At 43.7% G+C, this 576,716-nt stretch overlaps 5 protein-coding genes and 2 pseudogenes across 18 annotated transcripts; 3 read left to right on the top strand and 4 right to left on the bottom strand.

Annotated features, from left to right (window-relative positions):
* Positions 1–60,880: 60,880 nt before the first annotated feature.
* Positions 60,881–61,919, bottom strand: LOC100452321 (vacuolar protein sorting-associated protein 37A-like; annotated as a pseudogene).
* Positions 61,920–77,536: 15,617 nt separating this feature from the next.
* Positions 77,537–81,088, top strand: HAND1 (heart and neural crest derivatives expressed 1). Its single transcript, XM_002816113.4, has 2 exons — positions 77,537–78,327; positions 79,868–81,088. Exons 1-2 carry the CDS (start codon positions 77,785–77,787, stop codon positions 79,970–79,972), a joined length of 648 nt encoding a protein of 215 aa, XP_002816159.1. The 5' UTR covers positions 77,537–77,784; the 3' UTR covers positions 79,973–81,088.
* A 13,639-nt stretch (positions 81,089–94,727) lies between these two features.
* Positions 94,728–109,842, bottom strand: SAP30L (SAP30 like). The gene is made up of 4 exons (XM_002816116.4): positions 109,033–109,842; positions 104,638–104,760; positions 102,330–102,428; positions 94,728–99,880 (listed from the first exon to the last, which is right to left on the bottom strand). Exons 1-4 carry the CDS (start codon positions 109,231–109,233, stop codon positions 99,752–99,754), a joined length of 552 nt encoding a protein of 183 aa, XP_002816162.1. The 5' UTR covers positions 109,234–109,842; the 3' UTR covers positions 94,728–99,751.
* A 25,062-nt stretch (positions 109,843–134,904) lies between these two features.
* On the bottom strand, positions 134,905–369,184 carry GALNT10 (polypeptide N-acetylgalactosaminyltransferase 10). Of its 4 annotated transcripts, XM_024247617.2 has the most exons (12): positions 368,892–369,184; positions 263,721–263,823; positions 260,582–260,720; positions 225,835–226,001; positions 179,431–179,616; positions 175,378–175,561; positions 169,578–169,695; positions 151,955–152,062; positions 146,088–146,309; positions 142,861–142,977; positions 139,939–140,088; positions 134,905–139,074 (listed from the first exon to the last, which is right to left on the bottom strand). In XM_024247617.2, exons 1-12 carry the CDS (start codon positions 369,048–369,050, stop codon positions 138,916–138,918), a joined length of 1,812 nt encoding a protein of 603 aa, XP_024103385.2. In that variant the 5' UTR covers positions 369,051–369,184; the 3' UTR covers positions 134,905–138,915. The 4 variants fall into 4 exon arrangements, with proteins under 4 accessions (XP_024103385.2, XP_024103386.2, XP_024103387.2 ...); XM_024247618.3 differs by lacking the exon at positions 151,955–152,062 and having other exon boundaries at positions 368,892–369,152; XM_024247619.3 differs by lacking the exon at positions 142,861–142,977 and having other exon boundaries at positions 368,892–369,150.
* Positions 217,047–218,113, top strand: LOC100449385 (heterogeneous nuclear ribonucleoprotein A1-like; annotated as a pseudogene).
* Positions 369,185–502,536: 133,352 nt separating the features above from the next.
* MFAP3 (microfibril associated protein 3) lies at positions 502,537–520,960 on the bottom strand. 4 transcript variants are annotated; one of them, NM_001132480.1, is given in 3 exon segments: positions 502,537–506,975; positions 509,899–510,359; positions 520,918–520,946. In NM_001132480.1, coding segments are annotated over 2 exon segments (1,089 nt in total). In that variant the 5' UTR covers positions 510,194–510,359; positions 520,918–520,946; the 3' UTR covers positions 502,537–506,181.
* Positions 520,961–520,980: 20 nt separating this feature from the next.
* On the top strand, positions 520,981–575,830 carry FAM114A2 (family with sequence similarity 114 member A2). 8 transcript variants are annotated; one of them, XM_009241214.4, is made up of 15 exons: positions 520,984–521,072; positions 521,494–521,635; positions 524,970–525,193; positions 525,559–525,658; positions 526,055–526,147; positions 530,358–530,449; positions 531,660–531,794; positions 532,608–532,766; positions 533,429–533,552; positions 555,182–555,261; positions 563,539–563,661; positions 564,118–564,257; positions 570,945–571,017; positions 573,350–573,403; positions 575,220–575,830. In XM_009241214.4, exons 3-15 carry the CDS (start codon positions 524,984–524,986, stop codon positions 575,352–575,354), a joined length of 1,518 nt encoding a protein of 505 aa, XP_009239489.4. In that variant the 5' UTR covers positions 520,984–521,072; positions 521,494–521,635; positions 524,970–524,983; the 3' UTR covers positions 575,355–575,830. The 8 variants fall into 8 exon arrangements, with proteins under 8 accessions (XP_009239488.4, XP_009239489.4, XP_063580403.1 ...); XM_063724333.1 differs by having other exon boundaries at positions 521,009–521,072; positions 521,494–523,209; XM_009241215.4 differs by having other exon boundaries at positions 521,024–521,102.
* The last annotated feature ends 886 nt before the right edge of the window (positions 575,831–576,716 follow it).

Here is a 576,716-nt window from a genome sequence, read left to right as displayed (position 1 = left end):
AAAAACTGACAAGCCAAAATAAGCATTGTATTAAAAAGACAATGTATCATATTTTTGCACTTGCAAATTTTGCTACTATAAACGTGTGTGTCCAGGTGTCTTTTTCATATAATGACTTATTTTCCTCTGGGTAGATACCCAGGAGTGGGATTGGATTGCTGAATCAAATGGTAGATCTAATTTTTGTTCTTTAAGGAATCTCCACACTGTTTTCCATAGGGGTTGTACTAGTTTACATTCTTACCAGCAATGTAAAAGTGTTCCCTTTTTACCACATCGACACCAACATCTATTATTTTTTATTTTTAAATTATGGCCATTCTTGCAGGAATAAGGTGGTAGCCATTGTGGTTTTGAGTTGCATTTCCCTGATAACCAGCGATGTTGAGCATTTTTTCATGTGTTTCTTGGCCATTTGTATATCTTTTTTTGAGAACTGTCTATTCATGTCCTTAACCTACTTTTTAATGGGATTGTTTGTTTTTTTCTTACTGATTTGTTTGAGTTCCTTGTAGATTCTGGATATTAGTCCTTTGTTGGGTGCATAGTTGGCAAAGGTTTTCTCCCACTCTGTGGGTTGTCTGTTTACCTTGCTGATTATTTCTTTTGTTGTGCAGAAACTTTTTAGTTTAATTAGGTCCTATCTATTTATCTTTGTTTTTGTTGCATTTGCTTTTGGGCTCTTGGTCATGAAGTCTTTGCCTAAGCAGATGTCTAGAAGGGTTTTCCAATGTTATCTTCTAAAATTTTTATGGTTTCAGGTCTTAGATTTAAGTCTTTGACCTATCTTGAGTGATTTTTGTATAAGGCGAGAGATGAGGATCCAGTTTCATTCTTCTACATGTGGCTTGCCAATTATCCCAGAACCATTTGTTGACTAGGGTGTCTTTTCCCCACTTTATGTTTTTGTTGTTGCCCATTATATTAGTTTGTTTTTATGCTGCTGATAAAGACATACCTGAGACTGGGTAATTTATATATTAAACAAAGAGATTTAATGTAATCACATTTCCATGTGGCTGAGGAGGCCTCACAATCATGGTAGAAGGTGAAAGGCACTTTTTACATGGTGGCAGGTAAGAAAGAGAATGAGAGGCAAGTGAAAAGGAAAACCCCTTATAAAACCATCAGATCTTGTGAGACTTATTCACTAACCCAAGAACAGTATGAGGGAAACCATCCTTGTGATTAAATTATCTCCCACCAGGTCCCTCCCACAACACGTGGGAATTATGGGAGCTACCATTCAAGATGAGATTTGGGTGAGCACACAGCCAAACCATATCACCCATCAATCAACAAGTGGATAAAGAAAATGTGAGATATATATATATGCTGGAATAATACTCAGCTATAAAAAGGAATGAAATAATGGCATTTGCAGCAACCCGGATGGAATTGGAGATCATTATTCTAAGTGAAGTAACTCAGGAACGGAAAACCAAACATTGTTATGTTCTTACTTATAAGTGTGAGCTAAGCTATGAGGACACAAAGGCATAAGAATGATACAGTGGACTTCAGGGACTCAAGGGGAAATGTAGGATGGGGGTGGAGGATAAAAGACTGCACATTGGGTACAGTGTACACTGCTTGGGTGATGGGTGAACCAAAATCTCAGAAATCACCACTAAAGAGCTTATCCATGTAACCAAACACCACCTGTTCCACAAAAACCTATTGAAATAAAAAATAAAATAAAATAAAAATTCTTGGTCCCCCCAACCCAACTAAAAAAAGATAATACATCATAACTGAATGGGATGCATCTCAGGGCTACAAGTTTGGTTCGACATTTAAAAGGCAATAAATATAATTCATCACATTAATAGAATAAAGAAGGAAAATCATAGGATCATCTCAATAGATAAAGGAAATGTCTTTGACAAAATTCAACATGTAATCATGATTTTTAAAAACTAGTAACAATTTTCAATGGAAGGAAACATCTTCAATCTGATACAGGCATCTATAAAAAGCCTACAGCTAACATAATAATAAATATCAAAAAGCTGAATGCTGGCCAGGCATAATGACTCATGCCTATAATGCCAGCTCTTTGGAAGGCCAAGGCAAGAGGATCACTTGAGGCCAGGAATTCAATACTGGCCTGGGCAACATGGCAAAACCCATCTCTACAAAAGAAAAATTTAAAAATCAGCTGGGTGTGGTGGTGCATGCCTGTAGTCCCAGCTACTTGGACGGCTGAGGTGGGAGGGTCTCTTGAACCCATGAGTTTAAGGCTGCTGCAGTAAGGTCTGATTGTGCCACTACACCCCAGCCTGGATGACAGAGTGAGGTCTTGTCTTAAAACAAAAACCAAACAAAAACAAAAAAAACCCTAAATGCTTTCTCCCCAAAATTAAGAACAAAGCCAAGACGTTCCCTTCACTTGTAGTCAATGTAATAGTGGTAATTCTAACCATTGCAATAAGACAAGAAAAATAAATAAAAGGCATAAAAGGCCAGGCTCAGTAGCTCACACCTATAATCTCAGCACTTTGGGAGACTGAGGTGGGAGGTTTGCTTGAGCCCAGGAGTTCCAGACCAGACTGGGAAACATGGCGAGACCCTGTCTCTACAAAAAATTTTAAAAATTAGCCAAGCATGGTTGTGCATGCCTGTGGTTCCAGCTACTTGGGAGGATAAGGTGAGGGGATGACTTGAGTCCAGGAGTTCGAGGCTGCAGTGAGCCGTGTTTGCACCATTGCACTCCAGACTGGGTGACAGAGAGAGACTCTGTCAAAAAAAAAAAAAAAAGGCATAAAGCTTAGAAAAGAAGTAAAATTATCTTTATTCATTAGTAATATGCTTATGTGTGGAAAAATCTTACAAAATCTACAAAAGAAATTGCCAATCTCAGGACATAGGGTCAACATTTTTAAAAAATCAATTTTATACAGTAGCACAAGTAATTTAAAAATTAAATATAAAATAATATCATTAACAATAGCTCTGAGATCCGCAAAGTTCTTAAGAATACATTTATCAAAAGATGTGTAAGACCTCTACACCAAAACTACAAAATATTGATTAAAAAAATTAAAATAGATCTAAACAAATGGAGAGCTATACCATGTTCATGGATTGGAAGACTCCATATTGTTGAAATGTTAATTTTCTCCACATTTATGTAAAGATTCAACACACTCTCAATAGAAATTACAGCAGATTTTTTTTTTTTTTTTGAGACAGAGTTTTGCTCTTGTTGCCCAGGCTGGAGTGCAGTGGCGAAATCTCGGCTCACTGCAACCTCCAGTTCCTGAGTTCAAGTGATTCTCCTGCCTCAGCCTCCTGAGTAGCTGGGATTACAGGTGTGTGCCACCACACCCAGCTGATTTTTTTTTGTATTTTTAATAGAGACAGGATTTCATCATGTTGGCCAGGCTGGTCTCGAACTCCTGACCTCAGGTGATCCACCCACCTCGGCCTCCCAAAGTGCAGGGATTACAGGCATGAGCCATCACACCTGGCCTATAGCAGAACATTTTAAAGCACATGTAGATTCTAAAATTTATATAGAAATGTAAAAAACCTAGAATGTTCAAATCAATCTTGGAAAAGCAGAACAAAATTGAAGGACTTATCCAACCTGATTTCAAGACTTACTCTAAAGCCACAATAATCCAGAGAATATGGTAGTGTCAAGAATAGTGCCCATAATAGGCATACATATATATATATATACACAAACACACACATTATATATAGAGAGAAACTATATATACATAGACTCTATATATAATTTATATGTAGTCAGTCAATTATATGTAATTGACTATATATTATATACATATATATGTAGATATATCATCAATTGAATTTCAACAAAAGATACCAAAGTAATCAAAGGGGGAAAGAAAAGGCTTTTCAACAAATTGTCTGTAACAACTAGATATTGATATGCAAAAAAAATCCATCTCAACCCCTACCTTACACTGTACTGAATAATTTCAGATGGATCAAAGATCTAAATGCAAAAGCAAAAACTGTAAAGTCTCTAGAAATAAGCACAAGAGAGTATTTTCACAATCTTGGGGTGAACATGTTTCTTGGAAAGGTCTCAATAGGCAAAACCTATAAAAGATTAATACTGACAAATTTTCAAGAGAATGAGAAGACAAACCACAAACTTGGAGAAAATATTTGCAAAAGACATATCTGATAAAGAACTATTATACAAAATTTAGAAAAAAACTCTTAGAACTCAGCAATAAGAAAATGAACAACTCAATTAAAAAATGGGCAAAAGACCTGAACAGACACCTCTCCAAAGAAGATGGCAGATAAGCATATGAAAAGATGCTCAACATCATATGTCATTAGAAAATTGAAAATTAAGACAACAATGAGACAGCACAACACACTTTTTAAAACGGCCCAAATCCAAAATATAATACGAACAATGCTTAATGCTGGCAAGGCTATAGAGCAGCAAGAACTCTCATTCATTGCTGGTGGAAATGATAAATGGTATAGGCACTTTGGAAGATGGTTTGGCAGTTTTTTTACAAAATTAAACATACTCTTCTCATACTATCCAGCAATTGTGCTTCTTGGTATTTACCCAAATGAGTTGAAAACTTTTGTCCACATAAAAACCTGCACACAGATATTTTTAACAATAGTTCTGGCTGGACATGGTGGCTCACACCTGTAATTCCAGCACTTTGGGAGGCCGAGGCAGGCAGATCACTTGAGGTCAGGAGTTTGAGACCAGCCTGACCAACATGGTGAAACCCCGTCTCTACTAGAAATACAAAACTTAGCTGAGTGAGGTGGTGCACGACTGTAATCCCAGCTACTTAAGAGGCTGAGGCACGAGAATCAGTTGAACCCAGGAGGCAGAGGTTGCAGTGAGCCAGGATCACGCCACTGCACTCCAGCCTGGTTGACAGAGCAAGACTCCACCAAAACAAAACAAAACAAGACAAAACAAAACAAAACAAAACACAGCACAATAGCTCTAAGATCAAAAAAGTGCAGCTTTATTCACCATTGTCAAAACTTGGAAGCAACCAAGATGTCCTTCAGTAGGTAAATGGGCAAATAAACTGTGGTACATTCTGACAATGGGATATCATTCAGTGTTGAAAGAAATGAGCTATCAAGCCCTAAAAAAGACATAAAGAAGCCTTAAGTGCATATTTCTATGTAAAATAAGTTAACCCGAAAAAGTTACAGAACTGTATGATTCCAACTGTACGACATTCTGAAAAAGACAAAACTATGAAGACAGTAAAAAGATCAGTAGTTGCTAGGTGTTGGGGGAAGGAAGGATAAATAGGCAGAGCCAGATTATTTTCAGGGCAGTGAAACTACTCTGTATGATACTATAATGGTGAATACATGTTATTTTTCATTAGTCAAAACCCATAGAATATACAACACCAAGAGTGAGCCCTAATGCAAACTATGGACTTTGGGTGATAATGGTGTGTCAGTGTAGGTTCCTCGATTGTCATGGAAGTTCCACTGTGGTGTAGGATGCTGGTAGTGTGGGAGGCTGTGTTTTTATGTGGGCAGGAGGTAAATGAGAACTCTCTGCACTTTCTGTTTGATTTTGCTGTGAACCTAAAATTCCTCTAAACGAAGCCTATTTTAAAAATTGATAAATTTGACTTTATCAAAGATATAAACTTCTGCTCATCAAAAAAGAACATTTAAGGCTAGGCATGGTGGCTCACGTCTGTAATCCAGCATTTTGGGAGGCTGAGGTGGGTGGATCGCTTGTGTTCAGGAGTTTGAGACCAGACTGGCCAACCTGGTGAAACCCGGTTTCTACTAAAAATACAAAAATTAGCCGGGTATGGTGGTGCATGCCTGTAATCCCAGCTACTCGGGAGGCTGAGGCAGGAGGATCATTTGAACTCAGGAGGTGGAGGTTGCAGTGAGCCAAGATCATGCCACTGCATTCCAGCCTGGATGACAGAGCAAGACCTTGTCTCAAAAAAAAAAAAAAGAGAGATTAATGCCGGGTGCGGTGGCTCACACCTGTAATCCCAACACTTTGGGGGTCTGAGGTGGGTGGATCACCTGAGGTCGGGAGTTCATGACCAACATGGAGAAACCATGTCTCTACTAAAATTACAAAAATTAGCTGGGTGTGGTGGCGGATGCCTGTAATTCCAGCTACTCGTGAGGCTGAGGCAGGAGAATTGCTTGAATCTGGGAGGCGGAGGTTGCCATGAGCCGAGATTGTGCCATTGCACTCCAGCCTGGGCAACAAGAATGAAACTTCACTTCAGAAAAAGAAAAAAAGAGAGATCATTTAAAAATGAAAAGATGAGCCACAAAATAAGAGAAAGTATTTGTGTAAAACACATATTTGACAAAGGACTTGCATCCAGAATATATAAAAACTCCTACAACTCAACAATAAAAGACAGTCAAATTTAAAACAAAAGGGTAAAAATTTGAAGAGATACTCTGCAAAAAAGATCTAGAAATGCCCAATAAGTGCATGAAAAGATGTTTAACATCAGTAGACATAAGGGAAAATCAAAATTAAAGCCAATATGAGATACTCATCACATACCTGAATGACTAAAATTTAAAACATGGAAAATATCAAGTGTTGGTGAGGAAGTGGAGCACTTGAAAATCTCTTGTATTTCTGTTTTGAGTGTGAAAAGGTAAAAACACTTTGGAAAACACTTTGACAGTTTCTTTTGAAGGTAAAATGCCTACCGGCTGGGAGTGGTGGCTCATGCCTATAATACCAGCACTTTGGGAGGCCAAGGTGGGAAGATCACTTGAGGCCAGGAGTTCAAGATCAGCCTAGGCAACATAGCAAGACCCTGTCTCTACAAAACAAACAAACAAACAAACAAACAAAATTAGCTGGGCATGGCGGTATGCACCTGTAGTCCCAGCTACTTGGGAGGCTGAGGCAGGAGGATTGTTTGAGCCCAGAAGGTTGAGGCTGCATTGAGCCATGATTATGCCACTTTACTCCAGCCTGGGCAACAGAGGGAGACCCCATTCTCAAAAACAAAACAAAAAAGCCAGGCGTGGTGGCTCACACCTGTAATCCCAGCACTTTGGGAGGCTGAGGCAGGTGGATCATGAGGTCAGGAGTGTGAGACCAGCCTGGCCAATATGGTGAAACCCTGTCTCCACTAAAAAAAAAAAATACAAACAAAACAAAATAAAACAAAAAACAAATAAAATAAACCTATCTATCTATTATCCAAAAATTTCATTCTTAGGAGTGAAAATGAACACACACACACACTCACACACACACCACACACACACACACATGGCTTGTATATAAATGTTTATAGCAGCTTTATTCATAAGAGTCAAAAGCTGGAAACACTCCTAATGTCTATGGTTGGATAAGTGGATACACAATTTCTTATGATATACCATTCAACAATTAAAAAGAATGAATTACTGATATATGCAATAACACAAATGAATCCGAAAAACACATTGAATGAAAAAAGCCAGCCACAAAAGTATATGTCAGATTCCATTTATATGAAATTCTAGAATATGAAAAACTAACTTATGGTGATGAAAATTAGAGCAGTATTTGCTTTGTGTGGGGGATTAACTGGGAAGTGGCAAGTGGGAACTTTCTGGCGTGCTGAAAATGTTGTATATCTTTACTGTGGTAGTGGTTACATGAGTGTAGATGCATGTCCAAACTCATCCAACTATATACTTAACACTCTACATATCCTTTTGTATTTAAATTATAACTCATCCTACTATATACTTAACACTCTACATACCCTTTTGTATTTAAATTATAACTCAATACAAACAATATAAAGCTAAAAACCCTCAATGTAAGAAAAAACAATATGAATATATCAAAATTGATAATTTCATCAATGAAGAATAACGCAGATACAGTAAACAGATGACAGATGGAAGGAAGATAATTTGCTTTGTCAGAAGCTAACAAGAATAGAAAGGAACTCTTGACAATTAACAAGAAAATGAGCCTGAATAAAAAAATTGGCCAACGGTGTGAGTTAGCAGTTTACAGTTCTTAGTCAAATTAGGTATGTGCATACGTATTATCTGACCATTCATTCTTAGTCATAGATTCTTTTTTTGTTTGTATTTTTAATTTTGAATTTATATTTTTAAAAAATAATCTCAATTTTTATTTTAGATTCAGGGGGTACATGTGCAGATGTGTTACATGGGTATATTGCATGATGCTGAGGTTTGGGGTATGATTGATCTCATCACCCAGGTAGTGAGCATCGTACCCAATAGTTTTTCAACCTTTGTGCTTCTCCCTGTCACCCCACTCTGTGTCTATTGCTACCATCCTTATGTCCTTGAGTACCCAAAGTTTAGCTCCCACTTGTAAGTGAGAACATTCAGTGTTTGGTTTTCTGTTCCTGCATTAATTTGTTTAGGATTATGGCCTCCAACTACATCCATGTTGCTGCAAAGGACGTGATTCCATTCTTTTTTATGGCTGTGTAGCATTCCATCCCGTATATGTACTACCTCTTCTTTAGCCAATCCACTGGTTAATTCCATGTCTTTGCTATTGTGGATAGTGCTGTGATGAACATGCCCTGAGTGCATGTATGTTTTTGGTAGAATGATTCATTTTCTTTTGGATATATACACACTAATGGGATTGCTGGGTCAAACAGTAGTTCTGAGTTCTTTGGGAAATCTCCAAACGGCTTTCCACGGTGCATAAGTGTTCCCTTTTCTCCGCAGCCTCACCAGCATCTGCTGTTTTTCTCCAGTCATATATTCTAATGAAATTTTCACACAGGTTCATAAAGGACATGTCCAGTTATTTCCAAGGCAGTATTGTTTGTGGGGCTGAGTTGGAGCAATCTGGAGTCCATCAGTTAAGGAGCAGATGGTCAAGTGTGCTGGAGGCACAGCATGTAGTAACAGCCACAGTTAGAAGACAGAGACTCGTACACACTGCAACACGCATGGGTGTTTAAAACATCATTCTGAGTGAAACAAAACAAAACAAAACAAAACAAAACAAAAAAACAATAAAATCTGTAACACACTTTCAGGTCAATAAAAGACCATATGAAAACCAAAACAACATTACATTTTGTTAAGGATATATACCCCCATAATCCACAAAATGGAAAATGGTTGTCTTGGATGGACAGAGAATGGCAAGGGAAATGAGGGTAAAGGAGAAGGAATCAACAAAATAAGAGAAGGACTGCGCAGACCGGGGTGGACCATGTGTCGTAAACTCAGGAGTTAGATCAATTGCACCTGAGCACATGCCCTCTCTCTCCCTTACTCACTCTCTCTTTCTCTGTCACAGACACACACACACACACACACACACACACACACACACACACACACAGAGTTTATTGAGGACATGCTATATTCCAGGTATTGTGTGTCACACAAATTAGCTCATCTAGTTTTCTGATAAAGAGGAACTGTTAGCATCACACCTCCCTCCATTTTAGAGATGGGAAACTGAGGCATGGAGAGGACAGGTAAAGTTCTGAAGGTCACGCAGCTAGTCACTTGCAGAACCAAGATTCAAACCAGGCAAGTCTGAATCGTGCACTATTCCTGCTTACTACATCTCCAGAGGAACTCTGTGCAGCCCAAGGCCCAGGGCTGTCGACCAAGTCACATGAAGGCACCCATAAAAAAGGTAACCCAGAGTAAGCAGGTCTGTGCCTTCAGCCCAAATAAACATCCTGCCAGCATTTCCTCAAATTCCACCATCGCAGAGAGGGAACCAGGTGGGAGCCCATGTGGTTTTGATAGAACATCCATTCAAGCGGAGCTTAAATATTATAGCGGCACTGTTTGCACAGTTAAATTTAAGGATCTGTCAGTTTATGATGAATTTTTATTTTTAAGGGTTTCAAGTAAGCTGTAAACATTCACTCCAGACTGAAATTCCCCTCATTTAACACCTGGGAGGGGCAGGACACGAAAACAGGGGATGAAAATGGGAATGAGAGGTGAGCATGGTAGAGCGGTGTTGAGAAGAGCCTGGGCACCAGCCTGGGGAGGGGCGTACAGGGACCTCTTTCAACCAATATCTCCAGAAAGGGGTATGAAGGGCTGGTGCCCCATAATGAGGGAGGCCAACAGCTTCCCCAAAGGAAGCAGGGCCATTCTCTTCGAAACTCACATTTAGTTTCCCCTTTCCCCCTTTCCAGCAAAGTTAGACAGTAATGGGCATTTAAGAATAACAACCCTGCCAGGGGCGGTGGCTCATGTCTATAATCCCAGCACTTTGGGAGGCTGAGGCGGGCGGATCACAATGTCAGGAGTTTGAGACCAGCCTGGCCAATATGGTGAAACCCCGTCTCTACTAAAAATACAAAAATTAGCCTGGTCTGATGGCAGACGCCTGCAGTCCCAGCTACTCAGGAGGCTGAGGCAGGAGAAATCGCTTGAACTCGGGAGGTGGAGGTTGTAGTGAGCCGAGATCAGGCCACTGCACTCCAGCCTGGGAAACAGAGCGAGACTCTGTCTCAAAAAAAAAAAAAAAAAAAAGAATAACAACCCCTTGAGAACTGTTTGCAGGTCTATTGCTGGAGGAAGGATGGAAGTCAGGAGACGATATGTGTGGTATGGTTGTAATTTTTAAAACGTTTACATATATGTGGAAAAGGGGCTGACACTTTATAGAACTTTGCATTTTTTGGTATTTTTATAAGATTTTTGAGTTAAACACATGGCTTTTGTTATCATAAACAAGTTGCTGCTAAATAAACAAAGAATAAATTAAAATGAATAACATGCTACCAGGGATTGCTAACATATTCCCTGCTCTTATCCTGTGCCAGGTCCTGGGCACCTCTGCTACAGGTGCTATCTCATTTAATCTTCACAACACCCTCTGCCATGGCTACTATTTTTTCATTCCTGTTTTATAAATGAGGAAACTGACATTTAGGAAGTGAAGTAACTTGCCTAGAGGTACACAGTTAGGAAGTTGTATTAGTCTGCTAGGGCTGCCTTATTAAAATATCACAGACTGGGTGGCTTAAACAACAGAAATTAATTTTCTCACAGTTCTGGGAACTGGAAGTCCAAGATCAAGGTGTTGGCAATGCTGGTTTCTCCTGAAGCCTTTCTTTTTGGTTGGTAAAAAGAAATAATAATGACTACCTTCTCGCTGAGCCCTCACATAGCATTTTCTCTGTACATACACATACCTGGTGGCTTGTGTGTCCAAATTTCCTTTTCTTAAAAGGGCACCAATCAGATTGGATTAGGATCCGCCCTAATGGCCTCATTTTAATTTAATTACTTCTTTAAAAGCTCTTCCTCCAAATACAGTCACATTCTGAGATATTGGGAATTGACACTTCAATATATGACTTTTGGGGAGTGGGCGGGACACAATTCAGCCCATACCAGAAGTGGTGTTGCTAAACCATAGGGAAATCTTGTTGAAGACTTTTATTCCGTTCAACCCGAGAAATAGCATCTCATTCTCTCACGGGGCACTTAAGGGCTCACCTCTGGAAGATGGGGAACTGAAGTTGGGTGTTCTGGTCTCCTCCCCAGTGCCTGGTAGCAACAGCATGGCCACCCAGGGCACCCCTCAGCCAGCATGTCCACCTCCACTATCCACATTGGCAGAGGACTTGCTGCCTGTGGTTGGAGGACATGGATGAGGGAGCAGCTGGGAGGATGAACAGGGAATAATGACAACAGCTATTGTTTACTGACTCCTCCCCAAGTGTGCCAGCCACTCTGCCAATGTCACTTCCAATCTTCAAAGCAGTCCTATGAGCTAGGTATTACAGTTGCATCATCTGGGATTTTCTAATTGAAAATGACAGAAAAACCAACCAGGACTAATTTAAGCAAAACAAGGAATATATCAGCTATTGGTGCATAATCAACCACTCCAAAATGCAATGTTTAAAACGGTAAGTATTTATTCTCCAAAAATTAGCCGGGGGCGGTGGCATGAGCCTGTAGTCCTAGCTAGTCAGGAGGCTGAGGCAGGTAAATTGCTTGAACCAGGAGGCACAAGTTGCAGTGAGCCAAGATTGTGCCACTTCACTCCAGCCTGGGTGACAGAGTGAGACTCCATCTCAAAACAAAAAAACAAAAACAGTTAAGTATTTATTCTTGGTCATGAATCTGCAGCGAGCTGGGTGGTTCTTGTGGTTTCCCTGGGCTCAGCCTCCGTGGTCAGCTCTGCTGTTTTTGGATGAATTCTTCCGTGCATTTCCAGCTAGCAGACTGTATGTTGGTCCAGGATGGCCTTGGCTGGGACAACTGGGTCTCCACACCTCTGGCAGGCTAGCTCAGGCTTGTTCACAGGTCCGAGAACCAACGTAAGTGTGCAAAGCTCTTTGAAGGGCATGCTCAGAACTGGCCCTCCATCACTTCTGCCTCCTTCTATTGGGCAAAGCAGATCACAACAGCAACCCGAATTCAGGGAGGAAGGAAATAAATCCCACCTTTTGATAAGAATTGCTATAAAGCCATATTGCAAGAAGGCGGGAGAACACAGGGAGGAGTGGAGAAAGGAGGCCATTTTTGTGATTCATCTTCCACAGGGAATTTATTAGTCTGTGTATCTATCTGGAAAGCCAAAAGAATCTGGCTTCTGGTACAGCTTAATGCAGACACTGAAATAATATTGCCATCTCCTGGCATGGCTCTGCTCCGTGGGTTGCTCTATTCTCAAAAATGCCCATTCCTGAACCAATCACTGTGGGAGGGAGCAGGTAGAGTGAGGGAAGTGCTCAGTACCTTAGTCCCTGAGCCAAGGATGAGCTTACCCCCAACTCATATAGGCTGACAGCAGGAGAGGAAGGGACCTCGGCAGGAAACTATGGATACCAGGTGGAAGGTGGAAGGCTGCTGGGCAGCACAAAACATGGATGTCTGCTACAATTGTTACTTCTACTTGACAGAGGAGAAAACCATGGCTGGGAGAGTTAAGTGCCTTGAGCGAGGTGATTCAGTGTTGGAACAGGGCATTAATCCATGTCTGTGTCACCCTCCTTGGAGCCTGCACACTTTCCACAACTCCTGGCTGCCTCTTGATCCAGAGAGAGAAGAACATTCTTTACACAGGCTGCTTGCTAACTCCCCTCGCCAACTTTGGGTCATCTCCCTGCTCTGACCTCAGAAGGCAGCAGCCAAGATGAGGAAGGTGCTCGAAGCCATGTCACTTGGGGAACTGCTGAGGCACTGGGGCTGGATGGTTTGGAGAAGACTCAGGGGGCTGAGAGCCACCCCAGCATCTGAGCAGCTTCCTAGGAGCCCACACGGCTGCCAAGGGCAGAAATGGGGCCAAGGAAAACAAATGGACTGTAAGGACCCTCTCAGGGTGGAGGGGGTAGGAGGGGAAGGGTAACTGGGAGAAAGAAGAGGAAGGAGGGAATGAGGAGGGGAGGGACAAGCAGGGGCCCACTGGGTACCCTTGAACTTGCCCAGATGATTTCCAGGGGATCTTGTGCACCAGATCCACAAGGTCAACTGTGTGACGTGGGATTCTCAGACAGTGACTTGGCCAAGTCACAAAACCCAGACAGGAATCGCCTCCCCCTCATCCTCCCTCCCCATTCCAGGAGGCATCTCCTAAGTTCCAACCCAAATGGCCTCTGTTGGAGCCCCAGCGACAAGAAAGCAGAGTGGCGAGACCACAGCCTTTGCCTTGGTCAGAGCAGGGTTCGAGTGTCCTTCTCTGACATTCCTCAGCTATGTAATAGGGAACAGGTTGCTTTACTTCCCTGAGTCTCTGATTCCTCATCTGAAAATGGGAATAACCCCAACCTCTCAGGGCTGTTGTAAGAACCCAGTGAGCTAACATGTGCCAAGTGCCTGCACTGAGTGTGAGCCCAGCACATCCTGAATATGGTGCATATGCAGCCCCTCAGGTTCCTACCCACCTCAGGCCCTGCACAGCGCCCCCCGCTGACTCAGAAATAGGTTCCAGGTGCCACAGACAGGAAACACGGGGCCCTGAGGGGCTCCCTCCCCAGGCCCCTCTCAGCCTGCCCCTCTCTGTTCCTCCCCTCGCCTCCTGGTGCCCACCGACACACAGATCTCTTTCACCTCCAACTGCAAGAACCCGGCAGCTGATTTAGGAGTGCGCTCAGGGCCCAGAATGTAAACCATTTCTCACCAGGAATGTGTAAACAACCCATAAAGCAAAGGATTTGGGGCCTGGTCATGTGGCCCAGCTGCCCATAAAACCAAAGCATTGATCTCCGCTCTCCAGCAAGCCTCTAATCCACGGGAATGATGGAGGGGGTGCGTCTTGGAAACCTGTAATCTTCCACCATACATCTCAGGTGGCATGTTTGAAGTCCTAGGATGAGTTATTTATATTATTTTTGCAACATGTACTGAAAGGGCATTAGCCAAAACTCCTGGCAATGGGGCTTACAGGGGCCTGGCCACTTAAAAAAATAGGGGGGACCAAGGGGTCCCCCTAGCAAGTAACTCATAAGCTGGAGTTTCTTTGGGTAGCCAGATAATCAAAGCCAGATCATCTTGCCCAGACTTCCCCAAATCCGGGTTGTTCAAGGATCACCTTCCCAACTTCTGCCGTATTGGTGTACTGCTTGATCTGTTATTCACTTCATGCTTTTTATTTTAAATCGCTACTTTTTACTTGGCTTCATTCCAAACAATATCCACAAAATCACATGTTTGCTATCTTAGTTTTATTTTTTCTCTCATACGTTAAAATCTATTCATAATTTTAAATAACAAATATTCACCTCGTACCACGAAAAATCATCTAGCTTACACCAGTGAGCCATACTTCAGGAAATGCTGACCTAGTCAATCACACTCATTGTACAAATTGGGAAACTGAGGCCTATAGAAGAAGTATGTTATCCAATGTCACTCAGCTATTGAGGGGCAGACTGGGAGCAGAAGGGATTCAGAACAGCTACCTATTTATTAAGCATTTACTTGTGTATATTTCCTGATTCACATAACAATGAGCTAGTGTCTGTCACTGTCCCAGTTTTGCAGATGAGAGAAGTGAAGCCCAGAGAGGTTAAGTGGTTTGTCCAAGGTCACACAGCTAGTCAGTGGCTGAACCAGCATTTTTTTTTAAATAGGAAGAAGTGAAAGTTGTTTTTATTATTCATATCTTACCAAGCAGGCATCTGATGACCTGTGGAATTAGAAGTACCCAGCAGACATTTGCAAGGGGTAGGCACACAGGTCAGCAGATCTAAATGACAGTGATCTTCCTTTAGATTCTTTTCTGCTGAGGTGAACTGCTCAAAAGACAGGGAGGCCTTTAGTCCAGGCTAACCACTGTAGCCTCTGTTCAATTAACACAGGAAGAAAGACCCTCCTTCCTTCCGCCACTGGGACTCAACAGTGTACATTTCCAATCTTAATAGAGCAAAGCCAGGCTTCTGCATTGATGACTGAGGTAGAGGGACAGGAGTGGTCCAAGGTTCTCAAAACACTGATGTTCTGTATTTTTCTAGACTTCCATACGATTGTCTGCCCCAGACTGTAGGAAATGCTGGTTCACTTGCTGAACAGAGTGTCTGTTCAGCAAACTAACCAGCATTTTAACTGAGGTGTGCCTGACTTCAAAATCTGGTCCTTTCTGATTTATTTATTTATTTATTTATCTTTCAATAATTTTTGTTTTATACTTTGTTTTTATTTATTTATTTTTAATGGAGACAGAGTCTTGCTCTATTGAGCAGGCTAGACTGCAGTGGCATGATCTCAGTTCATTGCAACTTCCACCTCCCAGGCTCAAGCAATTCTCCTGCCTCAGCCTCCTGAGTAGCTGGGATTATAGGCACAGGCCATCATGCCTGGCTAATTTTTGCATTTTTAGTAGAGACAGGGTTTCACCATGTTGACCAGGCTGGTCTGAAACTCCTGACCTCAAGTGATCCTCCTGCCTTGGTCTCCCAAAGTGCTAGGATTACAGATGTGAGCCACTGTACCAGGCCTGATTGATTGATTGATTGATTGATTTTTGAGATGGAGTCTCCCCCTGTTGCCCAGGCTGGAGTGCTATGGTGTGATCCCGGCTCACAGCAACCTCTGCCTCCTGGGTTCAAGCAATTCTCCTGTCTCAGCCTCCCAAGTAGCTGAGACTACAGGCACACACCATCACACTTGGCTAATTTTTGTATTTTTAGTAAAGATGGGGTTTCACCATACTGGTCAGGCTGGTCTCGAACTCCTGACCTCAGGTAATCCACTCATCTCAGCCACCTAAAGTGCTGGGATTATAGGTGTGAGCCACCGTACCCAGCTGGCTTATTTATTTTTAAAAATAGAGACAGGGTCTTGCTCTGTTGCCTAGGCTGGAATGCAGTGGCACGATCATAGCTCACTGCAGCTTCAAACCATTGGGCTCAAAGGGTCCTCCTGCCTTGACCTCCCAAAGTGCTGGGGTTACAGGTGGAAGCCACTGAGTTGGCCCCAAAGTCTCACTCTTAATCACCCAAGGGAAAGAGGGAGGAGAGAGGAAGGAAGGAATGGGATGTTTATTTATTTATTCTAGGGAGTAAGTAGAGGGTGGAACTCAATTGGAAAGAACGGGATTTTTTTTAAGTGCTAGCAACTTTTACTTCCATTGCTGTATCCTTCTCTGCTTACCCACTGAGTGTCCTTGTCCCATAAAATTCTCACCATAGCCTAGAGCTGCCACAAAGAACAGTGTCTCACCCCCAAAGCCCTGGGCACACAAATGGACAATTCCAGGATTCCAGTGTGATGTTACCAAAGGAAACCCTCCACCACTCATACCCTTAGTGGAACCCACAGAGCTGTGGTTATGGACACTGGGCTTATACTTGGGAAAGTTGGGTTTGGGATCAGCCAACCTAAAATCAAATCCCAGCTTCTCTGCTCCCTAATTAAGTAAATTGGGCAAGCCACTCAACCTTACTCATCCTCAATAATGTTGTGCTTACCTCATAGGATTCTAGTGAGGGTTAAAATCACTATTACATGTAAAGTGCTTAGCACAGTGCCTGGGACACATGCTTAATATTCTCTGTAAAGAGAAAAGAGGGAGGGACAGTGAGAAACAATGCCCATCTCCCGCAGGACCCGACAGCAGATCTACAGCCACCACATGGGTGGCAGCTCAGGGCTATGGATCAAGGACACTGAGGGATGGAGGGAAAAGCATGGGCAGAGAGCTAGTCCTGAACCCAGCTTGGAGCAGGAGGCCAGGGCCCCAGATGACACTGGCTGCCCCTGCTCTTCTCCAACTTGATTACAATTCTCCAGCACAATGTACCGAGAATGCAACATCTTGAAATAAAGAGAAAATGTCTGCAACAAGCAGGATGTTCTGTAATGCTTGACTAAATGATCCCAGTTACTCCCAGGGTAGAAACCCAGAGTGGAGCATGTTCAAGGTCCCTGAGCTTGGATGTGACGTGGGGCTTGCGCAGATAGGTGTCCATTGACCCTGGGCAGCTTACCTGAACCCTGGGGGACCTGCTCCTTGTGTGTCCTAGGCTTTTGTTTATCCTTGTTGCCTACCTGTGAGTAATAAAGTTTTTTTTTTCTTTTTTTTTTTTGAGATGGAGTCTCGCTCTGTTGCCCAGGCTGGAGTGCAGTGGCATGATCTCGGCTCACTGCAAGCTCCACTTCCCGGGTTCATGCCATTCTCCTGCCTCAGTCTCCTGAGTAGCTGGGACTACAGGCACCTGCCACCACACCTGGCTAATTTTTTTGTATTTTTAGTAGAGACGGGGTTTCACCGTGTTAGCCAGGATGATCTCAATCTCCTGACCTCCTAATCTGCCCGCCTCGGCCTCCCAAAGTTCTGGGATTACAGGTGTGCACCACCACGCCTGGCCAGTAAAGTTATTTTGCCTGACTTGTGGTTGTCTTCTGTCTCACCAGATGAGAACTAGGAGCTTTTACACTTGGCCATAGATGAGCCCCATTATTGTGATGGTCACATGGCTTTGCTGAGCCTCTTCTCTCAACTACCAAAGGGGGATCACCTGGGCCCAAATTTATTTATTTACCTACTTATTTTTTAGCTTTATTGAGGTATAATTGATAAAAATTGTACATATTTAAAAGTGCACAACTTGATGTTTTGATATATATAGAGAGAGATAGTGAAATGATAACCACGATCAAACTAAGTAACATATCCATCACCTCACATAATTACTTTTTGTGTGTGTGGTGAGAATACTTAAAGCCTACCTTCGAAGAAAATTTCAAGTAACCAATACAGTACTGTTAACTCTAGTCACTGCTGTACATTGGATCTCCAGAACTTATGCATCTTGTGTAACTGGAACTTCATACCCTTTGAACAACCTCTCCTTATTTCCCCCAGGCCCTAACTCCTGGAAAGCACCATTCTACTTTGTGCTTCTATGAATTCAACTATTTTAGATTCCACATATATGTGAGGTCCTGTAAGCCATATATCTCATAAGGGGCTAATATCCCAAACATACAAAGAACTCAAACTGCACAATAGCACAAAACAATAAGAACAACAACAGATAATCTGATTTAAACGTCGGGCAAAGGGCCTGAATAGACATTTTTCAGAAGAAGAACATATGAATGGCCAACAGCTCTATGAAAAGATGCTCAGCATCACTCATCATCAGGGAAATGCAAACCAAAACCACAGTGAGATATCACAGTGAGATAGCACAAAGGCTATCATCAAAAAGACAAAAGATAACAAGTGTTGGCAAGGATGTGGAGTAAAGGGAACACTTGTACTCTCTTGGTGGGAGTGAAAATTGATACAGCCGTTATGGAAAACAGTATGGAGGTTTCTCAAAAAATTAAGAATAGAACTACCACATGATCTGGTAATCCCGCTTCTGGGTATAAATGTAAAGGACTTGAAATCAGTATCACAAAGAGATGTCTGCACTACCATGTTTACTGCAGCATTATTCACAATAGCCAAGATATGAGAACAACCTAAATGTTGCTTCCAACAACATTTGTTTGTATTCAACAAATGGATGAATAAATATAATGTGGAGAGTGTGTGTGTGTGTGTGCATAAAAACAGGAGATCCTACCACTTGGGACAACATAGATAAACCAGAAGGAAATTATGCTAAGTGAAATAAACCGGGACCTCAAATTTATTTATTTATTTGAGATGGAGTCTCACTCTGTTGCCCAGGCTGGAGTGCAGTGGCACAATCTCGTCTCACTGCAACCTCTGCCTCCTGGGTTCAAGCGATTTCCAAGTAATTTTTATATTTTTAGTAGAGATGGGGTTTCACCATGTTGGGCAGACTCGTCTCAAATTCCTGACCTCAAGTGATCCACCATCCTTGGCCTCCCAAAGTGTTAGGATTACAGGTGCGAGCCACCGTGCCCGGCCCCAAATTTAAATGAATGTTTTTTTGTGTGTGCACACACACACAATTTCATATGTAAGTGAGAGGCAGCTTTCTCGTGTTTAGGGTTTTGATCTTAACTCTGTCATTATGACTGAAATTACTGACCTTGCTAAATCTCAGTTTTTCTAATTGTAAAATGGACATAGTCAAATCTTCTTCTTAAAGAACTGTTTTGAATACTATATGGATAAAATCTATAAAGCACTTTCTACAGTGCCTGACACATGGTAAAGGCTCAACACATAAGCCTAATACACAATTCCTTGTTTCTGAGAAAAACTTCATGGCCCGATTCAGGAAATTGATACTGAGAAATGCTTGTTGGGTTCTTGAACAGAGGAAAATAAAAATATGAACCTTACCAAGTCCATTGCTGAAATCCACTGAATTGCTAAATAAATATTAGCTGTGATATTAGATTGGCTGTACTTCCTCATTCAACACACATTTCTTTGAGTGCCAACCAAGTAAAGGCACAATGCTGGCTCTTGGGCAGTAAGACTAAAGACCCTGGTGTGCTCAAGCTGCAACTTGCAAACACTCCTAGTCTAGAGGGGAAGGTCACAAACAACCAAGTGTACAGCAGGAAGCATACAGGGCCCTGTTACTAGCTCTGTAAGTGTTATGAAGGTGCTCAGGAAAACATAAATAATTCCACCCAGCAGGATCCAGTAAGCAGGAAGGCAGCCTTTTGAGTTGATCCTTTAAAAATGGGAAGAATTTCCTTTTTAAAAAGACAAACTGCCCAGTCTGCCTATCCAAATTCCACCCATTGGCCTAGCGTGGTGGCTTACGCCTGAAATCTCAGCAATTTGGGAGACCGAGGCGGGTGGATTACCTGAAGTCAGGAGTTCAAGGCCAGCCTGGCCAACATGGCGAAACCCCGTCTCTACTAAAAAATACAAAAATCAGCCGGGCATGGTGGTGGGCGCCTGTAATCCCAGCTACTCAGGAGGCTGAGGCAGGGAGAAGTGCTTGAACCCAGGAGGCAGAGGTGGCAGTGAGCCGAGATAGAGCCATTGCACTCCAACATAGGCAACAGAGCGATACTCGGTCCCAAAAGAAAAAAAGAAAAAGAAAGAAAAAACAAAAACAAAAAAACAAGTTCTACCCATCCTTCAAAAGCCACTTCCTCCCAAAAGCCCTTCCAGGAGCACTCCTAAGTGGAAGCGTCCCTTCCCTCCTCTTTTCACATCATTTTGAAGCCCTTTATCTGCCCAGCTTGTAGGGCTCTTATCACCTACTTGTATTTCTGTGGCTCTTTTTCCTACCTGTCATTTTAATGACAACTCCCTGAGGGCCTTTCTTGCACACAGTGAGCACTAAATAGGTGAGCCAAACTGAATGGAAAGCTGTGTTCTGATGGCCAAAGGCCGGCCTTGGGTCCCTGGGATGGAGTTCCTGCCTGCACACACTCTAGTCACAGGCTCCTCTAACAGCAGTCCAGCTCTGCAATAACAAAGAATACGTGTGTACATGTGAGCTATGGCATGCAACTAACCCTGAACCGTCTCTGCAACCTCACCCTGCCCTGATTATCTCAGCACGCGGGTCCCCAGCCTCCCCTGGCTGAACCCACCAAACACGTGGTCTGTAGGGTTACCACGAGATCACACCAGGCGGGCTCTGCCCTTTAGGTTACTTGGGAGTTAAAGTGGGTGATGGGCAAATTCTTTGGTAGGCATTTTATATTCTTCACTTCATCCTCACAGCATCTTGAAATAGGTAGTATCATCTTACCTCATTTACAGATGAGGGAAAGTAAGAATTCAAAATCACCCCATTAGTAACCTGTAATCATCTTTGATGCTTCCCTTCCTCCCACCACCCACAAACCGACCCATTCCCTATCCTGACCATTTTTATCTGGAGTGTTTCTCAAATCCCGAATTTTCTCTCCGTGCTACTACCACCAGCCCAATCCCAGCCACCATTCCCTCTTGCCTGTGTAAACACCATAACTTCCCAACTGGTCTCCCTGTCACCACTCTGACCTCAGTACAGTAGCCAATGACTTTTTGGCTTAAAATATTTTCAGCTGGGGACAGTGTCTTGCGCCGTAGTACCAGCTATTCTGGAGGCTGAGGAGGAAGGTGGCTTGAGCACAGAAGTTCGAGGCTGTAGTGAGCTATGGTCACTGTACTCCAGCCTGGGCAACAGAGTGAGACCCTGTCCCTAAAAAATAAAAATTAGGCCGGGCATGGTGGCTCACGCCTGTAATCCCAGCACTTTGGGAGGCTGAGGCAGGCAGATCACCTGAGGTTGGTAGTTTGAGACCAGCCTGGCCAACATGGTGAAACCCAGTCTCTACTAAGAATACAAAACTAGCTGGGCGTGGTGGCGGGCACCTGTAATCTAAACTACTCGGGAGGGTGAGGCAGGAGAATAGCTTGAACCTGAGAGGTGGAGGTTACGGTGAGCCAAGATTGTGCCACAGCACTCTAGCCTGGGCAACAGAGCGAGACTCTGCCTCAAAAATAAATAAATAAATAAATAAAATAAAAATAAATAAATAAAAATAAAATAAAATAAACATTTAAAAAAGTTTCAGTGTAATTTCTTTATACTTATACCTACAATATATGCATGCATATCCATAATATAATTTTACACAAATGCCTAAAAATGATCAGAAATACCCTTTATTTAGTCAGTACAGTTTTCTTTCTTTTCTTTTTGGTTTGGCTCCTCCTTTTCCACCCCCTCGCCTCACACAGCACCCCACACTCATGCCAACGACCTGCTGCTGTGTGTCGTTCCATGTTTTTATCTGTACTCATTCAATCCTGAGCACATATTTGTATGTACGTTTACACATACAGAATTTACTCATTATTGCTTCTTTTTTAAAAATGGGACCATCCTATGAAAACATTTAAAACAATATTATAGTTTTCTGCATCTTACCTTTTTCACCCAACAACACTTCAAGGACATCTTTCCAAGTCATTGAGTATAGCTTTAATTCTTTCTTTTTAATGGCTGCATAATATTTCACTGTGTGGATGTATCAGTGTATTCAGTCACCATCTTGTTTTTATTTTTGTTGTTCTGAGACAGAGTCTCACTCTATCACCTAGGTTGGAGTACAGTGGTGCAATCACCCCCCAACTGCAGCCTTGAACTCCTGGGCTCAAGGGATCCTCCCACCTCAGCTTCCTGAGTAGCTGGGACTACAAGAGAGTGCCATTAGACCTGGGTAACTTTTTTTTAAGAGATGGGGTCTCACTATGTTGCCCAGGTTGGTCTTGAACTCCTGGACTCAAGCAATCTTTCCACTCCAGCCTCCCAAAGCGCTGGGATTACAAACATGAGTCACCATGCCCAGCCTGGTCATCCGTTTGTTGATGGTCATTGTCTGCTTTCATTTTTTTGCCACTGGGAGCAATGTGGCACTATTAGGTAGAGTTCTTAGAGGCAGCAGAAGCTGATGCTGTTTAATTGACCTGGAGGCTCAGTTGCTAGGACCAAAGCCCTAAATCATGCCACAGAACAGCCTGATAAGCTCACTGGCTTTGGTCTCACCAAGCTCTCTCCTGCTCCACCCATGCCACCTCTACACCTAGAATTTCACCTTGCAGTCCCTGGGAAACTGCCTCTGGTGCTGCAGCCACCAGAACTGGACTCTTGTCTGGTCTCATGTTAACACAAAATGGGAGAAGTCTCACAGGATGCATCTAATTGGCAGAGCCTGCTGGAATGGCCACATCCTAGCTGCAAAGGAAGCTAAAATGTCAATGGAAATTCTTGAACTGAGGAGGTGATTTCCCCAAATATAAAGAAAGGCTATTCAAAAGATGATGGGCAACTATGAATATGGCAGTATCTACTGCAATTTTGCTGTACATAAGTCTTTCTTTATTGGGGCATTTATTTTTTATATGTTTTTTTTTTTTTAATTTTTTGAGATGGAGTCTCACTCTGTCATCCAGGCTGCAATGCAGTGGCACGATCTTGGCTCACTGCAACCTCTGCCTCCTGGGTTCAAGTGATTCTCCTGCGTCAGCCTCCTGAGTAGCTGGGATTACAGGCCTGCACAACCACACCTGGCTAATTTTTGTGTTTTTAGTAGACATGTGATTTCACCATGTTGGTCTGGCTGGTCTCGAACTCCTGACCTCAGGTTATCTGCCTGCCTCAGCCTCCCAAAGTGCTGGAATTACAGGCATGAGCCACCGTGCTCAGCCAAGGGGCCTTTATTTTTGTAGGGTAGGTTTGCAGGAGTTGAAAGGCTGCTTTCCAAAATGTCTGTAACATTGCATGTTTCCACCAGCAATATGTGGGAGTACCACTTTCTTTACCTCCCAACCAGCCATAGGTGTGAGAGCTCTGTCAGATATAAAACTTGATCACGGCTGGGCGCGGTGGCTCACGCCTGTAATCCCAGCACTTTGGGAGGCCGAGGCGGGTGGATTACCTGAGGTCAGGAGTTCAAGACCAGCCTGGCCAACATGGTGAAACCCCGTCTCTACTAAAAATATATATATAAAAATTAGCCATGCGTGATGGCACATGCCTGTAAACCCAGATGGCACACGCCTGTAAACCCAGCTACTTGGGAGGCTGAGGCAGGAGAATTGCTTGAGCCCTGGACGGGGAGGTTGCAGTGAGCCGAGATCGTGCCACTGTACTCTAGCCTGGCTGACAAAGCAAGACTCTGTCTCAAAAAACAAAAAAACAAAAAAAAACAAAAAAAAACTTGATCGCTTTGCTGACTGTTAATATAACAGTATATAACTGTTAATATAAATTTGAATATATTTTTCATGTTTGTTGGTCGTTCCGTTGACTGCCTAGTTATCACCTTTGCCCATTTGTCTGTTGTGATGGCTTCTCCTTTCAGGCTGCATGCTGGATATCTTCCATCTGTCCTTCCAGATCAGGCTCTGCTTTCTCCATCTGCTATGTGCCTCTTATCCCATACAGACTGTGTAGCCAGCTTCTGGTTGGGTTTGGCCAGTGTGAGGCACACCTGAAGATCACTGGGCAAGAGGAAAGAGAGATGGGGGTATTCACACCCAAGCCCTTTTCTTGCCCATGCTGGGCATCATGAATTGGCTTCATTCCTCTGCAGCTCCTGTCCTCTGGCCCTCCACCCCCCATATAGCCTTTTCCAGGCCCTGAAAACTCCTTGATATCCCAACTCCTTTTGGCCTTGGTGGAAATTATTTCCTTCTGATACCAGCTCTGCGGTTGTGCAGGTCCCTGGAGGCATTTGCTAAACCCTGCACACCCCTCTGAAAATAGTCCCTCCGTATTGTCCCTTCATTATATCGCCTTAAACTACCCAAGTTGAGTGTGCCACCTACCTCCTGCCAGGACTGTCACTGACATAAGATAGGAGCCTTTTCTCTGTCTTTAGTAGACAGTGCTATTTTTCAAACTCTAGTGTTTGCCCACTGAGTTTGTTTTTAGTATATTTTGCCATACTAAAGATTTTATTTATAAATATATAGTCAAATTTAATTTTTAAGTAATCTCTCTTTTCTTTTCTGTTTTTTTTTTTGTTTTTTTTTTTTGTTTTTTTTTTTTTTGAGACAGAGTCTCGCTCTATCCCCCAGGCTGGAGTGCAGTGGCACGATCTTGTCTCGCTACAACCTCCGCCTCCCAGGTTCAAGTGATTCTCCTGCCTCAGCCTCCTGCGTAGCTGGGGTTACAGGCATGCGCCACCATGCCCAGCTCATTTTTATATTTTTAGTAGAGACAGGGTTTTGCCATTTTGGCCAGGCTGGTCTCAAACTCCCGACCTCAGGTGATCCACCCACCTCGGCCTTTCAAAGTGCTGGGATTACAAACGTAAGCCACCCCCCCCACCCCCTTTTTTTTTTTTGAGATGGAGTCTCACTCTGTCACCCAGGCTGGAGTGAAGTGGCATGATCTTGGCTTACTGCAACCTCCACCTCCCAGATTCAACAGATTCTCCTGCCTCAGCCTCCTGAGTAGCTGGGATTACAGGCACCCACCACCATGCCTGGCTAATTTCGTATTTTTAGTGGAGATGGGATTTCACCATATTGGCCAGGCTGGTCTTGAACTTCTGACCTGAGGTGATCCGCCCACCTCGGCCTCCCAAAGTGCTGGGATTACAGGCATAAGCCACTGCACCAGGCCAATCTCTCTTTTTGACAAATAAGGTCTCCCCAGCCTCTAGCTCAGAAGTTGGGAAACTTTTTGCATAAAAATCCAACAAGTAACTATTTCAGGCTTTGAGGGGTGTATGGTCTCTGTCATAACTACTCAACTCCGGCATCATGGCACAAAAGCAGCCATAAATATGCCAACAAATGTGCTTGAATAAAACATTGTTTATAAAAATAGGCAGGCAGCAGGCCAGGCATGGTAGCTCATGCCTTTAATCTCAGCACTTTGGGAGGCCGAGGCGGGCAGATCACAAAGTCAGGAGTTTGAGACCAGCCTGGCCAACATGGTGAAACTCCATCTCTACTAAAAATACAAACAAAAAAATTAGCTGGGTGTGGTGGCGGGTACCTGTAAATCCCAGCTACTCGGGAGGCTGGGGCGGGAGAATCGCTTGAACCTGGGAGGCAGAGGTTGCAGTGAGCCGAGATTGTGCCACTGCACTCCAGCTCAAGTGACGGTGCAAGATTCCGTCTCAAAAAAAAAAAAAAAAATAGGCAGCAGCAATTCTACTCCTAGGTAAATGCCCAAGAAAAATGACAGCATAGTTCACACAAATACTGGTACCTGAATGTTCATAGCAGCACTAATCATAATAGCCAAAAGGAGGAAACAAACTAAATGTCCGTCAATGGAGGAATGGATACACAAAATGTGGGATATCTGTAAAATGGAATATTATTCATCCATGAAAAGGAGTGAAGTGCTGATACTTGCTACAACATGGATGAATCTTGAAAACATGCTAAGAGAAAAAAAACAGTTACAGACGATCACTTATAATATGACTCTGTTCATATGAAATGTCCAGGATTGGCAGATCTATAGAAACAGAAAGTAGATTAGTGGTTGCCTAGGGCTGGGGAGGATAGGGAATGGGGGTTGATAGCTAAGAGCTATGGAGTTTCTTTCTGAAGTGATGAAAATGTTCTACAATTGACTTTGGTGATGGTTGCATGTATCTAAGAATATACTAAAAATCATTGAACTGTATGCTTCAAGTGAGTAAATTATATGGTGTGTGCATTATATTTTAATAAAACTGTTGTTTTTTTAAGTCAGCCAGCCAGCTGGATGGGGCCCATGTGCTGTAGTTTGCTGGCCCCTGCTCTATGTTAAACATACAGTGTCCTAGAATATCTTACATTATTTTGTATTATTTTAATTCTTACATTTACATTTTTGATCTATCTGAAATTTTGGATTTTGTAGGGTTTTTTTTGACATTTTAATGATTCATGGTAGGCAAGATTTATTTATTTATTTTTCCAAGTATTTTTTTTGTATACTTTAAGTTCTAGGGTACATGTGCACAACGCGCAGGTTTGTTACATATGTATACATGTGCCATGTTGGTGTGCTGCACCCGTTAACTCGTCATTTACATTAGGTATATCTTCTAATGCTATCTTTCCCCCCTCCCACCACCCTCTTTTGTGGTTTAAGATGAGGGTTCATTTTATTTATTCCAGAGGGTTACATTATCAGGCCAGCACCATTTGTGAAATAAACTATCCTTTTTCCACTGTGATGAGATACTTCTTTTGTCAAATGCTAACATCTATATCCTGAGATCTAATTCTGGATTATTTATCCTGTTCCATAGATCTATTTGTCTATGCCTTTCTAATATCACAATGATCTGATTTTAGTGACTTCATTGCATGTTCTGGTTTCTGTAAAGGAAGTCCCCCCTCATGTTCCTTTCTTTCACACTTGACTTGCAGCCAGTGAGCTTATCAAAATGGATATCACTCCCTGCTTAAAAGCCTTTAATGGATTCCCATTGCTCTAACAATTATGGCCCAAATTCTAATGGGCCCGTGAGCCCTGCCTACTTGGTCCTGCCCAGCTCTCCAGCTTCTCTTGGCTGAGCACACCTCACCTGGTACTCTGTACTGCAGCCACGCTGACGTTTCTCAAGTGTTCCAGCTCCCTCCAGCCCCAGGATCTTTGCATAGGTTATTTCCTCTGCCTGGGATGCTTTTACTTTCCCTTTGCCAAGTTAACCTCCCCTCTTTCTTCAACACCAGCTTGATCATCATTCCTGGGGGATGATGGCTATGCTGACTTCCCTGACCAGAACAATTCTCTGTCTCTACGTTGGGAACCAATGTGTTGCACTTACTGCACTTACATTACATTTATTTATATAATATTTTGACTAATGCCTGCCTTGTTCAGCTCCCCATTGCCCTCCCAGTAATTAGCACTGTGTCCCACCCATGGTAGGTACTCCAAGAAATTTGAAGGAGCGAATAAGCCGGTAGAGACTGAATTCAGGCACCTGTCTGTCTGTTCCCAAATCTGTTCTCTTCCCTTCATCGTGCTGTGTACTGCTCTGGAGCAAGCCCTGCATGGGACCTTAGACGACCTGGGTTCTAGGCTCAGCTCTGCCTCTAATTGAGGCAGTTCTCTAAATCTGGTCTCCAAGTGCCTCTAGTGAGTTTCACAAACACCCTGGGAGGCAGTCGGTGAAGGGATACATTTCCCTCTGATTTCACAGTTGAGGAATCAGAAAGAGGCTAGGGATGAAGTGACTTGCCAGAGGTCACACACTCAGTCAGAGTCAGAGCCCAGAGCCCTGCCCTCCAGGCCCCTATGTCAGTGCTCATCTTGAAAGAACCTGTTCCCTCGTTGGGTTTCCCCGTTTATGAGATGGTGAAGAGGGGTTTGGATGGGATGGTGTCAACGGTGTTTCACAAACCTCAGGCACCCTAGGCTTTGCCATATGTGAGTTCCATCTGTATTACTAGTTACTTAAAATTTTTATTTAAAGGCCTCCTAGGGGAAAAAAATCTTTATTACCTTTATTTTTTAATTTATTTTTTGAAAAGAAACTTCTAAAAATGAAGAAAACTCGTATTACTTCTGTCATTCTATCGTAACCACCCCTGGTCAGTTGCATTTTATCGAAGACATATTTGTATTAGTCTGTTCTCACACTGCTATAAAGAACTACCCAAGACTGGGAAATTTATTTAAAAAAAAAAAGAGGTTTAATTGAGTCACAGTTCCGCATGGCTGGGGATGCCTCAGGAAATCTACAATCATGGAGGAAGGGGAAGCAGGCACCTTCTTCACAAGGTGGCAGGAGAGAGTAGAGTGAGCAAGAACAGGGAAAACTGCCTTATAAAACTATCGGATCTCATGAGAATTCACTCACTATCACCAGAGAGGCATGGGGGAACCGCCTCCTTAATCCAATCACTTCCCACTAGGTCTCTCCCTGAACACCTGGGGATTACAATTCAGGATGAGATTTGGGTGGGGACACAGACCCAAACCATATCAACATTTGAGAATGGCTCACCTGGGAGCTATTTCAAATCCTCTCAAGTTTCTATGTTTGGAAACCCTGATCTGGGGCTGGTTGAGGTCGGGCACCCCTCCATGAAGCTGTCATTGGTTCGGTCAACAAATATCTGTTTAAAACCATGATGTGCAAAGCACCAGGCCACACCCTTCCACATCATGGTGGGGCAAGAGGGGGCCAGGCCTGTGATCGTCTCAAGAAGGTGTTGGGGGCTACAGTGTCTGACTGTGTGTCTGTGTCAGAGCATGCCTATCTGTTGAGTGTGTCAAGGTTGATGTCTGTGTGTTTGTCTGTGTGAGAGTTTATGTGATTGTGTGAACACACCAGCATACAGGCCCTTTCCCCTGGGCTCCCACCACAGCCCTTCCTTCCCCACCCAGTGCGGGGTCAGCTCATGTGACAGCCCTGGGCTGGGGCCTGCTTTCTCTCAGGGCTAGAGCTGTTGAGTGAGAGAGACAAGGCGGGCCACCAAGGTGGGCACTTCAGCCCCATCAGATCTCCTGGAGGTCAGTGAGCAAAGGGGGCCCTCAGGAGTCCTCAGTGGGACTAAGCCACCCTGGGACCTAGAGTTCTGGAATATTCCTGATCTTTCTCATTCTACCAATGGGGAAATGGGCTTTGAAGGGGGAGGACTTGCCAGAGACACTGAATGTGCAAGTGGCAGGGCCAGGCTCAGGATTGTCATCGACCCCTCTGCAGCTTCTCCACAGGTTTCCAGGAAGCAGCCATGCACTGTCTGCTGCAAAGGCAATTTGACATGAGGAGAAAAAAAGAACTTTAAAATAATACAAACAAAAGCTAATGTGGGCCAGGCATGATGGCTTATGCCTGTACTCCCAGCACTTTGGGAGGCCAAGGCAGGCGGATTACCTGAGGTCAGGAGTTTGAGACCAGCCTGGCCAACGTGGTGAAACCCCGTTTCTACTAAAAATACAAAAATTAGCCGGGCATGGTGGCGTGCACCTGTAATCCCAGCTACTTGGAAAGCTGAGACAGGAGAATTGCTTAAACGTGGGAGGCGGAGGTTGCAGTGAGCTGAGATCACGCCACTGCACTCCAGCCTGGGTGACAGAGTGAGATTCCATCTCCAAAAAAAAAAAAAAAAAAAAGCTAATGTGCACAGAGCACTCTGATGTTAGGTACTGTTTTAAGCACTTTAAATTTATTAACACATTTAGTCCTCAGATAACTATGAGGTAGATGTGCATATTAGCATCTCATTTTCCAGATAAAGAAAAAGTGCGGCACAGAGAGGTTAACTAACTTGACCAGGATGACACAGCTGGTAAGCTGCCTTCATGATCAACATTCCGCCTCAACATTAGGCAAAGAAGGGGCAGAGGCCTATGGATAGAAAGACACCTTTCTTCAGCCGGGAGCGGTGGCTCATGCCTGTAATCTCAGCACTTTGGGAGGCCGAGGCGGGTGGATCACAAGGTCAAGAGATCAAGACGATCCTGAACAACATGGTGAAACCCCGTCTCTACTAAAAATACAAAAATTAGCTGGGCTACTGAAGCTATATTCAGTAGGGACTTTCTCCTCCAGAAAGCATGCACATTTTGATTTTACCTTTCCTCAGACTGACCCTTTGCTCATTATAATAGTAAAAAGACACCCCTGGGTGGAGATTTAAGATGCTAATGAGCTGTACATGCTATGTATGAAAAAGTATGTGTGGCTGCCGCACATGTGCACCCAGAGACCATCCAGAACATGCTTACTATAAGAGTAACACCTCTTCCTACCTCTTTATGAATAATCCTGGAAGATTCCTATAAAGGGAGCTTCCCTAGTGCCAGTCTTGGCTGTCTCATCCTCATAAGCAGCCCACCCTGACCTTTCAAAATATTCTTTTTCTTTTTTCTTTTCTTTTTTCAGACAGAGAAGAAAACCAGCGTGGCAAGGGGAGAGGGGTTGGGAGCTGGGGTCCCAGTGGCAGGCAGGGGCAAGGTCCCACTTTATCTCCAAGGTCATTTTTAAGGAATCTGCTTTTTTTTTTTTTTTTTAGATGGAGTCTTGCTCTGTCACCCAGCCTGCAGTGCAGTGGCATGATCTTGGCTCACTGCAACCTCCACCTCCTGGGTTTAAGCGATTCTCCTGCCTCAGCCTCCTGAGGACCTGGCACGTGCCATCACACTCGGCTAATTTTTGTATTTTTAGTAGAGATGGGGTTTCACCATGTTGGCCTGGCTGGTCTCAACCTCCTGATCTCAAGTGATCCACCTGCAAAATATCTTTTTATTTTTCGATGAATTACTTTATGATTCACCTCCTTTGCTGGGTGTCTCTTGTTTAAATTCTTTTAAACTAAGAAGACAAGAACCGAGGTCTCATACAAGCCATCCACATAAAGGCACACAGTTAGTAAGGGGTCAAACCGGCACTCGAAGCCAGGCCCACATGCTCTGAAACCTGTGATCTTATCCGCTCAGCTCTCCTTCCTCAGTTATCTCTGCATCTCAAAACCATGTGTGAGGAAGACAAGGCACAAACACTCTTCCATTTTACAGAGAGGAAAGGGAGGCAGCCTGCCCGAGAGCACACGGCTGGTGAACACAGAGCCTATGCTCAGAAACTCAGGTCCACCTGATTCCCTGGCCAGTGCCTCTTTTCCTTGTTCCTTCAGGAATATTCCAGAAAAGGCTCCAGTTCTATGGTTGTCTATGGTCAGCAATGCACTGCTGCCAGGGAGTCTTTCCAAGCAAGGTCTTATTTCTTATTTTACTGGAGCTTCCCACAAGCCTGTGAAGGTCAGAACATGCTCCATTTCACAGAGGGGCAATCAGAGGTCCAGAGAGGGGAAGAGACTTCCCCAAGCCTTGGGCCAGGGTTCGTGTCTCTAAGTCCAGGGAGAGAGGCCCAGGGCAGGGTGTCCTGCAGGGACAGGCTCCAGCTAGCCAGGCTCTCTCTGCTCTGGGTGAAGTCATCGCCTTATCAGCTAATTGCCACCCTGAGGCCTAATCCTGCACTCAGCTGGAACCTTCGGGAACGGTTTCTCAGAGATGAGATGGGAGCTGTTATTGTCCTGATGAGAGGGCTGGGGGGCGGGCAGAGGGAGGGGGCAAGTTTACACTCATAATTCCCCTTGCAGCAGTTTGCTTTCTCAAAAACCTCCGGAGACAGAGACATTTCTGGGGCCTTTACGGGCAGGACTGAAGGTTTCTGCTGCTTTTCTGCCTAGTTGGCTGAGATGCCTGCCTTGTTAACAGAAACAGCGTTCAGGACAAGCCAGCTTCCTATAAGTAGACAAAGCTGGGGTGAAATAAATACAGATGGGAGCTGTTTTCCTCTGACGCAGAGGAGTTGGTCATTGATGATGGAGATAAAATTTGAGGAAACAGCTTGGGAAATGTTAGCATGGGGTCACCTTGGCTAGCTGGGGGACCCCCTAAAGGACTGGGCATTGGTGGGACTTGAATGGGGCCAACACACAGCTGTTGTTCAGAGGAGGGACTGAGAGTCAGAAGGGATGATGACAGTCAGGTGACAAAGATCCAATGCCATGGATTGAGGGTGACCAATGTGCCAGGCGCCATGTGCTTTATAAGCAGAGAACAGCTGCTGAGCCTGTCGTGCGGTTGAGTGTTGGAATCACACAGACTTGCCTGGCCCTGCTGAGCTGGTTGCTTTCCCTTTCTGATACCAGTTCCATCACTGCTGTGATGGGGATGAGAAGCATAGCTCCTACCTTGTAGAATTGTGAGGATTAAATGACAAGAGGCAGAGAAAGTGCTTAGCACAGGACTGGCACACAGCTAGCACTTAAAATATGAGCCATTATTCTCACTCAGTGTAAGGTGCTGTGCTATGTGCTGAGCTTACAGTGGGGAGCAAGCCACACCCAATCCGTGACTTCTTAGTGCTGACAGTGGAGCCTGGAAGACCCGGGGAAGAGACTGACGTGATAGGAGAGGGAAATCATACCAGTGAGATGCAAGATGTAGGGGGAAAAAAAGACAAGTCCCCACTCCCCAGATATAGTCACTTAGAACCAAGAAAGGTGTGTTTTGGTTCTGAATGTTACCAAAACCAGGATGGTACCCAGTATGTCACTCTATTTGTTTTATTTAACCCTCAGAATAATTCTGCACTATTCCTACTGATAAATGAAGAAACCGAGGCTCAGGGAGGTAAAATGACGTGCCTAAGTCTGCACGGCTTAAGCACAGCAGAGCCAGGATGGCCTGATACCTTCCTCTTATCCACTGCACTCTACAGCTTGACTTGGCTGCTGGCTGGATGTGTGATCTTGGGCAAGTCACATCTCCTTTTACCAGCCTCAGTTTCCCACCAATCAAGGTAGACTGTGAGGGTCACATAAAGTCATGGATATGAGAGTACTTTGGATGTCACAAGATGCTGTCTGTGGCTGAAGAATTATTGGCGCACATGGGGCAGACAGCACCAAAGGGCCCCTTATCTGCGATGACCACTCCATGGCCCTCTTCCCCTATAGGATCTTCTCCAAGTCAGGATGCTGGGTCACCCCAGGCCTCCTTTACACCTGCCCTGCAGGAAGGAAAAGCAGATGGAAGATTTTAAACAGCAGTATGGCTACCATCTCTCTGTGACAAAAGTGGTTTTGGCCCATTTTACAGATAAAGAAAATGAGGCACCGCCAGGCAAGTCAACCGTCCCAGAGGACAGTTTGTGGCCACAGGGGAACTCAAGAGCTGATCTCAGTCCCGGACACCCCGTGCTGCATTAGTGGGGGTGCCACCCCTGATAAGCAAGCCATAGGCCAGCAGCACCAGAAGAATGGGGAGCCACGGTACTGCTTAGCTCTGGGAGTTGGGTGGAGGAAGATAGGTCCCTCCAAGCCTTCTAGCTCCCTCCCTTCACCTCCCCTTTGTGGGGGTAAAGCTAGCTCTGAAGCGTCAGCCCCTCCCTCCTCATGCAAACCCCGTAGGCCCTTTCACACTTCATTCTCATCAGTTTGTGAGATTTTAATCCTTTCTTATGGGACAGAGGAGGTGTCTGGGGCCAGGATGGGCTCAAGATGGAGACAGATAGGGGTTGGGGGTTGGGTGATGAAGCAGGACTATAATCTAGCCAAGCTGACATCCTCACTGTTTTTTTTTTTTTTTTGAGATGGAGTCTTACTCTGTCGACCAGGCTGGAGTGCAGTGGCACGATCTCGGCTCACTGCAAGCTCTGCCTCCTGGGTTCAAGCAATTCTCTGCCTCAGCCTCCCGAGTAGCTGGGATCACAGGTGCCTGCCACCACGCCCGGCTAATTTTTTGTATTTTTAGTAGAAATGGGATTTTACCCTCTTTGCCAGGCTGGTCTTGAACTCCTGATCTCGAGATCCGCCCGCCTTGGCTTCCTAAACTGCTGGGATTACAGGCGTAAGCCACCGCGCCCGGCCATCCTCACTGCTGGAACAACTGAGACCCAGAAAGGTGATAAGTCTTAAAGCAACTCAGAGGCAAAACCAGCCCCAAGCCGAGGTTTCCTGAGCTCCAAGTCCGACAACCCTGCCCTCCTCCGCTTTGTGCTGTGACCTACAAATGGCAAGTCTTGGCCATAGGCAGGCAGGAGGCAAATAAATGCGAGCGAATGATTGAATGCTGGGCGCTGCTCTGGAGGGAGCAGGGGGATGGGGAGCTGATTCCCCTACAGGAGCCCGTAGGCAGGGCTTAGCCCCTCTCAAACCAACCCTTCTTCCCGTGGAATTCGTTCACCTGGCATTCTCCTTTTCCCCAGAGAATTGTGCGCCACCTAGAGGACACCGGGAGCTCAGCGCCCTCATCCCTTGGGGAAAGTGCGGTACTCCCCGCCCACAGCCTCTAAAAAGCCCCTAACCCCGTCTAGCCTCTTCCCTGATGTCGGGGAGGGTTCTGGCCAGGATCAGCTGCAGTGAAAATGAGGACATCCTTGCAGCAGAAAGGACTTAAAGTAGGATATGCCACATACTTTCCCATCTCAGGATTTTTCAGATGCCATTTCACATTTCCTTTCCCACCTGCTTGGTTTCCTTACCTTGAAACAATGCAGACAGAATAAATGACTGTGGTGTTCCTGCCAAAGATGCGTAGTCTGGCCCTAATCATCAAACGAAACCCAATTAAGGCCCATTCTTCAAGCTAGTTGGCCAGTGAGCTCCAAAATGTCAAGATCATAAAATTCAGAGAAAGTTTGAGGAATTGTTTGAAGGAAACCAAAGAATGTGGCAACTAAACACAGCAGGTTGTTCTAACCCAGCGAGAATCTTGTAGGGGATCTGAGGATTTGATGGTAGGAATGTGTCGATATTAATTTCCTGATGGTGATGGCTGTATTACGGTTTGTAAGAGATTGTCCTTGTTCATTGGAAATAAACACAAAGATGTTCAGGTGAGTTGGGGCATCATATCCACAACTTATTCTCAAAGCATCTGGTGAAAAGCACTTCTATGTACCGTGCTTGCAGCTTGTCTATAAATTTGAGATAGTTTCAATGTTTAAAAAATATGTAGCATTAAAAATAAATATAGCCGAGGTCAGTGGTGTACATCTGGAGGTCAAGTGGGAACTCTCCCCCGCCTGCTGCTGGGACCCCAGCAATGTGCACCACTACATACCCAAGAGGTCCAAGCTACTTGGGAGGCTGAGGCAAGAAGATAGCTTGAGCCCAGCAGTTCCAGGCTGCAGTGCACTGTGATTGTACCTGAGAAGAGTGACTGCACTCCAGCCGGAGTGACATAGTGAGACACCATCTCCAATAAATAAATAAAATAAATTTATTATCAGGGGAAAATGCAGACAATAATACCCCCATCTTCAGATTGGCATGGTGGTGAAATAAAAATCTATAATCATGATACTTGCAATTTGAGCCCTGATGAAGAGCTTTATTTCCTCCTCATATGCTCTGTCTAGGAAGTTGATATCATCATCCCCATATTTCAGACAGAGAAACTGAAGTTCAAAAGATTGAAGAGACTTGCCCCAGGTGGCTGCATTTGCAGCCTAGGGTCTCAGCACCTCACATTGCTGCCTTTCCTCAACTCAGTGCCCCCCCATAGCCTAAACACTACACTCTCCTTTTCTCCTCTCCACCAGTCAAAGTCTTCCCGAGTATCACAATCCAGCTTTAGTGCCAATTTCCCCAAAATATCTTCTCTGATTTCCTCTCTACTGGATATGACTGTCCATTTTCTGAACTCAAGAAATTGCAGTGAGCCGAATAATAAGATAATAAGACTGACCTCAAGAATAAGATCAGTTCTCCTCCTGGTCAGTTACTCATTCATTAAATAAATATTTGCACAGAGCCTTCTATGCGGCAGGCATCGTGCCGGTGGCTGAGCATGCACTGATGTGTGACCGTGGCCCCACCCAGAGACTGAGCGTGTACATACACAGATACACGCCTCATTACAAATTTGATGTTGGCCACCCAGGCAAGAATAAGGTGCTGTGACAAGGGGTGGTCAGGGAGGCCAAGCTCAGCTTGAGTGTGAGAGGGGCCACCTGGATGCGGCAGGGAGAAGGGAGCACCTGTGGGAAGGGCTGGGAAGGGCGTGAGGTAGGCTTGCTTGAGGAGTTGGAAGAAAACCAGTGTGGCAAGGGGAGAGGGGCTGGGAGCCGGGTTCCCAGTGGCAGGCAGGGGCAAGGTCGCACTCGACCTCCAAGACCATGTTTAAGGAATATGATTTTTTTTTTTTTTTGAGACCAAGTCTCGCTCTGTCACACAGGCTGGAATACAGTGGCACGATTTTGGCTCACTGCAATTTCTGTCTCACGGGTTCAAGCGATTCTCCTGCCTCAGCCTCCCGTGTAGCTGGGACTACAGGCATTTGTCACCATGCCTGGCTAATTTTTGTATTTTCAGTGGAGACAGGGTTTCATCATGTTGGCCAGGCAGTTCTCGAACTCCTGACCTCAAGTGATCAGCTCACCTCAGCCTCCAAAAGTGCTGGTATTAAACAGGTGTGAGCCACCACGCCCAGCCTGGAATCAGATTTTGATTCAACTGCTAAAGAAGTCACAGAGGGTTGTGAGCAGGAGTGAGCCGTGAAATTTACATTTTAAAAAGATCACTCTGGGCTGCTGTGGAGGATCAGAGGGGACAAGAGTGGAAGCAGATGGGTCCTTATCTCTCCCTGTTTTCTGGTCGAGTCCAGGTCTTATCTTGCTTTCTAGAGAGCTCCTTGAGGCCAGGGAGGGCATCTGTCTCAGAGCCCAGGCTGTCCCCTCTGAAGCCTGGCCAGAGGGGCTGGGTCTCCTGGCCTATCCCCTATCTCTGGGGACAATCTGGGACCCACCCTGCTCTCAAGGCTCTGTGGCCCCAGCACGGGTGGAATGTTTGACAGAGGAGCGCACGTGTTCTCCAAACAGACCTTGATTCATGTTTCCAGGAGAAACTTGCAAACAGACTTCTGCCAGCCGCATCCATCAGAGGAGAGATGAGCTCTGTAAACAAAGGCCTGCAGGCTGTCTCCATTTTTCAGGCAGGCACCCCTCCCTGCAGGTCACTGGCAGCTCCCAGCTTCACCCCCGCCAATGGGGCCACGATCTGTGCCAAGACCCTCACTAGAGCCTCAAAGACACACTGCCCCTGTTTTACAGATGAGAAAACAGAGGCTCAGAGATGTTAAGTCCGTTGCCCAAGGTCACACAGCACAGCCAGTTCGTCAACCCAGATCCTGTAATTACTACACCATATTCTCCTGCGAACAAAAACAGCCGTAAATCACACCTATGAGCGCTCATTACGTGCTAAGCACTTCATGGAGATTGACTCGTGTTGTTCTTCCCCTTTTTTTTCATATAGGGAAACCAATGCACAGAGAGGGAGGTCAAGTGATTGCTCAAAGTCACACTGAGATAAGTGGGGAAAGTGGGACTTGAGCCCCAGCAGGGTGAGCCCGGAGGCCCACGTGCTTCACGCCCTGCCCGACTCTGCCTGCTGTTTCCCTGGCCTTCTGGAGCTAAGGACAGGCTCCTCCCTCTCACCCACTTTTATCTCTGCTTGAGAGGTGAAGAAACTAAGGCCCAAAGAAAGGACATGACTGTGCCCCTGCCCCTGGCATCTATGGCAGGATGGGGCCTGGAGCATGAGGTCTGTGAGTTCTCCTTCTTGGAGGCTAGGATGGGAGCTAAGGGGCCTAGGTTCTAGTCCCTGAAATGCTGCTGTTTTGCTGTGTGACCTGCAACACAACACATCTCCTCACTTACCTTCAGTTTCTCCATTTGCTCAATGGGAATGACAATCGCAGCCCTTACCCATCTTACAAGGCCTGATGTGAAACAAAGTGAGAGAAGGGTGGTGGGATGGGATGGTTTTCCTGGCCCGGATTCCTGTCCCATGAATGGAATGTCTAAGCAGCATCATTTTGGGGCTTAAAGCCCCAGGGGTAGGGCTGAGCGGGGCCTCCTCCACTGGGAGACCCCCCACCTTGGGCTCCAGCCCAAATTGCCAGACACAGGCCTGAGAGGAGGACCCCCCTCTAGGCAGGGGTGACCAGGAGCCAGCCGGCTGGCCATTTGTCCACAGATGGGTGTGCAGATAACAGGCGTCTGGAGATAAGGCAGGGCCTGCTCCCAGCCTAGTGGAGAGCCAGGCTGAGCTGCAGTGGGGAGGGAGACTGGGAACTGGGGACAGGGAGGGGTCTGCCAAGATGCCCTGAGGCCTGACACAGAACTCTCTGCTACCCCGTAGCACAGAGCTGATGGCCTGCTCTCTTCTGGACCTTTCCCCAAAACAAAACAGAATAAAGCAAACAAATAAGCAAAAAATATACTTTTTTTTTTTTGAGGCAGGCTTTCACTCCGTCAATTGGGCTGGAGCGCAGTGGCACCATCACGGCTCACTGCAGTCTCAACCTTCCTGGCTCAAGCCACCCTCCTGCCACAACTTCCTGAGCAGCTGGGACTACAGGTGTGGGTTACCATGCCTGGCTAATTTTTAAATTTTTTGTAGAGACAGGATTTTGCCATGTTGCCCAGGCTGGTCTCAAACTCCTGGGCTCAAGCGATCCTCCTGCCTCAGCCTCCCAAAGTGCTGGGATTACAGGCATGAGCCACCACACCTGGCCAAAAAAACCATACTTTTATCGGAAGTGCTGCTTACACTGGAGAGAGGCCTGAGCTAGCACCAAGTGCCATTGACTTACTGGACAGGCTGTGTCAAGTCACTGCCTGACTCTGAGTCTCAGTGTCCTCATCTCTGCAGTGAGCACAGTGATCTGCCACCACCCCCAGCCAGATACAAAGGAACGCACATAATAAATAACTAATCCCATGTGATGCCATGCGGTAAGTACTGTAATCATCCCCACTCTGCAGATGAAGACACGGAAGTATGGAGGGATTAGGTCATACAGCTAGTAAGTGGTGAGACCAGCATTTAAATTTAGGCAACCTGGCCAGGCGCGGTGGCTCACGCCTGTAATCCCAGCACTTTGGGAGGCTGAGGCAGGAGGATCACCTGAAGTCGGGAGTTTGAGAATAGCCTGGCCAACATGGCGAAACCCCACCTCTACTAAAAATACAAAAATTAGCCGGGCATGGTGGTGGGCACCTGTAATGCCAGCTACATGAGAGGCTGAGGCAGGAGAATCACTTGAACCCAGGAGGCCATGGTTGCAGTGAGCCAAGATCGCGCCACTGCACTCCAGCCTGGGCAACAGCGAAACACCATCTCAATAAATAAATAGATAAATAAATATATAAATTTAGGCAATATGATTCTAGCGGCAAGCTCCTAACTGTTTGAAATGTCACTGCCAGTGTTATTAAAGGAATAAAGAGGGCCAGGTGTGGTGGCGGGTGCCTGTAGTCCCAGCTACTCTGGAGGCTGAGGTAGGAGGATTGCTTGAACCTGGGATGCGGAGGTTTCAGGGAGCCGAGATTGTGCCATTGCACTTCAGGCCTGGGTGAGAGAATGAGACTCTGTCTTAAAAATAAAATTAAAAAAATTAAAAAAGGAATAAAGAAAACTGCAGTTGGAGCTTATTTGGGTTTTTAAAATATACACACTTATGGCTGGGCATGGTGGCTAACACCTGTAATCCCAGCACTTTGGGAGGCCAATGTAGGCAGATCACATGAGGTCAGGAGTTCGAGACCAGCCTGGCCAACATTGTGAAACCCCTGGCAGGTATCCCTTAGATGACAGTAGTAGCACCACTCTCCAACCCCAGCTGTGACAACCAGAAATGTCTCCAGACATTGCCAAATGTTCTCTGAGGGGAACCCCTGCTCGCCCCAAAACCCTGTTTAGAAACCACTAATCTAGAGGCTGTGACTAAGAGGGGTATTCACTTTCTTTTTTTTTTTTTCTTTTCTTTCTTTTTTTTTTTTTTTGTGACAGAGTCTTGCTCTGTCACCCAGGCTAGAGTGCAGTGGCGTAATCTTGGCTCACTGCAACCTCTGCCTCCCAGGTTCAAGCAATTCTCTGCCTCAGCCTCCTGAGTAGCTGGGATTACAGGTGCCCACCACCATGCCCAGCTAATTTTTGTGTTTTTAGTAGAGACGGGGTTTCACCATCTTGGCCAGGCTGGTCTCGAAATCCCAACCTCGTGATCCACCCGCCTGGGCCTCCTAGAGTGCTGGGATTACAGGCGTGAGCCACTGCACCCAGCCGAGAGGTGTTCACTTGCTAACCCCTATGCTGAAAATTTTGCCACATGCAAGCACATTACATTGAAATAAAAGAAAAGAATAAATACGAAAAAAAAAAAGAAAAATTATTGGATGATGGAAGGATGGGTGGCTGGATAAATGAATATCAGTTGAAGGAGCCAGATGGAAATCAAAGCCAGGGCATTCTGGGAGAACATTTCGAGCCACTTTCTGGGAGAACACTGTGAGCCAATTTCTGCATTTTACAGAAGAGGAAAGGGGGACTCACAGAGGGAGGGGCTTATCTGCACTCCCAGAACCAACTGGTGCAGAGTGAGATGAAGGTCTGGATACATTGACTCCAGACCAGTGCTCTGAACCCAGGAAGGTGAAAAGCCAAACGAGAGAACAGCTCCGCTGACAAAACTCTTGCTTTTGCAGTTGGAGGCTCCTGGGACTTGGCAGAGCTGCCACCCAGTGTGTTGCTTTTAGATGATGCCTGGAATGTTCAGGAGGCAAGGGACTTCACTGGTGACTTGGCCCCATGGAGCCCTCGGTGTAGAGAGGGATGTGCATATACATGGCAGTTTGTGCTGAGGGCCAAGCGACGGGGAAGGGTCTTTTACGGCTCAGTGTGGTGGCAGCATGATGTTTCAGGCTGGGAAGGCTGACAGAGACTAACATAGATTGGGATAGCCCTGGAACACCAGGTGGAGGAGACAGAGGAGACCTAGGGTTGTTGAGAGTGGGATGGCTCAAAGGGAGAGCTGTGGCCATGGTTGAGAGAGGAGGGACTCTTCTAGTGATGACTGTGGTGAGGGTGACCGTTCTCCATTGTGAGTTTGAACACATGGTGAGGGTGAACTTTCTCCATTGACAGTTCTCCATTGAACACTTACTGTGTGCCCAAGATCCCACAATGTGTCCTCAGGGTGGAGGCAGTATTCAAACCTGCGTCCCTCTGGCTGCAGAGCCTGTGCTCCTAACCACGCTACTCTATCTGTGGAACACCATGCAGCCTTTAAAAAGGACAGAGGAGCAGCGCTACTCACAATAGCCAAGAGGCGAACACAACTTGTGTCCATCTGTGGATGAACGGTTAAACAAAACATGGCAAATACACACAATGGAATATTATTGGACCCTAAAAAGAAAGAGAATTCTGACACATGTTACTGTGGATGAGCCTTGAGGACATTAAGCTAAGTGAAACAAGCCAGTCACAAAAAGACAAATACTGCATGATTCCAGGTATGCGAGGCACCTGAAGTAGTCAAACTCATAGAGAGAGAAAGTGGAAGAGTGGGGGGCTGGGAGGAGTGGAGATTTCTTGTTAAATGGGTACAGAGTTTCAGTTTTGCAGGATGAAAAGAGTTCTGCAGATTGGTTGCACAAGATGAGTTGTACTTAATGCCACTAAATTATACACGTCAAAGTGGTTAACACACTACATTTCATGCTATTTGTATTTAACCACAATTATTTTTAAAAAAGGAAGAGGCAGAACATGGGGTGAAACAGTCAGAGTTCCCTTAGGGAAACAAAACCACTATGATTTCTCAAGTAAGGGCTTTGCTCTAGGAATCACACCCTTCACAACTGGGAAAATGGAAATTCAGAAGGGACTTGGAGGAGAAGAGGAACCCAGTCCATCTGACAAAGGAGCACGTTCAGTGCCCAGGCAGCACTGGAAGCGGATGCTCCTGGAGGGTCTATGGAAGGAGGTGCCCGTAGCTACGTGGAGGAAAGACAACAATAGAGATGGGATCAGAAGTGAGAGTTCCCGTTTACCTTCTGTTCAGAGACAGCCATGAGCAGACCCCCAACAAACTCAGCTTCAGTAACGGAAGCAACTTGGAAATCATGGGACACCACAGGCTTTCATGTTACCCTTGTTTTATTTTTCTTACATATTAAAATGTGTTTTTAGCTACTCAAATAACAAATGTTCACTCTGTACCATGTAAAATCATTGCACCTACCGTGCTTTGGGAAATGCTGACCTCATTAAATGTAGGGTAGGTTTGATGCCCTAAAGACGGCAGTAAAGGTGTGGCTAATACCTGGCCTTTGGTTTGGGGCAGATTTCCATTAGGATGTCAGCTCTCCCAGCACGTGGTAAATGCTACATTAGTGTTAGCTGTTATTACTATATACTGTAAAAATAAAAGCATTACACACTGTAAAATGTAAAACAAAAATGAACTTTTTTTGCATTTAAAATGCATATCTTATATTTATGTTTCATTAGGCTCACAATATCTCTAGAAAGATTTATGAGACATTGATAGCAGTGGCTGCCTCTATGGAAGGAAATGAAGGGCTGGGGGTGGGGTAGGGGAAGGGAGTTTGCTCTACTTTTTGTGCTTTAAAAATTGCTTGACTTTAAGCTTTACAGATGTATAGCTTTTCATTTTTAAAATTTTATTTATTTTTTTTATTTTTTTGAAACAGAGTTTCATTCTTTTTGCCCAGGCTGGAGTGCAATGGCACAATCTCGGCTCACTGCAACCTCTGCCTCCCGGATTCAAACGATTCTCCTACCTCAGCCTCCTGAGTAGCTGAGATTACAGGCACTCGCCACCACACCCAGCTAGCTAATTTTGTATTTTTAGTAGAGGGGGGGTTTCACCATTTGGCCAGGCTGAACGCCTGGCCTCAGGAGATTTGCCTGCCTTGGCCTCCCAAAGTGAGCCACCGCGCCCAGCACAAATGTATAGCTTTTTAAAAAGGTGCTAATTCTAGGTCTGGGGCAGGAAATGTACAAGATGAGCCTGGAACTTCTTATAATTAATAAAGAGCAGGAAGTTCCCAGAGACTCCTGGGGCCACGCTAAACTGAAAAGGCCACCACTGGCTAAAGACAGGAGGGGAAAAAGGAGTGTTAACAAGAATAAATAAGTGCAATAAATCTACAGTTCATAAAGAAACAAAAATAGATACATATACACCTCCCTCATTGGTCACCATTGGAGGATGCTGGGTTTGGCTGATTGTAAAAATGGACCCCATTTTTCCCTCTTCCCTGAATCTATAGGGAATTCGGCAGCTCCTCCCATCAGGAAGTGAAATCCATTTCCCCACCTTTTGACTCTGGGCTTGGCCTTGTAACTTGCATTAGCCAGTGGATGCTGGTGAACATGACCCAATGAAAGGTTGAAATGAGCTTGCAGGGTTGGGCTTGTTCTTGAGCTCCCGCCCTCATCAAGAGAACATACGCCAGGGAAGCCTGCTGGCCCCAGAATAGTAAGACACATGAAGCCAACCTGACCCCAATGGCAACCTGGAGCCACGCCCCACCTACTTCAGCCAAACCCAGCTGCCCCACCAAAATCTAAGAGAGAACCAAATTCTTGTCATTGAATGCCACTGAGTTTTGGGGCCATTTGTTGCTCAGCATCATTGTGGCAATAGTTTACTGATACAGGTTATGATAATGGTATTATAGTTTGCTTTAAAAAGAGCTCCTACATTTTAGAAATATACATGAAAATACTTACAAAATGAAAAAAATTAATACATTTTAAAAGAAAAATTGTTCCCCATTGTCAGACCACATGTCAAGCCCTGTATCGTGCCTTGAGTTTACTAAAGTCTCTGTGTCCCTGAGGCACTTGGCACCTCTCCCACAGTGATTCTGATCCTAGGGGTCTGGAATCCTAGAGTGTCAAAGTTGGGAGGGACACTGTGGACTACGATGTCCCATGTCCCCGTCTGGGGAATCTGTGGACCATAGAGGTAAAAGGCTTCACCAAGGCTACCCTGAGCTGGGACTCCTGCCCAGGACTGCAGAAACCTCTGCTTTCCAGCCCTCCACCCTGCTGAGAGCAGGAGACCTCACTGGCTCTGGTCATCGCCTCTCCTTCTCAAGCCCCACCCTGCCGTAGACCAGAAAAATCCAGAATTTTCAATGAGCCCCCAGAAATATCTTCCAGTCTTCACTCTCTGGCTTTACAAAAGTCCCATCAAAAAGCCAATCATTGGCCAGGCAGGGGAGCTCACGCCTGTAATCCCAACCCTTTAGGAGGCAGAGGCGGGTGGATCACCTGAGGTCAGGAGTTCGAGACCAGCCTGACCAACATGGCGAAACCCTGTCTCCACTAAAAATACAAAAAATTAGCTGGGTGTGGTGGCACATGCCTGTAATCCCAGCTACTCAGGAGGCTGAGGCAGGAGAATCACTTGAACCCAGGAGGCAGAGATTGCAGTGAGCCGAGATTGTACCACTGCACTCCAGCCTGGGCGACAGAGTGGGACTCCATTTCAAAAAAAAAAAAAAAAATTAAAAGCCCATTCAGATCTTTGGGAGCCTGCTGTAGTCTCTGGATGCTCCCAGTCCCAGAAAAAGGGTTGGTGAGAGAGAGCTGGTTCTCAATCACAGGCCCAGCTGTTCCCTCCTGCCACCCCTCTGTTCCCCCAGATACCCCACTGAGCCCAAACCATCACAGCAACACCAGCCCCTCCCACCCTTCCTGGGCTTTTGAGCCGTACAGGCTCACATCCATTGGATAGCATTCCAATTCCCTGGGGCTGGAGGAGCCAAAGACTCTCCCAGCTTTGAGGTCCCAAGGAGCATTCCAAAGTCTCCTAGGGTGTCAGAGGCTATCTTTGCAACCCACCTACCCAAGCTAGAAAGCAGGCCGTCTAGGTTCCCTCAATCCCAGCTGCCCTAACTTACCCTTCCTCACTGTCTGCTGGGCAAGGCGTTTCCCCAGGAGGACCCAGGGCAGCTTGGCTGGAGCAAGCTTCACTTTCTGTGGTTGGGCAGTTTGGAGTTCCTCTCTCCCCTGAGTGCCGCCCCCAACATCTGCACAGCCAGCTTGCTCACCTCCAGGTGTCTGCTCAAAAGTTACCTTACTCTGCACCTTGAAAACATGATGCTGAGTGAAAGAGGCCAGTCACTAAAGATGACACATTGCATGATTCCACTTCTATGAGATGTCCAGAATAGGAAAATCCATAGCAACAGAAAGTAGGTCAGTGGTTGCCAGGGGCTGGAGCAAAGGGGGAGTGGAGAGTGACTGCTGATGGGTAGAGAGTTTCTTTTGGGGGTGATAAAAATGTTCCGGAATTAGATCGTGGTAATGGTTACACAACCCTGTGAACGTACTAAAAGCCATTGAGTTGTAGATTTGAATTGTATGGTATGCGAATTTTATCACAATAACGATTTTTAAAAAAAGGAAAATAGAAATGAATTGGTTTTCTTGATGAAGCTCTCCCCAACTGTATTTGAAACTGCAGTCCCTCTCTGCCCTTCACACGCCCCTTCATTGGGCCTTATTCTTCTCTAACCCATCTATCACCACTTGCCATGTTATCTATGGTTTTGTTTATTGTCTTGCTCCTCCACTGTGGTAAGACAAGCAGCAAACTCGTCTGTCTTAATCACCATTGGGTCCACAGGGCCTAGCACAATGCTTGATGTGCAGTAGGTATTCAATAAATGGATGTTGAAGTCATTACCCACTCTGATCACTTATCAAAGTTCCCCAGCAGTTGTATCCTACCTGGGGGTCCCTGAAAAATTATGCCTTTTAGGCATCTCTGAACCAAAATTTTATAGCAAATCTCCCTTCATAATCCGTCTGCCCCCTCCCTCTCATTCCTTGCCACCCACTCCCAGCCGGCCTAGTTGCAGCAAGGAAAGTCTCTTGAGAGACTCTGTGCCTTCCTCGCATTTCTGCACCTGCCCACCGCATCTCTCACCTTGACGACTGCAATAGGCGACCTAACCTCTCTCTCTCCTGCCTCTGCCACACCTGGCCTTCTCCTCTCTCCACACAGCAGATAGAATGACCTTCTGGCAAATGCAGTTCCTACTGGCATAGTTCCTTCTTGAAACCCTTCAGTGACTTTCCACTGCTCTCAGGGTAAAGGCTAAAAACGTCTCAGCCCAATGTAGAGGCCCTTCGTGTCCTGGCCCCCTCCACTGTCATCTTCACGTGCTCCTCTCATTTACTGAGTTCCAGGCACACTGAACACCTTGTAGGTCTTTGAACTAAAAAAGACCCTCTTGCTTTTGCTATCTGTACACTCTGTTCCCTCTGCTTGGAACACTTGTCCTGCCCACTCTGCCTTCGGTCTCAGTTTAAGTGTCGCGTTCTCCAGGAAACTTTCCCTGACTCCCAGTGGACTCAGTTATGCCCTGGGGGCCCTGTGCATCCCTGTTTGTCTTTCTGTACTGTATTTGTCTGTTTACTTGTCTGTCCCCCCAGTAGGCTAAATGCTCTGTCTGAATAGGGGTTTTGTTCAGCACAGGGCCCAGCCAGTTTCTGGTGTATATTAGGTGCTGTCTTAGTCTGTTTTGGGCTGCTATAACACAATACCACAGAATGGCTAATTTACAGAGAAAATACATTTATTTGGCTAGTGGTTATGCAGGCTGGGGAGGCCAAGGGCATGGTGCCGGCATCTGGCGAGGACTTTCTTGCTGCATCATCCCATGATGGAAGGGGAAGGGCAAGAGAGCATGTGTGCCAGAGAGCAAGAGGGGCCAAATTCAATTTTATAACCTACTCTCAAGATAGATCACAAACACACTCCCATAATAATGACATTAATCCATCCACAAGGGTAAAGCTTCATCACCTAATCACCTCTTATGGGACCCCACTCCTAACATTGTTGCATTAGGGATTAAGTTTGCAACACATGAACTTTGGGCGTCACATTCAGTTCATAGAATTCAGTCAACTAATGAATGAATGCATGTATCCCTTCTTCTAAGCTGTTGCTCGTGCCATTCTTCCTGCCTGCAGTGCCTCCCTCCTCCTTTCCCTGTTTCCCAATCCTGCCAGCTCTGTCAGGTGCAGTTCAAGTCCTATCTCTTCTGAGAAGCCTTCCCTGATGACTCTAGCAGAAATTCAATTCTCTCCCGTCTGCACCCCATGGGCCCTTGGGTGGCATAGCCCTTAAGAATTGGGCCCAAGCATGTTCTGTCTCCCCTTTCACACTGCAGCAACTTGAAAGAAGCAATGTGGTTATACCACCTCAGAGGCTCTGGCCACAGGGAGAACACAGGAGGGTGCTGAGGGCAGATACAGCACTTGGGAGATGCATTTGAGGATGCTCAAGCCTAGCGCACATGTCATCCAAGACTTCATGTGTCTGAGAGTCAGAAGGGATTACAGTCAGAATAGATCTTTAAGGACTATTACTAATGACTACGGAGCACGCACTGTCTGCCAGGCCCTGGCTAAACTCTTTACAACAGCATCTCATGTGATCATTACAATTGTCTTATGTGGAATGTACTATTAGGGCCCTCATTTTACACATGGGGAGAGTGAGGTTCAGAGAGGTATAGTAACCTACCCTGGGTCACACAGCAAGCAAATATCAAAGGATATATATATATATATATATGTATAATTTTTATTTTTTATTTTTGAGACAGAGTCTCACTCTGTCACCCAGGCTAGAGTGCAGTGGCACAATCTTGTGTCACTGCTACCTCCATCTCCCAGTTCAAGTGATTCTTTTGCCTCAGCTTCCCAAGTAGCTGGGACTACAGGCATGTGTCACCACGCACAGCTAATTTTTGTATTTTCAGTAGAGATGAATTTTACTTGCGTCTGTATAAAAGACGATGTGAGCAGGCTTAGTGTGAGCAACAAGGCTGTTTATTCACTTGGGTGCAAGTGGGTTGAGTCCGAGAAAGGAGTCCTAACTCCACTGCCTACCCCAAACCTATAAGAACCAACGATAACCCCACCACCCTTCACTGACTCCTTTCTCACACTCAGCTCACTTGCACCCAAGTGAATAAACAGCCTTGTTGCTCACACTAAGCCCGCTCCGGTGGTTTCTTATACGGACGTGCGTAACAACGGGATTTCACCATGTTGGTTAGGCTGTTTTCGAACTCCTGGCCTCAAGTGATCTGCCTGCCTTGGCCTCCCAAAGTGCTGGGATTACAGGCACAAGCCACTGCGCTTGACCTCAAAAAAGAGATTCTTAATTTCTCTCAATGACTAAGGCATGCCACCTCCACAGCATCACCCACAGATAAACATCCAGCCTCTGCTTGCATCCCACTTTTGTCAGGGATCTCCCTACATGGCAGGTCATTCTTCCATTTATTCATCCAGTTAGGGAATATTTATTGAGCAGCACTATATGAAGGAACTGTTTGCCACTGGGGATAAGGGATACACAAGATATCTGCTCTCATGGAACTTACATTCTAGAAAGCAGGAGTAGTCAGAGGCCAATAAGAAGTAAAGATGACAGCGGTAAACCCTAAGCAGAATTACTCAGGCTGATGACGGGGTAGCGTTGTTAGGGTGAGCTGGGAAGGCCTCTCGGAAGAGGTGATATGTCCAGCTGAAATGTGAATGACAAGAAAAAGCCAGACTGGAGCTGCGGAAAAGCATTCCAGGCAGAGGGAGCTACAAGTGCAAAGGCCACAAGGCGGGAATGCGCATGGCATGTCGGGGAGCCAAGAAAGCAGAGTTGAGGTATGAGTCGGGGGAATGGTGTAGAGATGAGCGTGGGGCAGGCAGGAGTCCAGGACCTGTCGGTTTCCTTGGCCAGAATGATAGAATCAACTTCTGCAGGTGGAGCTTGAATCTTTACCCCCGAGGGCCCTGGCTTGGTCTTCGTGGCCGTCACAGAACAAGCCTTCCCCTCCCTCAAGTGCCAGCCTACCAAGTGCCTGAAGGCAGCTCTCCAAAATGTGTCACTCTCCTAAGTGGGTCCCACAGCCCTGCTTTCCGCTCATCTGCAGAGCAGCCATGGCTGGGTTCAGGCTCCGCCCCTGGGACTGGGTGGGCAATGCTGGCGAAGTGGCTCCCCATGCTGCAATCTGCGCTCACGTGGAACTGGTTTCCTTGGGGAAAGAGCACTTATCAAGGATTCAGACGACAAGGTTTAAGTCTATGAGACCTTGGATGGGTATGTCATGTTCTCAGGGCCTCAGTTTCTCCACCTGCAAAATGGAGGAGTTGGAACTTGCTCCCTGAGGGCTTCCCAGGCCTGAGATGTGTGTCCATACCTCCCCGCTCAGAGGCCTGGTTCCAAGTAGGACTCTGGGAGGCAGGCAGCAGGAGGATGGGGGAGGTTGCTGCTGCCTCCCACACCCTAGTGCTTCTGCCCCTGAGACCAGAAGCAGGGATGCAGGCAGGACTCCAGCTCTGAGGTTAGCAGTGGCTCTGTATCCTGCAGACCCTGTTCCTGGGGAACCTTTTGCCAGGGTCACCAATTCTCTCCTGCTTCCTTTAGCAGCCTGAAGCTGGAAGGAAGCTAGTGGAAGGTTCTGCCCTTGACCTAATGGGTAACTTCAGGTGGTCCCTTCGCCTCTCTGGGCCTCTGTGTCTCTAGCTCTGACCTTCCTGGTGTCTAGGAAAGGCTGCCTCAGTGGGTCTCAAGGCAGCAGCAGGGTTGCCATGGTGACAGGCTAACCAGGTCCTGCTCCCAGAGGCATCTGCTGGGGTCGCAGTGTGCACCAGGTAGGGTGATGGTGCCTCAGCAGGGCCCTTTATCCAGAGAGAGACTGCCACAGTGGCCTGCAGAGGGAGTGTGCTTCACCCACAGGAGCAGGCCCGGGTCGGGTTGCAAGTCTGGTTAATGCCTTTGTGCATTAGGCCTGTCGCCCGTTGACAGGATTTTTTGTTTAATTGGAGGCATAAGAAAATAATAACATCTGTCGGCATGAGGAGAGCTGCAGGAGCACAGCAGGGAGAGCTCTTAGCGAGGCGGAGAGGGGAGTCTGTGGACCCAGCCCTGCCACACTGGCTGGGTATCCATGGGCAGGTCTCTTTTCTGTGGGCTCCAGTCTGAGCTCCAGCTGTTTTCTGTGGGCTCCAGCAATGAGCAGGTTGGACGCACAGCTAGCTGACTTGAAGTGTGGTCCAAAGACCACACTCATCAGAATTTCCCAGGCAACTTACTGAATGCAGATTCCCAGGCCCCGTCCAGCTCCTCTGACCCAGAATCTCTGAAGAAAGAGGCTCATGAATCTGCTACCATGTCCTGAGTGTGTCTTGGCAGGGCCTACATTGAGGAGTGAGAGCTGGCCCTGCCATTCCCAAGCATTCAGCACAGGATCTGGCTCACAGGAATTGTTAGCTGTTCCTAGGAGCAGAAAGTCAAAAGAATGTGCACCAAAATATTCATGGTGAATATTTTTTCCTTTTTTTCTTTTTTATTTATGAGCACTTGCTAATTTTCTACAGTGAACATGTATAGCAGTGCAATTGACAAAAATAATTGTGGGGAAAAATGAGATGGCTCCACAGTTTGCATGATAGCCTTGGTAGATGCTCGTGTAATATGTATTTAAATTGTTGTCTTAATTGTAGGCCGGGTGCGGTGGTTCACCTGTAATCCCAACACTTTGAGAGGCCAGGGCGAGCATATCACTTGAGCCCAGGAGTTTTAAGGCCAGCCTAGGCAATATGGTAAAACCCTGTCTCTACAAAAAGCAAATTGAAAAAGTAGTCAGGCATGGTGGCGTGTGCCTGTAGTCCCAGCTACTCAGGAAGCTGAAGTGGGAAAATCGCTTGAGCCTGGTAGGCAAGGTTGCAGTGAGTGGAGATCATGCTACTGCACTCCAGCTTGGGTGACAGAGTGAGACTCTGTTTCAAAAAATAATAAAAATAAAAATAAATTGCTGTTTTAATTGTACAAGTTTCAGACTACAACACTATTGCAGGCTTACTAAAACAAGTAAAACAATAAAGCATAAATGTGTGCACACGCCAAGTTCTGATCTCACCCCCCACCCATCCCTACCTCTGAAGTGACCATTGTTGACAGCCCAATGGGGATCATTCCACACCGTTTCTCTTGCTCACATACGAGATTGACATCTTCTTGTATGGTCGGTTTGGCCCTTGTTATTGCTGCTGTTTTTACTGAAATCAAATCAGCTTGTACACTCTTCTGCAACTTGTTTTTCTTTCTTGGCAATCTATCATGGACAACCCTAGAGAGAAAACAAACTGTATTTCGTTTCTTTTTTGACTAAATAAATATTTGATTTTCGTGGGCTGGGCATGGTGGCTCATGCCTGTAATCCCAACACTTTGGGAGGCTGAGGTCGGTAGATCACCTGAGGTCAGGAGTTCAAGACCAGCCTGGCCAAAATACAAAACTCTACTAAAAATACAAAACTTAGCTGAGCACTGTGGTGCATGCCTGTAGTCCCAGCTACTCGGGAGGCTGAGATGGGAGGATTGCTTCAACCCGGGAGGCAGAGGTTGCAATGAGCCAAGATCGTGCCACTGTACTCCAGCCTGGGTGACAGAGTGAGACTCTGTCTCAAAAAAAAAAAAAAAAAAGAATTTTGATTTTGTTTCTTGCCTCTACAAATGGAAAGAAATGAAAATAAAAGCTACTCAGTAACTTCAGCATTCCAGTTTGGAACTTTGAGCTAGATCATTCATATCTATCCCCCTCCAACACACATGCACACATACACACACACACATACCCATGCCCATAGGCGTATACACACATATACACACATGTGCCTTCTTTCCTCTCCTTGCATTGTTGGTGAACATGAAGTCTCACCCCATGAACCCTTACCTCTGGTCAAGAGCAGGGCATGGGTCTCAGTCACCTTAGATCCTCTTGGCAGCACAGGGCTCAACTCACACTATGAACTCAGGCCCTGCTTTCTAAATGAGCATCTAAAAACATGAGCAGTCAAAGGCAGAAGTCCCCCCCGAACCAACCCCATCTCAGGACCTGGAGGTGAATTTTGTGGTGTGGGAGAAGGGTGGCTTTCACTTCCTTTTTTTTGAGATGGAGTCTCACTCACTTGCCTGGGCTGGAGGGCAGTGGCGCCATGTCGGCTCACTGCAACCTCCACCTCCTGGGTTCAAACAATTCTCCCGCCTCAGCCTCCCAAGTAGCTGGGATCACAGGCGCATGCCACCACGCCTGGCTAATTTTTGTATTTTTAGTACAGATAGGGTTTCACCATATTGGCCAGCCTGGTTGGCTTTCACTTTCACACAGCAACCATGTCAACCAGCGCCTCCAATCCAGAGTTGCAAACTGAGACCACATTCAGCCACATATGGGTTTAGTCTGGCCAAATCAGCATTACAAAAATGTGTTTTAAGTTAAAACATTTGAAAACTGGGAGTTTGATGTAATAATCTAGATTCCTGGCTTTTCCTGAAAACTCACAGGATTTGGCAGCTCTGAGTCCACATTTCCAAATGGCCACAACTGGCTGTGACTAGTACTGCCTTCCAGCTTGACCCGTTTCAGTCAATTACTGCACCTGCCTGGCCTCTGCAGGCCTGCCCCTAACAATGCGGAAGCAGGCCCTTGTGGGGAATCTCTTGTGGGCCACCTGGAGGAAAGACAGCACGGGACAGTCCTTGCCATGGGCTTCCTCTGGCTACGTCATTGGCTGAAATATGTTCCAAGCTTCCCCTGTGTGACAGGAAGTAACACAACAATAATGAATAACAACTACAATGTATTGAGTACTTACTATATGCTGGGCACCAAGCTAAGCAATTTACTTTCAAGACCTCCTTTAATCCTTTCAACAATCCTGTTTAGGCACTATTGTCTCCATTGAACTGACTAAGAAACTGAGGCTCAGAGAACTTACGTAACTTGCCCAGTTGTCACCACTAGCAAGTGATGGAGCCTGGGTGCCAACGAAACTCTAAAGCCCAGGTACTTAGCCTTCCAGGCTCACTGCCTCAGGAGCAATGGCGATCTGCTCATGGGCATATTAACCTAACAAAGAGCGGGGAGTGGAGAGCTGTGGGCCACAGCAGCTTGCCCTGCCCACTTGGAGATAGCACACTGGAGTTGTTAAAAGCACAGTTTTGGTATTAGACAGACCTGAGCTCACGGCCCAACTCCTAGTAATACCATTTACTAGCTGTGCTACCTAAAGCAAGTGACTAAACCTCTCTGAGGCACAGCTTCCTCTTCTGAGCAATGGAAGGGATAATAACACCTGTTGCTTTTGGAGGGCAATTGGAGCATTGAGATATCACATTTAAATCCTATATTTGTACAGTTCTTTGGTGGCAGCCATCAGAAACAGTCTGGCTACAAGGTCAGCAAAAATGGATATTGTCAGAGAGCAAGATATGGAATACACAGAGAATCCCAAGAAAAACTGAAAGAACCAGGGATGCTCCAGGAATCAAGATAACAGGAATAAGGAACAATCTTGTTGGGAGCTACCACCAGAACGGTAAGGTTTCAACCTCTTTTTCCTCCTATCTTTGATGCAGTTTCCCGGGAGATGGGCCTCTCTTGGGTCACATTCCCACCTGGATTATGTCAGTTTCTCTGGAAGCAGAGCTTGAGACAAGGATTCTCATGCAATATTCTGTTGAGAGTGCTGTCAGGGGAAGAGGAGGTAGCGGAGCAGGACTGGGCAAAGGAAGAAGAAGCTGGTCAAGATGTGGTTTTAGGGGGAGTCTAGTCTCTCAGCCTGATGCTGGGGGAGTATGAATTGCACCGTTGAATTTGTCCCACCTAGAGGCAAGGGGGCTGGGTTTACTCCGTATTAGTTAGTCATTGACCCCAGGCCACTCCCAGGGGAAGAGGTGTAACCTTTCAGGTAGCCCCAGGTAAATCACCTCAGGCAATTCTCCAAGGAAGGAGGCAGCTGTGAGCCATTAGCATCCAACATTTGCAGCATAAAGGGTGTCTGGGCAGGCCACCAAAGCCATCTGCTACACTACCCATTACTGAGTGTCCCAGCCAGCCACATAAAAAGAAGGAAAGGTAATCATCTAAAAAGAAATCAGGGTGCTTTGCAGAAGAGGAAGAGATGGATACAAAGAGCTGGAAAAAAAAAAGCAAATCTTCACTACAAACGATTAGCCCTGAGCCTTCCCTGTGTAGAGCAAACATTAAATTAATGGTGGCTATTATTATAAGTGTCACAAGATATTAAAATTGAAATGTCCAGCTGAGAGGTCAACATAGAAGAGATGCCACATTCCAGAGTAAAGAACAAGACCATGGTGCAAAATTTACAAAGTAGACAAAGATTGGCTGCTCTCAACCCCTTATGGTATTGTGTGTGGGTTTTAAAGGGTTGGAAGTAGTTGGGGATGAGGGAGAAATATTTGTTTTTGTTTTGTTTTGTTTTGTTTTGAGACAGAGTCTCACTCTGTCACCCAGGCTGTAGTGCAGTGGCGCCATCTTGGCTCACTGCCACCTCTGCCTCCCAGGTTCAAGCGATTCTTCTGCGTCAGCCTCCTGAGTGGCTGGGATTACAGGCACATGCCACCATGCCTGGCTAATTTTTTTTTTGTATTTTTAGTAGAGACAGGGTTTCACCATGTTGGTCAGGCTGGTCTTGAACTCCTGACCTCAGGTGATCTGCCCACCTCAGTCTCCCAAAGTGCTGGGATTGCAAGCATGAGCCACTGTGCCCAGCCGAGGGAGAAATATCTGAAGTAGCAGTTGATGTGCTGTGAGTCCCACCTTCTCTCAAAAATGAGCAATGAAGGATATGTCCCCCTTCATCTCAAGAAAGGAGAACAGTGTTTTAAAGTGACCATTCAGAGCTCTGCTACGGTTCAAATGTACGTGTCCATCCAAAATTCGTATGTTGGAACTTAAGCCCCAAGGTGATGGTCTTATGAGGTGGGGCCTTTAGGAGGTGATTAGTATGAGATCAGTGCCTTATAAAGTCTGGAGGGAACTAGCTAGTAGCTTTTTGCCCATCTGCCTTCCACCAAGTGAGGACACAGTATTTGTCCCCTCTGGAGGAAGCAGCAACAAGGTGCCACCTTAGAAGCAGAGACCAGGCCACCACCAGACATTGAACCTGCTGTTGCCTTGATCTTGGACTTCCAGCCTCCAGAACCGTGACAAAGAAATGTCTGTTCTTTATAAATTACCCAGTCTCAAGTATTTTGTTATAGCAGCAGAAATGGCCTAAGACAAGCTCAAGGTGTGTCTCCTGTGTTTTGGTGGACACAACAGGTTGCTATTTGACCCTGCCTGTTCCTTTTAGAGGGCAGCCTTTGTGCTGGTCAACTGCTGTGACAATGGCGCAGAGGTGAAGTGGCTGCACTGGTGCTCGCCCCCAGAACTTACTAGAGCCAGAGCTTTGGAGTTTTTGTGAACTCATGTGGGACAGCTAGAGAGGGTGCCAGCAGGGGGTTATCTTAGGGTTTGTCCACAAGGGACTCCTGGAGGGGCAAGCAGACAGCCAAAAGGAGCTGGAGGTCTTGCTAGACAGATGCCTAGGGGCTAAGGAAGGAGAAAACCACTAGCCAGCATAGAAATATATTCACCTTGCAAAAGGACTGCAGGCGAGCAGCTTCTCTAACTCTTCTCTCACTCCAGAGCTCCGAAGCTAGAGAATCAGAGATCAAGGCTGTCAGATTCTTCAGGGAATGATGCATGCAGGGGAAGAGGCCTAGTGTGCCCCTCCCTGACAGGCTTCATAACTTACCTGCAAAAAGTGCAAGCTGGGGAGTCAAGGGCTAGCAGGGAGAAGGCTCAACTTTAAGTCAAGTTGGAAGGTTTGATAATTTGGGCAGAGGGATGAACTGAGACTATAGTTAGTGACTGGAAGTGGTTGTAGGACTTTTTATTACCTAAAGTGACCAGGCAATCGGTGACTCTGTCCACATTTGCATACATGGGCAGGATAACTAGACTCATAGGAAGTGCAAAAAGAGAAAAAAGGAGGCAAAATTCAAGTTTCTTTCACACTGTAGCCTATATGTTCTTTGTGTTCAAATAATGGCTATTTGAGGAAAGACATTTGGAACCACATTTTAAATATATGACCTTGGCAGATTGGGGCCTAAGTGAGTGCTAGGCCTGAAGGTCTCTTAGGAAAACTAGTCCCGGCCATTTGGGGTTTGGTGAGCCTGAGCCCAGGGTCACACTGTGTTATGAGACTTAGACTCCAGCTTGGGCCCAACAGTCCTAAATCTGCATAATGCCACCTCCAAAGGGTTTGTGCATTTGACACATGTCACACTCCCCAGGTGAGAGAAGGGGAGGTGTCTGCATAGGAAAATGATGTATTCAAGGTCTCCAGGTTGGATCGAAGGGGTTTTCTGGCTCCCTGGGCTCCTGAACCTGGATTCTCTCATTCTGGCTGTGACATGGTGGCTCCCAGTGTGGCTGCTCTGATGTAACAGGCTGTGAGGGAGGCCTGTGGGCTTCTTACAGCTGGGACAGCGTGCTGGGGATGACACACTAGGCTTCCTAAGGGTAGTCACAAAGTGTATATAAATGAAGTGAGAATCTCATTCTGGAACCAGTGAACTATCCAGAGCTGGAAGTTTCCTTAGAGATGTCTAGTCTCTTCACCACATTTTACAGACAGGGAAACTGTGGTGCACGTAGGGCCTGGGACACACAGGGACTCAGTCTAGGCTCAGGCATGAGTAGATTTTAGCCCTGGCCCTTCCTCTGGAAGTGCATTTAGGAGATGCCTTTGGGGCAGAGGGAAAGGTTCCCATCAAGGAACCAAGGAAGGACAGTTTAGGAGGGCACAGAGCAGGGTTAAGGATAGGCATTGTTCTCTTTGGCTTTCACAGTAGGGTGTGTGCAGGGCAGATAAGACCCTCAGGAAGGTGGCTGAGGAGCTGTGATGAAGAAGGTTGGCTCCCCTGCTGAGGAGTCCCACATTACTCTGCAGGCAAAGGAAAGTCCTCAGAAGGGGCAGGGTGACAGAGAGATGTAATAATAACAGGAAGTATTTGATGAGTGTTTATACTATGCTAGGCACTGTTTTAAGCCCTTTGTTTTAATTTTTTTTATTTTTGGTTTTAGAGAGATGGTCTTGCTTTGTCACCAGGCTGGGAGTGCAGTGTTCTGATCATGGCTCACTGCAACATTGACCTCCTGAGCTCAAGCAATCCTCGCACCTCAGCCTCCCTAGTAGCTGGGACTATAGACATGCACCACTATGTCTGGCTAATTTTTAAATTTTTTGTAGATACAGGGTCTTGCTATGTTGCCCAGGCTGGTCTCAAAACTCCTGATCTCGAGTGATCCTTCCACCTTGGCCTGCCAAAGTGCTGGGATTACAGGCATGAGCCACTGTGCCCGGCCCTATAAACACTTTAATATGTATTATTTCAATTAATCTTCACTCAAGCCTGTGAAGTGGGTTCTGATCTAATACACCCATTTAACAGATGACTGAGGCAGAGAGAGAGGTTAAATCATTTGTCTAAAGTTGCCCATTGGTCGGAGTCAGGATTCCAGCCCCCAAAGTCTGCCTCAAGAGCCCACCACACTAAAGCTCTGCCCCACCACCTGTGAATGCTGTAGGAAGAGCACCCTGGTGGTCAGAGGTGCACCATCACAGACGGAGATCTGGGGCAAGAAGAATGGCTAGGAGCCTGTGGAGACTCCTCTGATAAGCAAGGCAGAACTCTGAGGGCCACAGAGTTTGCCAGGATTTTCTGGATCAGAAAAAATGACACAATCAAAGAATCCGCTCATTTAGCGCCTCATGTTTATAGGTGAGGACATCGACACTCAGAGAAGCAAGACGAATTGTACCCAGGGACAAGCTGCTTGTCCGGGCTTGAATCCTGATGACAGGACTCCAGGGATAGGAATTGATTTTAAAATATTAATATGTTAGGCTGTGGGTGGTGGTTCACTCCTGTAATTCTAGCACTTTGGGAAGCCAAGGTGGGTGGATCACTTGAGCTCGGGAGTTTGAGACCAGCCAGGGCAACATGATGAAACCTCACCTCTACTAAAAATATAAAAAAATTAGGTAGGTATGGTGGTGCACGTCTGTGGCCCCAGCTATTCAGGAGGCTGAGGTGGGAGGATCACCTGAGCCTGGAAGGCGGAGGTTGCAGTGAGCTGAGATCACACAACCGCACTCCATCCTGGATGACAGAGTGAAACCCAGTCTCAAAAAAAAATGTTAACAATACTTTCTGTGGACAATGTGATATTCTGTTTTTCTCTTTTTTTTAAAAAAAAAGCCTTTAAGCCAGTGCAGTGTTGTGTATCTACAATGCTAGCTACTTGCTGGGGCTGAGGCAGGAGGATTGCTTGAGCCCAAGAGTTCAAGTCTGTCCTGGGCAACATAACAAGACCCTCTCTCTTTGAAAAAAAATAAAAAAGTGTTTAAAATGAACATATCTTTTGGTACTATTAGGAATTTGCCCTAAAGAATATGTATGCATAGACATGTAATATGATGTTATTAATAATAATTTAATAAAAATTCCCAGCAATAAGGGGATTAGTCAAGGGAATTATGATGTATCTACTTAAAAAATACTATACAAACTTTAGAAAAGGAGATTATGTTATAGGTTAGGAGGTCTTAACCTGTGATACAGCAATGGGTTCCACGGGACAGAACCTCCTAAAATTATGAAAGGTGGATTTGTACGGAAGTGGATCTATAGCTGACTTAAGATTTTCAAAGGGATCTGTGACCAAAATAGGCTAAAAACTACTGTTAGAGAAGAATATTGAAAAAACCTTATATTTAAAAAGGTACATGAAAGAGCATCAACAATTACCAATTCATGGTCAATCTTGTTTATCTCTACTCCCACCCAATTCCTCCTCCTGTATTATTTTGAAGCGAACCCCAGATATCATTTTACTTAGAAACAGCTCAGAATATATCTCTAAAAAGGCTCTCTTTTTTTTGTCATTGAGAACTATTTTAATGCGGCTATGAAAAGGGAAAAACGTGTCCAGCTCTTAATTTCTTAGATATTGAAGAGGATGTAGTCATTTTGTTTATCAAATATAAGGAAAATTATTCACCATTTTGAAGCTCATCCTAGACTATGAAAATTATATTCACTGCAGAGCAATTACTTCTGTCATTACCTGAAGTTATCAGTATGTATCTTCCTTATCATAGGATGCATCTCTCAAAAAGCCTCCACTCCTTTTCCTCACATCTGTAATCATCATGAACCTTTTAGTTCACTTCTAGATCCATATTTTGTGTTTTCTAAAGCTTCTGACATTATCTTCCTTTCTGACCCTCTTATCCATATTTCTAAAAACAGGAACATTGTTGAGATGCACCCTTTTTGGTTAATAGATATATTCCTAAGGAGCATTTAATTGCTTACGCTTATCTTTTAGGAATAAACATCACTTTAACTTTTCCTTAGATAATATATTTTGAATTGTTAGAATAATTTTGTTGCATTTCTCTGAGATCTAGTCTGTTTCTCCTCATTATTTAAAAATGCTAAAACTTATATCTCACATTTTCTCTAACACTGACTTAATACCTAACAGGGTAGAAGCAACATTCATTCTTCTGATTATATATGAATTTAAGTATTAGCTTTCTTGTAATAACAACCTTTTATTACTATTCTAGAGACTACACCTACCGACAGTGTAGGCCAACCACCAGCTTGATATCAAAGTATAACATTATAAAGTTAGTAGGGTAAAACATCTGTAGGGAAAATCCAGTGAAGAACCAGAGTATTTGGTTCTCATGTCTGTTTAATGAAGGGAATAGGTTTTGTAATCTATCATTTTAGAAATTATATAACTGACTAATATGGTTTAATTAACATTAGTAACATCTCATGACCACTGACTGCTGAAAGTTCTGAAAAGGGTTTTGTTTTGTTAAAATGCACATTTGAGGGAGATTCACTCCCCTGTCTTATGAGTAAAAAAAAGACTTCACTAGGTGACCTAAATGAAACTTAGTGGAGAAAAGTTGCCATGTTTGGACAGAGATAAATGATATTCACGTTGTATGGTTTTAATATACTAGTACATTCTAGAATGCAAAAGGATTAATTTAAACTCTACAATTTACATCAATATTTTGAATATGTAAATTTTTTATGGGAGACTGTATTACATTTTGCTGAAATTAGAACAAAGTAAAGAGAAAGGGCAAGAAAGCAACATTGCTGATCTCTCTAGTATGAAAGATTTGGAGGGAGTGTGGCAATATATATATAAATGAAAAAATGTAATTGTGTTCATCATATTTAAAAATAGAATATATGGCCGGGCACAGTGGCTCACGCCTGTAATCCCAGCTCTTTGGGAGGCCAAGGCAGGTGGATCACCTGAGGTCAGGAGTTCGAGATCAGCCTGACCAACATGGAGAAACCCCCTCTTTACTAAAAATACAAAATTAGCCAGGCGTGGTGGCACATGCCTGTAATCCCAGCTATGCGGGAGGCTGAGGCAGGAGAATAGCTTGAACCTGGGAGGCGGAGGCTGTGGTAAGCTGAGATAGTGCCACTGCACTCCAGCCTGGGCTCCGTCTCAAAAAAAGAATATACTAGAGAACTGTGATATAATAGTACTCTGTTAATGTAAAAAATAAAGCAAGTGTAATTCTTTTAGAATATAAAATTTGAGCATTCCCTGCTGAGCAGTTCCCAAATTAAGTACAAGGAATATTTATTCATTTTCTGCCATATACTGTATGTAACAGGGAATACCTTGCTAAAACGATAAATACTTAGGATATAGTGGTAATGGCTTTCACATTTTTATAACACGACTCACTACACGCCATTCTTGTAGCTGCCCACTCTTAGAACCTTTGTTGCCTAATATTGAGGAAGCGGCTTTAATTTCTTCCATTTGGCAGTGTATGTCTATAGTGGAGCATGAAATTGTCTATGCATTGCTATTGCCTGCTGAAGTTTCTCTTCCTTGGCTCTTCTACAGTGGCAAATTGTTCTCTTTTCCATGAAGCTACTGAGAACATAGTTTATTTCCATTTTTCCCTCCACGAAGTCTTCCGCAATATTATCAGGTTCTTCCCCAGTTTCATGTGCAGCTACTTGCAATCTTGCCTGTAGGGCACTTGCACTACAGCTCTCACTAAGTTCATGCTGCCTTTGCATCTTCTTTTCAAAAGCAGACTTCATTTGTTTAAGTAATTCATACTTATCTAAAACAGTTTACCTTTTGGCTCCCAAGCTGGGCTCCAAAAGGAGATTTTTTTCTTGCTAGTTCCTCAATACTTTTTACTAAGTCATCTTTGTCAGTAATAATTTGTTTTAGTTGAGACAAAGTCAGAAACTGTTCTAGTAATACCTCCTCTTGTTCATTCATATCTGTGAGTCGTGACACACTTAGTTCTGAGAGTTCTGGAAATGCATCAGAGACATCTGGCATCTTGTAACCAAAACCATTTTGGCTTGTCAATATTGAAGCATCTGTTGTGGAAATGGATAACGGCAGATTTGAAAGGACGCCAAATGAAGGAGCGACGGGCTTGGCTGTGGTATGACTTGTTGCTGAAGAAGAAACAGTATTAGCAACAGATAAAGAAGTGATACTCCTCTTTGCTTCTTCTGGGGGATATGGAGGAAGAAATGGAAAACCTTGAGAAGCATAAGGAGGCATCCCACTTGGGTTACTGTATAGGTAAGGAAATGCTGTTGCAGTAGGAGCTAAAACTGGAGGATTCTTCCAAAACTCATCCAACAGACTGAATAATTTTTCCAAGATTTGAGTGCATTGTAAAATTGTTTGCTAATGGAGAAGTAACATACACTCCTTGTTTATCCATTAAGTGATGTCGTATTGGTGGAAAAACACTGATCACTGGTTTTTCCTGAGGAAATTGTGGAGGAAGCAATATATGTTAATTGTCAGGTTGTTTATGGTGAATGGCAATCTGTATTCCACATCTTTCTGTATTTTAGCTATACTGGAGTGTGAGTTCCGGAGGGACTCCATCAGGCGTTTCTTCTGCTGCTGGAGACTGGTAAGGCCACCGGGAACCCGGCTGCGGAGGAGGAGGCGCTCTTTGTCAGGTCCTCGGGCTGAGGCTCTGGAAGGCTCTGGCCTGCTTCTCCCAGCAGCTCGTCCCAGCGGTTCTCCTGCGACGGAGGACCGGGCTGGGACGTCCGTGGCCCAAGCGCTGGAGACCGCGTCTTCTCTAAGCCAGCCCTGCCTGCGCTTCCCGGGTTCTGGAGGACATGTTACGAACGGCGGGCAGCTGGAGAGGGTATCTTGCTGCCCAGAACAGGCAGTCCCACCTTCACCACCCAGATGCCCAAGCCGGCCAGTCAGGCAGCCTGATCACCCAGTGCTCCACCACCCGTGGAGGACTCTTTCAAAAAGCATGGGTGCAATGTCATTATCACACCTTTAGAAAACCTAACAATAATCAATAATTATCAAATAGCCACGTAATATGAAGTAAATCATATTCATTGACTCTTTCAAAAAAGCATGGGTGCAATGTCATTATCACACCTTTAGAAAACCTAACAATAATCAATAATTATCAAATAGCCACGTAATATGAAGTAAATCATATTCATTGACACCCCCACCCCTGAAAAAAAAAAAGCCAGCCACCCATTGCTAAGTGAGAAAAGGAAACCAGAATAGACTCTGACCCCATTTTGGCAACATACACATCCTAATGGTAACAGTTATTTGGGGTTAGAAAGATTATGGATGGTTTCTTCTTTCTCAAGTGCTCGCATTACCTTTTTTTTTTAAAATTTTTTGAGAGAGAATCTCACTCTGTCACCCAGGCTGGAGTGCAGTGGTACGGTCTCAGCTCACTGCAGATTCAACCTCCTGGGCTCAAGTAATCCTTTCACCTCAGCCTCCTAAGTACCTGGGACTACAAGGGCACACCACCACATCCAGCTTTTTTTTTTTTTTAATTATTATTATTATTTGTAAAGATGAGGCCTCCCTATGTTGCCCAGGCTGGTCTCTAACTCCTGGGCCCAAGCCATTCTCCTGCGTCGGCCTCACAAAGTGCTAGGATTACAGATATGAGCCACCAGGCCCAGCCCATATTACTTTTTGAATTAAAAAAATAATACAAAGGGAAGAATAAGATGGTAGACTTCTTTTTCAAAGTCAAAATCCTCTGATTTAGGATCTAAGTATTAAGGGTTTATCCTGTCCCATCTTGAAATGAAGAAGACACAGCCACCCAGAGAAGTTAAGGGTTTTGGCCACAATCACCGAGTGGGGGGAGGCTGTGAAGGAGAGAGGGGTATCCTGCTGGCTTCCCAGACTCTTGGAGGAAGCAGAGACAGAGGTCCTGGGACACCTCTCAAGCTCTGGTCCCTGTTGTCCCACTACCTTCACCCTCTTACCTTCCCATCTTTATCAAGCCTCACACGTTTGGGGCACTTTGTTGCTGGAGTTGACAGACCAAACAAAACAGAGGGGGGAGGCAGATAACCAGAGCCCCTTCTTGCCACACCTAGTCCTGTTGGCTTGTCAGGTCTGGAGGAGAAGGCATCTTGTTTCCCCAACACATTCCAGAGTCATGTCCCCCCGGCTGCCTGGCCTCCAGGCCAGGTCCCCCCAGCCCCCAAGACTTTCATGGTTGAGACAAAAAAGGAATGAAAGACTTGACATTGTTACACTCCTCTCTCCAAAGTCCCAGTTTTGCTGTGTGCCCTTGGGCAAATCCCTCTCCTCTCTGGGACTGTGTTTCTGCACCTGGGCAGGGAAGTGGCTGGGATGGATAATTTCTGAGACATTCACCCGCCTTCCCCACCCAATTCTGATTTCATTCAGAGTTTCTAAATCTATCAGATATAGGAAGGAGATCCACTACACTTCTAAATGTCAGCTCAGAATCTCATGGCTTGGCTGGGCACGGTGGCTAACGCCTGTAATTCCAGCACTTTGGGAGGCCGAGGTGGGCGGATCACAAGGTCATGGGATCGAGTCCATCCTGGCTAACACAGTGAAACCCTGTCTCTACTGAAACTACAAAAAATTAGCTGGGCGTGGTGGCGGGCACCTGTAGTCCCAGGTACTCGGTAGGCTGAGGCAGGAGAACGGTGTGAACTCGGGAGGCAGAGCTTGCAGTGAGCCAAGATCGCGCCACTGCCCTCCAGCCTGGGCGACAGAGCGAGACTCCGTCTCGAAAAAAAAAGAATCTCATGGCTCATGCCTGTAATCCCAGCACTTTGGGAGACCGAGGCGGGCAGATCATCACCTGAGGTCAGGAGTTCGAGACCTGCCTGGCTAACACGGTGAAAACCTGTCTCTACTGAAAAAACAAAAATAGCCAAGCGTGGTGGCAGGCGCCTGTAATCCCAGCTACTCGGAAGGCTGAGGCAGGAGAATCGCTTGAATCTGGGAGGTGGGAGTTGCAGTGAGCCGAGATTGGGCCATTGCACTTCAGCCTGGGCAAGAGAGAGAGACTTCGTCTCAAAACAAAAACAAAAACAAAAACAAACAAAAAATAAACTATTCATGGCTGCCTTTGGCCATGGTGTGAAGGCCAGTCACGACTTTTCTGATGGAGGGGACAGGAGGTAGATATTTTACTTCAAGAGCCTGTATACTCACCACCCCCACACACACTTGAAATAAAAGTTTCATGCAATAACACACCCTTTCTTCATAAGATGTACTCTGATAATTTTTATTTTTCTTTTAGTTTCTGATTGCAATTCATTAAGATGTTTTCACAATCCACAAAACAGCCATCACTTGCACTTTGGAGAACATCGATTTATGCAGCTATGCCCCAATTTCTTAGCAAGGTAGTACCAGCCCAGACAAATACAAGTAAATATATATATATATATATATATATACAAGTAAATATATATATATATATACAAGTAAATATATATATATATACAAGTAAATATATATATATACAAGTAAATATATATATGTATAATATGTGTGTGTGTGATAAATACAAGTAAATATATATATATTATATATGTGTGTGTGTGCACATGTATGTGTAAATTATTTTTCCCAAACAGATTTCATATTAACTGTCTTGGCTTCTCAAACTTGCATGTGCATATGAGTCCCTTGGAATGTTTTTAAAATGCAGATTCTGTTTCATTAGGTGTGAGATGGGGCCAAGATTCTGCATCTTTGACTAGTCCCCTAGGTGAAACATCTCAGACATTCATATCACTGGTCTAACTGTTCTCACTGATGAAACCATTTTTTCTCGTGTCTTTCCTTCTTTTCTCTCTCCCTCTTTTTCCATCCTTCTGTAACTGTGTTTGGAGACTCAATGGGTTCAAGTTTCAGCTCTGTCCCCTACCAGCTGGGGAAGCTTGAACAAGTTATTTAAATTCTCTGTGCCTCAGTTACTTTACCTGCAAAATGGGGGTAATAACTGCACTTTCTCCTGAAGTACTTTTGAGAATTGAATGAGATGATCCCTGTAAATTACTTAACGCATTCATTCAACAAACATTTATTGAACATTTATTACCAAATAAATGCTGTTGTTGCCAGCACTTATTTCCTTGTCCTAGGCACTTTTCCTCATTGACTGTCTCCTTTCAAAGGAGTTATATTTTATGTTGTATATTTAGAGTATAAATTTATTTTTTAATTATAGAAATTATCATCATAAAAAGCAAAATACAATATGGCAATAAGTTTGGAAAACATAGGAAAGACAAAAATATTATCCATAATCTTGCAAACCTAATATGACAACAATTGCTTTGGGTATCTTCTTTCTTTCCTATGCGTATTTTGACAGAGCTGTAACAGCCCAGTGTGTTGAATTTTGTGTCCTGCTCTTTTACTTAACATTAGATCATATTCGTTTTCTCCCAACAAGTTCACTCTAAAAATACACATGGGAATAGGTGCAAAGTATGATTTCTGGAATCCAAGACTGGATGCAAACCTCAAATCATCCCAGAAAACTTGGCTGAGGTCTGACTCCACGCAGTGTTAGCACTGGCAGTAGGCACATGACTTAGGACCCTACAGATGACTTAGGTTCGCACAAACCCGTAAAACATTGGGTCCCTGGGGCGTAACATGGGTCGCACAATGAGGGTGCACAAAGCTGAGAAAAGAAAGCATGGCCTTCCTTATGAAGGAGGCAGCAAGGAACTTAACTGAAGTGGAGAATCTGTTTTGGTTCCATTTTGCTAATTTGGGTGAGACTTTTTTTTGTTTTTAATTCCTGAAGCTGATAATTGAAAAAAAATTTCAGTGGTCAAAGGTAAATCGTGGTAGAATCAGCTTGGCAAACATAATTGTGTTCAATGTAAAACAGTCTCCTGGATTGCTTCCTTGCACAGAAAAGGGACGTAAAAGAAAAATCTGGTGACATCTGAATAAGGTCTAAAGTTTAGTTTAATAGTGATGTATTAATGTTAGTGTCTTAGTTATGATAAACATACCTTGTTTGTGTAAGAAGGTGACCTTAGGAGAAGCTGAAGGGTGAAGTTTATACAGAAACTCTCTGTATTATCTTTACAACTCTTCTGTATAGAATTATTACAAAATAAAAAGTTTATTGGAAATGTATGGATTTGATGTAAATTATATCTCAATAAAGCCATTACTAAAAAATGTATTTACAATGATTAAACAGTGAGTATGTGTATTAAACATCTATTATGTCCCATCTCTCCTCCTAAGAGATTATTCCTTCCACAACATCTTCCTAAGCACCCACCGAGTGGCAGGGTTGTATTGTATGATTGACACCTGGGTGACCATGTTGCCAGTAGCATCTCCCCAGAATTGTTTGTATCAAGCAAGTTGTCATTCATTCATTTATTCAACAAACATTTATTGAATTATTTCTTTTGCAAGTACTGTGCTAGGTGCTGGGTATACATCAGTGAATAGAACAGATTCGGCTCCTCTCTTTATGGAATTTATAACTTTATTGTGACAAGTCAAATTAGATGTAACCTGATGAGCACCTGATGCTACTGTTAAAACTGATAAACATGAGCTCGTGTAACAGAGAGGCTTTTTTTTTTTTTTTTTTTTGAGACAGAGCCTTACTCTGTCATGTGTGGTCATAGCTCACTGCAGCCTTGACCTCCTGGGCTCAAGCTGTCCTCTTACCTCAGCCTCCCAAAGTGCTGGGATCACAGGCGTGAGCCACCATGCCAGCTGCAGAAATAATTCTTAGGATACAGTGTTTGTGGTGAAGGAATGAAACAGACCACATTGTTTGGGTGGTGGGTTCATATTCTTCCTTAATTATTATTGCTGTTTATAATAACATATTTACGATAAATTATTGTGAATAAATACAATAAATAATAATACAATATAATAAATAATTGTTATTGGCCAGGTGCTGTGGCTCACGCCTGTAATCCCAGCACTTTGGGAGGCTGAGGCAGGGGGATCACCTGAGGTCAGGAGTTAGAGACAAGCCTGGCCAACATGGCAAAACCCTGTCTCTACTAAAAATACAAATATTAGCTGGGGCTGGTGGTGCACGCCTGTAATCCTGGCTACTTGGGAGGCTGAGACAGGAGAATTGCTTGAACCCAGGAGGCGGAGGTTGTCATGAGCCGAGATCACGCCACTGTACTCCAGCCTGGAAGACAGAGAAAGACTCCATCTCTTAAAAAAAAAAAAAAAAAAGTTATGTATCGTAATTAATTATTGTTGTGATGTTGTTGGAGAATTTAAAATATTTTTAGCATTTTAATTACCCCCACTTTACACACACACACACACACACACACACACACACACTCCTTTAATTGTAGTGGTTGAAAGCAAGGACTTTAAATTCAGGGAGACTTGGGTTTGAATCCTGTTTCTCCAATGTCTTAGTTGAGGAAACTTGAGCATTAATTCTATATCTGTAAAACGGGGGTAAAAGTGTTGCTGTGATGATGAAATGAGAAATATGTGTAAAGTGTACCACACATAGGAAGACCTTAACCAGTGATCATTTTTTATTGCCCTGTGAGGCAGGGTGGGATGGTGGGGAGTGGTCTGCTTCAAGGTTTCAGGAAAGAATTACACATTTGTGAACTGAAAAACCCAACTATTTGGTTTCTTGTTCTGCGCAATTTTGCTGGAGACTGAAAAAACTGACTCAGATTGTTCTGTTTGGTACAAGGTGGGGACTGCCCCACTCAGTTTCAGCCCATGCTGATAGCTAAGCTGCCTCGGGCAAGGACAACCCTAAACTATTATCAGATAGAGCAGGCAGAAAGCTGTCAGATCAAGTGACAAGACATAGAGAAAAAACATATACATGTTTGAATGTCAGGAGTCCAAGTGACAAATATATCTGAGTTTGTGCAATTATATATTTTTTCTTAGAGCAAAGAATGAAAAATAGAGTATTAGGGTTGATGGCGACTTTAGAGGTCATCTAATCTCAGTGTCACTTAACAATTGTTTCTTTCATCAAATACTTTTGTAGGCCCTACTACGTGCCAGATACGTGCTGGGTGGTAGAGAGGACAGTGAAGATAGAGCTGCTCCTTCTAAGAATCCCTAGGCTTTGGCAGAGAAAACTAGAAAACTACAGCCCAGAGAATGTAAATAGCTTGTAAAGCTCAAGAAAATGTTTATTTCCTTCCTATGTTTCTCTATATTTTCTGATTTTTCCACAATAGACATGTATCATATTTAACTATATATGTATATTAACTTGGATAGAATCCCACAGCTAACAAGGAAAAGAATTTTCTTTGGTAAATAGATCACTCTTGAGTACCTACTATATCTATATAAATTGCATTCTCAGAGGCATGGTTCCTGCATCAGAATCTGCTATTGAGCTTTCTTGAAAATGCAGATCTCATGCTCACTCCTCACCTACAAGGGTTCCCTGCATTTGAAACATGTTCCCCAAAGGGACTGTGACACCCACTAAAGTTGGAGAACTAGCACCTATTAGGCTAATGGCAAAGAAAGCAGCAACGATTTAAAACTGGCCCCAGAAATTTAAATTAATGAACGAAGTTAATGAAAACAAACACATTTATCTTTTATTAGAATAAAGCCAACTCCTACCTTTTTTCTCTCCAGTGCCACAGCTAATTGCATTCATTATGTGTTTTTAACAGGTGCTATAAATCAGTGTGCCCATGAGACAGGAGAGCACTGAGAGCCTGGGGAGAGTGGTGAGGGGGAGGGAGCATTCTCCAACTCACAAAATGAAATGCAATACAAGTGACATATTTCCGTGAAGCAAGCAGCCCAGACTCTTGTGGCTGAGCACTTCTCCCCTCCCGCTTGCTTTCCAGGCCCCTCTCCCAGCCGCCCGGCTTGCTGTGGGTTGCATAACAGTCTTTTCCGGGCCCTACAAATCACAGCCCTGTCCTAATTCTTGAGCAAGCGCCCTTTACACTGCCCAGCCCCACAGCCCTCAGCATTTTGTAACCTCTCTTTTTTCCAGGTTATCATCATCTGTCAGATCTGAAGTTAAACAACAAAAAACATGTCAGTTGAATGGCTGGGAGAGACACTTGGCTGTTTATGAGAAATATTCCATTACAATCTGACGCAAAATGTTAGGATGCATCTGCCAGCACCCAGGCTCCATAGATCTCCTCCAGGCTCAGAGAGGGTCTCTTCGGCAAGCAAGCTGATTAGTGTGTGGTTTCAACCAATGTTTATCCTCTCTGGCTCTGTGGCAAACGCCCTTGGAAAAACCTGGATCCATTGATGCCTGGTCGACTGGTACATTCAGATTCATTCAATTAGAATACCCAGTTTGAGACATAATAGGTTTTGGCGAGCTCCATAGACTGATAGGTTTTTATACACATGCACAGAAAGATTTGATTTCCTCTGCGGAATTTATGGCAGGGGAGAAGAGGTAATTACATTAATTTCTGCTCTGGTTTCTGGGGCTTTCCTTTCTGTTCTCTCTTCTCCTGCCACCTTTTTTTTTTTAAGTAGACTTTTTTCGGACCTTCCTTGTATGGATGAAGATGAATTTAATAACCGCCAACAGTTGGTTTGAGTTTGAGGCTGGGTTCCATTGTGACTTCTTGTTCTTTGAGCCATGTTCTGGGTGAGTTTTAGGAAGCTAATGAGGACAACCTTGTATCCTCTGGTGTGTGTGGGTGAGGTGTTGGGGGTGTCCATGTGGCTAGGGAGCAATATTCACACTGGGAAGTGGTCCTCAAACCCAGGCTTTCTGGAAGGGACTTACTCTAATAGTTGATAATGAAGTGAAAACCAAACCAGTTACCATTCATGACTCGCCACTTTTTTTCCCCCTAATTTCTGTTTTTTGTGTCGTTCACTTCTCTTTACACCTCTCCCTTCCAGGGCAAAATTCAGCTGCAGCACGGAAATCGTAAGGCAGAAAGAGGCTGAAATCCAGAAGGGTGCTGATAAGATTGACCATGGTAATGAAGAGGATCAGCACAGTTTACCGTGTTTGCAGTGTTCTTACTCCACTCCCGTCTCCTTTCCGATGCCAAGACTCTTCTATCCGTCCTTGACTTTTTAACGAAGGACTTCCCTCATTAAACTGAAGAGACAAAGGAGACCCCTGAGGGATTTAGAAATTCAATAGAAAAAGCAAAAAAAAAAACCTCTCAGAGCACTTGACTTCTCTCCCAAAGGACCAGAGAGCCTGCCAATTCCCCAGCAATGCCAGAGCTAAGCATTTTCCCAGTGTCAACATTAAATCCCTTTTTTGTTTTTCTCTTTTAAAGTGTGTTTACAATTGACCATTATGGGAAAGATGATGGATGTGGCCTGGCCCCGTTTAAAATAATAAGGCTAATAATGATACAGTTGTTTCGTGCATACGGACTCTTTCTGAAAGCCTGTGAGCAGAAGGAAAGGGTTAAGGAGCCCAGTGTTTTCACCTTAAGTGTAGCCAGCCGCCGATCATCCCCAAGACCCATTGCTAGCTATAACGCTTACGCTCCAACAGACTTCAGAACCTCTTGGCTCCCGCATGCTCTTTTGGAGAAAAAAGCGCAGAAGTTTTGAATGAATCTCAAAACCCTGTCCCTGAGATAGCAGGGCTTAGATGGACAAGCCTGGAGTGGACAGCTTGCATTGCGCCCCATGGGGACCCTGCCAGAGAAGCGCATGGTCCTTAAGAGAGAGATATGGCTCAGTCCTATATTCCGGGAGAAAGTAGACTCAATGTTTGCTCATGAAGTGTCCCTGCTTCCAGCTCTGCTGGTTGTGTCCCTGGCGAAGACTCCCCACCTATGTAGCCAGCAGCATCTGTCCTTGGATACACCATCCGGGCTCTAGCCTTTCCCCAGTAATCAGCTGGCTTTCGCTGGCAGAAGGATCCAGGAGATAGGTAAAGTGGGTTGATTCAGTCTTCGCTGTGGAATTCAGATTAGACTGGGAAAGGAAAAAATTCTCCTGACCAGGGATGCAACAGTCAGGCAGTGAGAATGACCTTCGTGACACTGAGCCGAGATAAGCCTCTTGGCATGAAACAGCTCGGCAGGCAATGATCAGTGGGCTAGGGATCGGCTACAAGTGGCCCGACCCGACCCGGGGAGCAACCGAGCACCAGGAAACTAACCAGTATGTGAGGAACAAAAAAAATCTCCCAATATGCCGAAAACAGCCTGGTGCACAGCAAAACTTCGTTAACAGGCGGCCTGGAGCTGAGTGCTGTGAAGCTGATCAGAATGAAATTGCCCTGAAAGCAACGGTACTGGGTAAAAGAAACCGGAGTAAAATCCACCTGCCTGCTAGTGTGCAACTAACCACTGCGAGGGTTGGGAGAAGGGAGGGTCTCGGAGGGCCGCAGGGTGGACCGGGAGGAGACGGGACTCCTGGTGTTCTGGAGAACCTGACCGAGCTGCTTCGGGGATGGGGGAGGGGGGTATCCAGTGCCTTTTGATTTACAATCGCTGCGCCCCAAGCAATCCCATAAATTTGGGGGCCGTTTTCACCAAAACCGTGAGTTACGATTTTTCAAATAAATACATTTTCCAATCAGACCGGGTTCTGTTTAGGTTGAACGCGTCCCGAAGCAGACATCTCTCTGTGCGGAAAATACACAGAGGAGGAAACGGAGCCGGGACGAAGCTCAGACGACATAAAAACTTATGTAAACACATTGTCATTTACGGGCTTCGGAAGAGAAAGAGAATGGGGGGAGGAAGACAGAAAAAGTGGGGGGAAACACATACATGTTTAATTCTCCCTTGAGTCCTCAGGTCCCAGCCCAGAGGGAGGTTAGAAAATGTAATATTCTTTTTCCATAAGCTTGATTTATGTTACGCATTGGACAATAGGCAGCAGCAGGTTTACCTTAAATAGATTTTGTATTTTTGAGGCCTGTTACAGACCTGGGAATGAGCACAAATGACCCCCCCCACACACACACACACACAGCCACACACATATATGCACAGGCACTCTCTCTTAGTTTTTCTTTAAGAAAGAGCGTGGAGGAGATAAACCAAAATGAATTATTTTAGCAGGAGAGGGTCGTCGATTTCTATCTGTGTGCCCTTGGGCAAGTCTCTCCCCATCGTCTGGGCCTGTGTTTTGCCACTAATCAGGGGCTACCGTTGCGCAGAAAAGCATTGACACATAATTCTGTGCACAATGGCAAGAACCTCCTAGCCGAAAGGTAAAGAACGTCACTTCCTGCTTGGACCCTCTCTGGCCTGACCACCCTCGTCTCAGGAAAGAAGGTAATAAGGGGAGACAGAGGCTGCTGTTCACCCCAGGTCCCCTCTGGAGATCTGGGCTCTAGCCGCGCGTCTGCCACTCATAGGCTGTGTGCCCTTAGGAAAGTTCCTTCCCCTCTCTGGGCTCGTTTCCCGTCTGCAAACAGAACCTTGGAGCTCCCAGGAGCAATCTACTCCGTGCCTATCTCTTCCCTGCCCCGACTGTCCCCCATCCCTGGGAGCAGGCTGGGCCAGATTGGAAAGTCCTAGGTCCTCTTTAGATATGGCAGAGAAATGTTTAAGGGATTTGCGCGCTCAAGCTGCGGGGTAAATGGTCCGCGGGCTGATTTATGGCGAGTTACTGCGCGACGCGATTCCCCAAGACAGCGAGAATATTTTACACCGCGCTAATATAAACAGGCGGCCGGCCGGGTCCTTTTTATGGAGTTCCTGTAATTACCCGGGCCCTGACAGGTCCTTGATTTACTGCCCTATTTAGATAAGGGGTCCGGTGCGGGGATTGCCCGTGGCGTCAAGGTCACGGGACTGCGGCGGGAGAAGGTTTTGCGGTAGGCGCCGCGGCCTGGGCTTCCAGAGGTCTGCCAGTCCGGGGGTCGCGGATAGGGGTGAGGGTAGAAGAGGGGCTAGGGCAAGAGAGAGACCCCCACCACTGCAGAACGTCCAGGCTTGAGGGACCTTCGCATCGCCCGGGTACAGCTGTCCCACTGTTATGGATGGGGGAACTGAGTCCCGAAGGTGGCAAGACTGCACCCCCAACCAAGTCATTTAGGGAGGGACATGGGGTTGGAGGGTGGAATCTGGAACTGGAATTCGGGTCTCTGGTAACATAATTCCTACACCTGGCGATGTCTCTGTATCTCCAGCCTTATGATGGCTGGGTTGTGTAGGGTCAGTAGGGAATGGGAAGGACCCTAAGGCAATCAGAAGCAGCTAGGTCAGGTCAGAACAGAGCCCTGCAAGGAGGATTCAGTGTCCTGGTCCTTTTCCGCATCCAGAGCTTTGTAGTCATGTGGCGGCATGTAATCCCATTTCCGCCCTTATGAAATTAATATTCCTAAAAACAGAGCCACCATTTATCTAGGTTTACTGTCACTGTGCTAAGAGCCTCGCCTTGTGCTTAGTCTTAGGCCAGCCCTCCGCAGAGGTTATTATTGTCCTCCAATTTACAGAAGAGAAAACTGAGGTGTAGAAGCTTCACACAGGGAGGAATGATGTGCACAGTTTTAACTCAGATAGGCCCGATTCCATAGCAAGGTGGAATGTGTTTTATGTGCGTAAGCCCTCTACTTTGTAAAGCAGGGTAAAGAAGAGTTCCTGCCGGGTCTCACCACTGCAACTGGAGGAAGAACGGAGAAGCCTGCATTTGAAAATACTAAGAAGTCCAACCCCCCTGAAGGCACTCTTTATGTGAGCAAGGTGCGTTAAGAGGAGGCTGCAGTGGCAGTGTGGGCTAGGACCCTGGGAGTGCTAGTCATTTGTCTGTTGAGGTAGGCTAGAGGAAAGCGGAGTCCTTCTGTAGGGATCCCTAAGCTGAGCGCTAAGTCCCAGGAGGAACCAGGGCAGGGTCCCTGCAATAGTGAGGAGCTGGGAATTCCAGAATTCCAGACTATCAATCCTATTCCCTTCTTCTGCAAATGAGGAAACTGAGGCTTGGAACTGGAAAGGAACAAAGAGGTGCTAGATAGGGAAAGCCAGAACTCTTGCCTGTCACATCTGTTGCCTGCCAGCCTAAAGCAATTTTAGCCAAAATCCTAGGTCTCAGACCTCCTCCTACAATATAGCGTGGGGCAGAGATAGAGAACAACCTTACAAGGTCCCCACCATCCCGGGAGTTCTGCTGCTCTCCACGGACTAGAGTAAAGCATTTTGGGGTCTCTGAGAAGGCAGTCTAGAGCGTAGTTGTACTGCAGTCTCCCCCGAGGTCATCCTGCTGGGGGCTGCCCAGCCCCAAGCCTCAGGAGGTCCCTTAGGGCTGAGTTTCTGGTGAGGGCACTGCTTGAAAAATGACACTGAATCCCTTCTCTAGGTTGGGGAACAGTGCTTTCCACGTCACTGGCAGCTGGAGACACCCTGCTCTTTAAGACCCATGGGGGGCTGCCAGGTAGTCTCAGGGGCCCTCAAGGGATGTCATAGGATAGGACTGGGACTCCTCACCCAGTACTGATAATGTATTCCCCACCGCGCTAACCAGGCCAGATATATGGGGGATGTATACAACCTTGAATGATCTGTGTAATATCATGAAAGCAACTAGGACTCACATGGGCAGGCGTGTGGGCCACACATTTGTATGTGTGTTATGTGTGAGCACGTGAGAACCTCTATTTGTGAGCACCTGTGCATATGTAGTAGAAATTGTGACTGTATACTTGTGCACTGAAGGCTTAGTGGTAACACTGAGAATATACAAAATGTATGATGGGATTTTGGAAGTTTGTGTTGTGAATACAATTGTGGAGAATCTTAGGAAGATACAAGCTGGTTTTAATTGTGACAATGAGATTGTGTGTGAAACCCTGCATTTGTGTAGTATTCAGAATTTATGTGTTTCTACAATATGACTTTGGTCTCTGTGCATGCCTGAGTGGAGGATTGGGAGCGGCTCCTAGGTGTAACACATCTGAAGCGTGATGAGTATGTACCCTGTGGGTGACAGAGAGACAATGTGTAAAATCCTAGGAATGCATGAATGCTGTGTGTACCGTGGCTGTGCGTATTACTGTGAGAATACACATACTTTTGGGCGTCTTATGAAGATACGGGCTTTTGTGTACGGCGGCAAGGTTTTGTGAGCCCTTGTGCATGTACCTGTGTATGCGTAATCTGAGGGCCGCTATGAGAGGCACTGTTGCAGATTGTACTTGGATTAGGACAAAGACTGGGCGTGTGTTGAGGATTGTGTGTTGAGGTCCTTCTCTCCACAGCGTAATTACTCTCTACCTGCGCTCTTTCTAGAATGCCTCCAGGCCAGGGAGGCTTGGGACCCCGCAGAGCCGCCGCAGCAGCGGGCGCCCAGCGCTCCCTCCCCGCGTGCCTCCGACTCCGCGCTCTGCCCTACCCCAGCGCTGCTGGCGCCAGGCGCCGGGGAGAGCGGGGGGTTTCCAGCCCGCCTCGGGCAGGAAACCAGGACCTCCCGGCACCCCCGCCCCATGCACCTCCAGGGCCCACAGCCCTGCTGAGCTCCCACAGGTGGAACCAGCAGGCTCAGGCGTTTGTCCCTGTCACTCCTGTGTGTAACCCCCCACCCTTCATTCACTCCCTTGTCCAGGAGTGGAATTCCACTCATCCACGCCCTACCGGACCTCGAGAAAATCGCTCTTCCTCTCTGGGCTTCATGTTCCATATCTGTTCAAGGAGAGAATGGGCCTTTCTTTGGGCTAGAACTATGATAGGCACGTAGTAGGCATCAATAAATAATTGTTGAATGAATGGGTGAATGATTTGCCTTCTAAAAAGAGCACTCACATTAACTTCTCCTTTCCCCCTCCCCTCGACTTTGCTTTGAAGAGAGGCACACTCCCTCTACCACACCGAGGGAGGGGGCGTTGAGCTGAGAAAGGTTGAGAGAATGAGGGACCCAGGTAGGTAGACATCAGCCAAGAAAGGAACCATAGCGGGAGGTAAGACCAAGAGTCCCCAGCTTGAAGCGTCACCACTCCGGGATTCCCAGATTCCAACGCGAGCCTGGGGAAAGCCCCCAGTGGAGAGAGTACGGCTGGCAGGTAATGGCCCTACCCCGGAGGTGAAATCTCGGAGGGTCGTGCAGCCGAGTCGTGCCTCTGCGAGGATGCGTGAGAGATGCCGGACGTCGCGTTTGCCTGTGCGAGCCTCGCGGGTGCTGTGCAGTCTTGGTCCCCTCTGCGTGTGTCTACCGCCGAATGCTGGTGTCCCGCGGTGTGAGCTTCGGGGCCGGTGTCTTTAAAGAATCAAAGATTCTTAAGGAGTGATGATCTGGGTAGAGCGGCCCGACGTAGCAGCGCTCCCAGGTGTCGGTGCGAGTCCTGCGGACAGACCAGAGGAGACCTGCTGGCTAGATGCCCTGGGCCCAAGGCGGACGCCAGACTGTCTCTGCACCAGCCGGGCTGGCCTTCGGAATGGATCAGGCACCCGGGAGGCCGGAGTAGATATCCGGCCCTCAAGCCGGGAACAAACCCGTCGATGCCCGTGGGCCTGGAGTCCGCCTCCTCCTTCCCGCCCCACCCCTACCCCTGCCTCCGAAAGGCTTCTTCGCTGGTCAGTAGCTGAGTGCCCGTCTGCCTGAGGCTGGGTCAGAATTGGCGGGCTGGTAACGACCCCGTGCACAAGCGGCTCCCAGTCCCTCCAGAAAGGACCGATGACTAAGGGATGGGGGTGGGGGTGGAGGGCTGGAAGGTGTTAGAGAAGAACTTTAGGGGGCTATCCTGCCTTCAGCAGCGCCTTCTCATATTCTAGCTCTGACGCCGAGCAGAGCAGTTGGAGCTCGGGACTGGGAACTGCTGGAATTCCGATTTAGACTTCTAGACAGTCTAGAAACAAGAACCTTTCTTTCCCTGAGCCTCAGTTTCCTTATCTGTAAAATCAAAAGGTGGGCTCTTGGTGTAGGCCTTCCTTTCGCTTAGTGATTCTAGATTCCTTTCCTTGGATCCGTGGGGAGGGGGTAGCAGCAACAGTCCAGGGCGCTGGCAGTCCTGTGCCTCAAGTACGTAGTCCCCATGCCCGCCCCCTCAACACCCCCAGCCGCCCGCCCCCCTAAGCCCGCCGAGCCGGGAGCTGAGTGGGAGGGGCAGAGGCGGGGCCTGTTCCCAGTGCCTGCTGGCGGACTAGAGTGGCGCGGGCTGAGCGTGAAACCTGGGATAGCCACTCCCCCTTTTCCTTATCCCCGCCCCCCTGCCTTTGGCTCCCGGGAGAGGTTGACATCAAAGACGCGGTCTTATATAAGCCAGATCTGCAGGGAAGTCCGCAGAAGGGTTAAACAGGTCTTTGGGCATCGGCGTCCTTGCCCGCGGCAGAAACCGGCAAGAAGACAGTGGGCTGCGCGTCTCATTTTCAGCCTTGCCCGGACTCTCCCAAAGCCGGCGCCCAGTAGTGGCTCCAGAGCCCACAAGTGGCCCCCGGCGGTCTCTGGGGCGCATGGAGCGGCGTTAATAGGGCTGGCGGCGCAGGCCAGTAGCCGCTCCAACATGAACCTCGTGGGCAGCTACGCACACCATCACCACCATCACCACCCACACCCTGCGCACCCCATGCTCCACGAACCCTTCCTCTTCGGTCCGGCCTCGCGCTGTCATCAGGAACGGCCCTACTTCCAGAGCTGGCTGCTGAGCCCGGCTGACGCTGCCCCGGACTTCCCTGCGGGCGGGCCACCGCCCGCGGCCGCTGCAGCCGCCGCCGCCTACGGTCCTGACGCCAGGCCTGGGCAGAGCCCCGGGCGGCTGGAGGCGCTTGGCGGCCGTCTTGGCCGGCGGAAAGGCTCAGGACCCAAGAAGGAGCGGAGACGCACGGAGAGCATTAACAGCGCATTCGCGGAGCTGCGCGAGTGCATCCCCAACGTGCCGGCCGACACCAAGCTCTCCAAGATCAAGACTCTGCGCCTGGCCACCAGCTACATCGCCTACCTGATGGACGTGCTGGCCAAGGATGCACAGTCTGGCGATCCCGAGGCCTTCAAGGCTGAACTCAAGAAGGCGGATGGCGGCCGTGAGAGCAAGCGGAAAAGGGAGCTGGTGAGTCCTGGGGCTTGCACGCTCCAGCCAAGGGTGCAGGCGCGGTGAGCACCCTCAGGCCATGCAGGTAGTTGAATGAGGCTGTGTTGTCGTGTGTCCGATTTGGAAAGGTTGGGAAGAGTTCTGAGATGGTTGGTCACAGCGTGCGATCCTGTGCATGGAGGGAGGCAGATTCGTCATAGAATTCATTTGTAATACGGGAGAGTGTTTGTAATACTGAGTGAATAATCTGTTTGGAGCCTCGGACCCTCCAAAAATGCACACACCACAGCTTTTGCTTCCAATTTGGAGAAGTCCTGATTCATTCCTGGGCTCTCCTGGAAGCCAGGTTAAGAATATGTGTTAGAGTTCTTTACTTTGAGTTTGAATTTATGTGCCCGGGCTCGGTTCCTGTTTTCAAAGGGCCTTTGCTGGACCGGCTAGTCTACTTCCATCATTGTACAAATAGGGAAACTGAGGGCCCAGAGTGGGTTGGGGCAGGAAGAGCACCTATCTGAGGAGTCCGAGGTGGAGCTGAGGTAAAACAGATCGGGTCTTCTACTCAGTCCAGGGCGAGTTCCACTCCCCATGGACTGGTTCTGAGGACGACTTCAGTGGCTTTGCATGTAAATAAGAGCCACTTCTTTTAGCTTTGGAGAGCGCAGTCTGGTCTTGGCCTTCTTGATCCTCTCCAGTTAGGGTGACACTTCCTGGAACTTGGTCTGGCTGTCCGGGGCTGGGGGCTTCTGAGCGCTGGGTTTTCAGGCTGGCCAATCAGTTTCTCTAGGTTGGGGCGCTCAAGGCCGTAGCGGAGTGGAGCCAGCTGAAGCGCCCCACCTGGTTTTATCGAACCTGCGGGGGCCTGTGGTAAACTGACGAAAGCTCATCCGGGGACGGGGGAAAGACAGATAGGCATCGAGTCTCTAAACGGCTGCCCTGGACTGGGGATGGTGCAGGCCGGGCGGCGCCTCGAAAGAAGTTGTTATTGGGCGGATCCCGGCCCCCACGCGTCGCCGCCTCCTTCAAGTAGCACCGCTTGGTTCCTGCTGAAAGAGCGGGAAGGAGAACGCTAGGCCAGCCCGACTCCCCGCACTTTTACCTCCGTATCTGAGGCTCCCATCTCCGGCTTAGGGGGCCCCAATCCTGCATCCAATCCCTGATGTTTAAACCAGGTTGGGAGGCTGGCGGAAGTGTGTGGGGGGCAGCGAGAGCGGGAGAACCGTGGATTTCCACCCCTCCCTTCCAATACCTTGCGATCTCCCTTAGGTGTCCTAAAGCCAAACCAACGCGCGTCAGTTTCACCAGACGCAGAACATTTTCCTTACCAAACCTCCCGAAGCTGCCCAGCCCATCCCGGGTCCCAGGAACTCCGCGCATAAAGGCAAATTTACGAGCCTGTTTGCCTATTTCGCAAACAGAAATCCGTCACTTATTTAAAGACTCCCAGTTACTGCTCCCGACACCTTCCCCTCCTCCCCATCTTACCCCATGCCGGGCGATCGGAGCAGAAAAATTAAAAACTGTCTCTCCCGCCTCTTTTCTTGTGTGTATCCTTTGGCAGCAGCAGCACGAAGGTTTTCCTCCTGCCTTGGGCCCAGTCGAGAAGAGGATTAAAGGACGCACCGGCTGGCCGCAGCAAGTCTGGGCGCTGGAGTTAAACCAGTGAGCCGAGGCCCGCGCCGAGGACCTGGCCAGGCCAGCCACTCCTGAAGCCCCCGGAGGAGAGGAAGGCAGCGGCGAACGCCCCGCTCTGGGCTCCGGCGGCTGGTGCTACGCATCCCGCGGAGCTTCTGCTGAGCGCCGGCAGGTCGTCGGCTGCAACCACACACTTGGATCGCACGTGCAATGTCCTTTGAATTTTTTTTAATACATTAAGAGAAAGAGAAATATATATATATCCACCCCCCGCCCAACCGAGGGCGGCCTTTGGCGACACCATGCAAGAAGGAGGGACTGTCGAACCCAAGGGCGCAAAGACGCACTCTTCCACCCTTTTGGAGCGAATTTAGAACCTCAGCCCTATCCCCATTTCCCTATCTGGCTCTTTCTCTCTTGTCCCTCCATGTGGTCCGCCCCGACGCTGTCTTCTCTAATTAAAATGCAATAAGGAATCAATTATTTTCTGCCTGAGAAAGAGAACCAGACGCAGGAAGATGAAAGGCTGCCCTTTGTTCTTCGAATCGTGGTGGTTTTATTTTATTTTTCTTTTTGTCGCTGCACTTCCTGTTTAGTTCCAAGGGAAACACTTTCTCTTTTCTCTGTCTCTCTCTTTTCTTCCTTCTTTTCCTTCCTTTTTGTTTCTATCTAAATAAAAGCTTTCCCTGTGTTGGAAAGTTTTTATGTATTTAAACTACCTACCATGCCTGTTATGCTCAGGTGTTTGTTCATCCTGCCATCCCCAACCCTTTTCTACCTCAAGTCTGTGTGACCACTCACAACCCCCCTCCCTTCGCCAAAGCAGTATCTATGCTCTTGATTAATAAAACATTTTCTGAAATCATCTGAAGCCTGTGTCATGTCTCAGCCGGGGTCCCTCACCGACTCCCATGGCTTCTGCTAGGTGGAAAGCCTTCTATTCCTGCTCCTCTTCTTTTGATAAATACAAAACCGAACTTGAAATCAAGGGAAGCGGGCAGATAAAGAATGTATTTCAAGAACAAAGAACAAAGTTCTCTTTAGACTAGAACGGGAGGTGGGGATAACTTATGGGAACCGGGAAGAACAAAAACGGAAACGAATTAGTCTCAGAGGGCCTGGGCTCGGGTTTTTGTGCGTAAGTATTCGTGCTTGTCTGGAGGTTAGTATGCCCACTGGTGTCTGCAAAGAGTGGTTTGGAGGGGTTATTGGGAGGGAAGGGGGCCTAGCACACAGATGAATCCTATCACTGGGGCAGGGTAGCTCAGGAGAGGGGGTGTTGGTCGGGAATATGTTCATGTATGTGAAATTCTCAACATATAGATGTACATGTGACAGTGCAGCAACTCATACGGAGCCTGAGGCTGTGCAGGGGCCAACAAGGGTCTGCTTAGTACAGCTCCAAGCACACAGTAACGACTTGACAAGTCACAGCAGCTATTATTATTTTATACCTGAGTAAAATAAGCTTGTGAGTGCTTGTATGTTAAATTGAGGTATTTAAGTTTCTCTTTAGCAACGAAGCACTCAACCGAAGGTTGTGAGAGCATATGGATTTGTGCAAAGGGATGGGGTGTATGTGTGTATGCGTGCTCATTCGGGCGCTTGTGCGGGAGAGCCAGTCTTTGTGTTCTCACATGCGCGCACCCATGGCTAGGTGTGGTGGGTATAAATTCGGTGCATTTGCCAAGGGTCTTGGATGCGTATTGGGCTAAACTGGGGCGGGCAAACGCAGTGGTTTATACTTCCAGGAATAATAATGTACGAATACTTTGGTTGCGTGCAACTGTGTGCTAGGCACTGCGCTAAGCACTTCTGTGTCTCCCAACAGCCCCCATGGTTGCCCCAGGGAGCGCACGCTCTGCAGCGCCTGCGGGTCTGCGGCGCTCACTGCGAAGGAGGAGGGGAGACCCGTGCGGCTCTCTTGGAACTTTCGCTCTGCGCACCTGGAGCCTGAGCGCTCGGCTTGGGAACAAGAAAGGAGACCTCAGGCAGCTCCGGGGCAGGGCCTCGCGGGGCACCAGGCGTGCCCCAGGCGCCTTGTCCCAGCGTCGGGGTGAATATGGGACCCCATTAGTCTTGGCTGTAAACACCGTAGCAGGGGCTGAGAGGCCACGCGGGCCTTTCCGGATGCGAAGGAGTTAATAAAAGGTGTTTTATGGGCGCTAGGAAACAGTGGGGGAGGTGCGAGCTTCTCTCTCTACTCTCGCCCCCCTACTTTTTTCTTTCTTCCCTCTCGCCACCCGCCGCCGGATCAAACAGGCCCGCGATTTAACTAGGGCAACACTTGGCGGTAATGAGCCCGTCCGACGCACCCCTTCCTCGGCCTCAGTACCCTGCCGAGGCCCCAGGGCCCTTGGGGAGGAGCAGAGAGAAAAATCAAAGTTTCTTTCTTGTTGTTTTGTTTTTCTTTTCTTTACCTTCTTTCTTTCCGTTTCTTTCTGGGAGTCCGTTTAGAAATTCCAGCGCGCGTGGAGAAACAGACTCGGGGAGCGAGCTGATCTAAGCCCCACAGCACGGAGGGAAGCTTATCTAGATTCGAACCCAGGACTCCAACTTCGCTCACACACAAACCTCTGGCTATACACAGGTTCCAGCTCCCAGGACTATTTTTAGCACCGTGAAGTATCCTAGGCACGGGAAGAATGCGCACCCTGGTCTAGCTTTCTTATAGCCGGGGAAAGAAGAGGGGGTGCTGAGGGGGACCCACCAGCGGCCGCCAAAGCCAAGTCTGGCATAACCAGGCCTCTTCAGAAAACCCAATCCTGCTGGCCCCAAACCCTCTTTGGGAAGAGAGCCTTGGAGCCCTAAACTCAGTCTCAGAAACGTCCAGTCCCTGAACCCGGGAGCCGAGACGGAGCCGGCGCCCATTGAGAGGGTCACTGGACAGTCCCCCACTCTCCCCACGCCTGACTCCAGCGGCCTCCCACGCCCACGCCACATCCCCAGCTCCCACCGCACAGCTGGAAAAGCCGAGCCCAGAGAATGGCTCGGAGCTGCCCCAGGTTTCACAAACCATTCTGTGCTGAGTGTCTGCAGACTAGGGGTCCAGCCCTACTCGCTGCCACCCTGGCTCTCCAGGCTCCCACCCCTCCTTAGCCCTCCCTTCTTTGAAAACATCTTTAGAGCCTGACGTTTACTTTCTTCTTCTCTGCCCAGGTTTCAGTGAGGTTTGTCAGACACCTCAAATTAGCTGTGGCAGAAACAGGGTCATTATTTATTATTTTTGAATTAAATACATCTTTTTTAAAAAATGGGAAAAATGGAATGGTTACCCACTTAAAAGTAAATTCCAGGAGTTTACTGCAAGGAAATATTGATGTTACAAAACGTTAACTATAGGACTATTCTATTAAAGAGTGAAACACGGGAAAGAACCTGATGTGCTATAATTACAGAACTGGCTCAATAAAGCCATCAGTACAGTGGGTTACTACTCAGCCATTAGAAAAAATGTGGGAATTGACATGGAAATTGTTCACGATATATTAAGTGAGAAAACCTCCTCCCACATTACACCAAACACTGTCCATTGTGACCCTTTTCATGTAAAAATAAGTAAATATTATTCGTGGAGAAAAATTGGAAGAATATACATCAAAACTTTCACACCTTTACCTCTGACTTGTGGGAATAAGGGTGATTTTGACTTTTCCTCTTGCTTAGCCATATTTTTCTTAAATGTCTTGTAATGAATAAGTATTACTTTTGCAATAAAAATTAAGCTGCAATTTCCTTCTAGTTTCTTCTGTTGCCAGCATACTTTCAATACACCATTTATTTAACATACATTTATTGTGTGCCCACCATGGGCTAGGCACTGTGGGCATAAATATAATGAAAAGATCCTAATAACAATCAATTAACATACAACAGAAAATATTTGTCTTGAAGAGTTAATTATTCCTCGTACACAGCAAATAGTCTTTTTCTCTTACATTTAAAGTCTATTGATGAATGAAATAGTAACAGCTAACATTTATAAAGAAAAGTAGTTAAACTCTTAGCATGCATTATTTCATATAAGCCTCGCAGGGTTCCGTGAGGTCAATATTGAGGGAGCTGAGGCTCAGAGAGGTGAAGGATTTTGTCCAAGGTCACATGGATGGCAGATAGGACTTGTATCAAAGTGCAAACATGGCTACCTCCAGAGACCTGTTTCCCCCGCATCTCGGAGCACCTCCAGGGGTGTGTGTGTGTGTGTGTGTGTGTGTGTATACACACGTATGTGCCCAAATACAGTTTCTCTCAGTCTGATCTTCCTTAGTCCCCAAAGTAAGGTAAAGAAAAAAAGAAGGAAGGAGTTATGTGAAAGGATCTGGGATTCGAATTCCAGCATTCTCCTGGAACCCTCTTCCCCTGTCAGGGCTCTGAGTGGATCTCATCTAGAAAATGAGGAAGAGGGTAGGCTCCAAGGTGTTTTCCTGTCAGTAACATTCTGATTCCAGGAATCTACTTTCTCCTGGTGAAGAATTCAGCACGTTATTCTTTGCAGTAGCCTCTGGTGTTTGCCTGGCACATTTACCTTACCCAGGTACTTCCACTTTTATAAGCACGTTTTCCTCCCCATAATCTGGAAGAGAGCCAAGGCAGGAATGATGCTCCCCATGGACAGATGTGGGAAAGGCAAACCCAAGAGAGTTGATGTGACCAGTTCAGGGTCACACAGGCAGTCAAAGGCTGAGCCCGGATTAGAAGGTACGCCTCAAACCCAGGGTTCTTACGGAAAAGGCACTGGATACCTTCTCTCTATGCAACCAGTGGTTAACCTTATAGTCTTGCTAAATCTTCACAAAAGAAATGAAACTAAGAAATCAGCCAGTCTCATTTTTAAATGAAGAGTGACTGAAGAGAAAAAATATGCACGTTCTAAAGTGTCTGAAACCAGCCTCCTGATTTAAACCTGATTTGTTAGAAACAAAATTTTTTCAGCTGAGAGAGTTTTTACAGCTGAGCTCTCCCAAACTCATAAAAAACTAGGTTTATATGGGAAATCGTGAAAGACTCTTAACTATAATACACAGCGTCTAATGTAAGCAGACGTAGACACTATATAAAGCTTCTACAAATGTTATTAAAACAAATAGAAATGCACATTTATCCCCACAAAATGGACAATGGAAAGCATCGGACTTTAGAGGAGTCCTGAAAGTCTTATGTTCACTGAAATGTGAACACACCCCATAATACTGAGACCTCAAAGGTCTTTACCCACCATCCAGCATGTCCCTCATTTACAGAAGGAGAAACTGAGGCTCACAAAGGAGAGGGACTTGCCCAGCATCTCAGGGAAGTTGTGCTCTTCTTTTCCCTTTGTTTATTTAATACATTCTACTTCTAGTGCAGGGAACAGAACAACACAAGGGCCAGGAGTCCCTGCACAAGTTACTGAACATTTCCCCATCTCAGTTTTCTTCACAAGTTACTGAACATTTCTCAACCTCAGCTTTCTTATCTACAAAATGAGAGCAATCATTGCCCCAACATCCTTGGGTCTGTGAGGATGGAAAGAGATAAGGCATGCAAAGCACTTAGCGTGTTGCCCATGGTAGAGCTATTTTTATTATTTTATTTAATCCCCGTAACCATCTTGTGAAGAATTGAGGGTTTCTTTTGGTTTGTTTGCTGGCTTTGGAGACTCAGGGCATATTTCCAACAGATGCAGAAGATTTCAGTGACTTTCTCAAGGACACACACCCAGTGAGCAGATTCCTGCTTCAAAGCCCTAATAGTCCACATCATTAAGGTAACACAGTGGGTAGGCAGCCTGTAGCGTCGAATTTCTGAAACTGTTTTAGGCAGCACTGTACAGTACAACTATCATGCAAGCTATAAGTGTGAGTCACATAGGTAATTAAACATTTTCTAGTAGCCACAATAAAAACGAGAAGAGAAACAGGTGAAATTATTTTTAATAATATATTTTGTTTAACTTAATATACCCAAAATAGAATTTCAACATGAATCCATCTAAAAATTATTAGTAAGATATTTTACATTCTTTTTTTTATACTAAGCCTTCAAAACCAGGGGCTTTTTTTTTTTTTTAGTTGGGGTTTCACTCTTTTTGCCCAGGCTATAGTGCAGTGGTGCAGTCTCGGCTCCCTGCAACCTCCGTCTCCCAGGTTCAAGTGATACTCCTGCCTCAGCCTCCCGAGTAGCTGGGATTACAAGTGCTGACCACTACACCTGGCTAACTTTTTGTATTTTTAGTAGAGATGGGGTTTCAGCTTGTCGGCCGGCTGGTCTCGAGCTCAAATGATCCTCCCACCTTAGCCTCCCAAAGTGCTGCGATTACAGGCGAGAGCCACCGTGCCTGGTCCAGGCACATAACTATTAAGTGGCAGGGCCGGGCTGCAGACCCAGATGCATTTGACTTGAAAACCTGCCCTTTCAGCCACTCAGTTCCATGACTCCCAGAGACAGTAGGGGGACTATAGCTGGGCAGTAAGATGCAGAGTGCTTTTTGGAGCATCCCACCTAGTTCCAGTTCCAAGTCTACTATGAGTCAGGTGACCTTGGCCCAGTCATCTCCATGTGCCCCAGTTTTCTAATCTCTAAGATGGGCTAACAATATCTTTCCTCCCCGCAACAGAACTCCTGTCACGCTGAAGTGGGAAAAGGTCTTTGAAAGTGTTTTGAAGGCTGGGTGCAGTGGCTCACACCTGTAATCTCAGGACTTTGGGAAGCCAAGGTGGGTGGATCACCTGAGTTTAGGAGTTTGAGACAAGCCTGACCAACATGGCGAAACCCCATCTCTGTGAAAAATACAAAAATTAGTAGGGCGTGTTGGTACATGCCTGTAATCTCAGCTACTTGGGAGGCTGAGGCAGGAGAATTGCTTGAACCTGGGAGGTGGAGGTTGCAGTGAGCTGAGATAGCGCCACTGCACTCCAGCCTAGGTGACAGAGTGAGACTTTGTCGCAAAAAAAAAAAAAAAGTGTTTTGAAACAGAAAACATATTAGCACAAGATGCCTGGCCAAGGTCAACAGGGAGGTCTAGACTGGCCCCCCAGGCCTGTACTTAAAACTAGATGAGTTGGTGAAATGAGCTGCATGGCAATGGGCAGGTTTTTTAACCTTTCTGAGCCCCAGAGCTCTCTTCTGTAAAAGGGAAGGCAGAGGCCAGGTGCAGTGGCTCACGCCTGTAATCCCAGCACTTTGGGAGACCGAGGCAGGCAGATCACAAGGTCAGGAGTTGGAGAACAGCCTGGTCAACATGGGGAAACTCCATTTCTACTGAACAAATACAAAAATTAGCCGGGCATGGGGGCATGCACCTGTAATCCCAGCTACTTGAGAGGCTGAGGCAGGAGAATTGCTTGAACCCAGGAGGTGGAGGTTGCAGTAAGCTGAAATCGCGTCACTGCACTCCAGCCTGGGCGACAGAGCAAGACTCTGTCTCAAAAAAATTATCAAAAAAAAAAAAAAAAAAAAGGGAAGGCAGAGTAGCTTCTAGAAGCGTTTTGAGGATCTGGGAAGCTCTTAGCCTGGCCTGGAGCAGGCAGGTGGTAAACACGAGCTGTTGTTCTTGCTGCGGTTGTGGTTGAGGTTGAGCTGCTGGGCCTGCTTGGGAAGCGACAGAGTGTGGCAGGAAAGGCGAAGACAGCGTGGCCCTTCAGGGCACCCTGAAACCAGGCTCTTGGCTGAGGGTAGAGCTCAGGCCGTCCGACGGTGAGGCGTGGGAGGTGTGGCTAGAAGTGCAAGAATAGCTAGTGTGGCAGGAAAAGCACTAGCCCCAGAAGCCAAGACAAGGGGGTTCAGTTTGCTGTGTGACCTTCGGTACTTCCTTGCCCCAGCTGGACTCTGTAAAACAAGGAAGGGGGACCAGATCTAAGTCCCTTTCTGCATGGACTCGCTAGGATTTTTATAACGGTGTGACTCGAAGTATTCACAAAATACAGCATCTCTATGAGGGACAGAAAATACTCCTGGAGCCTTCCCCTGTGGCCTGAGGCTGCCACCGATTGAGGGGAGGGCGCCACCTGGTGGCCATACTCCCTCTTCTGCACTCTCAGTGCAGAGAAACCAGACAGGATCCCGGACTCCTCCGTGCAAGGCGAGCCCGGAGCCCCATGACTCCCTTTCTTTAACTTCCTCTGGCAATTCAGGGGCGTAGAGAAGGGACTCAGCAAGTTCACAAAACCAGGAGTCCTGGGTGTGAACCTAACTCCTGAGGGACGCTGGGGTTTTGTAACCCAAGATCTCTGAGGCCTTCTTCCCTAAATATGCCTTAGGGACAGGAATCTGTGTTTCCTTATTATGTGAAGTCTGAAATGCACCACACTTTTTTTTTCCTGTTCCTTTGAATAGAAGCCACTGAATAAACACAATCCTCTCTTAGTAACTCAGAATATTTCTGCCACTACTACACAGGGCTAATGGAACACAGAGGGCAGTTTCCCCCTGCACTAAATAACCCAGGTTGCTGGGATCCTGAGTTCTTCCAACAGCTTTTACCACCCTTCCATCTTCCCAGCATGGTCAATATTCCACTTCATTCTGTGGTGTAGGTTGCGTGGTGCACGGGGGAGTCAGATTGACATAGGCTCAAATCCCAGTTCACTGTGAGACCCTGGGTGAGTCACCTGACTTCTCCAAGCCGTAGTTTTCCCATCTGAAAACTAGCAATGATAATAGCTTCTTTGCAGGTCTGTGTGAGGATTAGGACCATATACAAAGACCCTAGCACAGTGTCTACTTCCCAGTCGGTGCTTAACAAATAATAGCTATATTTCTGCAGCTGGGCCATCCTGACCATCTTTTCATATCCAGCTTTGGAAATATTCCTTGATAGAAATACGAATAGCATACATTTTAAAACGATATTAGCCACCAGAGATAGAACACCCTTCGCTGAAGACGAAGGAGCCTCCTTGGAACTGTTTAAATTGACTCAGCCAATTTCAACTTCATCTAATTTAGATAAACCCCAGTAGGCAGGCTGCGGTCTTCTGAGTAATTGATTCCCTCAGTCCTCATTCTTTGGGCTTCAGTAAGTTTCATCAGACACAGCTTCACCTTCTGGCAGTTGCTAGTGCACGTGGCTGAGTCTGAGCTCTGCTGAACCTGTCCCAGCCCAGCTGACTGGATGGCTCCCCTTGAAGCCTGGTCCACTCCTGCATCCCCCATCACTTAGGCAAGAGAGGCTCTGGTTGGGCACAGGTGCCGTCCCACTGCTCACTTAACAAAGGCCAATCTTGCTAGTGGCTATGAGCCCTCAGGAAGTCTCTTTTAACTGTTTTAGCTTAATTAAGCTTATTACATTTGCTAAGCCTCATTGGCTTCTCTAAGACTTCAAGTGCCCGTTATGCACTGCTCCTTCCTCAGAAGTAGGGTTGGCGCAGGGCTCCGAGCTTTCATCACAGATTCTATGATTTTAGCAGTGGAAGGACTACTTCCCACTCCTGTCTGAGTCTCAGCTCCTCTGAAATTCCTGGCTCCTGGAGGACAGAGTCCATTTCCTTTGGCACCTGGCCCACAGCAGATACTCAAATACTTTTGTGACCATATTTCATCAATGGGGTTTTTTTTTTTTTTTAAATAATAGCAGGTTTGATGACTCCAAAGTTCAAGGTCCTCATTCCAGCATGAGGCTTTCTGCTCCTCATTCACAGTCACGTCAGCCTGGACTTCCCTTCACTCTCATCTCATCAAACCTGTTTCCTTCAAAGGCCTGCTTAGAAGTGCTTCCTCTTCCGGGAAGCTCCCCTACTTTTCAGAATGCCTTTTCCTTGGTATTTTCCCCTTACTCTGAATCATATAGATAGAGTGTGGCTACACATGGAGTTAGCAAGTGGATGCTTTGATTTACCTATAAATATGGTCATAGCGGGGCTGGGCATGGTAGCTTATGCCTATAATCCCAGCACTTTGGGAGGACAAGGCTGGCAGATTGCTTGAGCTCAGGAGTTCGAGACCAGCCTGGGCAACAACATGGCAAAACCCCATCTCTACAAAAAATACCAAAAAATCAGCCAGGTGTGGTGGCGCACGCCTGTAGTCCCAGCTACTTGGGGGGCTGAGGCAGGAGGATCACTTCAGCCTGGGAGGTCGAGGCCACAGTGAGCCAAGATCGCACCACTGTACTCCAATCACCTGGTGACAAAGTGAGATCCTGTCTCAAAAAAAATAAAATTATATATGGTCATAGTTACAGATATGTGTGTATAAATATACACGTATACTATGTATATAAACATATATCTATACAGATACATATTCCATATAGTTGTATACAGATACTCTGTATACATGTTTACATATACAGTATTTCTAAGCTGATATGCATATCTATGTCATTAAACATTATTTTACAATTATGACATATGTATAATGCTTTCAAAACCAGTCTCCTAGTATTTGATATATAGGCTGTTTCCAGTTCTTCACTGTTCTAAACAATGCTCTTGCGAAATATTATCTTACTCAATTAGTAGGCAGCATGACATAGTGGACGCTGGAACCTGTTTGACTCATCCCCACCGTTTCCTGGTGACCTTGGGCAAGCCATTTCACCCTTCTAAACGAGTTCTTCATCTATAAAATGGGGATAATAATAATACTCATCTCATAGGGTTGTCAAGGCATGTACAGTGCTTACTTACCATTGGGACTATCACATTGTAAGTGCTCAAAGAAAAAACTGTACCAATTCGGGAGGCGGAAGATGAAGATTTTCTCTGTCTTCTCCACTACCAGTGTGACTTTGTATATCACTGTTTCATAGTGTGTGACAAAAACTCACAGAAGTGATGGATGACAGCGCTGTACAACACTTTAAGTGCTGCTCAAATTTAAGATTGTATTATTGTTGTTGCTTTTACTTCTCTTACTACTTTCTATGTTTCAGGAATATGTAATGTAAACTATGCAAGCAGGTAGTAAGTGCTTTGAAGGCACTTAAAAATGCTTTGCTATTTTACAGTTACGGTGAAAATGATTTGTGTTCATTATAACCAGTTTAGATGATACCAAGAAAGCACAAAGAAGAGAGTCAAATTTACTCCAAAATCACCAACCAGGACTAACTATAGTTGCCATATTAGTTGTGGCCTTTTTAAACTTGCTACCCTGTGGTGCCCAGGGCAGAACAGGGCAGGCTTCAGCTGTTTAATAAATGTCTGTTGACCTCAACCAGATCGACTGTTAACAGCAGCATGCTCCAGTTCTGTCCCTCTCAGCCAACCTCTGACAGTTTCATTAACCCCATTAAATCATGCAGGTGCCTTTACACCTCCTGGGCTTGTTAATCTCTGTTCAGCTCTGGTAAGTTAAAACCTGGCTAGAAGGTTGGATGCACCTTGTTAACCTCCATTAAACCCTATTAAATTTCTTAACTAGAGTCCTAGTGACTTCTCAAAATCCCTCATTAAAGTTTAGTAAATCCAGTTGATTGGGACAAGGGTAACTGTTGTAGCTGCGCCGCTTCAGAGCTTGGCATTCTGAGTTCTTGGACGTTGGGGTTGACAGCAGTATCCCTAGAGCCAGGCAAGGCTTGGGGATCCATCCTGGGAGTACCTTTAGCTCTTTGGCTCTCATTGTTACTGGGGCGAGTTCCTCAGCTTTTCTGAGACTGTATTTACACCTCTATAAATTGGAGTTAATAATGGTTCCCACTTTGTATGATTATAGTGAAATTAAATGAATTAATGCACATAAAACTATTAGCCATTGTCTGGCATGGACTCTTTACTTGATAGCTATTATTATTCCTGAATATAGAAGATCTTTGTAGGCAAAAAACTGTTGAGTAAACAGAAGACTCAGTCCCAGTACTAAATAAATATAGTGTCCTCCTCTGTGTCAGGTCTTGGGCTGGAATGGTGGGTTATTTTCATTCTGGTTTTATGCAGACTGAAGATCATCCATTTGAATGACTTAACAGTGTCAGCCACTCTGTTTGCTCAGACTCTGCCACTTCTGAGCTGTTTGATGCTGAATATAACATAGTTATAATAGTTTCTTGACCAGGGCCTTAGGAGATTGGACTCAGTGGTTCCTAAACCTGGATGTGCAATAAATTTCTGAGAGGATATTTTTTTCTTTTTGAGATAGAGTCTTGCTCTGTCGCCCAGGCTGGAGTGCAGTGGTGCAATCTTGGCTTACTGCAACCTCCGCCTCCTGGGTTCAAGCGATTCTCCTGTCTCAGCCTCCCTAGTAGCTGGGATTACAGGCACATGCCACCATGCCCAGCTAAATGTTTTTGTATAGTAGAGGCAAGGTTTCACCATGTTGGCCAGGTTGGTCTCGAACTCCTGACCTCGAGTGATCCACCCACCTCGGCCTCCCAAATTGCTGCGATTATAGGCGTGAGCCACCGCGCCCAGCATCCAAGAGGATTTTATAAAAACATAGTTTTCTGGGCTTCACTTGAGAAAATTCTCATGAAAGAGAGCTCAGGGGGAACTTTTAACTAGTATTTGAACAGATGATACTGAAGCTGTTCATCTCTGTGCTGGGATTGGGAAACCTCTGGACGAGATTGGTGCTTCTCAACTTTATTGAGCTTAAGTCTTACCTGGAGAAATTTAAAAAATCATTATTACTGGGACTTAGACCCTGAGCTTGTCATTCTGAGGATCTGGAAGGGGGGCCCAGGAATTGGCATTGCAACAGAGTGCTTAGGGGATTCTGATGGGGGTGGGGGGTGGCAAGTGACACACTTTCTTCTTTTTTTTTTTTTGAGATGGAGTCTTGCTCTGTCGCCAGGCTGAGTGCAGTGGCACGATCTTGGTTCACTGCAATCCCTGCCAGGTTCAAGCGATTCTCCTGCCCAGCCTCCTGAGTAGCTGGGACTATAGGTGCGTGCTACCATGCCCAGCTAATTTTTGTATTTTTAGTAGAGACAGGGTTTCACCACGTTGGCCGGGATGGTCTCGATCTCTTGACCTTGTGATCTGCCCGCCTCGGCCTCCCAAAGTGCTGGGATTAAAACACCAGACCTCAGATGATCTGATATTCGATGTCCTAAAGCTCTATTTTGAAAAGAAAATAAAAGGGTGTCGGGTTCCTAGTGAAACTTCTGTTCTAACAGCATATTAACATGTGGGTTCATCTCCACCTTTCCATTGATATCTGTGGATCATCAAGGGATGTTTACTGCAGCAGGGGGCCAGCCAGTTTTCAAAGTGTGGGGACAAAGCACCCCTTTGCCATTCAGTGTGTGACGACAGCAGGCAAGCCCCCATGGTTAGACACAGTATAAAAGAATGGGAGAGGCCGGGTGCGGTGGCTCACGTCTGTAATCCTAGCACTTTGGGAGGCCAAGGCGGGTGGATCACGAGGTCAGGAGATCAAGACCATCCTGACTAACACAGTGAAACCCCGTCTCTACTAAAAATACAAAAAATTAGCGGTGGCGGGCGCCTGTAGTCCCAGCTACTCAGGAGGCTGAGGCAGGAGAATGGCATGAACCCGGGAGGCGGAGCTTGCAGTGAGCCGAGATTGTGCCACTGCACTCCAGCCTGGGCGAAAAAGTGAGACTCCATCTCAAAAAACAAACAAACCAACAAAAAGAATGGGAGGATGGCAGAGGAGGGGAAGGGGAAGCAACTACTTATGCTAAGAAACACGGTATGAAAACTGGAACTTCCTTTGCTTTCTAAAGCAACTCAGGGACCCTGTAAATGATGGTGTCCTTCAGCAACAATCCATCACTAATTCTGTGAGCTCCTTGGTGAGAGCCAGGACTCCCTGTCCTCTCAAGTATCTCATGAAAAGCCACCCTCCACACTCCTTACAGAGGAGTGCAATGGGAGAGGAGAAGGATGTGGGAAGGGGAGGATCTGCACTTTTAAAATTTCTGTAAGGTTTAAAATTTTAGAGCTAAGATTTATTACTTCTATGTAACGAATATGATAAAGACAAATATTTATTGCACTTCTCACTTTTCATTCTGCTAAGGACAAACCTGTGGTAAAGTGGCACTAGAGACAGGTTTGAAGTGGGAGATCTGAACTTGAGGCTTGCCTTTCTCTTCTCTAGCACTGTGAGGACAGGCAAGAGGCATCATCCGGTAGCCTCGGGGACCTCCACCAGTAACGTGCAGTCATATTACCCTGGCTTCTCAAGCTGTAGTATCCCTAGGGAATTTGCTACTATGCAGATTCTGATTCAGTAGACGGCCAGCAGGAGGGGCTGGGAGATTCTGCATTTCCAACAAGTGCCCAGATGATGGACCAACTTTAAATAGCAAGACTCTATTGTAGGTGAAGAAACTCCAGGTCACACGCTGTTAAAAATGTCTCTGAGACATTTAAACATTGGGATGTTTACATGAAGATCTGAATTTCCAGCTTCTCCAGTCAAATTGCAAGACCTGGTCACACAGGGCTGGTGTGCCCATAAGACTACAGTAGTGGGGAGCTGAGTAGTGGCTGCCCTTAGAAGGCATCTGAGTTTTTCCAGTTTGCAGCTCACCCTCTGCAGGTATTTCAATGTGCAATCAATCCTCCATACAGTTTATTTAGATGGAGAACTGAAGACCCAGAGAGAGAACTCTATTTGCCCAGCGCATCCAGTACTCTACATGGAAGTTGAGCTCCAGACTCAGGCTGTTGGACCCAGTCAGTCTCTTTCCAGGTGAGTGAATGGGATAGCAGTACTGGAACTTGGGCCTAACCTTCTGGGATCTAAACTCAGTGTGCACTGGGAATGTAGGTGCTAGTATTTGGAGCTGGGAGGAAAGACCACTGTCATTAACCACTGTAATACACTGCCAGGGGCCAAATGTGGAAGTGAAAGCATCTGAATTCTATATAAAAATTCAAAGGGAAGACAGAGGGTCTCTTACTCATTCAGATTATTTATTAAGAGCAAAAGTTGGGCCATCCCATCTGTGTGATATTGCAACATGAAAAGTCACATACATACTAAGGAGACCCCATAGAATTGAGAGCCTTTCAACAGTACAGAGCCATAGATTACAAAGTTAAAATACACATGATCCCCCAGATTTGGCAGGAAACAATTACAATATGAGGAGGCCTGGAATGGAAGGGCACTTACTTTTCAATAAGGCAGTTACAAAATGGGAAAAAAAAACCCCAAAACCTCATACCCCAAAATATACTCTGATGAGCGTAGCAGACAATAGAAATGTAAAAGAGGGATCCTGTATAACCCTCTGTCATTGGCAAATGTGTGCATTAAGTGAAAGCAACTGAGGGGTTTGTGTTTTAAGATGCAAGCTAGATGAAACAACTGACTGTAGACATTTCTACCTCAAGAACAGTTCGTGTCTTGCCCTAGGCTGGGTTCTACCTCAAAACACCAGACCCACTTTACCATTTCTAAACATCAACTTGGAAACAGTCTATAATACAATGAAAGGAATAAAAAGGCACCCCTAGAGCACCATGCTTCCCAAAGCATGATCTTGAGCTCATCTGCCCTTCAGTTCAACTGCCCAGCTCAGTAACAGGGACCAGGAGCCAGGGCCAGCTGAATTATACAACCTCAAAGGATCGCCTGGAAGGCAGATGTCTGACCAAGAGATCACAGACCAAGCCCATTTCATGATAATTTAAACGCTAGGACAATATTACATCTCCCACTAGGGCTTTTGAACCCTGGTTTTAAATAACAGGCTAGATCTGTTTTCCCCTACCACTCATTTTGCAAAACTCAACTGGCCTAAACATTTCAATCTTGAGTTCTGCAGGTTGGTCCCTGAGAGCCAGGTTGGCCTTGGGAATTTCTGCTCAATTTTAAGTTCTCAAGAATCTGAGGGCAGCCGATTTAGACTGAATTAGAGTCATCCTATAAGTCAGAAAGAAAGAATGCTAGACAGGTCAAGAGGGCCAGAGGTTGGTTCTGATAATGCCATATGACCTCAGGCACATCTTTTTGAGTTTTAGTTTCCCCATCTCTAAAAACGGACGACTGGACAACAGCAAGCTTAACAGACTTTCCACCTTGAAAATACAGCACTTCTCTGATGCTGAGACCTTAAGTCCTGAAGCTTTGTTTTCTCAGCAAAAACAGTGCGAAGTCCTTACAGGAATCTAAGGTACAAGCCCTGGGCAACCATGAAACCTTTAAACTTCATGCAAAGCAATGAAGTTATAAATCTTCCAGCTGAACATTTTCCTGATGTTGTGAGCATCCGTTTTTGTGGGGCAAGCACAGAACTGAGTCCTCATCTGTCTGACGTTTAGCAGGCTGCTAACATCTTCTCATCCCCCTCTCCTCTCCCCAAGCTTTGGCAAGAACAAGCCAGCCAGTAGGGTTTTCTCAACATTCTCCAACAAGGAACTGAGTGGACTAATACTCACGGGTAAGGACGGTATACCAAAGTGTCCATGTCCTAGCATTGTTTCTTTCCAAAAGGCAAACGCTATGCTTTGGGACAGTGCCAGCAATTAGGTGCTTTGCCAAAAATAACTTGTCCTGTGTAGCCCCCATGGGGCAGAGACTAAGATGGAAATTACAGAGAACACAGAAAAGCCAGAGGTTTACAAAGAACAGGCTTCTCCACGAGGTAGTGGGTTCTCTGTCCTCGGAGGTGTTTAAGTCCAGACTGCTCAACCCCTTGGTCGGATGGTTGTAGGCAGAATGTCAGCACCTATGTGGAGACTAGACTGGATGACTTAACAGCCCTTTCCCAACTTTGAGATCCTGTCATTGTAATGACTGAGAGCGCCTTTGGATGACTTCCACGAAGCAACTGCTCTGGGATCTACACCGGGCAACAGCCTCCCTCAATAGGAAAGGCCCCCAGAGTAAGCTCCTTCTTCCATCCTCTCCCTCCCACCAGGCAGTTGCCCTGCAGGATATTAACAAAAAACTTCCCACAAAATAAAAAGCCAAAACACCAAAATTAGATGCAACACTGCAGCTGCAAACAATTGTTACTATCTGTTCTCTGAAAGGCTAGCAGTGACTATTTAGCTATGACAGGAACATCTAACAACTTGGCAGCTGTAACACGTAAGTAAAATTCCTCTTCATTTTACAACACCAGTCTTGAATCCTTTGGTTTTTAATCTTTCATGAGATTCAGCTATGATCTTTTTTATATGCTGTTGCCAACCTAAGAGTTTGTTCCTTGAAGCAAGAAGTTTGTCCATTGGTTTTTAAAACATCTTAAAACAACATGAATGGCAGGATACTGATGTTTCCATGTGAGAACCTTCAGGGCATATCAAAGAACCATACCAGGCTGGAATTGAGGCAGGAACCATACTCTTTAAGAAGACAACGCCAGTTCTGGATTTCAAATTCCAGTTTTGCCCAGAAGCACCAAGAGGAAAGAAGGCAATGCTGCTATGTCACAGGTGGAGAGAAGCGCAAGAGTCCTTGATGGATGGTATAAAAATGGAGCAGCCAAGATGAACATTGCTTTCCCCACACCCCACTGCTCCCTGAAGCCAGACCCCGTTGCTCTGGAGGGCCTGGCCACTTCTCACAGGCAGGAGTCCCTTGCCCACAGATAGAGCCACCAGAAGCTGCAGAAGAGGCTAAGGCGAGTGGTTTAGTGGTTTGATGAAAGAACAGATTTCTGGACATAAGAAAAACATAGGTTCAAATAGCTTTGTCTTTTCTCTCACCTGACCTGTTGAAAGGTCAGGTTGAAAAGGTTCAAAAGATGCCCACAACCTCCACTTTCCACAAGCACCTCTCCTGAGAGGAAAGACAAGGGACCCAAGTGCACACACAGCATCTGGCTGAAGGTAAAACGTTCCCCCAGGTTTCGCTTTGGAATAAAGATTCTTTCAGACACACTTGAACAGATGGATCCTACCATCATATATTCTTGTGCAGAAGCTATTGTCTCTCTCAACTGGGAAAACAGACTTGCTGCTAAAGAAATAGTGATGTGACCTACACGCCCACAATTTTGGTTTACATATCAGAAAAATACACTTTTTTACTCATTAAGATATGGACATTTCCATGGAGCAAGTTAACAATGCCTTAACCTGCAGGCCCCATCTGCCCCTCAGCCTTCTTGATGCCTGTATCAACATCCTTCAGCTGTAAGCAGGGAGAGAATCTCTAAACACATAGTGAACGTGAATGACTGAAAACACTCACAGAGCACTGGACATGCCATCCACAGCCAGGAGGCATACCAAAATAGGATGCCCTCACAGTCCAGAGTATATTCTATGTACAACCATTTATATATATTTAATTTAAAAGGCTGCAATCTGCTAGACATGCATTTTGAACACAGGCGAAAGCTTTGCTGCAATGGAACATACTGCATTTTAGTAAGCGTGGTGACCCTGTCGCCATTCCACAGAAAGCATGGTACTCTGCTCCACAGAACTGAGACCTTTGGACACTCCGCCACCCTGCTCAGTAGGGGGTTTAGTCCTGACTTCTCTGTGATGGTGCTCAGATTAAGCCATCTGTGAAACTCTCTGCCAGGCCAGGCTGTCCATTGTTCTTATTATTTAAGGCTTAAGAAATTACTCAGAATTGAAACTGAGTAGGAAAATGACACCTTTGACCATATGTCAAGATGGTCATAAATTAGAATCCAAATCCTTTTCTTCTCTTTCTCCCACCCTCCTACCCCATACCCTCTGCCCTCCATTACACAGATTAAAGAATTTTGCAAAAGCACATTTTTAGATATAAAGCTTTGTTTTCACAGGATACTTTGGCTCTGATATAATTAGATTGAGGAGTTCAACGTTTTGAACAACAAAAAAATTAGGTAATTTTCAAAATTTTAGCAATCTTTCTCCCTAAGAGGGAGGCAAATTGTTCACAAAAATGAGCATCAGATGGAATTGACCTTTGTTGCCCAAACTCATGATTTGCTGATGACCAGAGCCCAGGGAGTCAAGGCCAGCCAGACTTTCAATCCTAAGCTGGACTTCTGGGCAGGAATCACATGGCCCCTGGCAGCTTGCATGGTGGTTGTGAACTTAGGATGAAAACTTCTAAAAACGCTTGCCCCAAACTACTAAATACGTCAGTGTGTCAATGCATTTATTACCAAGAAGCTTGGCTGAAGTCATAATATCTAACTGCACCCCAAAGAGTGAAGCATAGTGGGGTGCATAAGAGACCATATCTTCTGTGAGGGTCTCTATATCAGTGTTTCTGGAACCTGAACGAAATGAAATCCTTATTTGATCCTGTCCTGAAATCCTTATATGATCAGAAACTTCCTTGTTGGTGCATCAGGATTTCCTCCACATTCTAGCAGTTAAGTGGTGAGCAACAGAAATGGCAGAGGTCTCAGTAATGAGAGGTGTGAAGCAGATGTTACAAGGCTGGCACTATTAGTGACAGCTCAATTAGCCAATATCTACTGATTGAGTGCCTACTGTGTACAAGGCACAGGGTGAGTGACAGGGACCAGTGTCAAACTGATCTGCTGATAAATGACAAAGCTTGCAACAAAGCGGGTGGGATATCTATGTCGCCAGCGGGCAGCATGCAAGTCCAGATGTGGGTCTGCTCATGCACTTCCACAGTCAATTGCACCTTGCTGCTATTCCAAGCTACAGCTCACACATGGCAGCCTGGTGGATAAGGTGATTACCAAAATATTTCTTATCCCACATTTCCAGTAGAATTGATTTAATGCTTTGTTGAATGCTGAAATACATAGTTTTTAATTCTTTTAATGATCCTGATTTTTTTAGTCCAGAGTTATCTTAAAAGTCTTTCTATACACATGCTGAATGATGAGAATATAATTCTCCTGACCAAAAAGATTTACAGTATTCATCATTCAAACTTTTTTATTTACAATAATATTTAACAGTCTTTATGGGCTTAAATGTAGCAGATATCACCTGTGCATCAAGCATTACACTTCATTCCTTTAAGATGTGCTTCATCCTCACTCAAGCTGCTTGCCACCGTCCGATTTCTGGTCCAGTCTACTCTTGTTACTCTTCACCATGTAGATGAAGTAGGCAAGGGTCTCTTTTTCATTCACAGGTATGTTCCTGAAGTGTCGACTCACAGTCTATGTGGGGGGAAAATACCAAAGTTCCTTAAACCATGCACAAATCACACCGCAAATTTTACATTGTACAAAGAAGGGAATGGAGTTTTTTGCATGCTATGGCAGGAATGACAAATGCTGAAGAACTTCCTGCCGTGTGCGGAACTCAGAATGCCCTTTGCCCTTCCTCCCCAGGGATGTAGGTGGTTTAATTTCCAGGATCCAAAAGTGGCTTTTTAACCTACAACTCTTCCAAGGTGCAGTTCTATTTCAGTGGCAGCCAACCACCTGTCATGGCATGATTTCACAGTCATACTCATGGAGGAGAGACTGGGACTGCTCTGGTTGGCCAGCTGCTACCAAACCTCTCAAGCCTTGAAAGTGGGAAGAAATGTATCTTTAAAAAATTGTGGGGCAGGCATGGTGGCTCACACCTATAATCCCAATGCTCTGGGAGGTTCAGGTGGGAGGATTTAGTTGAGGCCAGGAGTTCGAGACCAGCCTAGGCAACACAGTGGAGACTTCATCTCTACCAAAAAATTAGCCAGGTGTCGTAGTATGCACCTGTGGTCCCAGCTTCTTAGGAGGCTGAGGTGGGAGGATCACTTGAGCCCAGGAGGCTGAAGCTGCAGTGAGCTGTGACTGCACTACTGCACTCTAGCCTAGGAGACAGAGCGAGACCTTGTCTCCAAAACAAATAAAAATTGTGTTAGGCTGGGCATGGTGGCTCACACCTGTAATCCCAGCACTTTGGGAGGCTGAGGCGGGCAGATCACCTGAAGTCAGGAGTCCGAGACCAGCCTGGCCAAGATGGTGAAACCCTTTGTATTTTTAGCCTCTACTAAAAATACAAAAATTAGCCGGGTGTGGTGGCAGGCACCTGTAATCCCCGCCACTAGGGAAACACGGAGGACAATCACTTGAACCCGGGAGGCGGAGGCTGTGGTGAGCTGAGATCATAGCAATGCACTCCAGCCTGGGAGATAGAGCAAGACTCTGTCTTAAAAAAAAAAAAAATTGTGTTAAATGAACAGCCAATTGAACAAACTGAACAGAGGTATCTGAACCCCAAAATTCTTCTAAGTAGTGCATAACTGCCTCCTGAAAGACACATCAGGTTTGAAGGAAAATGCATCATTTACTAATGCTCCTAATACTTCATTCCATAAGTAATGAGAATGCAGGTCTCCTCTTGCCCCACCTCATTCTTTCCCTTCCACCAGGGAGAACACTGGCAAATGGGTGATGTTATTTTAAAGTAGGAGAGGCTTCTGACCTCCTCTGTGTCATCTGGACACTGGTGAAGAAGTTGTTTAAGAAAAAGTGACGGTCGAGCAAGAAACCTCTAAAGGAAAAACCAAAAATGAAACAGGCTGGAAGCCTTTCAGGAAATCTCAATGGATCAAGGTGGCTGAAACAGATAAAAAAAAGACAGAGAACTAGACATAAAGAGTGGTTATCTCTGGATGACAGAATTATATTTTTCTTTTCTCCATTTTCCAACTTTTCTATAATAGGCAGAAAAATATATTAAGAAAAGAGGGATTAAGAAAGAAAAGAGGGATTAGAAAATACCTGCAGAAATGACAAAGACAGAATTATCAAGCCAGGCAGTTCATGTATTTTAAAAATGGCCAATGGAGCATTTCCCCCCTAATCCAAACTGTGTTAGTAACTCAGGGCAGGAGAAAACTTTCTTGGGTGCCATTCATTAAAATACTGTCATTACCAACACCAGAGTAGGAGAAATCAAGGAAAAAAAAAACAAAACAGCTCCTGTAGAACATCAGGAAGGTTTTGAAATGATTAATCTGACACACAAAATGATCATATCTATAAAGCATTTTGCTAAGCCAGGCACAGTGGCTCATGCCTGTAATCCCAGCACTTTGGGAGGCTGAGGTGGAAAGATTGCTTGAGCCAAAGAGAATCACTTGAGCAACATAGTGAGGCCGCGTCTCTACAAAAATAAAATTAGCTGTGCATAGGGGTGTGCACCTGTGGTCCTAGCTACTCTGGAGGCTGAGGTGGGAAGGATCACTTGAAGCTGGGAGGTTGGGGCTGCAGTGAGCCCAGACTGAGCCACTGCACTCCAGCCTGAGTGATAAAGCAAAACCCTGTCTCCAAAAAAACAAAAAGAGAAATCTTGCAAAAAAGATTCAAACAAATGAACACTCAGGACTTAGAATCTGGAGTCATGAGATCCCAGGCTCAATTATACTATCAACTTGCTGTATGATTTTAAGCAAATCCTTTCCTCTTTCTGTGCCATGGTTTCTTTTCTGGAACTGAGGCCTTTGCAGGTCTAAAGCTGTGGGGTTCTAAATTGTGCCAAAGAGGAATACAGAGTTGCTTCCAGAACTCTGGAGGAAATTACAATTAGCAGACACACAAGGTAAGGGAGAATCAGGGTAACCATCAGAAGCAGCACAATGCTGGCTCTCTTTAGAGGGCAATTTTGTCTACCTACTTCCGCTAACTGGGCCTTATTGAAGCCTGGTCTGGTCTGCAACTTGTAGTGTCGTTTATAACGTCGTAGGGTGTTCACTTGCAGCTGGAACAGATCAACCTAGGGAGAAGAGGAGAAAAATGTTATCCATCACCTGACCAACCAGGACTCACCAAGAGCCCGCTATGTGCCTAGCACTACACTAAGCTAGGGGTGAGGATGGAGAGGGCTTCAAAAGAGGTCTTAGAAATGGTCCATTGAGGACTAATAACTGGCTGGGAGGGCAAAAATAACAGTAGAAAAACAGTTCTGGCTGGGGTGGGCTGATCTCACAAAACTGGTGGAAAAGGTAAAGCTTAAGCTAAGGAGGAGCAGGGTCTGATAAGGCACTGAGAAACAGGGTAGGGAATAGGGGAAAAGATCAGAGCACAGAAAGCTGGAAGAGGCATAGATGGGCAAGGGGGTCACAGGCAACTGTGATGGGTTTAAAAGGTGAGAACGGATGGTGGCACATCTAGAAAAACAGAAGGAGCTATCACAGAGGGTGGAGGGTGATGGCGCAGGATGGGTCTGGTGGTGGTTGTTGGGAAGACAGATGGGCAGATACAGAGGGAGATGCTATAGCAACAATCAGAACGAGATGAAGAGGTTGAGCTTTGGAGGGGCAGTGATGCTAGAAGGGACACCAAAGATGGAGAGCAAAGGCAAAAACCAGAGACATCCTGGAGGAAGACAGGCCAGAACGAGGCGGCGACCGGATAGAGGGGCACAAAGGAGGGCAGTGGGAAGAACTGTTATCCTCAAATAGCTCTTTCCTAGGCCCAGCCTTCTGGTATTAGAATCCTTAACCTCCCACCAGAGAAAGTTCAAAAGTTACTGTAGTGAATGTGCAAACCAGCAGGTTAGGGTTGGGGTCTTTGCAGATGACTGGATAACAGAGGGGAAGGGACCCCCCCTTTTTGTTTCTAACAAAGGAAGAGAGGAAAGCTCCATAGTCATGAAAAATTGAAGGCCCAGAAAGTTGGGCTGCCTTTACCTGCCTCTAAAAGAGCTGTTCTTGCTTCAGGCAGGTGGAGAGCACTTAAAAACAAAATGAATGATCAATATGAGGGGCCAAAGTCCTTCATTATTTTTCAAAACATTCCTCAAAACCTTTTTTTTTTTTTTTTTTTTTTTTTGGTGAAAACCACTTAGAAATCGAATACGTCCATTTCTTTATAAAATAACAATAATGTTAAAGGCAACAGTAAGATTCTGTAAACCAACATTGGAAAAGGGGACACAGGGAGGGGCAGAGGGAAAGGCCCAGATTTTCAACAGTTTCCTCCACATCTGCAGACAAAGGCCCGCCTACTCTTTCTATTCCTACACAGTCATTTTCACTCTGAGTGCTAACAGGCGGTTGCCTTATGAAATATTCATGTGTCAAATATTCAATGTACACTATAAACGGTTCTTCTCTTGCTGAGTCTTGAGTGAAAACAATTTAGTAGAAAGAAAATCCAATATTCCTTCCTGAAGCCTCACTTAATAGACACGGGCACCTGAAGGGAAGGCAGCCTTCAGTTTGAGAAGCCTAGGTCTCATGGTCTAGCGCAGTGGTTCTCAACACAGGACGATTTTGTCTTGTAAAGGAGGTGTGGCAATGTCTAGAGACACTTTTTGATTGTCTTGACTCAGGGTGGTGATGGGTAGAATCTCACGAGGGGATGCTGCTGAGGCATGCTGTTAAATATCCTACAATGCAGAGGACAGTCCCCACAACAAAAATTAGCTGACCCCAAATGTCAACAGTGCTAGAGTTGAGAAAACCAGGTCCGGTTTAGTCAACTTTGTAATGGATCCTTGGGAACAGCCTGGACTAGGTGTCAAGAAATCAGTGAGAGAAAATCAGAACTGGTATGAACTGATGACTTACACCTTCATTTTTTGGGGAAGAGACTTCTCCCAAACCATGACACGCTCTCTAAAGGCATAAACAAGGTTTTAAAAAAAAAAGTGACACTGTGGTTGTTTACGCATTCGTCAGGGGCGTCTTGCAGAAAAGCAGCGTGGTCTACTGGAAAGGGCCCTAGACTAGAGCCTCTAAACTATATACATGACCTCGGCTCTCTGTGCCTGTCTGTAAAATGACGGGCAGTCTGACCAGTGGGTGTCCAAGCTTTTAGCTCTCAGATTCCATATTACTATAATTCACTTTTCAAATAATCCACAGCAAAACAAAGGGACTAAAATTACTTCTTAACACAAAAAGCAGACCAGGCCAGAGGTGAGGATCAGATTAGAATCCATTCTTCCAGCTTCCGCAACTGATTTATTTGACATTTACCTCAGGAATGTCAGTGTCATGCTCGGGAGAATCTCCGCCATCGTCACTTGTCTTCCTCTTCCTTTTATTTCGGACACTCTGGATGAAATTTTTGTGAAAATCACATATATATAGGTGCCTTACCTGATGGAGAGAAAAATCAAAGTCAGAGTTGGCCAATTCCTTGGAGACAGCAATAGGTATCTGTCAAATTGTGCGGCTTCCTTCCATTGCAGGGCATTGGAGAGATAGATGGAAGACAAGATGTAGGCCATCATTCCCAGAAGCTCACTACTGAGTTGCAGAAGAACACAAAGAGAGTGCTAACATCACACTTGGTGGCGTATCATACACCAAACTTCCAGTGAATGGTGAAGACAGTAAATGGTACAGATTCAGCAAAGGAAGAGATCCCTGCAACAGAGATGCTCAGGGTGAAGGGCCCTGACTAAAAGGGAGGACTTTAGGCATACAGGAAGCATTCCAGATGGGTAGGAGTGCCAAGATTTTAGAGTTTCCAATGGAGGATGACAGAAAGAGTGAGTGAGGAGGCCCAGGGTACAGTGTCAGTTGGGTGATGATGGCTGTCCATGTAGGAGCATAATGAAAAAGTGAGGCATCAGGGGGGTGGGCATGAGAACAGCTTAGACTTTCCTTCCGACAAGACAGAGTCCCTCAAGGAAGCAGGGAGTGATGTGACATTTTTAGAAGACCTGTAGGAGTCATGAACTTATAGTGGACTGGAATGTACTGTCCTGGGGAGGAGGAAAGCAGGACACAAGGGACTGTGGCAATGGTATTTGGGACACTCTATTTTTACACTTACAATAGCTACTATTGTAGGATAATAACTCTTTGAAAAACTTTGTTTCTATGTGTCAATTTATAATTCTTGCATTATCTCACATCTGATCCATAAAGAAAAGTGGAAAAAGATGTGGAAGTTCTTACAAGGTAGAACCACATACAAGAAGGTGGATACTACAGATTTTCTAATACAGGCTGGAGGCACACTGGTAAGTGAAGGTGGCAGCAACAGCTAAGACATGAAGAATCCTCCATGGCTGGCTGGAGGAACCACAGAAAAACTTTACAGAAACTGAATGCCCAGCAAATGACTTGGGGTTGTTGATACTGAAACAGCTGTTGCACAAATGTTCTGCAGAGACTTCTGAATTTGAATTTACTCCTTAAACCCTTAAAGATAAAAGTAAGCTGGCAGGAAATCGCATCAATTAATTCAGACCTTTTCATGGAGAAAATACTGAAAACTGTTTATTTATTTATTCAGATGAATGATCACTTTCATGTGGCTGGATTAGTGAGTCATGAGTACTTTTAAGTTTATACTGTGATGGTGTCTTGTAGACAGGAGGTACTAGAAAAATGTTGATGTACCAATATAGAAGTCTCCTATATCTAAAAGTGGCTTAGGCTAATGAAAGCCACCACTTACATGGTTACAAACTGGGATAGCTTTGCCAGATTCAACTCGTCAAAGGACTTTCAAACACAGCATATGCCACTGTCCCAAAGAATCCCACCCAGCTGATGTATATACTACTGCACATGCTTTTCTCCAGGAAGAAAGCACAACAAAGCACACTCTGCATCCCTGAGAGGAAGCCAGCCCTCCATGTTAGCTAGACTGGCGAGTCCACTCAGATCAACTGCTCCTCAAGTTCACAGTAACAAACTGCATAGGAGAACAGGGAGAATAGGTGGTTTCCTAAAGCTTTGGCTGGGAGATTTCAGGTCAGGACAATAGAATAACGGAATCCTAGCTGTAAGAGAACTTAGCAGTCACTAGTGCAATCCCACTGACCCCAATCCCGTTTTCTAGATGGTTAAATGAAGCCATCCAGAGTGAGGAAATGACCTGGCCAAGGTCACCCAGGCCTTCTGCACCCTCAATACATGTCTTTTCCTACTCCAGCATTTTCCTTTATACTATTCTCAACTTCCACTTTTCTCCAGAAAAAAAAAGCAGAAATATGTCAACTGGAGGTATATTAGTATTTTAATAGATCACAGAACACTGCCAAAGTTTATATAAAATGAGTTAAACAGCCTGAGTTGAATTTTTGGTGTTGTTATTTAAAAAGGTTCTCTGCTAGACTCTCTTACACGATAAATAATCATTTTCTCCTTAACCATTTTCAAGTACATACTGTTTTCAGAAATTTCAGAGCTCAGTGGCCTTTGGGAGTGGGGTTGGGGCAGGAGGGTGGTAGCAAAGGCTCTAGTTTGTTTTTTTTCCTTCACTTTCTGCAATAGCTAAAAATTCTTGTAACATAGCAGTTACCTGGAATTGAATTCCTGCCCAAGCCTGTGAGAAAGAAATAGAATCCCTTTCAGAAATAATGACTCCACAACACCACCTTAAAACAAATTTTGAGTGATTCCACCTGGAAACCTTACTCCCTCAGAAGTATTACCTTTTGGGAACACTAATGCTAGGCTCAGGCTGCCCTTCTTCTAGACAGTGTGTGTGAAATGATCAGCATAGCTCAACACAGGTTTTCCAGTAGAGTCAATGGGTAAATAAAAGGAGTCCCAGTTGCAGCAGCAAAATCATTCAGATGCGAAGGCATCCAGTGATCTAAAAGGACTGGAAGATTCTATCTTTTAAGGACTGGAAATTATTATTATAAGCTGCTCAAGTAAAGCAGCTTCTAACAACCTACACGGAAGGTAGGCAGTGTTTCTAAGCGGATGAATTCATTGCCATAAGCATTTCATCTCAACGTGTGACCTAACGAGGGATCACCTAGGTGTCTAGCCCCTTGTTTGTTCTCAGATAATTTCCATTCATGCATTCATTGATAGGGATTTGCAGTAAGAAAGCCATTAACTCTCTCCCAACCACTTAAAAATAGCACCTGTCTATGCAAGAGCTGCAACTGTATTACAATGGTTAACTTAAAAATGGGGGTAGGAGGGAAGAGTCTGAAGAAAGGACAGGGGGCTGGGCGCAGTGGCTCACGCCTGTAATGCCAGAACTTTGGGAGGCCTAGGCGGGTGGATCATTTGAGGTCAGGAGTTCAAGACCAGCCCGTCCAACATGGCGAAACCCCATCTCCACTAAAAATACAAAAATTAGCCAGGCATGGCGGCAAACGCCTGTAATCCCAGCTATTCAGGAGGCTGAGGCAGAAGAATCGCTTCAACCCGGGAGGCAGAGGTTGCCGTGAGCTAAGATCTTGCCACTGCACTCCAGCCTGGGCGACAGAGTGAGACTCTGTCCCCCCCCCCCCCCAAAAAAAAGAAAAGAAAAGAAAAAGAAAGGACAGGGGAGATTTTTTATTTATTAGAGACTTAATGAAGACTTACGTATAGGGTTTGGAAGTAAATTAGATAATATGTTTAAGAAATTAACCAGCCTCTTAGGTGCTGTGTGTATCTGACACCCTCACTTCCTATCTCTGGGCCTGTTTCAACCCTAAAATCAGAGAGGAAACGTGCACTCCCTTTCAGTTTAACAAGCAGTCTCTGATTTCCTCCAACTGTGGAGAAATTCTGATTCTAAAAGAGAATGGATGTTAACCACCTAAGCTCTTAGCTAGTCTACCTGAATATTAAATATCCCCTTAACTCATTTCCAATTCCTAATCATGAAGCAATCACTTAAGGCTTGCAGCAACAGATGTCAAACTAAAAAGTTCTTAATTGGTTGACAATAGGCACAGCTTCAGAATTGTTAACTAGAAGTGGTGAAGTCACACAGGAGAAGTTTCCTATAATAAGCCACAAAGAGCAGGGCAATCCGATTTAAATTTAAATATCCACCCCCTTATTTCAAAAGAAACTACCACTAAGAAAATTGATTTCTTTTCTTCCCCCTCCAGTCACATCCAGAGCCATTTCCCAAGACCTGGCCTTGGCCTTATTTCTGCCACATCCTGGAAGAACCCATTCCCACAGCTGCCTGCGAAGCAGCTAGCTCGGTGACACTCTGCAGATACCGAGGATGCGGGAGCCAGGGAAGTAACTGCCACCTTTCTCTGTCTGAAGGAATAACAGGGTTCCTAGAAGGAGAGAGAAGTTGGAAAAGAGCCGGGTATCTTCATCACCCCCCGCTCCAATTCTTGCTCCTTCAAGGGCCAACAAAATTAACCTACCTCTCCCTGCTCTAAAGTCTAAACCAATAAAACAAGTTGGAAACTGCTGTCCAATCTTCCCAGGCAGCAGGAGTCCTGAAGCCCCCGCCCCCATCCTCCCGGATCTGGGTAGAATCACAGTCAGAGCATGTCAGCGCTGGAGCGGCCTTTGAAATGCCGAGTCCAACTCAGTTCTGCAGAGCCGGGGCGGCGAGGCCCACGGCGGGGAGTGCCCGGGGAGTCCCGACTGGAGCCCAGGGCAGCGGACGGAGAGCTGGAGGCGCCGGGGCCCAGACGCGAGCGGGGGCGGACTCACGCTCTTGTCGATGTCCAGCTTGAGTTTCTTCTGCGAGATGCTCTTCTGGACCCTCTTGCTGAAGGAGGCGTTGCCCGCGGGCCGGACGCAGCGCTCGCCGTCCTCAATGAGGCAGCAGCTCTGGCCGTAGCCCGGGGCGGCGGCGGCTGGGGCGGCGGGGGGCCCTTCGCGGCTGTCCTCCTCCGTACTGAAGCCGTTCATCTCCCCGCCCCGGGCCGGTCCCTCTGGGGGAGGGTCCCCGGTAGGCCACTCCGCGGCCGCGCTTGCCGCGGGGCAGGTCGCTGAGACCCCCGCAGCCGAGGGTCCCAGAGTCCGTCTCCAGCCCGGGCGCTGCCCTGCCCCACGTCCGAGAGGCCCGGCTCCCTCGGCCCCCGGCCCTCCGCCTCCGGAAACCCCCTTCCTCCCGGCTCGAGGCCCCGGGGTCGGCTCCCGCGGCTCGCAGGGCCCCGCCGGGGGTCACCCGGAGGAGCCTTCTGCCGGGGGCCCAGAACCGTAACCCTGCAGCGGGGGTGTCCGGGAGGGCGTCCCAGGAAACAGCCGCTCCCCAAGGACTCCGGGCCCGGGTTGCCAGGGGGTTTCGAAGGCCCCCGCCGGCTCCCGCCTTCTTTCGGCTGCGGGGCAAACTCGCTGCCGGGCAGCTCCCCCGGGGTGGCGCGGCCTCCTCGCGCGGGGCCCGGCCTCGAACCCGCGGCACCCGGGCCCCGCGGCTCGTCCGGCCCACTCCACCCCTGCAGCCACTCGGCTGCGCCCCGAGTCCCGCGGCAGCCCCTGGGCCGCCCGGCCGCCGCCCGCCGAACGCGCCGCACCACAACAGTTCGCTCCCCCCGCCCTCCGCGGGACAGCGGAAGTCCCGCCTTCACGCGACCATTGGTCGCATTTGCTCTCTGGGCGGGGCTGCCGCCGCCGCTGGCGCGTCCCATTGGGCGTCACCGCCGCCAGTCTCCGGCGCCAGGCTACTTCCTGGACTCTGCTGGGATGGGTTCAAAGTAGAGAAAGTGGAAAAGGAAAGAGTTACCCCAGCGAGAACTGGGAGCCGGGCCGCAGACTCTCTGGCCCCGGGGAGGGATGGTGAGCAGGCGCCTGGCTGGACCGAGGGCCAGACTCCAGGAAAAGAGGAACACATTCGGGGACAGACAGTAGAGACGCGGACGGGGACGCTGAGGGACAGACTTGGAGGAGCGGCATATGAGGGGACCTAGAGAGGATAGAGGTGCTATCAGGAGAGAGGCGGACTAATAAAATGAAAGGGCCAGGGCCAGAGGACTCGCGGATCCGTGGGAGGAAGGGTGGGTGAAATAGGACGGAAAGCCAGTCATGGCGGGAAAGACAGAGGGACAACCCCATACAGATACGTGGAAAGACATGCGGAGGAGATGATGGGGGGGCTCTTGCAAGGTAGTCGCAATTTTGGGGGTAGCCGATACCTTCCAGAGTGTGGAGAGTGGGACTGACTCGGACGGCGCGGAAAGAAAAGGAGAGGGGAAAAGGAGACCACGAGGGGTTTGGGCGACCCCTCCACTGGGAAGAATGGGAAGTCCGAATGAGGTCTGGAGGGTGGAGTAGGTGAGCCGCGGGCAAGAGGAAGGGGTTCAGGGGAGATGAAGTGAAGGCTGGGAGTGGGGGCCAGGGGCCAATCTCGGGATCTAGATGGGGAAGGGCGGCGGTGTCTTGGGCTCTCCCTGGAGCTCCAAGCTGTAGTTCTATTGCTTTGAGTCCCCGGGTCTACCGGCGAAGCGACTGCGCCCTGCCAAGACCCTGCGCTTGGTTTCGGCGCCCAGGGCACCACCTCCCCTCCAGGAAGGGCCGTAGGGTATGCTCTGGTCCAGCATTTCAGTCATGCCACCCTCCAGCTGGGCAGCATGGGGACTGATGAGGTCCGAAGGGCGATGGGACCAGCCCAGGGTCGTGTAGTTATGTAGGGCTGGGCAGCGTTTTATGGGCAGGGAAGAGGGGAGGCTGTGTTAGGTGATAGGTAAGCAAGTGTTAGTACTAGAGGGCATAGAAGGAGCTTCGGGTTTGTGTCCTGTTGTAAAAGGGAAAGCTACCAGTTTCCATGTTTAGAAGCAGATGCCTGGTGATCTTAAGTTTTGCTTAGTGGCCATAAACGCATTTGTAGCATCTGAACTGGTAATTTCACACGTGGGACAGCCATCGTCGGAAATAGGCCTACCAGAGATAATGTGAAGTACAGTGATGTTCATTATGGAATTATTTATAATAGGAAAAATAAAGTAGAACCTCAGAGTTCCAAAAGGGAAGTGGTTAAGGTAGTTTCAACATCAATGTAAACATTTGCTGTGGACAGTAATTCACCATTAATTCTTAAATAAAGAGCTGATGAGGAGTTGGAGAAATGCTTTTTTTATGATAAGTAAAAAAATTCAGGATATGAAATTGCATGGAGGATACGATGTCTGTACATCTATGTTTAAAGAAAAAAAAAACTATTGGTATAAAAAAATACACCAAAGTACTAACAGTGATTATTTCTGGGTAGCAGGAATATGGCTGATATTTTTCTCCTTTTGTTTAACCTTTGCATTTTCTTTAATAAGCATTATTTTTGTTTTTACAGTAGAAAAAATAGAATAAAAATTAATGGAGAAAAGGCACAGATTAATAGGAGTCTTCCCTCAGAGTTCATATATTCTGTTCAAAAGTAAATTGTTGTTGAACTCATTATCTATACCAAGTATAGGGTTGGCTATAGGAGGAGGATGAAACATAACCCTTGCCCTAAAAGAATATCTCCTATCTGGGGTGTTCAGACATATATGTAGAAAACACTTGGGTATCTGTACCAGGCACTGTGTGATGTTGGTTCCAAAGTCAGTTGGTATGGATGAAACCTCCACGTTTCCTATATTTTTCTAAACAGCATTTGTATTCAATGCTAGGCTATTGTGGTACACAACTTCTTCTGCACCAACTTCCCCTGGTCTAAGGGGATCTAGAACCTTTTCTTAGGTGCTCTGTCTCAGTCCTTGAGGTAGTGGCTACTTATATCTGCTATTCTTGTATTATTTAGCATTCTTTTTTCTTTTTACTAGGCAGTTCCTTATAACTTTAGGGGACTACAGTCCCCTATTATAATTAATACATGTTTATATTATTATTTTCCTGTTCAAATTACTGTAGGGTTACTCTTTCCTGATTACACCCAGCCTGATACCCCCAGCCAGCCTCTGTGTGTGTGTGTGGTGGTGGTGGGGGAGTTCATGCTTGTAACTGTTCTTTTTTTTCTTTTTTTTGAGACAGAATTTCACTCTTGTTGCCCAGGCTGGAGTGCAATGGCGCGATCTCGGCTCACCACAACCTCTGCCTCCCAGATTCAAGCGGTTCTCCTGCTTCAGCCTCCCGAGTAGCTGGGATTACAGGCATGCACCACTGCTTCCGGCTAATTTTGTATTTTCAGTAGAGATGGGGTTTCTCCATGTTGGTCTGGCTGGTGTCAGACTCCCAGTCTCAGGTGATCCGCCCGCCTCAGCCTCCCAAAGTGCTGGGATTACAGGCGTGAGCCACCGCTCCCAGCCATTCTTTATGTATAATTTTGTAGTCTTTATTCAAGGAATACTTTATCATAATCTTTCCCCATATTACTATGTAGTTTTCACAGTTGCCATTTTTTATGTAGTACAGTGCAGTTTCTGTAGTACAGTACACTGTGGTGCTAAAGACAGTTGGCTTTGCTGTCAGAACTGGGTTCAGATCTGGACTCCACCCATTACTTGTTATAACATGTTAGCAATTATTTCACTTCTTAAGTCTGATGAAATAGGTGGTGACAAATTCTTAACACAGTGCCTAGAACATCATAAGTGGTTAATAAATGTCAGCTATCATGATTCCTACCATAGTTCCATTTGTCCCCCCCAGAAGTTGGATATCTTTTTTGTGTGGTTCTGTATAATTATTTTTGAGCATAAAACTTTTTATTACTTAGGATTATTATTTTTTCTGAGTGCCAGAGTTGGAATTGTGGTCAAAGACTACAAAGTTTTCCAAGGTCTAAGGGCCAGGCTCACTGACCCTTTCTTTTTTTCTTTCCTGTCTTTTCTGCCCCTGCCCTCCCCACCTTCACTCCTTCCATCCAGTCAGGCCCCAATTGAGAAGTTATCCCCTAACACGCCTTAAAGAATCAGAGTTGGATACCTTGGCCAAGCAGTCACAGTCCTACAAAAACTCTTTCCTCTCCTCTTTCTCTCCTCTTTTCCCTTTTTGAGGAATGTGGCATATGGCTCTGGGAGTGATTTCCAATGACTGCCCTTCTTTGGGAACAGGTGGACACTTAGGTGTCCAGTGACTGAGCTTCTAATCCTTGAGTGGCCCCTGATTGTCTAATAGTGGATACTTGCTGGGTTAAGCCTGTGGCTCAAACTGTACTGGTCAGTTTCTCTCCAGCAAATCTGTTGGTTGGAACTGACAGGTGGTTGGTGGGAGTGGTTAGAGCAGAGGCACTAATGGTGGGTCCTGCCTCCTGTGTTCCCCAGGGCCTGGTAGTTGAGCTTGCCCTTGGGTTCTGTAAGGTACTCATAGATATGTTGGCATGAACCAAAAGTATCTGAGACAGGTCTCAATTTAGAAGGTTTATATTGCCCAGGCTAAGGACGTGCCGGTGACACAGCCTCAGGAGGTCCTGACTACATGTGCCCAAGGTGGTTGGGATACAGCTTGCTTTTATACATTTTAGTGAGACATGAGACATCAGTCAATATGTATAAGATGTACATTGGTTCCATCTGGAAAGGCAGGACAACTCGATGCTGGGGCTTCCAGGTCATAGATAGATAAGAGACAAATGGTTGCATTCTTTTGAGTCTTTGCTCAGCCTTTCACTGAATATACAATTTACATGTGGGGAAGGGGTGAGGTGGGTGGTAGAGGAATAGTCATTTATGCCTTGTCTCAGTGGATCTGCATTTTTACATAAACAACAGGGCAGAAGAAGCAATCAGATATTCATTTTGTCTCAGGTGAGCAGAGGGATGACTTTGAGTTCTGTCCTTTGTCCCACACCTATGAAGATAAGCTATCCATTTACATTGCCAGGGTGAAATTCAACAGAACTGTTTTAGGGTAAAGATCTTGAAGCCCACAAGGAATTTCCTTGTGGGCAAATTGTGAGGGAAGTCTGTAGCTTTTTTATCTTTGTAGCTATCTAACTTAGGAATAAAATAAGAGGTAGGTTTGCCTGATGCAGTTTCCAGCTTGACTCTTCCCTTTGCCTTAGTGATTTTGCTGTCCCAAGATTTACTTTCCTTTCACATTGTTCTGAGACTGGAAGTTCTGCAAGGACAGGAAACTGTCTCTATGGCTCATCATAGTTTCCAGTGCCCAGGCACTTGATTAATATTTGTTGAATGGATGGATAGATGGATGATGGATGATGGATGACTTGGCCTCTGGAATCAAGAGGCGGTACAGCATAATGGTTCGTATAAATCTAGATGTAGTCAGCTTATGCTGGAATCCTGTCTCTGCCACTGACTAGTCTGGGAGCCTTGGGAAAATTACATGGCCTTAGTCTGCATTGGTTTCTTCATCTGTAAAATGGGGATGATAGTAACCTCTCGGGATTGTTGTGAAGACTGTCTGAGTTATTAGATATAAACCAACTAGTAGATATAAAAGTGCCTTGCACATATTAGGTACTCAATAAATATTAGATACTATTATTGGCTTAATTAGTCATAATTAATTTTAGCAAGTAACAGAAAACCCAAAAATAAGCTTACATTTTTCTCTCACCTTCAGGAATCCTAGAGGTGATCAGATTGTTTTCCTCAGCATCAGAGACCAAGGCTTCTCTTTTGTTGCTTTGCCATGTTTGGCTTCCATTCCCAAGGTCGCATCACTGAGCAAGGTGGCTGCTGGGACTCCCATCTACGGAGGCATTCTAGCCAGCAGGAAGGAGGAAAGGCAGAGGAAGGGCTCACCCTTGCTCTTTAAGGATAGTTCCCAGAAGTTGTAGGTGAGCCTCCCACTTGTACCTCTGTGGCCCGAATTTCGCCATACCTAACGGGGGAGGGGAACATTGGAAAATGTAGCACTTATTCCTGGTGGCTGTATGCTCAGGTGAAAACAGAGGGCTCTGCTACACGTGGAGATGGGTGGAATGTATATGGAGCCCAACTAGCTGCTCTGCTATACCTCTTTTTAGAATTTCCCCATCTCTTAAATTCTGAGAGTGTCTCTTGGTTAATTTTGGTTCTGTTTCTCTGGAGAACACTGACTAATCTGGGCTGCAAAGACCTGTAGTTTTTTGATCCAGGGACCACTGCAGCCTCAGCATTTTGCCATTTCTCAAGTTTCTGAATTTTTTTTTTTTTTGAGACGGAGTCTCACTCTGTTGCCAAGGCTGGAATGGGGTGGCACAGTCTTGGCTCACTGCAACCTCCACTTCCCAGGTTCAAATGATTCTCCTGCCTCAGCCTCCTGAGTAGCTGGGATTACAGGCACCCGCCACCACGCCCAGCTAATTTTTGTATTTTTAGTAGAGACGGGTTTCACCATGTTGTCCAGACTGGTCTCGAACTCCTGGCCTTAAGTGATCCACTCGCCTTGGCCTCCCAAAGTGCTGGGATTACAGGTGTGAGCCACCACACCGGCTGTTTCTGAATCTTAACAATGTTCTCTGGAGCTTGCATTGCAAGAACTGGTACTGTCTCCAACAGAGTATCACCCAGTCTTTAAAGGAAAGATTTACAGGTTTCAAACCTAGCTCTACATCACAATCACATAGGGAACTGTAAAAAAAATTACAAAAATTTCAGGCCTCATCTCAGACCTCCTAAATAAAATCTTGGTGGAAAGAGTATGAGGCTCTGAAATCTACATTTTAAAACACATTAATTTAATCTATGGATGATTCTTAACGCACCTTAAAGTTTAAGACACCTTGCTTTAAAGGTTAAAGTATGTAATAAATCTTCATTGGAGGCAATTACTTCTTCTAGTCTAGCCTACTCACTTTCTTTCAAACTATGTATTTTCTTATATCTACTCTTTTCCTTACAGTGATCCCTGACTTAGACTCATTGGCTGTTAGACTTAGAAAGGGTCTTAGGAAGCCAATCCTTTATTTAAGCCTATGGGATTTGAGTTCAGCAAGGTTGAGCAACAAGTCCAAGCACACACAGTGATTAGTGGCTATTAGGATTGAAAAGGTATATGGTGACAGCATTTGCTGGGATTATCTTTAAAATCTCCTTCCCCCCAAATTAAGAGGTTATACACAATAAGGGGTTATACACAATTTATTTTGCCAAGTTAGGGCAGTTCCCTCTATAGCCTCCACATGCTCCACCCCATGTCTAGGTATTGGCCTTCAGGGCTGGGTACACTTGCATTCTCTCCATATCCTTTCCCTAGCTGATACTAGGTTTCCTTACAACCACCATATGCTAATGTCTCTCGTCAATAAATATCTGAAGACTTGTGCACAAAACGACAGATTTGAAAGTGAAATAGATTGGTTGCCATTAGCAATATTTGGGAAAAATTCTGGTCTCTTTATTGGGGGAGTAAATCTGTAACTCCAGAAAGGAAATAGGAATAAATATTCCGTAATGAAGAAATGAATACAGAACAGAAGCTTCTATGATCCTTGTTCTGCTTTGTGTAGGATTTAAGGTTCTTGAAATAGCCAAGTGAATCTGATTTGCTACATTTATACATTTAGGTAATTAATTTACAACAGTTGCTTAAATGCTTAGAAAGGTTTTGCTTTTTAGATTTGTAAGTCTGCCCTATTGGGCGTTTAAAGTGAGAAAATCAGGCATATTAAATTGATAATTGTAGTTTTAAGTGTCGAAGGAAATTTGATTAAGGCGGTAAGTCTTATTAAATATTAAGGAGGATTGAATCTACTAAACTTAAGAATTAACAGTAATCAAAGAACAAGTGAAAGTGATTGTTCTTATCTTTATACAAGAAATTACTAGATTTAAAATGGAATAACAAGATTTTGTTCTTATCTTTATACAAGAAATTACTAGATTTAAAATAGAATAACACGATTTGTAAATTGAACTTAAAGTCTAAGAAAAGCTAGGTTTTTAAATGGACAACTTGAGTCAGTGACTGTAAGATTCCTGTCCATACCCAAACCTACCCCCAAATATTTAAAGCCACAGGTCAATAACTCCCAGTTTTATAGTTCCAGCTGAGACCTCTCCTTTGAACTCCAGACAGCAACACTTCAGCTCCTTGCTTGAGGTGCTCCAGAGGCATCACAGACCAAGATGTTCAAGTTGAAACATTCTCTGACTCTGAATCCAGACTCCATAAACTGTGCCACCTGTACCTCCTTTAATCCCCTCTCACCACATCCTGAGGCCATTCATCATTGAGGCCATTTTCTTTCTTTCTTTCTTTTGTATTTTTGAGATGGAGTCTCGCTTTGTTGCCAGGCTGGAGTGCAGTGACGCTCACTGCAACCTCTGCCTCACGGGTTCAAGCGAGTCTCCTGCCTCAGCCTCCCGAGTAGCTGGAATCACAGGTGCATGCCACCACACCCAGCTAATGTTTGTATTTTTAGTAGAGACGGGGTTTCACCATGTTGGCCAGGATGGTCTCGATCTCCTGACCTCGTGATCTGCCCACCTCGGCCTCCCAAAGTGCTGAGATTACAGGTGTGAGCCACCGCACCCGGCCGAGGCCATTTTCTTCCACCTCTAATAGATACATTTAGAATCTGTCTCTTTTACTTCATTTCCCACAGCTAACAGTCTATTCCAGGCCACCATCACACCATCATCTTTTGCCTGAAGTGCATAAACCTCCAACTTGGTCACTAAACTTCTCTACCCAGTGAGCTCTACACAAACCAGACCATGCTCCCTCCCCATTAAAGCCCCTCAGAGCTTCCCAGTGCATTCTGACAGCGCTCTCTGCACCTCTTCACCCTGTCCCACAATGCATGAGCTCTCTTATTCTTTTTTTTATGAGACAGGGTTGCCCAGCCCAGACTGTAGTGGTGCAATCATAGCTCACAACAGCCTTGACATCCTGGGCTCAAGCGATACCCCCATCTCAGCCTCCTGAGTAGCTGGGACCACAGGCATGCGCTACCACACTTGGCTAATTTTTTGTATTTTTTGGAGAGAGGGGTTTCCCTGTGTTGCCCAGGCTGGTCTTAAACTCCTGGGCTCAAGTGATCCACCCACCTCAGCCTCCCAAAGTGCTGGGATTACAAGTGTGATTCACGCCTGGCATTTTTTTTTTCTTTTCTTTTTTTTTTTTTTGAGACAGGGTCTCACTCTGTTACCCAGGCTGGAGTGCAGTACTATGATCATAGCTCACTGCAGCCTCCAACTCCTGGGCTCAAGTGATCCTCCTGTAGCTGTAGTCTCCCAAGTAGCTGGGACTACAGGCACATGCTACCATGCCCAGCTAATTTTTAATTTTTTTTGTAGAGATGGGGGTGTGCCTGTGTTGCCTAGGCTGGTCTCAAAAAATTCCTGGGCTCAAGCAGTTCTCCCACCTCACCCTCCCAAAGTGCTGGGATTATAGGTGTGAACCCCGGCACTGGGCCTGCCTTATTCTTCCTTAAATTTCTCAAATAAGCCATCCTTTTTCCTACCTCAAAGTCTTGCATTTGCAGTTTCCTTGGCCTGGAATGCTGTTTCCTTCCTACTGGCTTCATTCTTCAAATCTCAACTTAAATGTCACCTCCACAGAGAACCTTATCTGATTCAAAGGAGTTGGATCCCCCACGACCACCACTATTCTCTATCCAATGTCTTTTCTTATTAGCATTTATCATAATATGCAATTATTCTGTTTGTTTTGTTGTTCTGCAAGTGTTTCTTCTGTTAGAATGTAAGCTCCCTGAAGGCAAAAACCACATCTATCTTGTTCCTGTAGTTCCAATGCATAGAACACAAATTCTCCGATTCTGGTGGCTAATAGAGTAGGGACTCAGTAAACATTTTAAAAATAAAATAATTTAAATGTACTCAACTATACCAAAAGATTTATTAAGAAAAAAAGGTAAGATGCAAAACAGTACGTAGTGTGTAACTCCATTTATATTTTGTAAAAATTTTGTGCAGACACACACACACACATGCATGCACATTAAGGATACACAAAAAACTAGTAACTGTGGTTGCCCCTAGGATAGGGACTATGACTCAAGGGAGAGAAGATAGAAGTAATTTTAATTTTATAATCATTTTTCCTATTTGGATTTTCGTTTTACTACATGCCTATATTTCTTTTATAATGATAAAAAAATACCACCTAGTACTGTTATTTTAAAAAGGAAATATGGAATAGCAAAAAAAAAAAAAAAAAAAGAAGGAAGAATCTTAGAATAACAGTCATTAAATAAATTTGTCCTTATGAAAACCCCACAACATTGTCCTTTTTTTTTGCATTCCACTGAGGACCTGGGAAAGCTTCCTCCAGCTCCGATGCTGGCCTGCAGTCTGGCACTTGACAGCTACTGGTATTGTGGATAGAAGCAAAGGCTCTGGACTCAGCAACACTTGGTTTGAATCCCAGTCCTACCACTTACTAGCTGTAGTGCCACCGACCACTTAAACTCCATGAACCTCAGTTTTCTTCATCTGTAAGGTGGGATAACAGTACTTCTCTAATAGGGATATTGTGAGGATCAAATATGATGATCTAAAGCAGTTAGCACAATATCTTACACATAGTAAGTGCTTAATAAGTGGCAGTTATTGTTTCATACGTTATAAGGTGATACCCCTGAACTTCCATTGTATCCAGATTCAGATTTCTGCATGTTAAAGAAGATATCACATTGCAAGATGATAGGGTGGTACTGCCTATCAGCCAATTGTTTAGGCTCCAGATCCATCAGCACAGCAATGATTGGGAAAGTACTTGATTATTTTATTCCATGTTATCCTCATTTTATAAAATTTTGTCAGTGGGAAATGGAAGTACCAATAGTAGTGATAAGAAGTATGCATCTGTTAAGTAAGTGAAAATACAACCCACTGAATGGGAGAAAATGTTTGCAAATCATATATAAGACAGTGGTCCACAACCTTTTTGGTACCAGGGACCAGTTTTGTGGAAGATAATTTTTCCATGGTTGGGGGTGGGGAGGGAGTTGGGGGTGAGTGGGGATGATTTCAGGATGAAACTGCTCCATCTCAGATCATCAGGCATTAGATTCTCGCACCCAAGCTAGATCCCTCCCATGTGCAGTTCCCAGTGGGGTTCACACTCCTATGAAAATATAATGCTGCCAAAGATTTGACTGGAGGCAGAGCTCAGGTGCTAATGCTCCCTTGCCTGCCGCTCACCTCCTGCTGTACGGCCTCATTCCTAACCAGTACCTCTCCATGCCGGTGTGGGGAGGCCATGGGGTGTGGGGAGGCAATGCGGTGTGGGGGTGTTGGGAACTGCTATGATAAGGAACTTGTATTCAGAATATATGCAGAACTCTTATTACTCAATAATAAAGAGACAAATAACCCAATTGAAAAGTGGGCTAAGGGTTTGAATAGACATTTCTCCAAAGAAGATAAACAAATGGCCAGTAAGCCCATGCAAAGATGCTCAACATCCTAATCCCCAGGGATATCAGAAGGGAAATACAAATCAAACCTACAATTAGGTATTACTTCACACCTACTAGGATGGCTGTAGCCAATAAGACAGACAATAACAAGTGTTGACGAGGATGTGGAGAAATTGAAACCTACATATATTGCTGGCAGGAATGCAAAATGGTAAACCACTTTGCAAAACAGTGTATCAATTCCTCAAAAAAAAATTTTTTTTTTTGAGACGGAGTCTCACTCTTGTCACTGAGGCTGGAATGCAGTGGCATGATCTCAGCTCACTGCAACATCCACCTCCCAGGTTCAAGTGATTATCCTGCCTCAGCCTCCCAAGTAGTTGGGATTACAGGCACCTGCCATCATGCCCGGCTAATTTTTGTATTTTTAGTACAGACAGGGTTTCACCATGTTGGCCAGGCTGATCTTGATCCTGACCTCAGGTGATCCACCCACCTCGGCCTCCTAAAGTGTTGGGATTACAGGCATGAGCCACCTCGCCCAGCCCGATTCCTCAAAGTTTTAAAATAGAGTTACTTTATTAATCAGCAATTCCACTCTTAGGTATCTGCCCAAGAGAAATGAAACAATTCATCCTCACAAACACTTTTACATGAATGTTAACAGCAGCATTATTCACAATAGCCAAAAGGTGGAAACAGCTCAAATATCCATCAGCTGATGAAAGGATAAACAAAATGTGGTATATTCACACAATGAAATATTAATGATACAAAGGAAGTACTGACACATGCTGCAACATAGATGAACTTTGAAAATATGCTAAATGAAAGCAGTTACAAAAGACCACATAATGCATGATTTGATTTATGTAAAATGTCCAGAAAGGGCAAATCCATAGATACATTATAGAAAATAGATTAGTGGTTGTCAGAGGCTGAAGAGAGTAGGGAGGATTGGGATGGGGAGTGACTGTTATGGGTACAGGGTTTCTTTTAGGGGGACAAAGATATTTGGGAATTAGTAGTGATGGTTGCACAACTTAGTAAATATACTAAAATACATGAAATTGTACATTTTCAATGAGTGAATTATGTAGTATATGTGATTTATATCTCAACAAAAAGGAGTTTAAAAAGGAGTATGTGTATCATTGACTCTTTCGATATAAAGATAGAAATCATTAGACTTATCGAAAGGGATGAATCTTTAGCCTCCATGGGATGTTCTTAAGCCTATTGCTGTTTTTTGATTTGTGAAGGAAAATAATCAAATTGAAGGTACATTAGGAAAGACAGCAAACATATGATCAGCGATTGTGTCTAAAAATGCAGGTGTAATTGGACGTGCTGTACCACTTTTTATTCCCAACATAAATTTGTTGTTTGACTTTTGTACTTTTGACATTAGTAATATTTTCTGAAATAAATTGTGTATGGAAGCAGAGGACTGTGTTTACTGTGTCGTGGGGAAGGCAAATGATCTCTCAGCCCTCTTCACTTCCCATTTGTTTAATGCTGAACCATCAAGCAAACTTCCCCTAGGGAATAATTCAGCTGGTACCAGGAGACTGCACATAATTATTTGGGCCACTGGAAAATTCTAATGCCCATGAAAAAATAACTTTTGGTTTATAGATCAGTCTTTTGTGAATTTGGGCAGGAAAAGTCAGCCCTGGAAAGTGGTTTTATTTTGACCACAACTAAATATGCAAATAATAGTAGGATAAATAATGAGATTATTAATAAATCTCACAAAACTGTAATTCCAAGGTTTAACTTTAGTTTGGTTGGTTCATCAACAGCTCAACAATTTTGGAGGTCCAAATCTGTTCTGGTAAGAGCTGGGGATAAAATGGTGGATGATACAGACACAGCCTTGCTTGCCCAAAGTCAAGTGGAAAAGTAACATAACATAAGAGTGAATAACATAATTATGCATTATTCATAGATTCCATTATTATACTCATTCACAGATTCCAGATTTACAATTTACCTACTCACTAAGATGTATTTGTAATCTCAAAAATCAATGCTCATGACCAGGCGCAGTGGCTCACGCCTGTAATCCCAGCACTTTGGGAGGCCGAGGTGGGTGGATCACCTGAAGTCAGGAGTTCAAGACCAGCCTGACCAACAGGTGAAACCTGGTCTCTACTAAAAGTACAAAAATTAGCTGGGCATGGTGGCGGGCAACTGTAATCCCAGCTACTTGGGAGGCTGAGGCAGGAGAATCACTTGAACCCAGGAGGTGGAGGCTGCAGTGAGCCGAGATCGCACCACTACACTCCAGCCAGGGTGACAGAGCAAGATCCTGTCTCAAAAAAAAAAAAAAAAAAAAAAAAAAAAAAAAATCAATGCTACCATTGCACTTAAAAAAAAAATTTCATATCTTTTGAGACACTCTGTCACCCAGGCTAGTGTGCAATGGCACAATCATAGCTCACTGCAGTCTTGACCTCCTGGGCTCAGGCAATCCTCTCGCCTCAGCCTTCCTAGTAGCTAGGACTACAGGCATGTGCCACCATATCTGGCTTTTTTTTGTTTTTTGTAAAGATGGGGTCTCGCTATGTTGCTAATACTGGTCTTAAACTCCTGGCCTTAAATGATCCTCCTACTTCAGCCTCCCAAAACACTGGGATTACAGGCATTAGCCACCACACCCTGCTATATGGCACTTTTGAGATTACTTGAGGATGTGCATATGCACAGAGTGGTGAAGAAAATTCGAGTTGTCCAACATGCACTGTCACAGACTGAATGTTTGTGTCCCTTCCTGAATTCATTTGTTGACATCCAAACCCCCAATTAGGAGATAGGGCCTTTGGTTAGCAATTAATTCATGAGGATGGAGCCCTAATGAATGGGATTAGTGCCCTTATAAAAAGACACTGCAGAGCTCCCTCTTCTTTTCCACCATATGAGGACATAGTGAAAAAATGGTAGTCTATGAACCAGGAAGTGGGCTTTTACCAGATACTGACTCTGCTGGAACCTTGATCTTGGACTTCCAAGCTTCCAGGACTGTGAGAAATAAATTTCTGTTGTCAACCAGGTTAAGTTATTTTGTTATACCAGCCTGTAGACACACACGTTCACAGCTAAGGTCGAACCAGAGGACATCTGCCTTCTTGTTTCAGCTCCCATACTGTAAACAAGTGTCCTTTGGTGGTTTATTGAGTGCCACATTTTTCATATTTTTATGCTTTTTGTTGGTGATTTTGGTTTACATGGTGCCCAAGCATAGGACTGAAGTGCTGTCTAGTGTTCCTGAGCACAAGAAGACTGTGATGTGCCTTACAGGGAAAATATATGTGTTGGAGAACCTTTGTTGAGGCATGAGTCATAGTGCTATTGGCCGTGAGTTCAATTTAATGAATCAATGATAAATATTAACTAAGGTATCTCTAAACATAAATACATATAAAACAAGATTATGTATTGATCACTTGATTAAGATGTTGTGATCAGAGGCTTGCAGGAACGTAGCCCTGTACTTCCCCTAGGGACAATAGTTCAGTATTCACTAACTGTGGTCATGGTGACTTACAGAACATAACTACCATGAACCATGACAATCGACTGTCAGTCAGGATACGTGCCATGCGAGGAGCTACAGAGGTGCTGGAATGATTAAGAATGATGATGGGGGGATGTCTATTAATAGGGTGGTCAAGGAAGCCTCTTGGGGGAGGTGACAGTAAAGCTGAAACTTAAAGGATGAAGCTGCAGAGCAGGGGGAAGAGTATTCCAAGCTGAGGGAACAGGGTCCGAAGGTGAGAAAGCCTTGGACTGTGTGGGGAACTGGGGCCCTGCCAGGAGGTGATGGAGGAGTAGGCAGGGGTCAGTCCCAACAGGCCTTTTGGGCCAGGCTAGGGAGTTTGGGTTTATTGTAAAGGCCTGGAGTAAAGTTACCTGTAGGGCAGTAGTAATCAAGTTATTCTCTTTTCATTTGTGTGGGGACTGAAATCTGTTCTCATCACTAGGCTATAGAAGTTGCAGATCATCCCTTATGCACCTGGTATTTCCAGGGCCTCGGACAGAGCTGGGACCAATCACTGTGGGTACAAAATGTGAAACACCATGAGCCCACAGTACCTATTTCAATCCGTGTTTGTTGATTAAATGACCAAGACCTGGGATTCTGTGGTTGCAGCTGTGAAGAAATCATAGCAGAGATTTTTTTCCCAGATCCCAGAGAAACCCAGAATTCAGGCCTCTGCTTCCTGGCCTGACTGACAGGCCAGTGGTGTGGTGTGGGGGCTTAGCTCTGGGCTCTCATAAAGGCAGACCTGCCATCCTCTTCCTGTTACCCCCAGGCGGAAGCTGGCAGGAGATCAGACGATACTTGGATTCCAAGGAGTTCATGAACAAAGGCTGTAAAGTTGCTAAGAAACTGCCTTTCTGGGGGTTCACCATGTTTTTTTTTTTTTGTTCCCGTGGTGGTGTGTGTGAGTGTGAGCACACCCAGGGCTGTCACTCTGCCAGGCCTGAGTGAAGTCACACTCGAAGGGAAGAACTGCAGGCTGCCGTGCAGGTGCAGCACCACCATGGACCCCAGGTGTCCCTAAGCTGGGCAGACCAGGCTTTGAGGATAACAAAAGTGGAACCAGCTGCCCGAGGCCAGAGGTTGGCAGAGCCGTGTGCAGCTGCAGCAAGGAAGCCTTGGATGTTGAGTGTTGGACCCACTTACAGCAAAAACCAAGAAGCCCTGGGTTGGGAGACACCAATAACAGAACTGGGAGGGAGTCCCACCCCTACCTCACAGCTGAGCTTGGAAAGTAAATTCTTAACAAAACCAGGTCATTGCAAAATACAAGATGCAAGATTTATAGAACTCTAAGAGTCCAGGCTGACCATTATCTAACTTGCCTCCTTCTCCTTATTCTCATGTGGAGAATCCAAAGCCTAGGGAGGGGAAGGAACTCTCTTAATGGGATATAGCATATATCAAGTGCAGGAGCCCGGCCTGTCAGAAGGGCTGTGGGCTGTGAGTGGAGGGAAAAAAGGCCTGCCGTTATCTGAAAATATAGTACTCATCCATTTGCCCACTCATCAAGTACTTATTCAGCCTCTACTAAGTTCCAGGATCCCCTAAGCCCCAGTTCCAACCAAACAGAGAAAAGTAGAGCCCAAAACTTTGAGCAAATTGCCAGCTTCTCTGATTGTTTCCCAATAAGTGTGCCACCGCCAGCCACAACCACCACCACCACCACCACAACAGCAAAGCTCACACTCTGTGTCTAGCTCAGCATCTTAGATACATTGGATTCCACTCTCGCTTGCAGGCTTGGAAGGAGAAGGAGCTAAAATGGGTGAGAAATCTAATACCTCCTCAATTCTTCCAGCAGCTCAAGGAAAGGACCTTGCCCCTAAGTGGTCAGTGTCTTTGAGAGGGCCACTTGCCCTGGCTTGTTTCTCACTCTGTTTGCCCTGGGTGCCCATTATGTGCTGAGCAGTGGAGTGCAACACTTCCTGGCTCCAGACATCAGTCAAGGGCATATCTGATAATCTCACTGTGCCCAGTTTTAAACCCTTTAATGGTTTCTATTACTCTTAAAGATCAGAGTCTCCTTAACGTGCCCCACAAGGGCCTGTGGTGCTGGCTTTTGCCTGCCCTCTCCCTGTTCTCCTCTCTCCTTCCTGCTGTCTGCTCCAGGCTGCCTGCCTTTCATGCCTGTCATACTCCCTCCATGGGGTCTTTGCACATGTTGGCCCCTGCACCTGGAATACTCTCCCCCTTTTGTTTCTTTTTTTCTCTCTCTCTCTTTTTTTTTTTTTCTAATAAAAGAGTTTAATCTTTTTCAGGAAATGATTAAACATTTTGGAAGTAAATATAGATGAAAGTTTATCATATTAATTGGTGGAAAAATATTTTTTAAACAAAACAAAGTTACAAAAGAAAATATCAATACATTTGGCCACATAAAATTTGTCCAAATAAACTTAAAAAATGCAAATATAGGACAGAGCTTTAATATCGACATATAATAAAACATTCTCGTGTGTTGACAATAAAGGAACTAAAACTTTTAAAAATATATATTAAAAGATATAGGCCAGGCTCACGCCTGTAATCCCAGCACTTTGGGAGGCTGAGTTGGGCGGATCACTTGAGGTCAGACCAGCCTGGCCAAAATGGTGAAACCTTGTCTCTACTAAAAATACAAAAATTAGCCAGGTGTGGTGGCACATGCCTATAATCCCAGCTACTCAGGAGGCTGAGGCACGAGAATTGCTTGAACCCAGGAGGCGGAGGTTTCAGTGAGCCAAGATTGTGTCACTGCACTCCAGCCTGGGTGACAGAGCGAGACTCTGTCTCCACTCCCACAAAAATAAAATTCACATACCATAAAGTTCACCATTTTAAAGTGTACAATTCAGTGGTTTTTAGTATATTTACAAAGTTGTGCAACCATCACCACTTCTTTTTTAATTAGTTTATTTGTCTAAATTTATGGAGTGCAAGTGTCATTTTGTTACAAACGTAGATTACATAGTGGTAAAGTCAGGGCTTTTAGTGTATCCATCACTGGAGTAATATACATTTTTCCCATTAGGTAATTTCTCATCCTTCACCCCCTCCCAACTCCCACCCAATGGAGACCTTCTGAGTTTTCATTGACTATTACTTCACACATATTAATGTGTAATAATGTACACATTATTTAGCTCCCACTTATAAGTGAGAACATGCAACATTTGTCTCTCTGTGTCTGATTCGTTTATTTTGAGTTAATGGCCTCTAGCTCCATCCATGTTGTTGCAAAATACATTATTTCATTCCTTTTTATGGCTGAATAGTATTCCATTGTGTGTGTGGGTGCATGTGTGCATGTATATATATACACGTATACACACACAATGGAATACTAGTGTATGCGTGTGTGTATATATATACACACACATATGTATACACACATACATGTATATATATGTATATACAAACACATGCAGGGTAGATACTGTTTTCCATAAAGGTTATACTAATTAACATTCCCACCAACAGTGTATAAGAATTTCCTTTTCTCCACATCCTAGCCAACATCTGTTATTTTTTTGTCTTTTCAATAACAGCCATTCTGATTGGTGTAAGATGATATTTCACTGTGGTTTTAATTTGCATTTCTGTGATGATTGGTGATGTTGAACTTTCTTCATATGCTTGTTGGCAATTTGCTTTTCTTTTTTTGAAAAATGACTATTCATATCCTTAGCCCACTTTTTGAAGAGATTATCTGTTTGGCTGTTGAGTAGTTTGAGTTCCTTGAAAATTCTGGATATTAGTCCCCTGTTGGGTGTATAGTTTGCAAATATTTTCTCCCATTCTGCAGGTTGTCTGTTCACTCTTTTGCTATGCAGAGCTTTTTTTTTCTTTTTTTTTGAGATGGAGTCTTGCTCTGTTGCCCAGCCTGGAGTGTAGTGACGCGATTTTGGCTCACTGCAACCTCTGCCCCTCCGGTTCAAGCGATTCTCCTTCCTCAGCCTCCCGAGTAGCTGGGATTACATGCGCCTGCCACCACACCTGGCTAATTTTTGTATTTTTAGTAGAGATGGGGTTTCACCATCTTGGCCAGGCTGGTCTTGAACTCCTGACCTCGTGATCCACCCGCCTCGGCCTCCTAAAGTGCTGAGATTACAGGTGTGAGCCACCGCGCCCGGCCTGCTATGCAGAACTTTTAAAAGTCCCATTTGTCTATTTTTGTTTTTGTTGCCTGTGCTTTTGAGGTCTTAGTCATGAATTCTTTGCCTAGATCAATGTCTAGAAGAGTTTCCCCTAGTTTTTCTTCTAGTATTTTTATAGTTTCATGTACTACATTCACGTTTTTAATCTATTTTGAATTGATTTTTACATGGTGAGAGATAAGGGTCCAGTTTCATTCTTCCGCATATGGCAATCCAATTTTCTCAGCACCATTTATTGAAAAGAGTGTCCGTTCTGCAGTGTATATTTTTGTTGACTTTGTCAAAGATCAGTTGGCTATAGATATGTGTGTTCAAATCTTTGCACGGGTTATTCATCTTTTGATTGTTGTATTGCCAGAGATCCCTTTATATATTTTGGATACCAGACGCTTGTCAAATATAATCTGAAAATATTTTCTCATTCTGTGAGTTTTTTTCTGTTTTCTTTTTATTTCTTTTCTTTTCCTTCTTTTTTCTTTTTTTCAAGGCAGAGCCTTGCTCTGTCACCCAGGCTGGAGTGAGATGGCATGATCTTGGCTCACTGCAACCTCCGCCTCTTGGGTTCAAGTGATTCTCCTGCCTCAGCCTCCCAAGTAGCTGGGATTACAGGCATGCATCACCACCCCTGACTAATTTTTGTATTTTCAGTAGAGACGGGGTTTCACCATGTTGGTCAGGATGTTCTTGAACTCCTGACTTGAAGTGATCTGCCCACCTCAGACTCCCAAAGTGCTGGGATTATAGATGTGAGCCACCGCACCTGGCCTCTTTTCACTTTCTTAATAGTGTACATTGAGGCACAATAGTTTTTAATTCGATTTTAATTTAATTTTAAAATTTAATAATTTTAAAACTTAATTTAAAATTTAATGATTTTAAAACTTAATTTAAAATTTAATGATTTTAAAACTTAATTTAAAATTTAATGATTTTAAAACTTAATTTAAAATTTAATGATTTTAAAACTTAATTTAAAATTTAATGATTTTAAAACTTAATTTAAAATTTAATGATTTTAAAACTTAATTTAAAATTTACTAATTAATTTTAAGGCTAGGTGAAGTGGCTCACGCCTGTAATCCCAGCACTTTGGGAGGCTGAGGTGGGCGGATCATGAGGTCAGGGGATCAAGACCATCCTGGCTAACATGGTGAAACCCCGTCTCTACTAAAAACACAAAAACTAACCGGGTGTCGCGGCGCGCGCCTGTAGTCCCAGCTACTCGGGAGGCTGAGGCGGGGGAATTGCTTGAACCCGGGAGGTGGAGGCTGCAGTGAGCTGAGATCATGCCACTGCACTGCAGCCTGGGTGACAGAGCGAGACTCTGTCTCAAAAGCAAAACAAAAAAACCCAACTTAATTTAAAATTTAAGAAGTAATTTTAAAATTTAATTTTAAATCAATGAAGTCCAATTTATTTATTCTTTAGTTGATTGTGTTTTTAATATATATTTAGGAACTATCGTCCAATTTAAGGTCACAAATATTAACATTTATTCTTTATTCTATAAATTTTTTAGTTTTCACTCTTACATTTAAGTCTTTTATCCATTTTAAGGTAATTTTTGTATGTAGTGTGAGGTAAAGGTACAAATCCATTCTTTTGTTTGTGGATATACAATTGTCCTAGTGCCACTTTTTTTTTTTTTTTTGAGATGGATTCTCACTCTGTTGCCCAGACTGGAGTGCAGTGGCATGATCTTGGCTCACCGCAACCTCCACTTCCCAGGTCCAAGTGATTCTCCTGCCTCAGCATCCCAAGTAGCTGGGACTACAGGTGCCCGCCACCATGCCTGGCTAATTTTTGTATTTTTAGTAGAGATGGGGTTTCACCATGTTAGCCAGGCTGGTCTCGAACTCCTGACCTCAGGTGAGCTGCCTGCCTCAGCCTCCCAAAGTGCTGGGGTTACTTACAGGTGTGAGCCACCGCACCTGGTCTTCCCTAGTGCCATTTTTTGAAAAGACTGTTCTCTCTCCATTGAATGGTTTTGATACCGTTGTCAAAAAGCAATAGACTATAAATGTATGAGTTCTGGACTCTCAGTCCTATTCCATTGATCTATATGTCTATCCTTATGTGTGTCTGCATTACTGTATCTTTGTAGAAAATTTAGGAATTGAAATGTGTAAGTCCTCCAACTTTGTTATTCTTTTTCAAGATTTTTGTGACTATTCTGGATCATTTACATTTCCATATAAATTCTAGGATCAACTTGTCCATTTCTACAAAAAAGGCATTGAAGTGTTTTTTTTTTGTTTGTTTTTATTTTTTTTTGAGATGGAGTTTTGTTCTGGTTCCCAGGATGGAGTGCAGTGGTATGATCTCAGCTCACTGCAACCTCCGCCTCCTGGGTTGAAGTGATTCTCCTGCCTCAGCCTCCCCAGTAGCTGGGATTACAGGCATGCGCCACCATGCCCAGCTGATTTTTGTATTTTCAGTAGAGATGGGGTTACACCATGTTGCCCAGGCTGGTCTTGAACTCCTGACCTCAGTTGAGCCACCCATCTCGGCCTCCCAAAGTGCTGGAATTACAGGCGTGAGCCCCTGCGCCCAGCTACCACTGAAAATTTTGATGGAGATTGCATTGAATCTGTAGATCAGCTTGGCAAGTACTGTGATCTTAATATTGTTTTCTGATTCATGAGCAGGGAATGTCACTTTCTTAGGTCTTCTTTAATATCCTTCAACAATGTTTTGTAGTCGTCAGTCTTGCACTTATTTGGCTAAATTTATTTCTAAGTATTTTATTCTCCCCAATTGCTGTTATAAATGAATTTTCCTTTTTGTTTTGTTTTGTTTTTTTGAGACAGGGTCTCACTTTGTCACCCAGGCTGGAGTGCAGTGGTGTGATCTTGACACACTGAAGCCTCAAACTCCTGGGTTCAAGGTATCCTCCCACTTCATCCTCCCTAGTAGCTGAGACTACAGATGTGCACCAACATACCTGGCTAAGTTTTAATTTTTTTTTTGTAGAGACAGGGTCTCACGATGTCGTCCATGCTCGTTTTGAACTGGGCTCAAGTGATCTACCTGCCTTAGCCTCCTAACGTGCTGGGATTACAGGCATGAGCCACCACACCCAGCCATAAATGGATTTTCTTAATTTAACTTTTGTTTATTGTCAGTGTGTAGAAATACAACTTATTTTTTCTTGGTCAGTCTAGCTGAAAGTTTGCCCATTTTTGTAGACAACGCTTTTCTTTCCAAGGAACCAACTCTTGGTTTCATCGATTTTTTTTTCTATTTGTCTAATCTCTTTAATTGATTTCTGCTCTAATCTTTATTATTGCCTTCTGTTTGCTTTGGGTTTCATTTGCTCTTCTTTTTCTAGTTTCTTAAGGTGGAAGGTTGGATTATTAACTTAAATTTTTCTTCTTTTTAAGTGTAGGCATTTATAGCCATAAATTTCCCTCTGAGCACTGATTTTTCTACATCCCATAAATTTTGATATGTCATGTTTTTATTTTCGTTTGTCTCAAATAATTTTCTAATTTTCCTGGGAATTCTTTTTTGACCCATTTGTCATTAACAGTGTTTGTTTAATTTCCATATATTTTTGAATTTCCCCAAATTTTCCATTCTGATTTCTAATTACATTCTGTTGTAGTTGAAGAACCTATTTTATGTTATTTCAGTCTTTTACAACTTATTGAGTCTTGTTTTATTACCTGACATATAATCTATCCTGGAGAATGTTTGATGTGCACTTGAACTCTGTTGTTGCTGTGTTCCTTTCCTCCTTTTTGTGTTGTTATGGTATTCTGCTGTTGATGGGTGGAGTGTTCTATAGATGTTAGTTCTAGTTGGTTTACAGTACTGTTTAAGTTTTATATTTCCTTATTGATCTTATGTCTACTTGTTCTATTCATTATTAAAAGTGGGGTACTGTAGTCTGCAGCTATTCTTGTCAAAGAATTATTTCTTCTTTCAATTCTGTCAGTTTTTGCTTCATGTGTTTTGGGGCTCTGTTATTAGGTGCACATATATTTTTAGTTGTTATATCTTCTATCTTCTTCTTGACCCTTTATCATGATAAAATGTCCTTCTTTACCTCTAGCAAAAATTTTTGTCTTAAAGTCTGTTCTGCCTGCCATTATAACCACTGCAGCTCTTTGTTGGTTATTGTTTGTGTGGAATATCTTTTTCTACTTTAAAATTTTCAATTTATTTGTGTCTTTATATCTAAAGTGTGTCTCTTGTAGACAGCTTATAGTTGGGCCATGTTTGAATCCATTCTGTCAATCTATGCCTTTTTATAAGGAGAGTTGAATCCATTTACATTTAATGTAATTACCAATAAGGAAGGACTTACTTCTGCCATTTTGCTATTTGTTTTTTATGTCTTATACCTTTTTTGTTCAATTCCTCCATTACTATTTTCTTTCGTGTTATTTTCTAGTGTACCATTTGATTCCCTTCTCTTTTTAAAAACTATGTATTTTTGAGTTATTTTCTTAGTTGTTGCCCTGGGGGTTAAAATTAACATGTTAATTTAAAAAATTCTGATTCAGGTTATGGTATATGGCAACTTTGCTCTTATATAGCTCTGTCCCTTTCCTCCTCCTCTTTCTTGTTAGTTATTGACATATAAATTACATCCTTGCACATTGTGTGCCCATCAATAGATTTATAATTATTTAATTATGCAGTTTGCTTTTAAATCAGCTAGAAGAAAAAATGAGTTACAAAAAAAAAACCCTATCTATACCATCTTCTATATTTACCTATATAGTTATTATGACCAGTGCTTTTTATTTCTTTATGTGAATTTGAATTACTGGGCTTACCCAATGGGAGGCAGTGAGTGGCAGATGACTGGAAGGTAGAAAAGGAGGAAGGACAGGGTATGTATTCCTCCCATCTCCTCTTGTTTTGGCAGTAGCTGCAATTTACTACCTGCAGCTGCAGATCCCATTGGGAAGCCCCTGTTCCTGGCTACAGGCTTCTCTGCATTCTAGTAACACCACTGCTTCTTGCCTTTTCAGGCTTACGAGTAGTAACAGCTTCCCATTTCTGCTAGTCCTTAGGTGCTTCACCATTCTTTGTTGTTTCCTTAATCCCACCCATACTTCTGCAATAGTTCCTTCATTAAGCTCTCTTCTGTTACTCCAGGAGTGGGCTATATCATGACAATATCTTAGCTGATTCAGCATGCTCCATGACCTTCTTGCTAAGGTGAAGTTCTTATACTCTCACATGTACTTCTCCTTTGCAGAGCTTACCACAGTCCCTAACTATACACTTATTTTAATGATCATTTGTTTAATGTCTATTTTTCTAACTAGACTATAAGTGCCTTGCACAATCTTTTAATTTCTAGCAGAGTGCCTGGTATATAGTAGGCACTTGACACATTTTTACTGAATGATAGCTAATATTTTTCTCTTATCTATTTCATGGAATTCTTCTGAGAGTCTGGGGGGCACAACAGGTATAAAAGGCTTTAAAAATGGAATCTCTCCCCATGTCTACAACGCTGTAAGGTGTTATTGTGTGAGGATAACGTGAGCATGGGCATACTGAAAACCCGGTTGGACTGTCAGTCACCACGTCATCTTGGGTCAGAATTTCCCCTTTCTGTTAGTCAGCCTTCGTCAAGCCATGGTCCATAGCACCCTCTGGTGGTCCCTGAGTGACAGCATGAGGGGGGCAGCTTCCAGCTTCTGTTCATTGTCACCTGTAGCTCCCAACGAAGACTCAATCATAGGACCACAGGTGGAGCTGGAAGCATCATCCAAAAACTTGTAATTTTACTGTGGAAAACAGGCCTAGTTGGAAGCAGCATTTGTACAAGATCTCACTGAGTTTTTCTGCAGAGCTGGGCCAGACAGTGCTCTTCCTACCATATCTAATACCTGATAGCATCAAAATGTTTTGGTAAGCAAGTACTCATGCCTGATGGGTGAGAATCAGAAATGAGTTATAGCTGGGTGTGGTGGCTCAAGCCTGTAATTTCAGCACGTTGGGAGGCCGAGGCAGGAGGACTGTTTGAGGCCAGGAGTTCAAGAACAATCTGGGTAACATAGCAAGACTCCATCTGTACAAAAAATAAAAAAAATTAGATGGGCATGGTGGTGTGTGTCTGTGGTACCAGCTACTAGGGAGGCTGAAGTGGGAGGATCACTTGAGCCCACGAGTTGAAGGCTGCAGTAAACTATGAGTGCCACTGCACTCCAGCCTGGGTGACAGAGGGAGACCCCACCAAAAAAAAAAAAGTTATGCTTATTTCATATTGTCACTGCCCTCCTGAGATCCTCCACTCCTGGGTGTGACCCTTTGTGGGCTGTCCCATGTAACTCTTCAAGCTCACCTCCTTCTGCTCCTCCAACACAGAAACTTCTACTTACCTCAGGGCCTTTGCACTAGCTGTTCCCTCTGCCTGGAACTCTGTTCCCTGAAATCATCTTGGTTTACCCTCCTTCATGTCTTTCAGCTCTCACCATTCTGGGGTGGGGGTTGACCCCCACCCCAGTCTCTAATATATCATTGCTTTATACCCTTCATAGCCCTATTTGCATCTGAAATCATCTTAATTGTTTTAGGTCTGCCTTCTACTCTAGAATGATGGCTGTCGGGAATTAGTTTTTAGTACCCAGCAGAGTGCCTGAGTCCGAAGTGGGTGGTCTACGTGAAGAATGATGGAAAGAAGAATGACACATGAGAAGGAAGAAGGCAGAGACCACTTTAGAGAAAGTCTGGAGGTTTACTCAACAACGTTCACAATCACAATTGTACATGGTAAATCAGTCTTTCACAAAGGCTCATTTTTCCAGGCAGGAGGAGAGGCTAGTGGTCTTGAGCTTTCGGCCTGGAATTCCAGTCTGAATTTTCAAATATTCCCTGCCTCCAACCCCTTTGGGATCCTAGTCTTCAAGCCAATAATAGAGCAGGAGTCTGACCCTGTTCTGTTGCCTGGCACGGCTGAATCAAAGCCATTCTGGAAGCAGATGTTAAGATGAACTTGTCACTTGGTATGTAGGTCCGACCCCCATCCCAGTGGTGGCAGTGGGCCTTGGCTCAAGATCAAGTTTGAACTAAAATATTACTTGGATTTTTCACAAAGAGTGTCCGTTGAAAGCAATAAGGAATTCCAGAACAGAACTGCACTTCTTGTCCCTCTCTCACACTTACAAAGCTTCAGAAAACATTAAAAATGCATTACCTCCTAGGAATTATAAAAGATCACCCAACTGTACAAACTAGATATCGCTGAAGCAGAGAATCTGATTCCTCAGTTACTACTGTAAAGTGCTTTGCCACTCTTTTTGAGACTCCAGAGACTAGGAAAATGGAGATGCACAGAGAGACATAAGGAGCTGTTTTCCAAGACATCACCTATTTCTTAAGGAAAAAAGAAATTCAACTGGTGGGACGTTTGAAAAGTGAATGTGATGTAGACTTTGGAAATCCATTTGCTACATCTTTAACAGAAACTGCTCTTTCTCTCCTGGACCGAATGTCACATCCTCTCGTCAGATTCCTCCTGTGGATGTGCCCCGTTCTGCCTGAGCGATTTTTTCCTAAAGGGAAGAATCAATAGTTTCTGACTGTTTTAAAAGCTGAAAGCTCCAACTGGAGGCAGAAGATGGGATGGCTTTTCACACACGTGCCTGCAAGTTTAGCCACCTCCAAAGGCCTTGTTCTTAAAGCAACAGTGCTGTTTGCATTATGAAATGTTTCTGGAGTTCCCCTTTGGAAAGGCTGCTGGTGGGCCACATGGTCACGATACTCTGAAGTCACACCCTACTTTGTGACCTTATCCTCAGAGTAAAGGCTTTAGAGGAAAAGGCACCCCACAGTCTCACCCATTACCTGGCTGTCAGCATCTCTATATGCTCCCGGCTGAGTTTTATTGAGTATCAGCTGGGGATGTGAGCAGAAACCTGAATCCTTGAGACAGGCGGTTTTCAAAAAGGAAGCCATTAACAATGAGTGGCTGAGTACTGGCAACTGATCAGTTGGTCCATGAAATGGAGCCAGTCAAATTCTGTCCTTCCTTCCCCTCCCACATACTTTGTCAGGTCCCAGGACCTACTGATGTGGGCTCAGCAATGACAAATGTTGGAGTGCTCAGAGGAGACACCCATCCCTTTTCAGGGTGTGAACCCAGACTGGAAAGGAGAACCAAAGGATGGGAAAGGCAGGCCTGGGATGGCTTGCTGCTGCTCCTGCTTTCACAGGAATCCTGGTCATGCCAGGAACACTGCCGCCCACTTGGGGCGGGACTATGTGGAAGTCTAGCTAGTGCTCGGCACCCCTTAACCCAATGGTGAGAAACAGGACAAACATGCTGGGGGTTCAGAGGGTGGACCGCAGTGATGGCCCCCAAACAGGTCCCAGTGAGGTAATGCAAAGCCTCCTCTCGGGGGCCGATGAGGCCTTCTAGGCCACAGACTAAACGCACTGCCCAGCCTTTAGTTTGGAGTGTGACTTGCACTGACTGGAATAAATCTGGCCTCTCACCCTTGGGGGACATCTCAGTCTCAGATCTTGCTCCAGGCCCAACATCTCCTGCTTGAAATGAGACATTAAGAAACACACACTCATCCAGTAGGAACTGCACACGCCACCAAAAATGTTCCCCTCCCCACAACCCTGCCCCTTTATGTTTGTCTAGCAAGGCACTAGGAAATGGTTCAAGTTTAGGGATTTGCTCTATATTTGCATTTTTCTTTTTAAAAGGCACAGTTTTTATTTTAATGATGCTGCATTGCTCTTTGATGATGAATCTCAATTCGACTCCTCAAACTGCCAACAGTCTTGTTATCGTAGATTCTAGAAGGGGCCTCATCTTTTGACTTCTTTCTATAGAGGGCCACTTCTAAAGCTACAGCACTCATTTGGAAAAGGACACTGGGATCAACATGTAAGCGTTGCAAGCACAGGGGCTGCCTCTCTTGCAGATAGGTGGCCAAAGCAGGGGTTGTGCTGGGCCAGAAGTGGAAGTAATTCCTCGCCAGCTACACATTCAGTCTGACTGGTGGATGATTGGGAGTGTTTGTCCCTCCCTCCTCCAATAATTGATGGCCTTGAGATCCACCAGCATCTCAAAGGCAGATTCGTGGCTCTGTTCCCAGACTTAGGTCTCAGTTATGTAATTGGTAAATGACACAATCAAGAGACTCAACACTAATTGGAATGCTGATTTCAAGTATTTCCTGGGCTAGCTGGTGGAAGCCATAGATTGTGGAATGTGATTTCCGCTTCTGAATCAGTGGGTGGCAGGTTGGTTACAGAAATGCTTCCTATTAGTCTGGAGGCCCTCTAGGAGTCTGACATGTAATTAACAAAGCAAAAGGTAAACATGAAGGGCTGGCATGGAGCTGGGTGTATATCTGGCTGTGGGACATTGGGTTCTTTTCTCCACTGCAAGTGAGACTACAGTTGTGATGATGGTGGGAGGTTCCAGGGGTGCAGGTCTTCACCGAGGACCATGTTGTACCACAGCCTCTGCTGAGCTGAGGGACACATGTCCCCCTGCTTCCCCAACACTACCTACTTTGGATTTCACAGATTGTCTCTAGGCTGGGGGCTGCCTTGACTGTATTACACCTGGCTGGCTCCTTTAATCACAGCATTCTAGAAATCCATATTGGATGTAGAATACCAGAATCCTATGTAGCATCCTAGTTTGCAATCCAATTACAGAGTTCTTTAAAAATTCTGGAGTTCTGTATGAGAACTAGAACCATGATGAGGTCAGAGGCAGGCACTTTGCCCACAGTTGATCCTGGAGGCCTCCAGACTCTGTGAGGTGAGCATCTCGCAGCACCTCTGTTCCTCTTTTGAGGCCAGTAATTGCCTGGGGAAGAGAGACAGGGAAATGGAAGCATGGATCAGGGCAAATCAGCCAGCATTTCTAGTTTGGAGGTCTACTTGGCCTTTTCCGTGGGCTCAGGGCCATCTGAAACACTGCCCTGTAAAGCTGGTGGCTGGGCTGTCCTTGTGCCTGGAGAGTGCTAAAATTGACATTTCAAACACCCAGAGAGCAGGGGGAGATATTCCGCATGTCCATAGCTGCAAAGAAATGTCTGGGGGGTCCCTCTTCTGACTCCTCACCTGGCAGCTGATCAGCATTCAGTACTGAACACTCTTAGGGCCCCAAGTATGGCCTTTGACCAGACCAAATCACCTGGGGTTGTGACAGAGAACAGAAGCTGGGCAGTAACTGCAATGTTCCCCCCAGGACGGCAGAAACTAAAAAGCCCCAAGAGGACTTCTTTCTCTTCTGCTGCAGATGAGTGGCATCGATACTAAAAGCTGCCCCAAACAGGCAAATTTTACCTTTCTTTCTAAAGCACCATCATGTAGGAGAGCCATCTGAGGGCTGGGCAACCTTGCAGGACTCACTTTTGGGTGGCCTAGGCTACCTTGGTATTCTCCCACATAATGTTCAAGGGGACATAGTGACAAAGTTGAAAAGGCTCTGTTACTTTTCCGTGATGTCAGCAGGGATTAAAGCAAGCTCTGCTCCCTGTGGGGCCTCTTGTGGGATATGCTCTTCACCCTACCCCCACAACTCAGGGGCTCAAGGACCAGGCAGACCCTAGCCCCTGAATCAAGAGCCCTCTTCACCCTGAACCATTTGGCCAGCACCTTTTACACCTAGTGCCCACAGGGCCCTGCCTCTCTTGAAAGAGGAAGGCTGCAGTGAGTGCCAGACCCTGGGGGGCCTGCCAAGGGGACATGAGGGCTCAGTTCCTATTGAATTTTTCCAAGACTGTTGAGTTGGTGTGTTCAAACAGCCACTGCTGGGTGAGAGAGGATGGGTTGCAGGTGTTCATGAAGATCCTATGGTCACTTTCACTGCAGTCCATGCAGCTGCCACTGACAGGGTGGTACAGGGTCTTGTCCTACAAAACACGGAGGTAATAAGCCAGACAGCACTGGAGACATGTGGCCAGTCAAACCACAGCAACAATACCAGCAATGAGAAAGTGAGGAAGTGACTGACTAGCTGTTCACACACCTGTTGGTTTTCCTCCTGAGCACACAAGCCGGATGCTGCCCAGCCTCCCTTGCAGCTGGTATTGCCGTGGGACTGGGTTCTGCCCGCTGGGATGTGGCCAGAAGTGATGCATGCTGCTTCCAGGCCTGGGACCTAGACACTGCCCACGTCCTGTCAAACCTCACTGGTCCTTATGGGGGGGGTGTGTGTGTGTGTGTGTATGCGCTTTTCTTTTATCTTTTTTTTTTTTTTTTTTTTTTTGAGACAGGTTCTCACTCTGTCACCCAGGCTGGAGTGCAGTGGCACAATCTTGGCTCATTGCAACCTCTGCCTCTCAGGTTCAAGTGATTCTCCTGCCTCAGCCTCCCGAGTAGCTGGGAGTACGGGCGTGAGCCACCATGCCCGGCTGATTTTTGTATTTTTAGTAGAGACGGGGTTTCACCATGTTGGCCAGGCTAGTCTCGAACTCCTGACCTCAGGTGATCCACCCACCTCGGCCTCCCAAAGTGCTGGGATTACAGGCATGGGCCACTGTGCCCGGCCGCACTTTTCTTTTTAAATGGAATCAGTTGCCAACATTTAAGACCTGAGGATTTCACAGTGAAGTCTAGATTTCTGACTACTCTTGAATGACTACAAAATCCGGCATGGTAGGTGTGTGGCACAAATAAATAAGTGGATGGGCTCTGATGAAAGAAGGGGTGAAGCACTATATCGCCTTAAAAAAAAATCAAGCAGGTGCCCTGCTCCCCCCGGCATGCCGTCTTACTTTGCGGTATTTCCACAGCTGGTTGCCCTTCATGCTGTGGCAGTCGTAGAGCGTGACAGGGCTGGTGTGGGAAATGGCATCAAAGCAGAACTTCTTGGTGTGCTGGGGGTCTCCAGGCCGGATGTCCTCTCTCCAGGTGAAGGTGAATACCTGTGCACGGGGCATCATAAATAGGGACAGCAAAGCCAAGGACTTTCTTTTTTTCTCCATTTTTTTAAATTATGGAAAAATTTAAACTCAAGAGGTCCAAAAAATAATATATTAACTATGCCTCCTGTTCTAACCACCTTGCTTTACTAACTTGGCCGGGTGCAGTGGCTCACCCAGTAGTTTGGGATGCCAAGGTGGGTGGATCACTTTGAGGCCAGGAGCTTGAGACCAGGCTGGCTAACGTGGTGAAACCCCGTCTCTACTAAAAATACAAAAATTAGCTGGGTGTGGTGGCATACGCCTGTAATTCCACCTACTCGGGAGGCTGAGGCATGAGAATCACTTGAGCCCAGGAGGCAGACGTTGCAGTGAGCCGAGACTGCACCACTGCCCTCCAGCATGGGGGACAGAGTGAGACTCTGTCTCAAAAAAAATAAGTTATCAACTCAAGGCCAATGTTGTTGCAGCTCTACTTCCACCCCTATCCTTACCCTCACAGTATTTTGAAGCAAATCTCAGCTATCATATCATGTCAGGTATAAACACTTCAGTAAGTGCCATTATAACATCTAAAAGTAGTTATTACAAGGTCCAAAATGTCATCAAATATCCACAGTTCAAGTGTTCTTGGGATTCTTTTTGTTTGTTTGTTTTTTGAGACGGAGCTTCGCTCTTATTGTCCATGCTGGAGTGCAATGGTGCAATCTTGGCTCACTGCAACCTCCACCTCCTGGGTTCAACCAATTCTCCTGCCTCAGCTTCCCAAGTAGCTGGGATTACAGGTGTGCGCCACCACGCCTGGCTAATTTTGTATTTTTAGTAGAGAAGGGGTTTCACCATGTTGGCCAGGCTGGTCTTGAATTCCTAACCTCAGGTGATCCACCAACCTCAGTCTCCCAAAGTGCTGGGATTACAGGCGTGAGCCACCGAGCCCGCTCAGGATTCTTATAAATTTCTTTTCACAGTTAGTCTGTTTGAGTCACGATCCAATTTGTTGATAACCTTTGTTTCTTTTCAGTAGCTTTACTGAATAATAACTGGCATACAATAAACTGCACACATTTAAAGTGTACAATTTGATACATCTTGACACACGTTTACACCGAGAAACCATCATCATAATCAAGGTAATGAACATACCATCACCCTGCAAAAGTGTCCTCATGCTCCTCTGTAATCTCCTCCTCCTGTCCCCACCAACCCCCATGTCCTTAGGGCAGCCACTGATCTGCTTTCTGTTTCTAGAGATTAGTTTGCAATTTCTAGAATTTTCTATAAAGGAATCATACAGTATGTATTCTCTTTTGTCTCATTTCTTTCACTCAACATAATTTTGTTGAGAATCGTCTTTGTTCTAACAGCATTTATCAATAATTCATTGCTTGTTATTGCTGAATTTGCACTCCAGTTCCTTGTTATGGGACATTTGGTGGTTTCCAGTTTTTGGCTATTACAAATAAAGCTGCTATGAACATTTGTGTGCAAGTCTTTGTATGGACATATGTTTTCTTTCTCTTGGATAAATACCTAGGAGTGGAATGACTGGTTCAATGGTCAACTTTCTAAGAAACTGCCACAGTTTCCCAAAGTGGCTGTGCCATTTACACCCCCACCAGCAGCATACAGGTCCAGTTCATCCACATCTTTGCCAATCTTCAGTGCGGTCAGTCTTTTTAATAGGTGTGTGCTGGAATTTCCTTGTAATTGCAATTTCTATTTCTCTATTAACTAATGAAATTCAGCATTTTTAATATGCTTATTTGCCATTCATACACTTTTTTTGTAAAGTGCCCACTTTAAAATTAAAAAAAATTATTGACTTTTGAGAGTTTGAGAGGATAGAAGTCCTTTCATTTATATATTCTAGATACAAGTCCTTTATCAGATATATGCTTTACAAACATTTTCTTCCCATCTGTGGCTTGCTTTTTATTCATTTTGAATTAGTCCGGTTTTTCATTTTTTTCTTTTATGGATTGTGTTTTTGTTGTTGTATCTAAAAAATAATTGTTTAACCCAATGTCACTCTACGCAGGCTGCAGTGCATGGCACAATCACTGTAACCTCGAACACCTGGCTTCAAGAAAGCCTCCCCTAAGCTTCCCACACTGTTGGGATTGCAGGCATGAGCCCACTGTTGTCTGAGCAGTGGCTCTTCCTGCAGGCTGGCTTACCCTCTGCATCCCACCCATTCTGCAGGTGAGGCTGACCATGCCCCTAGGCTCCAAGAGTCAAGGTAATGAACGTACCCATCACCTCTCAAAAGTGACGGCTCTGTCCTCGTCAATATGAGGACTTCCTCACCTCCTGCATAATCAGCTCAGGGACACAATTCATGGGAGCCCCAGGGCTTTTCCAGAACTCTTGGAAGGGGCATTCCTATCCATGGGGCTGCTGATGGCCACATCTGCTACTATATAGGAAGAGCCAGGTTGAGAATGAGGCCCGCAGAGATGGAAGCACTCTCGAGAGATCCAGCAACATAATCAAGGCTTTTCAGGGACATGAGACAATAACGCACTTTTTGTTGAAGGCCATTTGGGCTGAGTGTCCATCACTTGTAACCAAAATGGTCCAGACTGATGATTTTATTGCAATGTGAAGGAATCCCCTTTCCACAGTGTTCAGGAAGATCTTAAAACTCATCCCTGGGGCTGACTCTTGTCATTTATCACTGACCCATGCCTCTCCCTCCCAGCTGGCTGTGTCAGCACCCCAGGCTGCAGATGTTTCAGAGAACCTGGCTGCCAGTCCCTGAGGGGCGGCCCTTACCTGCATGTTGTTCCAGGCAGCTTCCCCGCGGCCCCGGATGCAGCCCTCTAGCCTTAGCGGGGAGCCCAAGGCCCCGTGCTTTGTGTCTGCGCACAGTCCTGTGCCCACATTTCGGATCTGAAAGGGAAAGAGGGAAGAAGTGGACCACTGAGGTGCCTTAAGGTGCCCACCGGGTCCCTGCCAGGTGAAAGGGGAAACCAAGGGGGATACATTAGCTGGATTAAGCTTCAAATCGTCTTGATAAAGCTTGCCCTGGGCTGTCGGAAGTACCTTGAGCCTCTCAATAAAGGAAGACTCAGTCCACAGATTGTAATCCTCAAAGCACTGCTGTGTTTAGAGTATGCAGAGTCCCGGGTTGGTGGTGGGGCACAGGAGATGAGGAGTTGGTAAAGGACTCCCTGGCCCCACTCCTGGAGAAGTTGAACCGACAGGTCCAGAAACCAGATTTTACCCCCATTCCAGGTGACCCAGGTGCAGGTGGTCCAGGGACCATACCTTGAAAGCTCCTAGAAAAGGACATGAAGCCTTTGCTGTATGTCATGGACTGTCTCTGTCCCTTAGGACAGGTGAATGGCAAGAGGTGGCAGGAGGCCCCCTCACCCCCTGCTGACATCCAAAGAACAATAGCTTCCTCTTCCCCTTCAACCATGAAGACGGGTGTGGTGGGAAGAGCACTGGGCTAGGAGTCTGAAGCCCTAGGCTGCTCACTTGCTTAGCCAACAAATACCGATTGGGTGCTTACTGTGGGAAGGTCGTTGTGCTAGGTGCATAGTGTCACATCATATGGTTCCGACCTTACAGATATCAATCCTACTTTGTCTGAGGGATAGGGGGCTGTGGTGGCTATGAAAATGCACCACCCAATTTCCTGTTGTAGAGAGTCACATTGCACCCAGATCCTGTATTCTGAATCCACCACTGTGTCCACCCATGGATGGATCCCAGCCAATGGGTGAGGCAGACCCACTCTTGCAAGATGTTGAACTCCTCTGGCTGGTGATTTGGCTTGGGGACTCTTCATCAACCTGGCCAAAGCTTCCTTACAGCTTTACTGCAGTCTTGGACTCTTCTTATCCCGGCTCTCCTTCCTTCCCTCACCCCTTCGCAGAGGTAAGACCAGTGTTGTGGTCTCGTGGCTCTCCTAGTCTCCCCAGGTGTCTTCATTTTTCCTCTCAAGTATTTTAACCATTAATCTCTTGCGTGTCTAATCCCACTGTGGCATCTGCTTCTTGGAGGACTTGAACTAACACAAGCGAGGAAGCCAACAAACTGGTAAAGAGCCAAAGAGTCTCACGAGGGAAGTCCACACAGCAGTGCTCCTGCAAACTGGTGGTGATGTTGGGGTAGGCTAGCCAGGCAGCTGAGCCAGGCAAGGGCTCTGTGATCTGCTGTGTGAATTTGAGCAAATCACACCTGGTGTTCCTGCCAGCCCACCATGCCTCTCCCCTTCCTCTGGTAACACCACCCCGACTTTCCATGGGGCTACTGCTCCTCACGCACCCTGTGGCCAGCCGTAGCGTCCATCCTACCCTTGCTTTCCTTCTTCCCTGATGGCCCCAGTGATGGGTGCAGGATCCAAGAATAAGACTTGATTCCTGCACCTTTACTGGTATACTGGGAAAGAGGCATATACTTTCTGCTGGGTTGGCCAAGCAGTAGGGGTTGGTCAGCCTGAAGCTTCTGGAAGCCATTTTGATAACTTTAGCATGAGGCCAATACAAAAGGAACATGAGTTCAGCAGGAGAAAAAGAGACTGACATCATTTGAGGCCCTGGATCCAGGTTGTCTTAAGCCATAGCTACCCCAGGCTCCTATGTGAGTCAAACACAATATATTCCCCCCATTTTTTTACTTTAAATTGGTCTTCTGAAAGAGCCCCAACTCTTATGCTCCCCTTTTCCAAGCTCCAACCTATCCTTCTATGAATGGGTAGGTCCTCTCAGCTCGGGGACCCAGGATCCCATGATGGCATGCTCGTCTGCCCACAAAGACTGGTCTGCCTCGGCCAGCATGGGCCTCACGGGCCGCACCATGTGCAGTTCACAGGGCCCCATGCTCAGGAGGGCCTGGCTTGATTTAAAGCTCTGCTGCCACTGTCTTGAAATTCTGAATAATTTTATCTTTGAACTGTTTTGTAAGTGAAATCTGATGGAACAGTGGAGCGTGTGCATGAGCAGGGAAGCATGCTATTCCTCTCTGCCCTGTCTGCATGCAGCATGTGCAAAGACACTGAGTAAATGGGGGAACTGGTGGTCCCAGAGGCCCTGCTTTCCCTTCAAACTGGAACTTGCTCTGGGTGTGCTAAGAAGGGCAACAGCATCCTAAGAAGCAGGAACGACCAACAAGTTCTGTCATGTTATTTCTTACTTGCGTTACTGCCCCATGTTAGCCAAGAACTTAAGAAGGAAAGGGAAAGATAAGGCAATCCTTAGTTCCTTTTCTTTTTTGAGGCAGGGTCTTGCTCTGTCACCAAGCTGGAGTGCAGTGGCACGAGCACAGCTCACTAGAACCTTGACCTCCTGGGCTCAAGCAGTTCTCCTGCCTCAGCCTCCGAAGTTGCTGCAACTACAGGCACGTATCATCACACTTGGCTAATTTTTTTTTTTTTGGTAGAGACAGTGTCTTCCTATGTTTCCCATAGGAAAATGTTTTCAAACTCCTGAGCTCAAGTCATCCTCCTGCTTCGGCCTCCCAAAGTGCTAGGATTACAGGCCTGAGCCACCGTGCCTGGCTCCTTAGTTCCTTTGCCTTCCAGCCCTTTCTTATTCATCAGTAAATGGAAGGTAGAGAGTGTTGGAAGAATATGCACTTTATCAAGAAGTGAAGTAAAAACAAGCTGAGTTTGTTGTGTGCCATGTTTAGATTGTTCTGGTGAAAAATACTTATGCATGCAGCATGTGGGCAATACAGATCATCTCATTTCACCCATTCTGAACATGAGTTACATGCTGTTAATTTGCATTTTAAATTGTCACTGCATAATATAAAGATGAAAGGTAAAATTCATGCTAATAACTTAAAGTTTTAATTTTTCTACACTGAGAACACTAACTAGCAAGTAAAAATACACCATGACAGGGCTAGAGAGAGACCAGGAAAGAAAGGAAACAATTTCATATTCATGCCTTTCCTCCCTGCACTTACTTTCTACCTTTTGAACATGGGATCTCCATTTGCATTTTGCACACCCATTAAATTATGGAGCCAGCCCTGCCCTCCAGACTCACCTCTCCCCAAGCTGCAGCCGGGGGCTCCACGGGTGGGTAGAATTTGGGCAGGTCCCAGGCTATCTTCGTCATAAACCACTTGAAACTCTTGCAGTTAAGGGAGCTGCGGAGCTTTTTCTGGACGGCGACATCCCCAGCGGAGAGGTGGCGGTATTCAGGCCGGCGCTGGTAAATGTACTCTGCATACTCGTCCATCCACACTTCGGCCACCCGCTTAAGGTTCTATGGGGCAAGAAGCAGTGGAGGGGTCAGTCTTTCCAAGAAGCCAAAGCCAGGCAGTGGGGTGAAAAGGGTCCAGGCAGGTCGAGGTCAACCCTTCTTATTTTATGTTGCATCAAAAATCCCAGCCCCACCGCGAGTTTAGGCCTTCTGTGTTTCTATTTATCATTATGCACGTTTTAAGGGCTTCACAGCTTATAGTTGGCCCATAGGCTGCTGTTATTCTGCCTGCCCATCTTCCATCCCATCTTCTTCTAGCGATAGCCCCCACTGATTTTCCTCTGGGCAGCCACCCTGTCTCCCCATCAGCTCATGTGGCAGGAGGAAAGGCATGGACCCAGCCTGGCTAATGTGAATACAGGTGCTCCTGGTGCAGCGGCTGGTCAAACAGCAGACCCATTCCCTAAGCCCCACCAATCACAACCAACAGGCATCAGCCTTGGGATTTTTGCAGGAACTATTGGAAGAATCGCTCTGTTTCTGCTTGGATTGCTGGGTAAGACAGGATGCCAGCCAGAGCTGCTGGGCCATATGGCCTCCAAGGAGAGACAAGGAGAGCCTGTCCAAGGATGAAATCAACCCAGAATGAAGCAGAGCGGAGGGCTGGATCCAGGAATGCATTCCGCCTTTTAACACCAGAATCCAGCCATGTCTGAAGCTAGAGCTACCTTGGACTTTCCAGTTACATGAGCCTGTATATTCTTTCTTCATTAAGCCAATTTGATTTGGCTTTTTGTCATTTTCAACTGAGAGTTTTGACCAAGTTATGTGATAAAAGCAAATTATAATTTGAAACCAAAAGGTGTAATTCCATCAGCAGCTGGAATTTCTAATAATCCTTTGAGGTGCAAAGGTTGCTGCTACTTTCATCATGAAGCACAAAGATAATCAGTTTTAAAAAATGACAGCCACATGATTGGCAAGCAGAGGCAGCAGGTGAGGAAAGTGTTTTTGAGTAGACTTGGGGACAGAGGAAGAGGGAATTCTTATGTATGGGATGAAAATTCTTGATTCCATCTGCAGTGTAGACCCCACCCAGTGAGAACTTCTGATATGTGATATATCTGAGAGCAAAACTTCAGGGTTCAGGGGAAATTCTCTGCTCCAAAACGTCTTTCTTCAACCCCTGGCTGTTGTCCCCCCACCCCAATTTTAACTCTTCAGTTTCACCTCCTTTGTAAGTTTTTCCCTATTGCAATCTAAAATTTCCTCTGAAAGGTTAAAGGGGAGTTAGCACTTTAAGCTGTTATCAGTCATTTGCACCTCAGTGTGAAGGACTGCTCTAGGAGTAGAAGGTCAGGCAGGGGTCCCAAATGTTTAAATGTCTTCTATAAAGAGCCAGATAGTAAATACTTAGGCTTTGCAGACCATATGGTCTCACCTCTGATGTAGCTATAAAGCAGCCATAGACACCATATAAACGGTGTGGCTGGATTCCAATAAAACTTGTGGATATGGAAATTTGATTTTCATGTATCACAAAATATTCTTCTTCTTTTGATTCCCGTTCCCTCTAATGATTTAAAAATGTAAAAACCATTCTTAGCTCACAGGCCATACAAAAACAGGTTGCTGACTCTTGAGTAATGGAGAAGGAAACCAACATGAGGGAGGCCCCCGCACTGGAGACAAAATTCACCAGTTCCCCCATTTTGCTGGCTCTGAGTTGGGGACCAGGAAACAGCTGAATTTCCTTGTTGCTACCTAGTTCTTCCTGAGTGCTGAAGAGCCCACAGTGGGTTAGAAAACAGCTCAGGAACAGTGTTTATCCTCACCAGGCCCCTGAACAGAAAAGGCTGTGTTTAATTTAAAACTGTGCTAGAGGAAGTTGAAGGCCTAACAGAGACTGTATACATGAACACTCTAAAACACAATATTTCCTCTGCTTTTTCCAGTATGTCCACCAGGCACTTTTGGCTCACTGTCTAACCTGCTCGAGTCACAGAGGTAATGAGGGTAGTTTCACTCCAACTGAAAACAAGTCCGGACACTCTGACCATGGCCAGACTGGTTAAGAATGATAGTGAAATTTCTCATGGATGGGAATTGAACAATGAGAACACATGGACACAGGAAGGGGAACATCACACTCTGGGGACTGTTATGGGGTGGGGGAAGAGGGGAGGGATAGCATTAGGAGATATACCTAATGCTAAATGGCGAGTTAATGGGTGCAGGACACCAGCATGGCACATGTATACGTATGTAACTAACCTGCACATTGTGCACATGTACCCTAAAACTTAAAGTATAATAATAATAAAATTAAAAAAAAAAGAAAAAAATAAATAAAAGTGAAAGTTCAGAAGTTAAAAAAAAAAAAGAATGATAGTGAAATTTACCAGTGTTATTCTTAAAGGATTGAATAACATCATATTTTAATTCTAATTCTAATTACCATTTTAATTACTATTGCATAATTGTATCCTCCAGACATAGCTTGAAAAGCTCTTTCTCCCAGATTTTGAACTTTTTTTGCTACAGTTCACTGTTTGCACCAAAGGAAATGACTTTACACTTATTTCTCTCACATCTCCCCTTGTTAGAGACATAAAAAGGACCCTGGGATTTTAGTGGGCTTCGGGCTCCTCATACCTCTACTCTCAACACCTTCCTACTTCTGAGTCCCAGTCCCATCTGAGGCCCAACTGTACTTCTTGTGCTTGGATTACACAGATTTGCCTGGATCCTTGGAGTAAGTCTCCATTTTTGTTTCAACAAGTTTGAGTAGTTTCTGTTATTGCCTTCCCTAAGATCCTTTTTCCAGAGGCAAAGATAAGAAAGATTTCAGCAAGTTTAGTAAACAATGTAAGACTGGCTACTTGTTCCTGAGGCAGGCAAGCTGGTGGACAGCTCATCCTTCCTGAACTGCTTGTACCTCAAGGCTGTCTGTCTGTTTGTCCTTCCGGAGTCCGTACAATCTCAATTTCTCTCTCTGTCTGGCTCTCTCAGAGCTATTGGGACAACTCTCAAATCTATCAAAATGATCATCTAGGGGACAATGCTCTAGAAGGCTTAGGATGTGGTTGTTAAAACATTGAACACTTTTTCTTCCCCCCAAGATGGAGTCTTGCTCTGTCGCTCAGGCTGGAGTACAGTGGCACAGTCTCGGCTCACTGCAACTTCTGCCTCCCAGGTTCAAGAGATTCTCCTGCCTCAGCCTCCTTAGTAGCTGGGATTACAGGCACACACCACCACGCCTGGCTAATTTTTGTATTTCTAGTAGAGATGGGGTTTTGCCCTGTTGACCAGGCTGGTCTTGAACTCCTGACCTCAGGTGATCTGCCCGCCTTGGCCTCCCAAACTGCTGGGATTACAGGCGTGAGCCACCACGCCCGGCCCACTGAACAAATATTTTAAATGTGGTCTGCAAGTAATTAAGGGTTGTTAGTCACCATAATAAAAGGCCACACCTGATTCAGGCATCTCTGTGGTTCTGCAAACCTACATATAATCAGACCTGATGGATCACAGAGTCCCTGGGGAAGAAGCCATGAGGCACCACTCAGATGGTTAAGTGGCTTAAAGCCAAACACAGGACGCTGCTTCAGTACAGATAGCTAAAAGAGAAATACGTTAAAATGCCTAAACACAGAATTTAGATAAGACTTTTAAATACACGTTCCAGTCTTTATTGTTAATATTGATGCTAACACTAATAATAGCAGTCACTGTTTAAGGAACAATTGCTATGTGCCAGGTACCTGTCAGACCTACACGGGTTTGAATTCTGGCTCTAGTTACTTAACGTTTCCATCGCCAACATCACATGTTTCATGTTCCCCATCCCTAAAATGGGGTTAAAAACAAGTGAGAATTAAGTGAGATAAGTAAAATGCTTTGCATGCCTGGCTCCAAGGGAATTTTTATAAGCGTTACTACAGTCAGCTCTTATCCACTGAATTAATCTATAATAATGGTTCTATAACAAGCAGGAGGCGGTAATGTCTCTTTATCAGGTGGGCCTTTTTTTTTAAAAACAACAACAACAACAACAACAACAACAAACTTTCTTTGAGACATGGTCTCGCTTTGTCACCCAGGCTGGAGTGCAGTGGCACACACAGCTCACTGCAGCCTCGACCTCCCTGGCCCAAGTGATCTTCCCACCTCAGCTTCCTGAGTAGCTGGGACTACAGGCACACACCACTGCGCCCGGCTATTTTTATTTTTAGGTGAGCCTTATCAATAACAGCTCTGCAGAGGAAAAGAATGCTTTAGGGTTGCTCCTGGTCTGGAGTTGGGGTGTCCCGGTGGTCCCTTGTAGCCAGAAGAGTCGCAGTCTTGGGCGTACCGAGAGAGCGTGCGCTTTTCCCGCCTGGCACCCTCCTCAGGGATCGCCAAATGGCCTTTCAGAAGAACGCGATTCCTGCTTCAAGGGGCTGAACCTAGAACCCACTCGCGGCCCGTGTCGGATGGGGCTGTGGGCAGCGCGGATGGCTGGTGAGGGCGTCGTTAGGCTCTGCTACCGCTGGAGGGCACTGCCGGCTCTCCTTTCCCTCCACGCGGCCCCTGACACTTCCCGGAGCTCAGCTCTCACCCACTGATGGCGCTCGGGTAGACGCGCGGCCTCTTTGAGCCTCTCGGCTTTCCTTGTAAGTCACAGGACAACGCTCTTCTAGGAGCCGGGGGCTGCAATTCTACACGTCAAGGTTGTCAAGTGGAGGAGGAGGCAGCACCCTGGACAGGAGGCAGTGCGGTCTAATGCCAACCCGGCCAGCATCGGGGTCTCCTGGCCGGGGCGGGACTCAACAGGCTCCGCGGAGGGAAAGCTGTGCGAGGGTCCCTTCCAGCTTCCCCGCAAGGCTCTTTCTATCCTCTGGGGACCCTCCCTCCTCTTCATTTTTCTTTTGTGGTCACCTGGATTTATTTATTTTTTTCCCAATACATTTAATATCAAAAACAAAAACAAACTCTGGCTAACAGATTTCCATTTGCAGCCAGTGGCCAATTTAATTGAAGCAATGATTGATACAAACCATTTTAAGGCAGTGAAACAGTTTGACATGCAGAGGTTTTGGCAGTAAGAGTAGACAGGGGGTGAGGAGAAGAGAAGGACACTGACATTTATGAAGCCCACTTCCCCTCCAGCAACTTAGTACACAAGCTTTCCCAAACACACCATACCATACCGCCTGTATTAATATTTATCTAACATGTTTCTTTACATCACCTCTGGTCTAACTTTGCACCTACTTTAGCTGTATGCTAAGTAATAATATCTGTGAAATTACAGGTTAGCTACACGAATACACATTAATTTAGAATCCACATTAACTTAAACACATGAACAAGAAAACGTTCCTGTGTTTGCTGCCTAGGATCATCTCCTCTGTCACACTTTGGGAAACAGTATCCCTCTTTAATTCTCCTGGCAATTCTGGGAGTTGGAAAGAATTAGCTCTCTTTAAACAAAGGAGGAAACACAGGTTCAGAGGAGTTAAGCAACCCTCCCCAGGTCACATAGCAATGAATGGTTAAGTAGGGATTTAAGGGAGTTCTTTTAAATCAGATTTCACCTGGAGAATGGGAGGCACATCCTCAAACCCAGATACCACATAACACAGTCTAGGGCCCCAGGGTGCCTCAGTGCAGCTGATGGTCCTAGGCCAACCCCTTCTCCCCCCCAAGGAAAGCCACCACCTTACCCGGGCCAGGCTGACTCCGGCCGGGACCTTGTAGGGCACATACTTCCTGTAGATATGGCCCACCCTGGAGCAGGGGATGTCCTCCATGCGGCCCCCACACATCCACACCTGCATGGCAAGAAGGAAGAGAGATGATGACATTTCTGCTTCCAGTTCACCATCCCGCCAGGCCAGCATCCCTTAGTGCACTCAGCAAAAGCATCAGCCTGGATTGTCTGCTGAAGCCTGGATCACAGACCTAATGACATGGGAAAACACAGTAATATAATAACAGCAGTAAAAACAGCTGACAGCACTGAGTGCTTACCACTGCTACACACTATGCTAAGATGGTCACACACACAACCACACTTAAGCCTCATCAGAAAACCTATAAAGTAGGTAGTAACATTTTACAGATGCTGAAATGGAGGCTCAGAGAAGCTAAGAAATGTGACTAAGTTCACAGAGTAAGTGGTGGAGCCAAAATTTAAACCCTGTTTTAGCTGACTTCAGAGTCTGAGCTCTAATCCACTATGGAGTGCTGTGTTGAGAATGCTAGGGTGGCATCGGGGGATCAGTGGGAAAGACCATGGTGATCACAAAGTGACATCAGCCACAGTATAAGTAGTCAAGGTGGCACACAGGTTCCGTAGCTTTACTGTCACATATTTATTTTCCTCCTGATCTATGAGCCTCTCGCTGGGTCTCCCTGAGCAGTTCTGTCAGCCTCCCTGCCCTGCCTTCTCTGAGTCTGGCTTGCTAGGCTGTGCAGCTGGGTCTTGCCGCAGTGTGGGATCTGATGGTTCTCTTTGCGTCCCTCTCCCAGGGAGGAGTATTTGACATCACAGAGAGCTCCTGAGTTTGCCCACTGGTCTGACAGCAACTTGGGAATGTGAACATGTACAGCCAATACTGACTCATACCCACTGAGGGGCCCAGCCTACACAGACCCTCCTTGGGAGGCCTGGGTTTGAATCCTGGCTCAGCCACTTACCCACTTTATGACTTTGATCAAGGTACTTAACTTCTCTGAGACTCAGTTTCCTGTAAAGAAATAGAGGAGGCAGGACTGGAAGATGAGATACTGCGTGTAAAAGGGTTTAGCACAAGATCTGGTGCATACTCAGGACACAGCAGTGAATCAGTCAGCCGAGGACCCAGCCTCCAAAGTGGTCTCGCAATCCCTGCCTCCTCGTATTTGTGCCCCTGTGTAGATGCCTCCCAGTGAGTCACATGAGGACTGACCTGTGTAACCCACAGGATACTGCAGAAATGACGGTCATAAAGATGCCGTGGCTTCCACCTTTCTCTGTGGGACCACTGGCTTTGGAAGAGCCAGCTGCCATGTTTGAGGACACCCGAGCCATGCTATGGAGAGGTCCATGAGGTGAGAGCTGAGGCCTCCTGCCCACAGCACTAATTTGCCAGCCAGGTCACTGAGCCACCGAGAAGCAGAGGTGGTGGTCAGTCAAGCCTGCAGATGACTGCGGCCCTGGCTCATGGCCTGACTATTCCCCTATGCGAGACCCAAGGTGGAGCTATCAAACCAAGCCACTCCCAAATCCCTGGCCTAGGGAAGCGCTATCATCATAACTGTGTATTGTGTTAAGATGGATTCTGGGGGTAATTTTTCCTGGCATAGGTAACTAACATGGGAGATGGTTTCAGGTGGCGATGGCAGAGCAGGGCCATTGCATAGATTCATTGTGGGGGTGTTTGGGATGTGAGAGATGCTACTTTATGCTCCCCAGTCAGGGAAAGCCTCACTTCGGAGGGGATGTTTGAGGTGGAACCGAGAAGGTGAAAGTAAAGGCAAGGGAACAGGTGGGAGAAGAGCAAGTGCAAAGGCACCAGGGCAGGGCCAAGCTTGGCATAATCAAAAAGAAAGCCAGGACAGGAGCAGAGGGAGAAAGGGGAAGAGGGATGGGAGGGGAGGCCAGAGAGGCGGGCAGGGCTCCCACAGGGGCCTCACGGGGCAGAACAAGGAGTCTTCACAGAAGGTCTTCAGTGAGGGAGACACACAATCCACTTACATCTTACAAAGATGACTCTGCCTGTGGGGTGGAGAACAGCCTGAAGGGGCAGGCCTGGGGAAGAGTAGGCCCGGGAGGCTCTTGCAGTCATCCTGATACGAGGCCGTCCTGACCCTGGGTGAGGGGCGCTGAGGCGATGGGGGACACACTGGATTCAGGACATTATTATGAATCCGCTACCATATTCTCTCATTTGTGGAATGGGGGGCAGGAATGGGGATATCTGCAAACCAGATTCTGTGCAAAAGTGCTCTGTTCAGTTGGAACTGCTTGATGAGGTCGTGGGGATTGGGCTTCACATCTTGATTAATTCGGGGGCTCTAGAAGGGCTTGCTCTTCCACCTGGCTCCTAAAAGGTCCTTTGTTCCCCACTACTTCCTGCTATCTCCATCTCCAGCCCTGATGTACTCTGGCCCTCCCGAGAGGGGATGTGCACAGGGCTGCAATTAGTGGAAGTGCTGCCTGGAGAAATGCAATTATTTTCTGATCTTGGGGGAGAAAGAAAAAATCCAGCCAGTCAATAGAACAGAACATTGGTCTTGAGATAATGGGCTCCTGATGGTAGATTAATGTCAAGGCCAAGCCAAGAAGTTTATTTTCAAAGCAGGAGATATTGATCAGGCGCCAGCATCCCATAACAATAACTCTTCCTTTATACAAAGTGATTGATGTGGAAGTGATGCTTTTGCCTGGCGGGTATTGCCCAGGTCGCCGCTGGCCTGCCCTCTGCCTTTCAGGTGGTGCAGTGGCCCTGAGCAGATGGGACACCTTACCCTGCTCTATTTCTGAACGTCTCCCGGGCAGTTGACCAGGTCGGCATCCAGCTTCCTTGTCTTCATATTAAACTCGCATTAGCTAATGAGGCTGTGTGTCCAGCTCTGCTTGGCAGAGGCACCTAACTTTATGCAGGTGGATAATACATTTCCAAATCCTTCTCTTTGCTGTGACCTCTGGTTTCTTTGGCCCCAATCATGCTGGCCATCAGCCTGAAGGTTCCTGAGGGACCAGGGTGACCCTGGTATGTTGGGAGGCTTGAGGCATCCAGGATGCCCTCAGATTCCTGGGATGTCTGGAGGGTTTGGTCAGTGGGTTTACTCCATGGCTTCCCTGCCCAGCACAGGATGGCCTGGTGGCCGACTCAGAATGTGAACTACCCTCAGGAAGACAGACATCTGTTCAGATGAAGCTGCTTCACTCCTGGGTCCTTTGGGAGCATCCCAGTGAGGGCCACGCCCATCACTTCAGAATGTCCTCTGGCCTGACCAAGAGCCCCGTGCAGCCCTCCACCCTAACCTCATCCCACTGACTTCTTGCTCACCACACCCATTGACTCCCCTCACAGACTCCTCCCTCTGCCTGGCTACCTCTTACTCATCCTTCAGGTCCCCTTAAGAGCCACCTCCTCAGGGGCTTCTCACCCTTTTATACCTACACACAGCATCTTGCTTCATTGCCTTTTACCAGAAGTGCAATATTAATTATTCACAGGATTATGTCCCTGGTCTAATCTCCCTGCAATGGGCATCTGTTGTTTTTGCCTGTCCAGTGCACCTTCTCCCTACTGGGGACTGTCCTTCCAACTGCTCCACCTGGGGCCTGTGATCCAGGATGGCCAGCCAGAGCACCCAACCTCCTGGGCTCTGGAGCTGGTGTAGGGCAGGGTAATGGGGTATGTTTAATGGTCGCCACGCATGCTGGTGCTTGATGTGATGGCCACACACTTTCTCTGGGGGGAAGAGCAAAGTAGACAACACACTGCAGCTGCCAGTGATCACCTCTGCACCACACAGTAAGGGAGGGCCTGTCCATGAATGCAGCAAGCACCGAGCAGGGCAGTCCCAAGAGAGGGAAAGAGACACCTGTTTGAGCACCTGGAAGCAGGCCTGTTGAAGACAGCCCCTCACCCCCGCCCCCGCCATGGCTTTTCTTGGCTACGGCTAGTTTAAGATGATTTTGTCACTTTATATTTATTTATTTTCGAGACAGGGTCTCCCTCTGTCACACAGGCTAGAGAACAGTATCACAATCACTGCTTACTGAAGCCTTGACCTCATGGGCTTAAGTGACCCTCCTGCCTCAGCCTCCCAAGTAGCTGGGACCACAGGTGTGTGCCACCATACCTGGCTTTTTTTTTTTTTTTTTTGTAGACATGGGGGTCTCCCTGTGTTGCCCACACTGGTCTTCAACTCCTGGGTTCAAGCAATCCCCCCACCTCGACCTCCCAAAGTGCTAGGATTACAGGCATGAGCCACTGACCCAGCCTTTCTGTCACTTTTAACATAAGAGTCCTTACCAACCCCTCTGTGCCCTGCCAGATTCAGGGGCAGTGTTGGCAGGGGTCTCATCTGTTGTATTTGCCATTGGACCCCTAGTGCCTAGCACAGTGCTCTGCCCATAAGAGGCACTCGGTCATGAAGGAGGAGGTGAATCAAGACTGATTCAAAGTCTTGAGCATAGGGACTTGACTAGAGAGAAAGATGACCTCATTTTGTCATCCATTCTTCAGTCACTGGCTCCAGGGATGAACTGTCTTTTTTGTTTCCAGTAATCCTAGCAACAATATAAGTCATGAGCAGGGAGCCTGAGGTTTCCTTGTTTCTCGGGCAGAAGGCACCATTGTCATCTCTTTTGGGCTGGATCCTGGCTGGGTTTGTCTGGGGTGAAGTGGAACAGATGTAGGAGGCCAGAGAGAGCATCACCGTCATGCTCCTGGCTTGCTCACCTCCCTCTTGTGCCCAGGTCACTTGTCCTTTGTATCTTTAGGCTCCTCCCTTTCTTCACAGCAGAGATAGTGACCATCCAAGACCCAGACAGACACTGCAGACACTGCAGCCTGACTCCCCTCATACCAATCCTCATACCACCAATGCCCGCTATGTGACCTCCTGCAGGTCGTTGAACCTGGGAGCCTCCCTCTCCTCATCTGTGATGTGGGGATGATGATGGCTATTGAGATGGCACAAGACAGCGTGTGAAAAGCTCTTAGCTTGGTGCCTGGGTCTTAGAGAACTGGATGAATGTTAGTCATTTCTACTTGCAGAAGGACAAGAAACACCGCCACCCTGAAATTACAGAGTGCCTGCCCTCTGCCCAACAACATCAAGTTTTTTCACCCTATGGCCTGATTTCCCAAATAGAGAGACTGAAGTGCAAAGAGAGGAAGTATTTTTTCTTAAACTACCTTGGTGGCAAAACCTGCAAGTGACCAAGAGAATGATATTATTATGAATCTCGCTACCATATTCTTTCATTTGTGGAATGGGGGCCAGGAATGGGGATATCTGCAACCCAGATTCTGTGCAAAAGTGCTCTCTTCAGTTGGAACTGCTCCATGCGGTCGTGGGGATTGGGCTTCATGTCTTGCTTAGTTCAGGGGCTCTAGAAGGGCTGTTGTTCCACCTGGCTCCTAAAAGGTCCTTCGTCCCCCACTACTTCCTGCTATCTCCACCCCCAGCCCAGACATACTCTGATGGGGCAGGTGGGGTGGCACAAGGTCACTGTATACCATTTGGGGCCTGGCCACCCAGGAGCACTGTCCTCTCACCCAACAGGCAGGAACAGAGTCCAGCTGGGGGCAAAGAGAAGGGGAGCTCCAGGGATGGCAGCAGCTGGATCATCTTTGACCAGGAACCCATCTTGTTCGAGATGCAGACAAATACAGGCCACCAAGATGACATTTTGCAGTTCCTCTCCTTGTGTTGCTGTCAGCTTTCTCCCTGCCCTGTCCCTTCAACTCCCACCCCTGTAGGGGGATGCAGCTGTCTGCTCTGGGTCCCTTGCTGCTCTACCACAGGAGTTCCCAGTACAGGAGTTCCCAAACATATCCTGCCAGCTTGTTTCCAGGCCCCTTTCACTGCCCCTGTGGCAGTCTTCTCATATAAGCACCATGCCTCTAGACAAGTACAAATCTAATTGTGAAAGCCTGTTCCCCATTCATTTTCATTGCTGCTTTGATTTATTTTATTAGCAAACTTCTTTTGTGTGATGACAGGCTTCATTACAGTGTCTATAAAAGACAATTACCCACTCTTATCTCCTAAACTGAGGGGGAAAGAAATGAGTGGTGATGTGCATTGGGAAAACACAATGGGACCCAGAAAGAGAGCGCAGTGGAAGGGCTCGTCCATGGAGGGGAACCCGAGAGGGCAGGGGCTGGGGCAGATCTTCTCTCTGTGGAGGAAATAGTTGCCTGGAAGCTAGCCAGGAATGGCACGGCACCTGACCTGCCCAGAGATAAGGAAAAGACTGGCAGCTGGCCACGGCTTTTGCTGTTGGCATCTCAGCTGAGGACCTCTATGAAGTTCAAACCGTAATCAGTTGCACTTGGGGGAAAGACTATACTAATAATTGCCACCAATCATTCAGCATTCACTGTGTGCTTAGGAGGCACATAGGGTAGCAGTTAGGAGCTTGGTTCTGGAATTAGAACTGAGGTCCCACCCAGGCTGTTAAGCAAGTTTTATAAGTCTGAAAGCCTCAGTTTCCTCCTCTGCAAAATGGGAAAAATTACTGTGCCTACCTCCTTAGGGTTGCGGTGAGGCTAAAATGAGGTAATGTAGAAGCTCAGAGGACACCGTGAGCTATCCATATGGTGTCCTGTGGGCACGTGGCCCATCGCTACTGGTGGAGGGTGTTGCATGAATGCTACACAATTCCCCGCTGAAAAAAACTCATATTATTTTGAATGTATTAGTTTGTTTTCAACAAGATACTGTTTCAAGAAGTATCACCACCATGAAAGGACAACCTCAGTCATGCTGGTTTTGGATGTTTACTGGATGCAGTTGGTAAAAAAAACAAAAAACAAAAAACAAAAAAACAGTAGAAAAGAACAACTTTAGTTTTAAATTTACTTCTAAATTTAAGCTGTATTTTTTTTTGAGACGGAGTCTTGCTCTGTTACCCAGGATGGAGTACAATGGCACAATCTTGGTTCACTGCAACCTCCAGCTCCCAGGTTCAAGTGATTCTCCTGCCTCAGCCTCCCGAGTAGCTGGGATTACAGGTGCCCACCATCATGCCCAGCTGATTTTTGTATTTTTAGTAGAGACAGGTTTTCCCCATGTTGGCCAGGCTGGTCTCGAACCCCTTACCTCCAGTGATCCACCCTCCTTGGCCTCCCCAAATGCTGGAATTACAGGTGTGAGCCACTGCACCTGGCCTAGTATTTTTATATGATACAGTTTTAAGCATATGTGCATCTACATTAATAAATTAAACATATGACTGTTTCAACAATATCCTTAAGTGTTTATAGTTAGTTACTTCCCCAACAAGGGGGAGATGGTTACTTTACATTAGGTTTTGACTCAGATTTGGAAATACAGCAATCTCACAGCAACCCAGCGAGGGAGGCACGATCACACCCTTTACACATGAGGAAACCAAGGTTTACTTAACACTTTCCCCAGTGCATAAATAGCAGAACCCAAAATGGAACCTGGGGTTGGGTCAGAACTAGGCAGATCTGAGAGTTCCACAGAGACTGTGCTTTCCTAAGGTCTGGACCCACCCTATCATGGTCTTCCTCAAAGATCCCTAACAGCACTTGTACTGTCTGCAGAACAAAGGGGTCACCCTTGGCTTGCAATCAGGCACTCTGCCACCTGCTCCCATATATCACCTCCTACCCTCTCCATACCCGCTGGACTCCCTATGTGGATGCTGCTGACAACTGGCCGCAATGCATTCACTTTTCTGCCCCGGGGGCTTGTGAATTTTTCTTTCTGTGACTGTTGAAACCCCAAACAAACATTAATTATCTAATTCATTTATTCATTCATTCATTCATACATGATCTGGTCATTGGTCAGGTTTGTTCTAAAAACCATGCTGGAAAAAATGGAACAGAAACGAACTGCCAAGGGTGGACCAAAGACATAGAGCCTTGAAAGCCGGGTGAAGGTATTGGAACTTGTTGGCCAACCTGCCAACCAACCTGCCCATTTACTCTGTCCTTCCACACCCACACCTGAGCATCCTCTCTGCACAACCTCCCACTTATTCATTACAGCTGCAATTTTCAACCTTGAGCCTCATCGGAAGCACCTGCAGGGCATGTTAAAACACAGCTGGCTGGGCTCCACGGCAGCCTCTGACTCAGCAGCCCGGGGTGGAGCCTGATAATTTGCATTTCTAATAAGTTCCCTGGTGATGCTAATGCTGCTCGTCCAGGGGTCACACCTTGAGAGCTACCGCATACTGGAATGGTGACAGCGTCTCAGGTGACTGTGCCTGCCAGTTCACACTATATTTCCTAACAGCCCTGTGAATTTGGGATTATTGGTGCTCCTCTGTAGGCGCGGAAATAAAAGTTCAGGAAAAAGGGCAGATGAGTCCAAGGTCTCACAGAGAGTTTGTTCCAGAACAGGGCCTAGAGCCAAGGCCTTTTGACCTGTCTTGCCAGCCTCTTTCCACTCTTGTCTTCCTGCAACCACAGCCCAATCACAATAACCACAACCACGCTGACATTAACAGCTATCATTTAGTGAACATTTATTATGTTCCAGGCACTAAGCTAAGCTTTTAATATATTTTGGCTCATATCATGCTCACAACTGCACTATGAAGTAAAGATTATTCTATCCCCTAAATAATATAAAGAGGAGAGGTTAAGTCACTTTCCCAAAGTCACACAGCAGCTAGCTCATTGAATTTGCACTAGAACCCAGGCAGTTTGATGCTGAAGCCCATCTGTGTAATACTGTGGTGTTCTGCCTCCTTACCTGAGGGTTATGATCAGAACAGCTGCCACTTATTGAGTACCTCCTCTTCGGTTAGCTCTAGGCCAAATATACATATCCCATTTAGTTCTTACAACAAACTTTTGAAGAAGTTATTTTATTACCACTTTTAGGGATGAAAGAGCCAAGGCACCATGAGGTAGGTGTGTGCTGGTTAGGGAGTAACATACACACAGGCGACCTTCGGGCCTTTGAGTCGTCTCCTTGGAGGAGTGGTGGGAGAAGCAGGCTCCACAGGCAGGGACATGACTCTTGGCAAGTCATGGAATTTCAAATGACTTGCCAAGAGTTACGAGCAGAATGCCTTCCCTGTTTCTAGCATACGGCTCTTGCAAAGGCTGAGCATATGTGGCCCCAGGACGAAAATGCTGCATGTATCAGAGCATATTTCCATCATCCTTGGATAACACAGGGAAGGGAAGAAATGAGGACCAGGTTCCTGGCAGCCATGCTGCAGCTGTCCGAGGCAGAGGGTGCTGGTAGGGGCAGGGAAAAGGATGGGGAAATGCATTGCCATATAGTTGCCTGACGGTGGCCCTGGATCTCCTTCTGGTGCTTGGGCTGGCCTTTGGCAATCATTTCTCCCTCCTGTGTGGCAACTTAACCCCTCTCAGGGCTGGTCCTGACCTCTGGGCCCTTCCTGGAACGCAGGCCTCTCTTTAGACTGGATACACCTTTTCTCTACTCCTACCACCAGGCGGAATGAGATGAGCACTGGGCTTGGAGCCAGGGCATCTGGGATTTAGCCTTGGCACTGCCACCTTCCGGCGGAGGGACCCTGCCCAGTCACCTAACCGCTCCGGGCCAGGTTGCAATATCACCCTTGCTCAGCTTCTGGGTGTGTCCTGCCTTCTTTTCACACATCCTGTTTCACTTAGTCTTCTTGATAACACTGAGTTTTATGGGAAAAAAAAATCAGAGTTTTTTTTTTTTTGTTTTGTTTTTTAAAGTCTGTTCACGTAGCCTGGGACTGGGCTAGCCTTTCAGTAACCATATCAGTATCACACAAAGCGAACCCCAGTCTCCTCTGAGTCTTCATTCCTCTACCCAGAGAATGGGTTTTCCTCTCAGAACAAGGTCAAAGACCTTCCTGACTTCTGCAGGGGAAGGTGTCCTCCCTCTTGTCCCCTCACATGGCTTTCTATCACTCCCTTGCTCCTGCAAGCCTGCCTCATGGAACCCTCGGACCCGTCTCCATTTTGCCAAGGACGGTGGGGCCCACCTCTGCCTCTTGGAGCAGAACCTGCAGAGTTGCTCTTGGCGGCCTCAGGCCTTCCCTGGGAGTTTCTGCACTGCTGACTTGTGCAGAATCTCATCTCAGAGCTTGCAAATGGCCCAAACAATGTGCTGGAATGTATATGGATGGGGGTGGGCTGGAAGTGCTGAGGAACCCAACATTTTCTTCTTTTTTTTTTTCTTTCCTTTGAGACAAGTTCTCACTCTATCACCCAGGCTGGAGTGCAGTGTCATGAACATGGCTTATTGCAGCCTTGACCTCCCAGGCTAAAGGAATCCTCCTACTGTAGCCTTCCAAGTAGCTGGGACTACAGGCACGCAGCACGCCACCACGCCCAGCTAATTAAAATAATTTTTTTTTTTTTTTTTTTTTTTTTTTAGAGATGAGGTCTCACTGTGTTGCCCAAAGCTGGTCTTGAACTTTTGGGCTCAAGCAATACTCCCGCCTCGACCTCCCAAAGTGTGAGAATTACAGGCATGAGCCACTGCGCCTGGCCCCTTCTTCTTATAACTTTTCCTGGTTACAGAAGTAATACGTACTTATGATGAACACGTTCAATGTTACAGACACACATTAGGTAGAAAGAGACGGCTATACTTTGAAGCCCTCCCACCCCCAAAGGCCACTAGGAATGAAGGCTTCATGGCACTGTGAGTCATTTCCAGAAGTGAGATGGGCTGGATGCAGTGGCTCCTACCTGTAATGCCAGCATTTTGGGAGCCCGAGGCAGGAAGACTGCTTGAGGCCAGGAGTTCGAGACCAGCCTGGGCAACATATGGAGACCCCATCATTACAAAATATTAAAAAATTAGCTGGGAGTGGTGGTGTAGACCTGTAGTCCCAGCTATTTGGGAGGCTGAAGTGGGACGACTGCTTGAACCCTGGGGTGTTGAGGCTGCAGTGAGCTCTGATCACATTACTGCCCTCCAGCCTGGGCAACAGTGTGAGATCCTGTCTGAAATTTTTTTTTTTTTTTTTTTTGTGGAGACCTCCAATTTATTTTATGTAATATTTTCTCATTTAGATATGCTCTAACTTATTTATCCCCAAAGGACGTGTATTTGGGTCATTTTCAATTTTCTGCTATGGTAAGTGACACTTCAGCAAATAAATTTTTGCTCTTCACTGTCTCTCTTGTATAAACTCCTGGGCATGGAATTTCAGGTCAAAGAATGTGCTTGCTCTGAAATGTAATGGATTTTGCCAAATTGCTCTTCACAAAAGATATACCCACTTACATTGCCCCAAAGCCTACATTTTTCTCACTTTAGTTTGGTCACATTGTCCTGGTTGGATACTTTCTCTCTCCTGTATCTCATAGTTGGAGATATCCTAACCGTGGCCTCCTGGGGACAATGTGCAGTTTCCTTTCTGCTCATCCTGCTGCCTCCACCCCTAATCCAAACAACCCGTCATATCTGTGTATGTCAGAGGGCTTTCCACACAGCATCTCGTTTGATCCTATCTTGTAGGGTAGGAAGGAAAACCGTATCAGCACAGTCTGGGATGTGAGGACTGGAGGTCAAACGACTGGCCCAGGGTCCTAGGATGGAAGGAGAGCCTCCTTGCTGAGCACTTTCCCACCATACACCATTGTCCAAAGATGGCCTCCTAAGTCTGGGAAGGGTAGTACTAAGGAGGTATATCAGTTGGAAGTGATGCCACTAACACACTAACAGTTACTGAAAACACTGATGTGGGCCAGAGACTGGGGATATAGAGGTGGAAAAAATCTCCTCCCTGCCTCCAGGGAGCATGCAGAGATGGGAGTGCAATGTGGGGTGGTTCCCAGGCAGCATGGGGAGCCATCTATATAAGCTAAGATTGGAAGGAGGAGTGAGGGTTGGCCAGACTAAGGAATGGCATTTCAGGAGTGGACAGTGTGGGCCTGCAGAGAGGGGCTGGCCCATAAGGCTGGGTCTTACATGCAGTCTTGTCTGGCTGGGTAAGGTAGACATCTATGGTTTGCTCTGCCCCACATCCATTCTCCCTTCTGGGCACAGCACCTGGACTTTCCTTTGGGTAACTAGCCCATCCCCACCTTCCTGGCTCCAGGATGGGCATGTGACTGCAGGTGACCAATTGCAGTATTGTTCAGGGATGGGCATGGGGCCAGCAGGCCAATGAGACTCAACCTGGGGACTTGTACAAGATGATGGGAAAAACAGACTCTCTTTCCATGGGCTGCTGAGGATCTCCATAAGAAAAAGCCCACCTGAGAGGGAAGCCAACTCAGATGAAATAGGGCCTAGGCATTGAGAGAGACCTAGCCCGAGTGAGATGACTGAGTCCCTGCATCCAGCCCGGCCTTAGGGTCTACCCTGGAATTTCAGTCTTGTGAGCCTATCAATTCTGGTTGTTGCTTAAATCAGATTGACTAGGGTTTTGGTTATCTGTAAGCAAGAATCCAGACTAATGCAATGGGATAAGAGGAAAAGGGGGAAAGAGAGAGCAGCAGGGCCAGCTCATGAACCTAGCTGGAGGCTAGGCTATGGAGTTAAAGACTTGTCCAACCACTAGAACTGGGAAGATTCTGACTTCCACGTGAGAACTTTGCTCTGCTGAGAGAGACAGACAGAGAAGGAGGGAGGGAAAGGGAAAGTCAATGACTTTTCTAGAAATTTCGGAGCTGTTGGAACACTTTTTGGGGGTTTTCTCATCAAGATAGACAGTCCGGTCTGGAATCAGCCCTCAGCCCTGAATGTACATGTTGATTGATCTTAATTTCTGAAAATACGTGCAGGCCTTTCAGACTAGGCTTCTGTCACCAAGAAAAGGGATCTTAGCAGAGATGAATCAGAGGGAATTCTGTCCTTCGTAAATGCCGTCTCTGGCTGAAAGAGAACACCTGCATTCCAGCAGGGCGCCGCCAGGGATGAATGGGCTCACCTGTTCCCCTCAACCCTGCAGGCAGCCTTTCCACAGGGTCCTGGGAGACAGTGCACTGGCAGATGGGCTGTTGCTGGCTCCAGGAACTCTCCTTTTCCAAGCCAGGAGAGAGAAAGCCCAGGGAGAAAAGTTTCCCTTCCGGACCTCAGGAGCCTCCTCATTACACTGTCTCATTTCCTCTGGAGAGTGACGGACATAATTGGATCAAATGGAAATGTAAGCCAGCCTCCTTCCCCCTCCCGGATGAGAGACTTCCAATATGGCTTCATTACCAAGTCTATTGTAAATAACTGTGGAGAAAAATGCCATTTGTTCTGCCATAATTGCCTGATGAGCATCAGTAGATGGATCTTTGTAACACACAGAATGAAATCATTTTGGGCTGGTTTAGAAATTCCTTTGTGCAAATCTTTCTCCATTCACTGTTCTCCATGGAGGGGGTTTCTGAAGGGGGTCTTCTAGAGCAAGGAGCCAGTTAGGAGCTTGGAGGCTGATACTGGCCAGGGACACACTTACTTGGAGTATTCAGCCAATATTTGTTAACTGCTGTCAACTAAAGAAAAAAATGAAGCTTTTAAAGAATTAAAGTTAGTTTTATTTAGAAGTCTTATTGAGGATTATAGACGAAGGCCTGTAGCCTGGGAGGAGGCTTTCAGAAAGGTTCTCTCAGACTACTCCAATGTAGTATTTTAGTTTATACATAGGTGGTGAAGATTTAGTATGTGTAAAATTATATCAAGGTTTGGGTGTTAGAGTACATCTGGTTATAGATTACAGAAGCATAGTCACTAATCTTGTCAGACGTTATTTTATGAGTAGAGAAAGGCGAGGACTAGGGTCATTTATCTTTGATGGAATGTAGTGACTCAGGCGAGAGACATGGGGGGCCATGCGTTCTATCCTGTTTTGCCTTTAAAACATTTTTCCAGAGAGCTGCACAGTGTCCCGGAGTCAGGGGCTTTGTGAAATTCTCCCAGCAAAGGGAAATGGGCAAACATTGCCTCTTACATTTGCCACTTTGTCTCACAAAGTTTTTGGTCATAAATTAATTGTTTGGTTGTGTTGATAAGACTAATGTTGATTGTCATCTGTAGTTAGAAGGGCTCTTGTTTAGGAAGGTTGGTAATTTTTAGTTGTATTTGTATCAGACCTAGTGTGTTTTTTAGCCTTTTCTTGGAAAATATGTTTTGGATTGAATTTAGTTCTCATTAGTATGATGCAGGGGGTTTTTGATGGTGTCTTTTTTTGTATTTAATACAATATTTTAATAGGATTATTATGAGGATATTATAGATTCTATACAGTAATACAGACTTCATAGTAATAAAGTCTGTTGTAGATTGGAAAAAATATGATATTTAATAAAATTGGAATATATATTTGTATACTTTTAATTGTACTATTTTTTATACTTATATTTATTGTAGTCTTTTTTATGAAAAGCAATGTTGGACTAGAATTTATTGTAAATGACTTTAGAGAAGAATTTAGAATAATAATTCTAAATAAGTGACAAAAATAGAATAATCCCAGTTAAAATTTGATAAAGGTTTTTGATTTTTTTTTTTTTTTTTTTGACATGGAGTCTCGCTTTGTCACTCAGGTTAGAGTGCAGTGGCACGATCTCGGCTCACTGCAACCTCTGCCTCCCAGCTTCAAGCAATTCTCCTGTCTCCACCTCCCGAGTAGCTGGAATTACAGGCATGTACCACCACGCCTGGCTAATTTTTGTATTTTTAGTAAAGATGGGGTTTCACGATGTTGGCCAGGCTGGTCTTGAATTTAGTTTTATTTTATTATATGTAGTATTTTATTATATGTAGTATTTTAAAATGATAACCAGAATTACGGCTGACAGTGTTATATCAGAACTACTAGACTTTTATACATTTTACATATTTTTAGAATCTTTATAAGATATTTATATAAATATAATTTTAGAAAAGATTTAATACAATAATAACAATTATGACTCGTAAAAATTGGTCTCATAGTGCCTTTTCTGTGTTGGGCCAGGCTTTAGGTACATGGGATATGGCAGTGAGTGAAACACAAAAAGATCCCTCCCCCACTGACTACTCTTTGCTGATAAGCTTGGAAGCAGCCTCAGCATGCATATCAACACCCACCTGGGGCAGCCCCTACCAATGGATCAGAGTTGGCCTGGCAGGGAGTAGAAAGCTATTTGCTGTGTCTCTCTCTCTGTCTCTCTCTCTCCCTTTCCCCCTCCCTCTCTCCCTCCCCTCTCCTTCTCTCTCTCTCTCTCTCTCTTTCCTTCTTCTTTTTTTTTTTTTAATGAGATGGGGTCGTGTTGTGTTGTCCAGGCTGGTCTCAAACTCCTAGGCTCAAGAGATCCTCCCACCTCGGCCACCATTCCTGGCCCTATTTGCCACTTCCGACTTAGATTGTTATTAATTCCATTAACTAAGAAATTGCAGAATATCCAAGTAAATTAGGAATAATCCCAGAAGAGGCAAAACAAACAAACAAACAAATCCCAGAAAGGGTGAGGCAGAGGTCCATAAAACATGGCAGGTTTTCAGAACAGTCTGGGTATGATTTAAACAACAACAAAAATGGCAGGTCAGAGCATGGGCTCTGGAGTCAAGCAGACCTGCGTTCGGGCCCCAGTTCTGCTTCTTCCGGCTATGAGAGGCCTTGGTCTGAGCTTTGCTTGCCTTCCTGGTGAAATGGGTATAATAATGACACAACTCTCCTAAGGTGGTTGTGAGGATTAAACAAGTCAGCATGTGTGAAGGGCTTGGAACACTGTCCTGTTAGCTATGATCAGGACTGAAATTCACTTGTTACATGCTGGAGTGGATGCACCATTGTTTATAGCTGGTATCTGTTCTGACTGGATGTGCTTGTGTCATCACAGTTGTTACATATTTTGAATATTACCCTTATGTGAATATTAATTTAATTTAGGGGGCTGGTCTTCTTATGGGAGACAACTTCAGAACTCTGGTGGTTAAAATAGATATAAACTGGCCAGGCACAGTGGCTCACATCTGTAATCCCAGCACTTTGAAAGGCTGAGGTGGGTGGATACCTGAGGTCAGGGGGTCGAGACCAGCCTGGTCAACATGGCAAAACCCCATCTCTATTAAAAATACAAAACATTAGCTGGGCATGGTGGCGGGTGCCTGTAGTCCCAGCTACTCAGGAGGCTGAGGCAGGAGAATCACTTGAACCCAGGAGGTGAGGCTGCAGTGACCGAAGATCACACTACTGCACTCCAGCCTGCGCAGCAGAGTGAAACTCCGTCTCAAAAAAAAAAAAAAAGATATAAACTGCTTTTCAAACCTAAATAACATCAATAGAATTGCAGGTTTATTTTTTTTTTTGGCTAATTAAGAATTTATGTTCTCCAGTTCTGAACTACTCAACCACTGTTGCAGATAATAATATTAATGTATCAATAATAATCTGTAGGATAATTTATTAAGAAGCACCTAATAAGCATGGTCTCAATCCTCTCAACAACTCTGTGAGGATTAAGGTTTCATTAAACCCACTTTACGGAAATAGAAACCAAGGCTCAGTGAGGTGAGGATTCCTTGCCCAAGATCACACAGCTGGCAGGACATGGCAGAGCTAGGATCTGATCTTGGCACTCTGGCGCCAATACCAAAGCCTTAATTCACTGTGCCTGACAATGGTCCTTTGCATTGAAAGTTGAGGCCCGACTGAGGGGGCATCAGAGTTGTGTATTCACAGAGGTCAGATCAGTAATGGTGCTATCTGTCCCTCGTGGGCTGGGGATATGCCTTAGCCAAGGGTCTAAGCTGTTAGAAGCTGACTCTGACAGGCCACAAGGGCATGGGACAAGCTAACCCTCCCCTCAGAAGGTCCAAGCCTTCACTTGAGAACAAGACAGACTCCCACAAATAAAGTGGAGAATTAGCCTTGGAAGTTTGGGTGCTTAATTAGTTATTAGTTAACTAGTAACTCCTTTACCATTACTGTCAGAAAGCTTCCAGAGCCCACAGGCTGGTCAAGTAGGTTACAGTAAATATTTACTCACCGAAACTTTAACAATTTCTACCAATTATTAATTGCTGGTCATGTTCCCAGGTTGTATGCTAAGCACTTTCTAGACATGATCTCATTTAATCTTCACGACAGCTCTGTAAGCTAGGTAGTATTATGATTCCCTTATTTCAGATGAGGAAAGAACGCTCAGGGGGGTGATCTAACTTGCCCAAAGTCAGATAGCTCCTGATGATGGAGCTGGGATCTGAATCCAGGCCTTTGTAACTTTACAACTGGAGCTTATGCTCACTGGTCTTTGTCAAACTCCTAGAGCAACAGGTACAAAAGGGAAAACTTGGGGTGACCGAGAGCACTCCTCTAGGCCTACGTATCCTGTTTGGCCTTCCTAGCTTCTCTGGCCCACTGCTTATTTGCTGGACATCTCAATCTCAGACCCGCCATCTTGAGTAGAAGCAAGACCTTATTCCAACATCTTAAGAAGACACAAGGCAAATGCCAGTCAGAGCTATGGTGAGGACCAGCCTTTGGCAGCTGGAGGGTACTCCCCTGTCCTCCCACACCTCCCTCCCCCACAACAAAGAGTGGCCCATGAGCCCCTGTCTTCTTCACCTGATGGGCAGAAGGGCTACAGAACCCTGAGGCCTCCAGTCTTTCCAAGCTCAGGCAGAAGCTGAGACACCTACTGGGACAGGCACTCAGGAGGCTGTGCCGAGAAGGGGGTGTCCGGAGGGCTGGCTCACCTTGAAGGAGATTTCATACTGCTCCCCTCCCCAGATCTCCAAGCCTGGGTCATACCCGCCCAGCTCCCAGAACCACTTCCGATCCACGGCGAACAGTCCACCGGCCATCACGGGAGACCTGTCAGAGAAGAAGAACATGGCGTGAAGGGGCAGATGTCCTGGCCACGTGCTCTCATGCGGCCCGATAATGCCATTCCCCCAGTGATGGTGTTCCATGCTGCTCCCTGAACAGAGTCCAAGTGTCTTCCAGGGAATCCAAGGCCCTTCCAGGCATCCCCCTTTCTTGCCTACAACTTCCTTTCATAAGAGCTACATTTTAACCAAATGGGACCCGAAGTTCCTTTACACAATTAACACCTAAGAGTACTTGTGAAATGAAATCACAATACTTTGTCCCCATGGGCCCTGTAGCTGCATCATAAATATGTACATGTTAGTCCTCTCACTAGTTAAATGGTCCAAGTTGGGTCTCTCCAAGCCTGTCTATGTTGTAGAATCTCTTAGAGAGGTGAAAAAATATACAGCTTGCTGGGCCCCATCTCAGACCTGCTGAAACAATCCTCGCGGGAGGCAGCCTAGGACTCTGTTTTTGAACATGATCCTTTGACAATTATTACTCAGAAGGCCCGGCATGGACGTTTGTTCTGCTGTGGTGTTTACAGAATAAGCCACCGTCTCTGTCTTTTCAGTTAAACTGGGAGATAAGATTAATCCATTCATTCATTCTCTAATGAGTTTGTTCATGCTGTGCCAGTTGTGAGGGAGGTGCTGGAAGAATCTCGAGGTCAATCAGAGTCCTTCAGGGGATGTCGGTGTAGTGGGGCAGCCCCCTCAAGACAGAGGGTGCATAAGGGACTCCGGGAGGTAGAGACAGAGCATTACAGGAATCTGAAAGGAGTGTGTCTGTTTCCAGCTTTTGGGGTAAGGAGGATGGCTGGGGCAAGGGTCAAGGAATGAGGTTCAGGGGAGGTGGCATTTAAGTGGGTTTGGACAAGAGGAAATTTGGGAGAGGGAAAGGCACTGAGGGGAGGATAAAACGTCAGCAAGGATACAGAGACGACAAATCATGCAGTACCCACGGGAACAGGAAGTCCGCCTGGCACCGTGCTAAGTGAGGAAACGTCATGCTGCTGACTGTCAGCGTCCCCAGGGTATCTCGCACAAGACTGGCACCTGGTAGGGGCCAACCAGTGTTTGCTGTGTGAAAAGCTATCAGAGTGGCTGCATCCTTGTCTGGCTCCACTGGAAAACTCCAAACCCTCAAATCCAAACATTCCAGCAGCAACCTCCATTCCCCCTCCTGGTCCCTGGAAGTGCAAGCTCATGGGAAGTGGGCTGATCGAATAAGCCCTTAGTCAACCCACAAGCTGTCCAAGCAGCTCCTCCTTCCAGTAGCAGATGAGCCTTTACAGCACAGGCAGGACTCCTTTAAAAGGGGAGCGCCTGAATATTTACTGAGGGCTTGAATATGCCGGGTGCTGTACCGAATTAATTTATTAATAAAATGAATTTACTCTTCACCTCGACCTCATGTGGCAGGCCTCATTACCATCACCATTTTACACATGTACAACTGGAGTGCAGACAGGGAACTTGCTCAAGGCCCCATGGCTACAAAGCAGCGCTGCTGGGATGTGAATCTCTAATCTAAGCCACAGTTCACACCCCTCGCCACCACAATATACTGCCTCCAGACAGGCAGGAACACTCGAGAAGCAGGTGATGCGTGCGAAGAACAGGGCGTGAGAAATTCGGAACCCTCACTCTCATTTCTGCTTTCCTTATCCTGCTGTGTGACCTGAGATGCAGCGTTTAACCATTAACCCTGTGCTGCCCAGGAAGGAAGCCACTGGCCACAGGTGATGACTCCGCACTTAAAATGTGACTGGTGTGAACTGACATGTGCTGTGAGTGTGAGATACACACCAGATTTCCAAGACTTAGGATGAAAAGAGTATGAAAGAACTCATTAATAATTTTAAAGTGTTGGTTACATGTTAAAATGACAATATTTGAGATATACTGGTTTAAATAAGATATATTATTAAGACGAATTTTACCTTTCTCTTTATCTTAGAAAATAATATCACATATGCAGCTTGTATTATATTGGACAGTGCTGATTTAACCTCTTTGAGCCCTATTCCCCATCTAAACAATGGAGTGATAGCTATACTTCCTATCCCACATTGCTAGTGATATGGTTGGCTGCGTCCCCACCCAAATCTTATCTTGAATTGTAGTTACCATAATCCCCAGGTGTCATGGGAGAGACCTGGTGGGAGGTAATGGAATCATGGGGGCAGTTACCCCCATGCTGCTGTTCTCATGATAGTGAGTGAGTTCTCATAAGATCTGATGGTTTTATAAGGGGCTTTTTCCTCTTTGCTCAGCACTTCTCTCTCCTGCCACTTTGTGAAGAAGGATATGTTTGCTTCCCCCTCTGCCATGACTGTAAGTTTCTTTAGGCCTCCCCAGCCATGTGGAACTGTGAGTCAGTTGAACTTCTTTTCTTTATAAATTACTCAGTCTCAGGCAGTTCTTTATAGCAGTGTGAGAATGGATTAATACAGCTAGAATATTTCTAAAAGTACCCAGTACTATAAGAAAATAAGGTGTTATTAGTATTGGCTCCCCTTTGTCTTCTGGAGATTTGGGGGTCCTGGTTTTTTTTGGCTGGAGCCACAAATCTACGCTTGGAAAGGCTGACAGTGTTTCTGACTTGGTGCTTCATGGGAGACTGAACTCAAGGCTTTGCACATGAAAATCAGCCTGGGTCAAAGCAGGGGCTGGGGCCAAGGGGCTGCATGGAATAGGCAGGATATCAGCTGTAAGGCATTTGGGATGCTCAAGGCTTTGCCTCCAGAGAGAGGCCTCTCTGCCCAGCCTGTTCTGGTTTCTGCTGTATTTGGCAATACTAGCAACAATTCTGAGTGTCCAGTGTGTGCTACTCACTTTACTGACACCATCTCCAGCTCTCACAAAGCTCTAATATTAGTCTCCTTTACAGATGGAGATATTTGAAAATCAGAAATGCTAAATAATCTGCTCATAGTGAGTGGATAAGCTATTATTGAAAGTGGGGTCTGCCATTGAAACCATGTCTTTTAAACATCCTTGCACCATGCTGTGCCTGTAGATTGCCCACTTGCTGGGCACTCTACCATCAAGTGGGAAGGTGGGAAGCTGTGCAGAAAATGACCAGGATTTCTCTAGTGGCCACTTCCTAGGGTTCTGTCCAAGTAAAAAGCAGAAGAGAGACTTCTGGAAGGAATCATGGGAGAGGATGGAGGGCCCTTCAGAAAGCATCTACTCCAGTGACTGCCAACCATGGCCACACATCAGCATCACCTGGGAGCTTTAAAAAATGATGATACCTGCATCCCACCCCCAGACTTCAGTATAACTGCTCTTGACGGAAGCCTGAGTGTTTTTACAAGCTCCCCAGGTGACATCAGTGTGTGGCTAGGGTCAAGAGCCAGTGCTCTCTGGTGAGGCCAACCACTTCAATATCCAGATGCGGAGACTGAAGCCTCAGAAGACACTAGCTGGGCCTTTGCTACTAGCCAGCTGTATGACCTGGTCTTAGCCTTTCCTTACTGTGCAACGAGGATAACGATGGGCCAAGACCTGTCCTTAAGTACCTTTCAATGAGTCTGCTCATTGCAAAGGTTCAAACAATAAAGGAGGTTCTAATTACCCCCTTGGTTACCCTAAAAATTCCATTTTCTGGAGCAGCCTATTCTAACCTCAGCTTCTGCAGTCATGTCAACTCGGACAAGTCTTGTTTCCTCTCTGAACCTCAAGGCCTCCATCAGTCAAATGAGGGTAATTCTACCTAGACCTGAGGATCCTACATTATTATGAGGATCATGCACAATAATGTCAGTAGAAATTGCTTTGCCAACACAGGCCAAATGTTAGTTATTCCTGGTGCTGGTATTATTCTACAAGGATTTAGGTCAACTGAGGATTGATTCTGAGGTATACGGAAGGTGGGGCAGACGGCATAATGTGATCGTGGCTAAATCATATCTTTGGACCAGGAAGGGGATCTAATAGTAGTGATCAACTGTGTTTAAGACAAAGGAGGTCAAGAGAAGACCACAAATGTTTGACCTGCTGCTGGAGACATGGAATCCATTTTTGTTCTCCACTCTTGGCTCAGGCTGGTCCATTGTCCCGGCCACCTTTCATTTCCTCAAAGAACCCAGTTCTTCCTACCTCTGAGACTGCCCTAGGGCCCATAGTGTTAGGGGTTCCTCTCAGGAGCCCTGGGTATGCACCATGCCCATGAAGATGGCTGAGCTTCCAACAGTCCTGCTTCTCAGGTGGGGAGAGTAAGTCACAGAGAAATGTGGTTCACTGGGGGCCAAACTGTGGTGAGAGGTACGACTCCCCAATTATGGCAGGGTCTGAATCTCCGGAACCTGTGAATATGTTACCTTATGTGGCAAAAGAGACTTCGCAGATGTGATTAAGGCTAAGGATGTTGAGGTGGGGAGGTTATCTTGGCGAGCCTGATGGAATCACATATCATTAATGTAATCACAGGGCTTATAAGTGAAAGAAGGAGGCAGGAAAGTCAGAGTCAGAAGGAGACATGATGAAGGAAGCAGAGGTATGAAGGAAAGCAGGGAGAAGGAAACACAGATCTGAAGATTCTATCCTTCTGGCTTTAAAGTTGGAGGCAGGGGCCATGAGCCAAGGAATGTAAGCATCCTCTAGAAGCCAGGAAAGGTAGGGAAATGGATTCTTCCCAAAGCATCCAGAGGGAATGCAGCCCTGCCGACACTATGATTTTAGCCCATTAAGACTCATTTCAGGCTTCTGACCTCCAGAGTTTTAAGCATAAATTTGTGTTGTTTTAACCTTCTAAGTTTATAGTAATTTATCACAGCAGCCATAGGAAACTAATACAGCAGGAGAGCTTGGGCTTCGGCTTTGTATCCAGAGATCTTTTCCACACGTGTCACAGAGAACTGGAACAGCTCACAGGACAGCTGCAGGGACAGTGAGCCTACTGTTGGGGAGAAGCCCTTTCCAGAGCTTGGAGCACCAGAGAGGGGCTGGGCTCTATTTCTGTCTTAGCCACTCACAGAGCTCCTCCTTCTGGAGCCTTAGTTCCTCATCTGCAAGGGGCTGAGTTCTTCACTGGTAGGTTCCTTCCAGCCTTCACATTCTAGGATGCTATGAGTCCAGCCCATCACCCTCCCCTAGCCTGCAAACTTCTGCTGTGGGACAAACTGTTATTTTCCTAACACTTCCAAGTGGGTATAGCAGTATGATGGGAAAATTGCTCCAGAGGCAGACAGACAGACCTGCATTTGTACCTAGTAACCTGGGCAAATTACTTAGCCTCTTGGAGCATTGGTGTCCCCATTTGGAAAACATGGATAATAATTTTTACCATATATAGTTGTAGGGGGTTAAATTGGATCAGAGGGTAATGTGCTTAGTACTGGGCCGGGCACTTGGTGACGATGATGGTTATAACTGCATGCCAGGCTTGAGGAAGAGAGCATGAGAGACCCACTCACCCCTGCTGACAATCCTGGCAAACTGTGCAGAAGTGGGCAAGGTGGAGACCAGCCTGGTGGGCCATGAGCTGAGGTTGTTGTTACAAGCTGGGAGGGATGGTGCTTCTGGCTGGGGATATCTGACATTTGGTATTAAGTGGGGCTGGGAAGCTGGACCCTCTGCATTGGGCTTTTAAGGGAGATGGTGATCCTGAGTTGTGTGCATGTTGGGAGTGGTCATTGGGTAGCCACTGGGACCAGCCAGGGTTTTTCATACTTACTCAAATGGGTCGCTGGGGTCAGCTTTCTGCAGTTCTGGAGGGATCGGGATCCGCTTGTAGTACATCTCCCAGTCAAAGGCTCCCCGCATGGCATCCCCTGCCTGTGTCTCATACCGAAAGTCGTCATGGTCAATAACATCAATCATCGGGCACACAATGGTCTTGCGGTTCCGAGCAATACGGTCTGAAGAAGCCAAGAGATGCCTATCAGATGAAGCAGGATGGGGGAGCAGCTAAGTGCACCATCCTGTTCTGCAGCTTACTTGTATTTTTAACATCTCTGAACCCTCAGTTTGACAATCCATGGAGGAGAAGGGAGAGTGCAAGCTTTAAGCAAGAGGAACCGGGGCTCTCATCTCAGTCCTTTTACTCTCCATGGGGCCCTGAGGCAGTGCACAAATAATATCTCCAAATCCCAGTGTTCTCCTCTATGCAATGGGTTAAGAAGAGGCTCTGCCTCACAGGTTATGAGGACTGAACACAGTATGTTTGAAAATGCTTAGCATATGTGCCTTATTATTAGCATAATGATCAGTACCACTATGGAAAAAGATTGATTTCCTTCTGGGAAGGCCCCTACTCTAGTCCTGCAAGGCTCCTCATTCCAAGTCCTGAGCTTGATTTACGGCCTAAAGCAGTAGGCACCCCAGCACTTTCCTTCATAGCAGACTATGTGCCCCTAACAGCTCACTGGCACCCTAGGCTGTAATCAGTGAGCAAATGGCCCTCCTTGCAAGAGTTCAGCTCAACTCTTTCAATCATCAGAACTACAGATGGGGGAATGAACTGCCCCAGGAAGTTTGAGTTCCTCAAGACTGGAGGTATGTAAGCAGAGCCTGGTAGACCATCACCCTGCAGGGATGCCATAGGCTGGGTGATTCCAAAAGCAAATGGGGGTCTTGACCTAGATGGCTTTATGGTCCCTTTTAGGCCTGGGAGAAGCTGATTCTAGAAAATCGAGTCTGTCCAACCTACCAACATAATTCCAGCTTTGGTTTGCTCTGCCCTTCTTCTTTGTGCCAAGAAGCCCTGACCACAGCTGGGGGGTAACAGTGAGCTACTGGGTCAGACAATCTGCTGTGGGGGACAAGTGGGCTATGCTCAATGCCTGGCTGCTTTGGGCCAGAAGTCAAATTCGAGGCTCGGAAATGGGAACCTGGTAGGGCCAGGGCAGCCAGCAGCTGCCTGGGGCCCAAGCTTCCTTCATCAAGTGATAGCACATTTTTCTTCCAGGACAGAAAACAGCATTTTTGCTTTTTCCTAAACTGCAAGGTACGATCCATAGGTGGGGTCATGAAATTGATTGTATGTGCATTTGTAATGAACCAAAAAACAATACTAAATATCAGGCTGCATTTCAGGTGATAAGGGATACTGTGACAGGTGATACTCTTTCAGGAACATGTTTCAGTCATACTGCATGAGTGTGTACATCTGTGTACTGGATTGAGATGCCCAAGGTAGTTCTTACTGGGGCACATGGTTTAAAGAGTTTGAGAAATACTGTTTTTGGCAGTGTACTCCCACATGTGGATCAGGGGCCATCAGTGCCAGATGCACCTGGGGGTGTGTTTAAAAGACTCACGTGCCCGCCCCTGACCCAGGCCCATTGAATCAGAATCTCTGGAGGTTGACTTGGATTTGCCTTGTGGACAGATTCCCTGGGGATTCTTAATGAAGCTTAAGAATCTCCTCCAGAGAAAGATCTAGAGTAGGGCCTCCCATCTAATTGTTCATGGCCGTTCAGCCGACTTCATGTCCAAGGAGGGCTGGGGCTGAGGACACAGTGCCCTGCTGGCTGCTGGCTGATTGTGGGAGGCATGAGGTCAAGGTAGCTTCAGAAGGCAGTGTTCTAAGGGACTATGCCCACCTGGGGACAGAATGCCCAGGTTCGAATCCTGGTTTTCTCACCCTTAGCAGTATAACCTTCGATAAGACTGTCTGATGTCTCTGAGCCTCTGTTTCCTTGCTGACAAAGGGGAGGAGCCTTTGTCAGCAAGGGGCCTCTGTGAGGTCCGAGCGGGATGATGGAGCCACAGCACTCAGTGCAGCCTCTGGCACGTAGTCAGCACTCAGCGACACTCTCTGTGACCAGGATTACTGAGGGCAGCTCAGAAGCAGGAGTGGAAGGCTGAGCATCTCCCTCACTCTGTGCCTCTCAGTTTTCTCGTTTGCAAAAAGTGGATAATGATGCCTGGTCTGCCTGCCTTACCAGGAAACAGTCAAATTCAAATGTTAATGTGGCTGAGAAAGCGAAGGGGTTATGAGAACCGTGATAATGAAGATGATGATGATGATGATGATGATGATAAAGGAAATGATGATCAACAGTGGCTTTCCATAGGGAGGATGAATCCTTCTCAGGCTCAGAAATGTGTGTTCTCCAAAGGAGGCAGAGTGAGCTATGCATGGAGGTGTTAATGGTTTCACAGACAAAAGCCATGATGCACCCTGTCAGCTGCTGATATTAGCAGGGACAGACTTTTAAATCTACATCACTGGTTCACATTTCTATTGGAAGAAGCAAAAAACAAAACAACAACAAAAAAAACCAACAAGGGGATGTTTCTTCCATGTATGTCTGCAGATTATGAAAACTGCCCTCATATATTTCCATAGAAACAGAGTTAAGGGCTATTTAGACTACAAGCTCAGCTTCGAGCCCCACCACTTCATTCTCTTTATGAGTCATGGAATGACCCTACAAATGGGTTGTTCCTTCAGGACTATAAATTAGGCAATTTATGGTGAGGCTTTTTTCTATTTTCTTTTTCTTTCACTAATGAGAGGCAAATGCAGAATATCTCTTGGTTTAATTAAATAAACAGTTTACCAGAAATTCTGGGTTATATCCTTTCTCCAGCCCAGTGAGATCCTAGACCCTTGGGGTCAGAAGCACAGAATCTAATAAGAAAGTTTCTTGCTGATCTGTGTTACAGATTTGTGGGATTATCTTTCTGTGTGTTTGTGTGGGTTCTGCTTTCTGTCCTCTCCCCGCAATGGTGGCATTCCCTAACCAGTGCTTCTCAAAGTGTGGTCCCTGGACCAGCAGCACTGGCATCACTGGGAGCTGGGTAGACATGCAACTTGTGAGGCTCCACCCGGGGCCTCCTGGATCAGAAATTGTGGATAGGGGCATCTGTGTTTTCACAGTCTTTCAGGTGATTCTGATGCACGCTCAAGTTTGCCCTAAACTTCCGTCCTCTTTGCTCCCTATGACTCACAGTCTCAACGGGACAGTTCCTCTTCCATGTCTGCCTGTCAGCACCAGCACATTGCTCTCATCAAAACTGAACTCCTCAAGATTCAGGCCTGATTCAGGCATGTTTCACCCAGCCTCCAGTCTTCCCATCTCCCTTCTCTCTGTAGGCTGTGGTGGAGGGCTACTGGATTATGCTGCCCTCTCTACAGCCCTTCTCTGATATCTGCCAGGAACTCTTGTCTAAGAGGAAGTAAATACAGGGAGGCAATGTAGAACTGCGAAGGAGAATAGACTTTGGAGCCTGACAGATGGTGACTTTGACACTTATGGCCCAAGGGGACAAGTGAGTCTTCAGTATCTCAGAATCTTAGTTTCTTTTACTACATAAGGGGTATACTTTTGACCTGCATGATTTTGTGAGAATTAGATAATGCTTATAACTGCCTGGCTCACAGTGGCAGCACAGTCTATGGTAACTCTTCCAAGCTGACATGATGACGTCCCCCACAGTTTGGCTATTAACAGCAAACAGCATGGGCTTGCTTTGCAATAAAATGAAGTAATCTGAGGAAAGCAGTCATGTCACTAGACGCTAATGTGCTGTGTGACTTTGGGTAAGTCACTTCCCCTCTCTGAGTCTTAACTTCTCTGTGAAATGAAGGGACAGGACTGGCTGGATTTTAATTTTGAGCACTCCTGAACTTCTGAATCTCTCATGGCACCTGGCATTGTGCTGGGGGCATTTTGAACAGGCAACGGAAGGCTTATGGATGGCTCCCTGCAGCAGGAGGGGGCCACTGGCACTGGCTCATTGCAGTTTGCCTCCTTCCAAGTGGGAGGGGCTCCCTTACCGAGCAAGGGGGGAAGCCAGTTGACATTGGCTTCACAGTGTGAATCCAAGAACGTGATGACATCCCCACTTGCCACTGAGGCCCCCAGCATTCGGGTCCTTATCAGCCCTTCCCGTTTCTTGGTTCGAAGAATCCTCACACTGGGGAAAAGGGCCATGTAGTCTTCAAGAGGCTTCTTCAGGTGCTCTATGAGACAGAAGAGGACAGAAGGTTGAGAACAGTTGCTTAGTAGTCATCCTTATGACTCCTCCCTTACATGTGAACTGTACTTCACAGTCTAGACACAGCTTTCCTGTACACTGCCTCACTAGACCTTTCAGACAGGGAGAAGAAGGGCAGGGCTCTCATCACCTGTGTACTACAGATGGAGAAATTAAGGCTTAAAGAGGTCCAGTGATGGTGCCACGACCTGGAATACAGAGAGATCTTCTGTCCAAGGATGTGAACATTTGTGGTTTATGCCTGACTGGGAACCATTCCCTCATCTTCTGGTAACAATATTTTTCTTTTTCTTTGGGACACTGCCCCTTCCGTTCTCAGTCCATCAGACTTTGGTGGGGCTGACCCCATTCCCTGGGTCCAACATGTGGTATAGGCCTGACCAGTCAGGGCATTCCATTCCCTTGGCCACAGTGATTGTTTCAAGGATGGTCATGTGACCTTATTTGGTTCAGATAATGGGTCCTGAGAATATTCTGCAGGATTATTGAAAAATGAGGCCCTTTCCTTTTGCTAGTTGGTTGGCCCTAAGTTTGGAGCCACTGGTGACATCTTTGGTGAAATGAAGTGATGAGAGGTGGTAGGCGAACATGCTGAGACTGAAGCCAACCTGTAAAAATAGGAGTCAAGACATGGAGAGAGAGAGAGACATTGTCCTGATGACATTTCAGTTCCCTAGACCCATATGTCTGAAGCAGACAGACTCCTAGATGCTCTTATTACACAAGACAGCAAATTCCTCTCCTTGCTTATCCTAATGTGGGTTGGATTTCTGCCCCAACTCTGGATAAATTGTTTTGAATAAATATCAAAGACAGTCTCTTTCTCCTAAAAGCCTCAGCCTCAACGTTGGTGTCTCTTGATTTTAATCAGGCTTGGGTTCCTTTACGAAGACTCTAGGACAGCTGCAAAAGAAACCTACAGCATACATCATATTTAATGATGAAATGTGGAATGCTTTCCTCCTCTGATCAGGAGAAAAGCTGTATGCTTTCACAACATCTATTCAATATTGTACTAGAATTCCCAGCCAGCGTAACTGGTAAGAAAAAGAAAAGGCATAAGGATTAGACATACAGCCAGTAAATTCCTGGGTTTGCTGTGGAAACATGATGGTTTCCTTCTTCTAGCTGTGTTTCCCCAGTCTCTGACAATCATATACTACCATCTAGATTTTTGCCACATTCATCTACTTTACTACAATTTACTTAGTTGTTTTAAAAATCAACTAAATTTACAAATTAAACTTTTTATTAAATTTATTTTAAAAGGAAACTTTAAACAGCATAGATGAAAAATTGGTATCATTTCTAATAAAGAGCTAATAATTAAAAATCTCCAACAAATAAGAATTTGTTGTAAGATTTTAGATTCTTACCAGATACTCCTGCCTCTCCACAACTATGAGCTTAAAGTCTGCCCTCTGTTCGTCAAGGAGGGAGCTATGGAAAACCAACCAAGGCTCCTCATTTGAGGTGATCAGAATGAAAGAGAATTGAAAAGAGAAGGCTTTCCCTCCACATTATCCAGTGTTACTTTTAATGCAAAGTCTCTGAACCACCTGTAATCATTTTAGGTGTGACTTAAACTCACTTTTGGGCCAGGCACTGTGCCTATAATCCCAGCACTTCAGGAGGCTGAGGTGGGGGGATCGCTTGAACCGGGGATATTGAGCCTGCAGTGAGCCATGATCGAGCCACTACACTCCAGCCTGGATGACAGAGTAAGAACCTGTCTCAATGAATGAGGAATGAATGAGTGAAAAAAATGACTTTTGTGCTGATACACTTAGGGAAACACTGCTTCAATCACTTTGATTTTTGTCACCAGGAACTTCATTGAGATGAAGTGTGTTTCGTGTTACGTTGTCTGGCATCTTGTAGGCAGAAGAAATTAGAATACAGAGAAAAGATGATCTACATACATACAACCAGAGGCTAGAAGGCTAAAAAATGCTCCAGGTCTCTTCTTGCTTGTGCACAAAGATTAATATGGCTTCCCTCGCCCTTTCCCACTTCTCTTTGGAACAGTGACTCTGTAGAAAGCAGAAATCAATTGAGGGACTAAATCTTTCCAAAAGAGACTTTCTTGGGCAACAAGACAAGAAAGCAAGAGGCATGATCACACTCCAAATATGCTGCTGTTTGGGCAGGAACACTATGTTCGAAAAAAGAAAAAAATCCATAGTCATTGTCTGTGACCACCGCTTCTTCTTGGATGGGTTCAACTGACAGGTCATTACAATGAGAATGAGATAATCTCCTGTACCACATACCACTACTCCCATCAGAGGGAGAAATATCACCCTGGCCAGCTCTAATCATTGAGGCCCCTGCTTGGGCAGAGCCTCATCGCTAAATCACCCCGAACGCAGATGGCCACAGTCATTACAGAGTGACCAATTAAGGCCTTCTGACAGCTTGTGGTAAAGTCAGAGCAATTATTTAGGGGCAATTATGCTCCTCCTGTCCTTATTAGACAGTGCATTTACACAAAATCAGGGCTGTTGCCCTATTTTACCACATCATCTTCCTAGATGAGGACATTTCATAAAGGCATAGAGTTTTAGAGCTGGGAGGGACTTTAAATGAAGATGATGATGATTATGATGACAATTAAAGGGAACAATTACAGCGCCCCTGCTCGCATGCAAAGCTCCCTATTTCATCTACATTATCTCTGATACCCACACCACCACCACGAACTGGGTACTATAGAAGGAGATACCGAGGCTCAGAGTGGATGATATGAGCTGTTCAAGGAACATAGTTTATAAATGATGATGCCAAGGTCTAAGATTCACCCTGCTTGATTGTAAAAGAGCAGGCTCTTCCTACTGCACCAAACCTCGTGTCTGCCTCGCTTTAGTTAGTCCCTTCATTCTACCCAGAGAAGAGCGGGGAGAGCCAGAGAAGTTAGATGTACCTAGAATCAAACAGTGGGTCCTTGACACAGCACGATTTTAACCTAGCTCAGAGCTTTTTCCAGCCTCAGATTTACCCCAGTTTCATAAGCCCTAAGGCAAGGCTGACAACCTGCCTTCACCAAAGTGCCTACACTGATGGGTTTGGAAGGGACACCTAAAGCTCTGTTAAGAAAGATTCTGAGGCTGTATCCTGGCTCAGTATGAAAGTGTCAGGACTGAGAAAAAAAAAGAGATGCCTCAGCATCTGACACAGCATCCCTAATGCCACATACTCATCATCCCTATTCTAGGAACTGCCCTGATTGTAAACAGCACAGAACTGTTTTTGTCCTTATTACCCCTAATTTAATAATGACTCAGAGCCATCCAATAGACACTAAGGCTGATTCTGAAGGTGGGAGCGCCCATCATTGTAAGGCATTACTCAGGTGTTAGATGAGCACTTATCAGAGCTGACAGATGGATTCTGTGGCACATGCATCTGGTGCCCCACCCATACCCCCTCTCAGCATTTGGTCTTATGCCTGCCTGCCTGCAACCTGCCAGCATCTGCCATTCTGCCCCAGGGGCTGCTGAGGTCCATGTGTCGGACCTCGGCCAATGACCCCCTGAGCTCCCTCACCCCTCAGGTGGGATGACACTGAGCACATCCTCCATGCTGGCTCCCAGAATTCTCAGTGGACCATGCATAGCCACCCACAGTGCTGCCTGTCTCGCAGTGCTGCCTGTCACAGGCACTTTTCCTGGTGGCCCCTCTTTCTGTTCTCACTTACCTACTTTCTTGCTGATATTTCCTGGCATCTCCTCCCAAATAAACTATTTGCATTGTCCCAGGATCTGCTTCAGAAAACCCAAACTCAGATTCCAAGTAGCAGGCATGACTTAAAAGGTCTCCAAAGCTGAATGCGTGATTCCATGAAGCTCACAGTGATAACTTCAGCACAGTAACATGTAGTTCTTTGGTGCCCACTTTCTCCAAACAATGGCTAACACGTTTTTTAGTACTCACTCAAACCACAGCCCCAGAAGCTTTACACCTGTTTAATCCTTTAATATTCACAAAACCTCTATGAAGCTAGTCACTAATTAGGACCCTCATTTTGCTGATGAGGAAACTGAGGGCGCAGAGAGGTTAAGTAACTTTTCCAAGCTCCACACAGTAAGTGGCAGGTATCAGATTAAAACCCAGGCAATCTGGCTCCAGAGTCTGTAGTTTTCTTTGTTAAACTTTAAACATTAAGAATCACTGCAAACATATATTTAAAAAGTAGAATAGAATGATGAATCTTCCATAGACCCATCCTTTAGCTTTATGTCTCTTGTTTCATCTCTGTCCCTGCCCACAGGATGATTTGGAAGCGAATGGAGTCTGCACTTGTAACCACCAAGTTGTAAGAGGAGAAGAGCCCAGGGGATTAACGGAGAAGGATGTAACAACTTCAACTTGTATAACTCTTGCTCCTCTGCCAAGAACACTCCCAATAAGTTATCTCAGTGTTGGGCAGGCAGTAACTTCTCAGGAAATACTTGATTATCCCACGGGACTCCTCGGAGCTGATGTGAGGAGAATAGGGCAGGCAGGTAATATCACTTCTGATACTACTGGAGAGAAAACTGAGACCTAGGGAAGGGAAAGCCTTGCCCCAACTCTCTCAGCTGGTGAGGTCTGAGTGAGGCCAGAACTCAGGGCCCACGCTTCCCACAGTCCTCTCTCTACATGCTGCTCCAAGTGTGCGCACACACACACACAAACACACACACACTGTGGTGTGTCTGGGGCCTCTGGCTCTCTTGATTCCTGTCTTAAAGTGGAGCCTCTCCCTCCTGTCTGGTCTGAAGGGTTCTTAGGACTCCGATGATGGTTCTACCGGGTGGACTGTGGCACAAGGAGGAGTTGTTGTGGCTTGAATCATGTCCCCCAAAAAGACATATTGAAGTCCTAACCCCTGGTGGTTGTGAATGCGGCTTTATTTGGAAACAGGGTCTTTGCAGATGTAGTTATGTTAAGACGAGGTCATACTGGATTAGGGTGGGCACTCATCCAATGGCTGGTATATTTTTAAGAAGAGAGAAATCTGGACCCAGACACAGAGAGGATACTGTGTGACGATGGAGGCAGAGACTGGAGTTGTAAGTCTATGAGCCAAGGAATGCCAAGGCTTGCCAGCAATACTAGAAGCTAAGAACAGGCATGGAATCCTCCCGAGGACTTCAGAGACAGCATGACACTGATTTTGGACTTGGAGGCTCCAGAACTGTGAGAGAATGAACTTCTGTTTTAAGCCATCCAGTTTTTGGTTCTCTGTTACAGCAGCCCTAGGAAACTAAGATAGGAGCAGTAAGATTCTCACACACCGGCACTGTGACAGTGACATGGCAGGAATACAGCATGCTGGCGGCCTCTGCTGAGCCTGGTCTGGAGCGCTGCACTCCATGGCCTACTGCACTGGCTAGGGCTCGCCCCTCTGTAGTCTAGTCTGTTTGTAGCAGTTTGAGCAGTCTTTAAAAGGAGCAGTATGTTGCATCTTGTCACTCTTCCATTCTCCTGCTTAAATTTAAACGCTTCAATGGCTTCCCCTGGCTCTTGGAAGAAGGGTTATATGTCAAGGCGTACACAGTCAGTCTCTGTTCCCTCTTCAGCCTCGTCTTGCCCCCTCCCTCAACGATGCTCCCTCCCTTACTATCTTATTTCTGGTGTTCAAAGGCCCCAGGATGTCTCCTTCAGCCTCAGGGTCTCTGTCCATGCTGGTCCTTCTGCCTGGATTGGTTGACATCCCAAGGCCTCCATACAATTCCTCCCAGTTAACTCCTGCTCATCCTTCAGATCCCAGTGCAAATTCAACTCCTTACAAAGCCTTTCTTGATGTACCCAAACCACAGTAGGTTCCTACATCAGCCCCTTGCAAAGGCCTGGAACTCATCCTTCAAGGCACTCAGCTCAGATTACCCTGCATATTTATGGAATTCCTCACTGTCTCTTTCACTCAACCCTAAGCTTATGAGGGCAAGTTCTGTGAATGCTCCTCTCACCAGGGTGTCTCTCGTGCCTAGCACCCAAGCCAGAGGCGTCTGTGAACCTTCATCTCATCTGATTTTCATCTGATTTCCCAGACGCAGAGCATCTGGGAGAGCACCCCACGGAGTGGCCCAAGAGGGAAGAAGAGGAGGAGCAGCAGAAGGGAAGCAGGGAGGGGGCCACAAACCAGATGAGTCAGCAGCATCACCAGAGTTGGTTCTCTGGCCGCTGGGGTGCTGCCAACCACGCAGAGGCTTGGACTGGCTCTGGGACCTGTAGGTGTCCCGGGTCTTGTCAAGTCTTGACTCTGCTTGGCTTCTGCTCTTAAAGCACCATAGTTCATCTGTTTCCTGGGATAGACTTATTTACTTGTAAATCTTGGTGTATCACAAGGTACTGGCAATCCACTTGGAGAGAGAGGAGGGTACACGTTAGTAAACAGCATCATCTTTTATCCTGTTTTGATACTCCGGTGTTTCCAATGAAAGGAAATGTTAAGATGAGGTGGGCCCTCACCTTTATCATCGTCATGATTTGTCAGGTGCTTACCATGTGCCTAGGCCCTGTTGCTGTCTATCATACACACTGCTTCATTTCATTCTTTTTGGGGTTTTTTTGTTTGTTTTTGAGACGAGGTCTCGCTTTGTCACCCAGGCTGGAGTGCAGTGGTGCCGTCTCAGCTCACTGCAGTGGTGCCATCTCAGCTCACTGCAGCCTCCACTTCCTGGGTTCAAGTGAGTCTCCTACCTCAGCCTCCTGAGTAGCTGGGATTACAGACCTGCACCACCATGCCTGGCTAATTTTTGTATTTTTTGTAGAGATGGGGTTTTGCCATGTTGGCCAGGCTGGTCTCGAACTTCTGATCTCAAGTGATCCACCCACCTCGGCCTCCCAAAGTGCTGGGATTACAGGCATGAGCCACCGTACCTGGCCTCATTTCATTCTTGTGACACCTCTCTTAGTGACCACTCTCTTGTGACAACTTTCTTAGACAAAGAGAAACTGAGTCTCAGAGAAGTTCTATGTGAATCTGTTTTCAGACAGCTGGTAGGTGACAGCCAGGAATCATAGCAGGTATTTCTGATTCCAAAGCTGTTATTATTAACCATGCAACTACACCACCTCTCAATGCCCTCAGTCTCTCTATTTTGCCTGGCAAATACCAGTTTCCAACCCTAGTCCTTTATGACGTCTAAGGCTTTCCCTTGCTTGAAAAACTTATAGACAGGTAAATATAAACAGCAGGAAAATTAAAAAGACAGGTTGAGAAGGAAAGCTATGTTTATATCAGGACGGGTTTTGGCAGGTGAAATGCACAGGCATTTAAGCATCATTTACTGTTTGGAAAAGGGAAACAGATCAGCCCTTCAGGAAAGACATACTTTTTCCGGCTCAGAGCCCCAGAAAGAATTTTAGAGAGTGGCAGAGCTGAAAGGAAGCTCAGAGTTCAGCTAGAGGACCTTTGTTTTCCTTTGACATGAGTCCGCTCATAAGACAATTTCAGGCATAATGGACACTTTTGATGAGCAGCTTGGAAAGCCGGCCATTTCTTTTTTTTCCCTTCCTTTCCTCCTCCTCTTCTTTTTGATAACAGCTTTACTGAGATATAATTCACATATTATGCAATTCACCCATTTAAAGCATACAATTCAATATCAACCAGCCATTTCTTGCACCATTGAAAGCAGAGAGCCGACTGAACCTCAGCGAGAGCATCTCTGCTGAGGAGAGAATTCAGTCCAGTTTAATCAAGAAAGCATTTACTGAGCTCCTGCTGTGCCAGGATCTATGCTGGGTACATTCCTTTCTGGTGATCTCACACAGTGGTTTTCAAAGTGTGATTCCAGACCAGATGCATCAGCATTATTTGAGAATTTAGTAGAAATGTCCATTCTTAGGCCTCACCTTAAACCTACTGAAGCAGATGGGTGGGGCCCACTGAGCCGGATTTTAACAAGCCCTCCCTGTGATTCTTAGGCATGCTAAAGGTTTGAGGATCGGATCACTGGGGTGACATAATGCTGAAGGTGAGTTTAGAAAAATCAGCCTAGGCCATCTTGATCATATTAGGAACTCTAAATGATCAAAACCAGAATCCCATGTTTACTGCTAGAATAATGGAAAAATGAAGTTCTTTTTTTTTTTTTTTTTTGAGACTGAGTCTCTCTCTGTTGCCCAGGCTGGAGTGCAGTGCCGCGATCTCGGCTCACTGCAACCTCCACCTCCTGGGTTCATGCCATTCTCCTGCCTCAGCCTCCTGAGTAGCTGGGACTACAGGCGCCCGCCACCACGCCCGGCTAATTTTGTTTTTGTATTTTTAGTAGAGATGAGGTTTCAACATGTTAGCCAGGATGGTCTTGATCTCCTGACTTCATGATCCGCCCGCCTCGGCCTCCCAAAGTGCTGGGATTACAGGTGTGAGCCACTGCGCCCGGCCAAAACTGAAGTTCTTTAAGGAATCCAAGACTATTCTGCCCCTTACCCCAGCAAACCTGTGAGTGGGTGGGTGCTGGCTTGGGTGCCCCCCCCATCCCTCCTCCTGCCTCTGAGCACAGCCCTCAGATTCACACTGGTCCCCACCTAGCCTGGCTGCTCTGTTTCCGTCCTCTCACCTTCAAGTGAGAAAAAGTCTGACAAATGAACACATCTCCCAATAGGGCTCACGGCAAAGGTTCTCGAACCTCAGCCCCAAGAACCCCCAGGGAAACTGGTTTCAACACAGATGCTGAGGTAGTCTCACAGATTCTGATTCTGTATGTCTGGGAACAGTGGCTTTCAAACCTTTGACTGTGACTCATAGAAAGAAATATATTTTACATCATGACCTGAAACAAACATATACAAAAGTATACACACACATATAACTGAAATACAAGGTGTGATTCACTGGGATACATTTATTTTTTTCTATTCTATCCTCTTGTATTCTATTTTTGTTAAAATCCTGGACATGATGACCCTGTAAACTGATTTTATGACCTACCAATGGGTCTACTCCTACCATCTGAAAAACCCTGGCCTAGGGCACAGCCTGGAACCTATAATGTTAAAAGGTGGCCCACTTGATCCTGAGACAGGTGGTCCTCTGCCACGGCCCCTGACCCAAGGCTAGTACTCTGCATGACATACCATGGTTACTATTGCTATTGTTATTAGCCTTCTGAGAATGGACAACAATGTGCCCAGGGTTTTATACACAGGACTATCATTGCATTGCTTACCTCAATAGATCATTACCAGAATCATTTTCTGTTGACTTGAGATCTCTGAAGTACCAATAGGTAGAGGAAGAGGTATTCCCAAATAGCCAATTTCCTTCTCCCAAAGACTCCAGAGGGCCTTTTTTAGTTGTCTTTCCTACCACCATAAGAGTTGCCAGGAAAAGGTGTGTATTGGAGCTTTTGGTATCTATGGGCCTATTGTCTCAGCAGCTGGACAACATCAAGGAGACAGCAGATCTGAGGGAACTGGACCTAACCCCCTTAGTCAAAGACCAACATAGCTCCAACATCGGCTGACTCACTCACCCTCTAATTCAGGGGTTTTCTTTTCTTTTTTAAAATTTTTATTTTTACCTTGTAGCTCCAGCTTAAAGGAAAATTCAGGGCTTTTCAACCCTCTCCAAGTCAATGCCCCTTTATGAAACAGCTGTTTTATATGGCACCCTTTAATACCTTAAAATAAAATTAATATGTAGTATAACCTGCCTAACACCCATTTCCAAAAATTCTAATAATGTTCCAATTGTGATGTAAAGGAGAAATAATAAAATAATATGTGTTTCAACATAAATGCTTAGGCCGACTACAAGAAGACAGAGAAGAAGCCAAATGCTCATACTTGTAAGTGCCATATATTGGACTGCATATTATTTTACCTAACAGACAGGGCTGGCAACTCAAGTGCCCTAAGCAGCACTGCTGTTGATGACATGATTGTCTAAAACAGCAAACAACTGCTGGTGGAGTTTCAACCAAAACGAGTACTATCTGCTGTTGATATACATGCCTTCCTGGACAAGTCAGTGCAGTGGCAAGCCTGGGAGGAGACAGCAAAGAGATGGAGACAATTCCTTTCACTAGAGTTCAGCTTGGAAAGAATAGTGTATTGCCTCTAAGTGGTTTTGGGTGGTAGCTGACAACAAGTGAAGAGGAGTTTGGGTGGAATGCTAATGGGCATGTTCCATTAACAAAATAAATTTCTGGGGGGAAAATTTAGAAACAAGGAGAGAGGAACCAATAAGGCTGAGTGTGGTGTGGAAGGAAGGGTGAGAGGGCAGACAGTTCCCAGCGGTGTGGCCGAGGGGACTTTGGAGAGCAGGAATGTCTAGAGAGATTGCGAGTGGGCTGCTATAGAGTGTGTGATGTAAAACCCCTTCTCTGCCTCTTCCACCAAGTGCTCAGTTAAGTTTAAAGTCTTCCTTGATGATGGTTTGGTGCACGTGGGTTCTTTCAGGGGACTCTAGATTACTGCCCAAGATCAAACAGCTCATGTTGGCTTCTCTGGAATTCAAGTCTAAGTCAGTCTCTTTTCACCATCCCTTAACAATCGAGGCCTCCTGGACTGATGGCTTAGATTAACATGTTAAGTTTATTTCTCTGGCCTTTTTCTGAAAATGAGTGGCTGGAATGACTTGCAACCTAAAGAAAGATGTACACCTTCCTCAAACATTTGCTTTGAAACCACAGGACCCCCTGTTCTTAGGTATCATGCTACAAATTAACCTACTCCTCGGGTACAGGTATTTGGCCTGAACATGCCTTTGGTGATTTTAAGAATGAATTATTCTCCTTCTTCAAGCAGTCACATCCACCAGCCAGCTCCCAGAAATAGAAAGCACTTCATCACACAAATTAACTCCTCTCTCCTATTTTGCAGAAGATGAGTAATCTATTAAAAAAGAGATGCTATTATCTAAACAGGCAGCCCTGTCTGCACTTTTAATTTCAACTAAATGCCTTGGTCCCTTCTCAGCAGTGGGCGGGGCCATAAATCTGTTTAATAATCAGACGATGAATAAAAACACTCCAGAAACCACCCCTATCAAGTTAATTACAGCCTCCTCTGTTTTCTGAAAGTGACTCCCCACCAATCAGCTACAAATGAGAAGCGAAGACCAGGCCCTTTGGACTCAGCCCACTTCACTTTTTCACCCAGTTGGAGCCCATCCAGGAGAGCAGATTCATGGGCAATTCCAGTTGTGGGCTTCTGGTAGCTGCTCTTAAATTACGTCAGGTTGTCAGGTGTCGGAGAGCAACATGTGTTTCATTTAGGATGCCGGCTTCCATGACTATCGTTTAAGGTGTTATTAAAAAGGAAAAAAAAAATCCTTCCGCTTCAGCAACAGTGTTGGCCTGTCAGTTTCATATTTGTTAAAGGGCAAAAGTGTTCTCCTGGGGGAAATTTTCCTGCTCAGTGCACAGGAAGAGAAACTGAACATATGTCGGAACTTTCCTTACCACCTCCTTCAACCACCACCGCCCCCTCCCCATGCAAAACACCCCAACCCAATCCAACACCAAATATTTTGAAACCTCCCATTCAGGGCCTCTTCCCTCTGCTTCTGCATTGGGATCTTCTGCCACTTACAGAAATGTCCACACCAGAGACTAATCTGATGTGCACAGGTCTTCTGGCATCTAATCCCTCACCTCTCATCTCATTCGCACTACCGGTGCTATAGCACAGGTCTACTGATGTCATATGGTGACAGTTCAGGCTTCTCAGGATGGCCAGAACAAACCTTTCCAGAACCATCTCTCATCTCAGCCCTTCCCCTGGTGCATTCTCTGCAGACACTGCTCGACTAATTTCTTTGCTTTCACTCTTTTACTCTTGCAAATCTGTCAGCTCAGAGCATCCTTCTCTGCTTCTCTGTCTCAAGGAATCCTATTCTATTCTTCCCCCCAGGCTCAGCGCAAAGTGCTCCTGAAGCATCATCTGCAGGTTCTGATTTGGGACTTGTGTCTATCTGCTTGGCACAAGCTTCTTGAGGGCAGGACTCAGAATGATTGATTTTCCTCACAGCACCTGGCATACTGTAGGGGCACACAGATGTTTGATCATAACTTAACATATTTTGCTTGTCATTTGCTACTTTTATTTTATAAAATCCATATACCCAATGTGCTTCCAAAGACTCAACATGTCACCCAGGGGAAGATATAAGGCATGTTTGGGAGGCCCTGTCACTCAGGTACACTTGTGAGTCTCCAAACATATGAGGCAGCGTCAGGAAGCAAATGCTATCATCTGGGCAGGATATTTATCAATAAAATGACCACTCATGAGTTCCCACTCAAACCTCTCTCCCCACTTAACAACATCTCTGCCCATCACATGCAAGTGTGTTTGTGGAAAGTTGTGTTTCAGGTGTGCCCACCCTGTTAATATCACACATGCAGCAAATGCAAAGGCCCTGAGGCAGACTGGGCAGGACCTAAAGCAGTCATTGATTTTGTCATTGTTGTTAAATGTTTGGAGCCTTTTTTTTTTTTTTTCAGATAAATGCTGGCACAAAATCCTTTCAGGATATGCCTTGAAGATTCAGACATCCTGTAGGGAAAGACACACCACAATTGATACAGGTGGTCTCCATTTTTGGACATAAAATATTCTGGATATTTCATTTTTTTCTTTCTAAAATAGAAAGTCTTGACTATTTTTTTGTGATTCTAAATATGATATATTTTTGAAAAAAATATTTTAACCATCATGGCAGAATGTAACATCTGAGTGACAAGCTGTGCTAGTCACACCCACCAGAGATGGCCACTCTTAAGTTTGCTCTATTTCTCACCCAATTTCCCAATCTTTTTATGCTTATTTCTTCTGAAACCTGTTTTGTCCAGTTGACAATATGCCAAAATCATCTTTCTATATCAGTACATGTAGATCTAGCATGTCCTTTTTTTTTTCACTATCTCACTTTATCTTCAACTTAACTGAAGCCAGGGAGGTAGGCCCACTTTGACTGATACAAAGACTGAGGTTGGGAGAGAGTTCTTCTGCCCAAGTGGACAACTGGTAGGTTAGAACACTGGGCTCTGTGATTCAACAGCTTATGCCCTCGCCCTGACACCATGGTCTCTGCCTCCAGAAGACAAGAATAGAACCAGAAGATATGCTTTGCAGAGAGCTAGAGTTCAGCTCCATGTAAGGAAAAAGCCTTCTGATAAGAAGAGCTGTCTCACAAAAGAATGGGATAGCTCATAAGACAGTGAATTGCCCATCACCGGAAAAATTCAATCAGAGGTGAAACTTACTATGCAAACCATAAAAAAGACTCAAATATTGGAGAAATAGTTGAACTGTGTAGGCTTGAAGACCCCCCTCCAGCATTGGAATTGTGTCATTTCACAGTTCCAAGATGCTATGCCTCTCTGCAATTGGTTCTAAGAATGGTGAAAATCCAGCTAAGGACTTAGTCCTTTAACCTCTGAGCTCCTTCTGAGCTCCTTCTGAGATGCGTTAGTAATTAGCGTATAGAGACTGTGGTTTTCTTTTCATAAGCTCTAGCCTATTTTATCTAACCCTGTAATTTTCCCCCTACCCTAGCAGTGAGCAATTTTTACTTTTGAATGTTTAATTTGTCAAAGGCCTGAAAGCACACTGAATGCTGCCTCTGAGAGAACTCCACAATGTGGTGTAGTGAGGCAACGTGGGCTGGGAGGTCTATGCATTCTGAACCCAGACCAGTGATGGGCAGAAAGACAGTTCCGTCCTCTGGTTATGTATGAGCTGCTCGATGCCCAGGTATTCGATTTGTCAGCACAGGCTCAAACACAAACATGAACAAACACATGCACACATCCCAATGTCCATTGTTGGAATGAGGGGGACACTTTTCACCTCCTGCTGGGGTGCCCAGTTTGAACAGAAGGAGCTTCTTATATTTGGGGTATCATAAGCTCAAAAGCAAACAAGGAGCACTGGCCTGGACATGCTGTGGCAAAAGACTCTCAGCCCTGGAGAGGCATCTTGTTCCCATTCAGGGACCCAGATGGCTGTCTGGGTGGAGCCATAGATGACCCACATCACCCAGAAGCCAGGTGGTGTGATGTGAGTCTTGCCAGCAATGCCACATGGCTCCTCAGTACCTATTCCATTTGAGTCTGTCACAGCGCCTGACCTTCCACCACTGGTTACCCGATTCTTGTGGGTCACCACTGCCCTCCTCTGGAGGGCATTAAGAAATTATACAAGTCATATTAATATGTGCTTATGTTAGAAATTGTTGAAAATCAGATATGTAAACATAAATTAAACACCACCAATTAACCCATTGTCTAGATGGCCTCTTTTAATACCTTATGGTCTGTTGAGGCTTTCACTTTCCTTTAGCAGAAAATCCTCATGGACCAAAAGGTCATCCTTCCTTATTCCTCATTGCACAGTTCAGTACAAAATAACATTTAACTGAGCCTCCAGTATTTTTCAGGGATGATATGAGCCGATCAGAAACCAAGTAACAAAGCTCGGGTCCCAGGAAGACATTTCTGCAATGAGAACATGAACAGCCGACACGTAATAAGAGTGTACTCTGTACCAGGCATGTGCTAAGCATCTTCCATGTATTATCTCCCTTAATGCCCTTGATGATTTTACAAGGTGGGACTGTGATCCCCATTTTAGAAATGAGAAAATCGAGGTTTGGAGAGTTGGAGGATCTTATCATTGCTGGTAAATGGCAGAGCAGGGACTGAATCCAGGTCGGGTTGACTCCAGAGCCTGTGCTCCTAACTACTGTGCTTTCCTTTAATAGTGGAAGCACATGCAAAGATCAGCAGCAGCTCTCTAGGAAAGGATTAACTTTGGAGAGGGGGACCAAGGGCAGTGGAGGTCTCCTGAGCAGAGTTTCAGTGAAACTCACCAGGGTGGACATTCTAGACAGGAAAAAACAACCCATGCAAAGATACAGAGTTTTAAAACATCTGAGTACACAGGGAATTAAAGTCCCATATATTCTCTCTAATGATAAATCTTTTTAATAAACAATTTGTAATTCCTTTCAATTGAAAGGGTGCATTTCTTAAGTATGCATGAGTATCAAATACAGGCTTTGCTGAGAAACAAAAATTTAGCCTATAAAGGATTAAGACACAAATCTCCAGCTGGGAGGGGAAGATGTTAAATCTCTAAAACCTTTTGGGAAATAAATTATTGGATCAACCACTTTCTTTTCTCCAAGATAGTATTGTTTTTTAATTAAATGAGAAATACATAAACATATTCTCCTTGTGAAAGGAAATAAAACATTATAAATACAAGAGAGGGTGAAGTTTCTTTCGACCACGATCTTTAGTCTGGTTTGGCTCCCCTGTCTCATAGGTAACCACTGTTGGGACTTTAGAGTATATCCTTCTGTGTCTTTTTCTATACGTTTACACACATATACTTGACACTGAAAAGATACGGTATTGGTTGTATTCTGTGCTGTATTATATAAGTGGTTGTGCAACTCACTTTTTTTTTTTCACTTTATAATACATCTTAGAGCTCTGCTTATGTCATGTGGATCCAGTGCGTTTTTTTTTTTTTTTTTTTTTTTTCAGATGGAGTTTTGCTCTTGTCACCCAGGCTGGAATGCAGTGGCGCAATCTTGGCTCACTGCAACCTCCGCCTCCCGGATTCAAGTGATTCTCCTGCCTCAGCCTCCCAAGTAGTTGGGATTACAGGCATGTGCCACCATGCCCGGCTAATTTTTGTATTTTTAGTAGAGACGGGGTTTCACCATGTTGGCCAGGCTGGTCTTGAACTCCTGACCTCAAGTGATCAGCCTGCCTCAGCCTCCCAAAGTGCTGGGATTACAGGTGTGAGCCACCGCACCCAGCCCAGTGCATTGTTTTTAATAGCTTCATCATATTCCATATTAGAGATATGGCATTGCTTATTTCCCTTAGCCTACTGATGAATACTGAGGTTGCTTCTAATTTGGTACTATTACAAACAGTGCTGCAGTGAGCATCTTTACGTATGCTCATGGTGTAAATAGTGAAGAATTCTACAGGATAGACACTGAGAAGTAGGATTCCTGGATTATAGAATATGCATATTAAAATTTTTTTGATACTTCCAAATTGCCCTCTGAAGTGGCTTTCCCAATTTTAGTCCCACCACCAAGCAGTTCCTATTTAGAATGGTGAGAAGAATCTTGGGAGGGAAGATGGGGTAGAGTGAGAAGTGAAGCTGTATTTTAAATGGCATACTTGATATAATAAAATACTTAGAAAAATAACTACTGTTTTCGTAACACAAACTAGACAGGCCTCCAGCTCTACTTTTAAAGCTGGTCAAAATCTTGGCTTGGGGTGATACACAAAAGGATGGCCCTTGTCAAAGAGGAAGCCCAATACCCTGGCCCCCCAAGAATCTCTGGTAGGGTGATGGGGAAAGGATACAGGATTTACAAGTTTTTAAAAAGGAAGTGTTTTTTTCTTTTCTCTCCCTCTCTTTTTTTTTTTAAAGGAAGAAACAGAGCCCTTTTAGGATTTAGGTGAAGGTCACTGACTCAGGGCCGGGAAGAAGGAGCCAAGTAGGTAGACTGCACTCTCCTCCCCAGGCCTCCAGGGCCACCTTGTGTTTTAGGAGGCACGTCTGGTCACCATCAAAATCGGGCTGAGCATGAATTCCCTGGGACCAGAGGCAGGACTGCTCCACCGACCTCATAAATCTCTCTAGGGTCAAACACTCCTGCCCAGCTGGTCTGAGTAGAGAGGGCTTGTTTAACTCACATAGCCCAAGATTTCAGGGGCAAAATGAGGCTCTAGCAAAAAGCTGCCTCTGCGGATGGCTGTGGTTAGGAAGGTGCGTTTACCATGGCGTTAATGGTACATGAAGGAGGAGACAGCCCTTCAGGAGAGAGCCCCACTCCGCTCCAAAGTGTGCACCAATTAAGATGATTACTGGTTTCCTTACAACACAAATACTAATGGCCTGTCACACTCTGGCGTATTTTTCTTGGTAACCTTCAACTCCGAATGATTAATAAGGCTCTTGTGGCAAAGGCTCATACACACACAGGCAGAAAACAGGGGAAAAAATAATACAACACTCTGACGAAGGCATATTCAATGAGGCAGGGGTTTGTGAAAACAAGTTCTGAAGGACCGTGACTGTTTGGGAAGCCTTGGCCACGATCAGTGGGGAGAGTGTCCTGAGAATGCTCTGAGCAGTTAGGATGAGGACTAGCCATGCGACTCCACAAAGGTCACTTTCCTGCCTTGGCCCTCGGCATCGTGTCTGTTGAATGGGGCAGTAATCCCTCTCCTGCTTGCCAGGCAAGATGTTTGTATTGAAGGGGGCTTAAAGATGCAGAGAGTGGGAGCACCGTCATTACTGGCAGTGGTGAAAGTGGAAGAGGGCACACAGGAGGAGTGGGAGGTAGCACAGGGTGTGGGAGAGAGGCTCTATGTGTGGGAGAGAGGCTCTAAGAGTAGCCAGACTTAAGTGGAATGTCTACTTTTCCAACAGATCAGCAAGCTCTGCCAAGTTACTTAAATTTCTCTAAGCTTCAGTTTCCTTATCTGCAAAGTGGGAATAATAATAGAAGCATTTTTCACTGGGTGTTAGGATAAGGTGATATCAGAATGCTCAGCGGGCCCAGTGATTGAGACAGACCAACATTTATACTTGTTGGTGGCGATTGTTATTACTATTGTTGTTGTTACCCTAAGCCAGGAGAAATGGCATCAGACTTGGAGCCCCCAAGGAGACCCTCCTTTCCCAATTTGCATTTACTACAGACACGTGCCCCCATGCAGAACATTTCAAATCCTATTCCTACCCCTTATCAAGGTCAGACAAGGCCTCCAATTGTGCTATGCACAATTCCCTCCCAGTGTTCCATGGGCTTTATTTAGAGAGAAAAATGGTAAAGAATGTTTTCCACTTGGCCTTTTCAGAAATGTGAACTGCTGGGTAGAGGTACCAATACCTCACTGATGTTTTTTGTGTAATATTCAGTAATTAATGAGGATGTAGTCAGAGGAGGTTCTGCCTGACCATTCTGGGGTTTTCTTTCCCTATTCATTTTATGTAAAGTACTCTGCAAAGCCCTCTCTTCCACCCAATTGTCATCCCTAAACCCTTCCCATGAAGAAATTTTGGAGCATGCTGAACCTTGGGTAAGTCGAATGTCCACCTCAGCTCACATAGGGAGCGGCCCCTGTGGGATGCTTAAGGGGCCCCCAGGTTGGAGGGCTGGGAATCCTGAGAGCAGAAGAGGGGCTCACACACTCCCAGGACCAGACAGCTAAGGGATACGTGGGAAATGGGCCATAGGAAAGCCTGCAAACCCACCTGTGGCCTCGTGGGAATGAGGTCTCAGAGATGATATCAGGAGAACTGGAGAAGCAGATTTTTATGGGAGTTCTCATATGGGCAATTCAATCAGATTTTGAAAAATTATTTTGAAGGCCAAATAAGGAGGTTGATGGGGCTGTTTCCAGCATCTTGAAAGGAACATAAACTCTTCAAAGCCATAAGTTTATGACCTAGAGCAAAGGAGGAGTAATTCACCAAATGGAGTTCTCTAAGACCAAAGGCATTTAATGGATTGGGAAAAAGAAGACAACAAAAACCACCTGTAATTCTGCCACCCAGACCACTATTAACATTTTGATATGTATATACTTCCAAGCATTACAAATCCACATACATACCTATAGTTAGAGACGTGTTGCTTGGTTTCCATATTTCATAGGAATGGGCCCAGATATACATCCCCATCTGTAGCCTTGGCTTTCCTGCACTTAACCCCTGCCTTGCAATCATCTTTGCAGGCTGTTGTTTTCCGGCAGCTCCCTTACACCAAACCCTCCTTACTACCAAAATTGGCTCACTTGGCAGTTTTTCTGGGATGGGCTGAGCCAATGTTTCCCAAATGTAAGTAATAAACAGTCCCCTTTAAAAGAAAAAAAAATATTTGTGACCTCTTCTATAAACATACCCGGGAATGTATCTAAGAAATACTAATCAAAGAAACCAAAGTTTCTGTCTTTTAATTGTGAATTTTCACTACAAAGAGGAGTATCATAGTTGGTAAAAGAATCTTTTAAGACACTAAAAATCAAAATAAAAAGACAGGTAAAATTCCTGTCTACCTCTTGGGTGCAGTGAACCCTCATTTGAGAAGCACTGGTCTAAGGCATGATAACGGGTCCCTCAAAACCCAAGGTCCTTGTTGGTTTGGCCTCTGTAGCCCTCTTTATCTGGGCCCAGCCCTGCTGGCCCTTCCTCCCTAATGAGGGACCTTAGAAACTGCAGAGGTCACTGGTTTGCACCCTGTACACCCTGGAGCCCTGGAGTGCAGCCCAGGTTCTCCCAGGGTCTTTCTTCTCCCACCTTCAGGGGGAGTAGGCATCCTTTACAATTTTTTCTACATGAGGCTCTTGGGTAAGATTTATTTTGAAAAATGTTTTTACTATTGAAAAAAGGAAAAAAGCTTGAAAAGCACAAATGTAGGCCATTCTCTTCATATCACAGATGGCAAAATTATGAATCAGAGAGGGCAGGGCTTCCTGGGCCACCAGCAAGTTTGTGGCAGACAGGCCTGAGACCTGGGGCTCCCTCCCCCAGCCCTACCACACCTCAGATCCCTCTCCCAGAGCCTTTCTCATACCCAGCCCCCAGCCCTCACAGTACCCTGCTTCACTGTCTCCTTGCTTTCCCCAAAATAAGCATCAACTTTTAAGAGTTCCCAATGTATTTCCTCTCACATGCAGATGGGAAGACACAAAAGCAACGGGTGCAGAAGTCTCCAAATGGAATCCTGGCATCATCCCAGAGCTGTGTATGCTGAAGGGTCTCTAGCACACAAAGGGAGAGGGAGTTGATGCAGTCGGCAGATCTGTAATTGCAGACATAATCTTTTTAGCTGGAGACACCTTTCTGATTCCACTGAAGATGAAATGAATTCAATGTGAGAATTCATTCCCATTCTAAATACCGAAACAGAGGCTTTCAGGAAATGAAGGCTCTCTCCATCACGGACCCAAATGTCTGACAGTGGCCGCCAGGTACTCGGTCTATGACCTGGAAGAGGGAGGGGCTGGGAGGTACAGGGTGGAAGGTAGGTGCCTTGGTGCAGACCGAGCTTCTAGGCAGGGTAAGCCTTGCTTCAAACTTGCCATGTGACCTTAGGCTACTCATGTATCCTTCCTAAGCGTCAATGTCCTCATCTCTAAAATGTGTTCGCTGGATGTAGTGAGAGTGCAAATGATGGATGGTGCCTGGAGGCAGGCTGATGTGTTTTCTCATTTAGCCCCAGCATGTCAGATATCTCATCTGCAAAATGGGAGCAAAAAAATTTACTAATGGGGAGAGAAGTAATACTGGTGTCAGAGATTCTCCATAAATAAGATACCAAAAAAATCACTTATTTCTTTGACATGCAATGGCAGCTGCTGCCTCAAACATGTCATTTTTTGGCAAGTGCTGACATCACCAATGAGCTCTAAGGCATGCCTACTCCTGCTGGACCTGGCCCTGGCCCTTCCTTGGCTCCCTCCTGAGCTGGAGAGGCAGGGCCAGGCCCGGAATGGGAGGGGGAGCAAATAACGAGAGGCCAACCATTCAAGCTCCAGGACCTCCAGGGAAGAGAGGGCTGGGCCAGAGTATCAGAGAAGCCTTCTCAGAAGGCAGAGGGCCTGATTGCCCTGGGCCTCTAGGATTAGTGGGACTGTCAGGAGGCAGATAAACAGATATGCATTGGGTCATGAAAGCATGTGTGATGATAAGAGAGGGTGATGGGGGAGGAGCAGGAAGGGAGGTTGGACAGGAAGGTGGGGCCCCATGCCTCCGTCTCCTAGCAATGTCAGGCCTGACCTTGGGAGGGCAGATACTGAGCCCTGTCCTGCAGCAGCATCCACCCCTCATCTGTCCCACCCCAGCTCTACAGCCTGCAAGACAGACAGCATGTGTGTGATACATTTCAAAGGAGCATTCTACATCTATCATGTGGGTGTCATAATTCAGCACAATGCACAAACAGTACCACAACGACTTGGCAGTCTGGCTGGGGCAATGAGAATTAGATAAGCAAAAGCAATATCCAATTTATCAGATGGACTTGGAGCTGAGATGAAAACACATATGACTGATGATGTTCACGAAGTGACAGGATCACACGGATATACCCAGGGTCACGTACAGTTTCCATGCCTGGGGCTCTAAGAGCTATAATGGCATCTCTTTTTCTCTCACCCAGTAAAGCACAGGGTACAGCAGATGTGTGAGTGTCATGATATAAAGACGTACTAGACACAAAGATGTGTGCCTTCTGCAATGTCCTTAATTGTCTCCTCTCCCCAACGATACCCCCCAACCTGAATGCCCCAGCATCTCACCTGAACCAGGTCACAGGGAGACTCAGATGAAACATCACACACTACACTGGGGCATGGGATGTGGCTTTCTGAGTAGCCACCACAGAACTGGATGACACAACTGGGAAGTCAGTTCAGACTATGACCAATGGGAAGCAGGAGATGAGAGACAATCAGGTAAAAAATCTTCCTCTTCTCTGTCTACGGACTCCTCCGAGATGCTGTTCCCCCTGGTGAGCTACTGAAGCAGTGCCCCCATGCTGCGAGAGCACACCTGCTGGGTGTTGGCACTACTGTGAAGAGAAAGCTGCAGTCATCACCCCTCGAGTTTTCCTGAATCACTTTCCCTTTTATCCTCACTGTCGTTGTCTCAGGCTCACACTCCCCTTCCCCAAATAAACCGTTAGTGACTTAATCCTGCCTTAGTCTCTGTTTTCTAGAGGACACAGGCTTAAGTATGATAAAGAATAACCATACATTTGATCTAATTTGTAAGATAAGTCATTCACAAACATTGATGCTTTTGGAATGGTCACAAAATTACTTGTGACACCCTTATAGCACATCCCAGCCCATAGTATCTCACAATGCTAGGGAATGGTAGGTTAGAATACAGAGTGCTGGTGGGTTGCGATTCAAGTACTCAAAGGCACTCTCGTACCTGTTCATTAATTCAACACTTAGTGATGGCGCTATGCATCTGGCATTGTGGCGAGTACTGGGACACAGAAGTAACTAAGACATGGTCTATGGGAGGGTCAGCATGGAAGTACAAGGGCAGGTGCCACATGAGATCTGGGAGTCAGGGAGGGGGAAGAGGGAGGTAAGGCTGCTCCCTGTCTGAGGACAAGAGATGGGGAAGGCATCACAGAGGAGGGGACTCTTGAGTTTGGTCCAGAAGGACGAACAGGATTTGCCAGGAGGAAAAGTGAGAGGGAATGAATCACTCTTCTCTGAACTTCCACTGCCTGTTGCCTATTCTCTCACAGTGTAGACTTCATTTTGCTATAGAATCACAGGCCCTCAGGGCAGGGCCCATGTCTTCTTGTTCATCAGGGTATCCCTAAAGTCTAGCCCAAGGCCCGGTTTGTGGCAAGAGCTCGGCGGAGAAAGACACAGACAGCCCAGCTCAGTGATCTAGCCCTCCTTTCCACCCAATGTGCCTGAGGGATGTTGCTTATTCCTTCCCACTGTCCACAGTGACTCCAAGGAGCTGTGCTCCCCTTGGAAGGTGGGGTGCTGAGGACAAAAGCCCTTTTTGCAGCTTTGCTCCACTCCTCTGGGTGGCGTGGAAAGTGTTTCCCCTGTGAGAACCTTAGCCAGGGGTTGGTAATGATTAAATTGAGTATGGTAGAATGATATTTCGAAGGTCGTTTTGGGGGTGGTGGTGTCATTGCAATCTGTTTTCGCTCATAATTGCTGCTTCACTAGCTCCACCACAACCCAAAACAAAAACAGAATTCACCTTGAACTCCACTGCCCTCAGAGATGAAAGCCATAATCAACATCAGAAAACAAAACAAACAAAAGTTTTCAGCAAAAACCAAGGTCCTGACACAGCAATTCGTGTGGAGGAACATCTGCTGAGTAAGTAACCAGCCCTCCGAGGCCTCATCAGTGCCCTGGACTGCAAACTCTCCTGGACTTGGGGAGTGGACAGTTATCAGACAGGAGGGGGGAGGAGGCCAGAGCTGGCGAGGATTCCTGGATCCAAGTTCACCTTCGGATGACACAGAGCTTGAGACAGAAGGAAATTGCATTCTATGTACAAAGTTTGCATCTTTGTCCACCTGACTTGGGTGCCCTGTGAAAATTTCTTCCCTGCCATAGCCATGTCCCGATGCAAGACCGCTGGGTGGTCAAGGTTTCTTAAACCAAAAGGCTTTGCTCAATTAACACAATTTAAAAGGCTCTGTAGCATTACACACTACTAAATGGGCCTCTGCATGAATAGACATGCAGCTGACAAAATTTTCAAAAATGGCACAGGACAGGCACAGGTCCAAGGCCAATTCCTCGAGTCCTGAATGACAGGCAAGACCTCTGGGGGCAAGATGGTAGAAAGCAGTGGTAGGGACCTGGGGCCCACCCAGCCCAGGGAAGCTCCCAGCTTCCGTTTACTAGCTGTGTGATCTTGGGCCAATTACTTAACCTCTCCCAGCTGCAGGGTTTTCATGGGCAAAATGGGGATAATATTATACCTCCCTTACAAGGCTGTTGTGAAGAATTATTGAGATATGAGGGTAACTCACTCAGAACTACGCCTGGGACATAGTAAGCACTTTATCTAGGGTCAGGATCCTCAGGTGGAAACCCAAATTAAACAGGTGAACTTTATGTCCACTTGTGGAGGGGCTGTCAGCACTCAGTTATTCCTGCCAGTGGACTGTGTTGAGTTTGGGGTGTGGAAGAGTGGTTGGAGCCGGGGGTGGCTGAGCGAGCCTTCCCTTGTGAGCCCTGCCTGGGAACAGTCCCTGAGGCCCACGTCAGGGTGCTGGGTGCAGAGTCAGGCCAGAAATGGCCAATGCTAGAAACTCAGTATCTGGTAAACAGATACAGAGTGGGTATTTCATAAATATTCCCTAAGTGAATCAATGGGCTTTGGAATCATCAACTGGCTTTGCGTCCCTGTGCACGGCACACAGCCTTTCTGACTCTCATTTTCACCTGTGAAAAGGTGATGATAATGTCTTCCTGTTGGGGTTGTTGCAAAGTTAAAATGCAGTAAGTAAAATACCTGGCACAAAGTAAGTGTTCAATAAATGGTAGCCATTGAATTACACTGTGAACTAGGAGCAGGAACCAGAAAATAAATGAGTCATAACTGAAGGGAAATAACTCTACTTAGGTGTATAACCTCAGGCAAGTCATTTTCCTTTATTAAAGTCTCAGTTGCCTCATTTATAAAGTGGAAGCAATCAGATGGCCTAACCCATAGGATTGCTGTGGGGATCAGGCAAGGTAGCCAAAGTAAAAACTTCGTAAAGTCTAAAGTGGTGAATGGATGCTAGTGGCTGAGCAAAGTCAAGCTGGACTGTGGGTTACAGAGGAGTGGAAGCCACTCAGATCAAAGGAGCCAGGAACAAGGTGTGTGCACAGTGAACCAAAGTCACAATGGCCTTTCCAATTTATCATGTTTACTATGTTGGATATTTTTTCTGATTATAAAAATATTGCATTGTAGAAAATTTGGAAAACACATAAAAGCAAGCAGTAAAACACAGAAATCTTCTGTGATTCTATTACCTAGAAATAACCATGGGTATTTTGTTGTGTTTCAGTGAGGCATGGCCTTAGGTGAGCCCCAGGTGAGCTCCAGATGAGTGGACACAAGGCTGCACACTAGAGTGGTTTGAGGGCAGGCCCTCAGGTCAGCTGCCAAGTTCAAATCCTGTCTCACCTCCCACTAGATGTGTGGGAGAAGATTCCTCACTTCTCTAAATCTCAGTTTCTTTGTATGCAAAATGGGGATAACAATAACATTACTTTCTTCATAGTAGTGAGGAATAAACAAGGTAATGAACATCAATTGCTTGGCACAGCACTTGTCACATTATACAATCAGTGTAGCTATCATTTTCATACATACATACATACATACTCACAAAATGGGATATTTTTGGTAATTATCATGTCATCAAAGTTTCTTCTACAACAGTAGTTCTCACAGCATTTCCTGGGAACTTGTTAGAAATGCAAGTTCTCAGCCAGACTTGACCTGCTGAATCAGAAACTCCAAGTAGGGGGACCCAGCAAACTAGGTTTTAATGAGCCCTCCTGGTGATTCTGGTGTACCCTCAAGTTTGAGAACCACTGGCTTAGAGCATATTTTTAATGGCTTCATGGAATTTTCTACCACGATTTACTTACTCGGTCTCCTTTTTTCAGACACTTAGGCTATTTGCTAGCGGTGTGCGGGAGCGAGCTTGCACAGGCTCACAAGAAGCAATGGTGAACATCTCTTCCCAGCTCTGTTCCGTTGGTAGCTTGAAATCAGCCAAGGTGGGAGTTTTTACGCCACAGAAATCAGCAAATGCAACAAACCAGGGCTCCTCCCCTTCACTCCAGCTTGTTGTTAACTTTTACCAGCATACTACTAGCTATTTCCATTGGTTTTTGTAATGATAAACAACATTATGGTGAATAACCCTGCATATATGTCTATCTTCGATTGTCTCCTTAGAAAAATCTCTAGAGATGGAATTGCTAGATCAAAGGATATGCTCATATTTAAGGTATTTTGATACAAACTGCCAATTTGGCCTGTCAATTTGTACTTCCACTAGCAGAGTAGGAGTGAGTTTATTTTCCTGCACTGGTTGCAATGGACGTTTGAGCTGTGGACTGCGGACCCAGGATCCTGCACCATGCCCCAGCCATGCTGAAGAACAGAGCAAGTCCTGACATTATAGAACAACCACTGGCCACTACCCCATTCTCAGTGTCTCCAGTTCTATGGGGACTACATTTTTTTTTTTTTTAAAGGAAAGCAAGTTTATTAGAGAAGAAACAAAAAAATGGCTATTGCATAGGCAGACCAGCCAGGGACTAAATGTTAATGGCTGTGTCATGTGTTCCACACTTGTCTCTCTAGAGTAGGGCTGTCCGACAGAATTTTCTGTGATGATCTGTATCTATGCTGTCTCAGTTACATACGGCTACTGAGCCTGTGAAATGTGGCTTGTGTGACTGAGGAACTGAAGTTTTAATTTTATTGAATTTTAATTTAAATGTGAATAGCCACGTGTGGCTAGTGGCTACTGTAACAGACAACACAGCTCCTGGAATTCAGAAGGGACCAGGGCTTATGGTTCTTCTATAACTGATAACCACGGTGACCAGACATCCTGCATTACTGGTCTCAGCTCTAATTTCAAATAGTCTGTTCCCACTGACTCATAAACACTAACATACTGAAAGCTAAAAAAAAAATTTTTTTTTTTTCAGAGATGGGGTCTTGCTATGTTGCCTAGGCTGCAGTGCAGTGGCTATTCATAAGCACAATCCCACTACTGATCAGCACAGGAGTTTTGACATGCTTTGTTTCCAACCAGGCTGGTTCCCTCCTCTTTAGGCAACTTGGTGGTCCCTTGCTCCTAGGAGGTCACCTTATTGATGCCAAACTTAGTGCAGATAACCAATCAGCATAGTGCACTAAAGCCCCAAACTCCTGGGCTCAAGCTATTCTCCCACCTCAGCCTCCGCAGTAGCTAGGACTACAGGCACACACCATGAGAAATTTTTTAAATGTCTGGAAATGCTGATATTTCCGAATTTAAATTACAACTCCTAGACTACTCTTTCTACCTGGAATCCTTTGTCAGATTATGTGTCTCCTTGGGGATCAGGAAATGATCTCCAGGCTCAGCAGGGAGGACAGAGGTACAGTAACTCAGGAGGTACAGCCTCCTGACAATCACTGCTCAGGACTGCTGAGAGACCATCCTGCCTCGGTGCTTTTGCTTATGCTGTTCCCTTAGCCCAAGGAACCTCCTTTACCAGGCAATGACATCTATCTAGGAAGCCTTTCCTGATTATTTTTATTTAAAATAATATAAATAAAGGGTTCGCTGTCTCTGTGGCCACTTAAACATGGCTCATAAAGTCTAATCTCAAGTAAGAGCCTTGAGCCACCCCCTTAGGATCTATTTAACCCGTACTTTAGATAATACTTGAAAAACTAATAACTGGGTTTCTTATTCCAAAGCTGAATTGAAATGGCAAATTAGAAAGGGTACAAGCCTCCTAGGGACAGACACACTGGAGGTGACAAGATGTAAACATCATCTAAGAGTTATGCAGTAAGAGAGAAGATTTAGAAAAAGATATAACTGATATTAAGACATTGAAAAGTTATCAATTTATAACTCTTAAACTCTAGGGAAGAAGTGAAGAAAGTCATCCTAGGGTTCTAGGATTTAAAGCTTGACAAGATCTTGGAAGTCATCCATACTTTGTAGATGCAGACACTGAAGCACAAAGAAGTGATGTAATTTGCTCAAGATTACAAAGCTATTTATTTACTGGTAGGGCTGGAACCAAAGCTTGTCTACTTGTTCTCATACCAACACCTAGAAAAGTCACTAATGGATATTCTACTCCACAATGCCACTGAATTGATGAGGTATTTATGGAGGAAAAATAATAATTCCCTACCCCTCTACACAAAGGTATTTTCTCTTATCACTGATGACAAACTCTGGGAAAGAATACCTCTCCGTAGAGAAGCAGGTGTCAAAAAGGAAGAATAAAACAATAGTTGGCATTTATAGCTTTATGGTATGAATAGCGCAACTTGGAGGTGACATAATATTTGAAAGGGCATTCTCTAATTGGGGTAATTAATATCTAAGATGGTATTACAAATGGACAATGTGACCAAAGGCTGCAATAAAAATGAAATCCCCCAAACATATGGCTGTCCAACAAAATGCAAATGACAGAAGAGAAACAAACGATGAAGATATACAAATGATTTCAACGCTCTGTACATCACAAGCCATTTATTTTGGGGCTTGAGCCGTGGAGGAAGAATAACATGATTGATCTAAGGCAGCTATGAACCACCACTGATAAATAAATATACATCTTCTGGCTCTATGCAGGAACAGGTATTCAGAACAAGGTGGTTCACACAGACAGACAGCTCTTTAAATGATACCTTGCAATTACATTACAGCCTTCCAGCAGATAATAAACCTTCAATATCTTGAATAATTTAAAATTTTCCAGTGGCATGAAGGTTGAAGGGAAAGAAAATCAGATTCTATTTTAGAGGGGAAAAAATTCTCAGCAAATCAAACTTGGGGATTGATAGCCAAGTAGAAAAATGTCTGGTTTTTCATTCCTTCTCCTTATAGGTGAATATTTTATCTGGCTCAACCTGGTCCCTGATTTTCAAAGTCGAAGTGCTAAGAGTGAATGGTTCTATGAGAAATAAATGAAGAAAACATAAGGCATTAAATCCTTAGAAGTAGACTGGGTGTGGTGGCTCACGCCTGTAATCCCAGCACCTTGGGAGGCAGAGGCGAGAGGATCACCTGGGCTCAGGAATTTGAGACCAGCCTGGGCAACACAGTGAGACCTTGTCTCTACTAAAAATTAAAAATTAGCTGGGTGTGGTGGTGCATGCCTATAGTCCCAGTTACTTGGGAGGTGAGGTGGGATGACTGCTTGAGCCCAGGAGTTAGAGGCTGCAGTGGCCTATGGTTGCATCATTGCACTTCAACCTGAATGACAGAGCAAGATCCTGTCTAAAAAAAAAAAAAAAAAAAAATCCTTATAAGTTATTCCTATCATCATATAGGAGGTAACAGGAAGTAATGCATAATAGTGTATCACTCTTGATACAAATAAATTTGAGTTTGGATTCTGACTCTGCCATGTGCTTGTCCAGTTTACACCTTCCTAATCCTCAGTTTCACCTCACTGAGTCCTGTGAGGTTGGCACTGTTGTATATCAGACAATGCCAGACAACAATGCCAACCTCACAGGACTCAGTGAGATCATAAATGAACAGATCTTGGCACACATTAAGTGTTAATAAATGGTGACATTTATTACTGTTCTCATATATTATTATTAATGATGGTTTAAGTTTGGGATCTTCAGTGTGGAAATAGAAAGGAGGATGAAAGAAAAAGAAGGGATGAATAAACACAGAATTTCCTAGCAAGGAATGTTATGGTATCAAGGTTGATAGATGCTCTGAGCCAGGCACTGTTCTAAGCTCTCTACACCCAATATCTCAATTAATCTATTAAACTCTGAGAAAGTAGCCCAGTTTTACTCAATCAGGCACAGAGAGGTTAAGTACTAGCTCAAAGTCTGCTGTCTGACTAAAGCTTGTGTTCGAAGAACACAAGGATTCAAAGCCCAAACAACTTAAGGTTTAAATCTTCCATTTAGCTTCTTTTTTCAAAAAAAAAAAAAAAAAATTGGCACAACTGTGATTTACACTGTTATAAAAGCAGTACTACCTATAGGAGAGTTGCTGGTCATAACATTTTGTTGCTGGTACTGCCAAGGCGGCTCCTGTAATTAAGTTAGCTATAGACACAGCACATTGAGGTATGTCCAAAAAACTTGTCATGAGACGAAATGCCTTTGTTAGATGACTAAAAATGTTCAGTCCTGCTGAAAGTATGTACTGCATGTGCTGTGTTAGCAATTAGCTAAAATGTTAAGACAGGGCAGATACTTGAATGCACTAGTCAAGAAATGTTATTCGAGAATGAGCTTTGGCTCATATTTTCCATACAGCCATTATGGAAAACAGTATGGAGGTTCCTCAAAACATTAAAAACAGAACTACCATATGATCCGGCAATCTCATTTCTGGATATATATCCAAAGAGAATAAAATCACTGTCCTTAAAAGATATCTGTACTGCCATGTTCATTGCAGCACTATTCCCAATAGCCAAGATATGGAAACAACCTAAGTGTCCATCAACAGATGAATAAAGAAAATGTGGTATGTGTGTATCTATCAAACACACACACACACACACACACACGCAAACACGAATATTATTCAGCCTTAAAAAAGAAGGAAATAGCCAGGCATGGTGGCTCATGCCTGTAATCCCAGGCACTTTGGGTGGCTGAGGTGGGTGGATCACTTGAGCCCAGGAGTTCAAGCCCAGCCTAGGCAACATGGTGAAACCCTGGCTCTACAAAAAATACAAAAAAAAAAAAAAAAAATAGGCGAGTGTGGTGGTGTACAACTGTAGTCCAAGGCACTTTGGGTGGCTGAGGTGGGTGGATTGCTTGAGCCCCGGAGTTCAAGACCAGCCTGGGCAACATGGTGAAACTCTGGCTCTACAAAAAATACAAAAAAAAAAAAAAAAAAAAAAAAAAAAATTTGCCGGGTGTAGTGGTGCAGGCCTGTAGTCCCAGCTACTCAGGAGGCTGAGGTGGGAGGATTGCTGGAGCCTAGAGAAGTCAAGGCTGCAGTGAGCCATGACTGGGGCACTGCACTTCAGCCTGGGCAACAGAGTGAAACTCTGTCTAAAAAATAATAATAATAAATAAATAAAAAATAAAAAAAGGAGGAAATTTGACGCTTCTAACAACCTGGATGAACTTGGAGGACATTATGCTAAGTGAAATAGGCCAGACACAGAAAGATAAATACTGCATGATCTCACTCATATGAGGAATCTTTTAAGTTGAACTCATAGTAACAGAGCAAAATGGTGATTTCCAGGGGCTCCGGGTGGGGGAAATAGGGAGATGTGGGTCAAAGGGTACAAACTTTCAGTTCAAAGATGAGTAAGTTCTGGAGACCTAATGTGCAGCATGGTGAATATAGTTAATAATACTGTATTACGTACTTGAAGTTTGCTAAAAGAATAGATCTTAAATATTCTCACCACAAAAAAGGTAGCTATGGGAGGTGATGAACACATTAATTAGCTTGATTGTGGTAATGACTTCACAATGTATACATATATCAGATCATCACATTGTACACCTTAAATATACACAATTTTTACTTGTCAATTATCCCTCAATCATATGTGGGGGTGGGGGGGAGGATGAGTTTTGATGCATCTTTGGCTCATTATATTAAGTCAGCAAAGAAACAAAAAAGGACCCAACTAGAGTCTCCATACCTGCTGCTGGCAGATTTGCCTTCTGAGCACGTGGGTAGTTCTGCCGCTGCAGCATGCCCGCTGGGGACAGCCTGGACTTGGGGGCTATGCCTGTAGGCCTGATTTTTGGAGGGGCCTGGCAGCTTGTCAGGGCTATGCCTGGCCAGCAACAGGTGCTCCCTGAAGGTGGAGCAGGACTTGTCATTACCCAGCCGTATGACTTTAGGAAGTCCCTAAATGTATATTCTCATCTCTAAAATGTACAGGTTGGGTGAAGATTCCTGAAAACAGTGCAGAAATTCCCTGAACTCTGAAGTCATGCTGCCTGGGAACACTTGGCTTTCTAACATCAGTGGAAAGCCTTGATTTCTTCTAGATTTAAAAATAGACTTTGTGTGTGGGTAACTTGCAAATACCTGAACTTGAGGTTTTGCATGTGGAGGGCTTGCCAAGAGATAGGATCCATAGGAGTGTAGAAGAAATATTTAAAAATAAAGGTTGAAATGTGAATAGAAGTGGAATATCTGTTCTTGAACTCAGTCTACCACCACCTTTTTTAGAAATGTATTGGCCGGGCACAGTGGCTCACTCCTGTAATCCTAGCACTTTGGGAGGCCAAGGTGGATGGATCACAAGGTCAGGAGATCGAGACCATCCTGGCCAACATGGTGAAACCCTGTCTCTACTAAAAATACAAAAATTAGCTGGGCATGATGATGCATGCCTGTAATCCCAGCTACTCAGGAGGCTGAGGCAGGAGAATCACTTGAACCCAGTAGGCGGAGGCTGCAGGGAGCCGAGATCATGCCACTGCACTCCAGCCTGGGTGACAGAGTGGGACTCTGTATCAAAAAAAAAAAAAAAAAGAAAGAAATTATTTTGTAGTGGAAGGGACTTATGGACTGGGATACAAACAAGGTCTTCAAAAACCTGGAGGGAGTCATGGGAAGATCAGTATAGATGCAGATCCCATTGAAGAACCCTTCAAGGAGTGTGATTCTAATTTAATATGAATATGAATTAGCTATCCAGTTAATCATGACACAGCAGGACAAACACACAAAGGAGCACAGAGGTAGCCATCAGGATCAGCGACCTGGCCTCAAAGGACACCTGCAGCAAACCCAAGCCAGTGAGTATTCTGAACTAAAGGAACTAAGACCTGGGGTGCCCTGATATCAGCTTTCCTATGTCCAAAGCCACAAAGATGTTAGAAGTAGGCTCATATGGAGAAGGCATTTTGAGGGCAAAAATGTTCATGGGTGAGTTTTATATGTCCCAAGAAAGGCCACATGCTGGAAAGTAGGGCTTTTTAACCAAGTACCCTGAGGTTGGCAGAGATATGATCTACCCCCAGAATTGATGGGACGAGGCAACAGAAAAAGGAAATTTCTGACTGAGGACCAGGTAGGGCCTCAAGCACATTATTCCATGAAATATTTTTTTATTGGACATTTCAGGAGGAATTTATTCCATGCCTAGTGAATTTAGAGTTATGGGCTTGGTTGAGGCCTTGAACAGGTGATTATGGTAATTTAGAGAGAAAGTACTAAGCAATTTCTGTCACAAGGCCGGCCCAACTTGAAAATAATAGTGCCTCCTTGTATTTATAGAGTGCTGAATACTTTCCAAAGTGCTTTCCCATCTATTATCTTATTTGATCCTTACAAAGGGCCAGAGATGTCAGCTGTGTCTCTGCCGTGGGGCTTTGAAGGAGAGTTTCCCCTCTCTGGGTGTCAGTTTCCCTACTGAAAAATGAGGGGACTGTTCTCATCACTCAGTATTTGTTCTCATCAAATATCTCTTGAGAGCTTCTACCAGCAGTAACATCTGAAGGCAGAGTTTCTCAGCTCAGTGTCCCAGAACTGGCTGCATCACAATCCTCAGAAAGCTGGTTACAACACAGATTCCTGGACTCCACCGAGACTGAGGACCTGGACACTCACAGGGCCCGGGGAATCTGCACGTTAAACATTCTTCCCAGGTGATTCTTATGCACACCAAAATTTGAGAACCTCTGCTCTCATATTTCATAACTCCTCAGCTCTGAGATCTTGTCACATAAAACACACATGGCAACTGAAAAAATCCTGAAAAAGTATAAAATTCTGATGAGTGAGGAGAAAACAGTCTAGTGTTGGCTGAGTGTATCTGATCATCCAGATAATAACAGCCTCTCAAGGATATAATTAGTGCCCTCAAAATTGGAATATATGACTGTTTAATAATTTAAGTGGATCATCAGGATTAATGAATATCGGCTGAAATTAAATGTGGGACCATAAATCCACACAGGCCTGTTATAGCAAGGCAATTATTTAGGACAAGGCATCCTGGAAAACGGGGGTCTGGCCAAGGCTGTAGGCATCTTAACTTATCTCCTCCTAGAAGGGCTATGCGTTTTTGCTGACCCAGGGTATACAATCAAAGACATCACTATCCAAATCTATCACAAAGCACACTTAGTGACCTGCCATGCCTGGAATGCTGTGTTTTCCAAAAGTCCGAGGATCTTTTCAACTCTATCAAAATAATCTGAGATGTCTGTTAAGAATGTAGATTCCTGAGGCCCACCCTAGAACCACTGAATCAGAATCTCTATGGGTGGGCCCTGGTAACCTGCATTTAACAAGCTCTTCAGTCGATGCTGATAAGGATAAGAGTTAAGAGCCATTGCTTGAACCTAGATGACCTGGAGACTGCAGGGGCACACTCCAGGTTTGGAATGTCTGCTTTGAAGGTCACATTTTTCTCAGCCACCAGACTAGAAAGTTCTCCTCAGGGTTCTCTCCTTCTGTGAAAATCAGCACCCTCTTGTACGTCCTCATTGCATTGTTTAGCTCATTAATCTCGCATTTTTAATTTCATCTCATTCCCATAATGAGACTTTGAGGTAGACAGGGTAGCGCAGCATTTCAGGTAACAGTAATAATAACAAGCATCACCATAACAACAGCATCATTAACAACAACCACTGAAGGAATGACGACCATGTGCCCAGCCCTGTCACGGTGCAGTACCTTACTCAGTCCTCACCCAACCCGCAAAAGGGAAGACAGTACTTATGGCTTTGGGGTTAGTCATGACAGAAGATCAACTCCAACTAGTTTACATAAGAAGAGAATGTACTGGCTCATGGGATGGGGAAAGGAGGGGGTGTGACTGGTCTGAGGCACATCTGGACTTAGGACCCAGCTGGCATCCTGACTACGTTCTCCATCCCCCTGCAGCCTACAGGGGGAAAGAACACAGGGGTTTGTGTCTACTACAAAGAATATTCGGCATCACTTTGCTCAGGAAGAAGGTCTACTTACAGGTCATTTTCATTCCTTCATGAGTTCAAGTTCTGTTGTATGGCAATAGAACGTGAGTGCTGTGAAGGGTCAGGGCTAGTCTTTCCTCTTGCCTGGTTAAGACAAATCTGCTAGCTGGTGTGGAGGCTCTGGGAAGGTAATTGTTAGTTTGAGTTTTCTATTAACAGAGACTGGAGTGAGGTTATTATTTAGAATATTCTAAACCATATGTTCTGACAGCATATAGGAAAAAAAAGACAATTTCTGAGAAGACTGGACAGAAAGCATAGCCTTATAATTGCACCTGCTTTCACCTTCACTGCAGATTATTAACAATGCCCAATAAATCTCATTCATTAACAAACCCAGGAGTGGAGGACAAATAGGAGATGACAGGAAGTTATTGGTTATTTTGAGATTCCTGGTTGCTTATAAATAAGGTGGGCATCTCTGAAGAGGTCTGCATTTATAAAGTAAGCAAATAAAATAATTTTATTATTATACTAGGAGGAATGAGCATTTTTGTCTTTTAGGTGAAGGAACTGAGTGAACATGAGGATCCCCAAAGGTTGGAAAAGGCAGCCTGCATCTGTGAATACTTTACAGGAACTAACGTCACTAAATCACACGAGAGGAAGGGATGTTACTTTGCCCTTAACACGCGTCTATTTCTTTGTTCTCTATAATGATGTAAAAATTCAATTTTCATGAGATTTCGGTATTCGAGACAGTAAAACAAGAGAAAAATAGGGAAAAAAGAAATTAAACTTTCAATACCCACGAACACTATATTAATGTACGGTGGTGGAATTTTCTTTTTAAAAAAATTTGAAATAAATAAATGATATATAAATGTGTATATTTGGCCTTCTTGATCTTTAGAGCTGTCAACTGTTGCCTATTTTTGGCTATGAAAATTGGTAGCATTTTAAGCCTCTGATGTAAACAGCTCTAAAGGTGCCTCCAGATTCAAATCAAAACATAATTGACTCTGGAGTTGTGGTTGCCTGATAAAGATGTGCTTGAAAGCTTCAGGGACTGGAAGTTCTTTAACGAAATTGGGAAAAATCCCTGAAGTATCTCTGTTTGCAATGGGTTTACTTTGAGGCTGCCCGTGGGTTGGGTCAGGCAGTAGGTTAGAACTAATGCCTACTTTTTGGCCAACGTGCTTCATTTGCCTGCTAGAACCAACATTATTTAGAGAATTTATAACAAATGAAAACAGAAGAACATACCTACATGTATCAAAGGTCATGCTGGAGCCATTTCATATCACCATTTAAAAGTTTTTGTTTTATTTAGCAGGCGGGGCACACAGAGAAGGGGAATCTCTTGGATTTTGGTTTGAATGCTCTACTAAATGTGAATTTTTCCTTTAGGCAAATGTTGTCTATAAAGAGGCTTCCTATAAAGTGAAATATAATGTATTTAAGTCACTTACAACAGTGCCTGGCACATAGAAAGTGCTATATAGGTGCTGTGTCGCATTATTATTATTGCTATGACTGCTTTTTTTCCCTCTGTGATGCAGGCAAATGAGCACTTTCAGCTCCCCACTTACTGAGCTTGAGAATGTGAATGATGGGAATAGGACTTGGCTGGTGTGCACCAGACCAGGTTAGTTATTAAGGAACCTGCTGTTAGGTTGGTGCAAAAGTAACTGTGGCTTTTCCTATGAAAGGTAATGGCAAATACTGCAATTCCTTTTTCACCAACCTAATACTTTTATTTCAGCCTCAAATCTCATCTCTCTTCAAACCCTGAGTAGATAAGAATTTACATCCGGCCTCAGCTGGCAGGAAGGGCCAGGAGCTTTCCGAAGGAAGACTATGACAGAAGGGGGCAGTTCCTCTGCCCTCTCCCTGGGGACATTATCCAAGGTTCCCCAATCTTGTGTTCCATTGGCTTTTACTCCCCCACACTATGTTTTTAAGGAAACACTAAAATGGTGGAAAAGGTTAGACTTTAATCCTCATAAGAAAATCAGGAGAATATCCCTGATTTACCACACTCTCACTGCACCAAGTTTTTAAAATGTAGAAGGTTCACCCATGTCAATAGAAGCGTCACCTTTCTGAAAATATAATGCAGCTATTTTCCACTACAGAAACAACTCTTTCCCAAACATTGGAGCTTTTGATTCTTCAGATGTAATCTGAGTGATTTATTTGATTTTTTTTTTTTTTTTTTGCTCTCCCAGTAAATCATTTATACAGTACTTGATTCACAAAATCCTGGGTTTTTTTTTTTTTTTTAAAGATGCACAAAATATCCCATAGATATATTGACTCTTGCATCCTGTGTTTCTACCAGATATCCACCAAAAGGTTTATAGATTTCCCTCATTATAAACTAATTGATATTCTGTAACAGTTTTAATCTTCTTAGCTGTTCTCTCCTTTGGAGTCTGAGGGAGAAGCATTTAGGATGTCAAAGATGTGAAAGGAGAAGAGAATCGAGAAAGCCTGTAGATTTCCTTAGTGGTAAGGCACCCTGGAGACTGATACTTGAGATGTGGGATTCTTAAGATTACTGAGCCCGTTGTCAGGACGATCAATCTCTTCTGTCAATGCAATTCCCAACGAGGAGGAGATGATTATGAGGGCAGGTAAGCAGCTGAGGCCACCTCCCAACCATCTCTCTAAGCCTCAGCTTCATCATCTGGAATAGAAGTCACTTCCCCTGCCCTTGTACTTTCATAGCGGGAAACTATTTCACCTCTAAGTGAGGTTGTGGAGGTGAGGCCGGACAGGCTGAAGTAAAAACAGTCACTGTGCCTGCACGGTTGGCTTTATCTGTCCTCCTTGTGCCATGCTTATTGGCCGATGCTGCCCTGCCAGCAAGGCCATGGTTCCACACCTGCTAAGCCTGTCGCTGGGTCAGTCAGTTCAGAAGAAAAGGGGTACAAAGAGATTCATATTGTGTTCTCTGGATCAGCCTCTGCAACAATACAGCTGATATTCCGGTCTTGCTTGACTCCTGTCTCTATGTCACCATTGTCTCAAAGTAGAAGAGATGGGTAGTCATTTCACAATGACAAGGGGAAGGGACTGTAAAAAGTTAAGTGAAAGAAACCAGGATGCAAAGTTGTATATGATTGAATGTTCACTCCACAAAGTGCCCATAAAAAGGGGCTAAATGTAGATTCCCACTACAGAATATTATCTAGCTATTAAAAGACAAATGGGTTTGCTCTGTTTCTACTACTGACCTGAAGGATGGCTGTGATACATTAACAGAAAAAAAAAAAAGTTGTAGCTTTCTGCCCCTGGGCACCACTGAGGAAGCACCATTAAAGTCTCCTCCCACTGCCATCATGTCTAAGTCAGAGTCTGCTAAAGAGCCCAAGCAGCTGAGGACGCTTTTCAATGGAGGGTTGAGTTTTGAAACAACTGATGAGAGCCTGAGGTCTCAAATCTCAGTCTCAAATTTTTGAGCATTTTGAGCAATGGGGAATGCTCAGAGATTGTGTGGTAAGGAGAGATCCAAGCACCAAGCACTCCAGGGGCTGTGGGTTTGCCACCTATGCCACCGTGAAAAAGGTGGATGCAGCCATGAATGCAAGGCCACACAAGGTGGATGGAAGAGTTGTGGAACCAAAGAGAGCTGTCTCAAGAGGATATTCTCAAAGACCAGGTGCCCACTCAACTGTGAAAAAGATATTTGCTGGTGGCATTAAAGAAGATGCTGAAGAACATCACCTAAGAGATTATTTTGAACAGTATGGAAAAATGAAGTGATTGAAATCATGACTGATCAAGGCAGTGGCAAGAAAAGGGGCTTTGCCTTTGTAACCTTTGACGACCATGACTCTGTGGAAAAGACTGTCATTCAGAAATACCATCCTGTGAATGGCCACAAATGTAAAGTTAGGAAAGCCCTGTCAAAGCAAGAGATGGGTAGTGTTTCATCCAGTCAAAGAGGTTGAAGTGGCTCTGGAAACTTTGGTGGTGGTTGTGGAGGTGGTTTTAGGGGGAATGACAACTTTGGTCATGGACGAAACTTCAGTGGTTGTGGTGGCTTTGGTGGCAGCCGTGGTGGTGGTGGATATGGTGGCGGTGGGGATGGCTATAATGGATTTGGTAATGATGGAAGCAATTCTGGAGGTGACGGAAGCTACAATGATTTTGGCAATTACAACCATCAGTCTTCAAATTTTGGACCCATGAAGGGAGGCAACTTTAGAGGCAGAAGCTTTGGCCCCTATGGTGGTGGAGGCCAATACTTTGCCAAACCATGAAACCAAGGTGCCTATGGAAGTTCCAGTACCAGCAGTAGCCATGGCAGTGGCAGAAGATTTTAATTACTGCAAGAAAACAAAGCTTAGCAGGAGAGGATAGCCAGAGAAGTGACGGGGAAGCTACAGGTTATATCAAATTTGTGAACTCAGCCAAGCACAATGGTGGCAGAGCCTAGCTGCTACAAAGAAGACATGTTTTAGACAAATACTCATGTGTATGGGCAAAAAACTCAAGGACTGTATTTGTGATTAACTGTATAACAGGTTATTTTAGTCCCTGTTCTGTGGAAAGTGTAAAGCACTCGAACAAAGGGTTTTAATGTCGATTTTTTTTTGCACCCATGCTGTTGATTGCTAAATGTAATAGTCTGATCATGACGCTGAATAAATGTGTCTTTTAAAAAAATAGTTGCAAAGTAATGTCTACAGTATGATCCCAATAAAAGGGGGAAAAAGCATGTAAGGCTTAGGAGTAAAGGTTCTGGAATCAGAATGTATGGTTTTAAATCAAAGCTCTGCCTCTTTGAGCTAAGTACACATCAGCAACTTACTTGCATCCCAGTTTTATCATCTGTAAAATAGGGACAAAAATATTAAATTTATAAGTAGAAAAAAGAGGTCTGATATCATTGAGGCCAGTATGGTTTTCACACTGGGCATGACAGAACCTACCATAGTGCTGTGATAATAAATGAGTGAATGCACTTAGCACACAGTAGAAGCTCAATAAACATGAGTTCTTTTTATTACATGTTGCTATATGTTAGTATGATTATAAAGAATGGTCTGGGATGATACATAACAGACTGCGAACATTAATTTCCTCAGTGGGGTGGGACTGGAGGGGAATTGGGAGGGTATGAAAAAGAAAACAGAAATGATAAAACACTGAGAACAAAAAGAAAATTTACAAATGGCAGATGGGCATACAAAAAGATGCTCCATATCATATGTCATCAGAAAATTCAAGTGAAAATAAAAGTGAGAGACCAGTAAGCAGCTATTGGCAAAATCCAAAACACTGACAATATCAAATGCTAGCGAGGAGGTGGAACAGCAGGAACTCTCATTCATTGCAGGTGGAAATGCAAAATGGTGCAGCCACTTTGGAAGACAATTTGGCAGTTTCTTATAAAACTATATATACTCTTATCAAATGATCCAGCAATCACACTCCTTGGCATTTACCTAAGTGAGCTGAAAATTTATGTCCACACAAAATCCTGTACACAAATGTTCATAGTAGTTTTACTAATATTTGCCAAAACTCGGAAGCAGCCAAGATGTCCTTCAGTAAGTGAATGGATAAACAAACTGTGGTATATCCAGCAATGGAACGTTATTCAGCACTAAAAAGAAATGAGCTATCAAGCCATAAAAAGACATGGAGGAACCTTAAGTGCATATCTGTGAGTGAAAGAAGCCAGTCTGAAAAGGTTTTATATACTGTATGATTCCAACTACATGACATTCTGGAAAAAGTAAAACTACAGTGACAGTAAAATGATTGGTGGTTGCCAGGGTTTAGGGAAAGGGAGGGATGAACAGGTGGAGCACAGAGGATTTTTAGGGCAGTGAAACTACTCTGTATGATGCTATAATGATAGATATATGTCATTGTACACTTGTCCAAGTCCATAGAATGTACAACACCAGAGTGAACCCTAATATAAACTATGGATTTTAAGAGAAAATGATGTATTGATGTGGGTTCAGGGATTGTAACAAATGTACCACTATGGTATGGGATTTTGACAGTGGGGAACTCTCTGTACTTTCAGATGAGATTGGGTATGTTCAGGGTAGTATGGCCATGGACGTACCTACTTTTTACTTAGTTTTGCTGTGAACCTAAACTGTTCTAAAAAATAAGGTCTATTAAAAGAAAAAACACTGGGGCGAAAAGCCTAAATATTAATACTAATTGCCTCCAGGTGATAAGGTTATGGACGGCTCTTTCTGCATTTCCCACATTTTCTCCTCGACTCCCAGCCTGTGCTTGTCCTGCTCTTTCTGCCTGGAACATTCTTCCCTTCCCTAACCCCAAGGAGTAATATCTACAACCCTTTGGATTAAATTTCGCTGGAATTTTCTCAGAAAGTCTGCCCTGCTGTTCTCTGTACTCTACATTGCCTGGACCTTCACCAGGCAGCACGTATTTCATGGTCTCACGGTCTTACAACTGCCCCTTACCTCCTCTAGGCCTACTGGAGCCGTCGAGGGAAGCCTATTTGATTCCTCTTATATCACAGCACAAAGTACAGCATGTGGCACAGAGTCATGTCATGAATACTGCTGAATACATGAATATGAATTACTTTGATAAATCAGAACAGATGTAGAGAAAAACAAAATAAGCAGCAAAAAAACTCAAAAAGGTGAAAGAACCCAAGCAATAAACTGTAAGTGGGAAATGGCCATGCTAACAAGTTGTGGTGGTGTCAGAAGCAAACTAAGGCTGCTGGAGAGAAGACAAGAAATGGGGAATAGATGCTTATCAGGCAGTGTCAAGAGTGATGTATTGAAATGCAAAGAGGGATGGGGCAAAATGGATTTCCGTGATGTGTTCCCATGACTGGCATGGTGTGAGAGTGCAGGTCAGAGTTAATAAGCCCATTATGGGAAGAGGACTACTGACCCTGGCCTCATGGGTGAGGTGAGCTCACTACCATGTGAACTAACGGGCCCAGCATTGTCTATACTCCTTCCAGCACCAATCACTGCCAACAACTTTTCAACAGCTCTGCAAACACCTGCTAAGAACTTCTGCTGGGAACCATTCCCTATGTTTGTTTGTTTGTAGAAAGGGAGTTGAGCTGGAGAAAATGCTGTCAATGAGATCATACCATAGCCTGTCACTTTTGTACCTCATCATTCCAGGCAGCCTCTAGTTAATCCAAATACAGTAATTCTTTCCATTACCACATAACTAATTTTTCTGGAAAAACAACACTGTTTGAAAGTGGAGAGGCTAAGGAGAAAAGGAATAAAAACAAACAAATGAACAAGACCTCTCTTGTTTTTCCTCATAAAAACATGCCACCCAGGCAGTGCAACCCGGGGACAGGTCTGCCAGCCTATACCCCCATCTTTCCCTTCCACATGTGCAAAAACACCTCAATGTTCTCCTAATCCTTGAGCAAAGCTCATGCATTTGAAGAGCTTTTGGAGACCCCTGGCAAAGTGCAGTGTTCTATTTGTAAGCAGGGCCAGGATTATTCCGGTGTCAGCTTCTGCTTCCACTCCAGTCCCTGATGCTGCCCGCACAAGCTCTGGATCTTATTTCAAGAATTCATTTGCTCCAATTTTGTCTCCTACCTGAGGTCTCGACCCTTAGCTGAATCACAATTAGTTGCCCTGAGGATCCTGGAGGAGATTCATTTCAGAGGAAAATGCCTTCTGCTAGGCAGTGCCAATCTAGCTTATAGTTAGCATCTATGAATTTCAGCTCTGAGAACAGCCTCTGCTAATGTAGCCCAGAGAAATCTGTCTTGTAAGATGGTCCATATTTGCCGTACTTTAGACAGGCCTCTCCATAATTCTGAAATTGTTTCTCCCAAATCTCATTTTTAAAACAATCACTGCTGAGTAAGTTTTCTTCCAAAGCTGCCTTGAGAATTTCTTCTTGAAACAAGAATAATGATTGCTTTTCTGAAAAATGCAGGCTGCAAAACATGACAGCCGAGGTGCAAGTCTGAGGGGTGTGAGGTGGAAGTCCTCCTCTGGGCTGGGTGCCTAATTGGTTGAGAAAAAAGGGCAGTGATCAGGGGGCCTCGGTTTTCATTCTCATCTGTGAAATGGGACAGTATTATTTTTCTTTATGTTTTTAGGATTGGGTATGGCACCACATTGAATTAATATTTTTGCTCTCTGGAGAAACAGATGCACTTAGAGAATGATCTTCTTATGAAGTGTACCTTTTCTTTGTCAAGACTGTTATACTTTATTGGTGGGGGAGGGGGTTATTCTGTTATCTTTACCACTGGGTACAACACTGAGGAAATTGGGATATTTAGAGGTACAAACCATTATAGGTCAGGACTAATCATGTTTGATAATGAATTCTTTTCGGCAAAAAGTTTGCACTGTAATACAATGGGAAAGTAATTTATTAAGAAGTGCCCTTGGAAATAGGAATAACGCGTTTCTGCAGATGTGACACTTAACCACCCAAGGCAAGTGGGGACAAGGCTGCACTGTGGCCCAGATATGGGGTCTTGTCCCTCTCTTGCAACCAGCTGGCTGTGTGCTCCTGGTTAAGTCTGCCTACTGCTCCAGGCCTCGGGCTTCCCATCTGTAAAATGAGCAGGTTGAGTTACACAGTGGTTTTCATATACTTTTTTTAGCAGTGTAACTCCCCCTAGTGAACACTTTTTCAGAAAGTAAATACAGACCACACCAGGAGAGGCACCTGAACCCCACGTGTGCCTGTGAGGTTCTCCATACTTCTCACAGCGTTTCCTGAGACTTCTCTGGGGCCTCTGCTGCTCTGAGGAGCAGGCACAAAGTCACTGGCCTAAATGATCTTGAAATTCTTTTCTAACTGAACAAGGAGAGATGCTTGTTTTGACTCTGGCTTAGGTCTGGTTTATTCCATGTCTGAAAGACGGATGCCCTGTGATACCCAGAGGGGGATCCTGCTGAGTGCTGCAAGCCCAACCCCAGGGCAGCTGATGCTTCAGAAAAACAGGTTACAGGGACCCGAGCCTGAAAACACAGATGTGGGCCAGCACCAGTCACTGCAGGAACTGCAGTGTCTTCCACAGCCACATCTGTCTTGCTGGATGAAGATGGCCCTGCTGCTGGTGATGGTTTTCTGTATGCATGGGTAGCTGCCATACATTTCCTCCCTCCCTCCTCATGCATCTATTCACTCATTCACAAACATTTACTAATCACCTCCTTCTAGACCACAAGTGGTCTAGTGGGGGAAGACTGACAATGAATAAACAGCTCAACAAACAGCCATGTAACCGCGCATGCAGCATGGTGAATAATGGTAGTGGTGCAGCCTAAATGACGATGGGATGAGGCGAGCCAGCCGTTGGAAGAGCTGGGAAGAGGGCGTTCAGGCAGAGGAAGGGCACAGGATCCCGAGGCAGGACAGAGCATGGTGTGTGCTGTGCTCCAGGACAGACAGCCCTGCTGTGGCTGGGTCTTTGGGGAGTGTGAGAAAGTGAGCGCAGCCCTCACTGCCGCTGCTGTGGCCCTGAGAAGGAGTACAACAAGGAGCCTGCTTAGAGCAGGCAGCCCGTACCTGAGGGAAGGCTCAGGTGTTTGTCCCCAGGTGGTGGAGGCTGTTTATGCTGCAGAAAATCAATCACTTGAGCAGTTCGCTCATTTTTTTCCCTTTCTGCTGCCCAGCTGTGAGCCCTTGGCCTGTCCTTGGCCTGTGGGTGGCAGCCCATGCTGGGAGAAGGATGAGGTTGGGAGAGGAGACTGGGAAAGGGAAAGCAGAAGACAGGGAGCAAGAGGCAGAAGTGGAGCCAGGGTCTGGGTGCTGAGTCCACAGGCTTAGGGGGGCTGCTCCATGGCCTGTGATTCTGGGCGAATTACTTAGCTTGGGCACCTCATCTGAAAGGAGGGACCCCAAGGCTTCCCTCAGAGGCTGCTGTCAAGAATAAATGAGAGAATATATGGGCCTGGCATATTGAGCTTCTCCCCAAAATGGGGGCTGCTATTATAAAGAGAGGGGTGAAGGGACAGGGAGATATTTTAGGCAGAGGTTGAGACCAGAGACTGTTTGCTCAGTGTTTTACAGTTTGCAAAAATCTTCTTCCCTACAGAAAGGAAAGATGTACCTGCACCCACACATCCGTCCTGTGCATGCACCTCTGTATACTCATCCCTGACTCGCCTTCCTGCACACCAGCCATAAGGAATGTCCATAACAGAAATGATACCAAGCTCAGATGTCTATCTTTAATGTTCACTCTGTGCCAGGTACTGTCCTAAGCACTTGATAGACATCTGTTAACTAATTTGACAGTCATAGCCACCTAAGAGGTCGTAGGTACTATTGTGATCCCATTTTATAGATGAGGGAACTAAAGCTCAGAAAGGGGAAGTGACTGGGTCAAGGTCACAGAGACAGTACGTGGCAGGGCCAGGATCAAAGATACAGATATTGCCAGGCTCTCTGCCAAACGGCAGGACTATGGGATGAGGAAGGCACACCCCCACCACCAGCAGGCTCATAGGCCTCGCTTTGTGGACACAGATAAATCTCATATAGTGTGCTCGAGGCTTACTGTTAGTACTTCCAGGGTGGAAGTACTAAGAAAACTGGAGAACCAGGCTCTGGTTCATCAAACATGTAGTAAGCACCTACTGTATACCTAAGGAGCTGGGATCAGTGGTGAATAGGACCAATGTGGTAGTCCCTGCAATCAGAATAGACAGTCTAGTAGGGGAGGCACACAACACACCAATGTTCACACAAATACGTATTTTAATTCCACCTGTGATAAGTGGTAAGGGAAAGGAAGGAAATGTAAAGGGTAGCATGAGAATGAGTGTATGTCAAGAGTTAGGGAAGACTTTATAGACCGGGTAACAACTGAGTTAAATGTCTACACACACACAAACACACACACACACACCCTCTCTCTCTCTGTCTCTCTGAGGCCTCTGTACTAAATGCATGTGATTAAGAGTGCGGTATTAAAACGGGGCGATGGGCAGGTGAGCCACTCCTGAAACTGTCAGCTGCAATTATTCTGGAGTGCACGCATACTCCCTCTCTTCACTGCTTATTAGCGCCTCTGCAAGAAGGTGAGCAGAGGAAAGGGCTTCTCTTAATTTTGCTGCAATTGGTGAAAGCTTTGATGCAAAGAATAAGCTTGAGGCCACTGGCTGAAGGGCAATTTCTTCTTGGATTTCACTTTTGGCCCCATCTCTGTGTCTCTTAAACCTAAGACTGAGAGTTATTCCACAGGGTAAGACTCACAGCTAAGAGGCTCTGGATGTAGCTAAGATCACATACTTGGGGCCAGATATGGTTCAGTCACCACATGACTATCTGAGAGCTGTGTGACCAAGGGTAAGTCACTTAACTTCTCTGGTTCTCAGTTTTCTCATCTGTAAAATGGTGTGCCGGACACTGCAATCCCAGCTGGGCTTACTTGACATCTCCAATCCACTTCTCCCTTTCCTAACTCGCCAAAGAGGCCACAAACCAAAACACTCACATTCCCTGCCTTCCTTGCAGATAGGGGTGCCCAGATGTCAGAGATCTGGCTGAGAGTCTACAGGATACTTTCCTGAATTAGAAGGCAAAACCTTGACAGATGAAGGCTTTGTGCCCTTTGCTCTCCACCCTTTTTCCTGCCTGAAAGGCAGACTTGCCAGAGGTACCATTTTGTGACTATGAGGACGAGGAAGCAGAAACAAAGAAACAGCCTGGTTCTTGGATGACAGCACTGAGCAGCCAGTTGTACCAGTCCTGGATCTCTTGTTATGCAATATTTAATAAATAGATAGAGACAGATAAGTGAATGAATCCTTACACTTGTTTGAGCTATTATTTATCAAGTTTTCTGTTTGTTTTTTTTTTTTTTTTGCAGTTAATACATTTCTAAACAGATATGCAGGGGATAAAAATGGCAGCCACTTCATGAGTTGTGAGGATTAAATGAGAAAATGTGTGCACAGTGCAAGGTCCAGGCATTTAGCCAATGATGGCCTATATGTTGACACTGCTAAAGAAGGGAAAACCTGCCATCCCTTTGGTGAGTCGCCAGATGAAGCACAGGGGGTGGGAGGCTGGGTGGGACAGATCCTACCTCGATCACTGAAGTCGTCGACCAGCACAATCTCGGCGACCAGCTCTGGGGGCGAGCGGTTCAGCACACTGTGGACGGTGCGGAGGAGGGAGGACCAGCCCTCGTTGTGGAAGGGGATGATGATACTTGTGTTGGGAAGTGTCTCCAGGTAGCGCTTGCTGTTGCAGCTAGAGGGAAACACAAGGGGAGGCAGAGGACAGGGTCAGCTCTCCTCCTGCCAAGAGAACTCAGGCATAGGATTTGGCTAACTGCAAATCCCACTTCCTCTCCAGTCTTTAGGGAATAAGCGAAATCCAGGGAGACCCTGGTCACATAGGAACTTCCACATGACATCCCAAAGTCCTACCTCCAATCTCTGCATATACAGCACACGGGGATATGTATAAAAGACCTCCCTGACTTTGAATAGTTGTGATTTCATGTGGAAGACAGCCCTTCAGTAACACTCTGGCCTCTCTGTCCAGCTGTGATATTGTGATTTATAATAAGAACTATAGACTTTGGTCTTTGTCCCTGGTTCCTGGCACAGAGCTTCTAAAACTTGTCATTTCCTAAGCAAAAGGGGTGCTAGGAAAATCTTATGTTCTAATATTTCATCTTTGACCCCAGTTCCTGATGCAGAGCTCCTAAATCTCTTAGTGTTTTCTGGGTGACAGAGGCATCTTTTGTTCTAATGAGGTGACTCTTGGTGGGCTCCAGGAGGCGGGGTGGTCACCAGAAAGAACATGCCATAATTAGAAGCTTGGAACTTTCAGCCCCACCCTACCATCCTCCAGGAAGGGGACAGGAGCTGGAGATCGTGATGATAATTGATCATGCCCTGTGATGAGGCCTCCACAAGAATGTAGCAGGTCCTTCCCACAGACCCTGCCCTATGCAGCTCTTCATCTGGCTGTTCATTTGCATCCTTTCTAATATCCTTCATAATAAACTGGTAAATGTGTTCCCCTGAGTTCTGTGAGACACTCTGGCAGATAATCAAATCTAAGGAGGGGAACCACCAATTTACAGCTGGCTGGTCAGAATTACCCAAGGTCTGGATTTGCAAATGGCATCTGAAGATTGGGGGTGAGGGATAATCTTGTGGGACCAAGCCCTTTACCTGTGGGATCTGACTCTAGCTCTAGGTAGGTAGTATCAGAATTGAATTGAATCACAGGACACCAGGCTGGTGTTGGAGAACTGCTTGTGGGGGAGCCCCCCTCCCTGCCCCACACATTTGGTCACAGAAGTATTCCGTGTTGCATGTGTGAATAGAGAGGAAAAAACAGTGAGTTTGTTTCTTCATATTACACATTCCTCTCCAATGGAGGAGAAATGATTTATCCATGAGTTTGGAAGAATAAACTGGGCTTCAATGGCTCAGCCCCTCCTCTCTCTCTCCCTGGGCTCTAGTCTTCACCAGCCCCACGGTAAGCTCAGGGGTGGAAGGCCCTACCCCTTGTGCGTCTTTCATACCATTATAACACCCAGAAGAATTAACATTGTTCCTTAATATCATCAAATATCTAGTTGGTGTGCAAATTTCCCTGATATTATGTCTTTCTATAGTTGGTTTGTTTAAAACAGAATCAAAACAAGGTCCACGTACTGCATACAGCTCATGGGTCTCCTAAGTCTCTTTTATACATAAACTTATGCCCTCCTTTTTTTTTCCCCCCTTCGATTTGTTTGTTGAAGAAACTGGGCCATTTATCCTATAGGAGTCCCCACGGTCTGCATTTTGCTGCTTGCATCTCTGTGGTATCCTTTAAACTGTTCCTCTGTCTGTCCCCCTTTAGTTCTTGTAAACTGGTAGTTAGATCTATAAGCTTGACCTAATTCAATAAGCTATTCTGACAGCCTCTTCAAAGGTGGTGGTACAGGGATCCCTTAGGAGACACATTGTGTCCAGTTGTCTTTCCTTTTGTGATAATCGATGCCTAAATATTTCATTTCATCAGGAATTTGAAAAATGATTACATTCTAATTCTATTACTCCATCTTCATTTACCAGCTGAAATTCTTCTATAGAGAAAACTTTACCACATCAACTATTCGTTCACCCCAAAGTATAGGAAAGGCAGGGTAAGTTCTTGATTCTTTACAAGTCTTTAGAATGAGCTGGTTCTCCAGCATCCTCCAAAGATGGTCAATTATGTTAACTCACAAATGTAAACATAATTAATGTGTTTCAATCCAATGCAGTTATTATTCTTACTGGTTCCCAAATAAACCCATCTTAAGCCAAAAGGAGTCTTCTCAGGTTGGCTCCTGAGTCCTTTGGACATGATCAGAGTACTGATAGCTTCTTTGTTTTATGACAAAAGATATGAAAAGATTCCCCAGGCTTAACTCACACATTTCCTGCCCTAATCTGGAATCAGCCATTCTGCCAAGGAACTTTTAATCTTAATATCATCAATATCACCATTCGGATGCTGCAATATGAGCACTAAGGGTGTTCCTTACTACTAGGTTGGTTATAGTTTCTATGCTTTTCCAGTAGTCAGAACTACAAATATATTTTATTTTTTATTTATTTTTTTGAGACAGGGTCTCAATCTGTCACCCAGGCTGGAGTGCAGTGACACAATCTTGGCTCAATGCAACCTCCACCTCCCAGGCTCATGCCATCCCACCTCAGCCTCCCAAGTAGCTGGGACTACAGGCACACTCCACCCTGTGCCTGGCTAATTTTTGAATTTTTTTGTAGAGACAAGGTTTCACCAAGTTGCCCAGGCTGGTACGAATATATTTTAAACAATACATTATGAGTTTAAGCAGAAATTTTATATTTAACATAGAGAATTACTGAGTTTTACTGAACTCTAATTTTATATTGTATCTCCTTTGTATTGAGATATAATTCACATACCATAAAAGTCACTCTTTTATAATTTGGTAGTTCTTAATATATTCACAGAGTTGTGCAACTATAACCACTGTCTAATTCCACAACATTTTCATCACTCCTAAAGAAACCCTGTGTGTACTAGCGGTCATTCCCCATCTTCCCCTCCTGCCAGCTAGCTGCTAGCAATCCCTAATCTGCTTTCTGTGTTCATGGATTTTCCTAACCTGGACATTTTATATAAATGGATTCATATTTGAGGCTTTTTGTGTCTGGCCACACTTGGTGTAATGTTTTCAAAGCTCATCCATGTTGTAGCATGCATCAATGCTTCATTTCTTTTTCATAGCTGAATAATAGCCCATTGTATGAATTCACCACATTTTATTTATCTGTTCATCAATTAATGGATATTTGGGCTGTTTCCCCTTTTGGCTATTATGAATAACACATGAATATGAACATTCATGTGCAAGTTTTTATGTAGACATGTTTTCAATTCTGTGGGTACACAGCAAGCAGCGGGATTGCTGGGTCAAAGGTAACTCCATTTTTAACTTTTTAAAGATCTGTCAAATGGTTTTCCAAAGTGATAACACCATTTCACATTCCCACCAGCAATGTGAAATGAGATTTCCAATTTCTCCACATCCTCACCAATGCTTGCTATTGTCCATCTTTTTGATCATAGCCATCCTAGTGAGTGTGAAGTGGTATCTCCTTATGGTTTAATGACTAATGATGTTGAGTATCTTTCCATATGCCTATTGGCCATTTGTACATCTTCTCTGGAAAAATGGCTAGTAAATGTATATTTTACTTTCAGTTTTTTTTTTTTTTTTGCTAGTGTGTAGAAATACAATTGATTTTTGTATAAGAATTTTGTATCCTGCAATCTTGCTGAGCACATTTATTAGTTCTAATAATTTTGTATAAACTCCTTAGAATTTCTTATGTACAAGATAATGTCATCTACAAATAGAGGTAATTTTACTTATTCCTTTCCAATATAGATGACTTTTTATTTCTTTTTCTTGTCTAATTGTCTTGGCTAGCAACTCCAGTACAATGCTAAACAGAAGGCAAGAGCAGACATCCTTATCTTGTTCCTGATCTTAGGAAGAAAAGCTTTCAGTCTCTCACCAGTAAGTAAGATGTTAGTGTGGGTTTTTCACAGATGCACTTTATCAGCTTGGAGAAGTTCCCTTCTATTCCTAGTTTGCTGAGTGTTTTAATCCTGGAAAAAGAAGTGTTGGATTTTGTCAAATGCCTTTTTTTTTTTTTTTTTTTTGCATCTACTGAGATGATCATGTAAGTTTTGTCCTTTATTTTATTAATATGATGTATTTACATTGATTTTCATATATTGAAACAGTCTTGCATTCCTGCAACATCCTACTTGGTCATAGTGTATAATCTTTCTTATATATTGCTGAATTTGGTTTGCTAGTATTTTGTTGAGAATTTTTGCATCAATACTCATAAGGGACACTGGTCTATAGTTGTCTTGTTATGTCTTTGTCTGATTTTATTGTATCGCTTTTGCTAAAAATATAAATTCTTAACATTAATATAGCTACTTATTTGCTTTTTTCTACAATATATAATAGTTTCAGAAAACAACACCAATATTATGGCTAAGAATATGATTACAGAAAAGTTAAGATATTTGTCTCTAGCATATATATAACCAGGAATCTACGTCAAATTTTTATGTTTTTAAGCCACTTGAAACAACACCTCTCTGCATGGTTAGGCCACCAACTCACACACATTGGGCTCATTTATTTCATTTAGCTCTTTATTTTTAGGGATTGCTTTCTGCATTTAGTTTTGACTTAATCTTGTTTTTATAATTATATTAAATATTTACATGGTTCCCAAGTCAAATTCAAAAACCAAGTAATCCAAAGATTTCTGGCTTTTATCTCCGTATCTTCCATCTTGTTTTTTCCCTCCTTCTAGGACTTCATTTTATTTTATGGTTGATCCTTGCATTCTTTCTTTCTAAGCAAGTCGATTTGGTCACACCACCACATTTTACAGAAATAAGGTTTATCAATTTGATTTCAATAAACTTTATGATTTAGCTTTAGGTCGGAAGAGGAATAAGAGGAGGGCAGCAACTTACTGAGCTCTAAAACAGTGATTCTGAAAGTGGTAGCATCACCGAGAGCTTCTTGTTAGAAATGTGGATTCTCTGGCCACCCCAGACCACTTGAAACAGAAACTCTCAGGGTGGGGCCCAGCAATTTTTATTTTATCAAGCTCCCTGGATGACTTTGATGCCCACTCAAATTTGAGAATCATTACCCCAAAATATTCACATCCATAACTGGTAGATATTGGGTTCCCTGGGAACAGATCTTGAGGTGAAAATTGTTTTTTGACGGCTTCTTGGGGAGCACTCTGGGGAGATTCACCTGTAAAGAGGTGAGACAGGTAGAGGAGTGAGGAAGAGGCTGCCCCCATGTGGCTGCATGTGAGCCCCTGGCCCATTTTACCAGGAACTCTGTAGCTGAGAAGGCCTTTCTAAGCGGTCCTAGAGTGAGACAAGGGGCCTGGCCTTTATATCCAAGCATCAATAGTCACTGGGAGGGGGAATAACCTTGAGCAAGGCTGTCTAGGGCAATTCCCAGTGGGAAGCACAGCTGTGAGATGCCCACTGCCCCTCCTGCCAGCAGCTGGGGACACTGCATCTGTACAGAGCGCTGCCTCATCACTCAACACTGACAGAACCCCACATGGAAGGCATGATTACCTTCCCCATGTTACACACAATGAGCCTGAAGCACAGAGATGGTGTAGAAATGTATGCAGTCACACAACTAAAAACAGTAGGCTCTGGACCTGGTACTCACCCCACAGCCTGCCCTCTCAACCATGAGGCTGACATTCACAGACCACTTTCACATACAAATTTTCACCAGAGCCCCAGGGAGCAGGCAAGGCAGGGCTTCCATCCTCATTTCACAGAAGGTGCTGAGGCTCAAGGCAGAGATAGCAGCCAGGAGAAGGTGGAATTCCCAGTGCTGCGGCACTCCACAGTGTAATACAGCCCTGCCCCCGTAATGGGGCTTGAAGCACTGAACATTGTAGGGGGTGGTAGCAGCATTCTGCCTGCCATACCTGGTTTCAGTACCTGACAGGATCTCAGGTAATGTTCAAGACAAGCCTGCGAGGAGGAAGGGACGCTGAGGGAGGCTCAATGAGGGGAAGGAACCTGCCGAGGTGGAGAAGCACCAAAAAATGGGGCTTCCTCTTGGTTCCTCGAATGTGAGCAGGGGTTCTCCTGACCTCCCTGTCCATACCTGCCCCCGCTACATACATCACCTGACTGCCTGGCTGGCTGTTGCTCATACCTCCATATCCTAGCTTGAAGGTTGGCTCCTCACAGAAGTCTTTCCCGGCCCCTGCTTCCCCAGCTGTAGGTAGGTCCCTCCTGATATTCCGTCCCAGGGATCAGTCAAAACTATGGTCCCAAGGTCAAATCCGGCAGCCTCTTTTTGTGTGACCCTCAAGCTAAAATGACTTTTACATTTTTTTTTTTTTTGAGATGGGGTCTTACTCTGTTGTCCAGGCTGGAGTGTGGTGGTGCAATCACAGCTCACTGCAGTTTCAAACTCCTGGATTCAAATGATCCTCCTACCTCAGTCTCCTGAGTAGCTGGGACTACAGGTGGGTGCCACCATGCCAGGCTAACTTTTAGAGGTTTAACAAAACAAAATAACATACAAATCAAAGTAAACTACTTAATAGAGACCCCATGTGGCCCTCAAAGCCTGTAACATTTACTATCTGGCCCGTTACAGAAAAAGTTTGCTGAGCCCTATTCAATCTCCTAGCATCCTATGCTTTTCTTCATTGCACTTTATGTATTTTATCTGGGTGTTTACTTGTCTGTCTTCTTCCCTAGAATGTAAGCTCCATGATGAGGGAAATTTTTATGCTTAGCCTAGCACAGTATCAGGCACACAGTGATCAATAAATATTTGCTGAATGAATAAATGATACCAGAGTTCAACTTCAGTCTTTTTATACCATATCCCAAGTTCTTTTGTCTCCATGTCTCTTGCGTTGTAGCTGTAGGGCAGTGTGATTCTCTTGCAGGAATGCTCTTGCCCTTGCCTGCAGGGAGGCCAGGGTCCAGGCAGGAGGGGGAGTCTCAGGAATTGTACCAACACGGTGAGCTCTGGCTGAGGACATCAGCTCCTGTGGGAGGATAGGGAATTTTCCCAGGGCCCAGAAGAGCGAACCTGAGGACCAGGCAGGCTCAGAAAGAACAACTGCCCACCTGTGTTTTCAGCCAGAAACCAGGTGTGGTAAGCAGAGTAGCAGCCCCCAAGGACTGTCATGCCCTAATCCCCGGAACCTGTGAACATGTGTGCCTTACATAGCAAAGGGGGCCTTGCAGACGTGATTGAGGTTAAGGAACTGGAGATGGGTTTGAGGAGCCAGGATTATTTAGGTGGTCCCAATGTAATCACAAAGGGTCTTTAAAAGCAGAGAACCTTTCTGTCTGCATTAAAAGATGAGACAGAAGAAGTAGAGATTTGAGCTACGAGAGGGACTCCACCCACGGTTGCTGGCTCTGAAGATGGAGGAAAGGGGTCGTGAGCCTAGGAAGGTGGGCAGCTCTTAGCAGCTGGGAACAGTCCTCAGCTGATAGACAGCCAGGGAACAGGAGCCTCAGTCCTCAACCCAGACAAGCAAGGTTCCCCTAGAGCCTCCCAGAAAGGAAGGTAACCCTGCCACTGACACCTTGATTTTAGCCTGGTGAGACCCACGCACGTTGTATTTCTGACCTACAGAACTGTAAGAATACCTCCATGTTGTTTAAAATAGTAAGAATACATTATGCGTTGTGTTGTTTAAGCTTCCAGATCCATGGTAATTTGTTATGGCAAATATAGAAAACAAATACACGAGGAGTCGTCCTTGATACCCTTTTGCCCAGGGTGTAAACATTATTTGCAAACATTTAAAAAGTGGAAGATTCCACACAAAACCCCTCATTTCTGGTTTTTCTTAAACTTGGGCAACACTGACCCCAGAGTCTCATGCAACAGCAATGGGCTGGAGGTGACAGTGGGTGCCCCTCTCTAGGGGGCAGGTGCTCTCCAGACACTTCAGCTCTCCCCACAGCCTCACACCAGGGCAGCTTCAGCTGTTTCATTGCCTCATGTTAGCTCCCAGATCCCTGGAGATGCTGGAATCCGAGAGCCCAGAAGTAAAAAGCATCAAGGGAAGGGGCTCCAGAGACTGGTAACAAGTTTTGGGGGTGGCCAGGTGCAGTGGCTCACACCTGTAATCGCAGCACTTTGGGAGGCTGAAGCAGGAGGATCACTTGAGCTCATGAGTTCAAGACAGCCTAAGCAATATAGTGAGACCTCATCTACAAAAATTAAAAAAACAAACTAACAAAAAAAACAATTAGCCAGGTGTAGTGGTGGGCACCTGTAGTTGTAGCTACTTGGGAGGCTGAGGTGGGAGGATCATTTGAGCCTGGGAGGCAGAGGAGGTTGCAGTGAGCCAAGATTGTGTCACTGCACTGTCTGGGTGACAGAGCAAGACCGTGTCTCAAGGAGAAAAAAAAAAAGTTTTGAGGAGAAACCTGTGACATGTCACAATGCACGTTACAATGCATGTAACAACGAAATCTCTTTGTATGCCATTGCAATCTACTGTTCAACTGTCAAAATCGGCAGGAGTCACTTTGCAACTTACTTGGAAATGCATCAAAACGTATAGTGGATTGAGGGGTGGAGAGAGGGTTAGATAGAGATGTGGTCAAGTAAGTAAACCAATGCTAATTATGGACATGATGGGAACATGGGTGTTCACTGCATAATTCTTTCAACTTTTCTGTATGTCTGATAATTTTTAGAAAGAAATGCTGATGGAAAAAACAGGTCAGAGTCCAGAGACTTCTTAGTTTCAAACTGTACCTCTGCTAGAGGCACCAAGGGAAACTGTGGGAGGGCAGATATGCCCTTGCCCTGACTTAACCATTGCGTCTGGCAGAGAGCTCATTCCAGCTGTGTGAACAGGACTCCCCTGATTCCAGTAGTCCAGTTCTGATGCAAAAGTCAGCCTCTCTCCCTTTGGGACCTTCCAGACTTCCTTCACATCCTCTCTTGCTTTACCATCTTGCTGGCCTCTTTTTATCCAGTCCCCACACAGCCTTTCTCTGCCCTTTCCCCTTCTCTCTAATCCTTTTGATCATTTCATCCAGCATTCTCTGGGAATCTGCTCCAACTTCATTATGTTGGCCTTCACAAATAAATGAAAGCACCCCTTCTTAAAAATCCCCTTTCCTTAACTCGGCTGAATCCTTTGCGGCCAAGAAAGACTGGTGATATCTGCTTTTCTACAAAAGTTCCTGCCTTAACATCAATTTCACAGGAGGCTTGCTTGACTGAAGCAGGGTTGGGGGCGGGGTGGGGTGTTAGCTATAATAAATTGCCTGGGGTCCACGGGTGAAATACAATATAGCTATTACACAGCAGAAAGCCCTCACTCACTCCAGGCCCAGAGTCGGGCCCCACAGCCTGCAGTTAGACACACAAACACCACCATGCATTAAGGGAAGTAGACAAAGCCACAATAGACTAAATTCACTTCTAATTTAATTCAATCATGGAATTAAAGATTATTCAGAACTCAAATAAAAGGCTCAGCTTGGATCACAGCCCTGAACGTGTGCCTGTCTTTTAAATTTTTTTTGATCTCTCTTTCTCTCCCTCCTCTATCCATCCATTCATTTCCTAAATAAACACAAAACTTAAATTCGACTTTTGCCATAAGCACTAGTCATTAGTTTGGTCCCAGCTTAGTAGAGGTTCTTTGTTTAAATAAAAAATTGTGTGACCTGCTCAAATTAATCTCTCCAGTATCCAGCAGGGTACCTGGCTCTATAGACCTGCCCGCAAGCCACCTTCCAGTTGAGAGCCCAAGCAAAGCCCCTTTTCTCCGCCTCTTATTAGGCTGCAGATCACAGCAGACAAAAGGGACCTGGGGACGACACAGAAGAAAATAGAAAGCCGCCACTCACACCAGTGACACTCCCATGTTAGCAGCCCCACTTAAGACTTGTCTACATGTTGTGTTTCAGGATTTCAACACTGGATGGTGGAGTGTGCCCTGTTCTTTTGTGTATGATAAACAAGAAGCATCCTTTTGTCCACATGTCCTCAGAAAGCAGCCACAGGAAAAGGGGCCTAGGGCACTACTCCCATTGCAAAGAGGCTAGGCATGGCTACCACTGTGGGCCAGGCAATATAACCTGTGTTGCCTCATGGCTTATGCCTGACAGTTTAGAGAGCACTTTTCCTTCTCTCTCCTCTAATCTGTACCATAGTCAAATGAGGGAGATGAAGCAGAGTGTTAACCCCGTTTTCCAGATGAGGAAAATGGAGTTCAGAGGGGTAAATGAGTTGGATTCAGGCCTCAAATCCAGGTAATATTTATTTAAAATAATATTTTTAAAAATTTCAAAAGTGATCATTGCTAAGCACAAAAGTCTGGAAGACAGAGGGCTCAAAGGAAAACTGACAGTAGCAAACATACTGTCTTGCCGCTAACATGTGGGGCTGACCTCTGCTAAACATTCGGGATGTGTCCTCTCTGTGTTCTCCTCTGCACACGTGCATTTGTTTTTACAACATGGCATAAAGCACACGGACTCTTCTGTGTCCTCCCTCTGTTTCCCTCACCCCAGATGGCATCCACGTCTTTGTGGGCTTCTACATGCAGCATGGCCTCCTGAGGTGCTTGGAAGAGTCCCTCTGGGGTCAGGACCGGGCAGACTGATGGCCCCGCTGAGGGTCAAAGCGATGGCACTCTGAAACTTCCAGCACATAACCTTAATGTTGAGGCCCTCTTGAATCAATACTTCTGACCCCCAAAGGTACTGTGAAAGAAGAGACTTCTGTGGAGTTTAGAATTTTGCAACTGACAGTTGGTGGAAACATCTTCTCTGTTGCAAAAGCACTTTCACTGTCCTTTGGTTTACGGTCTGATTAGGTTCCAACCCTGAATGTGCAAAGCTTAGTGAGAGGTGTACAGCACAGGGACAAAGAGACACAATTGGGGATGTTGACTGACACACATTGAAATAGTGAAAAGAGCAGAAACAGTGAGTGTCCACCAATAGGGGAAGATTAAATAAAAGATGAAAAATTCAAACTATGGAATGCTGATAAGCAGTTAAAAAATAAGGCAGAACGTGACAATGACAATAATAGAAAACATCTGTTGAGGATTTCCAATATGCCAGACAGTGCTGTAGGCACTTAATATGCATTAAGTCATTTAATTGTCAAAATAATCTTACAATATAGGGAATATAATTCTCACTACCAAGAGGAAGAAACAAGCTATAGAGAAGAAACTTGCCTATGGTCAAATAGCTGGCAAGGAATGAAGCCCAGATTTAAACCCATCTGTCTTTTATATATATATTAGTATTTTATAGGGATAATTTATCAATCCTATTAATTGTATCAGCAAAAAAGAATGACTAGGTAAAAAGCAGATATTGAGGAAACTAAGTAGGTGTTTGAAATCGTGGCTTCTAGCCTTTGCTCTGCCATGCGACAATCCAAGTCAACAATCCATGCAACTGAGGTCCCAGCTGGACCTCAGTTTCCCTTTATGTCAATGAGGGAATGGGCAAGTCTGCATTTCTTCTCTTTCTCTTGGTAGCAGCAACCTGATTTTCCTTGGGGAATCTCCTACACCTCACCCGTATAGGGCTGGGGTGGAGCTGACTCCTTCCTTGCCTTGAGGGTGGGCAAAGAAGCCTGGCTTAGCCAGTCATAGCATGTCACCTCTCCAGCCCTGTTATAAGTAGGTCTGGGACAGGCACCTGCAAATCAGAGAAAGTCTTTGCTGAGACAACTGGGAAAGACGCAAGTTCTTTTCTGTTGAGATTGAACGTGGGAGGATATATATCTGGTCTGCCTGGGGCAACCATGTGGACTGTTCCTTGCCTCAGAACGAAGTTAACAGAGTGGAAAACAGAGCCAAGAGTTGGAGAGAGAGATTCCTACTGGCATCAGTCGGGGACCTGGATCCAGCTATGGCTGAAGCCAAGGTCTATTCCTGGCCTTTTCAGTTATATAAACCAATACATTTTCTTTTCTTAAGTCAGTTTGAGTTAGGTTTTTTGTCACTTGCAACTAGAAGAATCTTTGCTGATTTAACTTGATAATCCCCAGGTACATTCAGTCAAATGAAACTGTTTTGGACCCAGCGATGGCTTCTGAAGGGCAAAGAGGCACAACTGTTGCCCAGACTTTACCTCTGATCTGAAGTGGGCAGGTTCTGTCTGCTATAGGAGAACTTTGCTTGTTCACTGACCAGGAGAAAGTGACCTGGGCAGAGGGCCATGATGGGATTGGGAGGAAAGCGAGATAACTCAGCTTGCTTGTGACCAAACAGCTCCTAATTTAACATTCCCTAAAGGATTCTGAGCTCTTGGGACACAAAGACATATATAATATACTAAGATGTACCGTCAGGGCTTAATGCTGGAGCACTAGAAAACAAAAGTCAAAATCAAGAGAAGCATTTCAAAAATCTTCTCTCTGAGTTAACTTTGAAATAGAACAATCCAATCATTTAAAAGGGAACTATAACAAACATTCAATTCCCTAGCCTGGGACACCATCCACAGATCAAACTGAAATGTAAGTCAATTGAACAAACCCAATATTGTATGTGCCTAAGGGAGCAAGAATGCTCTGGACCTGGGTTCAAATCCCGACTCTGCTCCTTTGCAACTGTGAGACCCCGGCAAGTTCCTATCCCATGCTGAGCCTCGGTTTCCTTATCTATGGAATAGGGATGGTAACACCATGAGAATGTCATGAGAACCAAGTGAGACAGTACATTTAAAACAGCCACGTGGAGGGATAAGTAGCTGGCTGTTCTTGGAGATGGGTAAATGTGGAGGACAACTCACAGCAAAGATTTCACAGCTCCTGATTTCAATTCTCTCAGAATCAGGGCTGGCCATCCCAGGAAGGGCATGGGGCTTCAGTAAGGCTTCATTGAAGAGTTCTGCTCTAGTAGACAAGAATCCCACTTTTGGTACCTCAGGCTTTGGCCAGCTCATGACTCAAAACATTCTCATTTGCTCACTGCCTTGCATCATTCATGCATTCAAGAAATGTAATATACTGAGCACTTACCATGTGACAGACACTATGCTAAGCCCTGGAATTAAAATGGCAGGAAACAAGCTGTCGTTCCTGTCCCGGGGGATACACAGTCTAATCAGGGTTGTGGGGGACAAGCAAATAACATAAACAGTAATAAATTATGATAATTTTTTTCTGCCTTCCTGTGTATGGCTGTGAGGTGACAGCAAAATGAAAACAGCCTAGAAAGGCACAGACTGCAGTGTTATTAGTGGCACAGCCTCATGCCCAGGCCTGTGCCTTGCCATCAACAAGCAGGCCAGGAATAGTTGCTGAGTTAAACTGGAGTTGGAAGGTGACTCGTCCAACCCTTCTGTTTTCCAAGTAAGGTAGTGAGGCTTAGAGGAGCTGCTTGGTGATCCCAGACAACGTGGCCAGCTGGGAGGTGGACCTGGCTCCTCAGTTTAGTCCCAACGCAAAGAGAAAATCTTTTGGAGATCCTGGATATAAATAACAAATCTAAATCAGACACAGTTTCAAGGAGCCAGTGTCTGCTGTCATGTTCCAAGTGGTGCCTGTTGGCTTGGCAAGTCCACGGGGGACTGACCACATAGCCTAGAGAAGTGGGATCTTCAAGAAGATTCAATGAACTTCAGCAACTAAAAACTCCCACTAATAAAAATGTGGATGCCCTAAATATGCTTGATGATTCCATTCAATGTTCCTCAGTTTAGTCCCAGTTTAGTCCCAACACAAAGAGAAAATCTTTTGGAGACCCTGGATGTAAATAACACATCTAAATCAGACACAGTTTCAAGGAGCCAGTGTCTGCCGTCATGTTCCAAGTGGTGCCTGTTGGCTTGGCAAGTCCATGGGGGACTGACCACACAGCCTAGAGAAATGGGATCTTCAAGAAGATTCAATGAGCTTCAGCAACTAAAAACTCCCACTAATAAAAATGTGGTTGCCCTAAATATGCTTGATGATGTCTGTTCAATGTTCATTCTCTTTTCTCAGAAGTAGTTTGGTACGGACTTGGAGCCAAAAAGACCAAAGGTTATTAGCTATATAGCCTTGGGCAAGTTATCAAACACCTGCTTAGTTTCTTCCTTTATAAAATGGACTTGTAGGTTTGAGCTGAGAAGTGAATAAGAAAGGAACATGTTGGTGCTCTGTAAACAAAAGGGTCATCAGGTACCGTCTTGGTCCAACAAGGAACTTACATGCTGATCAGGTCAGTCATGGGGCCTACTGCCCATGCCTTCCCTTCTGACAGAAATGACCAAGCCCACAGCCCTGGCTGAAGAAGGAGTCCTGGGTGGGCTCTATGACTGCCCCTTACCTGGCCACAGTTGCTTAGGACAGAAGCAGAACTCTGACTCAGCACCGCCAATCCATTGACTTGCCAGAGGTCCATGGCCTTGCAAGAAATTTGTGCCCAAATGAGGCTCACCAGACCAATCAAATTCTCTTTCTTGAGGACACAACCTTGATGTATGGAAAGAATGTCACAGAGCTAGTGAGGGGAGCAGACAGAGCTACACAGAGGAGAGCTAAGGCCTCTTAATGGTGGAATCCAGAAATTCCTGGTGCTGAGGAGATCATAAGAGAACCTGGAGGCCAGCCTTGGAAAAATTTCCCCTTTCAGGCACTAAGAGGCCTGTCTGTGCCGTGGCTCCAACTCCTTCCCCTGGGGGGCTTGGCTGTGTGGCCTTTCTCACATTCCACTTAGACAACATTCCCATTTCCCTCTATTGCCCATGATTCCTTGCATGGGATACTCCATTAGCTGAGGTAACCTTGAAGCCAAGGAATTCTGTCCTATCCCTGAATCTGTTCCCTGGATTGAAAAACCAAGAGTAAGCGTCCAAAAGTTGTACTACAGCTGAATCAATTATTTTTATTTTTTTATTTTTGATTGTGAAAATAATTGCATTCTTTTAGAGTTAAGATTTCTAAACTTCAGAAGTACCACTAATATGGAAACCTGGACTTCCAGGTCATAGACACTGAGACTGCTAGGACACACTGTTGTTGTTCTACATGATTTGCAAGGCCCTATCAACACTGAACCAACTGGGCCATCACGACATTAAGAGCAATTACTTGTAGTTCACAGCACTTCACCATCTCTATGGCAAATTACTCTTCAGCAATTTCAGGTTTTTTGTTTTAAGGAAATTATCATTTTAAAAATTGTCAAGTGACTCTTGTTTGAAAGCTTTTAGTGCTTGGACTCCTAGATAAACAATCATCTTCTGGAAATGGGTACCACTTTAGCACTTTCTCATGGTAACCAAATCCAACATACCCTCCTTTGCCAAGCAGATGACAATTTTGGATTTTTCCCTAACAAAATGGAGCTGGTTGGGAGCTGGTTTGTATGTTGTGGGAGGCGGGGAGGCAGGCAGGCAGACGCCAGCATCTCTTTGGGTTGAGGACCAAGGCAGAAGGCCAACTACCATTCCCAGGCCACATATGCAGCTTTAACCTGAAAGGCCAATCAGAAGCAATGAATATTAAGTCTGGAAAGCCTGTATCTCATCTCATTTGTGCTCCTTGGTTTAAAGATGAGGAAACTGAGGCCTAGAATGAGGAGGGACCTTCCCAGGATCACAGAGGGAGAGAGCGTATCCACATCTCAAACAGTGGCCCTTGGTCCAAGGATAAGAATTCTAGGAAGGGCACTTCCTTGGGATGCAACTACAGGTGTGGTGAGGGAAGCAGATAGGCTGAAGAGACACTCAGATCTGGGTTCAAATCCCATGTCTGTCACTTAGCAGCTAGGTCACCTCGGGAAAGTCATAACCTCCCTGAGACTTAGTTTCCTCTTGGGTAAAATACATCCTATTAAGGCTGTCACAAGGAATAAAAGAGGTGCCATATGTGAATGCACCCGGTACAGCATCTGGTATGTAAATTTAGTTTCCACTTTACAGAGGCCACGGTATAGGTCATTTTCCAGCAAATGGTGTAAGTTCAAAATTCTAGGATTTTCTCCTCTCTATTCTGCAAAAAGGACAGTCCCTTAAAATATAATATTCTCAGAAAGACTATGTCCAATGATCTTGGAGCCACCAAGAAACTGACTAAGTGGAAGTCAGAGACAGCTCCACCAGAATAAGAGGCAGAAACTAAGTCTTAGTGGGTAGAGTGTGAAAAGTCCCTGTTCCCTTTCCCCCATCCTCCCTCGAGCTGCAGACTTAGGCCTTCTCCTGACACATACTGATTGTAAGCCTCTTTCCTCAGCTCAAGGCTCAGGCTCAGCTCTCCAGCCCTTCTCTACCCTCCTCTTGGGGATGACACAGGCACCGGCTTTCTCTTTAACACAGTCTGGCTGGAATCAGAGGACCCAAAAGATTTCTTGACAACGTGTGCCAAGGCTGACATCTTTATGAAGGCCCTTTGCCATTCAGGGGAGGCTTTGCTGAGAGCCAGCCAAACCCACCTGCTAGACCCTGTTCAACAGACAGCTAAGAGACACACAGAGGTTTATTCTTATTATTCATATTGTTAATTATAAACCTTAGCAGTATCAGTTCGTCACTAGTTGTGCACCCCCTGACTAGGACCAGAGATGTCAGATACAAGGAGTGTTTAAAGGATCTTGGTTTGTGCTTTCTTTTCCTTCCTTTTGAATTTACATTTTGGGAACTGTTTTATTTAGGTCGTATCTAGTTTTAAGATGGTTATAAAAACAGTACCTTTTTTTTTTTTTTTAAGAGTCTTGCTCTGTCACCCAAGCTGGAGTGCAGTGATGTGATTTCAGCTCACTGCAACCTCTCCCTCCCAGGTTGAAGCAATTCTCCTGCCTCAGCTTCCTAAGTAGCTGGGACTATGAGGCACTCACCAACACGCCCGGCTAATTTTTGCATTTTTCGTAGAGATGTGGTTTCACCATGTTGGCCAGGCTGGTCTCGAGCTCCTGACCTCAAGTGATCCACCTGCCTCGGCCTCCCAAAGTGTTGGGATTAAAGGCATGAGCCACCGCACACAGCCTAACAATAACATCTAAAAAAAAATCTAGTGACAGTTTATTCACACTGCTGTCCCACATGATAAAATTTTTGGCCCTCCTACAGATGTAACATGCAATATATTCCACATACTCAAGCTTTAAACCAAGGATGACAGCAGGAAGGAGGAACTCTAATTAATAAATATGGTGTGCAAGGCATAAAATAACCCTAAGGACCACACCTCACATCCCAGTGAGCTGCCAGCTGCCAGGCAAACATTCCTTAGAAGGAAATGGACTTTAATATCAAGTTTCTTGATGATTCATAAAAGAGGAGAAAAGAAGAAATAAAAATGTAAAGATATGTGTTCCAGGATGTTTTTTGCCACACTTTTTCCAGAAGCAAGGACCTGGAAATGACCTGTATGTCTGTCTACAGAGGAACTGTTGACTAAATTATATTCCTATGGAATATTACACAGCTATTAGAAATATCTTAAAATGTGACCACAATATATTAAGTGAAAAAAGTACTTGTAGAATAAAACACAATAGTACAACCACATTTTTATAAAACAAAATAAAACAAAACCCTAAGCCCCATTCACATGTCTCCATATACTGTATAAGCAAAGAAAAAACTATAGAAAGCTACTAAACTGTTACAATTCACTACCCAGGCAGACTTAGGATTGGAGCATAAAGTGGGGGGATAGAGAGGGGAGAGAGGGACTATTGATTTCTTCCCCTGAAAGGTGTGGAGAAGGAGGCTTACAATCAAGAAAGAACTATGTTCTCTTCTATGTAACAGTGCTGCTAAGCTAAGCTGTTCTACTTGTCTTATCATCACACTGCCCTTGATACCATCTTAATGAAGGGAGAGAACTGATAATCACTCTTATCTTCCAGTCATTATTTTCTTTTTGCTTAAACCCTTTCAAGGCCAACACCACTTAGAAATCAAACTCATCTCTGTAACCAATTTTGCTGAATGCTATTTATCTGCTCCTGGACAAGAACGTATTACCTTCTGCATGGTGAATGCGATGCACGCAGAGGAGTCGGCTGGTTGTGTTTGCTGGATTTATATAGCAAATACCACTCACTAGGCCTGGTCCAAGTACCTTCATGGACAGAGGATTCAGATTTAAAAACGTTTCCCTCCACTGGGTACGGTGGCTCATGCCTGTAATTTCAGCACTTTGGGAGGCTAAGGTGGGCAGATCAACTCAAGGCCAGGAGTTTGAGACCAACCTGGCCAACATGGTGAAACCCCATCTCTACTAAAAATACAAAAATTAGCCTGGTGTGGTGGCGTGTGCCCGTAGTCCCAGCTACTTGAGAGGCTGAGCATGAGAATTGCTTCACCCTGAATGGCAGAATTTGCGGTGAGCTGAGATTGCATCACTGCACTCCAGCCTGGGCAAGAGAGTGAGAATCTGTCTTAAAAAAAAAAAAAAAAAGAAAAGTCTCCCTCCTCTGTGAGACACGGGTTTCAGGTCTCAGGTCTCAGATCTCAGTCTGTGTATGATGCAATAGAAAAAACACAGGCTTGGATCTAGGTCGAGCCTTCTTTGCCTTCTACTAGCAGTGTGAACTGGAACAAAGGGCTGAGGTTCTCTGAGGTTTCGTTTGTGCATCTGTAAAATGGAGCTAGTGATGATCCCCATTTGATACAATTTCAGAGAGGCTAGAACCACAAAATAGTTGTAACAGTTTGTAAACCAGAAGACAATGTTGAATATAAAAGAAATAAATCATCATCGCACAACAATTCAGAATAGGAACAAGTAAGATACAACTAGCAATGTGTTCAGCACAATGCCCCGTACATCGATAAATAAACAGGAGCACTCAACAAATGGTACATGTTGTTATTAATGGAGAACACAGCATCCATTTCTAGAAGACTTAGCAAATGCATCTGTTTGCAGAAATAATAAAAAGAAAACAAGCCACACATCCAGTCACATAGATTAAGTGGCTTTTATCTAGCATAAATTGTAGGGAGTAGATGCCCATATAATTTTTAGTTGATAGGCAGCCATTTTTGCGGTAGATTATTTATCTTCAAAATTTCAACTTGAGGGCTGAATTCATTCAACTCTTTTAAAAATTAGAGAAAAGAAGTCAATGTGAGAAATGTTATTGGCTGCATTTTATTTTAAGGTATATGAGCACCTTTAAATCTCAATATTAGGTCCAATGGATCAATAACTGTTATCTTGAAAGAAACACCACTATTCAGAAGGGAGTCATTTAATTTCAGAGGAGAAGAGCTGATTTAAGTCTCCTAAAAAACCAGTGATGCGGCCCGGCACGGTGGCTCACGCCTGTAATCTCAGCACTTTGGGAGGCTGAGGTGGGCGGATTACCTGAGGTCAGGAGTTCCAGACCAGCCTGGCCAACATGGTGAAACCCTGTCTCTGCTACAAATACAAAAATTAGCCAGGTGTGGTGGTATGCACCTGTAATCCCAGCTACTTGGGAGGCTGAGGCAGGAGAATGGCTTGAACCCAGGAAGTGGAGGATGAAGTGAGCCGAGATCACGCCTGCACTTCAGCCTGGATGACAGAGTGAGACTCTGTCTCAAAACAAACAAACAAACAAAAAAAAACCCAAAAAACAGTGATGGTCCAAAAAAAGAAAAACCTAGATTTTTTCCTTTCCCAGCTTACAAATCATTCCATCTACAGGCCCTCCCCTCCCACAACAGCCTCGCTAACAACCTACCAAAACAGGGAGGCTGCATTGCTCTTGAACCCTGAGTATCTCTGGGGCACTAATCTTATACTGAAGTACTCCATTATAAAGGTGTCAGGCGAGCTTGCTCTACCACATGAATCATGATAAAAAGGGTAAAAACTGCTAATAAGTACTAAATATGTCTTTTAAGCCTGTCACTATTCTGTGGAGGGTCTGACAAACCACTCTGCACCATGGGGTGGGGGCGGGTGCAGACTCCCGTCATTCATTCCCAACAAAAAGGGTGGAAGGTTATGGGCACTGCTCTTGCCATAACCTGAACGCTGACCATAAACTCCATTACACTGCATGCCACAGACTACGTCCAGTCTTGGGTCATTTTTAGGCTTACTATCTGTTATGTCTCAGGCATTTCCTGATATTCTAGGAAGGTGAGTTAATTAAAACCACAATAAAAACACAGCAACTCAGAAAAAAATCTTGTCACTATTTCCATTTTTCACAACACAAATGAGATCATTTATTCAACTGCTTACTTGACATTGACATTTGGATGTGAAACAGTGTCGCAAACTTGTCTGCAATCAAAATTGTGATTTTCCCCAAAACCTGCTCTTCCCAAAGTCATCTCCATTTCTGCAGATGGCAACTCCATCTCCCCAGCTGCTCTGGCCAAAAACCTTGGCATTATCCTTGGCTCCTCTCTTATTCTCATATCCACATTCTTGTAAGTAAATCCTGGCACCTCCATCTCCACTTTCCAAATATGTCTAGAATTCAGCCATGGCTACTCCACTACTCCTACTGTGGACTGACTCACTCTCACGCTCCCCTGCCTTGCTGTTAACGTACTCCTAACTAGTCTCCCTGCTTCCACCCTTGGCTGCCTACAGTCTATTCTTAAAATAGCAACCAAAGTGATCCTTTTAACATGAAAATCAGTTCATGTCACTCTCTGTTCAAAACCTTCCAGTGGCGTCCCGTCTTAGTCATTTTGGGAAAAGCTCCAGCCCCACCACAACCCCTGACCACCACCCAGACACCCGTCCAGCCTAACTTCTCATCATTCACATCATCAGGCTCCAGCCACACTGGCCTCCACAAGCCAGGCACAGTGGTCTCAGGGCCTTTGCATTTGCTGTTTCCTCCGCCTGCAGGGCTCTTCCCCCAGTCAACTGCCCTGCTAGGCCCCTCACCACTTCATAGCTCTGTTTATATGCCATCTTATCTGAAAGCACTTCCCTGACCCCTGAAATAAAATCTACCCCATTCTTATTATTTTTTCTACCCTTTATCCTGTTAATCTTTTTTCCCCACATCACTTATTGCTATCTAAAAAATAAATCCATTTATTTGTTTGTTTATATTATGACTCTCCTACCCCTACCCCCAGTGGAACATAAGCTCTAGGAGGGAAGGAGATTTTGACTATTTGCTCATTGCTGATTCCCTAGGACCTAGGCCATACAGTAAGCACACAAAATAGACACTCAATAAATATTTGCTGAATGAATAAATGGCTTTCAGAGACAGTTTTAAGTGACTAATACACTTGAAATCTCTTCAAGACAGGGACTATCTCTTGATCATTTTAGCATAATAAGCCTGAGTAAGGGCTGGCTGCATTTCAGATGAGCTGCAGACTGGAGGTGGAAGGGTAGAAAGGCACCCATAACAAACACACAGTTACCGTAGATGAAGTTCCTGATTTAGTTAGCTCTGGATACATCAGTTGGGTGGGCATGCAAAGCAGGAGCCCGAGAGCACAGGCAGCAGCTCTGCCAACAGCTTCTCCTAGTTCTCAGGGTCTCCAACAGGGATGCACAGCTGGTGATGCCACCTGGGGCAGGAAAGCTCAATTCTTGTTACATCCCTGCCCTTTCTTGCCCCAGGCTTACATCAGCATTCAAGAAGACTCCCTTTCTGCTATGAAAATATTTATGAACATCAAGTTTTCCATTCCTCAAGCCAAACTCAGCATCACCAAGGCCACATTATTATGGGGGCAAGTGGGTGGTCCCTGAATAGGACCTCAGCCACCAGCTCTGCTAGGCCCAGGATGCTATTCCCTCACAGTCCACTCCCTCCTTCTGATTCCCCACCATTTTATCAGGGTGTTTTGAATGCTGCAATGGCTGGCAAACCATGGTAACAAATCCCTTTCCAACTGCACTCTATCCCACAATTATCTTTTAAAAGATTTAAACAATAAGAAAAATAGCATATATTTACCCACGTGGCTACTATATTTGCAGTGATCTTTATTCTTTGTGAATAAAGATACCAGATAGAAATAAAAAAAAAATACCAGATAGAAATAGAGATCTTTATAAAGATCTCTATTTCTATCTGGTATCTTTTTTTTTTTGGAAGATATTTTCACTGGGTATAGAATTCTAGGTAGACAGGTTTTTTGTTTTCATACTTTATTGTTATTATTTTTCACTAAACATACAACCCTGATCAGGGTGTACCTGTGTGACTTTGGCACACCTCTTTATCCTTTGATCTTCTAGTTGTCGACTTGAAGAAAAGTGAATAATGATGATGATATCACCTGCCCAACCCATTCATGAGGCATATTGGTCTGTAATATTCTTTTTTTGTAATATCTTTCTCTGATTTTGGTATCAGGATAATGCTGGTTTTACAATGAGTTGGAAAGTACCCCGTCCTCTTTAATTTTGGGGAAAAATTTGTATAGCTTTCTTTCTTTTTTTTTTTTTTTCTTGAGATGGAGTCTCGCTCTGTCGCCCAGGCTGGAGTGCAGTGAAGCGATCTCGACTCACTGCAAGCTCCGCCTCCTGGGTTCACGCCATTCTCCTGCCTCAGCCTCCCGAGTAGCTGGGACTACAGGCGCCTGCCACCATACCCAGCTAATTTTTTGTGTTTTTAGTAGAGATGGGGTTTCACCATGTTAGCCAGGATGGTCTTGATCTCCTGACCTCGTGATCTGCCCGCCGTGGCCTCCCAAAGTGGGATTACAAAGCTGGGATTACAGGTGTGAGCCACCATGCCCGGCCAGAATTATTTCTTAAATTGTTGAAAGAATTCATCAGTGAACCCATCTAGGCCTAAAGTTTTCTTTATGGGAAGGTACTTAACTACAACTGTCAATCTCTTTAATAGATATAGGACTATTCAGGTTGATTGTTCCTCCTTAAGTGAGCTTTGGCAGTTTGTGTCTTTCAAAGAATCTGTCATTTCAGCTAAGCTGTTAGATGTTTAGGCACAAAGTTGTTCAGAATATTCCTTTATTATTCTCTTAATAGTTATAGAATCTATAGTTATGTCATCTCTCTCATTCCTGATATTGGTGATTTGTGTCTTCTTTTTCTCTTTTTCTAGCTGGTTAGACATTAATCAATTTAATTGACCATTTCAAAGCGGTAAATGTTTCATATCCACTTGAAAATAATGTGTATTCTGCTCTTATTGGTGGAGTGTTCTATAAATATCAATTAGGTCATATTGGTTGACAGTGCTGTGAGAGTCTACTATATCCTTGCTGATTTTCTGTCTATTTGTATTATCAGTTATTGAGAGAGGTGTTGAAGTCTCATAATTTCATAATTGTGGCTTTTTAAATTTCTCCTTATAGTTTTTTTTTGTTGTTGTTGTTGTTGTTTTTTGACCAGCTTTTGGTTTCCTTGATTTTCTGTTTCATTGATCTCTGCTTTGATCTTTTTCACATCCTTTCTTCTGTTTACTGTGATTAATTTGCTCTTCTTTTTCTAGTTTCTGAAAGTGGAAGTTGATGTCATCAATTTTAGACCATTCTTTTTTTCTAACGTAGGCATTAATGCTACAAATTTCCCCTTATGTAGTGGTTTAGTGACATTCCACAAATTCTGATATATTGTGTTTTCATTATCATTCAATTAATAACACTAATTTTGTTTTTGATTTCTTTTTTGACCCATCTGTTATTTATATGTAAGTAATATACTTTCTAATCTTTTGGAAAGTTTAAAAGGATTATTTTGTTATTGATTTCTAAGTTTAATTTCATTGTGGTTAGAGTGATACTTTGTATCACTTGAATCCTTTTAAATTTATGAGGACTTGTTTTCTGGCCCAAAATATAATCAATCTTGGTAAATGTTTCATCCACTTGAAAAGAATGTGTATTCTGCTCTTATTGGTGGAGTGTTCTATAAATGTCAATTAGGTCATATTGGTTGACAGTGCTGTGAGAGTCTACTATATCCTTGCTGATTTTCTGTCTATCTGTATTACCAATTATTGAGAGAGAGGTGTTGAAATCTCATAATCTCATAATTGCAGCTTTTTAAAAATTTCTCCTTATAGTTTGCTGTTGTTGTTTTTTGAGATGGAGTATCGCTCTGTCGCCCAGGCTGGAGTACAGTGGCGCAATCTCGGCTCACTGCAGCTTCTGCCTCCTGCCTCCCAGGTTCCAGTGATTCTCCTGCCTCAGCTTCCTGAGTAGTTGGGATTACAGGCACATGCCACCATGCCTGGCTAATTTTTGTATTTTTAGTAGAGACAGGGTTTCACCATGTTGGTCAGGCTGGTCTGGAACTCCTGACCTCAGGTGATCTGCCCTCCTTGGCCTCCCAAAATGCTGAGATTACAGGCGAGAGCCACTGTGCCTGGCCTCTCCTTATAGTTCTATCAGTTTTTGCTTCATGTATTTTGAAGCTCACTGATTAAGTACATAAACATTTAGGATTGCTATGTCTTCCTTATGAATTACCTCTTTATTATGAAATAACTTCCTTTATTCCTGGTAATATTCTTTGCTCTGAAATCTACTTTGACTGATATTAATATTGCCACTGCAGCTTTCTTTTGACTGGTGTTAGCATGGTATATCTTTTCTGTCTTTTACATTTAACTTATTTGTATCTCTACATTTAAAGTGTGTTTCTTGCAGGCAGCATGTATTTGAATCTTGTTTTCTTATCCAATCTGACAATCTCCACCTTTTAACCAGAATAATTAGAGCATTTACATTTAATGTGATTATTGATATGGTTAGATTAAAGTCCATCATCATCATTTTGGTATTTTCTATTTCTTCTTCTTTTTTTTTTTTTTTTGGTTTTTTTTTTTTTTTTTTTTTTTTTTTTACAGATGAGGTCTTGCTCTGTCACTAAGGCTGGAGTGCAGTAGCACGATCATAGCTTACTACAGCCTCAAACTTCTGGGCTCAAGTGATTCTCCCACCTTAGCCTCCCAAGTAGCTGGGACTACAAACATATGCCACTATGCCTGGCTAATTTTTTTTTTCATTTTAGAAATGGGGTCTTGCCCAGGTTGATCTTAAACTCCTAGGCTCAAGCGACCCTCCCTGCCTCAGCCTGCTCAGTAGCTAGGATCACAGGTGCAAGCCACTGCACCCAGTTCTATTTCTCCTTTCTGATTTTGATTCCCTTCCTTGCTTTTTCTGCCATATTTTGAATTATTTTTTATGATTTCATTTTATCTCCTCTGTTGGCTTATTAGCTATAATTCTGTTTTGTTATTTTAGTGCTTGCTTTAGGGTTTATAGTATGTTTTTAACTCATCAGTCTACCTTCAGATGATATTGTATACTTCATATGTACTATGAGAACCTTACGATACCAGATTACCATTTCTCCCCTTCAATCTTTATGTTGGCACACATTTTATTTTACATATGTTTTAAATCCAGTAATGTTATTATTCTTGGTTACACAGTCAAATATCTTTTAAAAGATTTAAACAATAAGACAAATAGCATATATTTACCCACAAAGCTATTATTTCTAGTGATCTTCATATTTTGTAAATAAAGATCTCTATTTGTAGCTAGTATCTTTTTTAAAAAAAGATATTTTTACTGGGTACAGAATTCTAAGTTGACAGAGTTTTTCTCTTTCCATACCTTATTTTTTTCTTACTAACCATAGTTTACTGACATTTCCATACTTTAAAGATGTTGCTACACCATATTCTTCTTTGTACTGTTTACAACAAGAATTCTCCTCTTATTATTGTTCCTCTCTATATAACATGCTTTATTTCTCTGGCTGCTTTGACATTTTTTTTTCATCACTGGTTTTTAGTAATTTGATTATAACATGCCTTGATGTCATTTTCTTTTTTTTTTTTGTTTTATATACTTTTTTTTTTTTTTTTTACCCAAATGTGTTTTTAATTATAGCATTAACAAAGATAAAGCAAAATCAGGGAAGTACAAAATAATTACATGCGAGTCTAACAAAATAAACACCATTTGTTCTTAGATTCTATGTACTTCCTCTAAACCTGCTGTTTTTCCAAATATTGGACCTTTTCCTCTTTACTAGTTTTCTTTTTTTTTATTGAGTATTTATTGATCATTCTTGGGTGTTTCTCGGAGAAGGGGATATGGCAGGGTCACAGGATGATAGTGGAGAGAAGGTCAGGAGATAAACACATGAACAAAGGTCTCTGGTTTTCCTAGGCAGAGGTCCCTTCGGCCTTCTGCAGTGTTTGTGTCCCTGGGTACTTGAGATTAGGGAGTGGTGATGACTCTTAAAGAGCATGCTGCCTTCAAGTATCTGTTTAACAAAGCACATCTTGCACCGCCCTTAATCCATTTAACCCTGAGTTGACACAGCACATGTTTCAGAGAGCACGGGGCTGGGGGAAAGGCCATAGATCAACAGCATCCGAAGGCAGAAGAATTTCTCCTAGTCAGAACAAAATGGAGTCTCCTATGCCCACCTCTTTCTACACAGACACAGCAACAATCTGATCTCTCCTTCCTTTCCCCACACTTCCCCCCCTCTTCTTTTCAACAAAACCGCCATCGTCCTCATGGCCCACTCCGGATGGTCGCTGTCTCTTCGGAGCTGTTGGGTACACCTCCCAGACACGGCGGCCGGGCAGAGGCGCTCTTCACATCCCAGACGATAGGCGGCCAGGTAGAGGCGCTCCTCACTTCCCAGATGGGGCCGCCGGGCAGAGGCGCTCCTCACTTCCCAGACGGGGCGGCCGGGCAGAGATGCTCCTCACCTCCCAGACGGGGCGGCCCGGCAGAGGCGCTCCTCCCTTCCTCCCAGATGGGGTGGCGGCCAGGCAGAGGCGCTCCTCACTTCCTCCCAGACGGGGTGGCAGCCAGGCAGAGGCGCTCCTCACCTCTCAGACAGGGCGGCCGGGCAGAGGCGCTCCTCACTTCCCAGACGGGGCGGCCGGGCAGAGGCGCTCCTCACTTCCCAGACGGGGCGGCCGGGCAGAGGCGCTCCTCACTTCCCAGACGGGGCGGCTGGGCAGAGGCGCTCCTCACATCCCAGACGGGGCGGCCAGGCAGAGGTCCTCCTCACCTCCCAGAAGGTGTGGCCGGGCAGAGGCGCTCCTCACCTCCCAGACGATGGGCGGCCGGGCAGAGGCGCTCCTTACTTCCCAGAGGGGGCGGCCGGGCAGAGGTGCTCCTCACTTCCCAGACGGGGCGGCCGGGTAGAGGCGCTCCTCACCTCCCAGATGGGGCGGCCAGGCAGAGGCGCTCCTCACTTCCTCCCAGACGGGGTGGCAGCCGGGCAGAGGTGCTCCTCACCTCCCAGACGGGGTGGCGGCCGGGCAGAGGCACTCCTCACTTCCCAGATGGGGCGGCCGGGCAGAGGCGCTCCTCACTTCCTCCCAGACGGGGTGGCGGCCAGGCAGAGGCGCTCCTCGCCTCCCAGACGGGGCGGCCGGGCAGAGGTGCTCCTCATCTCCCAGACGGGGCGGCCAGGCAGAGGTGCTCCTCACTTCCTCCCAGACGGGGTGGCGGCCGGGCAGAGGCACTCCTCACCTCCCAGACGGGGTGGCCGGGCAGAGGTGCTCCTCACTTCCCAGACGTTGGGCGGCCGGGCAGAGGCGCTCCTCGTCTCCCAGACGGGGCGGCCGGGCACAGGCGCTCCTCACTTTCCAGACAGGGCGGCCAGGTAGAGGCCCTCCTCACTTCCCAGACGGGGCGGCCGGGCAGAGGCGCTCCTCACTTCTTCCCAGACGGGGTAGCAGCTGGGCAGAGGTGCTCCTCACCTCCCAGACGGAGCGACCGGGCAGAGGCGCTCCTCACTTACCAGATGGGGTGGCCGGGCAGAGGCGCTCCTCACATCCCAGACGATGGGCGGCCGGGCAGAGACGCTCCTCACTTCCTATACGGGATGGCGGCCGGGCAGAGGCGCTCCTCACTTCCCAGACGAGGCGGCCGGGCAGAGGGGCTCCTCACATCCCAGATGATGGGCGGCCAGGCAGAGACGCTCCTCACTTCCTAGACGGGGTGGCGGCGGGGCAGAGGCTGTAATCTTAGCACTTTAGGAGGCTAAGGCAGGCGGTTGGGAGGTGGAGGTTGTAGCGAGCCGAGATCACGCCACTGCACTCCAGCCTGAGCAACATTGAGCACTGAGTGAGCGAGACTCCGTCTGCAATCCCAGCACCTCGGGAGGCCGAGGCGGGCAGATCACTCGAGGCCAGGAGCTGGAGACCAGCCCGGTCAACAGGGTGAAACCCCGTCTCCACCAAAAACACAAAAACCAGTCAGGCGTGGTGGCACGCGCCTGGAATCCCAGGCACTCGGCAGGCCGAGGCAGGAGAATCACAGGAGCCCCAGGCAGGGAGGTTGCAGCGAGCCGAGATCACCGCAGTACAGTCCAGCTTCGGCAACAGAGGGAGACCGAAAAAAGGAGAGGGAGACCGAAGGAGGGAGAGGGAGAGGGAGAGGGAGAGGGAGAGGGGAGAGGGAGACCGAAGGAGGGAGGGGGAAGGGGAGGGGGAGGGGGAGGGGAGGGGAGGGGGGAGGGGGAGAGGGAGGGGAGGGGAGGGGAGGGGAGGGGGGAGGGGGAGAGGGAGGGGAGGGGAGGGGAGGGGGAGGGGAGAGGTGGAGGGGAGTGGGAGGGAGAGGGAGAGGGAGAGGGAGAGGGAGAGGGAGTGATGTCATTTTCTTTGTATTTCTTGAGCTTGTGTTTTACTGAGTTTCTTGGATGTGGTATTACAGTTGTTATCCAATTTGGAAGACTTTCAGCCATTACTTCCTTACACACACTCTAATTACATGAATATTAGATTTTTTAAAGTTGTCCCACAGGTAATTGAACCTCTTTTCAATTTTTAAAATCTTTTTCTGTGTTTTACTTTGAGTAGTTTCTTTTGCTACATCTTCAAGTTCATTAACCTTTTTTTCCCAGCAATATCTATGCTATTAATCCCATTCAGTGTATTCCTCATTTTAGACATTGTTGATTTCATTTCTAGAATTTCGATTTGGATCTTCTTATATCTTCCATATCTCTACCTAACTTTTTAAACATATGAAATACAGTTATAATTAACTCTGCTAATTCTAATATCTGTGTCAACCCCGGGCTGGTTTTGATTGAGTGATTATACTTGTCACTGTGGGTCATGTTTCTCTACTTTTTTGCATGCCTGGTAATCTTTGATTGGGTTTCACATTGCTTAGTACTGAATATTTGTGTATTGATGTAAGTATTACCAAGATTTGTTCTGGGTGCATTATATATTTGGAAACAGTTTGATCCTTTTGGGTAATAATTTATGATTTTTTTAGACTGGTCCAGAGCACTGTTTAGTCTAGGGCTGATTAGATGCCACTAAGGCAGAACTCTTCTAAGTACTCTACCTGATTCCCCATGAGTTATGAATTAGGAGGTTTTCCAGTCTGGGTGGTGGGAAGAGGAACTATTTTTGGCCCTGAGTGAGCACTACGCACTGTTCCCTATAGCCCTTTAGGGTGATTCCTTTCCCAGCCTCAGATAGCTTCCTCACAGCATGTGCTGATCAATAATCCACTGAGTGTTTGAGAGGACTCTAGATCTCTGTAGGTCTCTCTTTGCACAGCTCTCCTGTCTCCAGTACTGTGTCCTCTGAACTCCAGCCTCCTTGATCTCCCTGGACTCTCAGCTCTACTTCCTCAACTCAGGAAGTCTTCTGGGCTCTATCTGGGCTCACCCTCCCTGTGCCATGGCCTGGAAATTCTCCCAAGGCAATAAGCTGGGGCAACTATAGGGCTCACCTCATTTGTTTCCATTTCTTAGAAATTATTGTTCTTCACTGCCTGATGTCCAGTGTCTTAAAAACCAGTGTTTCATGTATTTTGCCTGGCCTTTTTTTTTGGGGGGGAGTTGTTTTAGGCAGAAGGGCAAATTTATCTTACTTCATCTTGGCCCAAATGTGATTTTACACCTATGTGTATGTTCCAATTGGGGCACTATTATATTATTACTACAATAAATGTGGTTGACTTAAACTTCCTGTGTTGGCAAGTTGTCATTTTTTAATACATGTTTGTCAAAGGTAATAGGTGATAACTCCCTTCCTTCTTGCTTCTATTACACTTTGTAGCCTGTTAGGGATGTAACAATATACTCAATTTAATACCGGCCTATTATAGTAATATGAGCTTATAAGTTCTTTTGAGGAAATTTAGTATATGTCATAAATTAACTGTGTTAATTTAACAAAAAGGACAAAGCAAAAAGGAACATGGAAGTAGGGATCTGGTAGACTTGGGCCTTTTATTGCAACACAGGTTCATTCATTGTGAAGCTAAAACTATGGAATGGAGAAAGCAGGTCAGGATTGTGGACTGCTTTCATTGCCACTATGAATAATCTTTGCATGGGAGAAACTGACCACCTAACATGGGGTTTGCACAGGAAACTGCAGATCCCAGGCACTTTAGCAGTTGGGTCTCTGTTGTGCCATCAGCCCTGTGCTCTGGAGGGGCCTCCACGTTCAGTTGCCAAGCAGCCCAGCAGGGCTCCCAGGGAGTAGGGAAAGTGGGCCAGCCCACCAGCCAGCCACTATTCACGCTCACTTGGCAGAAGGTGCAGAGGGCAGGCCCACTCAGAGCCAGCTGGCTGACTCCCATTTGCAGGTCCAGCGAGTCTGGGCCAAACTGCCTCGCTTCCGTTCTCTGGCTACGCAGTCCCCAGTGCAGCTTCTGGTGGAAGCAAAGGCAGCTGGCACAAACAAACAGCCCCTCAATCTTGTTCTTGACATGCTGTTGCCAAAATTCAGTTTGAAGGAACAAAAGGCAAACATAAACCTCAGCTCCTGCTGGAGAAGTTGTTTAAGCTAAAAGAAACTGAAGGGAGTGAGCAGCTCAACTGCTCTAATTTACTCACACATTTCTGCTGTCAAGCTGCAGGAAAGATTCCCCTCTGGAAAAAAAGGAAATCTCTTCGAGACATCTGTCAACTCATTTCTGAAAAGTCAGCTTCCACACTTGGTGACTCTAAAAAAGGGGGGTGTCAGGAGCGCTGGCAGTAGTGAAATCTTTTGCAGTTAGTAACTTGGATGCTGGCTGGCTGGCTGGGTGGGTGGGCTGGTGACAGAGGTGCCTGAGGCCTCCTTAGCTCCACTCCCACCCACCTGGAACAGGAGTTCCACAGCTTATTGATGCCAGAGGTCCATCTGCCAGGCTGGGGGAGCCTATGGACACTTCTCAGAGCAACGCTCATAATACATAAAATGTACCAGATTTTAAAGAAAACCAATTAGACTGGAATATAGTTATCAAAATTTACTCAAAGCCAAGTATGATGAGGTTTTGCCTGTAATCTCAGCTCCTCAGGAGGCTGAGGCAAGAGGATTGCTTGAGCCCAGGAGTTTGAGACCAGCCTAGGCAATATAGCAAGACCCTGTCTCAAAAAAAAAAAAAAGAGAAGCAACCAGATCTAGTGGTAAAAGAAATGATAAATTATTGAGGTGATGGATTTCCCAATTACCTTGACTTGATCATTACATATTGTATGCCCATATCAAAACATCACATGTATCTCATAAATGTATACAATCATTATATAGCCATAACAATTAAAATTAAAAAGTAAATATTTAGAAAAAAAAGATCAGTGGTAGTTCTAAAAACTACCTCCATTTCAAAGTAGTGATGAGTGTCCATGGGATTCAAGAGGTCTGTAAGTGATGTGAAAGCAAATGCTTTCCTTGGGGGACATCACAGGGCTTTGTTGCCTACATTCACAACTGAAGGGAACACAAAATTTCAGATAAAGGTTAATTTTTAAAAAAAGTTCAACGTTTTTCTCATCCAACTTTACAGACTCCCCTGAATTCTACTGAGGGACACATCTGTGGATCCCAGGACTCTTCGATGAAGAAAAAGGTTTCTTTTTCTGGACTGTCAGGAAAGAGCACTACAATGGGAGACAAAGGGGCTAGTTCCTCATCCTGGCTCCACTTCCTAAGTCCTAAGCCAGAGAACATGTGCTGTCTAGCCTGGAGGCCTCTGGCCAGGCCACTCTCTCTACCCACAATGTTCTTGCTCATCCCCATCCCCTGGCTAGCCCTAGTTGTTCCTTTCAGAGGCTGTAGATAGCACCCCTTCGGAAGGCCTTCCTAGCTCTCAAACTGCAGGCACAGGGTCAGGGGTATCCTCTGTGGTCCCAAAGTACCCTGTGCCTAACCCTATTATTGATCTTCTCAACTATGGTGTAATGCTCAGCTCATGTCATGCGTCCCCACCCCTTGCACAAGAGTGGGAATTCCTTTGAGGCAACACTAATGATTCATTTATCCTTATGATCCTAGTGTCAAGCACAGGGCTTGGCACATAGAAGACCTACATATTTACCATGAATAGATGAAAGAATGGAAGAAAGCTGTGACCACACCCAGCCTGTCTCTCTCTCTCACTGCAGAAATATTCTTCATTGCACACCAGTGATTGTCAACCCTCATTATATGTGAGAATGGCTTTTGGAGATCTTAGAAAATACTGAGATCCAGGTAACAACCTCAGAGATTCAGATTTCAGTGGTCTGGGGTGGGGTCCTGGCCTTTGTATTTTAAAAAACCATCCAGGTGCAGCCAAGGTTGAGAACCCACAGTACCACAAGAACAGCAGCTGCGGTGAGAGAACAATGAATGAACTCCCCAGGTGAACTTCTTTCCTAGATTCAGAAAGATGAAATTAGTGCAGAATTCGGAACTCTGCAAGGAGCTAAACACATACACTGAGTTTCTGACCCTCAGAGTCAGGTTACAGTTCCAAATCCAGTAACATCTGTGATAGCTGAAGTACAAACAGTCTAGACTTACATGAAAAAATCTAGGGCTTGGCCAGGCACGGTGGCTCACATCTGTAATCCCGACACTTTGGGAGGCTGAGGCAGAAAGATCACTTGAGTCCAGGAGTTCAAAACCAGCCTAGGCAACATAGCGAGATCCCGTCTCTACCAAAAACACAAAAAATTCGCCAGCAGTGGTGGCACACACTTGTGGTCCCAGCTACACGGGAGGCTGAGGTGGGAGGATTGCTTGAGCTCAGGAGGCAGAGGTCGCAGTGAGCTGAGATCGTGCCACTGCACTCCAGCCTGGGTGATAGAGCGAGACCCTGTCTCGAAAAAAAAAAAAAAAATCTGGGATTTGACAGTGAAAACCATGAAACAAATGGCAAACCCCGTGGGAAAGCACACTGAGGCTCCTGCTCTGTTCTCTCGCTGTAAGGCATCTTTGGGAAAAGGGCCCAATCCTAGGTGACAGCACCTCTTTTACATCTACAAAGTAGAGATGATCATGGTAATGCCAACCTCAAAGTATTGTTGCAGGAACTAAAGGAGGTTATGGGGATGAAGGCATTTTGTAAGCTGCCAAACATTCTACCAAGATAAAGTCTTTAGCACTGCATTCTACTGATTGAGATCTTATAGGTGGAAAGACTTTTATGGTTCAGTGATTAAAACCACAGATTCTAGAGCCAGACTCCCTGGGTTCAAATTCTGGCTCCATCTCTTTTCAGCTATGTCATCCTATGCAAATTACTTAATCTTTTTGTGCCTCAATTCCTCATCTAGGAAATGGTTATAATAACCTCACAGGGATTTTAGAAGATTTGACTGAGTTAATATACTTAAAATACCTGAAACAGTGGTTCTCAAATGCAAGCATGCATCAGAATCTCCCGGAGGCCTTGTTAAAACACTGATAGCTGGACCCTTCCCCATAGCTTTGATTTGGTAAATCTGGGCTGGGGTCCAAGAATCTGCAGGTCTACCAAATTCCTAGGTGATGCTGATATTGCTGGTCTGGGAACCACACTTTGAGAACCACTGGCTTAGAAAAATGCCTGGCATACAGTAAGCAACTAATAAATGTTAGCTTTTATTATCTTTTCCTGGGCTCTATTTTCTTAGTTCCTGAGCAAAACTTATGTTCCAGTGCTGCTCAGCACTGCCTTCATGTGGAAGCAATTCTGAAATCTACTTGCAGTGATTCTCAAAGTGTGGTCCTAAGATAAGCAGCACCAGCATCCGCAGGGAGCCTGTTTGAAATGCAAGTTCTTGGGCCCCCATCCAGACCTACTGAATCAACAGCTTTGAGGCCTCAATATCCTGTGTCCTAACAACCCTCCAAGTGATTCTAACGCACCTCAAGTTTAAGAACAGCTCTACCAGAAAATCACTATCATCACCACAATGACCCTTATTGAAAATGTACAGGGAGGCAGGATAGCTTAAGGTCCAGAGTATAGTTTTTGATTGAACTGGAGTCTAAGGCCTGGCTTATCCTGTTAATCACCTTATGGCCTTAAATGAGTTATGACCCTTCTTTAAGGCCCAGTTTTCTCACTATAAAATTGGCATCATTACAGGACCTACCTCACAGCAACCTGAGATGATACAAATAAAGTGTTTGGCACATACTACCGGTTCAAAGAATGTTAGCTGCCATTTTTATCATCTTTATAATCATTCTGATATGTCTGCTCTCAATGTGATTAGAGATGGTTTATAACAAAGATACAAATATATAGAAAGATTTTTTTGAAAACAAATAAAAACATCACACACAAAGTGAAGAGAATGAAAGCTAAAAACTTCATGACAACTTGTCGTCTACACTGGGGTCTGAACTTCCCTTCAGCCCAGAGCAAAAGGGGAAATGCAGAGGCTATATAGTTCCACCTCCTGAAAAGCGGAAGGAGGCTGGCTTTTCTGGAGAGACAGTATCATCCCCTACCCCTCAACACCATGAACCTTTGCACAAATGCCTGTGTAAGAGGAGGGAGTCTCTGTCAGCAGGGCTCCATGTACCTGCTTCTTTAATTAATTCTCAACAAGAGCCAGGGGAAACATCCTTAGATCTCAGAATTTGAGATGTTACACTCACTTTGGGTGCCGGATATCTGGGAGAGAGCGATTCAAGGAGATTTTATCACTGACGTAGATGTTAAATCCATTTTCTCGGTATGCCTGATCCACTCTCTCAGCATCGGTCATGGGGTAAGGTCTTCCTTGTTCTCCATTTCCTAGAAGCAAAGAGCAAATTCGATGTTGCTAATGATGTATGGGGTACTGTATATGGAGTGGGGAAAAAGGATGAAAAATATGATTAAACCTCCAAGATAAAACTTGATTTGGATGTAGAGCATAGCTCAGTTTTTGCAGGGGGAAGTACAAAGAGTAGGAGGGGAGCAAGCATTTATTCAGACACTTTGCACATCTTGTTCTCATGTAATCACAGCAGCTCTGCGGGGTGGACATGAGACCTCTCATTCCACAGAAAGATAATCTGAGACTCAGAAAGGTTATCAAATCAGGAGTATGGATCCCAAAATCCATGCTCCCCTTACTCCATCAGGAGCTCCAAAGACCCCTGTCCTCGCAGAACAGTCACTGGACAGCTAGGTCCACCATCTGTGAGCTGATCAACCTTGGGCCAAGTCCCACCAGATCTCAGAGCTAAAGCTTCCTCCTCTGATACCCACAGCACACTTGGAAGAGTCAAATGAGAGTTGCCTATTTGAAAGCTTTTTGTAAACTATAAAACATCTCATAAACACGAGGAAAGATGATTACTGTAGGTAAGGCAAACTTTATAAGTAAATCAAAATTGCCATAAATGATAAAAGATGCTTTGATTTTATTTTTGTTTTTAGGCCAGCAAACAAATTAAGATCTGCCTACTCTAAACCAGGAGTGCCTGAAAAGTGTGGCTTTGAGTCATGGATTTGGGTGGGTTAAAGTGCTAGCTTTCCTCTCTCTGCACAACCCATCTGGAGAAGGAGTCTGATACTCCAGGAAATTTTTCTCTAGGTTCCCAGGGTGCATATGGTAAGTGGGAATGTCCACATCGACCCCTGCAATAGTAGCTTAAGAATCTGTCATTGGTGAGGATCTTGAAGAAACGGCAATAAAATCAACGGGTTAAAAATCATCTTGCCTTCTGGAGCTTGTGGATTGAACAACACCTATTTACTCTGCAAAGTAAACATTGACAAAGTCAGATTTCCAGGAAGGTGCAAGCTGAGACATGGAGCCCAAGGGCTCTGACTACTCCAATCCAGTCAGACAAGAAACAGGACTCTGTCATCTACAGCTTGTAATGCTTCATAAGACATCATGGATTAGACCCCAGGAGAGATAACATGAGGGACCCAAACACAGTAAGCAGGAGACCAGAAGTGTTTGCTCAGGGAGGGAAGCTTCAGGAGGGCAGTACAGGAGATCAATGCAGAGTTCAGGCCCTGCAGCCAGATGGAGTGGAGTTCCAAGGCCAGCCCTACCGTCCCCAGCTATGTCATCTTGGACATGCCTTCAGCCTTTCCGAGTCTGAAGATTTTGCCCTTTGTATTAATTAGAATGAGAAGGTTCGATGTGAATGATGCGATGATTAAGGAGGTAATGCAGGCAAGATGCCTGACACATAGTTAGCATTCGACAGATGCAGGTTATTATTATTCTTAATGTCTCCACTGCTCGTTACTCTTGTCTTGCTGGTTAGCCCAGTGTTAATAATTCTGGTATGTCTGGCAAATCAGCTCTTCCCAAACGTTTTCTTTCTTAATTTAAGCAGCACCAGCTGGGCATGGTGGCTCACACCTGTAATCCCAGCACTTTGGAAGCCTGAGGTGGGCAGATCACTTGAGGCCAGGAGTTTGAGACCAGCCTGGCCAACATAGGGAAACCCCAACTCTACTAAAAATACAAAAATTAGCCTGGCGTGGTGGCACAGGTCTGTAATCCCAGCTACTTGGGAGGCTGAGGCAGGAGAATCACTTGAACCTGGGAGGTAGAGGTTGCAGTAAGCAAAGATTGCACCACTGAATTCCAGCTTGGGTGACAGAGTGAGACTCCATCTCAAAAAAAAAAAAAAAGAGCAGCACCCATTCCCCCTTCTCATTTTCCAGCATCTCTAGATTTCTCTTACCATCAGTTAAGTTATTGCACCAGCTCTATTCAGAGCCTTGTGGTAAGCTGGTTTTGTCATAACGTAATTTTTAAAAATCAATAGTGGTGGGAGCCTTTAACGGAGATAAAAATGAATAAAATATTAATACCAATCCCTTAGATTTCTATAGGGCTTTCTAGTATTGCAAAGCTACTACATACTCATTGCTTTATTTGGCACCCTCACAATAACATCCTGAGGTTGTCAAAGCAGGAAGCATGAGTCCCACGGACAGATGGAAAAACTGAGGCTCTGGGAGTATGGACTTTATCTACTGATTAGATGGCTGTAAGTGGCATCAGAGCTGCTCTCCTGACTCTTTAGTCCAGGCTCCCTAGAGTTGATTCTCCATATAATTTCTGTACCACCTTACCCCAACCCTTCCCAACTCACCAGTGTAAATGGAACTGCTCCCAAGACTAATTAGCCAAAGAAAACTGTAGCTGAAGCCCTCTAATTGACTCAGTCTCATGGCTGCAGTGTTAGGTAGGAATCAACTCTGCCCTCCCTCCAGACCTGGGTTCAAATTCCAAGTTTGCCTATTTCTTTCTTCCTGTGCAACAGTGGGCAGATTACCACCCCTCTTAGAGCCACAGGCCCCTTCTTATTAAATGGGCCATAAAGGTTGATCTGAGGTTTCACAGAGGAAATTTCCAAGTACAGAGCATGGACCTTCCTCACCATAGGTGTTCAATAAATGTTGGCTCTTATTATTACTGCTCCTTGTTTTAGTTGTAATCTCATAAGGGAGAGACATTTCTATCCTACAAAAATAAAATACAAAATATCCTTTATGAGGGAGACATTTTCTATCACCCAATAAAGGCGGCAGGCAAATTCTTGCAGGCAGCAGATCTGGTGATGGGAGTGGAGAAAGGGGTCAGCTAACCAGTGAAGAGGGGCATCTGGGAATCAGGGGAAGGGATGGTGGCTGACAGGGAGGGAGCCAACAGGAGGTCCAGACACCCCTGCTAAACACACACATGAACACACACACACACACTCACACATACGCACATATGCTTATGTGCATATGCCCTTCACAGAGCCCACCCATGGCCAATCTTGCCCTCCGTACCTATGCGCTGAGCATCCCTCCAGATGGCCTCCTTGTCATGCCAGTCCTTCAGCTTCTGCCCATCTCCCAAGATAAATGTTTTCTTTTGTCGACTGTGTGAGCCCTTAAAAAAAGACAAAATCTATGAAAAATAGAAAAGGGCAAATAAGTTCAGTTACAGGCCCAGGAGTTACACTGCCTAAGGGAGCTTTGTATTGACCAAATGCCTGTCATCCTGTGTTCCTTTATCCACTCCCTCAGCATACCTTTGTTGGTGCCTTGCCATGTGCCAGCTAGGTGTGCAAAGGTCAGTAAGATGACAGGAATGCAGCGCCTACCTTTCAGGAACTCACAAATTGGTGGTGGAGAAAAAAGATGAACACACTCTTTTCACCCAAGGGAGAAAGTGAGCAGTGTGGTGCTACCCAACAGAAATATAACATGAGCCACATATGTAACCTGAAATTTTCTAGTATCCATATTTAAAAAAGTAGGTGAAGTTGTTTTAATAATGTACTGTACCTAAAATATTACCACTTCAACATGCCATCAATGTAATACACTGATTAAGGTATTTTACATTCTTTTTGGGGGGGGTGGGGGGTGGGAGACAAGGTCTCACTCTGTTGGCCAGGCTAGAGTACAGTGGCACCATGATGGCTCACTGCAGCCTCGAACTCCTGGGCTCAAACGATTCTCCATCCTCAACCTCCTGAGTAGCTGGGACTACAGGTACGTGCTACCATACCAGCTAATTATTTTTTGTAGCGATGGGGTCACCCCGTGTTACCCAGGTTGGTCTTGAACTCCTGGGCTCAAGCTGTCCTCCCACCTCAGCCTCCCAAAGTGCTGGGATTACAGGCATGAGCCACCATGTCCGACCTACATTCTTTTTTTTGTATTGCCTTTGAAATCCAGTGTGTATTTTACACTTGTGTTCATCCTGATTCAGACCCATTTCAAGTGCTCAACAGTTGCATGTGGCTTGGATAGGGCAGGGGCTCAGAGAATGCACTACGTGAGTTCAGTTCCATTGGGGAGAAATGGAGAATGTTTCATGGACCTGAGTGCATTTGGGCTGGGCCTCAGACAGGCCGACAGGAGAGGCAGGCAAGACAAACATCCTTGGCACTGACTTGTGATGTTTGGGTAAAGAACGGCCAAGCTGTGTGTGGCCCAAGGAGAAGGAGTGCCACAAGCAAGAGCAGATGGCAGGTCTTGGACATTTGTATGGTCCTGAGGGCCCAGACCCAAAGAGAGTAAACATGTGGCAAATGGGCATGGACTGTACGAACAAGCAATTGAATGGCTGAAAGAAAAAAAAAAAAAAAAAAAAAAAAAAAAAAAATATATATATATATATATATATATATATATAGCGGCCCCAAGAGAGCAGCCCCCAGGGGCTGGGCTCTGACAACATTTATCATTTACCTGGGGAGGTGAGCCCAACCCTCATGCACCCATTAGGAAGCAGTTTCCCTAATTAAAGGAGGCTGCATTCCAGTGACTGGGGTCAGCAGAAGGAACCCGATACTTTCTTAAGCCAAGAGTCAAGTCAAAGGCCTCCAGGCCCAGAGCCTTCCCCAGGTAATGCTGCACCACACAGCTACTTACATATCTTCCATGTTCATGTAAATGCTTTCTGAATCACCTTGCCCATTACAAATCTTGCAGACTTGCTCTTGCCACTGTGGCAGGCAGAATCCAATAGTGCTATTTCCGATATAATTAACTTCAAAGGCCCTGATGTGTGGTGTGCTGGACATTAGTGCTAACAAGAAGCCCCCTAAATAAAATCATCCTGCGCTTGTTTATTAAGCCTCTGGTTGATCCTTGTGTTAGCAGGTTTTCCACAATGGCTCAACATCTTTATAACAGCTCTAGTAATAATAACAATCCTTTGTATTCTCTCTCCTATAGACCTCTCTGAATTGCAAGAAGATAATTCTGAAAGTTGGTGTGCTAGATGTCTTGGTTAGAGAGGGGAAAAAAAAACTACAAAAACTAAGGCCGCATGCTTTCAACAGTTCTCAGCATTCTTAGAAATCACAGAAGCTGAGCTGGAAGGTCCTTATGGAACCATCTAATCAGTTCAGGATACAGTTCTACAGGAGAGGCCCCTGGCACTGCCTTGGGAAGAGGAAGGCTGAGAGTAGGGGCTTGCTCTGCCCACTCTTCAATCAGAGCAACAACACATCTGTTTTATGTACTGGGGTTCCATGTGGGATTTCATTTGAAGACAGTTCTTCTGCTAAAAATAAATAGATATCAAATTTTCTACAGAAGCAAACAAATATATTTGGAAGCTGAGCTAGGACCACTTCCCTATATCACAGACAGAGAAACCAAGCCTTGGGGTAGGCCAGGAACCTGCCCAAGGTAATATTCTGCTTCTGTAATGTCGAGGTTGATCAGTTAGGGGCTAGTTAGCTCTCCTTTCTCCAGCCCTCCCTCCCAATCTCTTTTTCCTCTTCTGCTGCCCACAGATTGGAAACTTTGGTTGATTACTTCAGCCCACTGGTGGGACTACAGGCTCTGCAAACTGAGGATCCTTTAATGGAAGGCACGAAACTAAAGCCATGGTGCTCAAAGTGTTGTATCTGAAGGGGACAGGATGGGCGCCACCTGGGAACTTGCCAGAAATGCAAATTCCCAGGGTCTTACCCTAGACCTCTAGAAGCAGAAGCTCTGGGGATGGGGCCCAGCAATCCGTGTTTTAGCAAGCCCTCGAAGAGATTCTGATACACGCTGAGGTTTGAGAACCACTGGTCTACAATGAAGCTGATAATAATCCTACCTGATCTGTGTTGGTCACATCAAGTTGAGCAGATAATTATCATAGAAGGCTGCAAAACCCTGAGGCCTGTGGGCCAAATGTGGTCACTGGCAAACAATCTGGTGGCTTTCAAGGTGCTTTTCGTTTTGGTTTGGTTTTCTTAATTCTAGTGTGAAAATGGGGGAGATTTCATATTGTTTTATCAAGAATTTTGGCTTCTCTTGAAAACCTAAAAGACATGCCAGTACTGGGCTGACTTCCCTCAGCTCATCAGCTGGGCTGTGTGGATGGGGCACATCTCCCCAGTTTGCCACAGTCCCTACCATTCCTTATTGCATTTCACCACCTTCCATCTCTCATTTTTGTTACCTGCCTGGCCCTGGTGAGCTTGAAACATGCTGGGATATTCAGGAATGTATCCTGGTTGGGGAAGATTAGAAACTATGAGGACTAGGAGATAAGAAGCCCTGGAGGACATGGGAGAAGTTATTTTGTTCTATGAAGTCCTAAGGCTACACTGAGGGCCAATGGTAGACATTACTGAATGATTGAGGGGCATCAGACAGAGAAGAAATTCCAAAAGTTGGGTTGCTGCTAGGATGAAATAAAACCATCTGGAAGAAGATATTAGAAGTGGCCAGGAATAGAAAGATTGAGTGTTCATCAGGATGTGAAGGAGAAGAATCAAGTGCAGGGTTGGGACTAGTGCTTCTCAAATTTTAATGTGCAGGAGAATCATGTGGGGATCTTGTTAATGCTGATTCTGGTACAGTAGGTCTGGGGTGGGGCCTAAGATTCTGCATTTCTAACAAGAACCCAGGTGATGCTGATGCTGCTGGGCCACAAAAGACACTTTGAGTAGCAAGGGTTAGGCAACCTTTAAAGGGCACTTCAAGAGTCTAAGATTCCATGAAGGGTACTATTTCCTCTACAAGCTTGTGAAAGTCTTCCAGTGCTACTGGGAATGGGGTACAGGGATAAATCTCACTGTTTTGACCTCACAGAAGTAAACCCCTAGAATCTTGTTCTCAAAATGAAACACTGGATTGCTGAACTGATGGCATTGAGAATTAAGTCTCCAAAATCCCGGGAGTTTCATACCTAACTCCACTGCCTTTGCCTTACGATGCACACTGCTCCCTCTATCCCTCCCTCCCAGGGTCTGCAGAAATGAACTATGCTGTTTTAGGTCTCGTTGGTCCTTACATCTTCCCTAAACCAGGAGGACTTTGGAGCCTGCTGACACAGGGAGTTCTACATGTCTAAGCACGCAGCTGCTAGAGTCCTCAGCCATCTGAGCTAAGTAGCTGCTCAGAGACAATTAGTCCACCTCCACCCATCTTACAGATAAAGGAACTGAAGTCCAAATAAGCCAAGCTACCCAACCAAGGCCTCACAGCAGGCAAGAGGATAAAAACCATGTCCTTTGACTCCCAGGTTAGTTTTTAGTGGGAAAGAACCCTTGAGTGTGATCTTGGATGAGCTACAGGAGTCACAGGTACCTCAATTTTCCCACCTGGAAAATGGAGACAGCACTACCTGCCCAAAAGGTACTTTCAGATGAACTGAGACAATCACAAACAGTATAGCCTGAGCACTCTCCTAATTTACACATGGATTGAGGACGCTGACTCCTTTAGGATTTTAAGAATCTACTGTAAATTGACATCTCACCAAATCATGTAGATATAGAACTCAAATTTTATTGTATAGGTTAAAAAGTATCCCAGTTATAGATCTGGGCCTTCAGTAGGGTGGAAAACTAGTTTCAGTCTTAAAATTATAGAGTTGGTCAGGCGTGGTGGCTCACGCCTGTAATCCCAATACTTTGGAAGGCTGAGGTGGGCGGATCACTTGAGGTCAGTTTGAGACCAGCCTGGCCAACATGGTGAAACCGTGTCTCTACTAAAAATACAAAAAAAAAAAAAAATTTAACTGAGTGTCGTAGCACACACCTGTAATCCCAGCTACTTGGGAGGCTGAGGCAGTAGAATCACTTGAACTCGGGAAGCAGAGGTTGTGGTGAGCCGCGATTGTGCCACTGCACTCCAGCCTGGGCAACAGAGTGAGACTCCGTCTCAAAAAAAAAAAAATAAATAAATTACAGAGTACATGGAGCCTGAAGGGCCCTAAGAATCCTATCCAAAAACCTTAACAGAAATTGTGGTCAATTTCTGTGGTTTAGGAGCCTCTGAGGACAATCCATGGAATTTCTAGAGACAGTGCAGATTAAGAAACCCCAGATCATCTGAACTATCACCAAATGTTTACTGACACCTACTCTGTACAAAGCAGTGTGTCAGGCACCAGGGATTCAGGTTTGACAGCACAGATACTGTGTAGGCCTAATGAGGTTTACAGAAAGATCAGTCTCTTTCAAAAGGTGGTTCTTGGAGAACCTGGGCCCTTATTATAGATGCAAATTCCTGGACTCACACTCTGAACCTACTAAGTAAAAGTATCTACAGATAGGAGCCTAGGAAGATATCTTTTTTAGAAAACACATTCTCCATGTGATTCTAATTCACAATAAAGTTGGAAGGCCTTTGGTCTAAATCTAGCTGCCTCATTTTACAGATATGAAATCTGAGGCTAACAGAGTAGAATGGACTCGCCCTAAATCCTACAGCCTGTCAGCCCCAAGGACCAAACCAGAGCTCGCAGTTCTCTCCCTGGAATAGACTGTAAGCTTCTTGAAGGCAAGGGCATTACACCACTGCACTTTCCTAGGCCAATATCTGACTAATCTTAGGCCCTTGAAGAATACCAGCTGAATGAATGAATGAATGAATGCTCATCAATGGAAGGGTAGTCTAGTTTAATGACTTGGAACATTCTGGTTCTAGAGTTAGGAAAACCTAGGTTTTATTTCCGGGGCAGGTAGACCCCAGTTTCCCTGACTGATAAATAAAGAAAACTAACAGAATAAGAGTATCTGTTGGGAGGATTAACTGAGCTAATCTGGGACAAAGTGTCCCAGTGTCTGGGACAAAGTTAGGTCCTCTCCTAGTAAAGGTGAGCTACTATGAATACATTGTTTTTAGGGAAAGTTTATGAAAACACGGTATGTTCCAGTGTTTGTGATAACCATGTTTGGAGGAATAGGAGAGCGAATGGGAAACTAATAAGAAAAACTGTGGGTCCTGCAGAGGCAACCTATCTAATACCTGATTCAATTCAACTGGCTCTTGCTGATAACAGGATTTAGAATTTCCTAATTAACAGGATGTCATATGCCCACGTCGAAACACAGTGTTCTTCAAGGAAAGAAAAAAGTCTTAGTTAATAGTGGCATTCTACAATAGAAACAAATGCCACAAGACCATTAACAACAGAAAAGGCAGGAACATTGCTTCTCAAAAGACAGCAATTTTTATGCAATAGCAATCACTTAATATTATGTAAAAGAGCACGTCTGGATTTTTCAATCCAGAGGTAATTTTAAGTTTCTTTAATTCTGTAGGCTCAAAGATTTGTCTACAAAAGCTGTGATTATTTTTCTTCAACAACCATCTTTTGCTACTTTGCTTTCTCTTGGTTTCCAGATGTCCCTCTGCTACAGGAAGCAAAGGGGTTAGGAAGGAACATGGCAAGAGAAGTGAGGGAGAGTGTGTGGAGGAGACTGGCAGAATCAATGTGGAAATCACATTAAATAATAAATTGGCAATGGATTTTGATGTGCTGCTCTAAATAACTGCTTCTGGTATCTGCATGCTTTTACTTAACATTCCACTAAAAGAATCGATTAGTGTTCAAACACACACACACACACACAAATGGAATTTTAATCTTTATTTAATCACTATTTAGCAGGCCTGGCAGCCTTTGGAGGTAGGAAAGAATGGTGGTGAAGCAAGCCAACTACATTCTGCTCAAGAAGGAAGATTTGTTAAAGGGCATACTCTAATCCCAAGACTGCAGACTTGGCAAAGAGCATCTCTGGCTGAGCTGGCTAGTGTCTTCAAAACAAGGAAAGGGCTGTATGCGCTCAAACAGCAATGTTGGAAGGAAAGCTGAGCAGGTCATCTGCTTCATCCACAGTCTGAGGCTGTGTTAGATACCAGGCTCTGCTGCAAATTTTACGATGGCTTCCCTCCACTTTCCTCTCAAGGAACCCTACAAAGGCAATGAAATGATTTTGCTTTGAGGTTTAAATAACTATATAATTTCAAACATCTGTTTATCTACCAAGTAGATTAATAAACTTCTCTCTCTCACACACACACACGTACACACACACACACTCTCTCTCTCTCACACACACTCAAACACACACACACACACACAGCAAAGCAATCTCTTCAAGATTACCTTCAAGGTTACCTTCAAAGAGGCCCAGGTAGGGCTTAATTTAGCTCAAAGCATATAAAGTTTAAACAAGGGAGTTTGGACAATTAGATAAATGTACTTTCTTCATGAGTTTTGAGGACATAAGCTGGATTGTTTTTATTAATTCATTCATCCAAACAATGATTTATTGAGGGCCTACTATGGCCAAAGACCTCTGGGAGAGACAAAGATGAACAAGGTAGTCCATGGCCTCCACAAACAGCTATGAGACAAGTATATAAGGAAGGAAAACACACATACACACATACAAGCCTATAACATAGTGCCTTGAAAGCTGTACAGATAAATTCGATAGATATTTACAAAAGCCAAAAATTAAATTCTACCTGGGATGATCGGGGAAGAATTCCTACAGAAGCAGAGTCTTTGACAGGAACCTGAGAGAAGGGGTAGGATTTTAACTGGTAGCAGTTGAGGGGTGGGGGTTGGGGGTGGAATCTAGCTAGAGAGAAAGTGTGTGGAAAGAATGGGAGTTAGAAAGTGAAGGGAATATTTACTTAAGGGCAAGGAGCCTGATTTGGCTGGAGTGAGCAGGATGCAAAAGTGAGTCATGAGCAATAAGACCAGGAAGGAAGTCTGGGCCAGAATTGGAGGGCCTTACATTTGAGCTGCTTGGCAGGTGGGAGCCACAGTAAGCCTCTGAGCAAGGAACAGGCTGAAGTAGAACTCCAAGAATAAAATACGTTACTACCTATCCACTTTCAATTAATCTCAGAATCCTCCTCCTCCCATGAGAAATGCAAGGAGAAAGATGATTTTGTTTTCATTCAGGGAAAATGTCCCCTTTTCATAGGCTGAGGATCATTCATTCTGGTACCCCACAGTCAGACTTAAGTGAGGCTGACCTAACCCTAGCACCTATCCAGTAGGCTGCTGTCTTGAGAAAACTTAACTTTCACTATAACCAGGACCAAGCTGTATGAGAAAACAATCAAACCTGAATGGCACTATTTATGAATGGAAGGAGGCACTACAACCCAGCAACCATGAGACTACATCGGCTGGGCCCATGTCAGGCAAGTCCTGCTGTTCCAATCAGCAATGGGGCTGTGCCTGTTGTCCCCACTCCAGTAACTCCATTGTCTCTACACCAGGATGCTGAAATCTGAAATCTGGCCCTTCCCTAAGAGGGGCAGGTCACTCACAGATAGGAGCCATTGTTTCAAAGGGCTGATCCTGTGTTTCCAAGGGCAGAACCATATCAACCCTCCAATTCCTTTGTTTGGTGTAGGTGGCTTTAGAAAAGGTCATTTGCTACGTAAGGCATGAAAGCTCATTAAAAGACTTTTTAAACAGCAGGGAGAAAAAAAAGCCAAGATACTTTGGAATGTCTGTTATCTAAAGGGCAAATAGAACCTTCAGTAGCTTTTCCCTTCCATTCTAAAAGAACAATTTCAACACTTTCTTCAGGATAAGTGCCCAAATGTTTTATCACTGGGAAAAAAAAAAAAACCAAATCGACTCTGATCAATAATCTGATAATGTTCATCTGAGTCTCTTACCTATCAATCCATCTGTCCATCTGTCTGTCTGTCCATCTGTCCATCAACTTAAGTGTATGATGAACACAAGCACAAATCAGGCCTTGTGCTAGCTGCTGAGGATATACTGGTGAGGAAGAGGGACAGGGGTCCTACTCTCATAGAGCTTATAGAAGTATGTGTGGTGGTGGGGAAATGTAGACTTTCATCCAAAACTACAGGTAAATTAAAAAAGCTACAGTGGCAGGCCATAAAAGAGGGGTACATGGTACAAAGAGAGTCCCTTTCTTTCAGATCAGACTGGGGTGATCTGATCCAGCCTGCAAGGCTTTCTTGAGAAAATTGGATTAGAGGTTAACTCAGTACAAAGAGGAGTACAGAGCATTCCAGACAGAGGGAAAAGTAAAGACATACAAAGACTCTGTGGCTGAGCAAACATGAATCATAGGAGGGCCTGGAAGAGCAGTGTGTGTGGTGCACAGAGAAGCAGGGAAAGTCTGGTAGGAATGAGGGGTGAACAGGGGTGAGGATTCTGTCTTTCCTCCAGGAGCATTTAGAAATACAAGTGTTTTATATAAGGAGGTGATAAGATCAGGTTGCATTTGGAAAGCTCTCTTGTAGCCAAGTGGAAAAGGGATTAGGAGGCCAAGAGGAGGGGTGGAGGCTGGGAAGGAGGCTATCACAGTGGTGCAGGCAGAGATGATGCTAGCTTGTGCTGGGAAGGCAGAAGTCGGGGTGGGCACACACAGATTTTTTTAAAAATAGGGTTACTACAGTCCTGTGGGTTTGAGTCAAGAAATATAGCCTGAGAACTAGGACAGTCAGGTGAGAAGTTCATCTGTAAGATCTGGATACCCATAGTCTCACAGATGCAGGTGAAACCCACCTGGGACCTGAGCCCAGCTCTCCCCTCACCTAGCCTGGTGTCGGTGTCATCACATGTTATTTTTAAGTTTCAATACTGTCCATAGAAAGCAAGTCAGGAAATCAGACCTAATGAGATAGGATTTTATGTCTATTTCACCTTCAAGAATTCAGTGACACATAGTCAAGAAAGAAGAAAGAAATCCTAGAGGGGTGGTGGCGAGCCTCCCGTGCTCATGTAGAGTCTGCCTGTGCCCTCACAGTGTCCCTGGAGGCCCCAGTTCTCTCTGGCCCCTGGAAGTGTGAGTGCTCTGTGCTGGGGGAGCCTACACTAGGAAGATAAGTATTTTCATTACCTCAGAAGGCACTGTGATTACTTCAACCAAAGAAACAGTCATCACTGGTGTTCAAGCTGGAGTTAAAACTGCCTACACTGGACTTTTGAGAGGTGGTGTGTCTTCATATTCCATGGGCGATTGTCAAGGGTGATTCTGATTTTGTGTTATTTTCACCTTAAGTGGTGAGTTTATTATAGCCTAACTCTTTCATGAGATTAGACTTGACTATATTATTATCGTCATTATATCCACTTTGTAGATGACAAAACTGAGGCTTGGAGAGAAAATCGATATGAAAGCATTTTGCAAACTGCCAACCACCACATGAGTGTAATCATCACAGCTAATAGCACCTACCACATGTACCTGCCCATTCCTTCCCAAACTCAGTATCTAGAAAGGCTGCAGGAACATAGTTCTCAAATAAGGAAAACGTGCTGAGATGAATCATACTTCTGTACCAAGAGGGCAATTCACAAGAGGTTTTGAAAATCTCAGTCTAGCTGATGTGTGATCAATCACAGGAAAGCCCCTAGAAAGTTCTCTTCTTAGAGGCTTGGCGGGCTGGGCAGGAGCAAGGGCTGCGATATTGCTCTGCACAGCAGCTGTGGATGGGTAAAAAGAAAAAAAGGAACTGGAAAGCTCATCAGAAGGCAAGTTCCTACTTTTCAGAGAGAGACTAAAAAATGACTGCAAACACATCCTATTAGTCTCCTAGCTGGGTAAGTAGGGTTGAGCCACCCAGTAATAAAGTAGTTGCTCTAATAATAGTAATAATTATAATCATAATCCCCTACATTCTGAAGACAGCAGACCAAAGTGAAGAAGACCATTTGCTTTGGCGTCAGAAACACCTAGGCTTGTGCCACAGTTTCTGTTTATTAGCTCTGTGATCTTGGGCAAGTTATGCTATTTTCACAAGCCTTGGCTCCCCAACTGTAAAATGGGGGAAATTAATAGTACCTAGCATAAAGGTTATTATGAGGATTAAATGAGATGCAGCAAGTATAGCTCTTAGCAGTGTTTGGTATCTAGGAAGCACTAGCAATGCTAGCTACCATTATTAGTTGCTATTTGGTAGTATTTTATAATTTACAAAGCATTTTTATATTTATGTCCCATTCCTTCCTCTCAATTGCACCAGGGCAAAAGCAGACATCACCAACCTATTGTAACATTCTTCCTTGTGGATCCCAGACTTCGAGAATCTTTCTCAACACTGTGCTCCAAGCAGCGCTTACCCATCAGCTGGCGTTGGTCAGGGGACAGGACCCATCTGCCACAGCTGTCTTAAGCTAGAAGAGTGAATTTCCAAGTACACCTGGTAGACAGTGACCCACTGGTTGATTTCTACAATCTTGGCTCTTTGGGCTGGCTGGCTGCTCACTGCTTGCAAAGGTCCCCCAAGATGGGGAGAGGGGTTGGGGCATGGGGAAGCAAAATGTGACTGATGGTAGTCCCCTCCTCTTTGGACTCCTTCCTGGCCCAGGAGGAAAGTCTCTGCCTGGACAATGACATTGGCCTCCTCCATCTCCCATCTTGGAAACTGAGAACTCTCTGAACTCTTCTTCTTTGTTTCTCTTAGGGTGGAGGCCACAAAAGGCTCTGAATATCCTGGGCAGCACCCAGCCCCTTAACTATCTCACCTCACTTTCACTCTGTCACTCTGGTATTCTTGTTTTTATTTATTTATTTTTTTAAGAGATAGGATCTTGCTGTGTTGCCCAGGCTGGCTTGCAATAGCATGATGATAGCTCACTGCAAATCCAGCCTTGACCTCCTGGGCTCAAGCAATCCTCCTGCCTCAGCCTCCCAAGAAACTAAGACTATAGGTACATGCACCACCGCACCTGGCTTTTTTTTTTTTTTTTTTTTTTTAACAGACGAGGTCTTATTATGTTGCCCAGGTTGGTCTCAACCTCCTGGCCTTAGGTGATCGTCCCACCTGGGACTCCCAAAGTGCTGAGATTATAGGTGTGAGCCATCATGCCCTGCCTCTCTTGTTCTTATATAATGATTTCTTAGATATATGGTGTCCCAAGCAGGATGTGTGAGGTGCAACCACAAGAGAGCACAAAGGACAGTCTTCCCAGACCACAGCAAACTGCTATGAATGCAGATACTCCCACAGGAATCATCTAAACCCTCAGGCAAACTTCCCTAACCCCTCTGGCTAGATCACTGCCCCTGATATGGGACCTTACAGCATCCTCACTGCTCCTTTGTGACTTCACATTCATTTGGATGATCATTTGACTATTGTCTATCTCTCCCCAAATTGTGAACTCTATGAGAAGACATCAATTTCTGTTGAATGAATGAATAATGAATGAATGAGTGGAGACATCTTTTATCTTTTCCAGATGAAGGAAAGGTCACTCACGGATTAGACATGTCTAATATTGTCACAAAGATTTAATACCATAAAAGGGTTCCGAGGATTGACTTTATCCTATGACTAAACGACTTCAGGTCAACTTAATGGGCTACAAAACTCAAAAGACAGCTGGCTCACCTGATCCTAAAATAATTTTTAAAAAGATGCAATAGGCTTTGAACTCTTCCACCTTCTTCCTTCTTTAATTTTCAAATGGTTTCCTTTCTGGATTCCTAACTAAGGCTTGTGGCAGAAATTGCTGTATATCCCCTAGGAGCTGTTCTCCTTTTCTTCCACAGTAATAAGAATTTTAGCTGGCAATATGATTGCTCAGAATAAAGATGATATTTTCCTGACATCCTTGTAGCTAGATGTGGCTTGATTGGGTTCTGTCCAATGAGAGGCGAGTGGAGGAGCTGCATGGTAGCCTGCTATGGTTTGAGCATGTTCCCCAAAGTTTGTGCGTTGGAAACTGAACCCCCAGTTCAACAGTATTGGGAGGTGGAACCTTTAAGACGTGATTAGGTCATGAGGGCTCTGCCCTGATGAACGGATTAATGCTGTTATGGAGGGAGTGAGTTAATTACTGTGAGAGCAGCGTCCTTATAAAGGATGAATTTGGTCCCATCCATCTCTCTCACCTATGTGATGTTTTCTACCACCTTATGTTGCAGCAAGAAAGCCCTCGCCCGACGCTGCCCTTTATCTCGGACTTCCCAACCTCAGGAACTGTGACCAAAAACATTTCTTTTCTTTATAAATTATCCAGTTTCTGGCATCTGTTATTACAGCACAAAACAGGTTAAGAGCCAGTCTCATGGAACTTACCAGAAAAAACTACTAATGTGCACTTTTGCCTTTCTTGTTTATCCCTTCCTCTATCTTCCTGCCTAGAATGCAAAGGCTACCATGATGGACCACGAGGTGCAGCTCCATGCCCTAGGGATGGCTGAAGCCATCAGCAGGGAGTACGGGTTCTTGAGGACTTCAGGGGGCAGAACTATGATACTAGTCCTGGACTTCAAACCTCCAGACTTTGAAGTGACAGAAAAATACACTGTCTTGTTTGAACCATTCAAATATAATCGTAACTGATGTAAGATTCTTCTCTTGAGGCTTGAAAGACTGAGGAACAGCTTAGGGTGTGGAGAGGTCCTTGAAGGAGGACCCAAAAGACAAAGGCTTCAGATTCCTGGCTGTGCATTTATGAAGAGCAGGACCTTAGGCAGGTCCCCTTGTCTTTCCAGGTCTCCATTATTTGATGGTAGAATGGGGATCAAAATAATATCTGCCCATGACATGATTATCTATAAAAGAAATGCTAAGGAATCTACAAAAAAGCTAGTAGAACTAATGAGTTTAGCAACATCAAAAGATATAAGGTCAATATACAAAAATCAATTTTATTTCTAAATACTATCAATGAAACATTGAAAACTGATGTTAAAATACCGATTTCCATGGTGTCAAAAATATCAAATAGTCGAGATACATTTAACAAAATGTATAAGACCTATACACTGAAAACTACAAAACACTGATAGAAAAATCAAAGATCTAAATAAATGGAGAGATACATCATGTTTATTGGTCAGAAGCCTCAATATTGTTAAAATGTGAGTCCTCTCAAAATTGATCTATCGACTCAAGGTACTCTTTACAGAAACTGATATTCAACAGACCTGGAAAAATAGCCAATATAATTCTTTTTCAAAAGAGGGGAAAAGTTGGAGGACTTACATGTCCTAATTTCAAGGCACTCCTGGGATACAGTGACCAACAGAGAGTGGCCCTAAGGTAAGGACAGATATGTGATCAATGGAGTGGACAGCTCATAACTATATGCATTCAGTTGTTTTTGAACAAAGGCACTAAGAAAATTCAATAGGTAAAGGATAATCTTTTCAACAAATAGTGTCCAAACAATTAGATATTCATATGTCAAAAAAATACACCTCACATTTCCTCACACCCTACACGATATAAACTTGAAATAGATCATAGACCTAAGCGTAAGAGCCAAAACTATAAAATTTGTAGAAGAAAGTATGTGAGAAAATCTTAGTGACTTTGGTTTAGGCAAAGGTTTCTTAAAGAGCACACAAACTGCAATAAAATATGAATAAGTTGGAATTCATCACAATTGAAAACGCTGGTTAAGGGACAAGCCATGAACTGGGAGAATATATTTGCAAAACATGTATCTTTTAAAATAATATTTTTAATGGACACATAATAATTGTACATACTTATAGGGTACAAAATGATATTTTGATACCTGCATATAATGTATAATCATCAAATTAGGGTAATTAGCATATCCATCACCTCAAACCTTGATCACTTCTTTGTGTTAGGAATATTCAAAATCCTCTTCTATTTGAAAAAATACAATAAATTATTGTTTACTACAGTCATCCTACAGTGCTATAGAACACTAGAATTTAGTCCTATCTAAGCTGTAATTTTGTATCCATTAACCAACCTCTTCCTATCTCCTCTACCCCTTCCCTTCCCAGTCTCTAGTAACCACTATTCTGCTCTCTACTTCTATGAGGTCAACTATCTTAGCTCCCACGTATGAGTGAGAATATGCGATATTTGTCTTTCTGTGCCTGGTTTATTTCCCTTAACATAACTACCTCCAGTTTCATCCATGTTGCTGCAAACAACATAATTTCATTCTTTTTTATGTATGGCTGAAAAATACTCTATTTTGTATATATACCACATTTTCTTTATCCATTTATCTGCTGATGGATACTTAGGTGGATTCCTTATCTTGCTGCAATAAACATGGGAGTACAGATGTCTCTTTGACAGGCTGATTTCCTTTTCTTTGGATATATACCCAGAAGTGGGATTGCTGGATTATATGGCAGTTCTATTTTTAGCTTTCTGAGAAACTTCCATACTGCATGAAACACGTATTTGATTAAGGACATATTCAGAATGCATAAAGAACTCATACCAGCCTGGGCAACACAGTGAGACCCCATCTCTACAAAAACAAAATAAAAAAAAAATCTGTCAGGTGTGCTGGCACATTCCTATAGTCCCAGCTACTTGGGAGGATGAGATGGGAGGATTGCTTGAGCCTAGGAGTTTGAGGCTGCAGTGAGCCAAGTACACAATGTCACTATAGGAAAAGGCAAATCAAAACTACCATTAAGCCAGGCACGGTGGCTCATGCCTGTAATCCTAGCACTTTGGGAGGCCGAGGTGGGTGGATCACTTGAGGTCAGGAGTTCGAGACCAGCCTGGCCAACATGGTGAAACCCCGTCTCTACTAAAAATACAAAATTAGCTGGGTGTGGTGGTGTGTGCCTGTAATCCCAGCTACTCAGGAGGCTGAGGCAGGAGAATCACTTGAACCTGGGAGGCGGAGGTTGTAGTAAGCCGAGATCGCGCCATTGCACTCCAGCCTGGGCAACAAGAGCAAAGCTCCATCTCACACAAAAAAAACCCCAAAACAACAACAACAACAACAACAACAACTACCATTAAATATCATTTTACACCTATTAGGCTAGCTATAATTTAAAAAGTGGAAAACAACAAGTGTTAGTGAGGATGTGGATGGAGAAACGGAAACCTTTGTGTACTGCTAGTAAAAATGCAAAATGGTGCAGCTGCTGTTAAAAAGTTTTGTGGTTTCCAAAAGGTTAAATATAGAACTACCATATGATCCAACAATTCCATTTTAGGTATGTATCTAAAAGAACTGAAAGCAGGGACTCAAACAGACATTCCTAGGCCAATATTCATAATAGTCACATTACCACAATAGACAAAAGGTAGCAACAACTCAAGTGTCCATTAATAGATGAAGGTAGAAACAAGATGTGACATATATATAAAATGGAATATTATTAAGTCATAAAGAAGAATGGAATTTTGATATCTACTACAACATGGATAGACCTTGACCTTGCTTAGTGAAACAAGCCTGACACAGAAGGTCATACATTGTATGATTCCACTTATATGAAGTACCTAGAATAGGCAAACTCATAAAGGCAGAAAGTAGAATAGAGGTTACAGAGGAATAAGAACGGGGATTATTGTTTACAGGGAGTTATTGTTGGGAATCATTAAAAAATTGGGTATAGATAGTGGTAATGGTTACATAGCATTGTGAACATATTTAATGCCACACAACTGTACACTTATGAATGGTTAAAATGACAACTATTATATTCATTTAGCACAATAAAAAAAAAAACCTCCCTTCTCCTCCCCTCTAAAAAAGCCAATTCTTCTCGTTTTCAACTCTTACATATTCTAATGCCCTTCTGGTGATTCATAATGTATATTAGCATATTAAAGACTCTTTGAAGTCACACAGAAAAGAAAGCTGTCTAACTTTGTTTAATCCAGCATTTCACAAGTTTATTTGACTAGAAGTCCCCCACTCCAACAACCACTCATCTACCCCCACCCACTAGACAATGATTAATACCCTAGGAAGCTCACAGACTTTTTTGATGCTTATAAGGATTGGGTTGATGAGGGAGAATACAACATGATTCTTCCCCTTGGCAATGTGCAATCCAGTTTTGTTTTGTTTTAAAAAAGCTCATAGACATGAAACAACTACACCAAGATTTCAAACTGACATACTAACTTGGAAGGAGGGAAATAAAGTTTATGTTAACATTTTCCAAAGGAAGGTTTCAGTCAATTTCTGAAGCATCTGTCACCCATCTGTCCACTCATTCATCCATTCATCCATCTATCCATTCACCTAAAACATGCTTATTGTGCAATTACTATTTTTTGGCCTTAGGTTAGGTACTCCAGGGAATATCATAAAAGACAATGATTCATGTCTATGATACAGGACAGATTGGAGATCCTTTCATTTCAAAAACTGCTACTGGGACCTGGGAGAAGAACCACAAATTCTCAGAAGCCAGAAGAATGGTTCCGGGAACAGTTTTGCAGAGGAGCACTGGGGCTGGGTGTTGATAATGACACCACATGAATAAAGGTAATAAAGTTGCCCTGAAATACTCCTCTTTTGTCTTTCACTCACAAAGAAGACTGTAGACTATTTTATAAGCCTGGCTTCTCATAACTCTGGTTTATGGGTCACTGTACATTTTCCAAATGGTTTATTACATGTAGATTTCTCCAAAAGCCTTGGCTTAGCTTGAGAAACAATGCATTTGAATTTCTTTCATTCTAGTTTAGGAAGATTTCTCAGGATGACTATAGTAGATTGTGAAAGTGATCTCAATCCTCCATCCCAGGCCCTTTGCAAAGGGATTGTGCAGCTCCTCCCATCAAGAGTGGAGTCTCTTTCCACACCTATTCAAGTTGGTCTGGCTCTGTGACTTGCCTTGGCCAAAAGAATGAGGTAGAAGTGACAGTGTGCCAGCTTGAGTCCAAGCTTCGAGAGACTTGTACTCTTTCGTACTTATTTCTCATCCTTCTTCCTCCTCTATGAGAACAAACCCAGCCTAGTATGCTAGAAAGATGTTAGAGGCAAGCAGAAGATAAGACGTGTGGAGAAGAACTGAGGTAATCCTAGACAGCTGACAGAGAGCCAAGCCCCAAGGATATGAGAGACCCCAGCCAAGTTTAGCAGAGCTGCCCAGCTCAGCCCCAGTTGACCAGAGATACATGAGTCAGCACAGCCAAGGCCAGAGAAACCACCCGACTGATGTGTAGTCCTGTGAGCAACAATATATGGTTGTTGTTTGAGGTCACTGAGCTTTGGCGTAATTTGTTATACAGCATTGTTTACGGTAAGGAGGAATCAAATGACCTTAGAGAGGATTCAGTTCCGTTCTGTGTTTGCAAGCTAAGGTGCCAAAATAGAAATAGAACTGTTTGAATCTTGTCCTCCCACCTCATTTTTTAAGATCCAAACAACACCTATCTTCCAAGGCTCAGTTCAAACACCACATCTTCAAGAGGCCCCACTTCTATCCCCCCTCCACTTACAAAATAATCTCCCTTCCACTGACCTCTCACTGCACTCTCTCTGCCTCTCTCTTTTTGGAAGTTAGCACTTAAAGTCTTAAACTATAGCCATTTATATACATGTTATTCTCTCTTACTGGACTCTAGTGTTTTTAAACTATCTGTAATGAAGAACCACTTCAATTTCTAATTCACTGTGAGTGAAACCATCTGTGGTAGGCAGAATTCTAAGAATGACTTCCAATGACCTTCATCCTCCTATAATCCCCTCCCCTTTGATTGGAGATGGAACCTGTGAATATGATGAGATATCACTCCTGTGATTACATCAAGTTATATGGCAAAACGGAGATTATCCAGGTCGACTTAACCTACTCACACACAAAAAGCTGAGAGCTTTCTCCATCTGGCAGTACTGAAGGAAGTCAAAGTGATTTGAAGAGAGAGAAGAATTAAATATGGCATTGCTCGTTTTGTAGATCAAGGGGGCCATGTATGGGTAGTCTCTAGGAACAGAGAGCAACCCCTGGCCTGCACAAAAACCAGGGGCCTCAATCCTGAACTGCAAAACACTGAATTCTGCCAACACCCTGAATGAGTCTAGAAGTGGACTCTTCTCCAGAGCCTCCAGATAAGAGCCAAGCCTGGCTGAAACATTGATTTTGGCCTTGTCAGACCCTAAGTAGAAACTCCAGTTTAGTCAGCTTAGTTAGACTCATGACCTATAAAACTCTGAACTAATAAATTCATATTGTTTTAAGCCACTAAATATGTAGCAACTTGTTACACAGCAACAGGAACATAATATACTTCTCAATAGTATGGCAGATTATATTTTCAAAGGCTAGCTGCAATGAAATCTTCGGTCCCTTGTGCTCTTCTAGAACCTTTCCACAAGCTCACTGAGAGGTGGAATTTCCATCCTGTGCCTTTGAACTTGGGCAAACCTTTGTGAATGCTTCAATCAATGGAGTTTGGCAGCAGAGATGCAACGTGACTTCTGATTTCTACATGACTAGATCATAAAAGTGCCAGGCACATTTTCCTTGTTCTCTTGGGACATTCATTCTTGGATCCCAGCCACCATGCTATGAAGAAGCTTCTCTATGGAGAGGTCGACATGGAAAGGAACTGACAGCCAGCACCACCTTACCAGTCATGCGAATGAGCCATCTTGGAAGTGGATGCTCTGGCCCCTGCTGACCCACCTGGCAGGCGCTGTGTGCAGCAGAGATAAAGTGTTCTGCAAAGTCCTGCTCAAATTGTAGATTTGAACAAATGAATGACTGTTGTTCTTTTAAAGCCACTAAGTTTGGGGGCAATTTGTTAAGCACCAATAGTAACTGAAACAAGTGTGCAGCTTGCATCACATGCAATTCACCACACGAGCTTGACAGCATGTGAACTGCTCTATGTCTATTCAACAAGATGAGTCTACTGAACATGCACCTGGCTGTCATGGCAATATCAAACTACAACAAAAGTTTCTGAACAACTATCCTCAATTCCCATATCTATCTCATTGTGAACTGGTGCTGGTCTGCAGACTACATTTTGAGAGGCATTGCTATAAAACATCTCTGGGCCAGACCCATTCTTATTCATCTCTGTATCCTCCCACGTGCTTTTTAGAATTCCTGGAAATAGGAGCAACTCAGTAAATGTTTATGAACTGAATAGAAGACCCAAAGAAAGCTGAGTCTGGAAGCTCAACTCATTCGTTTTATAGACGGTGATGCGGTAGTCCAGAGAGGTGAAGGAATACACTCAGGGTCATGGAATGAGCCAGTGGCAGAACCCGGAGAAAGCCACAGAATTCCTGAAACCTTCCAATCCAGACGTTGGAAACCCAGCTGCTTATGTATGTTGTGAAGGGGGAGTGGCCAGGTGTAAGGCACTGCAGAAATATGATGGCTGGGGGAGAGGCAAGTGCATGCATGCCCATGTGAGGGGCAGCTGCTACCCCAGCTCCAGCCAACTGTTGCCAAGTGAGGGCCAATGGAACTAGATGTTCATTTTTCGAAGAGAAGCTGGAAAATTCAGATTTCTGAGGGCTACTTCTTGATTTTTAGTTTATTACATTAGATAAACAAACATGTTTTCAGGCTAGATTTTATCTAGCAGGCCACCAATTTGCAATTCCTGAGCTGGCTGAGTACCTGTAATTTACAGATAAGGAAAAATGAGGTCCTGAGAGGTTACAGGTTTCACCAAGAACACATAGGAAGAGGTGGCAAGGCCATTTTCTGACTTGTCCAGGAATTTGCTGCTGATGATGGTGACCCACATTTATTGAGCTCCTATCATGAGCAAGGCAATATACCAGGCACTTAGACCTACAGTCTCATTTAATCTTTTCAACAGTTCCAGGAAGTAGGCACTAGTAGTTCCCCTTTTTACAGACTCCAAGAAGCTAAGTAACTTGGCAAGATAGTAGCATAAGTAAGCAGCAGGTCTGTGTTCATAAGCATGTTTTTACAAGGGGAATGGTTTTCTATCACCTTACACCATTTCAATGTCTCTTTAGCATCCTACCTATCAAAGCCCCAGGTTCAGTTTTACCTGGAATTGTTGCAAAATCCACCTTCTAATATTGTCTATCATTTCAACCCAGAAGTAACTCAAGGTTGACCTGTTTCCTGTCCTCCAGAGTCTGAATGACATTCAGCCTGTACACAGCTCATCCTCCCCAACTGTTGACTCTCCAAAGGGCCAGGGTGTGTCTGCAGCTACTGCAGTACAAGCAGCAGCTTAGGCTACAGGGCTAGAATGCCCTAGCTTTCTTTGCTAAATAGAAGGGAAGCATAGAATTGAAGAGGTGAAAGAGGCTCCAGAGAAGTCATATAAACCTATTATTTTCAAACTACATTCAATGGATCTCTGGAGATGCAGCAACTGGGAGGAAGAGGGGGAGCCCGGCAAGAGGGGCCCCAATTTCTTCTTTGTGATACATTAATTAGGCTTTCAAATAAGATTATGTGAAAAGTGTTCCACTGCTTTAAAAAACAAGTTTGAAAACCAATGATCTAATCCAACTCCTTCACGGCATTTTTAAAATGCCAAAAACCCTATAATTTGATGTGCAATTATAAAAGTAATAAAGGCACATGGGGAAAGATGCAGCCAAAAGGGTACAATGAAAAATAAAAATTTCTCCCTACTTCCAACCCTTACTCTCACCTCCTAGAGATAACCACTATTAACAACTGCTTGTGTATCCCCTTCAGATTTTTTAATAAACAAACTGAGCTCCAGGGATTGGCTTGTCTGAGGTTATTTGGCCAGGCTCAGGGCTATTTACTGGACATTATGCTCCTGGCAACCCTCTCTCCTTTTATAACTTGCAAAAGTCTGAAATGTTTCCACAGATTGCGAACTCTCTCCCCAGTCCACTTGCAGCTTGAGAAACCATACATTGTGCATCTGCTGGCCTCACTCCCTGAACAGGAAGCTTACATGTCTTTTTCATGTGACTTTATTTCTCCATGATCTTTGTTTCATATGGTGGAGAAACCACCAGAATCAGGTTCTCAGTGCTGGCCAGCGTTCAAGCCAGGAGCAGCAGCTATAAAACTGCATGCTCAGCAAGTGATCTGGGCCACTAGACAGAAACTCAGGCTTGAACCAAATTCCTGCAAGGGGCCACACCTCTATATCTGTGTCCTCAGAAGATCCTCCTCCAACAGCTTAGGTTCTTCTCTGAGTGCAGTGTTAACCTCTCCACTCCTCTCCCGGCCCTCAGGCCACTCTCTCCCTATTCTCAATCTTCCTGTCTGCCCTCTAGGCCTCAGCTGACCCCTCGCCCTTGGCATTCCCCATCTGCAGCCCCCTTTCCTAACCATCAGAAACTGCAGATCCACCTCCAGGCTGAGCCCATTTCCTACCTGGTAGTCTAGAGTACACAATTCAAGGTTGCAGTAAGCTATGATCCGGCCACTGCACTCCAGCCTGGGTGACAGAGTGAGACCCTGTCTAAAAAAAGAGTACACATAAGACAGAGCACTCCGAGCCTCTTTCTCCCATAGAGAAGACCTGAAATGCTAACACTTATTGGACTCTCTCTGTTCCAGGCTCTGTGCTAGGCAATTTCAAGTCCTTATCTTCACCACAAGCCTAGAGGGTGGCACTATTATTATCGTTCCTATTTTACAGATGAGGAAACTGACATGGAAGTGGTAGCTGGGATAGGAACATGGAGCTGGCTAACGCAACGTTCAGGAGGGATTTGCTCAAGTTCCTGATGCAGGTGAGTGGCGCTGACCCCCAGGCCTCTGATGTCTGCCCACTACACTCCACTACACTGCCCACGTGGTGTTCCTGGAGGGACATAACACCCACAAGTAACCCTGGCTGACTGTTACCAATTCCCCTCCCCCTGTTATCCAACAGCCTAGTTCCTTCTTGAGGCTCTTGAAGAGGACCCTGAGCCTAAAAGAAGGCCATATATCTGGGAAGAAATTAATCCCACATTACTTGTCAGCAGTGGCACAGACTCCCTGCCGTTGCCTAGGTTACCTGACTGGAGTTTAAGCCACTACCGATCACTCCCCTATTTACCTTAATTAATCAGATTGGCATGGCTCCCTCGGGATGGGTGCTCAGACCTTCCTGTGCCCCTGGGATAAGTGAGGAAGTTGGGGAGCGCTTCTTGGTGAAATGACCTAAGAACTGCAGGGAGGCAGCCCTGGAGGCCAGGGCGGGTAGGAACACTAACAGAGGGGCCGCCTGCACCAGGTGGGACAGAAGAGGCTCATTCCCAAGGGTATTTACTTGCCAGGAAATATCAACTATCACTCAGAAGGCAAAAATATGCTGCCAGGCAAAGCATAATTATAAGTTGTATTATTTGAGCTATTCATAAGGAAGGCATGAGACCTCAGAAAATAGCTGTCTCATACGTGAAGGGCCTCATTTCATTTTGCGTGCTTTAAAAAATTAGGCAGGAAGGAGGCAGAGCAGCAGCTGGAGGTAGGGAGGAAAGCCTTTCCTCTGCATACTGCAGAAGGCTTATTTTCTAAGAAACACTCTACTGGATGACCTGAACCTCAGTGTGGACTCTACCTGCATTCTGGCTTTTGACTCTTTCCTTTCTAGGTGTGCATTTTAGTTTCCTGAAGGAGTCACAGATGACTGGACATGTGGCATCCACTGGGACATTGTCTAAAATATGTCAAGGCTCAAAAGATGCAAGATTTATAGACATAATGACTTCCGCTTCCTCACCAGATAGAAATGAACACATAATGAGAAGGATAGACAGACAGACACACCCACACACAACCCCTTGGACTTAGAAAGCTTGAATGCAGCAAAATCATCTAAAAGAGGCTTTGGCTCTATTATTTTTATTTTATTTATTTATTTTTTGAGACGGAGTTTCATCCTTGTTGCCCAGGCTGGAGTGCAATGGCGCAATCTCGGCTCACTGCAACGTCTCCCTCCGGGGTTCAAGCGATTCTCCTGTCTCAGCCTCCCAAGTATCTGGGATTACAGGCAGCCACCACCACACTGGCTAATTTTTGTATTCTTAGCAGAGACGGGGTTTTATTATATTGGTCAGGCTGGTCTTGAACTCCCGACCTCAGGTGATCTGCCCACCTCAGCCTCCCAAAGTGCTGGGATTACAGGGCTTTGGCTCTATTATTAAACCCTTAAACCAAGCACCACCGGATCTACATACAGCCTCAGCATCATTTACGGGACTCAAATATCTGTCCAGGCTATTGTTTCTTTGGACATACTACTTGCCCACTTTATCCTTTTTTAAGGCATGCAGTGAGCAGCCACACAAGCAAATGAATCTAGACTGGCCACTTGGTGTCCCCTTTTTTTTTTTTTTTTTGAGATGGAATCTTGCTGTCACCCAGGCTGGAGTGCAGTGATGTGATCTCGGCTCACTACAACCTCTACTTTCTAGGCTCAAGCGATTCTCCTGCCTCAGCCTCCCGAGTAGCTGGGACTACAGGTGTGTGCCACCACTTCCAGCTAATTTTTATATTTTTAGTAGAGATGGGTTTTCGCCATGTTGGCCAGGCTGGTCTTGAATGCCTGACCTCAGATGATCTGCCCATTCAGCCTCCCAAAGTTTTGGGATTACAGACATGAGCCACTGTGCCCAGCCAGGAGTTCCAATTTCACAAGTGACCCTGAACATGGTGTGTAATGACCAGGCCTCAGTCTCTTCATCTGGAGAAGAAGGAGGATACTCCATCCAGCTGACTGGAGGATCAAAGGGTAACATGCATAGGAAAGCGTTTTGTAACGTGAAGGACCACGCACATGGAAGTGCTCATCATCGTCCTCTGAACTGGGTCACCCATGACACCAGCGGTCTCATGATGTTCAACCAGGGATGCAAAAATCACTCCATTTGCCTCTTATTGTTCTGTAAAAGGCCTGTCAAGCACGTGGGTCCGTGCCATCTCCAGCCTGGCCCTGCCCTTGTTCTTAAGCAGAACGATGCTAACTTTGATTAACTATATAACTGGGTATCCAGTCACACAATTAGACTACATAGAACTAAGTAACATAATAGAGCTAGATCTAGTATGCATGAGGAATGCCTGCTCTACTGTTCCAACTTCAGGGCACACCGCAGGAAACAGATGTGTGGGTATAGGCTGGAAGATGTGAGATGTAAGCTTTTGTTAGGCAGTAAAGTTTGTAGAAGCTCCAGTTTGAGGCCAGATAGCTGACATGCATTTATCAAGTATAGTCGCACATGGATGAGTCAAATATGTTCTAAAAGTTGAGACCCCCTTCATCCCCATTAGGAACCTCAGCCAAGCCACTTGGCTTTGAAGGTCAGTCTGCCTTTTGATAGAGAAAGAGTAAGACCTCTGGACCCGAGGTTGTGGGGCTCAGTGTCCCTGTTTGGGTCAGACTACCTGGACTTGTTCCCCTAGCTTCAGTGCCCAGACTCTTTCCTTCTTCCTTCAGACAAGGTCCCACCTCTCACCTTGGTGTCACTGTGGGCTTCCCCTTGGTCTTCTGACTCAAGAGACCAGTCCCTCCTACCCTCTGCCAGTCTAGCCCCTAGTTCCCTTCCCAAGGATGTCCCAGACTCTCTAATGTCCTGTCTGCCTCAACCATGCCAGGCTCCCTCCACTGACACAGTTCTCTGCCCACCAGCCTACAACCATTCGCTGTTAGAGGCCTGGAGGCAACCTTGCTTGGGTTGTGGAAGCCAACCCAGTTCAGTAGGCCTGCCAAGTCCACTGGCCCCAGCCACGTCCAGCTGGGCCCGGCTCTGGTTCTGACAGTCTCACATTTCTGAAATATGTCAGGGCTCAAAGGACACAGCATTTATAGATATATTGAGCCAGGCTGCTTTTAGTGTCCTTCTGATACCACATGAAGGAGGAAGCACATCATAATAGACCAAGTGGTTCTAGTATATTATAGATTCTGCTTTCAGAACACCAAATAGATCAATAGGATTTTTTTGTGTGTATTTTTAAAAATTATGTTTTCACAAAATCCAATAGAAGAGTCAATAATGTTGGGATGTAGTAGAAAATTCTTGGAAAGGAACAATAATAGCTAGCATTTATTAAGCTTAATACTTTTTAGCAGCACCTGTGCACTTTGGGAGGCTGAGGCAGGCGGATCACGAGGTCAGGAGATGGAGACCACCACGGCCAACATGGTGAAACCCCATCTCTACTAAAATACAAAAAATTAGCCGGGTGTGGTGGCAAGTGCCTGTGGTCCCAGCTACTCAGGAGGCTGAGGCAGGGAAATCACTTGAACCCGGGAAGTGGAGATTGCAGTGAGCTGAGATGGTGCCACTGAACTCCAGCCTGGCGACAGAGCAAGACTCTGTCTCAGAAAATATATAATAAAAATAATTTTTAAGACCCTGCTTAAAATCCTCCAATGGCTTCCCATTGCTCTTAGGATGAAACCAAACTCCTTCCCAGGCTTAGAAGGTTCTAGTCGGCCTGATCTCTGCCCACCTCTCCAGCCCATCCTGTGTCATGCTCCCATGGCCTCAGAACTCCAGTGACTTCCGTAAGTTCCTCAAATGCACCTCACTTTCTCCTATCGCAGGGCCTTTGCACATGCTGTTTCCTGTACCTCAAACACTCTTCATACTCTGTTCCCACTCCACCAAATTCACTTCACATTTCGGCTCAGATGTCACTTCCTCTAAGAAGGTCTTCCCAGACCTCTTAAGTCCAAGCCTCTGGCAAGCACAGTATGGTCCTTTCCTTCAGAGCACTAAGTCAGCAGACTTTTATTTAGAGTGATTGTTACATGAACGCATGTCTGTGCCTGGACTATAAGCTCTAGAAGAGCAGGCAGTGTCTGTTTGGCTCACCATACACCTGGCTTACTAATAGCACTGTACCAGACACATATAGGTGCTTAGTAAATGTTAGCTGAATAAACGAATGAACGGATGAATGGATGTCTACTATGTGCTGGTTCCTGGAATAATTCCTTCTCAATGCACTAGCTCATTTTATCCTCAAAACAACCCCATGAGGTGGGTATAGTTATCCCCAAGGCTACAGACAGTAGCTAGGATTTTACAAGTGTTAAGTAACTTGCTCAACGCCACACAGATGTAGCAAGTGATAAAGTTAGGATTTGAACCCAGGTCTGCCTGACTCTAATGCTTGCAACTCTTTACTCTGTAAAACCTGACCCCAGCCAAGCAGTAGAGGAACATTTATTTTTCCCTTTTGTTCTAGAGTACAAACTATGCCAGAGGGGTGAGCAGAGACGAAGGGAGAGCTTTTTGCCTCTTCCACACACCTGGATTTGAGCCACAATGAGATGAGGGCATCTCAGATTCTTTATATTTTCCAAAATAAATTCTATTTTTTAAGTAGGGATGGGGGGTCTCACTATGCGGCCCAGGCTGGTCTTGAACTCTTGGCCTCAAGCAATCCTCTTGCCTTGGCCTCCCAAAGTGGTGGGATTACGGGCGTGAGCCACTGCACCTGGCTCCAAAGTGAATTTTAATGTTAATAAGTTCCCTGGAAACTTCTTGAGAATTCCATTTCCGCTTCCTTTTCTCTTATGAGGTGCTCTTAAGACCTAAGCCAGAGTATAATTTAAACTTTATTGAATGAGAAATAAATCTCTGGTGTTACAACACTGATAATTCAGGGTCGATCTGTTATACCACCTAACATTACCAATAAGAATGCAAGTCCAAAGTTACACACCAACACACTTCTTTGAATAGATTTTTCTGAATGAGATTTAATATTCTTTTGCCACCTTTATGAACTTAAGGATATCCTAAATTGTTACTCAAATATGCACACTGTTTATCCAGACCTGTCTGCTCTACTGTCTCTCCCCCTTGAATGTTGTCATATGGGGCTCCTTAACTCTAATGTGATATTTAGTCTGGGTGAGAGCCTGAAAGTACAGCTACCTCTCTGGTAAGAAGTTGCTTGGATGCTGTTTGGCTGAGTCTCTTCAGCCAACCCAGGGAGTGTAACCTTGTATGGTGGACTCGTAGGAGTCTGAAGCTCCATGAGTGGGTTGACCCTCTAACACTGTGGTATTCAGTGAACTTCAGTGTCAATGGACTGTACTGTGCCTAATATTTGAAATGACATCATGGGTGAACTCCTCACAGGTAGGGACTTGCTCCCTTACAAGGTGCTTGGCTAACTTTGCTTTGGTGATGGAGTCTGTTAATTGCATGTACCATCTGACCTTGCTAATAACTGCTCAAGCTGCAAACCTGCTTCTAAAGTCACTATGTTATAAGCAATTATTTGGCTCTGTGCAAAAATGTTAATTTCATGCTTTGTAAACACATCTCTTGTAAAAGACCAACCTGCCTATAAAATTTGCTTTTGACATTCCCAAGATAATCTTTAGGGGAAAGGAAAAAGGGGGTATCCTGTTAATCAGTTTCTACAACCTTCTTTTTCTTAAGACTTCTTTTTTTTTTTTTTTAATGACAAACTAGAGGTGTCAATATCAAGGTTCACTGAGGAGGCAGGAAAATACCCAAAGTGAAGACTGGCATCTAAGGATGCTTAAGTTCTTGCAAGTTCATCGTGTACTTTCAATTAGGTACAAGGAGTTTGGGAAATCTGGGAAAATCACATGCTTTTGGCTGACTAAACCTAGTGTCTTAGAAGGCTCTTAGCAATGATTTGGTCTACACATCTCATTATGTTGGCAAGGAAAAGGTGACCCAGAAATGAGACATCCTGCCAGGCTTACACAGAGGTCAACACTGGGGCCAAAAATTGAACCCACAGGCCTTAATTTCTAAGTAGCATATTTTCCAGCAAGACATGGGCTCTAGGGCAGACAGGGAAAACCTGAACTGTTTTTTAAGAAATGAAGAATTCCAATCATCCTCTTCTCCAGTGATTTTCTACAGGGCTATGTGTTTCCTGGCATCCTGCTGGGCAGGGACAAGAAAGCGGCTGAAGAAGCAGATCACCGAATTCAATTCAAGAGGCATGTCTGGGTCACCTACAAGTGCTTCTCACATTTTCTGCCACCCTCTACCCGCTACCACTTTCCCCAAAAACATCATGTGCTTAGAGCAGGAGCATCTGGGAGGCTTTTGGCCCCAAGTAGCCACAGCTACTTTGCTTCACCTTAAATATTCATCCCATATTGCAAATCGTACTTACCACGCCATGATTTGGATGTTTTACACTTTATTTTAATATAAAAATGTGTTTCTCTTTCTGTCTTCTCTAAATAGTTTGGGTCAACTTCATGCTTTTGGAAGGAATGTTGTGATTATCCAGCATGAACTCACCGTATGAAAGACCATACATAGGCATGGGATCCAATTAACTCCAATATTACCAGAAGGTGCTAAGATCTACAGGGGACCGAAAGCCCAGGTAATGAGCTATGGGTACACAGGAAAAGGAGAGATCAATTAAAATTTGGAGCAAAGTTCTCCAGAAGGATGAATAAGTTCTGTTTGTTTTAGAGGGTCTTGCTCTGTCGCCCAGGACGGAGTGCAATGGCACAATCAAGCTCACCGTAGCTTCTAACTCCTGGGCTCAGGCAATCCTTCCACCTCAGTCTCTTGGGTGGCTAGGACTACAGGTAGGCACCACCACACCCTGCTAATATTAATATTTTTTTATTTTTGTAGAGACAGGGTCTGGCTACCTTGTCCAGGCTTATCTTGAACTCCTGGTCTCAAGGGATCCTCTCACCTCAGCCTCCCAAAGTGCTGGAATTAAAGACTTGAGTCATCACACCTGGGCAGCTGTTTTTTTTTTTTTAATGATAGTCTTTAATTTTATTTTCCCTGACTGTAGATTGTTGGCAAAAGAGAAAAGCACAAAGGAGAAAATTTAAATCCCCTATAGGAAACTAGGTAAAGCGTTCATAGGATCTCCCTGTAATTTTTCTTACAAGTTCATGTGAAATCCATAATTAACTCAAAATAAAAAATTTAATTAAAGAAATCCTCCATAATCCTACCATCCAATAATCATCACTGTTAAGAATTTTGTAGTTCCTTTATTTATCTTGTTTCAATGCATGTGCCTGAAATCTGAAATCTAAAGACCTAATAGGAGGTCTGGAGCCTGCTTTCTTCACTCATCATATGTCAAGAGAAATTTCCTGCTATTAAAAGTTCTTTGAAAGTATTTTCAAAGAATGTATTATATTTGAATACATGGAATATCATATTCCCTAATGCTTGATATTTACTTGCTTCCAGTTTCCTACTATTAAATTTTTTTCATGTTACATATATTTTGCCACAATAGAAAAATTTCTTTAAGTTTCAATAAGCATTCTATACATCCCACATTTCTGATTATCACCTCAGGCTGGACTCTCAGAAAGAATGCTTCTGGATGAGTTTTTTAAAGTTCTCATTGCATGTTAATAAATTTCTTTTCTGATGGGAGTGGAGGAAGGTGGGCAACTTTTTTTTTTTAAATGAGATTGAAACATGTCTCAATAGAAAAACTCCAGGCGACTGCAAAGTGCCTAATTGGCGATTTTCAAATGCATGGCCATCTGGGAGCTGGGTAAGAGGGTCCAGAAACCCAAAAATCCACCTGCTTGCAAACTGGGGTAGGTGCTTCATCCAGCTGTCATGCTTTCCTGACATCTCAATGCAAAGTGATCTTTGAAGAGAGATGCACTAAACCAGGACATATGGGACTGTCTTTTGTAAAAGGAGGCTGTTCACTCTTCTCCTAGGAGAGTAATAACTTGGGAAATATGCATAAACCATTGCTGCTAGGATATAAACAGCATAAAATTATCCAAACTTGGAGCCATTAAAGATGCACATTGTGAATTTAGAATCAAAACACTCTATAAATTCATAGCAAATCTGCACATTGAAAACTCAGTCTGTACACTGTAAAAGCAGTAGTTGGTTTAAAGACTTTTGCAAATGCTCCTGAGTGTATTTCCTGGGCAGCCATGAGGTGTGAAATCAGTGGGCTTCTCTTGTGAAAGGCCTCGTCAGCATCAGGAAATTGAAGACATTCTGAGGTCCCTTATTTCTTGAGGTCCCTTCCAGGTCTACTGTTCTCAAGTAGGGTTTCACCCTTTGTTCTGGAAGGGATGTGCACAAATTTTCCTTCAAGACTGCATGACACCCTGCTGATTGTCTGGGGGAAGGGGAACAGGGAACTAAAGTCTTGACATGTTACCACAAGGCTCCCTACATCCATTCCCAAACTATAAATACTGCAAGAAGGGGAGAACATGTAAGGTTTAGAATACTCATCAAGAAATCTTTCTCTCCAGAAATTACGCTCACTGGCTATTTTAGTGTTTCCCTCAGAGATTGGTAAAGAAAGTCTGCCTCACTGCTGCCCCTGGAATGATCCTAGAATGAGGTCAGGAAGGGAGCTCTGACTGGTGTTCCCATTGGCCATAATTTCTGGCCCACTGGAAGTCATAAGAAAGCCCCCTCTTTTGACAGCTGGCATGAAAAGCCCACAGTATTGGGCTGTAGATTTCAGGCACTCCCTGAGAACTGCTAAGTGGGGGTCTGTACTGCTCAGAGATGGAATTGATTTCATCCAAGAAAAGAGGAAACAAGTGTTCATTTATCCTTGTCTTGGACAGAGACCAAAGGGTCAGTGTGGACAGCCAAAAGCCCTTTGACTTATCTCTGTCTTGGTATTCTAAAAATTCCACCTCATTGTCTTGTAAAAATACTGTGTCAGCCTACGATTTTGAACAATTTCAATAGAAAAGTTTTAAAGAGGAAAAAGATTTACTCTTTTTACTCATCAAGATTTACCGATTGTTAATATTTTACTGCATTTGCTGTCTGCCTATATATGCATTATATACATTTTTTTTTCTGAATCACATGGAAGTAAACTACAGATATCATAATGCTTGGTCACTGAGTACTTCAGCATGCATCTGTCAAGCAAAGGAACATTCTCCTATATAACCACAATTCTATTATCATATTGATATAAATTGTTATCTAATACATACTCCATATTCAGGTTTCCCATTGTCTCCTAAATCACTTTTTTTTTTTTTTTTGAGACAGAGTCTTGCTCTGTCTCCCAGGCTGGAGTGCAGTGGCATGATCTCAGCTCACTGCAACCTCTGCCTCCCAGGTTCGAGGGATTCTCATGCCTCCACCTTCCAAGTAGCTGGGATTACAGGCATGCACCACTACGTCTGGCTAATTTTTGTATATTTAGTAGAGATGGGGTTTTGCCACATTGGCCAGGCTGGTCTCGAACTCCTGGCCTCAAGTGATCTAGCCTCTCAAAGTACTGGGATTACAGGCGTGAGCCATCACACCCAGCCTTTTTAAAATTGACATATAAATCACATAACACAAAATTTACCCTTTTAAAGCATACAATTCAGTGTTTTTTAGTATTCTTATAAAGTTGTATAAACATCAACGCTATCTAATTTCAGATTATTTTCATCATCCTAAAAAGAAACTCTGTACACATTATCAGTGCTAAGGTGTGAATGTTTGTGTCCCCTCTGGAATTCATATGTTGAAATTCAAATCCAAAGGTAATGGTATTAGGAGGTAGGGCTTTTGGGAGTGATTGGGTCATGAGGGCTTGGATTAGTGCCCTTAGAAATAAGACCCTAGAGAGATTGCTCATCCTTTCTACTACGTAAGGGCACAAATAAGAAGGCACCATCTACAAACTAGAAAGCAGGCCCTCATCTGACACTGAATCTGCCACTGCCTTGCTCCTGGACTTCCCAGCTTCTAGGAACGTGAGAAATAAATTTCTGTTGTTTATAAGCTATCCAGTTTGTGGTCTTTTGATATAGCAGCCTGAATAGACTAAGACAATCAGTCACTCCCCTTCTCCCTCCCCTGAGCCCTTAGAAACCATAAATCTACTTTCCGTCTCCAGGGGTATGCCTATTCTGGATATTCCATATAAATGGAATCATGCAATATGTGGCCTTTGTGTCTGGCTTCTTTCACTTAGTATAATGTTTTCAAGGTTCATCCATGTTGTAGTGTGTATCAGTACTTCATTCCTTTTTACAGCTGAATAATATTCCACAGTACGTATATATACACATATTTTATAAATCCACTCATAAGTAGACATTTCAGTTGTTCCCACCTTTTGTCTACTATAAATAATGCTGCTATAAACACTCATGTACAAGTTTTTCTGTGGCCATCTCTTTCCATTTCTCTTGGGTATGTACCTAGGAGTGGGATTGCTGGGTCATACGGTCACTGCATGTTTAACCTTTTAAGGAATTGCCAGACTGTTTTCCAAAGTGGCTACATGACTTATAGAACCACCAGCAATGTCTGAGGGTTCCAATTTCTCCACGTCCTTGCCGACACTTGTTACTGTCTGTCTCCAAATTGCTTTTATAGCTATTTTTTCCTCAAACCAAGATCCAATCAGGGATTCTGCATTATATCTAGTTACCATGTCTCTTTCATTTTCTTTAATCTGGACCAATTCATCAGTCTTCTTTTGCCTTTCCTGATGTTAACATTAAAAGAATAAAAATGGGGTCTAGTTGAGAGGAAGGATTTATTCCTGATTCTGATAGGATCCTAAAGCACCCTTCTCTTGCCCACTGCACTGACAACTTGAGGGTCTTGAGGGTGCAGGCTCCAGGGAGATAAAATGGAGCCCAGCTTAGTGCTGAGCACAATGATCTAGTGGCTCTTACCTGGTAAATGCTTCTCAGCCTCTTAAGGCTTCTGTTCAGCATCAACAGGGAGGCTCAGGGGAAGGACAGCAGGTCAGACTGAGGTGGAGAAGAGCGTGTCTGATGGACTCTAGGGAATCTGAGCACCTGCCTCAAGTGGCCCTTGTTGATGCCTGCCTGGCTGGGCTGTCCTGAGTGCTGGAGTTAATTGGGGTCACTGAACTACAATGGGGTGTAGCACTGGAGAATAATACCTACCAGCCCCACTGCAGTAATGAGCACTGACATATATCACATTTCAGACTGTAGCTAATTAAATACTCTACAGCTTCTCCAACAGAAATGAAGATTTGAAGCACTGAGCTGAGAGGGACATAAGGAGGGGTCCTGTGACCTAGCTCTGGCTTAGCCAAATTCCCTACATGATGCCAGGCAGGTAAATCAACCTGTCTGGGCCCCTCCCTAATCTATAATGTGGGGAAAAGGAATGCACATGAGATTTCTTTAAATGTTAGGGGTCTCCCATTCTAGGCAGGATACTGTCAGTTAATGTTACTGAAAATAACTCAAATGTATTCCTTGTCAAAGGAAAATTTAGGAAGAGCTAAATGCAATACAGCTAAAGCCTACAGTGTAATACTACCAGTAACCCACATGAACTGCCTCTTCACTTTTATGGAGTATCTCACGACTGTTCCATATATGCTATCTCCTTCGTCCCCAAATAGGGCAGATAGGTGTTGTCATTCCCATTTTGCAGAGGAAGGTTCATAGATCTGAGGTTAATTCATTCATTCTGGGGCAATAATCATAAAGCATCCACCAAGTGCCAGGTGCTATGCTAGACCCTGATGGCACAATCACAAGCTAAATAGGTACGGATTTTGCATTTTTGCTGTGAGCTTTCAACTGGGCAGGGAAGACAATGAGTAACAATAACAGGTAAGCACCACTTTCCTAAGGGAACTACAGGGAGTCCATGTGTGGGGCCCTAACCTTGGCTAGGGATTTGCCTCAGGTGTCATTCACAGAAGGTATGAGACCTCTGGTTTCTTCCTTCCATTCTACCAAGGCAGCAGGAGATATACACCTCTGGTAGTAGGAATAAAACTCTCACCTAGGGCCTGCTTAGCTGGTGGAAGAAGAGCAATGGAACACATTTTCCCTTGTTTGGTGCTAAACACAGAACTTTGGAATGAATGCACTTTAGTGTCCAAGGGGCTCACCTCCTAAAGCAACAAGCCCAGATAAGACTTAAGGGATCTTAGGGTTTGAGTAATACCCCCGAAGTCTTTGACCTCACCAGTAGAATGTGGTGTCACTGGAAAGTGTGGACAGCCTGGGTCCCTCCCTGCTCTGGAGCTCTGTTTCTCCACCTGTAAGGTGAATAGGTTGAACTAATGCTGTTTTTTTTTTCTTTTAGCTTAAACCTACTTATGAGCCATCAAAACTTTCTCTCTTCCTTTCTCCATCAAAAGCAAAGACAAGGCATGATTGATGAATTTCAATGGTGTCTCCTAAAATGAAATTAACAGTGTCAGAAATCTTTATTGACCTGTGAAGTCAGACTCTTCAAAGTTGATTGGCTGGACACAGCTGTTTGACAATGGGTGTCCCCACCCCGGCCCCAGCCCAATCTCACACTCCTTTGCAGTTAATAGGGCTATCCCATAACTCATCCCAAGCAAGTGGAGACAGAATGGCCAGTGTCTACACTTTCTGCTGAGGCTGGTTCATAAAGCAGTACTTATACATTTCCCTTTAACCTGACATTGCATTAGATCTATTACCAGTTAATTAAATTGTAACCATTTTATACATGGACTTCTGGTTGTGATCAGCATCTAAATGTACAGATCCATGAGGCCGCATTGACTCACGTGAAGAAGCTAAACAATATTCACTTAAAAGAGCATTAAATTGTGCAGAGCCATCATGAGCAGTCAATAAAGGCTTCATGTTAAACAGAATTTAAAGGGATGGTATTTGCTACTTTACTCCCTTGAGAAACATATGCTTTTAAAAGTTATTTCCTATCTCTGAATTCCCTGCGACTAGAGTGGTTTTGACAATTTTCTGATTTGTTTAAAATGAACGATTATAAAACTTCATTAGAAGCATTTGCATTCATTTAAAAAGGGGTGCATCCTGGATTCTGCCACTGTCATAAAGGGAAAAGAGACAGGAGACTAATTAAGTAACAAAGGCTCAGCCAGAAACCTCAGTTCCAGAGGCATAATCTCCTCTGCCAGGCACGGGGCAGATGACTGGCTGCACGCTTGCTCCAGCCTTCTTGGCCTAATCCTCCCTCCTCAGCAAGAAGCATTCCGACAGTGTCTGGAATAATAATGTAATTATGGACAGCTAAAACACCTCATCCATGAAGGACAAGGATTTGGATCCTTTCAAATGTGGGAAAGAGAATCAAAGGCACCAAAGGGTGGGTCTTTTTGGGAGGGTTGGGGGAGGTGGTTAGAACTGTCTCTCTCTTTTATTTTCTGCTAAAGAATATATGCTTCTCAGAGGAGAAATAGTGCTTTGACCATGACATGACAGCCATTTAGGCCAAAGTGACCCCTGCACACAATCAAAAAACAAACAAAACGTCCACAATTGTATTTCCCTCCCAAAAGCCAATTTGTTTGTTTGTTTGTTTTCTCCCTTCATATTTCTTCCTTGGGTCTAGATTATAAAGTCTTCACTGTTCTGAAAGAAAAGATGTAGGATTGCTGGGCAGAGATTGTGTTTTATGAATTTTATATTCCCTAGATTTAGCACAGTGACTGGTATACAAAAGGTGCTAAATGCATGTTTGCTGATTGGTATCAGTTATACTTCATGTTGTTGGTTAGAACTAACTTTGCTAATTTCAATTTGGAAGAAAACCATTTTGTAGAACATTTTGAGTGCAGGGGCTTATAACATATGTAAGAATCATAACAACCAAAAGCCAAAATCAACACCTGAGCCATGATTTTCAACCAGCATTCCACAGAGACTTAGGAGCTCAACAGAAGTGACTCAGTGATTGTTTTAGGGGAGGAGGTGGGAGAGGCTGCTGGGCTGCTGCCCTGTCTCATGTCCATTTCAATCAACATAACTCACTTCTACCTATTTTCTTTGCTACACTTTCACATAAAATATCCTTTGAAGAAATAGTTCCTGCAACTGGATTTTCATATAATCTCAAAGCACCTCCCAAAAAGATACCTATTAATTGCAAAGAGGAAAATGGTAAATTTACGCTGGCAGACATCACCTTAACTAAGTGATCAAAGTTATATCACCCATAATAAGATGTCAGGACTATGCCCTGATATGATGCACGGAGAAGGTAAACATCTCACTTCTGTGTTATTCTTGCCTAAATATGTCAAATTAATCATGAGAGAACATCAGACAAAGCCAAATTGGGGGATATTCTGCAAAATAATTGGCTACTGTTTTCAGAAGTGCCAAGGTCACAAAAAACAAAAGACTGAGGAGATGTCATAGGTTGAAGGAAACTAAAGAGATCCCACAACTAAATGTAATGGGTTGAATGTGTTTTAAGAAAAAGAAAAAAAAAGGCATCAATGGGAAAAACTGCTGATATTCAAATAAAATCGGTATATAAGTTAATAAAATTGTTTCAATAATTTCATAGTCTAGATAATTAAACTATGCTTACGTAGGATGTTAACATTAGGGGAAGCTGGGTAAAGGGTACAAAGAATTATTTTTGCAACTTTTTTTGTAAATCTAAAATTATTTCAAAATAAGAGTTTTTTTTAAAAGGTTTCTGCAACTAAAAAAACTTTAATCACCATTCATGAGAAACACAATTGGACTTTTGTTTGGATTGGCCTTTAAATATGGCAGAGGCAGGCCTCAGTGGGGACCAAAAGCAATTCAACCTCATGATCAAAGCCATGAGTTTCAAATAGTCATGAATAGCCAGGCCATAATACCCTGCACCTGCCTGGAGGAAAAGTCCAAAGAACAGGCAATAAGAATCATTTACAGTGATGAACAGGCTGACCATTCTGCACTAGTGTCAAGAAGCATAGAAAGCCCACATCCGTGTAAGTGACAAGGGTCACAGGCTAGAATCAGTGACCAGGCCAGTGGATACTCCATTTATGTGTGATCAGAATCCCAAAGACTTCACCAATCTCCTCCCAGTGTGAGTCCTCACTAGAAAAGTCACACAGCCTTAAACTTATTTTATAGAAAAAGGACAGAACTCTTGTCTTGCCAAGTCTACTGATTTAGGTACATGTGTGTGGATTTTAATGTTATTCATTTAAAAAAGTTTGATTATCTGGTTTCCCTGGCAATGCCCAATTATTCCCTAGCATAATGTAAGGAATAGGCAGTGATGGAGAACTGCTCAAGACAATAGACAGAGAATAAGAAAAAAAGCACTGTAGTTTGGAGACACAGGCTCTCAGTATATTCTGGGTCTACTTTCCTTTAAAGGCTCATGGATATAGAGAAAGGTATGGGAGAGGAGGGAAAGGTGGCATATTGATAGTAGCCTGAATCAATTCAGGCTTCATCTCAAAAATCCCTAAGAATTTTGCACTCTATTTCATAACATACTCATGTTTATTTTTATATAAAAATTACAGTCCTTCCTAACTCCTTTCTTCCTTCTTCTCTTGAAAAGAAATGCCGTATTTATTCTGTAGATTTTCGCACCTGCTGACATATACCTTAACTTCTAGAAGCATGATGCAAAAAGGCTCAGAAAATGTTAATTTATGTATTGTAAGAGCGTATTCTGGTAGTGCAAAGAAGTGTTTCAAGAAAGATTTTTAAAAACAGATTTAAATCTTAATAGCACAAACATATCTGCAAAATCTACTCATCCAGAAAAACCTCACTCCCTAATGATGTCAGATAAATGAAACATTGCTTTACCAGGAAGCTATGTTAAGACCCTAGGAAATCTATATTGTACATCTATTAGTCATGCATGGGAAAATAAAGCTTTCCCGTTCCTTTTCTCTTTTTTTTTAAAACGGAGTCTCACTCTTGTTGCCAAGCTGGAGTGCAGTGGCGTGATCTCGGCTCACTGCAACCTCCGACTCCTTGGTTCAAGCAATTGATTCTCCTGCCTCAGCCTCCCCAGTAGCTGGGATTACAGGCACCTGCCATCTTTTCAGTTACAGAAGCCAATAAATTCCCTTTTCCACTTAGGCCACTTTGAGACAAGTTTCTGTCACTTGCAATTGAAAGAGTCCTAAGACAAATGCCATTTAAAAATAGAAAACACAGGAAGGCAGAGATGAAGTGGGTTTTTCTAATGTCTAAAACTCAACTTTAAGATCCAGGGTGAGGCAGCTTTGGTCAGGTGAAAGTATAGTCACAAAGACATGAAGGTATAAAGGAGTAAAAGGCACACTGGTTTCAATGTCAGCAAACCAATTTCAAAATGGACTCTGCAACTGGCTAGATAAGTAGCTTTGGGCAACTGCTAAACCTGAGTCTCAGTTGGACTTTGCAATTGGCTAGATAAGTAGCTTTGGGCAATTGCTTAACCTGAGTCTCAGTTTATTTTCATTTATTTTTTATTTTTTTGGAGATGGGGTCTTGCTATGGTGCCCCAACTGGTCTCAAACTCCTGGCTTCAAGCGATCCTCCCACCTTGGCCTCCTAAAATGCTGGGATTACAGGAATGAGCCACCTGTAATGCCTGGCCGAGCCTGTTTCTACACCTTGAAAATAAAGGTGATAACTTCACAGAGTTGGTATGAAAACCAAAGAGTTAATGGATGAAACAGCTAAGCACTGCCCAATCAAAGACTGCCCAGCAATCTTTTCTTTGCTGGGGTACATGATAAGATGGGAGGAGATGGGGTGTGCATGCACCGTTGGGAGAGCATCTGAATTTGGGAAGACATCTGTTGAAGCCTGTATAGAAGAACTAACATCAAAAACATCGGCCATTGACTCTGGAACAAAGGGGAAAATCAAACCATCTCACCCAAACACTGTGACAGTGTTTGAAGAATATGTGAACCAAACATTTGACTATGTCTTCATCACAAGCCTGCTCTCTTTTATAGAATTGCCTACTCCTAATATTGAAGAACACAATTGTATTCATCTTATGGATCTTCAGGGGAATTATCCAGTATTAGGTTTTTAAAAGCTGGCTCCTGTAACACACCTAGAAAATCCCACTCCCTAGTGATATGAAATAATAAATGAATGAGTGAAATGAATGAAAATAGATGAAACTGAATGAGAGAAATCAAATAATGAAAAAAAGTCTAAACTGCAGGTCTAAGGTCATCCATCTATAAGGGACCACACACAACATTTAAAAAAAAAAAAACAGCCTCTGTTTAAAAATCCAGAAAGTTCTCTTAAAAAATCCAAATGTCCAGCTTCTCTCAAAAAACCAGAAGCCCTAGCAAGCCAAGCCCTGTATTCCTGCATGACAGCAGTTGGCAGGAGCTAAGTTGGCAGGGATGACCCTGGGGATGGTGGGCATGTTCTCCAACTCATCCGCCTTCCAGTCTCTTAAATAGGCAGGTGTCACTCATTCAAGTGGCATACCCAAAGCCCTGTAAGGATCTGTTTTTGTCTACCTTGAGAAGGAAGATCTGGGAGCTCAGGGAGCCATAACCAGACTTCTCCTCTGTCAACCTCCCCACTCTACAGGCAGTTATATGGTTACTTAAGAGAGTTATACTTCACTGGTAATGGATGCACAAGTCTATGATATACTTAAAAAACACTGAAATGTGAATCATATCTCAATAAAACTGTTATTTAGAAGAAGAGAGAGAGGAAGAAGGGAAGGCAGGGGAGAGGAGGAGAGGGGAGGGGAGGGGAGGGGACGGAGGCTTCCTGCAGGGTAAGGTTAGGTTTTGTGATACTGACAAGGCCTACCCTTAGTAACCTCCCAGCTCCCATTTTAGTGCCCTTTGCCTACTCCTTGAGAGAAAAACTTGGTTTCCAGCCAGCCACCAGGGTGGGAAAGTGTGGGAAAGTGGAAGGTATACTAGACCTGGAGGGAGGAAACCCTGCTTTGTCATTTTCTTGCTCTGTGACCTTGTACAAATCAATATGCCCCTCTGGGTCTCAGTGACCCTACTATAAAATAAGGAGTACAACCGTTGAGCTGCTTAGGTCAAGGAGTGTTGACCAACAGTAGAGATAATGTCTGTGAAAACATTTTTTTAACCTATAAAAGGTCCTATCAGGTGCAACCAATACATGACCTCATGATAACACATCTCTGCCCTATGCTTGCGGCAGATGTAGTTAATCAATCACGACACTCCTTCTCATTATACCCGGCACTGCAATTGTTTATCCAAGAGCCATTTCCTCCTTTTGCCATGCCAGTAGGGCCCTGATTTTCACATAGGTAACAGATTTCCCTCACATAATTGAGGGATATATCTTGATGAGTCTGTACCAATCCTGGTGGTCCCATTTTCCTAATTATTAGAGATTAGTTCAAGGATACGGCCAATTGAGGGAGTCTGTTCGGGGTTAGAGACAGGAGTTAGGGAAAGGATTTTCTCACTGATTAGAAGGTAATAAAGGGGCTGGGCATGGTGACTCATGCCTGTATCCCAGCACTTTGGGAGTCTGAGGTAGGAAGATTGCTTGAGCCCAGGAGTTGACCAACCTGGGCAACATAGTGAGAACTTGTCTCTAAAAACAACAACAACAATGCTCTTCTCTGCTTCTGGGAGGAACTCCTACAGGAATCTTACATCTCTGAAGGAAAAAAGCAGACATGCAGAGGATGATATCAAAGAAAGATGGAAAGAACCAGGTCCCTGATGACATTATTGAGCTGCTAAATTGCCTGCCCCTGAACTTCTTGTTGTCTTAATATATTCAATGCTCTTATTGTTTTGGTCATTTTGAATAGAGTTTTCTGTTACTTGCAGCCAAAAGTATGCTAATTTACATACCCAGCAAGCTGTAATGTGGCCTTAGACATCTTCTTAATATAATGCTTCAGAAAGTCATTATCAATTGATCAGAATTACCACTTGGCATAAAAGTATGCTTGCCTTCCTGGGGCTACAGACTTTTTTCAAAGAGGTATTGATGCCAGTAAAAAATTCCTGATTTGATGTTATCCCTCTTTCAGGAATTCATTACTAATAAAAGTTACCTGAAGACAGAAAAAAAAAAAAAAAAAAAGAAAGAAAAGCAACACCTTTATGGGAATTCTGGGACCAAAAGGGCTGCAAAAAACAAAACATCTCCTAGTAAACATTTCTCTGCCAATAGGAATGATTCTTCAGTGTGATCTCAATATTTATGAGCATCTACTATATATGTAAGAGGCATTGGAAGAATCAAAGGGATGAAGAATAAGACGGCCATAGAAGCAACAAAGTTCTTCAGTATCTCTGAATCCCCACAGAAACACACACAAAGCAAACATAGAAAAATCCACAAAACAACATATACAACCAAATTTGCTAACAAGGCATCCCTATGAACTCTATACAAGTGGGTGAGAGCAAACCACTACTAACTATGAGGCTTGCATGTTACCAGCACCTATGTGGGAGGAAATAGGAAGCAATGGGAACAGTAGCTGCTGGTCCTGAGAGCATAACAAAAAAACAGCCAACATTCTCTAGGAGAGCACCATGGGCTAAGGTAAGAACTGCAGTCAAAACTGGGAGGATTTCTGCCCAATGCAGTAATGGGTGAGTGTAGAAGGTCCACAGTGTGCAGGTCTGAAGGGGACGGGGCCACCTCACTCCTGTGAACTCTTAAAGCTGATCTTCTAGGGCGGATCAAGACCTGCACTGAGGTAGATCTGCAAAAAGGAAGTCCAAACTGAGCAGGACAGGAACAATGGAGACAAAGGAAAGAGGAATTTCAGATAAAAGTAGGAGAGAGAAACAGAGCCAGGAAATCTAAGAAAGCAAGCCACCATACTTTTTAACAACACACCAAAAAAAAAAAAAAAAAAAGAGGAGGCTTTATGAAGTTAGAGTTAGAAAAGCTTTCCTGAATCCCACCTTCTTCTGAAAGTTCAAGACAACTAATTTCACCAAAAAATGGATAACTTAAAAGTACTGATGTCAAATCTCATACTAAATTGTTATTTTTAAAAAGAATACAAAGCAGAATATTTTCTTTTTATTATTATTATTATACTTTAAGTTTTAGGGTACATGTGCACAATGTGCAGGTTTGTTACATATGCATACATGTGCCATGTTGGTGTGCTGCACCCATTAACTCGTCATTTACATTAGGTATATCTCCTAAAGCTATCCCTCCCCCCTCCCCCCACCCCACAACAGTCCCCAGTGTGTGATGTTCCCCTTCCTGTGTCCAAGTGTTCTCATTGTTCAATTCCCACCTATGAGTGAGAACATGCGGTGTTTGGTTTTTTGTCCTTGCGATAGTTTGCTGAGAATGATGATTTCCAGCTTCATCCATGTCCCTGCAAAGGACTTTCTATAGACAATGAAAGCATGACTGAAAGACATGGTCACAAAACAGATCAAACTGCAACCTATGTTTTCAAAATTAGTTAAAAGACATTAAGAAAATGCTCTAAGATATACAACGTAAGTTAAAATTAGACTCAGAAATGAGGCAACAAATTCAGCAAAGAACTAGAAATAAAAGAAAAAAAACCATTTCACAAATGAAGACTAAACTAAAAAAAAAAAAAAAAACACTAAAAAACCAACCAAACAAACAAACAAAAAACAGTTAATGCCCCAAATAAGTGAAAGCAGATACAAATTTTAAATCAAGATGAAACGGGGAAAAAAAGAGGTAAAGACTCAAGAGAAAGTGACTACAGAGAAATACCAAAGACAGGTAATGAAGATCTAACATACAGATAAGATGGGTCCCTGAATAAGAAAATCAAAACAAGGTAATAAGGAAAAAATATGAAAAACTAAAATTCAATAAAAATTTCCTGAAATTTAAGGGAAAAGAAGATTTGAAAGCACAAACTGAAAGAGCCCAGGACATAACTAAGAATGTCAGCCCAGGACAACCAACACTAAGGCATTAATTTACTGAAAAAGAGGAAGGAAGGAATGAAGGAGAAAAGGAGGGAGCATCCTTTTAGATATCTAGAAAAAAAGAGCAAGGGACTTATAAAGGAAAAAAAAAAAAATAAATTATCACCAGACATTGCAATGGTAGTAAACATCTTAATGCCAGAAGAAACTAGAATAACAAGATATGCGAGGAAAGAAAAAGTGAACAACAAATTTTATATCCAGCAAAACCGACTTTCAAGTATAAAGGGCAAAACTGTTATCAACATCTAAGTACTCAGAAGATATTGTTCCCACGTAAGGAATCTACTAGAGGTAGAGCTTCAGGCAAGCAAACTGATTGGAGAAACATCAACATACAGACTGATGGTGAGTATTAACTATATACTCACCTATATACTCACCTGTAGAACTAAGTGGAAGTTAAGACGGAGACAGTGGTATAACATAGATACAGGACAACTATAGAAACAATGGCGGAAGTGGGAGAGCATATGCAAAAAATACTGTTTAGTATTTTCCATAATCATATCAGTGGTAGCATTAGTATTGCTATTCTGATACTGTTGTGTGTATAACATGGGTAAGACAAGAATCTAATTCTACTATCTCCTGTATCCTTGAAAACCAGGGCTCTTGCTGTAAAGAAAGGAGCTACAGAGATACAATAGAGAAAAAATTCTACAGTCTTTAATTTAAATATATATTTATGAACTCATAGGGTATTTTCTCTTTAAATGTAAATAAAATACAACTATAAACATATTTATAATCTCCTCCCCCTGTCCAATCTCAAGGCAAGAAACAAGCCCAGTAGCAAAGAGCATCCCTAATGCCCAGTTTGTGGTCTTAAAATACCATTTCCTTCTAAAAGAAACCAAGCAGTTTCTTAAAGAAATGATGAATTCCAGGTCTGATGTAGGGAATGTGCCAGTTGGATCTGGAATATCTTAATGTAGCAGAGAGCAAGGCAGTCATCAAAGACTACTGAGGTCATGTCACAAGGACTCAGGGTCCAATTTGAAGAGATTCCCACTGAATAAATGAAAAAGAAATGATAGAATAACAGAAGATGTAATGTGCCTCCTGGTACATGGCATCCCCTAATTCTTGCCAGAGGGGTCAATGCCAGTCTGACCAAGTCTCTGGATCCAGCTGCCAATTTGCAAAAAGTAAAGAAAACTGAGGAATATGTTAACTTGAACCACGAGAGTAAAATCAGCAAAATCCAGACTGCGGAAAACTTGACAGGTCTGTGTTGTTCAACAGATAAATTGCAAGGAAAAGAAAAAATGAAGGGGAAACCTGTAGATTGAGACTTCAAAAACATCACACTTAAAAATGGATAAGGCTAAACTAATATGGGTACACATTTGGGTGATAAATCCATTTTTAAAATGAAAAGAAGTGACTGGTATAAAAGTAAGGTTACTATTAAGGGGAAAGAGGGGGCTGTGATCAGATGGGGCACAAGAAGGGGTTTCTGGAGGGAATGGCAATGTTCCACTTCTTAGCCGGTAGTGGCTCCAAAGGGGTTCACCTTATAATAATTCATTACGTTCAGTTTTGTTTAGCTTTCTGTATCTTGTATTTTATTTTGCAATAAAAAGATTGTCTAAAAAATATAGGGACAAGAGGGAGAATAGAAAGTCTCTGTTTTTATTCCGGTCCCTGGACATGTTTTTGTTGACCTGGATCATGAACAGAGTATATTCCAGATACAGGGCACAGCCTGAGCAAGGCAAGAATGTAGAAATCAGACGTGTGGCAAATTCTGGCAATAGCAGATATTCCTGTTTGGCTGTGCAATGGCTATATGCAGAGGATACGGGAGAAAATAAAAACTAAGAAGTCAGGGCATACTGTGGAAGTCAAATTATGTCAGGACAAGATGTTTGTAATATTTTAAGCAGCAGAGAATGGGTAAATGTTTCTCAACAAGGATTGACACATAGATTGAGTGACTCTGGTGGTTATTTCTCACTCTAACCCCCTCCTCCTTCCTAACAGAACTCTGATTTTGTCCAGTGATCCATCCTGGAGGTTTCTGTGTCTATGTGTGATGTATGGAACTGCAGCAGCCATCTTGGGACGATGAGAAACTTTAACCTGGGGAGTACATGCTGTACATGTACATTTAAGTACAGAGAGGTGGCAGGAATATGAATTTCAGATTATGCTGCTGAGCCACTGAATGAATTAACCCCATAGTCACCCTTGTGCCAGGGTTCTTGATAAATGAAATAATGAATCTCCATATCATTTAAATGAGCTGGGTCTTCCATCACTTGCAGCTGAAGCAGCCAAAATGATGCATGGGCTTTATGGAAAAATAATTTAAAAGCCCACCTAGACACTTGGAAGTAAGACTCCAAGAAATAAAGACCAAAATGCCTTTAAATAGTTCCCATGCCATCAGTGGTCCAAAGGACTGACTTATCAGTTGCCCTGAACAATCTCCCAGTTCCACAGAAACACACACGCAGCTGCAGCAGCCAGTTTAAGTTTACCACTTAATCGCACAAGTCTAGCTGGTGTCAAGCTCTTAAAGGAGTTGATACCCGGGAACGGGGAGAAAAATGAAAAGGAAATAAAATTGAACAGTTGCCTGCAGAAAACACCAGCTGTGCGTGATTGATTTCCATGTAATCTCCATTTGTCTCCCTGGAATTTCTTCATCAGATTTCTGGCACAGGGTCACAGGGAGGCCTGATGCTGCTCATGCCTAGAGTGCGGTCAAGAAAAAAAATTCCCTTATATGCCCCTGAAGGCCAAGGAGGCCAACATGGGTGATCTGTGGGGTAGCAAGAGAGAGAAGCTTTTCTTCTCCTCACCCAAAGGCAATACTCAGACCATAGGCTTCTGCTGCCTAGGGTAATGGGCAGCCCTGTAGGCTACTTTAGTAGAAGTTTTGTCTCTCAAGCTGGTAGACTCCTGTGACCTGGGGAGTTTGTGCCTGTCTTGGGTATCTTCAATCCATCAACTGTTTGGGGCAGGTGTCTTGGCCCTGACAACAGTTGGTATGTAGGACTCCTCCATGGACCCATCTATCCTGAAACCCACAAAGGGAAACAAGTTATTGGCGGGGGAGGGGGGGGGGGGGTTGGCCTTGGGCTTACTGGTGGTCGGCGTAGGATTAAAAAAGAGTAGAAGAGAATGGAAGGGCAGGATGAATTCTACCTTTGTCATATCAAAGTGCCACCCCTTTTGCTTGATTTATGCTACCTGCCTTGGACTGAATGCCCTCTGGTATTAATATTGGTGTGTGCATTTGCCTGCTTTGTCTCTGCCCACTGGAATGGAGCTCACTTGCTCAAAAGGAACAGAAAGAGCACCTAGGACAGTGTGGTCCCCAGTCCTGCAGCATTAGCATCTCCTAGAAACTTATTAGAAATGCATATTCTCAGGCTCCACACCAGGCCTACTGAATCACAACTTTGGGCATGGGGGCCAGAAATCTGTGTTTGAACAACTGCACGTCAAGACTAGACCAGGAACCTCATTATGTGAAAGGAAAAGGGGCAAGCCCAGGAACTTAAAGTGACTTACCTAGGATCAGATAGCTGGTAACACAGGGACTAAACTAGAAGCTGGATTTGACTCCCAATCTTTCTCATTGCACCAGAAAAGGAAAGCAAAGCTGCAAAGCTACTGAGAGCTCTTTCAAAACCATTCTTAGCCATTTCTAGTATCTCCATATACATTCCAGCAACTTATCTGGAGCCTGGAGCCTAAAATACTGCCATTCCTCATATGGGACTATAAGACTGGGTCAACCTCTCCCGCTCTGACTCCTCTATATGACCAGCGTGAAAGAAAAGTGCCCTCACTCCCTCATTTCGGCCTAAGCCAGAAACCCAAGGAATGATGAGGAGCAGCAGTTAATGAATCCAGGAGCTGGTTTTCTGAAAAGATCAACAAAATTGATAGACCGCTAGCAAGACTAATAAAGAAGAGAGAAGAATCAAATAGACACAATAAAAAATGATAAAGGGGATATCACCACCGATCCCACAGAAATACAAACTACCATCAGAGAATACTATAAACACCTCTATGCAAATAAACTAGAAAATCTGGAAGAAATGGATAAATTCCTCGACACATACACTCTCCCAAGACTAAACCAGGAAGAAGTTGAATCTCTGAATAGACCAATACAGGCTCTGAAATTGAGGCAATAATTAATAGCTTACCAATCAAAAAAAGTCCAGGACCAGATGGATTCACAGCTGAATTCTACCAGAGGTACAAGGAGGAGCTGGTACCATTCCTTCTGAAACTATTCCAATCAATAGAAAAAGAGGGAATCCTCCCTAACTCATTTTATGAGGCCAGCATCATCCTGATACCAAAGCCTGGCAGAGACACAACAAAAAAAAGAGAATTTTAGACCAGTATCCCTGATGAACATCAACGAAAAAATCCTCAATAAAATACTGGCAAACTGAATCCAGCAGCACATCAAAAAGCTTATCCACCATGATCAAGTGGGCTTCATCATACGCAAATCAATAAATGTAATCCAGCATATAAGCAGAACCAATGACAAAAACCACATGATTATCTCAAAAGATGCAGAAAAGCCTTTGACAAAATTCAACAGCCCTTTATGCTAAAAACTTTCAATAAATTAGGTATCGATGGGACGTATCTCAAAATAATAACAGCTATTTATGACAAACCCACAGCCAATACCATACTGAATGGGCAAAAACTGGAAGCATTCCCTTTGAAAACTGACACAAGACAGGGATGCCCTCTCTCACCACTCCTATTTCAACATAGTGTTGGAAATTCTGGCCAGGGCAATCAGGCAGGAGAAAGAAATAAAGGGTATTCAATTAGGAGAAGAAGAAGTCAAATTGTCCCTGTTTGCAGACGACATGATTGTATACCTAGAAAACCCCATTGTCTCAGCCCAAAATCTCCTTAAGCTGATAAGCAACTTCAGCAAAGTCTCAGGATTCAAAATCAATGTACAAAAATCACAAGCATTCTTATACACCAATAACAGACAAACAGCCAGCCAAATCATGAGTGAACTCCCATTCACAATTGCTTCAAAGAGAATAAAATACCTAGGAATCCAAAACAGAGATATAGATCAATGGAACAGAATAGAGCCCTCAGAAATAATGCCACATATCTACAACCATCTGATCTTTGACAAACTTGACAAAAACAAGAAATGCGGAAAGGATTCCCTATTTAATAAATGATGCTGGGAAAACTGGCTAGCCATATGGAGAAAGCTGAAACTGGATTCCTTCCTTACACCTTATACAAAAATTAATTCAAGATGGATTAAAGACTTAAATGTTAGACCTAAAACCATAAAAACCCTAGAAGAAAATGTAGGCAATACCATTCAGGACATAGGCATGGGCAAGGACTTCATGTCTAAAACACCAAAAGCAATGGCAACAAATGCCAAAATTGACAAATGGGATCTAATTAAACTAAAGAGCTTCTGCATAGCAAAAGAAACTACCATCAGAGTGAACAGGCAACCTACAGAATGGGAGAAAATTTCTGCAATCTACTCATCTGACAAAGGGCTAATATCCAGAATCTACAACGAACTCAGACAAATTTACAAGAAAAAAACAAACAACCCCATCAAAAAGTGGGCAAAGGATATGAACAGATACTTCTGAAAAGAAGACATTTATACAGCCAAAAGGCATATGAAAAAATGCTCATCATCACTGGCCATCAGAGAAATGGAAATCAAAACCACAATGCGATACCATCTCACACCAGTTAGAATGGCGATCATTAAAAAGTCAGGAAACAACAGGTGCTGGAGAGGATGTGGAGAAATAGGAACACTTTTACACTGTTGGTGGGACTGTAAATTAGTTCAACCATGGTGGAAGTCAGTGTGGGGATTCCTCAGGGATCTAGAACTAGAAATACCATTTGACCCAGCCATCCCATTACTGGGTATATACCCAAAGGATTATAAATCATGCTGCTATAAAGACACAAGCACATGTATGTTTATTGCGGCACTATTCACAATAGCAAAGACTTGGAACTAACCCAAATGTCCAACGACGATAGACCGGATTAAGAAAATGTGGCACATATACACCATGGAATACTATGCAGCTATAAAAAATGATGAGTTCATGTCCTTTGTGGGGACACGGATGAAGCTGGAAACCATCATTCTCCGCAAACTATCGCAAGGACAAAAAACCAAACACCGCATGTTCTCACTCATAGGTGGGAATTGAACAATAAGAACACATGGACACAGGAAGGGGAACATCACACACTGGGGCCTATTGTGGGGTGGGGATAGGGGGGAGGGATAGCGTTAGGAGATATACCTAATGTTAAATGATGAGTTAATGGGTGCAGCACACCAACATGGCACATGTATATATATGTAACAAACCTGCACGTTGTGCACATGTACTCTAAAACTTAAAGAATTAAAAAAAAAAAGCACTTAAGATATCACCAGACATCCCTGGCCAGGCCCACTGTTATCCCAGATGCTTACATTTCCATTGTTTATTGATGTCCATAATATTTCAAATGAACTAAATCATACACATCCTCTTTTCATCATTACCTGGTAGACTGAATGTTTAGATTCTCCCCTCTGATTGTGCCTTACATATATTAATGTATTAATATATGAAGATCCCAAAGTGATAAAAGTGTTCAAAAGGTAGCATTTATTAAAGGATGATTATATAATTAAAAAAAAAAAAGCCAGAGCTTGGAGTCCCAGCTATATGACTCATTCACTGTGACCTGAGGACAAGTTTGAACCTTTCTGAGCCAATCTCCTCAGCTGTGACATGGGTAGAGCAAGCTTACAGGGGTAGTACCCACTGGTGAGGATAAAATGAGATCAGCCATGTCAGGTGCTTAGCACCATGCAGGGCACACAGCTAAGTGCTCAATGCACAACAGCTGTCATTGCTAGCCTCAACATCACCTGTCCCTCACCTCCCTGTATCCAACTGGTGACCAAGTCGTGCCGACTCCACCTCTTGGACTCTTCTGTCCTCTCATTCTTGTCTTTGCATGCCCATCCTCACTGCCACTTGGTGGCTCTAGTTGTCATCTCCACCCCTTGCACCACCACACAAGTCTTCAACAGCTCTCCTGGCCTCCAGTGTCCCTTCCAGCCTGCTTTCCAGGCTGACAGCCCAGTGAGCTTTCTAAATTGCAAAGCTGTGCAGCTCATTCTGCTGCATGAGCTTCCAGAATCCCTGCAGTGGCACCCTATGGCCTTCAGTGTCGAATTCCAGCTCCCGGGAAGAACCCACAGGCCCCTGGTGATCAGCACCCCCAATCTCTATCTTACATCTAGGTCCCCCCTCAACTCCATGTTCTACACTTAAGGAGTTTTGAGACCACCAAAAATGGTGAACTTTTCATACTGTGCTGTGTTCTCTCTGCTGGAATTGTCCCAACCTCCATCTGCCTAGAAAACACACATTCATCTTTGAAGATATACCCCAGCAGTGATACCTCCTTGAAACCCGGTTCCAGGCTGAAGTGGCTGCCCCTGCTTTTTGCCCTCTCTGGCTGCTGCCTTTGCTTCTCTCACAGCACCTGTTCCACTTTACTGGGCTCATGTGTTTTTACATCTGCCACCCTTGCTGTCTGCCGGATTATCACTCCATCCTGGGCACTCCTCCAGCATAGAGAAAACACTCTAAACTAACTTATTACATGGATAAGCACTGAACTCCCCCAATCTCACCAGTCCCAGCTTTGCCCTCTGGGCTCACAGAACAAACTTGATCCAGCATTCCCCCAAAAAAGCCTTTCATATGTTAGAATCTCATCTCACTTTCAAAGCAGGTTGAAATAATTCTTTTTTTTTTAATTAAAAAAAATTTTTTTAGAGACAGGATCTCACTATGTTGCCCAGGCTGGTCTTAAATACCTAGCCTCAAGCAACCCTCCCACCTAAGCCTCTGAAAGTGATGGGATTACAGGCATGAGACACCATACCCCATCTCCTGAAATAATTCTTAATATTATATACAAATGTGGCTGTGGCTATGCAAGGAATAATGCAGGCCACATGACTGCTATCTAACTATGTAATCCATCACTTGCTAGGCGGTCACTCCATTCCCAGCAGTGGCAAAACTCCCGTTTAGGGAGAAAATGAGCCTTCTCATCCCCTGCAGGTTGCGGAATGTGGCAATGAAAACTAAGTGCTTGCTGTCATGATCCGAGCCCTGGGCTCTGGTTCTGGTTCCTGGTGCTGCTACTCACTCCCTGAGTGACCGGGGCAAGCTTCCTCCCTGTCTGGGCCTCTTATCCTCATCTATAAAACAAGGACTATGGCCAAGAAGCTCTCTAAGCACCCTTTAAAGCACTAACATCTCAGGAATTTAAATCCTTATTAAGCCACTGGTGGCTGAAGAGATGGGGACCAATTTATAATATACGTCAAACAATGGCTTAGAGGAAGAATTCTGAGTTTTAAGACCAGCTCCCCTACCAACTTCTTGAAATGCCTTTAGACAGCAATACTCCTTCCCTGAAAGATCTTTGAAAGAACATAATAATAACAACTTTCATCAGGGGTTTACTCTGTGACAGACCCTATTTAAGGAATTAATTGTATTAACTACTTTAATCCTCATGATGACCACATGAGAAAGAACTATTATTGCTTCTCTTTTACAGATGAGAAAACTGAGACACAGAGTGGTTAAATAATTTGCTCAAGGTCACACAGCTATCAAATGGCAGAACAGGAGTCAAATCCAGGTAGTCTAATTCTGGACCATGCATTATTAACCACTATGTAATATTGGCACTTTTGGTTAAATTCTCCCCAAAAGGGAAAGTTGCTTATGTGGGAAAGTATACCCAGGTACACCTGGCAAGCAGTCCTATGTTAAATAGTACTTAGATGGAAACAGGAAGAGTCAAATAATTTGTTCAACAAATACTGCATCTCTCTTCTGTCTGTTATGGGAACTGCAAATGCTCAGAAGTGAGTGGGAGTAGAAAGCAAAAGAGTAGTCCCTGTTCCCAAGGGAGGATACAGTGATACCATCAACGACAGTAACAGTGTACCAGGCACCCTGCTAATCACCTTCATTCATTATCTTATCTGAGATAAGATAATTTGAGACCCCATCTCTAAAAAAATTTATAAGGTGAGGGCTGATGCTATCTCATTTTGCAGACGGGAGAGGAGGCACAGAGACATGAAGTAACCAGCTCAAGGTCACACAGCTAGTAAGTGGCAGAGCTAGCATGTGAACCCAGATCTGCTTGTGTTTCATGGTCTGTGCTTTTAACAGAACTGACTTACTACACTCTTAGGAAGGTAATTTAAGCTTTGCAGAATCAAAAGACATGCCAAAATAGAACAAATAACAAAGCTGTAAGAGACCAGGGCTGAAAACAGTAACTAGACAAGCTTGAAGCACTTTTAAGAGGTGGTGGCTATTGTGCTCCAAGGAGACCAATGAAAAGGAAGGACTTTTTAAAATGCATGGGTTATATCTGGGAGTCTGGGTTGAGGGTAGGAGCTAGAATAACCTCAGACACTTTAGGCAGACAAGGTCAGCAAAGCTGAGCCAGGACAATACTGTCACACAGAGGAGGCCTCTGAGTGCTTGGGCATAATCCCACAAGTGCCCACGGTCATTGAGCTCTCAAGAGAGTGACAGGAGGGAAGCAGGGATTTAGGAGCTTTTGCCTGGCCACTGGGACCCTCTCCAGGAAGGGTTTATGCCTCATAGGATCACAATTATTATTAATCCTGGAAAAGCTGCCTGGGCAGATGCACCAAAGAGTATTCAAAGAGCATAATACAGGAGAAGCAGGAAGAAGAAAAGTGCCCGAGGGACACAACCAGTGGTGCAAAGGGCCCAGGCTCAGACCAGCAATTCTCAAACCATGAGTCACCCTAGAAACCTTAAAATGCAGCTTTCTGGGCTACCACCAGAAAAGTGCGGCCTCAGGAGGTCCAAAGTGGGGCAGAGACTGTACCCTCCTCAAACAAGATGGCTGTCCTGCAGGGAACCCTGGACCAACCTAAAAAAATAGTGCTTTATTATCAAAAGACTCATCGAATTAGACTGAGTGGAGTAGAATCAAGACTCTGGTAATTATTATTTTCTAATTATGCAACTTCGAGCAAGTCCCTTAAAAGTTCCCTGAGATTCCATTTTCTAATCTGCAAAATGGAGTTACCTTGCCCTGCCCACTTCATAGAGCCAGTCACATGAGACAAGGACTGAAAATCCTTTGTGATTCTGAAGGACTGGGCATTGTGAGTTACAGTGGTGGTGATGGTGATGAAGAATAAGAAGATGTTCCCAAACTCCAGCATCCTTTCTCTTAACGCCACTTCTAAGTCTTGTAGTGGTGAAGGGGAAAAAAATGTTACTCAAAAAGCCTTATGATGACTCCAATTCTCAGGATTTTTACTGAGGAAATAACTGGACAAACAAGCCAATATGTGTTGAAGAGAATGCTCAGCGTGTGTTGTGTATAATAATGAAAAACTGGAAATAATCTAAATGCCCAATAACATAGGAATGGTTAAATAAACTAGAATTCATCTCCCAAAAAGGAATAATATCTGGTATTTTTAAATGATGAGGCACAACTCTATTAACATAAAATAATTCCTATTCACAATATATTAAGTGAAAAAAAGCTTGGTTTTAATTTTTAGTTGACACAATAATTATACGTATTTATAGAGTACAATGTGATGTTTTGATACATGTAAAGAAAAAAACACCTTGTTAACACAAACCTCTCTATTATCTCCTTAAAAATATATAAATTGCATGCTAAAAATGTGAACAGATATATGCAATGCAACTATGTTTATCTCTGGATGGTCACAATTACTGGGAAATTTCTTTTTGTTTGCGCTTATCTGCATTTCGTGAACCTTCTATAATGAGATTATGTTGCTGTTGTCCCCTATACCCCACCCCTCTCTGCCCCTTTCCACATTTCAGTGACTCTGAACTGGCTAATCCCACAGCTCTGCCCCTCAGCTGGGGCCCAGAATTCTAAGGAACTGCCAAACACCAAACCCATACTCCTTAGGAATGGGCTTGGGTAGGGCCTCTCCAGAAGGCCTCGTTTAACCGGCAATAGCACATTCTTTCCATGGACATTTCTAGAAAAACCTCAGTCAAAAGCGAGAATGACAGGAATCTGAAATAGACCATCTATCAGGCAGAACACTGTGGGGCTCCAAATCTCAGCAAGAGGCCCCCTCAAAGCAACACCTCCAGCCATTTACTGAGCATTTAAGCTCTACTCCTCACTGGAAAGCTGTACTAAATGCATTCTGAACATTACCTTATTTGATCTCCACAATTTTGCAAGGCAGGTATTTTTTCCTTCAAATTACATATGAGGACACTTGAGGCTCTGCTATATTTTGCCCAGGTCACACAGCCAGGAAATGTCTGAGAGGGCCTCAACCCCAGGTCTAACTCTGCTCCACACCACAGTGAAATAGTACCTTCTCATTGGTTTTGTGTACCTGGCCTTGAATTTCTCTTTCCTTATCCAAGGAACTGGACTCTTATCAACACTCAAGATTCCTAAATAAAATACTTTCAGCTACACTTGCATGATTTTTCCCAACTTCCCCAGCCACAAAATTTAATGGTTGTTTTCAATCAATTAATAGCATTTATTAGGTGTTGAGTACACATCCATCTTGTCTGCTAGGAAAGTTCACCCTCTTAACCCAGGACACAGAAAACTATCAGAAATGATCCATGTCCTTAAGTATCTGAAGAACTCATTGTAGCTCTAAGATCAATGACTGAGAAGTCCACAAAATTGTGTCAAGCTGACCCCATACTGAGTACTCTAACCTGGGATTATGACCTCACTAACACTTGCAGTCAGTGCTACTGTGTATTGGGTCTACCATATACTAACTGCTTTATGTACTTCCTCTCTTCCACTCTTTATCATAATCCTGGGACATAGGTTTTATTATCCTCATTTTATAGGTGAGGACACTAGGGCTGAGAGAAGTTAAGAGATTTGCCCAAGGTCAAGTAGTATCTATAATCAAATCTGAGGGTTATTTTTGTGTCTGTCTGTCACCCCACCAGATGGCAGGCCCATAAGGATAGCAATGACCTAGTACTGTGCCTGATGTATGGTAAGTGTAAGCCTGTGTATACACGAATACACATTCTCATACACACATGGGCAACCCTACAAGGGAAGCAATCAAGATAACTCAAAAGGGAGCTTCTGGATTCAGGCAGATCTGAGTTTGAAAAGCAGCTCTGCCAAGTCCCAAATGTCTCTTCCTAAGCAATTCAGTCTTCCAAGAGCTCTAGTTTCTTTACCTGTTACATGGGGAGAACAAAACACTCACTCACTAAGGAGGGGGTGAGGAATCAACAAGAGTCATGGATATCAATCTATGAGCAGAAGGTCTGGCATGTGGGAATTGCTTATTAAAACACAGATATCTATTACTACAAGGCCAGAAACAGAAGTGCCCAATTAATGGGACACCTGGAACTCAAGGTGTTTTCTTCCCTCAGTAGACTGTGAGCTGGTTGAGGACAAGAATGGGCGGTTCACATCTGTAACCCCAGCACTAGCCAATAAACGATGTTCGACTAATGGCAGAGACCTTATACCAGCAGTCCCCCAACCTTTTTGGCACAGGGACTCGTTTTGTGGAAGACAATTTTTCCACGGATGGGGACAGGGGTGCGGGGGGTGAGGGGAGTGCATTACATTTATCATTAGATTCTCAGAAAGAGTGCACAACGTGGATCCCTTGCATGCACGTTCACCATAGGGTTTGCCACAGCTGATCTGACAGGAGGCGGAGCTCAGCTTCACTTGCTCGCCCCACCGCTCCCCTCCTGCTGTGCCAGCCAGTTCCTGAAAGGCAGTCCGTGGCCTGGGGGTTGGGGACCCCTGCCTTATACGTGCCCTGCCCAGGGTGATGTCCCTGAACTGTGCACAGAAGGACAGGTAGGCAGAAGGGAGGCGAGAGAACCTCCTTCAGTGGCAGCAGAGGACTCCTGAGCCAGCCCTACTGTAAATAAAGACAGTACTTACCCTGCAGAGTTATCTCAGAAAGACTTGTATTCCCCGGAGACCAACAAGAAGAGGAAGGAAGATGTGAAGATACAGAAACAAAGTGGGCAGTGAGCCTGGGAAGACACTGAATGGTGAGGTAAAGAGAAGCACTAAGAGGGAAGGCTCTGGAGCTATATGGTTAAGAATTCAAAGCTCAGCTCTGACACTGACCAGCCCTGAGATTGCCCCTCCCTGAGACTTGGCTTCCTCAGTTCTACAAGGAGGAAAATAACAGAACCTCCCCCATGAGGCTGGTGAGAATCAAATACAAAGTTTGCCGAACACTTGGTGCACAGTAACAGCACAATAAATGGTAGTCATATTATGAAGGATATACTTTTTTCTGAAGGTAAAAGCCAACATCCTTAGACAATAACAGCCAAGAAGGAATTCAGCTTAGTACAACTAAAATAAAAATAGGAGAGCTGAAACTGTTTCCTGAGGATGACTATTTATGAGGTCAATTTCGCTTTCCCAGTGCTAATGAATCCCCCACGGCAGCCTCTGTGCAGCTCTGCGTCCAGAGAACAGGGACTTGCCTTCCCTGGAGTTCTTCGAAGCACCGCAGACACTTCCAGTGCTCAATCAGCATTTAATAATCACAGCAATAATCCTAATAATGACCAGGGTAAAGTGCAGGGGGAGAAGGAGAAGATGCAGGTGGGGAGAAATAACACTTAAGCCATTTTGCTTCCTCAAGACAAACTTCTGCCTGAAATAGATTAATTCAATCTGCATATTAATGTGGATTACTAATTAATGACTAAAAAATGCTTTCAACAGAGAAAGTGCTATGCAAATGCCTAAAAAATAATATCCAGGAGTCTCAGGATAACTATGGAAAGGAAATAAGCTAGGCTTTTTTTTTCTTTTTGAACATTTAAAACTTTATGGTTGAAAGAAATAGACGGCATTAAGAAAATTCACTTAAAGCATGGAAACAGAAAACAGAAAAGCCTGGTGTGAGGCGACTTCCTTTCCACGCCTGTGGGAACTTCTTACCGCACTTTCCTTGAGTTGTTGTAACTGTTGCTACATGTGTCTGTGTTGCCTTCTAGACCCTAAATGCCTCAAGGGCACAGGCCATGTCTTACATATCTCCACAACCCTGGTACCCAACACTGTGCTGGGTATGCAGGCAGCAGCCAATAATGTTTAATGAAATAAACAAATGGCCCCAAAAGCCTTCTCAAAAGAGGAGGCCAAGGTCAGCTTATAATGACTTCCTTCAAAGAGTACAGTATGAAAAAGAAGAAAACATGAGTCATGGTGCGGTGGAGAAATCTAGCAGGTGCGACCTTCACCAGGTGATCGAGGTCAACATCGACAGTGATAAGTCATGTTAATAGTAGGTACCCTTGATGTGATGCAAGGAAAATGGCACTTTACCTCTGTAATCTTGCTCCCCAAACCCATAACCCCCAACTACGCATCAGAAAAACATCAGACAAATTCCAACAGATTCTAAAAAAATGCCTGGCCAGGGCTCCTCAAAAACAAGGGGAAGTCTGATAAACTGTCCCAGCCAAGAGGAGCTTAAGGAGACATAGCAACCTAATGTAATGCAATATCCTGCAGGGATTTCCCAATGGGAGAAACAAAGCAAGGGGAACTGTGATCTGTCCAAGGTCTCACAGAGATAGCCGAGTCAGGACTTGCATCCTCACCTCAGACTCTTCCGGTAGACAGATTCTCACAAGTGTGCGGATACATTACAGTGGTGGAGATGGTATTCTTTTTCACACACAATGAATAGCCTGGATTTTTTTTTTTAAAAAAACCGCAACTTAAATGCAATTTCTTCTCTCCTCTCAAAACCCTCAACTTCTTTTGACCAAAAATCCCAAATAATTTCACAGTCAAGCACCTCTGAAATCAAGAGATTCAGTGGGGCTGAAAGAATGGTCCTCAGAGCTCACCAAAACCAAATCCTCCCATTTAGCGAGAAAAAATTGAGGCCCAAAGGGGGCAACAATGCCCTGCGTGTTGCCAGTTCAGTATATTGGTGCCACACTTAACTCATGCTTCCTCACTTGCAAGATCCCAAACTCTCTGCTACCTGGGACACAAAGAACCAGTTTAGGACCATGGAGGAATTCCTGCCAAATCCTAGCTCTATCTTTGCCAATCTCACGGCTGTGAAGGGCATCCATATGGAAAACGGTTTTGGTATTTAGGTACACGTCTTTTTGCCCCAGACCCCTAGACATTGCCAAGTAGAAAGCCGAGGCCTAGCAGGCTAAGTCCTGAGACAAAGATAGCTTCCAACTGGGGTATGTGGAAAGGGCACAGCGCAGCCTGGCTGGCAGGCCACACTTCCCCTGTGCGGCCCCATCCATCAACCACCCTGGGGGATCTCATTTTCCAGCTCGGCGTAGGGTACATTTTCTAAATGTGACCCTGTTTCTGTTATAAGAATCAAAGTGCTCCAACCACAAGATCATAAATACTCAAAAGTGACAGCTAATGGCAATGGCAGTTTGCAAAATGCCATATGGCATCAAGAAGTGGACGCCATAAATTACATCCTGATTCCTCCACTCACACTGAGGTGTTTTGTGGGTTTTTAGTGATGAAATCTGCTTTCAAGTGGGTTTACAGGGGCTCCCCATGAATTCAGGCAGGGCTTTTAAAAATACTTCTAACAGATGCTAAAAAGAAGACCAAAGGAGCCTACAATTTAAGCCTAAAACAAACTTATTAAAAATGTGTTTAATGTGCAATGACCAAAATATGGAAAGTAGCTCATTTAAAGATGGATACATTTAGTGTGAATGTGCTAATAGTTACATTAACAGTAACAATGACGGCTAAGATGCATTGGGTCAGGCACTGAGCTGGGCATTTTACATGGATTATGTCACGGAATTCCTGCAATAGTTCCATCTGGTAGGTACCACGGTTGTCCTTATTTTGCACATGAGAAAATTCAGGTTCCAGGAGGTTAAGCCATTTGTCCTGGTGACACAGCTGGGGAGTGACAGATTGGAACTGTGAACACAAGGGATCTAACTTTAGAGCTCAGGTTTTGACTCCCTCTGCTAGTTTCCCTCCCAGTCCAAGCAGACCTAAGATGGGGCACATCAAGTGCTCCCCAGACCGAAGCAAAACATCATTGTGCACAAGAGTGGTCTGGGAACTATGTAAATGTCAAATTGTGGGAACTTGGCACAATGAACAAAAGGGCAAATTTTTAGAAAATACAAAGGATCCTATTCTAAAATTATGGACTTCTAGGTCTGGCTTTGCTTCCTCCTAAGTCTTTAGCCTCAGTTCCTTTATCAGTAAAATGAGGGCAATATGACTTCTTGCCATTAAGACAACCAGTGAGATTACATATGTGAACAGCTCTTTGAAAACCCCAAAGAACTATCCAACTTGTGTTATTAATGGGAATAGCTAGACAAAAATTTTTCAAGTTGAGTACTAACATTAATCCTCTTATGCCTCCTTTGCAGAGGTAGAAATTGAGGATCGAAGTGATTAAATAACTGGCTCAGGGTCACAACATTAAGAGTTACTGATATAGCCATGACAGAATGTCTAGAAGAAGGTCATAGGTTTCTCATGTCCTCAATTGTTGGTCCCCCAAAACCCTCAAGCACACATACACACACGTGGGTTCCAGAGAACAGTTTTGAGAACTCCTGTTCTCAAACTGAATCAACCCCTAAGGCCCTTTCCTAGTACTGAAGCTACAAGTCTCTGTTCATCTCTCCAGGTGGTAAGGAAAGTCTCTGCGAAGACTGCAGCCTCAGAGGATAGGAGAACACAAGGTCTCAGAATGAACCGCATCTGTGCTGCTGTAATCAACCAGCTGCTGCTATGGCTGGTGCCCCATTGGTAGAACCTACAGGCTCACTGAGACCAAGAAGGCCCCCCAACTGAATGCTCATTTTATTTATCTGTAGCTAGTCAGGGGCATTTCTGGTGATAAAGGAGAGAGAAGCAGGTTTTTGTGGCAATGGTGCTGGGCTTCGAAGGGACCGCAGCCCAGTGCCATTGCCAGAAGTCTAGGGAAATGTCTCCAGGTTCCTTGTCCTTCCACGGATTTCTTTCCTTTGGGAACGGTCCCATTTCCTCACTAAATTCTATGTACTAGACTTTTTCCCTCAGACCCTGTTTCCTCTGTTTTCTGACTTTCAGTAAAGTTGTGGAAGGGAAAGTCCCAGAATCCTAGACTCTCAAGGCTCAGCAGATCTCAGATGCTAAAGGTTGTCTAGTCCAACCTCCTCCTATCTGGCACTTAGGCCTCCTCTAAAGTATTCCTGCTCAAGTGTTGTCCAGACTCATCTTGAACATCTCCCAGGCTGGGGAACTCACTACTTATTGGGACAGCTTGTGCCATATTCTGCCTACGGTCAGAATAATGTAGTGAGAGATAAGAAGCACAGGCCCTGATCAGGACCAATCCCGTATATGCAGGGCCTCTCTCAGTGCAGGGCCCTGTGCATATGCACTGGTCACATGCCCACATGACCTGATCCTGATGCCAGACTCAATGGGTTTGAATCCCACTATCAAGTTACTTGACCTCATGGTACCTTACTTCCTTCATGTGTTAAATGAAGGTAATCATATCTATTTCGTAAACTTGTTTCTGAGGATTAGAGTTACTATGTAATGATGTGCTTAAAACAGTGCCTGGCACAGAGGAAATGCTATCAATTTTGTACCCAATTTATGCACCAGGAATAGATAAATATGCTTAGTAGTCTCCATGCCAGCCCTTTTGGTGTCTGCAGACAGCTCTTGTAGCCTGTGAGCCTGTTCTTCACCTGGAGCAAAGTTGCTGGTTTCTGTCACCGCTGCCTGCCACTAAGACCCTGGGTAGGAAAAATCAAAGCCACCACCATGGGCAGGTCTGGTTTTGTGGGATCTGACACTGATGCTTTGGCAGGTGGGGATGAGGAGAGGCTCTTTAAGAAGAATATGAAATTAAAGCATGCACATAATGCATTTTATAAGTGCCGTTAGATGTATCCCAACTCAACTTTCCCACCACAGAATCTTAAAAATGCCTGTGACCACTCCACCACCAGAGAGGAGGGGAAGTTAGAGAGAAGAGAGACGGTGGTTGTAACTGATCATAGTTAAATGCTCTTTTGCAAATGTTAAGAGAACTGATGACCATGGAACACATTGCTAGGGCCCCTCTCAGAGCCTTGGAAGGAAGGGACTCTGAAGCTTCATGGTGAATCTGACACTGGCCACCACCACAGCTCAGGACATCTGGTCAGATAATAAGGAGAAAAGTAAACGTCCAAGAAGCTAGCCACAGCAATTCTAACCCACGACATCCTCTACCTGCCCACCAAAAGCACTTCTGTCACCTTCCTGCCATTACAGTCTCCCAGCAAGACTGTAGGTGCTAGGAAGGCAGCCCTGTCTACCCCGAATCCCCAGGGCCTAGCACAGTATCACAAACATGGCAGCCACTCGACAACCATGTGCTGTGGAATAACTGTTTCAGAATGCCAAGAGCAGAGGGCTGGGGTACAGAGACCACGGCGGGGGGCTGGTGGGGGGTGTTCTGAAGAATCTCATCCCAGTGCCACCACTAACCTGTTGGGCACCCCAGAACAAGGCCTCCACCCCTTGGTGCCTCACCTTGGTCTCTTCAGAGGCCAGAGCCTTTGTTCATAACACAGTGCTGCCTGCAGAAGCCCACTTCTCTTTGCAGAGACAGCACAATGAGACCATTTTCTTTTTGCTGAGTTTCCCACACACAGAAATCTTGCAGGAACAGCCTGACTTTGGAGCCCTTCATTTATTATTCATTTATTTCCTTGTAATACCATTTCTGCTGCACTCAAAGGACAAGCCCTAGAACAGGCTTCCCACCTGCAAGTTAACATTGATTCAACCCTGCTACAGAAAATCTTATCTGAGAGTACCCAATTACCAACAGCCAAGCAGGCCCAGGATGCAAAGAACCAACCTGGAGTCAAGGCATTCTCTTTCCCATTAACAATGTCCTTTAAGCATCCCAACCATTTTCATATTTATCATTTTGTTAAAAAACTTTTTATAACAATCTTCTGAAGAATGGAGTTCAGAGATTATTATCCCCATTTTACAGATAAGGAAACTGAGGCCCAGAAAGGCTGAATAACTTGTCCAAGATCAGCGACCTTGTAAGTGGCATAGCTGATGTGAACCTGGGGCTAACTGACTCTACAGGCCATATATACTCTGTTAACTACTCTAGAGTAATTCTCCCTTCTATATTCTAAGATATTTTAAAGAATGATTTAAATATCCAGAACATATCTGTATATTAATTTTGTTCCCAAAGACAAACAAGCTTGAAAAATAGGAAGAAATGCATGAAAACAAGTTGTAGCTACTCAATACTTTTTGAAATTGACCACATGTCTGTTATTTGTCACGATGCTCCTGCCACACTGTACTCTTTCTAGTCTTCAAGCAAGACAGCCCTTTGCAGCCTCATGACCCCTGTAAGTGCTGAGCCTGCTGGCTGGACATTCTTCTCCAGGCTTCTTCCTGGCTTTGGATCACAACCTGACCCTCATATCTTAAGAGAAACCTTTTCTAACCTCCTCCCCTGACTCATGCCAGCCTATTTGTTTCCTTCATAGCACCTATTATCACTGTCTTGTTTATTTGTTTGCTTGTTTATTGTCTGTTCCCCACCCCCCCACCCCCACTGGAATGTAAGCTTCCTGAAGGCTATATCTGGTTTTCTCACCACTACACAGAAAGATGCCTGGCACATAGCAGGCATTAGCCACAAATGTATTGAATAAGTAAATGAATCCTATTTGCATTTGACCATTATCAAGCTCACAGTATCTTATTCATAATAACCAAAGCACATATAATAGCCAATTAACCTTACAATAAGCAACTAAAAGGACAGATAACAGCATTCTGTTTTTATTAAGGATGAAAATAAAAGAAAAGACCTAGAGAGGTTAAGTGGCTTGCCTGGAGCCACACAGCACTAAGAGATAGAGGTGGGCCTGCGGGGTGGCTTTCTAACTCACTCTCTATAAAAATCTGCTTACAATATCTTTCCTTTAGTTTATTCCCACTGCCTTAAAGGTTCTCATAGGTCACTGTTTAGTAGTTTGCTGGAGGGCAGAGGGCCATCCATGCCTGCAGCATTTCTTTGAGCTGATATACAGTGAGGACATGTGACTTAACAGGCTCTTTGGGTTGAGGCTAATCCACAACTGGACTGTATGCAGGATCCTGTGCAGAAAAGCTGATGGGCCCAAAATCCTGGGTTTCTGGATTACCAACAAAGACAAGTACACAAGTACCAAAGGACTTTTCTGTATCCCAGAGAGCTACAAAGGCACATAGAGGTAGAGATGTGCCAGCAATAAAGCTCATGTCAAACTCATGACCTACAAACATGTATGGCCTTGAGATAAGAGACCAAGATGTTGTCCCACAATGGCCTCATTACCCCCACAGGAGACTGGGGTTCACTCTAATTCAAACGTAGTATTCCCCAAATGACTTGATATACCCCTGGGCATAGAGAGGCACTTGATAGTTAACTGGACTAAAAAGAGGGCTGAGACAGGGGTTTGAGCATGGTAAAAAATAAAATGAAAAATAAACCAAAACCCAACTTCACAGCTAATAAGAACAGAAAAGTGTCTCCCACCCTCTCCTAATCCATACATCAGGAAAACTTGAGGCTGTCCAATTTCGAAGTCATCTAACCTGGCATTTCTGACTTCTGAATTCAATGGGCTTGAAAAGATTTTCCCAAAAAAGCGGTGTTGGGAAGAGACGATGTTACCAGCTTTGTGTTCTGTGCAGTATATACATTCAAACCAACCAAGAAGGCAAACAACCTACCGTCTGCTATTACTACCATTTTATAAAATAAGAGGATGCATTATACCAACTTGGAAAGATGTCCACTCAGGATCAGTAACACATAGCTTTCTGAAAAACTCACCATTCTCTCCTCATTTTCCCTTGGACTGGTAAAAATTTTAGCCACAGGAACAGGTCTGTGGACCACAGGAACAGAATCACAGCTCCAGCCTATTTCTCTCATCTATATATAAGGACAAGGAGGCCTAGGAAGGCCAGGCAGCCAACATTCACAAAGCTGGTTCGCGGCGTCCTCAGAAGCTGCAGGGACCCACCTTGTCTGGTGTATGCCTTGCCATCTCTGTGAAGTCACATGCACAAAAAATGTCAAATAAGCTTGACTTTCTTTTATTTACCAAATGGTACATCTGCTCTTCCTGGTCTAGGTCAGACCCCAGGACTGGCCTGGATTCCAGAAAGAATAAGATTTGTGACCTGGATTAGGTTCAGGGTCACTGATCTTTGGTTTACTCCAGAAGCTGCTAGTAAGTGGTGCAGAGGAAGTGCACAGGAGGAAAGGATGCTGTGGGCACATACAGCTCCTATCTGACTTGTGTCTTCTCAGAGGCATATCTTGAGCCCAGGGATGTAGGTGGTCCTATGCAAGAGAGGCTCACAAGTCTTAGAAGCGCAGAACTGTGGGCTTGTTACCTGTTAACTCTCTAGTCCCATCACACCTAGAAAACAACTTCTAAGACCATAAAGCTGCTACTCATAAGCCAGACACAGGAGCCTATGGTGCAGATTTGGGGCCTTGAAAGTCTTGCTGCAGACCAAGGGGCAGTGTTCCCTTATCTGTGCCCTGTGCTGCAGGGCCCAGGAATTTTCTACTTGTGTCCACTTAGGGCTTCTACAGGCAGGCCCAGTGGTTGCTGTCCACAATCTCCACACTCCCTAACTAGTAAACCCCTTGGGGACAGGAACTTAGGTTTTATTTTAAACTTAGTATTCCCCAAATGACTTGATACACTTCTGGGCATAGAGAGGCACTTGATAGTCAACTGGACTGAAGAGAGGTTTGAGATAGGAGTTTGAGCATCACATGAGGTACCTACCTGAGACTGTTTCAGGGACATAAAGCTTTGTGTACACAGGATTATAGTATTTAAAACCTGAATAGCTGATCAATAAGTGAGTTTCTACCTCAACACAAGTCTATTCACAAGACAAAAAATTTATTATTTGAATATGGAAATTCCAATAATGAGAACACTGCCTTTTTTCCACCGGACTGAGGATTCCTTGAGTGAGACTTGCGTTTTACTCATCTCTGCATTTTCCAAAGGTGCCCAGCATGGAGACTGACACAGAGTAGGGGCTCCACAGATGGCTGTTGGACCAAACAAAGTTATCACAGATGTCTGCTTCCTCAATGTATCCTGACAAACCCTGTCATTCATTCATTCATTCACTTTTTTTAATCAAATGCTCTTTATATGCCAGGGACAGTGCCAGAAAGTAGGGATACTATGGAAGGAGTAAGACTGTCCTGGTCCGTGATTGCATGGAACTTAGATTCTTTTTTTTTTTTTTTTTTTTTTTTTGAGATGGAGTCTCACTCTGTCGCCCAGGCTGGAGTACAGTGGTGCATTCTCGGCTCACCGCAAGGTGTGCCTCCCGGGTTCACGCCACTCTCCTGCCTCAGCCTCCCAAGTAGCTGGGACTACAGGCGCCCGCCACCATGCACGGCTAATTTTTTTTTTTTTTTTTGTATTTTTAGTAGAGACGGGGTTTCACCATGTTAGCCAGGATGGTCTCGATCTCCTGACCTCATGATCCACCTGCCTCAGCCTCCCAAAGTGCTGGGATTACAGGCATGAGTCACCACATCTGGCAGGAACTTACAATCTTTGTAGGGAAGATTAAAATCAATAGTCATACAAATAATCATATTGTTTTAATTATACTAAATAATCTAAAAGAGAGGTAGAGCATACTATGCAAGTAGATAAGAAATTAACTCTAGATGTGGTGTAGTGCAGGAATTTTAATCACACTAAAATAAAACTTCAACTCATTTGGCACAGATGATTTAGTAAGAGGGAAAGATATAAAGCCCAGGAGTTCATTAGGTGGTGATAATACCACAGTGTACAAACGACCAAATAGGAAAAGTAAGTACCTTCCTCCTCTTGTTCTCTAGTGTTTACCAAAAGAAATGGAAACAAAAACTAACAAAAATGCAATCAATCCCACGTTACCAGAGAAGAAACAATTCCTAACAATATAAAAAGACCAAGACCCAACCTCCATTTCCAGCAGTATGGTAGAATACTCTGGCCAACCCACTAGGTGAAAACAATGAAAAAGGCAGAATTAAAAGCAAAAGCAAAATCACATTTTTAAAATGCATGGACAAACTTGCAAGAAAGTAAGAAATAATCAGAAACCAAAAACCACATGAAAATAAGAACCCAGAGTTAAGTAGAGAACTGAAACTGGCTTTCATTTTGAGGGCGTTTACTAAACCAGGTTAACTTGAATGTGGATTTGCACATCCTCTTAGAACACAGGACACAGAGAACAAAGCCCAGAGTCCATGCAAGGTGGGAGTTTGGCAGTTCACTCTATACCACCACCCACATACAATTGGGACTCCCGACATCCTTAGTATGAGTGAGAAATAAACCCCCCAATTCTGGCAAAGAGTAAATGGGATGGGAAGGAATCTCTCTTGAGAATTTGTTACTATGTCGGCTCTCGTACAGGTTTTTGGTCCATAATCAGAGTACCTGGGAGATCTGACAAACTTCAAACTGAAAATTTAATGTAAAGTGATTTTATTAGGCACATGGCAGAAGAAAATGCCAATCTTTACTGGAGGAGCCCGCCTTTACCTAGCTCTCGAAGGATCCCCAGAGAAAAGTTTCCAAGAAATATGAGTTCATATACATATGCATATATGGGCAACTAATTTTTGACAAAGATGCAAAAGTAATTACTGGAGAAATGATAGTCTACTCAACCAATGATACCAGAACAACTGAATATCGGTAGAAAAACAAGAACTTTGATCCATACTCTATACCACTGTGGTAGGCCATTCTTGCATTGCTATAAAGAAATACCTGAGACTGGGTAATTTATAAAAAGAGGTTTAATTGGCTCACGGTTCTGAAGGCTTTACAGGAAGCATGGTGCCAGCATCTGTTTGGGTTCTAGGGAGGCCTCAGGAAGCTTACAATCATGGTGGAAGGTGAAGTAGGAGCAGGCACATCACATGGAGAATGTAGGAGCGAGAGAAAATGGCTGGGAGGGGAGGTGCTACACAGTTTTAAACAACCAGATCTTGCAAGAACTCACTATCATGAAGACAGCACCAAGCCATGAGGGATCCACCTCCATGATCCAAACACCTCCCACCAAGCCCCACCTCCAGCACTGGGCATTACAGTTCAACATGAGATTTCAGTGGAGACAGATATCCAAACTATATCAACCACATACAAAAATTAACTCAAAATGGATCACAAATCTAAATGTAAATTCTAAAATCATAAAACATCTAGGAGAAAACATAAGGGAAAAAAAAAAACCTTGGGACATACGGTTAGGCAAAGACGTCTTAGATACAACACCAAAAGCATAATACATAAAAGAACAAATTGATCAATCAAACTGCATCAAAAGTTACAACTTCTGCTCTTCAAAAGACACTATTAAAAGAATAAAAGACAAGCCAGAGGCTGGGAAAAAATACTGCAAAAACATATCTCTGATAAAATACTTGTATATAGAATATAAAGGACTCTCAAAATTCAGTAATAAGAAACCAACAACCAAATTTTTTAAATGGGCAAAAGGTATTAACAGACACATAACAAAAAAAAGATGTACAGAGGGAAATAAGCATGCAAAAAGATACTCAATATCATTGTTCATTAGAGAAATACAAATTAAAACCACATTGAGATATCATCACATACAGAAAGGCTAAAATTTAAAAGACTGATCATACTAAGTGTTGGTGAAGATGTGGGGAAACTGAAATTCTCATATACTGCTGCTGGGAATGTAAAATGGTGCCACCACAGTTAAATATACACATAATCCAGCCATTCTACTCCTAGGTATTTACCCAAGAGAAATAAAAGCATATGGCCACAGAAAGACTTGTACATGAATTTTACAGTAACTTTGTAATAACACAAAACTAGAAACAACCCACATGTCCATTAACAGGTAAATGGAAAAGTAAACTGTGGTATAACTACACAAAGGAATATTATTTCCCAATAAAAAGGGAACAAACTATTGATACATGCTACATGAATGAATCTCAAAATAATCATGGTCACTGAAAAAAGGAAGCTTTTTTTTTTTAAAGAGTACATACTGTATGATTCCATTTGTATAAAACTCTAGAAAATACAAACTAATCTATAGTGATAGAGGGCAGTGGTTTCCCGGGATTACAGGAGGTGCAGGAAGGACAGGAGGGAGAGGTTACAAATGCAAAGGGACACGAGGAAATTCTAGGGGATGATGGATATAGTCATTTTCTTGAGGTGGTGATGTTTTCATGGGTGTATAGATATGTCAAAACTTTCAAAATTGAACACTTTAAACGCGCAGTTTAATTTATGTCATTTATATGGCAGTAAAGCTATTTTTAAAAATCTACATTATAGTGAAAGTACAGAACACTAAAAACAGAGATAACATCTTAAAAGTAGCTGGATAAAAGACAGATGTCATTTAAAGCAATAATCATTAGATGACTCCTGACTTCTCAGCAGCTATAATGGAAACCAGAATGCAGTAGAATAATATATTGAATGTACTGAGAGTAAACACTCTCAACTAGAATCGTATACCCAGCAAGAACAGGAGGGAAATAAAGATATTCCCAAGCAAACATGTAGAGTTTGCTATCAAGAGCCCCTTGCTGAAGGAAATTTAAAAGAATAAGCTTCAGGTGGAAGGAATGTGATTCCCCTTGGAAGGTCTGTAGAAAACAGTAATACTATAGTCTTAGGAAATTAAAAAATATAATTAAAATACATGAAAACCGTAGCATATATAGGTCAAAGTATGGTGATCAAAGCTGATATGCTAAGTTCCCTGTATTGGCTATAAAAAATTAATTAATTTTAGATTCAGGAATGCATGTTAAATTTTTTTTTATTATACTTTAAGTTTTAGGGTACACGTGCACAACGTGCAGGTTTGTTACATACATATACATGTGCCATGTTGGTGTGCTGCACCCATTAACTCGTCATTTAACATTAGGTATATCTCCTAATGCTATCCCTCCCCACTTCCCCCACCCCACAACAGGCCCCGGTGTGTGATGTTCCCCTTCCTGTGTCCAAGTGTTCTCATTGTTCAGTTCCCACCTATAAGTGAGAACAACCGCATGTTAAATTTCTTGGTTAACTATTCAAAGTGGAGAAACAATATGAAACTCTCTTAGCAGAAGAGAGGGAAAAAGTAAAATGAGAAAAAAATCCAAAGGAAAGAAAGGAGAGGAAAAGGAATATAAAAAGGTGAGACAAAAAGAAAAACCAAAAGAAGATGGCAGAACGAATCCTCCATTAAAATGTGAACTTTGGCTGGGCATGGTGGCTCACACCTGTAATCCTAACACTTTGGGAAGCCAAGGTGGGAGGACTGCTTGAGCTCAGGAATTCAAGACCAGCCTGGGCAACATAGTGAGACCTCATCTCAACAAAAGACAAAAATTTAAAAAAAAAAAAATTAACCAAGTGTGGTGGCACATGCCTGTAGTCCCAGCTTCTCAGGAGGCTGAGTTGGGAGGACTACTTGAACCCAGGAGGTTGAGACTGCAGTAAGCCATGATCATTCCACTGCACTCCAGCCTGGGCGACAGAGTGAGACCCTGCCTTAAAAAAAAAAAAAAAAAAAAAAAAAAAGCCAGGCGCAGTGGCTCACGCCTGTAATCCCAGCACTTTGGGAGGCCGAGGTGGGCGGATCACGAGGTCAGGAGATCGAGACCATCTTGGCTAACAGGGTGAAACCCCATCTCTACTAAAAATACAAAAAATTAGCTGGGCTTGGTGGTGGGCGCCTGTAGTCCCAGCTACTTGGGAGGCTGAGGCAGGAGAATGGCATGAACCCAGGAGGCGGAGCTTGCAGTGAGCCGAGATTGCACCAGTATATTCCAGCCTGGGTGACAGAGCGAGACTCTGTCTCAAAAACAAAACAAAACAAACAAAAAAACCAAAAAGGCCAGGTGTGGTGGCTCACGCCTGTAATCCCAGCACTTTGGGAGGCTGAGGCAGGTGGATTGCTTGAGGTCAGGAGTTCAAGACCAGCCTAGCCAAAATGGTGAAACCCCGTCTCTACTAAAAATACAAAAAATTAGCCAGGCATGGTGGTGCACACCTGTAGTCCTAGCTACCCAGGAGGCTGAGGCAGGAGAATCGCTTGAACCCGGGAGGTGGAGGTTGCAGTGAGCCGAGATCGTGCCATTGCACTCCAAACTGGGAGACAGAGTGAGACTCCGTCTCAAAAAAAAAGAAGTGAGCTTCTTGTAGACAGAGACTGTGTTCTGTTGTCCACTGTATCTTCAGTATCTACCACAATGTCTGGCACATATTAACAGATACTCCATAAATATCAAATGACTGTTTACAGAATGAATAAATGTTTGGATGAATGAATGGTAAATGAATGAATCTGGTTAGCTTAATGAATGAATAAATAAATGTACAAATAGTATAAAACTTCATTTTAGCCAAAAGTTTCTGCCTTTTCCAGGAACCACCTCATTTATCAGAATTAGCCAACAAATTACAAGCTGGACAAATTGAGTTTCTCTCTTCTCCCTTGTTACATTTGGGAGCAATGAAGTATGCAAAATACAGATGGACGAGGAAGAAGGAGGAAGCAAGAGACTGGGTCAAATTAGTCCCAGATTATAGAAGAATTGATAGAATAAAAATGATGAATGGGGAAGGTGGCTACTACTTTTGGATTATGTATTTATCCTTTCTTGTCCATTTCTGTGGCTAATGACCTAGTTGGGGGCCCCAGCACTTATAGTAGGGACCACAAGATCCCCGACTGTTCTCTGTACCTCCTCTACTTCCTTGTCCTTCTGGGACACACAACCTTTTATAATACTTCCCCTCCCTGCTGCTCAAATGCTTCAGTGGATCACTATTGCCTCTGGAATCAAATTCAAACTTCTGAGCCCAAATTTCAAGGACTCTTGAGAATAGATTTTAATCCCCTTTTCTCTCTGTTCCCCTTAAGGAAAATGAGGCTTTCGTCAACAGATCCCAGAACCATTCCCACCTCTGCATCCTTGCTTATGCTGCTCCCTCCAATTGTTCTGTTGTTGTTGTTTAGTTGTTTAGTTTTTTTTTTTTTTTTTGAGACAGGGTCTTGCTCTGTCACCCAGGCTGGAGCGCAGTGACGCGATCTCAGCTCACTGCAACCTCCACCTGCTAGGCTCTCGTGATCCTCCTGCCTCAGCCTCCTGAGTAGCTGGGATGACAGGCCTGCACCACCACGCCCAGTTAATCTGTGTACTTTTAGTAGAGATGAGGTTTCACCATGTTGGCTAGGCTGGTCTCAAACTCCTGACCTCAGGTGATCCACCTGCCTCGGCCTCCCACAGTGCTGGGATTACAGGTGTGAGCCACTGCACCTGGCCTGCTCCCTCCAATTGTTACTCCCTTTCTGTCATCTTTGTTGCTGAGGTTATGTACATCCTTCAAGGCCTAGCTCAAAGGCTAACTCCTTCATGGTGCTTTCTGATACAGAACCAAAAATAAATGTTCACTTCTTGCTCTACAATGCTCTGTTTATAACTTGCTTATAGTTCCTTAATACAGTCTACCTTATACTAGGGAGGCAATTTAGCCCAAAGGTTAAGAATGTGGCCTTCAAAGTCAGACAGTATTGGGATTGAATCCAGGTCCCCCATGTCCTAGCTATACGAACTGGGGAAGTGACTTAACTTCTCTAAGCCTCAGTTTCCACATCTGCCAAATGAGGACAGTCTACCTCAGAGGGTTGTTCCGAGGATTATCAAGCCAATAAAGCAGATCATGCATGCAACAATGATTAGTATTACAATGCATGCCTTACGCCTCTCCCTCCACAGATGTGGGCATCCTGAGAACAATGTCCATGTCTGATTATGTCTGTACCTTTCCTTCCATCTCTTCTAGCACCTAGTACGGTGCCCTAGACAGTGTTTTTCTCAAATTCTGCAAAATAATATCCAAATTCAGAGTTAATATGATAAATATTCATGTTGGTACCACATTCAGGTACCACGGGATTCTTAAGGTTTACCACATTTGTTAAATTTCAATGTCTTACTTATCCCTGGAAACCCCATATGCTCTAGATTTTGCCAGATGATACGGATACCTTATTAGGAAAACAAAAAGGCAAGCCACAGGTTGGGAGAATATATTCACAAAACATATATCAGACAAAAGACTTATAGGCAGAATACATAAAACATTCTTAAAACTCAACAAGACAACCCAATTAAAAAACGGCAAAAGATTTTAACAGATACTTCACAAAAGACATAAAATGGCCAATAAACACATGAAGAGATGCTCTTCATGGCAGCATGTAAATTTCATGTGAGACATTAAGATGTCACTTCTTCACATCTACCAGAATGGCTAAAATTAAAGACTGACCATTCTAAGTGTTGGTGAGGATGCGGAGCAGCCAGAACTCTTATACACTAATGGTAGGAATGCAACATGATACAGCCACTTTGGAAAACAATTTGGCAGTTTCTGAGAAAGATATATATATACCATACAATCCAGCCATTCCATTCCTAAGTATTTACCCAAGAAAAACAAAAACATATATATACACAAAGACTTGTACACAAATGTTCGTAATAGCTTTATTTGTAATAACCCAAAGCTAGAAACAATCCAAATGTCCATCAATAGGTAAATGAATAAATGAATTAGTCTATCCATGTAATGGTCTACTACTCAGCAATAAAGAATGCACTGTTGATACACACAAGAACACGGATGAATGTCAAAAATCATCATGCTGAGTAAAAAAAAAACCAGGCAAAAAGGAACACATACTATATTATTCCTTCAATACAAATTTCTAGAAAATGTAAACTCATCCAGAAAGACAAAAAGCAGGCAGGTGGTTATTAGGGGACACAGAGAGGAATGGGTAACAAAGGGGCACAAAGAAGCTTTTGGAGGTGATAGAAAGGTTCATTCTTTTGACCGTGATGATGGCTTCACAGGTTTATATATATGTTAAAATTGATCAAGTTGCACACTTTTAAAATGTGCAGTTTATTGTAATTCAAATATACTTCAACTAAGCTTCATGGAAAAAAAAAGTACCAATACTTAAAAAAAAAAATCCTTTAAAAAACAAGCAGGCAGTCCACTGGCAAAGTAAGCAAGGCCTCAAGTTGGTCTGAAAGCTGCTACTGTAAGCACGGTGTCAGCATAAAGAGTGGCAGGAAGGCCAAGAAGCAGGAAGCTAGGCAGACAGGCCTCAAGTCGCACTGCGGAGTGCTGTAAATGTGGCTTGGAGATGACTGGCTTTTTGAGGTTGCCTTCGTGGCAAAACTAATTTCTTCAGTACCCAAATCCTGGCAGTCCAATACTTAGAGCCTGAGACAGATGTCAGGTTGCATTCCTGTGGTTTTTTTTCTTTTCCTGTGTTCACTGTGAAAGTGATTCCTGGGTGCCTGTGAAGCCTTCACCAAAAGCAGGCTTATAATGGTGACATTTCAGGCATGGCTGGAGGCCTAAAGACACAGATCCTTCGGGAATAGGAGCTGCTGAGTTTTAGAATGGCTCCAGGCAGGAGCTCTGTGCAGGATGTGCAGACTGAGTAAGGCACAACTCAGGGGCACCCTAACCCCCGGAGCGGTGCAGGGAGGATACCCCTCACCCCAGAGCCCCTGGGAGGCAGAATTCCCTGCTCCAGTCCTAAAGGAAGTACGGGGCCTTCCCAGTGCTCCCTTCAGCAAATGTTATTTTAAGAGAAGAGCTAAAAAATGAAATGTCAGTGGAGCAGCCGAGGGACATAACTACCTATTCACCCTACGTACCCTGATTCTAGCCCTTGTCTGTTATAACATTACCTTATATTATAAGAGTGGGTCTATCTAGAAGTCCCTTAACCTCCCGGTGTCCTGACTTGCCCATCTGTTGAATAGGAGGAAAATCCCTACCTATTTCATTTATCTTACTTGTGAAGGACAAAAGTGCACATAACCCTGAGAATCCTGGAACAGAGGGGTCAAACTGGCAGGTCACAATCAAGACCCTGCAGGCACAGATGGCTTTATTTGGCCTGCATGATATTTAAAACTCAGGGCAGTCCATATTTTTAAAAATCCACAAGTCTGTCTTTTCTTGAAAAATCAGAAGAAGGATCTGGCCTTGCTGGACCCACATTCCCAAGCAATTGGCTGGAGCTGAGTAATGACTGACTCATTCAGGTCACTGGCTTGGTCCTGTGGCCATTTGTGTTCGCCCCAGAGTCCATCAGAAAGGTACCTGGACTTCTTTTAGCTCAGACCGCTCCTCACCCAGGACATTCTGTGACAGCCCCATCAGACGGCTCCAGCTTTGAACATTTCCCTTGCTGTGGGAACTCCCTTTTAAGGATGCTTATTTGCAGGATTCCATTTGCTAGGAAGTTCTTTCACATATTCCAGTGGAAGGTCTGTCCTGGTAACTTCCACCCTCAGGTCCAGATCTACTTTCCTTGCAAGCCTACCCACCCCTATTTCAGCACTTCTGGCATTTACAGCCACTGAGTTTCCTCCATGGAAACCTAAATGTGCAGTTTCTTCAGCCCTTCCCTTGAGACATAATTTCCTGATGTCTTGGTGTACCGGCGCTTTGAACATGCTCCACTTTATCTGTGTCAAATGTGGGTTCTTCCTTCCCATTTTGTCCCAGTGAGCAGGTTGCATTAATTAGTAACTCATGTTCCTGCATGGTGGCTCTCTGGTGGGCTTCAAAGGGAGGCAGTGTCACTGAGTACTATAAGCAATACTACATATGTTGTCAGTTTTAGTCTCCACATCCCAAATGATAAAAATAGATCTCACAGCATCAGACAGGATAATTCATCTTCTCTAAAAATCATTTCCGAAACAAAAATGAAACATCAGGGATTCCCATGTTTAAAAAATTATGTACGTCTTGGAGTGAAAGTAATTGTTAAAAAATAAGTAGCCCATACTTGGAGGCTAAGTACTTCTTATGGAAAGGAAATAAACAATATGTGAAGATTCGCCAGATCAGCTCTGTTTAGGACAAAGGTTAAAACAAAGACAAAAATTCTCTCTCCTATGCCTACCATGGTTTTCTTGAAGGTCTACTTTGTGGGAGTGGGAAAAGCATTGGGTGTTCATGTCATCTCATAAATGAAATCTCTCTCTCTGTCTGTGTGTGTGTGTGTGTGAGAGAGAGAGAGAGTGCGAGAGAGAGCGTTTGAGATCTTACAGAAGTCAGTTACTGTCTCTGGATCAGTTATCTGTTTTGTAAAATGTTGGGCTTGGTCCAGATCACTGACAGCTTCTCAAATTTGTATTATAATCACCTGGGTGTGCGCTTGTTAAACATGCAGATTCCCCAGCCCACCCATAGAAATGCTGAATCTGGAGGGCTGAGGTGGGACCAGGAAGCTGTTGGCTCGGCGAGTGCCCAGGTGATTCTAGTACATGCAGGTTTTTCAATGTGGTGGTAACAGCCCATGTCCATTCTTCCATCCATTATTTGGCAAGCATTGTGTGTAAGGAGGTGTGCTAGGTGCTGGAGGATAGAACAGTAAACTGGTCACACACGCACAGCCTGAAAGGAGCTCATGCATCTGTAGGGTAGGGGAGGGGAGGCCGCCAAGGACAGGGATGACTGTCCTGGGATATGGTTAGGACCAAGACATCCATAAGCACAGGACACCACAGGAACCCACTCAGGCTGAGGAGGGCAGGGTGGTCAGGGAAGGCTTGCTGGGGGAGATGATGTCTCAGTAGACACCTGAAGCATGTGGAGGACCTGGCCAGGGAGGCCCAGACTGGTAGCACATTAAGGCCTGGGGACCAGGTAGAGCACATGTCTGGGAGTAGATGAGCTACACTGGGAGCCAAAGGCGAGCAGGAGGGAGAGCAGGGGACTACGGCTATAGATACAGTCAGAGGCCGGAGCAGCAGGGCCTGAGCAGCCACAGCAAGAACCTGGATTTTATCGTAAAGTCTAGGGGAGCCGGGGAAGGGCTCTGGGCAGGGTTAGGACATGACCAGATGTGTTTTGGAAAGCTCACTCTGGTTGCTGTATGCAGAATACACTGCAGGGAAAAGGACACAGGAAAACAGAAGAAGAGGCTTCAATAAACAAAGACTCAGCACTAGAGGTGGCCGGTGTGGCGAACAGCCCTGACTCTAGGGGAAAGCCAAGCCTCTGTCTTCTTATCCCAGGTCCCACAAGTATGATTACCTTTTCCTTGCTGGAGAAACTTGGGGCTTACAGAACATGAACTTCTTCCCATCTACACCCTCTCCCCCCAATTCTGTCTGGGCTGCTTGCTTCTCAGACTCAGAAAGGAAAATGGAAGCCGCCAGGTGGTTTTAACATATTAACAAAAACCAAGAAGTTTCTAGAAATGGCTCAGAAGAGAAACACCTCTCATGCTTACCCTTTGGGAATATAAATACCACCTTAATAGTAACTTACTTGTGGTTAGCACTCTGCATTTTACAACACTTTGATCGCCATACCTTTTTGAAGATTCTCATTATGCCTGTGAAATAAATATTCCCATTCTAGAGAAGAGGAAACCAGGCCCAGAGGGCTTGAGCGACTGGTACAAGGTCACAGGGAGAGCTGGAAACAGCACAGAGGCTGGAATTCATTCCAGGCTCTTTATTGCTATTGATCCCCGAGCCTATGGGGCTATAATTATTTAAAATGTCTCTCCTCAGCACTGGAGACAGAGAACTGGAGAATTCAATGAGAATCTCTGCCCAGTGTGGAAGTGTTTCATCTTGAAGTCCTGGGAGGGCTTTTAAAATGAGAGAGGGACCCATGAGGTGGGGAGGGAGGAGGTGCCCCAGGCTTGTTAGAAAATGTCATCCCCGCCTGAAAATGCCCACCCCACCAAGGCAGAGGCCGTGCATCTGAGCCCTCTCTGCTCTTGGGAGGCGGGAATAATCCTGGTCTCAGTCAAACAGGAGTGCCCAGGCTGGGGTGGGGAAGCAAGCTGGCAGGAGAAATAGAAGGAAGAAACCACATGGAATGATTCCCTTTCTTCTATCTCTACCCCAACATTTTTATCCAGGTCCAATCAGGGAGTTAAACTGTACAATTTATTTATAGAAAGTACAACAGTCTCTCCAAACACCAAAAAATTAATAGCTATTTTTGAGCTCTTACAATGTGCAAGGCACAAGCCCTCTCCATACAGTCTCCCAATTAATCTTTAGCATAAGTCTAGGCATCATCCTTAAGGTCCACATGGCTGTTACAAATGACAGAACCAAGATTCAACCCAGGCCTTCCTGACTGCAGGGCCTGCGCTGCCCTGCTTGAGAGGGCAGGGGCCCCTCACCACACTTGTTTTGGTGACAGGAGTGTGGAGGGGAAGAGGGATTCATCTGGCTCTGTGCATGTGGGAACTTCCATTGATTTTAATTCATTTGGGAGGCAGGCTGGAACTCCCTCCATCTCTTCCACTACCTGCTTTCTTGAGACAAGACAGGGACGCGGTACTGAAGAGTGAAAGAGCTCAGATAACAGCCCCACAGAGAAGAGGCAGCAGAACCTCCAATTCCCACAGCACTCAAGTGCCCCCAACCACCCTCTCACTGTCTCCCTTGCCCATCACAACAAACCCTGTAAGGCAGGAAGGGAGATGTAAAATTCCCATTTTCCACAAGAGGAGCGTGATCTGCCAGGGGTCATGGAACACACAGATCCTGGAGCTCCATGGGCATCTCTCAGAGGGCGAACAAGGCTTTAGGCGGAAGCCACTGTAGTGCACAAAAATTCGGAAGGGTGGGAGTAGTGTCAGAGAGGTCTACCCAGACAGACGGAGAGGGTGGAAAAGAGATCTAGTGAAAGGAAGGGGAAGGAAGTGGGGGCTGCCTGACCTCAGAGGTTGAGGGATGATCTAATTTATCATCCGACGCTTTCGATAGCTGCTGGAGTGATTTTTATGGGCAAATTGCTCAACAAACCTCTAAGCACATAGGAAACAATTGAACAGGAGGTAAAAGGTAACAACAGCCTTATAATTAAAGCAGTACTTCCTGGGGTTGGGCAGAGGGAAGCATTTCTCACACTGGAGGATAGGAGAGGAGATTTTTTTTTCATAAGTTGATACAATCTACAAGAGAAAAATCTGCCAGGGTCTACTCACAAGTAAAAAGCAATTGCTGAGATGTGAACGTGACAATATAAAGGTTGTTGCCAGTAAGTAGGCCTTCTTGTGCAAATACGATCTTGTTATATAGTCCACCTGGAATACAATTTAATAAATAAACAATGATGGACTAGAAGGAATTCCCAAACAACTGAGGAATGCCAGTTTCATGTTCTCTGAGAAGCTGGTAGGTTTTCAGTGAGTGAAGTCTTTCAATTGGTAAGACTTGGAGGTGCATTTTATGATTACAAATTTCTAATTTTCAAATTAATAACATTTATTTACTGTAAAGTTAACCAATGAGGACAATGAGGTTGTTCTGATGAACACAAATAATTTGAACTCAGGAGTTGGAGACAACAGCTTGCAGCTTACATCTGCCTCAAAGTACGGTTTTCTGTTTGGTTTTAGTTGCCCAGTGCTAAAAAAAATCTTTTTAATTTAATGGAGAGTTGATGCATTTGATGAATAAGTAGATACATTTTTTTAAAAAACACAGCCTGCCCTATAATCTCAGGATTATCCTCAATTAAACAGATGTTAAAAGAAAAAGGTGGTGACCTTCAACATGTAAAAATGCAGTATATAACACATAGCAGTATTTTTAAAAAATAATATTCTTATTATTACAACTTTAAAAAGAACTAACAATTTGAAACAATGTAAACACTGAAGCATCCATGTGAACTTCCAGAGACAGTTTGAAAAGTGCTGGCTGGGATGATCTCCAAGATCCTCCTGACCCTGGTCTCTGCCTCCTCCCTCACCATGACGTCTTGAACAGAAAGCAGTGAAAACATCAGTGGCAGAAGCTGGCATGAAACAAACAGGTTTCCCCTCCACTTCAGAGGGGAAAGAGAGGAGGGAAGAAGGGAAGGTAACAATTACTGCCACAAACTCTACCTTTTCAGATAAATCTTTATACACCTAAAACTAGATAAACCACCAGCTAAAAAACAGAAAGGTATGCAGATGCTCAGAGCTAAGAGGGCCCTGACAAGTCCTCCTTCTGCCCCAGGGCTGAAGCCTTACCCCTAATAACTCAGTAGCTTCTGCTACAGAGAACACCAGATCCCCTTGAACAAGTAATTCAAACACTTTGGAGACTGGCTAACATACCTGCAGCAGTGATGCATACAGATGGCAGATCTTCACAATGCATGCCGTGGCACGTTTATTCATTTTTAACCATGACAGTATTCTTTTGCTGTCTATCTTTGGGAGAAGGAAAATCAGTTATATCTTAGGTCTAGAAGAACTAAAAGGCTGGGATAATTAGGAAAAAGAAGAAAAGACAGAGGTGGTGACCTCCACATCCCTGGAGCTATTCAAGCCAATACCTAGATAACACCTTCTTTTTTTTGTTTTGTTTTTTGTTTTTTGAGACGGAGTCTTGCTCTGTCACCCAGGCTGGAGAGTGCAGTGGCACGATCTTGGCTCGCTGCAAGCTCCATCTCCCGGGTTCATGCCATTCTCCTGCTTCAGCCTCCCGAGTACTGGGACTACAGGTGCCCACCACCACGCCCGGCTAATTTTTTGTATTTTTTAGTAGAGACGGGGTTTCACCGTGTTAGCTAGGATGGTCTCGATCTCCTGACTTCATGATCCGCCCGCCTCAGCCTCCCAAAGTGCTGGGATTACAGGTGTGAGCCACTGCGCCCGGCCTAGATAACACCTTTGAAGGCAACTGTAGAGAGGACTTCTCTCCAGGATGACACGTCGTACTGAATGAGTCCTAAGGTTCCCTTCCAACTCACACTGTTTCTAAAAATAAAGGCAACCCTTTTAAAACTAATTTTTAAAAATCACACAAGTTATACATATATGCAATCATATCTCAGTACCAACAATAGTATAATGGAATTTACAAAGCATGTTTCCCATGGGTATTTTCTCAGGTAATCATTGCCACAGCCCTGCAACATAGCCATTACTGTTCTTATCCCCATTTCAGAAGTGGGGCAGGGGCTCTGAGTTTAAGTAATTGCTCTGAGGTTAGGCAGTTGGAAAGCAGTAATTGCTGACAGCTCTAGGTTTCCCTCTGACATTTTTCCTCCTCCTCTTCCCTTATCTTCTCCCCTTTTTGTCTACTGAAAAGTACAGTTTCATAATGAGAAAATGGAGGAGAGAAACAGAATGAGCCTCCTGTACAGGTAGCTGACTGAATCCCTTCCCGTCACTTTGTACCACAAGATGATTCAGGGAAGACTTACTCATAACCTCGGTGTGTAATGAATATACTGAGTTGTGCAATAATTTAAAAAAAAAATAGTTCATGCATATCTGAACCAATTTTGAAAAGAAAAAAATTAGTCCCTTTTTTAAGTTTAAAAAAGGAAGCATTTTAGTCTAAAGTGAGGAAATGAAAGGGAGGAGGTTTGGGTTTTTTTTTCTTCTATTTCCAAAATAGGCTCTAACATTCCCACCAGTGATGAGTGCTCGCTGCTTCTGAGATCACAATGAAACATGAGGCTGAATTCCACAATGAACCGGCACAGCAGACAAATGCCAATTCATTAAAGATGTAAAAAAGATTAATTCTAAAAGATAAGTCCCTCTGGTTGGTTATCAGGTTTGAATTTTCAGTAGGAGAATCACCTGGTTTTTTATTTTGGAGGCTGATTTTTTTTGTGCTTGATTTTTGGAGGTTGTTTTGGTCCTCAGTATTCAGATCAAAACCGATTTTTCTCAAAAATGTTTTAGCAAAGAAGGTGTGGGTGGAAGTGGTTAGGGAGGAGTGATTCCCATCAAAAAGGCTTTCAGTATTCCAATTGCTTGAAGAAGCCACATTTCCCAAATAACTGGAAGGAAACGAAGAGTCCTGAAACCTTGCACTAGAGTTGAACAGTTTTTCTAATATACCCCCTCAATCCTCTTTCTGATGGAGAGCTCTGGAGGGGAGAGGTTGCTATGTCCTTTTTGCAAAAGAGACCCTTGGGGCCGAGAAAGATTTAGTAATTGGCTCTAGCATACACAATACAGGCTGTGCACATGGTTCGTGCCTGCAATCCTAACACTTTGGGAGGCCAGGACAGGAGGATCACTTGAGGCCAGGAGTCTTGAGACCAGCCTGGGCAACATAGCAAGATCCCCTGTCGCTACCAAAAGTACAAAAACTAGCTAGCATGGTAGCACCTGCCTATAGTTCCAGCAGCTGGGGATGTTGAAGCAGGAAGATCACTTGAGCCCAAGAGTTTGAGGGTGCAGTGAGCTATGATCACTGCACTTCAGCCTGGGCCACACAGTAAGGAAAAAAAAATAACCCCACGGCATAGACTTGTATCCTGACTGACTGATATCCTGTGATATCCTGATTTATATTCAAGCCAGTGTCCCTTGCCCCTCAAGAGGGAAAGCGCTTCCAAAGAAAGATGTCAACTTAAGTTCAGCTTCCTGAAACCCAGCTTAGCCACTATGTGTGCCTATATGGAGAGGGGAATGGCCAGGCATCCCTCAAAGCATTGATATCCTCATGGACATAAAACAGAGAGAAACTGGGAATGGCCAGAATCTGTCATTTAAGACCTGTGGGAATGTTCAGCCTGGAGAGGTTGTTTTTCCTTTCAAATTCTTACTCCCTACAAATGAAGAGTGGTAGCTGTAGTTACCACTTACTTCTCTCATCTTGACTCTTTATAACAAACCAATGCAAAGAACTCAAGGACAGCATAGCTGTGTTTGACTGTGAGCTGATAATAATAGCAATAGCACCTAATGCTCATGACATGCCAGGCACTGTGCTGAGAACATTAAATAGTTTTATATGCATATTACAGATTAGGAAACTGAGGCACAGAGAGGTTAAAGTCACCTGCTCAAAGCTGTAAAGCAGAAGCGTTGAAATTTAAACCCACAGGTCTGACTCTGGAGCCTGTGATCTTTTTTTTTTTTTTTTTTTCTGATGCAGTCTCACTCTGTCGCCCAGGCTGGAGAGCAGTGGCGTGATCTCTGCTCACTGCAAGCTCCGCCTCCTGGGTTCACGCCATTCTCCTGCCTTAGCCTCCCGAGTAGCTGGGACTACAGGTGCCCGCCACCACACCCAGCCAATTTTTTGTATTTTTAGCAGAGACGGGGTTTCACCCTGTTAGCCAGGATGGTCTCAATCTCCTGACCTTCTGAGCCGCCCACCTCGGCCTCCCAAAGTGCTGGGATTACAGGCGTGAGCCACCATGCCCGGCCTGGAGCCTGTGATCTTAACCACTCCGCCACTTACAAGCTGTGCCATCGTGCTTAAGTTACTTAATTTTTTCTAAGCCTTATGTTTGTAATCTGTGAATTAATCTCTGTTGTTAAGACAAACAGAGAAATCAGATGAAAACGTGAAATGGGGATGACAGCAACTCCACAAGGTAGTTCAAAGCATTAAATGAAGTAACATAAGTGAAGTATTAATATTTAGCATCAGTATGGTCCCACTGCACAATTCCAAGGATGTTATTTATACACATAGATGTGCTACAAGGCAGTCCTGCCTGGCGTAATGCCTGTCATGGTAGAAATGTTCAAATGCTATCATTATTATTCATTACCATTGTATGACAACATTAATAATCAGGGTTAAGAACCAAGGAGAAAGCTGCTCATCTATGAAGGCAGTGTCAGTTCCTTCCAAGAGCTCTCCTTTGCTACCATCTATTCTGATTTCTGCTTCCTCAGAACCCTGTCAAGCCACCTCTCATGGGACATCTTGGTTTTTATGAGCAATTTCAGAGCATGTCTTACTTCCCTAAACAGATGATGTAAACTTCTGGAGGGCAGACACTGGCCCTCCAGAAGCAAAAGGCTTTCAGGAACTATGGTGATTTAAAGTGTCCACAACTTCTTCCACATTCCTCCCTCCAAGAAGTGGAGTTGAATTCTTTTTTTGCACATAGGCTGAACTTCATGACTCACTTCTAATAGGATAAAATGTCCATGATGATATATAACTTTGGAGACTAGGTCCTAGAAGGACTGTGGCTTCCTGCTTGCTCTCTCCCCGTCTCTTGGATGGTGTGCTCTGGGGAAAGTGAGCTGCCATGCTTCAAGAACACTCAAGCTTCCTCATGAAGAGGTCTTGTGTTGAGGAACTACGGTCTCCTTCTGGCAGCGAAGGGAGTGAGCCATCTTGGAAGCAGATTAACCGGCTCCAGTTGAGACTTCAGATGCCTGCAGGGCTGGCCAACATCTTGATAGCAACCTCATGAGAGACACTGTACCACCACCACCCAGCTAAGCCCAAATTCCTGACCCACAGAAACTTTAAGATAACAAATGTTTGTTGTGTTACACTACCACATTTTGTTATGCAGCACTATACAACCAAAACGGGAAATGCGTGGTGAGTTTAACAACAAGCAGACAACAGGAAAGTCACAGTTTCACAGCAGAAGGAGTAACCTGCATACATGGATGAGATTTTCTCTATTGTTAAGACAAAAGAGAAATCAGATGGAAGACCTGAGACACACTGGCTTCATGCAATCAGACTTTTGCTCAAAAATCACCAAGGGAAAAAGAGAGGGGAAGGTGTAGATGAAGGTTGACTGAACAGTTCAATACTGCACTCCCTCCAGAGAGGCCATAGTGGGGGCTCCAGCTCCATCCCCTGCTCTTCCCTCTCCAGCCCCAGGGCCACCCTCCAACTACAAGGCCCACCTGCAAGTTCCCCAAAGGGACAAAGCCCTTTCCTGCCCTCTTGCCTTTGTACCTGAGGGGTCCTCCTCCTCCTGGCATCCCTTTCCTCATTTATTCATTTTTATTCATTGAGTTTTTAAAAACTTTTTATTGTAAAATAATTTCAAACTAATAAGAAAGATGCAAGACTGGTACAGAGGATCCTGTATATCCTTTATCCACATTGGCTGTTATCATTCTCCACATCTGTTTTATCATTCTCTCTCCCTCTTCCCCATCTACCTGTATCTACAATGTTTTTCTAAGCCATTTGTGAGAAAGTTGAAGACATGATAACCCTTTATTCCTAAATTCTTCAGTGTGCATTTTCTAAGAATACAGACAACAAAATCAAGAAACTTCACACTGATACAATACTATTATCTAATCTAGAGTTCAGATTCAAATTTTGCCAGTTGTTCCAATAATGTCCTTTATGTCTAATTTATTTTTTTCTGGTTCAGGATCTAATCCAAGATGGTTTATTCCTTTTTTTCACTCATCAAATATGTCACATGCCAGGCACTGCGTAGAGCACTGGGAATAAAATAGTGGGGGGGAAAACAGATACAGCCACTGTCCTATAACACTTACAGTTTAATAGAGAGACATGTTAATCAAATAATCACACTTATTATAAGTCTGTATAATCACAAACTAACACACATGCTTTAATGCCTGAGTGGGCTGAGGGTTGGGGTAGAAGGGGGTCAGAAAGTTCTCTTGGAATAGGGACACCTGAGCTGCCATTAGAAGGGTGAGGCAGGATTAGCCAAGCAAAACTGTGAGTGTGTGTGTGTGTATGTATGCATGTGTGTGTGCACGCAAGTGCATGTGTGTGTGTGTGTGCATGCACCTGTGTGCACGGTAGGTAACTGGAAGAGTGCTCCATGTAGTGAGAGTGACATGTGCCAAGGCTCTGTTGCAGAAGGACACATGGCTTGTTGGAGGTCAGAGTGGTTGGAGGGCAGAGGTGGGTGAGGGCACAGTGGGTAGGGGGCCAGGGGTGGAGTTTAGTCTTTATCCTGGAACAGGAAGCCACTTAGGCTTTCCCAGTGGCATAATTTACATTTCCAAAAGATAACTCTGACTGCTGCGTGGAGAAAGGAAATGAAAATGATGCAGGTCAACCATCCCTTAGCCTCAATTCCAAAGTCCAAACAGGCTTTTTAAATAACTTTAAAAAAATAACTCATTTAGTGACAAAGCCTGACTTGAATAGACATGAGGCTATTTATAGTCTTGATTTATCCTCTTACTGTGAATACATTTTTGCTGCAGAAAAAAAAATGTGTTTGATTATAGGGAGCACTGTAAACCCCACTAGAGCTATTACATAATAATACATGCACTTTACTAACATTCCTAGATCAGAAAGACTCTTCTGCCAGTGTTAGAGACTGACTGTTGCATGCCCCCAAAATTCCTATGTTGAAGTCCTAACCCCCAAGGTGATAGTATTACGAGACGGGGCCTTTGGAAGGTAATTAGGTCACGAAGGTGGAGCCATCGTGAATGGGATTAGTGCCCTTTTAAGCAGAGACATGAGTGCTTGCTCTCTTTCTGCTCTCTGCCACATGAGGACACAGCAGGAAAGTCGCTGTCTATAAACCAGGAAGAGAGCCCTCAGCAAGAACCTGACCATGGTGGCACCCTGATCTTGGATTTCCAGCCTCCAGAACTGTGAGCAATAAATGTTTCTTGTTTAAGCCACACAGTCCATAGTATTCTGTTGCAGCAGCCCAAACTCACTGAGACAGTCAGTTATTAATTTATTGCCTCTCAGCTCCAAACCCACCTTCCCTGCCTGCTATGCAAAAATGGTTCTGGGCCCTTAAACGTGTTTCCCTTGCCAGCTAACATGATGTTAACAGTGGTTAGTAGAAGATGCTGGAGAGACACTGCAGAAGGAAAGGCTTTTTTCACCCTGGTTCTGGTGTGTTCAGTAGGCAGGCAGCATGGGTGGCGTCTCTGGCACTAGCCTCCTGCAGCATGCATGGCCTCTCCATGTCTAGCTCCTGCAGTGTGCGTAGCTTCTCCATTGCCTAGCTCCTGTGGTGTGCAGCAACCACCAGCATCCAGCGACAAATAGCTTCTCCCAGCACCCATTCCCTTGGGTGGTTTTGTAGCACAATGTCTTCCATGAGATACCTCATCAAGTGTTTCTTCCTCCAGCACCCTAGCAGTCAGATTTCCTGTGAACTTTGCTGGGGTGGCACTGTAGTGACTTCTCTACCACTCAGTAAGCATAGCTGTGCCCTCTCCAACAAAGTCAGGATCTCAGCCTACGGGGGCCTCTTCCTTGGGTGCTGTTATCTCAACACTGGGGGTGGGAGCTGTTCCTCTATCTGCCACTCCTATATTCTTTACAGTGCTTTTCACTTCTTACTAGCCAATTCTTCATTACTCTAATCTCCTGTTACAGTAAATAATTCTTTATATTAAACTTCCTGTGTTCAAATCACTGTGTGGTTTCTCTGTCCTGACTGAACCTTGACTAATAATTCTAAATGCTAAAGTATGCCTAATACACAGGGTTTGGGCTAAGAGATTACAGACCTGTAATCCTAAGGGTATCTATGTACCACTTTTTAAATGCCAGGCACTATTCCAAGTGTTTTGTGTATGTGAATTCCTTCAATCCTGATAAATAACCTATGAAGTAGGTACTATTATCAGGCCCATTTTAAAATGTAAGAAATGAGAGGGAGAAAATAAAAGATTAAGGAAATTTCTCAAAGTCACACAGCTAGTAAAGGGCAGAGCTGGGATTCAATCCTAGGCAAATCCATGGCTTTACAAGCCTGAGGTGAGTGGGAGGGGCAGGTAGAGGTGGCGGCCGGGAAGCCAGCGTGAAGGCTAACGTGAAACCTTCACTGTGCTCTGAGGCCTGTGCTCACTCCACCTATGGCATGCATCCCACTACCTTGGAATTATCTGTCTAATGGGCCAGCTGGTCCTCAAGGGCCGAGACTATGTCCTTTCCTCTTAGAATATCAAGTGCTTAGCAGAGAACCAGCCTGGGGCATGTGCAGTGTTCAGTCAAAAACTGCTGGATAAATGACATATTGAATGAAGAACTGCAGACCTAAATGCCAGCTACACAGCAGGCTGAGCCTTCCAGGTCAGGTCCTGTGCCTGGAGTGCCCTCGAGCCTCTCGAGAACTGTCCTGGGAGCACCTCTGCCTTGTCTGGTCTGGTTGCAAACATCTGACAGTGGTTGACAACATGGCCTCCCGATCTCTTTCAACTATTGAACTCCAGGACCCATACAAAAGCAAATCTGGTCACCCGACTTCTCTGCCCAACACCCTTCATGCTCCTGGGAACTGGAGGGTGGAGTGTAGCTCATGACCTGGCCCTACCTGTGTTTTAGCCTCTCCCAGTCCCACTCCTGGGGCCAGGAATAATGAGCTTAGGAGACCCTGCACACCCTATGCTGTTTTCCCAACTCTGGACTTTTGACTGTGCTATCCCCTCTACCTGGAATCCCTTCACTACCCACCCCATGCCCAGCCATTTCCCTGTCTGGCTAAACCAGCCCACTCCCCGTAAAAGACTTAGGTCAGGATTCCCTCCTTCAGGGAGCCTTTTCTGCTGACCCACCCTGCCTGTCCGGATCCACTGGCTCTCCTATGTGCTCACATAGAACCCTGTACCTACAGCTACCAAGAAAGATCTCACTGTACTCTGACTTGACCTGTTCAGTGTGTGGAGCCCAGAGAAGTGGTTAAGGCCCAGGACTCTGTAGGACAGTCACAGCCCCACCAGTGACCAGCTGTGTGACCTTGGGTGAAACATTTCATCTCCCTGATGAACCTGCAACCTCCCTGCAACCAAACCAGATAAAGCAGAGGCGCTCCCAGAACAGCTCTCGAGGGGTCAGGGCACTCCAGGCACAGGACCTGACCTGGAAGGCTCAGCCTGCTGTGTAGCTGGCATTTAGGTCTGCAGTTCTTCTTCCTTCAATATGTCATTTATCCAGCAGTTTTTGACGGAATATTGCGCATGCCCCAGGCTGGTTCTGCCTTCATCCATAAAATGGGGATAATTAGAGTGAGTATATTATTGGGTTGCTGTGAGGATCAAAGATGATAATGTATGCAAAGTGCTTAACACTGTGCCTGGCAAAGACAGTTTGCAACAGTGGTAACGGATTCCTTAAGCTCAAAGGCTGCACGTTACACATCTTGGTGGCCTCAGAACCTAGCATAGCATCTGGACCACAGAGAGGCACAGTGGATGAATGAATCTCTCCACCCCAATAGCCTCTAAACTGGTCTCCCTGCCTCCTGTGGCTCCTGCGTTGCCATAGTTACCTTTCCGAGGCCTAGCCCTGATCAAGTCATCCTCTGCTCAAAAACTATCCATGGCTTCCTTGCCTCCTGCAGGCCAGCCTCCCTGGCCTAGCAATCGGGGACCCTGTGACCTGGCCCTCACCCACTTTTCCAGCTACTCTCTAACAGACACGTGAAGTTTCAGTGACTCTGTCTTTCACTGTTCTTGAAACAGTCTCCCCACTTCCTGCCACCTGAGAGACCCCAATCCTACCATGTACATTTTGCTAAAGTTTTAACCTTCTTCAGGACCATCTTAAAAATCAGCACCTTTCAGAAGTCCTTCCTGATCATAACCAGGGTGCTGCTCTCTTCCTCTTGGCTTCCGGCAGCACTGGCTGATCTCCTCTTGCAACACTAGTCATGCTCTGCCTGACGCACTGCATCCCTGTGAACTTGTCTGCGTCCCTTTTTAGACTAGGAGCTCTCTCAAGGCAGTGGCTGTTTTTTGTATCTATCACATAGTAATCCCCCAAATCAATTTAGTGGGGACCCAGAACAAAAATAAATTGTTGAGCTCAGAACAAAAGGATAATACAGTTAAGTGAAAGACAGTATGTACCATGTGTTTATTCACTGGGATTCAAGGCTAATGGCTCAGGTTTTTTCTTAAGAGGTTGATCTCTTAATAAGCAGAGTGGCTTTAGTTAAAGAATATATACGTGCAGTGTAATATGCTAATCCTCCACAGAAACAGAGGATCTTTTCCATGAATTAAAAAGAAATGTAAGTAGCTAGAAGAGATTAAGACAATTATCCCTGCCTTTGCAAAGGTGTTTTATCTATCTGCCTACAAATATAACATACAGACACACTCATACACACACACACAACACAATCTGATGAGAAAAATGGAAAATGGTCCATGTATTAGTTCCCTAGGGCTACCATAACAAAGTACCGTAAAGTGGGTGGCTTCGAACAACAGAAATTTATTGTGTCACAGTTCTGGAGGCTTGAAATTCAAAATCAAGGTATTGGCAGGGCTATCTCCAAAGCCTCTAGGGGAGATGCTTCCTTCCTCCTCTTCCAGCTTCTGGTAGCCCCAGGTGTACCCTGGCTTAGGGCAGCATCACTCCAGTCTCTGCGTACAGCTTTTCACAGCCGTCTTCCCTCTCTGTGTCTCTGCGTCTCTTCTCCTCTTCTTACAAGGATATCAGTCAGTCACAGAGGATTAAGGGCCCACCCTATTCCAGCATGACATCATCTTGATTGGTTACATTTGCAACAAAGCTATTTCCAAATTAGGTCATATTCTGAGGTGCCGCGAGTAAGGACTTTGCCGTATCTTTTTGAGAGACATGATTCAACCCACGAGCCCATTTACCCACTTACTGGGAGCTGTAGTCCTTGGGAAAGCCTGGGGCACAAGCAGCCCTCTTCCTTAAGACGCTCCCTCTAGACTGCAGGGATGCGCCTCACAAAAGAAGTAAGCAGGGGTCCACCCTTATATTTTCCTCCTAAGAACCAGGGGGAAAATATAATCCCAGACAAGCTACTTACTTCATATTCTAAAGACTGTCTGGAGGGAGAAAACCAAATGGATCCTCATCCAGAGATACCACCAACGAAGCCACGTGGACTGAGGACAGGAGCTGCTTCTGATTAAAAGATCTCAGAGAAACGGTGTCCTTTGACTGTTGCCTTAGGGAGCTAACACTTTTGAGGCCTTCTGATCTCAAAAGGGGAGAAGGAAGTCTGTTTCTTCCCCCACTATGAGAACACAGCCCCTTAGGGTGAAAGTGTGCAATTTCCCACAACACCAAGAACAGAGTGGTGTCCAAATGAAACACGGAGGAGTGGCGAGAAGAAACATGGAGCAGTCAGAGTCCTATCTGTAGGGTATCTGGGAACACAGGTATGCATGCATTCATTCATTAATTCAACAAATATTCTTGAGCACCTGCCATGTGCCAGCACTATAAGGTACAGCAGTAAATAAGACACACAAGGTCCCTACCCTCATGGTGTTTAGTATCTACTGGAGCAGAGAAATAAACAAGTAAATAAATAAGCAAGGTGACTCCAGACAGTGCTAAGTTGCTATGTGGACATTTCACAGTTGATCAAGTCGCAGAGTGGATAGGAAAGAGGTACTTCAGATGGTATGTTCATGGAAGCCCTCTCTGAGGAGGTGACTTTGGAGCCAAGACCTAAAAGATGAGGAGGAACCAGTCCTGCTATAATCTTGGGGAAGAGTATTCCAGGCAGGACCACATGCAAAGGTCCTGAAGAAGGACTATGCTGGATGTGTAAGAAGGCTAATGCAGCTGCTGTGCTGTGACGAGAGGAGAAGACACAGTGAGCCCAGAGGGTAAGCAGGGCCAGACAAGACAGGGGTCTGTGCCGTGTTTCAGTGCAGCAGTGGAAGCCACTGAAGAGTTTTAGGAAAGAGGCAGAAACCTCTGATTTACCCTTGCAAATGTGTACTTGGTCTGTGCATAAAGAATGGACTATGATTTCAGGGTGGAGGTAGGAGGGGAGCCAGGAGGCTGTGGCAGGAATCCAGGTGAGATGTGACGGGCTGGTGGGAAGTGGGAAGAAAATAGGTGGATTTGGAATCTGTTTCAGAGATGCAGTCAGATCCAGCAGAGAATTCAGGGCCTCACTGAGTATCAAAAGCTGGAGGGATCCTTAGAACTTGTCCTCCCAATTAACACAGCTTACACAGGAGAGGACGGAGGCACTGCTGAGTCAGGGACCCAACTAGGGTCACAAAGCAACTCAAGGTGGCTCCTACCTCAGGAGTCAGGCTCCTGCCTCAAAACCCAGGGCTCTTTTGTCATGAAAAGACTAGAAAGGGGTCAGCAAACCATGGCCTGGCAATCTAGCTTGCTGACTGCTTTTGCAAATAAAGCTTTATTGGAACACAGCACTCCCATTGGTTTATGTAGTATCTATGGCCACCCTCACGCTACAAAGACAGATTGAGTAGTTGTGGCAGAGACTATATGGCCTGTAAAAACCTAGAATATTCTCTGGACTAAAAGATCACATAAAACACAGTGGTCAAGTTTGGGAATGGAACTTTTCGAAAGAGGAGGAAGCCCAGGCTCACAAGAGAGAGCTCTGGGATCTCTTCTTCCCAGCTGGAGCCTCATCCAAGGGGGTGTCCTGCTAGGAAAGCTCCTTCAACAATACATTCCTCCACCTAGGGAAATGGCAATACATGGCACTATAACATTCACGCCACCAAAGTTGTACAAATTAAGTTTTGTAGGCACTTCCAAGAGACAGATTAATTCTAACTGGAAAGATCAGGGAAGGCTTTCTGGGAAGAAAAAGATTTCAGAGGTGCCTGAAGGGATGGGTAGAGGGTACTCAAGAAATTCTTATTATTATACTTTAAGTTTTAGGGTACATGTGCACAATGTGCAGGTTAGTTACACACGTATACATGTGCCATGCTGGTGTGCTGCACCCATTAACTTGTCATTTAGCATTAGGTATATCTCCTAATGCTATCCCTCCCCCTCCCCCCACCCCAGAACAGTCCCCAGAGTGTGATGTTCCCCTTCCTGTGTCCATGTGTTCTCATTGTTCAATTCCCATCTATGAGTGAGAACATGCAGTGTTTGGTTTTTTGTTCTTGCAATAGTTTACTGAGAATGATGATTTCCAATTTCATCCATGTCCCCACAAAGGACGTGAACTCATCATTTTTTATGGCTGCATAGTATTCCATGGTGTATATGGGCCACATTTTCTTAATCCAGTCTATCATTGTTGGACATTTGGGTTGGTTCCAAGTCTTTGCTATAGTGAATAGTGCTGCAGTAAACATATGTGTGCGTGTGTCTTTATAGCAGCATGATTTATAGTCCTTTGGGTATATACCCAGTAATGGGATGGCTGGGTCAAATGGTATTTGTAGTTCTAGATCCCTGAGGAATCGCCACACTGACTTCCACAATGGTTGAACTAGTTTACAGTCCCACCAACAGTGTAAAAGTGTTCCTATTTCTCCGCATCCTCTCCAGCACCTGTTGTTTCCTGACTTTTTAATGATTGCTAAAAAAAAAAAAAAAGGAAAAAAAAATAATAATAAAATAAAATAAAAACCAGTCAACACAGGATGCATTTGGTAGAGAAGACGGAAATAAAGGTTATCGATGAATGATCTCAAAAAAAAAAAAAGAAATTCTTAGGTCACCCCTGAGCCACGGCAGACTACCTAGGACTCTGCTGAGCTAAAGGAGGTGAGTTCCCCATCACTGGGGGTGTTCAAGTCAGAGATGGTAACCATTTGGCAGGGATAAGGTTGAGGGAGACTGGATATGATAAAAGATACAATTCCTTGAAATTGTGGATTCCACCCTGGTAGGCTTATGGCTTCTTTAGTGTCATTTCTCATCATACTTGCTAAGAGAGAGATACATAGCATGGAGACTATGGGGGTTGCAGGGGGAGGTGGAAGGAGAGACAGAGAAACATACACAGACAGAGAGAGGAGAGGCCTGAGAATAGGAGACAGGGGAAAGAGTCATACACCCAAAGTCAAAGAGAGTCCATACAAGTCACAGAGGGAGGAAACTCACACCAGGGCTTCCCCTCGCCCTTAACTGCTACAGAGAACAAAAGAAAGCAAAAGCCTGACAATTAGGGTTAAAACTAATCAAATGTCCCTTTAATACCTCTGGCTTGGCACTTGGCAGCCTTCTTAACGTGCCCCATTGTTCCCTGGCAGGGCTTGGATGGTGCGAGCCCTCAGCTGCCTCTCTCGCTGCCAGGGGAGAGTGCAGAATAGCAGGCGAGGGGGGTCCAGGCTGCGAAAGGGAGAAGCAGGGAGGCGCACCCCAGGCTGACTCTGCTGGGAGACCCCAACCCCACAAGCAGAGAGGCCCCACCCTAGCGGGAAAGACAGCTCACACCACACCAGTGTCTGACAACCGCCCTGAGGGAGGGGTGGCAGGAAGAGTTATGGGTGGGAAAAGTGACTCTGCTCCTGTGCCAAGAAGGTATTATTCCCACTTACAGGTGAGGAAATGGAGGCCAAAAGACGTTAAAAGACTTGCCCAGAGGAGTCAATAAAAGATGGTAGCTAAGAGCACAAGTTGGAGAGTCAGAAATCTGAGTTTGGGTCCCACCACTTGTTTCTTGTACAGGTCTGGGAAGTGACTTAAGTTTCCTGAGCCTCAGTTTTCCCATCTGTAAAATGACAACAGTAAGGGCACTCACCCCTTGGAATTACAGTGCTGATGAACTGAGATGGGCACAGTGCATGGCACACAGTAAGAGCTCAATAAACTAATGATCATCGTTGTTGCTGCTGTGGAGCCAGTGCTCAAGGACAAAGCTAACTCCTGGCCACCACACTGAGCTGTGCCCCACACTCCATGCCCCACTGCCATACCAGGAGCCACCTGGAGCCTCCAAGGGAAGGTTCTTGAAATGGCGGGCAGAGGGGCCCCCACTCCTGCCCAGGCAATGAACCCTACTCTCAGAGACATGAGTGGCTATGTTCAGCGGCCTCTGGGGGGACCTAAGCTGTTCTCATCCAGGTTCTCTCTTTCCTAGAAACTTCCTGGGTGCCTGTGAGGTCCCCTCAGACCAGGGAGTGGAGCATGTACCATTTCTGCTGGGAAAGCTGTCTTCACTCTCATTTAATGGATCCTAACACTTCCCCAGTAATAGGAAGATACATTCTGAGGTTTCCTGACATGCCAGGAAGCACAGGAAGAAAACAAGGTGGATTCTGTACCTACATCATTTCTTTTTTTTTTTTTTACTCGAGACGGAGTCTTGCTCTGTCGCCCAGGCTGGAGTACAGTGGTGCGATCTCAGCTCACTGCAACCTCCGCCTCCCAGCTTCAAATAATTCTCCTACCTCAGCCTGCTGAGGAGCTGGGATTACAGGAATGCGTCACTACACCCGGCTAATTTTTGTATTTTTAGTAGAGATGGGGTTTCACCATGTTGGCCAGGCTGGTCTCAAACTCCTGATCTCGTCATCTGCCCACGTTGGCCTCCCAAAGTGCTGGGATTACAGGTGTGAGCCACCACGCCTGGCCTGTACCTACATCATTTCTAACAAATCTAGAGCAGCCCCTGACATGGCCAAAAAAAAAAACCCAAAAACAAAACAAAAAAAAACTTTATTAGACAGGGTAGACCTGAAATTCAGATACCTAGGAACAGACAGAAGCAAGGCAAATGGTTTCTTGAGCTGAGATAGAGCGAGAATCATCTAAATATAAACATAAGTGAGTCTGTCACAGCCTAAGGTTTATATACTTATACTTCCAAGTAATTATTTTTTTTTCTCTGAAAAGTACATTAGTCTTAGAGACAGAAGGATTAGCGTCAACTTATTGGCTTTGTGACTAGTCGTGTCACTTATGCTCTTTGAACCTCAGTTTTTGCATCTGTGAAATAGGGACCATAAGCTCCGTCCTGCCTTTACCATGATACAGACCTGGGAAAAGGCTATGAGAATTTGCATATCATAAAGGAGGGCTCCCAAAGTCGAATGTCTCCTGCAGCCCAGCCAGTTGTGTGAAAGGGTGAAGTGCCCAGGTTTGAGACCACTAAGTGCAGCAGGGGTGGTGGCCAACTGGAGAGCTAGGGTCTGTCTAGAGGAGACAGCTGCTCCCACATCCAGCAAATTCTCACAAAACTTGAACCTGAACTCAGCAGCTGGACTTTCTGATTTAAAAAAACAAAACAAAACAACAACAACAACAACAAACAGAAATTAGTATAGAATTGTTTTAAAATAGGAAATATTCTCATGTTTAGGTACTGGTAACATATAAATATTTAAAAATAAAGAAACCCAACTATCTATGGGCCAGCACTGTTCAAGGCACACAAAACATATCTCTGGGCTGCATCTGGCCCACAGGCCACCAGTTTGCAACTTCCATTAAAGTATACAGGTAAGGTGGTTAAAAATACATAAAGATCAAAGAAATTAATAAAAGAAGCCCTCTGAATGAAACAGCCATTAAGGTTTATTATTAATAAAATAACCACAAATCCAAATGACAGACCCTGGCTCTCCAAGAACAGAATTACTAACTTTTCACTGAAGTTAGGTACCAAATTTAGAAACTGGTTATTTCACAAATAGGCACACACACACACACATACACATCTTAACGCTCAGCAGCTGACTCTGATCATACTCAGGAGGAAACATGCAAAAAATAACAGTTTTCAGTTGAGAACATACAATGTGCTTTAGCAGCAGGACGTAATTTTCACACACACACCCTTGACAGATGTTTCCAACCTGTTCCCTTGAAGAAACCCCCTTCCCTCCAGGAGCCCCTGTCGGCCCCTCTGCTCAGCAGCCCGCCTCTCAGAGGAGGCTGACATTTGTAATTCACAAGGGAGACCCACACAAACACACACACACACACACAACCCTGGCGAACTGGGCTCGTGAGAGGCTGCCCGAGTGCAGCATCCAGGCGGCACGTGGGACTTGCTATAATCCCTGCCCTGGCACGGCTGCCTGGGTATTCAGCTAAAAGAGCTTTCTGGAGCCAACAACAACAAATCCAAGAACCAGGCTCATGGGGTTCTCAGTGATAACCTCCCACTGAGGCCTCCGCAAGTACCTGTGAGCAGGGGCAGACCCACAGACTCGCCCAAGACCATCCAGTCAGTGGCTGGTGCAGATACCGGAAGGAAGCATCCCAGCTGGGTTGGAATCCTGTTTCCATCACTTCCTAGCTGCGTGGCCCTGGATATGTTACCTGACCTCTCTGTACCTCAGTCCTCACAACTTTAATTTAATTTCATCTAATCATCACCACGACACTAGGAAGTAGTGATGACTTTGCTCATTTTAGGACAAGGAGCCAGAAGCCCCAGAGGTCAGGCACAGAGCTGGCAAGTGGCAGAGCTGGGCCTGGGAATCAGGTCACATTGGTTCCCAACTCCACACTCTCTCCTCTGCTCTCTCCAGTACAAGGGAGAGGTTTACAGGGTCTCCACAATACTAACCCTTCCCAAGAGACCCCCTAGTTCAGCTTAACACCCACGTAGAGGCACCTCATCCTTGCCCATGGCAGGAAGGCAGAGCACCTATCCTGGAAGAGCAGCAGACTGTGGGCATCAAAGGAAAACAAAGCTCTGCTGCCCCAGCCAATCCTCACAGCCCACAGGAGAGGGATTCCAAAGTGCACCTCCCATCCCTGTCCTGAACTAGAGCCTGATCTGCTTGCATCAGATATAGTGCCACTGCTAAAAGTACCACAGAGCTCCCCTGTGGGTGCTGATTGACAACTTGGCAAGCTGCAGATAAACACACTCCCCAGGAACAGAAGTTCAAGGGCTGGTTCCGAAGCACTCCTGGGGAGAATGGAGTGGGTCCCTGGGGAAAGAGAGGTCTGTCTCCTGTCAGGTGGGCGGAGATGAGTTCCCTGTTGGACCCTCAGTAGGATTTGTTAAATATGTGATCCTCGGCCAAGCCCAAACCAGCCCCTTCATGCTCCTTGGGCATGGATCCTGGTGTCACCATCCTTAACAGGCTCCCTGGGGATTGCGAAGCACCCTGAAGTTCAAGAAGAACCATTCCTAAGGCTAAGCTTCCAGCACTCAGCCAGCAGTTACTGAGTACCAACCATATGATTCACTTACTCATTCACCCTCTCAGCCATTCAGCAAATATTTTAGGCAAACAAGAGTGACCAAGAGAGGTTAGTTCCTGCCTTTAGGAAGCAGACAGTCTGGACAGATTAAAAACAATTACAGCATTGCATGACAGATTTATATACAGGTCTCTGGGCCCTGGTTGGAAAGAATGCTAACCCAGGCTGCCCCGGCAGGGGTTAGTCAGGCCTAGGGGCAAGGCTGCAGGGAAGAAGGATGTTAGAAGTCTTCTGGAAGGGCCTCTGATCTAAGTAGGCAGATGAGAAAATCAAGGCTCAGAGGAGCTAAGACCCTTGAGTGACCCTTGGGGGCTGGAGTAACCAAAGAACACTTCCTGGAGGCGGCAGGCTATGAGCTGAATCTAGAAGGATACAGAGGGTCTGGGTTGTCCCAGGGTGGGAGTTGAGAAGCCATCCCCAACAATTGCTTCTCATTCCAAAGTTTCAGGGAGAGGGGTACCAAGAGCAGCCTCTGCAGGCACAATTTCCTTCCCACCCCCAATAATCAGAGACTGCACCCACCTGGCTTCTTCCACTTCTTCTGAACCCTGTGCTGTTAAGCCAACCACTTATCTTCGAATTGCTCACCTTCTAGACAATGACAATGTTATGCAGCCCTCCCTACCTCCGCCAAAGTGAAGCCACAGAGAATTGAGTCCCTGCCACAGGCGAGGCACTTCACAAAGGCAGCAGCATCACCATGTTTACCGAGCACTTGTTCTGTACCAAGCATTGTGTTTGGGGTTTTGCCCACAGTGACTCACTGAACCCTCAAGAGAACTCTCTGCCACAGTTAACATTACTACCATTTTACAGACCAAGAATTCCAGGCACGCAGGTCAAGCTTGCCCAAGCCTCGGGTTTTGATTCAGGCGGGGTAGCTCCAAAGCTAGAGCACTATACGCAGCCCCACATGCCTCAAACCAAGAGGAACAGAGACAGGAGGAGGCTGAGGTAGAGGTTTCTCTTCCAGCACACATCACCACCACATAACCTTATGCGCTCCACTTCAGCTGTTGAAGAGGCTGTCTTAGGGCAATGGTCTCTCTGTCCTGCTCAGATGTCCAGGCTTGCGGGAAGGGCTTAAGGGGCAGGGGTGGAAGACAGGTCCTTTGTCCTGCTCAGATATGGAGGAAGTATGGTGGTTAAGGACTCAGCACTAGGTCAGAGTTCAAATACCAGCTCCACCACTACAGGCTGTGCATCCTTGGGCAAGCACCTGCCCCTCTTCGAGCTTTGGTTCCCTCCTTCTTTCCTACCTGGTTACAACAATATTTAACAGATGCGCAGGTAAAGGACCTAGCAGAGTAAGTGCTAAATAAATGGTAACTGCTATTGCTACTATTAACATTATTAACCTCATTATCAACCATATCATCATCATTCTTTGGATCAGTATCATTTTATGCTGTGGCTTTCATCACCTAACAAAACTGAAGACAATTTAGCATCTGAAGCTCAGCATTCTCTTAAAGCCACAGGGAAGGAAAAAAATAGGCCTGCTTTTTTCTTTTCTCTCCTATCTACACTCAGCAGAGGGCAGCAAACAGGAACCATCCAAAGATAAGAGGGAGAGAAGAGAGACACATGGAGAGAAAGCTACACACGCATAAATACACACCCACCCACCACAGCAAGCAGAATTGTTTAGCTTCCTCTAGCTTCCAAAGTATGAACACTCCACCTCCTCCAGCTAAGAGGGCCAGGCAGAAAAAACGTGGAAGCTGCAGAGACAGAAGTTCTTTTTCAGCTTGAGAGAAATTTTCAATGAATTGACTTTTAGTGTGTATGGGGGCAGGGGAGACAGTTCTCAGGACGTCTGTGAGGGGAAAGGAAGGCAGCGGCAGAACTGGTAAGATTCAATAAAGACAGCTTTCAACTGCTCTTTATCTCCACCCTCCACTGTGTGTTGGCAAGCATTTGCACCCAAGCCTTCCTCAGCAACAAACTGAGGTCCACATAGCTAATCATCTCAGGCTAAGGGGTGGCAGCACTGGAATGAGAACACAGACCTCCAGACTGCAGGTTCAGTGCCCAAAAATGGGTCCAGCGTGGCAAAGGGGTTTTCTCTCCAGGACCAAATCTCATCCCCAAGGAGTGATTACTGCCTGGAACACTGTGTCAGCAGGACTCTGGAGTGGTTATTTGTGGGCTTCTTCTCTAGATATCTTTCTCCTCTTCCCAAAAGCAGCACCCAGAGTCTTCTCTGGGGAACTGCCCTTCTTAGATCTGGGTAACCGCTCTTCTTAGATCTGGGTAACCTGACTCCACTCCTAGCTCCAGGGCAGGTTAAGTCAGTCAATACAGCTTCTCCTCCTGAAGTCTGCGAATGGTTCAGACAGCACATTAGATCCAAAGTGGACGGGTAAGACCTAAGATCTTGCTCGAGCTTATAGAAAAGATGTTCTCTGTCTTTTGTAGAAGCTACCAGAGGAGACAGACCCTCTCCTCTAGGATCTAGGTGTGGATCTGAGGTCTGAAGGAGCTACTACCATTTTTTGCTGCCATGGAGCCTCAGAATAGAACAAAGTCAACACACAGAGAAAGTCAGAACCAACAGAAACCAGAGGAAAGGAGACTGAGCCCTGACAATGCCACAAACCTCTAGATCACACCGTACCTGAAGCCAACTACAGTCACAGGAGCCAATATATTCCCTTACTCATTTCAGCCCACATGGCTCAATTTGTTTTGTTACTTGCAACTGATAGAGAATCTGAGGTGGTTCTTAGGCTCAGGTTCTCTCTGTCTGTCAGGGATAGCCGTAATGGTGCCATGTGCTACCCAGCCTTTAATTTCTCTACGCGTGTCCCTTTGCCACCTTAAATTTTAATCCATTTTAGTTGCTTTTAAAACTATAAAATGAGGCTGGGTGTGGTGGCTCACACCTGTAATCCCAGCACTTTGGGAGGCTGAGGTGGGCGGATCACCTGAGGTCAGGAGTTCGAGACCAGCCTGACCCACACGGAAAAACCCCATCTCTACTAAAAACACAAAATTAGCCAGGCTTGGTGGCGCATGCCTATAATCCCAGCTACTAGGGAGGCTGAGGCAGGAGAATCACTTGAACCTGGGAGGTGGAGGTTGCAATGGGCCGAGATAGTGCCATTGCACTCCAGCCTGGGCAACAAGAGCAAAACTCCGTCTCAAAAAAAACAAAAACAAAACACTATAAAATGTTGGAAAGAAAATGTACAAAAATAGATCTACAAAAAAATAGCCAGATAGGTTCCAGCAGATAATTGATCTCATTAAGCAGTGGCCTCCAAAATTTGGGGTGATAATCTTGGCTCCTGAAAGAAATAATGGTAGAGAAGGATCAAATATTAGTATACGGAGGGAAAAATTTCTCATGGTGAAATAGAACAAGAACTTGGAGAACGGATTCTGATCTGCGTTCTTCCCTATGGGAACTTGTTTAATTTGTTTCCCCTTTTCTCGGCCTCAGTTTTCATACCTACAAATTGAGGAGATTGGACTAGATGACTTCTGCAGCCCCCTGCCTGCTCTGATATATTTCAATCATTCAGCAAACACATCCTGTCTTCCAAGTCCCAAATATTGTGCTTTGTGCTAGAGGAGGATGTGTTCCTACCTTAAGACATTTCCAGCAGGGAGGCCACGATACACTTCTTGCCACGGGAATTCAGGTGTATATGCGCTACCTCCTTTCCCCACTCCACTGCGCATGAGGAGAAAGGTTCTCTGGAGAAACAAGACTCTTATTCAAGGCCTTCCCTTACCAGTTCTGACACATATATGGGATGCAGAGGGTCAGATATATGTAAAACACAGAAACCTCTGCAAACACTGTCAGGAGCATTTAGCTGCCATGGGGCTTACTTGTAGCTGCTAGGTTTGCCTCAAGGTGCTTTTGATTCAGTGAGGAGATCCTGATGCCATCTCTGTGTAAGAGCTGACTGTGGACAAGGTACAATTAGCAAGCTAGATGGTTATCTTTTAAATGGGCTTTTGCTTTTCATTCCTGATTCCATTATCTGTTACCGTGTCACTGGAACCAACAGATCAAAGGCTGAACATCCTTAGACTACAGCCTGAGAAAAGACATTCAAATATGAACATACCCTTAAGTTGTGGCCTCATTACAAATTAGATACAGAAGCCTGTTTAAATATACTATCACTATTCGACGTGCTTCCAAGCATACTCACAGAACCTCAGGATGTAAGACTTGGAAAAGCCCTAACACAGTATCTATTCCCTACATTGCTAATGAGTTTCCATATGTCATTAACTCTACTTGAGTAGCCCTGCTGAGAAACAGTCTGAGCCCAAGTCTGGTATTAGTAATGAAAAGGTTGATTAGCAATGTCTGTCCTGGCCATGGCAGGGGAAGCATCATTACAGTATGCATTTGCCTTTTCCCTTCTGAATCTAAGCCTCACTTAGCAGATGAGCAATCCAAGGCCCAGAGAGGTTAAACCTCTTTCCTGAGGACACACAGTGAGTTTAGGACAGGAGAAAGGTCTAAAAGCCAGGTCTCTGTTCCCAGGCCTTCCTCAGCTGGACTCCTTGGTAGAACAGAAAGCCAAGAATGACAGAAAGAATGTAGGGAGCCGGATTTGTTCTGGCAAATCAACAACCCTTCCCTAGTGGCATCAGATTTCACCTGGGCATGCAGACAGAGGAGTGATTAGCAAGCTAAAGGATACTAGCCCTTCTGTGGAAAATTAAGGAAATCGTTCCAAGGCTACATTTCTATACTTAACTTTCTGATGGGCAAGGCTTCTGCCACCAGGAAGACTGAAAAAAGAAAAAAAATATTGATTTCTGGATGTTCTAAGAATAAAGTTCAGCTCTAACACAATGAGAAAGAAATCCTGATACTTGAAAATTAAGGTCACCGGTATTCCATTATTCCACCAATTTCTATTCCACATATGCTATTATCCAGTGAAGTCATTTTTCAACAAGAGATTATGGCTCAGAAATGAGGAGAGACTGCACTGAGTTTCCTAACTTGAGCTTTTAATAACCTGTCCCAAACCCGGAATATGAAACAGACTGTTGAATTAAACCAAGATGTTAAACAGATTGGGGCTTGGAATGAGAGGGACCCACAAATTAAAAGGAAGATGGCTTCAAGACTGGCATTTCTTGCTTGGTTTTGCAGCTTCCCAAGAAGCCAACTGTCTGACCAGATGACTGCTGAAATCCTAGAAGCATTATGTGTCCTTTATAAATCAGCTATCCCACCCAGCTCCAGAGGTACACCCAGGATGAGCTGGCATGACAGTTATGTAGACTTTCATTCTAGCAGATGATAAACACTCTTAATTTGAAACTCCGTTCTTTAATCCAGTGGAGAAATCAAGGAGTTAGAGGACTACTCAAGTAGTGGATATGTTACTCTCAAAGAATCTTCTTTCAAACCCATATGGAACACATTTTTCATTTGGATAAAGTCCTGTCAGACTTCCCTCCAGAGCCTCTGCAGTTATTTCTACCAGAAGGATCAACGAGATGCTCAAAGATGATTCTCAACAATTACAACAATGACAGGCTGAGCTCAGAACTGGTCAGCCCTGTCGAAAAAGCTCTGTATGCTCAAGATGCCAGATTTCCCAGACAGCAGCCTGGCATGTTACGTGTATGTTCCAGTACACTGGGATGAGGGATGGAACACCATCACTCCGAGAAGTCAGCCTCTTTCCTCAAGGCCAGCTGACATTCAAACAAGGGACTGGGGGCCAAGCCCAGTGCTCTGCATCTGTGGGAGAGTGAAACAAAAAGGGGCTGTGTGGAAATTTGGCAGGGCGTTCTTGAAAGGCAGCAGATGAATGCTGAATCCTGTAGCACCTAGAAGAGCTTATCATTGGGGAAACAGCTCCATTCTGCTGCTCCCAGGAAGCAAAGAGATTTTCTTTAAAGCAAATAATCAGTTGGTATGCCCCCCAACCCCCCAAGCCCCCTTCACCACTTCTTCCTCCTCCTCTTCATTCTATTCCAGAGGAAAAGAAATGAACAAAAACTAGATCTTCCCAGATGAGCCTGTCTATCCATTTCAGTTAGGGGATCTGAGCAGCACCCAGCTGTTGTTCCCCTCTCTCCCGGCCCAAAAGGCTGCCTTACTCCATCAATACCCTCTTGCACAAGTGAGTAATTTACTTTGAAAGCTCAGGCCAAACTGGCAGTTAACCTTGACCTTCTCTACACATCTGGGTCTATAGAAATGAAAATCAGGATGTCTTTGGCATCTATAGCAAATGAAATACGAGGGCTTTCTCCAAGCAGAGGCAGAACGTCAAGCACTATTTTAGAATGGGCTACAGCTATTCTAAAGGAGAGTTTGCACTAGGGTAGGACACTCGCCCTTGACCTGGGGCTGTGTCCAGTATGAAGCCTCCACAGCTAGGGATGCTACAAGGAACTCTGGACTCAAGAAAGAAAAAAAGAAGGGACCGTTGTATTCCTCATTGATTAAGAGTATCACAGAATGTTGGAACTGGACCAATAATCATGGTTTACAGATCAAGAAAGTAAGGCTCAGAGAAGGAGATGAAAGGTGATCAAGGACACACACAGTAAGTTAGTGGTAGAGCTGAGGTCAGAACCCTGGAACTCCTGACTCTGATGCTGGTACTGAATAGGAACAGAGGAAAGAGATTTCATGAAAGGAAAATCCATACAGATACAGAATTTCAGGGAGAGAGGTCTAAGCTAGCTGTCAGGGTTTGAACCAGGGGTTTAGGAAAGAGATGGAAACCTTAGTTTCTAAGCAGTAAGCTCTACCAGAAAGATCAATGAGACCCTCTGGGATGCTTTGCAGCAATTAACAGAGTGACAGGTGGAGCTCAAATTGGTCAGCTCTGTAGCAAAGAGCCCTCTGTGCTCCAGACGCCAGACTGCCTAGACAGCAGCCTGATACTGGGAAGAATAAGGAAAACCATCAATCTCAGAAAAGCCAGCCTCTTTCGTCGAGGCCAGCCAACAATCAGTCAAGTCTGACCCTGATACACAAATTATCCGCTTCTCATGGGACCAGAGAAATCCCGTAAGAAAGCCTGAAATGTTCCACTATATGAAACAGTCTAAGCAATACACTCACTAGCACCTCCTGGGAGGGTGGGAGTGATGTGACAGAGCTTCTGCTATCAGGGAGCTGCTAGTCTAAATACGTGCACGCACACATACACACAAACATACATGGGTAAGTTCAAGGGAGGCAGAAACCATTCCGATCTCAGTTTTGGCTGCAATAAACACTACAACTAACCAGACTAGACAAGTTCAGAAGAGATAGGGAAGGCTTCTGGTGTTCCATCCTCAGGACACTGGGCACCAATAGCCTCTGGGACATTTTGGGGGTCCCCCCACCAGAGCCCCACCTCTGGACTCCCATAAGGTCAAAGGCAGCAGGTCCCTCAAGGACCAGGAGCTTACCCCCTTCTCCACCCCCAGGGGCTTGAAGCTTTAAGGGGAGCATGATCTTTACATTCTGCAAGGAATCCACAGGATCTGAGAAAGGGAAAGGCTAGAGTTGGGGGGGGGGTGTTGAATAAATGGGGAGAGGAGGAAGGCCCGGGTGTCTCGTTGGGCAGATGGGAAATCAGGAAAAGGGCTGACCTGAGCAAATAACGCTGGGATCAGCAGGTAGGGGTTGTGGGAGGGGTGGGAGGAGGGGAGCAGAGAGGACCTGGACACCAAATAGAAGAACCAGAATCTTCATTCCTATTGGCACAAGGCAGGAGTCATCCTGGGATACAGGGATGCAGATAGGATCCTTCAAAAGAGATCCGCTGGAAGACGTCAAGGAATACCAGACGGGGACAGAAAGGAAGGTGTTAACACGTGGTGAGAAATAGCGTCCTGAGTTGTAGTTCGGACTCAGTCTCTGACTGGCGTGGGACCCTGGACAAGTCCCGACAGGACTTAATTTTCTCATCCGGAAAATGGGAAGAGCTGAAGAGTCTCGGAGCTGACTCTGAGGAGGCAGACAGCAGAAGGTGGAGGAAGGAACCACAGGCTAAAAGTGAATCCGGGAAGAGGGTGTTCCCGGCCTGTAGCAACGGGGGGACTCACCTGTCCCGCCGCCGGCGCCACCGCCGCCCCCGATCCCCCAGGGGTGCCGTCGGGCTGCCGCTCGCGGTACAGCGCCCAAAGCCCCACGTTGGGCAAGAGGACCAGGGCCGCCAGCACCAGCGCCACCGCCTGCAGGAGCCGCTTCTCCTTCCGCCTCATCGGGGCCGGTCAGCCCCGCCGCGCCCCGCCGGCCCCGCCGCGCCGCCCCCAGCTCCGCGCGTCCGCCCGTCCGCCCGGCGGCGGCAGCAGCTCAACCAGCAGAAGCGGCCGCGGCGCCGGCCCCGCTCCAACTCCGCGGCACTTCCGCCGCTCGCCGGCCGGGGAGCCGGGCGCCGCCACCACGCCGCCGCCACGAGGGGGTCGTCGCCGCCGCTGCCACCCCCGGGCCCCGCCGAGCCGCCCGCCCCGCGCCGCCTGCCCCCGCGTCGACCGCCGAGTGTCTGCGCTGCCGGCTCGGCCCTCTCACGGAGCGTCTCGGCCCTCCCGGGTGCGGCAGGGTGCCGGGCCGGAGCGCTTCCCCCCTCTCGAGCCGCGATGGTGCGTCCCGCTCCTCGGCGGCTCCCCCGCCCTCTGGAGCTTTGCGAAAGTCCCGGAGTTGGCGAGTTGGGCGCTAACTGGTGCGGGCTGGGCACCGCTGGGTGGGGTGCATGTCCACGCGCCCAGGTACCCTGCCGCCCCGCCCGGCAACCTCCGCCCGGGACTGCAGCCGAACGTTTGCTGCCTGCCTGGGGATATGCAAATAGTGCTGGGGCCCCGCACGGCGTTCTGAGCCTGCAGCCCTCGGGGCTGTCACTTCCAGCCCACCTAGGCTCGACCCCCAGGACCTGCGGACCTACTTTGACCCCGGCGACTCGGTGTTCCCGGCCATGAAACGGGGCCACAGCCGTGCTGCACGCTCACTGTTCCGCGGGCGGGCCCTGGTTTTCTTCCTCTAGGAGGCCCCTGGCGTTAGGTGTGAACGCCCTCTGCAAACTGTAGGGAGCTGTGCCCGCCCGCCGCCCGTCTGTAGATCCTGCAAACCGGCGGGTAGGTGACAGTAGCCTCTCTGCAGCACCTTTCCTCACGCAAGTCCAACCCCCTTGGAGTTAGAATGCCCTGCATTCTCACGCGTGCTTTTGGACCCTAAGCGCACTGAGCCCTTCCCGGAAAGCTCTCAGCAAACCGTTGGCGAGCGCCACTATGTGCCAAACACTGTGCCAGGCTCTGGGATGAAATGAAAACAGACCTGAGCCCTGACGTCTGGGAGCTGAAACATGAAACACGTAATTTCACTAGACCAGGCAATGTGTCTGTAACTGTGGCGAGGGCTTTGACAGAGGAGTCGGGCTTCTGGGCGATGCGGAGGGCCGCGGAGCTGGACTCCGACGGTGATGCCAGCCAGCGGCTCCTCCTCTGGGCGCTCGACGCTGGTCACTTAGCTGCCTCCTCCCTGATGCGGTGGAACGGAGCACCCCCTTGGCTGCCTTACTCTCTGCCACCCCCACATTCGTCCTCTTGATTCTCTGCTTCTCTAGCTCAGCCGCTGACCCTCGTGCCTAGCCGCCTCTAGTCCTTGACCAGCGTTCTGACAACTCTTGCCTCCCAATTCTTCCAGCCCCAGGCTGAGCGATGGGGATTCAGTTTTCTGACATCACAGCTCAGTTCTTGATTTCTGCAGCAAAACCTTCAAGGCTTCCATCACCTCGGCTCTAGAGTCCATCATGCTCCTCTCCTATGACCTGCTAGGGCTGATCAAACGTTCTGTCTCCTGCCCTGCCCTGCCTTGCCCTGCCCTGCCCTGAGCTTCGCTCAGCCTGTTGTAGGCTTTGTGTTTTCCTTCTTGTGCTGTTGACCACGCAGCTCCTTCTACCCATAAAACCCCCTTCTCTAGGTCGGTGGAAATCTTGTTCATCCTTCCGTGTCTAGTTGAACTGCCACCTCCTCCACGAAGCCTTCTAAAACTCCTTCTCAGGGAACTGTTATCTTTCTTTAGATTTCCATCACAATAATGCTTACCTTTTATTGAGTGCTTACTCTATGTCAGGCACCGTTAAGCCCTTGAGATGCATTACCTCTTTAAATGCTCACAGTTACCCTGTGAGGTACGTGCTTTTCTTATACCCATTGGCGAATGAGACTCAGATTTAAACATGCATGTAATCCCAGCACTTTGGGAGGCCAAGGCGGGCAGATCACGAGGTCAAGAGATTGAGACCATCCTGGCCAACATGGTGAAACCCTGTCTCTACTAAAAATACAAAAATTAGCTGGGCGTGGTGGCGGGCACCTGTAATCCCAGCTACTTGGGAGGCTGAGGCAGGAGAATTGCTTGAACCCAGGAAGCGGAGGTTGCAGTGAGCTGAAATCGTGCCACTGCACTCCAGCCTGGCGACAGAGTGAGACTCTATCTCAAAAAATAAATAAATTAATTAATTAATTAAAGAATGTGGCAGCCAGAATGATCTTGTTTTATCCAAGGTTAGATTGTATCGTCCCTCTGCTCAAATCCCTGCAGTGGCTTCCCACCTCTCATTAGGTTCCTAAGAAAGTACAGGATCCTACAAGCCCATATGTGATCAGCCCTCACTCCTTACTGTCCTTGTTGTGCCCCAGTGACATTGGCTTCCTTGCTATTCCTCAGAGCATGCCTCAGGCAGGCACAGTCCTGCCTCAGGACCTTTGCACCTGTTGTTACCTCTGCCTAGAATGGCCATTTTTCTATTTCTGGCTCCTAACTCTATGTCTTTTTTAAACACATTTTTTTGTGATAAATGTATGTAAAACTGATCATTTGAACTATTTTAAAGTGTACAATTCAGCGGCATTATGTAAATGCACATTGTTCTCCAGCCATCACGGGTATCTATCTCCAGAACTGGTCATCAACCCAACTGAAACTCTGTACCCATTAAACACTAACTCCCTATTACCCTCTCCCCACAACTGCTGGCAAATACCCACCATTCTACTTTATGCTTTTTGAATTTGACTATTCTAGGTACCTTGTATAAGTGGAATCATATGACATTAGTTCTTTTGTTTCCAGTTTATTTCACTCATAATATTTTTCAGATTCACCCATGTTGTAACATGTATCTGAGTTTCATTCCTTTTTTTTTTTTTTTTACACAGTGTCTTATTATGTTGCCCAGGCAGGTGTGCAGTGGTGCAGTCACTGATGCAGTCATAGGATTATAGCTGGTTGTAGCCTCAAACTCCTGGGCTCAAGCCACCCTCCCACCTCAGCCTCGTAAGTAGCTAGAACTACAGGCCCATGCCACCGCACCCAGCTGATTTTTAAAAAATCTTTTGGGGAGACTGGGTCTAGCTATGTTGCCCAGGCTGGTCTCAAACTCCTGGCCTCAAATGATCCTCCCACCTTGGCCTCCCACAGTGCTGGTATTACAGGTGTGAACCACTACGCTCAGCCAAATTCCATTCCTGTTTTCAAGATTGAATACTATTCCATTGTATGTATGCCACATTTCGTTTATTCATTCATCCATAGATGGACATTTGGGTTGTTTCTACCTTTTGCCTACTGTGAATAATGTTGCTATGAATAGCCCTATGTCTTCTATACTGCAGTGGATACACAGTATTTATGTAATTAGATAATGTTGCAAAAAACTTTTATGTGCCGCTATAGCACTGAGCACAGTGCTGGTAACAGAGCAGCTAGAATGTTCTTTTTACAAACACAAGGCTAACTCTGCTGCTGGGACTTGCCTATGGCTTCTCTTCATGTTAGAATATGTCTATGAAGCCAGGCGTGGTGGCATGTGTCTGTAGTCCTGTCTACTCTGGAGGGTGAGGTGAGAGGATTGAGCCCAGGAGTTCAGGCTGCAGTGAGCTATGATCACAGAATTGCACTCCAGCCTGGGTAACAAAGCAAGACCAAGTCTCTCAAAACAAATAAACAGAAAACAACCTACAATCTATGAGAATCCTTACCACAGCCCATAGGCCTTACATTATTTGACCCAACTTCTAATTTTTGCCTTCTTTCCTTCTCTTCTAGTTACACTGGTCTTGCCATATTCCTCAAATATACACCAAATTGATGATTCCCTCAGGGCCTTTGCAAATTTACTGTGCCCTTGTGTAGAAATCTCTTCCTCTACACCTTTGCATGGTTCTCTCTCTGCCTTCTCTCAGGAACCAGATCAGGGGTCCTGCCTCAGAGAGAGCTTCCCTGACCAGCTGATCTAAGATATCAACTAGCACCACCACCATCTCCATTTGCTTGATTTTTCTTCAAAGCAGGTATCATTTTTGGTCTCCCTGTCTAGAATGTGAGTTCCAAACAGACAGGAACTTTGTATTTATTTGCCTTCTATGGTGTCCCCTGCCTCTGTCAGCACATAAAGTCACGTACTATTCAACAACATTTCAGTCAACAATGAACTGTATATACACAATGGTGTCCCCTCCCATAAGACTATAATACTCTATTTTTACTATACCTTTTATATGTTTAGATAGCTTAAATACACAAATACCATTGTGTTACAGTTGCCTACAGTATTCAGTACAGAAACATGCTGTACAGGTTTGTAGCCTAGGAGCAATAGGTTATACTGTATTGCCTAGGTGTGTATTAGGCTATCCTATCGAAGTTTGTGCACGTATGCTTTATGATGTTCTCTATGAGAAATCACCTATTGACACATTTCACAGAATGTATCCCCATCGCTAAGCCATGCACAATTGTATTTCCCTTCATTGTGAATCAGAAAACTGGTCCTCCCTCCAGGCAGAAGAACTTACGAAAAGGATTCCCCCTCTCCTTGTGCTAAAGCAGCCAGAACAGAGCCAAGGTGTGTGGATTTCAACTCATATTCCCACCCAGCCACACAAACTAAGCTGTGGCCTTTCCCAGGTCTGGCACACAGTAGGTGCTCAATAAGCCCCTGTCGAGTGAAGTACTGTATAGCAGTGGAGATCAAGTACAGGAGGGAAGATACTCAGCATCTCTCTCCTTCCCATCCCCTCTTCTAGCTCCTTAGAAGATTCTGCACAAAATTGAATTTGAGCTTTTTCTCATGTCACTTGTTGATCAAAGCTGCATGCCAGCCCAGTCTGGCCCCAATGGGGACTCTAGCCCAAGAACCCAGCTTTAATCCAGGGACTCTTTGATCACTTTCTACAATATGGGATGCACCAGGCAGGGGGCGGGCTTCTGGGGCTTTATTCCACTCACTGAGACAATACCATTTGAGACATGGGAAGTCTATTAGCTCTGGCTGGTTTCCTGGGAGAACTGATCTGGTCATTGACTGAAACTGAACCAAAAATGTTACTTTCAGACTGAGCCTTCTAGGCCTATTGTGGGCATTAAATAAGATAATGTGCATAAAGGGCTTACCGCGCAGACCCTGGTTGAATGTAAGCACTAGTAGCTGGGTGAAATAAAAGCACAACAACACAGGAACATTGAGAGGGATGAACAGAATTTCAGCTGCCAGGCAAAACCTCGTGCTCTGGCCTGTGCCTCTCTGCTCTCATCTCCTGTTACTCTCCTCATTCACTCCTGTTACTCTCCTTCTTCCTGGTCCTTGAAGGCCCTCTGCCCATGCCAGCCCCAAGACCTTTGCATTAGCTGTTGTCTCTGCCAGCTGTTTCCCCAGATCTTCCTCCACTGTTGCTCCCTCTCATCCTTCAGGTCCCAGATTACATATCACCTCTTTACAGAGACCTTCCTTAACTACCCGGGCACTCTCTCCCATACTTTACAACCTGCCATGTTTTCTTCACAGTGCATACATATCCCCCTTTGCCATAGTCTCATTTATGTGTTTATTTACTTGTTTATTATTGGGCTCTCCCAAATAGAATATCAGCTGCATGGGGCAAGGGCCCTGTCTGCTCATTGCCTGCTGTATTCCTCCATCCTGGAACATTTGTGCCTGACACACAGAAAGGGCTTAAAACATACATTTGATGAATGAGAAGCTCCTCTCTTTCCCCATATTCCCATCTTTACTTTTTTTGTTTTGTTTTTTAAATGAGCTGCGTATTCTCTTGCTCACTCTTCGGTTTCTCATCTTGTCATCAGTAACAAGCAGGCCTTTCAGTATCCGCCCAGAATATACTTCAGCAAGAAGGGTCAGCCAGAGGAGAGGTGACAGGTGCAGGCCTTCAGTATCCCTGATGAGGATATGAAAAGCGTTCCTCCTCGATGTCCTCACCTTGGCTTTTTTAGGGTCCCTTGTTACTGACCCCATTTGTCAAGAACTATACCCTCAGGCTGGTCTGGACCAGCCCTGAGCTGAGAAGATGTAAAAGTACAATGGGTCAGCAAGTCAAGAGATCTGCAGACCAACAGGTCTGCATGTCAGTCTAACTCTCTTTCACCTTGGCCAAGTCCCTTATCTACTCAATTTCCTCATCTGAAAAATGAGAATAATTATGACTCTATAATGATATAATTTCCAGGTTGACATGAGAGAGGTCTGCTTGACTGCAAGCAAAACCCAGAATGCTATAAGTGTTGGATTTCTGTGTCTCCTGCACATTTAAAGCCCTCTTGCTTCTTTCCTTGGGGATCATCAAGCTCAAATGATACATTCTCAGAGAAGCCTGACTGACCTCCCTAAACAGAGTAAGCTCCCCAGCTATGGAACCTCTTAGCAATGCCTTCCTTAACAGTCACAATGTTTACAGTTACTGGGTCATTGTTTGATATCTGTCTCCCTCACTGGACTGTAAGTCCCATGAGGACAGAGACAGACCATGTTTGGTTTTGGTATTGTTTGTTTTTAGTAGGCTTTACTTTTTGAGCAGTTTTAGATTCATTGCCAAATTGAGTAGAAGGTACAGAGATTTCCTGTATACTCCAGTCCCAACACATACATAGCTTCCCCCACCAGAGTATTATATATATTACAATTGATCAATTGATGAACTTGCATTAACATTATCATTGTCACTCAAAATCCATAGTTTACATTAGGGTTCACTCTTGGTATTACACCTCCTATGGGTTTGGACAAATGTATAATGACATATCCACTATTATAGTATCATACGGAGTAGTTTTGTTACTGGTAAAGGGTATCCAGGTTTTTGATGTTTTGAACAAAGAATTGGACAAAACGCACAAAGCAAGGAAAGAATGAAGCAAGAAAAGCAGAGATTTGTTTAAAACAAAAGCACACTCCACAGGGTGGGAGGGGGCCTGAGCAAGCAGCTCAAGGGCTTGGTTACAGAGTTTTCTGGGGTTTAAATACCCTTTAGAGGTTTCCCATTGGTTACTTGGTGTATACCCTATGTAAATGAAGAAGCTGAAGTGAAGTTACGAAGTTATTTACTTGGTGTACATCCTATGCAAATGAAGAGGATGTTTCCTGTCATAGCAGAAGTAGAGTTACAAAGTTATTTACTTGGTCTTAGAAAGTTGGGGTTTTTCAGTTTGATTTAGTTCTAGGAAGTCCTTAGGTTCCCTGCCTCCAGGCCTTATTCTCCTGCCTCAGTTTTACTGCCCTAAAAATCCTGTGTCCATTTATTCATTCTTCCTACCGCTAACCCAGCAACCATTGATCTTTTTACTGTCTGCATAGTTTTGCCTTTTCCAGAACGTCATATAGTCGGAATTACACAGTATGGAGTAGCCTTTTCAGATTGGCCTCTCTCACTTAGCAATATGCATTCAAGGTCCTTCTGTGTGTCCTTTTGTGGCTTGATAGCTCATTTCTTTTTAGTGCTGAATAATATTCCATTGCCTGGATGTAACACAGTTTGTCTATTCACCTACTGAAGGACATATTGGTTCTTCCAAGTTTTGGCAATTATGAATAAAGCTGCTACAAACACCCATGTACAGGTTTTTGTGTAGACATAAATTTTTGACTCCTTTGGGTAAATACTAAGGAACTCAATTACTGGATCATATGGTAAGGGTTTTTCTAGTTTTTCAAGAAACTGGAAAACTGGCTTCTAAAGTGACTATACCATTTTTCATTCCCACCAGCAATGAATGACAGTTTCCATTGTTCCACATCCTTGCCAGCTCTTGGTGCTGTTAGTGTTATGGGTTTTGGCCATTGTAACAGGTGCGTAGTGGTATCTTACTGTTTTAATTTGCATTTCCCTTGGCCACATGTCAGGACTTCATGAGGCTGTGTCATGGGCATGTCCCTAACCTTAGCAAAATAAACTTCCTAAATTGATTGACACTTGTCTCAGATACTTTTTGGTTTATACAAGCAAGCACATTAAAAAGATACTCCACATCACCGGGTGCAGTGGCTCACACCTGTAATTTCAGCACTTTGGGAGGCCAAGGCGGGCGGATCACGAGGTCAGGAGTTTGAGACCAGTCTGACCAACATGGTGAAACCCCGTCTCTACTGAAAATACAAAAATTAGCCAGGTGTGGTGGCATGCACCTGTAATCCCAGCCACTCGGGAGGCTGAGGCAGGAGAATTGCTTGAACCTGGGAAGCGGAAATTGCAGTGAGCTGAGATCATGCCACTGCACTCCAGCCTGGGCAACAGAGTGAGACTCTGTCTCAGAAAAAAAAAAAAAAAGATACTCCAGATCATATGTCATCAGGGAAATGCTATCTGTTTGGGAGTAGAGTGGGAGGCAGGTTTTCCCTAAGCAGTTCCCAGCTTGACTTTTCCCTTTGGCTTAGTGGTTTTGGGGTCCAAAAGTCTGTTTTCCTTTCACACTTGCCATGTATGTTTTTGTTCCCTGGCATATCCCTAATACCTAGCACAGTAGCTATCCCAAAATAGGTGCTCAACAAACATCTGGGAAATAAATGAATCAATCAGTCAATTAATTAATAATCCTACACCCACCTCTTTAAAATCTGTATTCAGAAAACTCATTAACACTAGTCTCAATGACCCAAATTTCTATCTCCACCAGGTTGGTCATTTAACAAGGCTCAAACTTCTAATACAGAGGAAGAGAAAAAAAATTCCTGGAGCTGAAATTTCCCTACCTGCACCTGGTCAGCCTCAATCAGCCCAGGCTTTGCTTCTAGCTTCCTGTGTGATCTCAGACAGGTCACTCAAATTCTCTGAGCTTCAGGTTTATCATGTGTGGGTTTGTGAGTGTAATGGCAGCAGGAAGGAGAGATGTCCAGATAAACACAGAACATGGTTGTATTAAATAAAGCAGTTGAACCAGATGCTCTTTAAGGTCTTTTTTAATTTCAAAATTCTGTGACTAAATCCTGCAAGATAGGATGGGAAAAGTAGGGGCAGACATGGAACACCACTTGGGATTCAATCCAGTTTTTGCATCTAGTGGCACTTCAACTCCTATTTTGAATGCAAAGAAAGGGTTTGCGGGATGCCTATGTAGGGGTGAAGGGAATTTCTCCCTCCCCTTCTGAAAGTTTGAGTCTTTAAGTCTCCGAAATAAACTGGTAATAGACAAGCTAACAGCAGAAAAGACCTACACATTTATTAATGTGCCATTTGCATGGGAGCCACACAAAATATGAAACTCAAAGAAGGGCTAGATGGTTGAAGCTTAAATACCCTCTTCATAAGAGAGAATAAAGTGGGGGATGTAGGCAATTTTAGAAGAAGAGTAAATGATTTTTAAGGGAGATGAATGGGCCTGGAAAACAGACAATAACCTGGGACAAAGTTTCTCAGAGGTGGTGACAAGTTATGAAAAGGTGGGGGGCAGAACTGCACTGTGAACAAAGGTTGTCTTATTTTGCAGATAAAATCTCTCAGGTAACAACCCTCAGAAGAACAGTTGAAAGAACAGGTGAAAAGTCTGTCTGTGTGTGGTATCCTGGGCTTGGAGACGTTTAGTTTCCTCTCCTGCAAAAGGAGCTCCTCCTGTCTGGTTAACATAGATTTCAGAGAAGGAGTCTAGTTCTGAAACTTATTTCTGAGGCCTTTCAGTCTCCCTAGTTCAAAGCACTCAGCATGCAAAAGTGCCATATTTTGGAGTGTTCTTTTCTGAGCCCCAACACCTATTTGAAATGACCTCTAGATGGGAACTGCCTGTCTCCCTTTCTCTTTTTCTCCCAGACCCTACTTTGTCATTTCCACAATGAGATGCCAATTAAATCAATCCTGTCAACTATAAAGGAACGCCACTGAATCAAGACAGTAGACATTGAAAGTACCTCAAGTAGGATACATTTTGAAAGAGCAAACAGAGAACGCCACAAATCTCAAACAAAGAATAAATATACTATGTCATTGGGTGGACCTATCTCAAACAGAGCATTAGCCAGTAGGGTCAGATACAAATATCAGGTGTATAGGGAGCCATCCTCCTCCTGGCACTGCTATGAAAGTATCAGGACTTGGTAAATGAGAGTGCTTTCTGTTTAATTACTTTTCATTTTTGTACAAAAGAAAAAAAAAGGTATACAAAACACAGATAGAGAGGTGGTGGGGCACAGGACCAAAGGAGGCTTCCTAGGAGTTTGAGACTCTTGGAAGAATGGCTCCAGTCTGTGGGCACCTCTGTAAAGAGGACTGGATACTCTGCAACCCGGTAGTCTGAACCTTAGCTACACATTAGAATCACCTGTGGACTATTAAAAGCTCTGGATGCTTAACCTGCACCCCAGACCAATTAAGTCAGAATCTCTGGGAGTCAGACTCAGCCATCCCTACATGATTCCAATTTGTAGCCAAGTTTGAGAGAACCACTGCTCCAACATGGCTCTCAGGGCTCTAAAACCCTAAGGTTTCTTTTTGTCCAAGCAGTAGGTCCTCTATTGTTCCACTAGGTGGCACCTTCCAGCAAACTTCAGTGGGTCCAGAGAAGTCGCTTCTAGGTCTAACTGCAAGGAATGAATTCATCAAGCAGGGCTTGGTGGTCTTTGCTGCCAACGAGGGGTCTGCACTCTTGACAAGAAGGCTGAACTTGTTTAACAACTTGCTGATGAGTGCTGGAGCCACAGATGATTGATTCATCCCTGTTTAAAAAGGTGAGGCTGGGCTGGGCTCAGTGGCTCACGACTGTAATCCCAGCTACTTGGGAGGCTGAGACAGGAGAATCGCTTGAACCTGGGAAGCGCAGGTTGTGGTGAACTGAGATCGCACCACAGCACTCCAACCTGGGCGACAGAGCGAGACTCTGTCACAATAAACAAAGAAACAAATAAAATAAAAAGATGAAGCTTGAAGAGGGATGTCTCTATCTCTTATGACTGGGTTCACCTCTTCACGGTTGCACTCTGGTCTCTTCCCCCACACCCACCCATCTCTCCAGCAGGATTGATAAACTCCTCTCAAAAGTTATCAAGGAGCCCCATTATGTGCAGTAGTGGACACTTGTTCTTTTTATCTGGTTAGTTAACAACACCCTGATTTTCTTTAAAGATTCACCCTTCTCCATCTCAGAACTTAGCCAATCAGAGCAGTAACCCCCTTCAGCTGCAGTGATTGGTCCAGGTACGGAATCTGAACAATCGAGGTTCAATTCCGTGGCTTTTGTATAGAGGCTATCAAGAAAGTAGTGGCTTCTTCCAGCGGATTGTTGCGAGCTGGATATGAGCCCCACCGTGAGGCGTGTATTGGACCTCTTGACTTGGCTCCTCCGCACCTTCTCCCCACCCCAGGGAGGCGATGTAGACTAAATCAGTGGGCTTCCTTGCTCTATGTTTTCCTGTTGGGTCTAGCCCTTGAGGAGCCAGGGCAGGATTTCAGAGGGAGGGAGAAGAGCCAGGTCAGAGCATTTCTTTCCCCCGCCATTCCCTTGCTGCAACTTTGCCGCAGGCTGTCTGTGTCCTCCACTAAAGTCCATGGCTCCCATCGCACAGGCTTCTTGAAACAGTCCTCCCTTTCTAGATTCCGATAACTGCCCCTTTCCTCATCCTTCAGGGCTAGGGCTGGACAGCACACGCTGTTTCTGGCCCCATGGTACTGCACCGTCCCTCATGGTTACACTATACCGTGCCCCATTGTCGTCCTATTAAACTCTCTTCAAATGTTCCAGTGTGAGAGTGCCATTCGTTTCCTGCAGACCCTAACTCAATCAAGGGAAAAGCTTCTTGAGAACCTGAAAACAGTCCCAACACAGGGGAAAGTGGAGCTGAGAGATCAACCAGTTACCCAAGCCAACCCCTGATGTCATCCATGCCTCCGGTTCAACTCCTCTCCCACATTCAAACAATTACCTAATAATGCTGGTTTTATTGCCTAATAAATTTTAAATGTATCCCTTCCCTTCTAGGCCTATTATATGAGACATATTTCAGGTGCCTGTAAGATGAATCCCTGAGCAGAAACCTGCTACTTATAATCACTCTGTTTTCTACTTTGTAGACAGCCTCCACACTCATTTCTGGGCTGGTCCTTGACCTATGACTTGCCTGAACTGTTCTAAGGCAAGTTCAAAACGACGAGCTGAGCCATTCAGATTCTATCTCAGAAATTGGAATCCAGTGACACAGAGGGAAGAAGGCAGCTGGTGGTGGCCTCTGAAGGTGGCAGTTCAGGTAGCACAAGGGTGGAGATTACTCTTGGGCCACACTGAAGGAGAAGATATGGGAAGGCAGAAACCAGGAGTAACAGAGGAAGTGCTTCAGTCAAAAGAAGCCAGTGCAGCCCAAGTATGGGAGGCAGGGATGCTGAGAGAGAAAACTGAAAGAGAACTGCCTTGGCTCCTGGTTTTCCAGTTCCCGTTCTGGTTTCTGGGATGCCTGACTAGACTGAAGCCCCTGCCTTGGAGTTTACGCCTTCCCTGAAGTTATGAGTGACTCTGTCACTTACGACCAAAGGAGCCCTGGTCTTGATACTTGATACTCTTGACTCAAAGTCCAAGTTGTAGCCATTATCATCTCTCGCTTGAATTGTTGTATCTCTCACTCCTAACTCCTCTGCCATTTCTGTCCTGCATTCCCTAACATTCATCCTCCCCACTGGAGTGACCATTCTGGGATGCCACCTTGCCGTGTTGCTTCCCTCTGGAGGTTTATTGTCCTCACAGTAAAGTCCAAGTTGCTGGTCTTACACTTTATACAAAACTGCTAGTCGCTCATTACCTTAATAATGCTATTTCTCACCCCCATGCCTTTGCTCATGCTGTTTCCTCCTCCGGGAATACCCTTCACATCCTCTTGTACTGATGAATACTTACTCAGCTTCAATGCCATCTCCTCTTCCATCACTTCTTCACTTTCCCATCCAGTTTGACTAAGAACTCCTTCCTCATTTTTTCTCATACTACTGTGTATATTCCTATTTTAGCATTATATACTAATAAAGATGAGGGTGATGATGTCAGCTAACATTTATGGACCTCTTATTACATACCAAGTGCTAACTAGCACCTTACAGATGTCATCTCTTTTAATCCTCATCGAAACCCTATGAATTAGTTCTTTTATTATTCCTACTTCTCAAAAGAGAAAACTGAAGCAGAGATGTCAGGTGACTTGCCCAAAATCACACAGATAGAATGTGGTTGACTCGGGTCTATTGTTCCTTTCTTTTTTTAAAAACTAACAGTTTAATTGAGATATAATTCACATGTCATACAATTAATTTACTCATTTAAAGTGTACAAGTCAATGTCTTTTAATATATTCACAGCTGCGTGCAACCATCAACATAATCAATTTTAGAACATTTTTATCACCACAGAAGAAACTCATACTCATTGATTACTCATTGTTTTAATGCTGCTCTTAGCAGCTGGTGTGGTGCCTAGCACATAGTATCTGTTCAACCAGCACTTGTTGAAGAATGGATAGCTACCCTATCTTAGAAGACAGGGGAAAGTGCAAGAGAGAGGCTCTTCAGGCAACGCTTCTGTCATTTCAACATCAATTAAGAGATTTGCCTGATTCTTTTGTTTATTTATTTTATACTATTTTTCTTTCTTTCTTTCTTCTTTTTTTTGCTCAGTCACCAGGATGATGACATGTGACAGTACAGTGGTGTGAACAAGGTTCACTGCAGCCTTGACCTCCTGGGCTCAAGTGATCCCCCTGTCTCAGCCTGTATAGCTGGGGCTACAGGTACACGCCACCATGCCTAGCAAATTTTTTGATTTTTTGTAGGGATAGGGTCTCACTTTGTTGTCCAGGTCACCTTGAACTCCTGGGCTCAAGCAATCCACCTGCCTCAGACTCCTAAAGTGCTGGGATTACAGGTGTGAGCCACTACACCTGGCCCTATTTTTCTTTAGTAACAGCCCCCACTTACTGGGGGAGGTGTGTTGTAAATATAGGAGTCTGCTCTTACCATTTGCTCAGGGTTTTTTCACATCTCTGTGGCCCCAGGGAATTTGTCATCCTCACATTTGAGTTCTGGGCTATTGCTGGTGATAATCTAGGTGCTGGGTATTTGATTTTGGTTTTCAGTGGGAGAGAGAAAGCCAGATTGTTTCTACTCCACCATTTTGGTGACATCACTCTCCACTACTGATTAAGTATTTTTTATGTGTGAAACCTCACAGTGTGTGATCTGTATATATTATTAGCTTATTAGGCAACAAAACCTGGAGATAGGTATTACTGTATCCATAACACAAATGAGGAAACCAAATGTATTAGTTCATTTATGTTACTATAACAGAATACCAGAGACTGGGTAATCTATGAAGAAAATAGGTTTACTTTGGCTCAGGGTTCTGCAGGCTGTACAGGAAGTGTGGTGCTGGCATTCATTCCTAGTGAGGCCTCAGAAAGTTTTCAAACGTGGTAGAAGGGAAGGGGAGCTGGTGTGTCACTTGGCAAGAGAGGGAGCAAGAGAGAGAGGAAGGAGGAGCCAGGCTCTTTAAACAGCCAGCTCTCTTGTGAACTCATAACCGTGGGGAGGGCACCAATCCATTCATGAGAGATCTGCCCCCACTAGGCACACCTCCAGCATTGGAGGCCATATTTTTCTTTTTCTTTTTTTTGAGACAGAGTCTCTCTCTGTCACCAGGCTGGAGTGCAGTGGCGCAGTCTCTGTTCACTGCGATCTCCGCATCCCGGGTTCAAGCGATTCCCCTGCCTCAGCCTCCGGAGTAGCTGGGACTACAGACACCTGCCACCACGCCCGGCTAATTTTTTGTATTTTTAGTAGAGATGGGGTTTCACCATGTTGGCCAAGATGGTCTCAATCTCCTGACCTTGTGATCTGCCTGCCTCGGCCTCCCAAAGTGCTGGGATTACAAGCGTGAGCCACCGTGCCCAGCCTGGAGGCCATGTTTCAACATGAGATTTTGAGGAGACACACATTCAAACTATATCCCCAAGGCTCAGGGATTTCATTTGTCTAAAGTCAAAAAACTAGTAATCAGTATCATCCTAACATTAAGTGTAAACAACTATTACCTTTAATTGAAGATTTAACCATGCTTAGATATTATGCTAAGTTCTTTATGAACATCACCTCATTGACTCATTTATGCATTCAACAGATATTTATTGAGTACCTACCACAAGCCAGGCATGCTAACAGATGTTAGGGAGTTGGTGGTGGGCAAACAGATGTTCACCCAGGACTCACAGTCTAGTGGTGGAAAAGGCATTGTAGAAATGAACACATGAATAACAACTACATTAGATGGGAGGAAGAAGAAAAGACCTGTTGGCTGTTAGGGGAAGATCTGGTATTAGAAGCCACTACTCTTTTAATCCAGGTCCAACATTTTCTGCAAAGTTACACTAGCGTGATTCCTCTAGGATGTTTTCCTAGTGGGACATTGGGTTTGCCAATGGCTCTCTGAGCTGCTTGTCCCTGTAGGAAGTTCCTGCCACCTACTGAATGCATGTTCATATACACACATACACATACACTCAGCGGGAGCAACACTGCCCATGCCCTCATCTGCACAGCTTGCCTAGGGAAAAACCAATGCTGTGGGCTTTGCAAATGTCTTATCCTCAGCTGGGGGATTTGCGTTTGAAAAACACTTCTCTGTATATGGGGCTGGATCTTGCTTTTATTACATAAATGATCCTGGAGATTACTTCATATAAATACAGAGAGATCATTCCCATTCTCTTTTTCAGCTGCAAGTACTCCACAGTGTGAATGAATCAGGTTCAGACTCCCATGGATGGACATTTGGAGTTGTTTTCAATCTTTGGCTATTAAAATAACATCATAATGAATAATCTTGTGTGCAGCTTGTTCTGTAGTGTGGAGGTGAATCTTCAGGAGAGATTCCTAGAAGTGGAAGTTGCTGGATTAAGGGATAAACACATCTTTAATTGTAAAGCTATCCTTTTGCATTCCTACAAGCAGTGTAGGAGAGTGCCTGGTTCTTCAAAGCCTAGGCCCACACAATATTTTTTAAAGCATGCATTTTATATAAAAATTCACACTCCTGGTTTCTCTTAAAAATTGCAAGATCTATAAAAATTACACACACACACACACACACACACACACTCTGCAAGATCTGGCAACACTAGGCCTGTTTTCCTGCATGGTAATAACAAGCTAGGGCTGAGTAGTCGCCATATCTCTGTGGGTCTTAGACGTTTCAACTGATCCAATTCAGCCCCTTCATTGTGAAGATAAGAAAGGTCTACAGATTCATAGAAGCAGCTGAGTGGAAGTTAACTCCCAGTATCTTGCATCAAGTGACCTCCAGAGTAAGTACAAAAGGGATGGGTAGCAAGGGAGGGTAAGTGTATAAAAGCACTGACAATTCAGCATTAAAATTGAAATTGTTTTTAGCATTTACTGAGCTCAGTAAATACATTACACCACACTGTAGTTAGTTAAAGTGTGACTAATCCACATAGAGCAGAGTAACAAATTGGTTTCTATTTCTTCTGAGCAACCATAAAGAGGGCTAATGCCATAGCAGGAGGATCTGGGTTATGTATTCATTCATTCCCTCATTCACCAAACACGAACTGTGTGCCAGCCCCTGATCTAGGCACTGGGAATTCAAAGACAAACAAGCACTCGAACACAGGGATGCAAACACACAAGTATGGAAAAAACTTGATATAATGCAATAAGGGTTTTATTGTAGGAATGTACTACAGCCTGCTATGAAAGCCCAGAGAAAGGAACTCCTAATTCTGCTAAAGGGCACATGGAAAAGCTCACAAGGGAGGTGATGTTTGGGAGGATCCTAAAGGATGCATAGGAGTTTGCTAAGAAAAAAAAGAGACATGGGAGAGACTTTCTTGAAGATAAACAATGTTCAAAGACAGAAAGTGACAGAAAACCATCTCAAAAAGATTTGGGCAGTAAAAAAGAGAAAAAGGATGACAGAAATTTGCTGTCTTACTTAATAGAAAAGTCCAGGGACTTCAAGTGCAGTGAGCTTCATGTGTTTAAAGGATGCCATCAAACCACAATCTCTCTCTCTCTCTCTCTCTTTCTCTCTCAACTCTTCTTCTTACTCATGATTTTTGCCCTCAGGCAGGCCACTCTCTCCAGATGGCAGGCACCTGCCAGCAGCTCGAGGTTTACATTATCCCGACAGCTAGCAATGCCAGGGGAAATTTCTCTTTCTGAATAGCTTCACTAAAAATCTCATTCCGAGTTTCACTGGCTAGGTCTGGGTCGCTTGCTTACCCCCAGAGTAAGGAGTGAACTCTCACCTAAGTCTTTGAGTTCTGAGAGTAGGGCAGAATGAGTCTCAAAGGAAAATTAGAGTCCTGTGTTCAGAGGAAGGATGGATGGGTGCTGGGTAGGCAAAATCATCAGATCTGGAAACAGTGGTGGATTGAGAGTACATCTGTCTCATCAGCCATGGAGGAGTCTCTATATAATGGGGTTGTACACACATCGCCATTTGTAAGACCAGAAGACAAGAGCTAAAGGTTCCTAGACTGGCAAAGATTGAGGAAAAATGAGCAAGGATTAGATTTCAAGTCTTTTAGGACAAACAACTTCTTCATTTACGAAGGGGGAAGTTGAGTCTCAGAAAAGCGAAGTGACTTATCTACAGTCACACAGCCTGACAGCAGCAGCGTCCAGGAGGAGTCCTAGTTCCCTGAATCTGAATCCCAGGACCTTCGTGCTGTGAGCATTCCCTTATCTGAGGAGGCAAAGGCGCTTTGGAGAGGGATGGGGGTGCTTCCAGGAACCCCTGGAATCACTGGCTCTGTGGCAGATCCATCTGCCTGCAGGCCCAGAGGCAACACCATCTACCCCAGACATGTGCCTGATATTTGGCCTAGGCCTCATAATAGCATTGCAACAGGTTCCTGGGCTCAGGGACTGAATGACTCAAGACCTACTTAAGGCAGTTAAGAGTGGGTGACAAGACAAATGGAAAGTAAAGAAGCAAAGTGGGGTGGTGGGAAACTGCGGCTGAAGACGGGGCAAGGAAGGGGGAGGAGCTTTGAATGGGGCGGGAAAAGAGCTGCTCAGGCCAGAAGAGTTCAGTTAATGTCCTGTTTTCTATAGCAGTCACCCAATTTGTATGTATATTTTAAAAATTCTTTTTTGGCAGTGTGATATATGCCTATGGTTATGTAATTAAATAATGAAGAGAGCTTATAATAAAAAGCATCTGCCTTCCACCTCCTGCATCCTTGCGTATCCTGTTCCCCAGAAACCACTGATTTTCCACAGTTCTGCTTTTAGCCTTAGCTAATATTTATGGAGCACTTGTCATGTGCCAATCCCTTTGTGTACATCATTTCTTTAAGTGCTCCCCATAGCTCTATGAGGTAGGTATCATTATTATGCCCATTTTACAAATATGAAAACTAAGGAGAAGTAGGTGGTGTGTTCAAGGTCACATGGCTGGTGAACAACAGAAATGGGATTTCGGCCAGGGTGTCTGACTCCAGCCACCAGAGTGTTCTTAATCATCACACTCTGGTGGTTCCTGTCAAAGCTTTATTACCTCTGTTTCTTGATTTATCGGCTAGATATTATCTATTGACTTCTTAGTATGATTGATGAGGATTTAGCTCACTTAACCCCCACCTTCTGTGCACCAATTTTAACTAGATGCGTCACAGTATTTAGTTCTGTTGTGGGAAACTTTGAGGCTTTAGTTGATGCACTTAAATCTCAATTTCTAGTTCCTACTCTATAGACATTTGTTGATTGGTTGTGTATGGTCACCTGAAAGGTGGTAGGCCATCCCAATTTTTTTTTTATATCCATCCCTACTCACTGTAGTCTCCACCTCTGTGCCAGGCACACAGCAGGTGCTTGATAAGTATCTGTGCAATGGAACAAATGCAAAAAATCTTAACAGTGCCAAAGGTAGGAAATGACCAGGAAATCTCAGGCAGGCGAAGGGCATGGTAATTGCAGCCTGCAATGTCAGCCTGACTTCTTCAGAGATACAGCCTCCTGCTGAGGAGGGAACACTGAGCTATAAAATGAAAATTGAAGGAGAATTACTTCAGAGCAGATGTCAGGAAGCACTTCCCCCAGAGGATGTGCTGAATGACCTCGCTGCAAGGTTGTCTTGGCTCACACACCTGGGCTTGTTCCACCAGCCTGCAGGGAAGCCACCAGGGAACAACTCCAGGCAGGCCTCTGGCCATCTCCCCATTGTGGGAAACTTGGGCATCCTATTAGTACCACTTCCAAAGTGGGCTTTTTGAAAGGGGTGTCTGGTGCTGCTACCTTCTCCCATGGGCTGGGGAAACCTACCTGCCTAGGAAGAGTCCATTTGATGATGAAGGCCACCTCTTCTCCTGCCGTAGGCTTTTTGTGCATGCTATGCCTCTGCTTGTAGCACCCTCCTCCCTTTTAGCTCCCAACCTTCTGGCTAATTCTTATTCAGCCTTTACACCTTGAGTCAGGTGCCACTGTCTAAGGGAAGACTTCAGAACCTCCAGACTAGGCCACATTCCTTATTATGTTCTGTAAGTATTTTCTGTTTCTTACACTTAGCACAGTTGTAATTTTACAATTTTTAGAGTCAATACTTGTAGAAAATTGGCCTTACCCACTAGACTGGAACCCCCATGAGGGCAGGGAGTATGTCTGATTTTCTTTACCACTGTATCTCCGGCACCTAGCACAGCATCCAGCACATAGTAGGTGCTCAGTAAACGTTGCTTGAATGAATGAAGGAGTTCATCAAGCCCCTTTAATCAAATCGTTCATTTGTGTGAGCGTTAACCTCCTCGAAACCCAGTATATCTTTTGCATCTAAAAAGGAGGGGATGATGCTTTCTATCCTTGACCTCTCTGGTCAAGGTCGTGATTTGCCTTGTGAAAATGTAGTGACTAGCCTCCCTGATGACACACACAGACCCCTGGGGCACCCCCCACCCCACCGCTGCCACACACACATTCTTTCCTTCCTCTCCCCTTCTTGCCCTCCTCTGACAATGTCACTGAGCCCTGGCTCTTCACCTTTGACCTCAGTGACTTTCAGCCTTGGCTGAAGCTGAATGACCAGGGAAGCTTTTTAAATGGCTGCTCGAGTTTCTGATTCCAGAGTCCTGATAGGGGCCCAGACAAGTGATTCCCTGAAAAATTCCTTAGGTGGTTCTGATGTGTGGCCCACTCTCTGAATTTATCTCAAGGATGTTTACTTCCCTCCAGCCACCTTCCCTGCTCCAGTCCTACCTCCCACCTCTTTTCCCCTGAGGAAAGCAGCCTCCTCCCCTGTCTCTCAGGACTCCAGGCTTGGGCTCCCCAATCTATTCACCTTGAGGCTGTCTAACAGAAGGATCTTTCTGGGATGAAACCCTCATCATGTCACTCTTCTGCTTGAAACCTTCTCCTGCCTTCAAGAGAAAGCCCAGGTCCCCAGAGAACCTCACAAACCTCTGGCTTACTTCTCCAGGCCCATCCCACCCCGGTTGTTCCTCAGCCACCTTGCTCACACTCTGCCTTTCATGTGGGAGCCATAGTCAAGGCCTGCCTGAGCTGGGCCATGTTCTTTCCTTCTTCTGGGCCTCAGCACACTGCTCCCTGTCCAGTGTTAAAGATTTATTGTTAAAATAAAATAGTAAGGAAGACTTTACTCAGGGCTATTGCAATAGAGGTGTTGGAATAGGCGAGAGAGATAGAGAGATTGGACTCAACTCCCAGTACAAGAAAAATGGGAGGGGATGTGCAGGCAAGGAGCAGAGTAAGAGCTCAGCGGATGGGAAATCACTAAGAGGAGACATTGGGGTAGGGGGATTCTTGCTAAACTGGCCTAATGAGATTCTTGCTAAAGGCAGGTCAGAGGCTTAGACATCAAGGGTGGGGGATGAGGAATTTAATCAGATCTCAAGGATGAGGAATGACTTAGTGGATTCTTTGCCAAGACGGGGTTGGGCAGACCAAAGACAAGATGGGGGCCCAGGTCAAGGCCTAGTCAAGAAGAGGGCTCAGAGGAATCTGACTAAAGTTTGGTCAAGGATAGAGACTTTGTCACCAGGAACACTTCACTGGGCTGCCTCTAGGAATTCATCTGAGACTCCTCCACCCACAGCACCCTTCACCTGTAGATGTTAGCACTCATCACATCCCAGTGTAGTGATCTGTTTACTTGCCTGCTCCTCTGCTTGATGATGAGCAACTTGAGGCCAGAGACTGTATCGTGAGTCCCCAAGGCCCAATGCAGTGTTTGGCTCTCAGTGTTGAATGAGCACATGTTGATGAGCATGACTCTCATGGAATTGCTACTCAGCTCTGAAACAATCAGTAACTGCATTGCCTGTATCAGTGGTTCTTGGAGTTCACCGTGATCAGAGTCATTGGAAGGGCTTGTTAAACATCGATGCCTGCGCCCTACCTCCAGAGTCTCTGATTCAATAGGTCAGACTGCTGCCCAAGAATTTGTATGTCTAACAACAGGTGATGCTGATGCTGCTGGGCTTAGACTGCACTTTATTTGTTTACTTATTTTTATTTGCTTATTTAGTTTTGAGACAGAGTTTCACTCTTGTTGCCCAGGCTGAAGTGCAATGGCACGATCTCAGCTCACCACAAACTCTGCCTCCTGGGTTCAAGCGATTCTCCTGCCTCAGCCTCCTGAGTAGCTGGGATTACAGGCATGCGCCATCATGCCCAGCTAATTTTGTATTTTTAGTAGAGACAGGGTTTCTCCATGCTGGTCAGGCTGGTCTCAAACTCCCGACCTCAGGCCATCCGCCCGCCTCGGCCTCCTAAAGTGCTGGGATTACAGGCATGAGCCACTGCGCTTGGCCCTAGACTGCACTTTAATAATCACTGACCTGTAGGATTATAGCTGATATCATCCCCAAGTGATATGCATCATCATATTTTTTTAAATTTAAAGGTTATAAGATTTAATAGGCAAATTTAAGGTGGGATGGTGAAGTAGATATGATCTCATGATCTAGGTCACCTCCTTCCCTGCCTAAAGTATATGATTCTCCCTGTCTCTCATTTGCAGGCAAGAGTAACAGCTCAAGACTGTATTTCCTTTCCCTGTGCTTCATTCGCTGCGGGAGCAGCTGCCTCCCAGTGCCCGCTCCCAGGCCTGGTGCCAGGCTGAGACCAAGGCCCCAAGTGGCTGAGTGGCATTCTAATGCAGGTGGCTGGAGGACTTGCAACATCCTGAGTCCTCTCCCCTCTAAGCCCCCATGATTAGCTGTTGGTGCAAATGGATTCAGAGGGCAGAGATAGCCAGACAGTGACCACGGCTGAAGCAGGCAGGGCAAGACAGAGCTTTCCAAAAATGACTCAGCCCAGCCTGAAGGGGGCCAAGATTTAGCTGTTTGCAGGGCATGTGGACAAAGCTGGAATGTGCAGGCTATGGTATTCACACGTGTGCATGTGAGGCCTTCAGGCTATGGGGCAGAGTCAGGGTTGGAAAGAGAAAGGGACAGTGCCAGGAGCCAGGGCTGCGGGCCAGTTCTCCCTACATTTGCCACATTCTAGGGAGGAGTGCCTTCAAATTTTAATTTGAACTTGACCCTTCCAGGCCATGATGAAAGAATATTTGTCAAGATAGGAAGATAGGTATTATTTACAGTGTGATACCTTAATTCAGACAGGTGATATGTGGCCTCTATTTATACTCTTGCTCAGGCCCTGCAAATGTTGGGGGTGGGCCTGTGAGAGTGACCAAGGGAGGTGAACAGCCTAGACAAGCAAGACTGCTTCTTGAGGGTCTATGCTGCTCTTTGGGACGAGAATCACCAAGTGGAAGCCCCAGGTACCCTGCTTCCCTGGGGACTGGCTATACTCCTCAGGAGCACCTGGTAGGATCTCTTCTTGGATGTGAGGGTGAAAACTGGTCCCAATGTCAAATGAAAACAACTTTGCACCTGCTCATTTGGAACAAAGGAAGAGGCCTGGACCTTAGGAGATTTAGATCTGGGGTTCCCAGTGCAAAAGGAAAATAAAATCTTGGGACCCCAAACTCACAATGCCAAAGGAAAAGTTAAGTTTGGAAACCGAATCACATTAAAAAAAAACAACAACAACAAAAAACCAAAACCCGAAAACCCTGCTTTTCCTTTTGTTCCTAAACAGGTAGCTGCAAGACAGAAGGCCACATTTCTCGCCAGGTGGCCTTCCTCACCCTAACAATGTAAATTAACAGTGTATCTTAAGGCATATGGGACAAGACAAGACTACAGATCATCCCAGATTTGTTTTCTTGGGCCAGTCACATCACCTCTGTAAACCTGTTTCCTTGTTAAGTGGGGATGATTGTAGTGCTTACACATAGAGGGATTATGCCAGACCCTTTGTACTGTGTCTACACAGGTGGGTTCTTAGTAAGTGATAGCTGTTATTGTGATTTCCTGGTAGTTTATTTCTATTTAATGTGGCTTCTTCCCTAATCAGCCCCATCCTTGGTAGAGTTTGACAAGTTGGAGAACTTAGTCCTCTGGATCCTTGGTTTTCTCCTTTAACATTCCTGCCCTGCTTGTGGACACCCTTTCAATTCATTGTGGGGGCCCACAACCCCTACAGATCTTAGAGATTAGGCATCCTGCATTGATATGCAGATTCCTGGGCCATGCATCAGAGATTCTGCCTCACTAGGATGGGATCAGGCCCAGGAATCTGCATTTTAATGAGTTCCCCAGGTGATTCTCATACAAGCAACAACTCTTGGAGAAATATTGTGACTGAGAAAGCAGGTTGGCAAGCAGAACCAAGAGCACTGGCTGAGAGGCAGATTCTTGTTCAACCTAATACAATTTTCTTTCTTTTCTTTTCTTCCTTCCTTCCTTCTTTTTTATTTTTTTCAAAGTCTCACTCTGTCGCCCAGGCTGGAGAGCAGTGGCACAATCTCGGCTCACTGCAACCTCTGCCAGCTGGGTTCAAGCAATTCTCCTGCCTCAGCCTCCCGAGTAGCTGGGATTACAGGTGCCTGCCACCATGCCTGGCTAATTTTTGTAGTTTTAGTAGAGATGGGGTTACACATCTTGGCCAGGCTGGTCTTGAACTCCTGACCTCGTGGTCCACCCGCCACGGCCTCCCAAAGTGCTGGGATTACAGGCGTGAGCCACCGCGCCCAGCCCCTAATTGAATTTTCTGAGTCAAATCTGCATAAGAATGAATTAAGCTGCCCTGAAAAGTAGTGAGCCCCCTGTCAAGGAAGGTATGCAAGCAAATGCCAGGTAAATATCTGACAGAAATAGGAGAGAAACTTTAGTTCAGGAGATAAATTTTATGACCTTGAAAATTTTTATGATTCCATCTTCTTTTTCCTTTATCTCTCAGGAAACGCTTTGTCTCTTCAGAGAGATTTTTGGTTCAAGTCTCATGTTTGAGAAAATGGAATAAATGCTTTTGTGTCCTAGGACAGAAAGCTGGTGACAAAGAAGAGCATTTCAAGTTGCCCCATCTAATTGTGTCAACAAAGGGGTTTCCCCCACCCTGGCCTCTGGGGAAGAGTCCTGCCTCCAGCCTTCTGTGCACCCCTCCCTGTTCCTTCCCCATGCCCGCATAAATAATTTTTAAAAAGAGTTGGAAGCAAAGGAGGCTGTAGAGTCAGCTTGAGACTGCTCAAGAGGGGACTTGGAGCAGGCGCGTCTCACAGTAACTGTGCCTAACGTCGCGTGTAATAGCTGCCATGTGTCTCTGTCAAGAACTTGAGCAGCCTTCAGCAAGGTCCCTGGAAACTCCCCTGTCAGGACCCTCTGGGCGGGAGACAAATGGATAAGTTAGGACAGTGATAAATCCTGCTGTCCTTCTGTAGTCAGATCCCCTGCAGCAAAGCAGCTCAGCAGGGCACAGGAGGTAAGCAAACCTCAGGTGTGAGACTAGGGTGTGTGGGTGCTTTGCAAGTACATCTCTGTCTCTGAAAGCGGGCCCTGGCCAACAATTTGTTTGAGTTGATGGGTTGACATGCCAGTTGTTAAGGATCTGAGAAAGTAGTTGGAGGGAGCGGAAAGGGTTGTTTTTTTTTAACCTGCTAACTTCCCCACCAATCAACAGTGAGGGCCCAGCCTTCTCTGGCCCTAGGCTGGCATCTTCCAGATCTGAACCTGGATGGATTTCTTTTCCCCTGTGTTATAAAAGCCAGGAGAAAGCATCCCACTCCACAGCCAGCCCCAGAGCTATCCTTGGAGACCCAACTCCTCTGAGCCTAAAGTGAACATTCCCTCCTTGGACCAACCCCCATCCTCATTTAAGGGTATTGAATCTATCTCTTCAGGCACCTGCCATTTTTGCTCTTCAAATGACAGTTTTAAGTATGGTGGCCATCTGTTGAGCACCTCCCATGAGCCAGACACAGTGCTAAGAACGCCACATGCATAACCTCAAATGTTCATAAGCATAAAATTACTAGTTCCATTTTACAGATGACAAAAATGAGGCACAGGGTGGTTAAGTGACTTGCCCAGGTCTGTGTGACCTAAAATCCATAACTGGGTTGGAGGGGAGAATAGCGCAATGAATGTAGACACTGGATCAGACCCCCTGGTAATGAATCAAGGCTTTGGCTCTTACTAGTTATCGAAAGAGATGCTATAACTTTTCTAAGCCTTAGCTTTTTTCTTTATAAAATAGAGATAATGATAGCTGGGAGTGTGGCTCACACTTGTAATCCCAGCACTTTGAGAGGCTGAGGAGGGTGGATCACTTGAGGTCAGGAGTTTGAGACCAGCCTGGCCAACATGGTGAAACCCTGTCTCTACTAAAAATACAAAAATTAGCCGTGTGTGGTGGCACGTGACCGTAATCCCAGCTATTTGGGAGGCTGAGGCAGGAGAATCACTTGAACCTGGGAGGCGGAGGTTGCAGAGAGCAGAGATTGTGCCACTGCATTCCAGCCTGGGCAACAGAGCGAGGCTCCGGCTCAAAAAAAAAAAAAAAAAAAAAGATGGAGGGCGGGGATAATAATAATACCTATTTTTTTATTTGTAGTAGGCAAAATAATGGTCCCCCAAATAGGTCTACATCCTAATCTCTGGAATCTGTGAATATGTTACCTTATGTGATCAAATGTAAGCATGAATGTAAAGGTGCTTTGTATGTCAATAATAACAATAATAGTAATGATAATTATTACAATTATATGCCAGACACTGTTCTAAAGAGATTGAGAATGTGACAGAATCCGCCAGATGTCACCCTCCCATCCAAAAGACCCCTCCTAGCCAAATTTCCTGTGGAAGATGTTCTCTCAACCATTCCTTTTCTCTTCCCTGGACCAGAGATGAAATAACTTACAGGCAGCTCTCCAGATGAGAGGAAAATGAAGAAGGTAGTGCTTATTACAACATAAAAAGGACCAGGCTCTGTTTACTCAGATTGGGAAACAGATTCTAGGAACAATGTGTCTGCTCCAGTGTAATTATCCTGTAAGTGGTCGGCATTTTACTCAGCTCCAAAACTCATAAAGAGGCTTCAAAGAAGTACCCTGGGGATTGTTTTATCAAAAGGGACTTATGAAGGGGTAAAGTTTTGAGAACAAACTAAGCTCTTAATTGAATCAGCAAAAACTGAAAAAATTTTGAAAGAGAGTTTTGTGCAACAGCAGGAAAACATTTTGGATATGCAGACTGAAAAGAAAAGAGAGAAATAGATCCAGATACCTGGCAGAATATCTCTGCACTGTTGGCTAGTGTTAGTGAGAGGAGAAAGAAATGAAGTTACCGGAATCATAAACCCCTAGCTTGGAAGAAACATGAAGCTTCCATCTGTTTCATCCTTTTCACTTAATTCACTTACATTTAATTCAACATATCCATTCATTCATTTTTCAATAAATAAAGACCAAGCACCTGCTAGGGCTGCTGTGTTACGTGGTGGGGATGCAACGGAGAACACAACACAGTCCTTCCTTCCAGGAGCTTAGGGTGCTCCAGCTCCCACATACCCATTTTAGCAGGAAGTCTCTAATCCTCCATCTCCCCACCCCCATGCTCCACTTACTTTTTCACAAAATCTCATAGGGCTTAGCAGCAGAGCCAGTGCTTATACTCCAGCCTATTTGCCTTTAGAACCAGACGAGTTTGGGATTCAGAAGGCCAGACCCTGGTCCTGTTTCTGCCTCCTAGTCTCTACGTGATCTTGGAAAAGAAAATTCTATTCATACGTGGGAGGAAACTGAGCTCAGGGAAGGCTTTCCTCCTCTTGCTCCCCCAACCCCCATGTTGTGTTCAAATCTTGGCTCCCCTACCCACAAGCTGTGTGCTCATAAGCAAGTTGCTTAACCACTCTGTTCCTCTGTTTCATCATGTGTAAAATAGGATGTTGGAAGTCTTTGTTAAAATAAATGTATGTGAAATGGTTAGAATAGTGTCAAGTATATAATAAACATGTAATAGACATTAACTATTATTATTAGAGCACTGTGGACCTGTGGATCATTTTTTTCATAGTATTGATCACTGTTTGATATTACATATTTTAGTGATTATTAGATTTAATCTGCCTCCCCTCATTAGACTGTAAACTCTGTAAGGGCTGTTTTACCTAGTTTCAACAGCTACTTCAGTGATTGGCACATAATAGGAGCTCAATAAATATTTGTTTAATGGGTTAATGAATGAATTTCTTCCCCAACCCATCTCAGATTGCAGAGGAAAGAAGAACCTGAAGGGCTGCCAGAGCATCTGTTCCCGGAGGTTTTTTCAAACAAGTTCCAACAGCTGTTTGTGCTAGAAGCCACCATAAAAAGCATTCTTAAAAGCAAGAGGGAAAGAACAGCAGTAACAAAGAGATCTATGACCCAGCTGGGAACCTGGATCTATGGCTGCAGCAAGGCTCAGGGGAGGGAAGCGGGAGGACAGGAAGGTAGACGCAGGGGCTGAAGAGAGGCAGACAGAGGCATAATTTTGAACCAGAGACAGAGAGATACTCAGTGAGAAAGATGGCCAGAGAGGCAGAGACAGGCAGTGAGAGGCACTCTGTGGTTGACAGAGACAAAGATGGAGTGGGAGAAGGAAAGGAGGGCAGACAAGTGTTTGAATTGGCAGCTAATTCCCCAAATCCTTGAAGGGTTTTGAGAGATAGAGAGTAATGCAGGCTTCAGCCTTGCCTGGTTGATTTATGACCAGCGAGAGTTGAGCCACAGTTGAGCTAAGCACATTAGGCGGCTGTGTGGCCTGGAACTTCTTGCAGTCATGCTTGGGACTTCCCTGGAGCAGATCGCAGGATAGAAAGGCTGTCTGCTCTAATGGGATGTGAACAGTTCTTGGAATCAGGGAAATCATAGCGTGGAGGACTTATACGTTTGTAATTACCCTCTGTTCTAATTGGGAGCCACACAAGAAGTTTTGATGGGAAAGACTGACCCTGTTGGCTGAGCTTCCTTCCACCCTTCCTTTTCTCCTTCTGTCTTTCCTTTCTTCCCTCCTCCCCACTTCTTTCCCTCATCTCTCCCTTCCTTCTTTCCTCCCTCCCTCCTCCCTTCCTTCCTTCTTTCCTTTCTCATTTATTAAGCCTTTGGAATGTACAAGGCAACCAGGGATGTGGTGATTAGAGAAGACATGATCCTGAAGTTTTAAAGGGCTTTCAGTGTCTCAGTGTAAAGAGGAGAAAAGCAGGCAGCAGAATAATAGGTACAGTGTGATACCATTTATATAAACTACTTTTGTTATTTTTATATGTTCATGATACATGTATTTAATGGATACTTATAAGTATAAAAACAGATTAGGCAGAAATAATGTAAATTTATATCTGAGGTTCCTGGGGGATGAGGTGGGGAGGAAATGAAACCTGGAATGGGAATCAGGGGATTTCATCTTCAGATGAGTGGCATATTGCTTATTTTATTAAAAAAAAAGAAATCTGACAATTTTTTTTGGTCATTTTTACATGGCAGATACATGGTAATTTGGTATTTGCTATTCTTTTAAAATTTCTCAGAATCCAGAAAAAAAAAAAGCTCAAGAAATTGAAACATTGACTGTAATTCACTGAGACAAGTCACTTTTATAGATATCTTCTGCATTAATTTCAGAAGGTGGAAGCAGCAAGGATGATCAGAAGGTGGAACTTAATCCTTCTCTCTCTCGTACCCCAATCCATCTATTCCCCAGTCCATATTTTCACATTCCCCAGGATTGATCAAAGAAGTTACTGCATACTAAGTCAAATAAAATATGATTCTCACCTTCTAGCTACTACATGCTAAGTCAAATAAAATATGACTCTCACCTTCTAGAGACCTCCAAGAGTCAGGAACTTGGGTTGTTAAGGCAGGAAGGGGCTGAAAATTGGGAGCCAAAGTGAGTAGAGTCCTCTGAGCATCTGTGGAAAGGAGGCACTGGCTATCCATGGTCTCTGTCTCCTTAGACACCTTAATTTGTAGGCAGGTGGTATAATGAAAAGAGCACAGGCTTTGGAGTCCGTTCCATCTGGGATAGGGGCTCCATAGTACCTATGTGACCTTGGGCGAATTACTAAGTCACTGTGAACTTTAGTTTCCTCGTCTGTAAAATGAGGACAATAATATTTCCCAGGCTGCTGCGAGGTTTAAACGACCCAGTAGAAGTCAAATGACAACAAAGCCCAGCATAGTGTCCAGCAAACAATAGAATAGCAGCATGGGTTAGTCTCTTCCTTCCCAGGAGTAGGATTTCGTCAGTGGGACCTATGAAATATGACTCCATCAGTCACACACAGTAAAAGGCCAGAGTCACCAGGACTTCCTTGTCTTAAAAATCTTCCCCCATGGAGAAAGCAGCAATTTAAGTGGCAAAGATGGTGTAGACCTTGGGCCTAAACAAGTCCCATGCCTGGGAGGAGGAAGGAGTCTCAGGATCATAGAACAACAGAGCTGGAAGCGACATCACCAAACCTCCCTGCACACCACCTGGAAAAAATTACTCAGATTCTCTCTCTCTCTCTTTTTTTTTTTTTTCTTTTTTTCGAGACAGGGTCTTACTCTGTCACCCAGGCTGGAGTGCTGTGGTGAGATCTCTGCTCATTGCAACCTCCGCCTCCTGGCGGAGAATTCAAGCAATTCTTCTGTCTCAGCTTCCCAAGTAGCTGGGACTACAGGTGTGCGCCACCATGCCCAGCTAATTTTTTTTTTTTTTTTTTTTTGTATCTTTAGTAGAGACAGGGTTTCACCATGTTGTTCAGGCTGGTCTCAAACTCTTGACCTCAAGTGATCTGCCCGCCTCAGCCTCCCAAAGTGCTGGGATTATAGGCATGAGCCACTGAGCCCAGCCAAATCACTCAGATTCTTAAGCCTCAGATTAGAATGGCCAAGACTGGGGTGCAGAAATGTTTTCTTCTGCGAAAACTCCCCTTAAAATACGAATTAATGAATGACATATCGTTTTTCATCCATAATATGGCAAACAAAAATTTGAGAACATCAAACATTGTCGGAAAGATGTGTGCTCTTAACCACTGCTGGTGGGTGCAGCCGCTTTAGAGAGCAATTAAAATTGTCCAAACCCTATTGTCTGGGATCCATGTCATGAGACTTTGTACAAAGAGGCCTGCCTGAGGATCCTTGTTGAAGGATTGTTTGAAATAGTGGAAAGTTGAGAACAAACAAAAGCAGAGAGGAATGTCTGGATAAACCAGGCTATACCTGTATCTTGCAATACTATGCAGCTAAAAATAATTAGGTGAATCTCTGAATACTGACTTAGAAACAGCTCCAAGAAATATCGTGTTCTAAAAAGGAAATTGCAACATCATACATACAACATGACTTTTATGGAAAAAGAATAACAAACAGGTAGTACTCCATATATTCTGTGGGTACATTATATCCATAAACGTACAGAAAAAGATCTGTAAAGATACACACTAATCTGTTAACTGGAAGGACAGAGAGATAGTGGAAAAGGATAGTTTCGCTTTATATATAATGTCTTAACTTTTTACCAGGAGAGCATATTTATTTGCTACTTATGCAAAAATTATTGAAACAGCTTTATTGAAGTATGATTGACACATACAATGTCTTGCACACATTTAAAGTATACAATTTGACACATGTACACACCTGTGAAACTATCACTATAATCAAAATAATAAAGATATTTATCAGTTACACCCAGAAGTTTGCTTATGTGACAAAATTCTGTCCAAGGACATGTAAGTGCAATTCTGTGGAGAGACTTCTAGAAAAGGTTTCCTTTTCATTACAAAGAGACACACAGGCAGAAAAAAACTCTTCTTTTGCTGGAGATTTTTTTTTCCCTGAGTGATGCCTGGAATAGTGTGAGCCAGCTTATGACTCAGGGGAAAACAGAGTCAACTTGGGAGCAAAACCAACACACATAAGGATGGTGGAGGGAGAAAGTGGAAAGAACCTGGGTCCCTGATATTGCTGAGCCACTGAATTAATTAACCCTGGAGGTACCAGGTACCCTCCTTTGGAACTTCTGGTTAAAGAAATGGAATAAAATATCTGTATTGTTTAAACACATTTGAGTTGGGTTTTCTGTTACTTACTTACAGCTAAAAGCAATCAAAGAGATGTGTTTTGAGAATTAAGGGAGAGCTGGTATCCTGGCTTTGGAAAGGAAGAAAGTCAGAGGTTAAGCAGAGGTTTGAGGAAATCAGAGAAGACCACTAGAGGAACAAACATGCTCAAAATAGGATGTGACATGAGAGCCAGGAGGGACTGCTAAAACATTTAAGTATTCCTCCTGGGTACCCATAACATCACTTGGGGGGATGTGTAGTGGACTTTCTGAACTCAAAGGAGAAGGCAGCTTGAATTATTGTTATTTGGGCATCGAAGAAAAGTGAGATCCTTGATGATTAAGGAGGTGGAGAAACCTGGGTGCCCCCTGAACACCCTGATTCCCAGTTTCCCCATATGTAACATGGCTATAATAGTGCCTTCCATGTCCACCTACAGGGTTATTGTGAGAATGGACTATGATCTGAGATAAGGTAGAAAGAACTGCAAAAATCAAACACACAACACAAAGCCTCATCCCTACCATTTGCCTTCTACCGCTGTCAGAGCAAGTCTATTGAACTAAGTCCTCTGGGTGTCTCTTGGGAGCTAATACGTACAATTCAGAAGGCTTATCTACAAGAAAACCAGAACATTTTTGGAAAGACAGATTCTTCCTTAGAACTGTTGGTGATATGTCAGTGAAATTTATTTCCATGTTTGGGTATGTGTATAAGTGCCCATGTGGGTAGAAATATAACCACTTATGTGTGGATGATTGCAGCATGCATCTGTGTGTGTCTGTGTCTGCATGTGTAGGGAGAGCAGGGTGTGGCTAAAGAATAATCAGAGCCAGGAGCACTTGAGGGCTAATCTTGATTTTGTCACTTCCCAGCTTTGTGACCTTGAGGAAATTCTTCAACATCTCTGAATCTCAAGTTCTCTACCTGGAAAATGTGGCTGCCATGACTTACAAGGAGACCATGATCTCGAACACTGAATTTGAAAGTTATCTGGCAAGCAATAAGGAAAATATATCTGAAATGTGTATGAATGAAGCTGCATTTGTAGTGCGTGTTTGAATGTATGTGTGTGTGAGGGGGGTATATATAAATAATATATGTGTAGGAGGTGGATATGTGAGTGTGTATGTTTATATGCATGGGTGTTATGTCTGGTCATGGGTTAGTGAATGTGTGAGAGAAAGGGAGACAGGAGGAACAGAGGGAGGGCTGGCAGGAAGGAACAAAGGAAGAGTAAGGAATTAGTAAGAAAGGAAAGGCTGAAGGAAGGAAATTGAGAAGGAAAAAGGAAAGAGGGAACTGAGACATGTGAGCCCAGATCTTGCTGTTTTCTCTGGAGGACTCTGCCAGCTCCAGGAATGCAGACTGGAATTGGTTCAGACACCTCAGGAACTCTCCCTGGAGCCAGTCCATCTGCTGGCTCCTCTGTCCCAGAATCACCTCTTGACACTTTTCAGGAGGCTGGGACGGAAGAGGGATGTGTTCAGAGCATCAAGGTGCATTTCCTTGGCCCTCCAGTGGCTAAGGGGCTGCTCAGTCTCCAGGTGCTTTGCCTCAACTGCACCTGACCACTTGGGCCACCCATAAGACCAGGCTCACCTCTGCTTGCTTCCCACGATTTTCACAGCAGCAGCCTCCTGCCGCCTCCCCGCATTGGTCCCTCCCATTCCTCTAGGTCACCCTGTATACTGCCACCAGGCTTGCACTCATAAGATGTAGGGTGTCCCCTCACCCCCTGCATGGATGGTCCCTCTGACTATGCAAGTTGGTCTCAAATATCCTCTCTTCTGAGAGGTCTTCTCTGGCCTTCCAGTCTACAGCAACTCTGTTCTCCATGCCCAGCTATTCCCTTAAAAAATGTACTTCACTTTTAGCTGTGAAAAATAACACACAGCAAAATACATATAGGTGTACAGCATGGTGGATAATTATAAACCAAACAACCGTATAACCACTCCCATCCCTTGCATTACTGTAAATCAAAAATAAAATTCTAAGCCCCATAACTATCCCTTTTCTGGGCCAAGGAAATTCCAAAGTTAATCTGAAAAACGAGTTCAGGACATGATGGGAAGCTGCGTCAGACACGTCTCATTATAGCCTCTTCCCTTTTGGAATTCAGGAAAAGCCGACCAGCATTGACATCAACACAGACCTTAACTCTGATAATAAACATTTACAATTGGTTCTTTCTGAAGCCTGTTACCTGGAGGCTTCATCCACATGAGAAAACATTGGTCTCCATACCCTTTATTGTAACCCAGACATTCCCTTCTATGGATTCCAAGTCTTTATAATGACTTAGCTCTTTCAATCAATTGCCAATCAGAAAATCTTTAAATCTACCTATGATCTGGAAGCCCCCATTTCTAGTTGTCCCGCCTTTCTAGATCAAAGTGATGTACATCTTACATATATTGACTGATGTACTATGTCTCCCTAATATGTATAAAAGCAAGCTGTACCGCAACCACCTTGGGCACATGTTATCAGGACCTCCTGAGGCTGTGTCATGGGTGCGTCCTTAACCTTGGCAAAGTAAACTTTCTAAATTGATTGAGAACTGTCTCAGATACTTTTGGGTTTACATTACAAAATAAAATCTTGCCTGCATCTGATAAAGAAGAGCTCTTCTCCATTCCTAAATGTTTCCTTCCAGGCACACCCTCTCCCTCCTTCCCTAAGGTAACCATTACTTTGACCTTTCGGTAATCACTCAGCGCTGGCTGTTAAACTATCGTCTCCAGGGTTGAAGCCCCACTGTTCTAATCTCTGCTTTGTGATGCTAAGGCTGGGATCCTGCAAGCCACTTTCCCCGTCTTCCAGCTGCCTCCCTCTTACACTCTGCCTATAGGGGGCGCTACAGGGGAAGGCGCTTAGAGGAGGGTGAAAGGAAAGAAAGCTTTATCCTGTTTGTACCTGTCAGCTTCAACACAACAAAGCAGTTTGTTTCATAGTAGAAGTTCGTTCCAATTTGTAGTTTTCCCGACAATCTCATGGTGCCCCTTTAGAGACACCAACACCTGTCAGCCGGGCCACACCCCCTTCTCAGAAATGCCTGACCCAGCTCCAAGTTTTGAAGTTTTAGTCATTTTGACCTCTTTCCTCTGTCCCCGCTCCCTCAGCTGCTTCCTGCAATTACTACCTCTATGAACTCGTTTTGCCTTTTTAGTTCTTTAATACCTAATAATTTTTATTTTATTTTATTTTATTTTATTTTGAGGCAGAGTTTCACTCTTATTGCCCAGGCTGGAGTGCAATGGCATGATCTTGGCTCACTGCAACCTCTGCCTCCTGGGTTCAAGCAATTCTCCTCCCGAGTAGTTGGGATTACAGGTGCGTGCCACCATACCTGACTAATTTTTGTATTTTTTAGCAGAGACAGGGTTTCGCTGTGTTGGCCAGGCTGGTCTTGAACTCTTGACCTCAGGTGATCCACCCACCTCAGCCTCCCAAAGTGCTGGGATTACAGGCGTGAGCCACCATGACTGGCAATACCTAATACTTTTATATTAAATTCCTCCTGTTGAAATAGCTTGTGTGATGGTTTCTAGCTCATGAGTGAATCCTGTCTCATTCTTCTCTTGATAGACATTTGAGTTGTTTCTAGTTTCTAGCTATTATAAATAATAAATATTGCAATGAACATTCTTATACATATTTATTGATACCACCATGCACACATTTTTATTGGGCATGTAAGTAGGAAAGGAATTGCTAGGTCACAGGGAACACGGACAAAACTTTTCCAAAGTGGTTGTACCAATTCACACTCTCATCAGCAAAACATGGTAGCTTCTATTACTCCACATTCTCACTAACTCTTCATATTGTAAGTCTTTTTTAAGATTAGCCATTCTGGTGGATACACAGTGGTATCACACACATACCATTGGTACGTGTGTGATACAATGTACCACCTTTACAACCTTTTGCAATAGTGGATAGTGGTACTGCATTATTATTTTAATTTGCATTCCCTGATGACAAACGAGGTTGAGAACCTTCCTCTTTTGTGAGGTTCCAGTTCAAATCTCTCCTCTGCTTTCCTACTGAGTTGTCTTTTAGTTATTGATTTGTAATTATTCTTTATATATTCAGAATATGATCAGTTATAATTTTTATACATATCTTCTTCCACTCTATGGCTTGCCTTTTCACTATCTTATGATGTGATGAAAAGTTTTAAAATTCTAGTGTAGTCAAAATTGTACTTTTTTCCTTCATGATCAGTGCTTTTTTATGTGTATTGTTTAAAAAAATTTCTCCTACATAGAAAGTTCTATGTTATCTTTTTAAAGCACTATTGATTTGCCTTTCAGATTTACATCTGTGATCCCCCTGATATTAATTTTTTGTATGAGTGATTGATCAATGGATTCTCATGGATTCTTTTCTGTAAACTGATATCAAATGCAAATAATGATGATTTTATTTTTTTGCTTTCCAATCCTTTTGCCTTTACTTTTTTTTCTTATCATATTGGCCAACATTTTCAGTATAAAGTTGAATGGAACTAGGAATAGCAAGTATTCCTGTCACATTCCACATCCCAAAAGAAACTCAGCATTTCACCATTAAGTAGGATGTTTGCTCTAATATACTTTTCTAGATACTTTTTATCAAATCAAGAATATTTTCTTTTATTTCTGGTTTCCAAGAGTTTTATGTCGTGACTAGATAATAAATTTTATCATATGCATTTTCTGTATCTACTGAGGTTATAATTTGATTTTTCTCCTTTATTCAACTAACATAGTGAACTATACTAATTTTTAAGCTTTATACTAACCTGGCATCCAGGAATAAACCCAATTTAACTAAGATACATATCCTAATTATATATTCCTAGAATAATTTTTGCAATATTTTGGTTAGGGTTTTTGCATTTATGTTCACAAGCGAGATTGCTTGTAATTTTCCTTTCTTACATTATCCTTGTCAGGGTTTGGTATCAAGATTATAGCTTATCTTACAAAGTGAGTTGGGAAGTATTTCATCTTTTTCTATTCTCTGTAAGAGTTTGTATAATACATTTGGTAGAATTTGCCTGTATATCATCTGGACCTAGAATTTTCTTTAAGGAAGAGTTTTAATTATGAATTATGAATAGTTCTACGGAAGTTTTCTATTTCTTCTTGTGTCTGTTTTGGTAAGTTGTGTTTTACTAGAAATATATTCACTTAACCTAATTTATTTGAAATTCATTGGTGTAAAATAGTTAATACTATGATTTTATTATATTTTAAATTCTAATTAAAATTATATGTTTATGTAGGGCATCTCTCTTTTTGTTGGTTATTTGTTTCTACTCTCTTTTTCTTCTTTGATAACTCTTTCCAACCATTTATCAATGTTATCAGTCTTTTCAAATGACCTACTTTTTGCTTTATTGATTCAGTCTATTGTATGATTGTTTTCTATATTATTAAATTCTGTTCTTATTTTTATTGTTTTTTTCTAATTTATTTGGGATCAATTTGTTGTGTATTTTTCTATTGTTTTGAGATAAATATTTTTCCAGCCTTTCTTCTTTTCTAATATGTGTATTTGAGGCTATATATTTCTCTCTAAGCATATTTTAAACTGTATCCCAATGTTTAGATATGTCATATTTCAATTAACATTCAATCTAAAATAGTTTCTAACCCCCATTGTGATTGATACTTGAATCTATGAAATATTTAGAAGTATATTTCTTATTTTCAAAGTAAGAATTTTTTTAATCTATTACCCTTTTTTCTGATGAATTGAGGCTTTTATATTAAGAAAAAGCCTCTTTTATCTCTATACTGCTTTTTGACTTAAAGCCTACTTGCTATTAAGATAACTGCATCAGCTTTTTAAAAATTAATATTTGCATGGTATATTTTTATTATTATTTTCTATCTTTTATTCTCAACCTTTCCTATTCTTAAGTTTTAGCTATGTCTCTTGTAAACCATGTCTTTGTTGTTGCTTTTTAAAAATTCAGGCTGACAATCTTCGTTTTAATTGAAGCATTTAATTTATATCTAATATCTAAATTTATGTCTCTACATAAATTTATATATATTTATTCCTGACACAGCAAGAAACTCAGAATGTGTTAACTCCATTCATCTCTTTCCAACTTATATGCCATACTGTCCCGTATTTTAATTCTATACATACATATTTTTTGTTTTGTTTTATTTTGTTTGAGACGGAGCCTTGCCATGTCACCCCGGCTGGGTGCATCGTATAATTTAAATACCACTAGAATGTTTACAATTCATCCATTTAAAGGGTACAATTCAATAATTTTTAGTATATTCACAGGTGTGCAACTATCACCACAGTCAATTTTAGAACATCATGATCTCTTCAGAAAGATACCTCATACTCATTAGCTATCATCCGCTATCTCCCATCCCCAGCCCTAGTCTATGAAACCATTTATTTACTGTCTCTACAGATTTCCCTGTTCATTTCACTTTCATATGAATGGAAGCCTCATTATCTTTTTTTTTTTTTTTTTTTTCCAGATGGACTCTCGCTCTGTTGCCCAGGCTGGAGTGCAGTGGCATGATCTTGGCTCACTGCAACCTCCACCTCCTGGATTCTTCTGCCTCAGCCTCCTGAGTAGCTGGGACTACAGGCATGCATCACCACACCTGGCTAATTTTTGTATTTTTAGTAGAGACGGGGTTTCAGCATGTTGGCCAGGCTGGTCTTGAACTCCTGACCTCAAGTGATCTGCCCGCCTTGACCTCCCAAAGTGTGGGATTACAGGTGTGAACCACTGTACCTGGCCCTCATTATCTTTATATAGTAATTAATCACTTTGATTTAGCCACACATTTACCATTTTCATTCCTTCTGACTTCTCTTACCTTCTCTGTGGGATGGTTTCCTTCTACCTGGGAAAACACCAGTTACTATTTCCTTTAGTGTAGGTGTGCTGGTGATAACTTCTCTTGGACAAAATTCAGTGTGTACAAAATGTCTTTATTTTATATTCATTTTTGAAGGATGTTTTTGCTAGCTTTAGAATTTTATTTTAGCAGACATTTTCCTTCATGATTTAAAAGACATCAATCCATTGTTTTCTATCTTCTCTTATTTCTCTTGAGAAGTCAGTTGCTAGTCTAATTTTTGTTCCTTTGAAAGTAATTGGTCATTTTTCCGCCAGGCGTGGTGGCTCGTGCCTGTAATCCCAGCACTTTGGGAGGCTGAGGTGGGTGGATCACCTGACGTCAGGAGTTTGAGACCAGCCTGACCAACATGGAGAAACCCCATATCTACTAAAAATACAAACTTATCCAGGTGCGGTGGCACACACCTGTAATCCCAGCTACTCGGGAGGCTGAGGCAGGAGAATTGCTTGAACCCTGGAGGTGGAAGTTGCGTTAAGCTGAGATTTTGCCATTGCGCTCCAGCCTGGGCAACAAGAGTGAAACTCTGTTTCAAAAAAAAAAGAAAGAAAGAAAGAAAGTAATGGGTCATTTTTCTTGGGTTGCTTTTAAGGCAAAATCTCTAATTTGGGCTACTGTTAGAGCAGGGCTGGTTTGCTTCTGGTTTACCTATATTTCTGTAATATAGCTATTTCAAGTTCCACCCAGAAATGGGAGGTCCTAGACTTCAATTTCTGTCTTCTCAGCCTTGAGAGACTATCAAAAGAGGGCTTCTCAGCCTCTCAACTGCCTCATTTGGGACAAAATTCTAAACTCACATGTATAAATCTGTTCCAGCCCCCAATCCTGTTCCAGTGATACTTTACTACTCTTGTTAGCCCTTTGATACACTCAATGAGATTTTAAAAAAAATTGTCCGGCTTTTCTTATTGTTCTCAACTAGAAGGTTGCTCTGAATTCCTCAGTTCAGTATTGCTGATTATATCATATCACTTCATTTTTTACAGTTTGTTTTTCATTTTCCTAGACACAGGGTCTTGCTCTGTCACTCAGGGTGGAGTGCAGTGGCACAATCATAGCTCACTGCGGCCTCAAACTCCTAGACTCAACCAATCCTCCCACTTTAGCCTTCCAAGTAGCTAGGACTATAGGCATGCACCACTACACCCAGCTTATCACTTCATTTTATTTTCTTCATGGCTTTCACTGACATCTGAAATATTCTTGTTTATTCATTTGTCTGTTTTTTTAATAGTCCTAGTAGGCTGTAAACCCTACAAGATCAAACACCTTCCCTTGCTATCTGTTGGGACCCCAGCCTGTAGCCATGACCAGGCACAAATTAGGCCTCTCTCTTCAATTGTCTTATACCACATTCTTCTTGCCATCTCTCTTTCTTGCCCTCACTTGTCTTCTAGCCCTTGTTATTTCCCTGCCCTCTCACTACAGGGTCTTTGCAAATGCTGTTGCTTCTACCTGGAAAGTCTTTTCCTTCCTACTTTGCTTAGTTAACTCCTCAGCTCAAGCATAACTTCTCAGGAAATCCATCTCTAACTGTCTTTCCTTGGTCAGTTGCCACCATTATATGGTTCCATAGTACTATATACATATCATTTATTGCACCTTGTACAGTTTAGACATTATTCACATTTTTAAAATAATTTTATTGTAAACGCCATGAAGAAAACGTGTCTGTTTTTCTCACTACGTTGTTAGCACTTACAACAGTGCCTAGTTCTCGGACATTTCCTGCATGAATGAATGTGGCAGTCCTTACACATTTATTCTTGTATTATCCTTATTTTATGGGTGAGAACATGGGTGAATTAGAGAGTTTTAAGTTAGATGTCAGCCATACAGCGACATGTAAGTATCCTTTCTCTGTGTTTTGTGGGACTTTAATAAAGCAAGATTTTTAGGCTTCTTTAAGGCCCAATTTCTTCACCTATAAAACAAGAATGGCAATCCAATCCATTCTCATTGGATCGTCCTTAGAATCAAGTTAATTTTTGTGCATAAGAGCCTAGCACATTGCACATGGTAAATGGCCATAAAACTTTAACAGTTAATTTTGTCATTGCTGTTATTATTGTTATAAATAGTTCATGTTCCCATTGGAGACCTTCTTTCTGCAGCCTGGCTATTGGGAGAAAAGACCAAAAGTCACTTGGATCCAGAGCCTTTAGTGGTGAATTTTAGCAGTGGTGGGAGTGATGATCAGCCAGAGACATAATCAGAGGCAGGTGAGGAATTGAGGACTAGGAAGAGAGAGAAACCAAAGAGCAGAATGCCGGTGACAAAGGAGGCCCAGACTGCTCTGTCTTCCTAGTGTCAGCTGCAAATGCTCTCTAAGAAAGTCCTCTCACCCTTTCCCCAGGGACCTCCAGTGTGCTTTCAGCAGGTTCCATGAGGTAGCCAGCTAGTTCTCAAGACCTGATTACATTCGATTTACTTGAATTTTTATCAGAGTGCCAGTCAGCAGTGTTCTAGATAAGCTGCCCCAAATCAAACAGAGGCCAGTGAGGTCCTGCCTTAAACTCTTTTCTTACTCGCTATCAGTGACTCCCAGGGGACCTTGGAAAAATCCAATAATCTCACAGAGCTGTTCCTGAGTCTGTAGAGTCCTGGCCCTGTCAAAGCACAGTGAAAACTAGCCAAAGCAGCCTGCGATCAGCCATAGCTTTAGCAGGAAGAGTAGATGTATTCTCTGCTTTTTATTCTTGAAAGTTTCTGTTGCTGTTCAGAGGATAAAAGCAGCAGTAAATGCTTAGGCAGAGCTGCGCCTTATGGTAGTTTGCTCTGAGCAGTTGTCTTGAGCAGGCCCAAAAGCCAAGACAGTGTAGTCAAGGGTCCAAGTGCGGTTTGTAACTGAGGGCTGTGTCATCCCAAGCCTGGCCCATGGGGTCAATGGCATCCTCTGCATCTTTGGAATGATTATGGGTCCGTACAGCAGGGATTGCTCCCTTGCCTGGAGTACTGCACTGCATTTATCAGGTAAAGGAAATGGTTTATCAATAACAATAACAATTTACACTCAACAAACTGTTATTTAACCACACGTCGATTTCATTAAGGCTGGATCACAATAATCATCATAATAACAGTGTGTGCTTTCCACTTGCCCTCCTAATAGTGAAAGGTTTTAGAGCCCAGTCCTCACTTAGTGGGCTGACATTGAATTTTGAGATATAAGCTTGTGACCAGGAGGAAGAAAGGAAAAAGGGTTGGGCAAATGTTGGATTCAAAGAACTTATTGTTGTTACTCTGATCAATTAATTGATTCATTTATTTGCCAAATATCTTTGAGTACCTACCATGTGCCATGTACAGTAGGCCTCTGTCCCTCTGTATCCACAGGTTTTGCATCCATGGATTCAACCAGCCGCTGATCAAAACTATTTAAAAAATAATAATACAAGAATAAAAAAGAATTCAAATACCAAAATACAATATAACTATTTACATAGCATCTACATTGTATTAGATATTATGTGTAATGTAGAGATGATTTAAAGTATTTGGGAGGATATGCATAAGTTATAAGTAAATTTCTTTCTTTCTTTCTTTCCTTTCTTTCTCTGTTCATTTTTTTTTCAAATGGAGTCTCACTCTGTCACCCAGGCTGGAGTGCAGTGGAGCGATCTCGGCTCACTGCAACCTCTGTCTCCTGGGTTCAAGCAATTCCCCTGCCTCAGCCTCCCGAGTAGCTGGGATTACAGGTGCTCACCACCACACCCGGCTAATTTTTGTATTTTTAGTAGAGATGGGGTTTCATTTTGTTGGCCAGGCTGGTCTCGAACTCCTGACCTCAGGTGATCCACTCACCTTGGCCTCCCAAAGTGCTGGGATTATAGGCGTGAGCCACTGCATCCAGCTTTTCTTCCTTCCTTCCTTTCTTCCTCCTTTCTCCCTCCTTTCCTTTCCTTCTTTTTTTTGAGACAGGATCTTACTCTGTCACCTAAGCTGAAATACAGTGGTGCCATCAAATGGCTCACCGCCATCTCGTACTCCTGGGCTCAGGCAATCCTCCCACCTCAGCCTCCCAAGTAGCTGGGATTGTAGGTATGCACCACCATGCCCAGCTAATGTTATTATAATTATTTATTATTATTATTATTGTATGTAAAGTCAGGGTCTCCCTATGTTGCCCAGGCTGGTCTTGAACTCTTGGGCTCAAGTGATCCTCCTGCCTTGGCCTCCCAAAGTGCTGGGATTACAGGCATGAGCCACTGTGCTTGCTGACTGTGTGTAAGGGACTTGCACATCTGTAGATTTTGGTATTTGCAGGGGTCCTGGAAACAATCCCCTGCAGATACCAAGGGATAGCTGTACTGTGCCAGATGGCAAGGATACAGTAGTTGAATGAAGTAGGCTCAGTGTATGTGTTATCTATTGCTGCATAACAATAAAACCACAAACTTAGAAGCTTAAAATAACATACATTTATGATTTCGGTTTCTTTAGATCAGGAGTCTGGGTACAGATTAACTGGGATCTCTCCAAGGCTACAATCAAAGTGTCAGCTAAGGATGGGTTCTTATCAAAAGATTTGACTGGGGAGGATCTAATTCCAAGTTCATGTAGTTGTTAGCAGGGTTTGGGTTTTGCAGGCTATGAGGCTAAGAGCCTCAATTTCTAGCTAGTTGTGGCTGGAGGCCACTCTCAGTTTCTTGACATGTGGCTCTCCCCAACATAGCCACTTGCTTCATCAAAGCTAGCAAGGGAAGGAGCCTAGCAAGACAGACATTGCAATCTTACATAATATAATCATAGAACTGGCCTTCCATCACCTTTGCCATATTGGATAGATTAGAAGCAAGTCACAGTCCCCTGCCACACTCTAGGGATGGGAAGATTCCATATGGATGTGAGTACTAGGTCTACAATACCAGTCTCTGCTGTCACTCAGTTTACAGGGAGGATAGCCATAAAATATAATTACTATGAAGTGTGATTCCGGCTATAAGAAGGGAAGAACTCAGGTAATGTCTCCCTCACTCAGTGTAATGAGGGATATTTAAGAAAGAACTTTGAGGAACTGCTCAAATAAATTGTGGGGTAAGTGTACATGGGAGTTGGGGGTAAGTGGGAAGTAGTGGGAGTGTATGATGCACAGAGGGTTCCGGGAAGAGGAGTTCTCAACTCATAAAATGTTAGAGCAATGGCCAGGCACGGTGGCTCACGCCTGTAATCCCAGCATTTTGGGAGGCCGAGGCAGGCAGATTGCTTGAGCTCATGAGTTCAAGACCAGCCTGGGGAATATGGTGAAACCCCCGTCTCTACAAAAAAATACAAAAATTAGCCAGGTGTGTTGGTGCACGCCTGTAGTCTAAGCTACTTTGGAGGCTGAGGTGGCAGGATGGCTTGAACCCAGGAGGCAGAGGTTGCAGTAAGCCAAGATTGTGCCACTGCACTACAGGCTGGGTTATAGAGCCAGACTTTGTATCAGAAACAAACAAACAAACAAACTGTTAGAGCAAAAGAGACGTAGTGATTATCTAGTCTCCTGGTTCTCAGTCTGGACACAACTCAGAATCACCTGAAGAGCTTTATAAACCACTCATGAGCAGGTCCACCCTAGAGACTATGAAGAATTGGTCTCAGGTGGGTCCAGACACTGGCATTTCTTAAAGCTCTCCAGATGATTTTAATGTGTGGTCATGGTGGAGAACTACTGTTCTGGTCTAAATTATCTGATTTTATATGTAAGGAATTTGAAGTCCAGAAAGGAAACAGGCTGGGCGCTGTGGCTCACACCTGTAATCCTAGCACTTTGGGAGGCCGAGACGGGCGGATCACTTGAGGTGAGGAGTTCAAAACCAACCTGGCCAATATGGTGAAACCCCGTCTCTACTAAAAATACAAAAAAATTAGCTGGGCATGGTGGTGGGTGCCTGTAATCCCACTACTTGGGAGGCTGAGGCAGGAGATTCGCTTGAATCTGGGAAGCAGAGGTTGCAGTGAAGCTGAGATTGTGCCACTGCACTCCAGCCTGGATGGCAGAGTGAGATTCCATCTCAAAAAAAAAAAAAAAAAGAAAGAAAGAAAAGAAAGGAAACAGATTTGCCCAGGGATACGCAGCTTCTATTTGACAAAACCAGGGTAGGGATGTCACTGAGCTGGGAGGTATAGGAGATCTGCTCCTACTACCAGCAGGTTTCTGTCCCTTTCTCTCTCTAGGACTCAATGTCTCTATCTGTAAAAGGATATGAGACAGGCAGTCTCAGAGCCCCTTCTAATACTGACAATTCTCTGATTCTATTTGGTTAAGTACCAGCTCCCTACTAGCAGCTGACCTGAAACTGGCACCCAGCTGTCTCCACTCTGGGCTGTGTCATTGGAAACCTAGAGTCAGTGATGTTGGGGACCACGGCCAAGGCCCTTCTTTGAGTGAGGCTGCCTGATAGATTGGATGTTCCTGAACATGCCCTTTTACTAAAGATAATTTTGTCTACTGAAGCATGTGAGAAGTTCACACAGCAGGAAGCTGCTCTGGCTGGGTTTAATCTATGATGTGCTTATTAGGATTAGGGTTTTAATTAAAATTGACATTTCAAAGACTACCTATGAAGAGGCCCTGTTTTAATGAAAAGCAATTCATAATGGCATAGGTAATCTTCTCATGTGACTAGGCAGGTGACTGTGGAATTCAATTCTCTTCTTCCCTGGCTACATTCACCCATTACCTGCTGGTGTTCGTGGACCCTTCTGTGCCGAATCATCAGCAAGGCAGGGGACAGTGCCGTGGGGGCAGAGACAGTATTATTCTGGCCTCCTGGGGACCAGAACTCCCCTCTAGCTCTGGACAAATGTCTTGAGTTTCCTCACATGTAGAATAAACTGCTCTATTACCTACTTAAAAAAAAAAAAACTGGCTAAGCACTCATTCTGACTTATAACTCTTAGGCTTTCTCCTTGTGGGATTCACACAACTGGGGGTGGGGCGGGTGGCATGGAGCAGAGGCAAGAAAATCAATGTCCAGCAAGGCCCTATCTCAGTGCCTGGCACGTAGGAAACTCTTGTGATATTTATTGTATCCAGATGCTGTGGGAGCCCAGAGGAGGTAGCTTGAAATCACACAGGGATGGGGGAGGTAGATAAGCCATGCCTCCCAAAAGTATGGTCATTAATTAATTCTCCAGATATTTATTGAGCACTGATTATATGCCAGGGGATGGGGATAGAGGGGTGAACAAGGCATTGATAGTGACCTCGTCTTTACAGAGCCTACCTTCTCATGGGAATAATACTTACAGTAATGGTAATTGTAGTAACAATGGCTTCTATTTAAAAAGCACTTCCTCACTAACAACCTTATCATAAAGGTACAAACTGGAAGCTCATAGAAGAGTTGAGGACCTTGCCCAAAGCTGCCCAGCTAGGAGACGGCAGAGCTGGGGATACCCCCCCTGCACTGGGTGAATCAGAGCCTGAACCGTGAACCACTTTACTATTCTGGTTTAGGATTGCAGTCACACATAAGTGGTGGAGGGGTTAACCCATTGTGAGAACAAATATGTGTAAGTGTGTACACGGGCATGTGCATGTGTGTGTGAGAGATGGTGAGAGAGGGAAAGAAAGTACACTGAACAGCCACAGTGCTGTTCCCAACCAAGTCCTCCATACAGCCCAAGAAGATGCCCTCTCCTCACTCCATGCTGCACTTGGTGATGCGGAGGGACCAGTCTTTTAAGACATCTGAAGGGTTAGCTGGGTGTTGTGGTGTGCATCTGTAATCCCAGCTCCTCGGGAAGCTGAGGCACAAGAATCACTTGAACCTGGGAGGTGGAGGTTGCAGTGAGCTGAGATCGCACCACTGCACTCCAGTCTGGGTGACACAGTGAGACCCTGTATCAAAAAAAAAAAAAAAAAAAGACATTTGAAGGGAAAGATGCTGCCTGCCCTTATTTGAGGGATGGCAAAAATTAATGACAGCATATTAAGGTGAAATCTAAAAACAGAGAGGGATTCAGCTCATCAAGAAGCCCAAATGGGTCAGGCGGGGTGGCTCACGCCTGTAATCCCGGCACTTTGAGAGGCCAAGGCAGGCGTATCGCTTGAATCTAGGAGTTTGAGATCAGCCTGGGGAACATGGAGAAACACTGTGTGTACAAAAAATACAAAAATTAGCTGGGTTCGTAGGCGTGCACTTGTTAACCTAGCTACTTGGGAGTCTGAGGTGGGAGGATCGTTTGAACCCAGGAGGTTGAGGCTGCGTGAACCATGACTGTGCCACTGCATTCCAGCCTGGTTAACAGAGTGAGACTTTGTCTCAAAAAAAATCCCAAAAGGCCCAGTATCCTTCCTCAGCCCTCAGTGACCTTGCCTGGGAATGAGGCAGAGTCAGGTTGGGGTGTGTCCTGGAGGAGGCCATGGTGCATGGACCAGAATCACATTCATAAGTGACAAGGTCAGGACCGAAACCAAAGTCCTGCTCTTCACAACTCCAGATTCAGAGTTCTGTCCCATTATTCTAGGTTGACATGGCCCCAGGGGAGGTGACCACTCATCAGAAATATTAGAGAGCACCCATGCTTGTGGGCTGAGCCACATATAAAATGTTTTTTTCCCTAAAATTAATGAGATAATTAATTGACTGAACATTTATTATTTATCAGACACCCTGCCAAGTATTTTTAAGACATTACTCATCCAGATGGCAAACATGTGCCAGACATTGGATTTACAGCAGAAAAAAAAAAGACAGACAAGGCCTCACCTCACAGCCATGCTTATTATGTTCCTTATTTTACAGATAAGGAAACTGAGGCCCCAAGGGGATAAGGAACCTCCCAAAGTCATAGAGGTAGTAAGTGGCAGAGCTGAGATCGGAGCCCCAGTCTGCCTTCCCCATCTCAGTATTCGGCCTCTCCTTGCAGTCCCCAGAATTCACTCAGTGAGTAGTTTGGTTTGGTTCTTTGTGCCGAAAGCCAGGCTCCCTCGAAGTGCTTTTCCATATTTCCATGACCCAGCCAAACGTTACTTCCTTGCTACCACTCAGTCCGAGGGCAGACTTTCCAGATCTTTTCCTCCTGCCTGTATTTCCTTCCATTCACTCAGGCTGCTGTGAAAAAACATCCTTAGCACCACCCCACAGCACTTGTTTCTTTTGTTGAAATACCCTTCCATTTCCTTTTCCAACTTCAGAATGTCTAGTCATCCTTTGAGACCCAGTTCAACTTCCCCCTCCCCTGGGAAGCCTTCCCTGATTATCTGAAGAGAGAGACTGTCCTTGGTGCTACCCTAACACCCACCCCCACTGGAGCATTTCTCATGGGTGTCTTGGCATATTCATGTGTGTGTCTGTCTCGCCCATTTGCCTGTAGGTTCTTTGAGGGCAAGGACCACCCATGCAGCCCTAATTGCTGTTGTGTCCATAGTTCCTGGCACACACTGTGTGTTCAGTAAATGCTCGTGGAATGAATGCATGAGGAGAGCACAGCCTCTCTGTCTTCTGGTCTACAGCCCAGCTACAGGCCTCCCATAGTCTAGCTCTGTTCTCACTCTTTATCCTATCTGCTGACTGTGAGCTTAGGCCCTAGATGCTTCATTAACTAATAATAATGAGTCACTGTACCAGCCTCGGGAGCATTGTAAATGATACAGTGTCAGGAGAAGGCTGTGGGATGTGGAATTTCAATGAGGCTGGAGTGGTTCTTGAAACAGAGAAAATGTCACGTGCAATCTTTTTCTCTGTGATAGCTCCCATATGCCAGGCTTCAAACACAAACTTAGAGCTCTTCCATTATTCCATTCCAGTTCTAATTCTAGGCTGATGGTAGGGATTGCAAATTAGCGCCACATGCCAGGTGTGGTAGGCTGAATAACAGTCTCTGAAAATATATCTATGTCCTAATCCCTGGAAGCTGTGAATGTCACCATATGTGGCAAAAGGGACTTTGCAGAGTGATTAAGTTAAGGATCTTGAGATGTGGAGGTTATCCTGGATTATCTGCATGGGTCCTAAGTGTACATCATAAGATCCTTACAAGAGGCAGAGGGAGATTAGACGACAGAAGAGGAGATGATGTGATGATGGGAACAGAGACTGCAGTGATGTGTTTTGAAGAGGGAAGATGGAGCCACAAGCCAGGAAATACAGTAGGCCACCAGAAGCCGAAAAAGGCAAGAAAAGAGATTCTCTCTTTAGGGCTTCCAGAAGGAGCCAGCCCTGCCACCATCTTGAATTTAGCCAAATGATACTGATTTCAGACTTCTAACCTGCAGAAGAGTTAAAAGAATACATTTGTATTTTAAACAGCAAGTGTACGGTAATTCGTTACAGCAGCGACAGGAAACTAATACATCAGGCAGGCTGCTACTCCCTGTCTTGGAGAAACTAATAGAATGCTGTATTCGTTTGTGGCTGTAGACTTATTTGTAGACTTATTCCTAATATAATGCTTCTGGCAGTCACTAACAACTGATCAGAGTTGGGAAGGGCAGATGAAACCCATTTGCTATCCATGAACAGGTCCAAATATTGCCTTCAGTGGATAGGAAAATGGAAGCCTAGAGGGTGAAGCCCAGAGCCCATTAGTGGCAGGACTGTCTTTTGCAGGCAAGATGATTTTCCCTATGTCAGCCCCTCAAAAGCCCAGGTTGGTAGAGAAGTATCAATGGTGACACAGCATTCTGGCTTGGATTCAGCACCCCTGCAGGAATCCTTTCTTTTTCCCTGAAGCCAGGGCTGCTTAAAGAAATGATCCTTCTGGGGCTTTTGTCTGGCTTCACTTACTGTCATCTCCTGGAAGGCCAGGCTCCACTGCACAAACTGGGTGAGATCCCCAGAGTCTCATGACAGGCTTTGCCAAGAACTGGCCTATCAGGGCAGATTTAGTCACCAAAGCTCTGGATGGAGATTCCAGCCACCCCACTAATGAAGTACCAGGGGAATCTTTCTGCTTTGCTCTAATCTCTCCCTCAGGAAATCTGAGCTTGTGAAGTGAGTCTTTAGGAAAGCTGAGAGAACTGTCATCTGAGAGGTAGATTCTGGGACATTAGCCTCCCCAGCAGGTGGTAAGGTTACCACCTCACATAAAACAATCACTGCTTTACTCAGATTTATTAGGCAATTGCTCTCTAGGGGCTTAGTCTCTGGCTAAGCAGGTCATCTTCTGCTCAAAGGCCCTCAGAGGCTCCCCTCTGCTTGCCAACATTTTGCTCAGGGGGACATTCCCAGCTCTGTTTCATTGGGGAGCACCCTTCCTTTCCGGCCTTATTTTCCACTATTTGTCCTCTAGTACTAGCGCTACAGTCAAACTCACAGTTCTCTAAGGGCGAAATGGCTTGCCCATTAGTAACAGGGCTGAGGTCAGACTGAGAAGGCCCAAGACCTGGCCATGCTTTCTATTTTTCTTCCAACACACAACCAGGCAGGAGACAGGACACTAGTCACATACAAAATTCCCAAATTCAAGTTGTAGTCTTGACTTTTATGATTATAAAATCCCATCAAACAAATCTTATTATTTGGCTTTGTAGGTACTATGGGCTAAATACAGAGAAAAGGTTTTGCATGTTGAGTTGAGAAATCTGGGTTTTGTTCTTGTCCCTGCCCTAAGAAGACTGAGTGACCTTGGGTAATCAGTCCCTTCATCCACCCCAATCCACTTCAGTTCTGTGCAATCAATGGGCTGGACTACATGATCTTTAAGTTCCCTCCAGGAGACATTTCTATGTTTCCCCAACAGCCTGGACATGAACCCTACAAATTAGTAAGGAAGAATTCTCTCAGGGTGGGTGGTAACTGGGCAGGCCTGGTGAGGAATGGCCAAATCCAGGAGTTTGGCTCAGCAGAAAGAAGGGATTGTTAGCAGGGTTGCAGACAGGACTGGAAAGAAAAAGTGGAACTCTGAGTCTTGGCAGAGTGAGAAGTCAGCTAACAGTGAACTTAAGCCATTCACTCCCAAGATGTTCAGGAGCCCCACTCTGTGCCACTGAACTGGGTGTGGGGGATACAGCAGTGGGTGAAATGGAAAAGGTTCTTGATCTCAAACAGGCACTTCGGGTCAAGTGGGAGAAGGCAGGTATTTAAACAGGCAATCACCATACAGAGTGATGGGGCTGGGAGAGGAGATGCACAGAGCCACAGGAATAGCAGAAGGGACCCTGTCATGCTGCAGGAGGGGCCAGAGAAGGTCATCTGGAGGAATCCACCCTTAACCTGAGATATTTAGTCATTTGCAAATGAATAAGACAGAAAGGGTGTTCCAGGCAAAGGTTCAGTCTAGGCAGAAAATGACCTCCAAATCTTGGAGCTCAGAGACTAGCTAGAGTGATGGACAGAGGAAGACTGCAAGTGAGGGCTGGGCCTGGAACACAGGCAGCTGCTTTGTAGCCAGAGGCAGAGATGGAGCTAGGATAATGGGCAGCCATCTGCCTGGCCCTTTAAGGCTTACCAGTATTGATGTAAATATGGGCTGGACTCTGCAGCCTGAGCAGATGGCAGGGGTTTGAGATCCTCAAGGTATAAGACTGAGGCTGTAGGAGTTGAAGAGCTGAAGGTTGAATGAGGCCAACAAGGCTAACAATAGAGGAAAGGGAGAAGCAGCTGCCTGCCAGTGAGGGAAGGGAATGAACCCTCGTTGGAAACTTCCTCTGAAGCTTGGGGCTTAGCCTCAGTTTTTTTATCTCTAGAATGTGGCTAGCCCACAGGACTACGGTAAGAATCAAATAAGATCATGTATATTTAATACTTAGCGAGAAGCCTGACACACAGTGGGTTAATAGATCTTAGCTATTTTTATTACTATTACATGTACATTCATTCAACAAATATTTATTGGGTGCCCTCTATGTGCCAGGCATTATTCTAGGTGTTGGGATACATCAGTGAACAAAACAGATAAAAATCCTTGTTCTTGTGGAGTTTACATTCTAGTGCACCCTCATTTCATACTCATAACCCTATGAAGAGGTTCTTCTTACCCCTATTTCATAGGTAAGGACCGGACATGGACAGGCTAAGGAACTGGTCCAAGGTGATAAAGCTAGCAAGCAGCAGAGGTAGGATTGAAACCCAAGTCCGTGTGGCAGCACACCCAAGGCTCCTTCTACTACCCAACCTTACCTCTATCTAAAAGACAACACAGAAATAGCAATTGCTTGAACAGTATCAATTATATATTTTCAACCCAATTTTCTGGGATGGTTTTGACTTTAAACCCTCTGTCTCCTCTTTCCTGTAAGACACAAGTATCCATCAGGCCAGGGTTTGGAGAGGGAAGATGTGATTGCTTTACCCGTTGAGCCTACAGAAGAGGCCAATGTGAGCTGGAGTAGTGGGCAAGGTTTCCTGGAGAAGGCTAGACCTTTGGCAACAGGGAAGGGAAAGGGCCAGTGAGGGGCTGGGCATGAGTTAAACAAGAATCCAGACTGAGGGAATGCACAGTGTGTGGTGTTCTGTGTAGGAATGACATAAGTATGTGCATGAATTGATTGTGTTGACAAATAATTATTGAACACCTAATGTGTCAGCTACTGTACTAGGCGCTGAGGAATCACAGCATAGGTATACTGGGTTCCTGCCCTCGTGAAGCTTACAGTGTGAGGGGGAGGAAGGGAAGGGAGGGAGAGTAAGGTGAAGGATAGGAATGAGAGCCATTGGGGCGCCACATGCAGATAAGGGCATTTATCCCAACAGAGACCCATTTCCTTCCTTTTTGCTCCCCCAGGTTTGCCTCTTGGTTCTGTTCCTCCTACTTATGCTTCTGCAAACCAGCAGAGAAGCACAGACTTCTGGAAGCTGCTGATGGGCTCAGGGAGCCCCGCATGTCAGAGTGGAGGCCTCATAGAGAGCAAGGCCCCTCACTTATCCTTTGGGTGATGTTCCCTTTTGGTGTGCGTCTTTTATCTACTAGCTCAGTGCAGACAATTGATGCTAATCCAATCTTCTGGGACCAAATGAAACAGCCTGCATTTAAAAGGCTGGAGCTCTCTTTTCTGATTACTAAGCGACCTACATAATCACTCTCACCCCAGCCTGCCTGGGAGGGCACTGACGTTGACAAAGCCCAACCAAGCACTCTCTCTACTGGGAACTGGCTACAATTTCTCCTGAGCTTGCCAAGCAGCGAGGAGACTGGGGCAGTGAGAACCTGGCCAAGGATTCCAGAGGCCTGGTTCTCGCCCCAGATCTGCAATGAACTCCCTATGTGACCCTGGGAATGTCTATTCCCACTACTACCATCCCACCATCCTCCAAGCCTCAGTTCCCCCCACGCTTTTTCTTTCTTTTCTTTTCTTTTTTTTTTTTTTTTGAGATGGAGTCTCGTCCTGTCACTCAGGCTGGGGTGCAATGGCATGATCTCTGCTCACTACAACCTCCACCTCCTCAGTTCAAGCGATTCTCCTGCCTCAGCCTCCCACGTAGCTGGAATTACAGGTGTGCACCACCATGCCTGGCTAATTTTTTGTATCTTTAGTAGAGACGGGTTTTCACCATGTTGGCCAGGCTGGTCTCGAACTCCTGACCTTGTGCTCCACCCACCTCAGCCTCCCAAAGTGCTAGAATTACAGGTGTGAGCCACCGTGTCTGGCCTAGCTTTTTTTTTTTGTTTTTGTTTTTGGAGACAGAGTCTTACTCTGTCTTCTAGGCTGGAGTGCAGTGGCACTCATCATAACTTCGAACTCCTGGGCTTAAGCAATCCTCCGCCTCAGACTCCCAGGTAGCTAGGTCTACAGGCCTGCCCCACCATGCCCAGCTAACTAAAAAAAAAAAAAAAAAAAAAAAGTTTTTTGTAGAGATGTTGTCTTGCTATGTTGCCTAGGTGGGTATCAAACTCCTGGCCTAAAGCAATCCTCCTGCTTTGGCCTCCCAAAGCACTAGGATTATAGGTATGAGCCACTATGCCTGGCCAGTTTCCCCATTTGCAACATAAGGAGGTTGAACCAGACCATCTTAAAAGTCCTTTCGTGCACCAAGATTCTAGGTCATTCAATGACACAGCTCATACTTACTATCACAGCCTGAAAAAGTCTCCAAGACAACTCCAGAACCCATATGATGGGTATGAAAACTTATCATGATGGTTAATAGCATAGGGATGTGTGTGTATGTGTGTGTGTGTATTTGAACATTCCCAAGGCATATTAAATTTAAAAGTCAACTTACAGGATGGTTTCTGTGGTGTCATACCACATACATGTGTTACATACATACTTTCACATATGCACATGCCTAGAATTTTCACATATCTCTGGAAGGATAAATAAGAGCCTGGCAACCTTGGAGGAAGGGAACTGGGTGTCCAGGAAGGAGATTTAAATTCCACTGTACCTTTTTGTACTTTGTGATTTTTTTAAACCATGTGTGCTGCTTTAAAAATTAATAAATGATCTTAAAAATAGAGCACAGACTTTGCCATCAATTCATTTATTCACTTAAATATTTATTAAGCATCAATTATGTAGCAGGTACTGATATAGGGAATGGTAAATAAGATAATCTCTGCCCTTAGGAAGCCTACATTCTAGATAATAATGACCAAATGAATACATGAATAAATATGTAGTATAATATCAGATAGGGATAAGGTGCATGAAATACATGCAACAGACTTGAATGTGAAGCCTGGCTTTGCCACTTACAAATTGTTTGACCTTGAGTAGGTTTCTTCACCTTTTCGATCCTTAATTTTTTTCCTCTCTCAAATGGGGTTAATAATAAGTTTACCTCATGGGTAGTTATAAGAATTAAATGAAATGAGTAACAGGACTTGGGATGTAATATGTGCTTAATAAGTGTTGGTTATTGTGTTTAAGATTACTGGGGGAGAAGTCTGGAGGAGAATGGACATGGCCATGAGCTTTATAGGGACTTGAAGTAGGTGGGGATGGGCAGACATGTAGGAAACAGAGCAAGGAGGGTGGATCTAGGAAGAGGTGAACAAACTGGGCTGGTTGAAGGGAGTGGGTGGTGATACATAAGAAGAGGAGGGGTGTGAGGGACCCAGCCTCGGAAAGAGAAGTGGGTTTGGAGCCTGAACAAGCACACAGCCTCAGGCAGCTGCCCCAGAATGCCTGGTCTAGTCAGAAAATGTGGGGTGCAGGTTAGTGAGGTGGGAAGCCCATTCATCCCATCTTGAGAGCCCAGGGACAGAGTCATCTAAGTATCTTGGCAGGTCTGGGTGTCTGATTAAAACAAAACATCCAGGTGTTAAAAATAACAATTATTCTAATAATTGTTAATAGCCTCTGAGTAAAGTCTGCCTGTCTTTAATGTTATTATATACTAATAATATAATATATAATTATAATTATATTACAATATATAATAGCTTATTAAAGACAGGCAGACTATTTAAAGGGTACTACAATGGGGTTTTGCAGTAGAAGAGAGAGATCTGGCTCAACTCCGAATACAACAAAGAGTGGGGCAGGGTCAGTGAATGAAAATTTATTAAGAGGAAACATCAGGGCTAAGGGTAGATTCTGGCTAAACCAACCTAACAGGATTCTTGCTGAAGGCAGGCCAGAGTTACCAGACATCATCTGGGGGTGGTAGAGGGTGAGGAAGCTGATCAGGTATCAATCAAATATTGAGGGTGGTGGATTCTGTTTAAACTGGTTTAGCAGGATTCTTGCTAAAATTGGACAATGCAGAGGCAAACACGGAAGCCCAGAAGTCAGGGCCTAGTTGGGAAGACAGTCCAGAGGAACCCAAGTATAGTTTGGTCAAGGAAGAATCTTCGCCATAATATCTTCATGTTATGCTTATAGGCTGCTGGGAAGGTCCATTCAAATCTTTACCCCATCCTCTATGGGGTCTGGCATCAGCCAGACTCCTCACTATTAGAGTCACTCCCTGTGTGCAGGGTGGTTGACAATGCCTGGGTGATACTATGTCAGAAGGTCTTCGCTAAGAATCTAGATGCAACCTAGGAACATAAAGGGAGGGTTTTCCCCAGGTGTTCCCAAGCCTGGCCGGGCTTCAGACTCACTGAAGGAGCTGGTTACAGCATAGACTCCTGGCCTCAGTTATTGAGAGCTTGCTCAGTAACATAGGTTGGGGACTCACTAATGTCTCCTTGGAGGCCACACTGCCATGCCCAAGTAAATGATATGTGCTTCTGAGGCATATGGGTTTGGGAGTATTTCCTTCTCACTCAGCCAGATTTTGCTATGAGCCAGAGTCAAACTGCGAGATCTATCTGTGATAGATAGAAACAACACGGTCACTTACTCAGTGATTTAAAGCTTGTTGGGTATATGTGCATTTACGTGTGTGCATGTGTGCATGTGTGTTTATGCATGTGCCTGCATATGCCTGTGTATATTTGTGTGTGTGTGATATGGAGTGAGAATAAGGGCACAGGAAAGGAGCACAGGCCTGGTGGGGAGAGACAGCCAGAGAAGTGAAGTGTTTGCATCTCAAGAGAAAATGAAATTCAGAGAGAAAATTATTGCCCTGGGGGACTCTGTGAATCTCACCTGCATTCAGTGAATCTCAGTGAATTTCATTCAGGGAAGCTTTTTATGTGAATCCACGCAAACAAATTCTGGGCCCTGTTTGGCATCCTGGGAGAATTGACTCCATTTCAGGAGCTGTGGGGGGAGATGAACCTAGCAGGAGGTCCCTCCTGAAACCCAAAGATAAGAGGCCAGCCATGGCCCACAGGGCTCATTTGACGCTTCCTGGTGATAGCTTCTTAGGCAAAAAAAAAAAAAAAAAAAAAATCTGTGGCTTTCTGACACAAACCCAAAATGTCAAAGTTTTTTCAAATTATTTTTGAGCAGCAAGATCCCGTTTTGCCCAAAGGAAGGTTTAAATGGAGCCCTGAGATAGAAAAGAGAAAAAAAAGCAAGTTGCTCCAGTCCACGGATGAAAATGGGGACAGGGTCACTCTGCCCCATTCACTCAGATGATGCCCATCTCCCTTCACTCATACAACAGAGGTAGCAGCACAGATGAAAAACCTTGCGCTCCTTTATCTTCCCCACTTTATAATGGACAACCTTCCCAGGCTCCTGCTGCAGTACCTACCTGGTAGTCCTTTGCACTCATCTGGGGCCACTTGGGGCTCAGTGCTGCCCTAGGCTGAAGGACCAGTTCTTCCTGGGAAAAAAGGAAGCTTAGAGGCCATGGCCAGTGATGACTTGCTGATTCCTGGTTGTATGCCTTTGCCTCACTGCCAAGGGCATAAACTTTGAAGCCAGAGGTTTGAATCCTTGCTCTGTCACTTAAAGCTATGTGATCTTGGGCAAGTCACTTAACCTCTCTGAATTTCTGAATCTTCCATAAAATGGACAGTTCTCACATCTCAGGTTTGTGTAAAGAGTAAAGGGGTTACTAAATGGCAGGAGTAGCAAAGGCATATGCCTAAGTGCCCCAGGAAAGTTATAGAAATGAATGATTGCTAAATGGTGGCAAGCAAGCGAGCACAGCTTTGAAGAAGAAGCCACCACTCGGTACTAGCCGGTTGTTCCTGGTGGGAAGGCAGGTTCAGCAAAGGCCATTTTCCCAAATTTCCAAAAAAAACAAAAAACAAAACCAAAAAACAAAAAACAAAAAACACCACCCACAAATTCAGAGTTGTATATAAAACTAACTTATAGACCTTGACAACTAATTTCCAGTTTGTAAGCCAAACAAAATACACATGGAGGGCCAGGGGCTTATAACCACAGGTGCCAAATGACAATCGCTGGCACCTAGGAGTACATGAGCATGCTTCCTCTACCTTCTCCCCTTGTCACTATGTCCTGTCTGCATGTTGAGCTCTGACTTTTCCTTCTGGGAGGATGAAGAGATCTCTGTAAGTATGCCCAGCTGAGCCTGGGTCTCCAGCCACAGGTGCCCTGACCTCCTCCACACTCTGGTGTGTTTCCTTTTGGACAATTCCAGGTGGGGTGAAGGCAGCTCAGCAGCTTCAGGGTGTGTGGGGGGCCGGTAAGCTGCTTCAAAAGTGCTGTCTCCACTTCCTGCCTCTTAAATTCAAAGCCAGCCTCTGAAGGAGTGAAGGGTCTTTGCTCCAGGCACCTGAACCATGTTGTAGCAGGATTAATCATCCTCTCCGAAAGGTACTCTCTGGGCCTCCAGTGGTGTCCTTGGAAGATACGTGTCTGGAGTTGGTCCAGCTGCCTTTCACGTCCCTGTGCTGGGGTGCGTGTGTGTGTGTGTGTGTGTGTGTGTGTGTGTGTGTGCAAGGCTGGGGTAGGGAGACAAGGAGATTGGTCTTTATTTTTTTCCTTCCTTCCTTTCTGTCCTCCTTCTCCGCTTTTTTTTCCTAACAAAAGTCTTCTGTAGAAATGACATATACTCATATATACTCTTTTTCCTAACCATAGGCTTTTGTAGAAATGATATATACTCACTGAAAAAAATTTCACTCAGAAATTTTAAACAAAGTAAGAAAAAAGCAAAAACAAAACGAAACAGAAAACATTGCTTCCCAGAAAAATTACTGACAACTTGGTATCTTCCCAGATGTCTCTTTATGTATAGATAAACTGATACAGAAGTGAGTATTTGATTTTACATAGTTGTGCTCATAAAATATCTGTGCAGTTGTGCAATATGCTGTTTCTGCTCAAAATGCACGTTGGCAGTTTATTCAGATCTGCACAGTGGCTGTGGTTGCAGAATCTTTCAGGGATGTGGCATAGATTAATTTATCAGGTCCCCTGTTGTGAAGATGCACACACTTGCTCTCTCAGTCCCCAGAGCTTCTCTAAACTCAGAACACATCACCTCCCATGCATGGACATTGGCACAGCTTCCTAAATGGCCTTCTGGCCTCCAGACCTCTCTGAAAATCCGTGTTCCACACTGTGGCCAGAGCTAGCTGTTAACCATGCCCATCAGGTCATGCCACTCCTCTGCCTAAAACCCTAGAATCTCTTCCCATCGCTCTTAAAACCCAAACCCTTAACCATAGCCTAACATGACTAACAGTTTCATGATCTGGGCCTCCCTACCTGGCTTCCTCCGACCTTTTCTCCTGCCAGTCCAAGATCATCCATTCCCACTTCAGAACCTCTGTGCTCACAGCTCTGCTGGCAGCCTTTCGCCTGGACCTTTGCTAACTGGCTTTTTCGCCACTCAGGTCTCAGCGCTCAGGGCTCCTTCCTCACTCAATCAATGCTGATCCTCTTCTCCTTGCCAGTCGTGCCATTACTCTGTTTTAAAATTTTCTTTAAAACACTTATTTCTATCTGAAATTATCTTATTGATTTGTTTCCATGTTTATTGGAAACAAAAAGTTTAACTTTGATTACTATTGATAACTTATTTTTCCTGGTTATTGTCTCCTTTTTTGTTAGAGCGCATGTTTAATAACTTTTAATCATAAGATACATATCGCGGATGTTATGTTGTTCAGATTCTGGAATTTGATGTCTTCCTTTAAAGAGTTTTGAGGTTTTTGGGGGTCGGGGTGGGGAACAGGCAGTTAATTTGCTAGCATATCAAAAGCCTCATCCTTTAAAGTCTTGTGTGTTTATTTTTTTTAAGCATTGTAAAGATGTGTCTAAATTAGTTCTTTCTCTGGAACTAGAATAGCCCTATACTCTAAGCTGTGGCTTTTCTAGAATCTCAGTTGAATGCCTAGGGTGTTAGCAGATCTCTCTATTCTGGACAATCAGAACTCATATGTCACCCAGAACTGTGACTTTGGAATCTGCATTCAGCTTTCAGTTCTTTTGTAGCTGTTCTCTGCCAGCCTTTGCAGAATCTAGTCCTGTGCATTTATTTTTTACATTTCGCTAAAGACCTAAGGGGACCCCCATCTACCAATGCAGATTTCAGAGCTCTTTCTATGCACAAGTCCTTTGTGTCTGGTACCCAGACCTGCAATTCCAACTGGCTTAGCAGCCTTGAACTCTAATCTGTGCCTGCTCATCTCTGCAGAACTTCTATGCTCTGCTTGAAGTTCATCTCTCTGCGTTGTGTGGTCTGGAGCAGTGCCTTCTAGCAGAAAGCCAGGGCAACTACTTTAAATGTTGCACAACTGCAACATTTAAAAATAGTTACTTTAATATTTCTTAATTGGGGAAGGGCTGGTCCAAACCCAGTTATTGTAGCATGGTTTGAAGCAGAAGTTGTATTTTTTATTTTTAGGAATTGCTTTTTATAATTTAAGTTTGTAATTGTATTAAATATTTACATGATTCCAAGTCAAATCTACCAAACAAGATTATCCACAGAAATCTAGCTTGTAATTCTGTACCTTCTACTCTATTCTCTTTATCTCTTTATATTTAGCAACTTAAAATAATGGTGATGGTTTATTTTTTATTCTCTCTTTTTAATACAATCAGGTGTGTGTCTGCGTATGTTTCATATTCACCCTTTACTTACACAGTAGTACACTCTAAATACTTTCCTCTAGCTTGCATTTTTTAAATGTAACTATGTATTCTGATGATCACGCCACACTAGTATAAAGAGATAGTGCTCATTCCTCCTTTACAGTTGCACAGTCCTCAATTGTGAGAATGTCTAACTTGTCCTGTTTTGCTCAGGATTTCCCGGTTTTAGCATTGAAAGTTCTGGACAAACCAAGCAGGTTGGTTACCCAGTATGAGTATATTATAGTTTGTTCAATTTGTCTTTCTTGGATAGAGATTTAGATTGTTTCCAATCTTTTAATACCACAAATAGTTCTTCAGCGAATAGCCTTTTGCATACATCTCTTCATATTTTACCAGTGTATTTTTTGTTGTATTTTTTAAAAATAGGATTGCTGGTTCAAAGGTAAATGTGTATGTAATTTTTCCAGATATTGTCAAATTCTTCTCCATAGGGATTGCATAATTTTGCATTTATATCAGTAGATCTCGAGAGACTGTTTCTTCAGAGATTTACCAGCAGAGAATTTGTCCAACTTTTTTCTTTTTCCAGTTGAATAAGTGTGAAGTTATACCCCCAGATATAGTTTTAAAATGTACACTTTTCTCATTATGAGCAAGTTTGAGTATATTTCATAAGGTTAAGAGCCACTTGCACTTCTTTCTCTGTGGACTGTTGGTACAATTCTGCAGCCTATTTTTATATAGCCTTATTGAACTTTTTCCTCTTCAATTTTAGAAGCTCTTTATATATTAGATATATGAATTATTTCTCTGTGACATAAGTTGTAAATATTATCCCCAGTTGGTCATTTATCTTTACCCTTTGCTTGTAACATCTTTTGCTATACAAAAATTTTTTGAATGAAATCAATTTATCCATATTTTCTCTTACTGCTTATAGATTTTGAATACAGTTAGTAATGATTTCTCCATTCCCAGGCTATAGAGGAAGCCAACTATGCTTTCTTCCAGTACTTGTATGGTTTCATATTCTTACACTTACATTTCTGATCCATTTGGGATTTGTCTTGGTGAATTACATGAGGAATGAATCCAATTTTAGCTTTTTTTATATGACTATATGACTCTCTAATTATCTCAATATCTAAAAGTCTATTACTTTCCCACTGATTTGAGCTGTTGTCTTTATAATATTTTACATTTGCATATGCAATTGGGTCTTTTTCTGACTTTCCTATTGTTTCATTTCACTTATAGAGGCTTTATAGCACGCTTTAGTATCTGTTAGGGTAAGCCTTCCTCTTTGTTCTTCCTTTTTGATTTTCCCCACTATTCTGATTTGTTGTTCTTCCCAATGAACTTTATAATCAATTTGTTCAGCTGTGGAAAAAAAGAAAACCTGATGTTATTTTCATTAGGATTGCCTAGAGTTTATAAATTAACTTAGGGACAATTATCATTTTTATGATATGAATGCTTTCTATCTAAGAACACAGTATCAGATGACATATTTTATGACCTCACCAGATTAGGGAGTTGATGAAATGCTCTGTGTAATCATGCAGCCAAGGACCACTGGGTCTTACAACTCCTCCTGAGCCCATGCCTATGCTACCTCCTCCAGGTAGCCTGCTTTGTTTTCTAGGGAAATGATCTCTCCAGTCTCACATTCACAATTTTGACCATAGGTTTTATCTGTATATATGTGTACTCTATTTTCTCTTCTGGGCTAAGAGTTCTCTGGGAACTGGGTATGTATTGTAAATCACTATAATACTAATAAATGCTAAGCTGAGAGTAGGGTCTCTGAGCTGGGCCCTTAATATCTGTTATCTCACAGTCTTTCCCAGTTATCTCACAGCCAAAGCTAGCCCGTGTGCTTGGTCAACCTGGAAATTTTAAACATTCCAGTTTAGTTGCCAGCATTTAAAAATTCTGAGATTTGACCCCAAAATATAAATGTTCAGATTCTTTGACAGGAAAAGGAGTTGGCTGGGCACAGTGGCTCATGCCTGTAATAGCACTTTGGGAGGCTGAGGTAAGCGGATTGCTTGAGCCTAGGAATTCAAGACCAGCCGGGGAAACATGGCAAAACCCTGTCTCTACAACAAATACAAAAACTAGGTGTGTGTGGTCGTGCACACCTGTATTCCTAGCTACTCAGGAGGCTGAGGTGGGAGGATCAACTGAGCCTGGGAGGTCGAGGCTGCGGTGAGCTGTGAGTACGCCACTGCACTCCAGCCTGGGTGATTGGGAGACCCTGTCTTAAAAGAAAAAAAAAAGAAAGAAAACAAAATTAAAAGAAGTTCTGGCCATGCTGGGCCACATTTCTACAAGGCACCAACAACCAGTTGGATATGAGTACAAGCTTAGCTGAGAGATACTGTGGGTTCACTTCCAGACCACTGCAATAAAGCAAATATTTCAATAAAGTGAGTCACACATTTTTTTGGTTCCAAATAAAAAAGTTATATTTATACTATGTTATATAAAAAGTTATGTTTACACTATACTGTAGTTTTTTAAATGTCCAATAGTACTATGTCTAAAAAAAGTACATCTCTTAATTAAATACTTTATTGCTTAAAAAAAAAAGATCATCTGAGCCCTCAGTGAGTTGTAATCTTTATCATTATTATACTTTAAGTTCTGGGATACATGTGCAGAACGTGCAGGTTTGTTACATAGGTATACACGTACCATGGTTGTTTGCTGCACCCATGAACCCATCATCTACATTAGGTATTTCTCCTAATGTTATGCCTCCTCTTGTCCCCTACCCCACCGACAGGCCCTGGTGTATGATGTTCCCCTCCCTCTGCCCATGTGTTCTCATTGTTCAGCTGCCACTTATGAGACCATGTGGTATTTGGTTTTCTGTTCCTGTGTTAGTTTGCTGAGAATGATGGTTTCCAGCTTCATCCATGTCCCGGCAAAGGACATGAACTCATTCTTCTTTATGGCTGCATAGTATTCCATGGCATATATGTGCCACATTTTTTTAAAATCCAGTCTACCATTGATGGGCATTTGGGTTGGTTCCAAGTCTTTGCTATTGTAAACAGTGCTTCAATAAACATACATGTTCATGTGTCTTTATAGTAGAATGATTTATAATCCTTTGGGTATATACCCAGTAATGGGACTGCTGGGTCAAATGGTATTTCTGGTTCTAGATCCTTGAGGAATAGCCACACTCTCTTCCACAATGGTTGAACTAATTTACGTTCCCATCAACAATGTAAAAGTGTTCCTATTTTTCCACATCCTCTTCAGCATCTGTTGTTTCCTGACTTTTTAATGATTGACATTCTAACTGGAGTGAGATGGTATCTTATAGCGGTTTTTTTTTTTGAGACAGAGTCTCACTCTGTGCCAGGCTGGACTGCAGTGGCACAATTTCCGCTCACTGCAACCTCTGCCTCCCGGGTTCAAGTGATTCTCCTGCCTCAGCCTCCCACGTAGCTGGGACTGCAGGAGCCTACCACCACGCCCAGCTAATTTTTGTATTTTTAGTAGAGACGGGGTTTCACCATGTTGGCCAGGATGGTCTCGATCTTTTGACCTCGTGATCTGCCCGCCTCAGCCTCCCAAAGTGCTGGGATTACAGGCGTGAGACACTGCGCCCGACCATCTTGTTGTGGTTTTGATTTGCATTTCCCTAATGACCAGTGATGGTGAGTTTTTTTTCATATGTTTGTTGGCTGCATAACTGTCTTCTTTTGAGAAGTGTCTGTTCATGTCCTTTGCCCACTTTTTGATGGGGTTGTTTGTTTTTGTTTTGTAAATTTGTTTAAGTTCCTTGTAGATTCTGAATATTAGACCTTTGTCAGATGGATAGATTGCAAACATTTTCTCCCATTCTGTTGGTTGCCTGTTCACTCTGATGACAGTTTCCTTTGCTGTGCAGAAGCTCTTTAGTTTAATTAGATCCCATTTGTCAGTTTTGGCTTTTGTTGCCATTGCTTTTGGTGTTTTAGTCATGAAGCCTTTGCCCATGCCTGGGTCCTGAATGGTACTGCCTAGGTTTTCTTCTAGAATTTTTATGGTTTTAAGTCTTACATTTAAGTCTTTAATCCATCTTAAGTTAATTTTTGTATAAGGTGTAAGGAAGGGGTCCAGTTTCAGTGTTCTGCATATGGCTAGACAGTTTTCCCAACACCATTTATTAAATAGGGAATTGTTTTCCCATTGCTTGCTTTGTCAGGTTTGTCAAAGATCGGATGGTTGTAGATGTGTGGTGTTATTTCTGAGGCCTCTGTTCTGTTCCATTGGTCTATATATCTGTTTTGGTACCAGTACCACGCTGTTTTGGTTGCTGTAGCCTTGTAGTATAGTTTGAAGTCAGGCAGCATGATGCCTCCAGCTTAGTTCTTTTTGCTTAGGATTGTCTTGGCTATACAGGCTCTTTTTTGGTTCCATATGAAATTTAAAGTAGTTTTTTCTAATTCTGTGAAGACAGTCAGTGGTAGCTTGATGGGAATAGCATTGAATCTACAAATTACCTTGGGCAGTATGGCCATTTTCATGATATTGACTCTTCCTATCTATGAGCATGGAATGTTTTTCCATTTGTTTGTGTCCTGTCTTATTTCCTTGAGCAGTGGTTGTAGTTCTCCTTGAAGAGGTCTTTCACATCTGTTGTAAGTTGTATTCCAAGGTATTTTATTCTCTTTGTAGCAATTGTGAATGGGAGTTCACTCATGATTTGGCTCTCTGTTTGTCTATTATTGATGTATAGGAATGCTTGCGGTTTTTGCAATTGAGTTTGTATCTTGAGACTTTGCTGAAGTTGCTTGTCAGCTTAAGGTGTCTTGGGGCTGAGATGACGGGGTTTTCTAAATATACAACCATGTCATCTGCAAACAGAGACAATTTGACTCCCTCTCTTCCTATTTGAATACCCTTTATTTCTTTCTCTTGCCTGATTGCCCTGGCCAGAACTTCCAATACTATGTTGAATAGGAGTGGTGAGAGAGGGCATCCTTGTCTTGTGCCAGTTTTAAAAGGGAATGCTTCCAGCTTTTGCCAATTTGGTATGATATTGTCTGTGGGTTTGTCATAAATAGCTCTTATTATTTTGAGATATATTCCATCAATATCTAGTTTATTGAGTGTTTTTACCATTAAGGGGTGTTGAATTTTATCAAAGGCCTTTTCTGCATCTATTGAGATAATCATGTGGTTTTTGTCACTGGTTCTGTTTATGTGATGGATTACATTTATTGATTTGTATATGTTGAACCAGCCTTGCATCCTAGAGATGAAGCTGACTTTATCATGGTGGATAAGGCTTTTGATGTGCTGCAGGATACAGTTTGCCAGCATTTTTTTTTTTTTTTTTTTTTGAGATGGAGTCTCACTCTGTCACCCAGGCTGGAGTGCAGTGACATGGTCTTGGCTCACTGCAACCTCCGCCTCCTGGGTTCACACCATTCCCCTGCCTCAGCCTCCCAAGTAGCTGGGACTACAGGCACGTGCCACCACGCCAGGCTAATTTTGTTTTTGTATTTTTAGTAGAGATGGGGTTTCACTGCGTTAGCCAGGATGGTCTCCATCTCCTGACCTCGTGATCCGCCCACTTTGGCCTCCCAAAGTGCTGGGATTAAAGGCATAAGCCACCATGCCCGGCCTTGCCAGTATTTTATTGAGGGTTTTCACATTGATGTACATCAGGGATATTAGCCTGAAATTTTTGTGTGTGTGTGTGTGTGTGTGTGTGTCTGCCAGGTTTTGGTATCAGGAATGCTGGCCTCATAGGCCTCATAAAATGAGTTAGGGAGGAGTCTCTCTTTTTCTATTGTTTGGAATAGTTTCAGAAGGAATGGTACCAGCTTCTCTTTGTACCTCTAGTAGAATTTGGCTGTGAATCCATCTGGTCCTGGGCTTTTTTTGGTTGGTAGGCTATTAATTACTGCCTCAATTTCAAAAGTTATCATTGGTCTATTCAGGGATTTGACTTCTTCCTGGTTTAGTCTTGGGAGGGTATATATGTCCAGGAATTTATCCATTTTTTCTAGATTTTCTAGTTTATTTGCATAAAGGTATTTATAGGATTTTCTGATGGTTGTTTGTATTTCTGTGTGATCAGTGTGAGATCTCCTTTATCATTTTTTATTGTGTCTATTTGATTCCTCTCTCTTTTCTTTTTTATTAGTCTGGCTAGTAGTCTATCTATTTTGTTAACCATTTCAAAAAACCAGCTACTGGATTCATTGATTTTTTTGAAGGGTTTTTCGTGTCTCTATCTCCTTCAGTTCTGCTCTGATTTTAGTTTTTTCTTGCCTTCTGCTAGCTTTTGAATTTGTTTGCTCTTGCTTTTCTAATTCTTTTAATTGTGATGTTAGGGTGTCGATTTTAGATCTTTCCCGCTTTCTCCACGGGCATTTAGTGCTATAAATTTCCCTCTAAACACCGCTTTAGCTGTGTCCCAGAGATTCTGGCACATTGTGTCTTTGTTCTCATTGGTTTCAAATAACTTATTTATTTCTGCCTTAATTTTGTTATTTACCCATTAGTCATTTAGGAGCAAGTTGTTAAGTTTCCATGTAGTTGTGCAGTTTTGAGTGAGTTCCTTAATCCTGAGTTCTAATTTGATTGCACTGTGGTCTGACAGACTGTTTGTTATGATTTCTATTCTTTTGCATTTGCTGAGGAGTGTTTAACTTCCAATTATGTGGTCAGTTTTAGAATAAGTGCTATGTGGTGCTGAGAAGAATGTATATTCTGTTAATTTGGGGTGGAGAGTTCTGTAGATGTCTCTTAGGTCCATTTGGTCCAGAGCTGAGTTCAAGTCCTGAATGTCCTTTTTAATTTTCTGTCTCGTTGATCTGTCTAATATTGACAGTGGGGTGTTAAAATCTTCCACTATTATTGTGTGGGAGTCTAAGTCTCTTTGTAGGTCTCTAAGAACTTGTTTTATGAATCTGGGTGCTCCTGTATTTGGTGCATATATATTTAGGATAGTTAGCCCTTCTTGTTGCATTGATCCCTTTACCATTATGTAATGCCCTCCTGTGTCTTTTTTGATCTTTGTTGGTTTAAAGTCTGTTTTATCAGAGACTAGGATTGCAACCTCTGCTTTTTTTTGCTTTCCATTTGCTTGGCAAATATTCCTACATCCCTTTATTTTGAGTCTATGCTTGTCTTTGCATGTGAGATGGATCTCCTGAATACAGCACACTGACGGGTCTTGACTCTATCCAATTTGCCAGTCTGTGTCTTTTAATTAGGGCATTTAGCCTGTTTACATTTAAGGTTAATATTGTTATGTGTGAATTTGATCCTGTCATTATGATGCTGGCTGGTTATTTTGCACATTAGTTGATGCAGTTTCTTCACAGTGTTGATGGTCTTTACATTTTGATATGTTTTTGCAGTGGCTGGCACTGGTTTTTCCTTTCCATATTTAGTGCTTCCTTTAGGAGCTCTTGCAAGGCAGCCCTGGTGGTGACAAAATCCCTCAGCATTTGCTTGTCTGTAAAGGATTTTATTTCTCCTTCATTTATGAAGCTTAGTTTGGCTGGATATGAAATTCTGGGTTGAAAATTTTTTTCTTTAAGAATGTTGAATATTGGCCCCCACTCTCTTCTGGCTTGTAGGGTTTCTGCAGAGAGACCCACTGTTACTCTGATGGGCTTCCCTTTGTGGGTAACCTGACCTTTCTCTCTGGCTTCCCTTAACATTTTTTCCTACATTTCAACCTTGGTGAACCTCATGATTATGTGTCTTGGGGTTGCTCTTCTCAAGGAGTATCTTAGTGTTGTTCTCTGTATTTCCTGAATTTGAATGTTGGCTTGTATTGGTAGGTTGGGGAAGTTCTCCTGGATAATATCCTGAAGTGTGTTTTCCAACTTGGTTCCATTCTCCCCGTCACTTTCAGATACACCAATCAAATGTAGGTTTGGTCTTTTCACATAGTCCCATATTTCTTGGAGGCTTTGTTCATTCCTTTTCATTCTTTTTTCTCTAATCTTGTCTACACACTTTTTTTCATTAAGTTGATCTTCAATCTCTGATAGCCTTTCTTCTGCTTGATCAATTTGGCTATTGGTACTTGTGTATTCTTCACAAAGTTCTCATGCTGTGTTTTTCAGCTCTATCAGGTCGTTTATGTTCTTCTCTAAATTGGTTATTCTAGTTAGCAGTTCCTGTAACCTTTTATCAAGGTTCTTAGCTTCCTTGCATTGGGTTAGAACATGCTTCTTTAGCTCGGAGGAGTTTGTTATTACCCATCTTCTGAAGCCTACTTCTGTCAATTCATCAAATTCATTCTCTGTCCAGTTTTGTTCCCTTGCTGGCAGGGAGTTGTGATCCTTTGGAGGAGAAGAGGCTTTCTGGTTTTTAGAATTTTCAGCATTTTTGCGTTGGTTTTACCTCATCTTCATGGATTTATCTACCTTTGATCTTTGATGCTGATGATCTTTGGATGGGGTTTTTGTGTGGGTGTCCTTTTTGTTGATGTTGATGTTATTGCTTTCTGTTTGTTAGTTTTCTTTCTAACAGTCAGACCCCTCTTCTGCAGGTCTGCTGGAGTTTGCTGGAGGTCCATTCCAGACCTTGTTTGCCTGGGCATCACCAGTGGAGGCTGCAGAACAGCAAAGATTGCTGCCTGCTCCTTCCTCTGGAAGCTTCATCCCAGAGGGGCACCCGCCAGATGCCAGCCAGAGCTCTCCTGTATGAGGTGTCTGTCGACCCCTGCTGGGAAGTGTCTCCCAGTCAGGAGGCAGGCGGGACAGGGACCCACTTGAGGAGGCAGTCTGTCCCTTAGCAGAGCCCAAGCACTGTGCTGGGAGATCCACTGCTCTCTTCAGAGCCAGCAGGCAGGAACATTTAAGTCTGCTGAAGCTGCACTCACAGCTGCCCCTTCCCCCAGGTGCTCTGCCCCAGGGAGATGGGAGTTTTATCTATAAGCCCCTGACTGGAGCTGCTGTCTTTCTTTCAGAGATACCCTGCCCAGAGAGGAGGAATCTAGACAGGCAGTCTGGCCACAGAGGATTTGCAGTGCTGTGGTGTGCTCTGCCCATTTCAGACTTCCCAGTGGCTTTGTTTACATTGTATGGGGAAAACTGCCCACTCAAGCCTCAGTAATGGCAGATGCCTCTCCCCGCATCAAGCTTGAGCATCCCAGGTTGACTTCAGACTGCTGTGCCGGAAGTAAGAATTTCAAGCCTGTGCATCTTAGCTTGCTGGGCTCCGTGGGGGTGGGATCTGCTGAGCAAGACCACTGGGCTCCCTGGCTTCAGTCCCCTTTCCAGGGGAGTGAACAATTCTGTCTCACTGGTGTTCCAGGTGCCACTGGGGAAGAAACAAAGACAAAAAACAAAAAACAAAACTCCTGCAGCTAGCTCAGTGTCTGTCCAAATGGCCGCCCAGTTTTGTGCTTGAAACCTAGGGCCCTGGTGGTGTAGGCACCCAAGGAAATCTCCTGGTCTGTGGGTTGCAAAGACCGTGGGAAGAGAATAGTATTTGGGCTGGCACAGTCCCTCATGGCACAGTCCCTTACAGCTTCCTTTGGCTAGGGGAGGGAGTTTCCTAACCCCTTGAGCTTCCTGGGCTAGGTGATTCCCCACTCTGCTTTGGCTAATCCTCCATGGGCTGCACCCACTGTCTAACCAGTCCCAGTGAGATGAGCTGGGTACCTCAGTTGGAAATGCAGAAATCACCCACTTTCTGTGTTGGTCTCGCTGGGAGCTGCAGACCGGAGCTGTTGCTATTCAGCCATCTTGCCAGATCCCCAGGTGAATTTGCTTGAGTTGTAATCTTTTTCTGGTGGAGGATGTTGCCTTGGTATTGATGCTGATGGATCAGGGTAGTGGTAGCTGAAGGTTGGGGTGTCTGTGACAATTTCTGAAAACAAGACAATAATGAAGTTCACTGCATATATCAACTCTTCCTTTCCTGAAAGATTTCTCTGTAGCATGTGATAATGTTTGACAGCATTTTTCCCACAGTATAACTTCTTTCAAAATTGGAGACAATCCTCTCAAACCCTGCCACTGCTTTACCAACTACTTTTATGTACTATCCTAAATCCTTTACTGTTATTTCAGCAATGTTCATAGGATCTTCACGAGGAGTAAATTGTAACTAAAGAAACCACTTTCTTTGCTCATCCACAGGAAGTATCTTCACACTTGTTCAAGTTTTCTTATGAGATTGCTGCAATTCAGTTACATCTTTAGATTCCACTTCTAATTCTAGTTTTCTTACTGTTTCTACCACATCTGTAGTTACTTCCTTCACTGAAGTCTTGAACCCTTCAAAGTCATCCACGAGGGTTGAAGTCAACTTCTTCCAAACTCTTATAAATGTTATTTTAACCTCCTCCAATGAATCATAAATATTCATTTTTGGTTTTGTTTTTTATTGAGACAGAGTCTTGCTCTGTTGCCCAGGCTGGAGTGCAGTGGTGTGATCTCGGCTCACAGCAACCTTCACCTCCTGGGTTCAAGTGATTCTTGTGCCTCCACCTCCCGAGTAGCTGAGATTACAGACATGCACCACCACACCCAGCTAATTTTTGTATTTTTAGTAGAGACAGGGTTTTGCCATGTTGTCCAGGCTGGTCTCAAACTCCTGTGATCCACCCACCTTGGCCTCCCAAAGTGCTTGGATTACAGGTGTGAGCCACTGTGTCCAGCTTGTTTGTGTTTTTTTAGAGACTTGGTATCACTATGTTGCCCAGGCTAGAGTACAGTGGCTATTCGCAGGTTTGATCATAATGCACTACACCCTTGAACTCCTGGGCTCAAATGATCCTCCTGCCTCAGCCTCCTGAGTAGTTGGGACTATAGGCATGTACCACTGCACCCAGCACAATTGTCCTTAATGGCATTTGGAATGATGAATTGTTTCCTGAAGATTTTCAACTTGCTTTGCTGAGATCCATCAGAGGAATCACTACCTATGGCTGCTATAGCCTTATAAAATATATTTCTTAAATAATAAGACTTGAAAGTCAAAATTATTCCTTGATCTGTGGGTTGTAGAATGGATATTAGGAGGCATAAAAACAACATTAATCTCTTTACACATCTCCATCAAAGCTCTTGGGTTACCAAGTGCATTGTCAATGAGCAGTAATATTTTTAAATGAATCTTTTTTTCTGAGTAAGTCTAAACAGTGGGTTTAAAATATTCAGTAAAACATGCTGTAAACAGATGAAACGTCATCAGGGCCTTGTTGTTCCATTTATAGAGCAAAGGCAAAGTAGATTTAGCATCATTCTTAAGGGCCCTAAAATTTTTGGAATGGTAAATAAGCATTGGCTTTAACTTAAAGTCACTAGCTGCATTAGCCCCTAACAAGAGTCCGCTTGTCCTTTGCAGCTTTGAAGCCAGGCATCAACTTCTCCTCTCTCACTATAAAAGTCCTATGTCATCTTCTCCCAATTTAAGGCTGTTTCATCTACATTGAAAAGCTGTTGCTTAGTGTAGCCACCTTCATCAATTATCCTAGCCAGATCTTCTGGATAATTTGCTGCAGCTTCTATGACAGCACTTGCTGTTTACCTTGTACTTTTATGTTATGGAGATGACTTCTTTCTTTAAATCTCATGAACTGATTGCTCCGGATTAGGCTTTGGCTTAAGAGAATGCTGTGGCTGGTTTGATCTTCTAACCAGACCACTCAAACTTTCTCCATATCAGCAATAAGGATGTTTTGCTTTCTTATCATTTGTATATTCACTAGAGTAGCACTTTTAATTTCCTTCAAGAATTTTTCCTTTGCATTCACAACTTGGCTACCTATTTGGTGCAAGAGGCCTATCTTTTGGCCCATCTTGGCTTTCGACGTGCCATCCACATTAAGCTTAATTATTTTTAGCTTCAGATTTAGCTGTGCAACTCTTTCTTTCACTTGATCATTTAGAGGCCATTGTAGGGTTATTAATTGGCCTAATTTCAATGTTGTTGTCTTTCAGAGAATGGGGAGGCTGGAGGAAAGGGAGATACACAGGGGAATGGCTGGTCGGTGGAGCTGTCAGAACACAAATGACATTTATTCATTAAGTTTGCCATCTCATGTGGTTGTGGCTTGTGGTGCCCCCAAACAATTTACAATAGCGACCTCAAAGATCACTAATCACAGATCACCATAACAAATATAATAATAATGAAAAATTTTGAAATACTATGAACATTACCAAAATGTGACACAGAGACACGAATGAGCATATACTGTTGGAAAAATGGCACCAATAGACTTGCTCGATACAGGTTTGCCACAAACCTTCAATTTGTAAAAGACACAGTATGTGTGAAGTTCAATGAAGCAGAGAGCAATAAAACGAGGTATGCCTGCACCTGCTGCCTCCTTCAGACCAGGCATGAACTCTGCAGTCTCCCACCCACTTCTCATTTCTGTCACCTGCTTGGGCCCTGAAGGCATTTGAGTCTGTGTTTCCTCTCCTTAAAACCACTGGAAAAGGAAGGAATACAATCCCTGGGCCTGGGACATAGTGGGTGCTCAGCAAATATTTGTGGAATGAATAAATCCCCACTTGCCAATGAGGTTCTGAGAGTCTCACTGACTTAGCAAAGGTCACATGACTAGTGGGTGGCAGAGAAAGGGATGCAAAGAGGCTCTGCCTGGCTACACAGCCTAGGGAAGGCGTTTGACAGCAGTCCAAGTGCTGGCCCACATGTCCTTTCTCACCTATTAACTGGTTAATGGCCGCAGACTTGGTCTCCAGCCCTTAACTATCTTGCTGCTCTCAGTTGGAACATTAGTAACCACCCCATTAACACAGGCTCTCAGGAAGGAGGCCTTGGGCCTTGGGGAATAAATGAGCCCTGAGTGACTTTACAGCTCCATAGACTTAGGTTTGAGTCTCTTTTCCTTTTTATTTCTCTTTCCACAAAGCTCCCCTGGGCCTCATCAAATCTGCTGACAGCTAGCACAGGGGAGCACTGTGAGAAGGCAGAGTGAGGGCTGCCCTAAGCGAGGTGGGGGCCCTGCACTCATGACCCAGGGGCTCTTTACAAGACCGCAGAGTGCATGCCTGGTCTGAAGGAGGCAGCAGGTGCGGGCATATCTCGTTTTATTGCTCTCCGCTTCATTGAACTTCACAGATACTGTGTTTTTTACAAATTGAAGGTTTGTGGCAAACCTGTATTGAGCAAGTCTATTGGTGCCTCTTTAGGGGGAAGAGCAGGGTCTTCAGGTTTCCTAGGCCTCTCATTCTCCCAGGATTGAGGTGCTTCATTGCCTTAAAAAAGAAGAGCTAATTGTTTTTTCATTCAACAAACAAGTATTGAGCATCTCCTCTAAGCTAGTAGTGAGGGCTGGGGAGAATTCAATAGACATGTTCCTGTATTCTAGTAGGAGAAGCAGAAAAATGAGCCTGCAAGAAAAATGCTCTCTCACAGAAGGAAGGTGCTGTGGGAAGGCCGAGTGGGAGGACCTGACTAATGCAGGGATGGGCAGCAAGGGCTCCCCTGGTGATGCAGCTTTTGGCTTAGATCTAAATGATAAGCGGGAGGTGGCTAGGGAAGAGGGGGTTGGCGCAGCATCCCCCAGGGAGAGGAAATGGAATGTGAGAAGACCCAGAGGCAGATATGAGGAGCTGAAAGTGGCTTAGTGGGCTGGAGCACAGAGAGGAGGCAGCAAAGGAGAAGGCAGGAAGGCAATGCAGGGGCTTGGTCAAGCAGCTAACAGCTGAATTGCTGCGAGCACTTACTATTTGCTGTATTAAACATTTTCTCTGTGTAACAGGATATTGGGGAACCTCATTCTCTACCCTGAGATATGGGTACCTAGTTTCAGGGCAGAGGATCAAGAAGTAATGCTTTCACCCTCTTCTGATGAGGACTGCCAGCAAGAGCGTCCAGAAGCATTCCCCAGGGAAAGCTGGAAGACAGAAGAATGAGTCCTATCACCCTGGTCAGCCCCTATATTCTTCTTTTGGTTTGCCATTGAAAACTAAGCCAGGTGTGGGCACGGTGGCGCACACACAGTGCTAGGGCAGGAGGATTGTTTGAGGCCAGGAGTTCCAGGCCTCACGCTTGTAAAATAGTCACTGCACTCCAGCCTGGTTGGAGGCGGGGAGAAGAAAAGGAAAAGTAAGAAGAAAAGCAGAATTGTGGCCAGGAACCAGCAGTGTTCCTGGTAAGTTTCCTTCCATCTCCATCCCTGAACTCCATATCCTCCCCTTCAGTGAGTCAGAAGGTGAGGCTGTGTGGAAGGGCTTCCAGGGAATCTCTCCTGCAGTTTGAGGGATCCAGCAAGAAGGGGAGAGTGACAAGTCATTCTCAGCTGAACATTCGCTGAGTGGTATAACCTGTAGGCCCAGTCTATGCTGCCATGGGAATGGAGTGTGGTGAGTGAGCTCATCATGTGGGTCCCCTGCTGGGTGTGGGTCCCCTCCTCAGCATGGGTCCCTTGGGGTTTGAGAGTAAACATGGAAACTGATGCTAGGAAGGGAGGACAGCTGGAGTTTCCTGGGCCGGCGGGTGAAGAGAGAGCTGGTGCGTGGTACGTGCCTGAGGACCCAGAAGACTGAGTGGTCAGGGGTTTCTGCAGCTCCTGATGAAGGAGACTGGGGGCTTCCAAAAGAGGCTGCAGTGGGTCGAGGAAGGCTCAGTGCACCCTGAGAAGAGAGGGACTAGTGTGGGCTGCCCCTCTCTGGGTGGTTCTCAGAGCTGCTATTAAACTAAGTCAAATGCTACCCTAAGGAAAAGTAGACACATCACCAATACAAAGACCACCACAGCAGCAGAGGCTACCAGCACCATGTGGAAAGACACTGGCCCTTTGGGAGGTGGGGGACACCTCTCTACCACTGCCAGGTGGTCAGATGTGTGACACATCCACTGCCTGCCTTGGATACTGGATGCTAGAGGAGGAAGGAGAGACCTAGAACAGAGATGGGAGGATGTAGACAATTGCTTTGAGATGCTAGGGAGGAGGGGGGTGAATGAGCAGGCCAAGTGCCTTCCCCACTTCTGGCCCTGTTTCTTGAGTCACGGGTCCAACCCACACCAGGAGGAGGGAAGAAATGAGGTTTAAATTAAGCAGGAGTTTTACATTAGACTGGACTTTTCATGGCCAGAATGTTTTGGTATCTGCTGAAATCATCATTACCACATGGGTAAGGTCGTGGATTTGGCTGAGTACAACTAGAAGTAAAAATAAAGGGAAAAAGGAGGCATTGCCTGTGGATGGCTTAATAAATCAGTTACCTGTTCACTGAATCCTCAAAAGATTCAATCACTGAATCCTCAAAAGAATCATATAAGGCAGGTACTGTGACAATCCCAGTTTTAGAGATGAGGGAAGCAAGGATCCAGAGGTTACAGAATTTAATCAAAACCACATACCTAATGAGTAGCTGAGCTAGGATTTTAACTTACACTCTTGGACTCTAAAGCTAAATCACTGAACAGCACCACTTCCTCAGAGGGGAATCTCAGTTGCTGCCCCATGCAAGCATCGCCTCTCTCTCTGAGTGAATCCAGTGGTGGGAAACTTACTATCTGCCAAGACATCTTATTCCATTTTCAGATGGCTGTTGAAATAGTCACTACTTATGTTTTCGTAGGGTTTTGTAGTTACCACATATGACACTCATTCAGTAAATATTTATGGGGCACCTACTACTGTGCTGAGGGCTGTGCAAGGTATCAGACCTCCCACCCACTCTGAGGGCTCTGGAGGCAATTCTTTCATTTTTCTTCTGTGTATGAAGAAAGGGAGGCACAAAGAGCCTGATGACTTGCCTAAGGTCACACAGAGCCAGGACCACCACCAGCACTGCCACCGCCAACTATTTCTTGGAGGTTTAGCACGTACCAAGAACTGTGCTAAGTGCTCTACACTTAGCTTGAGAACTCCTGTTCAGTGCTCCTTCCACTGCTCCAGTTGGCTTTCCCACACTTTCACTTCTGATCCCCACTTTTTTGCATGGAGCTTCTGGCCAGAGGATTGGGTACCAGGGAGCCTGGGAGCGGCATGAGTCTTAGAGAGAGGCAGATAATTTGGCTTCCTTCTCTAGCCCCGGCTCATCACACCTGCTGCTGTAGAAGAAGGCAGTGACAGCTCCAAGAATGAGCCCTTGATTAACATCTCATCGTCTACAAATAAGTGAGTAAAGACACTCTGCATAAACAGCTTCACTGTTTCCTCTGTGCCCATTAGTGTTCCCCCCGTCTTGGCACTGGTTTTGGGCTTTACCACTTCAAACTGTCAGCCAAACTCCTTAGCTTGGCAGTGGGTCCCCTGGCCCTCTGGTCTAGCTGAGCTGTCTTCTCTCTGGACTTATCAGTTGCCTATACAACTAGTAGCCAGTTTACCCTGAGAAGGCATGGGTTCAAATCCCAGCTCTGCCACTTTTGGCTTTGTCACCATAGATGAGTTACTTAACTTCTCTGCCATATAGAATAGGGATGATAAAAATAGTCTATATCCAGAAACTTACAGCCTGGTTGGGAAGACAGACACAAAACAAGGTTAAGCAGTCATGTACATGAGACTTTCCGTCAGTGATGAATAGTGTGATTGAGACTGATTGAGGGTGGTCAAAAAGGGCTCCTCTGAGTAGGTGATATTTAAGCTAAGACACTAACCACGTGGAACAGCTGGTCCAAAGAGGATCTAAGAGCGGCTGACTCCAGGCAGAGAAAGAACAGACAGTGAGTAGAAACAGGGAGCCAGACTCTGGGCCAGCTCTCTGGGGAGGGCCTGGCAGAGGAAGGGACTCGTTCAAGGGGTCTCTGATGCTAGGAGATGGGTGAGAAGATTGTCCAGGCCTCTCACAAGGAACATATTGAGGGGAGATGGTGTCCTAGAGATTGGGTTGGCATTAATAAGTGGTTAAATTAAAGAATGGGGAGGAAAGACTAGGGGACACTGATGTTGTCAAGAGGCCCATAAGCAAGTTTCCAGGGGCTGGGCCGTGGCAGCACCTTCCACTGAGGAGTGGAGAGAAGGTGGCAGATTCTGCCTTCCTCTCTCCAGGTCCCCCATCTTCTCTCCCCTTTCCTAAGTTCAGCCACTTATACAATGGTGTGCTGATAAGTGTTTAACAACTGGCTTTCCAAGCAAATACAAAAGGCACTGATTTGTAGCTATTGCCAATTGTTGTGGTGTAAACATTCCCACCCTGGCCAATTTTAAGCTGCCAATGTAATGTCTGTGATGGAGGAGTTGAAAGAGATGTGCACAGTGAGATCTGAGCAGCTGGTGCAGGCTGGCTCCAGCACACCATCGTATTTACACCTGAGTAATAATGTATACCATTTATACCCTGAGTAAGAATGACCAGCATTTATGAAGCACTCACTATGTAACAGCAACAGTTGCCAGCACTTCATACCTGCTAACTCCCAACAACCCTATGAGGTGGAAGCTCGTAATATCCCAATTACACAGAAACACAGTCTCATAGGTTCAGCAACTTGCTAAGGTCATGCAGGTAGGAAATGATGGAGCCAAGATTAAACTCAGAGAGTCTGACTCCAGACCCTGTGCTCTTCAGATGAATTTATTTTTTATTTTGATTTTTTATGGTTTAAAACTTTTTAATTATAGTATAACTTATGTAAGTGAATGAATCCTAAGTGTACAGCTCAATGAATTTTTACATATATACATTCTTGTAACCAAATCAAGTTATAGAACATTTTAAGTCCAGCTGGCTCCTTCATCACTCTCCCCTGTGACACTCTTCCTCCAGAGGTAACCACCATTCTAATTTTTATCAGCATAGATTTGTTTTTCCTGTGCTTAGATTTTGATGTAGATGGAATCATTTGGTACCTAATCTCTTGCATCTCATTTCTTTCTCTCCAATGGTGTGCCTGTGAGATTCTTCCATGTCATTGCGTGTATTAGAAGTTTGTTCTTTTGTGCTATTGTGTGGTATTTCACATTGTGTGAAATCACTATGAAATATGTATCTATTCTCCTGTGGATGAATGTTGGGGTTATTTCCACGGAGCATGCTCATAATCACTAGGATATACTGTCACTCAGGTATGGGTGGGATTCCCTGAGTCTTCTGAGAGATTTGCATCCTTAGCACGTGGGCTGAATGGTATCACCGAATGTATTAGTTTCTGATTGCTGCTGTAACAAATTACTGCACACTCTGTAGCTTAAAACAACACAAATGTGTCATCCAACAGCTCTGGAGGTCAGAAGTCTAAAATGGGTCAGCAGGGCTACAACCCCTTCTGGAAGTTCTAGGGGAAAAATCTCTTTCCTTGTCTATTCTAGATTCTGGAGGCCTCCTGCATCACTCCAACCTCTGCTTCTGTCATCACATCTTCTCTTATTCTGACACCTCTATCTACCTGTTATCAGAACATTGTGATTACATTGGGACTATCCAGACAATCCAGGACAATCTCCCCATCTCAATATCCTTAATCATATCTGCAAAGTCCTTTTTGCCACATAAGGTAACATATTCACAAGTGATGGGAATTATTAATAGACCATGGATGGCTTTGGGGGATCATTATTCTGCCCATCACACTGGACTATCTACTAAGTAAGGAATCTTGATGTAATGAACAGAGCCCTGGGGTGGGAATCAGGAGCCTGGGGTTTCAGGGTGGACTCTGCGTTGAGTCACAGTGTGACCTAGGGTGATCCCTCACCTCTCTGGGCTTTGGATAGATATAAAATGAAAAGCTGGACCAGATGATCCATCCCAAAGGTGCCTTCCAATCTCCACTTTATAGGATTCTACAGACAAGCTTTAGGCTTGGAGTTCTACCCAGCCACACTTTTTTTTAACTGCACGTGCTCATGTCTTTCCGTCCTCAGGGAAAAGGGAGTGTGCCTCCTGAGAAGATCAGAGAGGCTTACAGCATGTCACCCCCTTCCTCTCTCTTTCTCTTCCTTTCCATCATATGGCCTCTGGGCCTTTCATCCAGAATGTCTTTGAAACTTTGGTATTGTCTTGCCAGTTACCTCAGGTCATACCCTCCCACTTTCAATCTTCCTTTAAGTAGAAGTTTAAAAACCCAATTTGAAAAAAAATAGAAATTATTGCCCACATCATTTCAAGGGCTGGGCTGATCAAGTAGCTCCTTCAGGAGGCAGAGTGCAAAGCTCTCAGGAAGAAGTAACAGAGATGCCCTGATTACTCAGTTCTGATATAAGCACACCTGTTCTTTAGTTTGCATTTGAGGGCTGTTCAAGCCAAGGACTCCCAATAGCTATTGAAAAGAGAAAGTGGGAAACCAAATTGTTTCCTTTTTTTCCCCAAACTGGAAGCCTGCTTTGTTGGAAAGTGAACCAGCAGCTTGTTGGGCCTCCACATTTTCCAGGAGCCAAGCAGTTGATCTTTCCTAGCTGAAATCTTGTGGCTGATCACCTCCTCCATCCATGCTTTCATTGATATAATCATTTATTAGCATCCACATATTCAGAATTATTCAGCACATGCTAGTTAGTGCATGTGTTTGAAGTCAGATATTCATTTGATAAATGCTTTTTAGACATCTATTATATGTTGGGTGCTGTGCCCAGCACTGGGGACAAAATAATAAGCAAAACAGACAAGGGGCCTGGCCTCATGGAGCTTGTACTGATGGAGGATTATCATATGGTAATCACATAATCCCACAAAACATGGAATTACAGACTGTGGTAAATGCCATGAAGGAGAAACTAGGGAAGCTGTGAGAGCTGATTACAAGAGGGTATGACATGGTTTAGGGGTTGGGAGAGTCTGCCTTGGGGAAAACCTTTTGAGCCAAGATCTGAAGATCTAAAACCACAATTAACTGGGTGAAGAAGGGCATGTGATGCTACAAGGCAAACTGCTCAGGGAAAGGCCCCAACGCAGAAGGAAGCTGAAAATATTGAGGGCTTTGAAGAAAAGCAGAGAGTGAGTGAGAAGGGTGGGGAAGGAACACAAAATGGAAAGTTTTGGATTTATTTTACTTTATTATTTTTTCTGAGACAAGATCTTGCTCTGTCATCCAAGCTGGAGTGCAGTTATACAACCATGGCTCACTGCAGCTTTGACCTTCCAGCCTCAGGTAATCCTCCCACCTCAGTCTCCCAAGTAGCTGTGACTACAGGTGCATGCCACCACGCCTGGCTAATTTTTAATTTTTTTTTTAGAGATGGGGTCTCCCTATGTGGCCCAGGCTGGTCTCAAACTCCTGTGCTCAAGCAATCCTCCCACCTTGGACTCCCAATATGCTGGGCATGAGCCCAGGCATAAGCCACTGTGCCCTGCCTGAATTTCCTAATTCTGCTATAAAGTCTGTGAACAAGTTAACTTTCAGTGTTCTCATCCATAAAATGGGTACAATAATTCCTTCCTTGCAGGGTGGCAGAAGAACTTACTGAGATAAAGTATGCAAAGTGCTTGGCCCTGAACCTGGTCTACGACAATCTTTGAATAAATGGTAGCAATTAGTTTATGACTGTGTGCAAGGTGCGCTGTTGCTGAGATGTGGGGAGGAGAGATGAATCAGATTGGATCCACGCCTTTGAGCAGCTTCTAATACAATCAGGGAGATCAGCAATAGCTAGTCCATCAGTGTGCTATCAGAGTTTGTCTGCTGAGTGTATTGTGGGAGTCAGGCTCAGAGAAGGGAGTTCTGATCCTGTGGGGAGTCAGGAAAGACTGGTTGGAGGAAGAGGCATCTGACTCACACAATAAACATGAAGCATGCATGCAAAGCAAAGAACATCTTCCTTTCCTTCCTGCAGGAAACCAGGGAGCATCTTTGCCTCGCTGGGAGCATCTGGGAAGCAGAGAGAGAAACAGCTGTGTTCCCTGCCCTCCTGTCGAAGTGCAGGAACTCAGAGGTGTCACTTCTCTTATTAATCCAGCTGTGAGCATTTTTTAGGCCAGCTGTCCCCCCATCCCTGAACCCCTGAGGAATGAGGTGCAGAGCCTCCAAACAATATCATTAAAATGCTTCCCAGGAAGAGACTGAAGCCCAGCGGGTGAGAAGCTGACAGCAGCACTGAGCCATGCCGGTGGAGATAGAGGCTGAGGCTGAGGTGGGAAGTGTCTCCTGTCTGGCTCTGCACCCACTAGTGAGCCAACCTTGGACACATCCCCTCACCTCTGGGCCTTGGTTTTCTCATCAGTAAAGTGAAGATTGACCTAGATGACCTAGGATGATATTTGTTTCCCTGACATTCTATGTTTTTAAAAGGAAACTATGAAATGGCTACACTATCCCCGTGCTAAGATTTTGGGGACCATTTTTTCTGATAGAATATAGAAGAAAATTGGAATGGAGGCAATTCCCCAGGTAATTCTGGCTCCCTCAGAAACCTCTTTATATGCAAAATCTACACAATTGCAAGCTCAGTTTGATTGGGAGCCTAGACTATACCTGACTAGCTAATTCACTTCACTTCCTCTTCCTAAATGTAGCCCTTGCGTTGATATTTCTAAGAAATATGTGATCATGGGCAAGTCATTTAACCTTTCCAAGTCTCTCCTTCTTAAAATGAAGACATTCAACTAAATCATCTTTTTGTAGCCCCTTTGGCTCTCATTTTCTTTGCTCCTGTTTATTCATGGCTTTGATCCTTCTGCAGCTTACTTATCTCCAGGAACAAGTGAGATATGGAAAAAGCAACCCAGGTGGGCTACTGTCTCCCTAAATCTCCTGTCGTGATCTGAATAAAATCATGTGTTTAATGGTGCCTTTCACAGACCAGCAGAATAGCAAAGTACTTTATAAGCACAGGCTTTCAGGCAGGCAGCCTGGGATCACATCTGGTCTCTACCACTTACTAGCTGTGTGGCCTTGAACAAGTACCAATCAATGTGAAGTATGTGTAAGTTTCCTTATCTGTAAAATGGGAATTAGGATGGCCTATTGCTGTCCTAATGAGAGTTAACTGCATATTGCTTAGAGTTGTTAGGAGGATTAAATATGTAGTGTTTTCCAGGAAATTTCTATCTGCTGTAAGAGAAAACATATTTTTCTGATAAACGTGCAACTGACTCTTGGTTAGGGAAGGGAGTGGTAGGGATTGTAGCCAAGTAGAGAGTGTATATTCCCTCCAAATAGGGTGGCTTACTCCAGTGACTATAATGTCGTAGGTCCCAGTGTTGCCAGGTCTGATTTTTTTTCACAGGAAACCTGGATTTGTATGTGAAATTGCCTGAATTTTATACATTGGCTTGTATTTTTTTTAATACTATGCAGGACAAATTAAAACACAGCTGTGACCAGGATGTGGCCTGCAGTTTGCCAGTTTGTAACCTTTAATAAGTGCTCAATGAGTGGTAGGAAAAACGTTGATCATCTAATTTAGCTCTCTCAACAACTCCATTTTACAGATATGGAAATTGAGGCCAAGGCTAAGAGACGTGAGATGACTTCCCCAATGTTACATGGCTGGATTATATTAGAGCCAGGATTTTAACACAGGTCTTTGGACTCCCAGTCTGGTGCTCTTTTTGCTAAGCTACAAGAATCCTTCTGGAAGATCACAGCCTTGATGCTAAGCTGCCTGGAACTGTCTAGAAGCCTCGTGGGAACTCAGGGACTGGAGACACAACTCTCCTCACCTCTTTTCCACATATTTTCCTACAGTACTTGCAGATAACAGTGGTTTGAGGTCATCCACAGACCCTCAACCTATGTGCCTACATGTAATATCTGCAGCTCAACAGTGGCTCAGGACAGAGTGTTGGGGGGGGGGGTGCGGGGTGAAGGGGGTGGCAATTCAGAGCTTCCAGGCACCAGAACTGTCTCAGCAGTTCTTCTCGCCCCAAGCCTGCCAGCTTTGCCCACTTTCCCTGAGTTAGAATCACGAAATGTCTTTTAGTTGCAAAGCATCATAAAAGGATACAGGACAAAATAATCCTCAATACAATATAACATATAATCTCCTTTGCATTTAAACACTTGAGCTTTAGCACATTTTTAGCTAAAAATGGGTGGTTGTTTATTTTTAACAAAACAAGATTAGCAAATGAAAATACACTATCATTCTTTTTTTTTTTTTTTTTTTTGAGATGGAGTCTCGCTCTGTTGCCCAGGCAGGAGTGCAGTGGTGCAATCTCGGCTCACTGCAACCTCTGCCTCTTGGGCTCATGCCATTCTCCTGCCTCAGCCTCCTGAGTAGCTGGGACTACAGGTGCCCACCACCATGCCCAACTAACTTTTTATATTTTTAGTAGAGACGGGGATTCACCGTGTTGGCCAGGATGGTCTCGATCCCCTGACGTCATGATCTGCCCACCTTGGCCTCCCAAAGTGCTAGGATTACAGGCATAAGCCACCGTGCCCGGCCTACACTATCATTCTTATTAGAAAGAGCTGAGCATCATTGGGCTGGGGAACTCCTTTGGGGCGCCTGATATGTCTTTCAAAATCTCCCATTGGGGCCCAATTCTCTACCTTCATTTCCGTCACTTTAAATTCTAGTGCAAACCAGCCCAGCCCTCCTGTCAGCATTTCCCGGCTCTGACAAGCTCTCTGCCCATCAGGAACTCCTCTCCGATCCATTCTAAGAACCTTGTTAGGGGTGACTAGGATGTGTAATGCTGGCAAATTGCTTCTGAAAACACGTTTCCCACTTTGGCAGGAGATGGAACAGGGACTATCCTGCTGGGGGAACGGCATGGCTTATCAGCTTTAGCCCCGACTCCATGTTCTTTACTGGGGTTTTCATAATTTCTTTTCCCTCAATTGCTTCCTCTCAAAGGTATTTGCATTTAAACAAGAGTTTGCTCCCCCACTGATTATTTTCCCCTTCTTTGATTCCATTGCTAAGGCAGTCAGAGTTGCTGGCATGTTGATGGCTGGATGGGCTCCATGGCAACAGTCAAGGAGTTGAATGGTGTGAACTTCACCTCCTTCCTTTTGCAGATACTATTGGCAGAGTAGGCACATGCAGGAGAAATTTCAAGGAAGTGAAAACGGAACTATTTGTCACCTCTGGGTGTCCTGGGCTTGTTTCAGAAACCTCTGGCTGGACTGAAATTCCTCAGAGAGGAGAAATTCCTGTGAGTGATGTTTTAAAGCCAAATGCACATGGTTCTATCCGGGGAGAATGGTACAAGGAACAGGAAGAACAAGGTTCTAGGGTCTGTGCTGTCACCAACCAGTGGCGTGACCTTGAGCAGAGAGGTGATCTCTGGTTAACTTGGGTGCTTTGCACACTGCTGAGTGAGCTCCCTGAGGGGCTTGGTTCATCTTGCATTCTAGCGGAGGAGTTCAGCATACTAAACATACAAGCTTTGTCGTCAAAGCTGGTCCCACACCTAGGTGCATTATATACAAGGCTTGTGACTTCAAACAACAACTTGATTGTTTTAAGCTGCGGCTTCCCCCAGAGGGTAAAATGGGGCTGTAGCAGATGGAATTGTTCACAATTCTTCAAACCTTCTATCTTCCATGTGATTATGCAGTGCATATATGTGCACAGAAGGAGATTTTCTCATTCAATAGATGTTGAACTTGGCCATGTGACTTGCTTGGGCCAATGGAATGTTATCAACTTGGTATGAGCAGAGGCTGTAGTGTGCTTCCAAGGTTTGGTTTGGTTCTTACATCCTATGATCCACCATTGAAAGAACAAGTACTTTACAGTGTCTGGTCTAAGGAGAAAGAGGACACACATGGAAGATGTGATAACTAGAACCCAATCATCAGCTTGGAGATAATCTATGGCTTGAAACTGAGCCCTTCCCAAACTAGCCTGCAGACCCATGAGCTTGAAAATGAAATGCTTTTTATCGTAAGCCACTCTGTTTTGGGGGTAGTTTGTTATGCAGTATTGTTGTGGCCACAGCTGACTAATATAGAGAAGCTACAATAGTGAGAATTAAAAGAAAATATGCAGGCTGGACATGGTGACTCACACCTGTAATCATAGCACTATGGGAGGCTGAGGTGGGAAGATCACTTGAGGTCAGGAGTTCAAGACCAGCCTGGCCAACATAGTGAGACCCCATCTCTAAAAAATGTTTAAAAATTAGCTGGGCATTGTGGCATGCCTGTAATCTCAGCTACTTGGGAGTCTGAGGTGGGAAGACCACTTGAGCCCAGGAATTCAAGGTTATAGTGAGCTATGATTGTGCCTCTGCACTCCAGCCTGGGCAAGAGAGCAAGATCCTGTCTCTGAAAAAAATAAAATAAAATAAAAAAGAGAATATGCATGTGTTACTCGGATGTTGGCTGTCTCCATGTGCCACTGCTTTGTTCAGTCTGAATCAGCTCCAAAGTAGGATTTTGTATTTGATCAACTCTCTCTGCTCCCAACCCCCCTCAAGTGTAGTACATGACCTTAAGAAGATTTTACTGAGGAGACAGAGATGGCTTATACCATGCTGTGCACAGCAACTTACATCAAATTCTTTATAAACGTATCTTTTTCCCTTCAAAGACTACCCTGGGTTACCATATAGTTATTACTCTCTATCTGTTGACAAGCCCCATGCTCCCTCTGAGACCCTCCTCATCACTCTCTGCATTCTCAGAGGAAGTTAGCTTTAGCTTGCCCCCCTCCAAGCTTGTGTCCTATGTCCATCACTTAATGTCTTGAAGTACAGTACACCCAAGTCCCACAGCAAGTGAGACTTCAGTTGTCCAGATCCATCCCCTGAAATGGTGTAGCAGGTAGCAGACATTATTCTTGCCTGAAGACCTCATGCAGCCTACAAATGGGCAGGACAGAAATGCCAGGTGTTGACTCTGTTGGGTGATGGATGGGAGTTGGTCAATAAGTACCTAATATGGTTTGGCTGTGTCCCCATCCAAATCTCATCTTGAATTGTAGCTCCCATAATCCCCACATGTCGTGGGAGAGACCCCGTGGGAGGTAATTGAATCATGGAGGTGGGTTTTCCCATGCTGTTCTCATGATAGTGAATAAGTCTCACAAGATCTGATGGTTTTATAAAGGACAGTTCCCCTGCACACACTCTCTTGCCTGCTACCATGTAAGACATGCCTTTGCTCCTTCTTTGCCTTCCACCATGATTGTGAGGCCTTCCCAGCCATGTGAAACTGTGAGTTCATTAAACCTCTTTTACTTTATAAATTACCCAGTCTCAGGTATTTCTTCATAACAATATGAAAATGGACTAATACAGTACCTTAGCTTCCTTTTCCTTTGAAGGGGCAACTCTGAAGCATGTTCTACACTGTGTACTTGAGGACCCAGAAGATTTGAGCCCCAGGTACTCACAGCAGTCACCCTCTCAGTAATACACCCAGTACTGCCTCCTTTCCCTTTCCTGTCTTTCTTAACCCACTCCCTTACCATCTCTTCTCCAGATCACCTCCCAAGTAAACTACATGCATCCCGATCTTGGTCTCAGAGTCTTCTTTTGGAGGAACTCAACCTCAGACAGTTGGTGTGTGTGTATAAGTGTGTATGCACACTTACATGTGTGAATGCATATAAGTGTGTAGATGATATTAAGAGTAAGTAGATATTTTTCTTGCTATAAATACTGGCTCCCTCCTTACTTAATGTGGTGTCAGGCAGACAGCTAGCATTCAATACTTGGTGGCCATGATGATCATGATGGTGATAACTTTGGTGAGGGTGAATCTGTATGTACTTGGCATTGTCCCCCAGGAATCTTCTCCATAGACTCTTCTTGCTTGTTGCTTGAACATCTGAACTCATAGGTACCTTTTTTACTTGTACCACTCTCTACCTACCCCCAAGCCCCATTCTCCCTATGAAACCCTCCTCATCACTCTCTGTATTCTCAGATACAGGAAGTTAGTTGCAGCCTCTAGTCTGGCTTTAGTAGTAATAATAACCTATAACTTCTAAAGAATATTTTAGAGTTTATAAAATTAGTTGATATTCATTCATGCACTTACTCATTTATGCAACTATTATGTTTCAAACGCCTACCACATGCCGGGCATTGACCAAGGTGCTGGAAGAACAGCAGGGAACAACACTGGCAAGGTCTGTGCCCTCATGGAACTTAGGTTCTAGTGGCGGAGAGGCACACAACTTAACAGTGAATTAATTTAATTAATATTCCAAGCAAGTATTTAAAAACACATATCTTTGGGAGGCCGAGGTGGGCAGATCACTTGAGGTCAGGAGTTCGAGACCAGCCTGGCCAACATGGCGGAACCCCGTCTCTACTAAAAATACAAAAATTAGCCGGGCCTGGTGGCAGTCACCTGTAATCCCAGCTACTTGGGAGGATGAGGCAGGAGAAACACTTGAACCTGGGAGGCGGACGTTGCAGTCAGCTGAGATCCTGCCATTGCCCTCCAGCCTGGGTGACAGAGTGAGACTCCATATAAAAACAAACAAAAAAACAAACAGGCAAACAAACAAAGACACATATCTTACAAACAAATAAATAAGCAAGAGCTTAGACCATGGTAAGTGTTACACAGAAAATAGAACAGGACAGTCTGATAGGGAGGGTATGGGGAGTACTTTTTAGGTAGGTGACTGCAGAGAGAACAAGTAGCCAGAAGTTCAGGTATTTAGAGGATGGAGATTATACATTTCAACCTTTTTTATTTTAATTTTTTTAAAGACAGGGTCTCGCTTTGTTGCCCAGGCTGGAGTGCAGTGGTGTGATCATGGCTTACTGCAGCCTTGAACTCCCAGGCACAATTGATCTTTCCATTTCAGCCTGCTGAGTAGCTGGGGCTATAGGCGATGCTACCACACCCAGCTAATTTTTTGTTTTGTTTTGTTTTTTGTATTTTTTGTAGCAGCAGGGTTTTACCATGTTGCTCAGGCTAGTCTTGAACTCCTGGGCTCAAGTGATTCTCCTGCCTCAGCCTTTCAAAGTGCTAGGACTACAAGTGTGAGCCACCATGCCTGGCTTCTCATCTTGGAATCTTAAAACAACTTTGGGTACTTCTTCTTTCTTTCAGGCCTTATTTTTTTCTAATAAGGAGGCTGTGGCTCAGAGAAATCTGATAATTTTCCCTGGGTCACAGAATATGGAACTGTCACAATTGTTTGGAGGTTACCCAGATGGTGTTGCACAGAAGATCTCAGATGAAAACATCAGGAATACAGATGATCTCTCTGTTCACCCCAAACCCCAACCCCCAGTGTTGGGGATATGATCAGCTTTAAGCCAAGTGTCACTGATGACTTCCCTCTCCCTGCTCAGTGTTTCTGGCCAAGACACACAGCAGAAGGAAGGCAGCCCTCACCAGTCTTTCCACAACAGAGCCAGCTGGGTGCCTAGAGCAACAGACGCTGCCTGATCCACAGCAGTGGCCAAAGATGCCAGCTGCCACCTCGCAGTCTTTGGATGATGCAATGATTCAGGGAGGTGCCATTGCTAACTCATTTACACCTCTGTGCTGCATGTCACAGCCACAGAACCGCAGCAAGGGTGCAGAGGTGGGCTTCCACTTCCAGACACTGCCGATGATGGGCAGTGGGCTGGGAAGGCTCATTCCTGCCTGCAGCCAAGCAGGTATGCCCTCCTAGTTCTCAGGTTCTGAGCTTGGAATTCCACAGCTACAACTTTCCTCAGTTTACCACCACTCAGGCAACTAACCAGTGATGCCTGCTGTCTGAAGTTTTCCTTTTTGTGGAAACAGAGGCATGGAGCAGGCAATGACTTGTTCATAGTCGCTGCAATTATGAGCACCAGCTTGAACTTAGGAACTCTTATAAATTTCTGTTTTCAACCAAGTATTGAGTGTCTGCTATGTGTCAGGCACTGCGCTAGGTGCTGAAATCTCACTTCTACTGAGGAAGACAGGAACATAAATGGTGATGAGCATTGCATTAGAAGTGATGCCACAGGAATAGTGTGGGGCCTCTTCAGGGGGATCTGAAGGTAGGGAGACCACACTTCTCCAGTGGTGGAGAGGGCAGACAGGGTGTATGGGGTCCTGAAGGTCTGATGCAAAGGTCATGTTTGAGCTGTTCACTGCTCTTTCCAATAAGATATAGTAGAGTCTTCCATTTCTTTAAGCCCATTTTATTTAAAATATTCACTTATTTTTACTTTTAGCTTCAATTTTAAATTTGAGTATTTAATCATGAAAAAAAGAAAAGCATTACCATCAACCTGTGTGACCTGTATCAGGTCTCAAAATGTATCTGTGTCTCAATTTCCTCAAGAAGACTGAATGAGTTTAAATATATAAAGTACTTAGAACAGAGTCCTGCACTATGCTATGATTCCTGCCTTCTCTCTCAGAGGACATCAGTAGATGGAAATTGGGTGTGAATGAGCAACTGCAGCAATTCATGCACCTGCAAGCTCTAAATCCTGCCCCTGGGGGCTGCAGGTGCCACCTCTGGCCTCAGTGAGCTGAAGTCATTGATGAAGCCTGTACCACAATAAACTCTGCAATGTTGTTGTGAGGATCACTGTGGGATATCATTTCAGTGTATGATCATGGTGCTTATTGTTTTGCTCTCTCTCTCTTTTTTTTTTTTTTTGAGAGGGAGTCTTGCTCTGTTGCCCAGGCTGGAGTGCAGTGGCATGATCTTGGCTCCCTGCAACCTCTGCCTCCCAGGTTCAAGTGATTCTCCCGCCTCAGCCTCTCGAGTAGCTGGGACTATAGGCGTGCACCACCATGCCTGGCTAATTTTAGTAGAGACGGGGTTTCACCATATTGGTCAGGCTGGTGTTGAACTCCTGACCTCAAGTGATCCATCTGCCTCTGCCTCCCAAAGTGGATCTCCTGAGCTCAAGCAATCCTCCCACCTTAGCCTCTGAGAAGCTGGGACTACAGGTGCGTGCCATCATGCCCAGCTTATTTTTGTATTTTCTGCAGAGATGGGGTTCTACCATGTTGCCCAGCTGGTCTCGAACCCCTGGGCTTAACCAATTTTCCTGGATTGGTCTCCCAAAGTGCTGGGACTACAGGCATGCGCCACTGCACCCAGCCTTATTGTTTCTCAAAAGACAAACATGTGGCCTCTGGGTTTGTTGTTTGCTGCAGACCAGCATTTATTTTGTTTGCTAAAACACACATACAAATAAACTAACAAAAAGCCCACAGTGCAAAGCATTCCTACTGAGAGGCAAGACACACATTTAGGCAAATAAGGGGACAAAAATGATCTATCTCAGTCACGTCCAGAACCTGCTGGGCTTGTGAGTGGGCTTGGAGAGGTTCTGTACAGAGAAATGACACTTTGAAGAGGTTCTTGGGCCTTTGGTGTTTGCTGGGAAGCCTGCAGAACAAACTGCCTCCTAGCATCTGATGGGAGGGGCTGGCAAAGGTTATGATAGGTCATCTGTGAGTGGAGGTTTGGATTTCAGAACAGAGCAGTAGATGGGAACTATTATTCTCTATATTTATTTATATATACATATATGTAATTATATATCATTTATTTGCATTTATTATTTATAAATATGTGCACATCTCTTTATCTCTCTCTCTTTCTACATATATATATGTTTTCTCCTGCATGGAAAAATATTATTCCCAAAGAGGGTCTAGCACATTGAAGACCCATCAAGAAACATCTCAGACCAATAGCCAGCTGGTCCCAGGTGTTGGGGTGGACATACACAAACTGTCAAGGAAAACAAATAGCATTTGCCTGGTGCTCGGGATACAGAGTGTCTCCAAGTCCTCCCAGTGTTGGGGAGGCAGGAGGAAGCTCAGGATCTGGCACGTGCCGAGGAAAAGATGACTTCCAAACCTAGTTTTGGTGCCCACTGGAGCAGAGTAGATTCTGCAGCTGCTCTGTCTCTGTGCTTTTAAGGATGTCATTGTCCCTTCCTTTCCCTGAGATTTTTGTTTTTTAAAGAAGGCCATCTGCCTAAAGCTACCCTTTAAAATCCTGCTCAGAGTTTGTTAGTTGAATCATACCATTGCTCAAAAACCTTCAACGGTTCCCCAATACATAGGAATAGAAGTCCAAATCCTAAGCTTGACACCCATAGTCTTCCCTAATAATGGCCTTAAACCCCACCGCTCCTCTACTCCATTTTTCAACCACAGCATGCAAACTCACCAGTATACAAATAAGCCTGTATTTACCACTTCTGGGCCTTTGCAGATACTGTCTACTCTGCCTGAAGGCCTTCTTTTCTCTTCCTTTATCCTAACCTTGTCATTTATATGACCAGATTTTATTTGACTGGCGGATCTATTATATACTAGACATTATTCTAGTGCTATTTGAAATGACCATAGTCGTAGATTGCAGACAGGGCCACAAATTCTTCACTTCCCTGAATCCATGGCCCCTTGGCATGCCCTCCACTTCTGACTCTGGGTTTAGTCATGTGATTTGCTTTGGCCAGTGGGATGTTGGCAAATGCGATGCAAACAGAGGTCTGAAAGGGCTTAAATTATTTTTTCTTGGAAATCTTCTGTCACTGTGTGAATGAGTCTGGACTAGCCTGCTGGAGGCCGAGAAACCTGCGAAGCAGAGACAATCTACCCCAGCTAAGGGCCCTAGACCAATCAGCCCCAAGTTGACCTGGCGTCTGTTCACAGATGCATGCCAACCACAGAATCTTGTGCTAAATAAATGGTTGTTATTTTAACTTACACATTTTTGGTGGTTTGTTGAATACGGTAGATAAATAATACAGCCACCAGTTGTTTTTACCAGTTTAATGCCTCTTACTCTTCTGTTGGTAACAGCAAATATATAAACACCTTCCTCCATTCTCATCTATGCTATATGCTTCTAGTGAAGTTGATTCAAACTGCTGCCTCTGACTCTAGAGATGGCCAATAAGTGTATTCCTGGCTACCAGAATGAGCACACGACTCAAGATGGTTCAGTGAGACTAAGATCTAGAATTTTTGTTGGGATTCTTAGAATAATGATGCCACTTTTCTACCGAGATGGCTTGGCTAGGAGAATATAAGCCTCAAGAAGCTAACAGTAATCTTGCCACTGTGAGGGGAGAGCCTGCCTTAGAATAAAGCTAACCACAGAAGAGAGAAGAACTGAGAGACAGAGAGTGAGCCCTGCAGACATCACGTGACTCTGGATCAGCCTGTGCTTGCAGTTCCATCTCTCCTTGGGGTTTTCACTTACATAGGACAACAACAACAACAACAAAAACCAACTCCTATATTTCTGCTTAGCCAGTATGAATGCAATCTGTTATTTACAACCAAAAGTTTCTGATGGATACACTGCTCGAATGCTACCTTCTCTAAGAAACTACCTTGTCTCCTAGCAAGAATGGGGGTTCATACAGATTTTTGCATGTGGTCAAGAACACTAATTTCAAATCAGAGACACCTGAGTTCAAATCCTGGGTTTGCCATTTGATAGCTGTGGATACCAGGTAAGCAACTTAATATCACCAAGCCTGGATCCAATGGCTACTTTAATATTAGACACACGCAGGATTGTTGTGAAGGTTACACGAAGCAACTATATGTGTAAATCACTTGGTACACATTTAGCAATTGCTATTATTGTGAAAAAAATTATTCCTTACTTCCTGATGGCAAGAATAGTGGCTTAAATAGTCCTTTATTCCTTGTCATTTTTTTTTTCTGAATTAAATGTATTATGTAGGACTTTAAACACAGTAGAGGCACAACTTTTTATATGTGGGTTCCTTGGGCAGGATAATAAGTTATATGTCCTTTCATCAGAACAACCCTGATCACTTTCTTCCTGGTTATCAATCATCCCAAGGTTGGAAAATGGTTGATTTGGAGAAGGTCGCAAGTTGTAATCTCAATTACCTAGCATAATTTTCTGGTCTTCTCCTTTGGAACCCACTGGGAACATAAAATATTATCTCTGTTAGTAGCATAGCATGGTCCCAGAGCAGAAGCCTGATAAAACCAAATGTGCACTAGTGATACACATGTGACTGTGGGAAGAACACAGCTGCTTGTCAGCAGGGTGGCTATAATGGACATTGGTTTTTGTTGTCTGCTTGTCTCCTTTCCTCCTTCTCTTGAAGCTGCAAGTCAAATTTCATGCAGAAATAACCCTGCTCCATCTCTCAACCAGTGCGATATTGGAGTGGTAGGCTTTCCCCCAGCTCCAGCTATGGGTCTTTGAATCAGGCAAGCCCAGTCAGTGCTTGTCCCACCTCACTGACTCCAGGCCAATTGGTGTGAGTCCTGGGACTTTTGCTGGAACCATTGAGACAAAGAAGCTCTCTTTTCACTGGAGTTGCTAGGCTAGAAGGATGAAGCCAAGAGTTTGTGGTTCCTATCTTGCAACCAAGAGCAAGAGCCTATGTTGGTGTGTGTGTATATACAGGGCCAGGGAGAGAGGGGAGGAAGTGGTGGAGATGGCAACACAGAGGAAAGCCAAGGCAAGAGATGGACTGTCAGGACATGTTTTACTTCCTCTATCCAGCCATACCTGAAGACCAACTTACCCCTAGATTTTTGAGTTACTTGAGCTAATATATTCTCTTTTTTATTTAAGCCAGTGAAAATTGGGTTCTGTCATGGAAAGAATCCTAAACTCCTAAACAACTTCTCTGAGCCTCAGTTTTGTCTTCTGCTAAATGGAGTTTAATAACACCACTTCTACACATATAAGATGTTGAACACAATGCTGGCACATAGTAGTAACTGTCCTCCTTCCTCCGAGCTCTGGGAGCAAAGGTGACTATGCCCCTCTTTTTTACATGCAGCAGCTCATCCTTTGTTGGCCAGATGACTAGAAATTGCTCAGAAGGCTGACAGAAGGGCCAGCAACCTTCTTTCCCTGATGCAAATAGCATCATTTCTTCTGGGTAGACAGAAGAGCTCAGCGGAATGTGTATTTGTCCCTGAGCTCTGGTTTTTGATTGCCACCTGGATGTGCCCAACAGGTAGCCTGCTGTGTTCTACATACCACAGCCAGATGATAAACCTTTGATTTTTGCTGTTCTCTGATTCTTGGGAATAATGAGGTCCATAATGAATTACATCCCCAAGAATAGCTGTAATTGTAACAATGCCAGAGAAAGGGAGCTGGCAAATCGGCCAGTCCTGTGAAATGTGCCTACTTGGTTCCAATCACTCTCTTTGGAATGAGTACCATCCTTATTTGTTTTTTTGTATCCCAAATTTCTAATAAGCAGTGGGCTTTCTGTGGGAAGTGGAGAATAAAAACCAGACATACGGGAGGTTTTATTCTCAGTTTGAGTGCTTTATTCCCTTGTATGTGCAATTTCCCTAGGAATTTGGTCACAGAGAAAAAAGATTTCTGCAACCCCTCTTGCTGCCACCAACCCTATATCATGTCAAGGAATTGACACCTCCCTTACCTGGAGACGCAGAATCATTTGTATGCTGTCCAAGGTGCTGATAAGTGGTACTCTTATGGAAATCGCCAGGGAAGCAGCTTGGCTCAGCTCAAAGGCTGTACTGTCCACAGTCAGGGAGAGGTATGGCTAGGGTTCCAGGTTGCAGGGTTGGTAAGAAGGGGAAGCTCCTGGGCACTCTGAGTCTTTTCTTGTCAGCATGTCTTCTTGGAAGGCCATATTCATCTTGGCTGTCTCTCAGACCCTGGGATCTACACAGAACAAAACAATGAGCAGTCCAGGGTCAGGATGGTAAATATGATTTCTAATACTCAACTGGAATGGCAGGTAAACATAAGCAGAATTAGTACCAATTATATTTAGTAGTTGCCACTATTGCTTATGTATTATGTGTCAGGCACTGTATGATAAGTATGCTGTGTCATTTTCTCATGTAATCCTTATGACAAACCAGTAAGTAGGTACAATTATTGTCCCTATATTTTAGTCAAAAAAACTCCTGGATCTTAAAAAGAAAAAATAGTTTGACCCAGGGCAATAGATTGGTTTTGTCCTCAGGTCTGCCTGACACCACGAGAACCTGACCTTTTAACCATCATGTTCTGCCTGGTAAACGTGCTCAAGGATGGGTTCTAGAATACATGGGAAGGTCAGCCCCTGGCTCATCTGGCAATTAAGAGCAATGCACTTTCTCATGGAGCTTTGAATTCTCCAGCTGTAAAATTAATGGGTTAGCTCTAAGGCCTTGAATTAACCAGGTAGCCCTGTTTTAGTGGTGAGCTCCCTGTCCCTGGATGTAAGCTTGAAGCATAGCTTGGGAACTACATGGCAACAACATGACAGAAGGGATTCAATCACAGGACAGCAAGATGGGCCCACACGACCTTTACTGTTCTTTCTTCTACGAGAGTCTTATGCCAATTTGTCTTAAAAATTGAAATTTTCAAATTTTCAAATTGAAAAGGCCAACGCTTGTGCTCCCTAGGACCTGATCTTGCCAATTTTGAGGCTGCTCTATTTGTCTGCTGCAATTTGCTATGGTGACTCAGCATGAGGCAGGGAGGAGGCACGACAGCCAGTGCTCAGGCTTTCTCCTGAAGATGTTGCTTGGCTAAGGGAGGAGACACTGGGTGGGAGGTCCCCAAGATAATTGCTCTGAATATATTTGTTGCTGATGTTCCCTTTGTCTTCAGCAGGTGCCAGATTTCCCCACCTCTAGCCGAGTTCTCATTTGGTTGAACATCCGAACAAACGCCCATTAGGGAAGCTTGTCACTTTCTTATTTGAGGGAAATGTCTGACGCAGAAGGGCAGGTACCACTTAAAATGTCAAGGCAGCAGTGTAGCTAGCAGGTAAATTTCTGTGTAAAACTCCACTTCCTGCTTTGGAGAAAGGAAATGATGTTAGGATTCTTGTATGGCAGTCAGCCATGAAGACTATCTTGAGCTGGAGAGGAAGGGGTAAATGATCTCAGTAATCTAGAGAGTTCTTTCATCAGTTTAAGATTCCAGTGCTTACTCCCCTAGACCCCCAACATTTCTGGTCTTCATTCAAGGCATGCTGTTCTCCTTCCAAGGCTCCTCTTCATATTCCCCATTAATCAACACTTCTTCCATCATTACCTCCCCTATCTCTACTGCAATGTCCACGTTCCTCTCAGAATAATGTCCTAACTTATCTTCCTGACCCTAACTTCTCTGAATGACAGTCTATTCTGCAGGAAGTCCTCCACATCAGCTTCCCAGCATAGAAAATTTCAATGGTTTCTTGAGTGTTTACAGAAAACAAAAGACATCTCCCCAACAACCCCCAAGCCTAACACTTATGAGTGCTTGCTGCATGACGCCAGGTGCTTCATGCATTAACTTGTTTTTCACAACAGCTCCATGGGGTGGGTACTAGTAAGTACATATTACAGCTGAGTAACATGAGGCTGAGATATTAAATAACCTGCTTAAGAGCTCCCTACTTGTAAGCACCTAACCCAGATTTAAACCAAAGTGGTCTGCATTTTTCTCCCACTTTCTTTTATTATTACTCTTCATAGACTATTTTTTAGAGAAGTTTTAGGTTTACAGAAAAACTGAGCAGAAATTATAGTTCCTATATACCCTCTTATCCCCACCTCAGTTTCCCCTAACATCTTGCCTTAGTGTGGTTTATTTGTTGTAAATAATGAATCTACATTGACACATCATAGTCACCCAGTCCATAGTTTACATCAGGATTCACTCTTGGTGTTGCACATTCTGTGGGTTTTGGCAAATGTGTAATGACCTTATACTATCATACTATCATACAGAATAGTTTCATAGCCCTAAAAATGCCCTGTCCCCTACCTATTCATCCCCTCCTTCCTCTCCCCATACTTCTGGCAACCACTGATCTTTTCACTGTCTTCACAGATTTGCCTTTTCCAGTTGTCATATATTTAAAAGCATGCAGTAGTACATAGTCTTTTCAGATTGGCTTCTCTCACTTAGCAATATGCATTTAAGGTTCCTCTGTGTCTTTCTGTGGCTTGATAGCTCATTTTTTCTTCTTCTTCTTCTTCTTCTTTTTTTTTTTTGCTGAGTAATATTCTATTGTATGGATGTACCACAGTTTGTTTATCCTGGTATATATTTTTAATTTTTACAATCTATAGCTTCCTTGAAGGCACATTACTTAGGCTGAAGTTTCAGATATTTCCTAATCTGACCCTCGCCTTTCATTCCAATTTTATTCTGACCCCACTGTTCCCTGCACATGACCTTCATTTCTCCAAGCTTTTGCTTGGAGAACATTCCAGGAATGTTCAAGCATGGATAGCCATCACCCCACTGCCATACGGCAGGTGGGGAACTTAAGAGCAGACTTAAACCCGTTACTGAATTGCATTTCCCAGGGGATTGGTTTAGGAATGAGAATGTTACCTAGTGGGAACCAATGAAATCTGCATTGAGAGTTCATGAATTTGAAGCTGAGAGGGTATGAGGAGCAGTGGCAGCTCTATTGTGGCCCAAGGGAGAATGTGTCTGAGAACAGGATCATTTGTGGGAGAAATGAAAAAGAGAAATTAGGTCATAAGGATATAATGTGCACCCACAATCAAACTGTATTCATGTGCACCCGTACATTCTTTTTCATTCAAGTGTATTTTGGTTGGGTTTCTGATATTTGCTACTACAAGGACTTGCCAATACAGGTGAAGAATGGTAGGTAGTATAAGAACAGTATGGCTCACTTTTCCCAACAGACCATCTGTGGATTCACTATTCATTCAACAGATATTTATTACATATCTATTATGCTCCACATGCTGCACTGAGTGTTTGCCACTGGAAAGGACTAACAAGAGCTTTTTGAAGCACAGAGATAGTGCATCCATGCATATGGGGGTCCCATCTGCACTTACAAACTTTTTTTTAAGCAAACATTTATTGTAGGACACATGGGGTGGTGTGAGGGGTTTTTCTGGGTAGCAATAGCTCAGTAGGCTTACTCCTGACCCAGCTACCTAGAGGCTTTCGGTAGTTTCTAGTTTCTTCCACTCCTGGAAGAATAATGCAGGGCAGGAGTCAACAAAGCCAGACCCCACCACCACTACCACCACCATTGGTGGGAAGGGGTTTCTTCCCCTGCTCCAACCTAGTTCTGATTGAACTTATGGGTGCCTAAAAATTCATCACCTCTTTGTCTGGCTCTACAGAGAATTCAGCCTAGTGAGCAGGTGATGGCAAATGGCAGCATAGAGCTGTTGAATCAGGGCTCACTCAGGCTGTGATGGGGTTGATAGTGCTTGCTGCATCTGCCCATGGCAAATATACTTGTAGCTCGTTTTTCTGAAGAGCACTTCCCTTCAATCAAATATGTGGTGCCGCAATTCTGAAACTTTAACATGCATATGGATTTTCTGGACATCTTGTTAAAATGCAGATTCTGATTCAGTAGCTCTGGGGTGAGGCTTGATATTCTGCATTTCTAACAAGCTCCCCGGTGACACTGAGAGTAGCAAGCATGTAAGAAACAGAACATGAATTTATCTGGGCATATTGCCTATTTTGTCATTGGGCTTGCTGCCTGATTTCCTTAAAATCTCTGATTGTTTCTTATGCTTTAGAGAAATACTTGCACCTGGCTGAGTTCAATTGTAAATTCCACCATTAAGTAGGGACATTTTTCAACTTGCAATATACTCAAATGAGGGCACCTGAAATCAATAGTGAGGCAAACTATTCAATAACCAATTTAGTTATTCAGTAAATATCTGTTGAGCTTCTACAGTTGCTGGACAGTTGCTCTATTTTGGGATAACAGCCATGAACTAGAAAGACATAGTACTGTCCTCTTGGGACTTCCAGTCTAGCAGTCAAGGAGACCAAAACTAAGCAAGCAGACAATCAAATACAATAATTTCAAGTTTTGGTAAGTGCATGGATGGACACTAATAAACGGTTAAGTTTGAGACTAGTGATGGGGAAGGGAGTATTTTAAAATAAGTGGTTGTATTAGTTTCCTATTACTGCTGTACAAAATTGCCACAAACTTAGTGGCTTAAAACAACGTAAACATATTTTCTTACAGTTCTAGAGGTCAGAAGTTCAAAATTAACTTCACTGGGCTAAAGCCAAGGTGTCTCAGGGCTGCATTCCTCTTGGAGGCTCAAGATTCTCTGCATGACATTCCATTCTGCAGGCAGTTCTGAGCAACAGCTTCCCAGCACATAACATTTCGGTGGCTTCTTGAGTGTTTACAGAAAACAAACAACATCTCCACTTCCCCCTCATCCCTAAGCCTAATACTTATGAGTGCTTGCTACATGATGCCAGGAACCACATTAGGTATTAACTTGTTTTTCACAACAGCTCCATCGGGTGGGTAGAAAGAGACATATATTACAGCCGAGTAAGCTGAGGCTGAGAGATTAAATAACCTTCCTAAGAGTTCCCAACTTACAAGTGCCTGACCCAGATTTAAACCAAAGGGGTCTGCATGTTTTTCTGTCTTTCTTATTACTATTCATAGACTTTATTTTTTAGAGAAGTTTTAGGATTACAGAAAAGTTCAGATTCTGGAGGGGAAAATTCACTTTTCCAGCTTCTAAAGGCCACCTGAATTCCTCAGTTCAGAGCCGCTTTCTCACATCATGCCAACCTCTATATCTGCTGTTAAATCTCTTTCTCTCACTCTGCCTTTCCCACCCTCCTCTTATAAGAACTTCTGCAATTACATCAGGCTCACCAGGACAATTCAGGATAATCTCCCCATCTCAAGATACTTAATCACATCTGCAAAGTTCCTTTTGCCATGTAAGGTAACACATTCACAGGGTCTGGGGATTAGGATGTGGGCATCTTCAAGAGGGGGAGTAGGCATTATTCTATTTACTGCAGGAGTCAAGAAGGCCTCTCTGAGGAAGTGGTATTTAAGCAAAAGGCTTAGTACAAGTCAGACATGGGCAGACTAGAGGAAATAGCTTTCCCAATGGAGGAAACAGTAAGAGCAAAGGCCCTGAAGAAGGACGGGGTTTTTAAGTATGCTAGCATAGGGGAGCAGAGAGTCAGACAAGATGAGGGTGGAGCAGCAGGCAGAGGCATGACCCTGCCGGCTGTAGTAAGGGCTTTGGATTTTATTCTAAGTGTGATTAGGAGCCATTGAAAAGCCTAAGCAGGTTATTGCAGTGATCTGATTTGTGTCTGAAGGGGTGACTACTACTTGGCTTGAGCCCATTCTTCCCATGTAGGAATGCCAGCCCAGTGTGGCCAGGTCTTCTGACTTTTCAGGGAAAGGTGCAAATCTGAATATTTCTAATGTTAAACCCTCCATTTAAAATTATTGAAGCTAGCCGGGTGCGGTGGCTCATGCCTGTAATCCCAGCACGTTGGGAGGCCGAGGCAGGCAGATCACGAGATCAGGAGATTGAGACCATCCTGGCCAACATGGTGAAACCTCATCTCTACTAAAAATACAAAAATTAGCTGGGTGTGGTGGCACATGCCTGTAGTCCCAGCTACTTGGGAGGCTGAGGCAGAGAATCGCTTGAACCCAGGAGGAGGAAGTTGCAGTGAGCCAAGATTGTGCCACTGCATTCTAGCCTGGCAACAGAGCAAGACTCCATCTCAAAAATAAAATAAAATAAAACAAAATAATTAATAAAAATAAAACAATTAGCCAGGAGTGGTGGTGGGTGCCTATAATCCCAGCTACTCAGGAGGCTGAGGCACGAGATTCACTTGAATCCAGGAGGTGGAGGTTACGGTGAGCCGAGATCGTGCACTGCACTCCAGCCTGGGCGACAGAGGGAGACTCCGTCTCAAAAATAAAAAAAAAAATTATTGAAGCTATATTGGAAAATTTTAAGGCACACACGCAGGTCAGGTTTGGCCAGGAGCTACAGGGACGCCTTCTCTGAAGAGGCTCTGCTACATACTTGCTGCATGACATGGGGTGAATGACCAAACCTTCTGAGCCCCAGGTTCCTAGTTTGTACAATGGAGAATAACAGTGGTTATTGCAGAGGGTTGTTGTAAGGATTCAGAGTATATCAATGAGAGAATACATATAAAATACTTAGCATAGTGCCTATAAGCATTCAATATGCACATATCCATGTATATGTATTTTTTAATTTGAGGGGATTACATGAAAATTGGAAAATATATGGCCTTTAAAATTGCTTCTGGCTCTGAGATTCTAAGATGATTAAAAATGTCCTTATTAATCAGACCATATATTTAATAGTGAAGTCTTGAGTTGCCTTTCCTAGCCTGGATTTAATTTCCTTATCCAGTATGCATTGTACAGAATGCATGTTTGGTAAGATGACAATGGATTCTAAGACAACTATGTTTGATGGCAAAACCCACTGCAGTGAGGAACAAAATTCTCTGTTGCTGATTACACACAAAACCAAGGAGTAGAGCCCCGGTGATCATGTAGCTAGAGACCCAGCAACTTCTCAGTTTGCTCTTTTCCTCAAGGGCTTTGGAGTTGTGCTTCCAACAATTCATGTGGTTCTTTCCTCCTTTCCACGCAGTAGAGTGGAATCTGGGAAAGGGATGGACATGTGTAGCTCATTGCCTGAATGTGGGCAGGTGAGCTGGAAGCTTAAAGGCTTTTGCTCAAGAGGACATCCTCTGAGAATCATACTAGGTATCTCTTATCTCCAGGACCCAATGCAGTAAAGTATGGAGCAGAATCAGAGCAAGACTGATCCCAGGCAGAGCTCCAGGCAGGAGTGGTTGTCAACAGGCACTGGAGGATGTGCTGGGTTTGAATCTTATCAACCAAGAGCAATTCTTGCAAATGACAGTGACAGATAAATTGCTTGACTTCTTGGAATACCACCCAAGGACACTTGGGCACAGAAACACACCCACGTGCACACAGAATTTTGATTTATCAAGCTTCAGAAAAGTTGGAAAGATAAAGAGCCATCCTTGATACCAACACATCTCTTTCTCTAATTGAACATCCCCAGCAGGAGTCTGAGGTCACAGCACTAAGCCAGATGGCCCCCAATTTTCTGAATCTTACCTTTCAATATCTCTAATAGTGTGAGGAAACTGCACAGTACCATACAGACATCAGGCATGGATTCTAATGTTACTCTTGCCCTGGGATGGCATTCACTCAGTGAGCTTCAGTGTTCAAGACTGACCACTAGGCTTGTTTGTTTGCAAATTGCGGATTGGCTCAAGTTAACTCAGGCCCAAAGGGGATCTGGTGGAAAGCTGTGGGGCTGACAGAATCAAAGGAAAGGTGGGCACCTCAAGCAGGGCTGGCAGAGGGATCCAGGGCAAGAACGGACTCACTCCCTAGAGACTCCATCTGGTGAGTCTGTGCCATGATTTTCAGTTCCTGGTGATTGTGCTCAGGATTTAAATCCCTGAGAGGTTCTCATGGCATGAATTAGCTCTTTCCTTGGCCAGAGAATGGCCAGCACTAACAGGCCCGCCAGACTGCATGCTATGGGAAAGGAAGTTTCTTCAGAGAAACATTGATGTACTATTAGCAATAGAATGGGAAGAAGGCAGGCAAGCAGAAACAACAGATGTCTGCTACAAAGGCCTTGCCCAAAAGAGGTTCCAGCCATCCCTGCTGTCCCAGGTCCCATGACTCCTAGCACACACTATCCCCTCTTCTTTACTATTAGGTTGGTGCAAAAGTCCTTGTGGTTTTTGCCATTTCTTTTCAATGGCAAAAACTGCACCACCAACCTAATATATTCCCGCTTCTTCCACTTCACACCCTGCACACACCAGGATAGTTCACATGCTGCACACACTAGGATAGTTCACACCCTGCACACACCAGGATAGTTCACACCCTGCACACACCAGGATACCCTTGCTGCCTACCTCTGCAGGGTCCCCAGACCCATGTCATATGAGGCGGACCCTTCTGGATCTCTGCCTATGATGCATCATGGTTTGGTTTAAATTGTTTGACATGGCGTAAGGAATAGGTTTATTGAGGAAATGGAAAACTTACAAAGCCGGTGATTGTATACTTCACAGGGAGGAGCCATTTCTGGGCCTGCAGTAAGGATCTGATTGCCAGTAGGGACCCAGTGGGCCCTGTTCTTCTCCCATTTGTGGCCAAAAGTGAGAAAACAGTCTTTGAAGAGGGTGGAACACATAGGCTACTTGGTGCTATCAGTCCAGAATTATGGGGTCAACCATGTAAAGAAATAGTCTGGGGACACCAGCTGTCCTGCAATACATCTTAGGGTGCATAGAAAATTAGAGTCCTCCCTACCAGGTGAAGGAAGCCAGCAGTCCTGTAGAAAGCTGAGTTGGGGGCAGCCCTTCTGGTGTGGAGAAGGAGGGGGGATCCTGGTCTTAGCTAGCTTGTTTTCGGGCAACCTAGGACAGACAATTCTCCTAGCTGCGCTACACATACCCAACTTATAGTTCCTTCACTGGTACACACTCCCAAGCTCTAATACCCACAAATTAGACATCTTCCATTTCTCTGAACACCTTATTGGGGTTCCCTTGAGAATTTCCCTCTATTTCCTATTTTGGTCTTTATTCATCTCCTCCTAGCCTCATACCCTAGATTTTAGATGCCCATGTTCTTGTCTTCTCTACTGGACTATAGGCTCATCAAAGGTATTTTCCATATGCCTCTTACCTTTGTAATTTTGTAATTAATTAAGTGTTTGATCCAAATAGGCCCTCCATACAACATAGAGTTGATGAAAGAGTGAATGAATGGTTCAGCTGCAAGATGTAAATCTACTCAGAAATGAAATGAGGACGGATCATCCAAAGTAGCTCTCTAAGAAATGTGAGGAGGCGGTATGGATGACAACACTACCAGGGATGGATGAATGGCAGGAAACCTTGTATGGTTTTGGGGGTGGAGTGGTAGAGATGGTGTTGTTGAAAACATTGATTCCCTCAACGAATATTGTTGGTCATCTTCTACACATCAGGCCCTGGGCAAATCCATGGAATATACCAGTGAATAAGGCATTTAGGATCCTTAACCTGAAAATGTAACAGGATATTCTTTAACTTCCTTTAAACCCTTAGAATGAGTTTTCTTTGCTTCACTAAGTCCTTAATACTCCAAGATAAACTGGGCTGTCTCAGATCCAGATTTACTAGTGCATAACATTGAACCAGAGGGAAACCTGGACCAGAAGGTGCCTGTATTTGTTAAAGATTAAAAAAAAATAATAAAAATCTCGTTTCTTTCTCTCTTTTAATCTGCACACATTCATATGGTTGGTCACATGGAAGTTGAGTCAAGATTTGCTCTGCAGAAGCCAATTATGCCAGAGTCACAGCAGGGGGTGGCATTGTTTTGACAGACTCACAGCCTTCAAAATGTAAATGGCTTAAATGTAACATGCCGGCTCTGTGAGCTGTCACTCAGAAAGTGCTCAAACCGTTCATCTGTCCAAAGTGAAGTCTGATCAATTGTTGGGTAGGGGGTCTGGCTTCAGGTCCGTGCCTCTCTTACTCTCCAGCTCTGGGTTTCGGAGAGAGATGGGAGACAGAAGGCACTGGATTATTTTGAAAACCTTAGCTTCATCACTAAGAATAAAGCTTAGAGATTGTAAAGCATAGGGCCCCCTTTTCTACAGATAGTATGGGTGAGGAGCCTTATTAGTGCCTTCTCTAATCACTTTGCTGGTTCAGTTCCCTATCCACCCTCACTTTAGTCACCCATTTGGATTAAGGAGCCCCACAGGAGGGAAGCTCCTTTTCCTATTGGTCCCTGACATATGGAGGGAAAAAGTGGGGATTACACACACCACGTGTCAGTTAGTTTAGGAATGTTGGTTTCTGTTTCACAAATGCATGTTTAAGTCACAGGTGTTTGAATGAGGATCAAGAACTACACAGTTGATTGAATGATTCATTTTTTTTAAAACCTAGACTCATTCCTCATGTCTCAAGCCCAATATCTGCTCCTCTGGGCCCCACCCAGCCAGAATTTGGCACTTGCTGAATACACCCACGCTTGTGCGTACTTCTGGTAAAGCATTTGCTGGCCCATATTATAGTTGTTTGGAAGATCCTTCCATTGTTCATCAGTCCATCGCCTTGAGAATGGGAAGCCCATCTTATTCTTTTCTGTATTCTTAGCACCTAGAAAGTATTCAGTAAATGTCTCACAAATGAAGGAATGAACACTAATTATACAAGTACCTCATAGTATGGTAGTTTTGAGAGAAAGAGGTGGGAAAATTTGCAGGGGTTGGGAGAGTAGAGTAGTTCTGAGAGCCAGAAGGAAACAGAGAGCTAGACAAAGGGAAAAAGAAAGAGGAACCGACAAAAGAAAGGGAAAGAGCAACGCTCCAGGAGGGAGACTCAAACTTAGAAGGAAGGAGGTCAGTGACTTTGGGTATGATTCCAGGAAAACATTGATCAGACCCTGCTGTTCCCTAGAGCTTAGAACTGAGAGTGGATTCCAGTTATCACTACTCTCTGAAGTGCTAATTAGAGGATTAGCTATTGTTCAGAGCTCTTTAGCCACTCTATCTCTCCTAGCTCCATTCTGAAGGGGACGACTTCAGGGGAACTAATTTTCTGTACTGCAGCCCAAAAGCCAGAACACTACTACAAGAGCTGGATAAAACCAGATTTGGCTCCTTGAGATGGTTCACTGGGTCTTCTTTGTCTCTCTGGTTGAAAACCAAGGTTTTTACATCTACTTTGATCATCGATAGGACTGGATCTCTTTCTCCCTACTCAACCACATCTGTCAGCAAAGAGAGAAAGAGATACAGAGAGAGAAAGGCAGAGGAAGAGAAAGGGAGTTTTCATCTCCTATTTACTAGGCTCTTACGGTGTGCTAGCCACCACTCTCAGCAAGTTACGTGTATCGTCTTACTTAATCCTCACCTCAGAGGAAGCCATTTTTAATCACTCTCATTTACAGACGAAAGAACCGAAACTCAGTATAAATGACTTGCCCAAGGTCACATACCTGGTTCTCACTGGAGCCTGTATTTGAAACCAGGATGGTCTGACTCCAGAACCCATGCCATTCACCATGACCCTGCTGAACTATCACCTACCAAAAGACGCTGGTGGGTCTGAGAGAGGATGAGGATGATACACGGCAGCTAAACTGTTATTACTGAGTGTTTATTTTGTGCCCAACATGGCACTAAGGGATTCACACACATTGTTTTATTAAAACTGTCTGACAACCCAGTGAGGTAGGTTTTATGGTTTATCTGTAGACAAGAAGATTGAGGCCTAAAGAGGTTTAGGGACCCATCCAAGGTTGCCCAGTGAGTTACACAGTGGCTGAACTCAGAATTAAAACAAAGTCTGTCTGGCTCTAAAGATGATGCTAAGGCTGGGAAGGGTTAAACCAGAGGATTTCTTTATTGACTGGAGTTCACTTTGATTTATACAACCTTCCTGAAGGAAGGGTTCTCCAGGGATCTTTGATTCACTCCTCTGCCTTTAGGTAAATAAGCCAATTATTATCTCCTTTTGATACTTGCAGTGGGGCCAGAGATTTTTAAGGGGGTGGTTCAAAGTCACTTAGCTTGGATATTCAGAAATGTGTTTGACATCTCAAGTCCTCCTACGGTTGCTGGGTGGTTAAGAGTTGTCTGCTCCATCTCTCCGGACTCTCTTGGCCTTTCTCCATTTCATTTCCCTAACTGGTGCCCAGTGTCCATTTGCTGTTCCTGGTGCCTGGGGCCCTTATTACTTCTGCCTTTGCAATTTTTTTTGAAGCCCTTTCCCTCACTAGAATTTATCCCTGCTGACCCTATCAGAGGCTGAGGTCAATATGATCAAATTTATTTACAGTTAAGCATTAATGGCATATTATAGCAATCCTTCCAGGTAAGTGCTGCATTAAAAAATACCCCATGTAAACCCTGGACTAATGTTGTACACTACAGCACAGAGGCAGGCAGCCTGAGAAATATTTTGGTGAGGTTGTCTTGCAGGTTAGGCAAAGCACTTGACCTACACATGAAGGCTAGTCTCCCCAACACTTTAGAAACTCCCCAACAGTTTAGAAAGGTCTTCCCTGACAGGGCTTCAGTTGCCTTAATCTGCAAAATGGGGATGGGGACCTCTGCTTGGAAGGAGGGCATAGGGTCTGTCGTTCTCTTGCAGCATTAAGATCAGTCTAATTCCAGAAATCTAATCTGAGGAGGCAGAGACTGTCAGGCAGCCAGAGAAATTAATGAGAAAATTGGAGTAAACACAACTTGTGTCTTGTCAACTTGGGTTAGGAGAAGGTGACTCAGTGCCAGTCTGCAGAGTCGGGCTCTCCATGGTGTGTACACTTGGTGTACGTGCCTCTTTGGAGGCACTGTGTGCTCAGAGCTAATGAATTCAAAGCCATGGATGAGGGCTTAGAAGAGAATGCCTCTACCTGGATAGCTTCTGGAGAACCTCTCATTTACTTGAATCACATCTTAGATCTTCCCTCTGTGATCAAATTAATGAGGAGTAGCACACACACAAAGCTCCTTGGTGTGGGATAAAAAAGACATCATGCTCAATGGGAATGGCAAGAGAGAGAAAGCAGTAAGTGATTGAAGAGCTTCTGTGATTCACTGCCTGGGCATAAGCTTCACAAAGCAGGGTTTCTTCTTTTCTCTGCATTGGGAAATGCGAACATCAGGAATGAGAGAAAATGCCATTTGATAGAGTTCCTTGTAATGGGGAGAATCTCTTATAAAGGATGTACACAGGAGGAGGTGCCATTTCCTGACAAGCCATTTGCTTGAATCGATCAAATATTTTTATTCCTGATTTACTCCTTCGAGGGAAAATTTGCTTGGCAGAAAACAAGTACAAGATGGGTGATGGGGCCTAGTCCATGGGGCTGTGCTTGAAAAGTGGGAGCAGAGAATCAGGGACAGGTATAATTCAGGGTGAGGGTTGTGCAGATTGTCTTAATAACTCTAGGGCTTTTAGTGACCTGGAAGTTGAATTCAAAAGATGCGAGTTGCCTTTTTAATAATAAAGGGAAGGAATTATACCATAGTGCAAGGTTGCAAGTGCAGTGTCCACAGGGGGAAATCAGGCAGTGTAAATGAATAAACTGGGCTGTGTACAGGAAAGTCAACGGGACAAGCCTAAAGATAGATAGTACTTAAACTCAGTGTCTGAGAGTAATAGGGAATGGTGAGAACTATGGGAACTACAAAGCACCTCCACTGTAAGGGATTAACCCTGGGGAGTGGCCGAAAGCCCAGGCTATCAAATCAAAAACCTGGATTAGAATTCCAGTTTCCTTCTTACTGGTATTGTGACTGTGGGCAAAATACTTAACCTTATGAAGTGAAAATAGGAGGTCAAAAAACAGCATAAGAAGAATCCCTTGCATTGGCCAGTATAGGCTAAACTATACCATTGTAATAAACATCCGCTGTTATGGGTTGAATTGTGTCCCTCCAAATCCATATGTTGAAGCCCTAATGCTCAGTACCTCATATGACCTTATTTGGGAGTAGGGATGTTGCAGATGTAATTAGTTAAAATAAGGTCATTAGAGTGGGCCCTAATAAAATATAACTGGTGTCCATATAAAATAAGGAAATTTGGACACATGTGCATGCATGCATGTGTATACACATACACACACACACAAAGAATGTCACATGAAGGTGAAGGCTGAGTGTGGGGTGATGCTTCTACAGGCCAAAGAATGCCACACAAATTGCCAGCAAATTACAAGAAGCTAGGTGAAAGGCACAGAACAGATTCTCTCTCACAGCCATTTGAAGGAACCAACGCTGCTGACACTTTCATCTTGGACTTCTAAGCTCCAGAACCGTGAGACAATAAGTTTCTGATGTTAAGCCACTCAGTTTGTGGTACTTTGTTACAGCACCTTTAGCAAACTAATACAGCTACTAAATCCCAATGGCTTGAAACAACAGTTTGCTTCTTGCATATACTATATGCTCATTTTGAGTTGGCAGGGGACTCTACTATTATTGTTGTCATTGAGGTAGAGATGGTGGTGGAGTAGCCACAATCTCAGTTTGAAGCTTCACAGTCCACAGTAGCAGATTTAAGTTCTGGTAGGCCATTCTTCATACCAGATAATTATCTGGACCAGATGATGAACACGGTTAATGTCTATTACAATTAAGAATATCTGCATAGAGAAAAGGAAGATTGGATAGAAATTTTCCAAAAAGTACTGGTTGAGGTGAGGATGTCTGGATTATTGTACTTTTCTAAGTTTTCTAAATTTTTCTATGAAGGACACACATGACTTTAAAGCAGAGAGAAGGCCTTTTCCTTTTCCCTTTTTAAGTAAAACAAAGGTTAGGTCAGTTATCAAAGGTTACCTAGTTAACAAGTGGATGGACAAGAAGAACTTTGACCCAATTTTCTTACTTTTCTTTCTTTCTTTAAAGCAATGGGATAAAGTCAGCATTATGTGTAGTGAAATGTTCTTATCCAAAAGGCTGTATATATAAGATGGACAGAGACACCACCAGGTTGAATATATTGTTGCCTAGAAGACTGGTGATACCTTTGAACAGTAACACTCTCATTTACCGTATATATGTCCATAAGACAACTTCCACAGGGAGGCTGGTTCAGGAGATGCCCGGAGGGGGTGTCTATTCAGGGGAAGACAGTCTGTGGACATAGAAAAGAAGGTAGCTTTTCTATGGATGAAAAATGATGTCTTAGGTCAAGTTCCCCAGAAGGAGATCCTGGAATGATACTGTATTTGCATGTGACTTATTAAGGGAGTGCTCTGAGGAGAAACTGGTGAGGGAGTGGGGTAGCAGAACAGGACGGGGAAGAAGCCAAGCAAAACGTGCTTTTTCGGGCTCCATCCCAGCCTGATCCCATGGGGAGCTCTGGAGTAAAAATTCTACCTTAGACCTGGCCCTGACTTGATGCAAAAGAGCTGGGCTTCCATAGTCCTGCCCTTGTCAGTACTGGCTTTGAATACTTTCAGCTCTCTAAAAGTGAGGGCAGAGCAGATCCGACAGCTCCAGAGCAGGCCTCTGAAGAAAGTCACAGATGTGAGCCATTAGGAGCAGAGCACACAGAAGCTGGCAGAGGGATCACAGAAGGGGTAAAGGGGATCTGAGGGGCACTGGTTGGGGCATTGATAGTGCCCACTACAGATGGGGACTCCCTGAGGACAGAGGTTCTGGCCTTGCAGATGACTTGTGCTTCACAGTGTGTGCAGAGCCTGTGGGAAAGAATTTTAATCAAGACAGAGAACAGGTTCTTAACCTGCTCCTTGCTGGCAGTGGTGGCTTTTGGCCACAGATGTCTCCATCAGCTGTCATTAGGAAGGGCTGACAGATGGTTCAAATCTCTGTGGATGCCTGGGGAAAAAGGATGCATCGTTTTGACCACGTAGGAATTCTTGACACACACTGAGGAATGAAACATGAAGATGTTGAGTGAGGTCCATGCCCCTATGATCTGACATGTGGGAGAAATTCTTGCCCCTTGCCTTCTCTTACTATAAAGTTTTCCTGAGGCTATATGTGAGGAAGTGCACAGAAAAGGCCTGCAGAGAGTTAGACCTCTGTTCCAATCTGGGCTTTACCACTTACTAGCTGCATGCATTAATCTTCCTGAATCTTAAGTTCCTTACATATAAAATAGGGAACAATTATACCTATACCTATTAGGGCTGTATTGATGAGAGAAATGAAATGTTTTCAAATTTCAGTTTCTTAATCTATACTATAAAGTGTAATAAAATTAATAAATGATGATGATAACTCCTTCTCAGGATTGATGTGGGGTAAAAGAACTAAATATAGCAGATTAATAGGATAAGTTATTGCATCTGGCCTATCCTGGGCATCCTCTACCCCACAACTTTTTTTAAATGTAAGAAGAATGGGTTTTTCCACTCTTGCTGCTTCTAGTCAGATTACTTTTCATATAGGCTTGGCATCCATTTGCAGTGCTGCACCTTGTAATTTTTCATAAAAATCCTTCTTTTTTTTTTTTTCCCCAGCCATCATGAGGTATGGCCACAGCTGTCTCTGGGTGAGCAGACACAGAGACCTCCAGAGGGAGAGAAACCCCATCAGAAGGCCTGCTGGGCCCAGGTGGAATCACCATGAATGAGGACATGTCAAGGAACTTATCTTTCTCCTGTAAACGCCTTGGACCAGCCCAGACCTGTTTAATTTCTAGGCAAGAAGCACAAATTGAATCCTGCACCACATGCATTTATCTCCTCACCTTTTTCGGCAGGAATCTAGATAGAAATTAATAGACTCACTCAAAGAGGAAAAGACATAGTGGGTGCAGTGGAGTCCTTTGTCTTTATGGGGCTTGAAAGGGTGCATCTCTAACATGTCTAATTTAATATTGGCTCGAGTTAAAGTATAGTAAATTCCAGGCCAAGAAGAAGAAACTAGGATGCCACAGAATGTTAGAAATAATTTAATTTAAACTCCTTACTCAATAGATAGAGAATCTGAGCTCAGGGAGGGGACGATCTGTCCACAGCCATATACCAAACTGCTGCTGGCTGGGCTGAGGGCTAGGGCATCTTACTCCTGGGCCAGTGTTCTGGGCAGGGCTTCCTATCTCTTGTCATTCATTTCTTTTTTTTCTTTTCTTTTTTTTCTTCTTTGAAATGGTTATACTGCAGTGGTGCGATCTCAGCTCACTGCAACCTCTGCCTCCTGAGTTCAAGCAATTCTCTTGCTTCAGCCTCCTGAGTAGCTGGGATTACAAGTGTGCGCCACCACACTCGGCTAATTTTTGTATTTTTAATAGAGATGGGGTTTCACCATGTTGGCCAGGCTGGTCTTGGGCTCCTGAACTCAAGTGATCCTCCCACCTCAGCCTCCCAAAGTGCTGGGATTATAGGCATGAGCCACTGCGCCCGGCCTCTGTCATTCATTTCTGTACCACTGTCATGATTTGTGTCATATTTACACACCCTCTGCACCATTATTAACATGGTCTTAATACCTGAATCGACTCTATTTTTTTATCCTTAAATAAATTTCTTTTGAAAGGAAATTGCTGTGAAGAGAAAACAAGGATTGTTTTCCACAAATAAAAGGCGACCACAAAAAATACATGCTATGAAATGAAGCAATACATTTTAAATATATTAAATTTAAAATATAATTTAAAATTTAAATTCAAAAGTTTAAGTAATTTAGAAGTTAAATTTTAGCAAGGTACTGCTGTGTGTGAAAAGACCGTTCACTCTCTCTGTTAAAAGGGAGATTTGTCATGTTAAAGTGAACTTGAAAGGGAATGGCTTTCTCACCATAGGAGAGGATGTTTCTTAATAAGGTGTTTATGAACCATCTAAAATTGTCTCTCATATCATGAGTGGTCAAGTTGATCAGGAAAGAAAATGTGTTTGCAAACTTCCAAGGAAATGTAATACTTGACACTACTTGGGTTAGAATCCCAACTGTGCCATTTACCAGCCACTGGACCTCCAGCAAGTTATTTAACCTCTTTCTGTCTGTTTCCTTACTCATAAAATAGGAATAATAGTGTGTGTATATCATGGAGTTATGGCAAGTACAAATAAGATATACACATAAAGCCATAGAACGGCACTCAGCATAGAGTAAGCTCTCAGCATCACGTATTATTGTAATTATCGTTATTAAAACTTAAAGTGTTATTATGCCCTAGAGCAGGGTTGCAACCTTTTTCTGTAAAGGGTCAGATAGCACATTATTTTACCCTTTGCAGTCCATACAGTTTCTGTTGCAACAATTCAATCTTCCATAGTTCCAAGGAAGCAGACATATTGCATACATAAATTAATGGGCATAGCTCTGCTCCAGTAAAACGCTACCAGAATAGGTGGCAGGCTGGTTTTGGCTGGTGGGCCATGGTTTATGCTAGAGGGATATAGTTATGTAAAACAAAAAACAGGCCAGATGCTTTGTAGACTATTTTCGAATGAGGTAGCATCATACTTCATACCTTAGCCCAAATCCCAAACTTTTGAATTCAATCCCATGCACCTGAAACGTAGGTTCTAGTCCAGAAACTTTGGTCTCACTATCTGCTATCATCTTAACTGCTGCCCAAATGGCCATGAGAGTAAACAGCTCTTGAACTTGAAGCAGAATAAAGGTTAAAAGCATGGGCTTGGGAATTAGAATGACTTGGGTTTGCGGCTCACCCTGCAAAGGGTATTATTTTCTTTTTACACAGGAGGAAATTGCAGCTCAGTGGGGTGGAGTAATTTGCCCAATGTCACATAGCCAGCAAATTGACATCAGTTCCACAAACATGAAATTTGGTTCTAATCCAAAAACCCTGGGGCCAGCTGCATGTCATCATGATGCTTCCTTTTCTTGTTTCTAATTTCCGTGATAAAGAAGGGGAGAGCTTGAGAAGGATTTAGAGTGGGAAATAATGCTGATGGCTTAGGACAACATTTTGATCAATGGAGGAAGAACAATGCAGTCCCCAGAGACCGTAAGATATAACTGAAAGAGCACAGGGCTAGATCTGCTTCTGCCCTTACCAGTGAACCCTGGATGTGTACCTGGGCAAATGTAATGATAAGAGGCAGCATTTATTGAGTTCATATGGAGTGCTTTCTAATACCTTTATTTTATTTTCCCTTCACAACAACTCTGAGATTTTAATCCCCATTGCACAGATGAACAAGATGAAGCTCAGAAAGGTCATTTAAATTCCCAGGGTCATAGAACTAGTGAGTGGTGCAGCTGGGATTTGAATGCTAGTCTGTCTGGTTACAAGTCCAGGTTTTTCCAATGCAAAACATCCTCAAGAGTCTACTTTCCTGCCTAGGTGAGTCCACAAATGAAGCTGTACAATGTATGCTCTGTAACTTTAGAATCGGAGGTGACTCACGTTGCAATCTTACCATGTGCTTGGCACTGTGCAGGGCCAGTCCTTCCAAATGACCCTGTGAACTTGGTGCTAATAGTATTCTCTATCAGTAGATTTGGCAACTGTGGCTCATAGACCTTAAGTAACTTGTTCAAAGTCGTTCAGCTAGTAAGAAACAGGCTGGGGTTTGAATCCAGGTCAAATCCACTTCAAAGCCTGTGCTCCTAATAGGATGACCAAATAGTTTGTCACCCAAACCAGGACACTTTTGAGAGTGAAAGGCACTATTAATAATTATGTCAAGACAGCAGGCATAAACTTCAGTTCTTGACTACTATGCTCATCCAAATGGGCTCTCTCTAACCCTCAGACCACCATGAATCATAACGTGGAGAAGAAACCCATTACATCTGGCACCACCACCATTTTTATTACCACAATTTACCTAGACAGCATTGTAAGAAAGAGGTAAAGTCCTGTGGGAATGAGGCATTTTAAACTTGGTGCTTGAGAATTTTAGAAAGTGGTGAATGTAATTGCCTCAGGAGTTGCTATAAGAAGCAGTAACAGGGCAGCTGGGACCCTCCTCACCTTTCCTGCACCCTCTTGACTGCAGGCACTGGGTGGAAAGGAGAGATGGATTAAAAGAGAGCTCCAAGGAAATGGAGATGAATGCCTTTAGATTTGGTATGATAAGAAGAAGGGCATTTCTTAGATACATAAAGAAGACCAGACCATTATCAGGATAGTGCTTGAAAACACACATACCTCTAACCCAGGACTAGTATCACATGGTGGCAATGGTGGTGGTTGTCTCAGCTGTACTCTTGAAGGTGTGCTGGGAGGATTTTCTGCTTCAGAATTCCCAGAATTCTACCTTAAGTGCCTTAACCCTTTGAGTAAAGGTTCATTTCTCTAGGAGATCGGTTTTAAAAAGAAACCACCATAGAACCATTTGAGTCCATTATCAGTCATAAACATGGGGGAGCTTATTACATAGCAGACTTTCTTTTGAATCTTACAGTTCTTTAGGATGTTGGAAAGGTGAGTTTTGACAGAGAAATAGGCATAGGGGAAGCTTTGGGACCTGGGTTTTTGCCCAGAGAAGGCACCTTAGTGTAGGGTCTTGGGTAGCCAGGATCTTAGTGGAGCCTAAGTGGTACACAGCAGAGCAAGAGTACTGGGGAGAAGATGGCAGTGGGAGGGCAAAGTTCACCACTGTAGCATTGACTATGCCAAGTTCCAGGGCCAATGGCTCTGCAGAGAACTAGCAAGGTCATGGGAGTCAGAGTGGTACGAGGCAAAGAGGACAGGGAGCCAGGACCCTGGGGTGCTGAGGCCAGCTCTGTTAATGAGAGTCTCTGAGCAAGTTAATCTCCCTATGATGCCTCATCTACCACATATAAAGCTTGGCTGAAAATGTAATCATCTCTAAGGTCTTTTTCAGCTCTAATACCACATGTGACTCTAGACTGTGCCGCTAAGTGAATCTTGCTGTGCCTAAGTGGGTGGCTTAGAGCTAAGAGGCTCTTGACTGGAGAGCAGGCGTGACCTGAGCCACTGATCTCTCCCCTCCACATTACCCCTTCTCCTCGCCTTAATTCTCTTGATGACCAAGGGAGCTTTTAGCCTCTCCTTCTCTCATTTATCCTTTTAAGCAAGAGAGGAGGGAGGCTGCATAAAGGCTTCCAGTAGCTCTCTCTCTGTCAGGATCCCAGGAGGGAGAAGATCAGAAATTAGCTAAGAGAGAACTGAGAAAAGTTAAGGTCCTAGACTACTAACTGCAGCAAGGATAAAATCTCATCTGGAGATGGCCTGAGGACGGACTACAAAGTCTGAGGGAACACACTGGGTCACAGGGGCTAAGACATTTAGCCTCTTGGTGCTTTGGTTTTTTCATCTTTAATGGGGACACAGGGGTAGACTAATATTTAATGGACATCTATGTTGACAGTAACTAGGCGGGGTGCTTTAAGTGTTATCTCATTTAATCTTCACAACAACCTCCTTTCAGGGGAAATATTATCTTCATCTTTTGGAGGAAAAACCAGCAGTGTAGAGGAGATAAATCACTTGCCCGCTTATGCAGTTCAGTAGTAGTAAAGCTGGGCTGGGCGCGGTGGCTCACGCCTGTAATCCCAGCACTTTGGGAGGCCGAGGCAAGTAGTTCATCTGAGGTCAGGAGTTCGAGACCAGCCTGACCAATATGGTGAAACCCCGTCTCTACTAAAAATACAAAAATTAGCTGGGCATGGTGGCATGTGCCTGTAATCCCAGCTGCTCGGGAGGCTGAGGCAGGAGAATTGCTTGCACCCGGGAGGTGGAGGTTGCAGTGAGCTGAGATCACGCCATTGCACTCCAGCCTGGGTGACAGAGTGAGACTCCCTCTCAAAAAAAAAAAAAAAAAAAAAAAAATACAACAACAACAAAAGACGTAGTAAAGCTGGGATGCACACCAGGTCTGCATGACCCTAAGATTCAAAGCTGGTTCACCGCATCCTGCTGCCATTTTCTGAGAAGTCTGATTTCCTCATCCTCCTGACTCACTCAGCAGGCTCTGAGGTGGAGGATGGGGAAGGGAGCTGATTGCCTCGGTCCAAGTCTCATTTATTAATTAGCCTGGCATTTGGGGCAACTTAACCTCTCTGAATTTTAGTTTCCTCATCTATATATAATGGAGGATTAGAATAGTTCTTACCCCATATATTTATTGTGATGATTAAATAAAATTACCTGTAATGGGTTTAAGTGCCTATGGCAAAGGCTCCATAAATTTTAGCTCTTATTATTAATAATATTATTATTCTTTCTTTTTTTTTGAGATAGAGTCTCACTCTGTCACCCAGGCTGGAGTGCAGTGGCACGATCTCGGCTCACTGCAACCTCCGCCTCCTTGTTCAAGCAATTCTCCTGCCTCAGCCTCCCGAGTAGTTGAGATTACAGGCTCCCACCACCACACCTGGCTAATTTTTGTATTTTTAGTAGAGATGGGGTTTCGCCATGTTGGCCAGGCTAGTCTCGAATTCCTGACCTCAGGTGATCTGCCCGCCTTGGCCTCCCAAAATGCTGGGATTACAGGTGTGAGCCACCACGCTTGGTCAATAATATTATTATTCTTAAATTGTATGCAAACAACATGCAAATAAATCCTGTGGCTCCCCTGGATTTGTGGTTGGATGGGGTCTTCTGTTAAATTCCTGGTGGTTTCAAGTGCCACTAGTAAAAGCTAATAAGTCATCCCACTATCATCAGAAAAACCATCCTGATCCCAGTACTTTGGGAAGCCAAGGTGGGAAGATCACTTGTGCCCAGGAGTATAAGACCAGCCTGGACAATATAGTGAGACCCTGTCTACACACACACATGCACTCACGCATGTGTGCGTTCCCCCCAGCCCCCCAACACACAATTAGCTGGGTGTGGTGGTATACACCTGTAGCTCCATCTACTTGGGAGGCTGAGGTGGGAGAATTTCTTGAGCCTAGGATGTAAAGGCTACAGTGAGCTATGATTGTGCCACTCACTCCAGCCTGGGCAACAGAGTGAGATCCTCCCTCTCTGTGACTCTCTCTCTCACATACACACACACACACACACACACACACACACACAAAAGAAAAACCATCCTGACATTTCCACAATTCACAAGGAGGGTTTACAATATTTCATCATTTGATTAATACCCATGAAGTAGGGAACACAGATATGCTGACTACCTTCTTCATATGTAAATCTTGAGTCACACAGATAGAAGTGGGACAGAAATCTTAAAAATTTTTGTAGAGATAGGGTCTTGCTATGTTGCCCAGGCTAGTCTCAAACTCCTGGCCTAAAGTGATCCTCCCGCCTCAGTCTCCCAAATTGTTGGGATTATAGGTGTGAGCCACTATGCCTGGCTCCCTTTTTTTTAAAAAAAATTTCCAAGCCCAGACCTTTTATCTACTGTGTCATAGAGAATAAAACTGGGTGAGTTTTATGGAGAACTGGGTCTCAGTTTTTATATATATGTTATGTATACGTGTGTGTGTGTGTATATGTGTAAATATATGCATATATATACATATATATGCATATGAATATGTAGATGGCTATATTAATGAGGTGTAGGGAGACCCCCTGAAACTATTGCTATGGAGTAAAAGATGAAATGCTCTTGATTATTGTAAATACAAAATTGTATGCAGGATTGTGTAAAGACAATGCCAGGTTGGACTGCCAGAATGAGCCAACAGCGCTTGATGTGCTTCCCCCTGCAGAGAGCCTATGAATGGATGTGCAGTCAGGGAGGTTTCACATCACCAAAATTCCTATCCCAGAAAAGCAGATGTTCATAGCTCTGGGAATGGAATGCAACCCTTGTGGAGAGCCTATAAACGGATGCACGGCGGGGGTGCCTGTCCATACGGATAAGATAGGGCTATAAATGCCCTCATCTTGCCACGGCTCTTCTAGGCCTCTTTAGGGTTAAGGTGAACTCCCTTTTGAGAATTTCTGGTCTAACCGGTTGTCAAGCTTCACGTCCTGTTTCTATGGATTGTTTGTAACCAGCTTTTGCTGCAACTGTTACCGCTGATTAATAACTTGCTAATCATAGGTTATGGAAAGACTGTGTTTCTGTTTTAAGGCTCTGTTAGAAATTACTGACACACACACTATATTGTAAATTCTTATCTCTGTATACTGTACTTCTACATACAAATGTACTGTACTTCTACATACAAATGTTTATGTTAAAGAATTACTTCATCCCCATGTGACCATCTCACCTCATAATCAAACGACCCTAAATCCCTCACTAACCTACCCCCGCCCTCACTAAACTTAATAATAAATGCTGGTATATCCAGTGCATTGGTGACACCATGGGACCAGAAGCCGGTGACCCCCCTGGACCCAGCTCTCACTATCTTGTGTGTGTCTATTATTTCTCAACCTGCCAATCCGCCTAGGAACAAAGAGAGAGCCCCGTCGCATTGCGGGCTGCTGGCCAGATCCTGCAATAATGAGGAAAGGGCAAAGAATAGGCCCTGGAACTTTCCTGATTCAGGAAGGGATGCATTCAAGCTAGGCTCCATGTCTGTCTCTCCTCAATTTTTAGAAATTTAATTTCTGGCCTACAACTCAGAGTGACTCCCCAACTTTATCTAATTCAGCTCCTGGGCTGTATGTAGCAGGACCAGGCCAAGTTCATTCCTCTCCTTCCAGCTTTCTCCAGGAACTGGCGTCCATCAAACCCCATTGGGGATTTGTTGAAATGCTCTCACTTTGGTGTGTTCCCTTCAAAAAGCTTACTCAATATGGGCTGCAGCTGATCTCTAGGAGCCAACAGGGTTGGTGTTGAGCACGAGGCTCTGAGGGGGTGAAAATAAACATGTTTCCACGTCCCAGCTGTCCGCTTGACCACCTAGGTGCCCCCCTGCTGTACCCACTCAAAACTGCTAGGCCTGCTGGCTGTGGAAGAGCAGCTGCCCGCTCTCCTGTCCATTCCACGACACAACAGCGCCCTCTTGTGGCCGTCACCAGCTCTACAGGTACTATTGTCTGGTCTCAGTGGGTTTCAGGGTTTTCTTCATTCTTTCGATTTATGCTTAGTGAGCTCTACTGTGTGCCAGGCATGGTCCTAGACACTATGGACAGAGCAGTGAGCAGAACAAAGTCCTTGCTCTCCTAAGGGTGGGCCAGGTGGGCCTGAGAAGTGCCTCATGGCCAGTGTGGGGGCTTTGACTTTTATTCTGAGAAGCCATTGGAAGTTTCTGGGTAGAAGAGTAGCACAATCTGACTTAAGAAAAGAAAAGGAAAAAACCCATGCTTGTGCCTGAGTCCTATCCCGAAAGATTCTGATTAGATTGGTCTGAGATATGGCCCGGAGATTAGAATTTCTAAAACTCTCCAGGTGTTTCTAATGTGCAGCCAAGGGTGGGATCACTCTGGTTTCTGGATAGAGAATGGACTAAAGGGGCCAAGGGAAGAAGCAGGAAGTATAGTTGGGAGGCTATTGCTATAATAGAGGTGAGACGTGTGGCTGGCTCAGACCTCAGTGGAAGCAGTGAAGGTGAAGAGAAGCGGTTAGATTCTGGATTTATCTTAAAGGTCGAATTCTCAAGGTTTGCTGATGGATTGGATGCAGGGTGAAAGAGAAAAGTGAAAAGTCAGGATGACTTCCAGAGCAACTGGAAGCAACTGGAAGGAGGCAGTTTCCATTTGCTAAGGTGGGGAAGACTGCGGGAAGACCAGGTTTCACCAGACAGGGGAATCAGGAGTTCGATTTCATACATGTTAAGTTAGAGATGTCTATTTGAGATCCAAGTAGAGATGCTGAATGGGTGTGTTCAGGAGAAATGTTCAGGCTTTTGGCTGGATGGGATCAGTTAGGGAGGAAGCAAAGATAAAAGAGAGAAGTCCAGGGGAGCCCCCAGGGCACTCCAGTATAGGAAGGAAATAGGTAGAGAGCCAGGGGTGAGTAATGCTCCAGGAACACAAGTGAAAAAGTGTTTTAAGAATGAAGGAGTTGTCAATAGTCACGAGCTGCTGACCGGCCAAGTAAGATGATTACTGAGAACTGACCACTGGAATTAGCAGCATGGAGGTCACAGGAGAACACAACATCATGGGAGGGTTTGGGAGAGGGGCAAGGACCTCTTTGTAGAATGGGAGGAGACGATTTGGGGACAGAGACAGTAAAAATTCTTTTGCAAAATTTCACTGTAAAGGGAGGGTGTTGGAGAACAGAATCAAGAAAGGTTTTTTTGTGTGTTTTAATATGAGAGAATTAGTACGTTTATATTTTTGTTGGAAGAGATCCTCCAGCACAGGAAAAAAATGAGTAGATACTTTAATAGAAACAAACATTTATTAAGCACATTTTTATATTCCTGGCACTGTTTAATGCTGCACATGAATTATTTTTCCTCACATTTCTTTCTCACTACAATCCTATGAGGAGGTTTTATTATTTTTAACTTTTAATTTTTGTGGGTACATAATAAGTGTAGATATTTATGGGTTACATGAAATATTTTGATTCAGGCATGCAATATGTAGTAATCATATCAGGGTAAGTCCCCTCAAGCATTTATCCTTTGTGTTACAAACAAGCCACTCATATTCTTTTAGTTATTAAAAAGTGTACAACTAAATTATTTTTGACTACAGTCACCCTGCTGTGCTAGCAAATACTAGGTCTTATTCATTCTTTCTATATATATATATACATTTTTTTGAGATGAGTCTAGCTCTGTCACCCAGGGTGGAGTGCAGTGGTACTATCTCAGCTCACTGTGACTTCCACCTCCCGGGTTCAAGCAATTCTCCTGCCTCATCCTCCCAAGCAGCTGGGACTACAGGCACACGCCACCACACCTAGCTAATTTTTTGTATTATAGTAGAGACAGGGTTTCACCGTGTTGCCCAGGCTGGCCTTGAACTCCTGATCTCAGGCAATCCACCCACCTCGGCCTCCCAGAGTGCTAGGATTACAGGCATGAGCCACCATGCCCAGCCTCATTCTATCTCTTTTTTTTTTATACCCATTAGCCATCCCCACTTCCCTCCGTCCCCCACTACCCTTCCTAGCCTCTGGTAATTATCCTTCTTCTCTCTCTTTTTTTTTGTTTTTTGTTTCTGAGACACAGTCTTGCTCTGTAGGAGATGGGTCAGACTGGCGGGAGAAACTATAGGGAAAGGAGCAGGCCTTCTGAAAGGTCGGAAGGATCTGCATAGCTTCGGGGGAGAATAGCTGAAGGCAGCTGTTCTCTGACCCTGAGGCAGAGGGGAAGGAGTAGGTACAAGGGAGTGTAGGGGAATTTATCTTGATTAAGATTGTTTACTTATTGTTGACCAGGAACTGACCTTTGGTCATCCACCCATGATGTTCCCTGAAAGGGGAACAATAAATGTTAATTACCTACAGGTTGTGTTGGCTCCAGGTTTTCGGCACTGTGCCTACACTGAATAAAAGCAAGCAGCTCCAGCTTCTCGAGTCTGCTCTCTGGCCACTACAGTCAGGCAGTCACCTAGCTGCTCTTATACTGCATACCTGTGTCTGAGTACTCATTTCATCTGTCGGCTAGGGTCTGCGGGACAGACCTGGTATTGCTCTATTGCCCAGGCTGGAGTACAGTGGCATGATCTTGGCTCATTGCAACCTCTGCCTCCTGGGTTCAAGTGATTCTCATGCCTCAGCCTCCCAAGTAGCTGGAATTACAGGCATATGCCACCACGCCCAGCTAATTTTTGTATTTTTAGCAGACCCATGGTTTTGCTACATTGGCCAGGCTGGTCTCAAACTCCTGGCCTCAAGTGATCCACGCACCTCGGCCTTCCAAAGTGCCAGGAGTACAGGCGTGAGCCACCACTCCTGGCCCGTCCTTCTAATCTCTATCTCCATGAGTTCAATTGTTTTAATTTTCAGCTTCCACAAATAAGTGAGAACATGAAAAATTTGTCTTTCTGTGCCTGGCTTATTTTACTTAACATAATGATTGAGGAGGCTCTATTATTATCTTCAATTTATAGACAAGGGAGCCTGAGCTTTGAGAAAGAAACTAACATTTCCACAGACACATAGCCAATAAAATGGGAGAGCAGACGTTCCACCCTGGAATCCCCTTCAGAACTAGAGTCCTTAACACCTGCCCTGCACAGCCCAGCCATCAGCCTTCCAGCATACTCTTTTAAATGCCTGAATTTTTGGTGCTCAGCTAGAAGGGATGAAATGACTCAAAAGACCATCAAAGAAATCGACAATCAAAAGTAATCATGATGACAGCACTATCTTATAAAGTCCCCAAGTGTCTAGAAAAGCTTCCACAATTATTTTGCTCTTTACTCTGTCATCCCAAACACAGTGTTGCTGTTGCACAGAGCTGTTTACTGCCTGGAACAACCTGGGCACTCAACCTGACCATGCTTGCAGTGATGTACATGTCTGCAGGGCACAGCCTGACAGATTCCATTAAACACAACCGCTCCTTTGTTGCCAGCCTTGATGCTCAGATGTATTCCCTACCTCTTCCTCAGACCCACCCCTCTCTGCACTAGGCAGCATGACCTTTCCAGCACAGTGTCTGCAGATGAACACTGCTGGAACAGTCCATATTTTTGGTAAGAAGCCAAAAGAAATAGTAGCTAGACTAAGTTGAATAGTGTCCCCCTATCCAAATTTCATGTCCATCTGGAACCTCAGAATGTGACTTTATTTAGAAATAGGATCTTTGTAGGTATAATTAGTTGAGGTGAGGTTATACTGGATTACGGTGAGCCCTACTCCAGTGACTGTCCATTCTTATAACAAGAGAAAACAGAGACACATACACACAGGGAGAACACCATCCATGTGACAATGAAGACAAAAACTGGAGTGATCCAGCTATAAGCCAAGAAATGCCAAGGATTGTTGGCAACACCAGAAGCTAGGAAGAAGCGAGAAAGGATCCTTCCCTAGAGCCTTCAGAGAGAACATGGCCCCTGTCAACGCCTTGATTTCAAAAGTCCAGCCTCCAGAACTGTGAGAGAATACATTTCTATTGTCTTGAGCCATCAGCTTTGTGGTAATTTAGTATGGTAGCTCAAGGAAATTAACATAGTACCCATTGGTCAGAACTTGGCAGTATACCTGTGAAGGATTTTGTGGTACCCTCATGTGCCAGGTACATCAATCGGTGCTGCACTGGATTGAGATCACCGTTAAGAATGCATTAAGAGGCCTGGAACAGTGGCTTACACCTGTAATCTCAGCACTTTGGGAGGCTGAGGTGGGTGAATCATCTGAGGTCAGGAGTTCGAGACCAGCCTGGCCAACATGGTGAAACCCCATCTCTACAAAAATACAAAAATTAGCCGGGTATGATGGCAGGTGCCTGTAATCCCAGCTACTCAGGAGGCTGAGGTGGGAGAATCCGGGAGGTGGAGGTTTCAGTGAGTTGAGATTGTGCCATTGCACTCCAGCCTGGGCAACTGAGTGAGACTCCATCTCAAAAACAAACAAACAAAAAACCCACCAAAAAAACCCCAAAAAGAATGCATTAAGGAGAGGCACAAAATGATACATCTGGGAGGATCTTTGGAGATAATGTAGTTCAGCTAGATTATTTTAAAGATGTGGAGAGTAAAGTCCAGGTAGGGCAAGGGGCTTGTCCAAGGTCACATGGCCATTTCTAATTGCAGGCCCCATATAGGTTTGGTTCATACTGCATCCTCTGTAACCTGGAATCCTGCTTGGCACCTAGCAGGTGGTAAATAAACATTTGTTGAATAAGTGAATGAATAGAATGCAAATACACTATCTCTAGCTCAGGATTCCTTCAAATAATGTTCTCGTGATACTTGCTAAGAGTAAAATTAACATTACTTGGTTTAAGCTGGCAATTACTTTTCTTTACATACTCAGGCTAATACCTACCAGCTACAAGTTGATTTCATTTTGTTGAAAATGTGAAGGCTTCTTGGAGACTTAGCCAGAGAAAATTTCTAATATTGAAGCATAATGTTTTGTAGTTTTCCCTTTACCATCTAAAAAGGACTTTCTTGTCCCATTGGACATTCCTCTTAATTGCTGAGTTTCCTAAAAAAAAAGTGCCACCTAAAATTAACTAATATTATACCAATCCATTGACTGTAGTTATATTTAGCCTCAGGACTTGGAGATAAATTTTGACCGGTTGTTCACAAGGATAAAGGCAACATAACTAATAGCCACCATTTATTTGGCAACTATGATATGCCAGATATTCATTAAGCACTTTGTTACATTATCACCAATCTTCACAATAAAGGTTAATAACTTTTACAGTATTGATTTTTCCCTTGCTGTCAAGTAAGGCAGCCACCAGCCTTGTAAGAAGCTCTTTTTGGAGACTGACATTAGCAGTGATATGCTCATGGTTTCGCAAACATATAGGAGGATGCTATTCAGAATTTTGAAACTTTGAAGAACTTATCTTGCAGATAAACTCCTTCAAGTGTGCAGTGACATATCTCCAGAGATGTTTGTTGCAGAGATGTTTGTAAAAGCAAAAGATTGGAAACAAACATCCAAAATGTCCATCAAGAGGGGTTGGCTAAAGGGTACATTCCATTAATAGAATGCCAGCAAGTCACTCAAAAGACTCAAAAGAATGAGGCAGATCTGTGGGTACTGGTATGTAAAAATGTCCAAGATATAGGATCTGTAGAGTACAGTCACATTTGTATAAAAATACAATTATATAGAATATATACAGGAAGGAGGGTGGGAAGTAAAGATGGTATATTATTTGTGTAAAATAAAGACAGTTATGGAGAATATATATAGAAAGGAAGGAAGGAAGGGAGGGAGAAAATTCCTGGAAGGATGCATAAAATACTGAATATATGGGTAGCATAACTAGGGAGCCGGAGGTGGGAGGCAAAGAAAAGAGTGTTTCTTTTTTAACCTAAAAACCTTCTACACTGTTCATATTTTTAAACAATGTGCATGGATTAAATATATAATTTTAAACTGAGTTATTTAAAAATAATAAGAATTTAGAGGGTATGTGACTTGTCATTAACATCCCTGGGGGCTGCAAAGAGACCACAAAGAAACCACCCAAGCTTACTTCTGCACTGATGCTCAGAAATTTTTAAGAAGTTGGCTGTTAGCATAATGTATACTGATACATGAAAGCTCAGGTTAATAACATGCTCAGAATAGACTAGGGATAGCACACTGAACACATTCAAAGTGGAGTTGGCCAAGCTGTTAGAGGAAAGATATTCCAGAGAGCAAATGTTGGGCAGATGGATGGTGCAAGATGCTTCCCAAAATGTTACCAAGTCTCAAAAGGATACAGAAAAATGTAATATGTAACATGAATTCTTAATTTGCAAGGGGCCTCTTTTTCTCTTAAGGAAACATTCATTTCCAAATACTTTCTCCTGCCTTAGTGCTAATGTGTGAGCCATTAGATACTAAGCTATACAGTCCCAGAGTGATCCTAATGTTTACTGATTGCTTTCTCTGAGCCTGGCATTTTAGCCCTCACAACAACCTGATGAGATAGGATTTTCACAAATAAGTGAAGTGATAAAGTAGTAAAAATTTGTCTAAGGTCGCTTGGTGAGCAGGTGGGGAAGTCCTCCTTTGACCCTCCTACCTGCTAATAATGTATGTGCATTTCAGCATTCTAGAGAGGGGAGGGTCCCCTAGGCATCATCTTAGTCTACCAGTAGTGGCCAACGTGAGCCTAGGACTCAGGTATCCATTCCCAGTGCGAGTTCTTTCACCCTAACCATCTTCCCCTTAGATCTTCCATATGTATATAGGTGTCTTGGACAATGTTGAGTGGAATTTAATTGAGGATATTACATGTCCAGTAATGTAACAGAACTCCAATAATGAGGTTCCTTTCTGAAACTGGCACTCCCCTAACCTGAATGTCCCCTTTTATGTTTGCCCTTTTCCCATGTCCTTGAGCACCATCTGTTAATTCCATAGTCTATGAAAGGTGGGTTACTGAGGCACCACTTACTTTAACTTCATCTAAACCAAAAATATATGTGAAAGCAAAGGTTCGTTAGTTATTTAGCTTTCTTCTAACATATATTTTGAAGTGTAACACTGATCATGTCACTCCTCTCTTTAAAACCATTTAATTGGTTCTTAGAATGAAGATAAATTCCTAGCCTCAGCTTACGAGGGGGCTCTGCAATTGGCTCTGGCCCTCTCTCCAATATGGGGAGCCATGCTGGTCTTCTTTTGTCTGCTCAAATGCACCAGCACCTTCGCTCTTATCTTTTATGGCCTTTGTACATGCTTTTACATCTGCCTGGAACATTCTTCCCCTGAGCATCTCCTTCACAGGAATCAGCTAAAAGACTGCTTCTTTGCGGAGACCTTTTGCAAGCCCCTGGGTAGGCCTTTGAGACTCTTGTAACACTTGTACTTACTTGATCATGACATGTCTTCCCCAGAAGATTCTGGCCTCCAAAAGGGCAGGGACTACATTTATTACTCTGGGTTTAGTTGTCAGCAACCAGCCTGGCATGTGCTAGGTGCCCTATTAATGTCGTTGATTAAATAAACGAGAGGAGAGGAAAACCTATACAATACACATAAGAGCTTAGAAAGCCTAATAGTTTTACACATCTATGATTGCAGAGCTTCTCACTATTTTATACCCAGACATAATAACATATGTTTATAATGATGTCCCCAAGTTATCGACAAAGGGCTCTGTTCAGTATGTTGCCAGAGAAGGTGGTACTGAAATTCATTGGAAAACGATTTCCGTTAAAATGTTCAAATTGAAAAATGTCTTCTTCCAATGGGAATATTAACTATCTGAAAAAAACAAAACATTTAGCAAAATACCTATTGATGCCAGATAAAATGTTACTGTATTTGAATTAATGTGAGCTGTATTTATAAATTTTTATATTGTATATGGGTACATTTTATTTTTCTCCATTTTATTTAGTCCTCAGGAGGTTCATGGATAAGAAAATAAATGAAGCTGGGTGTGGTGACTCATGCCTGTAATCCCAGCACTTTGGGAGGCTGAGGTGGGCAGATCACCTGAGGTCCAGCCTGGCCAACATGGTGAAACACTGTCTCTACTAAAAATATAAAAATCAGCCAGGTGTGGTGGTGGGTTCCTGTAATCCCAGCTACTCGGGAGGCTGAGGCACTAGAATCACTTGAACCTGGGAGGAGGAGGTGGTAGTGAGCCGAGATCACGCTACTGCACTCTAGCCTGGGTAACAGAGTGAGACTCTGTCTCAAAAAAAAAAAAAAAAAAAAAAAAGGCTGGGCACAGTGGCTCACCCCTGTAATCCCAGGACTTTGGGAGGCCAAGGCGGGTGGATCACAAGGTCAGGAGATCGAGACCATCTTGGCCAACATGGTGAAACCCCGTCTCTACTAAAATACAAAAAAACCCCCAAAAAACAAAAACAAAAACAAAACAAAACATTAGCTGGGTGTGGTGGCACGTGCCTGTAACCCCAGCTACTTGGGAGGCTGAGGCAGGGGAATTGCTTGAACCCGGGAGGCAGAGGTTGCAATGAGCTGAGATCGCGCCATTGTACTCCAGCCTGGTGACAGAGCAAGACTCCATCTCAAAAAAAAACAGAAGGAAAATACATGAACTTCTTTCTCCATTAGCTTGTCATTGCCATTTTCAAATGGCTCGCCCATAAATTCCAATATTTTTCTCAAAATAAAGTGGTAAAATCTTTAGTCTTTTATTTTCTTACCCACTTCCTTTGTGTTCCAGAAGAGCAAGTAGTATATTACCTTCATCTTCATCAAGTAAAAAGGTACATTGAGGCCTAGATGCTAAATGATTTCCTTAATTTCACATAATTTATCAGTATTGACCCATCCACTACATCTGATGATGCAACAAATATTTAGTGATTGCCACCTTGGTGCCAGGCTCTGTTTCAGCTGTGGGGAATATAAGATAGGTAATGTCTCTGTTTTAATGGAGCTCATGTTTTAGATGGGAGAAATAGAGAATAAACAAGAAAACAAATAAAAAAATTAATATCAAATAGTGACAAATACTATGATGAAAATAAAAGAAAAATGAAAAAGAGGGTATTAAACCCTCATCCTAACCCCAACCTAAGAACACCTACTTTAGTATGGTCAGAGAGGTGTCTAATGGTAATAACTAAGCTGAAATCTGAATTCTGAATGCTCATAAACCAGTCAAGGGAACATCTGGGGTAGATCATTCAGGCAGAGGGGCAGCATGAAAAAGGTGTTTTGTTTTTGTTTTTTTTGAGATGGAGTCTTGCTGTCTCCAGGCTGGAGTGCAGTGGTGCCATCTCGGCTCACTGCAACCTCCGCCTCCCAGGTTCAGGCAATTCTCCTGCCTCAGCCTCCTGAGTAGCTGGGACTACAGGTGCGTGCCACCATGCCCAGCTAATTTTTGTATTTTTAGTAGAGATGGGGTTTCACCCCATCATGTTTCACAACCATTTCATGTTGGCCAGGATGGTCTAGATCTCTTGACCTCATGATTGTCCCACCTTGGCCTCCCAAAGTGCTGGGATTTCAGGCGTGAGCCACTGTGCCCAGCCCTGAAAAAGGTTTTAAGGTGGGAGCAGACTTGGTGTGTGTGTTAGAGGAACAGCAAGGAGGCCAGGGTGGCTGGGATATAATGGGTGAGGTGGAGGGTGGTGGGCAATGAGTTTGGACCCATAGGAGAGAACCAGTTCATATTAGCATCCTGTAGGCCATGGCAAGGAGGATGGATTTTCTTCTGAAATTTTTTTCTGTGAGGATAAATACTGTGGTGTATAGGCAGAGGGTGACATGACATGATTTATTACTTTGACAATTCATTCCAGTGGCAGTGTGGGGAATGGATGACCTGGGGACAAAAGTGGAAGCAGGAAGCTCAGTAAGGACCATCAAATAGTACATGTGAGAGATGGCAGGGTCTTGGGCTAGGATGGTATCAGTGGAGATAGGGAGCAGTGGATGGATTGCACATGTTTTTTGAAGTGAGACAATAGGACTTGTGGACATAACAGATATGGAGAGTAAAGCAAATAGAGTCAAAGATGATGCTTTTTACGTTTACTGAGAGAAGACGGCAGGGGTGAAACTGGTGTATTTTTTTATTATAAGGTAAAGGAATAGGGAATTCTATATTTGATATATTAATTTTGAGATGCCATGAGAGATGTCTGGCCAAGTGGAGATGTCAAGTAGGAAGGGATTAGATCTACAAGTCTGAAAGGCTACATTTGGAGCTGCAATATACCTTTGGGAGTCATCAGTGTGAGGATGGCATTTAAAACTTTGGAAGTAGGTAATGCCACCAAGGAAGAATGCCATGGAGAAGGGGTGGCCATACCTCCCAAGCCTTCATTCTTAATTCTCACATCAACTGATGGACATAGTCATAGACCACAGAACAAGTTCACTCCTTCTGTTCCATTAAATGCAGCAAACATTGTCTTTTCTATATGAAAGGTGCCCTAAGATACAGAATCTACAAAAATAGGTGACTAATATACGATGCCATCTTGTCAAGTTCTAAAAAATTGGTAAGGAGAGAACAATTCTAATGGAAAAGGTAGAATACGTTAAGGTATTTGCAAGGGACTGGGGAGGATCTTCAAAAGATAAATTTGATAAGATAGGATGAGAACAGATCTTGGAGGGTCAAAGAATTAGATTTTTCCTGCTTAGAGAACAGGGCAACATTGAAGATTTCTGATTTCCATGATCAGAGTAACACCTTTCCTTCTGCATCCATGACTAATTCATCCCTCCATGTCTAGCTCAAATCTCGCCTAGTCCACAAAGCATTGCCCATTCTCTGCTCACATATTCTTTTCATCTTTAAGTCCTCCTGCATTTATTATCTAGCGCTAATCCATTTAGCACTTGATACACTGACTCTTTCAGATGGTTTATGACAGGAAAGTCTTATTTTCTCAACTGGTCTGTAAATTCATTCTAGGAAGGATCTGACTTAAATCCATAGCTCGGGCTCATGGCTAGGAACATAGCCCTCAAATAATCCCTGCTGCGTTAAGTATCACCTCTTCAGGGAATTCTTCTTTGACCTAGATGAGGCTCTTTTGTTCTATGTGCCTATAGAATCATTTCCTTTAGCACACTGCTCAGTTTTAAACTATACACTCCATGTCACTATGTGAATTGGATCTACTTTCCCATAGGATGTAAGTCCCCAAAGAGCAGAGACCACGTTTAGTTTTGCTTGTGGTTAGTGTTCCCAGTTTGGGTGCAACAAACATCTGCTAAAAATTAAATGAATACATGTGAGCTTAGGTGTTCAAAGGATGAAGGGGCTTTAGAACAGTGGCCTCAGGAATGGTCCAATTGTCTGCTTACAGCTTCTGAAAGAAGACTGAAATCCACAATGAAAAACTGCTACATGAGCGGGAGTGTCTTCTGATGAACTCCCTTCTGCTTACGGACAAACTATTTCCCAGAGGGTGGCTCTTCTATCTGAATGAGGCCCCTTAAAGGCTGATTTGTCATCACTTAGGACACTCGAGTCCTCCCTATGGCATAGCTGAGTTGGAGGCAAAGCAGAGTGTTCCCAACTGTCAGGAAGAATAAGCATGCTGGCAGCAGCCTCAGATCCTCTAGGCAGATGGAGTGACATATGTGTATTTACATATATATATTTCCTAATCAATAGGTTCCAGCAAAAACATGAAAACTCAAGAAAATGATTGGAATTTAAGGGACTCTGAAGGAGTTTAATTCCTTAAAGAAAATTAGGGCCAAGTGCAGTGGCTCATACCTATAATCCCAGCACTTTGGGAGGCCAAGGTGGGCAGATCACTGGAGGTCTGGAGTTCGAGACCAGCCTGGCCGACACGTTGAAACCCTGTCTCTGCTAAAAATACAAAAATTAGCTGGGTGTGGTGGTATGCACCTGTAGTCCCAGCTACACGGGAGGCTGAGGCAGGAGAATCGCTTGAACTGGAGAGGTGGAGGTTGCAGAGAGCCGAGATCGCACCATTGCACTCCATTCTGGGCGACGGAGTGAGACTCCATCTCAAAAAAAGAAAAAAAAAAAAAAAAAAAAAGAAGAAAAAGGGAGTCAGTGCAAATGTTTTTTTTTTTTTTTTTAGCTGCAGATGACTTTAGGAATAAAAACTAAGAGTACTCTTGAATGATCAAACTTTCCCCACCAAATATGTAAATCTTCTGTTCCAAATTAGGTACTTCTAGCATTTCTTCTAAGAAATGTATTTCTGGGGCCAGCCAAAAGGAGCTTTGAAATCTTCTTACCATATTTTTGCCCCCCTGCCTACTTCTGTGACTGTCTCCCTTCACTAGACACATTGGCCTACTTCTTCTGTTCCTCCAAAAGGCCGACCTTGCCATTGCTCTTTCCTTTGCCTGGAGTACCCCTCCTAACTTTTGAATGTCTGGGTCCTCATAATTTGGGTCTCAGCACAATGCCCTTTTTGAAGGGGGTTTTCTGACCCCAGTGAATAGATATACACTGCCAGTCACTCTCTGTCACTGTGGAGTCCCTGGCTCGTGGAAGAACACTTGGCACATAGCAGGTGTCAGCAAATACCTGTTCATGAATAAATAGGTTAAGAAAAGCCAACTATGTCCCAGCAGAATCTGATAACCTGTCTGCTGTTTGAGCTACGTGTACTGGAGACAACAGAAATGATGACTTGAAGATTTAGCCTAGCACGTACTGCTCCTGATTCTTGTTTTGTTCATGTATGTGATCATCTTCAAGGAACATGGTTTGCAATTTTATCCACCACAGAACCACATTTTGCTGCTGTCATTCATGTGAAGCTGACCTTGTCACACACTGTTTGTTACCCACAACCTCCATTTTTCCTCCTTTCTTAATTACAGAAGCCCAAACTTTGGGACAATGTGTCCAGTTAAAAATAAACACGCTCCTCTCCGCAAGCTTTCTTACAGTTAACAGCAGGTAGCCATGTCTCCTAGTTCTGGCTGCTGCATAGCAGAAGTTGGTTGAGGCTTTGGGAAAGCTATCACTTTCTCGATAAAAAGGTACAAACTCAGCTGCTGTGTCCTTTGTCCTTTGACCTTCTACCCTTCTCCCTGTCTGGAATGCAGACATGATACTGGAGGTAAAAGAGTCGTCCTATGTAGCAGGTGCTGTCAGTGCTCTGCCCACAATTCGTTGACAATCACCATTCTATTTACCACAGGCTTCCTGTTGAAAACTCCTGTTCTCTACCCGAGGGCTTTTGCTAGCTACAGAATCATGCTGAGCCTGTAGAATGCAGGCTGAAAGTGGGGGTTAGTGACCCTGGGAGCAGCCTTTAACTAATGACAGATGGTAGTTGGTCGATAAATATCCCAGCTCTTTGGCCTTGAGGTGGGACAACTGAGGCATGAGCTACATACACCTGGGGCAGAGAGCTCCCTGAGGTCCCCAGCGGGACTGAACACTGGTTGCCCACAGCAGTAACCCACTCACTAACACATCCTGTGTGGGCTTTCTTACTTTGCCTGTCTCACTTCCCCATTTCCCTAACTTCCTGGGATCACTTCCCAAATAAACTACTTGCATGTGAATCCTTTTCTCAGGAACTCCTTCTGGGGGAACCCAAACTAAGACATCTTGTGACCTTGAGGATGAAAGCCACATGCTAAGGATAGAAAGGGGTCTAGAAAGAGCCGAGTCCCTGATGCCAGTTCTTAAGTCCCTGCACCAGCCTTGGACTGCCTATCTCTGGATTTGAGAAAAATAAACCTCTTAGCTATTATGATAAGCCACCACAATCAGGTTTCTATGGCATGCAGCCAAATGCAATTCTCAGAGGTGTGGAGGAATTTTTAGTTGACCACAAATGCAAATATAGTCATCAGTTGGACAAGGCTACTAACAAAGCTGATGCTGGCTGCATGACTAGCCCTTTACAGTGTGGTAGATCAGAGCTAACACAGTGTTTGCTTATCGGTTGCTATATTTAATCCTTGTGTTAATTCTGTGAGGTAGTCATTATCAATTCCATTTTACTGAAGCCGAGAAAGGCTGAAGCCCTTGTTAATGTTTACAAAGCTAGGGGTGAAATCAGGATTTAAAGTCCAGCAATCTTTTGCCATAGGGATATAAAGGCTAGATTTTCATTCTAAGGAGTCTGTGGCATTTAAGTAATGAGTCACACCTCCCATCTGTTGCCTTTGCATTCTCCTAACACCTTGTGCTTTTCCATGCCTGTTAACCATCACCACTCTTCACCCTGATGGGACTGCAGACTTTTGCTTCTACCAGAGCTAACCCTCCTGCCCGCCAAATCTCACCATAAACTACACACTATAATCACAAGCTCTTTAAAAATGTACCAGAACTTCTAATCTTTTTTTCTCAAGCTCTTGCCTTTGCCAAAAATGCTTTACTTCAGAAGAGTAAATTGCTGTATTTGGACCCAGGGAGGATAGTCTGGTATCTGCAGGCCTGTTGTGGGCAGGATACCCATCTCACTGTAGCTCATAGCACTGAAAACATACACAGTGCTTAGGTGTAAATATTTGTAAAGTTAAAGTGGATTCCAGTCACACTGGAATCCAAGTTGAATTCAAATTTACTCCTATGCTGGGGGCTGTGGCTCATGATTGTAATCCCAGCATTTTGGGAGGTCCAGGCAGGAGGATTACTTGAGATCAGGAGATAGAAACCAGTTTGGGCAACATAACAAGACCCATCTCTACACACATACACACATAAAATTAGCCATGCACGTTAGCGTGCACCTATAATCCTAGCTACTCAGGAGGCTGAGGCAGAATTGCTGAACCCAGGTTGAGACTGCAGTGAGCCATGATCATGCCATCATACTCTGGCCTGGGCGACAGAGTGAGACTACCCTCTCCCCAAAAAATTACCCATTTAAAATCATTAACATCAAGTTCCATCAATAACATACAAATTTCATCAAACATACAAATGAAACATATGCTATAGAAAATTTCAAGACTATATACTCCATTAAACGTTTAATAAATTATATTCAAGTATGACTTTTTTTAAAAAAGAGACAAAATTATAATGCAAGTATTTATTAAAATGCTGACAATTTAAACATCCTCTGAATCATATGAAATACTTATTTACTTTTGTGAAATGCGTTAGTGAAAATCTAGGAGTTTCTATGTAAGGCTGAGCATTTTCAACATTCCTGGCCTAGATGAGAAAACAATGCATTCTCTTACTGGTACTCAGGAAATATTTATACAATACACTTGGGTTCTACTTGCTGGTGTGTGGAGACTAGGCTAGCACCCATGACTGGCTGGGCTCTAGAAAACAAGCATGCAGTGCTCCTGTGCCATCTGGGACCCAAGAGACAAAAGTCTGATCTAGGGTGAAGCTACATGCAGAGGGTGAAGAGGACTATACCAACAGCCTCACGTGTCTGGAGGAGCAAAAGGAAAGCCGTGCACAGATACTGCTTTGACCTTAAAATATTTGTTAAGTGAGGCAAAAAAGAAACCAGGAGTCTTCTCACAACCGTTCCAGGTCAGCAATTTCTCACATATTTCTATCAGGGTAATTGGTAGAAAATATAAATGCGTACTGGCCCTGACTCAAGGCTTAAACCATCATAACATATACATACACAAGTGGGAGGACAGGCAGTTATCAAGCAGTCTATAAACTCAAGTGGGGCATCAACTCAATTGATACCTGTCTATCTGGCTTCAGCTGGTAAGGAATCATAAAGATGTTCAAATGTTGATTTTTGGTGAATGTATTTCACAAAGCTACCATTTCATAAGGACAATAAGGTTCACTATATCACAATACATGACAAAATTTACAAATGAGATGACAGAGCCATTTTAAATACATTTTGTAAAGGCATTTTCCACTAACTATAAAATCCAGTGAGACAAAAAGATAATTACACTATAGTTACCATCAAGACTTTTAGACTGTAGTTGAAGTTCAAAAGGTTGATTTTAAAAAAAGATAACATGAGGCTTAATTATATATGGAGAGTATTTGATTAGATATAGAAAACATTAGTAAGTGTGGTTTTCTTCCTCTTGAAAACTAGCTTTACAATTAAATTTTGACCTACTTTAATTCCTCATCAATGGCACCATAAGCTGGTACACTCAAAGTAAACCAGTTACTTTGGCCACCAAATTAGGCCACCTCTATGTTTCTAAAATAACTAGGATACAATGGAGTAGCGTGCATTTAGTTACTATACAGTATTGTGCAAACTTACAGATTTTAAAAACATTTCCTCCATTTTTCCAAAGTTCTGTTTCTTAGGATTTTGATTTTAAACACGTCTACCTTAGGGTTCTAAATAATAATGTCTCCCATGAGAACATGTGGGGTAAAACCATTCTCTAATTTGACAAGCTATTTTCTAAGCAATTACTGCAAACCTGCTGTGTTAGGACAGGGTTGAAAGTACTATCTGAAATCTGAGGGATGTTTAGAGGACTGACCCCCAGACAAGGGATTTAAAATTTTTTTTTTGGCCAGGCACAGTGGCTCATGCCTGTAATCTCAACACTTTGGGAGGTGAGGCAGGAGGATCATTTGAAGCCACAAGTACAAGGTCAGCCTGGGCAACAAAGTGAGACCCCCATCTCTACAAAAAATAAAAAAAATTAGCCAGGAAAGGTGGTGCACATCTGTAGTCCTAGCTGCTTGGGAGGCTGAAGCAGGAGGATCGCTTGACCCCAGGAGTTGGAGGCTGCAGTGAGCTATGATCTTGCCACTGCACTCCAGTCTTGGTGGACAGAAAAAAAGTTTAATTTTTCCAGAGAAAAGGGAAGGGAAAAAGTGTTCCATAATCTAGGATATGTTCAAGAGCCTTTGCTCTTATAGCCAAATATATAAAAACAATTTTCCTTAAAGAAATACCAGTCTATGAGCCAAGGCAAGCTTTGGCTAAATGATTGGTTAGCTTTTATTTGGCTCTAGAGGTTTCCATGGAAACAGCCTGAGAGACAGAAAAGGCAGCATTATCATCTTTATCCATGATGCCATCTGATAAAACTGCACATTGATTCATTCATGCTATTCAGAGCAGATGTATTACTTCTGATAAGCCTGGACAAAGGGAGGCACGAGTTTTATCTGGTCACGCTTTGAATTTCCTGTCTTCCCCTGCTTGAAACCTTAAATTAAAATCCTGATAAAACCTCCTCTGAATATTTCCCTCAGGAGCCTCTAGCTGAAGTAATGCTTCAATAATCAGAAGTCAAATGAAGAAACGTGAAGCCCCAAATGGAGGTCCACTGCCAAGTTCTTAAAATTATATGGCACCACGCTTCCTGTAGCTAAAGAAATTGTTCTGAAGAGTATTTACAATTCCATTATATCAGATCTCAGCCAGGCAAGAAAAGTCATCATAAGTGTTTATTATATACAGTTGAAGCAGGTGGCATCATCCATCATTTTTCTTCCTCTTGATGTCTAGATCAGTTGTGTGTGTATTTTAATACGGTAACACACCCTCACAATTATCTAATCTTATTTCAGGTTAGTGCTTCTCGGAAAGGCTACAAAAGCAGCCATAGCTCAGAATTATGTATCTAAAGTAAACAAAAATAAAAACCTCAACAACAAAATATTAACCAAACAAGATAAAGACGCATGCAACCTATAGCACCATACTTAAGACCACAAAGGGCAGGAGGGTTGACAGAGGTCTTAAGAGGAATCCAGTTCTGGGTTTTCTCCTAGGATGAGATCCCAAATATAGAACCTATTTGTAGAGTCCAATACTTTTAAAAAGGGAAAGCCTGAGAAATTCTATTAACAGAAATATGAAAATCCATGATTTTTCAGAAGACAGATGATTTGACACTGTTCTTATTCTAAAAGCATCAAAGACGTTATACCTTAGAAATAAACTGCTCACTTTGGAAGATCAGTTGGGAAATCCCTGCCAACCTCAATGAACTAAAATGATGTCTCAGTAAGTTAAAAAGATGATACACCCCCACCAAGGACCAATTTACTCATGGAAAGTAGTTTACAAATGAGCAGTTAGCTCCCTGACATCTGTATAACCATACAGACATGTGCTACATTGAAAAGATTGAATCTTGCACATATCACTATATGCTCCACATGGCAAAACATCTGAAAAACACTCAGATGTTTTTCAAAAACCTCTGTGCATTATGACATTGGTGTGGAAATTTAGATCTCAGCTTAATCCTTTCCAAAAGAAGCGAGTAAAAGTCCCGGGAAAGGTTTACTTAGAGATGAGTGAAGATTCTGGTAATTTAAAGGTGATGGGTTAAGAAGCTATAGAGCTAGAAACAATTTCAGATCTCACCTAATCCCTCATCTTATTGATGGAAAAACTGAAGTCCCAAGATAAGTATCAGATCCAACCAATGGAAGAACTGTGACCAGAGGAGAAACCATGGGACTCTTAGTTCAGTGCTTTTCCCATCATATTTATCTGGGGCTCCTTTAAATCTTAGCATGCATAATTTAATAAAGCTCTAAGGAAAATGACTGAAAAGTATCAGATAGGAAAAATGCTGCCTTCTAATGAAGACTTTGGCAATTCACGTTCTGATGTGCTTAATATTAACAAAGGGAAAACTCCAGTCATCTTTTGGCAAAAATGTTACTTCTTCTAAGAAATAGGTTCCTCTTCTGAGAGCGAGCTGATTTTGTAGGTATTGGGTTACAGCACTGTAGGTTACAGCTGAGAGTTTTCATATGCCCCATCTTTGTAGTTACAGTTAGATTCTGCAGATCCTGTATCATCAGGTGGACTGAAATGACTGCTGCCTTGAGACTCTGTATCAATACTTTTGGTTTCTGACTGAAGGTGGACAGAAACCTGAACCGCTATTTCCTGGCCTTGTTCATTCAGAGAGCCATCATCTGAATCTCCTCCTGGTGAATTACTCCGTCCCATCTCTGGGTTAATGACATAGATGCCACCTTGAGCATTCAAGGCAGGTCTCTCTTTAATTCTTTCACCCAGGTCATCAGGGTCATCCACTCGCACAGCCTCAAACATCTCCTCAACAAAGGCTCGACAGTTTAGAATAAGAGGTGGAAGAGGGACACTTCTTGCCAGTTCTTCAATATAACGAGCAAACTCCATGGTCTTAAATTGTGTGACTTTGGCGAGCTCTAGAGTTTTGGCTGAGGTAATGATGGGGATACGTTTTGCAATCTCGAAGGCCTTCTGAAGTTTCTCAGCCCCTTCAGTTCTAAAGAACTCATTGATGGCCTTCTCAGTCTTGCGAAGATGGCTGCTCATCATGCACAGCCGTGTGACATTCAAGATGAGTGTGATTGTAAAGGCAATCAGGCAAACAATCATGTAATAGACACTCATGTCTCCCGAGGTGAAGATAACACGTAGGGTGACAGAGTAGGAGGCACGAATTGGAGAGGTGACGAAACAGGTATAGAGCCCACGGTCATCAAAAGCTACATTGGTGATGTTTAGGAAGTTATCAGAAACCAACCACTTTCCACCTGATAATCGAACAGAAATGAAAAAAAAATTATAGCAAAAAGATTACTAAATATGCCCGCTGCCTTATCAATATTCCACCTCCTCCTCAAAGTACTTTAACTCAACTGATTTGTTAGATTCTACCGTTTGTTTATATCATGTAAAAAAAGGGCAGACTGTGATGTCCAGAGTCAGAATTTAATTAGCTTGGATCTTAAAAGGAAATCAAGATCTTCCTTCATGACACTAATAATTAACATAGCTTCCTTTTCACTGCTAGACTTCAAAAGCCTTTCTGTGAAACAGGTATGTCTACAAAATGCTAAATGAATAATCATAAAAAAACCTTATAGTTTATACATATGTGTCTGTCTACATCACATTGCAACCAATACATTTTCATATACTATGAGGGTATGTCTCAGAAATATAAAACAATGGTTTAAAATAACGGTATTTTAAATTTTTATGAGTAATTTTTATTTTCTTCTGTGTGTGCTCACTTTCCATAGTGAACGTATATAACAAGAAGAAATTATTTTAAAAAATCCTAGCAATTTAATGCATTTGTTGAATTAACTGCCTAATCTGGTATGCCTTGCACATATCAATTTTTTTTTTTTTTTTTTGTTAAGAAACTTTTGCTGATGGTGATATCTTGATTTTCTGGCAAGAGTAACTGAAGCACAGGCCAAAAAATACATCTCACAAGTCACGGTAAATGAAAAGCTTGGCAAAAAGAATAAAGTTGCCCTTAAGATGCCTATGCTTCCTTCTATTTTCAACCTAAAACATACTGCCTCTCTTCCACACGTGAAGGTATTTTCATTCAGGGAACATGTATATAGAAGTATACAAGTGTAAGAAAAGCAAAGCATATTAACTACCCATCTTGATTCAACATCCTTCAATAACTTGGCTCTGGCTGCATAATTCCTACTTTTGTGATACATTCCCAAAGCACTCTGTGCTTTAACTATGAAAGCCATTCAAAGATGGGAAGGCTGGGCTAACCTGCAGTGTGCGGATGCATTCCAATGACTAGAGGTGGTGTCCCAGGGAAGGTTAGCGGACTGCTTGTTAAGCATTACTTGACTGCCCAATCTTCAAAATCTCTTTCATCCCCAAGATTCTATGGTTCTGGATTATTTTAGTGGCACATAAATTAGTAAGCACTCTGGATTTTGTCCATTTTCATCATCATCCAAACTTATCTCAATCCTACAGGTATTAATATATTTAAAAGCCATCACTTCACTAATACAAAAAGAGGAAAACATGTAGTTATGAATATAGCCATTTTCCATGAGCTTCTGTTCTATGAACTTAGAGCTATGAAAACGACACCATTTGAATCCAAGATATGATGAACTATGAAGAATCCATTCATCAACCATTGCACTACAACCACAATCTAAACTCTCTAGCTCGCTTGCTGATAATAGCTCAAGATTTATGAACCTTATACTAGACTGACATGCTCTTTAAACTCCTCTCACTTGAGATTCATAAAATTTAATACAATTTTCCAGAGCTGCTGCTGAAAGCATCAATGATAGATGTTAGTGGTTTTCAAAGTAAAGGCAAAATAGAAAAATAAAACTGCCATTCCACTTGGCTGGTCTTGTTTTAACCTAAGGCTTTGTTTATGCAGTCAGTCTACAGTGATGACACTGAATGAATAATTCAGATCTCAGAGGTGTTTGGTCAGGATATCGTAGAGCCCAGAGAAGATAGGAGTCTGGTTCAGTGGGTCCAAATATGGAACCCCAAATCATGTTCAAAGTACACATTCCAGGTATCACTCTAATTCAATAGTTATGTATTTTAAACACGCTGATTAAAAATACTCTAACAACTCAAACTCTTCAATCCCTTGGCGACTAGTCAGTCTATAGATTAAAATATTTAGTGCATATGTCTGAAGGAAGTATCACCTGTCTCCTTTTGTATTTTCCAGCCTAATATGAATAACCAATATCCTTTTATATTTCAAAAGGCTACACTATCTTCCTAACAAAAAAATTTCTGAAAGTGTAGCTTGTGGGAATCTTAGAATTTAATCTTCATCCCTTTGGCTTTTCATGGTGATTTCTTTTTGAGGTCCATTATAACTCAAGTACTCATCGAAAAGATCTTTATAACAGAACACTGGTTAGGAGTAGTCTGGATTAAGATATATTCACAGATCCATGAACAGGAAAATTAAATAAAAATCTGTCAAAAAGTAGACCTTGAACACATTATCACTATGTTTATGTGATTTTTAAGACAGAAACAAAAAATGCAAAAAAAAAAAAAAATTCTCTTTTCCAGTAAATTAAGGTATAGAATACAAAAAAAAAAAAAAATGAGCTGGAAGGGCTTACAAGTTCCATAGTGCCCTTCTAATTCTCTGAGACCTGACGTCAAAGTTTTATGCACAGACTGATACTCATTTTCAAAAATGTCCTGGATTTCCTCTAAAGTTTATAGTAACTAATTTCAGAGCAAAACTTTTTTATTTATAACAAATTTTCTTAAGTCTAGCCAAAACCCTTCTGGATGTATTCACACAAGGCTGCCACACTGTACTACTGACATAGTAGTCTAGGTGAAGGGTGCTCCTAGAGTTGTGTTGTATACCACCTGTACAGCTGTATGCAGCAGCCCTGATTTACTCTACCTTCAATGAAGAAGAAAACCAACTGATCAGGAGAGAAAATAGCTCATTGTCATCATGTGGACATCTTTTAAATTTACAATGATTCTTTTTTTCTTCTTCTGTTTAAACAATTATAATTACTTTGCTTTTTCTGATAGGTACAACACTCCAGACCTTTTAAATGTTATAACTATTCACCTTGGCACCTTATCTTTGAGACTTCTTGTTTAATGTGTTAAAAAATAAGAAGACAGAACAGGAAATGAGTAACCTTGATTAATTATACCCTGACCAGTTACCTCTGCCTCTGCCATCCAGTTGCTGTCCTTTTGAATTGTGCCAATGGACATCTTCATAGTGACTGGCTGTGAGAAGACACTCAATTGAAACGCTAGTTCCCTCTTTGGCTATGATGACATCATCATCTGAGTGGGAACTTGCTGAGAGTTCAAAGCTCGAGGGAAAGGATGCATTGTAAGAACTACGATTTGCTTCCAGTGAAACCATTTGGTTGAAGTCCACATCTTCCAAAACAAAAGCAGCTGGCACAATAATACTTGCCACTAAAGTGAATAAGCAACAATGTAGCTTCATGGGAAAATGGAAGAAAATCTTGTTTTGATTTGGAGAACTCAAAAACTTCTACACTACAGCAAGAGCACAGCGGGTAATTTATTGCTTGGTAGAGAAATTTTCCAAACAAGTGGTAGATCCAGTTATATTTTCTAGTCTTCAAGATTAAAAGATGTGAGTAGAGAACCTAAAAGAAAGCCAGATACAAAGTTTAACCAACTGAGATTCATAATGGGGTGAAAGTGTGTATGTTCCAGAAATGAATAGATGTGAATTAGAATAATTGGTGCTGACATTGGGGAGTAATTAGAGGGAACAGTACCTAAAAATCTCACACAGAGACAGCAGAAAAAGCAATGAATTGGGAAACAGCAGACCTAGATTTTGGTCCTAGCTTTGCTACTAACTAGCTGTACGACCTTGGCAAGCAGCATTCTCTCTGGGTTTCTGTTTCCTCATCTGTCAAATAAGGGACTGGATGAGATAATCTCTAAGGACTCTTCCAGTTCTGAAATGCCATGATTCTATTTCATTCTGACAAATTTTATGCAACAGGGAGCCAATGAAGGCTAAAATATTTATCTTAATGATCTTTTATTTCAACCTGCACCATTACCATCTGTTGTTATATCAATAATGTAAATCAACTGGCATATCATAATCATAACCATGGAGCTCAAAATTTGAGTAATTCAAGTATAAAGATATGTTACATATAAATAATGCAGGGACACCTGAGGTGGGTTGTTTTAACACTGGAAAGAAAACTGCACTTACTGCATACACATAAATAGAGTTATTGACTTCTAAAGCTATGGAACCTCCTTCATGGGCAAGAAATTAGGCAACAGAATTTTCTTTTAATAGTTTCTCCAATACCAAGAGACAAAGTAGTGTATTTAATAGTTTGTAAGGATACCAAATTTCTAGCTCAAACTCTGTAAACTAGCTAAGGGAGGAACTGACATCTTAAGTGTCTAGTTAGTAGAAATGCAAATATAAAACTACAGGGACAGATTGTTAGACACATTTAAAAGAAGAGCAAAATATCATGAATAAAAGGCAAAATAACATCCTAGTCTAAAAGTCTATGTATTTATGATCACCTTCCTGCTAATTTGACTCCCCCTTTAAGCCACCAACTCTCAAAGAAAAAATTCAACTTTTATTTCTATAAAATATGGGATGAAATGCCTAGCTTTATGTCTTATAAAGCCCCAAGATAATTAGTTTTGGAAATGACATTTACTCTCCTTTATATTTATATGAAGGCTGCTTGATCACAGAACATAAAAAGCAATGAATCACTGTATTTTGCCATTAAATATCTCAAAGTCTAAATTACAATATGGTGCAAATGTCATTTAATTTTCATTAGCCCTTGAAAGGATGGTTGAATGGTGACAAATACTTTTCTAAATCTTTAAAATTTAAGGATGGGGTATACAGAGTAAAATAAAAAACCTTCAGACTTTGGCTATACATGACACACTAAACGTGTTTATTTCCATTTCCTCCTAAAACTGCACAAAAAGGACACTAAAGGAAACAAAGACTTAGGCAGAGAGGGGATTTTGGAAGTAATATAATCTAATTGATTCAGTGCACAGTGATTTGCTTCTTACGACATGCTACAAGTTAGTAGGAGAATCTAGTTTGGAATACGGTCTCTTTTTTAAGAGGGGGTGATGGGTAGAAACAATGGAAATAACATTTCTTGAATGACTGCCATAAGCCAAGCACTGTGCTAGGGGCTTGACATGTAAGTTTCCAAGTTCTTTTTCACTACAAGATATACAGCAATTGGAGGACATAATTTTGTACTTTATTCTAGATTAGCGGTTCTCAACGGTGATAGGCTATGAGTGTGCTGAAAAAATGCTCCAGGCTTTCTCCAGAACTTTGATTAGGAGTTCCTATAGCTTCATCCATGGCAGCACTTTCCAAACTTCATTCATTCCTTCTCCTGTCATTTTTTTTTGTTTTTACTATATCCACGAACCAAATTATCGTCATTTCTGCTTTTCTTTTAAATCAACTCATTTTATTTTTACTTTCACATTTATTTAAAAAGGAAACTCTACATCAGTTCTGTGGACAAAAGTAACCATACACATAAACATAATGAAAAGAAAGAAGTGTTATTAGCTTCCAGAGATACTACTGCCTGCTGAAGGCTTTGAGCTGGAGGCTTGCTCTCTCTGTAATAAAACCAAAACCAAAACAAAAAGCCCCCCACAACTCCAGTTTATTTTAATGCCACCTCATTTCTTATCCTGCCATCTCCTTCCTTTCTACTCTTCCCCACCACTGAGTTTGAGATCGGAGGGATACATGTTCATATACTGAACAGTACCTATTGAGCACCTACTATGTGCCTATCTACTGCCCCATAGACACCATCTCGGCCTTCACAAAGCTCAGTCTGGCAGATGATGGACACTAACTACATATATACAAAATAAACTCAATGTTACCCAAGGGAAAATACAGATGCTACAGGAGGACCCAACATGGGGAGTTAATCTCATCATGGAAAGCCTCTGAGAAAGAGAGGTGTGCAGCACCTATTCTTCAGGTGCAGGACCTGAAGAATAAAGAGGAATAAAAATTGGGAGGAAAGCACTCAAGGTAGAGGGCCAGGGGACAGGGAAAAAGGAGAGGGGTCACTGGTCAGGAGTTGTTCACAAAAAACAGCTAAAAAATTGTGGTAAAGACAAGCAGTGGCCAAAAATGCTGCGTCTGATTCCTGATTCTGGAGGGGAACTAACTGGGCTAATGGTGAAACTGGAGATGGACTGCGGAAGCTGCAGTGGCTGAAGCGAGTGAGGGGGATACTCGTCCATGATGAAGAGGTCAAACAACTGAGAGGCTCAAATGTGGGCAGATCACCTGGGGGTATGTTCACATCCCCCCAGGATCAAAGTAGCTAGTGTAGAAGAAATTGGAAAGAAAGGAAATGGACTCGGTCTTCCTGTTCAGACATTCAGGAACTTCAGCAGAATGAACAGCTGTCACAGATGAGGGCTGCAGGGCAATCAGAGTCCTCACCAACACAAGGCTTGGCAAAGCATAACTCCCACATGGAATTCTGCCTTCCCGCAAACTTCCTGAACCTCCTATCAAGGCCTTAGCTATTCCTCCTACATAAATTCAGAGTATAGCTGTATAAAGGATGGCTGCTTCTTCACCCCAGAGCCCTCCCCACCTACCATACTCATCTGGCGCTGGTATATGCTGCTCTGTACTACTAGCCAGTCTATCCCATCTCACCTACCCCTTAAGAACAAGGGCTACATTTTTTATTGCTGTACGTCATAACTAGCACATGCTCAATAAATATTGATGGAGATTAGTTTAAATTTGATTCAGTATGTGACAGATCTTTATAAATTGAATAATGTTATGCAACAGGGATTATAATTGTTCAAACTGACATACAGTTACCTATTATAAATTCTCTGAAACAAAAACAGTCAATGCCAGCAATCTTGGAAGACCTTAAAAGTACCTAATTAAAGGAATTCTTCTGACTCCCAACCTGATATCTTCATTTACCATCTTGTCCTAGAGGATAATGGTAGGGATAAAAGATCACCAAGTCCAGTTTCCAAACCAGGTTGACTATCACAATTGTCAGAAAGCTTTTTAAAAACATGGATTCCCAGGTCCCAACCCAGAACGAGTGAGTAAGAAACTCTGTGTTTGCGCCTTGGAATTTATGACTTTTAATTGGGTGTTTCTGAGGCATTGGATTCACGTACTGCATCTAAGGGCCACTAATACAGTTCCTCAATTTCCTCTACAACTGACCTGCAGAATGGTGCTTCAGGCTATTTGAATATTTCCAACGAGAGATATAATCACTCACATTCCATTCTAGATTTAGATTACTCTAGATCAGCAAAATTGAAGGTCTCTAATAAAAGCAGGGTAGCAGAGAGGTTCAGAGTATAGGATTCAAATACGATCTCTGACCCTAACCAGCCTTGCAACTTTTATAAATGACTTAATCTCCCTGCCTCAGCCCCTCATCTTTAAAATGGGCAAAATAACAGAATCTATTCTCACGGGATTATTGCAAAGTCTGAATGAAGTAGTATACATAAAACACAGAGTCTGGCAATGGTAATCACTGAATAAGCTCTATTATTATTGTTCATGGTTCTTTCACGTATTGTACTAAAATTTACATTTGATAGTTACATCATTATAAAACACTCAGAATACCATGCAACCATTTAAAAATCTTGGGGGTTGGGGAGAAGGGGACACCATTATGCAATTTTAATCTTAATTTAAAATTTCACACTTTTCTTTTTCTCATTGCAAATATTTTGCAATATTATGGAGCATATAGGCATTGTAAACTGAGCTTGGATCCCAACCATGATATGACATTGTATGTGTCCTCAGTTTGTGGTAGAGAAGCTTTGTTGTGATCTACTTACCCAACGGCTCCCCTCTTTGAGCCCTATCCCTATCTTCTTGGGCCTAGGAGGAAGACAACCTATTGGCAAAGTAAGCTAATATAATCTTTGTTCTTGGAACTTGGAATTGAGACCCTTGTGGGTCAGGGTCATTTGAGGAAAAGGAGGCATGTGGGGGCTGAGGCAGTCAGGTTTCGGCCACATACAAGAAGCTGTAAGAAAGGACAAGAGGGATGGGGAAGTGAGAGAGTGGGAAGACAGGAAGAGAAGCAGGAGAAAGAGAAAGAGAGACTCATACATGCTGCTTTGGTGCCTGATAGAATTCTGCTTCCTGGCACTCCTGTGACTCTTTTTTTATTTTTTATTTAAAAAAGAAACAACTTTATTTAATTTTACTCAAAATTAAAACCACAAAAGTGAAGATGAATGTGCAAACAACGTAATAAATGGGGAAATGGTTAGGTGGGAGAAAAAAGATTAAGTTCACAAAAAGTGACTGAACTGTGTCTGTGGCTGCCAGGCAATCTTCATCATAGATCTCTATTCTCTTCCTTACACAGTGGAGTGTGGCAAGCATACTGCCCACGTGGCCAAGATTTGTGGTTCTTGTGTTGTACAGACACAGCCATTTGCCTCTACCAGAAGTTTACAGAAACCTACCAGACAGGATTTAGGAAAACACTATAAACTCCCTTAAACTGCTCTTAGGCCAAACATGGCAGAAGTAACCTGGCACACTGATTTTGAGCCACAAGAGAAAGAGGCTGCACAATAGCCTTACACATCCAGTTAATACTGGGCACTTCACTCATACCATGTACATCCTGAACACAGAGGACTTCTGATTTGAGAGACAACAGATATAACCCATTTGCAGGTAACAGGCTGTCCAGCAGCTGTGAGAGAAAACACTGGCAAAGATACGTGTCCAAGAAGGTGACAAAGCAGAAAAAAATAGTGAGGGAAGAACAGATCATCCTTGGCATCAGGGTACTATTATTTCCTCACACTGTCTCCTTTTTGCTAAGTCAGCTTGAATGGTTTTCTGCTACTTGCAATACAAACTGCATTGACTACAACCATTCTGCTCATTCTAGACTAATGACTTTAAAACTACAGCTCAGCTAGGTCAAGGATCCACCGTGGAAGATGAAGTACAGCAGGTGGTGCAAGAGTTGCTAAGGAGAATTAGGACACTGTCCTAGACCCTCAAGAATTTACAAACCAGCTTGAAAGACAGCCCAGAAACAGCTAACTATATCTAAGACAATGTGACTGAAATGTAATTATGCTGTGAATGCAACAGAGAAAAGACAAATGTGTAAGTTTTAGGAATGCAATTCACTTACATGTTTGGGACTTCTTCTAATATTAGGCCTGCATGCTTTGAACATATGATCCTTTATACTATAGTTATTTTAATTTCATTTCCAATCCTTTAATTTTTCCTCACATATAGATCCTCAGATGTAGAATTGTTCACCAAATCAGTTAAGTGGGCTGAGGTCATTAAGGCAGGTATATTAGATGCCATGGGAGACACAAGAGTACATGCATTTGTATTTGGAAAAAAAAAATATATATATATATCATGCCTGCTGTTTTTAATGTAGCAGCGGACATTTGAAACCCAAGAACAGATTTCAAAAAGGAAAACCAAAGTGTCACCTTCTTGTTATCAGTTAAAAAGGGCTATACTATGTTTGTGGATGAAGTTACTCGGTAAAATTTTTTATTACCTTCCCTTTTTTTTTTTTTTTGTGTGTGTGTGTGTGTGTGTGTGTGATGGAGTTTCACTCTTGTTGCCCAGGCTGGAGTGCAATAGTGAGATCTTGGCTCACTGCAACCTCCACCCCCCGGGTTCAAGCGATTCTCCTGCCTCAGCCTCACAAGTAGCTGGGATTACAGGCATGCGCCACCACGCCTGGCTAATTTTTTGTATTTTTAGTAGAGATGGAGTTTCTCCATGTTGGACAAGCTGGTCTTGAACTCCTGACCTCAGGTGATCTGCCCGCCTCGGCCTCCCAAAGTGCTGGGATTACAGGCATGAGCCACTGCGCCCAGCCTATATTACCTTTCTTCAGCATTAATAAATAAAAATGTAATAGATAAGTGTAAGACTCAAGTTTAATCCAACTCCTTTTTCATCTTTTAGGTATACAGAATGTAAGCTTTGCTAGGATCATAAAGAATCAGAAATGTAGATGATTTTACCCCAGAAAACCATGTTGAATATTGACTATATTATTTTAAAAAAACAAAGAGTCTATAGCTGTCACCCCTAACAGATTGTCTTGTTGCTGTCCCTGCCAACTTTTGAGGGAAGAAATATTTCCATTCTGTTCCAGTTTTCAACACAAATAAGGAAGTAATATGGCTGATTTCCGTTCTGGTGACTCAATATTAAGTTGGCCGAGAAAACTGATGTTTGCAGAAATAGTTCTGGGAAAATGTAAAGCAGGGAAACACATTGATGCCCAGGTGGTATTTTTTTTTTTAAATTCCAATTATATTGGGATATTAGTGCTTCATTCTCTATAATCAAATGTGTTCTAGGCTGCATTTACAGCTCATCCACTCTTCTCTGCCTGCACTGTCACACTTGGAAAACAGACCAGTTCCTACAGCAGGCACACAAATTGACAAAGCAGCATTCTGAATTGGCAAAGGGGAGAAAAAGCAAATGAAGAGCAGATTGTTAGCACTACCCTATCCTTTGCAAAGAATAAACACAAAGTTGTTCTGCCTAGACTCAAGCATTATTACAGGGATCTGTAACTAAAAAAGGTTAGTGATATTCAAACAGAAATCACTATCTTGAGGGCCATTTACTTAAAAGTTTCTAATTAAAATAGCCTTTATATTCCTATCTTGGAGCTATCACATACCTCATAACTAGCATTTGGTCAGTCTGAGCTCCAACTTCAACATATCTTCTGGCACCCGGCGAAACACCCATATTTATCACAGCTTTGCTTTAAACCCAAGATTATTTCAGTTATACCCATAACTTATATCCTTTTTGCCATAGGTATTTGCTGAATAGCTACTGGATGCAAATGACAAAAACATCAATGAAACAGGCTTAGATTTATGATCTTCCCAGGCCATTTTTTCCCCCTCTATAGTCTGAAACATCTCTATTTGAAACTCAGTCTAGTTAAAACAGAACTCCTCTTACCCTCAGATCTACTTGTTCAGCTTATGAACAGCTTAGATAATAGCCAGACAATTCTTCTAGTTTTGCAGTATCAAAATTGTAAGACAATCACGGCTCAGTGGTTAGGAGAATGGGCTCTAGAGTTAAGGTGCCTGATCCTACCCCTGGGTGAAGCCATAGGCTTGCAAGGCCTTAGTTTTCACATTTATTAAATAAAATAATATTAACAGTAACTGCCTCATAAGGTAGTTTTGAGGATAAGATGAACTAATGTGGGTAAATTATAAATATATGCTATTGTTATTATTCCACCTCCTACATGTTTTTCAGATAAGTCCTATTGTCCCTTTCCTACGTCATATCCTTTTATCTCACCTGGGTATACCACATTATCCCTTTAATTTCAGAATGGATCTCCTTAACTCCATTTTTACCTCTATGATCTACCCAAACACTGTGACACTCAGAATTGGTCCTAAACACAAATCTGAGCAATTCAGGGTAATTTTACAATCTACTGGTGATTTCTCACTGCCCATGAGATAAGCTTAAAATCCCAATCTGGCATTGTAATTCTCCAAGAATAGATTCAGGTAGCAGAACAGAAAGTCATGAGAAGCCCAGAGGTGCCTCTATGTACGATAATTGCTTGCGGGAGGAATGAATGGATTTAAACATTAAGTCTGGTCTTTAGTTTTACCTCTATCACAAATTAGCTATGATGTGCTCCAGTGGTCTTAGTTTCCTCACCTAGAGGCTGATTATCATTATCATTCGTTTCTTTGCTTAAATCCTATAATCTACCCAGCTTTCCTGCCATGGATGAAAGCCTAAACTACGCTTGTTTTACTCTATTCTCTCTAAATAACTTTTCACCTTACTAGTTGTTCCTTTTGCTTAAAAATCTTTCTGCCCCTTCCCATCAATATCTTTCTGGGGGAAACTGTACCCTCTCTATAATATTCAACTCTAATTTCATCTTATTCAGGAAGCCCTCTCATGCCCACCCTCTCGTCAGATGAGTTTTTTTTTTTTTTTGCTCTGTCAGTCCCCTAGCACATTAAGAGTACGCTATTGTAAGACTTATCAGTTTTCCTCTTAGCAGTCAGTTATCCGTTCAAGACTGTAAGCTTATGAATGACAGAGTCTAAAAACCTTCTGTCCTTAGCACAGGGCCACTGCCTGTGGCAAGTGCTCAAAATTTTGAGTTCAGACACTCATCGACTTGGTAGTGTGAAAGGTGTCTGCTATAAACTTATTAACTTTCCAGAGCTTCAGGCTCTGGAAACTATTGATGGAGAGAGGTGAAGATAAGAAAAGACACCTATCTTGAGTTTTAGTAGGCAGAGCACTCTAGAGAATCATTTGACTGGTTTTCTCACTCTGTAATTTTTAGACCATTTATATCAAATTAATCTGCGGTGCTTGTTAAAGATACAGATTTCTTGACCCCACAGACTTACTGAATTGCGATCTCTAGGGGATGCCTGGGCATCTGCATTTTTAATGCGCATATAGGTTTACTGATTTACAAATCAATCTCGTATTTCTTTTACTGGCATGATAATCACTGTAATTCAGTGTAATTCTCAAAAGTGTGGTGCAGGAACGCCTGGGTGTCCCTGACACTGTTTCAAAACAAGTTACATAATATTAGGACATATCCCTTTTTCACTCACATTCTCACACAATATGGCGCAATTTTCTAGAGGTTACATGATGATTTATATTGTAAGAGAATGAAGGTACAAGTTACGAAAATCTAGCTGTCTTTTATTCAGCCAGACATTAAAGAGATTTGTAACAATGTAAAACAATGCCATTCTCAATAATTTTTCGTTTTGGAAAATATCCTTTATGGAAATGCTATTTATGTTAACATATAATGAGTTTATTTTAAAATGAATAACTTTTGAAAGTTGTTTTCTAAAATAGTAAATATAGATAGCTATTATAAACAAAAACCCTTTGAAGTTCTCAATAAATTTTAAAAGTATAAAGAAATTCTAAGATCAAAAAGTTTGAGAACTGCTGCTATAATTATCAGCAGCATTTAAAAAACAAGTGGCTTCCCAAGATTCCATACTTTAGCCCCAAAATTCTATGCATTTTCCATTACAACAGAAAATCAGAGGAAATGATCCATTTTATATTTAAGCAGGTTTTTTTTGTTGTTGTTTTTTGGAATTTTAACAAGCTTCCAGGTGATATTGATGAATCTAAATTTAGAGAACCACCGTCGAAAGCAAACGAAAATATCTGAAGAGTTTTAGAAGTGACAATTACTTTTATCTGGGAATTAAGATGATAATTCCGAGGGCATTAAATGGAGTTGGAAAACATGAGCTCTTAAAAGCTAAGTCCCTTCACCTCTCTGGTATTCAATTTTTCTTATCTGTACAATAAGATTGATTTTAATATCTTCCTAGCTCTGTCAGTCTGGATTTCATGCATTTTCACTGCTCAAGGGCAACAGAAGAGCTGCATCTTTCTGATGAGGGCCCAGGAGTAATCTTAAAGTCATAAATCAGATCATGTCATTCATCTGCTTAGAAACCTTCGATGGTTTTCCACCGGGTTCCAAATAAAAATCAAACTCTTTATCCTTGCTCATAAGCCTTACAAGGTTTGGGCTCAAGTCCCTGGCCTCATCTCTCTCCATTCTCACCTTGCTCCTTTTGCTCTAGCCAGTGGCCTTTGTCTTTTCCTTGACTTTGCTAAGTTTGTTCCCACTATATGGCCTTTGCACGCGCTATTCTCTCTGCCTGGAATGCTCTATTCCAGATTTTCATACGGCTTATTACTCTCTCACTTCGTTCCATCACATTATCCAGTCTAAATCTGTTTACAGCACTTACTACCACCTTAGATAATCCTGTTTGTTGACTTGTTTATAATCTGCTTCTTGCACTGCTTGAGAGCAGGGCCCTTCCGTTCGTTGACTGATGTGTCCCTGGAGCCCAGGGCAGTGCCTGGCAAGTATTTGGCTCTCAGTAAGTGTTCGATGACCGAACTCCCGCACCCAGGCCAGACTTTCAAAAGGATGGCAAACATTTTCGCCTCCTGCACTCCCGACCCCAAGCCACAGGCTACGACTCACGCCTCGGCGCTCCTAGTAGCCCCCTCGCAACGACCCCAACCATGCCTTCACCTACCCGACAGCCGTCTAGCTCCTTCCGGCCTCAGCGGCGGCTTAACCCGGAAGTTTTCTCGGACACACCGGCCCGCTTCTGCGCTGAAGGAGCACTTCCGGGGCAGTAGGAACGCCGAGTCGGCTGTTGTGGCTGTGCCGAGGGTGACGGTCGGATAGGTGCGGAGCTTCCTGGACGAGGCAGGAGGGGTGCGAGGTTCAGGGGCAGGGCCCGGGCAGCCGGAGTCGTTAGGGAGGCGGTGACCTGACGGTGGGCGGCGGACATCTCGCGGCAGGGTCGAGGGCTGTGAAAGCGCTTTAGTGATTGAAGCGCTACGTTTGTGTGAGGAATTCTTGTCGTTGTCAGCGCCTGAGAACTTAGTTGGGAGCGGACGTTTACATCGGATCTCTCGTTTGGGACCCATTCTTGGATGTGGGAAGAAGTGAGAGCACATGTTTGCTCATCTAGAGACAGCCGTATTAATAACGATAGGATACAAACCATCACCACACCAACTGATAGCAGCTATTAACCTGTGGGCGGTTACATGCCGGTCACTGTTCCAAGCCCCTCACATGTCGCGTCACTGAATCTTTATAGGGACCCAGAACCCCACTTGACAGATGAGGAAACGGAGAGGCAGACAGGTGACCTGACTTCCCCACAATCGCTGCGGGACAGGAAGAAAGTCAACTCCAGAGCCCGTGCTCTTAGCTACTAAGCTGTACTGCTCTTCATTTTGGTAAATGGGACGGGGGGAGTGTATAGATACGTAGTATGCATGTGTGTGTGTAAGCGTATGGGTTTTTATTTCTTAAAAATATGGCTCAGCCGTATTTATTTCCAGTTATTGGAATCTTTCTCCTCCAGTTGGGAAAATAACTGGAGGAGAAACTACAATTATTTCTACACGCTTACTACACAATGCCTGGAAGACTTACAAAAACACTGAATAATGCAGTTCCACGTACTTGGTGTTTATTCTTTTTTTTTTTTTTTTAACCTTTCTCCTAGATTATGAATGAGTTGAGGAAAGAGATGGTACAGTCATTCTAATAACGATAGTAATGATAATATAAACAACCATCACCATAAAAAATTATCTTCTGGCTTAGCTCAAATATCTGGCACAAATGAAAGAATAGAGATAAACAGTGTTTAATATTTTAGTAAAGGGACTGTTTTGGAAGGGCATGGTGGCTCACGCGTGTAATTTTAGTACTTTGGGAGGCTGAGGCAGGGGAAGATTGCTTGAGGCCAGGCCTAGGGTTCAAGACCAATCTGGCCAGCATAGCGAGACCCTGTCTTTAAAAATATATTTTGGAGTATGTCCTTTCAGTCTTTCATGGAATTATATGAATTTATGTAATATGTGTATTATATATTCTACATATAGTATACTGTATATATTTATGATGATGATAATGATGTGTTGCAACCTGGAGAGAGCATAAGGAAAAGATAGGAAACATTTATTCATATACACAAAACATTAATTAAACTTTGTGCGAAAACTGTCTCGTCTTTCCTATTAGATAGGCCCATGGAGTGAATGGCTTACATTAGTTCTCTATCTCCACAGGTGTTGTGGTACTACTTGGTACGTAGTAGGTACTCAAAAAATGTTTGAGAGTGAGTGAATGGCTACTTCTAAGTTGGTTTGTATGTCAGTGAGTAGTTGTATCTGGATTTTTTCTCTACGTGTTTTGGAAATGTATAATGTGTTTAAATTATATACCCATATATTCTGAACTCCATAGTGTTGTCTTAATCTACCTTTCTAGCTTCATGCCTTCCCATTGTTCTTCTCTCTGCCATGGTAACTACTCCCTACTGTAACTATCCATATTCCATACTGTCAGACCTCAGGCCTTTGGCTGTACCTTCGTGTTGTTTCCATATCCTTGAATCCTGTCATTGGCATCATCATCTGTCAAAATCATAAGCTTCTTTTAAGGCAGGTGTTGCCAACTCAGATGCCTACAGAGGTTAATCAGGTAGCATAATTTGAGTGAAGTGGATTTGTGTGGGGGATTGTAGGAAGCTGGAGAGCAACTGCCCCAGCTAAAAGGGCCCAGCAGCTATTTGGCACAAGCTGGTTATTAAAGAGTTGAATGTGGGCCCAGTGTTGCTAGATATTTCAATTTTACAAGTGAGAAGTTGGAAGCCTATATTTTTATATGAAGTCTGATTTTTAAATGTTGGCAACTAGTTTTTGCAAAGTTTAAATTCTGTGCAGGCCAAATAAAAACATCTGTAGGCTGGATTTGGCACTCAAATTCCCAGTTTGTGACCACTGCTCTAGGCTTATTTCAGGTACTTTGTTCATGAATTACGTTGTCTGTTTCTAATGGAGTTGTGTTTTTTTTCAGCATTTTGTGTGTTGGATGGTCTGGCAGGGATGTTTTAGCATTTTGTGTGTTGGACTGAATGTAGCACCTGTTATAGTGCTGCATCCAGTCTGCCTTAGTTTTAATATGCCTTTCTTTTCGAATACATTAGAAACATTTTGATAGCATGGGTTGGGTCTAATTCTGCACTTAGTACATATCAGTACATACCTACAGCGTGTGTGTACATATGTGTGAGATGTATTGATTTCTACTCTGATAATCCTTGATTATCCTGGAAACTAGTGTGTGTTCTTTGTAGAGACACCAATAGTATCTTGGCTTTAATTGCCAAAGAGCTCTACATCTGGAAGGAATTGAATTGAGTAACATTGGTATTCAAAACTTGATCTGAGATAAATCCTATCTGATGGCTTAAATTTCATGATGTCCTGGAAAAATTGAGGTAGGAATGATTAATAACTAATAAGATTTTTAAGGACAATAAATAAAAGGAAAAATTGATAAATTATACCTCAATAAAATTAAAGACTTGCTCTGAAAGGCCCAATGAAGACAATTAAAAGATAAGCTACAGACTGGAAAAAAATATTTGCAAACCACATAGTATACAGAATATATGAAGAGCGCTCAAAACTCAACAGTAAAAAAAAATATCTCATTAGAAAATGGGCAAAAGATACAAAGATATTTCACTGACAAGGATATACAGGTGGCATATAGGCACATGAAAAGATATTCAACCTTATTCGGTCTTAGAGAAATGCAACTTAAATCCACAATGAGATATCACCACACAACTGTCAGAATGGCTCAAATAAAAAATAGCGACAATGTCAAATGCTGACAAGAATGCAGAAAAACTTGATCACTCATACATTGCTGGTGGAAATGTAAAATGGTGTAGCTAGTCTGGAAAAGAATATGGCAGTTTCTCATAAAACTAAACGTGAACTTAACCATATGACCCAGCAATTGCACTCTTGGTCATTTACCCCAGAGAAATGAAAGCTTATGTTCCCCAAAAAACCTATACATGAACTTTCATAGCTGTTTTATTTATAATAGTCCCAAACTGGGAACAATACAGATATCCTTCGATGGATAAATGGGTAAATTGTGATACATCTATACTATGGAATACTACTCAGAAATAAAAAGGAAGGAATATTGGTACAACTTAAATGGATCTTGAGGGGCTTATACTGAGTGAAAAAAGTCAATGTGAATAGGTAACATGCTGTATGATTTCATTTATATAACATCTTAAAATTGCAGAATCACAGAGATGGAGGACACCTGTCCATCAGAGAGATCAGTAATTGCTTTGGGTTGGAAGGAGTGTGGGAAGTGGTTATGGCTAAAAAAGGATAGCACACGGGATCCTTATGATTGAACTGTTCTGTATCTTGATTGTGGTGATAGTCACACGAAGCTGTACATGTGATAAAATTTTATAGAACTAAATACAAATGAGTGCGTTTAAAACTGATAAAGTCTGAATGAGATCAGTGGATTGCATTGATATCAGTTTCCTGGTTGTGATATTATATTTGTGTAAGTTTTACCATTGGGGGAAACTGGATGAAGGTGTATGGGATCTCTGTATTATTCCTTATACTTGTATGTGAATCTATGATAATCTCAAACTAAAAAGTTTAAACAAATACTTTATACCAAAGAAGCCTATACAAATGTTTTTTTTTTTGGCTTTTATTTTACCAGCTGATGTTCTGATCATGTCAGATAAAGATGATATTGAGACTCCACTGCTAACTGAAGCAGCCCCCATCCTTAAAGATGGAAACTGTGAGCCAGCCAAGAATTCTGAGTCTGTTGACCAAGGTGCCAAACCAGAGAGTAAATCAGAACCTGTAGTTTCCACTCGGAAAAGACCAGAGACCAAACCTTCCGGTGACCTTGAGACTTCAAAAGTTCTCCCTATTCAGGTATCACAGACCACAGACAAAGTAGGGTATCTATTAAAATATTAGGATTAAAAAATGTTGGGGCTAAAAGAAATTTGGCATAAATACCAATTTACAATTGCTCTTATTTCTTTCTCTTTACAACCCTAAAATACAGTCTTTTCAGTTCTATAAATGCCTTTATGAATAATTGCTTTTGCTGTGTGGTACTTACATGCTGATAGCATATATCTGCTGTCAAGCGATACATTTCTTTAGCTAAATAATATGTATTTGTTCACCCTTGCTTTTGGTTAATAATTAGATACCTTGTCTGTACGTTCTGATTTTCCTCTAATTTTTTCATTCTTCTTTGCCTTTTGTTTTTCTGCCTACTGGGAAATTAGGATAATGTTTCCAAAGATGTACCCCAGACCAGATGGGGTTATTGGGGGAGCTGGGGCAAGTCCATACTCTCCTCAGCCTCGGCTACAGTAGCCACAGTAGGTAAGATCATCAGTCATTTAGTTATTTTTGTGTGTGTATATATTTTATACAGATCTGCATTGCATATGACTTGGTTAAAATTCTTCTTCCTTCCATGTTTACTCAAAGGCTTTATAATTTGAGGATGCATTAGTAATGATGGGCTGATATATACTGCCACTAGAGTTTGTAGCATTTCCTCATTAGAATATTGAAGTCTAGGAATTATTACTGTGAACTTATTCTTTGGTGATGATGAATCAATTTTTTTTAAGGAAATAGTGCCAAGATTAGTTGTGTATTGTCAAAATAACATGTCTTGTGGTCCTAAATGATTTTAAAAATCTTCAAGTTTGATTTTTGGTTTGTTTCTTCAGTTTTGGTGACAAATAGCAAAAAAGTTATTTTTCTCATTAGGACAAGGTATTTCGAATGTCATCGAGAAGGCAGAGACTTCCCTTGGAATCCCTAGTCCCAGTGAAATTTCAACTGAAGTCAAGTATGTAGCAGGTCAGTATATGGAAACATAAAGACCTAGAATTATGAATTGAAATGGAACAGTGGAACTAATTTTTCAGTAGGTATTTATTGGACATCTGATACTCAGGGCATCATGGGACTGTAGTGAGAAAGAGGATTTAGAATCTTTAGCTCCCAGTTAGACATCTGTGTCCTTTAACCGCTTATGTGTCCCTTTACTTCACTTTCCACATCTGAAATAGAATGATATTTTATATCTCAAGTGACTGTTATAAACATTTAACAAATAAGGCCACGAATATACAACATAAAAATTGCTTAGCATTTTGCTTGGCATAATTGAATAAGAGACTAATAAGAGTTAGCTGAATCAGTCTGTTGTGACACGAGAAAAATATTTTAATGTATTGTTTTGGGGGTATATTCTTTTTGTGTTCAGATTTTTATGAAGACTACGTTTAATTCTAGAGTCTGGCCTTGATCGGACAGAAACCTACTCTCAAACTGTGAAGGCTAGAATTATAACCAGAAATCGAGAGGGCCTGGGACCAGAAAATAGGAATCTTTTCAAGGCCTGGTTTGCATTCTTCATCTCTCATGGGCTTTATTGTCTCTCACTCTTGTTTCTTTTTGCTGATCTGTCTCAGTTTTTTTCTTGAAGCAGACTGACTTGCGCTGCTTATTTTCCTTAGCTCCAACTTTATATTGAATCCTGGCATCAGTTATTTCCACTTCTGAATTCCTAGGTAAAAGAATCAGTCTAAACTTGGGTCGTATGTCCATGGATCACTTATGTCCAGGAGACAAGTCACATGTATAAACATGGCTGCAAAGGACTATGTATGTGAATTGGAGGCACTGTTCTTAGTGATGCCTGCATCAGTTAAACTATTTTAGCTGCAAGTAACAGCATGTGTGAATGAAAGTCAATGTATTTTTCTTACTTAAGGACTCTAGAAGTAGGCTGTTCCAGAGTTAGTTTAGTGGCTCAATGATGTCAAGGTTCGGGGCTGGCTTCTCTACAGTATTCTTTGTTGATTTCTTTATAGTTTCTTTATGGTTGCCCAATAATACTGCAACTCCAAGTATGGTGTTCTAAAATAACCATGCTCAAAGTCAGGAATGAAGTAGATGGGAAGTATCATTTCTCCTCATGCATCCCTCTTTCTTTAAAGAGGGGAAATGTTTTCCAGCAGTCCCAAGCATGTTTCTTCTCCAGTGCCATTTCCTAGAACAGGATCTCATGTTCTTGATGTAGCAGCAAGAGATGCTGAGAGAGTGAGTTTTGGGCATTATCAGAAACCTCAAGATCAGGATATGGGTTTAGCAGCCAAGGAAAAAGGGGGTTAGAAATGGCTTTGAATATGTTAACAGCAGCATCTTCATGACACTGAAAGATATCTACCATAGAGGGCCATGTTTTAAGAAGGGCTTTGAAAAACTGGGTGAATCCAGAAAAGAGTGAGCTAGATAGTGTAAGTCAAAAAGTACCTGAGACAGGTCTCAATCAAGTTAGAGGTTTATTTTGCTAAGTTTGAGGATGCACCTGGGAAAAAGGAACACAAACCACAGAAACAATCTACCTTCCATACTTTTTTTGAAGAGGGTATGGTGACTTCAATATTTAAAGTAGGAAGAGTGGGCTGTAGGGGAAAGAGGAAGAAAAGAAAGGGGAGGGTAGATAACGGGCAAGTGGTTGCCTTCTTTTGAATCTTTGATCAGTGTTCATTGAATCCGCGTTTTACGTGTAAAAGGAAAGAGCAGAGGTAGAGTCAATTATGTATTTGTCTTATGCTCAGTAAATTGGCAGTTTACGTGAGATAGAGTAAACGTAGAGTAGCTACCTGTGGAAACATCTGGCCTTCTGTCTGGCCTTTCTGCTTAGGAACAAAAGGAAAGGCAGTTTTTATGTAACTTAGCTTTCAGCTTAACTGTTCCCTTTGGCTTAGTAAATTTGGGGTCCTGAATTTTATTTTCTTTCACAATAGTGAAATGTTTAGAATTAAAGTCTTATAAGAGAAGGTCTTATAAGAGATATTGAATCTGGTAATCTGGAGAAGGGAGATTGGGAGAATATCCTGGTCTTTTTCTGAAGACTAGCATGGAGAAGAGGATTAGGTTTATTATTCATGGTTTATGGGGAGAGAACTAGTAAGTAGTACCACTCAGTGGAAGTTATATAGAGTTAAGTTTTAGTTTAATAAAGAGTTTAACAGGGAGAACTTTCCAAAATTACAATGGACTGCCTTTTGATACTAAACTGCTTCTACTAAAGTTCCTGAGGAAGGAGGTTAATTCCTCTGCCAAGGATGTGTCTTGTAGTCAACATATATGTTTTCAGAATTTTGAGATGAGCATAGGCCACTGATGGAAATCATTGATCATCTATTAGGGATTTTCTTGTCTTCCTTTAAAGGGTGCTATCTTCTGCTTTCCTTTTGTCGGCGGGCAGTTAAGGTATTTGCAACTTAAATAGATGCTTTAAGGCTTTTTTTTTTTTTTTTTTTTGAGATGGAGTCTCACTCTGTCGCCCAGGCTGAAGTGCAGTGGTGCGATCTCATCTCACTGTAACCTCTGCCTCCTGGGTTCAAGTTCTTCTCCTGCCTCAGCCTCCCAAGTAGCTGGGATTGCAAGCATGCGCCACCATGCCTGGCTAATTTTTGTATTTTTAGTAGAGGTGAGGTTTTGCCGTGTTGGCCAGGCTGGTCTCAAACTCCTGACCTCAAGTGATCCTCTTGCCTCGGCCTCCCAAAGTGTTGGGATTACAGGCGTAAGCCGCCGTGTCTGGCCAAGGCTTTTTGTAAAGCTTGTTTAGGGTGAGTCTATAGTGGCCTTTACTCTAACTAAGTACTGTTTATCTCTACTGTTAAGGCTTGACTCTTCTGAAGTCTCCATCTTAATTCCCAGGTGTTTAATATAAAGTCTCTGCTTTGGTGGTTGGAGGTCAAATGTCTGTCAGCCTAGCATGAGCTCTGGGGATTGCTTAGCTTAGAGCTCCGTGGTAGTTTTTTGTACAGACTTGTGGAGGCTCCCAGTGCCTCAGCAGTGCAGTATTTAAGCAAAAACACCTAAAGATGTCTTAGGGCATGCCTATGTGGATTCTTAGAACTCTTTAGCTATGTAGTTCCTCCTCTGTGGTTTTCTGACCTGCAAATTCCGATTGCTTCAGCATTCCCAGATTCCAGTCTCCGTTTCTTCCACTCAAACTGATTGCCATGCCCTACTTGGGTTTTTCCTCCCTCTGTCATGGCCTGGAAAGCTCCTCTATACAGAAAGCCAAGCCAATTGTAAGGTTTACTTTGTTTTTCTTCTTGTGTGAACCAAAGTCTTGTACTGCCTATTGTCCTATGTCTGAAGACAGTTGCTTCTTATATATTGTCCAGTTTTTCAGTTGTTGTGGCAGGAGGGCATATCTAATACCAGTTAATCCATCATTGCTAGAAGTGGAAGTCCTCTCTATAATAGAGTATTTGATAATACTGAAATTATTTGGTATAATGGTTGTTTTCCTATGTGAAATTTTTAAGTTAATAGATTTTTTTTTTGAAACATACCCGTCTTTGTAATATATGTCTGTTTGATTTCTACTAATCATAATTTTCTAGGATAAAATTTAAAATAGACTGGATTTTTAAAAATCAGGTTTATCAAATTATAATTTACACACAGTAAAATTTATTCTTTTTAGGTGTACAGTTTTATATGTTTTGACCAGTATATATACTTCTGTTTATACTGTGTAATCATAGTACACTGTGATTATACAGATATAGGAAACATTCTATATAGAATGATCAATACAGATATATAGAATGTTTCCTATATCTGTATTGATAATTGAGACATAAGAATATTTTTATTACCCCAAAAAGGTTCTCTCATGTCCTTTTGTAGTCACTCTGTTCTCCTTATTGTCAGTTCTTAGCAATTACTGATCTGTTTTCTGACCTTATAGTTTGACCTTGTCCAGAAGATTATATAATTGGAAGCATACAACATATAGGCTGTTGTATATATTAGCAGTTTGTTTACAAAACTGGATTTTTTTTTGAAATGAAAATGAAAACTGCCTATCTTAACTTTCATTTTAAAATAAGCAAATAGTTTAAAATGATAAAAAGGGCTAAGGCCTAGTGTGTAGTAAGCAGGATTTAGTTTTAAAAAATTCGCATAGATGCTAATAAAGCATAAGAGTTAAGGGACCTTCCCTTCATGTTTACACATCCCCTCTCTCTTGTAGGAGAGACAAATGCCAAAGAGAATGAAAACTCTTCCCCAGTGGCTGGGGCATTTGGTGTATTCTCGACCATCTCTACTGCTGTTCAGAGCACAGTAAGTAAAAAAGTGCAAGGTGGCCTGTTCTTTTCCATTATTAGAATGGGTTTGCATATCTTTCTCTCTCTTTTCTTTGAACAGCCATGTGGACTGATTACTTTTAAAGGAGTCCAAGCCACTGAAGATCAGTCACTTTGGTCTTATGGGTGGAGTGAATGCTACTTGAAAACTTTCATTAAAGCAATAAGGAAGAAAGTAGGAAATAAAGGAGTAGCAATAAATAAGGGAGTAGGAGTTACAGAGAGGCAATGTACATATTATTTTATGGATTAGGAATTCTTAATTTGGTGGCCCTAAAAAATGTCTACTTTACAAAAATATTTTTCTCCTAGTTGCATCTTTTAGGCAAAGGGGAAATGTGATCTTTATGACAGATATTTGTGAAACTATATATGATTAAAAATATTTGTAAGAGGATTATCTAGGAAGCTAAATATCTTTGCTACATGAGGATAGATAGCTAGTTTTTTTTTAAATTTTAACTTTTTATTGAAATATACATACAGAAGAATGAAACAATAAGTGTTGTTTGAATTTTCAGTGTGAAACACCCAGAGTAAGAAATGGTATTACCGTACATCAGATCTCCCCACCATCTTGTGTTCTCTCCCAGTTTTCTGTGTCTTCTGCTCTCCCCCTCTCCTGCACCAAGACAACCATAATCCTGACTTCCACCATCATAGGTTAATTTTGCCTGCATTTCAGCTTTACATAAGTGAAATCATATATAGTATCTAACTTCTTTCATACAACATTATATTTGTATAATTTACCTATGCTGCAGTTTGTGTGTTAGATTTGATTTTCTTTGTTGTATTTCATTGTGAAGCTTTGTCACGTTTTATTTATTCATTCCACAGTTGGTGAGCATTAGGGTAGTTTTCAGTTTGTAGCTATTACAAACAGAGCTGTTATGAACATTTTTGTGCATGTCTTCTGATGAACCTCAGTACTTATTTCTGTTAGGATGTAACCACGAGTGGAATTGCTGGGTCATGCAGCTGTAGTAGATATTGACAAACAGTTTTCTAACGTGGTTATACCTATTTACATTCCCACAAGCAGTGTGTGATTGTTTCATTGGCCTTACATTCTTGCCAATGCTTGGTATTGTTAGCCACTATTTTTATTTAATAAATACATAATAAAAATGCATAAAAATATGTTTTCTCAATATTGTTGTAATGAGGTTGCATGTATTTTCTAGGGAAAGAGTGTTATAAGTGGGGGTTTGGATGCCTTAGAATTCATTGGAAAAAAGACAATGGATGTGATAGCAGAAGGGGATCCTGGATTTAAAAGAACCAAGGGTCTGATGAACCGAAATGCTACACTATCTCAGGTACTGATTATCCTTACCTGTTTATTTCCTGTTTCTGTTTTGATCTGTATTTTTGCCTTTGTTTACTTGGAACCTTGTTAGTGTTTTCTTTTCAAGAATTTTCAATAATGTTTATTCAGGCGTTTTTTTTGAGGGATCAGGGATCGGTGAGAGATCTACTGCTAACAAAAATACCCAGCTCTTTTTTCCTCCTCTTTCCTTTCTGCAGGAGCCTCCCATTAGTGCAGTGCAAAATGCTAAATCCTGTCAGGGTTTTTTGTTTGTTTGTTTGTTTTAATATTTAAATCACTTTCAGAGAAACACCTGGTTCCTTGGGTATGATTTGCGCTGTCTAGGATCAAATTATGTGGCCAGGCACGGTGGCTCACGGCTGTAATCCCAGCACTTTGAGAGGCCGAGGCAGGTGAATCAGTTGAGGTCAGGAGTTCAAGATCAACCTGACCAACATGATGAAACCCCGTCTCTTCTAAAAATACAAAAATTAGCTGGATGTGGTGGTGTATGCCTATAATCCCAGCTACTTGGGAGGCTGAAACACGAGAATAGCTTAAACCCGAGAGGCAGAGGTTGCAGTGAGCAGATATCGTGTCACTGCACTCCAGCCTGGGTGACAGAGTGAAACTCGTCTCAAATTATGTGTGATCATTTTTCTTTCTGCAGCTCCTGAGCCTACCAGATTTGAATTGCAGTGCCAAGAATGAAAGGACAATCCTCTGTACTGTAACCTGTCTAAGCTTTGCTTCCTTCAATTCTCAGAACTCACCCTTGAGCTCTCATTGTTTGCTACAGGGTAATGCCTCCATCTCTTTTTAGGTTTTACGAGAGGCAAAGGAGAAAGAAGAGATACGGACCTCCAATGAGGTTACCATGGAGACAGACAAGAAAACTCATTATGGGCTACTCTTTGATGAATTTCAAGGCCTTTCACATCTAGAAGCTCTGGAGATGCTTTCCCGAGAAAGTGAAATAAAGGTAATTCCAAGCCAAAATCTCAACTGGAAAAAGTCTTCAAGTAAAAGAATGCTGCATAGTTTCTTTTCTCTTTGTACATTTGGAAGATGAAATGTATTTTTTGTTAGAGGCTTGAGATGCCTTGGAAATACTGCCACAAAATAAATTTAAAAACTAATGTTTGATTGAACTAATTGCTAAAAGTAGAATTAGTCAAGTATTATTTCTTTAAATTTAAACGAAAAAGACAGATTAACAAAGAGGTCTTAATAGGACGTGTGTTATTTTTCCTTCGTTTTGGTCTTTTTTTTTTTTTTTTTTTTTAGTTTCTTTGGCCTAGGCTGCCAGGAAACCTGTTGACTTGAGCTGCCAATTTGTGTACAGTTACCTGTTAGCTTTTAATTGATTTAAGATTATCTCATTTTTCTGTGATTTCTAAGCTGTTGTTAAACACTGATAATTTCCAGGAATTTCTGGTTGGTATTACTTTTAGAAGTACAGAGTCTCCCTACCTTTCTGTCATAACCAGCCTCTTGTGTTAAGGTTCTTAAGGAATAACTTTTGCTGGCTGATGAGCTCATAATTTTGACTTCAATATTATCTTTTTATAGTCTCTTCCCTATTTGTGAATGTTTTTCTTTTCTTTCATACTCCTACAACATTTTATTCTTGTATCCATTCAGGTGAAATCTATCCTTAATTCTCTGAGTGGAGAAGAATTAGAGACTCTAAAAGTTGAATTAGAGCAACTCAAAGAAGCATTTTCTCTAGCAGAATTTTGTGAAGAAGAGGAAGAAGAGAAAAAAGGTAATATGAAAATTTAGTATCTGAGTGGAGAGGATGCAGTGTGTTTGTATGCAATGCATTGCCCTTGAAATAAATTATTTACTCTTATTACACTGGCTTGATTTTACTTTTTCAGTAAAATTTTTTATGCAAATTCTCTGTGTAAAATTCTCTGCAGCCTTGCACCTGACTAGGCATTGATGGGGGCAGTTGGCCTTATGCCCATGTCTCCCTACCTCCTTCCAACCAAACTCTTTGTGGCTTCTCAAGGTCTAATCTTGCAACTCACATCTTTGCCTATTTTTGCAGTTAGAAAGCTGTTCTTGTTGGATTCTTGCCTCAGTTTGACTGGTCATTCATATGAGCTTTTATATTCCTAGGTACTTTAACTCTGCCTCTCTGACTCTTGTAACCCCTGATTCTGTCTTGAATTGAAGCATGCAGGATGGCAGTTATCTAAAATGTGGGTGATAGTTTGTCTTTTTTTATTTTGAAAACTCTTATACCATATTTTAATATCTGCATTTCTCAGAAAATGTAAATGTAGATATTATGTATATTTGCAAAATTATCAGGGAATGAGATGGGTCAGGAAATGAGATGGCTGACATAAAGTATAATTGCCAGGCAACTGAATATTAAGTTCTAAGGGTTGTTTTATTAACATTTTAGCTGGAAATATTTCTAAGATATACACTAACTGACCTTTTTTTAAAAAAAGTGGAATCTGATGAATACAGTTTTGCCTTTTCTCGATGAAATAATCAGTTATAAACATTAAAAGTGAATGGAAAAATTCTCTCAGGTTTCATTAAGACATAGGGCCAATCACCCATGTAGTAGGTTAAATCAATGATGAACGAAGTGTGGTCAGTAGACCCTTGAATTCCCAAAACCCTTTCAGGGAGTCTATGAGTCAGAACTCTACATCATAATAGTAAGATGTTGTCTACTTAGGAATTTTTTAAAAATTATAATGATTTTTTTTTCTGCTTTGGCATTTGTGCTGATGGTGAATAACAATGATGCATAAAATTGGTGGTGCCATAACATGGATCAAGATGTTAGCAAACTCTACTAGTGTCATTGCATTTTCATTGCCATGCATTGGCAGTTAAAAAAAAAAGTGCCAGTTTTATTTAATCTTGTCCTTGATGAAGCAGTAAAAATTATTAATTTTATTAAATCTTCACCTTTAAGTATGCATCTTACAAATATTCTGTGTGATGCCTACTGAAGTATGATGGTTGTCTCAGGAAAAGCACTTACATTATTTGAGTTGTGAGCTGAACTACGTGCTTTTTTCATGGAATACCATTTTTACTTGAAAGGATAACAGTCACAGAGACTATTCAGAATAGGACAATTGGTACACATTTTCCTGAAAATGAATGAAGTGAACCTTTTCTTCAAGGAAAGCAACTAATTTATTTGTGAGTCATGATAAAAATTTAAGTGAAGGTTGAAACTTTGTAAAACATATTTGCAGCTGTGGTGAGCTTGACAGCTTCCCAGTGCTTATAGACTCTTCTGATGAAATTGATGGTGATCATATTTGTTAAAATAACACTTTTTGATATTTTAACAAGGAAATGTGTCAGCATTTGGAAAATCTGCATAACTCAGAGAACCAATATTTTCTAAATGTCAAATCACCATGGGTAAAAGACCTAATGGATTTTAATTTCGTGTAAAAAATTTTATGATATGGTTTCAGGTACATTGCAATATAGTTCATTGCAACTAATTTTTAAGAAACGACCACTTGTTGAGTTTTAATGTGGTATTAAAGAATATTAATAATGATCTGAAAAGACTATTAAAATACTTCTTCCCTTTCCAACTATGTATCTTTGTAAAGTTGGATTTTCTTCATATACTTAAACAAAGCAACATAACAGACTGAATATAAAAGTAGATAAGAGAATTTAGCTATCATCTGTTAAACTAGATATTAAAGAGATTCAACCCTGATGGCACTGTTCTCACTAAACTTTTTCTTTTTTGAAAAATACAGTTTTTTAAAATAAAAAGTATGTTTATGTTAATAAGTAGTGTGGGTTTACTGTTTTGAATGAATTAATAAACACTTTGTTTTAGCTTTATATAAATACTTATAACTTTTTATATGTATATGTATAAAACTTACACTAAAAAAGCTCTTTAATATTCTCAGAAAGTTTTACAAGAACTACAAGGTCCTGAGATGAACAAGTTTGAGAATTACCAGATTAAATGACCTAAACTGCAATGCTTTTTAGAAATGTCTCTGATGCTTTTTAGAATTGTACATCTTTATTTCTTTCTGTTCATTTATCTGTTCATCTTTTGCTTCACTGTTAGCTGGCTTCTGATATCCCCTGAATCTCATTTGGTTTTCTATTTCTAATCTGTGGGTAAGAAACCAGGTAACTAATTTCATTTGAGATATCTATTAAAAGCAAAGAGCGCCGAGTGAGTGTCTTAGAGTCTTTCTTGTGACAGGAAACATAAAGTTAACTGTGTGGATTCTCTACAAACAGGGACTTTTTTTTCTTTTTCTTTTTAAATCAGTTAAGGAGAAGAAATATACATGTATATCATTTATAATTACGTAGTTATCTTTACCAGTGCTCTTTGTCTTTTGTTTTTTTTTTAAATTTTTTTATTTCCATAGGTTATCAGGGAACAGGTGGTGTTTGATTACATGAGTTAGTTCTTTACTGGTGATTTGTGAGAATTTGGTGCACCCATCACCCGAGCAGTATACACTGCACCCAATTTGTGCACCTGAGCAGTATACACCACACTCCCTTCCCATCCTTTCCCCCTGAGTCCCCAAAGCCCATTGTGTCATTCTTAAGCCTTTGCATCCTCATAGCTTAGCTCCTACTTATGAATGAGAACATATGATGTTTGGTTTTCCATTCCTGAGTTGCTTCACTTAGAATAATAGCATCCAGTCTCATCCAGGTCGCTGTGAATGTGTTAATTCATTTCTTTTTATGGCTGAGTAGTATTCCATCATATATATATATATACCACAGTTTCTTTATTTACTCGTTGATTGATGGGCATTTGAGTTGGTTCCACATTTTTGCAAGTTTGAATTGTGCTGCTATAAACATGCATGTGCAAGTATCTTTTTCTTTTCTTTTTTCTTTTTTTTATTTATTAGTATACTTTAAGTTTTAGGGTACATGTGCACAACGTGCAGGCCTGTTACGTATGTATACATGTGCCGTGTTGGTTTGCTGCACCTATCAACTTGTCATTTACCTTAGGCACTTCTCCCAGTGCTATCCCTCCCCCACCCCCCAACCCCACGACAGGCCCTGGTGTGTGATGTTCCCCGCCCTGTGTCCAAGTGTTCTCATTGTTCAGTTCTCACCTATGGGTGAGAACAAGTGGTGTTTGGTTTTCTGTCCTTGTGATAGTTTGCTCAGAATGATGGTTTCCAGCTTCATCCATGTCGCTACAAAGGACGTGAACTCATCCTTTTTTATGGCTGCATAGTATTCCATGGTGTATATGTGCCACATTTTCTTAATCCAGTCTATCATTGATGGACATTTGGGTTGGTTCCAAGTCTTTGCTATTGTGAATAGTGCTGCAATAAACATACGTGTGCATGTGTCCTTATAGCAGCATGATTTATAATCCTTTGGGTATATATCCAGTAATGGGGTCACTGGGTCAAATGGTATTTGTAGTTCTAGATCCTTGAGGAATCACCACACTGTCTTCCACAATGGTTGAACTAGTTTACACTCACTCCCACCAACATTGTAAAAGCATTCCTATTTCTTCACATCCTCTCCAGCACCTGTTGTTTCCTGACTTTTTAATGATCGCCATTCTAACTGGTGTAAGATGGTATCTCATTGTGGTTTTGATTTGCATTTCTCTGATGACCAGTGATGATGAGCATTTTTTCATGTGTCTATTGGCTGCATAAATGTCTTCTTTTGAGAAGTGTCTGTTCATATCCTTTGCCCACTTTTTGATGGGGTTGTTTGATTTTTTCTTGTAAATTTGTTTGAGTTCATTGTAAATTCTGGATATTAGCCCTTTGTCAGATGGGTAGGTTGCAAACATTTTCTCCCATTCTGTAGGTTGCCTGTTCACTCTGATGGTGGTTTCTTTTGCTGTGCAGAAGCTCTTTAGTTTAATTAGATCCCATTTGTCTGTTTTGGCTTTTGTTGCTATTGCTTTTGGTGTTTTAGTCATGAAGTCCTTGCCCATGCCTATGTCCTGAATGGTATTGCCTAGGTTTTCTTCTGGGGTTTTTATGGGTTTAGGTCTAATATTTAAGTCTAATGCATCTTGAATTAATTTTTGTATAAGGTGTAAGGAAGGGATCCAGTTTCAGCTTTCTCCATGTGGCTAGCCAGTTTTCCCAGCACCATTTATTAAATAGGGAATCCTTTCCCCATTTCTTGTTTTTGTCAGTTTGTCAAAGATCAGATGGTTGTAGATGTGTGATATTATTTCTGAGGCCTCTGTTCTGTTCCATTGGTCTATATTTCCCTTTTGGTACCAGTACCATGCTGTTTTGGTTACTGTGGCTTTGTAGTATAGTTTGAAGTCAGGTAGTGTGATGCCTCCAGCTGTGTTCTTTTTGCTGAGGATTATCTTGGCAATGTGGGCTCTTTTTTGGTTCCATATGAACTTTAAAGTAGTTTTTTCCAATTCTGTGAAGAAAGTCATTGGTAGCTTGATGGGGATGGAGTCTCGAATCTATAAATTACTTTGGGCAGTATGGCCATTTTCACAATATTGATTCTACCTCTCTATGAGCATGGAATGCTCTTCCATTTGTTTGTGTCCTCTTTTATTTCGTTGAGTAGTGGTTTGTGGTTCTCCTTGAAGAGGTCCTTCTCATCCCTTGTAAGTTGGGTTCTTAGGTATTTTATTCTCTTTGAAGCAATTGTGAATGGGAGTTCACTCATGATTTGGCTCTCTGTTTGTCTGCTATTGGTATATAAGAATGCGTGTGATTTTTCAACATTGATTTTGTATCCTGAGACTTTGCTGAAGTTGCTTATCAGCTTAAGGAGATTTTGGGCTGAGACGATGGGGTTTTCTAAATATACAATCATGTCATCTGCAAACAGGGACAATTTGACTTCCTCTTTTCCTAGTCAAATACCCTTTATTTCTTTCTCTTGCCTGAGTGCCCTGGCCAGAACTTCCAACACTGTGTTGAATAGGAGTGGTGAGAGAGGGCATCCCTGTCTTGTGCCAGTTTTCAAAGGCAATGCTTCCAGTTTTTGCCTATTCAGTATGATTCTGGCTGTGGGTTTGTCATAAATAGCTCTTATTATTTTGTGATACGTTCCATCAATACCTAGTTTATTGAGAGTTTTTAGCATGAAGGGCTGTTGATTTTTGTCAAAGGCCTTTTCTGCATCTGTTGAGATAATCATGTGGTTTTTGTCGTTGGTTCTGTTTATGTGATGGATTACATTTATTGATTTGCGTATGTTGAACCAGCTTTGTATCCCAGGGATAAAGCCAACTTGATCTTGGTGGATAAGCTTTTTGATGTGCTGCTGGATTTGGTTTGCCAGTATTTTATTGAGGATTTTTGCATCGATGTTCATCAGGGATATTGGTCTAAAATTCTCTTTTTTTTGTTGTGTCTCTGCCAGGCTTTGGTATCAGGATGATGCTGGCCTCATAAAATGAGTTAGGGAGGATCCCCTCTTTTTTTATTGATTGGAATAGTTTTAGAAGGAATGGTACCAGCTCGTCTTTGTACCTCTGCTAGAATTTGGCTGTGAATCCATCTGGTCCTGGACTTTTTTTGGTTGGTAGGCTATTAATTATTGCCTCAATTTCAGAGGCTGTTACTGCTCTATTCAGCGATTCAACTTCTTCCTGGTTTAGTCTTGGGAGGGCGTATGTGTCCAGAAATGTATCCATTTCTTCTTGATTTTCTAGTTTATTTGCGTAGAGGTGTTTATTGAAGGGGGTGGGTCGCCCCTTCACACCTGTGGGTGTTTCTCGTTGGGTGGAATGAGAGACTTGGAAAAGAAAAAGACACAGAGACAAAGTATAGAGAAAGAAATAAGGGGACCCAGGGGACCAGCGTTCAGCATATGGAGGATCCCACTGGCTTCTGAGTTCCCTTAGTATTTATTGATTATTTGTCGGTGTTTTTCAGAGAGGGGGATGTGTCATGGTCACAAGACAATAGTGGGGAGAGGGTCAGCAGACAAACACGTGAACAAAGGTCTTTGCATCATAGACAAGGTAAAGAATCAAGTGCTGTGCTTTAGATATGCATAGACATAAACATCTCAATGCTTTGTTAAGCAGTATTGCTGCCCGCCTGTCTCACCTCCAGCCCTAAGGCGGTTTTTCCCTATCTCAGTAGATGGAACCTACAATTGGGTTTTATACTGAGACATTCTATTGCCCAGGGACGGGCAGGAGACAGATGCCTTCCTCTTGTCTCAACTGCAAGAGGCATGCCTTCCTCTTATACTAATCCTCCTCAGCACAGACCCTTTACGGGTGTCGGGCTGGGGGACGGTCAGGTCTTTTCCTTCCCACGAGGCCATATTTCAGACTATCACATGGGGAGAAACCTTGGACAATACCTGGCTTTCCTAGGCAGAGGTCCCTGTGGCCTTCCACAGTTTTTGTGTCCCTGGGTACTTGAGATTAGGGAGTGGTGATGACTCTTAAGGAGCATGCTGCCTTCAAGCATTTGTTTAACAAAGCACATCTTGCACAACTCTTAATCCATTTAACCTTGAGTTTGACACAGCACATGTTTCAGAGAGCATGGGGTTGGGGGTAAGGTCACAGATTAACAGCATCTCAAGGCAGAAGAATTTTTCTTAATACAGAACAAAATGGAGTCTCTTATGTCTACTTCTTTCTACACAGACATATTAACAATCTGATCTCTCTTGCTTTTCCCCACATTTATAGTATTCTCTGATGGTAGTTTGTATTTCTGTGGGATTGGTGGTGATACATGCTTTATAATTTTTTTATTGCATCTATTTGATTCTTCTCTCTTTATTAGTCTTGCTAGTGGTCTATCAATTTTGTTGATCTTTGCAAAAAATCAGCTCCTGGATTCATTGATTTTTTGAAGGGTTTTTTGTGTCTCCTTCAGTTCTGCTCTGATCTTAGTTATTTCTTGCCTTCTGCTAGCTTTTGAATTTGTTTGCTGTTGCTTCTCTAGTTCTTTTAATTCTGATGTTAGGGTGTCAATTTTAGATCTTTCCTGCTTTCTCTTGTGGGCATTTAGTGCTATAAATTTCCCTGTTCTCCACACTGCTTTAAGTATGTCCCAGAGATTCTGGTACATTGTGTCTTTGTTCTCATTGGTTTCAAAGAACATCTTTATTTCTGCCTTCATTTTGTTATGTACCCAGTGGTCATTCAGGAGCAGGTTGTTCAGTTTCCATGTAGTTGTGCGGTTTTTAGTGAGTTTCTTAATCCTGAGTTCTAATTTGATTGCACTGTGGTCTGAGAAACAGGTTGTTGTGATTTCTGTTCTTTTACATTTGCTGAGGAGTGCTTCCAACTATGTGGTCAATTTTGGAATAAGTGCAATGTGGTGCTGAGAAGAGTGTATATTCTGTTGATTTTGGGTGGAGAGTTCTCTAGATGTCTATTAGGTCTGCTTGGTGCAGAGCTGAGTTCAGGTCCTGGATATCCTTGTTAACTTTGTGTCTTGTTGATCTGTCTGATATTGACAGTGGGGTGTTAAAGTCTCCCATTATTATTGTGTGGGAGTCTAAGTCTCTTTTTAGGTCTCTAAGGACTTGCTTTATAAATCTGGGTGGTCCTGTATCGGGTGCATATATATTTAGGATAGTTAGCTCTTCTTGGTGAGTTGATCCCTTTACCATTATGTAATGGCCTTCTTTGTCTCTTTTGATCTTTGTTGGTTTAAAATCTGTTTTATAGGAGACTAGGATTGCAACCCCTGCTTTTTTTGCTTTCTATTTGCTTGGTAGATCTTCCTCCATCCCTTTATTTTGAGCCTATGTATGTCTTTGCACGTGAGATGGGTCTCTTGAATACAGCACACTGATGGATCTTGACTCTTTATCCAATTTGCCAGTCTGTGTCTTTTAATTGGAGCATTTAGCCCTTTTACATTTAAGGTTAATATTGTTTACGTGTGAATTTGATCCTGTCATTATTATGTTAGCTGGTTATTTTGCCCATTAGTTGATGCAGTTTCTTCCTAGCCTTGATGGTCTTTACAATTTGGCATGTTTTTGCAGTGGCTGGTACCAGTTGTTTCTTTCCATGTTTAGCGCTTCCTTCAGGAGCTCTTGTAAGGCAGGCCTGGTGGTGACAAAATCTCTCAGCATTTGCTTGTCTGTAAAGTATCTTATTTCTCCTTCACTTATGAAGCTTAGTTTGGCTGGATATGAAATTCTTGGTCGAAAATTCTTTTCTTTAAGAATGTTGAATATTGGCCCCCATTCTCTTCTGGCTTGTAGAGTTTCTGCCAAGAGATCAGCTGTTAGTCTGATGGCCTTCCCTTTGTGGGTAACCTGACCTTTCTCTCTGGCTGCCCTTAACATTTTTTCCTTCATTTCAACCTTGGTGAGTCTGACAGTTATGTGTCTTGGAGTTATGTGTCTTGGAGTTGCTCTTCTTGAGGATATCTTTGTGGTGTTCTCTGTATTTCTTGAATTTGCATGTTGGCCTGCCTTGCTAGGTTGGGGAAGTTCTCTTGGATAATATCCTGAAGATTGTTTTCCAGCTTGGTTCTGTTCTCCCCATCTCTTTCAGGTAGAACATAGATTTTGTCTTTTCACATAGTCCCATATTTCTTGGAGACTTTGTTCATTTCTTTTTACTCTTTTTTCTCTAAACTTCTCTTCTCACTTCATTTCATTAATTTGATCTTCAATCACTGATACCCTTTCTTCCACTTGATGGAGTCAGCTACGGAAGCTTGTGCATTCGTCACATAGTTCTCGTGCCATAGTTTTCAGCTCCATCAGGTCATTTAAGGTCTTCTCTACACTGTTCATTCTAGTTAGACATTCATCTAATCTTTTTTCAATGTTTTTAGCTTCCTTGCGATGGGTTCAAACATATTCCTTTAGCTCGGAGAAGTTTGTTATTGCCGACTTTCTGAAGCCTACTTCTGTGAACACATCAAAATCATTCTCCGTCCAGCTTTGTTCTGTTGCTGGTGAGGAGCTGTGATCCTTTGGAGGAGAAGGGGCATTTGGTTTTTAGAATTTTCAGCTTTTCTGCTCTGGTTTCTCCCCATCTTTGTGGTTTTATCTACCTTTGGTCTTTGATGATGGTGACCTACAGATGGGGTTTTGGTGTGGATGTCCTTTTTGTTGATGTTATTCCTTTTTGTTTGTTATTTTTCCTTCTCACAGTCAGGTCCCTCAGCTGCAGGTCTGTTGGAGTTTGCTGTAGGTCCACTCCAGACCCTGTTTGCCTGGGTATCACCAGTGGAGGCTGCAGAACAGCAAATACTGCAGAACAGCAAATATTGCTGCCTGATTCTTCCTCTGGAAGCTTTGTCTCAGAGGGGCACCCGGCTGTATGAGGTGTCAGTCGGCTCCTACTGGGAGGTGTCTCCAAGTTAGGCTATACAAGGGTCAGGGACCCGCTTGAGGAGGCAGTGTGTCCGTTCGTGGATCTCAAACACCGTGCTGGGAGAACCACTGCTCTCTTCAGAGCTGTCAGACAGGGACGTTTAAGTCTGTAGAAGTTTCTGCTCTCTTTTGTTCAGCTATGCCCTGCCTCCAGAGGTGGAGTCTACAGAGGCCGGGGAGTCTCGTTGAGCTGTGGTGGGCTCCACCTAGTTCGAGCTTCCTGGCTGCTTTGTTTACCAACTCAAGCCTCAGCAATGGCGAACGCCCCTCCCCCAGCCGTGCTTGCCGCCTCGCAGTTTGATCTCAGACTAGCAGTGAGCAAGGCTCCGTGGGAGTGGGACCCGCTGAGCTAGGTGCAGGATATAACCTCCTGGTGTGCCGTTTGCTAAGATTGTTGGAAAAGCGCAGTGTTTAGGTGGCAGTGTCCTGATTTTCCTGGTACGGTCTGTCACAGCTTCTCTTGGCAAGGAAAGGGAAGTCCCCTGACCCCTTGCGCTTCCTGGGTGAGGCGATGCTCCACCCTGCTTTGGCTTGCCCTTTGTGGGCCGCGCCCACTGTCCAACCAGTCCCAGTGAGATGAACCAGGTACCTCAGTTGGAAATGCAGAAATCACCCATCTTCTGCATCGATCACGCTGGGAGCTGCACATTGGAGCTGTTCCTATTCAGCTATCTTGGAACGGACCCCTCCAGGGGTCTTTTTCATATAATGACTTCTTTTCCTCTGGGTAGACACCCAGTAGTGGGATTGCTGGATCACATGGTAGTTCTGCTTTTAGTTCTTTAAGGAAAATCCACCTCTTTCCATAGTGGTTGTACTAGTTTACATTCCCACCAGCTGTGTAGAAGTGTTCCCTGTTCACTGCATCCATGCCAACATCTATTATTTTTTGATTTTTTGATTATGACCATTCTTGCAGGAGTAAGGTGGTATCACATTGTGGTTTTGATTTGCATTTCCCTGATCATTAGTGATGTTCAGCATTTTTTCATATGTTTAGGGGCCATTTGTTTATCTTCTTTTGAGAATTGCCTGTTCATGTCCTTAGCCCACTTTTTGATTGGATTGTTTGTTTTTTTCTTGCTGATTTGTTTGAATTCATTGTGGATTCTGGATATTAGTCGCTTGTCAGATGTATAGATTGTGAAGATTTTCTCCCACCCTGTGGGTTGTCTGTTTACTCTGCTGACCTTTTTGCCATGCAAACGCTCTTTAGTTTAATTAAGTCCCAGCTATTTATCTTTGTTTTTATTGCATTTGCTTTTGGGTTCTTTGTCAGGAAATCCTTGCCTAAGCTAATGTCTAGAAGGGTTTTTCCAATGTTACCTTCTAGAATTTTTATAGTTTCAGGTCTTAGTTGATTTTTATGTAAGGTGAGAGATGAGGATCCAGTTTCATTCTCCTACATGTGGCTAGCCAGTTATCCCAGCACCATTTGTTTAATAGGGTATCCTTTCCCTACTTTATGTTTTTGTTTGCTTTGTGAAAGATCAGTTGGCTTTAAGTATTTGGGTTTGTTTCTGGGTTCTCTATTGTGTTCTATTGGTCTATGTGCCCATTTTTATACTAATACCATGCTGTTTTGGTGACTATGGCCTTATAGTATAGTTTGAAATCAGGTAATGTGATGCTTCCAGATTTATTCTTTTTGCTTAGTCTTGATTTGGCTGTATGGGCTCTTTTGGTTCCATACAAATTTTAGGATTGTTTTTTCTAGTTCAATGAATAATGATGGTGGTATTTTGATGGGGATAGTGTTGAATTTGTAGATTGCTTTGGGCGGTGTGGTCATTTTCAAAATATTGATTCTACCATCCATGAGCATGGGATGTGTTTTCATTTGTTTGTATCATCTGTGATTTCTTTCAGCAGTGTTTTGTAGTTTTCCTTGTTAAGGTCTTTCACCTTCTTGGTTGGGTATATTCCTAAATATTTTTTCTTTTTTTGCAGCTATTGTAAAAGAGGTTGAGTTCTTGATTTGATTCTCTGCTTGGTCACTGTTGGTGTATTGAAGAGCTACTGATTTGTGTACATTAATTTTGTATCCAGAAACATTGCTGAATTCTTTTATCAGTTCTAGGAACTTTTATCAGTTCTAGGACTTCAGGGTTTTCTAGGTAAACAATCATCAGCAAACAGTGACAGTTAGTTTGACTTCCTCTTTATCGATTTGGATGCCCTTTATTTCTTTCTCTGATTGCTCTGGCTAGGACTTCCAGTACTGTGTTGAAGAGGAGTGGTGAGAGTGGGCATCCTTGTCTTGTTCCAGTTCTCAGAGGGAATGCTTTCAACTTCTCTCCATTCAGTATTATGTTGACTGTGGGTTTGCCATAGATGGCTTTTATTACATTGAGGTATAAGTCCCTTGCATGCCGATTTTGTTGAGAGTTTTAATCATAAAGGATGCTGCATTTTGTTGAATGCTTTTTCTGCATTGATTGAGATGATTTATGATTTTTGTTTTTAATTCTGCTTATGTGGTATATCACATTTATTGCCTTTCATATGTTAAACCATCCCTGCATCTCTGTATGAAACGCACTTGATCATGGTGGATTATCTTTTTGATATGTTGTTGGATTTGGTTAGCTAGTACTTTGTTAAGGATTTTAGCATCTATACTCATCAGGGATATTGGTTTGTAGTTTTCTTTTTTGGTTATGTTCTTTCCTGGTTTTGGAATTAGGGTGATACTGGCTTCATAGAATGATTTAGTGAGGGTTCCCTCTTTATCTTGTGAAATAGTGTCAATAGGATTGGTACCAATTCTTTTTTGAATGTCTGGTAGAATTCTGCTGTGAATCCATCTGGTCCTGGACTTTTTTTTGTTGGTAATTTTTAAAATTACCATTTCAGTCTCACTGCTTCTTACTGGTTTGTTCAGGGTATCTAATTCTTCCTGATTTTTTGTTTTGTTTTGTTTTGTTTTAGTGGATTTTTTTTTTTTTATGAAGTATTTATTGATCATTCTTGGGTGTTTCTCGGAGAGGGGGATATGGGAGGGTCATAGGATAATAGTGGAGAGAAGGTCAGGAGATAAACACATGAACAAAGGTCTCTGGTTTTCCTAGGTAGAGGACCCTGCGGCCTTCTGCAGTGTTTGTGCCCCTGGGTACTTGAGATTAGGGAGTGGTGATGACTCTTAAAGAGCATGCTGCCTTCAAGCATCTGTTTAACAAAGCACATCTGCACCGCCCTTAATCCATTTAACCCTGAGTTGACACAGCACATGTTTCAGAGAGCATGGGGCTGGCGGAAAGGCCATAGATCAACAGCATCCCAAGGCAGAAGAATTTCTCCTAGTCAGAACGAAATGGAGTCTCCTATGCCCACCTCTTTCTACACAGACACAGCAACAATCTGATCTCTCCTTCCTTTCCCCACACTTCCCCCCTTTCTTTTCAACAAAACTGCCATCGTCCTCATGGCCCGCTCCCGATGGTCGCTGTCTCTTCGGAGCTGTTGGGTACACCTCCCAGACAGGGCAGCCGGGCAGAGGCGCTCCTCACCTCCCAGACAGGGCAGCCGGGCAGAGGCGCTCCTCACCTCCCAGACAGGGCGCCGGGCAGAGGCGCTCCTCACTTCCCAGACAGGGCCGCCGGGCAGAGGCGCTCCTCACTTCCCAGATGGGGCGGCTGGGCAGAGACGCTCCTCACCTCCCAGACAGGGCGGCCGGGCAGAGGCGCTCCTCACTTCCTCCCAGACGGGGTGGCAGCCAGGCAGAGGCGCTCCTCACTTCCCAGAGGGGGCCGCCGGGCAGAGGCGCTTCTCACTTCTCAGACGGGGTGGCCGGACAGAGATGCTCCTCACTTCCTCCCAGACGGGGTGGCGGCTAGGCAGAGGCGCTCGTCACCTCCCAGACAGGGCGGCCGGGCAGAGGCGCTCCTCACTTCTCAGACTGGGCGGCCGGGCAGAGGCGCTCCTCACCTCCCAGACGGGGTGGCCAGGCAGAGGCGCTCCTCACTTCCCAGACGGTGTGGCGGCTGGGCAGAGGCGCTCCTCACTTCCCAGATGGGGCAGCCAGGCAGAGGCGCTCCTCACTTCCTCCCAGACGGGGTGGCGGCCAGGCAGAGGCACTCCTCACTTCCCAGACGGGGTGGCTGGGCAGAGGCGCTCCTCACTTCCCAGACGGGGCGGCCGGGCAGAGGGGCTCCTCACTTCCTCCCAGACGGGGTGGCGGTTGGGCAGAGGCACTCCTCACCTCCCAGACGGGGCGGCCAGGCAGAGGCGCTCCTCACCTCCCAGACGGAGTGGCCAGGCAGAGGCGCTCCTCACTTCCCATGTGGTGTGGCTGCCGGGCAGAGGCGCTCCTCACTTCCCAGGCCGGGCAGCCGGGCAGAGGCGCTCCTCACATCCCAGACGATCGGCGGCCGGGCAGAGATATTCTTCACTTCCTATATGGGATGGTGGCCGGGCAGAGGCGCTCCTCACTTCCCAGATGGGGCGGCCGGGCAGAGGGGCTCCTCACATCCCAGACGATGGGCGGCCAGGCAGAGACGCTCCTCACTTCCTAGACGGGTTGGCGGCGGGGCAGAGGCTGTAATCTTAGCACTTTAAGAGGCCAAGGCAGGAGGCTGGTAGGTGGAGGTTGTAGCGAGCGGAGATCACGCCACTGCACTCCAGCCTGAGCACCATTGAGCATTGAGTGAGCGAGACTCCGTCTGCAATCCCAGCACCTCGGGAGGCCGAGGCAGGCAGATCACTCGAGGCCAGGAGCTGGAGACCAGCCCGGTCAACACGGCGAAACCCCGTCTCCACCAAAAATACAAAAACCATTCAGGCGTGGCGGCGCGCGCCTGCAATCCCAGGCACCCGGCAGGCCGAGGCAGGCGAATCACAGGAGCCCGAGGCAGGGAGGTTGCAGGGAGCCGAGGTCGCAGCAAGCCGAGATCACGGCAGCACAGTCCAGCTTCGGCAACAGAGGGAGACCAAAAAAAGAAGGAGAGGGAGACCGAAGAAGGGAGAGGGAGAGGGAGACCGAAGAAGGGAGAGGGGAGAGGGGAGAGGGGAGAGCTAATTCTTCCTGATTTAAGCTAGGAGGATTGTATCTTTCCAGAAATTTATCCGTCTCCTCTAGGTTTTCTAGTTTATGCGCATAAAGGTGTTCATAGCAGCCATGAATGATCTTTTGTATTTCTGTGGTGTCAGTTTTAATGTCTCCCATTTCGTTTCTAATTGAGATTATTTGGATTTTCTCTCTTCTTGGTTAATCTTGCTAATGGTCTATCAATTTTATTTATCTTTTCAAAGAATCAACTTTTTGTTTCAATTATCTTTTGTATTTTTGTTTGTTTCAGCTTCATTTAGTGCTGTTCTGATCTTGGTTATTTCCTTTCTTCTGCTGGGTTTGGGTTTGGTTTGTTCTTGTTTGTCTAGTTCCTTGAGGTGTGACCTTAGATTGTCTGTTAGTGCTTGTTCAGACTTTTTGATGTAGGCGTTTCAGCTATTTAACTTTCCTCCTAGCAGTATCCCAGAGGTTTTGATAGGTTGTATCGCTGTTGTCATTCAGTTTGAAGAATTTAATTTCCGTCTTGATTTCATTTTGACCCAGTAATCATTCAGGAGCAGGTTATTTAATTTCGATGTATTTGCATGGTTTTGAAGAGTTGATTTCTAGTTTTATTCCACTGTGATCTGAGAGAGCGCATGATATGATTTCAATTTTTTTAATTTATAGAGACCCCTTTTGTGGCCTATCATATGGTCTGTCTTGGAGAAAGTTCCATGCACTGTTGAATAGAATGTATATTCAGCACTTGTTGGATAGAATGTTCTGTATATATCTGTTAAGTCAGTTTGTTCCAGGGTATAGTTTAAATCCATTGTTTCTTTGTTGTCTGTTTGGATGACCTGTCAAGTGCTGTCAGTGGGGTGTTAAAGTCCCCCACTATTACTGTGTTGCTATCTATCTCATTTTTATTTTATTTATTTATTTTTTTGAGACAGAGTTTCGCTCTTGTTGCCCAGGCTGGAGTGCAATGGCGCGATCTTGGCTCACCGCAACCTCTGCCTCCCAGGTTCAAGTGATTCTTCTGCCTCAGCCTCCCAAGTAGCTGGGATTACAGGCATGTGCCACCACGCCTGGCTAATTTTGTATTTTTAGTAGAGATGAGGTTTCTCCATGTTGGTCAGGCTGGTCTTGAACTCCCGACCTCAGGTGATACACCTGCCTCGGCCTCCCAGAATGCTGGTATTACAGGCATGAGCCACTGCACCCAGCCTATCTCATGTCTTAGGTCTATTGGCAATTGTTTTATAAATTTGGGACCTCCAGTGTTAGGTGCATGTATGTTTAGGATTGTGATATATTCCTGTTGGACACTGCCTTTTGCCATTATATGATGTCCCTCTTTGTCTTTTTTAACTGCTGTTGCTTTAAAGTTTGTTTTGTCTGATAGAAGAATAGCTACCTCTGATTGCTTTTGGTGTCCATTTGCATGGAATGTCTTTTTCCACCCCTTTACCTTAAGGTTATGTGAGTTCTTATGTTTTAGGTTAATCTCTTGAAGGCAGCAGATGGTTGGTGAGTTCTTATCCTTTCTGCAATTCTGTGTCTTTTAAGTGGAGTGTTTAGGCCATTTACATTCAACATTACTTTTGAGATGTGAGGCGCCATTCCATTCATTGTGCTGTGTTGCCTGTACACCTTGTTTTTTTTTTTTAATTGTATTTTTGTTTTATAGGTCACGAGATTTATGCGTTAAGTAAGTTCTGTTTTGATGTGTTTCCAGGATTTGTTTCAAGATTTAGAGCTCCTTTTAGCAGTTCTTGCAGTGCAGTTCTTGTACTGCTGGCTTGGTAGTGGAAATTCTCTCAGCATTTGTTTGTTTGAAAAAGACTGTATCTTTCCTTCATTTATGAAGCTTAGTTTCACTGGATACAAAATTCTTGGCTGATAGTTGTTTTGTTTGAGGAGGCTGAAGATAGGGCCCCAATCCCTTCTAGCTTGTAGGGTTTCTACTGAGAAATCTGCTGTTAATCTGTTAGGTTTTTCCTTTATAGGTTACCTGGTGCTTCTGTCTCACAGCTCGAGGTACTTTCCCTTGTCTTAACTTTAGATAACCAGATTACAATGTGCCTAGGCGATGGTCTTTTTGCGATGAATTTTGCAGATGTTCTTTGAGCTTCTTGTATTTGGATGCCTAAGTCTCTAACAAAGCTGGGGAAGTTTTCCTCGATTATTATTCCCCCAAATGTGTTTTCCAGACTTTTACATTTCTCTTCTTCAGGAATGCTGATTATTCTTAGGTTTGGTCGTTTAACATAATCCCAGACTTCTTGGATGCTTTGTTCATATTTTCTTTTTCTTTTGTCTTTGTTGGAATGGGTTAATTTGAAGACCTTGTCTATGAGCTCTGAAGTTCTTTCTTCTGCTTGTTCAATTCTGTTGCTGAGACTTTCTACAGCATTTTGCATTTCTGTAAGTGTGTCTATTGTTTCCTGAAGTTTTGATTTTTTTTTGTTTATGCTATCTATTTCATTGAATATTTTTCCTGTCACTTCTCATATCATTTTTTTGATTTCCTTAAATTGGGCTTTGCCTTTCTCTGGTGCCTCCTTGATTAGCTCAATAACTAACCTTCTGAATTCTTTTTCAGTTGAATCAGGGATTTCTTCTTGGTTTGGATTCATTGCTGGTGAGCTAGTGTGATTTTTGGGGGTGTTAAAGAACCTTGTTTTGTCATATTACCAGAGTTGATTTTCTGGTTCCTTCTCATTTGGGTAGGCTGTGTCAGAGGAAAGGTCTAGGGCTCAAGGGTATTGTTCAGCTTCTTTTGTCCCATGGGGTATTTCCTTGACGTAGCACCCTTCCCCCTTTTCCTAGGGATGTGACTTCCTGAGAGCCAAGCTGTAGTGATTGTTATCTCTCTTCTGGATCTAGCCACCCAGCAAGTCTCCCAGGCTCCAGTCTGGTACTGGGGGTTTTCTCCACAGAGTCCTGTGAACTGTCTGTGTGGGTCTCTCAGCTGTGGATACCAGCTCCTGTTTTGCTGGAGGTGGCAGGGGGGTGAAGTGGACTCTGAGAGCATCCTTGGCTTTAGTTGCTTAATGCACTATTTTTATGCTGGTTGGCCTTCTGCCAGGAGGTGGCACTTTCAAGAAAGCATAAGCTATGGTAGTATGGAGAGGAACAGGCAGTGAGCAGGGCCCTAGAACTCCCAAAAGTATATGTTCTTTGTCTTCAGTTATCAGGGTGGGAAGGGCAGGGTTAGGTGTGTCTGAGCTCAGACTCTCCTTGGGCAGGTCTTGCTGTGGCTGCTGTGGGGAATGGGGATGAGGTCCAGGTCAATGGAGTTATGTTCCTAGGAGGATTATGGCTGCCTCTGCTGTGTCGTGCAGGTTGTCAGGGAAGTGGAGGAAAGCCAGCAGTCACAGGCTTTTCCATGCAACCCAAAGGGCCAGTCTCACTCCCACTGTGCCTGCTCCCCAACCACACTGAGTCTGTTTCCAGGCAGTGGGCAAGCAGGGCTGAGAACTTGCCCCAGACTACCCACCTCTCAGCTGTGAAAGCAAGTAGGACTTTCATTTTTCCCCTGCTTGTGGAGTCCACACACTGGATTCATGCCCTCTCCTGAGTTCTGGTCAGGAGACTTCTCCATCAGTTCAAATTGTTACGAAGTTCAACTGGAGGTTTCCTTCTCCCTGTGGCCTTTTCCCAGTGCCTCTGGCCATCCTCCCCAAGGACCTCTGTGAGGCAAGGTGGAAATTGCTTGCTAGGGGACCCAGCGAGCCCACAGGGGTTTTCCTACTGCTTCCTCTACCCCTGTATTTCACTTGGCTCTCTAAATTGACTCAGCTTCAGTAAGGTCAGATTCGTCTCCTGTAATCTAGACCCTCAGTTTCCCCAGTGGGGTGTGTGTTCTGGGGCGGATGATCTCCCTTCCCACTTCCACACTATTTGGGCACTCACAGTATTTGAGATGTCTCCTGGGTCCTGCAGGAGCAATCCACTTCCTTCAGAGGGTGTATGGGTTCTCTTGGCTTTCCTAATGTATTCCTGTAGTCATTCTGGAGCAGAAGTTTACGATGCGAGCCTCCATGCGCTGCTCTGTCCATCCAAGTGGGAGCTGAAATCTCTTCCTGCCTCCTGTCCACCATGATCTCTCCTACTTTTAGGACTTTTTTTTTGTTTCCATTTGTGTTCTGCATTGTGTCCTAAGAAGTCAAACTGGCTGGCTATATAGCATCTTACTAAATGATACCTTATTCTATGTAAAGGTACTTGTCCTGATTGGAAAATGGTTCTTGAATACAAGTTTCTAAAGCTGCCTTGAGATATTGAGAAGGCAGTATAGAATGGTGAATAAAAGGATGGGTTTTGGAATTAGACTTGAGTTCAAAATCAAGATCTGCCATTTACTAAGCCATGTGACTTTGGGAAGTTACCTAACATTGAGCTTCTGTTTCCTCACCTGTAAGAAGAGTATGCTAATTCCTCTCAAGTTATAAGGATTAAATGAAATACTATATTTAATATGTGGCATATAGTAAGCACTCAACAAATGTAGCTGTTATTACTTTCATTATTAGGGCATAAATAAATAGGTAAAAATATGCATTTTAAAAGTCTTAGCAGAAAACCAATAAATTAATTTTGATTTTCTTAAGTTGCTCCATTGTTCCTAATTTCCTAATCAAGCCTTGACATGACAGTCCTCAGTTATTTATAAACTTGTTTGTAGTGCCATTAACAGTATTTGTTCAATTTACTCAACATCTGGCTTTGCATAGTAATCAGAAATCTCAGTCTTTAAATACCATTCAGAGAACTCCAAGTAGTTTTCTAAACAGATGGATTTGTGTCTATGATATTTTTTTCTCCTACTTGTTCACCAGAGATCAGAACTCTGAAAAGATAGCACTGGATTCCCCCCACCGCTCACTGTGCCCCAGCCTTCCCCAGTGATTTTGGTTGAGAATGCAATAGTGACCTTAGTATTTAATTATGTCTCTATGAAGCTGTTTTTTTTAAAAAAGTGGTGGTATCAGAGGGGAGAGAATACCATAGAACCTGGTTCTGGTGATGATGTTGGTTATCTTCATTATCCATGAGCATCCTGGGCTCTTGCACCTCTACCATATGTACCTGATTCCTTTTTTCAGAAGGAGTCTTCCTTCTTGGAAGACTTCAGCCCCTCTCCAGAGTCCCTCCAAAGCACTAAACCAGTCTCTTTTCCATCCTTACACATTTTTATTCCAATGCAATAACTACTTTTTTCTACTCAAGTCTAAAGAGTAGATGACGGTAATCTTCAAAATTTTTTTATCACAACTCTAAGCAGTGTTTCACATTCAGTCATAATATGTGGGTATTTGGATGTTTATAAATTATATAATATGTAAATTCATATAAATTATATGTGAATATAAATAATTTATATGTAAATTATATAAATTATATGTACTACCATAATAATGTATAATTTACATTCTAAAATATACCCTAAAATAGAATTTTTAATAGAATGAGATAAATCTTTATAAATAAAAAGTCCATTTTTTTTCCTGCCCTCCATTGAATTATTTTGTGAACCTCTTTGGGTATACGCATCCCATTATGGATTCAGATTCATCCCTTCTATCCAAATTATAAATTACTTGAGAAAACAAAATGTCTACCTAAATAGTAGGATATTATTAGCAGTTGTTTAGATGAGTTATGTAGGAAGAGTTGTATCAGTTAGTGAGATCAGCTTTTCCCAAACCTTATTATACCTGAGATCACTAAGTCATTTAATTCTCTGCCTTAAACACCAAGAGAGAGGGACAAAAGGATAGTGGATGGAGAGAGAAGAGCCAAGATACACTGTTTTATTCCTGGGAATATTAGGGAAGTTGCTGAGTATGAAGCAGTAATGATTTGCCCTGGCAAACTATAGTGAATTAAGAAATATTCTATAGACTGTAAGTAGATTGCTAGAAGATTTCTATGTACAAGAGTTCTCTTCTGCCTTCCATGTTGCAGAGAAGCCTTGGGCTGGACCACAAAGTGGGGAGTGTATAGGATTCAGATGAGTGGAGAGGGAAAGAGCATTTTGCACTGATTGGATTTGCTAATTGCTTTTTGATCTTGAGTCACCCATTTGCTTGTTTGTTTCTTTGTAAGTGTTCCTGGTTCTCCATCATCTTTCACAAGACTAACTCCAACAGCTTCCTTACCATCCTTCCAACATTCTGGAATCCCCTTTGCTTCTCTTCTTTTTATTTTTAATATGGATGCATGATGATTGATCCTCTTTTCTTATGCACCATTTTCTCTTACCTGGATCCTGGATTATTGCCTCAGCCTGCCTCCCTTCTTTTCCACCTTCTAATCCATTCTTCACCCAGCTACCAAAGTGATCTTTCTAAAATTTAAATGTGATTCTGTTTCTGCTTAAAACTATTCAGTGGTTCCTCACTTCCTCATTATAAAGTTTGAATTCTTCACCATCGATTATATGGCCTTTATTATCTGGATCTTACCTTTCTAGCTTACCCCTTCTCCCCCTTACATTAGATACTCTCAATCATATTAAACTTCTTGCCATACTTTCTTTCACCTTTGGCTGTTTACATTTGTTTCTCTGCCTGAAACTCTTCATGTTCTCCTGGCTAACTTGTACTCAAGTTTGATGTCCCAACTTAAATTCCACTTTCTTGGAAGTGCATGTACAGTACTTGCTTAGTCTATGCTGTCACCATTTCTATATTCATGCTCTGGATGTAATGCAAAAAGCACAGCACAGGATTTGGACTGGAAGTAGGAAGACTAAGGTTTGACTACTAATCTTTGCTATGCAGTCTTGGGGAAGTCACTTAATGTTTTCAAGCCTTAATCACTTCATCTCTAACATGGAATAATGGCACTTTTCTCTCAAGCCCATTGAAGCATTTATTGATATAATATACATAAAAGGATTCTATAAGCACTAAAGCACCATGCTTATGTACATTACTGCTGCTACTATTGTTATTACTACTACTGCTGCTGCTATTACCACTCCTCTCCTCTTCCTCCTTGCCTGCCACCTCATGATCCTCAGCAGTCTTTCTAGAGTGTTTATATGGGACTTGGTTTTTTAGGGGATGAAGATTTTACCAAGGACATAACAGAGCTGTTTTCCCAGCTGCACGTTTCCTCCAAACCAGAGAAACTTGCCAGGGTAAGTTATTGCTTTGTGGTGATTTTCATTATTTTACTTGTAAGAATGTAGTGGATAAAGAGCATAAGATTATAAATTCCTGGCAGAGGTGTCACCAAAATCGAGGGTATATTCTCATTATGCCCAGAATTGGGTTCTGCATCTACTTGCTTTCTGCTCCTCCAGGTCAGTGTGTTGAACCCACATCTGCCCCACAACACGTGTTCCATCCTCACCTGTTTTCATTTGGGATGCTTTGCTTATCTGAAAGCTTAATTTAGTCTACAATGTTGGTCATTAAAAGTTGGTAGTGCTGACCAGCCTCATGATTCCAATGGGTGAGCCTCTGTCGAGGACTCTCTGTTCTCAGGAGTCTGAATGATTTAGAGATGATATGTGGCCTTGCCCATAGGGATTAGAGGTTGTCATTACCCAGAGCCCAGTGACTCAGATAATGACTATTTGTCCGGAAATGAGAGAGTATTATGACCAAGGCCCTTATTTTTGGTGCTGATTCTGGAACTATTTTCTTATATTTGGAATGTGGAGAGACTTTAATCAAAGCTCAGAGTAGGTAGGGAGGTTCTGTGGCAAGTATAAGCCAGTGTCTGCTCTTGGGACACTGTTCACTGGGTCATGGATTGCTTGCTACCTCTTTACCCACCTCTGCCAGTCTTGAGAAGCATTTCAGGACCAGTCAGCTGCAGGTGCACATTGTTTCCTGGCCAGGTAGAGGTGAGAGCTATTGCATAGTCAACCCAGTCACCTTGTCTCCATCCCCCAGGGCAAGGAATATGATGTTTGGTGTGTTATCCCACTCTCCTATGCCCATCGAAAATGCTGCATTCTCTGAGAAAGCTTTTTTAGATCATCCTAAGGCTGCTCATCTCCCTCACCTCTACTGTAACACTTTACTAAAGCACTTTTGATCTTATAGTGCTTTTTATTTTGGAAATAATATCAAACTTAGAGAAAAGTTACAAGAGTAGCACAAACAGTATTTGTATACCTTTTATGCAAATCCAATACTGTTAATATTTACCTCATTTGCTCAAACATTTGTGCTTTCACGTATGTTCTTTCTCTGTAAATACATGTATACACATATAGATAAACACACATTATTTTTGTAACTATTTGAGAGTAAATTGTAAACATTATTGCTCTTCTAAATGTTTCAGTATGTGTCTGCTAAGGATAGGGATATTCCCTTATATAACCACAGTATAGCTATCAACTTCAGTAAATTTAACATTAGTACTTTTGTTGTACTAATTTGTTGTAATCTATTTTCCATATTTCAGTTATATCAGTTAACCCAGTAATGTCCAATAATATCAAACTTTTTCCTCTGCCACTGGAGCCAGTACATGATCACGAATTGTATTTAGTTGCCATGTACTTTTAGTTTCCTTTAATCTAAAATTGTTCTTCAGCCTTTTTTTGTCTTTTTGTCTTTTATGACGTTGGCATTTTTGAAAAACAAGCTTTGGAGTTTCTCTAATGCTTTCTCATGATTAATGTCAGTGTATACATTCCTGGCCAAAATACTCCATAAGTGATGGTGTGTCCTGCCCAGGGTATGACAGCTAAAGGTACATGATATCCATCTGCCGCTTATTGGTGATGTGTTGTCTGATTTCTTTCTGTAGAGTTAAAATTTATTTTCCTATCTTGCTAATAAACTTTCTGTGAGGAGATACTTCAAGACCATACAAATATCCTGCTACTCATCATAATTTCTCTCCTAAATCTAGCATTTATTTATGATTCTGGCACCAATATTTAATGTGAAGATTTACCAGTTGGCTTTCAGCATTCTAGAATAGTCATGACCTCTCCTTTCTCCTCCATTTTGTTCTTTTTTTATTTGTTATCGGTATGCTTTCATGGAGTTCTGCTTTTTCCCCATTGGCTTGTAATTCGTCACTGTCCTTAATTATTTTGATGTTCAAATTTGTCTTTCCAGCTGGCTCCTAGGTGGCATGCCTCCATCATTTTTGGGCGCTTCCTTATTTTCTGGCATAACAAGATATTCTAGACTCATCTTATGCCTTCTGTGCCCCAGCCCTGCAACCAGACATTTCTTTGAGAAAGCATGATTCATTCCTTTTTGGTTTTATAGACCAAGACCTAGGTGCTAAGTGTACTCATTGCCACTGGTGTGGCTTTGATTCTATGCTGTCAGCAGAGCTACAAAATATACTCAGGTACATATACACCTATATGTGTTATGTATGTAGATACATATGTGCACATGTACACCTATATGTATTTTAGAAATCATGACTTCACACACAGTATAACTCCAATTTTAGTCCATCCCTACAGGGTTTTTCCTTGCCTTTCCCCATTACACATTTGTATCTCCCTTCTACAGTAGGAACCTTGTCTCCCAACAATATTAGCACATTTCCTTAATTATGAGATGTATCTGAAATGGTTTTATTGCTTTGCCTATACTATAGATTGAGTATCCCTTATCTAAAATGCTTGGAACAGAGAAGTGTTTCAGATTTCAGATTTTTGTTTGGATTTTGGAATATTTGCATACACACACAAATACACACAAATACACACACACACACACACATACACATATAGTGCTGTATCTTGAGGATGCAATCCAAGTCTAATTACAGAATTCATTTATATTCATGTATACCTTATACACATAGTCTGAAGATAATTTTATACAATATTTAAAAAAAATTTGTGCATGAAACAAAATTTTCAATTCATTTTGACTACAACCCATCACATGAGGTCAGGTGTGGAATTTTTCACTTGTGGCATCATGTTGGCACTCAAAAAATTTCAAATTTTGGAGAATTTTGGATTTTCATATAAGGGATACTTGACCTGTACTATAAAAGTAACCTACAAAAAATTGTTTTATTTGCTGCCCTATGTGTTAATTTTATTTTTGAATATGTAGAGTATTAATATGCTTCCAAAAATCAAACTGCACAAAAAATATACTCAGGTCTCTCCGTCCCACTTCCCTTCCACTCCATTCTCCTGTTTTTATAGGTATTCATCTTTCTTGTTTCTGGCTGATCCTTCCTGAGTTTCTTTTTGTAAAGATAAGCAGATATATTTTCTTATCTCCTCTGATGGAAAAGTCAACATACTATATTTGTTCTTTAGTGCTCTGCTTTTTTCACTTAGCCTTGTGCATAGGTATTTTTATAAATTTATTATAGTTTTTAAAAAATATGTGTATCTTACCTCCTATCCTGAAGCTTAAATTTCTTGAAGGCAGAATCTGTACATACCTATTCCTTAAAATTCCAGCTCTACTACCTAATATTTTCTGTGTGACCTTTAGCAAATTGCTTGACCTCTGTGAGCCTCATTTTTTTCTGTCTGTGAGGTGAGTTGTAATAATGTAGGGTTCCTGTGAGGTTTAAATGTGTTCACACACAAAAAGCTCTTACAAAGGGCCTGGCTCATAGTAAATAAATGCTCACTATTGAGGGCTCCACAGAAGACAGCCCAATGTCCTCTACACGTAGCTGTTCAATAAATATACATATATGTTCAATAAACCTTTATTATGCTTAGTAATTTGCTAGGTGCTAGGGAAATAATCATGAAAAAGACATAGTTTACATGCTTAATGAGAGATCACATTAATACGTATTTTTGTAAGACCAGTAACTCCTTATCTGTCTGGCAGTTCTTGCCATTCTCTGAAAGCAATCTTCAGATTGTTTAAATTTTAGGCATTGAGACTGAAGATGTAGATTGGTTAAGGATCAAGGCCTTAACCATTGGCCCTCAAAAGATTTATATGGCAGGCTGTGATGTAGGGGAAAGAGCACTGAATTAGGAGTCCGGGAATATGATTCTATGATTCTGATTCTTGTTCTAATACTCACATGTGGCGTGGCCTGGGGTAAATTCATTTTCTTCCGTGGGCCTCATTATTTTTCTGTTGGAAATAAATAAGCTTTTGGAGAAGCCAAGTTCAAAGGTACCTTTTGAGATCTGCAGATCTCAACAAGTGGGAAGTTCCAGACTGAATTGTGGGCATGGATGACATTAATAATTTTGGGAAAGGATAATAAATTACCTTGAGTTGGCACAATAGTTCATGATGATTTCACTTAATATATTTATTACAAGAGAGGTCACTTTGGGTATGCTCTATGCCTACTAAAATATTTCCTGGCCAGGCGCGGTGGCTCACACCTGTAATCCCAGCACTTTGAGAGGCTGAAGTGGGTAGATCACGAAGTCAGGAGTTCAAGACCAACCTGGCCAAGATGGTGAAACTCTGTCTGTATGAAAACTACAAAAATTAGTCAGGCGCAGTGGCAGGTGCCTGTAATCCCAGCTACTCGGGAAGCTGAGGCAGGAGAAGAGCTTGAACCAGTGTGGCAGAGGTTGCAGTGAGCTGAGATCATGCCACTGCACTCCAGCCTGGGCGACAGAGTGAGACTCCATCTCAAAAAAAAAAAAAAAAATCTCCTTCGGGTATATTAAATTTATGGTATCAGTTTTTTCTTTTATGTGGTCTATCACTCTCCATTTTTCTTTTTTAATCTCAGATAAATTAATCCTTCATTTTTTTACTCATTTTGTCTCTTCAAAGATATTGCAAAGAATTTAACATATTGTTTGTATTATTAGTCAACTGTCATGATTCTTTCCAGCCTCATCTCTCAGTGTTCTCTACTGTAAATCTCACTACTCCAACCTAATTTTCTGTCACACTCCCCATCCTCTATATTCTTCCTTACTGGCCTTTGTTCTGTTTCTCAGGTGTACCAAGCTGATTTCCCTGTGCTTACAACTCTCTTTGCCTAACTATTTGTATGGCCAATTCCTTCAGATTTCAGCTGAAACATAACTTTTCAGAGACCCTTCCTGATCACCCAAACTCAAGCCACCTTCTACCCATACTTACCATTACTCCATTTTATTTTCTTTATGTATGTTTTTGTTTGTTTGCTTGCTAATTGCCTTATTAGGAGAAAGAAGAGCAGGCTCCTAGTTTGTATTATTCACCATTGAATCCCCAGCGCTGGCACAGTGTTAGTATATATTTGCAATAAATGAATGAATGAGTAAAATGCCTGTATCCTATATTTTGGTCTTGCTAGATAGCTCACTGTTTGCCTACACACTTTGCATTTTTCTGTTTCCAAGCCTTTATATAGTTCATGCTGTTCGGTGTTTTGAATTTGAGAGGTTAATGCTTAAGTAATGGGAAGGTATAGATCAGAGTTAGATTATTCCTGAATGTTTTTGTGGGAGGATATAGGGAAAGAACCCTACAGTGAAATTCTGGGAACACAGGTCTGCTTTAGCTCATTCAGGTAGCCTTGGGTGTAGCCCCACTTACTGATCCTTCAAGGCCTAACTCCAGTACTGTATGTATAATAAAACCTGTGTTTCTCAGTTAGAATGACTCTCAGAGTCTTCTCTGGATTCCTGTTACCTCATGACAGCTTTGAACACATTCTGTGTATGTAAAGTTAATAAAGTAGATGGTAATAAACAGTTTCTGAGAAACCAGGACTCTTTCACTTGCAAATGACAGAAACTCAAGAAACTTAAAAAATAACAGAAACTAATTTAAAAGAGGGGAATTCAGTAGCTCAAGAAAATAGAAAATCAAGGAGCAGAACTGGCTTCAGGCATGGCTCTATTCAGGAACCTATCTCTATCCCTATCTGTGTCTTTCGGCTCGCTTCCTTTTGTTTTGGCTTCATTCTTAGGGAAGCTTTTCCATATGGTGGTAAAATGACCATTGGCAGCTTCAGGGTGGGTGACTTTTTTCCATTTCGGTAACTCCTACTGAAAGAACATTTCTTTTTGCTGATAATTTTACCAGATGTCCTGGGACTGATGTCCATTGATCTGGCTTGGGTTACTTTTTAATCTATGAACCACTTACTCTGTGGACAGGAGTATTAATATTCTCAGTAGCTAAATCTGAATGGTTTTCCAACTTTTGGAGCCAAAAGATGGAAGCAGCTGCACCCAGGTCACATGAACTAAGGAGAATCTAGAACCTGCCACCAAAAGAAAGGAGATATGGATGCTGGTCATAGCCATATCCAAAACAGTAGATGTTCTTCACAGTGTACTTGACACTGGGTGTGCAAAGCCAAATAAAACACTCTCTAGCTATCCTATAATACATAGTTTAGTTAGGAAACAGATAATTCTACTATATTTGGTTAAGTTCTGAATTTAAGTTACCTGAAAGAGATGATGTCTGGGTAGAGGATTGAAAGAACAAGTACAGTAGAGGTCATACTTACCAGAAGATAACGTGGAAAATGATAAGAGATGAGGCTGGAAAAGTAGGTAGGGTTTAGGTTGTGGAGACCTGTTACATCATGTAAAGAGCATGATCCAGTTGATGAGGAGCCATTGAAGGAAAGAGGAATGGTCAGCCCTGGGCTTAAGAGAGATCACTGGTAGCATTATGGAAGACAGATTTAAGATAAACAGATCAGAAGCAGAGACCAGTCACAAAGTGAATCTGAACTCAAGTAGTGGTAATAGGGAGGAGGAAGACGGGAAGAGGATGATGAGGGGCTTGGATAAAATCAGACCATCTTGGTGATTGGTTGGAGAGGAAAAAAATCTAAGATGGCCCCTATATTTTTGCTCAGGTGACTGGTACCTGGTGGCACCTCTAAAACTTTGGGAAATAAAAGAGGTTGAAAAATTTGGGGGTAAGAAGAGAAAGGCAATGAGTTCAAAGTTTTTACTTGTTGTATGTGTGATGCCTGCAGAGTATTTTGTCTAGCAGGCATTTGGAATAAGTTTTCAGGAGAGGTCAGGGCTAGAAATAAGGATCTAAGAGTCAACTGCAGGTTGAGGATAGTTAAAACCACTGGCATAGGATGGATGGAGAGGGAATAGGATGAGATGAGTAAAGAGTGAAGGCTAGACCTCCAAATAATATGGGCATTTAAGAGACTGGCCAATTAGGATCAATAAAAGATACTGAGGAGAAATGATCATAAAGGTCAGAGGAGGACAGAAGAAAGTTGGGGTTACAAAAACCAAAGAAAACTAGATTCATTATCAGGAGAATGGATAAATTGTGATATATACAATCATGCATTGCTTAATGATGAGGATATGTTATGAGAACTGCATCATTAGGCAGTTTTGTCATTGGGCGAATATCAGAGAGTGTACTTACACAAACCTAGCTGATGTAGCCTGTAACACACCTAGGCTATGTTGTTTAACCTATTGCTCCTGTACAAAACTGTACAGCATGTTACCATACTGAATACTGTAGGCAGTTGCAACACAATGGTATAGAAAAGGTACAGTAAAAATACGATATTACAATCTTACAGGACCACCATTATATATGTGGTCTGTTGTTGACCCAAACATCATTATGTGGTGCATGATTGTATATAAAATGAAATACTACACAGCAGTTAATATGAATGAACTAATACATGCAACAACATGGATAAATCTAACACACATTATGTTGTGCTTAAGCCAGACACAAATTAGAATGAACTTATACTTCTATTTTTATGCATTTTAAGATTAGGAAAAATTATTTATAGTGAGCAGAAGAGGGGTTGTCTTTGGGCAGGAGGAGGGGGACATGGTTTGAATAGTATTGGTTAGGAAGGGACATGAAGGGACCTTCTAGGGATGAGGAAATATTCTATATCTTGTTCACAGTTTCATAGGCATATGCACATATAAACATTTCTTAAGCCATACTCTGAAGATTTGTGCACTTTACTGTATGTAAATTATACCTTGGTTTTTTAAAAAGCTGATTAGAGGCTGGGCGCAGTGGCTCATGCCTGTAATCCCAGCACTTTGGGAGGCTGAGGCAGGGGGATCACATGAGGTCAGGAGTTCGAGACCAGCTTGGTCAACCTGGCGAAACTCCGTCTTTACTAAAAATACAAAAATTAGCCGGGCGTGGTGGTGGGTGTCTGTAATCCCAGCTACTCGGGAGGCTGAAGCAGGAGAATCGCTTGGACCCAGGAGGCAGAGGTTGCAGTGAGCCAAGATTGTGCCATTGCACTCCAGCCTGGGCAACAAGAGTGAAACTCTATCTCAAAAAAAAAAAAAAAAAACTACCAATTAGAGAATTTCAAAAAGGAATGATGGACCACAGTGATAAGTATTGCTGAGACTAGTAGGATAAGGACTGAAAAGCTAGATGGTATGTTCAGGTAAGAACAGGAGCCCTTACTTCTAGGAGGCTATTGTGTTCCTGGTAGGTGCACAGTAATTTTGGTAAACTGAATTGAATTGTTGATGGCCAATATTTTTCTTATTTAGGCAAGAAATACTGCCCACGAATGGATCAGGAAGTCTCTGACAAAGCCATTAGCAGAGAATGAAGAAGGAGAAAAACAGTCGGAAGCAGAAAATACTGAGCAAGTCAACAAAAATTCAATAGAGGTAGCCAAAGCAACTAAGCCTTTTTTGTTTGTTTTAGTAGATTTGAAATGTATCACAATCAGGGACCCAGGCTCCTATTTTTACACTGCTATCCATAATTTCAACCTAGTGATCTAGGATTGTAGCATCTTAGATCCAGACTATAAGATTAAAGGAAGAGTGAAGAAAAAAAGAGCGAAAGGATGCACGTGTGTTTTGTCATGAGGAAGGTTCCCAGAAACTGCCGCCTGACACTTGTTATCTAAATCATTTGGCCAAAACTTAGTTACTTGGTCACACCTGACTTCAGGGGAGCCCAGCTGTAAAATTACATCACTACTGTGGAAGAAGAAGACACTCTTTATTGGAAGGCAACTATTAGTCTCTGCTACAAATCCTGTAGTATGAGAGAAGTAAGGTGGTATCTTTCCACCAAATGTTTTGTTTTGCTATGCTTTGTTTTGTTTTTCCATCCAGGATATCCATGCGTTTGCAATCCGGAGCCTGGCTGAACTGACCACCTGCTCAATTGAACTGTTCCACAAAACAGCTGCATTGGTTCTGCATGGCAGGAAGCAGGAAGTGACAGCCATAGAAAGGAGCCAAACTCTTTCCCAGTAAGTGTAATGAGAATTCCTCTAAATGATGCAAATTGCAGGAGTTTTCTTGGCCTGTTTCCAAAGTTTTATAAACGTCTCTCTCAAGAAACCATTCACGTCACACCCATCCACATATTAGATGGTTTGTTCATTTTGGTTGTTTCTTTCTTTTCATTGAACCATGATAAATCAACATTATAAATCTGCCCTTTTTATTAACCAACTCATGCTCTGAAAACTATTTCTTTACAGATTAGTTTTAATAGGAATGGAATTTGGTATAAGTGAAAACAGAGAAGAGTTCTAAGAACCTCAGTTCTTAATAATAGTTATTATTGAGTGCTAATTTTATACCATTCCAAGTGCCATGCTAAGGGATTTGCATGTATAATTTCTAATTTTTGTAACTCCAAAAGTAAGTAATTAGTCCAGTTTTAATCATGAGAAAATGCAAACTGGGGGAGTTAAATAATCTGTCTGTGTTGTATGTCCTGGGATTTAGACCCAGGTCTGACTAAGTGTCCTGAACCCATTCTTTTTTTCTCATTATATTGCTGATTTGTACAAAAATTTTTTAAAAATAGTATAGATAATCATAGGTAGGGAAGAAAAAGCCCAGTAGTTTCTAAGCAAATGTCCTGATTAAAATAATGAGAATTTTCATTGGAAACAAATGTATAAGAGTGCCCATTGTTAGAACTGGGAGGGGCTGTCAGTCTTCTGCAGACTTCCTCTTTACTTGCACCATCACCATCCCACTACAGCATCCCATAATAGGGGGCTCATTTGTCTTCTTGAACATCCTTAAGGATGAGAGACTCATAACCCTAAAAGAAGCCTGTTCTGTGGAAAAGAGGCTATTTCTGCTACTTGTAATGTTCTTTGAAATGGGGTTCACTCCCTCTCTGAATTCAAGTCTACTCAAATGCCACCTTTTTAGAAAAGCCTTCCTTCACCACAAAGTCTAAAATAGCAACTTCCACCATTCTCTGTCCTTTTACTCTGCTTTATTTTCTTAGCTTATATCACCACGTAGTACTTACATGTATATGAATATATATGCATGTATATGTATACATATGTGTGTGTGTGTATATATGTATATGTATACAGTCTCCTCCTTAATTTAGCAAGTAAGTTGAAATCCATGAAAACTGGGACTGTTCTTGTTCACTGATGTGTTCCCATTGCTTGAAAGACTTTAAGTAAATAAAATCTGGTATACACAAGACTTTAGGTAACTATTATTAAAGATGGACTAATCACTTACTTTTGGAGTTGTTGTAAAAATTAGAAATGATACATGTAAATCCCTTAGCATGGTGCCTGGCATATAATTAGCACCCAGTAACTAATAACTATTATTAAGAACTGAGAATTAATTAATACATATTTTAACTTTTCTTTTTTTTTTTTTTATTCTACTGAGCTTGAATTTTATTTATTTATTTATTTATTTATTTATTTATTTATGACAGGTTATTGCTCTGTCACCCAGGTTGGAGTGTACTGGCATGATCACGGCTCACTGCAACCTCCATCTCCCAGGGCTAAAGCGATTCTCCTGCTTCAGCCTCCCGAGTAGCTGGAATTACAGGCACACACCACCACACCCGGCTAATTTTTGTATTTTTAGTAAAGATGGGGCTTTACCATACTGGTCAGGCTAGTCTCGAACTCCTGACCTCAGGTGATCCACCCACCTCAGCCTCCCAAAGTGCTGGGATCACAGGCATCAGCCACTGAGACTAGCCTTTTTTTTTTTTTTCTTTTACTTTTTTTTTTTTTCTTTTACTTTTTTTTTTTTTTTAAATTTATGAAGTATTTATTGATCATTCTTGGGTGTTTCTCGGAGAGGGGGATATGGGAAGGTCATAGGATAATAGTGGAGAGAAGGTCAGGAGATAAACACATGAACAAAGGTCTCTGGTTTTCCTAGGCAGAGGTCCCTGCGGCCTTCTGCAGTGTTTGTGCCCCTGGGTACTTGAGATTAGGGAGTGGTGATGACTCTTAAAGAGCATGCTGCCTTCAAGCATCTGTTTAACAAAGCACATCTGCACCGCCCTTAATCCATTTAACCCTGAGTTGACACAGCACATGTTTCAGAGAGCATGGGGCTGGCGGAAAGGCCATAGATCAACAGCATCCCAAGGCAGAAGAATTTCTCCTAGTCAGAACGAAATGGAGTCTCCTATGCCCACCTCTTTCTACACAGACACAGCAACAATCTGATCTCTCCTTCCTTTCCCCACACTTCCCCCTCTTCTTTTCAACAAAACCGCCATCGTCCTCATGGCCCGCTCACGATGGTCGCTGTCTCTTCGGAGCTGTTGGGTACACCTCCCAGACAGGGCAGCCGGGCAGAGGCGCTCCTCACCTCCCAGACAGGGCGGCCGGGCAGAGGCGCTCTTCACTTCCCAGACGGGGCCGCCGGGCAGAGGCGCTCCTCACTTCCCAGATGGGGCGGCCGGGCAGAGACGCTCCTCACCTCCCAGACAGGGCGGCCGGGCAGAGGCGCTCCTCACTTCCTCCCAGACGGGGTGGCAGCCAGGCAGAGGCGCTCCTCACTTCCCAGATGGGGCAGCCAGGCAGAGGCGCTCCTCACTTCCTCCCAGACGGGGTGGCGGCCAGGCAGAGGCACTCCTCACTTCCCAGACGGGGTGGCCGGGCAGAGGCGCTCCTCACTTCCCAGACGGGGCGGCCGGGCAGAGGGGCTCCTCACTTCCTCCCAGACGGGGTGGCCGGGCAGAGGCGCTCCTCACTTCCCAGACGGGGTGGCCGGGCAGAGGCGCTCCTCACTTCCCATATGGGGTGGCGGCCGGGCAGAGGCGCTCCTCACTTCCCAGATGGGGCAACCGGGCAGAGGCGCTCCTCACTTCCCAGATGGGGCAGCCGGGCAGAGGCGCTCCTCACTTCCTCCCAGACGGGGTGGCGGCCAGGCAGAGGTGCTCCTCATTTCCCAGATGGGGCGGCCGGGCAGAGGTGCTCCTCATCTCCCAGATGGGGCAGCCGGGCAGAGGTGCTCCTCACTTCCTCCCAGACGGGGTGGCAGCCGGGCAGAGGCGCTCCTCACCTCCCAGACGGGGCGGCCGGGCAGAGGCGCTCCTCACTTCCTCCCAGACGGGGTGGCGGCCGGGCAGAGGCACTCCTCACCTCCCAGACGGGGAGGCCGGGCAGAGGCGCTCCTCACTTCCCAGACGGGGCGGCTGGGCAGAGGGGCTCCTCACTTCCCAGATGGGGCGGCCGGGCAGAGGGGCTCCTCACATCCCAGACGATGGGCGGCCAGGCAGAGATGCTCCTCACTTCGTAGACAGGGTGGTGGTGGGGCAGAGGCTGTAATCTTAGCACTTTAAGAGGCCAAGGCAGGAGGCTGGTAGGTGGAGGTTGTAGCAAGCCGAGATCACGCCACTGCACTCCAGCCTGAGCACCATTGAGCATTGAGTGAGCGAGACTCCGTCTGCAATCCCAGCACCTCGGGAGGCCGAGGCAGGCAGATCACTCGAGGCCAGGAGCTGGAGACCAGCCCGGTCAACACGGCGAAACCCCGTCTCCACCAAAAATACAAAAACCATTCAGGCGTGGCGGTACGCGCCTGCAATCCCAGGCACCCGGCAGGCCGAGGCAGGAGAGTCACAGCAGCGACTCGAGGGAGGTTGCAGCGAGGGAGGGACTGCAGGGAGGTTGCAGCGAGCCGAGATCATGGCAGCACAGTCCAGCTTCAGCAACAGAGGGAGACTGAAAAAAGAAGGAGAGGGAGACCGAAGAAAGGGGAGAGGGAGGGGGAGGATATTTTAACTTTTCTAAATGGAATGTAGGGTCTTTTGAGTATGATGTTGTCTCCTTAAAATGTATTTTAATTATTTTCTATTTGATTTAACTTCAACATATGCTGCTTTCTAGAGGATTTTGTAGAGAAATGTTTTTCTAAGGACTGAACTTCCTTTTTATGTAGCATGAGTGCCTGCTCAGATGGGTCTTCTTATACATCAGGTAGCTGATTTAGGCATACAGTAGTACCCCCTTATCTGTATGGGTTATGTTTTAAGTCCCTATTGGATTCCTGAAACTGTGGATAGTACCAAACTTGATTGCTGTCATTTGGAACACATTTCCATTCATGTCTTCCACCCACAAATTTAATGCCTTTTCCATCTTTTTAAAAAGTATTTTACTGATACATAATATATATATATATGGGGTATATGTGAGTGTTACATGCATAGAATGTATAATGATGAAGTCAGAGTATTTGGGGTATTCATCACCTTGAGTATTTATTGTGTCTATATGTTGGTATCATTTCAAGTGCTCTACATTACTCTGAAATATACAAAATATTATTGCTAAATATAGTCACCCTATTCTGCTGTCAAACATTAGAATTTATTTTTTTCTAACTGTATGTTTGTACTCATTAACCAACTTCTCTTCATCTCCACCCACTCACCCACCCACTTTTCCGCATTTCTGGTATCACAATTGTTCTGTTCTCTATTTCCGTAAGATCATATTTTTTTAGTTCCCACATATGAGTGAGAACATGAGGTGTTTGTCTTTCTGTGCTTGGCTTATTTCACTTAACCTCGTGACCTGCAGTTCTTTCCGTGTTGCTGCAAATGACTTTTTTTTAGGTAGCTGAATAGTATTCCATTATATGTGTGTGTGTGTGTATATATACATATACATATATACACACACACATATATATGTATATACAGACACACACGCTCACACACACCACATTTTCTTTATCCATTTGTCAGCTGACTTAGGTTAATTCCATATCTTTGCTGTTGTGAATAGTGCTGCAATAAACATGCAGGTGCAGGTATCCCTTTGATAGAATTTATTTATTTATTTTCCTTTGGCTAAATACCCAGTAGTTTGGTAGTTCCATTTTATTTTTTGAAAAATCTTCATACTGGTTTTCATAGTGGTTGTACTAATTTACATTCTAACAATGTATAAGAATTCTCTTTTCTTGGAATTGTTGCCAGCATCAATTTTTTTTTTGTTTGTTTTTTTGAGATGGAGTCTTGCTGTGTCACTCAGGCTGGAGTGCAGTGGCGCAATCTCGTTCACTGCAACCTCTGCCTCCTATGTTCAAGTGATTCTTCTGCCTCAGCCTCCTGAGTAGCTGGGATTACAAGCATGCACACCACACCCAGCTAATTTTTGTATTTTAGTAGAGACAGGGTTTCACCATGTTGGCCAGGCTGGTCTCAAACTCCTGACCTCAAGTGATCCACCTGCCTTGACCTCCCAAAGTGCTGGGATTATAGGCATGAGCCACCATGCCCAGCCATTTTTTGTCTTTTTAATAATGATAGCCATTCTAACTGGGGTGAAATAATAGCTCACTGTGGTCTTGATTTGCATTTTCCTGATGATTGATACATCAGTGATGTTGAGCATTTTTTCGTGTATCTGTTGGTCATTTGTATGTCTTCTTTTGAGAAATGTCTATTCATGTCCTTTGCCCATTTTTTAATGAGATTTTCTTTTCTTTTATTGTTGAGTTCCTTGTATATTCTGGATATGAGTCTCCTGTCTGATGAGTAGTTTGCTTTTTTCATCTTACTCAGTATATATCACACACTGTAACTATAAGTTTTGCAGTTAGTGGTGCAACAGCAAAACTAGCATGATTTCTTTCTCCTCAGAGTTTTATGGATAGAAAATTTGTTCTTATTGTAGATTTAGCTGCGTCAGCATATATTTTTGTTTTTCTTACTAAGTGAAGATCTTTCACGTTTTCACTTCAAGGAAGCACTTTATAGCTTCTCTTTGGCATATCTGAATTGCCAGCATCACAACTCTTGGGCTTTGGGGCTGCCTTAGCCCATTTAATGTTACTATAACAGAATATCTGAGGCTGGGTAATTTACAAAGAAAAGAGGCTTATTTGGCTCATGATTCTGGTGGCTAGAAAGTCCAAGAGCATAGCAGTGGCATCTGCTTGACTTCTGGTGAGGGCCATGTACTGCTCCGCAACATGGTGAAGAAGCAGAAAGACAAATGGGTGTGTGCAAAGAGACCAACGTGAAAGACTGGACTTGCTTTATAACTATGTGTTCTCTGGGACCTAATTTATTCTCCCCAGAGTGAGAACTCACTGACTACTGTGATATTGCATTAATCTGTTCATAAGGGCACCTACCACTTGGTCCCACCTCCTAATACTGCCATATTGGGAATCAAATTTCAACATGAATTTTGGAGGGGACATATCAAAACCATAGCAGGGGCCATAATTAGGTAAAATAAGGGTTACTTGAACATAAGCACTGTGATAACACAACAGTCAGTCTGATAACCTAGATGGCTAATATTAATAGCTGACTACTGAGCGGGTTCTGTGGATATGCTGGACAAAGGGATGATTCATGTCCTGGGTGGGATGGAGAAAACAATGAGAGATTTCATCACACTACTCAAGATGATGTGCAATTAAAAACTTATGAGTTATTTATTTCTGGAATTTTTTATTTATTATTTTCAGATCATTGTTGACCAAGAGTAACTGAAACTGCAGAAAGTGAAACCACAGATAAGGGGGGGATACTGTATTTACTCCCTTGAAAAGCTTTCTTCTTTCACATTTAGTACCAGGAGTGATTTGTTCTCTTCTGACAATTGTTAAATGTAACTTATTTTTTTAAAAAAAGAAAAAAGAATGTTTCTGACTTTTCCTTTCTTTCCTAGGATGACAATTGTGTTGTGTAAAGAGTTGTCCTCTCTGTCTAAAGAGTTCACCACCTGCCTAACAACTGCTGGGGTAAGAATTCATGCCTCTTATTGCAGTAGTGTTTGTCTGGTTTCTTTAGCAGTTTAAATGTCATAAAGTTTGCCCACTTTAAGTGTACAATTCAATAGTTTTTAGTTTTTAGTATATTTACAGAGTTGCGCAGCCATTTCCATAATCTAATTTTAAAACATTTTAATCAGCCTTCCCCAAAACTCGTGCAATCCCCATTCCCTTTCACTCCACATTTCCCCAGCCGTAAGCACCATGAATCTGCTTTCTGTCTCTATAGATTTGGCTGCTTTACATCTTTCACATAAATGGGATTAAACAATATGTGGTATTTTGTGTTTGGTTTCACTCACTTAGCATAGTGTTTTTGAGGCTTATCCACATTGTAGCATGTATTAATACTTTTTATTACCAAAAAATCTGTCTTATGGATATATATCACATTTTATTTGTTCATCAGTTAGTAGACATTTGGATTATTTCTGCTTTTTGGCTATAATGAATAATGTTGCTGTGAACATGCATGTATGTTTTTATGTGAATATGTTTCCATTTCTCTTGGGTAGGGGTAGATAGCTAGGAGTGGAATTGCTGGGTCATATGGGTGATATGGGTCATTAAGGAATTGCCAAACTGTTTTCCAAATAGTTTTACATTCTCACCAGCAGTGTGTAAGGGTTCCAGTTTCTCCATATCCTTGCTAATACTTATTATTGTTTGTTTTTATTTTAGCCATCCTAGTGGGTATGAAATAGTATCTCATTGTGGTTTTGATTTACATTTCCCTAATGTACATCTTTTTTTCTTTCTTTTTTTTTTTTTTGAGGCAGAGATTTGCTCTTGTCACCCAGGCTGGAGTGCAATGGCACGATCTCAGCTCACTGCAACCTCCGCCTCCTGGGTCCAAGTGATTCTTCTGCCTCTGCCTCCCAAGTAGCTGGGATTACTGGCACCTGCCACCATGCCCAGCCAATTTTTGTATTTTTAGTAGAGACAGGGTTTCACCATGTTGGCCAAGCTGGTCTCGAACTCCCGACCTCAGGTAATCCACCCACATTGGCCTCCCAAAGTGCTGGGAGTAGTACAGGTGTGAGCCACCATGCCCAGCCAATGTTGAACATCTTTTAATGTGCTGGTTGGCTATTTGTTTGGCTTCTCTGGAGAAATATCTATTTCAGCAGTTTGCTTGTTTTAAAACTTGGGTTGTTTGTGTTTTTATCATTACTTGCAGGAGTTTTTTTTTTTTTTTTTTTTTTAATTTTCCTAGTACAAGTTTCGTATCAGATTTTTGATGGGAACGTATTTCTCCAAGTCCATGAGTTGTCATTTCGCTTTTTTGAGCGTGTCCTTTGCAGTGAAGTTTTACTCCTCTGTTTTCTTCTAAAAGTTTGGTTGTAGCCCTTACATTTATGTCTGTGATCCATTTTGAGTTAATTTTTGTGTATGGTGTAATTTTTGTGTATGCAGTTGCCAGCTGGTGGGAGAGATGTAGTTAAAGCTAAAGTCCTTTGGGGATTTTAAAAATTGGAATTGTAAAAATTTATGAAGATGTGTGAGCTATGGAAGATGATTTGAAACCAGTAATAATGAGTTAGGATAAAATCAAGGGCATTTTAAACAAGCAAATGAAAATTACTTTATAGTAAGTATATCAGTGTCAATGTAGCAGCAAAATTACTGTGGGTTCTTAAATTTTATTTATTTATTTATTTTAAAGCTCTAGTCATGAACATTACATTTGTTTTAATTAAGACCATGGCCTAAGTTAATTTTTTAAAATTTGAGTTTAGATTATTCCTGTAAAGGGTAATCTTTTGGTACAGCTTTACTTTTCCCTGTAGTATTTTCTTGACAAGAGGATCTGGGTTTCCTGAAGTTAATCTTATAAGGCCAAATCTTTCTGTGTGTTCCATAAAGATACTTTAAGCCAGCATATAAACTATAAGATGCTGACACATACAAGTATTAAATTTACATTATTTATTTATAAGACTTTTCTAAACAGCCTGTGTTAAAGACCCTTGAGTTTTTTGAGCACATGTTCCATATCTACATATTTTGTTTTAAAATGGTTCTAAGGTTTTGTGGTCAAATGAAGATACTTTTTAATGTCAATAAAAAGTTATAAAGCAATACACTATCAATATGGATAGCACAGAAAGATATTAAGAAGGAAGTTTAAAACACTTACAATTTCACTTTCTAAAGATGACATTTTGCTCTCAGTCCAGACTTCTATGCTTATATTTAATATTTATATACGGGTGTGTTTGTGTGTTTTAAAGTGTGATTGTACTCAACTTACTGTTATTTAACCTACTCTGCTCACTTAAAAATGTATTCTTTATTCCAGGTCAAAGAAATGGCAGACGTCCTTAATCCATTAATCACTGCAGTATTTCTAGAGGTTAGTAGTAATTGTTTTTAAGTCTCTGACTCCAAAGGTATTACGTACAAATTAACTCTTATGAAGCCTTTTGTTTTTGGCTTTTTTATTTTTTTCACCATATTGGTAGTTTAGCCATATTGATGTAGATATGACCAAAATAGTGTATATTTGATGTGCATTCCTTCCTTATTAATTACAAAGCATACAGTTGAAGCTGCAGGGTACTGGAAGAAGCAGTAGATTGTCATTACTTAGTACTAATCCTTGACAGCTTAATGGACGGTTCACAGTAATGAAACACCTTCTGAATACCAGCTGGTAAACATGAAGGGCTGAAAATTACAAACAGGTAAGCACTGCTTCCTAAAGGACTAAAGTTTATGCAGAGGTTTGTTACAAAACAAAACATGTTGTCATTTCCTTGCCAGGAAATCATGCTTTGTTTTGTCAGAAAGGTAGTGTTTACATTATCCTCATCATTCCATTAGATTTGAGAAGGTAGATGGTTCAAGTCAATGGAAAAGAGGATCCTGTGACTGATTATATTACCTCCCTATGTGATGTTTTCTGGATTCCATGTTTTAAGAACTCTACCTTGTAAACTAACTGTGCAAACAACATAGACTTTTTGATGATTTGTTTAAAACATGTTTATGTAAGTCTGGGGGGAGAAAATATATTTGATAGTTAAGTTTTAGATGTTAATTGAAAAAATGTTTTAACTACCAAACTCTTATTTCTCTAGTTTTAAATTCTTTTGACATTACCATCAAGGAAATTATTTTAATTCTTTAATTACACAGTTTTAATCGAGTAGTCAGGGAAACTATTTTGATCGTTTTAATAATTTTTAAAAATATAAGTTTGTGATTTAGTAAATGGCAGAGTGGTGCAGTAGAAAGGACTCTGTAAACCAGGAGCCCCGTGTTGCCCTGGATCTTCCTTGATTTGTTGTGTGACTCTGACAAACTTTGTTATTTTCATGTGCAACATAAGAGATTTAACTAGATGATATCTGAGGTCCCTTTTGTGTGGGAAATTGAGTATTAAATGTCACACTGAATTTTAAATAGGAGTACTTGCCATTGATAAATTTTAAAAAGGTAATCTCTCTTGATATGGGCTCCCTATTATTTTTAGTGGATTTTTTTTTTGCATACAGATTTGAAACACTCTTGTCTTCGAAATTATACATTTTTATCTTAATGTAATGAGCTCTCTGTTGATAGTCTTTTGAAAGGTGAGGGCTTTTCAGTATAAATGAAGTCCAGCAAACTGAGGGTAATGATTCTCTAACACTTCTGAAAAATGTTGTTCAAGATAGAAATATATCTATACTATCATCTTTGAAAGCGGTATATGTTGAAAGATGTTTATGTGTGTGAGCAGTTATTGTGCTCACTGATCACATTGAGTCCATGGAAAAAGAGCTATCATAATGGGCTAGAAATTCTATAGGTGTAGGATTTATAGCCTTCTGAAAGCCTCTTTCAGTAATTGACCACAATATTGTGACAGACTCTACCCCACTCAATAAAGGAATAAATAAGCTTTGAATGCCAAGTCTGAGCATGTTGCCAAAGAAGAGCTACCATTTCTGATGGGCAAGTTGGACAAAATGCTGACATTCTCTTTTTGTGCTCATATCATCTTAAGAGCTAGATTCTTCTCCCTATAATAGAGTTTACCAAAATGGCCAAGTCACTGCTCTTATTTGCCAGGCTATGAATTCAGTTAGATTACAAAAATTAATCTGTTCCCTTGTTGTCTTACAGTATATCTTCTCTTTTAAATAACTAATATTTTCTTTTTCTTGTTTTTTCAATCCTGGCAGGCATCAAACAGTGCCTCCTACATCCAGGACGCCTTTCAGCTACTCTTACCTGTGCTAGAGATCTCTTTCATTGAGAACAAGATTGAATCACACAGGCATGAGCTGCAGGGCCAGAAGCCTTTGTTAGAACATTGAAGAATGGAGACGTTGACCTGGGACTTGTGACAGCCAAGGAATGCCACCTTATTCTGGCTACTCCTGCAGAAATCAAGAGTGGGGTTATTTTAGTATATAAAAATTCAGGCAGGAAAGATGGTTTAAAGAGGAAGATTGTTGCCTTCAGTGTTTGATTGAAGTATTCAGGTCCTCACAGTATTCTTTCCAGTTGTTGTAATTCATAAATTATTTGAAAAGAAACTTTTGTAGAAAGTCCAAGAATAATAACTCTAGATAAAGATTAGTGGGACACTCAGGCAAAAATGTTGGTCTTTCTTTGACATGTTGCAAAATGTTATCAATTTTGTCATGGATGTAATTTGCAGCCCATGGATGTAACTGGTTGATAAGCCAGAGAAAAATAATTTAGTGTTCTAAAATTCATGGCATGTGTGGTTTATTAATGCCATGTACTTTCTCCTTTCTGGAATAAAATCTATGGCTTTAAGAAAACAGCATATGTAAACTGTGATGATTACCCTTTATCACATGAATTCTTGGAAATAGAAAGTTTCATCTGCTTTTTTAAATTCTTAGTAGATATTTGGCATTGAGGAGAAACTTGTAAACTATTATAGCCACATGAATTAACTATAGCAAAGTGCCCTTTTTCTTCAAATTGCTCCCCCTCCCCAGGATGACATACTTCATGTCATAGCTGAACCCTACTCTACTGGATTCAAGGCCGGTAAATGCAATTTAGAGAAGCAGTTTTATGTTTGCAGATATTCTGAGTCTCTTCAGGATGTGTTTCGTGTCTGCCGTATATGCAGGATAAATTCTTTAACAGCAAACTCCAAAGGAATGTTGAAGCTGTTTTAGCAATGAGATTTTTTTTGTTTGAGTGTTGAAGTGGGCCATAGTCCTTTAGAAATGATGTTCATTTATGATAAGATTTAACTTCTAAGGCACAGTTTATTTTTTCCTCTTTCCTTTTTGTTTGTTTTAATGTATTCTTTAGCATGTTTTTGATATAACTTTTATCCTCCAGATCTTAAGCTTTCTTTTGCTCTCTTCAGCAATTTAAGAGACTATTAAGCTGTCATCTTCCTAAAAGCTATTTCGGTATCCACTCTTTTTAAAAAAATTCTCCAACTTTGTGATTTTTTATGATTAAGGTAATTTGTTAGCTCTGCCCCTCATCTTCTAAAACCTTTGTAATGTATTAATCATGTTATTTGATCCTTTCATTTACTTTTGTAAACACGAGCCCTAATGTCTTACTTAGACCAAAAAAAAAAAAAAAAGCAAAGCAAAGCCATAACATAGATTAGTATAAAGACTGTTTCTATGTAATCTCCTTCTTTGGGGCAGGAGTCAGTTAGTAAGCAAGGAAGAGAA

This window comes from Pongo abelii, chromosome 4 (assembly GCF_028885655.2).
Source record: "Pongo abelii isolate AG06213 chromosome 4, NHGRI_mPonAbe1-v2.0_pri, whole genome shotgun sequence".
Lineage (NCBI taxonomy): Eukaryota > Metazoa > Chordata > Mammalia > Primates > Hominidae > Pongo > Pongo abelii.
The sequence above is the reverse complement of the archived record's forward strand: the minus strand, read 5'-3'. Positions and strand labels throughout refer to the sequence as shown.

Bases quoted from the DNA above. Each gene is read 5' to 3' on its own strand.
- HAND1 (XM_002816113.4), top strand. From the start codon at position 77,785: ATGAACCTCGTGGGCAGCTACGCACACCATCACCACCATCACCACCCA. The intron at 78,328-79,867 runs GTGAGTCCTGGG...ATCCTTTGGCAG, and splicing joins GCAAGCGGAAAAGGGAGCTG to CAGCAGCACGAAGGTTTTCC.
- SAP30L (XM_002816116.4), bottom strand. From the start codon at position 109,233: ATGAACGGCTTCAGTACGGAGGAGGACAGCCGCGAAGGGCCCCCCGCC. The intron at 104,761-109,032 runs GTGAGTCCGCCC...TCTCTCCATCAG, and splicing joins AGCTGGACATCGACAAGAGC to GTAAGGCACCTATATATATG. The intron at 99,881-102,329 runs GTAGGTAGACAA...CCCCCCACATAG, and splicing joins ATAAGGCCCAGTTAGCGGAA to ACTGTGAGTCGACACTTCAG.
- GALNT10 (XM_024247617.2), bottom strand. From the start codon at position 369,050: ATGAGGCGGAAGGAGAAGCGGCTCCTGCAGGCGGTGGCGCTGGTGCTG. The intron at 263,824-368,891 runs GTGAGTCCCCCC...TCTTTTTTTAAG, and splicing joins TGGCGCCGGCGGCGGGACAG to GGCTCACACAGTCGACAAAA. The intron at 140,089-142,860 runs GTAAGGGCCGCC...CCCCGTGCACAG, and splicing joins CTGCCTGGAACAACATGCAG to GTATTCACCTTCACCTGGAG.
- MFAP3 (XM_024246671.3), bottom strand. From the start codon at position 510,193: ATGAAGCTACATTGTTGCTTATTCACTTTAGTGGCAAGTATTATTGTG. The intron at 506,976-509,898 runs GTAACTGGTCAG...TTCGATTATCAG, and splicing joins ACTGGATGGCAGAGGCAGAG to GTGGAAAGTGGTTGGTTTCT.
- FAM114A2 (XM_009241213.4), top strand. From the start codon at position 524,984: ATGTCAGATAAAGATGATATTGAGACTCCACTGCTAACTGAAGCAGCC. The intron at 526,148-530,357 runs GTCAGTATATGG...TCTCTCTTGTAG, and splicing joins TGAAGTCAAGTATGTAGCAG to GAGAGACAAATGCCAAAGAG. The intron at 573,404-575,219 runs GTTAGTAGTAAT...CAATCCTGGCAG, and splicing joins TCACTGCAGTATTTCTAGAG to GCATCAAACAGTGCCTCCTA.